The sequence below is a fragment of the Dromiciops gliroides genome, chromosome 2 (genome assembly GCF_019393635.1).
Source record: "Dromiciops gliroides isolate mDroGli1 chromosome 2, mDroGli1.pri, whole genome shotgun sequence".
NCBI classification, from domain to species: domain Eukaryota; kingdom Metazoa; phylum Chordata; class Mammalia; order Microbiotheria; family Microbiotheriidae; genus Dromiciops; species Dromiciops gliroides.
The window spans coordinates 375,189,920-375,766,635 of NC_057862.1; the positions used below are offsets into that span (position 1 = coordinate 375,189,920).

Here is a 576,716-nt window from a genome sequence, read left to right on the forward strand (position 1 = left end):
TTTAGGAAAAACAAAGGCCCAGAAATTCATTAACTTGATTCCATGCAGGAAACTGGAACGCCTCCCCAACCATTTTTTTTTTTGAGCACCTGTGTCCAGACTTCTCCTTTGTTTTGTGTTATTGGTAACTTTTTGAGAGAAGGGGTAGTGTCATCCTCATAATTTTTTTTAATTTTTAGTTTATAATTTTATTTCCCCCCCAAATTACATGAAAGAAACAATTTTAAATGTAGATTTTTTAAATTTTGTGTTCCAAATTCTCTTCCTCCCGCTCTCCTCACCCCCTAACAATGCAAGCATTTCAATATAAGTTAATATATATGTAGTCATGAAAAACATTTCCAGATTAGTTAGGTTGTGAAAGACACAGACAAAAAAAAACTTAAGAAAAAGGAAGTAAAATATGCTTCTATCTGTATTCAGACACCATTAGGTCTTTCTCTGGAGACGGGCTGTATTTTTGATAAGACCTTAAGTGTTGTCTTGGCTCATTGGTTTTGCTGAAAAACATCTTACAATATTGCTGTTACTTTGCATATAGTACATTTCTTTTGCATTAGCTCCATGTAAGTCTTCCTAGGGTTCTTTCTGATAGCATCCTGCTCGTCATTTCTTATAGCACAATTGTGTTCCATTATAATCTCATCCCACAATTGGTTTAGATTCTCTTCAGTTGAATTTCAAATTCAACTTTTTGGATACTGACCTATTAGTAGTATTACTTGGTCAAAGAGTATGCATGGTTTTTATAGACCTTTGGCCATAGTTTCAAATTGCTCTACAGAATGTTTGAATCAGTTTACAACTTCACCAAGATTGCATTAATGTCATTTTCCATATGTTCCCTACAATATTTGTAATTTTCCTCTGCTGTCCTATTATCCAATCTAAAAGGTATGAGGTAGTATCCCAGAATTGTTTTGACCTGCATCTCTCCAATAAATAGTGAATTAGAGAATTTTTTTCATATGGCTATAGGTAGCTTTGATGATTTTCATATCTTCATATCTTTTGATCATCTTTCAATGGGGGAATAGCTCTTATTTTAACAAATTTGACTGAGTTTTCTATGTGTTTGAGAAATGAAGCCTGTTAGACACCTTTGCTTCATTTTTTTCCACTGTTATTATTGCTAACTGTATTTCCCTCTATCCTATTCCTTCCCTGTGACATTTACTCTGTTTTCTATCTTCTTTCATCCTGTCCCTCCTCAAAAGTATTTTGCTTCTGACTGCCCCCTCCCTCAGTCTACCTGTTCTTTTCTTATCCCCTCCCCCTCCTGTAGGGTAAGATAGATTACTATACCCAATTGGGGTCTGTATGTTATGCCCTCTTTGAGCCAATTCTGATGAGTAATGTTCACTCACTCCCCAGCACCTCTCCCATTTCCCCCTCCACTGTATAAGCTTTTTCTTGTTTATTTTATGTGAAATACTTTACCCCATTCCACTTCTCCCTTTCTCTTTCTCGCAATGCATTCCTCTCACGCATTAATTTTATTTTTAAAAATATATCATCCCTTCATATTGTGGTAAAAAAAAATATGAAAGTTTTTTAACAGTCGGTTAGGATAACTGAAAGACGCCAGTTTTTGAAGGACCACCCTTTCAGGGAGGAGACCAATGCATGAGCTACGCACGCCAGTCTGCCTGCTGCGCTCGTCAGACTGCCTGCTAGTACTCCACTTCCGGGGTGCGAGCTTAAAAGGCAAGGAGAGAACGGAAGTAGGAGCTTTTTCCTGCTCTGCTGGTCTCCTGACTGTACTGCACAGGCTGATGCTGACGAGAGTTCGACTGGGCCCGGCTCGCGGTAGCAGTAGCACTCGCTTGACATGGTCTCACTCTCCCCAAAGGTGGCCTTAGCTTTTGGTGAGTTTTATACGGAATGTAGACTAAGCTTAGACTTAAGACAATTTGTATTGTATTTCTACTTTCCTATCCTTCTAATCAACATCACCTTGTGACTACCATACAATAAACGCTCTAACTAGAAAACCAGAAGCTTCTTCCATTTACTAGTCTGGGAGATAAATTAAGGGAAAGGTTAAAGAGGGGAGATTTATGATCTAATATCCATTTTAAATCTCACAATATTCAGCTCACACCTGGGCCCTCTGTCTACATATACTCCATCTAGCTGCCCTAATAATGAGATAGTTCTTATGAGTTACAAGTATCATCTTCACATATTAGTTTAAACATTTTAATATCCCTTATGATTTCTTTTTCCTATTTGCCTTTTTGTGCTTCACTAGGGTCTTGTATTGAAAGTGAAATTTTCTATTCAGCTCAGATCTTTTCATCAAGAGTGCCTGAAGGTCCTTTCTTTCACTGAATTCTCATTTTCCACCTGAAGTATTATACTCCGTTTTGCTGGGTAGGTGATTCTTGGTTATAATCCCAGTTTCTTTGCCCTTTGGAATATATATTCCAAGCCCTCTGATCCTTTATGTAGAACGCTGCTAGATCTTGTGCTATCCTGACTGTGATCACACAGTACTTGGATGTTTCTTTTGGGTGCTTGCAATATCTTCTTGTTGACATGGGAGCTCTGGAATTTCATTATAATTATTCCGGGAGGTTTCATTTAGGATATCTTTTAGGAGGTGGTTTGGTGAGTCTTCTAATTTCTATTTTTCCTTCTGGTTCTAGATATCAGGACAATTATCCCTGACAATGTCTGGAAGATGATGTCTAGACTCTTTTTTTGATTATGGCTTTCAGGGAGTCCAATACTTTGTTTTTTTTTTGCAGGGCAATGAGGGTTAAGTGACTGCCCGAGGGGCACACAGATAGTAGTATCAAGTGTTGGAGACCAGATTTGAACTCAGGTATTCCTGAATCCAGGACTAGTGCTTATCCACCATTCCACTTAGCTGCACCCTGCACCAGCTAGCTGCCCCCTAATAATTTTCAAATTATCTCTCTTGGATCTATTTTCCAAGTCAGTTGTTTTTCCTATGAAATATTTCACATTGCCTTCTATTTTTTCATTCTTTTGGTTTTGCTTTATTGCTTCTTGATTTTTCGTAAAGTCATTAGGTTTCATTTGCTCAGTCCTAATTTTTAAGGAAGTATTTTATTCAGAGAGATTTTGTACCTTCTTTTTCATTTGGCCAATTTGGCTTTTCAAGGCATTCCTTTCCTCATTGGCTTTTTGTACCTCTTCTACCATTTGGCTTAGTCTGTTTCTTAAGGTGTTATTTTCTTCATATTTTTCATGGTTTTCTTACATTACTCTCATTTCTCTTTCCATTTTTTCCTCTACCTCACTTACTTTATTTTCAGAGTCCTTTTTGAGCCTTTCTATGACCTGAGACCAATTCATATTTTTCTTGGAAGCTTTGGATATAGGAGCTTTTACTTTGTTATCTTTTTGAGTGTGTATTTTGATTTTCCCTTGTCACCAAAGAAACTTTCTAGGCTCACATTTTTTCTGTTTGCTCATTTTCCCAGCCTATCTCTTGACTTTTAACTCTTTGTTAAAGTGGGTCACTGCTTCTAGGGTGGAGTGCACACCATCCCAAGCTGGGAGTGCACACCAATCCCAGGTGGTTGAGCAACTGTTTTCAGAGATACTTCTAGGAATATGTAAATCCTTAGTTCTTCCAGGTGTTATGATTGGTTAAGGGCTAAAATTCTAGCTTAACTGTCTAAAATATCTATGAGTGGTTTGCCAATAAATTATAAGCTTTAGCAAGAGTTAGACTTTTAAGCATTTATAAGGAGAATAGAATTTTGTAAAGAGAGAAAGGCCTAGATTTCTATCTATTAAAGGGAGAGCAACATTTCTAGCTCCACTCTCCACCAGCCGTCCCTCAGGAAAAAGAGCCCGAGACAGAGCGCCAGTCTCTTCTTCTTCCTCCCACTACCCAACGTCACTTCCTGATGCCAAAAGAAAAGACTCCTGGTCTTGCCCTCATAGACCCTTCGCTTCATGGGTGGAACTCTTCTACAGTAAGTCTCCAGCAGGTGGTGTCATTCCAATCCTTACAGATTTAAGGAGAGGCATGTTTACTACTCTCCTGGCCTATGCTCTGGTCTACAAGCCTGTTTTTTCCTGCCCTGGGACTAAGAACAGAATACCACTTCACTGTGACTACATGCTCTTGTGTGCTTGTGCTCCTCTTTCATGAGGAACTGCCATCCAAGACTGTGACCTGGATCAGAGTATGGTCAAAACCACAGAGTCCCTGCCTCAGTGCTAGCAAAGAGATCCTTGTAATCTCCTTCTGGCCAGTTTTCAATTCCCTTACTTTCTATGGGCTGAGTTCTAGAAGCAGGTGCTGCTGCTGCTGTTTCAGAGGTTCCCACAGCCTACTCCTTGTTTTCTGTGGCTGTGGCAGGGTCTGTGGTAGGGTTTGGGTCTGCACCTGTGTGACCTGTGCTGGGCTGCACTCCACTCTCCCCCCCCCCCCCTTACAAGAGACCTTTCCTGCTACCCTTCTAAGTTGTCTTTGGCTAGAAAATTATTTCACCCTTTCCTTTTCTGTGTTCTGCTGCTCCAGGAATTGTCTTATGTCATTATTTGAAGGTATTTGGAAAGGTCTCGGGTAGAGCTCAGGCAAGTCACTGCCTTTCCTCTACCGTCTCGACTCTGCCTCCCCCCATCTTTCATCTTTGAAAGAGTTCTGGTGCCCTCAATCCAAGTAGTTGGGAGTTGGGGTAAAAATGGGAGTCCTCACTGCTGAGAAGAGAAATTGGACATAGAAGGGAAGGCTAATTGGCCTGCATAATGGTTCCATGATGTCTTTGAGTAGAGGCTACAGAAGTGATTGTAAAGAGAGGAAGGCTGACATTTTATCACCTGGTTACACAATAAGTATTAGAGAAAAGAGAGTGAGGGAAGCTCTTTTGTTTAAGTTTGGCTGCTCCTTATTTAATTTAGGGAAAGTAAGAGTTGAGAATTCAGGAATCTCAGGACTCACAGTGCTTGAGGAACAAACCTACTCCTGGTATACAGGTAAGAGTCAAAAGGTGGACACCAAAGGTAGATGAGCAACCCTGAAAAGTGCTCAGAAAACCCTCACACCAGAGGTGGTAGTTCTCTCTGAGATCCCATAAACTTTTCACCTGTGGCTTCAAGAAGTTATAGCATGTGGTGCAGTGGATAGAGCACTGGCCTTGGATTCAGGAGGACCTGAGTTCAAATCCAGCCTCAGACACTTAAACTCACTATGTCCAAACCAGAACTCATTAATCTTCCCCCTTAAACCTTCCCTTTTAGTGTAGAATACAACAACCTCCTGCCATTCCCTCAAGCTCACAACCTAGGAGTCCTCCTTCACTCTGCACTATCTCTCAGCCCCATATACAAGCTGTTGCCCAGGTCGCTCACTTCCACCTTCACAACATCTCTCAAATGTTTCCCTTCTCTTCCTTGACACTGCCGCCACCCTGGCTCTCATCACCTTATGCCTGGATCACTGCAGAGCTGCTTCTGGACATCGGGTTTGAGCTGTCTGAAAGTCATTGATGTCTATCATTGTTAGGAAGATTAAGGGCCTTCAAGTGTCCCCTGGGTCTTTCCTCCTCTGCCCTCTGTTCCCGTTGACCCCTCTTGACCCTTCTCCCTCACCCCCACTCAATCATAAACAAACCTTTCATTACCCTGGCCTTCTCTTTTTCGTGTTCCACATTATCTACCACACATGAAAGTCTGACTTCACAGAAAAACCACATCCCTGGTCAAATTCAATGATCCTTTGTCCTGCTTCCTTCATGTTTCCTGACACACAGGACAGGAGGAGTTGGCTTACTGCTTGTTTCTCATTGGTTTTCAGGTCTCCTCTCTGTCACCATGGCTCTGCAACCTTTCGTCTGTTGAGGTTCAAGTCAAGTGCCCATATCACACTGTCCACACCCTTGTCCATGTCATCTACTGACCTCTAAGTCATTATTCTCCCTCCTTTCTGAAGAATTCAGAACCTGGTTCACCCCCATTCTCTCCAACCCAACCCATGCCTCCATACTCAGGGAGATTATTATACATGTTAATGCCCCCTCCAACATCATCACACATCAGTTCATCAACATTCAAAATTGCCATGACCTTTATTTCTTTTCTTTTTTCTTTTCTTCCTCATTTTTTTCTACCCTGGCTTTGACACAGATGGTCATATTTTTGATCACGAAACCACCCATAATTGTGCCACTATCAAGATTTCAAACTCTGGTTTTCTGACCATAATCACCTAACTTTGGAGGAGGGAATCCTAAAGCAACAAAAGGATGATGGGGTAGAAGACATAATTTTTCCCCACACCAGGAGGCCAGTGCCTTGGGCTGGGGTTTAGTGACCAGTGGAAGTTAAGAAGAATGAAAAGTGAAAACCTTGGGGGGCGGGGAAGGCTAAGGTCCCTTGAATGGATCTAGAGGGACTAGTATCCTGGAAGCTGGTGTACAATCAAGGAAGCCTAAGACCCAGGTCTGGACATTTCATACCCTCCTGGATTTGGGGTACTTTGTCCTGGAAGTGGAACCTTCCTTGTCCTACTACTTTGTTTCCTTAACCTCAAAAATAGACAAAAAAGGACAGAACTCAAAAAAAGAGGCCTCTGTGCAGGATTCCTGGTCCTGGGCATTCCTAGCAGAACAAGGACAGGGTTCCCAGGGCTCTGTACTTATCCCTCACAGACAACATGGTGCCCCACCTGATTTAAATTCAGTGTCAGGAGTCCCCTTTATGAACTTTACACAGTAATAGGTGCCTGAGTCCTCTGAAGTGATATTGCTTATCCTGATGGAGAAGGCTCTGTTGTTGTTTGATGGGTCGGCTGCCTTTATCCTGGTGAAGGAGCCTCCCTGAAATTGTAAATTTCCTGTCTCTGGGGTCTTTTCCCCTTGAACCATTTCACTGGTCCTGGTGGTGGAATCCCAGGCACTGTGCAGTACAGGGTGACTGTCTCTCCCTCTGCCACAGAAATAGGATGCTTGGGCTGCAGCACCTGGATTTCCTCCTGGCCTTAGGCTCCTAGAAGGAAAGATGAGGTTTGACACAGTTTTCCTGCCTGGATCATCCCAGGGCCTGATTCTCTGCATCTAGTTTGGGTTATATGCGAGGCATCCAAGTCAAAGGTCCTGGGGAGGGAAAAAGACTTTCCAATTTTGAGTCTTGGCTTAGGCTAAATGACCATCCCAGAGTCCCCGGTGCCCATCTCCCATATCTCTTCTCACTTCTAGCTTTTCATAATTTCTCATCCACGAGTTTCTGCTATTCCCTTTCAAACACCATTTCCTTTTCCCTCTTTCCTTCACTTCTTGGTTTCATGCCTCTTAGCTAGGTCCTAGTGACCATGATCTAAAAGTTCTGCCTTTCCTTCTCCTTTGCCAGTTATCTCTTTACCATATACCTCTTCGTTAATCAGTCCTAGGCAGAGACTACCTCAGAGTCTTCAAGTTAAGTCACCTCAATAAACATGTGAGATGCTCAATAGGGTGGATGGAATGCAGAAATTGGGGTCAGGGAGACCTGAGTTCAAAGGTTACCCAGGTTTGATCACAGTGCTTAAATAGATATATAAATCACAATAATATCAACAACAGTAATAGTAATTAGCCTTTACATAGTGCTTTAAGATTTACAAAACACTTTCTATAGCTTAATTCATTTGATCTTCACAGCAGCCCTGAGGGGCAAGTATTATTTTTGCAGATGCAGAAACTGAGACACGGAAGTTAAGTCACTTACCCAGAGTTACACAGGCAGTAAATGTCTTCTGCCCCTATCACATTCTACTTTTTGTTTTATTATTATATGTCTGCATCATATTCCTCCCTCAACATGTTGCTAACTTTCTAGAGCAGAGAGGGTCCAAGCTGTTTTTACACCATTGCATCCCTGCTATGTATTCTAGGGCTTTACATACATTATATATGTAAGAAATAATCAGATAATTGATGTGAAAGATCCTTACAAATCAGGTCAGAGGGGCCTGGGGTCAAGTTCCAGCTTTACCACTTAATAGTTATATGACATTGGGGACATCCTTTAACATCTATGACCCTATATTTCCTCATTGGTTAAATGGAAATGATGATATTGTACTACTTACTTCATAGAGCTATTCTGTGCCCAAACATTGTAAGTTATAAATAAATTCCTTTAGACATGCCAACTGCTAATAATATATTATTATTATCTAATTCTATGCTGTTATTTTAGGTCCAGACAGGTTCAGATATTCACCCAAACAAATGAATCAAGTTATTGGCACATGTGGAGCTAAATCCTAGGCTTTCTGACACTCACTCCACAGTTCTTGCCACTATATCATACTTTCTGTCTGTACCTCTGCTGATATAGAATATTCAGAGGTTTCCCAGTCACCTATGGAAAGTACCGGAAGTACTAACAGTGAGGGAATATCATCACATCAGAACAATTACTAGCCTTGGGTCAAGAAAACCGAGAGGTATGTCACTTTCCATCTTTGTAATCAGAAACACAACTTTTCTCAGTCTCATTTTCCCTACCTAAAAAATGGAGACAGTAATATTTGGGCTCTCTATCTCACTGTGCTCCTGAGAGGAAACCATTGTATAAAGAATAACATTCTAGAGAAAGAAGAACTTTATGTAGACCATGGGCTTACATATTTTCTAGTCTTTTTAAGCATTTGCCTGGCCCTGAAGGTCCTTGGGGTGACTCCATTCACAGACAGCCACCCTGCCTGTCCATAATGGTCTGTCCATTAGTATGACAAACTTTTAGATTCTTCTCTCTTCTCCCCAAGGGTTCCCCACCCACCAGAAAAGCCAAAGAGCAGAATCAGCAGCCAATAAGGCAGAGAGGCACCAAGTAGGTAGAGGAGACTGGACATTGTCATGGGTTTTGGGGGCTTCCTCTCTGTGTCTGACTCTTTGTTGGATTGGATTCATAAATTGGACATTGGATCTTCTGAAGGGAAAAATTGGAGTGAATCACATCTCCCAATGCTAGCTTGGTAACCAGCTGGGGTTAAAGGAACCTCTTCTTGGCTGAGACATGGGAAGTGGGAGGGATTTCAGTTCAACTTCTCTTTGTTTCAGGTCTTGCTGGGAATGGTAATAATAGTCTGGTTTTTATGCAATCCACTTTTAAAAAGCATGCAGTGGCTCCCTATTGCCTAGAGAGAAAATACTTTACTCCTTAACTTGACTTTTAAAGGTATCTACAGTAAGGCTCCAATCTATTCTTCCTACTTTATATTTATTTATTTATTTATATTTATTTATATACACTATTGCTTTGTGCATTCAATATCCCAGAAAAACCCCAGACACTCCCTCGTTCATAAGCTCATCCTAGCATCCCTTATCTTTGTAAACATGCACATTCCCCTCCTTCTGCTTCCTCATCTCTGAATTGAAAATCCTTCTCTTCTTTTAAGGCTAAATTCAGGGGGTACTTTCTCTCTGAAATATTGCTGAACAGTGTCCTGCCCCCTCCTCCTTATCTAAAAGTGATTCTGGTAAAATTTTCTTAGACTTCTACATGAATCTCTTATTTGTCTCTATCATGCTCTTCTTTTAGTATGTTTTTGATTTCTGTTGTTACAGTCATATCTGACCTTTCGTGACTCCATTTGGGGGACTTTCTTGGCAAAGATCCTAGTGGTTTGCCATTTTCTTCTTTAGTTTATTTTACAGATGAGGAAATTGAGGCAAACAGTCTTAGATTAGGAGCCCAGGGTCACACAGCTAGTAAGTATCTGAGGCTGAATTTGAACTCAGTTCTTTCTGTCTTCAGGCCAGGTGCTTTAAACACTTAGCGACTTTGTTTTATTGTGTTTAGGTAAATGGAAAACAGTGGTGGTGATGAGAAGTATTCAGTAGTAAATGACCATTGCTATTGCTGTCTCTAACTCCATTACTCCCAAGAATTCCCTGCCATGTCTGGTAGTCTGTGCTTACTCTAGAACTAAAGTCATCCAGAATTACAAGTTCGTCCTCTTTTGGCACATTGATATTGAGGGTCTCTGTGTCTTCATAAAATTTTCTTTGACCTCATCAAGGTACTTCATGTTAGGAGCCTAGGCAATAATGATGGTGATGTGATGCTGTCCTGCAAGTGGCGATCACATTGTCATGAGCCTGTCATTCACTCCTTTTGGTAGGCACACAGGCTTGTTCACTAGATTAGTTTTGATTGCAAAACCTATGTCAGCTTCATGGCACTCCCACTCACTGTAGCCACTCCCTAAAAATGTGTATCCAGCTCTGAGTTCAGTAAGCTGGCCTTCATTTGCCAGCCTTGTTTCACTCAGGGCTGTTATTTGGATGTGATACCTGCTGAGTTCCCTCACAACACGAGCTGTTCATCTTTCAGGTAGTTCTACTGGATTTTGTGTTGTCCATAGGGGTGTACACATTCCTTGTATGAATGGTTAGTGGAATCATCTTTGTAGAAATTTTTGTATATTTTTTACATGTCCCTGTGTGTGTGTGTGTGTGTGTGTGTGTGTGTTTTGACCACTTGGTGGGATCCCTGCCTGCTGAGGCAAACAGGGTTGAGTAAGCAGACATTATTTAGGCCACTTTTTCTAGCCCCTTCCTAACAAGAGGTGTGTGGTCCTCAAAAAGCTGCTCAGATTCCCAGGGAGCTGTCAAATTCCACTGCTGCTTCCAGTGAGAAGACAACCCTGTGGCATGGCCCACCTGTGTGTAGAGTTGTGACTACAGCTCCCAGAGTATCCACATCTGCTGCTTTGGCACCGGTCTGTCACCACAAGGCTTTGGGATAGGTAAAAATGGTATGGGTGATGTCTTTTGACTCTTGAAGAAATTTGGATTTAAGTAAGGCAGAGTTTCATGAAGTCATTGGCCTCACCTTCTCCTCAAGAGTCATTACATTTCAGTGGCAGGACAGAGTCAAGACAACCAGTGATGGCTCAAGATTTGGACCTTCATGTCTTTGATGTCTGAGCAAGTTTTGTTTTGTTTTGTTTTTTGTTTTGGGGGGGTTTTTTGGTGAGGCAATTGGGGTTAAGTGACTTGCCTAGGTTCACACAGCTAGTAAGTGTTAAGTGTCTGAGGTGGGATTTGAACTCAGGTCCTCCTGACTCCAGGGCCGGTGCTCTATCCACTGCGCCACCTAGCTGCCCCTAAGCAGGTTTGAAGTGTTCCACAGTGTCTGCTTCATCTGCCTTCATGGCCATTGGGAAAATTGTTCTCATCTGTCCATTCTACCAGGGGAAATCTTCACCTGCTTGGCAGAGAAACCCCACTAACTCGCCAAAGGGTTTGAGACAACTCAGTTACCCTCAACTTGGTTTAGTCCATCTGCCAAAATGGTTTACAGGAGTTTGGCCACTTAGCATGTTACAGCTTCTTGTAGCTGGAAGTTTTGATCCCACCCATCTCATTCTTCACCTGGCTTCTATGCCCCCTCCTATAGGCCTGATGCCATGGACATCTCAATCCCATGCATCTGAAAGATATAGAAATTTAGTTATATATCTTTAAGATTTGCAAAACCCTTTCCATGTATCATTTCATTTGATTATCACATCAATCCTCTGATGGAGGGCCTACTGTAATCGTATTAGCTAGTGTAGTTCTTTTAGGTTTGTCAAGAGTTTTATATATATATCTCATTTTATCTTTACATTAATCTTGGGAAATAAGTGTTGTTATATCAATTTTATAGATGAAAGAGATGTATGTGCTATGTTAGGCCCATATGGATTATATGTGTGAACTACAAACAACAAATATTTTAATTTTCCTTCAAATCACTAATAATAAAAGAAATGAATTTTTTTTAAAATGTGAAGTTTCGTGGTCAGCTAGGTGGCACAGTGGATAAAGCACTGGCCCTGGATTCAGGAGTACCTGAGTTCAAATCTGGCCTCAAACATTTGACACTTACTAGCTGTGTGACCCTGGGCAAGTCACTTAACCCCCATTACCCCGCAAAACAAAAACAAAACCAAAAACAAAAAACCCGTGAAGTTTCACTCATGATCAACAATTGGCAAAAATGACAAAAGATGACAATGGTTGGAGGGGGCATGCACAGTTGGTGGAGCTTCATATTAGGTGAACCATTCTGGAACACAATTTGGAATTATCTTAAGGAAGTGACTAAAATGTACACACTCTTTAAACCAGATACCACACTGCTGGCATATATTCCAATGGAATCAAAGAAGAACAAACAATTTCTAAAAGCCATTTTTGTAGAAGCAAAGAACTGAAAACAAAACAATGCCCAAATAAATTGTTGTATAGAGATGTAATGATATTGCTGCAGTATGAAAAGTAAAGGATGTAAACTATAAGAGAAACATGAAAAGACATAGAATTAACCAAATACATATAATGACTACACCAGTATAAATGGAGAGAACAATAACAATGAATTGAAAGTGAATGCAGTGCTCAAACTTGGCCTTGAAGAGATGATATGAGAAAATACCTCCCTCCATCTTTTGCCAAGGTGGAGGGGGGACTCTAGGTATAGAATACTACAAATACTGTCATCTTTGATTTAAGCACTGGCTAGCTCTGCTGAACTATTTTTTCTTCTTTTTTGTTCTTCAATATAAAGTACAGATATCTGGGGGGTGGAGATTATATTGGGAAATAAAACTGATGTAAAACGAAAAGATATCAATTCTTTATAAAGTGCAAGATAGGGAGCTGTGGGCATTCTGAGAAACCCATTGGTATCTATGCCAAATTTCTGTGTGGGTTCTGCAATTAGGTGGCTCTCCCTTTTGCTGATAAGAAAGAAACAGTAGAAGCTGCAAGCATCAGGGCTTAGTGGTGCCTTCACTTCTGCTCTGAAGTGTGGATCAATGGGGGGACGCCAAGTCCAGCCTGATGTCTGCCACATTCTTCCTCAGGTGCAGCTCTTGGATCCAAGGCTCCCAGGGGAGAACTTGGGGTCAGCTGTCCTCTCCAAAGAGGAGAAGGCACCGGGGAGCTACAGGATACTTTGCAGGGGAGGGTGTTGAGATGGAGAAGGCTTTGTCTCATGGTTTTCCAATCCTAGCTCACCAACCTGGTTGAAGGTAGGAGGAGGCTGAACCTAAGGAACTGGAGCTGAGGAGATTGGGACAGACAGGGCAGCCTCTGAAACTGTAGGAGGAAATAGAGAACAGACATAAAGCAGATTCCCCACTAACACACTCTGATCCCCCTTTCCCTCTCCCCTCCCCATTATTCACCTCTGCCCCAAGGTGCTCTTTCCATCCAGAGACATTCAAATGTCTCTGTTGAGAGCCAGGAGCCATTGCGAGGATCCCAGGAGACTGTTGGGATATCCAGGAGATCTTGGGCAAAGTCTGGCTTAATGGGGTCTCCTCCAGCTACAACTGTAAGACTGAAATACCTGAACCACAATGGTGAGACATAGTTTGCTGCTTCTTTGGACTGGTGGTGACTAGCTTCTGGGGCCTTCCTCCTTCAGTTCCCAGTTTCTTAATTGTAGGTTAAAAACCCCATCATACCTTTTATTTTTTGCTTTCTGATGACATAGAGCCAGGATATGCTGAGCAACAATAGCACCTTCAGTCCCAGAAGGAAAATTACAAAGAACTGGCCAGAAACGTCTCGCCCTGAAGGTTAAAATGACAAAAGGAATTATCATATAGGGCAGGTGAGAACTGATAGTCTTTAGACATCTACTTTCCCAATCTGTGTCTAGCCCAGTACCTGGATTCTTAGCAGATCTGTTTTCCTAGTAAAAGCCTCCTAGAATTATCCTTTGGTCAACAATAGATAATTGGTCGATAAATATTAAGCACTTAATATGGTCCATGCATTTTGCTAAGTGCTAAGGTCTCAGGCTTGGGCAAATATTACAGAGAATGACTGTCCTCACCCCCTAATTAGGTGACCCTACTGAAATATAACCTATTCTTGGAAAGTGACAAGGGTGACAGTTTCTAATGTTTAAATCCAGAGACCAAAAGAAGATCATGGCTTTGTTACTTACTACCAGGACTACTTTGAGAAAGTCAGTCATGTTCCTTTGGTAACATTTTCTTCAACTATGTAGCATCTTGTGAGAGGCTAAAATTCTAGCTATTCTATCTAAAATCTAATGAGTGGTCATGAATAAATTGTAAGCTTTAGCAAGAGTATTTAAGTGTTTAAGTATTTATTAAAGAGCATTAGGATCAGAGGGAAAGGTAAAAATCTAACTATTTCTAAGAGACCCCATCATCCGACCAGCCATGGCAAGGTCAGGAACAAAAAGGACCCAGCGCCTCCTGTGAAGCTGGGAACATCCCATCCATTTTCACACACATTTCCAAGTTAATTGGCTGGTAGCCTTGATTGACAGTACCTATGAGCAAACATCAATTCGTGACACCAAGGACCTGACTGCATGGCTTGCCCTCAGATGCTTTCTCCTCCTGGCGGAACTTTCCTACAGTAACTTCCCAGCAGGTGGCATCATTCCAATTGTTACAGTCCCCCCTTTGTTCCTTTGAGAAACACATGTGGTGCTTACTTGATGAAAAGAGTCAAAGATAACAGAATATAATGCCTTCTGCTAACAAAAAATATGTTAATAACAATATAGAAAAGGGAGAAAGGGGAAATTTTGTCCAGAGGGGTGGTCCCTCATGAACCGGTGCTTTGACACTGCCTGCAAAGGGAGGGCCTCTTAACAGAAGGGGAAAAAAAACCCCAATAAAACAAAACTGTTCATTTAAAGTCTTTTAAAGTCTTGTCCTCTGGGTGTAGTCATGGAATGGAAGTCTTTTCAGGGGTTGATGTGTAGATGCTGGTAATCAGACAGGAAAATTTCCTACAAAATTGAGCTTAATACAACTTTAAAATAGCTTTGTCAATAATCAAATCAAACAATGAAAATTCTTAAAAACATGTCTAAGGGAATTCAGAATCTTAGTTGTTACACATGAAACATATAATGAAACAAAAATTGAAACATTCTCTAAAACTTAATATTACTATAGTCCCCCCTTGTGGAAGATAAATTGAGAAGATAATTGCTGTGATATTAATTTTTAAAAATAACTTTTATCTTTGTTTCATCACTTTTTGCATCATCTGCCTAATTATCCTCATGCCATTATGAGAAATTAAAGAATCTAATATAATTGGTAACAGATGTCAAGGCCAAATTCAACACTGTATTTATCATGACACCTGAGATAATTATGGGGGTTACCATAAAAGAACAGAGAAATGATGGGATATGAGCATTCCCACACTTGAACAATATATACTACTGCCCATGCCATATGCCAGGTTTAAAATAGGTGGATGGGATATATGTTCATGCCACCAAACGTATTGGAGGAAACTGAGTCAGACTTAATCAGATGTATAGGATTGAGATGTCCATGGCATCAGACATATAGGAGGGGACATAGAAGCCAGGTGTAGAATGAGATGGGTGGGATGAAAACTTCCAGCCATCTGTACAATATTGTGGGGGTGGGTGGGAATTAAACCAAGAGAAGCCAACCTCAACATTTGTCAAAAGCCATTCCCTCAGCCATACATTGACTTCATGCATGTCTCCCTTCATGTGACAGTTCAATGTCTGCTCTTGAATATATTCCTCTTGTGATCATATTGCATCCTGGCCAAATGGCATCTGATAACTCAGAATGAAGGCAATTAATGTCTTAAATGATAAGTTTAAAACTCCACTAATAGTATATTAGTGTCCCTATTTCCCCATATTCCCTCTAGCATTTGCCCCTTTTCTTTTCTGTCATGTTAGCCAATCTGATAGGTGTGAGTTAGTACCTCCAAGTTGTTTTAATTTGCATTTCTTGAACCAATAGTGACTTAGAATGTTTTTATATGACTATTGATAGCTTTGCTTTCTTCTGAAAATTGCTTGTTTATATCCTTTGATCATTTATAAACTGAGGAATGGGTTATATTTTTTATAAATTTGGCTCAGTTCTCTATATATTTGAAAAAAAAACAAGGCCTTTATCAGAGATATTTGCTGTAAAAAATTGTTTCCCAGCTTTCTGTTTTAATTCTAATCTTGGTTGCATTGGTTTTATTTGTGCAAAATATAATCAAAATTATCCTGTTTACCTCTTATGATCCTCTTTTTCTCTTGTTTGTTCATAAATTCTTCTCTTATCCATAAATGTGACAGGTAGGTTTTTTTTTCCCCATTCTTCCCTAGTTTGCTTACGATATCATCCTTTATGTCTAAATCATATACCAATTTTGATCTTATCTTGGTATATTGTGTAAATACCCATTTATGCCTAGTTTCTGTCACTGTTTTATTGAGGGATTTTTCCCCAGCAGGTTTTTTTTTTTAATTTATGTATTTATTGAGAATTTTCCCAATGTTACATGTAAAAAACATTTTTTTTTAGTGAGGCAATTGGGGTTAAGTGAGTTGCCCAGGGTCACACAGCTAGTAAGTGTTAAGTGTCTGAGGCCGGATTTGCACTCAGGTACTCCTGACTCCAGGGCCAGTGCCCTATCCACTGCGCCACCTAGCTGCCCTCCAAAACAAATTTTTCACATTGATTTTGTTGTTGGTTTTTTTTTGTTTGTTTCACACTGATTTTTAAAAAAAAAAGCTTTGTATTCCAAATTTTCTTCCTCCCTCCCTTCCCACCCCACCCTAAGAAATCAAGTAATTTAATATGTTATACATATGCAGTCATGCAAAACATCTCCACATTAGTTAGGTTGTGATAAAAACAGACAAAATAACTTAGAAAGAGCAACTAACAAAAATATACTTCAATTTATATTCAGATACTATCAATTTTTTCTCTATATATGGATTGCATTTTTCATAAGTCCTTATGATAGCATACTGTTCATCATTTCATTCACAGTTACTATTGCTAACTGTATTACCCTTCATCCTATTCCCTCCCCTTGAAATTTACTCTATTTTCTATTGTCTTTCACCCTATCACTCCTCAAAAGTGTTTTGCTTTTTACTGCCCCCTCCTTCAATCTGTTCTCCCTTCCTTCACCTCTCCCCACTTATCCCCTTCCCCTCCCACTTTCCCACAAGGCAAGATATATTACTTTACTCACTTGGGTGTGTATGTTATTCCCTCTTTGAGCCACTTCTGATGAGAGTAAGGATAACTCACTCCCCCACTCCTTCCTCATCTTCCCCTCCATTCCATGAGCTTTTTCTTGTTTCTTTTATGTGGGCTACTCTACCCCATTCTGTCTCTCCCTTTCCCTTTCTTCCAGTGCATTCCTCTTACCCCTTAACTCTATTTTTTTTGTTTTTTTTTGCGGGGCAATGGGGGTAAAGTGACTTGCCCAGGGTCACACAGCTAGTAAGTGTCAAGTATCTGAGACCGGATTTGAACTCAGGTACTCCTGAATTCAGGGCCGGTGCTTTATCCACTGCGCCATCTAGCTGCCCCCCCCCCCTTAACTCTATTTTAAAGTTGTCATCATGGGGCCACTAGGTGACACAGTGGAAAAAGCAGCAGCCCTGGACCCAGGAGACCCTGAGCCCAAATCCATTTCCAGACATAATCCACCCCACCCTGCCTACCCCACAAAAAATAAACAAAAACCAAATGTTTTACAAATATCATCCCTTTATGTGCAATTCACACCTGTACCCTCTAAGTCTATTCCTTTCAGCTGCCCTAATACTGAGAAAGTTTTTATGAGTTAGAAGTGTTATCTTCCCATGTAGGAATGTAAACATTTTAACCTTTTAACAACCCTCATGATTTCTTTTTCCTGTTTCCTTTTTTTTTTTTTTCTGTTTTTTTGTTTTGTTTTGTTTTCGGGACAATGGGGCTCAAGCGACTTGCCCAAGGCCACACAGCCAATAAGTGTCAAGTGTCTGAGGCCGGACCCGAACCCGGGAACTCCTGAATCCAGGGCCAGTGCCCCATCCAATGCGCCACCTAGCCGCCCCTCCTGTTTACTTTTTTATGCTTCTCTGGGGTCTTGTATTAAAAGTCAAATTTTCTATTCAGTTCAGGTCTTTTCATAACAAATAACTGAAAGTCCTCTTTTTCATTGAATTTCCATTTTTCCCCCTGAAAGATTATACTCAGTTTTGCTGGACAGGTGATTTTTGGTTGTAATCCCAGTTCCTTTGCTCTCCAGAATATCACATTCTATGCCCTGAGATCCTTTAATGTAGAAGCTTCCCAGCAGTTTTTGTCTAATAGTGAGTTCTTGCCCCAGAAGCTTGGGTTCCAGCTCTCCTCAATCTATTTTCCAATTAGATATTTCACATTTTCTTCTAATTTCTTATTCTTTTGACTTTGTTTTATTGTTTCTTGATGTCTCATTGAGTCATTAGTTTCCACCTGACCAATTCTAATTATTAAGGAATTACTTTCTTTAGTGAGATTTTCTACCTCTTTTTCCATTTGGCCAATTCTTTTTAAGGAATTTTTTTCTTCAGTTAATCATTTATCTAAGTGCATCATTTACCATTAGGCCAATTCTGTTTTTTAAGGTGTTATTTTCTTCAGTATTATTTGTGTCTCTTTTATGAAGATGTTAATTCTCTTTTCATAATTTTTTATTTGCACATTCTCATTTCTCTCCCCAATTTTTCCTCTTCCATTCTTCTCTCCTTCTTTAACTCTTCTAGTAATTCTTGTTGGGCTGGTGTTCGATTAGCAGTTTTCTTTTAGACTTTGGTTGTAGCTCTCTTTAATACTGTTATCTTCTTCTGAGTTTGTGTCTTGGACACCCCTATTTCCATAGTTGCTTTTTATGGTTAAATTTGTTGTTGTTGATCGTTCATTTTCTTTTTTTTCTTTTTTCTTTATTTTAAAAAATAGTATCTTATTTTTTTCTAATTACATGTAAAGATAGTTTTCAACATTTATTTTTGTAAATTTTGAGTTTTGATTTTTTCCCCTTTTCTCCCTTCCTTCTCCCCTCCCCAAGATAGCAAACAATCTGATATAGGTTATAGAGGACAATCATGTTAAACATATTTCCACAGTTGTCATGTTGTGAGAGAAGAATCAGAACAAGAGGGGAAAAAGCATAAGAAAGAAGGAACCAAAAGAATAACAAAAAAGTGAAAATAGTACACTTTGATCTGCATTAAGACCCCATAGTTCTTTTTCTGGATGTGGAGAGCATTTTCCATCATGAATTTTTTGGAATTGTTTTCAATCATTGTATTGCTGAGAAGAGCTAAGTCTATCACAGTTGATCTTCACACAATGTTCCTGTTACTATGTACAGTATTTTCTAGGTTCTTCTCACTTCACCTAGCATCAGTTCACTTAAGTCTTTCCAGGTTTTTCTGAAATCTGACTGCTCATAATTTCTTATAACATAATAGTATTCTATTACATTCATATACCACAAAAATCAATAAAATAGATAAACCTTTGGTTAATTTGATTAAAAAAATGAAAGAAGAAAACCAAATTACCAATATCAAACATGAAAGGGGTGATTTCATCACCAATGAAGTAGAAATTAAAGCAATAATTAGGAGCTACTTTACTCAATTGTATGCCAATAAATTTGACAATTTAAATGAAATGGATGAATATTTACAAAAGTATAAACTGCCCAGATTAACAAAAGAGAAAACAAAATCTTTAAATAATCCCATAGTAGAAAAAGAAATTGAACAAACCATCAATCAACTCCCTAAGACAAAATCTCCAGGACCAGATGGGTTTGCAAGTGATTTCTACCAAACATTTAAAGAACAATTAATTCCAATACTATACAAATTATTTGGAAAAAATAGCTGAAGAGGGGGTTCTACGAAATTCCTTTTATGACACAAATATGCTGTTGATACCTAAACCAGTCAGATCCAAAGCAGAGAATGAAAATTACAGACCAATTTCCCTAATGAATATCAACACCAATATCTTAAATAAAATATTAGCAAGGAGATTGCAGCAATTCATCACCAGGATAATACACTATGACCAGGTGGGATTTGTACCAGGAATGCATGTCTGGTTCAACATTAGGAAAACTCAACATAATCAACCATATCAATAACAAAACTAACCAAAATAATATGATTTTCTCAACAGATGCAGAGAAAGCTTTTGATAAAATACAGTACTCATTGCTATTAAAAACACTAGAGAGGGGCAGCTAGGTGGCACAGTGGATAGAGCACCGGCCCTGGATTCAGGAGGACCTGAGTTCAAATCTGGCCTCAGACACTTGACACACTTACTAGCTGTGTGACCCTGGGCAAGTCACTTAACCCCAATTGCCTCACCAAAAAAAAAAAACAACAACACTAGAGAGCATAGGAATAAGTGGAGTTTTCCTTAAAATAATAAGCAGTATCTACCTAAAACCATCAGCAAACATATTAATGGGGATAAGTTTAGAGGCATTCCCAATAAGATCAGGGGTGAAACAGGGATGTCCATTGTCACCTCTAATATTTAATATTGTACTAGAAATGTTAGCTTTGGCAATAAGAGAAGAAAATAGAATTAAAGGAATTAGAATAGACAAGGAGGAAACAAAACTATCACTTTGCAGATATGATAGTATACTTAGAGAATCCTAGATAATCAACTCAACTCAACTTAAAACTCAACTTCAGCTGCTAGACAACATATTTCAAGAAATTATCAAAGGAAACTGCACCAGTGTTTTAGAACCAGAGGGTATCCTTTTTGAGCTTTTCCAAGAGGGCTTCTTGGTCTTGAGACCAATTCAGCTCTCCCTTTCAGGCTTTGGAGGTAGGCATTTTGACAGTGTTGTCTTCCTCTAAGTTTGTGTTTTGGTCTTCCCTGTTTCCAGGACTGAGGGGCTTCAGCTGCTGAACAACTCAAAAACTACTTGGAACATTCGTATACCACAACTTCTTCAGCCATTCCCCAATTGATGGGCATCCCCACAATTTCCAGTACTTTGCCACCACAAAAAGAGCAGCTATAAATATTTTTGTATATGCGGGCCCTTTTCCCTTTTTATTATCTCTTTGAGATATAGACCTAGGAATGGTATTGCTAGGTTAAAGGGTATTCAAAGCTCTACAGCCTTTTGGGCATGGTTCCAAATCATTCTCCAGAAAGGTTGGATCATCAGTTCACAGCTCCACCAATAATGCTTTAGTTTTCCAACTTTCCTACATCTCCAACATTTATCATTTTCTTTTTTCTCCTGTTAGCCAGTTGGATAGTTGTGAGGTGGTACCTCAGAGTAGTTTTAATTTGCATTTCTCCAATCAATCATGATAGAGCATGTTTTTTCATATGACTGTGGAAAGCTTTAATTTCTTCATCTGAAAACTGTCTCTTCATATCCTTTGACCATTTCTCAGTTGGGGAATTACTTGTATTCCTATAAATTTGATTCCGTTCTCTATATATTTGAGAAATGAGGCCTTTATCAGAAACAATGGCTATAAAAATGGTTTCCCAGTTTTCTACTTTCTATTACTTTCTTGGTTACATGGTTGTTGTTGTTTTACATTGGTTTTGTTTGTGTAAAATCCTTTTAATTTAATGTAATCAAAATTATGCATTTTGCATTTCATAATGTTCTCTATCTTATCTTTGGTCATAAATTCTCCTCCTTTCCATAGATCTGATAGGGAAACTATTCCTTGATTTTTAAATTTGCCTATGATATCATCCTTTATATCTAAATCATGGACCCATTTGACTTTATATTTGTATATGGTGTAAGATGTTTGTTTATACCTAGTTTCTGCCATACTATTTTCCAGTTTTCCCAGCACTTTTGTCAAATAGTGAGCTGTTACCTCAGAAGCTGGAATTTTGGGGTTTATCAAACAGTAGATTGCTATAGTCATTTACTACTGTGTTTTGTATACCTAGCCCATTTCACTGATTCACCACTCTATTTCTATAGCTCCATAGCCAGTACCAAATAGTTTTGATGGTTGCCACTTTATAATATAGTTTTATATCTGGTATGGCTGGGCCACCTTCTTTTGAATTTTCCCCTATTAATTCCCTTGATATTCTTGACCTTTTGTTCTTCCAGATGAATATTGTTATTATTTTTTCTACCTATATAAAATAATTTTTGGTAGTTTTATTTGTATGGCACTAATAAGTAAATTAATTTTGGAAGAATTGTTATTTTTATTATATTACCTTGGCCTACACATGAGCAATTGATATTTTCCTATTTGTTTATATCTGCTTTTATTTGTGTGAAAAGTTATTGTGTTTGTATAGTTCCCAGGTTTGCCTTGGTAAGTAGATTCCCAAATATTTTATATTGTCTACTATCATTTTAAATGGAATTTCTCTTTCTATCTCTTACTGCTGGGCTCTGTTGGTCATATGCAGAAATGCTAATGATATATGTGGGTTTATTTTATATCCTACAACTTTGCTAAAGTTGTTCATTGTTTCAAGTGTTTTTAGTTGATTCTTTAGGATTCTATAAACATACCATCATATCATGTGCAAAGAAAGGTAATTTTGTTCCTTGCCTATTCTAATGCATTCATTTGCTTTTTCTTCCCTTATTGCTAAAGGTAACATTTCTAGTGAAATATTAAATAAAAGTGGTGATAATGGATATCCTTGTTTCACTCCTGATCTTAATGGGATCACTTCTAACTTAGCCCATTACATAAAATGCTTGCTGATGGTTTTAGATAGATATTGCTTATAATTTAAAGGAAAGATCCACTTATTATGCTCTCTCGTGTTTTTAATAGGAATGGGTACTGTATTTTGTCAAAATCTTTCTCTGTATCTATTAAGATAGTCATATTATTTCAGTTAATCTTGTTATTGATGTGGTTGATTATGTTGATAGTTTTCCTAAAATTGAGCCAGCCCTGCATTTCTGGTAGAAAGCCCACCTGGTCATAGTACATTATCCTCATGATAAATTGCTGTAATCTCTTTGCTAATATTCTATTCAGAATTTTTGATCAATATTTAGTAGAGAAATTGGTCCATAATTTTCTTCCTCTGCTTTTGCTTTTTCTTATTTAGATACCAGCACTATATTTGTCTCATAAAAGGAATTTGGTAGGACTCCTTCTTTGCCTGTTTTCCAAATAGTTTATTTAATAGTGGAATTGTTCTTAAATGTTTGGTTGAATTCATTTGTAAATCCATCTGGCTCTGGAGATTTTTTCTTACAGTGTTCATTGATGGCTTGTTCAACTTCTTTTTCTAAAATGAGTTTAAGTATTTTATTTCTTCTATTAATCTGGGCGACATATTTTTATAAATATTCATCCATTTCATTTAGATTGTCAAATTTATTGGAATACAGCTGGGCAAAATAGATCCTATTTTTGTTTTAATTTCAATTTGGTTTTGTTCCTTCTTTTTAAAAATCAAATTAATGAAAGGTTTGTTAATGTCATTAGTTTTTTCATAAAACCAGCTATTAGTTTTATTTGTTAATTATGTGATTTACTTACCTTCACTTTTTAAAATTCTCTCCTTTGCTTTTCAGATTTTCTAATTTGGTATTAACTGGTGATTTTTAATTTGTTCTTTTTCTAGATGTTTTAGTTGCATGCCCAATTCATTGACCTTTTTATCTATTTTATTCATGTAAGCATTTAGATATATAAAATTTCCTCTAAGAACTACTTTGGCTGCATCCCATAAGTTTTGCATATTGTCTCATTATTTTCTTCTTTTTTGATGAAATTATTGATTGTTTCTATGATTGGTTATTTGACTCATTCATTCTTGAGGATGAGATTATTTAGTTTCCAATTAATTTTTTTTTAAGTGAGGCAATTGGGGTTAAGTGACTTGCCCAGGGTCACACAGCTAGTAAGTGTTAAGTGTCTGAAGCCAGATTTGAACTCAGGTACTCCTGACTCCAGGGCCGGTGCTCTATCCACTGCACCACCTAGCTGCCCCATTTCTAATTAATTTTTGGTCTATCTTTCCATGGCCCTTTATTACACATAATTTTTATTGCATTATGATCAGAGAAGGATGCATTTACTATTTCTGCTTTTCTGAATTTCACTCTCATGTTTTTATGCCCTAATACATCATCAGTTATTGTATAGGTGCCATGTACTTCTAAGAAAAAGGTATATTCTTTTCTATCCCCATTCAGTTTTCTCCAGAAATTTTATATTTATTTTTTTTTCTAAATGTTTTTCTCACATTTAATTTTTCTAAAATTCTATTCACCTCCTTAATTCTTATTTATTTTGTGGTTAAATTTATCTAGTTCTTAGATGGGGAGGTTAAGGTCCCCCAGCAGTATAGTTTTGCTGTCTGTTTCTTCCTGTAACTCACTTAATTTCTTCTCTAGGAATCTAAATGCTATACTTCTTGGTGAATATATGTTTCATATTGATATTACTTCATTGTCTATGGTACCTTTTAGAAAGATGTAGTTTCCTTCCTTGTCTCTTTGTAATTAGATCTATTTTTTTTCTTTTGCTTTGTCTGATATCAGGATTGCTATTACGGCTTTTTAAAAAAATTCAGATGAAGGGGGCAGCTAGGTGGCACAGTGGATAAAGCACCAGCCCTGGATTTAGGATGACCTGAGTTCAAATCCGGCTCCAGACACTTACTAGCTGTGTGACCCTGGGCAAAATCACTTAACTCCCATTGCCCTGCAAAAAAAAAAAAAATTAAATTAAAAAATTCAGATGAAGCACAATATATTCTGCTCCAGCCTCATACCTTTACTCTGTGTGTATCTCTCTGTTTAACATGTGTTTCTTATAAACAATATATTGTTGGATTCTGGTTTTTAATTCGTTCTGCTATCCAATTCTGTTTTATGAAGAGTTCATTATATGTACATTCACAGTTATGATTACCGTGTATTTGCCTACATATTATTTTTCTCCTTGTTTTTTTTGCCTCTATTCTATTTTTCTCTCTCCTTTCATCTCATCCCTCCTCACCAGTGTTTTGCTTTTGACCACCACCTCCCTCAATCTTCCCTCCCTTCTATCAGAGCCCCACCTTTTTTTCCCTTTCCCCTCTTACTTCCCTATAGGGTAAAATAAATATCTATACTCAACTGAGTGCCTATGCTATTCTCTCTTTGAGCATAATCTGATGAGAGTAAGGTTCAAACAATGCTCACCCCTCCTTTCTTTCCCTCTATTATAATAGGTCTTTTGTGACTATTCATGTGATGTAATTTACCCCATTCTGCTTCCCCTTTTCTCTTCTCCCAGTTTAATCCTTTTTGTAACTTCTTAAATTTATAGCATCACCTCAAAATCAACTTATACATTTTAACCTTACTGAATAACATGTTTTGGTTTTTTTCATGTTTTAAGTTTTTATGCTTCTCTTCAGTTTTGTATTTGAAGACGGAATTTTCTATTCAGTTCTGGTCTTTTCATCAGGAAAGTTTTAAAATTCCCTATTTCATTGAATGTCCATTCCCCACCCCCCACCCCGAAAGATTATGCTCAATTTTCCTGGGTAGTAGATTCTTGGTTGCAATCCAAGCTTCTTTGCCCTCTGGAATATCATATTCCAAGCCCTCTCATCCTTTCATGTTGAAGTTGCCAGGTCCTGTGTAATACTGACTGTAGCTCCTTGATATTTAAATTATTTCTTTCTGACTGCTTGCAATATTTCTGTGTGCTAGTCTATACCCAGATAGGGCCACTACTCCTCTACATCCACAAGCATTAATGCCCTTTTCAAACCTGAGAAAATGATCAGATCCTCAGCTCCCATGTAGCTAGAAGTGCTAGTGCTCCACTTGTACCTGGGTCTGTGACCAGGTCATTTCCTCTCCTATAGCCAAAAGTACTAGTACCACTCTCTTCCTTGGAACTGTGACCAGGGCCCTTGCTCCCTTGTGACTGGCTCTAAGTGCTCCTCTCTGTGCTAGAACTGCAACTCAGAACTGCTTATGGGCAATAGTGTTGCCAATCAGCACCAACCATACTCAGTGCCAGCAAAGGGACCCCTCTGATCTGTTTCTGGATAGTTGTCCAACTACTTTATTATCTCTGGGATGAGAGCTCCTGAACCTGCTACTGCCACTGTCACAACCACCTACAAGGCACACCCCAGTGTCACAGACACTTCCTGTTGCCCCTAAGTTGTCTCAGGCTATGAACATGTCTCCCCCTGACATTTTGTTGACTCTGTATCTCCAGAATTCAATTTGAGGTGTTATTTTAAAATAGTTTGGTGAGGAATGTTGTAAGAATTTGGCTCAGTTGCTGCCTTTACTCTGCTATCTTGACTCTGCCTTGAAATTAGTGAATTTCAACAGGATAATATGGTTCTTTACCAAATATTCCCTGTAACCTTTTGTCAAGCTTCTCTTTCCTATTGAGCAATATTAGCTTCCTGGGATGGCAAACCACACTCCAAGGAAGAAGCCTGATGTCGATCATTGTCTAAACAATTACTGGATTCTTTAGAAAAGAGGTCAATATTAATATTAATCCTTTTTAGTCCTAGACCAGGGAACCGAGTAAACTGAAATATTCTCAATGTAATCATTTGCTTGATTTTTACTTAGCAATTGATATGCAGTTCACTGAGGGAAAGGATTGTCTATTGACTCAAGGCCATTTCAGCAATATTCAGTCTTTCAGAGATCTGTATTTAATGGTGAACACATCTCCAAAGAACACAGTCAGTATTTCACAAACACTGCTGTTTCCCAATCCAGCAGAAAATAGTTCTTTCTCATTTACTAAAAGGAATGAAAGGAGGAGCAAAGATTGAAGGGATGATCCAACATGAAGGATGGATCCAAGGCTGTGGAGACATCTTGAACCTCCTTGGTAGAGCCAGTTGTTACATGTTCACTGTAAGCATTTACACCTCAGTAGTTGTAAAATGGTATCAATGAGATCTTGATGTAATGTTTTTGTTGATTTTCTAAATTTAAGAAAGTGATGAACAAAATAATGATAAGGAAGATTAAACTCAAAAGTGTGACTTGTGGGAGAGAGCTAGTTGTTAAACATTCACCTGATGAGCTCATGGGTTCATCCCTCCTTTTATATAAACACCTAGTTCATGCTTATCAATTTATGAGTACTGGGTCTTCTTAGCTCTTCTAGAAAGATTTTTTTCCTGATTACACAGGTGCAGATCTTATTCAAAGATGGAAGGTAACAGACTTCCCAAGTGCCATATTTTGAATTAGAAGTCAACAGGGACAATCAGCACATACTCTGTGTAACTCACCAGGAAAGACAAATCCAAGCATTCTTTAAAGACTGGGTTCTTATCGGCCAGTCCCATCCTCCCCACTACATATTTAATACTTCAGAGTAACTTGTTGAGCATGGGAAAGGGAGACAATTAGAGCACGAGGCTAATAAATTGCCTTGTTTGAAATACTTACATTGAAAATCCCTTATCTACACACAATAGTCTAGGTCACTTAACTTTTCCTGTAAAGTGTAAAGTATTAACTTTTACACTAGTATATATGCTTATATTAACACTATAGCTTCCTGTTCCCCCTATGAAGACCTTAGGGCTCTTAATCTCAATCATTTGTTAATACTTGAATCTTCTCTTTGTCTAAGATTTTCTTCTCCTAGTGAAGAAATAATCATAGCTCACCTCTGACATAACATTCTTCCTCACTTCCTCATTACAGCTTTCTGTGAGGTAGCTAATATAAGGGATATCATTGCCAGACAGATAGGAAAACTGAGACTCATAAAGGTGAAATGGTATAACTTAGATCACTTAAATGACTTACCCTTGGTAAGTGACAGATCCAGAACATGAACCTAGATCTTCTTCCAAATTCTAGCTCTTTACTACCTGTCTAACTCTAGAAAAGTAATTTCAAATGCTGCAAAATAAGGAAATTGAACCAAATGATCATTAAATTCCCTTAATTCTAGGTCTTCTGATCCTCCTCCTCCTCCTTCTTTCTTTTCCCACCATAGTAGGGTGGGGAATGGACCCTGGGTGTGAATCACTTATCTCAGATAATATCTGACAACCTCTTTTTTTCCTGCAGAGGATTTTGTAATGAATATGATGAACTTCACAGATAACCTCAGAATTGTGAGCATGACCTGCAGTGCTAGTGAGGTTGTAGGAAACACTATCTTTCTCAAGGAAAACATGGGTCCATAGGGTAGGGAGCTCATTCACATTTTTCAATCCCTTCAAGGTGATGTGTTTTGGGGAGAAGGCAGGTGGGTTACAGGAGAAATTAATTGTCTGGTTGACCTCTCTTCTGGGGGTCAGATACCAAAGGGCTAAAGGGCTTGGTTGGAAACAGTTTCATGATAAATAATTCTCTGCCATTACAGCAAATGTAATAACTGATATAAAAGCAATTTATTTTTCAGACTTAAAGTGGTACAAGAATGAAAATTGCACTTGCCATTATCATCTGCCATTGAATAAGCCACAGCCCAGATTCTTATCCCCATCCCATTCCTCCTTCCGGGACATATGCTAATACCCTCCCATCATCAGGAAGAGGGTTTTAGAATAGAAACTATTTTAGAAAGTGTCTTTGTAGCCTTGGTCTACCAGGCTCTTCAGCTTCAGAAACTACCACAGAGAAGAGAGACTCAGATACCAGCTCAGAGGTCAACATTTGGCATTGCTTTTTAAGCTCTCTGATTTCTGAAATTATGTTTTTGGAGGCTTCTGGGAGAGAGAGAAAAATCCACTGATAAGGTAAATTTCAATTACATTTTTACTTCTCTATCTAAATAAAGAGAAGAAAGCAGCATGCATATTTAAAAGGGTCAATAGAGAAAGCAGAGGGAAACCAGACTGGGAATCATAGCTGGTGGAAAGTGGAACAAAGGCCACAATTTTTTTTTTTTTGGTGAGGCAATTGGGGTTAAGTGACTTGCCTAGGGTCACATAGCTAGTAAGTGTTAAGTGTCTGAGGTCAGATTTGAACTCAGGTACTCCTGACTTCAGGGCTGGTGCTCTATCCACTACGCCACCTAGCTACCCCCTAAGGCCACCATATTTTACAGCCTCTTCTGAAGGTCCTGTGACTAAGAAATCTGAGGAAAATGTTGGGGGGGGGCTGTTGGAAGCAGGTTCCTTATCACAATTTCCCTCAATTCATTATTTCTCTTTAAGGAAGCAGGGACCTTGAATCACTTGTTCCATCCACCATTACTCTCTTGTCCTTGATGCTCTCTTCTCTCTAGGCTGTCTTGACACCACTCTCTCCTGGTTCTCCTCCTACCTATCTGACCACTCCTTCTCTATCTCTTTTGCTAGATCCTCCTCCTTATCACTTCCTCTAGCTGTAGATATTCCCCGGGGTTCTATCCTGGGCTTTCTTCTCTTTTCCTTCTATACAACTATATTTGGTGATCTCATCAACTCCCATGGATTTAATTACTATCTCTATGCCAATGTTACTCAAATCTACCTCTCCTGCCCCAACCTCTCTCCTAACGTCCAATCTCACATCTCCTTTGCTTTTCAGACATCTTGGACTGGATGTTCAGTACACATCTTTTAACTCAACGTGTCCAAAACTGAACTCATTTTCTTCCAAAGCATTCTTCAACTTCACACTTTTCGTTTAGTATAGAGGACAACAGTATCTTCCTAGTGCCTCTGGCTTAAAACCTATGTATCATTATTGATGTCATAATGTCTTTTACCCAGCATATCCAATCTGTTTCCAAGGCCTGTCAATTTCACTTTTGCACCATCTTTCCAATATACCCCCTTCCCTCCTCACCAGGAGGTGGTAGTCTATTTTCTTCTGCATTGTGCATACCACATCTAGGTTACCACATTCAATTCCGGGTACCACATGAGAGGAAAGGCATTTATAAGCTAGACAGCATGCAGAGAAAGGTGACTTCAAGGATGAGGGGTCTGCAAAATGTGCCAACGAGCTAGGAATGGTTTGTCTGAAGAAGAGAAGACTTGGTGGTGGGATCTGGGGTGGGATGGAACAGAATATTTGTCTTCCAATATTTGAAAAACTGTCATGTGGAAGATAGGGTTAAACTTAGTCTACATCACTCCAAGGGTAGAATTAGGAGTAATTTTGGAGGCAGGTTTGAGCTCAGTTTATGAAAACGCTACCCAATGGTTAGAGCTGTCTAAGGTGGAAAGGGTGCCCTCCTGAGGTAGGGAGTTCTCCTTCACTTGAGGGATTCAAGGAATAGTGGGATGACCTCTTATAAAGGGAGGGGAGTTAGAAGAGATTTTGAGCCAGATCTGTACTAGATTTCCACTAAAGTTCTTTCCTATTATGAGACTCTGTTGTTCTTTGAGTTCCTATCCTTCAGATCCCAAAGCAAGGCCTGACAAAACTAAGAAGAAAGCTAAATGGTGCAATGATGAAGAAAGTCCCAAGCTGTAAGTCTGAGTAATAGTAATAATCATAGTATTAAAAATAGCATTTATGTAATACTTTAAGGTTTGCAAAGTGTTTTACATACATTGTCTTACTTATCCCCACTCTTTGAAGTAGTTATTATTATCATTCCCATTTTCAGATGAAGCATACTTAGGCTAAGGGAGATTAAGTAACTTGGGTGACATAACAACTAAGCCTCTGAAGCAGGATTTAAATAGGTCTTCTTGATTTAAAGTCTAATAGTCTAACCATCACAAACACTTAGCTGACCTCTAGCTTTGGCTCTGCCCCCCAGCCAAGTTGTGTGACCTTGGATAAGTCACATTCCTTATTTGGCTCTCAATTTTCTCTTTTGTAAATAGCAAAATTTACAAATTCAGTGTTCTCCATGATCTCTAGCTCTGACTAGGCTGGAGCAACCAAAGCTTTTATCCAAGAGAACACTTTTAGAGAGTATTGACAACACTTGTAGCATTTGGCAGTGGAGAAGCCACAGAGCTCTGCAAAGTATATGATGCAGTAGGTAGAGAGCTGTCTTCTGTCAAAAAGTCCTGGTTCAAGTTCTGCTTATGACAAAAAGAAGACAAAAGAAAAAAATCTGGTTATGATTTCTAGATTGAGCTCCCTTACTGACAAGAAGAGGACAATGAGCTGAAGTGGCTTGGTAGGAGATTTGATTTTATGTTGGAAGAAGTGACTGCAGCATCATCCAATGTGACAATGTCTTACAGGTATAATAGCAGGAAGATCAAGAAAGACTACAGATTTTCCTACTGCCTGGATTCTTCTCTGTTTGTCCAGCCCCTTTGTCATTCATCACAAGGCTAGGAGAAACTGAAGTCTGGACACCAGGGGAATATGCCCATCTGTGCCACTCACTAGCTATGAACCCTTGAGTGTGTGTGCTAAGATTTCATTTAGTTTAAATCAGCTATAATCTATTTTCTTTTTTTTTTTTTACAGGGCAATGAGCGTTAAGTGACTTGCCCAAGGTCACAGAGCTAGTAAGTGTCAAGTATCTGAGGCCAGATTTGAACTTCTGAATCCAGGGCCAGTGCTTTATTCACTGCACCACTTAGCTGTCCCCTACAATCTGTTTTCTAAAGGTGCTTCTTACCCATGATATGCTATGATTCTAGGAGCTCTGTATTCCCATGAGATCCCCAGAAGAAGATGCAGCAGAAGGGCATCCCAGAAACCTCAGAGAAGGAGGACCTGCAGCATTGTCCAATAAGACAGTGACTCAGGGGGTGACAGGTGAAGAATCATGTTTGTCCTAAGGCTTCCATGCTGAGGGAGGGTTCAATCCAAGCCTCCTTCATTCTTCACCCAGCTCTACCTCTGATTCTCTGAACTTTGACACCTGTGTAGGTACCTTCCCTGACATACACATTTTCAGTTCCTTTTTCTGCATTCACTTCCCAAATTAGAATGTAAGCTTCTTGAGGACAGGGATTGTCTTTCTTTTGCTTGTATCTATATCCCTACTGCTTAGCCCTGTGCCTGGCACAGCTGTGAAAATGGATGTGCTAACTACCTTTATTTGCTTGAGCCCCCCAATTATGTAGGTAACTGAGAAGAGCTGTATGAGGACTGGCTGCATTAGCTAAGATACAGGGCTGCTTGTGGTGACCAAGAGTAAACCCAGGGGGCAGCTAGGTGGCACAGTGGATAAAGCACCAGCCCTGGATTCAGGGGGACCTGAGTTCAAATCCAGCCTCAGACACTTGACACTTACTAGCTGTGTGACCCTGGGCAAGTCACTTAACCCTCATTGCCCTGCAAAAAAAAAGAGTAAACCCAGCTGGATGTGCACAGAAAATCACCAATTCTGAAGTCAGTTAAGCTCATACCAGCTTTGAAGTAGACCCTGAGCCAGTTGGTAGTTTATGAACCTTTAAGAGACATCCTTATCTTCAGAGATTCCCCTAACTGTTGGTTATCAGGCTCTTGGAAACAGACAGCAGGCAAACAAATATATAGGACCAAACCATAAACAGGCCGAAAGGAGAATGATTTGGAATGGGGAGAGACTAGAAGCAGGCAGACCCAGCAGCCACTATTGCAGTAATCCAGCTGTAAAGTGATGAGGGCCTGTACCAGGGTGGTGGCAGTGCCAGAGGAGAGAAGGGGGAACATTAGAGAGGTATTACAAAGGTGGAATTGACATACCTGAGCAACAGCTTGGCTATGGGGGGTTGTGAGAGATAGTGCAGAGTCCAGGATGACTCCTAGGTTGTGAGCCTGAGGAAAAGGGAGGATGTTGTTGAGGGGGAAGGTTTAAGTATAAGATAATGAGTTCTGGTTTGGACATAGTGAGTTTACAATGTCTATTGCACATCCAGTTTGAGCTATCTGAAAGGCATTGTTAATCATCATTAAAAGGAAGATGGAGGGCCTTTGAGTACCGCCCCCCCCCACCACTGCCTTTCCTCCTCTGCCCTCTGTTCCCACTGAACCCTCTTGACCCCTGCTCCCTTACCCCCCCCTCAGTCATTAACAAACCTTCCTTTACCGTGGTCTTCTCTTTTTCATGTTCTACATCATTTGACACATGAATGTCTGACTTTCCAGAAAAGACCACAGCCCTGGACAGTCTCTATGATCCTTTGTCCTGTTTCTTTCATGTTCCCTGACACACAGGACCAGGGGGAGTTGGCTTACTGTTTGTTCCTCATGGCCTTTCAGGTCTGCTCTCTGTTATCATGGCTCAGCCACCTTTCTTCTGTTGAGGTTCAAGTCAAGTTTCCATATCATGTGGTCCACACCCTTGCCCATGTGATCTACTCATCTCTAAATTGTTTTCTTCAGTGAGCTTTTGCATCTTGTTTTCCATTTGGCCAATTTGACTTTTGAGGGAGTTGATTTCTTCAGTGGATTTTTCCATTTGGCCAATTGTATTTTTTAAGGAATTGTTTTCTTCAGTCAATTTTTGTGCTTCTTTTTCTAAGCTGCTGACTCTTTTTTTTTCATAATTTTCTTACATAACTCTCATTTCTCTTATTTCTTTCCCCATTTTTTCTTTTACCTCTCTTATTTGATTTTTTTTTTTGCGGGGCAGTTGGGGTTAAGTGACTTGCCCAGGGTCACACAGCTAGTAAGTGTTAAGTGTCTGAGGCCGGATTTGAACTCAGGTACTCCTGAATTCAGGGCCGGTGCTCTATCCACTGCGCAATCTAGCTGCCCCTCTTATTTGATTTTTAATATCCCTTTTTGAGCTCTTCTAAGAAGGCTTTTTGGTCTTGAGACCAATTCATCTTCTCCTTTGAGGCTTCACATGTAGGCATTTTGACAGTGTTGTCCTCATCTGAGTTTGTGTTTTGGTCTACCCTGTTACCATAGAAGCTCTCTATGGTAAGGGTCCTTTTCTTTTCTTACTCATATTTTAGCCTATTTTGTGACTTTTAAAGTTGAGCTCTTCTCCTGGGGAACAGAGGCCACTGTTGCGAGCTTCTTGTGCTGAGGGCCAGGGGCCTGATCACTGGCTTTCTGCTCTGAGTCCTCTGGGGCTTGAAGCTTGCTCACTGCACTGGGCTTGCTCTCTGCCCTGGGATGGCTTGGCCCGTGGTTAGTTATCTAGCTGGCAGTTTGCCCTCTCAGCCTGGGATGGGGGTCTCACAACTGCCCTGCTGAGCCAGGAACAAGGAGCCTCAGCTGCTGATCTGTGCTGTAGCCAAGAGCATCCTGCTGGCTTGCCCAGACACTCTCCACACTGTGCTGAGCTGTGCTGAGCCCCCCTTTCACCCAAATGAGACTGATCTTTCCTGAAGTTTTCTAAATTATCTCAAGTTGGAAGACTGTGTCTCTGTCTTTTTGTAGGTTCTGTAGCTCTGGAATCCATTTAGAGGTTTGATTTAATGTTGCTTCTGAGGGAAATTGAGGGAGCTTGGGTAACTTCCTGGCTTCTCTCTGCTATCTTGGCTCTCTCCCCATCTAATTTATTTTCATTGTTTTCTGAAAGAATTCAGAACCTGATTCACAACCATGCTCCCCAACCCAATCCATGCCTCTATACTTAGGGAGTTTATTGTACATGTTAATGTCCTTTTCAACATCATCACTTGTCAGTTCATCAACATTAAAAATTTCCACAACCTATATTTCTTTTCTTATTTTTTTCCACATTTTTTCGATGTAGACTCCCACATGTATGGGCATATTTTAGACCCCTAAATCACCCATAACTGTGCCAACATCAAGATTTTGAACTCTGGTTCCCTGATATTAATCACCTGAGTTTGGAGGAGGAATTTCCACAGCAACAAAAGAACACATAATTCTCCCTCATACCAAGAAGCCAGTGCCTTGGGCTGGGGTTTAGTGAATAGTAGAAGTTAAGAAGAATGAAAGGTGAAAACACTGGTGGGGAAAAGCTAAGGTCCCTTGAATGGGTTTAAGAAGGGCCAGTATCTTGGAAGCTGATGTACAGTCAAGGAAGCCTAAGGCCAGTCCTGGATATTTCATACTCTCCCATGTTTGGGGCTTCTTATCCTGAAAGTGGAACCTGCCTTGTCCTACTACTTTGCTTCATCAACTTCAAAAGTAGATTCTCAAAAAAAGAGACAACTCAAAAATGAGAGGCCTCTGTGAGATTCCTGAGCTTGGCATTCCTAGCAGGACAAGGAAGGAGGCCCAGAGCTCTGTACTTACCCCTCATACACAACATGGTGCCCCCACCAGATTTAAACTCGGTTTCAGGATTCCCCTTTTTGAACTTTATACAGTAATAGGTGCCTAAGTCCTCTGAAGTGATGTGGCTGATGTTGATGGAGAAATCCATGTTGCTTGATGGGTCAGCTGTCATTATCCTGGGGAAGGGGCCTCCTTTGAAATTGTAAATTTCCTGTCTCTGGGGCCCTTTCCCCTTGAACCATTTAACTGGTCCTGCTGGTGGAATCCCAGAAATTGTGCAGTTCAGGGTGACTGTCTCTCCCTCTGCCACAGAAATGGGATGCTTGGGCTGCAGCACCTGGATCTCCTCCTGACCTTGGGCTCCTAAAAGGAAATATGAGGTTTGACACAGTTTTCCTGCCTGGATCATCCCAGGATTGTGGCCTGGCTCTCTGCATCTAGTTTGGGTTATATTCGAGGTATCCTGATTCTGGGTCTGGTCTGGAGAACTGAGAGGGAGTCAGGGAGAAGGGCTTGTAATTCTGGACCCAGAGGTGATGTTAGGCAAACATAATTGAGCTCAGGTTAAGCATCACCTCCCATGTAAGGTATGTCATCTTCCCTCTTCCCTCTTCCCATACACATAGCCCTGCATCACAGATTATCCCAATGCCTGAAAATATTTCTTCTTTTTCTCAACTGCTAAAGTTTTTCTCTTCCAGCATGTTTCAACTCAGCTAAGCTGTCTTTCATGAACCATTCCCAAGCCCTTCACCTAAAAATGATCCCTCCCTCTTCAGATTTTCCTGGACCACATTGATTGAAGCTCTCTTTTCATTCATTCATTCATTCATTCATTCATTCATTCATTCATTCATTCACCATTTCTTTAGCACCTACTGTGGTGAAGTTAGAAAGATAAAGTATAATATTCTCCACCTCTCAAGGAGCTTATTCTATCACACTATATCTTTCTTATATATTTGTTGGTAGTTGATATTTCCTTCCTAGTAGAAAATAAGCTTTTCGTGGGTCATTTCTCATCTTTTAAAGCCCAGGTTTGATCACAGTGCTCACATATATAAATCATAATAATATCACCAACAACAGTAATAATAATTAGCCTTTACAAAACACTTTCTATAGCTTAACTCATTTGATCTTCACAGCAGCCCTGACAGGCAAGTATTGTTTTTGCAGATGCAGAAACTGAGACACAGAAGTTGTCACTTACCCAGAGTCACACGGGCAGTAAGTGACTGAGGCAACCTTTGAACTCAGTTCTCCCTGACCCCAATTTCTGCATTCCATCCACCCTATTGAGCATCTCACATATTTACTGAGATGACTTACCTTGAGGACTCCAAGGTGGTCTCTACATAGGGCTGATTAACTAAACGTGTTTGGTAGAGATAACTGGCAAAGGAGAAGGAAAGGCAGAGCTTTTAGACCATGGTCACTAGGACCTAGCTAAGAGGCAAGGAACCAAGAAGTGAAGGAAAGAGGGGAAAAGAAATGGTGTTTGAAAGGGGACAGCAGAAACTTGTGAATGAGAAATTATGAAAAGCTAGAAGTGAGAAGTGAGAGGGGAGATTGGCACCGGGGACTCTGGGATGGTTATTTAGCTTGAGCCAAGACTGAGAACTGGAAAGTCTTCCTTTTACATCCCCAGGACATTTGACCTGGATGCCTTCTGCCCCTATCACATTGTAGTTTTTGCTATATTATTTTCTGTCTGCATCATATTCCTACCTCAACATGTTGCTAACTTTCTAGAGCAGAGGGACCAAGCTGGTTTTACACCATTGCATCCCTGCTATGCATTCCAGGGCTTTACATATATTATATATGTAAGAAATAATCAGATAATTGATTTGAAAGATCCTTACAAATCAGGTCAGAGGGCCTGGGGTCAAGTTCCAGCTTTACCACTTAATAGTTATATGACATTGGGCACATCCTTTAACATCTATGACCCTATATTTCCTCATTGGTTAAATGGAAATGATGGAAACGACCAAGATGGCGGAGAGGAAGCAGCAAGCTGCCTGAGCTCTCCTTCTGTTCCCTCAAAACGAACATTAAATCAAGCCTCTGGACGGATTCTGAAACTACAGAACCTGCAAAGAGACAGAGAGACACAGTCCTCCAACCAGAGATAATTTAGAAGACTTCAGGAAAAGGTCGGTCTGACTCGGGCAAAAGGGAGGCCCAGCGCAGGGCAGCAACCCAGCGCCGAGGGGGTCGGGGCAAGTCAGCAGGAGCTGCGGGCCACAGCCGAACAACTGAGGCTCCCGGAACCTGGTTCAAAAATCTGGTGGCCAAGGACAGTGGAAAAACTTACCTGCACTGGCCGAGAGGGCCACGAACGGCGGGATCAGACGCAGGGGTCTGGCGCCTGGCTGGCCGAGCACAATCATACAGGAAGTGCAGGGCGGGGCATCTCCACACACCATAAAGGCCTCAGAGTAAAAGCCCGGTCACACAGCACCTATACACCTGCACAAGAAGCCCAAAACAGGGACCCTGGTGCCCCCAGAGCAGACCTCAACTTAAAGAATAAATAAATAAGCTGCAATAATGAGTAAGAAGCAAAAAAGAGCCCTCTCCATTGAGAGCTTCTGTATCAATAGGGAAGAAGCCAACACAAACTCAGATGAGGACAATAGCCTCAAATTGTCTACATCTGAAGCCTCACAAGGGAAGGTGAATTGGTCGCAAGAACAAAAAGCCTTCCTGGAAGAGCTCAAAAAGGATTTTAAAAATCAATTGCAAGAGGTAGAAGAAAAAATGGGGAGAGAAATGAAAGCAAAACAAAAAAACTATGAAAAAAGAATCAGCAGCTTAGAAAAGGAAGCTGAAGAAAACAAAGCCTTAAAAAATTCATTTGGCCAAATGGAAAAAAAGTTGCATAATCTCACTGAAGAAAACAATACCTTAAAAAATTCACTTAGCCAAATGGAAAAAAAGGTGCATAATTTCACTGAAGAAAACAGTACCTTAAAAAATTCACTTAGCCAAATGGAAAAAAAGGTGCATAATCTCACTGAAGAAAACAGTACCTTAAAAAATTCACTTAGCCAAATGGAAAAAAAGGTGCATAATCTCACTGAAGAAAACAATGCCTTAAAAATTAAAGTGGGACAGTTGGAAGATAAGGAATCCATGAGACACCAAGAATCAGTCAAGCAGAATAAAAAAAATGAAAAAATAGAAGAAAATGTGAAATACCTCATTGGAAAGACAACTGATCTGGAAAACAGATCGAGGAGAGACAATTTGAGAATCATTGGACTGCCTGAAAGCCATGACCAGAAAAAGAATCTAGATACCATATTCCAGGAAATTATTAAGGAGAACTGCCCTGATATCATAGAATCAGAGGATAAAATCATCATTGAAAGAATCCATCGATCACCTCCTGAAAGAGACCCCAAAAGGAAAACTCCAAGGAATATTGTAGCCAAATTCCAGAATTATCAGGTGAAGGAGAAAATACTCCAAGCAGCCAGAAAGAAGCAATTTAAATATCATGGAGCCACAGTCAGGATTGCTCAGGACCTGGCAGCTTCAACATTAAAGGACCGCAAGGCTTGGAATATGATATTCCGGAAGGCAAAGGAGATTGGATTGCAGCCGAGAATCTATTACCCAGCAAAAATGTGCATTTTCTTTCAGGGGAAAAGATGGACATTTAATGACATTGGCGACTTTCAATCTTTCCTGGTGAAAAGACCAGAACTGAATAGAAAATTTGATCTCAACATACAAGACTCAAGAGAAGTTTAAAAAGGTAAACAGAGGGGAAAAAAAAAAGTTACCCTATTAGGTTAAACTGTTTATATCCCTACACAGGAAGATAATACTCATAACTCTTAAGAATTGTAAATGTATTTGGGCAGAGAGAAGGACTTTATATAGAGGGTATAAATATAAATTGTCTTTGATGTGATGATACAAAAGAATTAAGGGGATAAAAAGGGAGTCTATGGGGAGGAGAGGAAAGGGGAGGTGGAATGGGATGAATTATATCATATGAAGAGGTGGAAAAAAACCTATTATAATAGAGGGAAAGAAAGGAGGGGGGAACATGGTTTCAACCCTATTCTCATTAGATTTGACTCAAAGAGGGAATAACATATACGTTCATTGGGATAAAGAAACTTAACTCATTCTTTAGGGAAACAAAAGGGGAAGGGAAAGGGGGGGGCTGATAGAAGGGAGGACAAAAGCAAGGGAGAAAAGGGTAAAGAAAAGGGAGGGGGGTGATAAAAAGGGAGGGCAGATTGGGGGAGGCAGGGGTAAGAAGTAAAACGTCAGTGAGGAGGAATAGGGTGAAAGAAGGGGGGAAAAGTACAAAGGGGGTAAATAGAATGGAGGGGAATAGACAGTCAGTAATAATAACTGTGAATGTGAATGGGATGAACTCTGCTATAAAACAGAAGCGAATTGCAGAGTGGATTAAAAACCAGAACCCTACAATATGCTGTTTACAAGAAACACATTTGAAGCAGAGAGATACACACAGAGTAAAGGTAAAAGGCTGGAGCAGAATATATTATGCCTCAGCTAAAGTAAAAAAGGCAGGGGTAGCAATCCTTATCTCAGACAAAGTGCAGGCAAAAATAGATCTCATTAAAAGAGATAAGGAAGGAAATTACATCTTACTTAAAGGTACTATAGATAATGAAGTAATATCAATATTGAATATGTATGCGCCAAGTGGTATAGCATCCAAGTTCTTAGAGGAGAAGTTAAATGAGTTACAAGAGGAATTAGATAGTAATACTATACTAGTGGGGGATCTGAATCTCCCCCTCTCAGAATTAGATAAATCTAGCCAAAAAATAAATAAGAAAGAAGTGAAAGAGGTGAATAGATTACTAGAAAAGTTAGACATGATAGATGTCTGGAGAAAATTGAATGGGGATAGAAAGGAATATACCTTTTTCTCAGCAGTACATGGCACATTTTCAAAAATTGACCATGTATTAGGGCACAAAAACATCATAGTCAAATGTAGAAAGGCAGAAATAGTAAATGCATCCTTCTCAGATCATGATGCAATAAAAATTACATGTAAGAAAGAGCCAGGGAAAAGTAGAATGAAAATCAATTGGAAACTAAATAATTTCATTCTAAAGAATGAATGGGCCAAACAAGAAATCATAGAAACAATCAATAACTTTATCCAAGAGAATGACAATAATGAGACAACATACCAAAATCTATGGGATGCAGCCAAAGCAGTGCTTAGGGGAAAATTTATAGCTCTAAATGCTTACATGAATAAGAAAGAGAAAGAGGAGATTAATGAATTGGGCATGCAACTTAAAAAGCTAGAAAAAGAACAAATTAGAAATCCCCAATTAGACACTAAATTAGAGATCCTGAAAATTAAAGGAGAAATCAATAAGATTGAAAGCAAAAAAACTATAGAATTAATCAATAAAACTAAGAGCTGGTTTTATGAAAAAACCAATAAAATAGATAAAATATTGGTTAATTTGATTAAAAAAAAGAAAGAAGAAAACCAAATTACCAGTATCAAAAATGAAAAGGGTGATGTTACCACCAATGAAGTGGAAATTAAAGCAATAATTAGGAAATATTTTGCCCAACTGTATGCCAATAAATTTGACAATCTAAATGAAATGGATGAATATTTACAAAAATACAAACTGCCCAGGTTAACTGAAGAGGAAATAAAATCCTTAAATAAACCCATATTAGAAAAAGAAATTGAACAAGCTATTAATGAACTCCCTAAGAAAAAATCCCCAGGGCCAGATGGGTTTACGGGTGAATTTTACCAAACATTTAAAGAACAATTAATTCCAATATTATACAAATTATTTGGAAAAATAGGTGAAGAAGGAGTTCTACCAAATTCGTTTTATGACACAAATATGGTGGTGATACCAAAACCAGGCAAAGCAAAAACAGAGAAAGAAAATTATAGACCAATCTCCCTAATGAATATTGATGCTAAAATCTTAAATAAGATATTAGCAAGGAGATTACAGCAAGTGATCACCAGGATAATACACTATGACCAGGTGGGATTTATACCAGGAATGCAGGGCTGGTTCAACATTAGGAAAACTATTAACATAATCAACCACATCAATAAGAATACCAACCAAAATCATATGATTATCTCAATAGATGCAGAGAAAGCTTTTGACAAAGTACAGCACCCATTCCTAATAAAAACACTAGAGAGTTTAGGAATAGGGGGAGCTTTCCTTAGAATAATAAACAGTATCTACCTAAAGCCATCAGCAAGTATTATATGCAATGGAGATAAATTAGAGGCCTTCCCAATAAGATCAGGGGTGAAACAGGGATGTCCATTATCACCCCTATTATTTAATATTGTTCTAGAAATGTTAGCTTTAGCAATCAGAGAAGAGAAAGGAATTAAAGGAATTAGAATAGGCAAGGAGGAAACAAAACTATCACTCTTTGCAGATGATATGATGGTATACTTAAGGAATCCTCGAGAATCAAGTCAAAAATTACTTGAAACAATTAGCAACTTTAGCAAAGTAGCAGGATATAAAATAAATCCACATAAATCATCAGCATTTCTATACATGACCAACAAAGTCCAGCAGCAAGAGATAGAAAGAGAAATTCCATTTAAAGTAACAGTAGGTAATATAAAATACTTGGGAGTCTACTTGCCAAGACAAACCCAGGAACTCTATGAACACAACTACCAAACACTCTTCACACAAATCAAATCAGATCTAAATAATTGGAAAGATATCAATTGCTCATGGATAGGCAGAGCTAATATAGTAAAAATGACAATACTGCCTAAATTAATTTACTTATTCAGTGCCATACCAATCAGGCTACCTAAAAATTATTTTATACAGCTAGAAAAAATAATAACAAAATTCATCTGGAAAAACAAAAAATCAAGAATATCCAGGGAAATAATGAAAAAAAATTCACAGGAAGGTGGGTTAGCGGTACCAAACCTGGAGCTTTACTATAAAGCGGCAGTCATCAAAACTATCTGGTACTGGCTAAAAAATAGAGTGGTAGATCAATGGAATAGGCTAGGCTCAGGAAATGCAGTAGTAAATGACACTAGTAATGTAGTGTTTGATAAACCCAAAGACTCCAGCTTCTGGGATAGGAACTCAGTATTTGACAAAAACTGCTGGGAAAACTGGAAGATAGTATGGCAGAAATTAGGCTTAGACCAACATCTTACACCTTATACTAAAATAAGGTCAAAATGGATACATGATTTAGACATAAGAGGTGATACCATAGGTAAATTAGGAGAGAAAGGAATAGTGTACCTATCAGATCTTTGGAAAGGAGAACAGTTTTTGACCAAACATGAGATAGAGTATATTATAAAATGCAAAGTGGATGATTTTGATTATATTAAATTAAAAAATTTTTGTACAAACAGAAGCAATGCATCCAAAATTGGAAGGGAGGCAGAAAGCTGGGAAACAACTTTTGAGGCCAGTGCTTCTGATAAAGGCCTCATCTCTAAAATATATAGGGAATTAAATCAAATTTATAAGAATCCAAGTCATTCCCCAATTGAGAAATGGTCAAAGGATATGAACAGGCAGTTTTCTGATGAAGAAACCAAAGCTATCTATTCCCATATGAAAAAATGCTCTAAATCTCTAATGATTAGAGAGATGCAAATTAAAACAACTCTGAGGTACCACCTGACACCTATCAGATTGGCTAAAATGACAAAAAGGGAAGATAATAAATGTTGGAGAGGCTGTGGGAAAATTGGAACACTAATGCATTGTTGGTGGAGCTGTGAGCTGATCCAACCATTCTGGAGAGCAATTTGGAATTATGCCCAAAGGGCGATAAAGCTGTGCATACCCTTTGACCCAGCAATCCCACTTTTAGGTCTTTTGCCCAAAGAAATCATGGAAGGGGGAAAGGGACCCACATGTACAAAAATATTTATAGCTGCTCTTTATGTGGTAGCAAGGAATTGGAAGTTGAGGGGGTGCCCATCAATTGGGGAATGGCTGGACAAGTTGTGGTATATGAATACAATGGAATACTATTATGCTATAAGAAATGATGAGCAGGAAGAGTTCAGAGAAACCTGGAGGGTCTTACGTGAGCTGATGATGAGTGAGATGAGCAGAACCAGAAGAACATTATACACAGTATCATCAACATTGAGTGTTGACCTACTGTGATGGACTATATTCTTCTCACCAATGCAATGGTACAGAAGAGTTCCAGGGAACTCATGATAGAAGAGGATCTCCAAATCCAAGAAAAAAAAAAAGAAAGAAAGAACTGTGGAGTATAGATGCTGATTGAACCATATTATTTCTTTTGTTTTGGGTGCTGTTGTGTTTTTTTTTCTATTTTGAGGTTTTGCATCACTGCTCTGATTCTTTCTCTTGTAACAGGATTAATGCAGAAATAGGATTAATGTTATTATGTGTATATATATGTGTGTGTGTATATATATATCTATATGTATATGTATAGAGATATATAGATATAACCTATATCAGATTACCTGCTGTCTAGGGGAGGGGGGGAGGGAGGGGAGGGAGGGAGAAAAATCTGAAATTGTAAAGCATGTATAAACAAAAGTTGAGAACTATCTTTACATGTAACGGAAAAAAAAATAAAATATCTCATAAGAAAAAAAAAATGGAAATGATGATATTGTACTACTTACTTCATAGAGCTATTCTGTGTCCAAACATTGTAAGTTATAAATCCCTTTAGACATGCCAAATGCTGGTAATATATTATTGTTATCTAATCCTATGCTGTCATTTTAGGTCCAGACAGGTTCAGAGATTTATCCAAACAAATACATCAAATTAGGGTCATATATGGAGGTAAATCCTAGGCTTTCTGACACTCACTCCACAGCTCTTACCTCCACACTTTCTGTCTATACCTCTACTGATACAGAATATTCAGAGGTTTCCCAGTCACCTATGAAATGTTCCAGAAATACTAACAGTGGGGGAATCTCATCACAAAGGAAGGACCACTAGACAAGTCAAGAAGACTGAGAGGTATGTCGCTTTCCATCTTTGTAACCAGAAACACACCGTTTCTAAGTCTCATTTGCCTTATCTGAAAAATGGAGGCAATAATATGAGGGCTCTCTATCTCGCCTGTACTTCTGAGAGGAAACCATTATATAAAGAATAGCATTCTAGAGAAAGAAGAGGTTTATGTAAACCATAGGCTCATATATTTTCTAGTCCTTTTCAGCATTTGCCTGGCTGTGAAGGTCCTTGGTGGTGACACTATTCACAGACAACCACCCTGACAGTCCATAATGGTCTGTCCTGATGTATCACAAACTTCTGGATTCTTTGCTCTTTCCCCCCAGGGTTCCCTACTCACCAGAGAAGCCAAGAAGCAGAATCAGCAGCCAGGAAGGCAGAGAGGAACCAAGTAGGTAGAGGAGGCTGGACATTGTGATGGGTGTTTGGTGCTTCCTCTCTGTGTCTGACTCTTTGCTGATCTGAATTCATAGAATGGACACGGGATCTTCTGCAGGGAGAAATTGGAGTCAATCACACTCCACTCTGCTAACTGGATAACCAGCTGGTGTAAGGGAACTTCTTCTTGGCTGAGAAATGGGAAGTAGGAGGGATTTCGGTTCAACTTCCTTCAGTCTCTTTTTCCCAAGTCTTGCTGGGAATGCTAATAATAGTCCCATTTTTATGCAATTCATATATATATATTTCATTTTTTTAAATGGCAGGGCAATGAGGGTTAAGTGACTTGCCCAGAGTCATACAGCTAGTAAGTGTTAAGTGTCTGAGGCCAGATTTGAACTCAGGTCCTCCTGACTCCAGCGCCGGTGCTCTATCCACTGCGCCACCTAGCTTGCCCCTATCATTCATTTTTGTTTTGTTTTGGTTTGGTTTGGTTTTGCGGGACAATGGGGGTTAAGTGACTTGCCCAGGGTCACACAGCTAGTAAGTGTCAAGTGTCTGAGGCCGGATTTGGTATCATTCATTTTTTAAAAGTCATGTAGTGGCTCCCTATTGCCTAGAGAGAAAACACTTTACTCCTTAACTTGACTTTTAAAGGCATCTACAGTCTAGCTCCAACCTATTCTTCCTACTTTATATCACACAACTCACTTGTGTATTCAATATCCTAGAAACCCCCAGACACTCCTTGGTTCATAAGCTCATCCTAGCATCTCTTGCCTCTGTGGACATGCACATGCCACTCCTCCTGCATCTTCAGCCCTGAATTTGAAATCCTTCTTTTCTTTTATGGCTAAATTCAGGGGGTACTTTCTCTAGCAAATATTGCTGAAAACTGTCCTGTTCTCTTCTCTTTATCTAACAATGATTTCTATCAAATTTTCTTAGACGTCAACCTGAATTTCTTGTCTCTATGAAACACTATTTCTAGTGTGTTCTTGTTGTTCTGTCATTTTATGCATGTCTGATCATTCTTTGTGATTCCATTTGGGGTTTTCTTGGCAAAGATACTAGAGTGGTTTGCCATTTCCTTCTGTAGTTCATTTTATAGATAATGAACCTGAGGGAAACAGGGTTGGGTCACCCAGGGTCGCATAGCTAGTAAGTCTCTGAGGTTGGATGTGAGTCTAGGCCCTGCACTCTATCCATTGAGCAACTTAGTTGTGCCATGTAGTTTGCTAGTTGCATATATATTACAATATAGAAGACTGAAAACTCCCTCAGGATAAAAATTCTCACTATTTTTATCTTCATTTGCTCAGGATATATTACATAAAGTAGGTAAAGAAAATTATCTGTTAAATTGAATTGAATGAACAACCACCATTTGGTCTCTACTAAGATTCATTGCCTAAAGTTAAATTTCAAAGATGTAATAGGTAGTGGGTTATAAAGGATGTAGACATCTCGAGTTGGCTCCTCTCCCCATCCACATGAGAGGGCTGTGACACAGGAATCTAGGATACACTGTGGGGAAAGAAGAAAGGAACCATGGAGAAGAGGAGACAAACTAGGAGTCACTGAATGAGGATCATCAAGAAAGTGGAGCCTAACAAGGAAGTGAACAGAGACCTAGAGCTCAGAGATTTAGGAAAACAAAGGCCCAGAAATTGATTTCCATGCAGGACATTAGAAAGCCTCCCACCCATTTTTTTTTTTTTTTGAGCACTGCATCCTGACTTCTCCTTTGTCTTGTCCTTATTGGTAAGCTTCTTGAGAAAAGGGATTATGTCATGCTTCATCTTTGAAGGAGATCTGGTGTCCTCAAGACAAGTAGTTGGGGATTGGGGTGAGGGTGGGAGTCTTCACTGCTGAGAAGGGAGACTGGACATAGGAGGGAAGGTTAATTGGCCTGCATAATGGTTCCATGATATCTTTGAGTGATGGCTATAGAAGTAAAGCAGAGAAAAGAAGTCTGATGTTTCATCACCTGGTTACACAATAGGAATTAGGGAAAAGAGAGTGAAGGAGGCTCCTTTGTCTAAGTTTGTTCCTTGTTTAATTTAGGGAAAGTAAGAGTTGGGAATTCAGGGATCTCAGGACTCACAGGGCTTGAGGAACACACATATTCCTGGTACAGTAGGTACAGGTAAGAGTTGGTTGAGGGGCAGCTAGGTGGTGCAGTGGATAGAGCACCGGCCCTGGAGTCAGGAAGACCTGAATTCAAATTCGGTCTCAGACACTTAACACTTCACTAGCTGTGTGACCCTAGGCAAGTCACTTAACTCCAATTGCCTCACCAAAAAAAAAAAAAAAAAAGAGTTGTTTGAAAGGTGGACACTAAAGGTGGATGAGCCATCCTGAAAAGGGTTCAGGAAGCCCTCACACCAGAGATGATACTTCTCTCTAAAATCTCATTAACTTTTCACTTGTGGCTTCAAGAAGTCATATCATGTGCAGCATCCACACCTCAGTAAAACTATCTTGACAGATGGGCTAAACTAGATTGGCAGTAACCAATAGGCCTCAAACCTATTGATGAGTTATGGGAATGTATGGCATTGTGAAGCATTTGAAGACTTCCCCCACTTGGAATAGGGAGATGAGAATAATTTATTCCAACAATCATGAAAGCAGCTGAATTAGGTGCTGTGGAGGGTTTAGAGCTTGGTCAGACATTGAACATGCCAAGGTCATCCACTGCATTCCAGGCCATTGCTGGTCATCCTGGCTATTTTTTTTGCCACTGAACTTAAAAGACTCTGTAAGAGAGGGTAAAGCTGATGATTTTGTTCAACTCTGCTTCACTTAAATCCAATTCACAAGCAAGTCAGAACATCACTGGTCCTCTTTGAAAATGAAAGATGGGGGCAGCTAGGTGGCACAGTAGATAGCTCACCAGCCCTGGATTCAGGAGAACCTGAGTTCAAATCCAGACTCATACACTTAACACTTACTAGCTGTGTGACCCTGGGCAAGTCACTTAACCCCAATTGCCTCACCAAAAAAAAGAAAAAAGAAAAAAAAAGAAAATGAAGGATGAACAATGTTTGCTACTCATTGACCAGTGTGAATAAACTAAGGCACATTGATTGAATCAACCCATTATTCTTCCTTTTCCTGAAAGTAGGAAAGACAAAAGATTTTAAAACTATAAAGGACTTCAGAGACCAGGGCATCCAACCAATTCAATAATGGAAACTACCTTGTGGGTGAGAGTAATTTATTTTGATTGGATGCCTACCCTGAATAGTTTTGATTTTTAGAATTGGTCAAAATGCACAGCCTCTTTCTCTCATCCCTGCTCTTTCTTGCTGGCTCCAGCAGGTGAAGAATATAGTTGTTCACAACACCTACACCATAATCAGAAATAGGGGAAAGGGAAAGGAGGACTTCCTCCTTCCCATGCTTTCCCTTTTACCCCTTGGCTCCAAGAAATAGGGAACCTGGGGGGATTGTTTCTCTTCTGTTTTGTTTATCCTGACTTTTCCTTTGTCTCATTCTTATTCTCTATTCTTTTCCCATTGCTACTATTAGGAGTTAAGTTCCTTGAGAGAAGGGATTGTATCATCTTTCATCTCTGATAGGGTTATGTTGCCCTTGATACAATTACCTGGGGGTTGGGTTGAACATATGATATTTGATTGTGGAGGAAGGGAGACTGAAGCTAGGAGGGGAGGCCAATATGCCTGTATAATGATTTCTTCAGGTGGTGGCAGTAGATGTAACAGAGGGAGAATCAGTTAGGAATTTCATCTCCTGGCTATATAATAGGGTTGAGAAATAGCCCAGTCAAAGGGCTCCTTTGCTTAGGCTTTGTTGCCTATTGTGGTAAAAAAACAGAAGTTTTAGCTGAATCATTTGAGAATTGAATGCATACCACTGAAGCGGTTTTTTTGAAGGACCGCCCTTTTGGGGAGGAGACCTCGACAAACAGCCGTGCACCTGCTGCTGCTGCTCGGAGAGTGTGGCCAAGCAAGCCATACTTCCAGGATGCCAACTTAAAACTGAGTAGTAGAACGGAAGTTCGCTCTCTGTCTCGCACTCTCTGGCCTGACTGCGTAGGCTTTGGTGATCGGCTCTGGTTCTCGGCCTGGCAGGCAGTTTGGGGATTCAGTGAGTTTTATAATAGAATATAGACTAAGCTTAGATCTAGGATTATTCATTTGTATTTCTACTTTCCTATTTCCCTAATCAGTATCACCTGTTTGTTATCTAATTAATTCCCAAACAATAAAAGCTAATCCCTCACTGATTAAAGCTCAGAGGCTTCTTTTTCTTATTGGCCTGGAAGATATATAAGGGAAAAGTTCAAAGGGGAGTTTAATGATCTTATATCCAATTTTAAATCTCACACTATCGATTGATTCAGGGGATGTAGAAAGTTGAGATCCAGAGACACTGAGGGTTCACACAGCTGGAGGGACATACTTCTGGTTTACCAGCTACCCAATGACTAGAATGATTCTCCTGAAGCCACAGTGGTTGAATCCAATGTCATCTTCTCTCTTTTCCTGAAAGTTGACAGGAAGATCTCATAAGATGAAAGATTTTACAGCTGGAAAGGACCTCAGAGATCTGGGCAGCCAACCCTCTGATGAAGACATCAGGCCCATTGAAGTTCTATTGACTTGTCCAGAATAAAACAGCTAGTAAATAGCAGAGCAAGAATTGGGGTTTGTATCCTCTGAAACCAAAACCAGTGAGGCAAGCTCTCTTCCTGTGTCTTCTCCCTTCGAATACAGGACTCTGAGTTTTGAGCCTGGTCATAGAATTGAAAGGAAGAGGTGGACCTGGGGAGAGGAAGTAGGGAGGTGTCATGATTGGCATTTCATTGGCCTTCACCATGACCTTGACTTTCTCATTGCAAAGTTCTTCTGCTCCAGCTATCTCTCCCATCGAGGAAAATATCATTTCCACTCTGTTCTCCTTCCCTCCCCTTTTCTCTTCTTTTTTCTCTTCGCCTATGCCTTTCCCTCCCTTCCTCTCTTTCTCTTCTCTCCAATTATTTCTACATTGTCTATTTGTTTGTTGATTGTTTTTTATTCTAAACTTGAACACTAAAAAGGAGCTTTGCTATACAGATAACAGAACATAAATGGGATTCCGTGTGAGACTGTGAATCTCCATTTCATATAATTTGGTTTTATTTTTACAGAAGTATATAATAAATTGAGTGTTGCCTTTAAAACAATGTTGCCTGTGCTTCCTTTTGACCTCTCTTCACGTGTTTCCAAGCCACAGGAAGCATCTGAGACCAGAGCTTTGAATTCTTGAGTGTATTATACAGTGATAGGCCCTAGTAGAGATGTGATTCACAATTCATTTGAGAAATGAATTGATTTGCTACATTTCCTGGTTATGTAAGGAATGGCTATGAGGACTAAAAAGAAAGAAATATATTTTTTTGAACCCTTGGGTTTGGAAGAGAATATTTTCTATTTGTGGGCTGTCTGATTCTAAGAGAGACAATGGGTATGCTGTTACCAAGTACATGTTTTCTTATGTATTGGTCAGTTTTGTATTAATTTGATGAAAAAACACAGTAAGCAGTTAAGTATACCCTGTCCATTTCTGGAAGTCCAACTCCATTATCCCAGAGTCACATAAACCTCAGTGAAATATAATTAGACTAAGGAAAGGTTGTATTTAACAGGAGGTGGTGGGTATATGATGTAATTCAAGTTTTGTAAATTCATATTAACTAAACATCCTAGACTGTCAGTTAATTTAGTCCCAAAGAGATGAAGAGCTATGGGAATGCAAGTTGATCACTTTCTGAGAAGAATAGAGAGCTTGTTTGGTTTTCTCCTGTTAGCTTCACAGGGATGAGCCCAAAACTTCCAGGTTGAGTATGGCACTTGACCAGCGCCTCAACTTTTATTTAAACAAGATCGAGTGAGTGTGTAGTCTTACAATATGGTAGCTAAACAAATGGCTCCAAAATGCCTAACTTCTGCCCTCACATCAAAGAGTGAGCTGGGGCTCTATAGAGCCAATGATTAAATAGGGAAGTTTGGATAGGGAGAGGGTTTAGGGGGAAAGATAATGAATTCAGTTTTGAATATAATGAGTTTAAGATGTGTACCAGACATCTGGTTTTAGAGATCAGAATGGCACTTGGAAATATGAGATTAGAGATCAGCAGAGAAGGTGGGTCAAGGCAGGTATATTTTTAAGAAGCATCATCTTTTGGATGGCAATAAAATCCATGGGAAATGACAAGATCACCAGGTGAGATAGTAAAGAGGGAGAAAAGACAGGGATGGAGAAGAGAACCATATAGGATACGTATAGCTAGAGGGCATGACATGAGTGAGGATCCAGCAAAGGAGCCTTCAAAGGAGTGTCTAATATGCAAAAGGACAGTGAGAAGAAAGTGGTATCCATAAAACCTAGACAGAAGTGAGTCTCAAATAGAAGAGTGTGATCCACTGTGTCAAAGACTAGAGTGGCTGAGAGAAGGAGGAGTAACAAAAGATCATTGGATTTGGCAACTAAAGAAGCATTGATTACTTTGAAGAGAATAGTTTCAGTGGAAAGATGAGGTGAGAAACTAGATTGTAAAGCATAAGAGGGTGAGAACAGAGATAGTAGAGGCACCTACTGTTGATAGCTTTTCAAGGAGTTTAGTCAAAAATAGCAGAAGAGATAGGTGAAGAGAGTTGTTGATGATGGAAAGATCAGGTGAAGGGTATTTTTTGAGAATGGTGTAAACATGGGGTTATTTTGGGGCAGCAAAGAAGGAGCTAGTAGACAGGTAGAAAGCATAGATAAGTGATAGAATGGGGATGAAAAAGGGATCAATCAAAGAGACTTGATAGAATGGGATGACTTGCACAGACTAAGCATTAGTCTTGATAATGAGTAATATTAACTTCTCAAGTGACACAAGGATTTAGAAAGAAATGGTTGCAAAATGCATAGGAATTTTATGTGATGAGGAGAGGAGATGAAGGAGTGCAAGGTGAATGACTTCAGGTTTTTTTTCTGTGAAATATGAAACGAGGGAGGGAGGGAGAAAAATCTGAAATTGTAAAGCTTGTATAAACAAAAGTTGAGAACTATCTTTACATGTAATGGAAAAAATAAAATACCTTATATGTAAAATTAAAAAAAATTAAAAAAAGAAATATGAAACAAAGTTCTCAGCTGGGAAGTCTCAGGTAAAGTCATCCATATGGGTTTGAGGAGGGACAAAATGGTTTGGAAAAGCCATTATGTAGAGTGTGATAGAGAGTAGGTAAGGGAGTCATAGTCTCATTGCCTATAGCAGCAATGAGGTCCCAGTTGAGGTTGTGAAACAAAAATGTGTAGTGGCCTCAATCAGAATGGTTGCATGATTTTCCCCACTTTTTTCATTATCATGTGTGTAGGACTGAAGGTAGTGAATAGTGGTAATGATCCAAGGCTGAGGTTTGGCAACCATTTTGAAGAGGGGTATAGGGACTCACAAGAAGAGCACAGTATAGAATTGAATTGGTTTACCAAAGATTCAAGACTAGGAGAAGAGCAGAGAGGGCCAAGTGCATTGGAGATGGCCTGGTAGAGAACTGAGGGGTCAAGGGATGGGGAATCAGAGTGAAGACAAAGAGTAGATTTGTTTTTGTAAGGGAAGCAGAGGGAGAGGTGGAAAGATAATAGATTATGCTCAAATAAGGAGATTTCAAAATTCTTGAATAAGGCAAAAAGTTGAATAAGGCAAGATCAATGGTATGACCATCTTTCTGTGTGCTTGAGGTGGCATGGAAGAACAGGTCATGGGAAATAAGTAGGTGGAGGAAGTGAATGGCTAGGGTGTTTGAGGGAATGTTAATATGTATGTCAGAATCCCTTAGTATGAAGGTAGGAGCTGAGGAGGAGAGAAAAATGTGAACTCGTTATAGAACTCATTGAGGAAAAAAGGAGAGTGATCTGGAAGTCTGCAGATAATAGCTATTAGAATTTTGATTGGGGGTAGCTAGGCGGCACAGTGGATAGAGGCCCTGGATTCAGGAGGACCTGAGTTCAAATCTGCCCTCAGACACTTAACACTTACTAGCTGTGTGACCCTGGACAAGTCATTTAACCCCAATTGCCTCACTAAAAAAAAAAAAAAAGAATTTTGATTGGGTAATAGATGTAAATCACATGAACCTTGTGAGATTTAAAATTGGATATTAGATCATAAATCTCCCCTACTTAACCCTTCCCTTAATTTATCTCCCAGACTAGTAAATGGAAGAAGCTTCTGGTTTTCTAGATAGAGCCTTTATTGTATACAAGGTGTTGTTGATTAGAAGGATAGAAAAATAGAAATACAGTACAAATCGTCTTAAATCTAAGCTTAGTCTATATTCCTTATAAAAACTCACCAAACCGATTTAGGCCACCTTTGGAGTGAGTCAGACCGTCTGTGCCACGCCGCCAGGAGTCCCGCCAAGCCGGTAAAAAAAAGCTACTCCTTCCCAAGCTGTTTTTGGAAGCTTATTTATAGATCTGGAACAGAGGCGGTCCTTACACACTGCTTCAAGGTTATTGGTTGGCATCATCCAAATCCATTGTCTTTGAAGGTGTTCTCAAGTTGAGTTCACAGTCTAGTTTCTGAGAATTACACCTTCTTAAGGGATAGCCAGGTATGATCACAATCCAATTAACTTGATACAATCCAATTAACTTGAAGTAGGCTTAATCAGCAGTCAATCACTCTCACTTGATTTAATCAGTCTTGATTAATCTCCAGGTGGGTCTTTGAGTATCTGCTAAATCCCATTATTTCATCACAACCTTAAAGGAGGAGAGGTTACTGAGTAATGGAGGTAGGGGGAAAACCAGGAAGTGGCAATGGGGAGTTAAGTATTCCAACTCAACTGCCTGAAATAGTGAGCCTAGGGGAATGAGTGAAGGCACATCCAAGATAGGAAAGGGTGGCTAGTGAGGCTGTGTTCTAAAAGGGGAGCCAGGTTCCTGAACATGGAATAAGTGAGATAGGAAAATATTTAAGAAGAAGGGAAGTTTGCTGTCTATGGAACAGGCATCTGAGAGGCCACAGGGGATGAGGTGGGTAGTGATTGGTTGGAACTTTGAGGTGAGGGAGTTGAGAGAAGGAAATGAAGAGTTGGGTGGAGGAGATGAGGAATGGAGCTTGTATGATGACCTATGGGGAGGAGTTTAGAATCATGGGGATGTGTAGTGTATGATCAGGTCTGCAAATGTTTGTCACTGAATGGATGCCCCTCTCTATCACAGAGGAGGCTGGAGATTGAACTAGAGACAAGTACAACATGAGATGGAAGCACAACATGAGATGGAAGCACAACATGAGATGGAAGCACAACATGAGATGGAAGCACAACATGAGATGGAAGCACAACGTCAGATGGTCACATGGGAGGCTCTGGTTCATTACTTCTCTTCCCTCTGAAGGTTGAAAACTAGGCAGGAGATTGTGTATCAGGAGAGGAAAGTTGACCCCACACAGCAGGAGATGGAATACCTGCTCCCTACTGACTTTCCTCTTCTTCTTCCCTAAAGGGACAGACAGCGTGCGATGGGAAGACTTTTTACATGTGAGATTCTTCACTTGCTGGTTGGGAAGTCATGCTGGCAGCAGGAGATGGAAATTGTCTTGATCTGGCACAGAATTAATTCTACCCAGAGACCACCAGCTCTCTTTTCTCAGGGAGCATGGGAAGTAGGAGATGGAAGGGATGAGGTCAGAGAACGTTCTTGCTCCTCTTCTCACTTAAGATTGAAGAGCTGATGGGGACAGCAGGAAGTGGAAGTCTCCTGGTGGGGTGAGTGGCTTTTGGGCAGATGAAAGCTGTCCCATGCAGTCCTTTGGCACCTTTTCTCAAGGGACAGCCACAGCAAGAGATGGAGGGCATCTAGTCAGAAAAAGGTTTCTGTTTTCTCAAAAATGCACCCAAACAACAACCCAAAACAGAGGAAAGAATGGAATATTATATTCCAGAAAATCATGCTGCTCTGGATGCAGCTCATGGTCACCTACCCTACAAATCTCAGTTTAATTATCTATAAATTTGATCCCAAATCTCATTACTATTGGAGTCTATACTCACTGAGTGGAGATAAGGACCCTGCCCTGTGTGAGGGATTGGACAAAGTTGCCAGGAGCAGGAAAAGACAGCTCTTCAACTCCTTCAAGCTTTCTTCAAGTCATTTAAAGTTTCCTTTCTCCCCAGCATTACTTTTGGCCTTTCAAACATCCAGCTTTGAGAAAAACAATGGAGGAGACCAACCCCACTTCAGACTTTTGAAAGAAAAGATTGTGGGAAGAAGAGAGAGGAGCTGACAGTTTGTACCATATCCCAATCCTCAGCTTCTTACACGAGAGCCTTTGGGAAACTTCCCCTTGGTTGAGATCTTGTTTGAGTTGAGTTACCATGTTCCTAATGAGAGAGTGCCTTCACTCTGTATTATCTGGTATGGGGTGAATGAGGTAGCCAGGTGGAGGTAATAATGGAGAGTCAGATTTGTAGATATAGGGAGAGAAGTTTGTGACACTCTGCCTACAGGTGAATCAAGGTTGTTTTGTTTTGTTTGTTATTTTTTTGGCACTCCATTCCTAAATGGGAGGATGGCTGAAATAGGGGAGGAGAGCAAGGAGATACAGGGAAGTTTGTGTTTTGCCCAGGTTAAGTCAAGGGCTAGCAATGAGGGGAAGGTGATCTCTGTGGTCTCTTGGTAGGAGAAGAGCTGGCAGGGGAATGGATGTGGGGAAGAGGAGAAATGTGAAGAAATCCTGGGCAAAGAGAGGGATGTTTTGCTTTGGTAGTGGGAAGGGCTTTAAATGAGGCATGATCCTACAGGTAAAGAGAAATGTTCTGTGAAGGGAGATAGGGATCTGGAGCTGGGTGTGGCTTGTGTGACTTGGTTCTTGAAAAGGCCACTAGTTCTAGCTAAAGGCAGGAGTTAGAATTCCTTTGGAAATCTGGCACCTGGGGAAATGAGTGTGTGTAGACCCAGAGAGGAAGTTTCAAGGTAAAAGGAAAGCTGAAGGAGAATACAGATTAGCCATGGCCTGAATAACCAGGTATGTTGGGATGGTGTTACTATGGAGGCACTGACCTTCTGTCATCAGCAGAAGTTGGCATTGTTCTCAGAATGAGGCACAATGGAAAAGGTGAATCTTTGGGCAAACTCTACAAGGCATTGGCACAAACCACCAGGTGTGGAAAGACCTGAATGTTTGATTCCAGGGGGACTACAGAGAAGAGAGAAAGACAGAAAGGAAGAATGGATAATGAAAAGAGTGAGAGAAATCTCTGGAAAGGAGCACAAAAAATGACATAAAAAACCTAATGAACAGCACAAGTTGAAGGGGAAGAATTAAATAACTTCATAAAATCAGGAAAAAGGACTTAACAAGCAAAACTCCAAAGGGAAAGGTTTGATAAATGGTGGAGGGAAAGTGGACTGAGGGAAAGAGAGCCAGGGGGAATAGAGCCCCTTTAAAAATATTAAGCTAAAATAACTAAAGAGACCTTGTAGTGTATTTACAGCAGAAGAGAATGGGAAAATTTTTAATTTTAATAAAACCCACTATTAGAGACAAATAGAGGAAAATGTCAACTTAAATTTCATAAACTCATATGTAAATTCAATTATAATAAAAGAAAATGAAAAAAGTAACAAATTGGATGAGAAAACAAAATCTACAATCCATTGCTTACCAAGAACATATTTAAGAGTCAATAACATAAACAAAATACAACTTAGGAGATGGGGAAAAAACCCTTTACTGTGAATCAAGTGAGTTGCAATCATGCTGACAAACCAGAAATGAAAAGGGGTAAACAAGGGAACCATGGACTATGATCAGTTCTTTTTTCCACTGTGTTCATATCTTCAGGATCCTATTTGGGGTTTTCTTGGCAAAGAATACTAGACAGATTTTCTCTTTCCTTATCCTGCTTATTTTTCAGATGAGGAAACTGAGGCAAACAGAGTTAAGTGACATGCCAAGGGTCACACACCTAGTAAGCATCTGAGCCTGGATTTGAAAGGCACTCCAACAAATTGAACAGCTAGATTCCCAACGAGGAAAATGCATTATGCTGCAAAAAATCATAAACCATTATCAGTAATGAACTTAAACATTCCAAATATCTTAGATCCAAATTCATAAAGGAAACATTAACCAAACTAACTGATGGAGATGGAAGCAGACTAAGAATATGGATGTGAGATGTGAGGACCCTCTTGTTGGCATGGGCTATGATACCACAGCACCTTGGGGGATAGCCATAGGCACTTAGGATACACTGTTTCAAAGACACTAGGTTAACAACTTAATGTAATTGCACATAGTGGCCAAATTATATACTATATTCCTTTTTAGATTGCTTAATTAATTTAAAGTGGAAATATTGAACAGCTTTTCTATATGCTTAAGGAAATCATGGCAGAAACTGAACATAGGCTATTATTGCTGTAGTCCATCAAGTGGCTCCTAGGATACCCCAATAATGTCCACACATCTTCCACTGCCAGATGGTGGAGATAATGAGAAAGAACAAAGAGAAGAACAAGAAGAATAAGAAAAGGATAATAGGGAGAAGAAAAGGGAAGAAGAACAAGAATGAAAACTGGAAAATCAAGAACGAGGTTAAGAAGACATAACAAGTACAAGAAAAAGAAGAAAGCACCAGAGTCCCCCACAGAAAAGGGAGGATGAGGTTAATAAGAATAAGAAGATCAGGAAAAGTTGGAAGAAGAAGGAAGGACAATAATGGTGATGGCAGAAAAGAGTAGAAGCAATAGTGTCTCTGGAAGGCTCACATAAGCAAGTGATCTTATTGGTTCTAACCCATGTAGTTCTCTCTTTTTCTGCTGGGAAAGAAAAAGGAGAGAAACTTCAAGAATCAGGGCCTGCCCTGTTTGTGAGCTGAAGTTTAGATAAATGCAGGGACCAAGCTTAGCCTGGTATCTGCCATGCCCTTGGCCTCTAGCTCAGGTGGCTGGGTTCAGAGGAACCCAAGGGAACTGGTTTGGGACATGCTGTTATGTGCTAGTAGCATGGGGAAGGAAATTCTGTATTCTCTCCGAGGCTAGGACCCTGGCTGGAAGCAGGAGGAAGTTGAGAATTAGGAGCCGGAACAGAGGAGCTCTTGAAGGACAGATTGGCCCCTGAGGCTATGGGAGAAAATAGAGAGCAGAGCTTAGTCAGGACCAATCTCTAGTGATCCTGACCTTGACATCCCTCCACTATCTTCCACTGATCCTCACCCATTCTATCCATCCTCAATCTCTTCACTAGAATTTCTCTGCTAAAAATTTAGGGGCCTCCATGAGGATCGTAGGAGATTACTCAATAATGCAGGAGACTGGAAAAATATATGCTAGTGCTTTCCCATCTCTTCCTGCTTCTGTTCCAAAATCCCTCAAGAAGGGTGGAAAGGTCAGATCTACTGCCCTTTCATCACCTTAGTGGCTGGCACCTGGGGCCTCCCTCTCTGAGCCCTGACCCAGATGCTCAGTAATCAGATACATCATCTCACCTGTTGTCTTCCACTTTCTGTGGAGAAAGAATATGGAGACACTGAGCAACAGCAGAACTTTGAATCCCAGGAGGAAAATCCCAAAGAGCTGTGCAGGAACTGCTGAGCCTAGAGGTCAAAGGGACAAAAGGAAGCAGCAACTGAGAGCCTGGCACAGGGACTATGTGAGCCATTGATGATCTTGGTACATGTTGGGTGTCTACTTTCCCCCAAGGGGGCTAAGTATGCACAGCCTAGTCCATGATTTTGATGATCTTCAAACTCTTGTGGGTTCAAATCTCTACTCTTGGAGTGCCCTGGTATTATTCCTAGGGCCAGGCCTAAGGGATGGACTGCAGAGAGAAGATTCATTTGGCTTCCATGTTCTAGCTTCAGAAAAAGCCCTCAGATGATGTGATAATTCTTTCCCAGAAGAGGAAGTGTCCCCTCTGACATCTCTCAGGTTAAAGACTTTACAAAGACAGGGCAGTTTTCCTCAAATCTGCCAACTGCTCATGTGAATTTGGGAAAAACCTTCAGTAGCTTGACTTGTTCTTCCCATCAGGAGGGTCTGTCAGCTTTCAGAGTATTGACTGTGATGGGTTTTCCCTTATCCTTTCATCCATCCTCTAAGGGATGAGTAGAGTCACTTGGTTCCGGTTAGGATCCCAGAATTTTATCTTTTGAGAGATTGTAATATAATCTCATAATCAATTGATGGGCATCCCAGCAAAGTCCAGTTCTTTGCCATAACAAAGAGAACTATTATAAGTATTTTAGAATACATAGGTTCTTTTTCAGTTTCCCAAATTATCTTCAGAAATAGACCAAGTGGGGGCAGCTAGGTGGCACAGTGGATAGAGCACTGGCCCTGGATTCAGGAGGACCTGAGTTCAAATCCAGCCTCAGACACTTGACACTTACTAGCTGTGTGACCCTGGGCAAGTCACTTAACCCTCATTGCCCTGCAAAAAAGAAAGAAAGAAACCAAGTAATGGTATTGCTAGGTCAAAGGGTATGGGTAGTTTAATAACTCTTTGGTCATAATTCCAGATTGCTCTCCAAAATGTTTGGATATGTTCACAATTCAAAGAATGAATTAGTGTCCCAATTTTTCTACATTTGTCACGCTCCCTTTCTCTCATTTTAGCCAATTTAGTAGGTGTAAAATGATATTTCAGGACTGTTTTCATTTGCATTTCTCTAATACATAATGATTTTATGTGACTATAAATTATCTTGATTTCTTTATCTGAAATATGTTTTGACCACTTATCAACTGGAGAATGAATTTTTAAAGTCCAGAAAAGGAACAAAAGAACAAATCAAGCCCTGAATTATAGTGTTTCTTGAAAGGTGTAAATGCTCACTCTGAAAATTTAACAATTGGCTCTCAAAAGCTGGTTCAAGCTGGCTCCAGCATAACTTGGGTTCAACCACAAAATTTCAGTGATACCCACATTATATTTCACTCCTGCATTAGAACCTTCACTTAATCTTGCCTGCTGATTCAACTCTTTGCATTTGTGTCTAATCATTTGGCACCTTATGATTCACCATTGGCTCCTTTCTTGTTTTTTTTCTCCTGTCAATTGGGGGTCTCAGTCAAGGTCTGAATTCAATGACTAACTGCTTTGGGAATTGAGAACACTGTCAGGTGATGTGAGAAGCAACATATGTGATAGAATGAGTGAAATGAGTTGTATCAGAAAAGAGAGGAAAATTAATTCTGCTTGGTGGTATAGAAGCTGGTAGGAGATGTCAGATGTTATACCTGAGATTATTTAGACTGTGGGGAATGTGGTTTGACTTGACAAGTGAAGCTTCTTTGTAACTTCTTCATAGTCTTCTTGGAAAGTAGTGAGCTTTCCATGGTTTAGTTGCTTTTCTTGTTTTCCTAATTTTCAATATGTATAGCTAGGTGATGCCCACTTCATCATCAATCAGAAGATGCCCATTCTCTGAAACAAAGCATCTTCACACACCTGAGAAGATTCTGGAGGTCCTAGATCATATGCATTCTAGTCCAGTGCTCTAGGTTTTATAGGGACTAAGAAACAGAATACCAATGCCTTAGCCCTCTTCTATTTACCAGCTGTGTGAACATGGGCGAGTCATTTCCCTTTTCTAAGACAGACTCATCATCACTGCCCAACTTAAAAATCCCAGAGATGTTGTCAAGAGCACATGAAATACTGATTGTAAAAGACGTTCAGAACCTAACAAGCTCCATACTCATTGGTGAAGAAGGAGGATTAAAGTCTTTTTCACATTGGGTTAGGTGAGCTGCTCTTTTTTTTAATGGAGCCTGAGCTCTGAACCTCCTCTGCACAAGAGTCAAATAGAAATTCTCTGATTGGGACCAGAGATAAACTCACCTGGGTCTATTTGATCCATATCCTTGGGAGCAGCTGAAGCTCTCAGTGTCTCATTGATAGGAGGCTGGGAATCATGGGACGCCTGACAGGTGAAAACAGTGTCTTCCTTTTGCAAAGACACAGGGATCAGGACTACACACTCAAGGCTGTAGGTGCCATCCTTGTTCTCAGTGGGTGTAGTTGACTTCTCTCCCCCAACAATGATGCCATTCATCAGCCAGGTGACATTTAAGTGGTTGGGGTAGAACTTCATCACATAGCAGGTGGCTGCCATCTACTTTGTATACAAAAACAGACTGGAAACGGCAATTTCTGGTGGAACTAGAAGAATATAAGAAAAGCTTAGCATAGCACAAAGTAGAATTAAATCCCCTGGCTGATAACAGAGCAGAGAGGAGGGAACAGGAAGTAATATCTTGGCAAGACTGACAATCATCACTTCTTGGGAGTAGGTGTTCATAGGTCTCTCCATTCTGAATAATTCCTAGTATAAGGGACATTGGTTATCTTTTCTCCACTGAAAGGACCATGAGATCAGGAAGGGTTTTATTTCTGTGTGGTGGCCCCATCATGGAAGTTGAGTGCCTTGCCTATATAGGTCTACTTATTGTATGAAGGAACTGTTATTTCATTTGTGCAGGCACCCACCTTCTACCAAAACAGATGGCAACCAGCATAGCTCACCGTAAGGAGCTTCCTCAGGCTCATACGTGTCTAACACTAAGTGTCAGAGGCTGAATTTGACCTCAGACCTGCCTGATTCCAAGTTCAGCACGTTGTCTACCACAGCATGATGTCTCTGTGCTTTGCAGTTTTGTTGTTGGTGTTTGTCAGGGGTGGAAGAGGTCTGGACCTGTAATTTACTAACATTCTGTAGGTACTTAATAAATGATTTTGAATGTAATTGATTCCAACCCATTAAGAGCTGAATGCAACCCTCCCTCAATTGCCTCCTTATGGCCTGAACCTTAGATCTCATAGAGGTATGTGTGTGTGAGTGTGGCGGGGAGGGTTCTTTTCTTGGATTGGACGAGAGGCAGTGAGGGGTAATGGATAGAGTCAGGCAGAATTGTATTCAAGTTCCATTATTGACATATACAGGGTATGAGTTGACTGTGACCCTGGGGTTAGTCCCTTCTCCTCTCAGTGCCCCCAAGCATATATCGCAAACTCTGAGTTTAAGAGTTGTTCATGGGGACCTGGATTTACTGCCTGGGGAGGAAATCTCTACCCTCAGAAGGGGCACCATGGAGCAGGCAGTGGAATCTTCCGACAGTACAGGACACCCATGGACTCACATCTCTTATTCTTAGTGTTTTAAGGATGACTCTGGGAGAGAGGCTCAGGGATGCTGTGAGGGCATGACTATTACATCACCTGAACCTCCAGGATAAGCAAGCTCCCAGAACTTCAAAACACTATTTAGACTTCACTGGCAGCTAGCTGGCTCAGTGGATATCTTACTGGGCCTGGAGTCAGGAAGCCCTGAATTCAAATCCAGCCTCAAACACTTAACTAGCCCTGTGACCTTAGGAAAGTCATTTAACCTCTGTCTGCTTCAGTTTCCTCGAATGTAACATAAGGATCATAAAACCACCTACCTCCCAGGGCTTTCCAGAGGACAAATGAGTTCATATTTGTACTTGGCACAGTGTCTGGCACATATTGAGCACTTAATAAATGCTTGTTATTTCCTAGATAAGGGCCAAGCTTCTAAGGTATTCCTGGTCTCAGAGCAAAATGGGAAAAACAAACAAGGACAAATTAGGAGAGGAGGCAGGGAGAAAGTGCCTGGGTCATGACTGACTCACCTCGAATAATGTCTGACAACTTCTTTTTCCCAAGCAGAGGAGCCTCTAATGTGTAGTGATGGACTTCACAGATGACCTCCGAGTGAAAGTCACTGGCTGTGAGCAGCAGCTGCACAGTGCTGGTGAGGTTGTAGGAAACACTCTCTCCCTCAGGGAAAACACGGGTCCAGAGGGCAGGCAGCTCAGCCCTATTTTTAAACCATTTCAGAGCTATGTCTTTGGGGAAGAAGCCAGTTGAGCTGCAGGAGATATTCACCATCTGGTTGATGCTTGCTCTTTCCTGGGGGTCCAACACCAAAGGGGCAGAAGGTTTGGCTAGAAAAAGCAACCATGACATGGCACAAATAACTCTTTGCCATCACATCAAATAAAATAATTGATGCAAAGGACTTTTTTTCAGCTTTGTTGTACTCTATAGTATCAGCTAAATTTTCCAGTAGATAGAGTCCAGACCTGGAGTCAGGGAGACCTGAGTTTAAATCCAGACTCACTTGATGTGTTGACCCTTCGGCAAGTCACTTAACTTTTGTCTGAATTAGTTTCTTCATCTGCGAAATGGGGTAAGAATAGCACTTACTTCCCATGATTGTTTTGTGGAGCACATGAGACATTATCTATAAAATGCTTAGCATAGTTCCTGGAACATGGTAGGTAATACATAAATGTTAGCTTTTATGATAGCTACGTCACTGAAAACAAAAATTGTCATCATTACCTGCCATTGAACAAGTCATAGCCTAGTTTCATGACCACCTCTGATTATTCCTACCTACCTTCATGGTAATATACTTCTAGTGTCAGAAAAAAGGGAGTATGGAATTATTTATCTGTCAGATTTATGGACAGGAGAATAATTTAAGACCAAAGAAGATATGGATAATAAAATTAAATGTAAAATAGATCATTTTGATTATATAAAATTAAAAAAGCTTTTACAAAAACAAAACTAATGTAACCAAAAGTAAAAGGGAAGTAGAAAACTGGGAAAGAAATTTTGAAACAAATATCTCTGATAAAGGCATTTCTCAAATAGATAAAGAACTGCATCAAATTTATAAAAATACAAGTCATTCCCCAATTGATATATGGTCAAAGATTTGAACAGGCAGTTTTCAGACAAAGAAATCAAAGCTATCAATAATCATATAAAATGCTCTAGATCATTATTGATCATTGAAATGAAAACTAAAACAACTCTGAAGTATCACCTTATAACTATCATAGTGGAAAATATAACAAAAATGGAAAATATTGGTTGTTGGAGGGGATGTGGGAAAGCAGAGATGCTATTCCACTGTTGGTGGAGTTGTGAAAAGATCCAACCATTCTGGAGAACAATTTGGAATTTTGCCCAAAGAGCTATATAATTGTGCATACCCTTTAGTTTAGTAATACCACTCCTGGGTTTATATCCCAAAGACATCCCAATAAAGAGAAAAAGACCTATAAATAAAATAAATAAATTTTTTTTAAAAACAGAAACTAGTGTAGAAAGTGCATTTCTAGCCTTGAAATTGCAGGCTCTTTCCTTTCCCAGTGCTTCTAAAGAGATGGGAGACTCAAAGAGATGTTGTCCAAGAGTTCCCTCACAGGTGTGATCTTGGTATTAAGATATCTGGGGTTTGTTTTTGGAGGTTTCTGGGTCAGAAAATAAAAATCCATAAACAGCATAAACCTCATTTACATTTTGTACTTCTCTGTCTAGAAAAAAAGAGGAATAATGTATTCCCTCTTAAAAGGCTTAATAGAGAAACCAGAGAGAGACCAGGTCATGCCTCTTTGATGGTAGGAGGGGGAGAAAATGTCACCAGCCTTTTCTGAGGCGCTTGTGATTTTAATAAATCTGAGGATGCCTGAGGAGGAGGGCATGAAAACAGTTCCGTAACATATTATTACCCAGTTCTTTTCTTTCTTTTCTCTTCCTTCCTTCCTTCCTTCCTTCCTTCCTTCCTTCCTTCCTTCCTTCCTTCCTTCCTTCCTTCCTTCCTTCCTTCCTTCCTTCCTTCCTTCCTTCCTTCCTTCCTTCCTTCCTTCCTTCCTTCCTTCCTTTCAAAAGCAGTGCCCTTGAAATGTTTTATCCAACCAGATCAGGGAATAGCTTAGGGTGAGTACGATAGAAAAGAAGTAAGAATAAAATCTATTTCTGACTCTGAGTCAGATAGGTGTTGAACTGAAGGAAGTCGAAGAGACACTAGAGAAGACAGAGGGTGAAGAAGCAAAATTTTCTGAGCATGTTTAATACACCTTCCTCATGACCACCCTTCAAATGCTTGAAGGCAGCTCTCATTCATCCCTTTACATCTTCTCTTGTCCTACTTAAATATAAAGAAGTTCTTCAATGGACGATTATATGACAAGGATTTTAACATCCTTCTTATCCTTCTCCAAATGCAACTTGTCTCCTGCCATTGAAGGAAGACCTCAACCTGTCAAAGTGATGCTTGGAATATAGTGCCTGGAATCTTCATGGAGATAGAAGTATGGATATAGCCAGGCTGGAAAGCAATGTAGACCCAAGCCCCAGTGTTTTTAAGTGGGCATATCCTCTAACCCAGTCATACATTCCTAGGTATTTATTCCCCAAGCTATCAAAGAAAGAGGAAAAGAACCCATAGATACAAAAATATTTATAGTAGCTTTTTGTTGAAATAAATTATATGAGTCTATGGGTGTGCCCATGAATGATGGAATACCTGTTTAAACAATAGGACATGAATTCAATGGATTAATTTTATGCTATCAGAAAGGGTGAAAGAGATGGCTTTAGAGAAAGATGGGAAGACTCTTATGGAACTGATTCAGAGTGAAGTAAGTAGAATCAGAAGAATATTCTATGCAAAACAACTTTATAAAAAGAAACAACTGGGGGCAGCTAGATGGTGCAGTGGATAGAGCACTGGCTCTGGAGTCAGGAGTACCTGAGTTCAAATCCGGCCTCAGACACTTAACACTTACTAGCTGTGTGACCCTGGGCAAGTCACTTAACCCCAATTGCCTCACTAAAAAAAAAAAAAGAAAAAAAAAGAAACAACCTGTACCTCTGCCTTGTTCATCAGGGAAGCAAGAATGAAAATATAAAAAACAACCACAGTAGGAATAACAACAGTTAACAGTTATATAGCTCTTTAAGGTTTAAAAAGCACTTTAGAAACTTATGTCATTTTTACCTTCACAACCACCCTGGAAGAGTTACACATTATTATTATTATCATCCACCTTTTCCAGATGAGGAAACTGAGGCAGAGAGGTTTAGTGAATCCCACTATAAAGTATCTGAAATGACCTTTGAATACTGTTCTTCCTGAGTCTTGGTCCCGCACTCTATCCATGGTACCACTTAGCTTCCATCTCCACAGATGCCACCTATATCCCTAAACATGGCAGACTTGAAGTACAGTGGCAGAGCTTGGCCCAAGGGATGACAGAAGGTGGGACGAGTGGTGGAGAGATGAGAGTTCTTGACATGGAGAGTTAGTAGCAGAATCTTTCAGGTTCAGAAATGGCAGTTGTAAAGAAAGGAGAAACAGGGGCACAGAGGAAAAAGGAACCAGAGGCCTGAGAGGTGTCCACAACTTGGGTACGGTAGCAGAGGAGGTAGGGTTCCATCTGAACCTCCAACAGAGACTAAATGGAGGTTTGGGGAATGCCACTCAGCACTATTGGGCTCAGCCTCCTAGAGAACTTAGGAAGGAATATGAAAAGATTGATTTCCTGGACCCATCCTCTTGAGAAAGAAGACAAAAACATAGGTGACCTTCAATGACATGAAGCTACTCAAACCATTTAGTTCCAGCAGGTGAGGACTTCAAATGAACTCCAAATGTGTTCCCTTGGTAGGGAAGTCCAAACCACAAAGGTCTATGAATCTGGAGGTTTGACTACTTCCCTTATACTAAATAGGTCTCCCTAGAGAGGGAAAGATAATTTGTTCAGATTGTTAACAAGACATTGTGGATCTTTTAGGTTATTTTCATATTTTTTTTCTGTGGGTTGAAAGAAGGGCTGTCTTGAATTTAATATGCACAGTGTTTGATGGGTGCTTTTTTGGAGGTGAGGGGGGTTTATCCACTTGGGCAAAGTCCATATTCTGATAAACCCAAAGGAAAGCTTGGTGGAGGCAAAATGCGTCAAACTCTGAGGTTCCCTGGGGGGAAACTCTGTGTTGAGCCACAGAATGATTTTGTGATAATTCTGGAAGGATAAATTGAGATCATATAATTTTACATCATGGATATCCAGACTATGAGATAGAATTTTTATTAAGGAGATTACAGACAGACAGACAGACACACACACGTACACACACATTTTGAACTTAAATACTTAAAGACAAAAAAGGAGATTTCCATGTATGCAGTACAACATACAAAAAGGTATATGAGGAAATAAAAAATGAGAGTAAGTGATATGGTGAATGTGTTCCCTCCTCTCTTCTCACACTGCTACCACTCTAGTGCAAGCCCTCATGACCTCACTCCTGAACTACTGCAATGGCCTGCTGGTAAGTCTGACTGTTTCAAATCTATCTCTACTTTAATCCATTGTTCATTCAACAACCAAAGTGATTGTCTGAAACTGACTACATCATCCCCCTCCTCAATGGACTCTCATGGCTTCCTATCACCCCCAGGATCAAATACAAAACCCTCTGTTCGGCGTTCATTGTCCTTGAGGGCAAGAATTGTCTATGGCATCTTTTTGTATCTGCAGAATTTACTATTGTTCCTGGCACATAAAAGGCATTTAATACATGTCTATTGATTGACAGAGTGCCATAATTTAAATCCTAATGTGACCCTATCTGTGAGATCCTTGGCAAGTCACTGACTAGTATTATCCATCATTTTACTCAATGGAAACATAGGGGATATGTCCTTCAGACACTGACACAAAGATGGGAAGGACAGCTGAGTGATGCTAGTCAGGACCACAAAGATGTCTATAGGTCAGAAGGACAGATCAAACCCAGCATCAGGAGGGGACAGTCCTACTTTCTTCTGCTCCAGCCATACCACACCTAGTTTACTACATTCAGTTCTGGGTGCTACATGATAGGAAAGGAATGATAATGTAGACAGCATCCAGAGGAAGGAGACCACAAGGATAAGGGGTCTGCAAAACATGCTAAGGAGCTAGGAATGGTTTTCTGAAGAAGAGAGGACTTGTTGGTGAGCTTTGGGTAGGATGGAACAGAATATTTGTCTTTCACTATTTGAAGAACTGTCATGTGGAAGAGCCAGGGGTGTGGGAGGCAGTTAGACTTAGTTGACATCACCTTGAGAACAGAACTAGGAGTACTTGCAGAGACAGGTTTGAGCTCAGTGTAAGAAAATGTTTCCCAATGAATAGAGCTATGCAAGGTGGACAAAACAACACCCTGAGGTTCTCCTTTACTTGAGGTGGTCAAGAAAAAGTTGGGTGGCCTCTTCTATAGTGAAACGGATTAGACTAGATTTCGAGCCAGGTCTATACAAGATACTCACTAAGGTACTTTACTATTATGCGACTTTCTGGTTCTTTGAGTTCTTATCTTTAAGATCCCAAAGCCAGGCCTGACCAAACTAAGAAGGAAGCTAAATGGTGTGATTGGAAATCTGCATAATGATAATATATTATATAATATTTTAAGTTTTGCAAAAGTAATACAAAGGAAGATCTCAGAAAGGCCTGGAAAGACTTTTATGGACTGATGTATAGTGAAGTGAGCAAAACCAAAAGAACATTGTGCACTGTGACAGCAATAGTGTTTGATGAAGAACTGTGAATGGCAATTATTCTCAGTAATACAATGATCCAAGGTAATCCCAAAGGACTAATAATAAAGCATACTATCCACCTCCAAGGAAAGAACTGATATTGATTGAACATAGGCTGAAGAATGCTATTTCACTTTCTTTCATTATTTTCTTTTATTCAAATTTTCTTATACAAAATGACTAATATGGTAATGTTTTATATAATTGCAAATATATAATCCATATCTGATGCCATACCACCTTGGGGAGAAAAAAGGGGAGGGAGGGAAGGAGAGAGATAATTCGGAACTAAAAACTTCATTTTTTTAGGTTATACATTACAATAATGTTAAACATATTTCCACATTAGTCATGCTGTAAGAGAAGAATCAGAAAAAAGGGGAAAATGCAAGAACGAATAAACAACAACAAAAATAGAAATATTTTGCTACAGTCTGCTTTCAGACTCCAATAGTTCTTGTTCTGAATGTGGAGAGCATTTTCCATCAAGATTCTTTTGGCATTGTCTTGGATCATTGTATTGCTCAGTAGAGTTAAATCTATCACAGTTGATCATCTCACAATCTTGTTGATATTATGTACAATGTTCTCTTGGTTCTGCTCATTTCACTCACCATCAATTCATGTAAGAATTTCCAAGTTTTCCCAAATTCCATCTGCTTATCATTTCTTACACCACAATAGTATTCCATTACATTCATATACCACAAGTTCTTTAGCCATTCCCCAATTGATGGGCATCTCCTCAATTTCTAATTCTTTGCCACCACAAAAAGAGCAGCTATGAATATTTTTTTTACATGTGGATCCTTTTCCCTTTTTATGATCTATTTAGGATATAGAACTAGTAGTGGTATTGCTGGATTAAAGGGTTTGGTTTTATAGCCTTTTGAACATGATTCCAAATTGCTCTTCAGAATGGTTGGATAAGTTTACATCTCCACCAATAATTCATTAGTATTTCAATTTTCCCAGATCGCCAACATTTATAATTTTCTTTTTTTGTCATATTAGCTTATTGAATAGTTGTGAGGTGGTACCTCAAAGTAGTTTTAATTTAAATTTTTCTAATCAGTAGTGATTGAGATCATTTTTCATATGTCTGAAATCTGCCTGGAACTCAAAACGTTAAATAAAATGTTTATTGCTATTATAATATAAAGTTTTCAAAGTGATTCACTTATATTAGCTCATATAAGATCCTCATATGAACCCTTTGAAATAATTGCTGTTATTATATACATTTTTTACATAAATCATATTGAGACTGAGAAGTTAAGTGACTCGTTTGAGGCAGAAATTAAACGGGTCTTCTTGACTTCAAGTCTAATAGTCTAACCATCGCAGAACTTAGCTGACCTCTAGTTTTGACTCTCCCCCTCAGACTAGCGGTGTGACCTTGGACAAGTCACATTCCCTCTCTGGGTCTCAATTTGCTCTTCTGTCAACTGAAGAATTTAGACTCTATGCTTCTCCATGATCTCTAGCTCAAGCTGGAGTAACTAGAGATTTTATACATGAGAACATATTTATTGAGTATGGGTATTGAGAACACTTGTAGGATTTGGCAGTGGAGAAACAACAGAGCTTTGCAAAGTGTATGATGTAGTAGATAGAGAATAGACCTCTGTCAAGAAGTCCTGGGTTCAAGTTCTGCTTATGACAAGAGGAGACAGAAGGAAAAATCTGAAGTTGTGATTGCTAGATTGAGCTCCTTTACTGACAGGAAGAGGACAATGAGCTGAAGTGACTTGGTAGGAGAATCAATTTTATGTTGGAAGCAGTGACTTCAGCATAATCCAATGTGTTTTACAGGTGTATAAGCAGGAAGGCCAAGAAGGCTTGGGCCTCAGATCCTTCCTTTTTATAAAAATCCACAATTGGAGTAGATGATGTCTAGGGTCCCTTCCAGCTCTAACACTGTGTATGTGCTAAGAGTTTGCTCAAATAGGTTACAATCTGTAGCCTAAGGGTGCTTCTTATGTAAGATATGCTATGATTCCAGAGGCTCTGTATTCCCATGGGATCCCCAGAGGAAGATGCAGCAGAAGGACAGGCCAGAAACTTCAGGGAAGGAGGGCTTCCATGCTGAGGGAGGGCTCAGGCCAAGCCTCCTTCATTCTTCTCCCAAGCTCTACCTCTGATTTCTCTGAACTCTGACACCCATGTGGTTACCTTCCCTCTCATACACATTTTCACTTCCTTTTTCTGTGATCACTTCCCCAGTTAGAATGCAAGCTTCTTAAGGACAGGGCCTGTCTTTTTTTTTTTTTTTTTTGCTTCTATTTTTATTCACAGTACTTAGTCCTGTAACTGGCATAAAGTAAGTCCTGTGAAAATGGATGTGGGACTCTGGGCAAGCCACTTAACCCCAATTGCCTCACTAAAATAAATGGATGTGATGAGTACCTTGATTTGCTTGAGCCCCCCCCTAATTATCCAGGTCACCCAAGAAGAGCTATATGGGGACTGGCTGTATTAGCAAAGACACAAGACTGCTTGACATACCAACAATCCTTTTCAGTGACTCAGAGTAAACCCAGCTGCATATGCCAGAAATCAGCAACTCTGAAGCCAGTTAAGCTTATACCAGCTTTGAAGCAGACCCTGAGCCATTTGTTGGTTTATGGACCTTTAAAAGACGTCCTTATCTTCAGAGACTCCCCTAACTACTGGCTATGGGACTCTCTGACACAAACTATTTTATGGCTTTTGGAGACATCCCCTTATCTTATTGTTTCTGTTTAAGCCTTGAACTGCCTGGCCTGATTATCACCAGGAATGTCTTCAGATTTGTATATAAAGGGGCCATAATTCTGACACCTGGATCTCTTCACTCCCCCCATTTCCTGTATCTCCCCCTCCCCTTGGGAATGGGGGTCCCTGCTTCATTCCTTTATAGTCCTTCCTTTGTTTGAAAAGTAGAAATGCCTCACTCCTTCTGACTTCCCCTTTGAACAGATATGAACTTTGTCTCACTCATCCAGCTTGTAAATTCCTTCTCAGGCAATAAATGCAGTGATAACTTTTGTAAACTGTGATAGACTCTGGTTCATTCCAAGCTCCTTTTGGGGTTTCTTCCGCTTAAAATGTTCACAGGGGTTTTTAATTTGGCAGTGCTTAAATAGATGCTTGTTAACTGCCAGGTGTAGTGGGCCAACCAGGCAACCAGCCTGGTCAACTTGGAAATAGGCTAACTTGGAAAAAAAGGAACCTGTCTTAGCTTTATTGTTGATCACTTGGCATCTGACCCATGAATGGCCACTGCACATCCAGCCTGAGATAGGAAAACATGGTTTTAAGATAAATAAGGCAAACAAAACCTACAAATATGTTAACTTGACCTTGGGGAAATATCTTGATCTCTCTTGGCCTCAGCATCCTCATCTTCAAATGGAATGTAAAAGGCTACCTCACAGTTATTTTGAGGATCAACTGAGATAACATCTGCAAAGTGATTTGGAAACCTTAAGTATATGCAATTCAATAAAGGTTTATTAGGCACATTCTGTATGCCAGGCTGGGGCTAGAAAGAGGTTCAAAAGACTGTCCTTATCTCAGGGAAATTACAATCCTAAGGAGGAGACAGCCTGCAAACAAGTTGTATGCAGGCTGAAAGGAGAATGGTTTGGGGAGGGGGAGAGACTTGAAGCATGTTGACCCAGCAGCAGCTATTGCAGCGATCCAGGCATGAGGTGATGAGGGCCTGCACCAGGGCAGCATTGGTGTGAGAGGAGAGAAGGGGCACAGTAGAGAGATGTTGCAAAGGTGGGATTGACAACGGCTTGGATATTGGGGAGGGGTGAGAGATGGTGCAGAGTGCAGGAGGACTGCTAGGTCGTGAGCCTGAGGGACTTGGAAGATGGTATTTCCCTCTACAATAATAAGGAAGATGGCAGGGCGAAGATTCAGGGGAAGATGATGAGTTCTGGTTTGGACCTAGTGAGTTTACAATAGTTACTGGACATCCAGTTTGAGCTGTCCGAAAGGCATTGCTGTCTATCATCGTTAGGAAGTTGACTGGCCTTCGAGTGACCCCCTGGCTACTGCCTTTCTGCCTCTGCCCTCTGTTCCCACTGAACCTTCTTGGCCCCTTCTCCCTCATCCCCCCTCAATCATTAACAAACCTTCCATTACCTTGGACCTCTTTTTCATGTTCTACATTATCTGATGCATAAAAGCCTGACTTTCCAGAAAAGACCACAGCCCTGGACGGCCTCTATGATCCTTTGTCCTGTTTCTTTCATGTTTCCTGACACACAGGGCCAAGAGAAGTTGGCTAACTCCTTGTTCCCCACTGCCCTTTAAGTCTACTCTGTTATCATGGCTCAGCCACCTTTCTTCTGTTGAAGTTCTAGCCAAATGTCCATATCACTGTGTCCAAACCATGTGGTCTACTGACCTCTAAGTCATTCTCCCTTCTTTCTGAAAGAAGTAAGAAGCTGGTTCATAACCATTCTCTCCAACCCAACCCAGGCCTTCATACCTGGGGGCCTCAATGTACATGTTAATGTCCCCTCCAACATCATCACCCATCAGTTTATCAACATCCAAAATTTCCAAGACCTATATTCCTTTTCTTTTTTTCTCCTTTTTCTACCCACATGGATGGTCATACTTTAGACCCCCAAGCACCTATAACTGTGCCACCATCAAGATTTCTAACTGGTTCTCAGACCACAATTGCCTGAGTTTGGAGGAGGGATTCCCAAAGCAACAAAAGTATTATGGGGTAGAACATGCCATTATCCCCCATTCCAGGAGGCCAGTGCCTTGGAAGCTGGTGTACAATCAAGGAGCTCTAAGGCCCAGGCCTGGATATTTCATACTCTCCCATGTTTGGAGTATCTTGTCCTACTACTACTTTTATTCTTCAATCTCAAAAATAGACTAAAAAGAGACATCTCAAAAAGAGAGGCCTCTGCTAGATTCCTGGGCCTGGCATTCCTAGCAGAAGAAGGACAGGAAGCCCAGGGCTCTGTACTTACCTGTCACAGACAACATGGTGCCCCTACCAGATTTAACTTCAGTGTCAGGATTCCCCTTTTTGAACTTCACACAGTAATAGGTGCCTGAGTCCTCTGCAGTGATTTTGCTTATCCTGATGGAGAAGTCTTTGTTGTTGGCTGATGGGTCAGCTGCCTTTATCCTGGGGAAGAAGTCTCCTTTGAAATTGTAAATTTCCTGTCTCTGGGGTCCTTTCCCCTTGAACCATTTCACTGGTCCTGCTGGTGGAATCCCAATAACTGTGCAGTTCAGGGTGACTGTCTCTCCCTCTGCCACAGAAATGGGATCCTTGGGCTGCAGCACCTGGATCTCCTCCTGGCCTTGGGCTCCTAGAAGGAAAGATGAGGTTTGACACAGTTTTCCTGCCTGGATCATCCAGGATTTTGGCCTGAGTCTCTGCATGTAGCTTGGGTTATATGCGAGGTATCCTGATTCTCAGTCTGGGCTGGAGAACAGAGAGGGAGTCGGGAGAAGGCTTGTAATTCTGGACCAGAGATAATGTTAGGGAAACATGCCTGAGCTCAGTTTAAGCATCACCTCCCATGTGAGGTAATGCTCTCTTCCCTCTTACCACACACATCTCCCTATATCACAGGACTATCCCAATGCCTGAACCTATTTCTCCTTTTTGTCAATCTTTTAAAGTTTTTCTCTTCTTGCATGTTTCAGCTCAGCTAAGTTGCATTTCTTGAACCATTCCCAAGCCCTTCACCTAAAAATGATCCCTTCCTCTTCAGATTTTCCTGGACCACATTGATTGAAGCTCTCTTTTCATTCATTCATTCATTCCCCAGTTCTTTAGCATCTACTGTGCTTGGGGATAGAAAGGTAAAAGTGTGGGCAGCTAGGTGGTACAGTGGATAGAGCACTGGCCCTGGAGTCAGGAGTACCTGAGTTCAAAAACCTGCCTCAGACACTTGACACTTACTAGCTGTGTGACCCTGGGAAAGTCACTTAACCCCAATTGACTCACTAAAAAAAAAAGATAAAAGTATAACATTCTCCACCTCTGAAGGAGCTTATTCTATCACACTACATCTTTCTTATATATTTGTTGGTAGGTGACATTTCCTTTCTAGTAGAAAGTAAGCTTTTTGTAGGTAAGGGTTATATCATTTCTCATCTTTTAAAGTCCAAGTTTGATCACAGTACCTTAATATATTAATCCTTAATACTAATATCAATAAAACAGTAATAATAATTGGCCTTTACATATTGCTTTAGGATTTGCCATAACACTTTCTATAACTTAACCCATTTGATCTTCACAGCAGTCCGGAGGGTTAGGTTACTATTTTTGCAGATGCAGAAACTGAAACACAAAAGTTAAGTGACTTATCCAGAGTCACACTGGCAAATCTCCCTGACCCAATTTCTACATTCCATCCACCCTGTTGAGCATCTCACATGTTTACTGAGATGACTTAACTTGAAGACCAAAAGGTAGTTCTAATAACGGCTGATTAACTAGATGTATTTGGTTGAGATATGTGGAAATTTATTTTGATTTGGGGACCCTATCTTTAGGCTGAGATTAGAAAGCCTTAGGCCCTCAGGGTCTCTTCTGTGTGGAAGGTGCTAATGCCCCCTCCCCCTCTGCTTCAGCTGAGCCAAAAATCCCCTGTGGGCTGCTACAAGATGCCAGGTTTAGACAGCTAGGGGAAAAAAGCCCCCCAGCTCCCTCAACCTGAGGGGGAGCTATCTGAAGATTCGGATAGCCTGTGCTGAGGCACGGGGTGCTCGAGCATTCCCCCCCCCACAGCCACCAGCCCTGGATGGCAGATTATCTTGGTGTGTGGGTGCAAAAAGCCCCGAGATTTGAGTGGAGAAAAGAGATATAGATAGATAGATAGATAGATAGATAGATAGATAGATAGATAGATAGATAGATAGATAGATAGATAGATAGATAGATAGATGATAGATAGATAGATAGATATAAATAGATAGATCTAGACCTGGGGCTTAGACTGGGGGAGAGGCGGAGAAGAAGACTAGAAGTGGTTGATGAGATTAGAAAGGTTGGATCCGACAAGGAGACGGGGTGGACAAGAGGACTGGAGGCCAGCAGATGAGAAGGAATGGGAACAGAGAAAAGAGAGGCCGACAGGTTATACGTTTTATTTCCCTCTATTCATAATTTTAAATACTATTTCATAAATAAACTCTGCTTTGATTATTTAGTTAAGAGGCTTCTTAATCTTTAGCTTATCAATTTGGGGAGCAGTGTGGTGGAACTTTATAAATGGCCCATGTTAATTAATAGCAGTCGGATAGCCAAAAATAGTCAAGAGTCCCAGAATTAGTCCTCCAATAGATTAGTCCCCCCAAATTAGCCAGTCAATTAAAAATATCCTACATTTTTAATGGTGACCACGGCTAGGACTAGGGCCCCAATTATAATTTTTCTAACCTATAATTTTTCATATAAACTTAGAATTTTTCATAAGTCCAGATAAGAAGCAAAGGAGAAGGAAAGGGCAGAGCTTTTAGACCATGATCACTAGGACCTATTGAGAGGCATGGAAGCAAGAAGTCAAGGAAAGAGGGGAAAAGGAAATGGTGTTTGAAAGGGGACAGCAGGAACTAGTGAATGAGAAATTATGAAAAGCTAGAAGTGAGGAGAGAGAGGGAAGATGAGCACCAGGGACTCTGGTATGGCCATTTATCCTGAGCCAAGACTCAGAATTGGAAAGTCTTCCTTTTACATCCCCAGGACACTTGACCTGGATGCCTTCTGCTCCAATCACTTCTACTTTTTCCTATCTTATGTCTGCATCATATTCCTCCCTCAACATGTTGTTGACTTTCTGGAGCAGAGGGACTAAGCTGTTCTACACCATTGCATCTCTGGTACCTATTCCAGGACTTTACATATATTAGATATTTAAGAAATACTCAGATAATTGAATTGGAAGATCCTTAGAAATCAGGTCAGAGGGCCCGGGGTCAAGTTCAGCTTTACCACTTAAGAATCATATGATTTAAATCTTCAGCATCTATGAGTCTATTTCTTCACTGGTTAAATGGGAAATGAGATATTTATACTAACCTACTTCATAGAGCTATCTGGGTCCAAAATTGTAAATTATAAAGCCTTTAGACATGTCAAATGCCAGTAATATATTATTATTATTAATTATCATCATCATCATTATATAACACTGTGCTATCATTTGAGGTCCAGACAGATTCAGAGATTTACCCAAACATATATTCAAGTTAGTGGCAGACATGAAAACTAAATCCCTAGGCTTTTGATGGTTCACTCCACCAGCTCTTGTAACTACACCACACTTTCTTCCTGTACCTCTATTGATGCAGAATATGTAGAGTTTTCCCAGTCACCTATGGAAAGTTCCCGAAGTAGTAACAGTAGGAGAATCTCATCACAAAGGTAGGACCACTAGACTTGATGTCAAGAAGAGTGAAGTTTGAATGCCAGCTATGTTGTTTTCCATCTTTTGTAACAGAAACACACCTTTTCCCAAGTCTCATTTGCCCTATCTGAAAAATGGAGACAATAATACTTGGGCTCTCTATCTCACTGTACTTCTGAGAGGAAACCATTGTATAAAGAATAGCATTCTAGAGAAAGAAGAGATTTAATGTAAACTATGGGCTCACATATTTTCTAGTCTTTTTCAGTATTAGCCTGACCCTGAAGGTCCTTGGGGTGACACCATTCACAGACAACCACCCTGCCAGTCAATAATTGTCTGTTCCTGATATATCACAACTTTTGGATGCTTTGCTCTTCTGCCCCAGGGTTCCCCACTCACCAGAATGGCCAAGGAGAAGAATCAGCAGGCAGGAAGCCAGAGACGGACCAAGTAGGTAGTGGATGCTGGATATTAAACATGTCTCTTGGTGCTTCCTCTCTGTATCTGATTCTTTGCTGGTCTGGATTCATAGAATGGACAGTGGATCTTCTGCAGGGAGAAATTGGAGGCAGGCATACTGCCCTCTGCCTCTGCTAATGGGTAACCAGTTGGGGTAAACGGAACTTCTTCTTGCCTGAGAAATGGGAAGTGGGTAGGATTTCAGTTCAACTTCCTTCAGGCTCTTTGTCTCAGGTCTAGCTCTGAATGCTAACAATAGTCCCATTTTTTATGCAATTCAGATATGTCACTCATTTTTTAAAAGTCATGCAGTAACTCTCTATTGACCTAAAGAGAAAGCACTTTACTCCTTAACTTGACTTTTAAAGGTACCTACAGTCTAGCTCCAATCCATTCTTTCCTAACATTATATTACATTACTCTTTTGTGCATTCAACATCTCAGGAATAACCCAGACACTCCCTGCTTTATAAAACTCATCCTAGCATCTCCTGTAACAAGATCACCAGGGGAAACGGTTTTATAGAAGGAGAAAAGATGGGGATGGAGAAGAGAACCATGTAGGATACCTATGTCTAGAGGGCATGACATGGGTGAGGGTCCATCAAAGGAGCCTTCAAAGGAGTACCTAATATGCAAAAGGAAAGTGAGAAGAAAGTGGTATCCATAAAACCTAGACAGAAGTGAGTCTCAAATAGAAGAGTGTGATCCAGTGTCAAAGACAATAGAGTGGCTGAGAGAAGGAGAAGTAACAAAAGATCATTGGATTTGGCAACTAAAGAAGCATTGATTACTTTGAAGAGAAATAGTTTCAGTGGAAAGATGAGGTGAAGAAACTAGATTGTAAGGGATTAAGAGGGTTGAGAACAGAGATAGTAGAGGACACCAACTGTAATGGTTTTTCAAGGAATTTATCAAAAGGGCATTATGGAGAGAGTGGGAGTAGGTAAGGGAGTCATTGGCTCATTTCCTGTAGCAGCAATGAGGTCCCACTTGAGGTTGTGAAACATAAATTCATAGGAGCTTCAATCAGAATGGTTGTAAGATTTTCTGCACATTCTGCACATTTTTTTCATGTGTGTAGGACTGAAGGTAGTCCATAGTGGTAATGATCCAAGGCTGAAGTTTGGCAACCATTTCTATGAGGCATATCAGACTCATGAGAAGAGCACAGTATAGAGTTGAATTGGTTTACCAAAGGTTAAAGCCTAGGAGAAGAGAAGAGAGGGCCATGTGCATTGGAGATGGCCTGATAGAGAACTGAGGGGTCAAGGGATGAGGAATCAGAGTGAAGACAAAGAGTAGATTTTCGTAAGGGAAGCAGAGGGAGAGGTGGTAAGGTAATAATAGCTTATGCTCAGATAAAGAGATTTCAAAATTCTTGAATAAGACAAGGTGAAGTGTATAACCATCTTTCTGTGTGCCTGAGGTAGTGTGGAGGCACAGGTCATGGGAAATAAGTAGGTTGATGAAGTGAATGGCTAGGGTGTTTGAGGGAGAGTTAATATGTATGTTGGAATGACCTAGTATGGAGGAAGGGGCTGAGGAGCGAGAGAAAAATGTGAACTAAACTATAGAAACTCATGAGGAAGGAAAGGAGAGTGATCTGAAAGTCTGCAGACAATAGCTATAGAATTTTGATTGGTTAATAGATGTGAATCACATGAACCTTAAAGGAGGAGAGGATACTGAGTAATGGCAGGTAGGAGAGAAGCAGGAAAGTGGCAATAGAGCAAGGAATACTTCTAACTCACCTGCCTCAATCAGGGAATGAGTGAAGATATATATTGTGAAGTACAAGAAGATCTGGTCAGTGAGGCTGTCATTAACTAAGGGCAAATTTCATTAATATCTTGAATATGGAAGGAGTCATAAAGGAAAAGATTTAGGATGAAAGGGACAGTTGTCCATCGAACCAGGCATTGCATGAGGGCACAGTACAAGGTGTGGGTATGTGACTGCTTGGAACTTTGGGGTGGGAGAGTTGAGGGAGAATGAAAGGAATAGTTGGGTAGTGGGGGATGAGGAATGAAGTTTGTATGATGACCTTCAGGGGAGGAGTTTAGAATCATGGGGATGTGTAGTATATGACCAGGTCTGCCAAATGTTTGTCACTGAGTGGATGCCCCTCTATACACAGAGGAGGCTGGAGATTGAACTGGAGACAAGTACAACATGAGATGGAAGCACAAGGTCAGCTGGTCACATGGGAGGCTCTGGTTCATTACTCCTCTTCCTCTGAAGGTTGGAATTTAGGCAGGAGATTGTGTAGCAGGAGAGGAAAGTTGACCCCCACACAGCAGGAGATGGAATACCTGCTCCCTACTGACTTTCCTCTTCTTCCCTGAAGGGACATACTCAGCATGTGATGGGAAAACTTTTTACACTGGAAGATTCTTCATATGCTGGTTGGGAAGTCATGCTGGCAGCAGGAGATGGAAGTTGTCTGACCTGGCACAGACTGAATTCTACCAGAAACCACCAGCTCTTCTTTTCTCAGGGAACATGGGAAGTAGGAGATGGAAGGCATTGTGGTCAGAGGAAGATCTTTGCTCCTCTTCTCACTTAAGATGAAGAGCCTGCTGGGGACAGAGGAAGTGGAGTCTCCAGGTGGGGTGAGTAGCTTTTGGACAGATGAAGTTGGTCCCATACCCCTCCTTTGGAGGATACAGATTAGCATGACCTGAATAACAGGTATGTTGGGGTGGTGTTACTATGGGGCAGTGACCGTCTGTCATCAGCAGGAATTGGCATTGTTCTGGGAATGAGGCACAATGGAAAAGGTGAATCTGTGGGCACAATCCTCACAAGGCATTGGCAGATACTACCAGGTATGGAAAGACCTGAATGGAATGGACACTTTAGAATGTTTGATTCTAGGGGGAATATAGAGGACAGAGAAAGACTCTATCATTATAGGGCTCATGAACTAGAGAATGGGGATCTACAGTAGGCATAAAGGGAGAACGTATAATGAAGAGAGTGAGAGAATCTTCTCTGGAAAAGAACATAAAAAATGACATTAAAAAACCTAATGAATAGGACTAGTTGAAAGGGAAGGGGAGAAGGGGGACTCTACTTGATGGAGAGGCAAGAAAGGAGGGAATAATTAAGTAACTTCATAAAAGCAGTAAAAAGAATTAACAAGCAACAACTCCCAAAGGGAAAGGCTTGATAAATGGCGGAGTGAATGTGGACTGAGGGAAAGAGAGCAGGTGAGGAATAGGTCCCCATTTAAAATTAATAGCTAATAAAAACTAAAGCAGACCTTGTATTTATAGCAGAAGGGAATTGGAAAAGTTCTTAATTTTAATAAAACCTAATTATTAGAGACAAATATAGGAACATGTCAAACTTAACTTTCATAACACTTAAATGTAATTCATTTATAATAAAAGAAAATGAAAAAAGTAACAAATTGGATAGGAAAACAAATCTACAATCCATTGCTTACAAAAAACACATTTAAGCAGTCAATGTCATAAACGAAATAAAACTTGGGGAGATGGGGAAAATAACCTTTACTGTGCATCAAGTGAATTCTTTCAAACTGCAATTGCAATCGTGCTAACAAACCAGAAATGAAAGGGGTAAACAAGGGAAACCGTGGACTATGTTCAGTCTTTTTTCAGCTGTGTCCATATCTTCATGATACCATTTGGGGTTTTCTTGGCAAAGATACTGGAGTAGTTTACCATTTCCTTCTGCTGCTTATTCTTCAAATGAGGAATCTGAGGCAAACAGAGTTAATTGACTTGCCCAGGGTCACAAACCTAGTAAGCATATGAGGCTGTATTGAAAGGCACTCCAACAAATTGAACTCTAGCTGCCCCAACACGGAAAATACATATGCTGCAAGAACATAAACAACAAACCATTATCAGTAATGAACGTAAACTTCCCAAATATCTTAGATCCAAATTCATACAAGGAAACATTAACCAAACTAACTGATGGAGATGGAAGCAGACTAAGAATCTGGATGTGAGATGTGAGAACCCTCTTGTTAGCATTGGCTATGATATCACAGCACCTTGGGAGATAGCCTAGGAACCTTAGGATACACTATGACAAAGAAATTAGGTTGATAACCTTAATGTAGTGGCATTATAGTGGCCAAATTATATACTGCATTCTTTTCAGATTGCTTAATTAATTAACTTTAAAAGGAAAATATTGAACAGTTTTTCTTTATGCTTAAGGAAATCATGGCATGAACTGCATATAGGCTATATGGCTGTAGTCCTTCAAGTGGCTCCTAGCATATCCCAAAAATGTCTTCACATTTGTTCTGCTGCCAATGGTGGACATGATGAGAAAGAACAAAGAGAAGAAGAACAAGAAGAATAAGAAAAAGATGACAAGAAGTAGAAAAAAGGGGGGGGGAAAGGCGGAAGACGAACAAGAATGAAAGCAGGGAAAATCAAGAGCAAGGTAGGAGACAAAACAAGTACAAAAAAAGGAATGAGAACAAGAAGAACAAGCCCAGAGTCCCCCACAGAAAAGGGAGGATGAGGTTAATAAGAATAGGAGATCAGGAAAAGTAGGAAGAAGAGGAAGGAGATAATGGTGATGGCAGAAAAGAGAAGGAGCAATAGTGTCTCTGGAAGGCTCACAAGAGCAAGTGATCTTATTGGTTCTAATCCATGTCGTTCTCTCTTCTATGCTGGGACTATGAACAGGGAGAGAAACTTCAAGAATCAGAATCTGCCTTGTAGTGTGCACCTGAAGCTTAGATCAATGCAATGGGGCCAAGCTTAAACTGGTATCTGCCTTACCCATGACCTCTAGCTCTGGCTGGGCTCAGAGGAACCCAAGGGAGCTGGTTTTGGGACCAGCTCGTTATCAGCCAGTAGCATGAAGGAGGAAACTCTGTATTCTCTCCCAGGCTAGGACCCTGACTGAGCAAGAGGAAATTGAGCATTAGAAGGTAGAAACAGAGGAGCTCTTGAAGGAATGTTGGCCCCTGAGACATAGGAGAAAATAGAGAGCAGAGGTTAGTCAGGACCAATCCCCTAATGATCCTGACTTTGACATCCCCTCACTATCTTCCACTGATCCTCCCCATTTTCTCCATCCCCAATATCTTCACTCGAATTTCTCTGCTAAAGATTAGGAGCCTTGGGGGCAGCTAGGTGGTGCAGTGGATAAAGCACCAGCCCCCTGGATTCAAGAGAAACCTGAGTTCAAATCCAGCTTAGCCACTTGATGCTTTCTAGCTGTGTGACCATGGGCAAGGTCACTTAAACCCTCATTGTCCAGCAAACAAACAACAAAGAATTAGGGCCTCTATGAGGATTTTAGGAGATTACTCCCTACTGCAGGAGACTGGAAAAATATCTGCTAGTGCTTTCCCATCTCCTCATGCTTCTGTTCCAAAATCCCTCAAGAAGGGTGGAAAGGTCAGATCTACTGCCTTTTCATCACATTAGTGACTGGCACCTGGGGCCTCCCTCTCTGAGCCCTGATCAGATGCTCACATCAGATACATCATCTCACCTGTTGTCTTCACCTTCCTGTGGAGAAAAGAATATGGAGAACTGAGCAACAGCAGAACCTTGAGTCCCAGGAGGAAACTCCCAAGAGCTGTGCAGGGAACTGCTGAGCCTAGAGGTCAAAGGGACAAAAGGAAGCAGCAACTGAGAGCCTGGCACAGGGACTATGTGAGCCATTGAGATCATGGTACATGTTGGGTGTCTACTTTCCCCAAGGGGGCTAAGTATGCATAGCCCAATCCATTGATTTTCATGATCTTCAAAACTCTTGTGGATTCAAATCTCTGCTCTTGACGTGCCCTTGGTATTCTTCCTAGGCCAGGCCTAAGGGATGGACTGCAGAGAGAAGATTCATTTGGCTTCCATGTTCTAGCTTCAGAAAAAGCCCTCAGATGATGTGATAATTCTTTCTCAGAAGAGGAAGTGTGCCCTCTGATATCTCAGGTTAAAGACTTTACAAAGACCGGGCAGTTTTCCTCAATCTGCCAACTGCTCTGTGAATTTGGGAAAAAACCTTCAGTAGCTTGACTTGTTCTTCCATCAGGAGGATCTGTCAGCTTCAGAGCATTGACTGTGATGGGTTTTCCCTTATCCCTTTCATCCATCCTCTAAGGGATGAGTAGAGTCACTTGGTTTGGTTAGGATCCAGAATTTTATCTCTTAAGAGATTGTAACATAATCTCCACACTTAATTGATGGGCATCCCAGCAACGTCCAGTTCTTTGCCATGACAAAGAGAGCTGCTATAAGCATTTTAGAATATATGGGTTCTTTTCTAGTTTCCCAAATTATCTTCAGAAATAGACCAAGTAGTGGTATTGCTGCGTCAAAGGGTATAGGTAGCTTAATACTCTTTCAGCATAATTCCAGATTACTTTCCAAATGCTTGGATATGTTCATTTCCAAGAACGAATTTGGTTTTGTCCCAATTTTTCCATATTTATCACTCTCTTTTTCTCTCATTTTACTCAATTTGGTAGGTATAAAATGATGTCTCAGCATGTTTTCATTTGCATTTCTCTAATACATAATGAATTTATATGACTATAAATTGTTTTGATTTCTTTATCTGAAAACTGCCTGATCTATTCTTTGCACATTTATCAGAGAATGCATTCGTAAAGTCCAGAAAATGGACAAACAATAAATCACGCCTTTGAATTATACTGTATCTTGAAAAGTGTAAATGCACCTTGAAAATTTAGCAATTGAATCTCAAAGGCTGGTTCCAGCTGGCTCCAGACATACCTAGGGTTCAATCAACAAATTTCAATAATACCTAATTATATTTCACTCCTGCATAGAACCTTCAGTTATCTTGCCTGATGAATCAACTCTTTGCTTATGGTCTAATCATTTAGCACCTTAGGATTCCCATTGGCTCCTTTCTTGTTTATTTTTCTCCTGTCAATGGAAGTGTCTCAGTCCGGTCTGTATTCAGTGACTCTAGACTTGGGAACTGGGAACACCCTCATGAGATGTGAAAAGCAACATATGTCATCTACATGAGTGAAAGATGTTGAACCAGAAAAGACAGGGAGGTGAATTCTCCTTGATGGTTAGGTCGAATTCTAGACCTGAGATTATTTAGACTGTGGGGAATGGAGTTTGCCTGACAAGTGACAGCCTCTTTGTAACTTCTATGTAGACATGCTTGACAAGTAGTGCCCTTACCATAGTTTAGTGGCTTTCCTTGTTTTCCTGCCTTTCAATGTGTGTGGCTAACTGATGCCCACTGGACCATGTCACTAATCATAAGATGCCCATTCCCTGGAAGAAAGCCTCTTCACACAACTGACAAGATTCTGGAGGTCCTAGATCCCATGGATCATAGTTCAGTACTTAGGTTCATACCACACTGTCCCATTGGGACTAAGATACAGAATACCAATGCTTAAACCCTCTTCTATTTACCATCTGTGTGAATATGGGTGAGTCATTCCCCTTTTCTAAGTAAGATGGCTCATAATCACTGCCCAACTTAAAAATCTGAGAGGTGTTGTCAGTAGCACATGAAATACTAGCTGTAAAAGGCCTTCATAGTTTTTTAATCATTAAAGTATTTTATTATTTTTCCAGTTACATGTAAAATAATTTTCAACATTTGTTTTCATAAGATTTTTAGTTCCAAATTTTTCTCCCTCCCTCCCTTTCTTCCCCCCTCCCCAAGACAGCAAGCAATCTGATATAGGTTATATATGTACAATAACATTAAACATATCTCTGCACTAGTCATGTTGTGAAGAAGAATCAGAACAAAAGGGAAAAAACCTCAAAAAACTAAAAAACAAAAGTAGAAATAGTGTGATTCAATCTGAATTTGGAATCCACAGTTCCTTTTTTTTAATTTGGAGAGCATTTTCCATCATGAGTTCTTTGGAATTGTAAAAAACCTTCATAAACTAAAAAGCTCCGCACTCATTGATGAAGGAAGAGAGTTAAGGTCATTATCATATTGGGTAAGGTGAGCTGTTCTTTGTTTGAATGGAGCCAGAGCTCTGAACCTCCTCAACAAGAGTCAAATAGAACTTCTCTGATTGGGAACAGAGATGAACTCATTTAGGTCTATTTGATCCAAAATTCTCCGATTGGGACCAGAGATAAACTCACCTGTGTCTATTTGATCCCTATCCTTGGCAGCAGCTGAAGCTCTCAGTCTCTCATTGATAGGAGGCTGGGCATCATGGGACAACTGACAAGTGAAAACAGTGTCCTTTCGCAGAGACACGGGGACCACTAGTGAGCACTCAAGGCTGTAGGTGCCATCCTTGTTCTTACTGGGTGTAATTGACTTCTCTCCTCCAACAATAATGCCATTCTTCAGCCAGGTGACATTTAAGTGGTTGGGGTAGAACTTCATCACATAGCAGGTGGCTGCCATCCACTTTGTGTCAAATAACAGACTGGAAATGACAATTTTTGGTGAAACTAGAAGAAAATAAGGAAGAGTTAACATAGCAAAGAGCAGAAGCCCTGACTGATGACAGAGGCAGAGGGGAGGTAACAGGAAAAATATCTTGGCAAAAATGACAATAATCACAACTTTGGAGTAGGTGCTCTTAGGTCCCTCTGCTCTGAATAATTCCTAATACAGGGGACATTAGTTATCTTTACTCCACTGAAAGCTCCTGGAGATCAGGAAGGGTTTTATTTCCGGAAGTTGAGTGCCTTGCCCATACAGGTCTACTTATTGTAGGAAGGAACTGTTACTTCATTTGTGCAGGGACCCACCTTCCACCAAAACAGATTGCAACCAGCATAGCTCACCCTAAGGAGCTTCCTCAGGCACATACATTGAAAAGATGTGACTTTCTAACAATGTGTCAGAGGCAGAATTTGAACTCAGACCTGCCTGATTCCAAGATCAGCACTCTGTCTCCCACATCATTGTAGATGCTTAACAAATGCTTTTGAATATAATTGACTGCAACCAACTGAGGACATAATGCTCCCCTCTCTCAATTACTTCCTTATGCCCTGAACCTCAGATCTCCTGAGGGGAAGGGTCTTTTACTTGAGGAAGAGGCAGGGAAGTGTAGTGGATAGAGTTAGGGAGAATTGGTTCCAAGTTTTATCTTTGATATATGAATTGATTTCGAACCTTAGGCAAATCACTTAGCCTCTCAGTGCCCCAAGATAATATCTCAAAGTCTGAGTTCAAGAGTTGCCCCATATGCCCCAGAATCTCCTGCATGGTGGAGGAAATTTCCACCCTGGGAGCTCCCCCCAACACTGATGACATCATAGATCTGACCAGTGATATCACCATATTCCTCCAAATGATAGCCTTGTACCTGACCATCAGGGGCCAAGGTGTCCTCTTTTCCAGTCATGGTTCCTATTACTACTTCCCTTAACTCTAACAAAAGGCCATATGCATTGAAGTTGAGGGAACTTTCCTGTCATGGAAGCAGCCGGAGGAAAGGAAAACATTTTTGCGATTGCACCAGCCTGTTTGGGATTTAAGGAAGGTAGACCCAATTCATGCTCACAGGGAACTGCCCTACTTATCATTTCATGTAATAGAAATGACATAGGGAGAATATGTCTCAGTCCATAAGTCTGAGGTTCTTTTTATCATGCCAGGAGGTTCAACCAGTAGCTGTCCAGCTCTGTCAGGTCTAAAACCTGACCTCAGTGATTCTCAAACATGGTGGCTTACACAGTTTTATTTACACTTACACTAATCAAGGGTAATGCAAGCACAGGCACCTGTGAATCCATGAATGTACCCCACCCTGGAGAAAGGGCACCATGGCCATGGAATCTGCTCCACTGATGGTGAGGGACATGAACTCAACTCTGGTGATGCCACAACCCCACTATACCCACCACCCAGGACTTTCTCTTCACCAACCTATGGTCACAACCACTGCACTCAGGACCCAAGGGACAATGACTCCTGATAATGTACCCACTACACTGCTGACTATGGACAAAAGTACCTCCTATAGTCCCCCTCCCCTGCTTAGGGGTCCCAGAGCCCTCCCCATTTCTATATTGGACTCCTTCCCAAAGTCCCCAGCTCTTCACCTGCCTTCTCACCCCCAGCACAGTGAGCGGGGTCTTGGAGACATACCCCATGCTTAGCCAGGCCGCACTCTTATGACTACCTATACTAGACCTTCTTCACCGGCCTTCTACCAGTGGCTTGACCAGTTGCACCCAGTGGAAGGAGGAGTCTCCTAGATGTGATCACCTTGATCACCGGCATCTTCAGGGGAATTAAAGGAGTCACAGGCATCCTCATGAGCTGGACAGTGCATTAGCTGGTGGTGTGTCGGCCGCTGGAAGGGCAGCTGCAGAGGGAGCAACAGTTGGCGCAACCTAGTTTTTGGAGGTAGAGTGCTTGTAAAGTAGCAGCAGCTGGAGATGCGGCTACTGAGGCTGCCTCAGTAGGAAGCTCACAAGGTGTCCAAATAGGAAATTCTCTAGTAGAATTTGGGCCTGCCCCAAACCCCATTAATCCTAGGAGCCCCTAGCAACCTGGAAGTCATCCAGGCCCAGGATCCAGGGATGAGCTGGAACCCAGAGTCAAGGCCCAGGCACCATGAAAATCTCCAGGACCAGCCTCTGAGGCTGCTGTCCATGGTGCTTTACCTCCAGTACCCTGAACATTTCTTTAAAAAAGAGTCCTCACAGCTGCCTCCATTCCTTTAGTCATCTCAACCTTGGGGAAAGGGGACACCCAGTGAGGCCCACTGGGCCTGTTCTGCCTAAACTGACCTGTCTGACCCAATGAGCTCAACACTCTTTCCAGCACAATGTGGGGACCATCCTGAACCATGTGCCTGTCCCCACATCCTGGCCACCTTCACATGCCTAGGAGAATTTAGCACACCCCCCACAGTGCTAGCCAGAGTGTGTGAAACACTAAGCTTGGTCAATCTCCTGAAATTTGCTGAACTTGTCTTACAGAAATGTCCTGCAGAGGCCAGACTGCCCCCCACCACCTGGCTGGCCCAGTACAGGCTCTCCCTCTCAAAGAGCAGTCTCCACATGGCAGGGGCTAAAGCAGCTGCCCCCACACAGAACCCCTCCCAGTTCCGGGCATGCTATAACCTTCCAGGGTTTGGGGAGTATGATGCACCAGCAGAGCTGAGCTCCACACACCTAACTCGTCAAAGCGTTGTGATGAGATAAGGGGAAAACACCTTTTTGTTTTCAGCCAGCCATTGTCCATGTACTACCTCGGACCAACAGCACGAGACTCTGTGGTATCCCTGAAAATACCAGTGGCTGTCACAAATGACTCAGGAACTGCCCCATAGGGTGTCTCTAGACAAAAATGTGCCCCAAATGGTCAAACTTATACTGAGTCAGCAGACAGTAACACCACAGGAGTCACCTGGATAAATCTAACCTTACTGGCAGTGCCAGAAGGAACATGGTAGGCTTGTGTGCCATCCATTTCCCAATATCCTATCTCTATCCACAGTCTGATACCTTTCTTGCTTATTGTGACATACTCCCTAATCATTGTAGGTGTGGACCTCATCTTCTATGGGAATGCCCAATAATACCCACCAGCACCCCTGGCATCTAGCACCATGACTGGTATAATATGGGACATATCCTCATAGGCCTGGGAGCTCTTATTGTGCTTTATAACCTAGGGAGTTCCAGGGAAACAGGTCTGTAGGGAGCATGAAGATACACAGATGGCTATTGTAGAGCATCTAAAAGACCCAATTGCCAGAGAGCTTGACAGATTGACTGATATTAAAAATGTCTTGTCAGGGTCTATGAGGTTTTTTTCATTGATCTTTTCTCCTGGATGTTTTCAGCCAAAGCGGGAGGGTTCCTGAGAAGATTATTGGAGGATATTGTGATTATTATGCTTGCTGTGATTATGTTTAGATTACCTCATAGACACGGGAGTGGGGAGTGAATAAGAGTGATCAGGGGACCAGGAGGTAGATTATGAAAAAAATTATATCTTGTTCTGATTCCCCTGACACTATTTCCACCCTTTGAGTCAAGGGGCAATAGTAGGAAAACAGATTGTAAAGGAGGAACCAGGAAGTCATATACAAACCATCCCAAAGGAATGTGATTTACAAATTCGATCAAACATTCACTCAAATTCCCTTCTTGATAGCAAGTGCTGACTAAGCAGAGCCATCTAGGTGGTGCTTGAAATGCTGAGAGCTTAGGGTGATTATGAGAGAGAAGAAGAATTAAATGAGTCAGATGGGTATTGAACTGAGGGAGTGAGAAGAGACACTAGAGAAGAGAGAAGGAGAAAGAACAGTTAATTCTACCTTGGGACTCCAAGCTGAGTGCAATTCATGCATCTTTGCCAGGGCTACCCTTCAAATGCTTGAAGGCAGCTCCCTTGTGTCCCTTTTCATCTTCTCTTGTCCTGATTAATCATTACCAAGTTCTGTAGCCAATTATGGCAAGGATTCAAACATCCTTCTTATCCTTTCCCATATCTAGTTTGTCTCCTGCCATTTATGCTAGACCCCAGCTTGTCAATGCAATTCTTGGAATGTAGTGTCTGGAACTTTAGTAGAGCTGTGAATTCTGGCCCCAGCCAGCCTGGAAAGCAATGTGGAACCAACCCGCAAAGTTATTAACTGGGCACATCATCAGACCCAGTCATACCACCACTAGGTATTTACTCTCCAAGAGAGCAAAGAAAGAGGAAAAGAACCCATATATGCAAACATATTTATGGTAGCTTTTTGGTTGAAGCAAAGTATTGGAATGTGAGGGGGTGCACATCAGTGAGGGAATGACTGAATAAATGATGGCATGTGAATATAAGGACTAATTTAATGCTATCAGAAAGGATGAAAGGGAGGGTTTTAGAGAAACCTGGGATGGCTCCTATTAACTGATGTTGCATGAAGTAAGCAGAATTGAAAGGATATTCTATACAAAAACAACATTATAAAAACAAACATGTACCTCCTTCCCAGTCCATCAGGGAAGCTAGATTGAAAATGTCAAAACAACTGCAATAAGAATAACAACACAACATTTAAATAGCTTTTTAAGGTTTAAAAAGTGCTTTGCAAAAATTATCTATTTTACCCTCACAATCACCCTAAAAGAGTTAGGTCCTATTATTATCCACATTTTGCAGATGAGAAAACTGAGGTAGAGAGAGCTTTACTGAATCATTGGTATGAAGTATCTAAAATGACATCTGAATACAGTTCCACCTGAGTCCCTGTCCAGCAGTCTATTCATGGGACCACCCAGCTACCACCTCTACAGATGCCACCTATAACAGCACAGATGGCAGACATCGAGTAGCAGTAGCAGAACTTGGGCCAAAGGATGACAGAAGGTGGTTCAGAGATGAGAGTCCTTGCATTCTGAATTTCTAGATCTTGCCATAGGGAGTTAGAAGCAGAATTTCTCAGGCTCAAAGTTGGCAATCATATAGAAGCAAACAACAGGGGCACAGAAGAGAAGAGAAACAGAGGCCTGAGTTATATTCACAACTTGGGTACGTTAGTAAAGCAGGGAGGTTTCTATTTAGAGGTTCCAAGAGAGACAAAATGGAAGTTTAGGGGCAGTCCTACTTAGGATTGTCAGACTCAGCCTCCTAGAGAAAATAGGGGGGAATATGAAGAGCACTAATTTCCTGGACCCATTCTCTTGAGAAAGAAGACAGTAACACAGGTGATCTTCAATTACATGAAGTTACTCAAACTGTTGAGTTCTAGGAAATGAGTTGACTTTTAATCAAGTCCAAATACTTTCCCTTAATAGGGAAGTCCAAACCACAAGGAGTCTGGAGGTTTGGCTAGTTGCCTTGTACTAAAAAGGTCTCCCTAGAGAGGGAAAGATAATTCCTTCATATTATTAACAAGACATTGTGAGTCTTTTAGGCTTTTTGTATATTCTTTTCTTATGAGATAAAAGAAAGGCTGTCTTGTATTTTATATGCACAGTGTTTGATAGGTGTTTTACTGGAGCTGATGAATCTTTTATCCTCTTGTAAAGAGAACCAGAAACAGTCCATATTGTGATAATCTCAAGAGAAAGCTGAGTGAAGGCAAAATGAGCCAAACTCTGAGGTTCCCTGGAGAAAATTCTGGACTAAGCCAAAAAATGATTTTGGGACAATTCTGAAAGATTGAGGCCATCTAAATTCAGAGCATGGGTTTCCAGGCTATGGGATAGAATTTGTATTAAGGATATAGATATATAGATATGTATTATGCATGTATGTGTATAAAGGATATATATGTGTGTTTACATGGATGTAGATATATACCTGTACATAAGTACGTGTTTGCCCACATATAAATACATGTATACATGTACATGTATATACATATGCACACATACAGCACATGTGTTTGTGTGTGTGTACAAACAGATATATACATATAATCCAGAGGGCAAAACTAGGAGTAATTGCAGAGGCATATTTGAGCTCAGTGTAAGAAAATATTTCAAAATGGTTAGAGCTGTCCAAGGTAGAAAGGACAACCTTCTGAATTTCTTCACTTGAGATGTTCAAAGAAAAGTTGGGTGGTCTCTTCTATGGGAAGACAGGTTAGAATAGATTTTGAGCCAGGTCTATACTAGATATCCACTAAGGCTGTGGTTCTTTGAGTTCCTATTCTTCAGATTCTATAGCCAGGCCTGACAAAACTGAGGAGGCTAAATGGTACAATTGGAAATTGGAAGTAAAATAATAATAATAACAATAGCATTATATAATACTTTAAGGTTTGCAAAGTGCTTGTTATATATTATCTCACTGATCCCTAAAAGAACCCTTTGAAGTAGGTGCTATTGTAGGGGCCAAATTTAATATGGGGAGAGTTAATTGGGGGGCTCGCCATAATATTGGGTTTCAGAAAATAATGAGGGACCTCTAGTTCCAAAGTTTTGTCCCTTCCAAACTGCCTTTTTTAGTTATTTCTCCCAGGCCAATAAGAAAGGAGATTAACAGCCTCTTTTCCACAAACAAATCAGGTTTTATTAATGGGAATAAAATACACAACAAAGGTGAAATTAATAAAGCCAGTGACAAGGGAATAGGAGAAGAGAAAAATGGATAAGCTCCCTGGCTCTAGCAAAGACTGACTCAATCCCCAAACTTGCTTCCAGTTCAACTAATTCAAAGAGCTGGCCTCATTTCTATTAACTCACCACCTGGGGTCTGTAGTTTCTATGGGAGTCAGCTGTGCAGTCCCTCTCCAGTCTGCTCTCAGAAGCTCACCAACAGGAAAGAGTGAGCTCCCAGCCTCAGCTTTCTCTTTTCTACCTTTTCTCTCCCTCCCCCCAAAAGGGAGGTCCTTCAAGTTGCATGGCTGAGAGTGGTTCCCCTGCTGACATCAGCAGTATATGTCACTCAGGGCAGGCCAGGTGTGGCCTATATCTAATTATCTCAAGTAGGTACTTAGTCAGTTTCTCAAACAATACTAAATCAATCAGGTGGGACCCCTGGGCATCTGCCAAATTCCCCCCTTGGTTTTTTATAGAAACATGGAGTGTTTCCTTTATGAAACAGTAAAAAATAACAGAATATCATACCCTATGCTAACAAACAATATGTTAATAACAATATAGGAAAGGGAGAAAGGGAAAATTTTGTCCAGAGGGGCAGTCCCTCATGTGCCCACTCTTTGACAGTGTCTACAGAGGGAGGGCCTCTGCAGAGAATACATATTACAGATAGTATATATAATAACAGAAAGAAAAACCAAAAATGTTCATTTAAAGTCTTTGGGGAGGAAGAGGCTGGTGGATCCCTTGGGTTCAGGGAATTTGAACTACAGGAGGGCAAAAGTTGATCCATTGTCCACACTAAGTCTGGCACAGAATTGGTGATTCGTCAGCAGCATAGGAGACAGCCAGGCTGGTCAAAATGGGCCACCTTGGAAACAAGTAGCATGTCTTAGCTTCCCTGCTGATCCTTTGGGATCTGCCCCATGGGTTGCCACTGCATTTCCAGACTGAGAGAGAGAGACACAATTTCAAAACAAAACAAAACTTTTAAAACCCTCAATCTTGTTGACTTTACCCTGGGCAAATCTCTTAGTCTCTCTTGGTCTCAGCTTCCTTATTCACAAAATGGGGATGAAAATAGCAACTACCTCAAAAGGTTACAGTGAGGATCAATTGAAAAAAACATCTGCAAAGTGATTTGCAATTCTTTAAACTTTATATAATTATTTTTAATTTTTTAATTTATTTATTTTGGTGAGGCAATTGGGGTTAAGTGACTTGCCCAGGGTCACACAGCTAGTAAGTGTTAAGTGTCTGAGGCCAGATTTGAACTCAGGTCCTCCTGACTCCAGGGCCGGTGCTCTATCCACTGTACAACCTAGCTGCCCCCTTTAAACTTTATATAAAGCCTAGCTATCATTATTAGGAAGATGAAGGGTCTTTGAGTATTTCACCTCTCCTCCTCTGCCTTCTATCCCATTATTCCCTCTTGAACCCTGCTCCCTTACCACTACTCACCTACCAAAAACCCCTTTCTTTACTCCAGTCTTCTCATTTTCACATTCTACATCATCTGGGACTCATGAGTGTCTGACTTTCCAGAAAAGACCACATCCTTGGACAACCCCCATGATACTTTTTCCTGTTTCTTTCATGTTTCCTGCCACAGAGAGCCAGGAGAAGTTGGCTTACTGCTTGTCCCTCACTGTTTTTCAGATCTACTCTCTGTCATCATGGCTCAGCAGTTTATTTTCTATTTAGGTTCAATCCAAGTGTCCATAACACACTGTCTACACCCTTGTTGATGTAATCTGCCAACACCTAAGTCATTCTCCCTCTTTTCTGAAAGGCTTCAGATCCTGGTTCACAGCCATTCTCTCCAATCCAGCCCATGTTTTCATACTCAGGGACTTTAATCTACCTATTAATGTCCTTTTCTTTTTTTCTTTTTTTTTTTAGTGAGGCAATTGGGGTTAAGTGACTTGTCCAGGGTTCACACAGCTAGTACGTGTTTAGTGTCTGAGGCCGGATTTGAACTCAGGTACTCCTGACTTCAGGGTCAGTGCTCTATCCACTGCACCACCTAGCTGCCCCTGGAAACACATTTAAAAAAATTTTTTTTCCTCTTTGACAATTCCTCAGTCTGAAGTTTGGGGGTTTTTTGGACTGTTTTCTCTCACAACCTAGCTAATGTGGGAATGTTTTCCATGACTACTCATGTATAACTTATTTGGAAATGCTTGAGTTCTAGTGGGTGGGGGTGGGAATGGAGGAGGAAGAGAAGTTAGAACACAATTTTTTTTAAATTGATGTTAAAATTTGTTTTTACATATATTTTGGAAAAATAAAATTCTATTCAATAAAAAAAACACCAGTTGCAGGAGTTTTAGTCCATCATGGATCCCAGGTTCACATTTTTTTGACAGAGGAGAAGATAAATCCTAGGTCCACAGTTCCTGAGTCTTCATCTAACAATTGGCCTTATTTGATTGTGGGATGTGATGGAGTTTTGAACATCATTTGTAAAATGTGTGGAATCATCTACCTTTCTCTGATGGATTGATGGAAGTGCAGATATGGAATTAGAACAAACTGGACTGTCCATTTCCTAGAATTGATGGGTTCAGAGTAGTCTATGTACCATCTGTGGATACTCTGAATCTCTCAGAAACAGCTAGCACAAAGCTCTACATGTTTTTGAGATAGATATAGATATGTATTTTATATGTATATATATAGTTTATATATAATATGTATATATATTACATATATGTGCTTCTAACCTTTTTACTCAGGAGGAAAATACTGCCCAAAGTACCCAAATTTCCATCTTCTAAGGTGGTTATCTCCTTGATGTCAAGGTCACTTGATTAGGATTAGGATTCAGTGAAATAGAGGTCAGTGGAATGATAAGGTCTCTGGTACTCTAGGAGCTGAGAGATGATTTTGACTGAATAAATCTAAAGTAAATATCACCCCTAGACTTGGTGAGAAGACCAAGAACCATAAAAGGCTTCAACCTTCTCTAGCACTTCTGATCATTAGGGTAAAGCACCTTAACTACAAAGATGAGAGTGTGGTATTCCCACTTCTTGACTTTCTGTCAAATAGGCTCATGTAGTTGTAATAATATTTTATAGGATAAATTTATATTTTCTCACCTCTTAAATAAATATTATATATTGCAAGTATGTTGTTTAAAGTATATGAAGTCAGGGAAAGAAGGAAAAGAGAGAGACAACACTAGACTAGGTTTTTTCAATGTAACTAGTTACATTGAAGCATCACTTTTAGAATTCCAGTGTCATTGGTCTCTGATCCCAGGAATATATAAAATCAGGAAGGTTCCTTATTGGCTCAGATGACCTTCAGATGACATGAAGGAGCAAAGAGTTTTGAAGAGGGATTCGCAAAGCAGCAAAAGTGTTATAGCGTGGAAGATAACCATTCTTCTCCATCCAAGGAGGCCAGTGCCTTGGGTTGGGGTTTAGTGACCAGTGAAAGTTAATAAAAGTGAAAGATAAAAATATTGGAGTGGAAAGGCTAAGGTCCCTTGGATGTCTCTAAGAGAAGTCAATACCTTGGAAGCTGATCAACAGTCATGAAGGAGCAAGGCCCAAGGCTGGTTCTTTCATACCCATGAAAGTTTAAGGCACCTTGTCATGAATCTGGAACCTCTCTACTGTCCTGCTACTTTCCTTCCTCAGTATCAAGAAAAGATACAAGATAGGCCTCTCTGTCCAGAGTACTATATGTGGGATTCCTGAAAGAACAAGGACATAAGTCCCAGGGCTCTCTACTTACCCCTCACAGTCAGCTTAGTACCCCCACCAGATTCAAACTCTGTGTCAGAATTCCCCTTTTTGAACTTTACACAGTAATAGGTGCCTGTGTCCTCTGGAGTGATGTGACTGATGCTGATGGAGAAGTCTATGTTGTAACCTGATGGGCCAACTTCCTTTATCTTGGGGAAGGGGCCTCCTCTGAAACTGTAAATTTCCTGTCTCTGGGGCCCTTTTCCCTTGAACCATTTCACTGGTCCTGGTGGTGGAATCCCAGGAATTGTGCAGTTCAGGGTGACTGTCCCTCCCTCTGCCACAGAAATGGGATCCTCAGGCTGTAGCAGTACCTGGGGTTCCTCCTGGCCTTGGATTCCTGCAAGAAAATATGAGGTTTGACATAGTTTTCCTGTCCGGACCATCCCAGGATTTGGGCCTGGGTGTCTTTGTCTAGTTTGGGCTGTGCTCTTAGATGCCAGATTCTGGAGGTAGAGAGGGGGAGGACATGTGTACAGTGACAAATACCCAAGGACCACTTGGTTTGTGTCAGTGTCTGTCATCGAATTTTGAGCTGGAAGAAAACTTGACAATCATTTAGTCCAACCCTTCATGCAAGATTCAATTTGGTTACCGTGTCTTCAATGATCTCTTATCAAGTTACTCAGCTGAAAAGGATCTCTCCCTTTTCAGATTTTCTTAGACCACTTTGTTTGACTCTCCCTTTCCTTTCATTCTTTCAGTCATTCAGTCATTCATTTATTGATTCATCTAGCATTTCTTGAGTATCTACTGTATGCCAAGCACTATGTGGTCACCCTATATCTTGTATTACTTTTTTGTGGATAGTGACGTGTCCTTTCTAGAAGAATGCAAGCTTCTTGAATGTAGACACTGTATTAGTTCTGATCTTTGAAAGCCCCATGCTAAGGGGCTTGAACACAATAATAATAATAATAACATTAATAGCTAACCTTTACATAGAACTTAAAGGTTTGCAAAGCACTACTAATATCTTAACCTGTTTGATCTTTACAACAACCCTGAGGAGCATGTTCTATTTCTGCAAGTGAGGAAACTGAGACACAGAGAGGTGTATCTTAACTTCCACAGGATAAAAGAGCTAGTAAGTGACTGAGGCAGTATTTTAAATCAGGACTTCTATTTGATCTAAGATCTTTCTGACTCCAATTTCTGTACTTATCTACTAGAGTAGGCATCTAATATGTTTACTGAAAAGAATTCACTTGAAGACTCCCAGGTACTTTCTACCTAGGCCTACTTGAATAGAGTTAAATGGTAGAGAGATAACAGGTAGAGAAAAAGAAAAGACAGACACCTTTTAGACCATGATCACCAGGACCTAGTTATGAGGCATGGGACCCAAGAGTCAAGGAAAGGAGGGGAAGAAAATGGTGGATGAATGAGGACAGCAAGAACTAAGGGATGGGAAGTTAGGAAAACCTAGAAATTACTAGAGAGAAGAGATGTATTTTAGGTGGTTACCTGGGGCTCAGGGGCTCAGGAGGATGGAGATCTGAACATAATGGAGCTGGACTAAAAAGACTTCCATCCACCTTCCTAGAACACTTGATCTGGATGTCTTTTGCCCAATCACATTCTAGCTTTTATCATATTAATTGATGTCTGTGCCATATTTCTCCCCCAACATGGTATCACCTCCTGGAGCATGGTGACCAAGTTGTTTTACATCTTTGCATCACCAGCACCTATCCCAGGACTTTACATAAAATATCCACTTAAGAAATGTTCAGTTATTTGAATTTGAAAGAACCTTAAAGATCATGTCTATCAGAGGTCTTGTGCTCAAGTTCCAGTCTTCCCACCTCAACCTTATATAACATTAGGCAACTTCATTAACTTCTATGAGACTTAGCTTCCTCATGAGTTAAAGAAAATGATCATATATCCTCTATTGATTTCATAGCTATCCTGTGTCAAATATTGTAGAACATAAAGAACCTTAGATATATCAAAAGCTCTTCATTCATTATTACTGTTATATAACGCTGTTCTCCCATTTTATAGACAAGTAAACAGAGATCCTGAGAGATTTGGTGATGCACCAAAATGAATGCATTCAGTTAGTAACAGAGTGGCAAAATCCTAGGACTTTGGACACTTACATCAGAGCTTTTACCATTATGCACACTTCCTTCATTTACCTCTGTTGACACAGAATACTCAGAGATCTCCAGGTTGCCCATGGAAAGTTCCAGAAGCCCTGACAATGTGGGCATCGCATCGCATCAGAACATCCACTGGATGTGCCATGGGTTTAAAGGTTGGAATGCCGGCTCTTAAACTTAACAATCAGTATGAACAGGGGCAGTTAGGCAGCACAGTGGATAGAGCAACAGCCTTGGATTCAGGAGGACCTGAGTTCAAATCTGGCCTCAGACACTTGACACTTGCTAGCTGTGTGACTCTGGGCAAGTCACTTAACCCCCATTGTCTCACCCCCCAAAAATCAGCATGAACATATAAACACAATAACTTCTAGGAGCCTCATCCTCCCCATCCAAAGAGTGGAAATAATAATCCTTGGGTTGTCTATTTTACTGGGCTCTTGGGAGGAAATTATTACATAAAGTATAACATCTTAGGGAATGTTAAGCTACATATAAGGTATATCAGCAAATATTTTCAGGACTTTACTGGCTTTAAAGTCTTTTGGGGTGGAAGTATTCTCTGCCACCTTCTCTGTCAGTGCATAAATGACTGTCCAGATGTGCCATGAACCTCTGGATTCTACCGTGTAGAATTTTGGCCCCACCCCACCTATGTTGTGTTCAGTCCTGAAGGACCCTCTCCTGCCCCTGGGTTCTCCACTCACCAGAGAGGCCAAGGAGTAGAGCCAGCACAAAGAAGGCAGAGAAGAACCAAGCACATAGAGGGGACTGGACATTTTGATTTGTACCTAGTACTTCCTTTTGTGTGTTTTCTTTGTTGACTGAGTTTCATAGTGGGGCCAGTGTATCTTCTGCTTAGAAGAATTGGAGGCAATCACATGCCCCTCTGCTCTCAGTGGGAAGGGCTGCTATTAAAGTGAATTTGTCACTAAGAAAGGGGAACTGGGAAGGATTTCAGTTCAAGCCCCTTCAGATAATATGTTTCAGTGATCTGCTACAAGTGCTAAAAATAGTCCCTTTTTCTCCCTGTGAACAAATATCACTCCCTTTCTAAAATTCATGCAGTGTCTCCCTATTGCCCAGGGAGAAAATTCCAATTCCTTAGCTCAACACTTAAGGCATCTACAATCTGGCTTCTATCTATCTCTCCCATATCACACCACTCCACATTGTATGTTCTGTATCTTAGGAAAACCAGACTTTCTCATCTTATCCTGCCATCTCCCACCTCTTTGCCACAGAGACTTGTGCACAGACCACAACTCCTGTTTGAAATGTACTCTTTTCTTATCACTGTCTGTTGAAATATTTCTCTTTTGTTCAAGATAGTCAGGGGCTACTTACTCTATGAAATACTCCATGATATTGTCCTCTTCCCTCTCACTCGAACTAAAAGTGCTTCTCCTCAAATTTCTCTAAAATTCTATCTGAATTCCTTCTATATTCTTCTCATAGAATGTTAGTCATATACATTCCATAAGAGATGGAGTAATAGGGCAGAGAGTCTTGGTATTTTCATATCTGTATCTTGAGGACCTATTAAATAAAGTAAATAGTGAATATTTGTTCAACTGTATTGACTTGAAAACTGTCATGTTGTCGCTACCAAGATCCATGGTTGTTGTTCAGTCATGTTCAACTCTTTGCAAACCCATTTGGGTTTTTCTTGGCAAAGATAGTGAAGTGGCTTGCCATTCCCTTTTCTAGTTCATGTTACAAATTAGGAAACTGAGGCAAATGGGGTGAACTGTCTGGTCCAGGGTCACACAGTTAGTATGTGTCTGAGGTCAGTTTTGGACTCAGGAAAATGAGTCTTCCTAACCCTATGTCCGTCACCTTATGCATTGTGCCACCTAGATGTCCACCAAGATCCATTGCCTAGAAGTAAATACCAAAGAGGTAACAGGTGATGAGAAAGAAAGGATGTAGATACCTTAGACTGCCTCCTCCCAGCACCCATCTGAGAGATCTGTGATCCCGGAATCTAAGATACAGAGTAGCTAGGGAAGAAAAGAACCATGAATAATAGAACATTGAATGGGAATTTAAGAGAACATTGAAATTGGGGCAGCTAGGTGGCACAGTGGATGGAGCACCGGCCCTGGGGTCAGGAGTACCTGAGTTCAAATCCGGCTTCAGACCCTTAACACTTACTAGCTGTGTGACCCTGGGCAAGTCACTTAACCCCAATTGCCTAACTAAAAAAAAGAGAGAGAGAGAGAAAACATTGAAATTAACAAAGAGATGAGTGGAGACCCAGAGCTCAGGGATTTAGGAAGACAAGGACTCAGTAATTCATTCAACTTGAGTCAGTGCAGGACACTGGAAAGACTACCACCAATGTTTCCAGAGCACTTTGTCCTGACTTTTCCTTTGTTTCATGCTTCTGTATGTACGTTTCACATTCTTGCTATTAGGTGTTGTTTCTTGAGGGAAGGAATTTTGTCATCTTTCATCTCTGAGGGGATTCTTTTGCCCTTAATATAAGTATCTAGGGGTTGGCTTGAGGGTGTGATTCTTCACTGTTAAGGAAGGGAACTAAAGTTAGGAGGGAAGACTAATTTGCCTACATAATATCCCCATGATGTCTTTGGGTGGTGGCAGTAGAAAAGTAACAGCAAAGAGAGGAAGTCTGGTATTTCATCACCTGGTTACACAATAGGGTTTAGGCATAGGAGAGTAAAAGGGTTCCATTTTCTAGACTGGGATGTTCACTGATTTATTCAAGGGGTGTAGAAATTGAGAATCCAGGGAATCTCAGGGCTCAAACAGATGGAGGAACATACTCATTCCTTATGTAGTAGCCATTCAACAACGAGTTTGACTATGCTGAAGCCACAATAATTGAATCAAATCTGTTCTTCTCTCTTTTCTTGAAAGTTGGAAGTAATATCTCATAAAAGGTTTTAAACTGGAACGGAGATCAGAGATCAGAGCATCTAATATCCTAGTGAAGGAATCAGGCCCAGAGAAATTAAATTTATTCATCCAAAATAAAACAGGTAGAATTAGTGCTAGAATTGGGGTTTGTATCCTCTGAAGCCAAAATCAGTGAGGGCCCATTCCAGGATGCTATGCAATCCCTCTCCCTGTGTTTTCTCCCTTTGAATCCAGGATTCTGAATTCTGACTACTCATAGATTTGAAAGGAAGAGGTGGACCTGGGGAGAGGAAGCAGGGAGGTGTCATTACTGACATTTCATTGCCCTTCACCATGACCCCAGTTTTGACATTGCAATATTATCCTGATCTAGCCACCCTTCCTGTCCTTCTCTCATCTCCCTTCTTCCCTCCTTCTCTCCTTTTTCCTCTCCTTTCTTCTCCCCTTGCCTATCCCTTTCTTTCCTCTTTTCTTTTCTCTCCTCTCCAGTTCTCTATTGTCTGTTTATTTATTGGTTTTTAATTCTGAACTTGAACATTTAAAAAAGATCTTTCCCATATAGACAACAGAACACAAATGGGATTCTATGTGAAACTGTAAATCTACATTTCATATTAGTAGGCCTCCACCAGTCGCGGATGACCATGGATCAGCGCCTTGAAGAGCCACAGGACACAGTGTGGCTGTGCAGTCTGATATGGGAGCCACAGCTCCTGAGTGACTTATAACTGGTAACTGCCGCACCCCATGGTTGTATCTACCCCATGAGGAGTAGCTGGAGTATTATTAGTGTATTTTTTTTTTACAGAAGTGTATAATAGAGTGTTGCCTTTAAAACAATGTTACTTGTGCTTCCTTCTGACCTTTCTTCTGTTGTCTTTCGTGCATTATTAAAAATATCACATTGGCCCTTCGGATCATCAGTATTCCTAATCATCTCTCCCTGTAATTTTTCCTCCCTCAGTTAAAACCTAAGAGAAAGAGAAACCCAAACTCTTGGAACAAATCAATCTAATTAGTCAAAACTAATTCTCATAGTGAAAGGCCCTGTTGGAGATGTGATTCATACTTCAGTAGGGAAATGAATTTATATGCTACATTTCCTGTTAACAAAAGGAATGGCTATGAGGGCTAAATAAAATTAACTAGATTTTTCATTAACTTTTAGGTTCATAAGGCGTTTTCTATCTAGGGTCTGTCTGGTTCTAGGAAACACTCTGTGCATGCAGTTACCAAGTAGATATTTTCTTATCCATTAATCTGTTGTGTATTATTTTTATGAAAAAAGTAAATGTGGGGACAGCTATGTGGTGCAGCAGATAAAGCACTGGCCCTGGATTCAGGAGGAATATATATACTATACTAGCTGTGTGACCCTGGGCAAGTCACTTAACCCTCATTGCCCTTCAAAAAAAAAAAGTAAACATAGTAAGCAGGTAAGTATACTCTGTCCATTTCTAGGAGGGCTAACTCCATTATTCCAGGGTCACATAAATCTCAGTGAAGGATAATTAGGCTAAGGAAGAGGTTAAATTTACCAGGAGTTGGTGGCTGTTGGAGGTAATCCCACTTTTGTAAATTAATTATCTGTTAGATAATCAGATAATTTAGTTACAAAGAGAGTGGGAGGGGTCAGCTAGGTGGCGCAGTGGATAAAGCACCAGCCCTGGATTCAGAAGTACCTGAGTTCAAATCCAGTCTCAAACACTTGATACTTACTAGCTGTGTGACCCTTGGCAAGTCACTTAACCCTCATTGCCCCCCCCCCAAAAAAAAAAACAGCTACAGAAAAGCTGAGGATAATGAAGACTGACAAAAGATCATTGGATTTGGCAATAAAGAAATCATTGATACCTGTGAAGGGAATAGTTTCAATGGAATGATGAGGTGAGAAACTAGATTGTAAGGGATTAAGAGAGTGAGAAGAAAGATAGTAGAGGCACCCATCATAGGTACCTTTCACAAATTTATTCCAAAAGAGCAGAAGAGATAGAGATTTGGTGATGATAGAAGATCAAGTGAGAGTTTTTGAGAATGGAGTAAACATGGAAATATTTATAGGCAGTAGGGAAGGAGCTAATAGGCAGGGAAAAACCAAAGATACATGATAGAGTGAGAGTGACAAAGAGAGCAATCTGTTAGAGAGCATGGGTAGTTTGGGATAACTGTATAGACTAAATGTTAGTCTTGGTAATGAGTAAAATTATCTTTTTTTGTGTGACAGGGGTGAAGAAATACATAGTGACAGATGGTATATGAATTATATGTAGGGAATAAAGGAGATGAGAGAACTCATGGCAAATGACTTCAATTTTTTTCTTTTAATGTATGAGACAAAGTTCTCAGTTGAGATGGTTGGAGAAATTAGAGCCATGGGACTTTGAGGAGGGACAAAAAGGCCACTATGGGGGCGGCTAGGTGGCGCAGTGGATAAGCACCGGCCCTGGATTCAGGAGTACCTGAATTCAAATCCAGCCTCAGACACTTGACACTAGCTGTGTGACCCTGGGCAAGTCACTTAACCCCCATTACCCTGCAAAAAAAAAAAAAAAGAATTAAAAAAAAAAGGCCACTATGGAGAGTGGGATGTGAGTAGAAAAGGGAGTTATAGTCTTCTTGCCTAGTAGGAGTGAGGACCCAGTTGAGGTTGTGAAACATAAATTTGTAAGTGTACTCAATCAGAATGGTTGAATGAGTTTCTCTACCTTTGTTCAGCAACATGTGTATAAAAGAGAAGATATTAGATGTTGGTAGTGATTCAAAGCTGAAGTTTGCCAGGGTGCAATAATTGCTATGAGTGGGATAGGGACTCAGTTGAAGAGGATAGCACAGAATTGAACTGGTTCACCAAAAGGTCTAGATGGAAAAGAGCAGAGAGGGTCAGGTGCATGGGAGATGAGCTGGAAAGAACTGAAGGATTGAGGGATGGGAAGGCACAGTGAGGGTAATGAGTAGAGTTTAGTAAGGCCAGCAGAGAGAGAGGTGGAAAGCTAATAGATTATGCTCAGATAAGGAGATTTCTAATTTCTTGGATATGGAGGAGGTGTATTCATGGGACCATGGCAAGATCAAGCATGTGATCATCTTTCTTTGTGACTGAGGTGGCATGGAAAAACAGGTCATGGAAAGTAAGTAGGTTGAGGATGTGAATGGTTCGGGTATTTGCTGGAGAATTCATAAGTATATTGGACAACCCTAATATGAAGGCAGGAGTTAGGGAGGAGAGAAAAATTGAGGACTAGATATAGAACTCACTGAGGAAGAAAGGGGAATGATCTGGAGGTCTTCAGACAATCACTATTAGGATTTTGATTGGGTGGTTATTATAAATTGCATGAACCTCAAAGGAGGAGAGCTTACTGAGTGAAGGAGGTAGAGGGAGAACCTGGAAGTGGCAAGGGGGAGCAAGTATTCCAATTCATCTGCCTCAAATAGTGAGTCTGGGGGAATGAGTGAAGGCACATCCAAGATAGGAAAGGGTAGCTAATGAGGCTGTGTTATAAAAGGGGAGCCAGGGGGGCAGCTAGGTGGCACAGTGGATAAAGCACCGGCCCTGGATTCAGGAGTACCTGAGTTCAAATCCGGCCTCAGACACTTAACACTTACTAGCTGTGTGACCCTGGGCAAGTCGCTTAACTCCAATTGCCCTGAAAAAAAAGGGGGGAGCCAGGGGCAGCTAGATGACTCAGTGGATAAAGCACTGGACTTGGATTCAGGAGTACCTGAGTTCAAATCCAGCCTCAGACACTTGAAACTAGCTGTGTGACCCTAGGCAAGTCACTTAACCCTCATTGTCCTGTTAAAAAAATAAAATAAAAAGGGGGAGCCAGGTTCCTGAACATGGAATAAGTGAGATAGAAAAATATTTAAGATGAAGGGAAGTTTGCTGTCTATGGAACAGGCATCTGAGAGGCCACAGGGGATGAGGTGGGTGGTGATTGGTTGGAACTTTGGGGTGAGGGGGTTAAGGGAGAAGGAAATGAAGAGTTGGGTGGTGGGGATGAGGAATGGAGTTTGTATGATGATCTATAGGGGAGGAGTTTAGAATCATGGGGATGTGTAGGGTATGGCCAGGTGTACAAATTTTTGTCATTGAATGGAATGCTCCACCATATCACAGAGGAGGCTGGAGATTGAACTGGAGACAAGTACAACATGAGGTGGAAGTCACAAGGTCAGATGGTCACATAAGAGGTTTTGTTTCACTACTCCTCTTCCCTCTGAAGGTTGGAAATTAGGCAGGAAAGCACACAGTAGAAGAGGGAAGTTGAACCTGCAGGATTTGAAATGCCTGCTCCTTATTGACTTTCCTCTACTTCTTCCCTCAAGGGACAGGCACAGAAGGAGATGGAAAGTCTGGGGTCAAAGGGAGGGCTACAACTCTTTATGCTGGAGGTTCTTCACATCCTGGTTGGGAAGTCAGGCTGGCAGAAGGAGGTGGGAGTTGTTTTGAGTGAGTACAGACTAAATTCAACCCCAAGACTTCTAGAAGTCTTTTCTCAGGAAACATGGAGCAGGAGATGGAAGACACTTGGTCAAAGGAGCATCTTGCTCATCTTCTCATTTAAGATTGAAGAGTAGGTGGGGACAGCTGAAGTCTTCTGGTGGGGTTAAGTGGCTTTTGGGCAGATGAAACTCATCCTGCCCAGCCTTTTGTCAGGGCTCACAAGGGACACACACAGCAGGAGATGGAAGTTATACAGTGAGAGGAAGGTCTCTTGTCTTCTCAACTACACCCCCCCCAAAAAAAATATGGTTGGATTCTTTCTCTTTTGCTTACTCATTTTTAATTTTGTTTTATTTTTGTTTTAGCAGCTTATTATAATCAACTTCTAGTCCTGAGGTGTGGGAAATGATGCCCCAAGCCTCAGGTCCTTCATACTGTTATTTTCTGAGTTCTATTCAGAGGCTCAAACTTGGGCACTCCTCTATACCCCTAACCTAAAGCTAGGGGCCCCAGCCATGCTGTCCTGAAAACACTCTTGCTCCTTGTGGTTTCTTGGGTGGCATAAATTTCAACTGTTCTCTCTGTCTTGGAACTGAAACCAGAGGCTCTGCTCTCCTGAAAATAAAGGGCCATCAGATAAGATGGGAATACGTGAAGGAAGTTAAAAGGCTTGAGATGAACAGATCTGCTCAGGGCTTCCATTTTCCTAATACTTACCACATATGTGCACTTCCAAGTTCCTAAGTACCCACCCATGGGAACCAGTACTTCCCCTGGAAATCCCCAAAGCCATTTGCATAGCAGTTCGCATAACCCCTGTAAGAATGGGGTGACGTGAAAAGCCACAAAAGGCATTTCTCTCCTCTTGGTTCTTCATCTCCCTTGAACTGGCGCTTAATTATCTTTCCTATGACCCATAAACTAAATTTAGAGTCTAAGAAGAGACCCAAGACCCAATAACAGTCACTTCTCCAAAGATATTAACTACATCCCTCAGGCTGCTTGGTCCCAGCTCTTGTCCCATTTCCATCTTCACCCGAGGTTGTGTTGAGAAGTTCCAAGTCTGTTTTATTGGAGAGTGTGGCTGCTGATCCCTTCACCCCAAAGCTTTGCTTTCCTCAGGTTGCTGACATGGGAAGTGAGCTCTTTCCATTGATTCCCTGACAATTTTAATATCCCCTCAAGAGGAGTAATGGTTATGTAAGTCAGACCTAGCACTGTAACTAGTTATAGAAATCTCCAGATTAGTAGGCAGCTAGGTGGCACAGTGGATAAAGCACTGGCCCTGGATTCAGGAGGACCTGAGTTCAAATTCAGGCTTAGATACTTGACACTTACTAGCTCTGTGACCCTGGGCACATCACTTAACCCTCATTCCCCCACAAAAGAAAAGAAAAGAAAAGAAAATCTCCAGATTTGTTGGCAGTATAGATATGGCTTGAGAAGGATGCTAACACCTTTGGGTCACAAAACTTCTTGGAAAAGTCCAGTCCTTAGAAGGGACTAGTTTTGTGGAAGAACTGAAAAAGGAATGATAGAAGATTGAGGAGTCATGGGAGAATAAAGAAATGAGAAGTCAGTGGACTGACTTGATTTTCATTGATTATCCCTATTGCCTCCCAGAGCATCCAAGGCTACCCCTTATTTTGGGATCCTTGGTCTCAGTCCCTTCCTGCCTTGAATCAAGGATCCAATATGGGAGATGAAGGTATAGGGACATGGTCTGCTCACTGGTATCAAACTCAGATTGAAGCAGGTGCCGCTAAACCATACATAAGGAACCCTGTGGGCCAAATATTGACTTAGGAAACCCACATATCAATATATTTCATTGTATTTTTATTTATTTTGTTAAATATTTCTCAATCACATTTTAATCTGGTTTGGTCTAAACACAGGGGCACTGTATGTCACTATATGTGTGATACCTCTGTCCTAGTCCTTGCGGTACTAGGTCCTTCTTCCCCCTCACTTCCTTCCCCTCTTCCTCCCTATCCTCCTCTTCCTCCCTACTTCCTTCTTCTCCCTTCTATCTCCTTCTCCTCCTTCTCTTCTTCCTCCTTGTCTTTTACCTAGGTCCCCTATTCCATCCTGTTCCAAATGGTCTTCTCCCTGCTCTTGAAGTCCTACAGCTGGGTCTAGGCTGGGGGTGAGGGAAAGAATAGGATCCTCCTGAGAAAAGAAGAGGCCCTAGACCAGAGAACATGCACAGGGGCAGCTAGGCGGCGCAGTCGATAAAGCACTGGCCCTAGATTCAGGAAGACCTGAGTTCAAATACGGTTTCAATTACTTGACACTTACTAGCTGTATGACCCTGGGCAAGTCACTTAACCCCAATTGCCTCACACACAAAAAGAAAGAAAAAAAAATGACTCACTTTGGGGTTAGCTAGGTGGTACAGTAGATAAAGCACTGCCCCTGAATTCAGGAAGACCTGAGTTCAAATCCAGCCTCAGACACTTGATACTTACTAGCTGTATGACCTTGGGCAAGTCACTTAACCCTCACTGCCCTGCAAAAAGCGGGGGGGGGGGGGTGGAAATGGCAATATCAACAACATTAGAAGGTTCCAGAGAACACAAACAAGGAACATCCACGACCAGGGAACACACATAGCGTGGCATAAGCATAAAGATCCTATGTGACCCAGGGAACATGTATGGTAGACATGGGCAATGAATGGCCAGGAAACATGCACAGCCAGGGAAGCACATCTCTAGAGAGGCTGCAGTTCTCTGCAGTCTAAGGCTGCGGCTGCGGTTGTTCTCTGCTGCCATCTACTGGTCTTTGTGTTGTGGATGTGCTGAGCTTTTGATGGTCTAGGGTGCTCACCTACTGGTCTTGGACTTTCAGGTGCTTTCCTCCCTGTAGAAGTGGGAATCCCCTAACTCTTTAGGCTACAATCCCAGACCTGTCTTTAGGGTTGTTTGTGCTTTGGTCTGTGTGTTTGTGACTCACAATCCAGCTAGCTTGAGAATCCTTTAGGTATGTTTAAGTCTGACTCTTGAATTCCTTGCTCTGATGCTGATAATGGCTTCTCAGTCTAAACTCTTTTTGAGCTATTGTTCAAAATTTTCTTTTAACCCTTAAATACCCTTGATTCCCTTCAAATCATCCCAGGGAATCTGTGCAACAAAATTAGAAAGGAGTTGAGTAGAGCTGGGATGAGGAGACTTTTTCATCCTTGATTTGCAATGAAATTAAATCAGAAACAAGACCAAAAATGTTTAGGAGCTAAAAACCTTTAATCTATTTCATCCCTTCAGAAGCCAAAATCACTGTATTCCTTGCCTAAGTAATAGTCAATACTCTCATCATGCTTAGAGTCCAGTTGGGGAATGGGACAAAAACACAGTTAATTATAATATTTTGTCAGGTTTGGTCCCACTTTCCCCCTACTATTTCCCCAAAGAAGAGTTAGGGCAAAAGTGGGTACATCAGTAGCAATCAAATGTGACTGGTAAATCCATCTAGTGCAGCCAAAAAGAATGTACCAATTTGAATCTGCCTTTTCTCCTGCTCTACATATAAGATATATATACCTGGAGGCAAAAGATTTTTTCTACCACAAATTGGTTCCTTGTGTCAGCACATTCACTATCCACTTTTGCTCATCTACCTTAATTAAAAACAGTGACAATTCTATGGTCTCTCATCTAGTCTCCAGCTGCAAACAGGACTAGTCACTTGGAATATGTGCTGTTCTATTTCCAAGAACCAGAATCAGATATCTGGGAACTACAGGTCTAAAAATCATATTATCCCCCCCCCTTGTCTATATGTAATCTGCAGAGGTCTCTGTGGAGGACAGCTGGCTGAGGAGTACCTTCGTTACTTCCTAGGATTGGAAAGATCCAAAGCCTCCCAAACGATGGCTCCCATCTCTGCCCATGTGCTTGACTTTGGGTAAGATCTTTCTAGGCATAGCCCTTCCTCCCTTCCCTCTCTGGAGATCAGTCCTAGACACCCACATTCACTGCTGAAGCTACAAACAACTCACTTGTATACTCTTACACAGTATATGGCTGGACCCACAGAGATTCTTTCCTCTGCTAATTTGGAAGGTTTAAAAAATACAGATACTTATTGCTGGCTATTAATAAAATTATAACAGCTTTTATAACAGTTCCCAAGTGGCCTCTGTGATTAAGATAGAAACTTTGCAAATAATTAAGTTCCATTATAGTTCAACAGTTAAAGGCTTCCCCATATGTACTCTCTAAATGCAATTAAAAACAAATATGCGGATAAAGCACTGGCCCTGGATTCAGGAGTACCTGAGTTCAAATCCAGCCTCAAACACTTGACACTTACTAGCTGTGTGACCCTAGGCAAGTCACTTAACCCCCATTGCCCCGCAAAAAAATATGCAAAACAATTACGATCCCTCATCTTTTATGCAAACAAAATCAGATTTAAGATAATACTGAGAAAGTAAGGACAAAGGAAAAGAGACAAAGAACTTCGTACTTAAGCCTCAGCTCACGTGAACAAAAAAGAGAAGGGGAAAGAAAAGTGGAAAAGAGAAGTCACTGTCCTGGCTACTTGGATTCTCAACCAAGAGAAAGGTCCACTAAATATCAGATTTGCATCCAGTTCCCATCACTTCTGCCCTGCCCCTTGTGGATTAAAACACTTGCTGCCCTGGTTGAGCCCAGTCCTGCTCAACGCTATTCTTCTCCATCTCTCCGAATTGCCTTTCCATACATTTTTCTGATTCCTGTAGCAAACTAATTAAAAATAAATTTTTATACAAACTGTGATGTTTAAAATCTAAATTGTGGTCACCTTAAATTAGAAGCTTCAGCACTAGTCTTTGGGCATTAAACATTTATTAAAGCATACACGTATTCACAAGGAGTTCAGAAAGTTAAGAAAAGGCCTATCTCGCATCCAGAGTTCCAGCCTGGTTGGGTTCTTCCTTAAGTCCTCCTCCACAAGCCTGCTTTAATCAGGAACTCTCTCTAGCAAACTGATTGTGGAAGCTTTTTATAGTTCTGGAACAGAGGTGGTCCTTACACACTGCTTCAAGCTGATTGGTTGGTGTCATCCAAATCCATTGGTTCTGAAGGTGTTCTCAAGGTGTGATTACAATCCAGTTAATTTGAAGTAGGCTTAATCAGCAGTCAATCACTCTCACTTGATTCAATCAGTACAGATTAATCTCCAGGTGGGTCTTTGAGTATCTGCTAAATCCCATTATTTCATCACAAAACTAAATAAACAAACTACCTATACCCTTTGACCCAGCGATACCACTACTTGGTCTGTTGCCAGAGATGATTAGGAAAAAAGGAAAAGAACCAATATGTTCTAACATCTTTATAGAAGAACTGGAAATTGCATAGATGCTCATCAAGTAAGTTCAGAAACAAGCAGCAGCAGGTGTGATTCAGATACCAGGATCAGAGCAGGTGAATTAGTTCTATCCTCCAGTCCCATCTACAGAGGAACAAGCAAGTCAGGAATCCCAGACCACAGGAGAGGCTGCAGTTCTGTCATTCTGAGCCACCAGAGCTCTCCAGTTGACTAACAGGGGTTGAGTTGAGCAGCAGTTTATTGCAGGGTGAACCAAAAATCACCAAGGGGTCTGATGTTTTATATCTTTTTTGAAAATTATTTTTTATTTATTTGCTACCATTTACAAGATTTTATTTTTAACACATAATATTAATTTCATTTCCTATATCTACTGCATATTAGTTATGATATTCTAAATTTAAAACAAAAAATAAAGGAGTTATAAATGGTGAAAACCCTTTGTGGCTTTTGACCCACCCAGTATTACTCAGAATCAAACCCAGGTCAAGAACTTGCAGAGTTCAGACCAGGGAATCAGTGATTGCTGTTCTTCTTTTTTTGTGTGTTTTTTCCCCTTTTGTTCTAATTCTTCTCTCACAACATAACTAATGTGGAATATTTTTAACATATTGTAATATATATCCTTTATTGATTTCTTGCTGGCTTCAGGAGGGGGATGGAACTGAGGGAGGGGAAAAATTTGGAACTCAAAATTCTTACAAAAATGAATGTTGAAAACCTCATCTTTACATGTTATTGGAAAAAATAAAACACTATTTAAAAAAAGTTATTATAGGGGCAGCTAGGTGGCGCAGTGGATAGAGCACCGGCCCTGAAGTCAGGAGTACATGAGTTCAAATCCAGCCTCAGACACATAACACTTATTAGCTGTGTGACCCTTGGGCAAGTCACTTAACCCCAATTGTCTCACAAAAACAAAAACAAAAAAGTTATAATGATAGATTACTCAAAATACAAATTAATTTTCCCTGCCCTACTGCTGCCCCTACCAAATTTGTTTTACATAAATTCTGGGTGACAGGATATTACAAGAAAATTAGAAGAACATGGAACATATTACTTATTAGATTTATGAATATATGAACAATTTATGGAGCAAAGTTAGGTGTAAAATAGACTATTTTTGATTACATCGAACTAAAAAGGGTTATTACAATTAAAGCAAATGTAACTAAGATCAGAAGGAAAGCAGAAAACTGGGGGTGTAATTTTATAGATGTTTTCTCAAGGTCATATCTAAATATATAAAGAACTTTCAAATATATAAGAATGAGTCATTCTCAATTGATAAATGGTCAAGGATATGAACAGGCAGTTTTCCAATGAAGAAATCAAAACCAATTTAGTCATATGAAAAAATGCTCTAAATAATTGTGAATTAGAGAAATGCAAATGAAAACCTGAGATATCACTTTAAGCTATCAGATTAGTGAAATGATTTGAAGGGGAAAGCAACAAATGTTTGAGGAGGTGTGGAAAAATTGGAACATTAATCATTGTTGCTAGACTTATGAACTGATCCAAAACCATTTTGGAGAGCAATCTGGAATTATGCCCAAAGAGTTATTAAACTACCTACTATCCTTTGACCCCCTCTTATACTACTTCCAAGTCAATTTTCAAAGATGATTGGGGAAAAGAAAAAAAAGACCTCTATGTTCTAAAATGTTATAACAGCTCTATTTATGTTGCAAAGAAACTGGAAATCACAGGAATGACATCAATTTAGGAATGGCTGGACAGTGGTGGTATATGATGGGATGGTTATGGGATATTACTGTGCTAAAAGAAAGATCAGCTCAATTATCTTAGAAAAACATGGAAACACTTGCACAAATATAATGAAAAGTAAAATGAGCAGAACCAATGAGAACATTATATATACGTTGACAGCTAATATTGTTTTGAGAACGACTTTTGAACAAATAATTATTTTGACTATTACAAATACCCAAATTAACTATAAAGGACATGTGAAGAAAGATGCTTTCTGAATCAGAAAAAGAAATGATAAATAGAAGTATGTATAGAATAATTTTACATAATATGTGTGTATTATACATATACACACACACATACATGCATGTATTTGTGCTAATGACAGCCCATCTCTAGGAAGGGAGTGGGAAGAAAAAAAAATAAATGTACATGATTATTTTGTTGTTATTTTAAAGGAATAGCAAGTTGTCAGTAGGTGTACAGTTTCATGTGAATCATTTTTATTATGCTATGTTATGGAAGTACTTGTTTTATTTCATAAATTAAAAATAAAACAAAAATGTTTAAGAAATATTTATGACACAAATAAATAATATTGTTTTAATTATTTAATAATTATAATAATATATTTGAGGTTATAAAGACAAAAATGAAATACTCCTCACCCTCAAGGGATTTCATTCTACTGTTAGGATACACAATAAATATATACAAAATACATAGAAAGCAAAACATAGAGTACTTCAGGAGGGAGGGGAAGAGAAAGGAAAGCACTAGTACCTTAGGGAATGAAGAAAGGCTGGTGTAGTAAGTGTCACCTGAGATAAGCTTTGAAGGGACCTAGGGATTCCAAGAGGTGGAAGCAAGAGGTGTATAATTTTAAGCATAGACCCTCAGCATGGAGACAGGAGATGGTATGTTGTCAATAAGAAGAAAAAAAGAGCCAGTTTGGCTTCCACTTTCCACTGGCTTCCATTTTCCTCTAATTAAAACAATTCTAAGATATTTAGAATATTGATTCATTTAGACTTGCTATTATATGTTATAAAATGAGGATTGCCATCCCATTTTTACTTGTTTTATCCAATTTTCCCAAGCTTTAAAAATTGAATAACAAATTCCTTCCCCAATGTTTTATGATCCTAATTTTATCAAATTTAGTATTATTATTATTTAACCTTTATTTTCCACCTTCCTCTAGTTGAAAAATTGTCACTCTATAATTCCTCTTGTTATTTATTCACTTGTATTTTCACATAAATTTTGTTGCCTCTCCATGTAATTTTATAAGAAAACCATTGATATTTTATTAGGATTGTGTTAAATTTATAAGTTAGTATGGGTTATATTGGCATGTTTATTACATGCTTACCTGGATCTACTCAGCCATGAACACTGGATAATCCTACAATTTTTTTTTCAATTTTCAGGCTCTTATGTGTGTATTAGTAATCAAGTCCCAACCATTTAATATATTGCATCAATACTGTAAATGGATGTATTTTCACTTTTGCCACTTTTGTCAATATATGGAACTATTGATTTTGATAGATTTATCTTATATCTGTCTTCCTAAATCTATTATCACATTTTTGTCATAAATTTTTTAAATAATTCTTCCTGTCATCTAAAAATGGATATATTTTAATTTTTTCCCTGTTCATATTTCTTTAATTTTTGTCATAACTGATTACTTAGTATTTCTAAGTGAATGCTATATCATAATGGTCAGAATGTTTTTAACATGAATGCTGTGAGTATTGCAGTAATAGAGTGCTGGACCACAAGTCAGGAAGACCTAAGTTCAAATACAGCCTCTGATGTTTACTAGTTGTGTGAATTAGTAACTAGAAACTGAATAGTTTCCTTATTTGTAAAATGGGAATAATAACAGCACTTACCCCCCAAAGTTGTTATGATGACAAAATAAGATGTTTTATAAAGTACTTGATAAATCTTAAAGCACTATATAAATGCTAGTTATTGTTGTGTTTTTTCTTGTACATAATATAGTTTTTGGTTTTGTAGGGACCAATTTTTAATTGGGGAGTGTTTAGCTAGGTGGCTTGCCGATATTGGGGCAAAGGAGACTGGACAGCCTCCCTCAAAACAGAGCAGGATTTATTTAACAAGAACGAATTTAAAAAAACACAAACAGGATCAGTAGGATGAAGGTAAAGGAAATAAAATGGGGAAAGGGAAATTATACAACCTGAACAACACCCACCCCCCCATGAATCAGCTGAGAACAAACAGCAGCATCCTGTCGCCTTCCAGCTTCATGCTAGAATGGCAGGAAAACTCCCTTCTTCCCAGCAGACCCCAGGCTGACCACACATGGCCCCCCAGCCAATGGGCCCATGGCCCCGCTCTGACAGTCACATGACTGCCCTCACTAAGCTTCCAATCATTATAATTTTGCCAGGTCCATGTAGGCGTTGGTGCATGGTGATGATGTGAGGTGCCAATGCCACGGCAATGGCTACAACCTGTGGGTGGAGCACCATGTGGTATGCGGAGCCCCTGGGCTACTGCCTGCGCCAAGATTTTTTTTTTTTAATTCTAGCTAAAAAGATGGGGTCATAAAAACCTCAAACAACAATTAACTTTCTTTACAATTTTAAATACACTTTAGTCATTTGAAGGGAAAATGAGATGACATTATTATTGATTATTTCCCTAACTTTGTATGAGGCTTGTGTTTCTAGAATAAATCCTACTTGTTCAGGATATGTATTTGAAAGCATAATATTTATATACTAAGCTCATAGATATAGGGCTTATAAGGCATCAGAGACCATAGTCTATCCCTTTTTATTTATGTAATATATGAAAAAACTGAAGCCCTGAGAAGATATGTGACTCCTCCAGGTCATCTAGGTAATAAGAGGTGGAATTTGAACCTAAGTCTGCTGACTCCAGAGAATGCACATTTTCAGCTATACATTCAATTGTCCTAATTCTGTTCATTTGCTTTAATTTTCATTAATTCTATTAGCCTCTAGTTCTTTTCTTCTGTCCTATCCTTGCCAGGTTTAATGATCAAGATCATATGTGCCTCATAGAAAGCATTACATAGAATCCTGTTGTCAGTTTTTAAAAGTTTATACAGTGTAATTCTATTCATTTCTTCTGCATTTATGTTGATCCTCCATTTCTTATTTGTTGATTGTCATTGATTTTTTTTCACTCTATTACATTTGTTAATGATTGATCATTTTTGAGGGGAGGGGGGGCAGGGGCAATGAGGGTTAAGTGACTTGCCCAGGGTCACACAGCTAGTAAAGTGTCAAGTGTCTGAGGCTGGATTGAACTCAGGTCCTCCTGAATCCAGGGCTGGTGCTTTATCCACTGTGCCACCTAGCTGCCCCCAGATTGATCATCTTTATTGATATTTTTAAAAATAGTATCTTATTTACTAAATTGATTTTAGTTCATCTTGCTAACTTCAAATTTTTTATATTTTTTTTGTTTCATGGTTGATTTTCCTACATTAACTTGTTCATTTTCTAATTTTATTAACTGTAATATCCACTCATTACATTTCTTTTTTTTGATTTCTTACTAACACAAGTACTCAGGGAAAAAATGCCTTAGTATAATTTTGACATATAGCATTTATATTGATGTCCTCTGATTGTCAGTGCTTCCTTTAAATTTAATATAATTTCCCTTTTTAACTTTTTTTATTGCTTTCTAATTTGAATCATTACTGCAACTCTAGATTTTCTGAAGATAATTGAAGTATGATACACTTTTAGACCATCTCAAACTTAAATCTATATGTATCTTGCAGTACTGTATGTATATTGACCAAGTAAGGGGGTGTATCCCACAGTGTTACCCCTTACACAGGGTGTGGCCTCTAATTCTGGGAAAACTTCCTTTCCCCACCTTGTCTTTGCCTTCAGACTGGCATATCTGGGTTCACAAAGAAGGACCTCCATTATGTAGCTTCAACTCAAATCCTCCCAAGGTTCTAGGGGTAATCCTGTTGCATGGTAGGAGTGGGGAATATACTCCCCTACTCATCACTATAGCTTATGTGCTTGTAATATACACAAAATCAGTAAAAATTGTATTGATGACACTATTTGCTCTTAAATATAAAATATTTACTTAAGGGTAAGACAAAATCAATACTAATCACAAGATAATAGTTAATTTTTAAAAGTCAATAAACTAAATAATCACTATACCACTGTTAACCCATAAACCCTGGATCACACTCTCTAACCAATGCATACAGGATCTGTGTGGGAGGATGGGAACATAGAGAAACCTAATAGGGAGACACATGAATGAAGACAAATCATACATTGTGGTTTTAGAGAAACTTATAGCTCTGACTGCTAGTCTTTATGTACGTGAATCCTTGAAGAACAGTCTCTACACATGAAACTAAGTCTCTGCTGTTTCCTTCTGAACCTCACCACTCTTCTTGTTATGCGAATCCATTCCTCTAGTTGGGCAGCTAGGTGGAACAGTGAATGGAGTGCTGGATCTGGAGTCTAGAAGACCTGAATTCAAATTCAGTCTCAAACACTTACTAGTTTGTGTGCAAGTCACTTAACCCTGTTTGCCTCAGTTTCCTTATCTATAAAATAATCTGGGAGAAGGAAATGGCAAACCACTGCAGTATCTCTGCCAAGAAACTCCAAATAGGGTCACAAAAAGTCAGGACACAACTGAACAAAAATTCTTCTTCTATCTTGAAATGGTAAATCAGTAACAAGCTCTTTTATCTCAAAATCATCTTTTAAAAAGGACTGAAGAGTCTTCTCTCACACCATGACTAACGTTTAACATGATTGTAATGGTATAACCTATGTCAGATTTGTTTGCTGGCTTCAGGAGGGGAGAGGGAAGGGAGGAAGGGAGGGAGAAAAATTTGGAACTCAAAATCTTAAAAAATGAATTGTTGAAATTTATTTTTACATGTAATTAGAAAAAATAAAATACTATTGCAAAATAAATAAATAGACTTTTTTAAAAAGAATGTAAGCTCCCTGAGGAAGGAGAGTGCTTTAGCCCTTTATTTGTATACCTAAACTTTAGTAAATTATTTGACACATAGTAAGTACTTAATAAAGGCTTATTGACTAATAAAATAAAAAGGACTGAAATCGAGCTATACTTTGTTGAGTGATAGCATTCCCTTTAGTTCAGAGAATTGCAAAAAGTTCTTTAGTTTGGCTTCTAGACAATGCTGATAAGCCGAGGAGAGCCCTTCACTCAAACTGGCTGCTAGTGTGTCCATTTACTCCCTAAATTTTCATATACCAAAGCATTAACCTCACAGCAAAACTTCTCAGGTTGACTCCATAGGCAAGGAAAAGAAATACAGCCAACTCTTCACTGAACAAGATGCTGCATTGTCCAATCATCTCCAATATAAAATTACAGTAAAAGCAGTTTTATAGCCTATCTTCTTCCCTTTGTTTTTGCTCTCAAACAAGAGGTGTATCAGAGAACAACTGGCCCCTCTAAAGGTTTTAATTCTTTCAAATGATAGATCACACTAGAGAGGATATGAGCAGGAATTCAGCTCTTTTCCCATGAGTTTAAGCCTTTCTCAGCCAATTAGCATCTCCTAGCACAATAGCTCAAGCTTTACTGAAGCAATAGGAACTGACTGCTCCTGCTATCGTCTTCTTAACTACTCTTCTGATTTGTTCTTAACTCTCCTGTTCCTTTGGGGTTCTCTACTTTTTTGTTTCTTTTTTTTTTGTGGGGCAATGGGGGTTTAAGTGACTTGCCCAGGGTCACACAGCTAGTAAGTGTCAAGTGTCTGAGGCCGTATTTGAACTCAGGTACTCCTGAATCCAGCGCCGGTGCTTTATCCACTGTGCCAACTAGCTGCTCCCGGTTTATCCCTACTTTTTAATAATAGCTCAAAATGGAACTTCTTGTTGGTCAATGATTCATCTTCTTTTATGAGAGTAAAACACAAAAATTCCACCTTTCTGTTAGTTACAAAACCACTCAATACTCATTTAATAATCCCATCATCTCCAAACAGTTATTTGATTTGCTGCTTAATGAGTTTTAATTTCTCAAACTCTAAAAGACCACATACAAATTACACTAAAGAACCACAATGCCTTGCTGTCTTAGTAATTTCTGTTTCAAACAGGTCCTCTCAGTTCTCTAGTCAGTCCTCCTACTAATCTGTATCTCTCACATTTTATTTGAAAACTATTCCCATTTGTATTTCATTAATTTTTCATGAACAAATATCTCTTTTTTCTATTCTTTTACATCCAAACTGTTCATATAAAAGTTAGTTCCTATCACAAATTGACTCAATCCTTTTTCTATACAGAACAGTTCATTTTAATGTCCCCAAATTTATTTTCTATCTCTTTCAGCAACCAATTTGTTAATACACAACAAGGTACAATAACTTATCAAAATAGTGTTCTATTGTGTGTTTTTTAATACATGCAATATCTCATTTCTTTTCTGTGGGGAAATTCTATTCACATTCAAATTTAATATTGCTGAATTTGATCTATTCACCGCCATACTTTGTTAAATCAATGGCTTCCTTTCCATCAAAGGTATTCATTTGTTCTTATATCACCAATACTAATCCTAATCCTTTCCCCCTTTCATTCCCCCCCTCCCAATAGTCAGCACAGTTCTAATATTTTATAGTATTAATTCTGTGAAGTTTATAGTAACACAATTTCCCCATCTACAGCTCTGTTTAAGACAAAATCACTATTCAAAATTAATTTCCTCTTCTTCTCTCACCATTCTTATTACTCTTTCTTTCTTTAAATGTATCACACGAATCAACTTATTTCTCTTTTCATTTTCTTCGAGGTAATGTAATTCAGATATTAACCAAAACATCCATACAATGATTTTTAGAGCCTCTAATGTTGAGTGCACTAGTAATGAGTTGTAAAGTATGATTTTTCAATCAATTAATTAGTTTATTTGTTTTTAAATAGAATTTTAAATGGTCATTTTTTTTGGTGGGGCATTGCCCAGGGTCACAAAGCTAGTAAGTGTCAAGTATCTGAGGCCAGATTTGAACCTAGGTCCTCCTGACACCCAGGGCGGTGCTTTATTCACTGCACCAACCTAGCTGCCACCTAGCTGTCCCCCCCCCCTTGTTTTGTTGTTGTATTTGTTTTTTTTTAGGCAATGGGGGTTTAAGTGACTTGCCCAGAGTCACACAGCTAGTAAGTGTCAAGTTGTATGAGGCCGGATTTGAACTCAGGTACTCCTGAATCCAGGGCCGGTGCTTTAACCTCTGCGCCTTCTAGCTGACCCCCCCCCCTTGTTTTAAATGTTTCTGGAAAAGTTTCATGAAGTCAGATTTTTCATTTTCAAGGATCTCGATCATCCTTGAATATTCCCTCCTTGCTCGTCCTCTAAATTCATCCCTTTTGTTAATAAACTTCCAACCCCTTTTTTCATTTGGGTAATTTTCTGGAGTTATTCTCCTTCCTTTCCTGTTTCATTCATCATATTCTTTAGTAAAATAATTGTTTCTCACTGAATCTATTTTATAATCTCCACATGTTTAAAGAGTTGAGTTTTAGGGCAAGCTAGGTGGCACAGTGGATAGAGCACCGGCCCTGGATTCAGGAGGACCTACATTCAAATCCGGCCTCAGGCACTTAACACTTACTAGCTGTGTGACCCTGAGCAAGTCACTTAACCCCCAATTGCCCTCACAAAAAAAAAAAGTGAGTTTTGCCATCTTCTCCTGAGATTTGTCAGACTCAATTCATGATTTGCTTCATTTTGTGATTCTTGATAACTTCATTTTTCCATTAATTACTTCAGTGTTTTTATCATCTATGTTTTTATGTCTAAGAAAATTCTAGATTCATTTTTGGTGGTGGTATTATTTCTTTTTTTTCCAGGAGCCTAATTTTTTATTACGCTGCTTCAATACAGACAATAAAGGTGGTGATTGGGTTTTTTTGTTTTGTTTTGTTTTTTGTGTAAGGCAATGAGGGTTAAGTGAATTGCCCAGGGTCATACAGCTAGTAAGTGTCAAGTGTCTGAGGCTGGATTTGAACTCAGGTCCTCCTGAATCCAGGGCCGGTGCTTTATCCACTGTGCCACCCACCTGCCCCCTAAAGGTAGTGATTGTTAAAAGTGAGAACCTAAAAGTTAACAAGTAAATAACTTATTCTTCATAGAACACATTCTTAAAGAAAAATACTTCATGAACACTTCCTTCCCCCAATGCAGGAAATTAGACAACCACACATATTTTTTTAAACAAAAAGACTAGTAATTGAAAAGGCATTTGTTATAGAAAATGGCATATTGGTCTCACAAAATAGTTGTCCAGACACTCACAAACATTAACTTTTAAAAGCAGAAGGCTTTTCACTTAAAATGAAATGTGGGTGGGAGGTAGGGGGAAGGAATTATATTTAACCATTTTAGCATTTATTAGTCCAGCCCATGGATATAGGAATTGCAAGGTTGTGCCAATTGATGTAACTTCTGTTATAAATGTATTATTTTTTAAAATACATTTTACTTCTAGCTTTTTGGCTTTGGCTTCTTTGAAACCCTAGAGATTTTTATTATGTTGAAATTGTGTTGTATTCTTTGAGTTTTCTTTTTTCCTAAATTAAAAAAACAACAACACATTTTACAGACTTTATAGTAACTTTTATTATTTTGAATATTTTCATTGCTTTTCCCACATAATGTTTGAGGAGATGGCTTTTTGTGACATAATAATAACAACAACAGGGGCAGCTAGGTGGTGCAGTGAATAGAGTGCTGGTCATGAAGTTGGAAGGACCTGAGTTCAAATCTCACCTCAGATACTTACTAGCTGTGTGACCTTGGGCAAGTCACTTAACTCCAATTGCCTTAAAACATTCAGGGCCATCTCTAGTCATCCTGATATGTGTGTGTATCTCTCTCTCTCTCTCTCTCTGTATACACACACACACACACACACACACACGCACACATTATATATATATTTTTGTGGGGCAAAATAAATGGTAAGTGACTTGCCCAGGGTCACATAGCTAGTAAGTGTCAAGTGTCTGAGGCCAGATTTGAACTCAGGTCCTCCTAAATCCAGGGCTGGTGCTTTATCCACTGCGACACCTAGCTGCCCCCCCAACCCAATATATATCTTGCCACTGGACCCAGATGGCTCTGGAGGAGAAAGTGAGGCTGGTGACTTTGCACAGCCTTCCTTCACTTAAATTCAATTCACTGAAAGTCATGACATCTCCCTGGTTTCATGTTCCTCTTCAAGAACAAAGGGCAAACAACAGCAACTACTACTACTACCATCTATATAGTTGCTTACTATGTGCATGGCACTGTGCAAAGCACTTTACAATTATTATCTCATTTGATTCTCACAAAAACTCCAGGAGGCAGGTACTATTATTAGCATCCCATTTTACAGTGAGGAAACTAAAGCAAACAGAGGTTAAGTGAGCTGTCCAGGGTCCCACAGAAAAATGTATAGTACAAGATTTGAACTCGGGTCTTCCTGAATTCAGATCTGGCTGTCTTCTAAAAAGACTTAGCGCTTTCATTTCATAGATGAAGAGACAGAAGCCTGGAAATAAGAAGTGACTTGCCCAAGATCACATAGGAAGTAACAGAACTATAATTCAACCTAAGTCCTCGAGTCCTGATCCATCCTTTCCCCTATACCACTCTTCCTCTCAGTTTTATACATGCAGAGAGGTTCTGCAAATTGCAGTTGAAATGAAGCCCCATGGAGAGAGCAGCCTGAGAAAGGGGAGGGGCCTGTTCTTTCGTATGGCTTGAAGGGAGGCAGAAGAGACATCTCTAGCCTCTTCTACCCCCACCCTTCTCCAATGGACACTTTCATTTGTGCCAGGAGGTGAAGCAGGAGATGGAGGTTGGAGGCCACCTCTAAGCTCTCCTCAGAGAAAGATGGTACTAGGTTAGAATTATATCTATCTGCTCCTTCAAATATTATTAGTCTATTATTAGAAATATGATCAGATTCCATCTAACTCTTGATTGCTTTGTCATCTGGGGGCAAAAGGGGACCCCTACATTCAAGGCATGACCCCTTCCCCACCTAATACCCGTTCCACAATGAATATACATATCAAACAGCAAGGAAACCCATTTATCCAAATCAGTAGAAAAATATACATCAGAGAAGGTATACATAGGAGAATATATATCAGACAACACAGAGTGAAAGAGCTTTCCCATTGGAAGCAAGATAGGAAATTCCCTGAAGTCTCTATAGTAGCAAGCAGGGATTGCGGTTATGATGGAGAAGGCCAGTTCCTTTCATGTCTTTTCATTATCGTTTCCTTCAGTAACCTGAAGAAGGCTTGGCTTCTTCCATCTTCCCATTCAAAGCTGAAAGCCTCCTTGATGCTCCATGAGGACTCTGGCTTGGAGAATCTCCAAAAAAATTCAAAGGAAACTGTTGAGACCTGAAGCTCTCTCCTTTCATCAATTCCACCCCACCCTTCACATGGAGCAAGGCCTTCATCTCCAATAAGAAGAGAGTCCCATAGCAATGGGTTTGAGGACAGGGGTTACATTCAGTTCACACTAGGAATTAATATTGAAATTCAAAATAGTACCCCTCAAATCAAAGGCACTAGGCACCAGGTTAGATTCACTCCCATTAGATTGTAAACTCCTTGAGTGCAGGGCACTAGCTCTATCCCCAGTGCCAATGACAAATGCTTAATGAATTGAGGGATGATCCTTATTGGAGCTATTCTTGTTTTTTTATTTTTGTTTTTGCGGGGCAGTGAGGGTTAAGTGACTTGCCCAGGGTCACACAGCTAGTAAGTCTCAAGTGTCTGAGGTCGAATTTGAATTCAGGTCCTCCTGAATCCAGGGCCCATGCTTTATCCATTGTGCTACCTAGTTGCCCCTATTAGAGCTATTCTGATCCCCTGGCAAGCTATTGCATATAAAATAAATAAGCTAGAAGAACCAAAGATGTTTCATTTAAGAAAAAATTAAAGGGAAAATACGTGTGCTTTTTAAAATTTGGCCTTGATTTGTCCCATTTTTAAAAATCAATTGAATGGTTCTATACAAAGTTTGAGTGGGTTTCAGGTTTCCAGTGCAAAGTTCACAACATATCTCATATGGAAACAATATAGGATCCTCCTCTTTAGTGACTGGTGCTCTTTCTCTACCCAGTTACTAAATTCTATCCTATGGCACTTTTTTTTTTACTAAAAAGTATTGGTAGGTGCCCAGAGTGGCACTCTGTTCCTGAGAGGAACATCTGAGAAAATGTGGATCTAGTTCCCCTCATTTGCCCCAGGCTTTGAAAAATATTTTATTGAGATACTTGGAGCTATGCCACTCCCAGCTGGGGTAGGGTGATGCTGTGTCTCTCAGAGCTTGGCACCAGCCGGCCATCCCCATTTGACTCCCTTAGCTCTTAGGAGAATACATGGACAGACAGAGTACTGGGATCAATGACTTCATATTCAGATTGGATTTTGGTTAAATGCTTGAAGTGCTACACCTCTGGCAGAAGTGTTTTGGGGGCATCGGGGTACAGAGCAAGTAGCATTCAGTAAACTAGCAGAAAGAAGATCCAAACTTCAATTCCATTGCCATGAATTAACTGTATGACCTTTAATAAATTGCTAGCCTTTTCTGAATCTTGTGCCACATTTGTGTAATTGGAATGGCAAGCTACCCTGCCTAACTCACAGGTGAGCATGAGGATTAAATAATAAAGTAGTTTCTAAGCTATAAAATGCTACTATATGTATGTATACATATATATAATATACATTTTCACCATTGTGTTGATGAAAAAGATTCCATAAAATACAAGTTGAAGTAACTGAAAGCCTGTGTTCATCTTTGAAATATATGTAGCCAAGATATAAAGAGAACTAACAGAAATATTAAAGACCAAGTGCCATTCCTCAATAAATGGTCAAAGTTGATGAACAAGCAGTTGTCATAAGTGTAAACTATTAACAACCATGTGAAAGACAGTACTGAAAATGTAGATGATATAAAAACAAAAGATAATAAAATCTATTTGTTTTTTGTTTGTTTTTTTAAGGGACAGTACCAAGTGTCAGTGGCTGGACTTGAACTCAGGTCTTCCTGAATCCAGGGCCGACGCTTTATCCACTGTACCACCTAGCTGTCACTAAAATTTATTTTTAAAAGATGAAGTAGGGGCAGCTAGGTGGTGCAGAGGATAGAGCACCGGCCCTGGAGTCAGGAGTACCTGAGTTCAAATCCGACCTCAGACACTTAACACTTACTAGCTGTGTGACCCTGGGTGGGTCACTTAACCCCAATTGCCTCATTAAAAAAAAAGATTTAAAAAAAAAAGATGAAGTACTAGTTGTGTGACTCTGGGCAAGTCACTTAACCCTCATTGCCCCACCCTACCCCCCCAAAAAAGATGAAGTATGTTATGGGCCCTGGGTACCTCAGAAGTTTTCTGGGGGGAATTAAGGAACCTTCTCCTTGAGAAACTAAACCAAAGGGCAGACATACCTAAAGAGCTAAGTGGCACCAGATTGGGACTGAGTTAGCTCCAGGAATGGAAGGATCAAGTGAGGGTATTTTTTCAGGAGGAGACATGGGCAGGTATGTTGGTAGTAGAGAATGAACCAGTAGAAAGGGAGGGATTGAAAATAAGTGAAAGAGGGCGGAGTAACAGAGGGGGGCATTCTATTGGAGGAGAGATAGAATGGGATCACTCGGACAAGTAGAGGAGTTAGCCTTGGTCAGGAGTAAGGCCACTTTATCATGTGAGACAAGTGGAGGAGGAGATAGTGGTAGAAGGCATTTGAGTGATAAAGGATGAGGAAGAGGGAGCCCATGGAAAATGGCCTGAAGTCTGAGAAGGGATGATAAGGTTTGGAATAACTGTTGTGGAGAGTAGGATAGTGGGTTGATAAGGGAGGTCTAGTAGGATTGCCTAGCAGCAGTGGGGGTCTGGTGGAGATTGCATAATACAAATCTCAACAAAATTCAGAATGGTTGCATGATTTTCTCCTTTTATATTTGGCAGCACATATATAGGAGTGAAGACAACAAATGGTGGGAGTGATCCAAAGCTGAAGCTTGACTGGCCATAATCGGCAATAAGGGGGCTAAGGTTTCAAGAAAGGAAAACTGTGTAGAGTTGAATTGGTTCACCAATGGGTCAAGATGGGTAAAAGAATAGAGCAGCTAGTATAGGGGAGATGACCTAGGAGAGAATTAAAGGGGTCGAGGGACTGGAGTTGATGGTGAGGAGGACTAAGAATAGAGTTTCATGAGGGAAGGCAGAGAGGAGGTGAAAAGTCAATAACTTGTGATTGGATAGAGGGATCTCCGAATTCTTGAACACAGAGGTGGTGAATTTGTGAGTCATGGCAAAATCATGAGTATGGCTATCTTTGTGTGTGGCTGGGGTGGGGTGGAGTAGTAGCTTGTGAGAAATGAGTAGGTTGAGGAACTGAGTTGCTTAGGATGTTTGAGGGAGAGTAAATGTGTATGTTCAGGTCCCCTATTAGGAGTTGGGGTGGAGAGAAAAACTGTGAGCCAGGTATTGAACTCAATAAAGAAAGGGGAATGACCCAGGAGGTTGTAGAAAACAGCTACTAGGATTTTGATCCGATGGTAGATTATGAATTGCATGAACATAAAAGAAAAATCACTGAGTGATGGAGGCAGAGGGAGAACCTAGAAGTGGCAATGGGGAACAAGTAGTATTACAACTCCCTCACCCCAACCAGTGAGCCAAGGAGAATGAGTGAATGTGCAGTCAGTACTGAAAAGGGTGGAGAGGGAGGTTGTGTTATCAGACAGGAGCCAGGTTTCAGCAATAGCTAGTAAATGCAAGAAGTGGAAGATTTAAGATGAAGGGAGGTTTGCTGTCTATGGAATAGACATTTCAGAGGTCATAGTGGGTTAGGTGAGGTTTGGTTGAAACTTTGTGGTGGGAGGGTTGGGTGGGGATGGTTTATAAGGTTTGGACGTGTAGTGAACAAATTTCTCCCTGAAGAGATGAGAAATTGCATCTCCTTTTCACTGGAGAGATGGAGAACCATGGGTGTGGAGCATTGCATATATTGTCAGACCCTGTTGATGGATTAGTTTTATGTCCTTAGTATAAAAGATGGCTTCCTGCATAGGGGAAGAGCATTTAGAAATAAAGGTGATATAGAAACCAAAAAAAGCTTGCCTTTCATTGAGAGTTCGGCCCCTGAAGTTAATTTCTTAGTCTAAAGACTGTATATGGGGATCTGGAGTTCCAGTCAAACTCTCCCTTTGGCTCTGTCCCTTCTCATCCCAAAGCCCTCCTCCCTTCCAAGGGCAATACGCCCATTAAACTCTTCAATTCTGAATACCCTTACAATGCAGTAGCCTACCACCATGGGAAAGAATTCTGTTTCCACTTCTCTTTAAGTCAATTAACATTTTGAACTGTGTTAATGCAGACCAAAGCTTAGACAGAAAAGACCTGGAAGCTGTTCTCGCTTTCCAAAAGGATTTCAGTGTCTGAAAGGAGAAGAGGAAGTAGAATAAAGACTAGAAAGTGGGAAGAATGAATAGAGAATAAGTGAGAATAAAATGACTGGAAGAAGTTTGAGAAATGAAAAATGAAATGAGCTCTGGAAGGGAAGGCATGAATTCAGTCTTAATTTCCACAAGGGATCATTCAGAGGCTGGCTGTAACAAACAAAGCCCTTTTCTTCTTTTCTTTGCCTCTATTTTCAGTGCAAACATGACTTAGGGAATCACAAGATGACAAAACACACCAGACACATTTTTTGTTTTATTTTGTTTTTCTTTAAAAAAAAAAAGGATCAGCATTCATTTTTCTTCATTGACCTTTGGAATTAAAATAAGGTTTAAAATATCCTAAATATACAAATGCCATCTATGCTGTGCATTCCAGGAATGCTGAGGTAAGCATCAATGCAGGGGATGTGGCATCCCTCAGTGCAACAGTCCGTACCCAAAAGGCAGATCCCTTAGGAACTGTCTCAGCTCCAATCAGTTAAAATGCCAAATGAATCCACAGGAAAGAGGAAGGTATAGGAGGAGGTACCAGGAGGAAACCTTGCAGGAAAAAAAAAAGACTTCAAAAACACTGGCTCCAAACAGATTGATGGGGAAGCCCTTCTTTCCAGCAAAAGAAAAATTGAAGGCTGTCTGCTGCCTTGAAAACCCAGGGGCCTCTGCTCAGACTCCAAAAATAGTGCAGAAGCTGCCAGCAAAGAGTCCTTTTTTCACAGCTTTTGTCTCTGTAGGAGTTGGCAATGGCTCCATCCTCCCGCCACTCCCCTTCTCCATATACACACACACTCCCTGCAAGGCCCTCTCTCCTTGACTCTTGAAGGGACTCCTGCAGTCTACTCATGGGGACCAGAGACAAAGCAGCTTAGCCTTGGGGAAAAAAGACATTATTAGCTGGAGGCAGGAAAGTACAGGTATGGAAGGAAGGGCCATTCCCAGAGTTCCTTGTGTACAGAGCATCGTTCGTTCTCAGCATCACACTGCTGGTGGCCAATTTCAGACTGAAAGCCCCAGACCTCTCTGTCCTTATTTGAAAAATATATTGTTCTCTTGTATAAAAAATTAAAAATTTTAAAAATAAGCTTGCCATCTGCTGCTGATTTAGCATCCAAATAAGGGATTATCCCCCAGCATTTTCAGAACATTTTGTTTGCTCTTGCAGGAAGTCAACCACGCTGAATGAAATAGAAATCAAATGCCCTGCCCTCTTACCCCCCCATGTTAAGTCAGTTCCTGTCAAAAGAGACAGGATCCCCTTAGACCTCGGGCTCTGTGTAAGTCAGCAGACAAAGACCGACTCATTTGCTTGGTGGTGAGCTCGACATTTTTGGCTGCTTCGACAGCTTGGTTCAAGGACCGGTTGAGGTCATCCAGGTCGATGAGATCCAGCTCAGATAAGTAGCGATGTCCTGAAGTTGGGGTTGGAGTTCGGCGGTTCTGAGACAAGGGTCTCACCTCGGCAGGTTTTTTACCACTGGAGTAATGTAGAGGGGAAGAGGCTGAGGTAGGTGCTACTGGAGAATAGTACCTGGGGAGATGCAAAATAAGTAAGTGAATGGTAAAAACCACAAGCACCTCAATGACCATAACTTAAATGATCACTTTCTGTTGGGCCATAAATCTTGGACGAGCCAAATGTAATGAAGCATAGGATGCTTGGATTAGACATGCCTGTGTTTCTGATCAATGGATAGAGTAAGCAGGACATAAACAGGACATATTCTGTTATATTCTTGTCAGAAGGACTCAGATAGAAGGATCAGAAGGCTTAGACCTAGGAAGTAGAAGGGTAATGATCCGTTATTGACAATGAAGAACAGTTCATTTTTTTTATCTTTTGAAATTGATCATTCAATCCCATAGAGTCTCTGGACCATTTGGGGGTTTTTCCCCTCTTTCTCTTGTATTTGTGCCTAGGCTGCTGCTCATTAGCCCCCTACCAAGAGATGGAAAGAAGAGGAGAACAAATTCTGATCTCTCAATTTAGAGAAATGTAGGCTGTGGAAGGGACCCCAGAGAGCCTCTAGTCCAGCATTTTTGTTAGCTTTGCAGGATATAGAATCAGAGAGAAGATAGGGCTCACCAATGTCATTGAGTTTTCCTAGTAGAATCAAAACGAGGTCTTTTAACCAAGTCAGCCAATAAGTCAAAGCATTTAGTCAGTCAGTCCCAGAATATTAGAGCTAGAAGGGACCATGGAAACTACAAAGTACAATTTAACAGAGGAAAATGTGGAAGTTTAAGGAGGGGTAGTGAGTGTGGACAAGCTCTCAAGCATACTCTCCAATACGGCTTTGAGAATCACATTATTATTGCCTCTCCAATGTAATCAAATAGTCAGTAGAAAAGAAAGTAGGTTGCGTTGGGGAAGAGTGGTGGTAAAGGTTCTTCATTAATTTTATTTGGTCCTGATCTTCAAGGATCTATTGTAGGGCCTTTATGTAATAGATGAGGCTGACATTTCTATGTTAGGGAGAGGCAGCATGGTGGACTGCCTCATTTGTCAGGAAGACCTAGGTCCAAACCCTGCCTCTGATGCATACTTGTGTAATACTGGATAAGCAACTTAACTTTACTGGGCCTCAGTTTCCGTCTGTAATCTCCTACTGCTAAGCTAGGCTAAAGCTAGCAGATTGTTTGAGCTCAGGAATTCTTAGATACCATACCAATAGCAATTGAGAGTTGGCACTGTCTGATTCCAATATACTGAGCCCTTAGGAGGGGTAGGGCTCCCAGGCTGTCTAAGACGGGGGGAGAGAGAGAAAGGGAGGGAGGAAGAGAGGGAGAGAGGAAAAGAGGGAGGGTGGAATAGAGGAGGGAAGGAGAGGAAAAACCAAGAGATTTAGAGTGAGGAGGGGAGAGGGACAGAGAGAGAGAGAGAGAGAGAGAGAGAGAGAGAGAGAGAGAGAGAGAGAGAGAGAGAGAGAGAGAGAGAGAGTGAGAAGGATATAGTAAGACATCCTCTAAGGTGTCTTCCAATCCTAAGTCTAAGATCCTATTACCCTATAACTTGATCTTTCCCTCTCTTCCCTCCAATCCCCTCAGATTTTTGCTGAGCAGGTCCTGATCTGCATTGGTAGAAAGTGTTTCTCATTGGGAGTCCATGGTTTAAAGGTTTGCAAAGTGTTTTTATGCACAGTACCAAAACAATGTCCCAAAAGTGTAGTAAGTTTCAAACTCCACTAAGACTTTTTGGACATCCTCTATTACCTTCTTCGATGCTCAGAGCCACTCTCTTATCATCATCTAGTAAAGGTCTGTTGAATTAAATTGAAGCTCCTTTGTCAACTGTAATATTAGCTAGGCTGGATTTGGTGCAACGGGATCTCCTCCCCTTCCCCGCCCCCCCCACCCCCCTTCTTGGGCAGAAACAAGTGTTTTGATGTGGAGATACACCCAGGAAGTTCTGCTGAGGAATTTTACCAGCAGCTGGAGTTCATCTGGGAGAAGTACAGATTGTCTCTACCTCCCTCTGAGCATGCTCCATTCCATGTGCCAGAGCCCTTGAATATTCCTGTACATGGATTGCAGAAACACTGCAGAGACTAAAATTTCTCTAAGTGGTGTTGGGGGGGGGGGAAGATCACCTGCATTCATCAGTTACTTGTGTTGTTAGCAGGTCTGTCTCCCTTTAAGCTCAGAATATATGATACCATGACTCCAAATCCTGTCTTTGCTCAGTGTGTAACCAATGCTTGCCAAGCTCTCCCTCCTCACTGCTCTCTCTTAGGGTCCTTTGCTCCTTTCAAGGATCAGCTGAAATGCTACCTCCTACATGAATACCTTTTCTTGAGACCTGACTATAAGGGATTTGTAGCCTGGAGACTGATGTGCTAGGTGGCACAGTAGATAAGAGCTCTAGATGTGGGGGCAGGAGGACCTCAGTTCACATGCAGCCTTAGACACTAGCCATATGACCTTGGTCAAGTCACAACTCTTGTCAGCCGGAGTTCCTTCATCTATAAAATGGGGATAATAATAGCATCTATCCCATCTTAGGCAGCCTGGGAGCCCTACCCCTCCCAAGGGCTCAGCATATTGGAATCAGTGCAAACTCCGAATGGCTATTAAAATTTTTGCATATCTATTTCTGTATAATTGGTTTCCTTTGTGTTGTTTTTCAGTTGTTTCAGTCATATCTGATTCTTCGTGACTCCATTTGGGGTTCTCTTGGCAAAGACACTGGAGTGGTCTGGCATTTTCTCCTCCAGCTCATTTTACAGATGAGGAAACTGAGGCAAACAGGATCACACAGCTAGTTCAGGGTCACACAGCTAGTATCTGAGGCTGGATTTGGACTCAGGTCTTCCTGATTCCAGGCCCAGCACTGTGGTATCTAGCTGCCCTTCCTTTGCAACTTTTATGAATTTAAAAATATTCTTCTGAATAATCCATAGCCACCACTAGACTGTTGAAGGAATCTAGGATACAAAAAAGTTCAAGAACCTCTAGCTTCTGTGCAGTCACCCCTCCCTCTTCAAAATCACTTTGTATATATTTTGTATTATAATAATGATAGCTAGTACTTATATAGCAAAGTACATAAATAAATATTATCTCCTTTTACCTGTATATTTATATAGATTCACCTCACTAGAATGTAAACTCCTTAAGGGCAGGGACTGATTTGTTTCCATCTTTATATTTCCAGCACCTAGCATGGGGCCTGAAACATAGAAGTTCTTAATAAAAGCTTGTTGAATAGAACTGAATTCCATCCACTACCTTATCTAAGTCTCACAATAACCCTGGTAAGAAGATAGGACAAGGGGGCAGCTAGGTGGCGCAGTGGATAAAGCACCAACCCTGGATTCAGGAGGACCTGAGTTCAAATCCAGCCTCAGACATTTGACACACTTACTAGCTGTGTGACCCTGGGCAAGTCACTTAACCCTCATTGCCCCATAAAAAGAAAAGAAAAAAAAGAGAACCAGTTGTGAAACATTTACCAGGACACTGTGGGTCTGAGCCCAGGGCTGACTGGCACAGAAGCATGAACCAGCTGCTCTGTTTTCTGCTTGGTTCAGCCCTCTATAGGCTGCCTCTTTAGGTGGCTGCCTGACTCCTGATGATAATCAGCTGATTTGGGGCTGACTCAGAACTCCTGAGCACAAGTGGTGGGTGAGCTTTGGCCTTATGCATCATCATATTCTGCCTTCTGAATGGAGTTGGAATTTATGTTACAGCTAGGTCTGGATTAATACAAATAATGTATCCCCTGAAATGATTGGCACTATTTGGACTTTCATTGCCTATTTCCATTGGGCCAGGAAGAATTAATTACTCGTATTTTTCATATAATTTCAAATAACTTTGAATAGTATAAATTTAAGTCATGTGACCACTTCACAAGACTCACTGCTTGCACTGATGAGGACCTGGCTGTGTGTATTATGTTGCAAAGAGGACAAAGACGCTCTTGCCATCTACTCAGTAGGCCCTGCCTGAACCTGGCTTGGTTAGTTGCCAGGACAAAAGAACCCATATTCATCCGGAAGAAGAAGAGAATGGTTCTTACAATGTTGAGGGTGAATAAGGCACAACAGGAACTGGTGGGACATAAGCAAAGGCTGCCCCCACTGGAGCTGGAAGCGGGGACGCCAGATACCACACTCCAGGAGGATGAGGAAGTGATGGCGGAGTCGATGGCTGCTGCCGTTGCTCAGATTTCCGAATTGGGCCAGAACTTAGAGGTGCTCCCTTCTGTGTGCCCTTGTCTATCCCTGTGGGGAGGACAAGTACCAAAGACAGTTAAGCATGACCTCTCCATGAGAAGAATGACAGGAGACATGGGGACACCTGCATCAGGTCAGAGACTGGATTATTTCACCTCTAAGCTACCTGAATTCTTGACTGAGATTCCAGGGTTTTCAAATCCTAAGGCTCTTGGGGTCCTTGACAGATGAACAGTACAGGCTTCATCTGAATCACCTTGGCAGAAGGAAATGTTTGCCATAACAGAGGAGTAGAGAATCCTAAATAGGGGTTGTTTAGATGGCTCCCCTTTGGGACTCCCCTGGGAGAACTGAGGATGTGGTTAGAGGCTTTCTTTCTACCGTCTGCCATTATTCCTCCAGTATCCTTCCAAATCTGCCTATCACCATCCTCCTTCCTCAGCTCTGAGTCCCTCACCCTGTTCTGCTGTACGTGTCTGGTGTGAGGAGATCTGTTGAGGAAATAGGGGGTGATGGCATGTGTGTGAAAGACAGCCACAATAGAGGCTAGGAGACATGGCTAAATATTTATTAGTGGCACAGCTGGTGCAACCTCGAAACAAGAGGCTTTTGTGAGTCTCTCAACTCTTTCATGCTCCTTACCAGATCTGGCCCTAGGAAAGATGACACTGGAGATCTTAGGGCTATACAAAAAGCATCAGTGCTTCCTGCTGTCAGAGGATGGAACCTTTGTGCTCTACTGCTAGAACTCCACCCTCACCCCATCCCCAATCCAGCTCCTATGTGGTAGCTAAGACTAACAACTCTGCCCATGCCTACTCAGTCTCAGCTCTTCTCTCACTTCTAACCCAAACTCTGTCCTCTGGTGTACAACAGGTGACTAAAGACTGACTTATCTTCTCTAAAAAGGCTTTTTATGTTATGGAACTACAGAAAAGAACCTCAAATTCAAGGTGATTTTAACATTTTTCAGAGGGAGGGGATAGGGAATCAATTTCTATCCTACCAGAGGGTTCTCTGTCCTTCTCTGTGGGACTCCTGGGTCGGTGACACATCGAACACTGGGTCTTCTTGACGTTGTCATGGGAAAAATGTTCCTCTGGATCTTTTCTGGGAGTATTGTCTAAAAAATGAAAAGCAATCATTAAAGTAGCCCATGGGACCTTGCCTTTACACTTATTGAGCTCAACATGGGCAGAAGAACTGTGGTGGAAAGAGCCTTCCTTCTTTCAGAGGCTCAGAGGTGGGTTTACTTCCAAGGCCATGCAAAAAAAAAAAAAAAGGATGTGGTACGTTCCTGACATCTAAGGATGCACTGGGGGTGAAGGTAGCAAGGTTGGTGGAAGAGACAGGACAGAATTAGTCTGTGCCTCTGGAAGTTTCTTAGTGACCTTGGTACTAAATGGCCATGGCTTCTCCATCTCATGGTTAATAGAGACAGTTTCAGACAGAAACACCTACAGAGGAAACATTGCCTTATGAGGCATGCACTCAGTCCATCTGATAGAAAATAAGCTGCCTGAATGGAGGAAGGTTTTGCCACCCCCACCCCAGCACATAGCACAGTGCCTGGCAAATAATAGTTGCTTAAAATATTGCTTTGTTGGGGCAGCTAGATGGCTCAGTGGATAGAGCACCGGCCCTGGAGTCAGGAGTACCTGAGTTCAAATCCGGCCTAAGACACTTAACATTTACTAGCTGTGTGACCATGGGCAAGTCACTTAACCCCAATTGCCTCACCAAAAAATAAAATAAAATAAAATATATATTGCTTTGTTGATTGAATGATTGATCACCCAGATCCCTAGGTTAAAGGCCCCAACTCTACTGATATGGACTTCTTAGTAACACAGAGAACTCCTGGAAGTCAATGGCCCGGCCTGGCCTGGGCTTATCCTGGGTAGACCCCGGAAATAGTTATTACCAGGAAATTTCTTCTTTGTTGAGTGACAGTAGGGGCAGGAGCGAGAATTGTTGTCTTCCTCGAGGCGCTGAGAGGATTTGAGGGAATATTTGTGACCTAGGAACACAAACCAAACAGTAATTGCTTGCCACCTTGGGAATGGTTGCAGAGCTGGAAATCAAAAGCCTGTGATGAAATCATGTTATCACTAGTGAAAGGAGATGGATCGTGGCACAGGCTTGCCATCTGTCTGTTATTGATCAATCTGGCATTTATTTTAAAACACGAATCAAGTTGCCAGATCTGGATCCCTGTAGTGCTGGTTTGGGTTGGAATGGTTCTCTTGCAGGGTCCTGGGCCCACTGAATCATAGATTTAGAACCAAAAAGTACCTTGGAGGTTATCCAGGCCAACAGCCTGCTTTATACCATCAAGGAAACTGATGCTCAGAGATATTAAGCAACTAGTCCACAGTCATAAATGGGATTGAAACCCTGGCCCTCTTACTCCAAACCCAGTACTCTTTCCATTTCACCACTACACTGCCTCGTGGTGCAGGGAGCTTTCTCCCTGAGTGAACATTCCTCTTGGAGTTTACCTCAGTTTCTCCAAGTCTTCTGCTTATTTATACTTTCCTGAAAGTCAGGAGTCACACAGAAGGGAAAAGGAAAGGAACAGCAGAGAATAAATAAAGATTTTCTTTTGTGCCACAACCTGAAACTGTGTGAGAGTCAAGGTCATAGAGCAGAAGGGTTCATTGTGGAATGTCCTTAGGTACCAAGTGGGCCATTATCCTTCCATCCTTCCATCCTTCCTTCCATCCTTCCTTCCTTCCTTCCTTCCTTCCTTCCTTCCTTCCTTCCTTCCTTCCTTCCTTCCTTCCTTCCTTCCTTCCTTCCTTCCTTCCTCCCTCCTTCCCTTCCTTCCTCCCTCTCTCTCTTCCTTTAATTTATAAAATAAGTTTTATTGATGCGTTTTGATTTTTTATCAGTCATTTCTGAATATCAACCCTCTCCCCCAACCTGAATTGAAACCTCCCTTATTACAATGAAAAACAGTCAAGCAAAAACAACTGATGGAGTGACTGAGTCTGAGAGTGTATGCCACAATCTCTCAGCACAGTCCCCTGCTGCTGGGCTAAGGAGGAGGATGATGGTATTTCATTATCTGTTTTCTCCAAACAAGAATGAGAGGACATAAATTTAATAATACATTATAATCATTTTTGTTGCATTCTATTGATGTGTAAATTGTAAGTAATTCACATAAGGAACCAAAATGAATATTTTAATACAGTTAAATGAGCATTTTTAGTTTTTTCTTCTCATTTTGTTGTTAGTTCTTTAGTATCTACAATGAACAACATTACTCATTTTCACTGATGCCACATACCATTTACCTATTTTCTCCTCCCTCATTCTCTCTTTTCCTTAAGTAAAATCTTTCCAGTACTTTATCTAGACTGGCTCCAAAGCCAGTGAATGAGGCTTGAGCACATGGGATCACAGGAAATGAAGATCTTGGAATACCTCCCCACCCCAGTGTATTGACTCCTTTTTGCTCTCACCTGTGTAGTGGCCTCGGAAGTAGACTGTGTCTGTTTGCTCCCCTCTGGTTCTACCTTTTATGCTGTCCAGGGAGCTCTGCTTCTCGGCTCTTCTCTCCTCAGCCTGGATCCTGGATATAGATCGTTCTGATTCAGAAGCTGAAATGGATGGAGTCCAAAAGAGCCAGAAGAAATCATCAGAGTTGGAGTAGCAAAACTCTCACTGAGGAAGGGCCTTTACCTAGAGTGCAGCCTGGGTCGTACTGGGGTGGTGGAGGGAATGTACCCTGGATCACCTTGGGTTTCTACCCTGATGAAAGTGTGGTCCCTGGCAGGGGCGGGGGGGGGGGGGGAAGAAGCAGCATCCTGCTGCTTAGGTTCAGTATTGTTCAAGGGAGCAAGGGCAGGGCCATGAAAGGATAAGAGAAGAAGGAAGTATCTTTATAAAGGTGCTGATAGCACCCTTTAAATTTTTTGCCCTGGGCCAAAGCTCCAGATGCCTTACTTTAGTTATGACTCTGGAAATCAGAGCTTCCTGGGGTGTGGTGGGGGAGGTAGGAAAAGTATAACTGCAATTCCTCTAGTTAAGGACAGTATGACATAAGAAAGCCCAGATATTTTACTTAAGCTTTGGCCTACAGGCCAAGGGTATTTCATCTCTTTCCAATGTGTAAGACTGAGGATATAGCTCTACTTCCCACCCTTAGAGAAGATAAAGGGACCAGGGAAGGCAGGAAGATATGGAACAAAAGTACATACTCTAGTCCATGTATGTTAAAAATCATAGCTCCCCAAGAAAACTGAAAGAGAAGTGTAATACCTTGGAAAGAGCAGTGAATGCAAACCCAGAAGGCTTGGGTTCAAGTTCTGTCTCCATCACTTTGAGCTATGTTACCTTGAGTAATTCACACAACCTCTCTAAGCCTCAGTTTCCCTATCTGTTAAAATGAGGGTGTGATAGTAATGACACTACCTGCCTTTCAAGGCTGTAGTGAGAAAAGTGCTTTGTAAATTGTAAAGTGCTCTAGAAATATAAGCTATTATTAATAAAATTACAAACTCCTTGATAGATGCACTTGAGAAGTGCAAAATAAAATGTAATGTCTGAGGAAGAGATTAGCATTGATCTGCTTCCCACACTTCCTCCTCTACCCAACCTTTCTTCCCATTTTTCCAAATTCCAACTATTCTAAAACTCTTGAGAGAGAGAGAGAGAGAGAGAGAGAGAGAGAGAGAGAGAGAGAGAGAGAGAGAGAGAGAGAGAGATTAAACACATCTCATGTCTTAGTACCCTGCTATGGAGCATGATACATGCCTGTGTCTGGCTGAATAAGGAGTTGGGACATATTTTAATGTTTAAATGGGGCAATTAGGTGGCTCAGTGGATAGAGTGCCAGGTTTGGAGTCAGGAAGACCTGACTTTAAATTTGGCCTCAGACGCTTACTAGCTGTGTGAACTGGGACATGTCCCTTAACCCTATTTGCCTCAATTTCCTCACCCTGTAAAATGAACTGGAGAAAGAAATGGCAAAACCCACCAGTATCTTTGCCAAGAGAACCCCAAATGGGGTCACAAAAGAGTCAGACACGACTGAAATGACTGAACAATGTTTAAATGACGTTAGTGCTCAATTTAACAAACGTGTACTAAGTGACTATTATAGGTATTGAAGGACAAAGATTCCATAGCACCAGCTGAAGGTTGGACAGCTCCACCTAGATGTCCCAAAGGCATCTCCAAACCAACATATTCAAAGCATCTTCCCACGCACAAACACACTCACATATTTACTTCTCTTCCTGACCTCCCTGTTCCTGTGGAAGGCACCACCAACCTTCCTGACACCCAGATTAGAAACCTTAGTCTTTGCCTCTTCATCCTCACCCCTCATATCCAAGCAGTTACTAAGTCCTCCTGATTCTACCTGTATGACACCTCTTGCATGTTTCCCCTCCTCTTCAATCACCCAGTAACTACCTTCATTCAGGCCCTCATCATCTCTGGCCTTAACACTGCAACACTAGGCTGCCACTAGGATCTCTTCTCTTAAATCTGTCCTCCGCACACCTGCAAAATTAATCATTGTAAAGGATGGGTTTGACGTGTAAGAAGCTTTGGTGGCTCCCTTTTGCCTCAGGGATAAAATATAACTCCCCTGTTTGGCATTTAAAGCCTGTCTCAATCTAGCTGTGACCCATCCTTTCAGACAAATCTCACATTGCTCCCCCTTTATGCCCTTCATTACAGTCAAAGTAGACTTCTTCCTTTGCCTCAGTATATTATATGTGCCCCATCTCTTGCTTCTCTGACTCCTCCCAGGCTGGTTCCCCATGCCTGCAATGCTCTTTCTCCTCACCAATTACTTGAGCTTCCTCCAAAGCACAATTCAGCAGCCACTTCTCATAGGAGACCTCCTGCTCCCCATAGTTGCTACCCTGCCCCACCCCCAACTTCTCTTTGCTCATTCTTATCTGGGTACATTTGATCTCCCCTCTCCCATAGGTTATAAGCTGCTTCAGGTCAGAGACTTTCATTTTTGTCTTTCTATCTCATGTCTAGCAAGATGCCTGGCACAGTCGACATTTAGTCATTAATTTATTCCATTTATTTTATTTATTTATGCTTGTTGAAAAGTGAAAAACAACACCATCCCTACCCTCAAGGAGTCAGCATGATATAGAAAAAAAACAAAGCACAGGATTTTGGAGCCACAGGACCTGGACTGGAATTCTTGCGTCTATAGGTATACTGTGTATGTGGCTACAGGTAAAAATGCCTGGAGCTGGAGAAGCAGTTATCCCAGCTCTGTTTTCTAATTCAGATGCTGACCTGTAGAAAGTCAGCCTCAGTGTGGAAATGTTTTATATGTTCACATGTACAAGTATCAGATTTCTTGCCGTCTAAATGACTGAAGGGAAGGATGGAAGAGAACTTGGAACCAAAAATAATTTTTAACAACAACAAAGAAAGTCAGCTTCTCCTGGAAATCACTTACTTTGAGCTGGTTGGGTCCCCTCCCGGGGCACAGAGGAGGATCTCAGCCGAGACCTTACTGTGCTATTGTTTTGGGTTGTATCTCCTCGGTCACCCTGGTATCTCTCTGCAGATTTACTGGTAAAAGGCAAAAAGATGGAAAAGTCAACTCCTGGGATTTGCTAAGAAATACAATCTTTTAGAACTGATCTTGGCTATCAAATATTCCAGGATCAGTAGGCTCAATAGATGGCGCCCCAACCCAAAGGAAAGAGCAGCTTCCATACAAACTCATCATCCCCTTCCTAAAAGCTGATTGAGCCATATTCCCCCAGGTCCCATATTCCTTTGTGGCACTAAGTCCTTGGATAATTGGTGAGATAGACTCACTTTTTTTAGGCACCTGGTGCTGTTGTGGCAAGGAAACTAATGCTTTCAGTGGGAAAATAGGAAGCTGAACTCAGAGCCTGAGTTCTCACCCTTTAGTGAGCTGCATCCAAAGAGCCACAAGGAACAGAATGAGCAAGGGGACAGTATTGTTCCACCCCTTTAGTCTCTGTCCTGGTCAGGCCACATAGAGTATTGTGCCGTGTTCTGGACACTCTCACCCTTCTATCCTGGTCAGATTTCAAATAGAGAATTATGTTCTGTTCTGGACACCACATCTCAGGAAGGATGTTGTCCAGCTGGAGTATATTCAGAGGAGGTTGATGAGGATGCTGAGGTAACTAGAGACCATGTCATAGGTGGACAGGTCAAAGGAACAAGATGTTTAACTTGGAGAAGACTAGACTGGGATGGAGCGGAAGACCTTGGTGTTTGGGAAAGATTGGAGGGAAAAGGAAAAGGGAATGGCAGAGGATGAGATGGAGAGAGAGTAGCATGGAAACAACAAACATGCACTTGGACAGACTGAGAGATGGTGGAGAATAGAAGAGCCCAGCATGCTATGGTCCATGAGGTCATGAAAGGTCAGACACAACTGAACAAGAATAAGAAGTATTTAAAGGTCTGTTAGTATGAAAGAGGAATTAGATTTGCTTCAATTGACTCCAGTTTTGGAGCCATGTAGTTTCAGTGTTGCTGATGGTAACAGGTTCACCTTTGCAGTGGCCTTTCGAGAGGAACCTAGAGGGCCACTTTTGGGGGCTTTGGTAGCTGTTCAGACATGGGTTCAACCAGGTAACCTCTGAATCCCTGACAACCCTGAGCTTCTGTGTGTGATTCTCCAGTTATCTGAGATATACACACCTGGTGTGGGAAGAGCTCCCCGAAGCCAAGGGGTCCTTTGCAAGCCTGCTCCGGGCCCTGGTAGCTTGTTGGAAGTTATGACTTAAGTTGTCCCGAGGTGGGTTTTTCAAGCTGGCCTCTATCCTCTCTCGGAGTTGGGTCACTTCTTGCTGTAGGGCCCGGATAGCTTGGCTGTCATGGAAACAGAGTTGGTGAGCAGAGTGCAATGGGGGAAAGCTAAGGGCTTCCTCTGACCATTTTGTTTCAGGCACAAGGGAGGGGCCTATATCTGTTGGTTATGGCATATCAGTAATTTCTAGGCATCATAGGACCTCAGGGTTAGAGCCAGATGAACATCAGAGGCCATCTTGGTCCAACCTCTCCATTTTACATATGAGGAAACTGAGGCCTATAGAGTTTAAATGATTTGTCTATATAAAAGTAATAAGTTGAAGAGATGGAATTTCAGCTCAGGTCACGTGACCCTTTTCTATTACACCATAAAGAGAACAGGAGAAGGTCAGTGAGAAAAATGATGGCCATGTATACATCTTGGCATCTTTCTCAGTGGGCCCAGTTCTTGAAGGCTCAGGGTATTAAACTTACTGTCTGCCCCTTTTCTCTACTCCTCCTCTGTTTTTCCCTCACAGGAAGGAACCCTCTCTAATGAGGGGTCTTCCCTGAGCCCTCCCTAAGATGCCAACCAAACAATAAGCATTCATGGAGCCCTTACAATGAGCCAAACCTTGTGCTATGAGCACTGGGGAGACAACAAAAGGTAAAAACAATAACTTTTAAAATCCCAGACCCTGTTCTGAAGGAGCAGACATTGGAACAGCCACTGGGCATTCTGAATAGTCTGATTTCCCACGATGCCTCTTTGCCTACCTTAGGGGGACAGCAAGGGAATACAGGCAGGGTGACATTCTTGTTAATGAAAGGTTCTGGTTGTTATCTATTTAGTAGAAATCTGACTGTATTTAGATCGGTTATAGAGAATTTTCTGTTGAGACAAACTGGGGTGTTGGGGGGAAGTGGGAGCTTTTCCGTTGGTCCTTTAGGGTGGGTCAGAGGATCATAGATCGTCCAGAGGATCACATCACCTCTTTTATACCTCATTTTACAGATGACAAAACTGAAGCGGAGAATAAGTAATCTACCTAAGGTCACACATGTTATAGTAAGTGGTAGAGTCAGGATTCAAACCCAGTTTTTTATTCCAAATCCTAGAGCTTTTTCCAGGACACCCTACTGCTTCCCCATGAATATCACAAGCTGCCAGAAGGAGTGGGAAAGGAGACTTGTTAGCATCCTCTCCTGGATGACAGAGGGGGAATTTATTACAAGTGTTTGCTACCATCACCAACAGGACTGGAGAGGCCAGTGGGCTGATGCCAAACATGAGCTGTCTGACAAGGGTCGCAAAGGCCACCCAGGAAGCTGGTAAAGTATAGCTAAAAAGCCCCAACTGCTACCACATCCTTGCCTGCAAGGTCATCGTAATTCAGCAACTCCCCTCTCTTCCTGTCTCCCCATCTCCTGCACCCCTCCCCGCCCCCCCGCCCTGAGTCTGAATAGAAATAGTGGTTAATTTTCTATTATAAGTAGCATGGAAGGGGCATAGTGGATAAAGCACCGACCCTGGATTCAGGAGTACCTGAGTTCAAATCTGGCCTCAGACACTTGACACTTACTAGCTGTGTAACCCTTGGCAAGTCACTTAACCCCCATTGCCCCGCAAAAACAAAAAAAACCAAAAACAATAAGTAGCATGGAAGATTAGACTGCTAGTCTTTGTTTAACATGATTGTGGTATACAACCTATATCAAATTGCTTACTGGATTCAGAAGTGAGGAGGGAAGGGAGGGTGGGGAAAAAATTTGGAACTCAAAAAGTATCTTTACATGTAATTGAGGAAAATCAAAATAAATAAATAAATTAGATTAGACTGTTAATCAAGAGTCCTGGGTTCTAATTTGTAACTTTGCCACTAACTTGTTCTGTGACCTTAGGAAAGTAGTTTTTTCTGTCTGTACCTCCAATTCTTCATCTTTTAATATGAGGGTGGGGGTGGGGCTAAGAAAAACTGACAGGGACTTCAGGTCCAAGCACTTTATTCTACAGATGAAGAAAGTGAGGACACAGAGGTGAAGCAAGCTGTTCATCTAACAAGTTGCAAGAGTCAGGATTTGAATCCAGGTCCTCTGAGCCTTCAAAGCCTGAGTTTTCTTCTCACTACACCAGATGCTACGTTCCTTCTAAATCAGATTTCTTTGCTAGGAACAGAAACTTGGGCCTTCTTCTTAAGTAGGTGTCACCTCAAGGGATGGGCTGCAGGCCCCCTCAAGTTGGAGACAGTTTGTGTCCGTGGCCAGATGCCAGGTCCCCACCCCCACAGGCATAGCCTTCATACACACAGGACAGAGGAATCCAGGATCTTCGGAACTGGTGTGGTCATCTTCCTGAGCGGTACAGATCCTCTAAACCCCCTGACTCGGCCAGGCTTCTGAGAGATCACCGTCCTCCTAACACCAGGTCCAGACCAAGAGGTATGGGGAGAAGAGGCCCTTAGGGGCCTGTGTGTCTCCTAGCTCTACAGCCTTAGAAGAGTCAGGCCATAGAACCTGCTGGAGCTACATGTATCTGAGTTGTCAGTTCCCTAGCAATCCCCATGGAGACATTTGTTAGGGCTGCATAATCAGGAGATGTATAATGAGAACATGTGTGGGCTGGGGAAAGCATTCTTGCCAATGACCACTGGCTGTGCAGAGAGCTGTGGGACGACTAGGAGGGTTGGCTTTTTGCTTCTCAGGGTCACTGATCATTTGGTTCAGTCAGGGAGATGAAACTGAATGAAGCTCCAGCTTTGGATTGGCCTGGCTTGTTAACTCCCTAATTCATGGTCTGGGGGACTCCAGTTCATTGCTCCAAGGATGGCAGCAAATGCTGCTGGGGTTGGGGGGGATTCTTTAGACTCTGGGTCTCTTTGTCTAGTCCCTACCTACACTGGAGTTAATCTTGGGAAGGATAATAATAATAGCTAGAATTTATATAGTGCTCTAAGGCTGGCAAAGTACTATACAAATATTATCTTATTTGATCCTCACATCAACCTTGGGAGGTAGGTGCTGTTATTATCCCCATTTTACAGATGGGGAAACCAAGGAAAACAGTGGTTAACTGACTTGCCCAGGATCACACAGCTAGTATCTGAAGAGGGATTTGAACTAAGGTTTCCCTGTCTCCAGGTCCACTACTCTCTCCACTGCACCACCTAGCTGCCTCTGAAAGCCTCGATTCACTTGTGAGCCATATCTATCCATGCTCTTCTGTCTTTATTCTGAGGGATTCCTAATGGTTTTGGGTATCATGGACTCCTTTGGCAAGCTGATGAAGCCTATGAGCCCCTTCTCAAAAGAACGTTTTTAAATGTGTAAACTATATAAGCGTTATAAAAGGAACCAATTACATTGAAACACAATGATCAATATACTGAAAGGGAAAAAAAAAAAACTTTCACAGGCCCCAGGTTAAGAACCCCTGGAAGAGAAGAAGTCATTGGAAGAGATGACATCAGAGGCCCTTGCAGCTCTAACTCTGGGTTGGGCCCTATGTCCAACTTTGCCTCTGTCACATACCAGCTTGCAAGACCTCAGGCTATTTAATTACTTAGCCCCTCTGGGCCTCAGTTTCCTTAGCTTTAAGATGAGGCAGTTAGACTAGCTGGTCTCTAAGGTCTTTTCTACATCCAACATTCTATGATCTATGATCTAATAAGAAGATCTCAAGAATAGAAGAATCAACAAGCATGCTCAAGGATGTTTATCTATGCTGACAGCTACATCCCAAAAGCCTGGAGAAATGTATACCACTTGCCAAAAGCAGATAAAATGGAAACTAACAGAAAACATTTAAAACCACAGCTTATCGAAGATTTCTCAGCAGAGAGACAATATTTGGCTAAGAACACAACAGGGATTCTCACATAGTACAACTGGGAAAAAAGGCAATCAAACTATGTTTTCTTTTCCTGCCAAGGCATTCTCTCTAGGCTAAGGGTAGTGACAGGGAATCTCAGCATCTGGAAAGCTGCACACCCTGAGAAATTTCCCCTAATAAACGAGAAGAGTGAACTGTGTAGCATTCAAAGCAGTGATGCCTAGTTTGGGGAAAAAAAAGGATCAAACTGGGACTCCTGAAATCTTCTACCCTTTTGATGGTGTGACCCTGGGGAGGGTCGCTTCAGTTCTCTGGGTCTCAGTTTCCCTATCTATAAAATGGGAATACTGGACAGGATGACCTTCAGTCATCCGTCCTGCTCTACAACTTTATCACTTAAATGGTCAGGTAGGACTCACTCTCTCACTTCCCGGGAAATGAGGTTGCTGAGTGGGTCTCGTGCTGTCTCTTCATGTGCTTCATCAGAAGGGGTGGGAGCAGGAGACTGTCCATCTTCTCTGTCATGAGAATACTGTTCATGGGCCCTATCGTGGCCCTCGCCATCCAAATCAGCTGATGGGGAAGAGATACCAGGAGAGACAAGAAGGAGCTGGGTAAGGTTGCAAATTAGAATCCAATGGGTTACTAATCCAGGAGTCAAAAAAAATCTGCATGCCTATAGATTTGGGGTCACTGTGTTGAGGGGAGTGAGACAGATTGGGACATACTCCATCAGATCCTCTTGAAGTAAATGGACTCACTCTAGTGAGCCCAGCACTGGGCCAGCCTCAAAAGGCATGGGCTATAGAGTATTAATTCCCACTCCCCAACCTTGTATTTGGGCAGCGCTATGAAGCCAAACTGTCACCCAAACATTTCTTACATGCCATATCCACTCACCCATCTTTGTACCTGGTCCTGGTTTGTGGTGGAAGCTTTTTGTCCACTTCTTTCGGGGAGTGATAGGCATTGGGTCAGATCTCTGGGCCTGGGCCCCTGATATGCTAAGACCAGAGGATGCTCCTATGACAATCTGGTCCCTTCCTGGATGGTGGGAAGATGGAGCTTGAGGTAGACATGATATAGATGACTGGGGTAATCTCCTCAGGTCACTGGTACCAAAAGACATACTGTGACATAAAGAAAAATGTCAGTAGGCCCACATTTTCTTATCTTGGGCTGAGAATACATTATGACAGTTCACATCCATGTGCTTTTAGCCCACCCCTTCCCAAGTAAAGATATCTGGTTCACATGTTCATAAGATTTAGAGCTGGAAAGAGACCTTAGAGACCATCTGATCCAGCTTCCTCATTTTGCAAATTAATATACCCTTCTGTGCTTTACCAAGGACACACAGCTCTTAAGTGACAGAGCTGAGAATCAAACTTGGAATCAGATCTAGCCCTATTTTTACTGCACCACCAGAATCTTCTGTCTTGTACCCATTGCCTTTCCTCTTTCCACTGTACCCACTTTACTTCTGTGTTCTGTCCTAAGAAATAATCCCATGACAATTATTTATACACTCTACCACCAACCTCCTAATGAAGCCTCCCATTCCTAATAGACATAGCTCTCACCATTCCCAAGATCAAGAACCATCCCAAGAGAGAAGAGCCATGGGAAGGGCAGCAAAAATGTGAACTGCTATACCTGGGATGGGAAAGTCGGTGCTCCGGAGTCTGGGTTAATGGAGATACCCTGCTGGTTTCAGATCCCACAAAACCACTGTCAGTTTCTGGGGACACTATCCGGTGCTCCTGAAAAGTAACAATGGTCTCCTTTAATACCAATCATATTTTTAACCCTGCCTCTGGGAAGTTGGTTCAGAATTCCAGCCTGAACTCCTCCCTTCTTTCTTTCACAAACCAAACAACTCAACTGATATTCACAGAACCTCAGAGTTGGGACAAACTTCTGAGTTCTCCTGGCTCCAATTGTAGCTAAATAGATAAATCCCATTTATAAACATCACCAACGAGGCCATCTATCCATCCTTGGCTTGGAGATCTCTACTGAGGGGAACTCAGGAGGCATCTCCTTACATTAAGCCTACATGTTTTCTCCTGCTGCCACACGTTGCTCCTTTTCCTGCCCACTAGGGCCAAGCTTGCAGAATAAGGCTAATTCCTTTTCTGAATGAAAGCCACTCAAATACTTATTTTTATGTCCTCCTTAGCTAAGTCTTCTCTTCCTCAGACTAAAATACTCCTAGATCCTCCCATGACATGGGTCCCAGAATGAATGAAATAATCCCCAGGTCATGATGTGGGATTCTTAGAAAGCAGCATTTTTCAAAAAAAGATTGGACTTTGGGGTTAAATATTCATGGAGAGAAGACTTCAGGGTAAGGGCTAGATGATGTCTAAGATCCCTCCTTCAACTCTGAGATTAAAAATTTAGAAGGAAAGATTTTGTCCTAATTTGGATTTCTAGGTGCTTATTGAATTTACCACACTATTCCAAGTGTGGTAGCATCAGGAATTGTGTAAGAAGGGGAACATAGACTTTTAGGTATATATATATATATTTTTTTTTTTTTAGTGAGGCAATTGGGGTTAAGTGACTTGCCCAGGGTCACACAGCTAGTAAGTGTTAAGTGTCTGAGGCCGGATTTGAACTCAGGTACTCCTGACTCCAGGGCCGGTGCTTTATCCACTGCGCCACCTAGCCGCCCCGAACATAGACTTTTAGTAGTGAAACTAAGATGGTGAAAGCAGCACTCAGCTGAGCTCTCTAAATATTACCCTACAAACAAGTTTAAAATTCAAATAAAATTCTGAAGTGGAAGAACCAACAAAATAACAGAGTGAAATATCCTTCCAGCCTAAAACAACAGAGAAGGTCAGAAAGAGAGCTCTGTGACATGGGGGAGGAGGCTGATCTGGAGTCCACATAGATAAAACACCAGAGATGGGACTGGTAGTGATGACAGCTTTGGGAGCTCTCAAGGCAGAGATGATCAAACCACCTTGGAAGAGCTAAAAGCTTCCAAAGCCCCAGAGCTAGCTCTGAAAGCCGCAGTATGAAAAAGCCTAAAGCTTCCTTCAGACAATGCCCCTCCCCACCCCTGCATTGGGAACAGAGCTTAACTTTAACATAAAGTTCTACACCAAGAAATTAGGTAGAAAAATGAGCAAACAATAACCACATAAAGAACCTAACTATAAAAAAACTACTATCCTAGGGGCAGCTAGGTGGCGCAGTGGATAGAGTACTGGCCCTGGAGTCAGGAGGACCCGAGTTCAAATCCGGCCTCAGACACTTAACACTTACTAGCTGTGTGACCCTGGGCAAGTCACTTAACTCCAATTGCCTCACTAAAAAATAAATAAATAAATAAATAAAAAAGGGGGCAGCTAGGTGGCACAGTGGATAGAGCGCCGGCCCTGGATTCGGGAGGACCTGAGTTCAAATCTGGCCTCGGACACTTGGCACTTACTAGCTGTGTGACCCTGGGCAAGTCACTTAACCCCAATTGCCTCACTAAAAACAAAAAAAACAAAACAAAAACAAAAACAAAAAAACTACTATCTTGACAAGGAAGATCAAGACACAAATTCAAAGGAATACAATGAAATAAAAACAGCTACAATACAAGCAAAACCTCAAAGAAAGCATGTGAATTGGCCACAAACCCAACAATAATTCCTGGAAAAGCTAAAAAAAATTTTCAAACTCAAATTAGAGTGGTAGAGGAAAATTTAGGCAAAGAAATGAAAGCAAAGGGAAACAATCATGAAAAGATAATTAACAGCTTGGTAAAAGAGGCACAAAAATACTGAAGAAAATAACACTTTAAAAAACAGAACTGACCAAATGGAAAGAGGTATGAAAACTCACTGAAGGAAATAATTCCTTAAAAATTAGAATTGTGCAAGAAGTGGAGACTAATGACTCCGTGAGACATCAAAAATAATAAAAAGAGTCAAAAGAATGAAAAAAATTAGAAAATGTAAACTATCTCTTCAGAAAAACAACTGACCTAGGAAATAGATCAAAGAGAGATAATGTAAGAATTACTGGACTACCTGAAAGCCAAGATCAAAGAAAGGCCCTACACATATTTTAAGAAATTATCAAGGAAAACTGCCCCCAATATCCTAAAACCAGAGGGTAAAACATAAATTGAATGAATCCATTGATCGCCTCCTGAAAGAGATCCCAAAATGAAAACTCCCAGGAATATCATGAATATCATAGCCAAATTCCAGACCTCTCAGGTCAAAAAGAAAATAATCCAAGCAGTAAGAAAGAAATCATTTAAATACTATGGAGCCACAGTCAGGATCACACAAGATTTAGCAGCTACTACATTAAAGGAGCAGATGACTTAGAATATGATATTTTAGAAAGTCAAAATAACTGGGATTACAACCAAGAATGACCTACCCAGTAAAACTGAGTATAATATTTCCAGGGGAAAATGGATATTTAATGAAATAGAAAATTAGACTTTCAAATACAATACTCAAGAGAAGCATAAAAAAGTAAACAGGAAAGAGAAATCATAAGAGATTCAACAATGTTAAAATGTTTACATTTCTATATGGAAAGATAATACATGTATCTTCTAAGAACTTTATGATCATTAGGGCAGTTAGAAGGATTCTACATAGAAAGAGGGTACAGAAGTGAGTCAATTATGTTGGGATGATGTAAAAGAAAATGGATAGGTAAGAAAGAGGGATGCCTGGGAGAAAGGAGAAAGCAGAGAAACAATGGGAAAACTTATCTTACCTAAAAGAGGCATGCAAGGAAGAGTTTTTACAGTGAAAGGGAAGAAAGGGGTAGGCAATGCCTCAACCTCACTCACATGTAAATTGGTTCAAAATGAGGATGTGTGTGTGTGACACACAATCAGTAATAGAAATCTATATTACACAAGAGGGAATTAGGAAGAGAAGGCGATATGAGAAGGGGGTAATAAAAGGGAGGGCAGATAAAAGAAGGCAGTGGTCGAAAGCAAAACAGATTTTAGAGGAAGGACAGGATTAAAAGAGAGAGAAAAAAAGGATAAACAGAATAACATAGGATGGAAGAAAATACATAGTTAGTAATCATAACTGAATATGTATGGGATGAACTCACCCAGAAAATGGAAGCAAAAAAGGATAAACAGAAGAATATAGGATGGAAGAAAATGAATAGTTAGTAATCATAACTGTGAATATGAATGGGATGAACTCACCCAGAAAATGGAAGCAAATAGAAGATTAGAAACCAGAATCCAAAAATGTGTTGTTTACAAGAAACACACTTGAAATAGAGAGACATACACAGAATTAAAATAAGGAACTAGAGGAGAATCTATTATGTTTCAGCTCAGGCAAAAAAGGCAGGGGTAGTAACCATCATCTCAAACAAAGCAAAAGCAAAAATAGATCTAATTAAAAAGGAAAAGCAGGGAAATGATATCTTGCCAAAAGGAACAACAGACAATGATGTAATATCAATACTAAACATATATACACCAAATGGAATAGCATCCAAGTTCTTAAAGGAAAATTTAAGTAAATTACAAAAGGCATTAAACACCAAAACTATACTATTGGGGGATGTCAACTTTCCCTTCTCAGAACCAAATAAATCTAACCATAAAATAAATGAGAAAAAAATCAAAGAGATGAATAGAATCTTGGAAAAGTTAGATATAACAGACCTCTGGAGAAAAAGCGAATGGAAATAGAAAGGAGCATACTTTTTTTCTCAGCTGTACATTAACACTTTCACAAAAATTGACCGTGTATTAGGACATAAAAACCACAACCAAATGCAGAATAGCAGAAATGTTAAATTCATCCTTTCAGACTATAATGCAATAAATTGCATTTAATAGATGGCCATGGAAACATAGATTAAAAACTAATCGAAAACTAAATAATCTAACCTTAAAGAATGAGTGGGTCAAAGAACAAATCATGGAAACAATTGATAATATCATTAAAGAGAATGACAATGAGACAACAATTCCAAAATTTGTGGGATGCGGCCAAAGCAATACTTAGGGGAAAATTTATATCTCTAAATGCATATATCAATAAAAGAGCAGATCAATGAATTGGGCATGCAACTAAAAATCTAAAAAAAAGAACAAATTGAAAATCCCTAATTAAACACTAAACTGGAAATCCCAGACTCAAAGGAGATGAACAAAAATAAAGGTAAGAAAACCATTGAACTAATAAATAAAACTAGGAGCTGGTTTTATGGGAAAAAAAGCTAACCAATGATTAACTTGATTTTCAAAAATAACCAAATAATCAGTATCAAAAATGAAAAAGGTAAATGTACAACCAATGAAGATAAAATTAAAGTAATCATTAGGAGTTATTTTGCCCAATTATATGCCAGTAAAACTAACAATCTAAGTAAAATGGATGAATATTTTCAAAAATATAAACTGCCTAGATTATAGAAATAGAACACTTAACCCCATCTTAGAAAAAAAATTGAACAAGCCATCACTGAGCTTCCTAAGAAAAAATCCTCAGGACCAGATGGATTCACAAGTGAATTCTACCAAACATTTAAGAAATAATGAATCCCAATACTATATAAAGTATTTGAAAAAAAAAAAAAACAAGTAAAGAAGGAGCCCTATCAAATTCCTTTTATAAAACAAATATAGTTTGTTATCTAAACCAGGCAGAGCAAAAACAGAGAAAGAAAACTATAGATCAATTTCCTTAATGAGTATCAATGTAAGAATTTTAAATAAAATACTACCAAGGAGATTATAGCAATATATCACAGATACACACAGAGACACACATTTGTTTGTTTGTTTGTTTGTTTTAATGTCCCATGACCAAATGGAATTTATATCAGAAATGCAGGGTTAGTTCAATATTAGGAAAACTATCATACCAACTGACCATATCAATAAGAATAACAATAAAAATCTTATGATTATATTAATAGATATTAAAAAGCCTTTGATAAAACAAAGCTTAGGAACCAATGGAACCTTTCTTAAAATGATAAGTAGTATCGATCTAAAGTCAAGAGCAAGCATTATCTGTAACAGTGACAAAGTCTTCCCAATAAGATCAGGAGTGAACCAAGAATGCCCATTATTACTACTAGTGTTTAATATTCTACTAAAAATGCCAGCTATATCGGTAAGACAAGAAAAAGAAATTATAGGAATAAAAATAGACAACAAAGGAACAAAACTATCACTCTTTGCAGATATGATGGTATATTTAGAGAATCCTAGATAATCAACTAAAAAACTATTTGAAACAACTTCAGCAAAGTTGCAGCATATAGAAAAAACCAACATAAGTCATCAGCATTTCTATATACTACCAACAAAACCCAGCAGCAAGAGACATAAAGAGAAATTATGTTTAGAATAACTGCAGACAATATAAAATATTTGGGAGCCTAACTTCCAAGATAACAAAAAGGAATTGTATGAACACAATTAATTACAAAGTACTTTTCACAAAAAGACAGACCTAAACAATTGGAAAAATATTAATTTCTTATGGGCAAGCCAAGCCAATATAATAAAAATGACAATTCTATCTAAGTTAATTTATGTATTCAGTGCCATATAAATCAAACTACCAAAGTTGTAAAGAAAGATGTCTTGGCAAATCTTAAAGCTCTACAAAATTATGAGTTGCTATTATTATGATCATCATAATTATTATCATTCCTATTTTACAAACGAGGGCCTGAGACTCTGAAAGATGAGTGACTTGTCCAAGGTCACACTGCTCCTAAGAATCAGAGCTGGATTCAAACCCAGGACTCTTTCCATTGTGTTCGTTATCTTTTCTACCCTGTTGTCATCTGGCTGACAACTTCAATAGTTTGCATTGATTGCCTCCCAATCTATAAGCCCTTTCCCTAGAGGCATGTCTGGATTGTATAACCCCTAAACATATTCATTACCTTGTACTGGTTCACATCGAAGTTTCTTGCCAGCTGGGGGGCACTGGCTGAATGGAAAGCCTTCTGAACGGGCAAAGAACCCGAAACACCACTGCCGGCCAAACTGGTGATGCTGCTCTGGTGGGAGGGCAGCTGCTTTTGCTCTGAGACTTGTGAGGTGAGCTTGGGGGTGGGTGGGGGTGGCTGAGCAATAGGACTCTGAGGAAGCCCACCCAGCTGGTGCCCACTATTTCTCAGCATTGATGACTGGAGCTCTAGGGGCTGGGTGGATTCCCTCTGCTCCACAGACTCCCTGACAAAAAATGAAAAACATGCATCAGCCTCATCCTTCCTGGGGCTCCTTGGGTCCCATTTGTCTTTCCTCATGTTCACTCGCATCTGCGGGGTAGGGAAGAGGAGCCCCTCTTGTGGCTTTGGAAGCGTAGGTGAAGAAAAGTTCTTTAATTAAGACTCCAAGCAAGAAGTTCCTGGTCAGGATTGTGGGTCTTTAGGAAAAGAATCCCTAGGCTCACATGCTTATCAGGGTTACTGTGGTGTTCATGAGTAATATCATAATACAGAGCCTTAAGGAAACCTAGGAGTGCAGGAGGAGAACTGAGGGCTTGTGAGGGATAAGAGGCCCAAGGGTCACTGAAGCATTCCCCTTGTGTCCATGAAATTACTCAAAGAGGCAGCGTGCTGGCCTCTCGTTGTGTTGGGTAACCTTTCTCTCTAGGATTTATGGAAAGAGAAATGGTTAATTAGTAGCTAGGATGATGAGATGCGGTGCCCTGCCCCTGTGGAGGGAAATCACAGATCCATTAAAGCGGTAAAAGAATCAGGATGACAATCAGCATTGGAACTGAAGCCACCCCATTAGCAGGGCAGGCACATCACAACAGAGAAGAGAAGTCGGCTCTACCACTTTTTAGCTATCCCCCAGACTCCCAGCCCTGAGCTGTTTGCCCCTCTCTCCAATAACCCCTGCTCTAACTAACTCATAACAGCAGTGAGAATGACAACAATAACAACAACAATAATAAGATCATTATATAATGTAAGTAATAGCATATTTACATAGGAAATATATGAGCTCTTTAAGGTTTATGTAGCATTTTATATACATTAACTCATTTGATCTCATCTCAGCCCCGTGAAGAAGGTGCTGTCATTATTCTCATTTTACATATGAGACTGAGGCACATGCAGGTTAAATGACTTGTCCAGGGTTGTATAGCTAATAAGTGGTAGGATTTGTATTTGGGTCTTCCTGATTTCAAATCTATTTCTTTATGCACTGTACCACCTAGCTGCCTTTGGAAAATATAAAGCAGTGGTCTTGGAGAAGATATGAAAATTGAAAAAATGTACCTCCCTCCCCTCTTTGCAGAGGTGGGAGACTATGGGTGTGGGATATTGCATCCACCGTCAGGCTTAATTGAGATGTTCATTTGCTAAACTACTTTTTAATCTTTTTAAAAATTCTTAGTTACAAGGGTTGGCTCATTAGGTACTTAGTCAGGAGAGATATAGTTGAAAATGAAGGTGATGTAAAAACAAAAAGAGATGATAGATTTAAAAGAGAAAAGTTTTTTTAAAAAATAGTACACAAAAGGGTGCAGTGGATAAAGCACCGGCCCTGGAGTCAGGAGGACCTGAGTTCAAATCTGGTCTCAGACACTTGACACTTACTAGCTGTGTGACCCTGGGCAAGTCACTTAACCCTCATTGCTCCACCAAAAAAAAAAAATTGGTACACAAAAGGAAGGCATTATGACATCTATTATTTGAAGTATCCTCAGGAAGAACAGGGTGCTAAACATTTTCTTGTGAAAAAAAAAAAGGAAATCTCTCTCAAAAAAGAGGTTTATGGGGGCAGCTAGGTGGCACAGTGGATAGAGCACCGGCCCTGGAGTCAGGAGTACCTGAGTTCAAATCCGGCCTCAGACACTTAACACTTACTAGCTGTGTGACCCTGGGCAAGTCACTTAACCCCAATTGCCTCACTTAAAAACAAAAAAGAGGTTTATGTTTTATATGTATATTAAAAACAACAGAAAAGGGGGGAGTATCACATTTCACTTCTTTAGACACCTTCTTCAAGGCTTGGCTCAGGTGCCACCTCCTTTATGAATCCTTCCCTGATCCCTCCCTCCTGAAACTATGTTGAATACATGCTATATTTCCCTCTTCTCTCCAGCCCTGATTTATAATTCAAGGTTTCCAAGGACAGAGACTACTTTGTTCTTGTCTTTGGATCCAAGCTATATACTTTGCACATAGTTAGTGTTTAATATTGCCTCAATTGGACCAGGGACAAACTTAACCTCCTCTATCACTGCATCTAGTAAAGAATGAACAGTCAAGGGGCAAGTGACTTACTCAAGAGGGTTGAGGTGCTTCCCCACTTCCTGTTCTGTCCTCCTTGATCTGAGTTCAAATGCCTTCCGATTCCCAACAATTGGTCCATCAACTTCCTGGGTGGCATCCTTCTCTTCCTGGTCTTCTTCCAACTTCACAGCATCAGGGAGTGATTTGATACTGTTGTATCTATAAAGGGCCAGACAGAAGAGGTGTGACCTGAGTGCTACCATCTGCTGTCCTGGAATGCTCTTGGCTGGGAAACATTGTAGCCATGAACAAGAACTGGTACTCAAAATGGAGGACCAAACTTTTGGGGACTGGCCAATGAGACATCCTAAATACAGTTTCCAAGCTATGAATGAGATGCTTCTTCCAAGCAGGTCCCTTAGTGGATCATCTTATTCATGAAGCTCCTAAATGACTGGAACATGACTCTCAGAGTAGCCTCTATAAAAGCTGCAAGGGACTTTCAGGGGTCATATAGTCCATCTCCCTGCCTCCACATCACATATTAACCCATCCCAGATGACACTCCATCCTAACTTTCAAAAACTGTCAGAGGAGACTCTATAACACCACCTACACTTAGAGTAGATTCTGGGGGACAGGGACTATTTTTGACTTTTTTTGTATCCCCAGCACTTGGCTCAGTACTTGCTGGGACACTGATTATTGATTCATCCCAATATCTTGCTTTAATCCCTACAATTTTGGCTTAAGCATATTCACTCTGGTCCTTATATTTTGTGGAAGTGGCCAACAGCTGCTCTTGGTTATCTGCATCAAATCCCCTCTGCATGGATTCCATAAACATTGATGGACTCAATCTTGCCTTCCCCAAGGGCATCAGAGCAAACCAGGGAGTACACCAAGCAGACCTTTCAGCAGCTCTTGCCACAATGCACATCCTAGTCATTGAGCTGGAAACGACCTAAGAAACCATCCAATACAAACCACTCATTTTACAGAAGAGAAAACTGAGGTCCAGCTGGCTTTCTGGGTAGGCAAGGTACAGGATAGAGCCAGGAAGGTCAGGAAGTTCCCACAAGTGGATAGGACTCTTTCTGACCCTACCCTTGAACTCTTACCGGGACATGAGGCTCTGGAAATCCTGCTCCATTTGGAGCTGCTTGTACTGAAGGGGCTGTGGGAGTCCTGGGCTCTCGTCTTCTAACTCACTGCTGGCACAGCTCACTTCTGTATCTGCCCCACACAGCAAAGTATGGCCGTTCCGGATAGCTGGGGTCTGTAAGGAAGAGAATCAAGGAGTCAGAGGGAGCCCAGTTAGCTCTAGTGTCCTGGACAAAACAACTGACAGAGACAACTCTTCCAACCTCACCATGAAAATTCACTTTTGCAACCTAGGTTATACTTATCCTAATCTTGTGAATGGGCAACTGGGTGGCACAGTGGATACAGTGCCTGGCCTGGAGTCAGGAAGAACTGTGTTCAAATGCATCCTAAGCCATTTACTAGCTCTGTGACCCTGGGCAAGTCACTTAACCCTGTTTGCCTCAGTCTCTCATCTGTAAAATGAGTTGGTGAAGAAATGGCAAACCCCTCCAGGATCTTTGCCAAGAAAACCCCACAAGGGGTCATGAAGAATCAGATACAACTGAAATAACACAACAGCAATATACCTAAGATGACATTAAATTCTTTTTAAAGGGGAGGTGGTGGTGGTGGTGTGCGGAGCCCTTGATCCTTTTATCTCGTATTTATGAAATTGATTTTTAGGACTTAGTATTTGTCTTTATGAAATTTCATCTTCTTAGATTTGGTCTGTTTCTGTAGCCTACTGAGATCTTTTGGGATCATGATTCTACAACCCAATATTTTGGCTTTTTAAATGTGAAGGCGACCTACAGCTGTGTGGTCTAGTTATCTATGTAGCCAAGTGGTGCAATGGAGTCAAGAAGACCTGAATTTAAGCCTGACCTCAAACACTTATCTGATCCTAGGCAAGTCACCTAACTTGTTTGCCTCAATTTCCTCAACTGTAAAATGGGGATAATATTAGCACCTACCTTCTGAGGTTTTTGTGAAGATAAAATGTTAAATTATTATAAAGAGCTTTAAATGCTATCTATTATTATTTTCTGAAGTCATAATTTTTTTTAAACATTAAACATCATGGAACAAAGGACGGATCCCTGGGATACTCCATTAAAGACTTCCTTCATAGTTGATATCAAGTCTTTAAGAACTCTGAGAGGTATGCCCTCCACATCCAGGGAAAAAAAATGCTGGAGTCTCAATGCAGATCAAGGCATACTATTCTCACTTTATTTTTTTTGTGTTTTTTTTCCCTTTTAGTCTTTTTCTTCTTTCATGACGTGACTAATATTGAAATGTGTTTTACATGATTGCACATGTATAACCAATATCAAATTGCTTACCATTTTAGGGACAGGGTTGGAAAGAGAGGGAGGGAGAAAAATTTAGAACTCAAAACTTTTTAAATGAATGTTAAAAATTGCCTTTACTGGGGGGCAGCTAGATGGTGCAGTGGATAGAGCACCGGCCCTGGAGTCAGGAGTACCTGAGTTCAAATACGGCCTCAGACACTTAACACTTACTAGTTGTGTGACCCTGGGCAAGTCACTTAACCCCAATTGCCTCACTAAAAAAAATTGTCTTTACATGTAATTGGAAAAAATAAAATACTATTTTAAAAAATGAACTTTGAGGGGCAGCATGACACAGTGGAGAGGGTATGTAGGTACTGGAATCAGAAAGACCTGAATTCCAATCCTATCTCTGACACTAGTTGCAGGACTACAAATAAGTCACTTAACCTCAGTTTCCTCATTTGTAAAATGGAGATAATATCTGTTTATATCTACTCTTCAAGTCTGTTGTGAGGCTCAAACAAAAAAATAAATTCAAAGCCCTGTGCAAACATTAATATGGTAGATAAATGTCACCTGTTTCTTTCTTCCTCATTTGAATCTCTGAGTGAATAGGTGACCAGAACTCCCTGTAAGGAAACCCCTTCTACCTAAGCAAATTAGCAATGAACCTACAATTTACAGTCTTAGAAATTGTTTGGGGCATGGAGATGAAAATGGCTTGGCTAGGGTCACACGACCAGCATGTGGAAGAAACAAGACTTGAACCCAGGTCTTCCTACCCCCAAGACTGGCTCTCTATCAACTATACCATACAACCTATAAGTAAATAGTAATATGAAAAAAGATGACAAGTCTCTGGGTCCAGTAACTCAACTGGCCCCAAACCTTCCTATGTGGGTCATTGTCTAGCTCCTCTCTCTCTCTCTCATCATCATCATCCATAGGATGGCATAACAGATAAGCATGAGAATAGCACAAAAGCATAAGAAATTAACTTTCTGGGGCAGCTAGGTGGTGCAGTGGATAAAGCACTAGCCCTGGATTCAGGAGAACCTGAGTTCAAATCTGTCCTCAAACACTTGACACTTACTAGCTGTGTGACCCTGGGCAAGTCACTTAACCCTCATTGCCCCACCAAAACAAAACAAAAAACACAGCAAAAACCACCAACAGAAATGAACTTTCCTCCCTCTTTTTCTGTGCCTATTCTGTTCTCTGTGCCAGACACATATTTCTTTCCCTTCTTTGACCATGAGAGTCCTATCCATCTTCTAAAGCCCTTATCAAATGCATCCTCCCCAAGAAAGCCATCTCTGATGCCTCCCCTGTGAAAAATGATCTTTCCCCTGAACCAGAAGTCTGGAAGATCTGAATTAAAATATGAACTCAGACTACTGTGTCTGCGTCTAGCTGTATGATCCTGGGCAGGCCACGTCTCCTTTGTTTGACTTGGTTTCTTTAACTATATCGTGAGAAGCATGTAACCTTGCAGGGTTGTTGTGAGGATCCAATGAGATACTCAGTTCCTGATATATATTCGGCACAATATAATGCTTGTTGCCTTCCTTTCCCTCCCCCTCTTCCCATCAGACTTTAGTCTATTGTTTTGTAACTCTCTTGCGTGCACTCTGCAAGATAATGCATACTATATACTTATCCATCTCTCTGTCTTTTAACAATAACTCATTTTTTCAGCCCTTCAGAGTGTACAAAGGGCCATACAAAGAAAGAAGTGCAAAGAGTGTCTTCATTTTATAGATAAGGAAACTAGAGCTAAGAGACATTAAATGACTTGTCCAGGGTCACAAAACTAGTTAGATAGTGGAACTGGGATTTCAGCCCACTGACCTCAACTCCAGTGTTCTTTCCCCTTACAGTTAGTCAACAAGCATTAAGCAGTGCCAGGCACTGAGCTAAGCACTGTTGTTCAGTTGTGTCTGACTCTTTGTGACCCCATTTAAGATTTTCTTGGCAAAGATACAGGTGGTTTGCCATTTCCTTCTCCAGGTCATTTTACAGATGAGGAAACTGAGGCAAACATGGTTAAGTGACTTGCCCAGGGTTGCACAGCTAGTAAATTTCTTGAGGCCAGATTTGAACTCAGGTCTTCCTGACTTCAGCCTATACCCCCTACCCCCTTTCCCCTCTATCCTATGGCAGTAATAGTCCCTGACCTCAAGGAGGGACAATATGAATAATTAAGTCTAGGTAACATACACAAAGAATAGCTGGAAGGGAACCTCATAGGGGGAGGTAACAGCAAGGGGAGGGACCAGAAAGGCCTCCTGCAGAAGGGAGGATTTGAGCTGGGCCTTGAAGGAAGCCAAAGAACTTGAGAGGCATCAGTGAGGAGGGAGAGCATTCCAGGCAAGGGGATAGTCAGGGCAAAGGTCTGGGAGATGGAGCCTGGTATGGGAGGAAGGGCCTTCATGTATGATTGTTCTGAGGGCAGGAAGGGGCGTGAGCCCCATCACCTGAATCCCACCAGCAGCACCCCGCCCCCAGCCCCCAGCAGGCCTTGAAACACCAACATCCAATAAGTGCGTGCTGCTTGCTTTTGAATCTCCGCACCCTAGAAGGGAAAATGTGGGCAGCCGGGTGGTCCCATGGACAGAGCGGAGGCCTGGAGTCAGGGACACTCCTCTTCCTGAATTCAAATCTGGCCTCAGACACTTACAAGCTGTGTGACCCTGGGCAAGTCACTCAGCTCCATTTGCCTCAGTTTCCTCACCTGTCAAATGAGCTGGAGAAGGAAATGGCAAACCACTCCAGTATCTTTGCCAAAAAAAACACAAAATTATCAAATGGGGCATAAAAGAGTTGGTTATGACTGAAATAACTACATAAAGGAAGGCAAGTACCATCTTGGAATGGTATCCCAAAAGAAATGACACTTGAATCTCTCAAACAGTACAGAGCAGGTCAACTAAATCTTTAGAAAACACATTAACCTATAAAGTCAGGACTACAAAGTCTGTCTTAGTTTTACCACTCACTCTTTGCTTCTACTAACCCTTCTACATCTCTCTCTCTCTCTCTCTTTGTGTCTCTCTCTGTCTCCATTTGTGTCCCTTTCTGTGTCTCTATCTTTGGTTTCTCTGTCTTTGTGTTTCAATGTCTCTCTCTGGTCTCTCTCTGTCTCTCTTTGTCTCTCTGTCTGTCTGTCTGTCTCTCTTTCCCCACACACACCTCTGGTTTCTCTCAGTGTCTCTGTCTGTCTCCCTATCTGTTTCTGTCTGTCTCTATGGTTTTTCTGTGTGTGTCTCTGTCTTTCTTCATCTCTGTCTCTGGTTTCTCTGTGTGCTTTTGTCTCTGTCTCTCTCTGGTTTCTCTCTATCTTTCTGTATGTTTCTGTCTTTCTCTCCCCATTGCTACCACTCTCTGCTAGGCCCTTATAATTAGTCCACTCACTAGGACAACTATAATAGCTTTCCAACAGGTCTTCCCACCTCTGATCTCTCTCCCTTCTAGTCTATCTTTCACACGGCTGCCAGAATAAATTTCCTTAGGCATAGAGTTGGACATATCACTCCTACTAAAAATCTTCAGAGTCTCCTAACTGCTTCCAAAATGAAGTTCAAACTCCTTTGATCATCATTCAAGGCCCTGTGAAATCTTCTCCATGAGAAGTGCTTAATAAATGTCTTTTATATTCTGTTGCCTGCCCTACTTGAGCAGTTCAAGAGAACCCAAGCATATCTTTTTTTTTTTTTTTTAGTGAGGCAATTGGGGTTAAGTGACTTGCCCAGGGTCACACAGCTAGTAAGTGTTAAGTGTCTGAGGCCGGATTTGAACTCAGGTACTCCTGACTCCAGGGCCGGTGCTCTATCCACTGCACCACCTAGCTGCCCCAAGCATATCTTAACAGTGTTTACTGTTTTTGCTGCTACCGTGTTTACTGTTGAGTCTGACTCAAACAGATTTTCGTGAAGATCTAACGCAAAAGAGAAAGAAACCAGAAGTCTAATGCAGTTCATTCCTCACTGGGCTCAAGTAGGATTTACCTCAGGGTAGGGTGTGCGGACAGTTGGCATTGGGGCTTGAGCTGATGGAGCAGGAGACAGAGTTTGCAGGTCTGATCCAGGGGAAGCTGCTGAGCTCCCATGGGACTTTTCCTCTGGAGGGGTCCTGGGAGAGAGCTGGTCAGGTTTTAAGTCATCTATCTCATCCATGAGCTCCTCGAGGCGCATTCCCAGCCGAAATATCTCTCCTTCCACTTCCCTGAAACAGGTCAAAGCATGGTTATGTAAGAGAATGGAACCAGAGAGGGAGACAGAGAGAGAGAGAGAGAGGGAGGGAGGGAGGGAGGGAGGGAGAGGCAGAAACACGTTCAGGATTTTCTGCCCAACACATTGTGGGAAATCACCTAGACTACTGCAAAGGCAGAGACAACATGACTACTGGATAAAGAGCTAGCCTCAAACTCAGGAAGACCTGGATTCAAGTGCCACTTTTGACACATACCAGCTACAGGATCCTGGGTTAGTTTTTTAACCTTAACCTCTCAGTGCCCCAGGCTATCATCTTAAAACTATAAGTGGTAGAGAAAGTCTTGTATTGGTAGAGGGAGTTTCTCACCAGGAACTGATGAAATCACCGGCCTAATCCAAAACAAGACAACCTGCAGGGTAGACTCACCCCGGTAGAGAGAGCAACCTTGGGCTAGATGTCTCTTAGCATTTACAAATCATAAAATCTATACTTAGTCTGATGTCATTTTACAGATGAGGAAAGGGAGACCCAGAGAAAGGAGAGTGACTTGCCCAGAGTCACAAAGTAAATAAGTAGCAGGCTGATCCCCAAATCAGTGCTCTTTACCTGAGGCTTTACTGGTTCTACTTAGTAAGGGGAGAAAAATCCTAGACATAGAAATATGAACATTGGCCCACCAGAAGAAGAGAGACCTAATAGTCAGAAAGCAAATGAGCCAGGAAGGCTCTGAGGCTCTGAGGGCCTAGACTGGCAAGGATCTGGGAGATGGGCACTGCCAGGGCACAGGGATGCCTTCCCAACAGTCTCCATGGCTAAGTTCATCAGAACCCACTGCTTCCATTTGTAGGTTGTCATATATGTAGCCAGAGAAGCAGACTCTAATCCTCTCCAGTTCCAGGCTACTCATAAGGCTGCCTTACTCTTTGTTTTAAGTCTTCTAGCCCAGGCAGCAAGAATCTATCTGCATCTTCACCTGCTTTGCCAAAGCAAATCTGCAAGAGCAGAGGTGTTTTGGATTCATTGACACAGGATCTTAGACAGCTGCACTGCTATAAGGTATGTGCTGGACGCAAATGCCTCTTTCCATATAATTTCTATGAATCCTTCATAAGAGCTCAGTTTAGAATAAGGAGTCAGATCCCACTGGCTCACTAGAGCTAATTGTTAAATTTTGAACATAAGTATTTGTACATTAAGAAATTAGCCCACAGTACAAATCAAGGCCTGATTTATTGTTTCCTTGATTGTCTAAATTTAAGAAAGTAATGGAGAAAATTTGAATGATGTGGATTAAATTCAAAAGTGTGTCATGAGTATGTTTTTTTTTTCAGAGATCCAGTTGTTAAATATTTACCAGCACACCCCTAATTAGAGGGTTCTCTTGATCAGTAAAGGTACATGAATCAATTTATCTTGTTTTACCATAGGTCTTGCTGACAACTAAACCAGGAAAAAAACCCAACATCATAAAATCTTAGGGTTAGAAATGACCCCCCCCACTCAATGAACTCCAGTGGCTCCCTATTACCTCCAACATCAAATACAAAGTCCTCTCTTTCCAATTTAAAGTTCTTTATATCTAGTCCCTTCCTACCTTTCCAGTCTTCCTACATCTCACTCCCCTTTATGGATTCCATGCCCCAACAACATTTGACCTATTTTCTGTCCCTCACACAAGACAATCTATCTTCTATCTCTATGCATTTTTCCCTGGATGTCCCCCATTCCTGGAATATATCATCGCAACCTCTTCGGCTTCTTTCAAGACTCAGTTCAAATTCTGCATTCTGTAAGAGTATTTTCCCCAATTTCTCCCAGATGTTGGTACCTTCCTCTCAGATTGCCTTCTATCTACTCTTTATATATTTTGTATGTCTCTAATTATTTACATGCTGTCTTTTCCATTAGAATGTAAGCTCCTTGAGGAAGGGATTTTTCTGTAGTTCTCTGCATCTCTATTACTTAGTGGTGTCTAGCATCTAGTACTGAAGAGAACTTAATAATGCTTGTTGATTTGAAAATGAGGCCCAGCAAGTGGTGGTATGATTGTGATGGAATACTATTTTTTTCCAAATAATAAACATTTTTATCTAAAATTTTGAGTTTCAAATTTTATCCCTCTCTCCCTCCCTCCCTCCCTCCCGTCCCTCTCCTTAGGCAGTAAGCAATCAGATATGGGTTATACATATGCAATTATGTAAAACATTACCATATTAGTCATTTTGTATAAGAAAACTTGAATAAAAAAGAAAAAATGGAAGAAAGTGAAAAATAACATGCTTCAGTCTGTGTTCCATCAATATTAGTTATTTCTTTAGAGGTAGATAGTCCATTTCATCATTAGTCTTTTGAGATTGTCTTGGATCATTGTATTACTGAGAATAGTTGTCATTCACCGAATTCATCAAACAATATTACTGTCACTGTGTACAATGTTCTCTTGGTTCTGGTCACTTCACTATTCATCAGTTCATAGAAGTCTTTCCAGGCCTTTCTGAAATCATCCTGCTTGTCTTTTTTTTGGTAGCACAATAAAATCGCATCACCATCATATAGCACAGCTTGTTTAGCCATTCCCCAATTGACAGGCATCCCTTTGATTTCCAATTCTTAACCACTACAAAAAGAGCTACTATAAATATTTTTGTACAAATGGGTCTTTCTCTTTTTGGGGGGATATAGTAAGTAGTATTGCTGGGTATGCACAGTTTTAAAGCCATTCGGTCATAGTTCAAAATTGTTCTCCAGGATGGTTGGATCTTTTCACAACTCTATAAAGCAGTGGATTAGCATCCCAGTTTTCCCACATCCCTTCCAAAATCTAATATTTTCATTTTTTGTTATATTTGCCACTCTGATAGGTGTGAAGTGATACCTCAGAGTTGTTTTAATTTGCATTTCTCTGATCAATAGTGATCTAGAGCATTTTTTCATATGATTATAGATAGCTTTGATTTCTTTGTCGAAAACTGTCTTTCATATCCTTTGACCATTTATCAACTGGGTGTTGACTTGTATTTTTAAAAATTTGATTCAGTTCTCTATATATTTGAGGAATGGGGACTTTATTAGAGATACCTGTTTCAAAAATTCTTTGCCAGTTTTCTGATTCCCTTATAATCTTGGTTATATTAGTTTTGTTTGTGCAAACATTTAAAAATTTTATATGATTAAAATGATCTATTTTAGTTTGTTTTGCTCTCTATTATCTTCTTTGTTCTAAATTTTTCCCCAGTCCATAAATCTGACAAACTATTGATGAAATATTAGTATGCCATAAGAAAAGATGAACAGGATGATTTTTTAAAATCTATAAAGATATACATGAACTGATGCAGACTGAAATGAGCTGAATCAGGAGAACATTGTATACCGTAACAGAAATAGTGTATGATTATCGATTGTAAATGACTTAGCTATTCTCTGCAATACAATGATCTAAGATAATTCTGAAGGATTTATGATGAAAAAATGCTCTCCACATCCAGAAAAAGAACTGATGGAGGAGGCAGCTGGGTGGCACAGTGGATAAAGCACTGGCCCTGGATTTAGGAGGACCTGAGTTCAAATCTGGCCTGTGTGACCCTAGGCAAGTCACTTAACCCCAATTTCCTCACCAAAAAAATAATAAATAAAAAAAGAACTGAAGGAGTCTGAATGTAGATCAAAGCACACTTTTTTAAAACCTTATTTTTCTTGGGTTTTTGGATGTATGTGTGCTTTCTTTCACAACATGACTAAAATGAAAATATGTATAACATATCAAATTACTTGCCTTCTCAATGAGAGTGGCAGAAGAGGAAGGGAGAGAATTTGTACTCAAATTTTTTTAAAAAATAAATGTTAAAATTGTTTTTATATGTAATTGGGTAAAAAATTAAATATTAAATAATTTTTTAAACAGAAAAAAAATGAAATCCAGGGAGAGAAAGTTAAATGACTTGACCAAAGCCATACAGGTAATAATCATGAGAGGGAGAATTTGAACTCAGAGCCTCTAACACTGATATTGGTTGCAGACTCATTTAACTCCTTAGTGCTCTAAGAGACTCTCCACTACTATAAGTTTCAGAACAAGTGCCAACTGACATTACTAGAGGGAGGTCTTCCCAACAAGCTCCTTATCCCCATTAGCTCATTTGACTCATTAATACTGAGTCACATTGGGGCAGCTAGATAGTGCAGTGGATAAAGCACTGGCCCTGGATTCAGGAGTACCTGAGTTCAAATCCAGCCTCAGACACTTAACACTTACTAGCTGGGTGACCCTGGGCAAGTCACTTAACCCCAATTGACTCACCAAAAAAAAAATTTTTTTAAAATACTGAGTCACATCATCTTAATGTATAAAATACTTTAAAGGGATGAAACTGTATCACTTTTTAAATATTCCACAAATTGGATTTTTCACTAAGTGGATCAGGCTCCCTATGCTAGTCTTCATGTCACCACCACTCTCTCCCAGTTGATTATTCTGAATTACTGAAGATTGACCACAATTCCCCTAGAACACAATTCCAAGAACTTTAAGGGCAATTTTAGGGATAAGACTCTGGCCGGGCAGATGCCATCTTCTCAGGCAGTGGGATCCCTTTCCTAAGACATACCTGTTAGGATCAAATTCACCAGGCGACACCTCAGAGGCCTGGAGCTGTTGCATGCGTCTGTGCTCTCCTCGTGCCCAGAGAAAGGCTTTCTCCAAAGCATCCTGTTCTTCCTTCAGCCTCCAAAACCCCTGGAACGAGAAGAACACAGGGAGCTGTGAGCTTCCAGAGGCTTCTAGAGTCACAGAGTTGGGGTATACATTTCAGCAGTTACACAGAGCTAGGGATAGCAGTTTTGGGGGGTTTTTTGTTGTTGTTTTGGTTTTTTTAGGGCTAGTCTTAATGTCCCCATGAGATTAACTCAGGGATGGCAAACTTATCATAGCACACCAGAGTGGGTTAGTCTCTGGTTTTGGAGCCTGAGATGTCTGGGTTCAAATCCCACCTCTGATACTTACTAGTTTATGATGATTTCTTAAATAAATATTAAAAATATCATAAATGGTTTCACATTTCTCTCCATCCCTCATCGCATTCTACATGTCATTCTTCACAAACTAGATTCCATCTCTCATATCCTTGCTTTTTTCACAGGCTGCCTGTCCCCAAAGGCCTGGAATGTAGGCCCTCCAGTTCTGAAATTCATCGGCTTCTTTCAAAGATCAAGTTCAAGTGCTACCTTCTATACTAGGCCTTCCCTGATTGATATTACTTTGATATAGTTGGTATTACTTTGTGTGTGTCTGTGTATTTTATATTTATGTATCCATGTACATGTCAGTCTCCTTATTACCCCGCTGCACCCAAGGATAATGTAAACTGCTTAAAGGCAAGAATTCTTTCCTTCTTGCCTTAGCATCCCCAGCCCCTCCACACAGTGTCTGGAACAAAATACGCATTTCATAAATTCTTGTTAAATGGAATGGAGGGTGTTCTTACTATTAGAAAAAAAAGGGGGGCAGCTAGGTGGCGCAGTGGATAAAGCACCGGCCCTGGATTCAGGAGGACCTGAGTTCAAATACAGCCTCAGACACTTGACACTAGCTGTGTGACCCTGGGCGAGTCACTTAACCCTCATTGCCCCACCAAAACAAAACAAAACAAACAACAAGAAAAAAAAGTCAGAACATGATGTTACTGTGACTACTACAGGCTCCTTTGATAAACTACCAGCCACTCAGTCAAAGCCCAGCCAGCTGGCAACCCTGAATGTAAATCAGTTCTCAGTCATAGGAAGACAAGGTACAGACGTCACTCGATGCCCTGGCTGGACTTTCCAAGTCGGCCCAAATGAGTCTAGCTCCTTTATGAGGGTCAGCATGTTTGTACCCCACAGCATTCCCACTCAGCACAGGCTCCCTCTCACCACTCATGAGATTTGAAGTTATTACCGCCCCCTCCACCCACACACACCCCCCTCCTCCTTTACTCCTCATCCTCATTTGCTGGCACAGGAAATTGAGAATCTTGGCACCCACTTCTGAAAGGCTGTAGTACCGTGGCTTAAAGGCAGTCGTGATGCAGTTTAGGGCATAGAAGGAGGGAATATGTGGAACTACAGAACAGCCTGATGCTAGATAATGAGGAGAGGACTCGGGCACTTAACTGTCTCAAGGAAGTTGCTGCTTCGGTCTTGGCAGGTAGGCTGGCTCTCTGGCCTTTACTTTCCTGATTTTGACTCTCACCTGGCCACTGACTTATGAAAAGATACACACACACACACACACACACACACTCATGAATATATGCTCATAGTTTGTACATATATTCATATATATGGCTACTGAATTGCGAAGATTTAGATAAATAATATAATTTATATTTTATGTATATTATATATTATGTATAATTGATGTTTGTATATTAAAATATGCATATTTGTATAGATTATACATAAATGCAATTTTACAATTATGCATAATATACAATTTTTCTATTTATATGTAGTTGAAATGTATAATTGATATATTCATCTAGAAAAATATTTGTATATATGATTTTATTTATAATTATATTTTGTTTTATTTACAATATTTCCATTTTATTTATGTTTCTATTGTTTTGTTGTATTGATAATTCATATTATTTTGTATTGTTTTATGGTTTATTAATTTCTAAATTATATATCGATATACAAATATTGATAAATATAGGTATATGGTATATAAATTTCTATAAATATACATATATCTGTAATTAAGTTTTTATATATTATAATAAACTGGAGGGACATAGGGTGAGGTAAAGGCTCAGAGGTAATTGACTAATTATAAATATAATAATAATAACAAATACACATATGACACAAGTGTATGTCAGTTTCTAAAAACAAATCCTGAAGTGAGAAGAGCAATAGTTAGTTGTACCTTGAGCTGATCCTGAGGTACCAATCTTCCTTCTTGGACCAATCCTTCGAAAGATTCCACCTGGATTAAGTGAAAAAATCATATGCATCATCAACCAATATCTCTTGAAGATTGCTCAGTGTCACAGCCTGATTGCATCCTATTCAGACCTTGGTTCTTAACCTCCAGACCCCACACATGTGTATTCAGAACAGGTCCAGTTTCCTGACTTTGATTTTCCATATGTGATTGCGAAGCAGGCTTTTGGGAGGAGATGGGGTGGAGGGTGGGAATCCCCCTGGGCCTTTCTCAGGTGGCTAAAGGCAGCTCAGTGTTTGTGTAGGGATCCTTTCCAAGCTGAAGAAAGTTTACTGACAGGTTTCTATGTGGATTTTGGTGTCCTGGGGATCCTCTGGGTGAGTTCCACAAAACCTCTAGGTCTGCTAATGCTGATCCCTTGATTTTGTTTGTGGAAAGAGCCCTGTATTTGTAGCCAAAAGATCTGAGTGAGAAGCCTAGCTCTGCCGCTAACTTCATGTGAAACCTGAGGCAAGGCATTTCACCTCTGAAGGCCTCACGTTCCTCTTCTGCAAAATGAAGGGCTTAGACAACATCATCTCCATGGCCCTTTCCAGCTCTAAAATCCTATGATATTATGGTCTTTCAAAGACAAATTCTTTGATGGGAGAAACTTTAAGTTTGATTTTCAGAAACAAAATTTTCAGGAACAAAAAGAAGCTAGACATTTTTTTTTAATCCCAGGACTATGAAACAAGAGCATGTTCCAGCTCTACAACTATCTGTGTGACCTCCAACAAGCCACATCATTAATTTCGGACTCAGCTTACCCATCTGTCAAATCAGAGGATTGAATTGATTGATTTCTGAGTGTCCTCTTAATATTCTATAATTCTATAAAGCTTTTACTTCTTAAATGAAATCTTATTAAATATTTTAAAGTTATATGTTAATTTTAAATGTTTTATGGATGACTCTTATTTTTACATCACAGTCACTTCTGGATCTAGTCCCCTTGCCCCCCAATCCTAAAATTGTACACTTCCTTGTAACACACACACACACACACACACACACACACACACAAACAGTTAAGGAAAAAAAAACCCAACACGCCAACCATGTCTTGTTTTGGTTTTTTTTGTGGGGCAATGAAGGTTAAGTGACTTGCTCAGGGTCAGACAGCTAGTAAGTGTCAAGTGTCTGAGGCTGGATTTGAACTCAGGTCCTCCTGAATCCAGGGCCAGTGCTTTATCTGCTTCACCATCTAGCTGCCCCCCTCACCAACCATGTCTGACAATGTATGCAAACTTCTACCCCTACGTGTAGTCCCCCACCTTTTGGTTATTACAGTTTCTTAGAATTTGGATCCCTTTTCATATTCTTTACTCTGAGCCTATGTTTATTTAACCTAGAGGAGAGAAAACCAATGGGAAATTTTATGATGGCCTGTAAAAATTACTTAGGACTCTGAGAAAGGACAATGAGTTACTTTTCCCCATCTCCAATGAAATCCAAACAAGAAGAGATGAACCTGAAGGACAACATGAAGAGTTAGATTCAGGGGTGTGCTGGAGCCCCCTCTAACATGTTTACATTAGACTCTTAAATTTTCAGTGTGAGTGCTTTTTACCTTAGAAATTGGCATTTGGGGGCATCTAGGTGGCTCAGTGGATAAAGCACTCGCCCTGGAGTTCAAATCTGGACTCAAACACTTGACACTTACTAGCTGTGTGACCCTGGGCAAGTCACTTAATCCTCATTGCCTCAGGGGAAAAAAAAGAAAGAAATAAAATCATGTATAATTTATGTTGAACTGTTTGAGTTCTTAAGGTGGGGGTGGGAGGGGAGGGAGGAAGAGAAGTTGGAAAACACAGTTTAAAAAAAATTGATGTCAAAATTTGCTTTTACAAGTAATTTGGAAAATAAAAGTCTAAAATGAAAAAAAAAGAAAAAAAGAAATTGGCATTTGCTACAAATCAAGGTTTGATTTATTGTTTTGTTGCCTATCGAGACTTAAGAAAGTGTTAACCATGCAGATTAAACATAAAAGTGTATAAGCATATATCTTTTCCTGGTTTTTAAACATTTACCAAGCGCACCCTGTTTTAGATTAAATATAAGGATGAATTTCCAGATATCAAGAGCTCTTTAAACATCCTAGTCAGTGATCAGAATATCCCTACTTCTATGGTTTTTCTCTTTCTGAGATGGTTGGGATCTAGTTCTTCATGGCAACAGGTGGGGAAATGACACCTGCAAGTTCTAGCACTTGAAGATTTCTGCTTCTGTTTTTGGTTTATGCTCCTTTGTCTTTTCTGCACACACTTTCTAGCTGGGACTTAGCTCACCTGTTCCAGGAACTTGACCACCTCGTTGGCCAGCGTCTGGGTCAGACGATCGCCCAGGGATGGCTCTCCTGTGGAGGTACCACTGCCATCTGCCAGTGGGCCAGGGTATGCGGCAGCTGGGGATGGAATCAGATCACCTCGAGTTGTGGACAGTTCTGGAATAAATCAATGTTGAGAGTTGAGTTCAAGGATGGAGCCTAACAATGACCCTATTCTTGGCCGAAACACACACAAAAAGGGTAAAACAGGCCTGGAACCTCCATCAGATCCCACTGGCTACTTGAAGCAGGAAGAGAGGGTAGGGAGAGTATCTTGTTCTCATTCTATTTGCAGAGACTAAAAGTTATGGAAAGTCTTAGGGACCTTAAAGACCCAGGACCCAATAGGTTCTTAAGTTCTAGGGCCCAATGGGCCCCAACTATTCCTATCAATGCCATTGGGCTAGTCATATTAGAAAGTTGCAATGATAACATACATAAAACAGACTTTAGTCTTATGTAATGATGGTAGTGGAATGATAGAAAAGGAAATTAGGTGGTGAAGCAGGAAGATCTGAATTCAAGTCTAGCCTCAGACAATTAGCTGTATAGTGTTGGGCAAGTCATTTGACCTCTATCTGCCTCGGTTTCCTCAGCTGTAAAATTGGGACAACAATCATACTTACCTCCTGGGGCTGTTGTGAGGATCAAATGAGATAATATTTGTAAAAGTGCCTAGCACAAAGTAGGCACTATATAAATGGCAGCTATTATTACTATCATTATTAAGAGTGCTAGGAAGGGGGCGGCTGGGTGGCGCAGTGGATAGAGCACCGGCCCTGGAGTCAGGAGTACCTGAGTTCAAATCTGGCCTCAGACACTTAACACTTACTAGCTGTGTGACCCTGGGCAAGTCACTTAAGCCCAATTGCCTCATTTAAAAAAAAAATAAAGAGTGCTAGGAGGGGCAGCTAGGTGACACAGTGGATAAAGCACCAGCCCTAGATTCAGGAGGACCTGAGTTCAAATCTGGCCTCAGAGACTTGATACTACTAGCTGTGTGACCTTGGGCAAGTCACTTAACCCTCATTGCCTTGCCCCCCAAAAAAAAAATGAAAAAAAAGAGTGCTAAGAAGCATCATTTTCAGTTCCTCTAAGAAACATTATCTTGACTTTTGGTACTATAAATGTCAGGTCTCTATCCAATGAGAAACAAGTTGATAGAGTTCCTTAAAAATTTAATGACTCATATTTCTACGCATTGTAAGAATTACAAAATGCCTTCCTCCAAACAACCCCTAGGCCTAGTACCTATGGTTACACTACCCATTTTATAGCCGTGGTAACTGGGGTCAGGGCAGTCAAATGAGCTGTAGGGTGTCACATAGCTACTGAGTGCTGGACCTAGAAGTCAAACCAAAGCCTCTTCTAACTGCAAAGGCCAAGTCCCAATACGACATATGTGGAACACTGTACTAGGTAGCTGGGAGAAGGGTCAGAGCCAAGGGTTCAAAGACATCAACACAATCCCTCCCTTACATTTTAGGAGACCTTTCCCAGGGGGATGGATCCCATATGGAAATAATTACAACACAATTGGGGAACACATTAAAAAGCAGCAACTCCAAACAGAATAGGAAAGTCCATGAGATAGGCTGTCCTTCATTTTCATAGGTTCCTCTTCATTGCAAGTCTTTGAGTAAAAGCTGGATAGCCATTTGTCAAGTATATTGTCTATAGGTGTTTGGGGGGGGTCTTATTTTGATATAATTGAGCCAGAGAGCTTCTGAAATCCCTTCTAACTCTGAGATTCTGTGAAAAGGAGGGCTTATCATGGAGCTAATGTGAGGTTTCATTCACTAAGTCAATAATAACAACAACAAGTAGCATTTGCATAATACTTTAAGGTCTGCAAAGCACTTTGCAAATATTATCTCATTTATCCTCAAAACAACTCTGGGAGGTGGGTGTTATTATTATATTTGTTTTATAGTTAAGAAAACTGAGGCAGACAGAGGCTAAGTGATTTGTCCAGGGTCACACAGCTAATGTGACACAGTCTGAATCTGAATTTGAACTCAGATCTTCTTCACTCCAGGTTCAGCACTCTAGCTGCTATTTTGAACAACCTTTTAAGGAAGGTAATGGACTTGCTTGATAAACAGGGAGCAGGTAGGGCATTTTAGGTGGAGGAAATTCATTGTTGTTATTGTTCAATAGTTTCAGTAGTATCCTACTCTTCTTGACCCCATTTGGATTTTCTTTGCAAAGATACCAGAGTGGTTTGCTATTTTCTTCTTATTTTACAGATAAGGAAACTGAGGCAAACAGGATGAAGTGATTTGCCCAGGGTCACACAGCCAATAAGTGTCAGAGGCCAGATTTGAACTCAGGAAGATGAGTCTTCCTCACTCCAGACCTGATATTCTATCCATTGTACCACTAAGCTGCCCCAGAGGAAATTATAGGGAATTATAAATGAAGACCTTGGTTTGAACCTGTGTGACCCTGGATAAATTAATTTCCATCTCTGGGCCTCAGTTTCCTTTTCTTTTAAATGATGGGCATGGAAAAGATAATCTAAGGTTCTTCTAGCTCTAACTTCTATGAACCTATCAGTGGCAGAACAGTCATTGTAATGGTAAGTCGCCAAGTATGACCAGGGTCTTTGGAACTTTGGGGCCTCCTTCCTGGTTTTGTGTGGCTTTAGCCCCTTCAGTAGCATCTTTTTATCACATGGAATGCAACTCATAACAATTCCTACTACTAGATGAATAACTGGGACATTAAGGGATGATGCAATGATGTTAAGAGCTTGAACTTCCATACTTCTGCCTTTGTCTCCTCCCACACTCACCTGAGTCCAATAAAGCCTGTGATCCAGTGTTGGTGTTTGACTGCCACTGTGCCATCCTAGCCTGGGGAATGGTGAAGGACATGACCTTGGTCCCGTGGGGCATGGTCCCCATGTGAACACCATGGCTGGGCTTCGGTGGGTCTGAATACAAGTTTACCTGTGAAGAAGATAGGAAGATAGAGTCATATTTGTGAGAAATCAAGATCAGTGAAGGAAAGAGGAAATCCAGAGGGAAATGGTGGCCATGTCACACATACTGACAATCTTAAATAACTGATTGACCCTGAAAATGGGGTACATAACACCCTGCCTCTGAAACTAGAAGGCAAAGGGTTTGCAGTGCCAAGGAATGGACACTAGGTGGAGGCAGAAGAACAGCGCTTGAATTCTGGTTCTGCAGCTAGCATTGGAATGAATTCACTAAAGGATCTTGGGAAATCACCTTGACCTCTCTGAGCTTCAGTTTCCTTATCTTTAAGATGAAAGGATTGGACTAGACTATTTCCAGGGCTCCTTATAACTAACACACTGCCCTTTCAAATACATAAACTTGATTTTCCAAAGGAAATATAATAGAGAGTCAGGATGATCTAGATTCAAATTTTGCCTGTCTGACCATGGACAAGTCATTTCTATTCTCTGTATGTTTCTCCATTTACAAAATGGGATAATACCTACCTCACAGGGTTTTTTTAAAGTCTCAGCTGAGATAAGGTGTAGAAAGTGATTTATAAACCTTAAGATACTATATAAAGGCATTTATTATCATTACTATTTTTTTTTTGCAGGGCAATGGGGGTTAAGTGACTTGCCCAGGGTCACACAGCTAGTAAGTGTCGAGTGTTTGAATCAGGATTTGAACTCAGGTACTCCTGAATCCAGGGCCGGTGCTTTATCCACTGCACTACCTAGCTGGCCCCATATCATTACTCTTCTTAGTGGCTATAAAGCACTTTGTATACCATAAGGCAAAATATAAAAATATGACAAAATATATGAAAAGTTTCCATATGATAATGCAACTGTTTTTTTCCTGCTCCTTTGGGGAACCTATGTACACTTATTCCAAAGAGGCTACTGGGGGCGGCTAGGTGGCGCAGTGGATAAAGCACCGGCCCTGGATTCAGGAGTACCTGAGTTCAAATCCTGATTCAAACACTCGACACTTACTAGCTGTGTGACCCTGGGCAAGTCACTTAACCCCCATTGCCCTGCAAAAAAAAAAAAAAAAAAGAGGCTACCATTGCTCAAAACATTATAGGAACTCCCCTTTGGGAATGACCTTCAGAGTCCATGATACCCTTGAATGGCTCAGATGATGTCCCATCTTCCCACTTTGAGGGTGGATCTGATCCTGAGAATCAGCCAAAAGGCATTTACAATAGTGTCAGGAGAATATGTCAAGAAATCCAACTTGAGCTGTTGCTTAACGTCTGAAACAATGTGGCAATAAAATAACGGGCCTACCTTTGGGTGTATGTCAACTGGATCTGAAAGCATCCCCTAAAGAGGAGTCCAGATGCGTTTGGAGCAACAGTGTCCACATTGAAATAAACATTTGTTGTTCAGTCATTTTTCAGTCATGTCTGACTCTTTGTGACTCTATTTGGGGGTTTCTTGGCAAAGATGCTAGAGTGGTTTGCCATGTCCTTCTCCAGCTCATTTTATAAATGAGGAAACTGAGGCAAACAGGGTGAAGTGACCTGCCTGGGGTCACCCAGCTAGTATCTGAGGCTGGATTTGGCACTCTATCCACTATCTCCCCTAACGGCCCTATAATATATATGTGTGTGTGTGTGTGTGTGTGTGTGTGTGTGTGTGTGTGTGTGTGTGTGTGTAGAGCTGGCCAAGATGACTGCTTGAAGGAAGTACTCCTTTGGATAACCTAAGTTCTGGACCCTCAGATTCAGAATTAGTGGGGACCTGAGATTTCATCCAGACTAACTCCCTCATTTGACAGATGAGGAAGCTGGAAGTCAACAGGTTAAGTGATTTGTCCAAAGTCATACAGGTGGCAGAGCCAGGACTTAAATCCAACTACAAATCTGTTACTCTTTTCAAAGCACCATATTCATCTGTTTATTTAAAAACACATCAAAAGGGTGTCCAGTCTTTCTGCTTCATCGTCACACCTTGTCTAGCTGAGACAGGACATGGACCATGGACTTTGCACCTGCCCTGCTAATGCTGAGGAAGAGAGCACCCCACAAAGGCAGCCTCTTGTCTGGCAGAGTCCCTATTTAAGCTGCTCTTCACGTTCCTCTGGAAAGCCTATTCCAAAGCGGTGTAGATCATTAGAGCTGCTTGGCTCCCCTCTCCCTCCCCCCTTGTGGGGCGTGATGGAGAACAAAGCTGGATTTTAATAATCCCCTCTGCCATCTGTTCACCCTCCCTCTCTCTGTGAGACCAGTCGCCCCACACTTCTATTGGTGATCCTGAGCTACCCAAGGGGCAGTTCCTGCTGCAAAGCTTTGTCTTCTCTATTTGTGGTAACACAAATCCCTAGGGATACTGAATGGGACAGAGGAGAGGGATGCAGGGGCAGAGGAGAGGGATGCGGGGGCAGAGGAGAGGGACCAGAGGATTGGGATCCTGGACCATTTCTTCAGCATCATTTCTATAGCATGCCCCTGTACTTCTTTAGTCCTGTGGTGATCAAGGAAAAAGAAGAAGTGTCTCCCCTTCTTCCCTCTCTTTTCCCCCTGCCATGCTCATGAATCTAGGAAGTGACCAACAAATTGTACAGAAACCAGGGCTCTTCAGTCCTTCAAACTCCCCCACCCCTTGTCTGACTGATCAAAGAGAAAGGTTTCACATGGAAGAGAAAACCCAGGATGGATTCAAATGAAAAGAATTAAAACAGGGGAGACAAGGTAGAGGTGGGGCTGGGAGATCTGAGGAGCTCACACACCTGTGTCTCTGAACAGCTGCCTCCTTTTGAAAGAGAGACTTACTAGTGGGTCTGGGCTATGCCCTGTAAAGCAGAGAGCAGTAAGAAGCCATATACACTATGTGCAAATTTGGAGCATTGACAACATTGGGTTCTCCCCAGGAACCACAGCTGGCATTGGAGAGACTTAGAAAGTTAGAAGGGTCACTGATACCATAATCAGGAAGACAAGACAACTATATGTCCATTACAAAGGCAGCAGCTGTTGCAAATAATCCTGACAAGGGCATCAGCCTCTCTTCTCTTTTCTTTCTTTCTTTCTTTCTTTCTTTCTTTCTTTCTTTCTTTCTTTCTTTCTTTCTTTCTTTCTTTCTTTCTTTCTTTCTTTCTTTCTTTCTTTCTTTCTTTCTTTCTTTCTTCCTTCCTTCCTTCCTTCCTTCCTTCCTTCCTTCCTTCCTTTTTTCCTCCCTCCCTCCCACTCTCTCTCCTTTCCCTTCTTTTTCCTTCTTTCTTCCTCCTTTCTTTTCTCTTCTTTTCTCTTCTCTTTCTTTCTTTCCTTCCTTCTCTCTTTCTCCCCCTCTCTCCTCTTCTCTCTGTTTCTGTCTTTCTGTCTCTCTCTGTCTCTGTTTCTCTGCCTCTCTCTGCTCTTTCTGTGTCTCTGGCTCTGTCTCTGTGTCTCTCTGTGTCTCTCTCTCCCCCGCCTCCGCCCCCAATCACAGGGGCTACTTATTGGCCCAAACCCCATTCTGATCAGCCACAGGAGCTTTGACCTGGTCTGTTTCCAATTTGGCCTGGTTCAGCCCTCCTTGGTGGCCCTTGCTCCTCGGGACTCACCATATTACTGCAAACACTGAAAGGTCTGATGGTTCAACCTCCCTAATAGCTGAAATTACTGAGCTACTACAACCTGCCTCTCACCCATTCTTTGCTTGCTTATAAAACCAAAGCTAGCCCAGACTGCTGGCCGGATATTGCTAAACAGGCTCTCATACTGCAGAGCTAATTGTATTATCAAAAAGAGAGCAAAATGACACCTTTGTGCAGCTTGAAAAAAAGAAGGTATAGCTCTGGAGGGTTTTTGTTACAGGGATGGGCCTTCTCTGTGTTTCTAAGTCTGTCTTTCTGTTAAACGTGTCTCTGGAAAATCTCATACAGTGTACTGTATTTCAAGTGACTGGAGGTTTTCAGATACAACACCTATGAAAGAGTTTGGTGATGGAGACTCTGTGTCACAAGGTCCATAGTGGACCATAGTGGACCTGAGCATCTTTGCTCAGGCTTCAGAATCATTCCCTAAGCTCAGAGGTCACAGGACCACATTTTCATAAATCACCTATGAGAGCTAAGAGTATTGTCTATCACAGATGTCTTAATCCTACATTCTGGGGCAGCTAGATGGCACAGTGGTTAAAGCACCGGCCCTGGACTCAGGAGTACCTGAGTTCAAATTCGGCCTCAGACACTTGACACTTACTAGCTGTGTGACCCTGGGCAAGTCACTTAACCCCCATTGCCTGCAAAATAATAATAATAATAATAATAATAAATCCTACATTATGTGTAGGTTTTCAAGCATAAGTAAATGTCACCCCAGTGCTTCATGCTATACCTCCTTATCTCAAGCCACTGTCACAGGAAAAGCTCTTTGCAGACCTCCAAAGTGCTACATGCATATATAGTACTTCTAGATTTCTTTAACGTTTCCCCTTCTACTCAGGTCCTTCTTGTCGACTTAGTTTCCCTACATATAGGACAAGATGAGGAAGGCATATGCTGAGTCAGAATGGTAGGGAGATAGAGAAACAATAGTAAAGACACAGCTTAGAGAACAGTGATTATCAGTAATACTTGACATGATCGAGAGGAGATAAGCCAGAGCTGGAGAGAGATGGCCCTGTCCTCAGGACTACTAAACAATCGCTGTCCATGTCAAGGAGGTGAGGCCTCTTTCCCTGATGGACCACTGACCTAGGAAGCTGCTCACTGGAACCATGTGAAAAAGAACATCTCCCAAGATCCCGTGGGCTCTCAATTTAAGACGGTCACCTACTTGCAAACCTCCAGGTTTACAGGGTGCTTTCCCATACACTGTCTCATTTGATCCTCAAAATAAGCAGGGCAGATCTTCTTGTCCTCATTATACAGGATAAGAGAAGATCCTATTATCCTCAGATAGGGAAACAGAGGCCTGAAGTTTTAAGCGACAGGCCCAAGTCAGTTGTAAAGGGCGGAACAAGAACCCAAGTCTCTGACATCCTCTTGTACCAATTTTCCTGTAATAATACCTTGTCCCTTGATCTTATCTTGCCTCACCCTCACTCACACAGCATCTCAAAGGGTCAGATGCTTTAAGAAGCAAAGTGGAACAAGTGGGAGTAACCTGGGAGAAGAATAAAGACAGGCGCTCCTGTTTGGATTCAAGCAATTAATCGCATTGAATGGTCACATGGGGGGTGGGGTGGAGAGGCCTGGATTTCAGCTACTCAACAGACAGAGTGCATGGGCTGAAAATAGAAACAGGCCTCAGCTCCTGCCTATGTCTATAGCCCCGAATCAGAGAGTGGCTGAGGGGATAAAGGCAGGAAGCTATAAGAGGTTACAACAGAGCCCGGTTTCCTCCCCTCTTAGCTTTAGTTCCTTAGCTGCAATGAAGTAAAACCCAGAAAGAGGAAGCACCAAAATACAAAATACAAACCTGCACTTGAGAAGGAGATGTGGGGGGAGGAGGAAAACATTCTGTGGGGATTTGATCAGCCTTCCAGGCAACTCCACATAGAATCATGGGATTTCAAACAGAAGGGACCCTCACTTTATAGATGATTAAAGCAAGGCCAACGAAGTTAAGTGACTTGTTCAGGGTCACTAAGCAACAGAGTTAGGATTTGACCCAAAAACTCTGCCATCAACTCCAATTCTCATGTGCTCATTCTCCAGCCCAACTGAGTGACATGAGAGCCTGAGGTTCTGTAGAAAGCATAAAAGAGGCATGTGGCTAGAAAGTCTAGAGTTGTCTCTCCTTTGCAAAAAAAAAAAAAATCATACACATATAAACTAGCCTTATTCATTTTCTTTTTTTTTAATTCAAATTTAAAATTTTATTTAATGGCAATTGGGGTTAAGTGACTTGCCCAGGGTCACACAGCTAATAAGTGTTAAGTGTCTGAGGCCGCATTTGAACTCAGGTCCTCCTGACTTCAGGGCCGGTGCTCTATCCACTGTGCCATCCAGCTGCCCCCATTTTCAATTTCTAATTCCCAAAGCAATTTCACTGATGTTGTTTCATCTCACTGACTTCTCATGACAACCATGTGAGATATGGGTGGGTAGATATTATTATCCCCATTTACATTCATATAAATGGAGTGACTGAGTTAGTGGCAAAGTTGGGATGAGAATCCAGGCTTCCTGGCTCATGATTCAATGTTCTTTCTGGTAGGTAGTTGGGTGGTTCAGTGGATAGAGGACTGAACGGGGAGTCAGAAAGACCAGAGTTCAAATCCAACCTCAGGCACTTGCTAGCTGTGTAACCTTGGATAAGTGACTTCACTTCTGTCTGCCTCAGTTTCCTCACCTGTAAAATGGGAATAATAATAGCATCCACCTCTCAGGCTCACCAGAAGGATCAAATGAGATATCCATAAAGCACTTAGCAAACCTCTAAGTGCTCTAGAAACAAAGGTCACCACCATACCATTCCACCTGCTCAGACTTAGAGGAGCGACACCCTTTCTGAGAACAGACACTGGGCAGACTCTCACTAGGCAGGTCACTTTGCTCTCTGAAGAACCAGGGATGCTACCTCTGCTCAGATCAACCATGGTCACTTGCAGACACAATTCCAATAATCCCAATTCAGTACCTTGGCTCCAAGCCGCAGCTGGTCAATGGTGTTCTCAGCCTCTGCGTATTTGGTGAGCAGTTTGTGGTAGTCCTCCTGAAGGGAAAGGCAACACCGGTGGACATCTATTAGCCACATGACTTGATCCCTGTCTCTTAGGTCACCCTGGTATGTAATTCCCTGAGTAATCACACAATAAATAGCAGATCAAGGCCGTACTAATGGACACTGACTGCCCGTTTCTCAGCTCTTTACATTTTTACTACACCTGTGATTTCATTTGTGCAGAGTTTCTGGTAGGGAACTCCTACCCATGCAGACTGGCATCCACTCTGCAGTTGATAGTCTCAGAGCTGTCTGGAGCATTGAGAAAGTGACCTGGCCATGGTCACACAGACACACTATGAGTCAGAGACATATCTGAATCCAGGTCTTTCTGACACAAAAGTCAACTCTCTATCCCTCTCAATTAAGAAATAACGCTTTAATCATTCCTTGCCAATTGTTTTTCCTTTTGTTGATTTCATTTAAGTTTAGTGGTTTAAAATGGGTCCCATGGGAACCAAATGAACACATACCCACATGGCCGTGGTTGGACCCCAAGCCCTCAGAACATTGACTATTTCAAGTCGTGATCATTAAGTGACATACAAATATCCAGTTTATAACATCTGTATTCATGTTAGAGTCATGGAAGGGGAGAGGTGGAAAGGACCTGAGATGTGCTTGCCATTCAGCCTCAGACCTTCCCCATCAAGGGCAAGCAAGCATGGGGACCCTGAGCAACCTCTGGCAATGAAGGCAGCTGCTACCCCAGTGACCAAGGAGCCCTGGGTGGTTACCTGCAGCTGGTGAACCAGCTCTGTGGCCTGCTGAGGTGTCTTGAATTCCTTGGGCACTCTGGCCACCATGTAGGAAGGAAGAGAGGTTTTCTGAGGGGAGCTATCCCCACTGCTGAGTAGCACCTCCCGAACAATCTCAGCAGGAGACTTGAAGATCAGAGGTCTCGTGGAACCTTGGGACTGCCTGGGCCAGTTCCTTCCCTTGGGAGGACGGTAGCTCTCTTCATCTTTAGGGAACCGTACTTTGGGCTCCACCTTGGAGAAATCGGGCAGTGGGTAGTTCAGCTGGCCCCTGCCATACTTGGAGACTTCAGATGAGGAGTGGGCAGGCACGTTGACCCCTTGCTTGGGAGTCCTTGATTGGTTCAGCCCCTTTGGGGTGCTACTCTTTGGAGGACTGAAGGGGCAGAATGAACCACTGAATTGGGAACGAAGCAGTGCAGTGGATGCCTTCTTGGATTTTTTAATTTGGTCCAAGGGCTGGTTTCCCCCCCATTGAAAAGGAGAAGAATTGGACTCTTCCCTCCCAAACTTAAAGCCAGGACTGTGGGGTATCCGGGCTTTAGAGTTCGACGAGTCCTGAGAGGCTGCAGGTCCTGGCTGGCTGACGGCTCCCATAAGGCTACCAGGCCTCTCTTCATAAGAAGCATCAGAGTTTGTTTTGCCAGCAGCTCTTGGGGTATGCTGCAGTCCCTCCAGGGACAAAGGACTTAGGAAGTGGCTCTGGGAGGACTCAGGTGGGGGAGTTCTCAGGTGGACATCACCTGAAGATGAAGCTGCCTCTGATTCTGAGGGGTACTCTGAGCTGCCACCAATACTCTCAGGAATGCTGTCTGCTGATGCTGCAGAACCTGGTCTCAGGTTATGCCCAGTGTGGGTGTTGATGGGATACTCTGAGCTGTCGCCAAATGGCTCAATACTCTTGGGCATGCTGTCAGCTGATGCTGCAGAACCTGGTCTCAGGTTATGCCCACTGGGGGCATTGGTGGGGTACAGGCTGATGTTGGATTGGCCTGAGAACCTGTCCTCCTCTTGGCCATAATGTGACCCTTCAAATCCACCCTGAGTCTCTCCCAGACTCATGGGGCTGATGCTGTAGTCAGAGCTGAACTGACGCTTATAAGCATGTTGAGGACAGCCTTTACTAGAGTACTCAGTTCTCTGCAGTTCTAGGAAATCCCTGCTGGCTCTTCGAAGTCCATCCTCAGCCATGTCCTGCTGATGGTCTTGCTGAGGGGACCCATAAAGAGAAGAGGTGGAATTTCCTTGGCTCTCTACATCCTCCAGTTCATTTTCATCATCTGGAATAATAGTAATGACATGAATTATCAGAGTGCTTTAAGATTGACAGAATGTTACCTTACAATGGCCCTGTGAGGTAGATGGCACAAGAATGATGATTCCCATTTTACAGATGAAAAAACTGAGTCTGAGAAAGAGGTTAAGGGTCTTTCCCTAACTTATGAGTGGTATTAGAGCCAGGACGTGAACAGTGCTATGACTAAACCACCCTGCTTCACTGGGTAGCTGCCTCTAGAAAATGGAAGCAATAACCAGGTAAACCTTCAGCATATAACACGGTTCTCTCAGTGAATATAACCGAATAGAACAGAGGGCACCTAAGATATTAACCCATTCAAGTCCCTCATTTATAAGAGAAGGAAACTAAAAGCCAGGAAAAGTGACTTGCCTATGGGTGACATAGCCCCTTAGTGAAAGGGCCAAGAGGCTTCACCTTTCAGCTTAGGAAGCCAGGGCCACTGAACTGGCCATATTTGGTAAAGTGATGAAGGAGGCCCAGGAGGGGAGCAGGGTGGGCTGGGGTGCTCACTTGTGTCTCTTCATTCCAATGCTGTCTCTCTAGGCTTGGGAGGGGTCACATAACTGTTCTTCTCAGTCCCCTTCCTTCAGGGGAGACACAGAGAAAGAGGAATGTTAACGCCTATGGGGATGCCTCACATTAAGCAAAACTCAATATATGAAAATGTTTATGTATCTAATAACAATAACTGACTTTTTCCCTCGACAGTGCTTTAAAGCTTATGAGTATTATACATAGAGTTTCAGTTTCACCCAGGATTGTGCTCCCTACCAGTTTGTATTAACTCTCAAAAGCTGATTGTTAAATTTGTAGTGTGAACATTTATATCTTGGAAATCAGCAAATGCTATGAATCATGCTTGATTTAATCTTTTGTTGATTGTCTAGACTTAAGAACGTAATGGAGAACATGTTAATAATGCCAATGAAACTTAAAAGTGGCTCACATATATATATATACACGTGTGTGTATGTGTGTATATATATATATAAACACACACACATATATGTGTGTGTATACATATCTATGTGTATGTATACATATATGCATATATGCATATATGTTTAGTGAGCCAGTTGTTAAACATTTACCAGTATCCTTCTTCCAATACCTCACTGAGGCAGATCCTACAGATAATAAGATTGCCAACATATAGGTGAGGAAACAGGCTTGGAGAAATGAAGTGCTTTGCCTAGAGTCATACAGCTAGAGTGAGAGAAAGTTTCTGCACACAAGTTTTCCCAGTTCCAAGGTCATGGCTGATTCATTCAGAAATCTCTTAAGTAACCCTATGGTTATACACCATTCCTAGGAGAATGGAGCAATGGTAACTGTGTAGCCTTCATTTATAGAATAGTCACTGGCATAGCATTCTCCTTAAAGTAAAGAAGGCAAAACCCCTAACCACCTAAAAGAAAAAGTTTATTTTAAGTGGACAACTTTTCACTAAATATTGAGACACAAGGATAAGAGAAGCCCCCTTTGAAATTTGGATAGACAAGGACTGGTGGGCTTTGACATGGGATTTGAACTCAGGTCTTCCTAGCTCCAAGGCCAACTCTCTAACCATTTTGCCACCTAAGGTAAATCTTGAGCAAATAAAAAGCAGTCCCATTTTACCCTGTAAGAGGTAAATTTATAGGATTCAATTATTTCAATTCAATTCAACAAATATTTATTAAATTACAGGGTGCTGGTGTCCATATACAAGGCTGTAGGAGCTGGAGAGACACAACATACTCTCTCTCAAAGAGCTTACATCATTCTGCAGGGGATAGAGCATATGCAGATAAGTAAATACAAACGGAAAATGGTTAACAGCTTGGCAAAGAGGACAGAGAACTGGCCTAGGACTAATGATGGCCTGGGTTCAAGATCTACCTTAGACATAGGCTGGCTGTAGGACCCTGAGCAAATTACTTCATCTCTTGGTGTCCTAAGCAACTCTTTCAAACTATAAATTGCAAAAAGAGTTGCTAGTCTGCATTGGTAGAAGGAGCTCAGTGAAAATCACAGGTCTGGACCAAAAACAAAAGTGATTTCAAGAGGGAAAGAGAGGCATAAAGAAAGAGGCATAAAGAAAGGCTTTGGAGAGGAGATGGTCTTTTGAGCAGTGCTTTTCCAGCACCCAAGAGGTGGAATTATAAAATGTTAGTACTATAAGAGACCCAAGGACAGAGAATTATGAAACATAAGGACTGGAAGGGACCCCCAAAATCTTATTGTCGAGTATTTCCCAACTCAAACTATACCTTGGACAGCAAAATGTTTAAATTCTCCACTGGAGACTCGTCTACCTTTCACAGTCCCAGGTAAGTGACTTGGAGTAGCTTAGGAGAGTGGAAGCTATAGAGGTCATGGTTAGGAATGGTAGGGCAAGGGAAGGACAGGTAATCATTTTTAAAATGATTTTAAGAATTAAGGACCTGTAAGAGCAAAAAGTCTTGTGGACCCATACAAATTTGTCGTCATCATCGTCATCATCATAGCTAACATTTATATAGCACTTTAAGGTTTGCAAAGCAACCTTCACCCCAATCCTGAGGTGGGTGTTATTATTATCTCCATTTTGCTGAGAAGGAAACTGAGGCTGAGAGAGGTTAAGTGACTTAACCAGGAGCACACAGAGAATATGTGTCTGAGGTGTGTGTGATTTAAGATTCTAAATGTGGATTCTAATCTGTTCCCCCAGTTTTGGGGGAAACTGACTAAAATCACTGATAAAATGAGTTTAGGTTTTTAAGGGTTTATTGGAAAATAGAAAGAAAAAGATTGAGAACAGAATTCCAACAGCCTGGCATTCCTATCTTTCCTCAAATTTCCTGTGAAGTCCTCTGCCGCCACCACCACCAAGTCAGGAACCCAAAAGCCGCGAAGGCTCCCTTTCCTCCTTCCTGTCTCCTCCCAGAAAATAGGAGGCTCCTCAAGTTGATTGGCTGGTAGCCTTGATGGACAGCACCCATGAGCAAACGTCATTTCCTGACGCCAAGGAAAAGCCACAATGCCTCTGAGGAATTTTCCTCATGGTGGAGCTTTCTCACAGCAAGTCTCCAGTAGGTGGCATCATTCCAATCATTACAGGTGCAAGTGGAACAATTTTTCCACTATACCACTTCCATGGCCATCACGGACTTGCGCCAATTCATGGAATTGGAAGTTTAAGAACCCTTGGTGTGGCCCAAACACCTCATTTTACAGGTGGGAGAACTGATACCTAGACAAGGGAAGGCATCCATCCACCCATGGTTCCAAAATGGCAGGTGTGGCATTAGAACCTCACTCTTCCGAACTGCCAGGCTCCTTTGAAAAACTCCCTGAGAATAAAATAAATCAGAGAAAAAGAGAGGAAGAAGGGGAATTGAGAGCAAGAAAAGGAAGGATGGAGGGGAACCGAAGTAGCCCAAAGACCTCACCCTCTCCTGGGCCTTCCTGCCAGGTAGGCTCTCCTTGGCATCAGCTTTTCCCTCCTGGGGCCAGGCTGAAAAGGCTCACAGGAGGCAGCTGCAAGTGTGGATCAGCTCCCGGGACTGACTTTATCACTCTCCACTCATAGCAGCTGGAAACACAGACTCCACTGTCACCGGCCATGACATCAGTTGGGAGTATTCAGTGGCCAAATGGCTTTTATTCCATCTCTTTCAGATGTGGTGGAAGGCAGTGTTGGAGAGCTCCCAGTAGGAATCTTAACTGATACAACCCCTGCTCCAAAGATCAGACTACTTAATTCCCCCATCCCAGACCACAAAGCATTGGAACCAGAAGGGAGCTTAGAGATCAGGGGCCAAGTGGTTGTCAAAGTGTACTGGGGGAACCCCAAAAAGTCCCCAAGATCCTTTCAGGGGGTCCTCATGGTCAAGATTATTTTCATAATATAATAATAACATGTTTTAATTTCTAATTTGGTAACTATTGATAGATATAACCACACAAACAAAAGCTCTTTGGGGAAAGGGTTCTCAATAATATTTAAGCATATAAAGAGGTCTGGAGATTTTAAAGTTTGAGAACTTGCTGGTCTAGTTTCTTTTGCTTTATAGATATGGAAAAATGCCCTGAAAAGTGAGGTGACTTTTCCATTCTCCCACACTGAGTCAGTCTCAGAGCAGAGGGTATGGGGACATGGACCCCAAGTCATTGCTTTCTCACTATTCCACAATGCCTCCAAATGTACCCTTTGAAAGATTCAGTTCTGCCTCTAATGAGGGAATCTCTGATATATTAAGTAGTAAAATGGGGCAAGGGAAGAGAAAGACCCTGAGAGATACTGCATTTGGGGAAGAAAGGGTTAAGTCTACAGCCAGGGTAGAGAACTGAGATCACAAATTCAGAGCTCGAAGCCATCTATAAGGTCACTGTTCCCTAATTTTATAGATGAGGAAACTGAGGTCCAGAAGGTATAAATCATTTGTCCATAAGTAGTAAGTATCAGAGCCAGGATTCAGACCCAGATCCTGATTCCAAATCTAGCTGTTTCCATGGCACCATCCTGCCGGTGCTAGAGCTCAGCAGGTCTCTGTCACTTGGCCTTTCCTGGTACCTGCAGTATTTAGCACAGTGTCTGGCACATAGTAAGTGCTTATAAATGCTTGCTAACAATTGGCCTGGCTTTCCTCCCAGCCTCCTTAAGAAGCAGCCTGCCTGTAGCCCAAGTCACACACTAGCTTCTCAGGCCCTGAAGTTCCCTGGAGACCCCGTTCTCTCCAGAAATAGTTGTGTACTGACCTTTCTTAACTACTATAATCGTGGGTCCTGTCCGGACTTCGAGTACCCACAAGGCTGATTGAATTCAAATGTTCTATCAAAGAAAGTCTAGTCAAAATCTCCTTCCTTAGAGGCAGCTAGTGGCACAGATAGAGCACTGGGTCTGGAGTCAGGAAGACCTGAGCTCAAATCCTGCCTCAGGTACTTACGAGATGTTTGACCCTGGACAAGTCACTGACCCTTGTTTGCCTCAGTTCCTTCATCTGTCAAATGAGCTGGAGAAGGAAATGGCAAACAACTCTAGTATCTTTGCCAAGAAAAAACTAAATGTTAGGGTTGTGAATAGTCAGACACAACTTAAACAACTCAACAACAACAACTAGCTATATATGTTTATTCCTTTCCCCTCTCCTTCATAGGAGAGCAGTACAGAAGAGTGGAACCAGCAGACCTGAGTTCAAGTAGAAGCTCTGCTTCTTACTAGCTCTTTGACTTTGGGTAAGGGAGTGAGATGTGGTGTTCTCTAAGTTCCCTTCTGGCTCCGAACTCTATGGTTCTGGGGGCAGCTAGGTAGTGCAGTGGATAAAGCACCAGCCCTGGATTCAGAAGTACCTGAGTTCAAATCCGGCTTCAGACACTTGACACTAGCTGTGTGACCCTGGGCAAGTCACTTAATCCCCATTGCCCCTCGAAAAACAAACAAAACAAAAAAACCCCCAAAACTCTATGGTACTATAGAGCTCTCTGTTTTATAGAAATCATTGGCTATAAAATGTGAATATTGGCTCTATTTAACTCACCAAGGTAAACTACCCACAATGCTGGTGTCATCATTCCCACCACCAGCCTCTAGAGCATCAAACTGGCCCAGCTTTTTAGCATGGGTGTGACTGACAGGAGCACTCACTCCTAAAAGACTTGGGTGTGTACTTCTCTGCCTATGAAAAAAATAGTGTTAGATGAAGAGGCCCCATGAGGCTAACTAGAGAACGAACAAGGTTTTTTGGGTTTTTTCTCTGTGGTTTCTCAGTTACCATCCATCCAATCGCAAGGGCCCAGGAGTGTGAAACGGGGAACTTCCTGTCACTTAGGATGAGTCACCCTGGCCAGAAATCTCACTTTGACTATAGAGTAGAGCATCAGTCATCTGTGGCCACCCTCTTATTTACAGAGTCCTACAAGTCCCCAGGGCTCACATCTGCCCCAAGACACTGGTGTGGCCTGCCCTTTACACATTCATTGGTACTTCATCAACCAAGACCTTTGGCACCATGGACACGTGACCCTGGAAGATTATCATGGTAAAGTGATGAGGCTTCTATTACCTATCTGGGCTAGCCTTGTCTCTTCTAGATATCTGTAAAGTACAGTTGCTTATGTTTCCTATGTAGGGAAAAACAAATCCTCTTTCATAGCTCTGTGCTTCCTACTTCTCTTTAGAGTATAATGATTTTATATATATATATATATATATATATATATATATATATGATATAAAGAATCATTTTCAGAGAACTTACACACCTATTATCTCATTTGATCCTCAAAACCTTTGAGGATAGCTCAGTGGATAAAGCACCGGCCCTGGATTCAGGAGGACCTGAGTTAAATCCAGCCTCAGACACTTGACACCTAATAGCTGTGTGACCCTGGGCAAGTCACTTAACCCTCATTGCCCCACAAAACAAAACAAAACAAAACAAACAAACAAAAAACCTTTGATGAAGCAAGACCAAGTTTCAAAATAGGGGTCTGGCCCTTAGAAGCTGCATGACCTTGGACAGGTTCTTTCATCCCCCTGGGCCACCATCCCCCAGCTATAAAATTTGGGGATTGAACTATATGGTCTTTAAGGTACTATCCAGCTCTAAATCCTCCACAAAAAAAAAGGATTATTGGTCCCATTTGATAGATTGGGAAAGTGAGACTCAGAGAATAAAAGTGACTGTCCAAAGTCATACAGCTAGTAAGTGGTGAAGCCTGGACCAGAACCCAGGACTCTTGATTCCTAATTAGCAAATCTTCTTCAACCACATTGGCTGGTACCAGAGTCATTTTGATTCCCAGAGGACACAGAGTGGAGATGCCACCTGTTTATCCAACAATAAATGCTCTTATAAGTAATCCACTGCCCCATAATTCACAGTTATCTCTTCATGAGAGATACCACACTCAAGCACCATACTCCATTGACTAAATGACTCAAAGGTTTTATAAGACCCAATGAGCTCTCAAGAAATGTTGGACTTTCTTCCCAATCCCATGAGCTTCCCATATAGTAATGAAAGCTAAGAACTCAGTAAGCCCTGAGTCCAACATCACTGTGCCCAACCTCATTCAGCTCACCAACCCAAAGAAACCGTGGAGCTCTGCAGTAGAAATTCCCTATGCACATAACTTCCCCCTGGACCACAAATGGGGGAAGATCACCCTGATTGTGGAGCATGCAATGACAGCAGTGGAGAAGGCCATGAGAAATCTGATTTTCAGTGGGGTAAGGGTGGGGGAGGACAGGTTACTAGGCAAAGGCTAAAAGAACCCTGGGAAAGGGCTTTAGGGTAGGTACCCTCCCTCTTACCCCACCCCCTCCAAGCCCCTATCATCAGCCCTGCTCTAAATCAATTTAAGTCAAAGCAGTTTCACTTGAGAAGGGAAGAAATGGCTCTGCCCACTTCTCTCCCTTGGGTTCAGGAGACTCAAACCACGAGAAGCCAGTAAGGCCAAAGTAGATTCACTGGAAACCCAGGACTCAAGCTCAAGAAGTCTCAAACCACAACCTTTCTATTTGACAGAGGGACTGAGTCAGATCTGCTCTAGTCTCTGCCTCTTGGGTCAGAGGGAACATGCTGAAGCCAGAGCTTATCTGCCAAGTGTAGCTATGGCTCTGCTCGGAGTTAGCCTCTCCCAAATCACAAACTCTTCCCCCTGGCCCAACCCCACGGGTCCACCCTTCCAGCCGGGACACTGATGTCTCGTGACGACAGCCCTCCTGGCTTCATCCCCATTAATGGAACTGCCTACTCTCTGGATGCTGATGTAACCTCTAGAAATCCATAGTCCTTCTCCCACTCCTTCTAGAAGCTCAACAATACCCATCACTAGTGTATGCACTAGCAGGAAGGGGAGGAGGAGGGGGCAGCTCATCTAGAAGAAAGATTACATATATCGATCACCCAATTGCTATATTCTTCCTGACTTACTGTCTTCCTCCAGAGACTGGCTCCACTTCTCCCCTCCATTCTCTCAGAGTCTTTTTATTCAACCAGCCAAAAGGACTGCCCCTCTCAACTCCCCCACCCCCATCCATGCTCACCACTTTCTGCCCAGGACAGACCTGAGGACTCCCCAGTCGGGTCGGGTCTCAGGAGACTTCAGCTTTTCTTTGTTCTAACTTGCTCTGCCTCCCTCCCTCCATCTCTCCCGGGTTCTCTGGCACACATCCAGGTCGTTTTGTCAGCAAAGCAAAGGAGCCCTCACAGACCCACATCTCTGCCCCTCAACCCCTTCCCCGCCCCCTGCCTTTTCTTCACAAACTGAGCAGGAAGCGCACAGACAGATTTCCTACAAGTTTTCGTCAGAGAGCAAGAAGGGTGTCTGTGTGTGTATACCAGCGAGCAACTTAGAGATCTTAACCCCTTAGAGACCTGTTATGGGTCTCTCACCGGTTGGGAAAGGAATCAGAGCATTATAGCACATTAGATCTGAAAAGGACCTTAGAACATTAGAATGTTAGAGCATAAAACACAGAATGTTGGAGCTGGAAAGGCCCTTAGAGACCAATCTAGTTCAAACCCCTCATTTTACAGATGGACAAATAGATAGAGGAGAGAGAGGAAGTGACTTTGGTTAAAGCTGCACATCAGGTGGGAAGAACTTGAAGGTAGTTTGATGGTAGCAGAAAGACACTGAAATTCGGAGTCAGAGGAGCTAGGTTCAAATTCTGACTCTCCTATTTAACTATCTGTGTGACCTTAAACAAGTCACTTTCCCTCTCTAGGTGGGTTTCCCATCTCCCTACTTGTAAAATGAAGACTTTGGATTCAATGACGTCTAGATTATAGTTCTGGATTCCATAATCCTATTGAAGCCCAGAGCTCTTTTCATTATACTGTGATGCATCCCCCATGGGATCTGCATAATATGGAAATAATAAAACACAGTCCAGAAAGGTAGCAGGACATAGTGGACAAAAGGCAGATCTTGGAGTTAGGAAGACCTAGGTTAAAGCACTAGCTGTGTGACCCTGGACAAGTCACTAACCCTCTGGATACCCCAGGCTCTAAGACTGTATGTAAACTGCAGATGAATTGGCAACAAGCACTGAGAAGGGAGTTTCTACATTGAGTTCCCCAATAAGATTGAAATCACAGGTCCCAATTTGTACAAAAATATTTATAGCAGTTCTTTTTGTAGTGGCAAAGAATTGGAAATTGAGGGGATACCAGTCAATTAGGGAATGACTGGACAAGTTGTGGTATATGATTGGAATGGAATACCATTGTGCTATAAAAAATGAACAGGATAGTTTCAGAAAAACCTGAGAAGATATATGAACTGATACAAAATGAAGTGAAAAGAACTAGGAGAACATTGTATTTAGTAACAGCAACATTTTAAGGATGATCATCTGTGAAAGACTTAGCTACTCTGATGCTAACCACCTCCAAGAGAGAGAGAACTGATGAATTCTAAATACAGATTGACGGATACTTTTAAACTTTTTTTTTTCTTGGGAGGTTTCTGGGATGTGTTTTCTTTTGCAACATGGCTAATATGGAAATGTGGTTTACATGATTTCACATGTATAATTAATAACATATTGCTTTCCATCTAAAGGGGTGGGGGAAGGGCAAGAAGGAGGCAGAGAATTTGGAACTTAAAATGTTAAAAAATGAATGTTACAGAGTTTTTGCTCATAATGGGGAAACATTTAATGAAATAAATAAAAATATAGTTTAAAAAAAAGAAATCATAGTACCTGACTTCTTACCCAACAACAACAATAATTACAGTTCCACCCATTCTTCCTCATTGCAACCCATTCTAGGGCCATAGAAGTGCTTCATTTTATTTTTATTTATTTATCCATCAACTCATTTATTTATTTGTTTATTTGTTTTTATTTAAAACATTAATTTAGAGCTTCCATAGCCTTTTCATTAAAAGCATTCTGAAGCCTTGCTTGTCCAAGGGCTGGGTTGGGGTGGGGGCAGGGGTGTAGATGGGGAAGAAGAGGAAAGAACTTCCCTGATCCCTTCACTGGGAACAAATAGGTACTTTTCTGAGGCCCAGAGAGAGAAAGGATGAACTTTTTTGTAGTTTCCTTGCCCCTCACTGATCCACATCCCTGTTCTGCATCACCAGCTAAACATTCTCCAGGTATTTTAGCCATGCTGAGCCAAAAATAATGGGGTTCAGCATAATGAACTGTTGTGCACCCTAGGGATCAATTCCAGCAGAGCCTATAGATTTATATCCACATGTGAATAGTTTTCTCTCCCCCATTACCAATTCTTCTCCCACCCATCCATCTCCCCTACATTGTCCCCCTCCAACATGCCAAAGGACCAGAGATCTAGAGTTGGAAGTGACCTCAGAGGCCATCTCATCCAAAACCTTCATTTTACAGATGATGAAACTAAAATTCAGGGAGGGTAAGTGATTTGCCTAAGGTCACATAGTAATTGCCAAAGGTAGGATTTGAACCCAAGTCCTCTGAATCTAGAACCTCTTTCTATTTTATCATGCTTCTTCCTAGCCAGCTGAAGCATTTGGGATCCAGCTCTTTAGTGTCTGCTTTGGCTTCCTTTACCAGTCAGTCCAGTCCATCCTCACCAATGTCCTTTCCTCCATGCTCCTTGCTGTCTTCCTTAGCTTCCTCCAGCCAAAGTGTTTCCCCATTGAACCAGTCCATTCACCCTTCCCTTTTCAGGACAGAAGGCCCAGGCTTTCTACAACTAGCACCTCAGGACCTACGTGTGCTGTTTAGGCCCCGCTAGAATTCCTCATGAACATTCAATTCAATAAACATGTTCAGTACCAGGCACTGTGCTAAGCACTGGGGATACAAAAGGAGGTAAAAGATGGTCCCTGTCCTCGAAGAGCTTACAGTCCAATCAGGGAGACAATATGCAAACAAAAATACAAAGCAAGCTATATTCAGGACAAATAGCTTAACAGAGGGAAGGCACTGGAATGAAGAAGTGCTGGGAATAGCTTCCTAGAGGAGGCAAGATTTTAGTTGGGACTTAAAGGAAGTCAGAGAAGACATTCAATTCAACACTGTCTAAAGGAACATTCACTATGGGCAAGATCTCATTCCCAGAACTGAAGGAGGTACAAGAATGCATAGGACATGATCTCTGAAGCCTGCTAGTCCAAGGGCTGGGATGGGGTCAGGGTAAGGGATGGGGATCGGGAAGAACAGGACAGAAGTTCTGTGACCCCTTCATTGTGACTAAATAGGTTCTCTTGTGAAGTCCAGAGAGAGAAAGGATTGAGCTTCCTGCAACGTCCTTGCCCCCAGTTGACCCACATCCCGCTCTACTCCTACTAGCTAAACATTCTCTAGGTGTTTTAGTCATGCTGAGCCTAGAATAATGGGGTTCAGCATAATGAGTTACTGTGCAATCCATGGAACTTTTCAGCCAAAACTCAGGTCCCCTAACTCTGAGCTATGAGTTCTATGATCCCACAGTAGCCCCTGTAAGCATGTGATATAGGGGTAAGATCACTAGCTGGTGTTAGAATTCAAGGAACTGGTTCAAGTTCAGCTCTGACCCTACCTTGCTGAGTCATCATGAAGATGGGAATAATCCAGCCTCAGAAACTTACTAACTGTGTGACTCCAGGCAAGTCACTTCATCTCTTTTTGCCTCAGTTTCCTCATCTGTAAAATGGGGATAATAATATCACCTAATTTCCAGGATTGTTGTGAAGATCAAGCAATATAATGATTGTAAAGCACCTAGAACAGCACCTGGCACATAGTAAGCACCATATAAATGTTAGCTATCATTATTGTTGTTGTTGTGATTGCTATTGTTGTTATTGTTATTATTACCTGCATGAAAAGCAATATGGCATAATATATAGAAAACCTGCCTTGGAGTCAGGAAGTCCAAAACTTTAGTCTCACATCTGACGCACTGACTGTGTGGCTCTGAGCTAGGGCCATAAGCTCTCAGACTCTAAATTAGAAATACTTTGCTCTGCATTGGTGGAGGGAATTTCTACATTGGGAGTTGCCCAGATGGATAAAATCACCAATCTGGACCCAAAAGATAAAGAAATATTTGCACCACTTGTATCACAAGGTTGGTGTGGGGGGCAAGTATTCTGCAAACCTTACAATTTTACAGGATTGTGCGTTGTCATTGTCATTGTGGGTAGGGATGGGGAGGCACGGGAGGACAGCTCCTTATTCCACGTAACAGAGTAGATGAGCCTGGCTTCTGCCTGCCACACAGGTGTGATACAGACCAGCAAGGCCAGAGGAGGAAGAAGCCCATCATTACCCAACAGAGTCCTTTCCCCAGGTTTCCTCTGGCACTAATGATCCTCAGATTCCCTCCAGTGACTTGGGCAGTGCTGGGGCTATTGTGTTCTGGGCGTATCATGGCCTGACATTTCCATGAGGGGGTGATTAAAGAAAGCAGCGCTCTGCAATTAGTGATACAAGGATTACAATTGTGGAGCCCTCGCAGCCATTGAAAGTCTCTGAATGAACCGGAGACCGTCTGGAGGGGCTGGGGGGAGGCTGCTAGGCCTGAGGGTACAGCTGCCTTTCCAGAGAGACTGCCAGGACTTTAGTTAGGATGCTTAGCTGTCAGGGAAATGGAGACTGGCTTTACAAAACGAGCCTGCCAATGTTCTTGCCCAGCTGGATCATTTACCTTGGCTGGCTGAAGTACTAAGAGTCCAGCAACTCTTCTTGCAGGGTGTCCCCCAGGCCTCTAACCCACTTCCTCTTTGTCTCAGAAATATCACCAGTTTAGCATCTAGGAAATAAGCGTGGGTAGGGAATACACTCAGCCTCAGCAAGATGTCACTTTCTGATATCAGCTCACCCCCACCCCAAGGAGCATGGTCTAGTGGGGAACAAATACACTGGGCCTGGAGTTAAGAGAGACCTGGGTTCAAATCCCTGACCAGAAAATTATCACCATTGGTACCCATGGTGAGTGAGTTAGCCTCTTTGAGACTCAGTTTTCTCATCAGTTAAAAGACCTACCTCACAAGACTTTCATGAAGAAAAATGCTTTGAATTTAAGTGCTATACAGATAGTAGTTGCTATTAGAGTATTTCCTTATAGTTAAATGCCACATCTGATGCTTACTACCTGTGTGATCTTGGGTAAGTCACTGATTCTCTCTCTAGCCCCAACTGTAGAATGATGAGGTTGGACAACACGGCCCCTTTCAGTTCTAAATTTATGATCCTGTGAGCCTATGATTTCATAAAACCAATTCTCCTGTGGTCTTGTTTTTCATATCTACTACCAAACTACTAACTATCTGAAACATACATAGACTCTGATGCCTCATCTCCTAGCCTCTGTCTTTAAAAGTCATACTTTGATGATAAATAAAGATATTTTGGGAGGCAGGTTCAAAGATTTTACCACTAGCCTACACAACTGAGATTGGTCTCACCCATATCTCCATTGAGCAGTATTGCTTCTATTGATGAGTACCAATGCAGCCCTACTTCAACCTAGCCTTTCTGCCACTTTCTAGATCTCTAGGATAAAGCACAAACTTCTAACATCCTATCCAGGAAAGTATAGACGAGAGACACGGCATTTATTTTGTGACTCGTGGCTCACTATCCATTTTCCTTCGTGAGGAAATTGGATTTCTTTTAGGGTCATTCTAATTTGCCAGAGCTGAATCAGTCTTCTCTTCTACATAAGACCTTGCATTTGGACAGCACTCTAGTTTAAGAAATGACTTTGCTGAAGTTAGTTTCTCTCCCAGGCATAATCCTGTCCAACTTGTTCATTTTACAGATGAACTCAGTCCTCTTCTGGTTCTAACATTCTCTGATTTCCACGACCTTGATTTTCCTACTGGGTTTTGAAACTTTCTAGGATCTGAGAGTTGGAAAGGACCTCAGAAGGAATCCATGCCTGAAGAGAAGAAATCCTTTCCATGAGACCACCAACAGGAGCTCATCCAGTCCCTACAGAGAAAACTGTGACTTTTATCTGTGAAATGGGTGGGTAAGAGCTCTGCTGGGTGTTTGCCAAAGTCACCTAGAAAGCCAATGACAGCCAAGGATTGAGACCCACACCTACTGCCTGTGGGGCCAGTGTTGGGTCCACTAAGCCACAGCACCTCCTGAGTTCTCCCATGCAGGGGAGAAAGAATGTGAAATATATGGCCATCTCCTCCCAATTCTGTTAAAAGGTGATAACAAAACAATGTTCATTCTAACTGCAGATGAGTTTCCCTCAGAGAAACCGCCATCCTTGTCCTTCACTTCACTCCCTCTGTTGGTCACGGTGCTAGACACAAAGGGACCTGTCAGCCAGATACAGTCTTGCTTTGGTTCCATGCCCTAGCCCCTCCCTCTGCACATGTCCTGGGTGTAGATGAATAGTTTCTTTTTATCTCTCAATATTGGGCTGGTTCCTGGCAGAAGTCCAGGAGGCTGCACTAAGCAACATTGTTAAAGATGCTATCAGGCTGCGCCCCTTAGAGTATAGGGCATTCAATTTGGCAACAGAGCCTTAGATTTGGCTTAAGGTTGCCAAAGCCACCTGTAATGGGAAATGGTACTCACCCTGGAATAAGAGAAAGTTCAGGAAAGCTAGGCATATATCTGCCTATCCAGTGGTTCTTGCCTACATTGTTTCCTCCTGCTCCATTGGCCCCACCCTAGTAAGGGCCTTTATTACTTCACACCAGGACTACTGCAACGGACTCTCCCTGCCTCTAGTAGCTCCATCTCCAGTCTATCATTCACAGGCCACCAGGTTCATTGTCCTAAAACACAACTCTCATACTGTGACTTCTCTGCTCAAAAAACCTTTAATGGCTGGGCTGCCCATCAAGTTTAAAAAGCCCATGCTCCATAACCTGACATTCCTAAGAGCACTTGGCTTGGCCAAGTCTCATAGAATGAAAGGATGAAAGGATGACCATGTGGCTAATCCCAAAGAATAAACCAGGGTCCCCTGAAAGTATCAGAGTTAACTGTGTCTCTCTCACCACCCTCCCTCTCACAAAAGTAGGATTTTCTTTGATGGTCCCCCTTGGCCTTGCTTTATGCCCTCACAAGCCCCATTCCAAACCACATCCAAGGCAGCACAACTGGATAGTTAGAAACAGTCTTTTCCCCCCTTCCCAATGAATCAATCTTGGCTCATCCTGCATATTTTGCAGACAACTAAACTGCCTTCCACTTCTAACTTCCTTCGATTTCTATGTCATCAATAGTCTTACTGGATATTCCCAACTTTACAGGATGTCAGAGTTGGAAAGACCTCAGAAGGCATCAATTCTAAACCATGCCTCAACAGAAGAAATCCATTTTATAACCATTTTACAATACCTTCTTGCTTCCAGGCTTGGGTGCATCAGACCAAAAGTCAATACATTTAAAAGTTAGTCATTCAAATGCAATAGTACTGCTCTGGAAGAAATTATGAATACAAAGACTTCAGAGAAATATAGGAAGCACATTCACTTAAATGAACAGATGCACAGTAAAGGAAGAAGAAACAGAAAAACAACATATACAATGATGACCATAATGCAAATGGAAGGAACAACAACAATAAACTGAAAATAAGCACTGTATAATTTTTATGACCTGGGTTGACCCAGTAGAAGAGATGAGAAAATGCAACTCACTCCCTCCTTTGCCAAGGTGGGGTACAATAGATGGTAAGCCCTGACACCAGAGGATTTCAAAGTGTGACTCAGGAATCCTAGGGTGTCCCTGAGGCCTTTTTAGTGGGTCCATGTGTTCAAAACTATTTTCATAATAATACTAAGACATCTTGATTTCTAACAGTAAATGTCAACAAATATGACCCACCTATACAAAAGCTCTTTGTAGGGGAAGGGGAAGGGGAAGGGGTTCCTCACTAATTTTTAAGAGTATAAAAGGGGTCCTAAGACCAAAAGGTTTGAGGACCACTAATCTATATTACAAGGGATGGTTTGCTCAAAAGAAGAAAGAAATAGGTAAGAATGAAAGATATCAATAAAAAAATTTAAGTGTTAAAACAAGTTTTAACTAAGCATCTCCTTCTTCCATGTCAAATGGGCACAGGCAATATATAGCTCCATGAAATAGGAGTATTGGGCCCAAAGGCAAGAAACATGGGTTCAAATCCTGCTCTGACACCCATTAGCTATGTGATCATTGACAAATCACTTAGCCTCTATGACTCCATTTCCTCATCTGTAAACTAGAAATAATAACACTTGAAAGAACTACCTAGTGGGGTCACTGTGAGAAAAGTGCTTTTTAAATCTAAAAAATGCTTAGTATAGATATGAACTTACATGCCATCATCCTAGAGTAAAGTACTCTAGGCCAACCTATTCATCTCTGTACGGCATGTATAGGGTCCCACCTTACCTGTCCAATCACTCTTCCACTTGAACGAATTACTGCCTTTGTAGACTTCCTATACATCTTCTATAAAATGAGGGGCTTAGTGTAGATGATCTTTAAGGTTCCTCTCAGTTCTCATCATCAAAAGCCAGTTTCACTCAATCCTCACACCTGTGAGATGATTCAGGAGTATTATGTCCCTTCCATCACAGGAAACTGAGGCTCATAAAGGTAAAGTCATTGGACCAAGGTCACATGGCTGGGTTTAGTGCCTGAAGGAAGACCAGAACCCAGGTCCATGATGGCCAACCATGAGCTGGGAGGTTCTTCTTCACATTGCACCCCATTGTCAGTCCAAGACCAGTGTAGCAGAGCTGTAAAAGGGAGATTACATCAGAAAGAGGGGCTAGGGCCAATCAAGAAAGAAGTAGGATCAGAGTGGAAAGAATATTACTGTAAAATCAGAAGATGTGAGTTCAGATCTCACCTCGGATGCTTCCTACCTGGGAGATCTTGGACAAATAAACCTCCCTGGGCTTCAGTTTCCCTCTCTGTAAAATAAAGAGGTTGAATGAGGTGACCTCTGAGGTCTCATCCAGATCCAAATTGAGGCTCCTATAAGGATAGAGACGATGCTTTACAGTTAACTAAAGCTTTTTGACATCCATTCTCCTTGGATTCTCACACTAGAGAGAAAAAAGGCAGAGCAATTGCTCTCCATTTTACAGATGAGAAAAAGAAGGCCCAAAATATTAAATATCTTTTCTAAGATCACACAGTTCATTAGGTAGGGTCAGGAAATTTGGATTCTAGGCCTAGTTCTTCCTGAAAGGAGAATGTTCTAAAGAAAAGAAAGCTCTCCCAATGAGAAAGTTATTTTTCTAATGCCAGGTCCTGGAGGCTTTAAAAATACTTCTTCCCCCAAGTGGGAGAATTAGGAATTTAAATGGCACGTATCAATTTTCAAAATATCCTCTAGGCAAGATGACACACATCTGCTCCCAACTTTTCCAAATCTCCCTGGAAACTCTCAAAACTTGGCATCTTCTGAGGTACTCCAGTCAGCAACCTAGGATTGCTGATGAAACCCCCTGCTTATTAAAGGCTGGAGTTCAGAGGCAGCATGGCTTAGCAGACAGAAAGCTGACATTGTAGTCTATAAGACCTGGGTTCAAGCCCTACCTCTGACATGCCTGCTGGCTGTATGACCCTGGGTAAATCACTTAACCTCTCAGTGTCCCAGGATACTCTCTAAGATGACTATAAATTGCAGAAAGGGTACCCACCTGCCTAAGTAGAAGTTCCTGAGGAACTCACAGATCTTATGAAATCATAGATCTCTTCACAAAAGGGGCTGGGGGGGTGAGGGGGGAGGACAGGGAAGGGGAGAGTTGAAATCAAACCTGGGATGGAACTCTTGGGATTCTAGAATGTTAGTACTGGAAGGAACCTTAGAGATCATATATTGCAACCCTCTCATTTTATAGGTGAGCAAGTCACTTTTGTTATCTGGGCCTCAGGTTTTCCCAAAGAGTCAGGCCTAGAACCTCTATCTCTTGATTTCTAAGTCCAGTTTTCTGTCCAATGAGCATCTTTGTATGGCTTGTCTCATCAGAAGGCTCGATTCTTACTATCACACCAACCATTAGATTATACCCATTTCCCCTTTTCTCTCTCTGTTGTGTGACTCTAAAAATATGCTGAACGAGCTCATCTTAAAACTGGACCAAGTCCCTGTGGTCTTCTTCCACCACCTTTCACCATCTTATCTCAACCTTACCCCTCCCCCACCCAAAATACAGGCAACCCACAGAAAGGGGCGGAAATTATTTGGGGCTCATGGGAAAGCACGAGATAGGTCATCTCACAGCTTCTTGCCAGAGATGCAGCCAGTGTGCCCTTGGTTGCCTAGTGAGTGAGACCCACACAAACCAGGGCCCAGGCAAGAGCGCCACCTCCCTGGGGGTAACCACAGCAACTCAAGCCCCAAGACACCAACCTCAGAAACAGATCCAGATTCTGGGATCCTTTACAACTCCTCACAAGGAACTTCCTTGGAAGGTGGGCTTGCCAGGTATATAGAGCCACACCACAGACAATGACACTTCCTATCCAGAGAGCTTCAGGCAAATCCTTTGTATGTGGGGGGGGGGCATAGAAACTACTAAAGATGTTTCCTTGCCCCACCAAACACCCCAAGAAACACTTCAGAATTTTAGAAGCTGCCCCTTTTCCACGAAGGGCTCCCAGGTACCTCTCCCACCTGCAAATCCCTCCAGATGGTCCAATATCTTTTCCCTGGGGATGTAGGGGAGGGAAAGGAAGAGAAAGAGTCCTTGTTTTCCCCAGAGGGGGACAAGTTAATAAAATCATGGAAAAATAACGTTAGAAATAAAAGGTCCTTGGAGACAACTTAATTCAACCTTTTTACTTTTAGAGATGGATAAACGGAAACCCAGAATGGGGAAGTCAAAGGATCTAGAGCTGGAAGGAACCTCAGGGATCATCTAATTTAACTCTTCCACTTTACTAATAAGAGGAAACTAAGAAGCAGCTAAATAACTGGACCAAGCAGATAGACAGTATGTAGGATAGTTGAACTGGGAACCTTAAGTCTTCTGACTCCAGAGTCGGGTTTCTTAGGATCAAAGAATAGAACGTGAGTCCTGGAAGGAATCTTCAAGATTACCAGGTTCAACCAAACTCGCTTTACATACGGAGAAACTGAGGTTCGAAGTGATTAAAGCGACCTAACCAAGGTCACGTTGATCCAAGCCCTCACCCTCAGGAAAAGAAAGGATACCAGTAAGTTTTTATTTCTGATATGTCCGGAGATGGATGGGGTTGTATCAGAGGGTGGGGTACCCAGGGACATGGTCTCTCCTCCACACCGTTTTGCCTGGGGAGCTGGGGCCCGGCACGGAGCACGTTGCTAGAGCAGTCCGCGCCTCCCCAGAGCTGGGGGAAAGTTCCTGCCGACCGCTTTGGGGCGTGATTTCTCCCCGTCTTACCTGAGCTGCTGTCGCCACCACCCTGATGCCAGGTGGGGATGGGCGTCATTCCTCTTCGCCAACCTCCCAGACAGAGTGGGATGCCACGCTCCTCCGCATCCCGGGTCCCAGAGCCGCCAGCCCAGCAACCCAGCCCAGCTCCGGGTAAAACTCTTCCCCGCCTCCTTTAGTCAATTTCCTGGAGTTAAACACTACAAACAATAGTCTCCAATCTGAGAGTCGCAGCTGCTTGGGGCGGGGGGCTTGGCTCAATTTTAGCATAATTCTAGAGGTCTGACCAATGGGACAAAGGGAACGGCCCCAGGAAGGCGGGGACTGACTCATCTTTACCAATCGAAGAGACTCATCCGTTTCTGCCCGCCCTTCATAGAATCAGTGGTGTCCGGAAAGTCTCGTCCTCCGGGAAAGGGCATTGAGAGATGCGGGTGGGAAGGCCCATTAACGGGGCTCCACAAACTGGAAGGTGACAGGATTTAGACTTGGAAGGGACCTCAGATGAGCTTATAGCCATCCCCTTATTTTACAGAAGAGAAAACGGGCCCAGGATCAAACAGGTAGTCAATAAGAGAGCCAGAACTTTAAATCTTTTGACTACAAATCTGTACCCTCTGCTTTCTTTTCTTTCCCCTCCCTTCCACTCCCCTCCTCTCCCATCCCCGCTACACGCCTCACTGCCTTCTTTCCCCTCCCCTCCCCCCCCTTGCTCTCCCATCCCCGTTACATACCCCACAAACACTGCCTTCTTTCCCCTCCCTTCCTCTGTTGTCTTCATCTCCTGGCCTCGGTTTCCCCAACTGTAAATCGAGAGTATTTGACGACAAGGCCCCTTCCAGTTCTGAGAACTCGTGTTTTGTTGACACAGGAGATGGGAATGTTTCCCTGTGTCTCTTCTGGGAGAATTGTCGACGTCTTCCTTTTCCCCCTTCATGGCTACTCATCTCCTGCCTGAAGGAATCCACAGTTCTCACCGCCCTCCCTCCACCCCCTTTATTTATTCTTAGTATTTCAAACCCCGGATTTCATGAGGTGCCCAAGTCAGGGTGAGTGACGCTAGAAATATAATCCTTTTCTTCATCCCTAGGAGTGGATGACCTGCTTTCGCTTAACCCAGAGGCTGGGCTCTGAAACATTTTGGCAGGAGGCAACTTTGAAAGTAGAACGTTCTAAAAAAGAAAGAGAAAAAGAAAGGAAGAAAGGAAGGAAGGAAGGAAGGAAGGAAAGAAAGAAAGAAAGAAAGAAAGAAAGAAAGAAAGAAAGAAAGAAAGAAAGAAAGAAAGAAAGAAAGAAAGAAAGAAAGAAAGAAAGAAAGAAAGAAAGAAAGAAAGAAAGAAGGAGGGAGGAAAGAAGGAAGGGAAAGAAAGGAAAGAAAGGAAAGAGAAAAGAACACTTAATGGGAAAGTTATTTTTCTAATGCCAAGACCTAGAGGCTTTAAAACTACTCCCCCCTCCCCCAATTGTCCCCAGGGACATTAAAGGAAAAGACCTTTGAGATAATTTGGTCCAAACTCATGATTTTACAGAAAGGGAAACTGAGGCTGAGAGAGGTTACGCACAAGCCCAAGACTAACACTCCCTATCTTACAGGGCTACTGTGGAGCAAGTGCTTTGTAAACTATATATTACTATATAAATTTGAAGTATGAGTATCATTTTTATCATAGAATGCCTGAAGTAAAAAGAACCTTAAGCAGCTTGTTATAGTAGAAAGGGCTAGATATGGCTCCAAAGATCCAAGGTTCAAACCTTGACCCTGACATTGACTAGCTGCCTGACTCTGGGCAAGTCAATATCTCAACACCTTAGTTTCTTTGCCTATCAAGGGAACTTAATAATAACTGCATTGCCTCCTTTAAAGGATGGGAAAGTACATTAAGTTCTTTGTAAATCTTTAAGAACAGAAATGTGAGTTATTACTAACATGGGATATTAGTGCCAGAAGGGACCCTAAGGACTGAGCATCTAGTCTAATATCTACATTTGGCAGGTGTTTAAATCGAGGCCTGCAGTGATTAAGTTATTCAGCCCAAATCACACAATGGGTTAGTGCCAGGTAGAGCAAAAGACATGAAGCCAGATCACCTGACTCTCAGACTTCCTTCCCCATTATAGACCCATTATAGAATGTCTGTTTTCAGGACAGTATGGGCAAGGCTTAGGAGGCATGTGATAGGATGAGGGAGAAAGAAAAGGAACATTTTCTGGGCCACTTTAATGCATGGCATTTTGTTTCCCTTTCATATAGGCCTGTTTCCCAGGACTTAGTTTATTCTTCTTTGTCAGATTTGCCTCATTTTTAGCAGCAGAAGAGAAACCTCGTGATATTTCCACCATCTACTACTTTACCAGTCCTTGCTCCCAGTGGAAATGTTCCTAGTTAATAGTTCTTGTGGGGATGATGCAGTAGCAGCTTCTGAAAGCTGTATCCGAATGTAGTCTGTACTTCTCTCTGCCCCCTTTAAATTTTTATTCCCCTTATACGTCATGCCACAGTAATTGGCTATAATGGTTCCCTAACTCATCCTTTTTTAAAAAAATATCATAGCTATTTGTGTACCTGATATATTGCTGGGATTAGACTGTTTGAGGTCCAGCCCATGTAAGTGTGATGAATTGGAAAGAATACTAACCTTGGAGTCAGGGAGGGGGCCTGGGTTCAAATCTAGTAACCATGTAAGCTTGGGTATGTCACTTTCTTCCTCTGGGTTTCAGTTTCTTTCTTTCTTCCTTCCTTCCTTTCTTTTTTTTTTTCTTTTGCAGAGCAATGAGGGTTAAGTGACTTGCCCAGGGTCACATAGCTAGTAAGTGTCAAGTGTCTAAGGCTGGATTTGAACTCAGGTCCTCCTGAATCCAGGGCTCGTGCTTTATCCACTGCACCACCTAGCTAGCTCCCTGGGTTTCAGTTTCTACATCTGTAATACAGATATGACCATAACACTATCATCTGTCTCACAGGATTGTTGTGACAAAAGCGCTTTTTAAACCTTACAATGCTAAAAATGTGAGGCATTGTTTACTGGATATTATGTGTCTTTGTGCGACAGACTGGGTGCACAAAAATCGTTCTCCTGCCCTGATGGTTACTCTACATGGCTCAATTCTTTACCATCTGACATTGATTTTAAAGTGGGAGTTATCAAGATTTGCAAAGCACTTTTCTCATGAGAAGTCTGTGAGTGTGGTAATACAAGCATTATTGTCCCCGTCTTAACAATAACCATCATTTACACAGTGTTTGAGCAGCTAGGTGGACACAGTAGATAGAGTGCCAGGCCTGGAGTCAGGAAGACTCATCTTTTTGAGTTCCAGTCTGGCATCAGAAACTTCCTAGCTGTGTGATCCTGGGCAAGTCACTTCACCCTGTTTGCCTCAGTTTCCTTATCTGAAAAAAGGAGCTAGAGAAAGAAATAGAAAACCAGTTCAGTATCTTTGCCAAGAAAATCCCAAATGGGGTCATAGTGAGACACAACTGAAAAACAACTGAACAACCACACAGTGTCCAGTACAGCTGCACTTGTGTACAGCCTGTGTGTATAGAGCTTTAAGGTATAAAATAAACATCACATTCAGTATCTCACTGATCTTTATAACAACCATAGGAAGATTTGTTGTTCAGTTGTTTTAGTTCAGTCTGACTCTTCGTGACCCCATTTGAGGTTTTCTTAGCAAAGATACTATAGCAGTTTGCCATTTCCTTCTCTAGCTCATTTTTCAGATGAGGAAACTGAGGGAAACAGGGTTAAGTGACTTGCCCAGAGTCACACAGTTAGTAAGTGTCTGAAGCCAGATTTGAACACAGGAAGATGAGTCTTCCTGACTCTGGGCCCAGCACTCTATCCACTAGGCTACCTAACTGCCCACATTTTATCTTATCTGAGGAAGGAGATAATACAAGTATTTTTATCCTTTTTTTTTTTTTAAAGTGAGGGAACTGAAGCCCTGAGAAGGTAGAACTTGTTCATGATCACAGAGAGAGCTAGTGTCAGCATCAGGATTTGAACCCAGGTCTCTCCTGACTCCAGGTCCAGTTTTCTTTCCTCTATATGATATTTCCCCGTGGGGAAACTGATGCTCAAGAGAGGTTAAATAATTTGCCCAGAATCACATATGTCGTCAGAGCCAGGATACAAAAGCAGTTCTTCTGACTCCAGCTCCACTGTGTGTTCCATGCTGTTTCATATACACATATATGTACGTGTGTACATGTACGTGTATATGTGTATTACATGTATGCATACATTATCCTGTTATTCATTCAACATCTATTGAGCACTTAGTATATACAAGGCACTGGGGATATGAAGATGAACATTAATTTTATCCTCCCCCTAGACTATATGCTCTTCAATGACAAAGGCAGCTACGACTTCATCTATATTGTTCTTGTTGTTGTTTTGTCCTTCCTTTTCAAAAAGGACCATGACAAATGTCATGACTTACAGTGAATTGGATTTAAGTGAGGGAGGGCTGTGCAAAGTCACCAACCTCACTCTTTCCTCCAGAACCATTTGGGTTCAGTGGTAAGATATAATCAGGACAACTAGAGACAGCCCTGGATGTTTAAGGCAATTGGGGTTAAGTGACTTGCCCAGGGTGACACAGCTAATGTCTGAGGTGACATTTGAAGGCAGGTCCTCTTGACTTGGGCCAGCGCTCTATCCACTGTGCCACCTAGCTGCCCACTTCATCCATATTACTGCATATACATAGCAGGAGTCTCAGGAACACAGATGCATAGGCATTATCGCTGAGTAAGATTCACTCTCTCTGATCCCATCTTCTACTGTCGACAGAAGCCTCAAAGGATAGGCTGTCTTGCCTGATCACTCAATATCCAATTGATTGGTTGAATTGATGGGAATTGGCTTGGCTCATTGAGGAGAGTTGGTTCACAAATCCAGCTCAGGATTCATTCCTTTGTGAAAAGACTAAAAGAATACTCAAAACCAGATGCCCTGAGGTTGGATTTTAGAAACCTTCTGGAACCCTGGTTCTTAGGACCCTACAGAACCTTTCTGAAATACTTCTCTCTAAGCCATCTCAGCTGGATAGCATACAGAAACCCCTACACTTTTTTGGGGGGAGATAGGGATTTTTCCAGATGTCAGAGGATTTGGCTCTTGAAAGGATCTTAAGGACTGTGAAGACTAACCCTCTCATTTTAAAGACTAGGAAACTGAGGCCCAGAAACTTGCCCACAGCCACAAAAGCAATAAGTAGCAGATAGAGAATTTAAACTTTAGGCTTCTAACTCTAAACCCCGTGCTAGTTCCATTATGCCACACCATTTTTCTCCAGTGGACTGCCTCAAGGGGCATCTCCAGGGACTCTGAGGAAGTGACAGAGGAAGTGGGTTCTTAAAAGGATCCTTTCCTTTCAATGTCCAGCTGAAGGATGAAGGGAGACTGGTCTTCAGTCAGGGCAAAGCTGGCCCCCTTGTGGCCTGCAGGAGAGATGCAGCAGAATGGCTTGCCCAGTTTGGGTTACAAATTCATAAATCAATAGGAATGAAAATGGGAAAAACACAGCGATAAATCCCACGTGATTCCTGTCTTCAAGGAGTTTATAAAATAATAAGATAGACCTGGAAAAGTTCTCAGCATATCATTTAGTCCAACCCCACACTTCAAGACATTTAAGGTGCTATTACCTCCATTTTACAGATGAGGAAAATGATTTTCCAAAGTCCACATAGTTAGTCAGTATCAGAGAGAGAGAGATGTCAAACTCATTTAAACACTGTTGTATAAGACCCTGGAATAAAGCGGAGAGACTCCTTGGTGGGAGGCCATGACCTAATGACTGAATGGGAAGAAGGCAGGCCCACAGTACACTTTTTCCTAATATATTAGATTTATTGAAAAATTAAAGTCACAAGCTCTTTATATAAATACACTGACATTGCTGGCCATTTACAAGGCATCCATTGTTAGGCTGTGCACAGGGTAACCAGACAGGATAGGAGCTGGAAAGGGGGGAGCTTGGGATCCATGGCTGACAGGGTAGAAAATAAATAATAAATAAGACAGTGGAGAAGTAAGCTGGGTGGAACAAACAGCCAGGGCAGGAGAGCACTTGCTGCCCACCCAGTCTGTGGCACTAAGATTGCTATAGGGCATTTCCTGGGGACCATCTGAGGCCCCAGAGATCTCTCTTCACCCCTGCTCTGGCTCACACTTTCCCAGAGGAAGGAGAAGGGATACTGAATGGAGCCAAGCTCCTCTGGGGCAGATGGGATACATTCCTCTCTTCAAGGGTGACGAGTGGGAGAAGGTGGGGAGGAGGCCAAAGCCGGTGGCTAGGGCAGAAGAGCCTCTAACCCAACTCAGAAGAAATTCAAAAGGGTTCAGGGTGAAGACAAAGGAGCTGAGCATATGGTAAAGACAGGAAATGTTCCTTAACACAGAGGTGGAGCCTAGGACTGACAACTGTAAACAGGTCAGGGGAAGGATGAACAAAAGCGTAAGCTCTCTCCTGCCTCTTCTTCTCTTCTCTCCTGGGAGTTCTTTCTCCCCCTCCCACCTCGGGCCTCTTTCTTGTTCTTAGTCCTTCCCTGTTTCCCCATCTTCCTTCCTGCTCTCTGGGCTTTGTTGGGGCTGACTGCTAGCCCAGGGGATGCTAAGATCTCTCTGTCTGTTTGTCTGCCTGCCAGCAGCCAGGCTGGCCATGTGCCTGAGAACAGGACCCTCCCTGAGGGCAAGGGGAGTAGGTGGGCCCTAATCTGAGCTGGTGGTCAGGCTGGTTGGAACAGGCATGTCACATCACCTTGCCATAGCCAGGCAAGTGCCTGTCCCCTAACCTGGTGAGAGGGGTATGCATGTGCCAGGAGGGGGATCACGAGAAGATCTGGGAAGGAGCATCTGTTTGACGTGAAGCTACGTGCAGTTTTACACGTGTGAGACACAACACAGAGCTCAGCAGAGCCTCCACTGGACTTCGTTACTTGGATCCTGGGCACTCTCCCTTGGGCCATTCTTCTACTCTGGGATCCTTCTCCTAAAGCATCACATTGAACTCAGTAACCAGGAAGTCCACATAGTCCTTGTCCTTCATCTTGAAGGCTTCAGCAATGATTCGGGCAGCCTCCCGGTGCTCTTTGCCCCGCATTGTCATGCCATTCACCTCCAGAATCACATGGCCCACCTTCAGCTTGCCACAGTTGTGGGCAGAGCCACCTCTCTGCAAAGAGGAGACACAGGAAGAGGATATGAGCTCCCAGATGCCCATGGCCCTAGACCGGCTGGGTGACTAGGACAGACTATAAGCTGGCCCCACCAGCCATAGCGAGGAACTGAGCTTACTTTAACTTACTTTTACATGCATATGAGTAGCTACCGAGGATGCCCTTTGCATGTGTGGGGTAGCTGGGCCATGTAGTGGTACTCTCATACAAACGCAAGATGGCCCCTATGCACAGTGCATGGCTATACCAACCTACAGATGTACCTAAGCAGAGCACACCGATCACCTTAAATGCCCAGGTGGCTAATGCCACCAACCCATTCTAACTTTATAGACTCATCATACCCCAGACACATCCCCCCAACCTTGCAACTCCTTGTTTCCATCTAAGGTCTCTCTAAGACCAGGGACTAGTTATGCACCCTTCATGACTTCTGGCAGGAGGATGTCTGATGGGAGGGGCTAATGACAAAGCTGAAATTAGTGGTGCTCCCAGATCACATCTTTGGTAAGCTGCAAAGCAAAGAAATATTCCGGATGGAGCCATAGTAAGAAATCTGGGGGAGAGGGTTGAATAAGAAGCGATGAGGCTAAAACTCCAGGAGCCACTTGGAATTCCTAACTTCCTGGTGTTCTCTGGAATTCTTAGTGGGATCATGTTGGATGCTTGGTAGAAGGCAGAGAAGAGTCACTTGGCCAAGTGTAGGGGAACCCAAAAAGGATGTTGCTTCTTTACATACCTGGATGGTGACGATCCGTGGCAGGGGCTGCCGAGTATTAGCACCGCCTTCAATAGCAATACCCAAGGTGGCTGCACTTTTCATCACTCGAATCAGAGAGGATGTGGGTTCTAAGAGGCCAGGCTGAAAGCAGAGAAAATGTTATCATCACCAAAAGCTGTCCCTTCAGGGCGTCACCCCTTAAAGGTCTTGACTAGATATCCTTTCCAGCTCTAAAAATGGACAAGTTTTATTCCTCTAAGCTTGCCAGCCCTATCCAAGAATTATAGGGTTTCAGAGCTGGAAAGAACCTTAGAGTTAATCTGATCCAATCTACTCACTTAAAAAACTCATCCAGTCATTCAACAAACATTTATTGAGTCTACCATGTATGATGCATATAGAGTGTAGGAGAGATACATAGGATATAGTCCTCATCCTCAAGGAATTTACAAATTACCATAATGAAGAAGCTGAGGTCTAAGGGTAGTCAGCAACTTGTCCAATGTCACACAGAGCAAGGATTAGAACCCATGTTTACTGGTTTCCAGTTTCTGGGTTTTTTTATTACATGCTGAACCATTTTACAAGGGACAACCCTTAGATGGAAAAAAGCCACCGCAAAGCAAGCTAAGCCCAGATGGACTTCCCTTCTAGCCCTGTAGAGAGAAACCTTGGTATCTTTTGTCACCACTCCCAGGGTGTGAGAGAGGTTGGGCAACACTGGCAGACTTGTTTTTCTTTGCCAACTATTGGGTCAATGTGCAATAGGAAGAGTTCTTAAATTTCTGAGTCAGTGTCTCTAGGGATGGGGCAAAGCCAACATGTTCAAAGATGGAGAGAGGTAACAAGGAGGCCTTTATGACTGAGCGCCCTTGAGGCAAGGTATGGCAAAACTCTATCTGTGTTGTTCAGCCACAAAATGAATGCAATTGCTGACCAGCTCATGCCTCCCACATCACAACCCATAGGCTGGGTTGAGAATAGGGTGAACCATGCCCCCTTGCCCACTGGCTTCTGAATCACATTTAGGAATTCCTTCCCTTGGGCAGACCCTACCACCTCCCCATCTCAAAACACCCTGGAAGCATTCCCCAGGGTTGAGTCCAATTTCCAACATGCCCCACCTACAAAGCTGCCTCATGTCTATTCCTTACCGGTTTGGTGGCTGCCTCTGCTGCCCCCTCATTCCGGGGGAGGTCCTTGCTGCCTCTTCCCTTCATGGATGCCTGCTGTCGGCCTCGGTCCTTGCTACTGGCCTCTGCCTCTCCGGTGTCCACGCCACTGTCTTCGCTGAGAGTCTGCCCACTGTCTGACAGCTGGGAAAGGGTAGAGGCTGCTGGGGGTGATAGCGGGAGAACAGCTGTTAGCAGGAAGGAAAACAGAATATGTTGTCAGGAGGCTGCTGAGGAACACCTACAGAGACTGGCCCTCTGAATCCCTTCTGACTCCACATGGAATTGGGCATAGGGCACAAGCGGGTAGACAGGAGGGTAAGGATGCTAGTTTTGAATATAAGTGTTATCTAGGAAACCTTAGTTTCTTTTCAAGTAGCCACTGTGAGACTCAAGGACCCAGAGACTGGTACAAGGGTTTTTTGACTCAAGAGTCACAATAGAAAGAAGCCAGAGCAGCCATGCATTGGTAGGAGTGCCCTCTAGACAGTTAATTCAAATATAAGACATATACAGTGCTATTCTAGGCCTCTGTAACTGTACCCACTTAAGGTAAGCCTACTAAAACTGCAAGAAGCCATCACCTGGTGATGATCCACAATTGGGTTTATTGAAATTTACTCACACTTCTTCACTTACAAGGGAAAAGTATGAAAGCAACTGACTGTCATCCCTTTCTTTCTCTCCAAAGGCCTTGACTTTTGTCCTGCTACTGGACTTGGAGGATTCAGGAAGAAAGAGTGAGGCTGATGACTTTGCACAACTTAGCCTTACTTAAATCCAATTCACACACAAGTCAAGACATGATGTCACTGATCCTCTTAGAAAACAATGGACCAGGGCAGCTAGGTGGCGCAGTGGATAGAGCACCAGCCCTGGAGTCAGGAGTACCTGAGTTCAAATCTGGCCTCAGACACTTAACACTTACTAGCTGTGTGACCCTGCGCAAGTCACTTAACCCCAATTGCCTCACTAAAAAAAAAAAAAAAGAAAACAATGGACCGGGGCAGCTAGATGGCACAGTGGATAGAGCACCAGCCCTGGATTCAGGAGGACCTGAGTTCAAATCTGACCTCAGACACTTTACACTTACTAGCTGTGTGACCCTGGGCAAGTCACTTAACCCCAATTGCCTCACCAAAAAAAAAAAAAAAAAAAGAAAACAATGGACCACTACCAACAACAAGGGTGTAAAATCGATCTCCAATATCCCCTGCATTATAGAAGGGTGGAGAAGACCTAGAAATTGTTCCCCTTTGATTATTACCAAATACCACCTCTTTGGAGATGACTTGAAAATCTCTATCTCTAGATATGAATTCTCTTCTTTGATCTATCCAAGACCCTAACCTCCTGTCACCTACAGGTTATCAGCTATCTCTACATGGATACCTCTCTAGTACCTCCAAATGAACATATCTCAAACCAGAGATATGCTAGTAAGTGTTTAACAACTGGCTCCCTAAAAATGCACAACACACTTTTATTTTTTTTGTTTGTTTTATTGAGGCAAGTGGGGTTAAGTGACTTACCCAGGGTCACACAGCTAGTAAGTGTTAAGTGTCTGAGGCCAGATTTGAACTCAAGTCCTCCTGACTCCAGGGCTGGTGCTCTATCCACTGCGCCACCTAGCTGCCCCTAACACACTTTTAAGTTTACTCTTCATTATTAACATTTTCTCTATCACTTTCTTAGGTCTAGAGTACAATCAACCAAAACAATAAATCAATCCCTGCTTTGTCCAATTGTTTTGCAATTTCCTGGATAGAAGCTTAAGCTCACACTGAAAATTTAACAATAAGCTCTCTTGGTTGAACTAGCTCCAACACATACTTGTCCCAAAACAAAACAAATAAGGTTTTCCTTCTGACTTCCACCCTTCTGTTTACGTTAATGTCTGTTATTCATGTCTATAACCTTAGCATTATTGTTGATTCATCCCCCTCCTTGCCTCTCTTATCCTATCCAATCAATTAGTTACAAGTCTTAAGGATTCCACCACTCAGTCATCTTTTACAACCTCCCTTTCCTCTTCATTCCCACTGCTGCCATTCTGGTAGACTCTCAATATCACTTTCTGGGCCATTGCAATGGTCTCCTATGTCTTCTCTACTATTTTTTCCTTCATGCAATCCATCCTTCATCCTGCTACCAGAATAATCTTCCTTATACACAGACCTCTTCACTTTTTTGGAAATCTTTGGTGGCTCCCTACTATTCTAAAGAGTAGCTCTGTTCAACATTTAAAGCTCTCCATCATCTGCCATCACTGTTTTCTATCTTATTCCTCCTCCTACTGGCAAGGTCTTTGAGAGTGAAGATACTGTCTTAGCTCAACTCAGTGTACCCCTATGCTTGACTCAGTGCTCCTACACACACTAGGTACTTAATAAATGCTTACTATTTTCCCTTTGTTTTATTTTACACCATTCCCCCACACAAGGTGTGCTTTAGCCAAAATGGATTGCTCTATGTTCAAAACATGCTTGTGCTTTGCTGACACTGTTCCCAGGTCTTGGAATTCCCTTCTTCTTTCTTTGCATGTTGAAGTCCCTGTGCTTTAAAACCCCATCACAAGGCCACCTCTTCCATGAGGCCTTCCCTGATTCCTCCAGTTGGGAATTTCTTGTCTGCTTCCCCTAGCCTTGTTTTCAGGCTCACTGGTGATCTTTTCATGTGTTTTTTGGGGGCAGGTAGGTGGCACAGTGGATAGAGGATCAGGCCTGGAGTCAGGAAGACTCATCTTCCTGAGTTCAAATCTAGCCTCAGATACTCCTGGGCAAGTTACTCAATACTATTTTGCCCCAGTTTCCTCATCTGTGAAATGAGCTGGAGAAAGAAATGGCAAACCACCCTAGTATCTATGCCAAGAAAACCCGAAATGAGATCATGAAGAGTCAGACTCAACTGAAATAACTGAACAACAATACTGCGTTGGAAGCAATTTGAGGGGTATTATCACAGGTAAGCTTGGTTATCTCCCCTACTACCTACCACTGGGCTCTGTGCACTGCAGACACTTGCCAAATGTTTACTGTATTGTATTGGAAATTTTTAAAAGGGGCCTTTCTAACACTGTGGTTCTGATGTAGTTATGCACCTACTGGAAAAAGGTCCCAGAGAGTGGCTACAGAAAATAATAAATCAATTGTTTTCAAGTGTCAGGACAGTCTGTGAAGTGGGCTGGGATTAAACATAGTGAAAATTAGGGTGAGAAACAGCAAGAGGAAGGGAGCCTGCTCTGTGATCAGAGCTGGAGGCCAAAGTTGGAATCTTGCCTTTCTGAGGCAATTAGAGCTCAAAAACAGGATCCAAATGGATTTCAACTGAATAGGATTCCTTCTTATCCAAAAGCCTACTAGCCAGCCTATGGAAGCTTAGTTTAGGATAGATGTCATTATCTTTTTGTACCATGGACCCCTTCCATGACCTAATGAAAACTAAGGACTCTTCAGAATAATGTGTTTAAATGTATGAAATAAAATTATAAAGGAAACCAATAATATTTAAATATAGTTATCAAAAATATTTTTAAAGTTAACAGACCAGAGGTTAATAACCCCTTGTTTAAGGGGTCATGGTGGGTGCTTCAAGTCTGGACCCCTCTCTTCCATTCTTGTATATATTTCTGAAACTCATTATTTTTCTCTAGACTTCAACTTCCCATCTGAGAACTGGGAAAAATCATCTTTCTCCTCTTTCAACTCTGAGGCTAGTTGGGAAGGTTTATGGGTTAATGTCTGATAATTGCTCAATGATCTAAGATGGTGTTCTTAACCTGGGGGCCATTAACTTTTTCCAAAATGAATATTCTGATAGCTATTTCAATATAATTGGTTTCCTTTATAATGACTATGTATCTTATTTTATTTAAATAAAAACATTCTTCTGAGAATGTGTCCCTAGATTTCATCAAACTGCCAAAGGGTTCTATGACAGATAAAAAAGTTAAAACCTCCCAATCTAGGGGTAAGCAGGTACTAGACAAGTGCAAAGTTCCCCTCTAGCTAGCAATGACAGATCAAACCACAAGAGGGCAATATGGCCCAACAAAACTATGCTCTTTTTTGATGTCCTACCGGGAGGGAAGTCGGAAAGTTGGCAATGGATGGTTGTATAGCTGTTCCAAACCCTGCCTTAGAGGGGTATCAAAAGTCAGTTCAGAACCCTTCTCTCTCAAAATGTTGTTGGACTTCCTACTTGGAAATTTGGAACCCTCCAAGTCAGTTGACTCCTCCTGGCTTTGCCAACCACTGCTTGTCTTGAATGCCTGGGCTTATCCTAGATGTGTGTCATTGCCACCGAAGGAGGAGGAGAATAGAGGTGATGGCCTAAGAGAGCTAAATATTATCTCCCCAGACACACAAACCATAACACAGGGAAGCTGTTTCTCTTTCTCTTTTCTTCCTGTCATTTTGAAACACTTTCCAAGGGCAAAATATGGAAAGCTCCCATTAATCCAGGATGTCTGGGGAAAGGTAATTTTTCTGTTACTATATATACAACTATCTATACACTTCAGGCACTTTAGTAAATATTTGATTGATTGACTACTGCTTGGAGAAGTCATTATTTCACTGGTTGAGTGATTCTGTTGTCAATACAGATTGCAAGCCCTCCTAGCCTTAGTAGATAGTCTTAAGGAGCTTCCATGGGGCTGGCCCATCAGAAAGATGTCCAGCCTCAGGCCAACCTGGTGACCCTCTCCTCATTTAGCTGAGCTGGTCCTTAAACAGATAGTCTATCATCCTCCTGTACTCAAAGTCTTTCCAGCTTGATAGGAGCTACCAGAACTAGAACGCTACTGTCAGAGCTTCCAGGTCACCTTTGTGCTGCTATGAGGCAAGAAGATTAAACATCAGTGGTGGATGCCTTCTATATGTGGGGAAAAAGAATATTCTAATTCACAAGATTCTTGCAAGATGCAAATGAGATCATATATGCGATGCAATTTGCAAACCTTAAAGAATGATACAAGTGATTATTTTCCCCCAATCTGTGGTGTGATTGATGTAGAGAAGTTTTAATGTGAAAATTCCCTCTAATTCATGGAAATTGGAAACTCATCTATAACTTAGAGTCTTAGAGAAGCGCAGATGAAAAGGTTAAGTGACTTTGCCCATAGTGTCAGAGTATGTGAAGTATGTTTTCCGGATTCCAAAGCTGTCCATTTATCCAATCCACAATGGTGCCTTATTAATATGGATTACCAATTTTCAAAGAAACAGAATAGAAATCAAATGCATACTTAACACTCTTGGGATTAACAGAGCTAGAAGGGAACCTTGGAGTCACTTAGTCGGTGCCTTTTTTTTTTTTTACAGATGGAGAAACTGAACCCCAGAGAAATAAGGTAACTCTGAAGGCATACAACTCCCAAGTGACAGAGCTGGGATTTGAACACATTTCCACCATCGAAGTCAGCATTTTTACCCTGTACTGTACCACCACTACACTAAAATATATTTAGGTCATTCAGAAGGCTCTACAGAAATTTATTTCTGTATTGCCTCTCAGTCAACACCAAAATGACAATTACCACTGAAAGAATGGTAGGAGTAGAGGACGGAAAAGCCAGACTTGAATCTTTACTGCCCCTGGACCACAATCTGGGGAAACAATTTTTTTTTGGTGGAATAAACCCCTGATATCAGTTGCTTTCCTTGTTCCTTTCCCATAAAAATCAAGGGTAGAGAAGCAATAGTGGACACATGAACATTCTGAGTGAGTAAAGAGAATTCTGGGTAAGTGGCAGTCTGGTGGGCTACTCACCTCGAGTCTGCGGCAGGGCCCTCACTTCGTTCACATCTGGTTCACTGTTTGGCCGGTGTACTTCCACCATGACAAAGTGATGATTTGTTCCTGACTTGGGGCTGGTCTTATCCAGGGGTATGAGGACAGAAGAAGGAGAGGGAAGGGGAGGACTTGGGAGGCTGCTTCCTGAGGAAGCTTCAGGGGACATGCCCTTCAGATGAGTTGGAGATTGAACCCTGGGGAAGGGGCCTATTGGGTGCTGGTTGACAAATGACAGATGTGTATCCATCGATCTCTTCGAGCTGTGATTGGCTGGAGAAATTGTGGCATAGATGGGGCTGGCAAGAGAACCCTCTGTGGACGAAGTTGCTCCAGTGGATAGGGTGCTGGGTGTGTCCCTCTCTGGTGGGCCAGTTGGTGGGCTAAGGTTGCGAGGCGCTGTGAAGAAAAGCCCCGATTGAGAAGACTCTGAAGAAGGGCGTTTGAGATGGTCTTTCCCAGTCTTTCTCTGTGGGGGAACAGAAGAGTCAAGGGACTGAGCTGGAGGAGGTGGTGGTGGAGGCTTGAAGTTGGGTGGTGCCTCAGAAAGAGATACAACATCATCCTGCCAAAAAATCCAGCAAGAACAGAGGCCATTAGACTCCATCACTAGAGCTGGGGGAGCCTTCCCTTGTCCAGAGACTCAAGAGATACAAGGCTGTACCACAACCAACCAAGATCCAGGCTGGAATTCTGTCTCCTACAGTTGTCAGGGTTCTATCAGCCATGTGACTAGGCCTGCTTGAATAATGCAACACCATAGTGGAAAATCTGTGTCATCTCAGCTGCTGATAGAGGACTGACCCCTGTGGCTTGGATCTTGGCAAGTGTCTTTGCAGACAGTATTGTTACCTAATAGCCTTCTCCTTTTGGGAATCTTACTAAGTCCTTGGCATCAGCAATATCCTGTAGCAAAGAATCTTTACAGACTTAATTACAGGCAGTATTAAAAAAAAAAAAGGCACTTCCTTGGCTTTGCTTCATTCTAAAGGATTAGCTTATACCAGTGAGGAGCACAGCGGGAATGGAGGAAGAGAAAATGAGCATACAGGTGACACTATCCTTCGACTCTACACAAGGATGCCCAGTGGCTTGCAAACAGAAACAGAAGAAGATACACTAGATAATGTGCAATGGCAGCTGTCAGGACAGAGAAAACCGGGGTTAGACCAAGAGAGAAAAAGATAGTTATGCAGTCATAGGATTTAGAGCCAGAAAGGACCAGCTGACACAAAGGGTTAGAGGTGGAAGGGAACTGATAACACACAAGCTCAGAGAGGGAAGGGCAACTTCTCTAGGCCCTCGAAGGGAGGCATCTACTCTAAGCCCCTCATTTTGTATACTGAGGATGCTGAAACCCAGACAGGGGAAGTGACTTGCCAAAGAACCCACAGGCATTAAGTGGATACACTGAGACTGGCATGAAGGGCAGTGCTGGATCTAGAACCAAGACCCAAAGTTCCCTTTTCATTACACCAAGTGCCTTTCATTAAAACCAGGTCACATGCCTGGTATATTTGGTTGTTCTTTTTTGGGGTGGTTTTGTGCCAATCTGTAATTTCATCAGGGAGGGGAATTCCAGATATGGGAATGCCTTTCCCTTGTCCAGATCAGTTCCTCATCTATAACTTTGAGATTTAGAGAGGTGCCAAAGGGTACTGAGAGAAGTGCCTAGTCCAAAGGTCACAGAGCCAAGTCAATGTCAGAGGCAGGACTTGAACCCAGGTCTTGGGGGTTCCAAGGCAGGCCCTCTAACTCAAGTCTGGTGCTAACTACTTATGATACCATGGGAAAATCACTTAAACTCTATGGGCTTAAATTTCCTCCTCTATAAAATGAGAGGGTTGGATTAATCGACCCCTGTGATTAATTCCAGCTTTCATTCATCAGCTTACACTTTATGATGGAATGCTGCTTCTCTGTTACTTCTCCCCACCCCCCAACCTTAGAGGCAACTGGGGTTAAGTGACTTGTCCAGGATCACACAGCTAGTAAGTGTCTGAGGCTGGATTTGAACTCAGGTCCTCCTGAATCCAGGGCTGATGCTTTACCCACTGTACCACCCAGCTGCCCCTGAAAGATTTTATTTTATTTTGCAGTCTGCTAGTTTTTAGTGGCCAAAATGTCCCATTCCAATTAAAGGCCAAAAGAGAAGGTGGAACATCTCACCAAGGAAACATCTGGTAGAGCATTGATACTGCCCTGGATTACTTCTCCAGTCTCTTCAAGATCCAGAGTATTCTAGAAAGAAGTGGAAGAAAAGCATTCAGCAAAGACACACTGAAAAAAGCAAGTCCCATGTCCTCTGGGAGAACAACCCGTCATTCTGCTGCTTCAGTGTCATGTTGTGGCTCCTCTCCTTTCACCTCCCTCACCCCAGGTCAAAACAACATGTGGAAGACATTTTTACAAATTTAGCCTATTGATAAAGTGAGTACTGGTTGCTGGTCTTCACCTCTGTATATTTCCCTAAGTCAGTATGCCCTGTTCCTGAGAAGGACCATCCCTTGAGGATGCCTAAGTAGCTTATATCTCTGTTACTTCATCTGTTGTTCCCATCCCCTGCTATAAAGAGTGAGGCCTCGGCCTCTCCAGGCCTCACTCTATTCAAATCAGTGCCAGATGTTTGCTTTCTGTGTAATTGCAGCCCAAATGACATTATGAAATGTCAAAATATGTCCTGGCCCATGTCAACAACTAAGGTAGAGGCAGAAAAACGAACACCAAGGAAAACGAAATTAATTCACGGCTCTCTAAAAGCCGTCCTGGTAGAGAACGGCAATCAGGGAACGGGAGAGAAGTGATTTGGGCCTAAAGTGACTTTGACTAAGCACTTCCAATTAATGCCAAAGAATTTATAAAAATATCATTTGCATGTATTAAGATGAGCAAAAGAGGAACATAAGAATTTTGTTGATGTCTCCTGCAGTTAGAGAAGCAATACCCTGCATCCAAATACAGCTGGGACATGCACAGGTGTAGAGAAAAAAACATGACCTTAGCCATATTGGCCTCATCCATAAATCTGGGTTAGCACTGCACCAATTCTGGAGAATGCCCATCTTAGTGAATTATGGTCACACAGCTAGTCAGGGGCAAGAGCTAGGATTCTAACCCAAGTTTTTTGATCCCAAGTTCAAGTGCACTGGACCTAGCTCTGCCGCCAACTGGCTTTGTGACTATAAATGAGTTACTTGACCTCACCGAGTCTGAATTTCATCTATAAAATAGGAATTGTGATGCTTATACCACCCACTATATTGGCACCAGCGGCAACTCTGTTCTAGCCATATTTGGGTGTCCAATTGAAGAGCCGTCAAGAGATAAATACTTTGTAAGTCACAAAGTTATTACAGTGGCTTGGAGAAGAGGATGTGAGTGAATCACAGATATTGGAGGTAAATACATTCTTGGGGTGCAGGTTCTTCTTTACAGAGATCCTGCTGCCTCCCAGGGCAAGAAGGCAATGAATGGGCTTCATCTACACACCTGTCATAATGCTCTCCTTCTTTCAAGGCTTAACCTAAGGCCTACTTCTTCCCTGGGGTCTTTCACAAACACCCCCTACTCATAATAGCTTTTTCCAATGAAAACCCAGAGTACTTAGTCTTAGAACAAACACTCTAACCTCCCACCCCCACAACCTTGACACTTAACAAAAATTATCCTGTATCATTAGTAATCTTTTCCCTGTCTCACCAACTAGGCTATGTGAACCTCAGCAAGTCACTTAACCTCTGCCAACCTCAGTTTCCTCATCTATAAAATGGGGATAATAACAGCCCTGTTGTGAAGACCGAAGGAGATAATATTTATAAAGCTCTTTGCAAACCTTTATGTTCTATACGTTAGCTGTTATCGTCTATGTGACCTGAAGCAAGTTACTTTTCCTCTTGGACCTCAGTTTCCTCATGTGTAAAATGAAGAGTTTGGACTAGGTGATTCCAAAGGGTCTTTCCAGTTAACTATATATTCTTGGGGCAGCTAGGTGGCGCAGTGGATAAAGCATCGGCCTTGGATTCAGGAGGACCTGAGTTCAAATCCAGCCTCAGACACTTGACACTTACTAGCTGTGTGACCCTGGGCAAGTCACTTAACCCCCATTGCCCCGCCAAAAAAAAAAAAACAAAAAACCAAACCTATATATTCTTCCTGACTTTGGATGAGTTGGTCCCCAGAAAAGGAGGTGTGATATTGACAGAGGCCCAGGATGGTGATGATGTGGGCAGCTGAAAGGTGAGGAATGCCTTTCTTCATTACCGCATTGGACAGAACTGGCATTATTGCATTGTGGACAGTGTGGAATATTATTTAATTCTCTGTCATTAATGGTGTAATTGGTGCTGGAAGGTGCCAAAGAGTGGAGAACACATCTTCTGTTCTATTGCCTGTTATTTATTGTTGGATAAACAACTGATTAGTCTGGAGCTGCAGGACATCTGCATTTCTCCATCTGCTAAATCCAGTTGCTCAGAAGGCTCCTGCCCTTAAAGTCTTACCTCATTTGCTACTAAAATAGACAAAGACAGCAGTTTAATAACCCCATGTATTAGTCAGCAAAGATATTCAAAGAATAGGCTTTTTATCGCTAAAGCTTCCTGATAAGGATCAAGGTCAGAAGAACTGCTCAAATGAGGGAGTTAAGAACAAGCACTTAGAGAGAAAAATAGCAAAAAGATTGAAAACCTAGACCTTGAAGAAGTGAAGTTTCCAATAGGGAAAATTGGGGTGGAGGGGCCGGGGGGGGGGGTACAGGAGGCAGGTCCTCAGGTCATAGTTATTCCACTAGTGTCACCTGGAGGAGAAAGGGAATTCACCTAAACTAGAAGTTAGAGAAAATAAGTGAGAGTTCTGGGAAATCCCTGATCCAAATGGAACAATTCAGCTGAAGGTTCTCATTCCCTCCCTCCCTCCTCTTAACACCTATCACACTGTCTTTACCACTACTGGGTCCTTATCCTGTTCTGCTGTATGTTAGACTGTGAGGGCCTGAAGGACAGGGATCCTATCTTATATCCCCTCAGGACTTAGCACGATTCTTTGCACCTAAGCACTGAATAAACAGGTACTGAATGATGCTGGTGTTGTAGAAGAAAGAGTACTGGGTTTAGATTCAGAAAACCAGGATTCAAATACCAACTCTGCAACTTATTACCAGTGTGACCTTGGGTAAGTTCCAGCTTCTCTCTGGGTTTCAATTTCTTCAACTGGGTTAGATGAGATGATCTATAAAGTACCTTCCAGCTCTAAAACTCTATGTATCTGTAAGTCTTCAGGAAACTAAGAAGTGTACATGATTACCCAGAAATCCTTCTTTTCTCCTCTCCCCACCCCCAACCTCCTTGCTCAGCCCATAAGCAGCTTGAACTAGAAATTATCTTCTTCTGAGTTAAAGATAAAATAAAACTCAATTTTTCAGGGTTGGCAAAAGCAGGACCAGGCCATCCCTGGTGTTTAATATTTTAGGTCAAAAATAGAGATTGTCTGTGACCATAAATTGTAATGACTTTTAAGCACAGGGTTATGACTTTCAAAGGGAAGTATATTAAGATTTTGCTATGTCTGGTCATCACCTCCAACAGGCCCACAAAAGTCTGGTATTTATGCTTATATTGTTCTATCATTTGACTACTTAGCTTTTCACTCTATTAAAAATTAAAGAATAATATAAAGCCACTACTTTGAGTTCTTTGTCCTGTGATGTTCTCTTGCTGGCTCCATACTTTTGTCGTGAATGATCTAAGCTTCAGTTTCTCCATCTGTAAAATTTGGGGTTTGGACCCTAAAATGGAGCACTATATTCCCTTCTAAATCTAACATTTTATATTCTAGAGTAAGGTTTCTTAACCTGTAGGGGAGAAAGAGGGGGGGGAAGGAAGGAAGGAAGGAAGGAAGGAAGGAAGGAAGGAAGGAAGGAAGGAAGGAAGGAAGGAAGGAAGGAAGGAAGGAAGGAAGGAAGGAAGGAAGGAAGGAAGGAAGAAAGAAAGAAAGAAAGAAAGAAAGAAAGAAAGAAAGAAAGAAAGAAAGAAAGAAAGAAAGAAAGAAAGAAAGAAAGAAAGAAAGAAAGAAAGAAAGAAAGAAAGAAAGAGAAAGAAAGAAAGAAAGAAAGAAAAAAGGGAGAGAGAGGAAGGAAGGGAAAGACCAACAAAAAGGGATGGATAAGGAGAGAAAGAAACTATATTTCAATGTAATTGATTTCTTTTGTAATCCTATGTGTTTTATTTGATGCCTCTAAAAATATTATTCTGAGAAAGGGTTCATAGGTTTCATCAGATAGTTAAAGGGGACACACATCCACACAAAAGGAAGATCAAGAGCCTCTGTTGTAAAGTCTTAGAATATTTGTAAATATTTAATCTATATAAAGCACTCAGCACAGTACCTGGTATATTGAGCTGTTTAATAGATAATTGTTCCTTCCTCACTCTTCCAGACCTCTTATACTAATGATAGCTTCCCCCGTTCCTGGTAGGTCTTCGAGCAAAGGCTGGATCACCACCTGTTGCATGTGTGCTGGGATTCTTCTACATATAGAGTGAACTCCATGACCACTGTGGTCCCTTCCAACTCTCACACTGTGACTCTGTGATTCTATGCACTGAGACCTTTCGCAGCTGTAACATTCTAGTTGTGATACTTCTCTGACCCTTCTAGTTTTAACATCCTGACTTGTAGGATTCTGCCTCAGTCTGATATTCTATGATTCCATAGTTTAAAATCTCAAAATCCAAATCCTCCAATGAAACCTCCTGATGCCACCTGAGACAAAAGTGCTACAACTGTTCTCTCTATTCTACAGCTCTGGAAATGGAACTCAGAGGTCAGTCAACTTTCTCAATGTCACAAAGCCTCAGTGAAGACTCAGCAGTGGACCCCAGGTCTCCTGCCTCTTGATGGAAGGAAGACAACCTGCATATTCCTTGTGTGGCATTTATCCAATCCAAGAGCACTGAGTGATTCTTAGAAATGCTGCAGGGTCTGTCAATGAACAAACATGGAAGACAAATGGGGATGCTCTTTGCATTTTGTCATTTTCTGGAGCATCTGGTAAAGGTGCTGAGCTTGGCATTGTTCAAACATCAATTTCGAAAGTTTAGAAGTTAGTATGAAACAATTACAGCTTGCCAGCTGCAGGTTATTTTGTCTTGGGTTTTCCTAATGGCTATTAACTTTTACAAGTTCCCTTCTTTCTCGCTTTGACTTCAAGAATATTGAGGAGTCACAAATCAAGGCTCCACTGGAGACATTAGCTGAACCCTAGGATTAGTTTGTTTTCTTTAAGGCTTCTGTGTGCAGAATCTAATGGGAAAGACAGCATGGTATGGTGGAGAAAGGGCTTTACTTGGATCCAGGAGAACTGCATTCAAGTCTTAGCTGCATTACTTTATTTTTTATTTTTGGTTAGGCAATTGGGGTTAAGTGACTTGCCCAGGGTCACACAGCTAGTAAGTGTCAAGTGTCTGAGGCCAGATTTGAACTCAGGCCCTCCTGAATCCAGGGCCAGTGCCCTAACCACCCAGCCACCCAGGTGCCCCTTGCACCACTTACTTTAAAGCTGTGTGACTTTGGGGAAGTCACTTTCCTAAGCCTCAGTCTCCTCATTTTTAAAATGAAAGACTTGGTCTACCACAGGGGTCTTAACATAGAATCTACAGATCCTAAAGGGGTCTGTGGAAAGATTTCAAGAGATTCATTAATTTGGATGGGAAAACATTACATAGTGAAAATAATTTCACAAACCTTTAGTTTCTTTAGTAATCTTGTGTATTTTATGCATCTAAAAGCTTTTTCTGAAAAGGGGTCCATAGGCTTCACCACCTTGCCAAAAGGGCCCATGATATACAAAAAAGGTTCAGAACTCCTGGTCCAGATGTTCTCAAATGTCCTGCTTAGTTCTGAAATTCTCTGTGATTCTGTGCAGAGTCAACTGGGAAAGAAGGGAGAAGGGGCTTGGATAGAAGATGGAGAAGTGGAAAAATAAGTAAGAAACAGTCTTACCTAATAAAAGGTGTCTTAGACCAAAACACAATATAGGATCATAGAAGTTAGAAGTTGGAAAGCATGTTAGGGATCATCTAGTCTAATCTCTTCATTTTACAGATGAGGAAATTGAGGCTCAGAGAAGTGATGTAACTACCCAAAGTCAGATAATAAATAGCAGATCTGGAATTTGAAATCAAGACCTTTCCCCAAATAGAAGGCCCTCACAGCTCTCATCCTCAAGTCAGCTGTACATAGAGTTGGCCCCATCCAAGTCCTTGCCACAGAGGCAGATGTTACATAAGCCCACTGAGGACAAACATGAAACATTTGTCACCTGAATTGTTTCTTGCTCCAAACTCCATAGCAATGTTAGTCGGAGACTTGCAGTAACTACCTCAGATGCCATTAAGCTGTTGGGTGAATTTATTGTTCCAGGTGCTTCACTGAGGGCTTTTTTGTGCTGAGAAATCTTAAAATGGAATTTAATAGAAGGAACATGAGATTAGAGACCCATCAGCTCAGGATGAACAGTGATTGGGGATTTCAACCAGGACCTGAGAGATCTCAGCAGGATTAGTAATTTGAGGGGAAGAAATGAAAATATTATAAACAAAGGCTTCCCAATTTCCTCTCTTTATGGGTTCTCGCTTTCACTTAGTGGGAACATAAGGAACTAATTTTTACTGAATGCAGAAGATCGTGACAATTGCAAACAGGGGGGAGGGGGGTAAGTTCTGGCAGAAATATGGTCTTTGGTCTGCTGCAAAGAGTACTGGAGAAAAAGAACATCAAAAGAGCTCAGAAAACTGGTCAATGCAGCATCCAATTGTGACAACAGAGGACTGACACTGAAGCATGCTTCTCCCCTCTCATCAAAGAGGTAAGTAGTCCACGAGTGTGTAATGAGGAATATATTGGTAGATAGGGCCAATGCGTCAATATGGTTTTTCTTGATTGGATTTATTTGTTACAAGGAAAGGATGGTTCTATTGAGAAGGAAGGGGCAGTAATTAGCCAATGGAAGTGAGGAGGGAAGAAAGAAAAGAATATTAATAGCAATTTTTAAAGAGTACCAAAAAGGAGGTGATTCCAGGTCAATATTCTAGGGAAGATCTGGACCTTCAGAGGTCATCAGGTAAATTTATTTCTATGCCTCTGGGGGGAGCTACATTTAAACAATTCAACTAAATTCAACAAATATTTATTGTGCTCCTATTATTAGGAAGGCTTTACATTGTGTCTACTGTACCAGAAAGATGAAGAAAAGGATGAGAAAGGAGGAGAAACAGGAAAAGAGGAAGAAGTAGGTGTAAAAGGAGGAGGAGGAGGAAGAAGAAGAAGAAGAAGAAGAAGAAGAAGAAGAAGAAGAAGAAGAAGAAGAAGAAGAAGAAGATGATGATGACAACAAGGAGGAGGAAAATGGTTATAACTTTGACATGGAATTGCTTCTTAGTGTCAACCTTCAGTCCTTCTACATGCAATTTAGCTTGCTCCCATTTCCTCTCCATTCAGTGAATAATTTCATTATCTGTAAAGATGTTTTCCAGTTCTAACATTCCAGGCATATGTTTAACATTATATACATTCTTTTTTTTTTTTTTTTTAGTGAGGCAATTGAGGTTAAGTGACTTGCCCAGGGTCACACAGCTAGTAAGTGTTAAGTGTCTGAGGCCGGATTTGAACTCAGGTACTCCTGACTCCAGGGCTGGTGCTCTATCCACTGCGCCATCTAGCTGCCCCCATATACATTCTAAAGACTTTAAGCTATATTATCTATACTATCATCCTATGTTCTAAGAACCCTTCCATCTCTGACACCCATATCTTCCTCTTCCCATTCTAATATCCCAGATTCATAAAACAAAACACTGAATCATTTTTCTCTAAAGAGTCTATAACTAAGCACCTGCATCTGTCTTATTATTATTTTTATTTTTAGGCCTGGCAATGAGGGTTATGTGACTTGCCCAAGGTCACACAGCTAGTAAGTGTCAAGTGTCTGATGTCAGATTTGAACTCAGGTCCTCCTGAATCCAGGGCTGGTGCTTTATCCACTGTACCACCTAGCTACCCTGCACCTGCATCAGAATAATTCCAGTCTGGGGAGGCAGCACAGTGGAAAGACTGCTGGATTAGAATTCAGAGGACCTGAGTGAAACCCTATCTGGGCTACTTACTCCCTGTGTCACAGTCAGCAAGTCACTTAACTTTTCTGTTAGCAAAAGAAGTTGAACTAAACCAATGGTTCTTACTCTGGGGTCTGAGAACTGTTTTATTTTTTCAAAAATATTTTGATAACTATTTCTATACAATTGGTTTCCTTTGTAATCCTATGTTTTTATTTTATGCATTTAAAAAGGTTACTCTAAGAAGGGATCCATAAGTTTCACCAACCTGCTGAAGGGGTTTAAGAATCCTCAGATGAGATAATCTCTACAAGTCTTTTTCAGCTCTACAGCTATGATTCTTGAGTTTTTCCTCCTAGGATTCTTTCCCAAGGTTTTCAAATTCTTGCTATTCTTCCATGGGTCATCTCCATATTTAAAGAGAACCAACTAAGCAAATATTTTCTTGCTTTATGATCCATATCCAATTAGGCAAAAGACAGTGCCTACCCTCAAGAAGCTTACAATTTAATGAAAGAGACAATATTCTTTTTTTTTTAAGTGAGACAATTGGAGTTAAGTGACTTGCCCAAGGTCACACAGCTAGTAAGTGTGTGTTAAGTGTCTGAAGCCAGATTTGAACTCAGGTACTCCTGACTTCACTATCCACTGCGCCACCTAGCTGCCCCAAGAGACAATATTCTAACAACTATGTACAAACAAGCTGTATAAATATAAACTGGGGGGCAGTCTACTGCCCTAAAAATAATAGACCCAACAATTTTAAATTTGGAAAGGACCTTAGAGGCCACAGAGACATAAGACAGGCTTCATTCTATGAAACTGTAAAATTGGCACTTTTCATAATAAATATTCACTATATAATGAAAAGTTGAGAGTTATGTTCTCCCCATGGTATCCCCACCTTTAATCAATACAGCTTTTAATTTTGCTATCTTGGCAGCTATTTTTTAGGGGAAGGAAATAATGTTATTTGGAATCAGGTGAAAATTCTCAGGGTTGACTTGGAATTAAGCAAATGAAAAATAAATGGGATTTCACGATTAGAACTACATTTGATCTTCCTTGGTCCTTAGCTTGTTTATGGAAAACAGTTGCAATAGGAGAAGGCATTTAACCTGGGAAAGATAGCCATTCTGCCTGATAAAGGAAATTATTCTAAATGGTAATTAGTCCCCCCAAAGTGCAGTGACGAAGTTCAGGAGCATGGTTACCTAGCTGTTTCCATCTCACCCTGTATACATGCCAAAAGGAAAAAAGGGGGGAGCTTTGCTGCAATACACAAGGTTTATTCTGAATGGGTATGTGGATCTGGAGGGGAGGTAGGTCAAGGGATGGGAAGGAGTGGATGCATTAGCCTCAGAAAATTAGAAATCTATCCTTAAATTTAAAGAGAGATACTGGTAGGACTAAAGGTCATACTGACGTTTGCATGGAAGAAGAAAAGGGAAAAAAACCCCAAGACTTTTTAAGGACCAATTCATTAGGGAGGGAGCTCCCCATCGTTGGAAGAATTCAAGTATAAGCTAGATGACTACTGGTTGGAAGGGCTATAAAAAGTAATTAAAATTTGGGTAAGGATTGGACCTGCTGTCCTCTAATGTATCTTCTGACACTGGGATTCTAAAAATCTAAGAGTGTGACTCTCAAAGTCAGTTATCAGGGCCCTTTTAGTGGTGAGGTTGTGGTGTGTTGGTTGGGTGAGGCCTGCCTCTGCTCCAACACTCCTGTCCTCATAGAATACCTAAAGAGGGTTCCTGAAGGTAACTCCAGTGCTATGCTGCATTCTCTACTGTGCGTGGGCTCCTTGGTGGTTACCCCCTCAGCAGCCCTCCCTACATTATAATGTACCCTCTTTGGCACTGAACAATAGGTAATGCTATAGAGAACCAGAGTTCTTAGCCTGCTACAATAGCTGCCCTTGCAGCCCTGGGAGAGCTTGGGTGTGGGCTGGGTGTCAGGGACTGACTGCTGCAGGCATGGAAAGGAGAGGAATGTAGGAGGCCACAGAAAACTTTTATGGGTAGTAGATTCACAAGTTTATAGTTTAGGAGCCAAAAGGGGCATTTGAGATTTGGAGGCCCAGAGAGCTTGACTGAATTTTCCATGGTAGTTAATGTCAGAGGCAAGATTAAAAAACTCAAGGCCTCTGACTTCAAATCTAATGTTCTCTCCACTGTACCACCATCTTCCTGTCCATTGCCAAACCATTCTAGCCTTCATCCCCACTGGAAACTTCAACTCTACCCCTGGAACTCCCCTGGGTGAGCTTTTACATTATCTTGCCTACATTTATAATCTCAGTGCCTAGCACAGGACTTGGTGGGATTTTTGTTGTTGTTGTTGTTGTTGTTGTTCAGTCATTTTAATGGTATCTGACTCTCTGTGACCCCATTTAGGGTTTTCTTGATAAAGATATGAAGTGGTTTGCCCATTTCCTTTTCCAGATCATTTTACAGATGAGGAAACTGAGGTAAACAGGGTTAAGTGACTTGCCCAGGGTCACACAGCTAGTAAATGTCTGAGGCTGGATTTAAACTCAGGTCTTTCTCACTCCAGACCTAGTACTATCCACTTCACCATCTAACTTCCCAGTATGGCACAGTAATGTGGTACATAACAACTTAATAAATGCTCTCTATCATCTCTCTCTCTATCTCTCTCTTCCTCCCTCCCTTCCTCCATCCATCCATCTATCACCTATTTGTCTATCTACTTGGAGACCCAAGTGTTAATCTATCATAACTGGTTAATATCATTGTATTTCTTTCTGTTGGATTTGACTACTGAGATCCTTGATGTGTACTTGAATTACATTAGGAAAGGGCAAGTGAGAGAGATAAGAGATTAATACAGATGGACAACATTCATTTCTGCTTACCCTGAGGCCCACAGTCACTAATGTGTTTAGATAAGTACTCATCCCTAGCCCTGGAGGACAATAATTCTCAATAACTGTCACCTGAACTGACATGGAAGAAAGTTAAGAGGTCTTGGTAAAAATTCTTTTGCCCTTTAACTTCTCTGAACACTTGACACCCAAAGATTGAGGGCTAGTAGGTAAGCAAGGAGAAGAGAAGGTTATAAGAATGCTAAGACATCGATCCTCCTAAATGACACAGGGCTTCTATTATGAAATAGGCAAAATCCATCAGATCTGGTCAGCTCATAAAGGAATGGACCAATGGTTAGAAATAGACAGCCACTAGTAATCAAAATAATAGCTAATATTTATAAAGCTCTTAGAGAATCAAATAACTTTGCATAAATTATTTCATTTGATGCTCATAGCAACCTTGGTAGATAGGTTTTGTTTGTTGTTTAGTCATTTTCAATCATGTCCAACTCCTTCTCCAGAGCATTATACAGATGAGAAAACTGAGGCAGCAAACCCAGCTAGTAAGTATCTGAGGCCAGATTTGAACTTGGGAAGATGAATCTTCCTGACTCCAGAACTAGCACTCTATCTACAGTGTCACCTAGCTATCCTGCTAGATAGGTACCATAGGTATTATTTTGCCCTTTTTACAGATGAGAAAACTGAGACTCAAACAGGTTAAGTTTCTTTCCCATGCCCCCACAACTACCAAAGGTTGGAGATAAGGTTTGAACTCTGGTCTTTCTGGCCTCCAACTCTTTCCACTACTCCATATTGTACACCACCATGTTGTGGTAGTAACAAAAGAATCCCATAAGTAGCATGAGGCAGCTTCTACCACACATACGAATAAGCAAAGAAGTTAAAAGTGGAAGGAACTTTAGAGAATACCGTGTCAGAACTGGAAGGGGCCTTAGGACATCTAATGACAGATGTATGAGGGAGCTCAGGGCACAGAAAATCAGACTAGAAGAAGCATTACAGTATAGAATGTCAGAGGTATTCTAAGGGATCTTAGGACACAGAGCTGGAAGGGACATTAGAACACAGAATGTCAAAAGTATAAGGGCCCTTAGGGGAATAGAATGTCGGAGCTGGAAGGGACGTTAAAATATAAATGTTAGAACTGAGCCACCGAAGAAGTGCTTTGGCCAAGGTCATGGAGCAGGAGCCAAAAGATCTGTGCCGTGCTCCCAGTCCTGCCACTATTGAAGGTTCTTTCCACCATGACACACTGACAGGACAGCTGTCATGTGGTATGATGTGACAAGGAGGAAGAGGAGGACTGAAGCCATGGGAAAAGCCTAATGAGCTGGCAAGCACAGCAGACAATGAGCCAGTGAGATCCAAGAACAAGCAGATGGGCACATAAAAAAGACGGAGGGGCAAACAGGAGGAGATGTTGGAGAACATGTCCTTCCTATTCAGCCCCCTATAGGGCCAGACCTTAGAGACAGACCTGCTCTGGCAGCCACCCACTCTCTGTCCTTCACCCTACCATCCAACCCATCTTTTTTTTTTACTATGGAAACCACAGCAGGAAAGCTCCCCAGTGAAAGGACCATACCTCCATTAGGTCTATTAACCACAAGAGCCGCTCCTGGGAAAGATAATTCAGGCAAACACAAAAAGGGGGGGGAAACAAAATAAAACAATGCATTAGGGACTGGAACAGATGCAGCAAACCACTACCACTCCACACACAAAAAGGCAATAAAAATAAACATCAGACCCCAGTAAAAGAATTCCCCGGTCCTTCTTGCCACAAACCCACTAAGTAACATATTCTCTTGCATGAAGCTGTTAAAGTAAAAATCGCAGAAGCAGCACAGGGCAGACATTTTAGGGGCCCTGGAGCTAAGCGAGGATTAATACCAAAACTTACAGAGTGGTTGTGAAACCAACCTACTAAAAATAGGAAATTAGGGACCATCTCAGCCCATGGTCTGTGCCCCAAGGGAGAAGCAAAGACTTTCAGCCCTTCCTAGAAGCCTCGATATGAAATGTAGGCAAGGCCTTGGATGCAAATGCCACCCTCAGGCTTCCATAGTCCGATGGCATCCAGGGATTGAGTCTGATTGAGTGCTCCCATCTGGGGAATGTCTCAGGAATGATGACAGAAGAAGGAAAAGGGGCCAAATCATTAGATTCAGCCTGCATAGCCTGCTGAGCTTCAGGCTCTTAGCAAATTTCACCGTTGGGCATTCAGGGAAGGTTTTCTAACAATAGTGCACACACTAGGCCACTAGCAAATGTTTGCTGCTTGTCTGGAAGGACGCATGAGCATATGTATGTGTATTATATATTATATATGTATGTATACATGCATGCATATGTTATATGTGTGTATATATATGCATGCATACCAATCTACTCACGTGCATCGAAGTGTGTGTATTGTTTTACTACAAAAAAGTATTAGAAGCATTTGAGGAATGATCCAGGGTGTGCCCTTCCCTGGCAAGCTGTCTCTTAACCAGGCACAAAGCATTTCACACTTCCCTGCAATAGAGAAGTTTTCCAGGTTTCCATGTCCAAGGTTCTTGGTCCCTCTTGAAGGCAGTCACTGAGGTGCAGAAGATCACCCACGTTGCCTGTAGGGCTTTTAGGGCTCTTTCTGGACATGGAAGGGCAGGGGTGAGCATAGAGCTAAACCCTCTTCTGTCCCAGTCCAGGTACTACCCAACAGGCGGGAGGTATTTGCTCATGAAAGTGACAAGAAGTGCAAGGACATCTCACAGGTCATCAGAGACTGGACTGAATATGATGAAGCCTGGCTATTTAGGGAAGAAAAATCCAGACATAGAAACCATATGCAAAAAAGCCAGAGGGCCCTTTTGAAGCTCCCAGAGGTCCTCAGCACTGAAGGGGAGGTAACACCAGCTACCGCAAAGCAAAATCCAAAATCTTCCAGCTGACTGGGATTTTTAAGACATACCAGATTTCGACCTTTGGGGACATGTGAAGTGATATTGGCAGAAGGTGGGGCCTGAGCCAGGGGCTCAGAGAATTAGAGGATTGGGGAGCTGAAAGCGAGCTGCCCAGAGCAATACAGCAAGCTGGTAACCGAGTCAGGACTAGAACCCAGGGCCACAGTCTCCCAGGCCATTCATTGCTCTTTCCATGCTGCTTCTAAGACTCTTGTTCCCTGGACCTGAAAAAACACTCCCAATCATCTCCTAAAATCTAAATGATTCCTTAATGGGCAGCAGATGATTGAAATTTGTTTCTGTCAGGGTCCCTGTCTTAAGGGGACAGGAATGTGGCAGCTTAAAGCATGTAGTTTTTAACCTAATCCCAGATTATCTTCACGGATTCCAAAGGCAGCACTTTGCATCTGAGCCCTGCACTACGTCCGAGTGACCAGGATTTTCACTTAGGGGTCACCCCCTGGACAAGATATATTATCCTGAGCCCATCTTGTAAGTGCTGCATAAACCAGTAAATGGATGATGAAGGCACTGAAGTGAATTTGCTATTCTGAACACGTGGAGAGCAGCAGGACTCCAGCTTCATCCTGGAGAATTAGGACTCCAGGTGATCAGTTTATATCCTGAAGCATGAAATGATGATGTTGTTATAATCAGGGCTTTGATGCTACTTCCTGCATCTGTCCAGGAAAATCATTTGGACTTGGAATTCTTGTGGGAAATAAAGCTGTCAGTGGACTTTGTTCCCACCCCTGCCCCAGTTTAAGGAAGGGGGTGGGGAGGCACTCTGCAAAGGGAAAGGAGGCAGACTGCTGCGGAAGGAAGGCAGTCTGTGGCCTCTTAAGGTCTGCTGATAGTCAAGAGGTCATGTATAGATCATACTTAGGCTATTCAGAGGCAATGAGGCATAGAAGATAGAGTTGGCCAGGAAGACCTGGGTTCTTGTCACACCTCTGACATGCTAGCTGTGTGACCCTAGGCAAGTCACTGGTCCTCTCATTGTTATTAGCAACTCTTTAAGACAATAATTTGCAGAGAAGCTGCTGACCTGTATAAGTAGAGGAAGTTCCTCATCAGGAGTTCCCTCCATGAATGGAATCACAGGTCATTAACCCTATCTTGAATATTCACAGACATGGAGAAACATGGGAGACAATGTCATGAAAATCCCTAGATAATATAAAAATCTCATTTCTGTCAACAGCTCCAACCTCCTCCCTAAGTATATCGGAAGAGCAAGGACCCAGACAAACAGAGAAGTAAGAATTCTTCTCCATTTCCTTTTCCCTCTGTTTTATTGGTGCAGGTATAGTGACTGGACCAACAAGAAGGAGAAACTGAGTCAGGAGACCCAGGCAAGCTGGATAATCAGCCACTGAATAATCACCAAGTACTGACCCTATGGAAAATATAGATGCTTACAGACTGATGTGTCACACCTGGTGATGGAGAGTCCAAAGGAGAAGGGTTCCTGCTTCTCCCTTTACCCTCCTTCCTCCATCATACCACTTAGCTTTGACGAAATCTCTTGAATCCTCTGGGATCATGAGGCACTCATTACTTGTGAGATCACAGGGCTGCGAATGATCAGTTGCAAAAAGACCTTGGCTGGGGCCTGGTTCTGGTTTGGGAGGGGAGGGAGGAAGGGAGCTCCCACTGAATGCATACAGTCTGATTCCAGAGAGAGAATCAAGGGCTGGAAGAAGAACCCCCACCCCGCCCCCAAGCAGACATGGGCCGAGGGTGGGGGCACTCACTCGAGCAGAGCTGACCGTGGTAGAAGTGACGTGGCTGCCCGAGGAGGAGCCAGTGTCACTGTAAGACACCACAGAGTAAGTGTCCGTGCCAGTGCCAGTGCCAGTGCAGGATGGCTGCCGGGCCTTCATGGACTCAATCTCCCGTTTCAGCACCATGTTGTCAAAGCGATCGAGGTCATGGGGGGAGATCAGCCCCCTCACCTCAGATAGGAGGGAAAACTGAGGAACAAAAGAACATATTCAGCTGAGAGCTCTGGGAAAAGGTTTATTTCCCCTTCTATAATCCTAAATTAAATGATCCCTAAGGCCCCCTTCAATTATAACTCCTCTCCACAAATGAACTTGTAACACTTCTCAACAACTTTGGTCAAATAACTTGCTCAGGGTTATAGGTTTATCGATGTAAAAGGTCACGAAGGCCATCTAGTCCAACGTCTTCGTCTTACAGATGGGGAAACTGAGGCTCAGGGAAGAAAAATAACATGCCAAGGGTTATACCAGTTGTAGTATGTATCAGTAGAAGGATTTCAATTCAGGTCCTCTGGCTCCAGACCCAATGAACTTTCCAATGGAAAGAGTTCTTCTTCTTCTTCCCCCCCCCCCCCAGGGCAATGAGGGTTAAGTGACTTGCCCAGGGTCACACAGCTAGTAATCTAAAGTCAGAAGACCTGGCTCCAAATCAAAGCATGTCTATCTGGGAGACCTTTGGCAAATCACTTCACCCAAGGCCTAGCTAGGCCTTGGTTTCTTCAACAGTAAAATGAAGGGATTGGACCGGATGAACTCCAAGAACCTATTCACTTCTACTGCCTTTGACTCTGTGATCATTTAGACCCATGTCCATCTATCTTATTGTATATGGGCAATGGGAACTACCAAGTTCCACCTCAGCCCTAGCTCTAACGTTTTGGTTTTGGTTTTGGTTTTTTTTGTTTTTTAGTGAGGCAATTGGGGTTAAGTGACTTGCCCAGGGTCACACAGCTAGTAAGTGTTAAGTGTCTGAGGCCGGATTTGAACTCAGGTCCTACTGAATCCAGGGCCGGTGCTCTATCCACTGCACCACCTAGCTGCCCCTTAGCTCTAACGTTTTATACAAGATTGCAACAATTACTATCTACGTTGCCTTGAGCAAGTTTTATAATTTCTCCAAACCCATTTCTTCATCTGTAAAATGAGGAGTTTGCACTAAATGGCCTCCAAGGTCACTTCTAGATCTAAATGCACAAACCTGTGATAGCCCCAAGCTCTGAGAACCCCAAAGCCAAAATCATGCTCTCCAAAGATCCCTTCCCTGATCCCCCACTCTACTACAAACACCATCCCACAAAATGGGATGTCTGTTTGAACTGACAAGCAAAGGTGTCTCTACCTTAGGCAGGCAGGGGGAGGGGGAAGGCCTCTGAATGTATAACTGGGGCCTTGACAAAGTCTAAAGGAAAGGGAGGGTTCCAACAGATGTTCAAGTCACTCCTCCCCACTCCCTGAATCCCGACTGCCACCTCAAAGTCTCCAGAGCTGGTCTGGACCAGCTCCGGGGGTGACAGGCCTGGCCACAGCACCGTACCTTGGCTTGGGTGTTGAGTAGTTCAAACAGAGCCATGATGAGGGCATCCACATGGATGTTATTTTCCTTGTATTCATCTAGGTAGTAGCCCATGGTTGCTCTCTCCTGCTCATTCAGCAGATGCCGGGCTTGTTCCTCTAAGATGACCCGGGTCTGGTTGACCATGCTGCTCAGGGTGACCTGGGACCTAGCTGGCCCTTTGTAGAATCCCAGCTGAAAGACAAATGGGATCACACAGAGAACAGAATTTACTCTGGGGAGAGAATTCCCATCTCTTTGGCATAAACAAAACACATATATGAGACACGCTTCCATAAGTCACAGGAGGGAACCTCCCTTACAACATACCAGTCAGGGGAAAGAAGTTGGAGTTTGTTCTGGAGTTAGGAGAGCTGGGTTTAAATCCTAGCCCTGCCAAGAATGGGCAATAACTTGCAGTAGAAGGCACAATGGATGTAGAATCAGAAAACCTGGTGTGAATTCTGACTGTTATATTGCCTATATATCAGACCCTGGGCAAATTAGGGAGAAGAAGATGGCAACTGGCATTTGTCACATGGGGTAAGGTACCTAAACAGCCTCAAGGTGAGAGAACTGTCCAAGATATTCATTTCCATTCTCTGTATGTCTCTTTGGGTCTCTGTCTCCATTTGTCTCAGCTCCAGGTCAGCTTGCTTCTAAGAGGTCCCTGATCCAGACTCTCAGGCTCAAGGATGACCTGATGATGGACTAGATTTCAAGGGGCCATCAACAAGAGGAGATAATCACCTAGATTCAGAGTCATGTAGTAGGTGTGGAAATTCATTTCTCAGGTAAGATACCTTAAAAAAACCTCAAGTTTCAAGTAGGGGTTGGGGAAAATGACAAGAGACTCCCCAGTTTAGTTGGATCATGTGCCCCACAGGTAGGGTGACCTGGATTGAAGAATTGGAAAGGGAGAGAGAGAGAGGAAGGAAGGGATAGAGACAAACAGGCAGAGACAGAGACACAGAGATAGGGACAGAGACAGTGAGACAGAGTTAGAGAGAAAGAGAAGAGGAGGGAAGGGGAGAAGAGGAAAGGGAGAGAGAGAAAGAGAAGAAAGAAGGGAGAGAAAAGGAGAAAGGGTGAGAAGAGAGAAGAGGAGAGAGATGGAGAGAGAAATGGGGAGGGGGAGGGGGGAAGGAGAGAGGAGAGAGAAGAGAGAAAAGAGAGGAGAGAGGAAGGGTGAAGGGAGGAAGGAGTCAGGGAGATGGAGAAGGAAAGGGAAGTAGAAAGAGGGAGGCATGGAGGGTGAATGAGAATGAATCATGGATTCTGACTTTAGGATGTCTATAAGGTTCCTGCCAGCTTTGAGATCCTATGATTCTAGGAATTAGACTGGACTAGAAAGGCGTTTGCGATTCTAACATCCTAGGAAAGGTAACACGGCATAGGGGAAAGGGATAGAATTCATCCCGTATTTGGGAAACTTGGGTTCAAATCCTATCTTGGACAACTAGAAACAATGGTACAATAGAAAGCACAGTGGAGATAAAATCAGAGGACCTGGATTTGAATCCTGCCTCATACATCCTACATATTGGACACTGTACAGACCACTTTAATTCTCTGAGTCTGATTTCCCTCATCTGTAGCAGGAGAAGAATGAGGGAAGGGGGAATAAGCATTTATATAACACCTACTAAGTGCCAGGCACTGTGCTAAGTGCTTCTACAGATATTATCTCATTTGATCCTTGTAAGGAACCTTCATAAGAGGACTGGATTATATGACTTCTAAGATCCCTTTCAGCTAAATCATATATATATATATATATATATATATATATATATATATATATATATATACACACACACACACACATATATATATATATATATATATATGAGACTCGGCTACTCTTGGTCTCATTTTCTCATCTGTAAAATGTGAATAATGCTGTCTTCAACCACTATATAAATTAGTTAATTTTCTATAATGCTATTGTCTCTCCTGTACTGAACTCATCTAAACATGCCTGCTTTGCTATATAATCAGCTATTTTCTAGAGCCTCTAAATTCAGTCATTTTTTTTTTGCTTCAATTTAAGGAAAGGGGTGGTATCTACTGAGAACTGATTCCCTGAAAATAGTTTCTACTTTAACCCAAAGATGTAATAGTAGTAGTGGTGGTGGTGGTGGTGGTACTGGTAGTAGTAGCAGTAACTTAAATTTATGTAATACTTTAAGGTTTTGCAAAGCACTTTACATATGTCATTTTACTTAACCCTCACAACAGCCTTGTGAGGGAGGTGTTATTTTTATCTCCATGTCATAGATGAGGAAACTGAGGCTAAGATGTTAAACAATAGCATTTAGATAGCACTTTAAAGTTTGCAAAGAACTTTACAAATATCTCTTTATCCTCATAACAACCCTGGGAGATAGGAACTATTATTATTCCATTTTATAGATGAAGAAATCAAGGCAGACAGAGGTTAAGTGACTCACTGAGGGTCATATTGCTAGTGTGATGAAATAATGAGATTTAGCAGATACTCAAAGACCCACCTGGAGATTAATCTAGACTGATTGAATCAAGTGAGAGTGATTGACTGCTGATTAGCCTACTTCAAGTTAACTGGATTGTAATCACACCTTGAGAACACCTTCAGAACCAATGGATTTGGATGATGCCAACCAATCAGCTTGAAGCAGTGTGTAAGGACAGCCTCCAGACCTATAAAAAGCTTCCACAATCAGTTTGCTGGAGAGAGTTCCTGATTAAATCAGGCTGGTGGAGGAAGACTTGAGGAAGACCCCAACCAGGCTGGAACTCTAGGCTAGATAGGCTTTTTCTTAACTTTCTGAACTCCTTGTGAATATCTGTATGCTTTAATAAATGTTTAATGCCCAAAGACTGGTGCTCAATCTTCTAATTTAAGGCGATCACGCAATATAGATTTTAAACATCACACTAGTAAATGTCTGAGGCTGGATTTGAACCCAGGCCTTCCTGACTCCATGTCAAACACTGCAACACTTCACTGCCTACATATATATTAGATTGTGAACTCCTTGAGGGCAAAGACTATCTTTTGCCTTCTTTTGTATCCCCAGCACTCAGCACAGCACCTGACACATAGTAGGTGCTTAATAAATGTTTCTTGACTGACTGAAATGACTTGCCTAGCTAAGTCTCTGAAGCAGGATTTGAACTCAAGTATTCCTAACTCCAAGTCCAGGTCTCTATGCACTGTACCATTGAATAAGGTTTTGGAACAAGTGTGGAGAAAAGAGCTGCTATTTCTGGAATGTGGGAAATAATCAAGGAGAAGAGAGTTACATGGAGGCAGCCTGGAAGTAGTAGAAAGAGTAAGGGTCAGAAGTTAGGAGACCTGAGTTCTAGTCCCAGCTCTGCCACTAACTTGCTCTGGCTATATTACTTGCCCACTCTGAGTCTTAGCTTCCTCCTCTGCAAAGTGTTTTGTTGTTGTTCTGTCATTTCAGTTGTGTCTGACTCTTCGTGACCCCATTTGGGATTTTCTTGGCAAAGATACTGGAATGGTTTGCTATTTCCTTCTCCAGCTCATTTGGCCAATGAGGAAACTGAGCCAAACTGGGTTAAATGACAGCACTATAGCCACTGCACCTCCTAGCTGCAAAGTAAGGGAGTTTCATTAAGTTTTCTCTAAGGCACCTTCTTACAGTAACATGCAGTAACTGTGTGACATGAAATAATAAAGTAGGAATGTAGGAAGTTGAGATAAGTGAAGCAGAATCTCAGAGTTCTGATGCTGCCTCCTGAGAGGAGTGAGATGGCTTTGGGGGCTCAACCAGACTTGGAGGTTGGTACTCCTGAAATCACCTGGTGGGCTTCTGCTACAGGGTCTAAATATCCCACATTAAGTCACACACTCTCTCCAGACTTCCGACCTGTGCTCTGATAAACTGACATCCCTGAGAAGATCAATCAGGGATGAGCTCCGTACCCCTGCCTTTGTTTACTCAGTCCAATTCAACTCTACATTTATCAAGCTCCCACTCTTTGCGAGGCCCCATGCCGGCACTGAGCAAAGAAGGCTAAAAATGAGACCCTGCTCTTAAAGAATGCACACAGTACTCTAATGGAATGTAACTGATGGGAGACAGCCTGGCACAATGATAGTAGTAGTTATCATTTATATAGCATATTATCTTGTTTGATCCTTCCAGTGACTTTGTGAAATAGGTCCTCGTATTATCCCCATTTTACAGATGTGGAAACCAAGGTTGACAAGGGTAAAGCGATTTGCCTGGGATCAAACTTAATTATGTATTTGAATTCAGGTCTTCCTGACTTCAAAGCCAATGCCCTAACTACTACACCAAGGAGAGCTGGCCTGGGAATCACGAGGACAGGAGATGCTGACCTTCCTCTGACATATGCTAGCTATGTGACCCTGGGCAAGTCATTTACCCTCTTAGTGCCATCAGGGACTGTCTTAGACTCTAAGTGGCAAAGAAGGTGCTAGGCTGCTTTGGAGAAGTTCATTATTGCAAGTTCCCCATACCAATGAAATCATGGGTCTAGTTTAAAAAAACAAAAAAGACTGTCCCTTAAGAAGTGTGACAAGAGGCAGAATGTGAAAAGGACCAAGGAGGAGACTGGACAAAGGGCTATGAGAAATATGAGCTAGATCCCATTCAGTTAGGAAGGTCCTGGAGGGCTTCTTGGAGGAGGTGGAACCTCATCTGGGGCTTGAAGCAAGGGAAGGAATTCACCAAGCAGAGATGGGGAAGTAATGCATTCCAGGTGTTGGGGGACAGGCTGCACAAATGCAAGAGAGTGGCCTGGGGCAGAATGAGCCTGGGGAACAGTCCACGGTGGTCCTGCCTCATTGGCTGGAAGTTTAGTGTTTCCTTCTGTGAAAAATGAGGTGGGGGGACTAGGTGAAGGTCCCTTCTGGCTGAATTCATAGACTCAGAAGATTCATGGGATTTAGAGTGACAAGGTCAATTCCAATTTTGTCTCCAGGCTGGAAAGGTCCCTAGCCTGTGAGAAGCCTTGTATACCGAACTAAGCACATGTGTTTTGTCCCACAGGCCATGGGAAAGGAACTGCTGAAGGTATTTGGAGCATGAAAATGACATCAAATGTGGTCCAGTCAGTCCTGGGATGAGCAGCACTTGGGGATCATAGTGTGAAAGGATCTAAGCACTGTAACTTTGGTTATTATGGATGTGAATCTATAAAATTAACGAGGAAGACTAAGCAAACACTCCCAGCAAGATAGGAAGTTTCCACTTAAATGAATATTGATTTGTTCTTGAATCAATGGAGTTCTTCTTGGCTTGAAGTAGGAGGCTCTGTCCAATCAGCTGCCAAGGCCAAGAGGGCTCCTGCATCTGTCCAGTCCTCTCTACTCCCAGGGCAAGTACCCTTGTTTAGGTTCTCATCACCTCTCACCTGGAATTATATATTAGCCTCCTATCTCAGCTCATTGCCTTCACTTTCTGCCCAGCTTCCAGAATAATCTTCCCAAGGCCCAGCTGTTTCTATGTCACCAATCTGCTCAGAAATCTCCAGTGACTTTCTACTACCTCCAGAATAAAATTCCAACTCCTTGGCCTGGCATTTAAGATCACCACCACCACCAGCAGCAGCAGCAGCAGCACAACAACAAAATTCTCAACAATCTGGCTCCCGAGGCAGCTAGGTGGCTCAGTGGATAGAGCACCGGCCCTGGATTCAGAAAGACCTGAGTTTAAAACCAGTCTCAGACACTTGACACTTACTAGCTGTGTGACCCTGGGCAAGTCACTTAACCCTCATTGCCCTGCAAAAACAAAACAATCTGGCTCCAACCTTCCTCATCTCACACTACTCCCCTTCACACAATCTCTATTCCATACAATCGGGACTTACAGCTAGTTCACCAGCCTCATCCTCCGCTCTCTCTTCTGTACATGAGTATTTCCCCACACATGGAAGGCCCTCTCCACTCATCTCTGCCCGATGCAATCCTCTTTTCTTGAAGGCCCAGCTCAGTTGTCACTTTCTCCATGAAGCCTCCTTGCCTTTCCAGCCTACAAGTGTTCTCTCTCTTCAAAATTTCTTGGGTTTCTTTACCTAATACCTCTTCTCCCCGCTACTGTACTTGAATCACCATGAATTATACTCATCTATATAAATACCAAAAATGTACCCTTTCCTCCTAGTAGATTGCAAGCCCCTTGAAGGAAGGGATTGTTTCATTAAAACAAACAAACAAACAAAAACCTTTTCAGTGGTATTTTCTTCATCCAGAAATTCCCTATGGGTTTGGTCCCTATCTTAATATTCCCAGCCCCTGGAACTGTGCCTCCCACATAGCAAATTTAATAGATTTTGTTAAATTAAATTGAATTGTATTATCCTGCCATTAAGCCAACGATGGCTCTCTAAACATCCAGGGAAGCTACGGTGCCAGATCCAGAGACCTGACAGGAGCTGCACCGCCCCTGCAGCTCTGCTCCACTGGGTGAGCTTTAGCTCCATCCTGGGCCAACACACCCACCTCGGGGCTCAGCCTTGGGGAATGTGAGTCTCCCCAAGGTCAGGGGATGCCCTGAGGATTTTCTGAGCTATCACTTTTCAAAAACAGACAGTTCAGTTCTCACACCTTGGGGATTCAAAGCAAGGGGAAGAAAAGAAAACAACCAATCAGGCCTACAGCTGTTAAGAAAACAAATAGCAGGAAGATATTTTGCCAAAGGGAGAGCTTGAGTTTGTTATCAGCCACAGCCACCTGTGTAACCTCCCAAATCATTTTCCCTTAAAGTAGGGAGAGTGGAGGGCAGAGGGGAGGACGCCTCAGGCTGCAGAGAATTGAAAGCAAGCTAACAAAACTAACAAGAGTCCAATCCCTATGGCAAAGGCTCCTACTGGGCTCTTAGCTATGCCACCAGCGCAAACTACCCCTGGCTAATCACTGCTATAAGACAGTCATAGGAGGTCTCCATCTCTGTCCAGGAAACTGCTCACTGACTGCCCATTGGTCCATTTTTAATCCCAGAAAGGCTTCCCCCTAATATGAAATAGCTTCAGAATCACAAAATTGTGACCAGGATTCATAAATTTTCCCCTAGAGCTGAAAGCAACAGAAGAAATCATTCAGCCTGTCCCTCTTCTTTTTACAATGAAGCTGAAACTTGGAGACCTGATCCCCACTGGTAGAGTGCCCTTCCTTCCTTTCATCCCTGAAATTAATTAGTGTTTATTTCGTACATATTTTGGTATTAACTTGTCTCTAAGTTTCCACTCAGTAGAAAGTAAGCTCCTTGAGGGCAGGATCTGCTTCATTTTTGTCTTTGTATCTCTAGCACCTGGCACATAGTAGGTACATAACAAATGTTCATTGAATGAATGAATGAATGTGAATTGTCCAAAGTCATAAAAGTAGTTAGGGTCAGAACTGATATAACAATAACTTAGATTTACGCAAAGCGCCTTCCTTAATACCTTCTGTGAGGTATTAATATCTCCATTTTATAGATAAGGAAACTGAAACCCAGAGATGTTAAGTCACTTATTTATAACCAAACAGCAACTGAATGTCAAAAACCCAGATACAAACCCAGGTCTTCTGACCCCTTTCCACTGAATTACACTGCCCTGATCTTCTGGATCACCTTTCCATACTATATTAACAACAACAGCAATGATGACAACAACAACCAGCATTTATTCTATATATCCCCAGTTCTACAATAATTCAACATTTATTAAGCACTTACTGTGTATAAAACCCTTGTTTGAGGAATGGGGTTGGGGATGGTGTTGAGATAGAAAAAAAAAACTTGCCAGTTCTTGGCCCCAAGGAGCTTAGAGTATAATCAAAAGGGCATGACATTGACACAAATAAGTATGACATTATAGATTGTGATAGGAATAAAGAGAGCTAGACAAAGAGTTATGATGGAGAAAACATTTCAGCTAAAAAAAATGAGAAAAGGCTTCATGGAAGAGGTGATATCTGAGCTGGATCTTGAGGGAAGAGAAGGAAGAAGAAGAAGGAGGAAGAGGAGGAGAAGAAGAGGAAGAAGAAGAAGAAGAAGAAGAGGAGGAAGAAGAGGAAGAAGAAGAAGAAGAAGACGAGGAAGACGAAGAAGAAGTAGGAGAAGAAGAAGAAGAAGAAGAAGAAGAAGAAGAAGAAGAAGAAGAAGAAGAAGAAGAAAAGAAGAAGGTGGTGGTGGTAGTAGTGGTGGTGGTGACGACAACGATGATGATAATGATGTTAATGGTCATGATGAACAGGCAGAGATGAGGGAGGAGTGCATTCCAGGTATGGGGTATAACCTGTACGTGGGAATGGAGACAAAAGAAGGCAAGGCAAGATTCGGGAACAGGTAGTAGTCTAGTTTGACTTGGACACTGTGTATAAAGGTGAATTCTATGACATAAAGATGGAAGAGTAGACTGAAGTCAAACTGTTGAGGAACTTCAAAGCTGGGCTAATGGATATGTATTTTCTCATAAAGGTAATAGGGAGCCCTAAATATCTTTGAGCAGGGGAGTGTAATGGTCAGACCTGTGCTTTAGAAAGGTGTTTCTGGCAGCTGTGTGAAGGATGATTGAGAGGAGAGAGAATAGGCAGAGGCAAGTGAGGTCTCAAAAATGCAAACTCATTTTCAGCTAGGTCAAACACAGTCATATTAAGCCAAACATAATTAGGAAGATGAGTCTGCTACTGTTATAAAATTATATAGTCTTTATCACAGAGCCAAACAGAAATGGGTTTTAGATTATCTCTAGTTGGGAATAGTCCTAATTTTTTGATTATCCCTACAACTAACCACTCCTCTGAAGCATAAAATAATTGAGAGCTGACTAACAGGAACTGGGGACAGAGGGGAGATGGACTCAAAATGCAAAATGAGATACAGAGTTTTGGATTGCTTACCATGCATATGTGTTGCTGTGGTTTTGATTTTCTTTTTTTTCCTTCTCAATGTGTGTAGGATGGCAGGAGGATTAAATAAACACTTGTTAATTTTTAAAAATCAATTTAAAAGATAAAAAAAGGAATGGGCTGGCCTAAATGCTTAGTAAACCAAAGTTCTTTGGGGGATGAAGTTCAGAGTACCGGCATCTAAATGTTACAAGATTGAGAAAAACGTTTTCTTTCTAGTACTGAGATAACTCCACTGATATTAACTAGAGCCAAGCCAGCACCCTCACAGGGATGGGAGGCAGGGACAAAGCATAAGGGTAAGGTTAATACATGGCATTTCTAGCCCAGACCGTATAATTCTGATATGACCTGGGCATCTGGGATTTGCTTAATCTTTTTGAGGCTGGGTGGTTGACCTTGGAACTCAGGCCACTTCTCAGGCCATGAAGAACACCTTCCACAAACTCTGGGTAAGATTATTGGCACATACCCAGGGCCTAGGTATTAACTTGGCAGAGAAAAGCAATAAAAGAAATAGAGCAAGAAAGGACTGAAATAAGATGAGGGAGAGGGAAGGAGAAGCTGGAGGGAAGGCGGAGACACAGACTGGTAGTGTTTTTAAGGAATCTATCTATAGCACCTCAGTTTATTACCCATTTTAATGGATTTGGAACATCATCTGCCTCTGCACAGACCCTAGCACTTCTTTAGGACTTTGATCCAGATAATCAAACTGTCTCTATTACAGACAAAATTAAAGAAAAGTTCCCTAAACCTGTGTCAGCTCGCCCTGCCCACTCTGACATGGCTTCCATCTGTCCACATATTGGTTTTGACAGACCACACTAGGTGCTATACAATCTGGCTAATGTCACTACCTGCCTATAAGCTTCTATTTTTTTCTTTTTAAAAATGATTTATTTATTTTAATGTCATTTAAAAAAAATTTGAGTTCCAAATTCCCTCCCTCCAACTTTTCCCCCACCCTGAGAAAGGCAAGTATTATGAAATCAATATACAAATGAAATCATGAGAAATATATTTTATATTAGCTATTTGGAAAAAAAGAAAATAAATATATGCTTCAATCTGTACTCAGAGTACAATAGTTTTCTATCTAGAGGTAGATAGCATTTTTTCATCGTGAGGCATTGGAATTGTCTTGGATCACTGTATTGATCAGAGTAGCCAAGTCTTTCACACTTGATTATCTTTACAAAATTGCACCTACCCTGTACCAATGTTCTCCTGGTTCTGCTTACTTCCTTCTTGTTTTCAGTCCTTTCAGTCATGTCTGACTCTTTGTGATGCCATTTGGGGTTTTTGCTTAGCTCTGCATCAATTTATATGTCTCCCCGGGGATTTCTGAACCCATCCCCCTCATCATTCTGTTATAGCACAATGGCATTCCATCACATTCATATACTACAATTGTTTAGTCCTTCCCCAATGATAGGCATCCCTTGGTCTCCCAATTCTTTGCACCACAAAAAAAAGCTGCTATTAATATTTTTGTGCCTATAGTCCTTTTCCTCCTACAAGCAGCTAGATGGCAATTCAAAAGTCAACAATGGGGGCAGCTAGGTGGCGCAGTGGATAGAGCACCAGCCCTGAGTCAGGAATACCTGAGTTCGGATCCGGCCTCAGACACTTAACACTTACTAGCTGTGTGACCCTGGGCAAGTCACTTAACCCCAATTGCCCTCACTAAAAAAAAAAGTCAACAATGCCCAAATGCATCTTCCAAACCTAAACTGAATGGGACTTTTGGTGTATGTTATTTACTTCTCTAAACCTCAGCTTCTTTTTCTATAAAATAGGTTTTATAATACCTGCCCTGATTATCTCAGGGGCCTGCCATGAGGATCAAATGAGATAATTTATGTAAAATGCTCTATAACTGTTAAGCACTACTTAAGTGTTAGCCATGATTATACTTTCCTACTCTCTAAAATGGGGCTAATAATACTGATGCTGCTTATCTTACAGAGTTGTCATGAGGAAACTACTTTGTAAATCAAAGGTGCTATGGAAATGTGAGTTATTATTATCACAAAAGTGAACAAAGAAATGAAAACTTCTTTACTTCCTTCGACACTTCATGGGTTGATGATTTCACTGAGTGTGGGCACCTCCTCCCCCAATGCAGGTCACAATAATTCCCCCATGAATTAGTACATAGACTTTGTGAGTGACTATAGCCAAAAAAAATCATCATCTGATGGTAATGAGATTCTCAAAACTTAGGCAGTTCCACCCTGGGAAGGTATCTCACACTTAGAACAGAACTCAGTTTAACCTCTACCTGAGCAGAAATTTCTTCTGCAATATGCCTAAAGGATATTCAGTCATCCCTTCAGAGAATGAGGGTCAGCTACCTCCTGAGGCAGCCCACCCTACTTCTGGACAGCTCTAATTAGAAGGAAGTTTTTCAGCACATCCAGCCAAAATCTACCTTCATAATTTCTACCCACAGCATTTACTAAGTTTCTAAAATAGGCAGAACACTCTGTCAGGCACTGCAGGAAATCCAAAATTTAGATAAGGCCCATTCCCTGCCCTCATGAAGCTTGAAATTTAGTTGGAGGAATATATTCATACACAGATACAAAACAATGGATGCAGAGCACATTAGCGAGGTCTAAAGGAAAAAAAAAAAGAGAACTACAAAGGGAGGTTTCCTATGCACTCAAAGCCTCTTCAGAATTTGGCAGGATCTAACAGAAACTAGGCTCCATTGGCTTGGGACCTGAGAAGCTAGGTCACCTCCAGCCAGGATGAGGCATCAGGACTTCAACAGAGGAAAAAAAAACCCTCCATAATAAGATGAAGTAGGGTCACATTATGTCATATATGGAACAAGGGTTCCAGAATCTCAAGTCAAAGCTCATTTTCATCCTCCTTCAAAAATACTCATAATAACCCTCCGCCTCCAAATATTCCGCAGCACAGTTTTCCCCAGAGATTAACCTGAGAAACGTATTCCTGTGGCTCTCAAAGCTGCCCTGAAGATCCAGACTCATAGGGGGCACTTTCAAGCGTACCCATTCAATCCACAGGAAGGGAAGCTTTGGATGGGAAGGTGAAGTTGTAAGAGCAGCCTGATAAATCCAAATAAATGTCTTAAGACAGGAAGAGTCAGAGAACTAGTCTGATTGGATCTCTATATGTTGTTGCCTGGGGGTGCACCAAAAAAGTTATGAAAAGGAAATGATTAACCCAATTAAGAGCTGATCCGACTAATCAACTTCTGTTGCCTTTGGGTCAGGATTAACACTAGCCAAAGAAAGGACCCTTTTTCCTTTTTTTTTTCTTCTTTTTTATTCAAATCCTCAGAATATTAAGAACTTCTTACCTTTGCCGTACCTCTCCTGTAAGATCCCCAGGTATCCTGCAAACAAAGATAACGATTACTCAGCATACTCTAAACAGAAGTGTCCTGGCTAAAGGACAAATTGACTTCTCTGTGGTGAGGACACAGAAAAGGTTTCTACTTAGAGGGAAAGTAAAATTTCCATGGTTTCCAGGAAAATAAGCTCTTGAGATACTGGTTCCGAATAAAATCGGGGCTCTTAGTCTTAAGGGCTCCTGAATTGTAGGCTACTAGGGACACAATTAAGAATTAGTAAGCATATAGTCAGGGTCTGCTATAAACTGGGCACTGCACAAGGCACTGGAGAATCAAAGATAAAAATGAACCATCCCTGCCATCAAGGAGATTACATTCAGGGCAGCTAGGTGGCACAGTGGATTAAAAAACCGGCCCTGGATTCAAGAGGACCTTAGTTCAAATTCAGCCTCAGACACTTATTAGTTGTGTGACCCTGGGCAAGTCACTTAATCTCTCATTGCCCCCGTGCATTAAAAAAAAAGAGAGAGAGAGAGATTACATTCTATTGGCTAAGAATTAGATTCTGGTGAAGTTTTAGAAATAGTAATAAGGGCTCTTATGATTTAAATCCAAGCCAGAGAATGATGATTGATAATAATAAGAGCTGACAACGATAGAGCATTTTGAGATTTACAAAGTGTTTTAAAGACATTGTTTCAATTAATCTTTATAATAACCCTGTGAGGTACATATCAATCAATAACCACTTATTAAGTGCTTATTGTATGCTAGGCACTGTGCTAAATGCCAAGGATACAAAAAGAACTAAATTTGTTTTATATATGGGGAAACTGAGGCTCAGAAGAGAAGTACCAAGGAGTTGGAGAAGATAATCATCATTTACCACAACCAGATTTAGAGTAGGGACCAAAGGATAAGTATCTAGTTCAACCCTCTCATTTTACAAATGAAAAAAAATGAGGCCCATGACTTGTCCATATTACCTTAGGTAATAAATGAGAGTTAGGATTCTAATTGACATAGGCAGTGACCAGCCAGAGACTCACAGCCTCCTGAGAGAAGGTCTCTTTGCACCAGATACAAGAATTATGAGAACTAGAACTGCCTCTGTGGGCAGGAGAGCACTTGTAACAGACCCTGCTGAATTTGCCAACGTCTCTCCGATCCGTGAGCTGGCAATCCACTTGGTCTCATCCACAGTGGTTCGGGCATGGGGCAGCCTCCCCACATCCTTCACTGTCATGATAAGATGCCTTGATGACTTCAGCAACTTAACAGCTTCGTCGTGAGGAATGTTCAAGAAACTCTTTCCGTTAACTTCCAGGATCTGGTCCCCAACCTGAAGGTATCAAGACCAAGAAGTGAAATAAGGGCAAAGATAGAAAACGATTGACTAGACTTCCAAACTGTCACAAACAAGGGACTGAGACCTAATGGTAAAACAAAGGAGTGACCATCCATGCACAGGGTGTCCCGGAAGCACAAGCTTTCAGGATACAGGGTCTTACACACAATCAAAAGTTTGCTAAACCGAAGTTGAACTGATCCTTCTCTATCTCAGGAGGCTTAACCCTCTGCCATGTGGCTTCTCTTTAGATTGGATCATAGACGCTGAACTGGAAGAAATCTCACAGGGAACTGAAGCTAAAGAGGTTGGATGATTTGTCCAATATTATCCAGGTATTAAGTGCTGAGATTTTAACTCAAATTCTGCTGCATCCAAAACTAAGTGCTTGCTCCCTTCCTGTTCTTTACTGGGGCTTTCTCCCTTTCTAGGCCCATGAGGAACTAGGATATTTCTCACAATTTTTCTCCCACATTCCTGAGCCTGAAGCAATACTTAGCCCTTCTTGAGTTTTCTAAGGTTGCAATATTTCCTTCTGTGTGTGTGTATATGTGTGTTTGTGGAAGGTATGTGTATGAATATGTATGTGTGTTTATGTGTCTGTGCTGGTAAAGAAAGGTAAAAATAATCAATAAGGCATATTTTAATACTGCTTTAACAATTACAAAGAACTTTCCTCATAACAACCTTGTGAAGCCATTAGTACAATCATGATTTTCTCCACCAAAAAGATGAGAAAACTGATGCTGAGGGAGGTGAGTTGACTTTTTCAGGGCCAGCTACTAAGTGTCAGAGTCAGAATTCAAACTCAGGTCTCCTGGGCTATTCAGTGCTCATTTCATTATACCACACAATGTTACACAAAAGTTTAAAAGATTCACAATGACATTTATCCCAGGTTATCACCTAGAATAAAATAAATCTAGGCCTTTGTGTATATACATAATTATATCATGTAATTATACATAAATATTTCATATATTATAATTATATGTGATGTACAATTATATTATACATAATATTTAAATATGTTCATGTATATATACATATATATATACACACACATACATATCCCTTCTAGATCTATCTATGGGTGATACACACACACACACACACACACATATATATTTTACACATATATATATTTTTAATATGCATATATTTCTTTTCCAGATCCTGGTAGTAATTATGTAAACGGGTACACAAAAGATGTGTACAGAGCAGATAGAAGGCAAACTTGGGGGAAAGGCTAAAGCATCAGGGGGATACAGGAAGGTTTCCAGCAGAAGGTGGCACCTGATCTAAATCTTGAAGGAAGCCCAGGAAATGAAGAGGTGGAGGTCAGAAGGCAGAGCATCCCAAGTATGTTGTTGTTCAGTCACTTCAGTCATGTCCAACTCTTCATGACCCCATCTGGGATTTTCTTGGCAAAGATACTGTGCAATAATTTGCTATCTCCTTCTCCAGCTCATTTTAAAGATGAGGGAACTGAGGCAAAGAAGGCTAACTGACTTGCCCAGGGTCACACAGCTAGTAAGTATCTAAGGCTGAATTTGAACCCAGGTCTCCTGACTCTAGGCCAGGGTCACACAGCTAGTAAGTGTCTGAGGTTGAATTCTAATTCAGATCTTCCTGATTCCAGGACCGGTGATCTAGCCACTGAGCCATCTAGATGCCCAAGGCAATACAAAGATACAGAGACAGGAAATGAAGGATTGTGTTCAAGGAACTACAAGGTGGTTAGGTTTTCTTGGCTTGGTTTCCTCAGACCCCACTCACTTCTCTGTCCTCTGCAGGCCTCTCCAAAGTTACCTATGATCTCTTAATTGGTCTTAATTGGTCTTGATATCTTCAGGTTGGGGACCAGATCCTTTGCTTGGTTCTGCCTCAGGATTCTGTCCTGGGTCCTCTTCTTTCTATATACCCTCTTGGTGATCCCATTAACTCCAATGGTTCAATGATCACCTCCATATAGATCTACCCAGATCTAGGTCCTATCTCTCTCCTGTGCCCTAGTCCCATACCACCTACTGGACATCTCTATGTAGATAGATCACATGGACATCTCAAATTCTAGCTGTTCAAAACATAACTTGTTACTTTTCCCCGACCTTCCCCCTCTTTCTACCAATGGTACCACTATCTGTCTCATCAACCATGTTCCCAACTTCAGCCCCTTCCTCATCCTCCATAGCAAATTAATTGTAAAGTCTTATAAACTGTCCCTCCCTAACATCTCTCATCCATCACCTTCTCTTCATTCATCCAGTCACCAGGCATTGATGTCCAGTGTCTGTAATCCATCCTCCATTTCGATGTCAAACTGACAGTCTGAAAGCACAGTTCTAACTTCGTCACTCAAGAAGATTCAGTGGGGGCAGCTAGATGGCGCAGTGGATAGAGCACCGGCCCTGGAGTCAGGAGTACCTGAGTTCAAATCTGGCCTCAGACACGTAACACTTACTAGCTGTGTGACCCTGGGCAAGTCACTTAACCCCAATTGCCTCACTAAAAAAAAAAAAAGAAGAAGATTTAGTGGCTGTCGCCTCACTATTGATCAACTACAAACTCCTCTGCGGGTGTCTGAAACACTTCACAATTGGCCTCCTGCCTATCTTTCCAGATTGATTTCACATTCTTTCCTTTCATGTACTCTGCGTTCCAAATTGTCTTGGTTTTGTTGTTACACACATATTATTTCATTTTCCACCTCCCTCCTGGCAGTTAGGTAGCACAGTGGATACAGAGCCAGGCCTGGAGTCAGGAAGACTCATTTCCCTAAGTTCAAATCTGGTCTCAAACACGTAGTAGCAGTGTGACCCTGGGCAAGTCACTTAACTTTCTTTGCCTGAGTTCCCTTCATCTCTAAAATGAGCTGGAGAAGAAATGGCAAACCACTCCAGTATATTTGCCAAGAAAACCCTAAATTGAGTAATGAAGTGTCAGACATCACTGAAAAAAAGACCCCTACCTCTCCAGATAGTCTTTTTCTCTCTTCACCTCCATTTAGTTGAGTCTCTAGCTTTACTCAAGACTCAGCTCATGAGTCACTTACTGCATGAGTCTTTTCTTGATGCCCCCAGTTGTCAGTGCTTTCCACCTCCCCTCCCAGAAATTATTTTGCATATACTAGCATTTACTTAATCTAGATTTATCTTGAGGCAGTTAGGCAGCACAGTAAATAGGGCCAACCTGGAGTCAAAGATACCTGAGTTCAAATCCTTTTTAGACACCTTGGGCAAGTCATTTCACCTTTATCTGTCTCCCTCTTCTCACCCACAAAATGGGGATAATAATACTAGCTACCTCATAGGATCATTGGGAGGATTAAGTAAGATATTTGTAAGGCTCTTTGCAAACCTTAAAGCATCATACAAATAGAACTAGACATTATCTTGTTTCTTCCTATTAAAATTAAGGTCATTAAGGGCAAGTATAATTTTATTTTTGTCTTTGTATATCCCCAGCACCCAGCAACCAACCAATCAATAAACATTTATTAAATGCCTACAATGTGCCAGGCACTATGCTAAATACTAGGGATACAAAAAGAGGCTAAAGATAGTCCCTACCCTCAAGGAGTTTACAATCTAAACACAGGACAATTCCTGGCATAGAGTCACTTAATAAATGCTTGTAAATTTGGCCTTTTCCATCATATCCCTAACTAACCCCTCTTATTTCCAAGATGTGGTGGTCTTGAGTGTTTTCCAATTAGGTTTCCACACCATCACCATTTTTTTTTTTTTTGCTGGTAGGGAGAAACAGAGAAGAAAATGGATGCTAATCAGTCTCAGAGTGACTGATTCCTTATTTGAGTCTTGTGTAAAATATCCACATGTTTGTCAGTGATATTGATGAAGTAGAACAACAGACCACTTGGGTTAAAAAGGACCTTAAGGATCATTCAGCTCAACCCTTTATTTTATAGAAGAGGAAGCTAACGTCCAGTGATTTTATCCAAGGTCACACAGTCATTAATGATATCTGAAAGGAAACACCTGAAAAGTAAATTGAGGCTAAGAGACAGAAAATGATTTGTCCAAGGTTACATAGGTAGAACTATACAGAGTCAGGTTTTAAGCCTAGGTTTTCTAATTCCAAATCCAAATACCAAACCTATTGGATGCCATCTTTGTTCATTCCCTATACTAGCCAACAGTATCGATTATAATGATTAAAGTTATTCAGTATAATTTTATACATAACAGCTTGCTCAGTTGCTATAGACACAATGCCAAATTCACATACACACTAAATTGGAAGGCATCTTCGAACAAACAATAACACAGCATAGAATGCTAGAAGGAACCTTAGAGACAATCAAGGTGCTCATCTTACAAAGGAATAGACTGAATCTAAAGTTGTGGTTTTTAACCAGTAAGAGAGAACTCAGAGTAGTTCTCATCTTGCTTTTCCAAAACCCCAACCCTGGATTATTGCCTTCATCTGCCTCTTTCACTCCTACTTATATGTTTCTAAACTGAAAGAATCAGAAAAGCATGCTTTCAGGTTCCACTACAAAGAATATTAGCTAGCAATTATACAGGGATTAAAGATTTGCAAAATACTTTACCGGTTATTTCATTTGATCCTCACTCACAACATCCCTGGGAGGTAGTTATTGTTTATTATTATTATTATTGCTATTATTATTATTATTATTATTCCCATTTGACAGGTGAGCAAATTGAAGTTGAGAATGGTTAAGTGACTTGCCCAGGGCCACACAATTAATAAGTATCTACAACAGAATTTGAACTCAAGTCTTTCTGACTCCAAAGCCACCACTCCATCTGCTAACAACTAAACTGGGCTGTCACTCTGCAATATAATCCTGTAACTCCTCCCTAACCGGTTCTATATCTCACTTCCCACAAAGGCTATTCTAAGCCTTCTCTTCTCTTCCCAAGCTTCTCTCACCCTGAACCGCCCCCCATAAGACTACCATTGTTTTATATTTTACTCAGAAAATGGAGGTTATTTGTCATAAACTACATCTTCTTTCCCATTCTACAACTCAAAATTCTTGGGCATCATTCCCATTCTCTCCTCCTTCACTCTAGTTTCTGGTAAAAAGAGATGTTCCTTCTTGTCCTCTAAAAGGGGACTTCTAAAGATACTTTCAGTTCCTCCTGTATCCTCCATCAGATTGCTCCCATATTCATCTTCTTTCTCTAATCATATACTTACACCTTAAAAAAATCCCCACTAAAAGATTTATATGAACTGAGGCAAAGTAAAGTGAGCAGAACCAGGAGAGTGTCATACAGAATACCAGCAATATTGTAATGATGATCAGCTGGGAATGACTTAGGTATTCTCATCAATATAATGATTCAAGATAATTCCAAAGGACTTACGATGAAAAATAATATCCACCTCCAGAGAATGAACTGATGGAGTGTGAGTGCAGATGGAAGCATACTGTCTTTCTTCCTCTCCCTCCTCCTGTCTCTATCTGTACCTGCTCATCTGTTTCTCTGGCTCCGAGCATGCCCATTGAAGCTCTCTTGCCACTGGCCTTCTCACTATTTTTTAAACTTTATCTTCCTTGTCATTTTTGGATCTGTGTTTTCTTTTGCAACTTGGCTAATATGGAAATATGTTTTCCTTGACCGCACATGTATAATTTATATCAAATTACTTGACTTCTCAAGAAGGGGTGTGGGAAGTGAGGGAAGAATAAAATTTGGAACTCAAAATAAAAAAAAACAAATGTTAAAAATTGTTTTTACATGTATTGGAATTTTTTTAAATCCCCAGTAAACCCTACCCTTGAGATGTCCTCACAATCAAACTCCTAGAAAATCTGTTCTACTTTCAGTCTTTATTTCCTTTCTTCCCATTTACTTCTTGACCCTTTGTATTCTGCCTTCCAATCTCATCATTTACTAAAATACCTTCTGCAAAGCTTGCCTGTGATCTCTTAAATGTCAAATCGAATGGCCTTTTCTCAATTCCTAACCTTCTCAACCTTTCTGAAATATTTAATTTTATTGATCTCTGTCTCCCCAATTCTGTCTTTTCTAGATTTTCATGATAATGTTCTTCTTTAGCTCTCCTCCTACCTAACGGCTCCAGCTTTGGAGTCCCCTCTTCTCTCTTCTCTCTTCTCACTTGCTTTATGTGACTGGTTCCCATAGGTCTAATTATCATCTCCATAAAGATGACTCTCAGATCTATATATTTAACCAAAGTCTCTCTCCTGAGTCCTTAACAAGTTTATGTTATCTAATCTCAACTAGGCCCTTGCTTCATTTAGGCAATCCTTTTACTCTTCCCTAAATGATTCTTTAATCCACTTTATTGGACATTTCAAACTGTATGTCCCATTTACTTCTCAAACTCAACAGGATCAAACCAAAATTCATTATCATTCTTCTAAAACCCAGCAAACTTCCCTTTTTCTATAGAGGACACCGCCATATTTCCTGTCTCTTAGGTCCACAACCTCAGCATCATTCTTGACTCCTTGATACCCCAATATGATAATAATAATAATAATAATAGGATAGAGCACTGGCCCTGGAGTCAGGAGTACCTGAGTTCAAATCTGGCCTCAGGCACTTAACACTTACTAACTGTGTGACCCTGGGCAAGTCACTTAACCCCAATTGCCTCACTAAAAAAAAAAATTAATAATAATAATAATAATAATAACTAGCATTTATATAGCATTTTAAGGTTTGCAAAGGGTTTGTATATATGTTACCTCATTTGATCCTCACAAACAACCCTGGGAGGTACTCTTATTATCTCCATTTTACAGATGAGGAACTGAGGTAAACAAAGTTAAATGACTTGCCCAGAGTCACACAGCTTGTAAGTATCTCAGGTCAAATTTGAATTCAACTCTTCCTGACTCCAGGCCTGACACTCTATCAAATGAGCCATCTAGTTGCTCTCTTACAGCACTTGCCCCATTGTTATCCACACAATGCTGAAAGTTCTAGAGGAAGGCCTACTGTTAATCAGGTAGACCCTACCAACTGTATGAAGGGTTTTGGGGAGGACAGAATTGCACAAGCTGAAAGAGTATGTAGGAGTTATGCTTTTTACAACCAGAGATAGTGCTTACATCAATGAGATCATCACTGCAGCAAAATATCAATGGTTCTAAGCATTCTTTGCTTATGAACCTATCCCAATTCCTTAATAACTAGCAGATCAAGTCCAAGTTCCTCTACTTCATATTCAAAGCCTTGTAACAGGTTACTTACCTATCCAACCCAGTCTTCTACTCTGCCCAAACAGGCACTCTCCACTTTAGCCTGGCTCAATCTCCCTTCTTTGCCTTTGCTCATGTACTTCTCTGTATCTACATATATCATGACAGGGGTCAGTAGGAGCTGTAAGTCAAATGCATCCACTGGCTGTCTTTGTTCAGTTGGGAATTAAGAATGTTTTCTACATTTTTAAAAACAGACAGCAGGGTGGATTTGGCCCTCAGGCCATAGCTTGCCAACCCCTGGCATGGTACAGTATATGAAATCCCTCCTGATTATGTTTCTTCTTTATTTCTGGAGATTACAGTCCCTACCCCCACTAAGACCTCAGTTTAAAAGGTTTCCACTCATGCAAATAAACACATGTATAAAAAAGAAAAGCAAGCTATCAACAGCCACAAGAAAAAATGCTCCAAATCAGTAATAATAAGAGAGCTGCAAATTAAAACAAATCCGAGGTTTCATCTCATACTCATCAGATTGTGTAAAAATGACAAAAAAGGGAAACTGAGAGCTATGGAGTGGTTGTAGGAAATCAGGCATAGCAATCCGCTGCTGATAAAGCAGTGAGTGGATCTTCCTATTCTGGAAAGCATTTTGGAACTATACCTCCAAAGTTACTAAACTATGCATACCTTGCTCCAGCAACGAACCTACTAAGTGTCTGCATGTGTGTGCGTATACCCTTCAAAGAGATCAAAGAAAGAGGGAAAGAACCGCATGTTAAAACTATGGCGTGGGTTCATACACTTTTTTGGTAGCAAAGAAATAAAAACTAAGGGGGTCTCAGAAATCAGGGAACAGTTAAATAAATCATGGTACATGAACGCAATGGAATATTTTTGTGCTGTAAGAAATGTGAAAGGAACAGATTCAAAGAAATCAAGGAAGGCTTATATGAACTAATGCTAAGTGAAGTTTGCAGAAGCAGAACAATTTAAATAATAACTCTAACACTGCAAAAACAAATAAACACCTTTGAAATCTGCAAGAACTCTGATCAATGAAATGATCCATCATGACTCCAGAGGACTGAGCAAGTTTTCCACCTCCAGAGAGAAAAGTGATAGTCTAGAGGTGCAGAGTGGGACATGCTTTTTTGGATGTGGTCAATACATAGATGTGTTTTGAGTGACTATTCTAGGTTATTATAAAGTAGGGTTATAGAAATGAGGGGAAATGGTTGATAGAGAGAAGGGCTAGTGAAAGCAATACAAAAGAAAAAATTGTTTAAAAGGAAGAAAAAAGGGGGCAGCTAGGTGGTACAGTGGATAAAGTACCAGCCTTAGATTCAGGAGGACCTGAGTTCAAATCCGGCCTCAGACACTTGCCACTTACTAACTGTGTGACCCTGGGCAAGTCACTGAAGCCTCATTGTCCCGCCAAAAAAAAAAAAAAAAGGAAGTTAAGAGAACAAAGGAGTTTTAGTGGAAAACAAAGACAATTGGGACAGCTTTGGAGAATTACCATGGCAAACTTAGCATGTACTTTAAAAAACTAAAAAAACAAACTGTGCATAATAAGATTTGACATTCCATATACCGTACTATACTTTTTCTATGCTTTGTTTATGAAAATATTCACATTTGTTAGTGTTTGTCAAATTCGGAATAACAAAATCTTTAACAATTTTAAGAAAATAAAATATTTCTTTTTCTCTCCTCCCCCCATCTTCCCCTCAGATTCTCTCTGAGCCTTGGTGCAAAGAGTTCCTTCCCTGCCACACATTTTTCCTCCTTCTGTGCCTGTCTCCTATTTTCCTTCCCTTTATGCTATTAAGACTTGCTGCATATATGAAAGCTTCCTTGGAAGCTCTGGCCTGTTTGACAGAGCTTATTTTGTTTCTTTTCCTGCTTATTTCCATAAGTTTATTAAGTTGAGTTTCTCTTCTTTGGGTCTTTCTGTGTCCCTTTTTATATGCTATCTTGCCCCACGAGAATGGAAACCCCTTAAGAGCAAGGTCTTTCTATTTAATTGTTTCTGCACCCCCAGCCCTTGGAGCCTGCCAGCTGCCTGCCTTCCCTTTCTCTTCTTTTCACTCCCCTTTCATATGGCCAAAGCTTCTATTAGTTGGATGTGTACCCAACTTTGGGGTCACTGTGGGGTTTGGACATTCATGTTTAATATCAATGAAATGCTCTGTTTTCTTAAGTAAGTCCCTATCACTTTTATTAAGCAAAAAAAAAAAAAAAGTAATCCTCATCCCTTCATTCCAACCCAGCCTTTTGATCAAGCCAGGAGGGCCAAGAGATTACTTTGTATATAATGGTAGCTTTGATTGCTCTTCTCCTATTAAGAAAAAAAAAATGAGTCAATCTTCAGAAAGTAACTCACTTTTCCCTTAGGAAAAGGGGGTCACTTTGGATGTGATGCATTAAAACAAGAGGAGAAGAGCTAAGATGAGTCAACACGGGAGCTGGTCAGTGCAGGTCAAGGTAGAGCACGGGGAAAGAATTCATGTAGGGGAAAGTGTCCGAGCCTGGAGATCAAAAAACTGTCTTTGCTCCATTGGCTCTGTGTGAACTTAAGCAAGTCTCGTCTCTGGCCTAGGCCTAAGTTTCCTTAAACTAGTCAGAGGGAGAGGACCTCTAAAAGCTTTTCAGGCTCTAGATTTCTATGTTCTATAGTCTAACATTCTACATTCTTAAACTCTTTCTAGCTCTGCATTCTATGCTTCTTTGCGTCAGATTGAAAAAAATCTCTGTAGAGCTCCTGGGAGAAAAGCCAGTACTTTACAAATACATTGGCAGCTGTATTTGCTTATGCACAGAAATGTTACTTTCTGCTGGAGCTCTCTTTGAGCCGGACTCACAATTAAGTTGACATTTAAGGAAGCATACGCCGATCCTCACAGTCTCTATAGACCAGGAAGCCAAGGCTAATATTTTGTTCTTGCTAATCAAGAGCCAGGAGGAAAAAACAAAACAAAAACAAAAACAAAACAACCAAAAAAACTGTGAAACGAGAAAACAAAACAAAATGCATCTGGACTGCATCGCCTGACTAACTTCCCCACACATTCAAATGGACAACATTTTCAAAACCTAAAATTAGGTACCCAGAATCACCCATGTGAAGGTGGGAAGGGAGTACTGCTGTGGAGGGCATTGAAGGATAAAACAGTAAAAGCATTTTCATTTTCTTTTTCACTCTAGAAGTAATATTTATCACTGAAGATGTCCCAGGTGATAGCAAACCACAGAAATGTCCTTCATTGTCAGGCTAAGGTAAGATTCCTCCATCATCTGCAGTCCATCAGGTGACAAAGTAAACTCCTTCAAGTGCCAACACAAGCATGAAGGAACCTTGCCAAGGACAGAACATGGAGTTTCTCCTGCACCGGAGACAACTAACAGCTCCCAGGGAATTTATTTTCTTTTGTGCCTACAATAGGCAGTGAATCAATTTCTCTCAGTAAACAAAGCAGGCACGGCATGAATTATCTCTATATCTATGGCATAGAAAATGAATTCGATTCAGTCAGCAAATAAATGTTGAGCAGAGTATACGCAAAGCTCCATGCTCAGTGCTGTTGGGAGTTGGGGGGGCACAAGGCAGGGTCGCTACACTGATGGGAGTCACAGCCTAGTCAAGGGGAAACAAGGGTGCACACTAATAACTGTAATCCAAGGCAATATATTGATAAGCATCCCGTGAGTGGTACAGATGATAAGCACTATAGTAGTTCAGCAGCAGTAAAGATTATTTCCAGCTAGGGTGAGGAAAGAAAGGTTTATGGAGGTGAAATTGACCCAGGCCTTGAAGGATATGTAGGATCTGGGGTCATAAGGACTCCAAGGAGAGCATGAAAAAAAAAATACCTGGAGTGTTGGAAGGGAGGGGAAAGAAATACCAATAAAATAAATTGCTAAGGAAAAAAAGTGCTTTCCCCATAACCTTTCTGAAATAGGTAATGTCACATTATTTCCATTTTACATCTGAGAAAACAGAGGCACAGAGGTGAAGTGACTTCCCCAGGGTCATGCAAGCTATTTAAGTTATCAAAGTTGGAAATGAAACCTATATCTAGGAGGTACATGTAAGGGAAGTAATGAAAGAAAAGGCTGGAACCACTGGCTGAGGTCAGACAGCAGAGGGCATCTCTTCCATATACAAGTGCCTGTTGGGTACTGGTATGGATGAGACTTGAGATAATAAGCTTTTGTAATTAGCTTGGCAGATATCTATAAAGAGCTTTCTGTTCCCAGGGCCTGAATTCCTTCCTGGAAATTGAACCTGTACTTTAGGGAACTCCCTGGGAAACATTTAATACTTTAAGTTTCTACTAATTGAGAAGAGGAAGGTAGCAATATTTGAAGGACTGTCATCCAGAAGAGGGATTAGACTTATTGATGTGCACCTCCAGAGGAAAGACAGAGAATGACAGACAGAAATGACAGCGAAGAAAGTTTTAGCTTAATAGAAAGAACTTCCTAAAATCAGAGCTATCTTTCAATAATGGAAGAGCTATGCAACAATGGAATGTTTGGGTTAAAGAGGTAGTGAGTGTTCAAGTAGAGACGAGATAACCATCTCCCAGAGATGCTATAGAGCAGACGCTTGCAAGAGACTACATGCTCTGAAGGTCACTTCCAGCTCGCAGAGTCAGTGACATGAAGGTTCTATGATTCTATAACATCACTACCAATGGCCCCCCATGGCAGAAGCAGCAGTAGCCAACAGGCATGTATTCCTGAGACATGGTTAGCATCTCTGCAAACACAGGCAACACATGAGAAGACAGTGGAAGGGGGAGGGGAGAAGGACCCTTCAGAGCTGCAGAGAAGGAGGGTGTGATGGGCCAGCTCTGGATGAGGTGGTACAGCACAGGTAAGAGACCCCACCCCCTTCTCTGAGAAGCCAATGAAGCTGATGAAACTGATGAAGCTTTCCGTAGGCTGCCTATGGTGCTTTGTGGGATTACTGCCTCTACCACCTGGTACCTACTCAGCTTTTGTTAAAAGCTTCAAGTGCAGATGAAGCAAGGCTGTTCTTTATACTAAAGTGGATTTGAGCACACTCTCCTGAGCACAGGTGGGGGCCAGTCATTAGAAGGAGAGCTTTGGAGAATCTCCTTCTCCTGGGCTAGTCTAGCCCATGCTGGATTCCAGGGAGAAACCTTGTTGCAAATCAAATCCAGTTCCCTTCCCATCCTACCTCCAATGCCATTCAATTCGTTAAACATTTGCTAGGTGCCTACCAATGCTAAGAGCCAGATAAGAGAAGAGCTACCTGTAGGTGCATAAACTTTGCATAAAAAGCAATGCACATTCTGCTAGCAACAATATTGGACTAGAAGTCATGACAGCTGAGTTCATATCCCTTTGGAGTCAGAAGCCCTGGGTCCAAATTCCAACTCTGATTAGTACTATCTGTTTGATCTTGGGCAAGTCCCTGTCAAGACCTCACTCAGTTTCCTCATCTGTAAAATAAGGCCCAGGTGACATCTAAAATTCTTTCCTTCTCCACTATCCTAAGATCTCATGAAGCCTCCCCAACTGGAACTGAACTTCCTTGACACCTCATGCAGAAGATCCAAAAAACTCTGATTTAGAGGCATAAGCGCTAGGTTCAAATCCCAGCTCTGCCACTAATACTACCTATGTGACCTTAAGAAAGTCATTTAACTTCTGTGAAATTTCATTTCTTCATCTCTAAAATAAGGGGGGTGTACTCAATGGTCCTTAAGATTCCTATTAGCTCTCAATCCATGATGCTTTGCTCTAGAGGCCTAAAAGGATAGCTTGCCCTATGTCAAGAGATTATAAGGAGACACCGAGTTTTCCAGAGCTAATGCCCAGCAAGCAAACTGTGCCCTGAGATTGGTGTAACAACAATTCTTTGCTCTCACCCTCTGGCAAAATCATATCATTATTTTATTGCTTCGACCAGCACCAGGTGTTCTCTGAGCTTGGACAAGCACCTGGACGAGTACCCATGTTCTAGTGATGAAGCCCTGATATGAATCAAACTTGTCTCATTGTTGCTGTTGTCCCTCTTTGTCAGGGCTACAGCTCACTCCAAAGCCATTGGTATGAGTATTGAGGTCTCCCCACAGTGCCTTGGGTCCCCCCTCTAGGGGTGGGGCCCAAACACATGTGTCTACCCTTCTTGCTTGCAAGCCATTTCCCTCACTTTGAAATTAAACTTCTGTTTGATTCCTGGCTCTCCTGGCTCTAGCCTGCTCTGTTTAGCTCCAGCTATCCACAGGTCAGAGGCTGGTCCATCAGGTTGACACCTATAAGGAAAAGGATCAGGAGATACAACAATTTCTTGGAGAGGGAGAAAGAGAATGGATGCTCAACCATCTTTGCTGAAATGTTTCCTGCCCCAGAGCCAAGACAAAAATAACCAATAACTCTTGAGAACAAGTGGGTGCAGTCTGTCTCAGGCAGACAAAATAGACAGCATAATCTTGGCTTCAGTGGTAATGATTAGAGGCTAACTCTCCCTACCCGCACCCCCATCTCTTTCCTTAAGTAAAGGCCTGACAGAAGCCCCGAGTGGAAATCAGAGGTGAAAGAACCAAAGGGGTTCATTTGCCTCCGTTTCACCATTCCTGTCAAGCAGGCAGGAAATTCTGACTAAGTGCTTCCTATGTGAACACTCTTGTGCTAGGAAGGGGACGCGCAACACATAAATACACTTTATGACTCACTGATTTGTTTTGCATTGCTGTGCTCCATTGTTTCAAGGGAGGGTCCCATTGGTGTAATGGGCATTGCTAATGCCTTAAGATGAACTTTTAGGCAAATAAACAATCCAAGAACAGGAAGCAACGGCTGTTCTTAAGGGCAATGTGCCCCACACCATTCCTATTTGGATCCTAAAGGGATTTTTCCTTTAGGACTCTCACAGAACTCTGCCCTGCACTTGTCTAACACATTTTATCATATTGTGTTTTGTATTGTATTGTGCTTAGCTGTGTTTGTGCCTTATTCCCCTACTAGACTCTATGCTATATGAGGATGGGGACCGTGTTTAATCTAAATTTTGTATATAACCTTATGCCTAGTAGAGTCCTCTGCCATACAGTATATTTTTGTTGTTTTTGTTTTGGTTTTTTGGTGAGGCAATTGGGTTGCCCAGGGTCACACAGCTAGTAAGTGTCAAGTGTCTGAGGTCGCATTTGAATTCAGGTCCTCCTGACTCCAGGGCCAGCGCTCTATCCACTGTGCCACCTAGCTGTTCCCATACAGTATATACTTTTTAAAAAATCTAACAGTATTTTATTTGTACCAATTACATGTTAAGACAATTTTCAATATTCATTTTTTGAAAGATTTTGAGATCTATATTTTTCTTCCTCCCTTCTCTCCCCTCCCCAAAATAGCAAGAAATCTGATATAGGTTATACATGCACAATCATGTAAAACATACTTCCATGTTAATCATGTTGTAAAAGAAGAAACAGAACAAAAACATACACAAAAAATAAAAATAGTTTGCCTCAATCTGCATTCAGATGCAATAGTTCTTTCTCTGGATGGGGAGAACATTTTCTATCGTGAGTATTTTGGAATTGTCTTGGATCATTGCATTGCTGAGAAGAGCTAAGTTAATCATAGTTGATCATCGCATAACGTTAACTGTTACCACACAGTATATACTTAATAAATGTTTGTTGAGTGAAACTGAATTCTCTTTTACTCACAGAGATTCTACATACTTTGGAGTCTTCTGAGCAGCTCCCAAATTAAAGTCTCAGAACTGAAATTCTAAACTAGGCACAATATCCAGGCTCAATTCAACTGAACAAGTATTTGTTAGATACCTGTTATTTGCCCAGACACTGAGCTGAGTACTGAAGAAACAAAAACAAAATTTAAAAAAAAAATTTTTTTCTTTCAAAGATCTTATATTCTGCTAGGGGAAACACCATATTCTGTAGATAAATAAACCAAAAATACATACAAAGTGAAGATTCCTTTGTCTTCACTTTGTATGTATTTTTGGTTTATTTATCTACAGATATTCCTTTATTTCAGGAATTGGGATAGGGCTCTACTAACCAGAAAGCTCAGGAAGGGTCTCATGTAGGAAATGGCACCTGAGCTGGGCCTTGGAGAGAGCAGGAGAATTCCAGGAGGAAGAAGAGCATTTGAAGCATAAATGACATACGGCTTGTACAAAGTCATGGAGGCAGAAGATGGAGGGCTGTGTGCAGGAGACATCAACTGTGATAAAATGCAGGGCATATGAAGAAAAGTCATGTGAAATTAGGTTAAAAACAGAGATTGGAGCCAGCTTGTGAAAGGCTTCAAATGCCAATCGTGTGGGAAGAAGAGAAGGTAACAGTAACAGATATCTCCACATTCCTGAGACACTTAAGCAACACCTGTCAGTAGTGGCTTGTAATATAGGGTTCAATAGACAAAGGCCACCAAATGAAGACAGGGACTTATTTACTTCTTTTTTTTTTTTTTTTAGTGAGGCAATTGGGGTTAAGTGACTTGCCCAGGGTCACACAGCTAATAAATGTTAAGTGTCAGAGCACCGGCCCTGGAGTCAGGAGTACCTGAGTTCAAATCCAGCCTCAATCTACTGTACCACCTAGCTGCCCCCTTATTTACTTCTGGTAAGTGAACTAGTTCTTTTCTAAGGTCATTCAATTCTCTCTGTCTCTGTCTCTATCTCGCTGTCTCTCTGACTCTGTCTCTGTCTTTCTCTCTCTGTCTCGCTGTCTCTGTCTCTGTCTCTCTGTCTCTCTTTCTCTCTTTCTCTGTGTCTCTCTCTCTGGAATTTTGGAATAATTTTGTCTTAGTTGTGGTAAAGGAGTTGTGTATTTCTACCCTGACTCCCTACCCTCCATCCCTTTTCTGGGGAAATGGTATACATCAGATCCTCTCCAAATTCACAATCAACAAGCGTCCCTTTCCATAGCATTTGTATTCCCCGCCCCCCAGTTACAAATATCTTTCTCCCCAATGTCAATTCTCTTCCCCGAATTCCCATTTTAGGATACACCTTAAACTGAGAACACAGATTCTGCTCAACAAAGATTTTTTAAAAAGATATTCTTGGCACATGGTGCTCAATAAATGATTTTTATTGGTTCATTCATTCATTCTCCTTTGAATTTCTTATCTACTCATGTTCTTTTCTCTCATGCAGCCACTGTATTATAGTTATGACAATGACAAATGAAAAAGTCCAGCTGACCCATTTAAGTTCCTTTTGTACTCAGCCATGGAAATCTGGAAAAGAAACCAGTCTGGCCACTTTGCCATACCATTACATTATAATATGCACTCCCTGAGTATCAATCAGGAAAGGAGAGGAAAGGGGGTGGAGTGCAGGAGGGTAAAAATCTTCATTCCAAGATGCACTGATGACTCCAAAAAGGGGCAGAATATGCCCTAGCTCCTGCCTTCACAACTCAGAAGATGAGTTTCTGAGATGCTGGTTGCTTGGAAGTATGCTTAGGTGGGGGGTGCTGGGGAGGCAGGAGAGAGAAGGCAACAACTTGATCCTATGAGTCAGGCCTAGAGAAGGGAATTTCATCCTCTCAGGATAAGAGCATGTGGGACAGAGACAAGTGGCTCTGAAGGGAGTGCTCAATAAACATTATCTCTGGGGTTCTTTCAATCCATTCTGATGGCATTATTGAAATGGATTTTACTGCGTAGAAGAGTACCCAGCCTGCTGCTGCGTTATCAGGATGAAAATTCAAATTCTATTAGAGAGTTTTATTGCAATTATGAATCTTTAATAGTTTTCCATGTCAGGTATAAAATTTTAATGGCTTTTTTGGGGGATACCAGATAGCAATGCAGTTTTAATGAGACAACATACGTTTTCTTCCACAGTTCTGAAAGCTGCAAATATGTGGTCCTTATGACAGAGCCTTGAAGGAAACGACTGGAAGGAGGGTTGAGGCAAACCAGTGACCTATAGAGTCCTGTGGGCCAAGGGCAGAGTCCTGAGGAGTTAATCACAGAAATTCTGTGATAGATACACCAGGAAGAAAAAAATCAACTGATGATAAAAGTGGAGATAGAACATAAGACACAAGCCAAGACAGTAGCTTGCAGTCTGTTATTTACAAGATATCATGTGTTCCAAAGAAAATCCTTTGGCAGAGATGTTTCTCCAAATGCCAACCACTGACAAAAGAAACTTCTAAAATACCCAGCAGCTGCACCATGTGTGAGCCTCTGCAAGAGTGTAGAACACTTTCCATCATTTGTTAAGTATCTGAGGTCATAAAGTATGAGGATGCAAAGGATGCCAGAGACAGGCAGTACAGCAAAAGAGATCCCTGATTATCAATCTGTTCATTCAACAGGCAGCCAGTGATCCAGATTTGCCAAAACAAAACAAAACCAAACAAAAAACCTCAACAAAGTCCTTCCTGGGTGGTAAGAGACATTGTAAAAGGAGGCATGGAAGAACGGTTGGGGGGTTGTGGGGGGAGGTACCAAGACAATTCTCCTGGTACCTCTCAAGTATCCAGGGGATGATTTTCCCATCGTGGACTATGAAGAACCTCTTTTTTTCTATCTCTCCCTCCATCCCCATACTCTTGGTCCTGTTGATATACATCTGTACCTCCCCTAGAGAAGCCAAGAAGAGTTGAAGGGCAAATCAGTCCATTTTTCTGCTAGTTAATCTTTTGATGGGGAATGAAAACTAAACCTCCTAATTAAAAATAAAATAGCTATCTGTGATTACCTTTGGATTTCATCTCTTTTCTTCTTGTTCTCAGCAGAACAGACCATGGGAGAGTCCACCAGTAGGGGACTATATAACTATAGTCATTTGCATGTCATCTCCCCCATTAGAATGTGAGCTTGTTGAGGGCAAGAACCATGTCTTTCCCTTTCTTTGTATCCTCAGCTCTTAACACAATGCCTGGAACATAGCAAGCATTTAATAAGAGCTTATTGACTGACTGATCACCTGTCCTTACATTTCATCTCAGAGGCACAGAAATTTATATATTTTTTATTCATTCATTCATTCATTCATTTATGTATTTATTTTTGCAGGGCAATGAGGGTTAAGTGATTTGCCAGGGTCACACAGCCAGTAAGTGTCAAGTGTCTGAGGCTGGATTTGAACTCAGGTCCTCCTGAATCCAAGGCTGGTGCTTTATCCACTGCGCCACCTAGCTGCCACAGTGCTGAAGTTTTTAAAAGACAGAGAAATTATTAACTGACTTCTTCATGGGAACATCTAATAAATGTTAGAGGTAGGATCTGAACCTAGTTCTTCCTCACTTCACATCCAGAATTCTATCTACTAAAGGCAGCTAGGTGACAGCACTGAACTGGAGTCAGGAAGACCTGAATTCAAATCCAGCCTCAGACAATTACTAACTGTGTGACCCTGGACAACATACTTAAATCTCTTGCCTTCCTAAGTTTCCTCATCTGTAAAATGGAGATAATAATAACACCTACTTCCCAAGGTTATGAGGATCAAATGAGATAATATTTGTAAATAACTCTGCAAACCTTAAAGCACTAAATAAATGCTGAGTATCAGAGCCAGGCTTTCTAGTTATTGGTGTAATAATAGGTTTCATTTGCATAAGCAAGTTTCAGGTTACAAATGGACATCATACTCCTTGCCTTCTCGATGGGTAGGGGAAGGGCTAAAGGGAAGGAGAGAATCTGGAACTCAATTTAAAAGAAAAAGTTAAAAAAAATAACATGGAAAAAAAAGAAGAAATAACATAGCACATTGGAGGTCAATGGACCCTTAGGTTTTCTCATCTGTAAAAATGGGGAGTTTGAACCAGATGATCTCTGTGTCCCAGAAATACATAATGATTTGTCCAATCACTTAGTGACTAAGAAACAAAGCCACAAGTAGAACCCAGACCTTCAGAATTTTTCTAGTGTGCCACTCAGGCCAGTAGTACATGAAAAGAATTCAAGTCTAGAAGGATCATAAACAAAAACAACTGTTTATGGGACCTTTGCCACAGACAACAAGGAAGAGCTAAATTTCCATTGCCTTTGGAATATGACAGACTCAGCCTAATGTGCCTCCCGAGCTACTTAACTTAACTACCAGAAAGCAAACAATTTATTTGAAAGTTCTAATGCTTGAATTAAGCATCTGGTTAATAATCCTCTCATGGGGCTGCAGTCACTACTTTTTTTGTTTCCTTTTGGGATTCTCCCTCTCAGACTACCTTATGTTTAACTACTTTATAAATCGTGGCATTTATTGTCGTGTGTGTGTGTGTGTGTGTGTGTGTGTGTGTGTGAGAGAGAGAGAGAGAGAGAGAGAGAGAGAGAGAGAGAGAGTGAGAGAGAGTGAGAGAGAGTGAGAGAGAGTGAGAGTGAGAGAGAGAGAGAGAGAGAGAGAGAGAGAGAGAGAGAGAGAGAGAGAGAGAGAGAGCGAGCTTATTGTCCTCCCTGTTAGACTATAAACTCCTTAAAAGTCAGGATTATTTCATTCTTTCTACTTGCATCCTTAGTGTCTAGAACAGCCTGGCTCACAGTAGGTGCTTAATAAAGGCTTACAGATTGATTGATTATTCACATAATTTACTTGAGAAAGGCCACAAATTTAAGGCATTATGTCACACCATGCTACAAATCATAGCTATCATTGCATCCTGGGAGTTTTTATTTCATCTCGTTTTTAATTTTTAAAATCTTCATGCCACCATCCCATATAATAAGTATTATGTGTATGTAGATGTATACAGATGTATATGTATAAAAATATGTATATATGTACACACAAAAAATGTGTATGTATGTTTTATGTATGTATACAAACTATATACAACAGGCATGTATATATGGTGTGTTATGTGTGTACATGTATGATGTACATATAGACTATATACATATCACATGTAGTATATAGGTTATATGTGCATCTATACATATATGTGAGTTTATGTATATATCTCTATATGTGGATTAACTTGATCTCTTTTCAAAGCAATAAAACAGACACAAAAAGAAAAAAAATCTCAATTTTCGATTTCATAGATTCTCTGATCCTAAGCCTCTTTTTTTCCTTTGTGCCCCTCACAAAGGAAAAAGTTTTCAGTAAGATGTCAATAAGAGTTAATTTAAGGGGCTGTTGGAGAGATGGGACTAGGCAGTAGATAATCTCACTAGCTATTTTTTAAGCCACAACGAAGCCTAACTGGGTCAACCAACCACTCTGAAGTCTAAACTGATCTGCATGCCAACCTAAATTCTCTCAGCACTATATCCTTTTTCCATTTCCATTTTTTACCTTATATGCTCTTTTTTAGAAATGGCTATCAAATGGGCCAACTGTTTTGAGGTCTGAGTAGGTGTATAGACAGAGCAACCAGATCCTGAATCTGACCCTGTATGATCTCAGGTAGGATGCTTCCCTTCCCTGGGCCTATGTTTTGTCTCTATAAAATGGGGGAAGGGGGATGTGGATATGGGTGGGTACCTCGGGCATCTCTTGGACATCTACCTTACAAATCTAACATGTGATGTTTTGAGTTCTAATGTCCTAAGTCCCTTCTTCATATGGCATTTCTATTTCCTAGATGTCACACAAGTCTCTGAATAACACCAGGGGACAAATTCCTTCTTCTAATAACTCTTTCCTTTTCTTCCCTCCTATCTCTTTCTCAGTTCCCTTTTTTTCCCCCATTTTATGTGCTGAACATTGTATACTGAAGGTGTTGGCACACCACTAGCCCCTGACTGAGGTCTTAACCACAATCAAGTAACTGGAAGAAAGTGACCCCGGTCAGATGACCAACCCCTCCCCCCCCCGGCCCCCGCCAAATATCCACACTGCTCTCCCCATTGAGGACCTTTCAGATGAGTACAGGGGTGTTATTTTACCCCCCACATGAATTTCTCAATGCATGGGATGGAGCGCGTGGGCCTTTCACCATGAAAGCCCTTTTATTTTCCTTTCTACAAGGTAAGCCTGTGGTTGCCTTTTCAACTTTATAATCACTGCCTGACTCATAAGAGTTTTTAGTTTCTCTCTTTTATTTTTGCAGCCATGTAACTGAAAATAATTATAGCACTAGATGGTGCTCCTTTAATCATGCGTGAGGGACCAGGCACTTTGAACTTTTACAATTTATCACCAAGATCTATTCAGAGGCAATTTCAAAAAAAAAAAAGAAGAAGAAGCTAGAAATGATGGCAAAACAGAGAGGAAACTATGCTCGCCATCCCTGCTAGAGATGCAAGGATAGTCATCTTGCCCGTGCCAAATGGATATTCTGAGGTCTTCAATAACATCAGATGTGAACAATGCCTTTTATTAGCTGGCAGGAGTCTAGATTTGTCATGAACATATTTTCATGCACTTAACCACCTGTTCACAACTCACGGTTATGGCACCTATTACAGCATCTGAAGCCCAGTAGGCACTTAATAAGCCCTAGTTAATTGATGAAAATGTTATGATATTATAATCCTTTCCATAGTTCCAGCCCTCTACAGCTGCAGAAGAGATTTCTGCTTTGGGAAGGAGGCTGGACTAAAATTTATAGGTTTATAAAGAGTAGGAACTGGAAGGGACCTTGGTAGCCCAACTGGTTAAGCATTTTATAAGCAGATGTTTAAGCCAGAAGGGACCTAGAATATTGGAGTGGGACAGGATCTTAGAGATTATCTAGTACATGTCTCTCATTTTACAGGTAAGGAAACTGAGGCCCAGGAAAGGGGAATAATTTTCCAGGGTTACCCTAAAAGTCCTCCTTCCCACCCTCAAAATCCTCTAAGAACTACACAAATGAAAGAAATAAATGGAATGATTTTTTAAAAAATTATTTCTTTTGCTAGAAGGAAGGAAGTGAATCTGCACCCTGGAGAGCCTGGAGCTCATTAGGGCAGAGATCTGGGACAAGGGACCTCTAAGCAGCTTCCTTTGGTGCCACGGACACTTTGACCACACGTTTCCTCAATCAAATGAAAAACTAATCTTAATGGGATTCAGTGAAGCACAAGTCCAACTAAATGTTATATTAATTTGCCATAAGCTACAGGTGTTTTCCTGTCATCTTGAGGCACCAGAGAGAAGTAGAAATTCAAGAGGGAACCAGGAATTACCTACATGTCTTTGAATGTAAAAGACTGATTAAAGAAACACAGATCATGCTGTGGTGCAAATTTTAAAAAGGAGTGTTGCAAGATTTTTTGCCTTTCTTTTTCTTTTTCTCTCAGGGAACCCTGAACCTCTTCAGGACAATACAGGACAATATCAAAAACCTCAAAAAGACTCTTTGTGACCATGACACCCAAGGTTTAACCTGGCAAGAAGACAGGAAGCCAACTCTAATTTCTATAGCTTTCATCCATTCCATAGAGAACCTGTTCCCTTTCCCTTCTTTATGACTTTCATTGATAGACTTCTTCTCTGAAAAGCCTCTAGACATGTCTGTTCACTTGGCAAAAGTAAAGGTAGAAATATGGATCAACTTCTGGAGATGGGATTTCAGACCCTTCTAAAAGTGGCAGATTGTCAGTTGCTCAGTAATTTAATATTGCATCTTATATTTTCTTTTCCCTTCAGTGAATGCACTCTAAAATTTAAAAAAAATTTTTTAAAGGAAATGCACTCTAATATATAAAGTAATTTTATAGGCTTTTGAGGCACATACAGGAGAACAGAATCTTTTTTTTTTTCCTTAGGAGAAAAGAATCTTGATGGGAATGGGGATGGGGATGGGGATGGGAGTCAAGCCATTCTGGTAAATATGTGAATTGTTGATCATCTCAAGCTATCTACTACAGATTAAACAAGATAAGATAGAATTTGGGCTGATTTATAAGGCACTAAGAGGCAGAAAACCAAAGGGAACCTGTTTACCTTTTAAGAAAATTCTAGGAATGTAATTCACTTCCATCCAAGTATATCCAAGGACTAAAGGGAGGGAGGGAGGGGAGGAAGGAAGGAAGGAAGGAAGGAAGGAAGGAAGGAAGGAAGGAAGGAAGGAAGGAAGGAAGGAAGGAAGGAAGGAAGGAAGGAAGGAAGGAAGGAAGGAAGGAAGGAAGGAAGGAAGGAAGGAAGGAAGGAAGGAAGGAAGGAGGGAGGGAGGGATGGGGGAGGGAGGGAATGAAAAAGGACTTAATAAGTGCCTACTATGAGCTAGGCATTGCTTTGTTGAGCACTTTACAAATATTTCATTTGGGTTAAGAGTTGAAAGGCCCTAGATATATATGTTTTCTACTAACAGCTAACACTGGTGTTACCTTGGTCTCATGGGAATCTTTCCAATCTATAGCCTATTTCCTCTTTAGCCATTCCCAAATCCTTCAAGGATTCTCTCCTTACTAGGCTAAAAATCAGACCCTCTAGGTCCTAGCTCTGATTGTATTACTTGCTGTGGGAAGTCTGGCTAGTCACAATCTTCCCTTTGGTATAAGTTTCCTCACTAGGTACAAAAGCTATAGTCATAATAATATGGATGTTGTGAGGGCCAGATGAGAAAACATATATGAAAGAGAAAAGTAAAAAAATTACTATATAAAAGCAAGGTCACAGAGAAAACTGGTGCATGGAAGTAAATACAGCAAAACACACAAACATATATTCACATGCACATATATGTGTGTACACATACTATTATATACATACATGTATACTATGTACATGTATTATGTGCAAAGATATTTACACACAGAAAAGAAGAAAGAATAGGAGAGAAGGAGGAGGGGGAATTAGGAGACAAAACCAAAGACTGACTGAAGAGGAGGGAGGGGTTCTTTCAATGAATCCTACCAGGTTTTTTCTTGAGAAGTTCTTCCACAAAACTCAGTGCTTCCTCTCAGAGTCACAGATAGAGAACTAAAAGGGACCTTAGCTCTAAAATTGAACCATCCATGATTCAAATCCTCTCATCTTGCAAAAGGGGAAACTGAGCCCCAGAGAAGTAAAATGACTTGCTTACATAGATTACATAGATTTTAAGCAACAGAGCTGGACTTTAAACTTGGATCTGCAGACTCTCAATTGACTATTCTTTCCACTACATGAAGACATAATACTCAGGGAAGAGTATACAGGAGCTCTTGATCATTTACTACTTTGGTGTCCTTTACCTCTCTAGGCCTCAGTTTACTCATCTGTAAAAAAAGGGGGGGGCTGCACCTGATGACTTCCAATGCCTGTTTCAACTCTGAATCTATAATCCTATGATCCACGTCTCCATTATGCTCAGCAAGGGAACCTTCTAAAAGTTCAGTGGGTAGAGTCAATGAAGGGCCACATTTTAGAGAAAGCCCAGGTTCTAAGTAAAAATCCCAGAACTGAGATGGAGCCGAAGAGATTCCTGTTTTCTACAGATACATGAAAGATCCCAAGCTGTACATGACAACATGTCCTGTACACCAACTAGTTGGGGGAGATGCTTAATTCTTTCATGGGCCTATCAAGAAATGCTTATATTTTACAATCAAAGCTTAGTATTGGTCACAACACCCCTTTATGTGGATTCAAACAATCCATCCCGCCTGTATCTTTTGGAAATCAACAAGGATTATTTACAGTAACCAGGGGTCTCTACTTCCTCCCAGCCCTTTTCTTCATATGCTTTCAATTCATAACATGTTGTGTACACAAATCAGTGAGTTCCAAGGAGTGCATGGAACATTATGTTAAATAGATAGCAGGCATCTGGTGAACACCCAAGCAGTGCTTGAGAAAACAGCAGAGCCTCGGCAACATTAAAAATCAATAAGCCCAGAGTTTGATGGGAGTGTCACACTGCGGCATCAGCACTGACATGGAGGCCTCTTCAACTGCTGCTCAGTGAAGGGGGCGGGGGGGGGGTGAAACAGGGAAATAACAAGATATTTCGTGGCCTTGTTTCCTCATATTTCTTTCAGATGAAATGATGGAGGAAGAGTGGAGTGGGAGAAAACATGTGTGTGTGTCCACAAATATATGGGGAGAAAGATAATGAATGAATATCAATTTCTAGTTTTGCTCTATCTAGACACACAGAAGGACCCTCAGAGTTCATTTAGTCCAAACCCGTCTTTTCCCAGATTAATCATCCATTCTATCATCACTTAACAGTCTTTTCTAAGGGCCCACTATGTGACAGGCATAATGATAAGTCTTAAGAATACAAAAACAAAAACTAAACAGATGTTGTCCCCAAGGGACTTATATTCTATTGGATAAAACAACATATATACATACAAGTTAATACAAAATATGTATATAGTAAACATACAAAATAATTTCTGAGGGCAGGGACAGGACTACAGAAACTGAAGCCCATGTAAATTAAAGCTGCCAATGTTCACAAATCTGGTTACTGACAAAGCCAGAATTAGAACTCAGGACCCCATTTTTCTAGTCTAGCACTCCACCAGTATGCTTTCCTTCTGTTAAAACTAGTATCAATATTTTGAAATGGCAGTGAGTTCAGGGAAATGTTATAAAGCAAATGTCCATCTGAACCAAGAAGCTATTTTTTTTTCTTTTCTTTTTTTTTAGTGAGGCAATTGGGGTTAAGTGACTTGCCCAGGGTTACACAGCTAGTAAGTGTTAAGTGTCTGAGGCCAGATTTGAACTCAGGTACTCCTGACTCCAGGGCCGGTGCTCTATCCATTGCGCCATCTAGCTGCCTAAGAAGCTATTTTCTAAGGTTGATGGTAATAATGCTTATCATCACAGGGGTTTCAGAAAATCCTTTCCTTAAAACAGCCCTGTGAAGCAGGTAACATAAGTATCATTCTCACCCCATTTTATAAACAACAGAAATCGAGAAAGTGAATTACTCAATGTTCCACAGCTAATAAATGTCAGAGCTGAAATTCAAAACCTAGGACCCTAGAGTCCAACCTTCTTTTCACTGAGCTAAGCTGACTTACCTGTGAAGGAAATGGCGGGGGGGGAAGCCAACAAATCACTGACCGTGGAAATGAATGACTACCAGCCTTGGTCAGGTGGGCACAGGTTTCTGAATTCTTTTTTTCCTCTCCACACACTGAAATCTCAGAAATCCTGGTGTTTCTGAGAGAACATGGGCAGACTGGCAAGAGGCAAGAATAAATTAAGCTGATTTGAGAGATCTGTCTCCTGTCACAGAAAAGCCACTGGTATTATGTTGGAAGGGAGCCTCAGACACGGCCGTATCTGCTTGTTGGTTTATCTCAGAGGAATGTGGGTGTCTCAGAGTGAATAGATTTAAATGGCTAGGCTGACACCCTGGTCAGGGATATAAATTGTCGCTGTCTTTTAGCAAGATTTGCTGGAAATGAACTAGAAGGGGTGACAGTGCCTATTGAGTTGTTTTCTCTAATAATAAACACCAAATCTCTCTTTGTCCCAGTCCCAGTTCCTAGTTCTATTCAGGAGAGGGAAGCTTTTAATTTCCCCAGTTGGTACAAGAGTTGAGTTCAAGTCAAAAATCCTCAATGAGGGAGTTGCAAAGTTTTTATGTGCCAGAATCCTAGGGGAACTGTGGAGATGTGAGTTAATACCAACACTCCCACATAAAACCAGCTGACAATATGTGAGCGAGGAAGCTGAAGTAGCCAACTGGGGGAGTTTGGGTTAATTTAGCCCTGAGGTAAATTGGTCTAGGGTCCTTCTGTGGGTCCACTGGGCAAGGAGGGTATAAAAGCAGTGCTGAAGAGTTTGTCTGGGAGCTCTGAAATTCCAGAGAACCTCAGTACTATTGCTTTTAATCTTTTTGCAGGTAGCTTTTATCTTCCTGAGCTGCTTTTAATCAACTTGGGAATGCCTTCTACCTGGGGTTACTGGAATATGTATGTATGTGTGTGTGTATATGTAGGTACGTGTTTATGTAGTCATGCATGTGTGTGCATGTATACATGTGTATTGTATATATGTGTGCATGAATGCGTGCGCATCTACTATGTGTACACATATATGTTTGTATAGACACGCTTGTATGTGTGCATATCGACACACATATAATCCATACATACCTATATATATCTGTATAGATATTGATATGATCGTTTAAATCCTGGCATTCTGAATGATCTATGACACCTGATACAGAAACTAGACAGGAAAGAAATACTGTGAGCCTATGCCTTACTTGTAGATTGTGCGATATTGAACATTGTTAATGATAATAACAACTAATATTTCTATAGCGCTCTAAGGTTTCCAAAGTGTCCATCTCATGTGACCCCCTCACGAATTCTGTGAAGTAGGTGTCAGCATCATCTCCATTTTAGAGATGAGGAAACTTAGGTTGAGAAAGGTTAAGTGATTTGCCATGAGACAAGTATGGGAGGCTGGATTTAAACTTTGTTCTTCCTACCTCCATGTGCAGTGCACTATCTGTGCCACCTAACTGCCTCAATACTGCATCACTCATGTTTAGCTTGGAGAAGAGAAGCAGGTGAGGGGGGCGGGCTGTTTGATGTCTTTCTTCAGCATCTGAAGGGCTCTCAGGCAAAGGGAAGAGCAGGCTTGTTCACCCTCTGTGGTTGCAACAGTGGGTGGAAATTAACAAAAAGGCCAATCTGCATGAGGAAAAAAAATCCTAGCAATTAGAGATGTCCAAAGGGAATGGGCTGCCTACAGAGGAAGCTCCCCAACCCCCAAGGTCTTAGGAAGAAACTGGATGAATACTTATCAGGGATGTGCACAGGTTGGGCTAGATGAATGCACGGATAGCATTTAAAGAGAAGAGAAAGGGTTTCAAGGTGATTTATCTTGGGTCGTAGACAGGATGACATCTGAAAAGTGAGAATAAGAAAAAGAGGCTAGATCTAAAAGAAGATTCCCTATAGACCGGCAGCTGGCCATGCTATAAGCAAGGCCCGTGATGGTTATGTTTGGGTCTGAAAAGTATTTCCAGGAGACATCTCTCTTACATCGTTTCTTTCAACTTGCTACTGTCAAGAAAAACCCGTTATTTCCCCTTTTAAGTGGAAAGGTATGGCAGCCCTTCTGAAAGCCCCCTTCTGGGGACTCATTTTGATTCAAGCACAAGTCCACATCCTCCAATGAGCCAGAGTCTCTCCTTGCCTTAGCTACTCACTCCCACTGCCCCCCTGGTGCCAATGGAGTTTCCTACAGTGATTTGATGACTCAGAAAGAATTTTCTTATGGTCTTGAATGCCTTAATGCTGTTTCCAGTGGTGTCTTGGTATCCCTAGAAGTAGCTGCTGGAAAAAAGCAGCTGGCCTAGCAACCTAAGCAAGAGCTGGTAGAGACTTTGAGGAGGTGGGTGGGAAGATAGGTGGGGTTCTTCTCCTTGATGCTGGACCCAAGCCAGGCCCTCCCAGAGGGGGGCAGGCTGTAAGCTCAGAGTCCTGCTGGAAGAGTTGGTGTTTTCACCCTGGAGGCTGTCTCATTAGCCAAAAATGAAAACTATTTACAAATAATGTGTGTGATTGACTTGCCACCTACATGATCGATCTCCCTTTTTTCCCTCTGTATTTGCAGTGCAATTATCCACACTGAAAAGTGCATTAGTTAAATGGGCTTCCGATAAAGCACAGAGTATGGAGATGTTCACACATCTGAACGAGCTTTCAGGAGAAAGCAGTAACAGTAGTGAAGAATATAAAATATTTTACTGCATTTGATATTGTAGATGGCAAGAGCTTTGTGAAAGGCACTTTATGTGCAAATAAAGCATTTTATTGCCCACAATGTAATCATAAGCCCAAAGTCATCAAGGCCTCTATAGAATTTCTTGAAAAGTGGCCAAATAAACACCCTCCCTTTAATGCCTATCATTCCAAGTTATTTGTGAGGAAGAACGAAATGGAAGGAGAGACAATAGGTTTAAGGCTGGAAGGAACCTTAAATGTCATCTAGTCCAAACCCTATAGATGAAGAAATTGAAGCCCAAGGAAGTGAAGACGTGATTTACCCAAGTGACAGAGGTAATAAGCAGAGTTGGGGTTTGAATGACACCACCTTTGACTCTTTTCTTTCCACTACCTTGCTGGGTAAATGGGAGGGGGAGAAGAAAGATTAGGCAAAGGATAATGGTGGGAGGAGGGAAGGAAAACAGGAATGGGGCAGAACATTTCCAATTGCCAAGATAGGTTTTTGTTCAAGTTCTTAGAATGTGTTTGCTACAGTAAGATGTTTATGTTTTCTTAGTCTATTTAGAAGAAACAGGATAGAATAGGTATGATCATGATCACAGACACAGGAGACCATCTAAGTCCATTCACCTGCTTCAATTCAGTAATATTAGGAGCTCAGGTATTTTCAATGCTTTAAGGTTTATAAAAGCACTTACAACAACACTATGAGGTAGGCAATGTAAGTCATATTACCCCCATTATATAGATAAGGAAACTGAGGCTCAGAGGAGATAAGCAACTTATTGACAGTCACACTGCTATCTGTATAGCAGGGCACAGGTGTCCTGACTCTATCCCCTGTAGCCAGAGCCTATGACTATTTCACACACAAAAAAGAAACCTGGGACCCAGCAAGGTCACTTTCCTTGCCCAAACCCACACAGTTAAAAGCAGATGAGGCGTAGGTCTCCTGGGTATCAAGTAAAACGTTTTCCCTTCCTTTACCCTTCGGTAGGAGGGGCTGGAAATGGAATCATGGGTTCAGCTGATGAAAATTTTCCAAGCTACAGACATGGGGCCTTATCTGCCAAGCTAAGTAATAAACCATCCATCACCAAGGTCTGATCTATATTGTTCTCAAATGAATCCCACAGAGATTAAGCAACTTCTCTAAAAGGCAGTGGCAGAGATAAGCTGCCTTAACTCCTCAGAGTTCATGCCTCAAAACTCGGTGGTGTGGGGGTGGCTAGGTGGCGCAGTGGATAAAGCACCGGCCCTGGATTCAGGAGTACCTGAGTTCAAATCTGACCTCAGACACTTGACACTTAACTAGCTGTGTGACCCTGGGCAAGTCACTTAACCCCCATTGCCCCGCAAAAAAACAAATTAAAAAACCCAAAAAAACTCGGTGGTGAGCTACAGCAGCAGAAATTAGAATATGAAGGAAATACAGGCCCAAACCTTGGGTTTTGTCTGACTCCATATCACTGAGTCAGTCAATCAGTATTTATTTAGCATCTGCTGTGTACAGAGGCTTGTCTGACTTCCCCCTTGGTATCACCTTCATCAGAAAAAAAAATTCCTCATTAAGTGCTTAGTCCCCATAAACACAGTAATAGTTGGCAATGACAGAGACCCACTCCCTGCAGCCTAGAAGCCCTAAGAAGTCTTTACCTTGTAATCATCAAATATGGCACTAGCTCATTGATGTCTCTCCTGTCTGCTATATAAGCACACCAATAAGCACACGTGAGGTTGATGGCAACCAGAAACTGTGAATGGAGCATGTATTGATCAGTCAGTCTAGAAGAATTCATTAAGCACTTTCTATGGGACAAAAGGGCTACGAGGTGGTATAGTGGATACAGTGTAAGGCCTGGAACCAGAAAGACTGGAGTTCAAATCCAGCCACAGATATTTACTCAGCTGTGTGACCCTGGACAAGTCACTTACCCCAGTTTGCCTTAGTTTCCTCATCTATAAAATGAGCTAGAGAAGGAAGTGGCAAACCACTTGTATCTTTGCCAAGAAGACCCTAAATAGGCTCACAGTCAGTGAATGAACAACAAGAAATAGAGCAAACATGATATTAGGAAAGGCAAAAAGAAGATCTTTGCCCTCAAGGTCCTCACATCTTAAAGGAGGAAAAAACATACAAATTATGTACATTGAGCCACTGGAGTTTATTGAGGGAACTGGGGGGAAGAGAGTAGGAGGGACATGGTCAGACTTATGCCTTCAAAGAGTCCTTTGATAGCTGAGTGAAGTATGGAGGGGATGGAGGCGGGGAGGCCAACCAGAAGGCTATTCTAATAGTCCAGGAATAAGATGATGAGGGCCTGCACTAGGGTGGTGAGAGTGTCAGAAAAGAGAAAGGGGTGTAGATGAGAGATGCTGCAAAGGCAGAATCAATAGGACCTGGCAACAGGTTCAATATGGTGGGGTAAAAGTGAGGAGTTGTGTTGTGCTAGGCCTGATGGCAGCCACAGACACCTCTGAATGGAGCCAGAAGGTCTCCATTGCTTAGGATGCTGCACTCCTCTCCTAGAGTGTCACCAAAGTGCTGTGAGAATCACCTTAAAAAGGGCCCTGCCACCGCAACCATCAACCATTTGTTTAAAATGGTTCAATAATCTGTTAAAATCTTAGCCATTTGATAATTTTGATTACATTAAATTAAAAAGTTTTTGTACAAACAGAAGCAATGCAGCCAAAATTAGAAGGGAAGCAGAAAGCTGGGAAACAATTTTTACAGCCAATGTTTCTGATAAAGGCCTCATTTCTAAAATATACAGGGAACTAAATCAAATGCAAATCATTCCCCAATTGAGAAATGATCAAAGGAGATGAACAGGCAGTTTTCAGATGACGAAATCAAAACTATCTATTGCCATATGAAAAAATGCTCTAAATCACCATTGATTAGAGAAATGCAAATTAAAACAACTCTGAGTTACCACCTCATACCTATCAGATTGGTTAATATGACAAAAAGGGAAAATAATAAATGTTGGAGAAGCTGTGGAAAAATTGGAACACTAATGCATTGTTGGTAGACTTGTGAACTGTACCAGCCATTCTGTAGAGCAATTTGGAACTATGCCCAAAGGGCTATGGGGCTGTGCATATCCTTTGACCCAGTAATACCACTACTATATCTGTATCCCAAAGAGATCATAAAAGAGGGAAAAGGACCTACAATGTACAAAAATATTTATAGCAGCTCTCTTCGTGGTGGCAAAGAACTGGAAAATGCCCATCATGAGGAAATGCCCATCAATGGGGGAATGGCTGAACAAGTTGTGGTATATGAATGTAATAGAATACTATTGTATTGTAAGAAATGATGAACAGGCAGATTTCAGAAAAACCTGGAAAGACTTAAGTGGACTGATGCTGAGTGAAATGAACAGTAACAGAAACACTGTGCGATGATCAACTGTGATAGACTTAACTCTTTTCAGCAATACAATGATCCAAGACAATTCCAAAGGACTCATGATAGAAAATGTTTTCCACATCCAGAAAAAGAACTGTGGATTCTGAATGTAGATTGAACCATACTGTTTCTACTTTTTTTTTGAGGTTTTCCCCTTTTGTTCTGATTCTTCTTTCACAACATGACTAATGCAGAAATATATTTAATGTGATTGTACATATATAACCTACATCAGATTGCTTTCTGTCTTGGGGATGGGGGAGGGAAGAGAGGGAGAAAAATTTAGAACTAAAAATCTTACGAAAACAAATGTTGAAACTATCTTTATATGTAACTGGAAAATAATAAAATACTTTTATGATTAAAAAAAATCTTAACCCCCCATGTGTTTAAAATGCTACCTAACCCAAGGTAGAGCCAAATAACACCACAAGACTCGGCCCAGCAGTCAGATTCCTCCAATCTGACTTGATCAATCAATCTGATTGATTACCAGGACAGCTAGGTGGCACTCTGGATAGAGCACTAGGCCTGGAGTCAGAAAGACCCTCAGACATGTCCTAGTGGTGTGGCCCTGGATAAGTCACTTAACCCTATTTACCTCAGTTTCCTCATCTGTAAAGTGGGCTATAGAAGGAAATGGCAAACCTCTCCAGTATCTTTGCCAAGAAAACCCCAAATGGGGTCACAGAGAATCAGACTCACCTAAAATGACTCTACAAAACAATAAAAATAACAAATCTTGCAAAGACAGCACTTCTCTCCCCACTCTTCCCACTCAAACGAAAGCTCATGGGATTGTTAGGATAGCTCTCACCTTGAGACCACTGCTTTCCGCTTCAGATCCTGGATCCACACCAGTGATATAAATCCCCAAGGCATACTCTGCTCCTCCTCTTATCATGAGGCCCAGAGACCTCCCTTCACCAAGTACCAGGTTCACCTGCAGAGGGTAAGGGAGCAAGACAAAGCAAAGGGAGCTTATCAGTTAGAAGGACCCAGGTCTGAAACACACTAAACCATACCTTGATTAGAACTCTCCCACCATCACAGATTTTAGAGCAAATAGGTAAAGTGCATTTTGAAGGCCATGTAAACTCATTTAACAAGAAATTGCACAGATCAATAAACCTCCACAATATTTTGAGTTCTAGTCCAAGCCATGTCATTAATTAGTTGTGTGGCCTTTATCAAATTTAATCTTCCTCTCTAACACTCAGTTTCCTCATCTGTAAAATGGAAGTGGTAGGCTAGACTAAACTCCTTTCTAGTTCTGGCATTCTATGTTCTGAGTTAAAATCTTGACTCTGATATTTAACTAGCTGAATGACTCTATTAGAGGCCAGTCACTTCACCTCAATATATCTCATCTCTAGAAAGGAAATAATAATACTTCTACTTCCTATACAGTACGAAATAAAAAGGCATGTTGCATTTGGAGTCAGAGGTACAAGTTGCTACTTCTCATATGTGTGGTCTTGGACAAGTCACTTAACGTTTTCAGGTGTCACTGCCTCTTCTATAAAATAAGAGAGCTGGACTAATTCATCTCTAGGCTACCTTCCAGCTCTGACTCTGAGATCTTACGTTCACAGGGTTATCATGAGGAAAGTGCCTCATAAACCTCCAAGTACTACAAAATGTGAGCTATTCCTAATGTCTAAAACACCGTCACCTCATCAACAAATTTGCTTGTAAAACAAGGGGAAAAAATGAGATCACTGAGCTTTGTATAATAAAAACTCAGGCTAAATTTTCTGCCTATCCTGAGCACTGCATAGCATCCAAGTTGGAAGAGACCTACTAGTCCAACCCCTACCTGACCAAGATTCAATTGCAATTTCCCTCCATCTTATTTTTACTCACTTTTTTCTTTCTCAGCCTCTCTTTTTACCCCACCCCTGTTACCTTATCTTCTCCCCCACCCTCCCACTCCTTACTTCACCCATATCTGGAGGGACTAGCAACCATGTACTAGTGCCATGTACTAGTTGTACATGGTAGATGTGCAGTTTCATATGTAATCATATTTTTTTCTTGTACTATTATAGAAATGTTTGTTTTGTTCCAGGAATGGAAAATAAAATAAAATGTTAAAAAAAAAAAAGATTCATTCTTAACAATTTGCAACTTCCCCAACAAAGGGTCTTCCAGCCCTCTTCACCTGGAGACCTTCAGAGAAAAACAACTTGTTCTCTCCTTAGGCATCCCCATTCCATTTAATAATAGCTAGCATTTTAAGGTTTAAGGTTAAAAATATTATTTCAGGGGCAGCTAGGTGATGCAGTGGATAAAGCACTAGCCTTGGATTCAGGAGGACCTGAATTCAAATCTAGCCTCAGACACTTGGCACTTACTAGCTGTGTGACCCTGGGCAAGTCACTTAAGCCTCATTGCCCCACAAAATTAAATTAAATTAAATTAAAAAAAAAAATATATATATATATTTCACCTTATCTTTACAACAACCCTGGGAGATAGGTGCTATTATTATACCTCTTTTACAGATGAGGAAACTGAGGAAGGAGATTAAGTGACTTGCCTAGAGTCACCCAGCTAGGAAGTATCTGAATTTGAACTCAGGCCTTCCACTTTCAAAGCCCAGTGCTCTATCCACTGTGCCACCTAGCTGTCTTCATAAGCAACCTGAATTATTAGGAAATTTTAATCTGATATCAAGCCAAAATCAGCCTCTCCAAATGTCACACAGTATTCTAGTTCTTCCCTCTGCCCCTTAACAACCCTTCAGTTAATTAAAGACCCATATTGTATCCCCTCTAAGTCTCTTTTCTAGGTTAAACACAGTCTCACCAGCCCAATAAGTCATTTCATCAATCCTCATGTGGCAGCTCCCACAAACAAACATAATGCTACTGAGTTAAGTATAATGGAATTACAACCCCTCATGTTATGGACCTGATATAGGGTACATCCTTGAAGCACCCTAAAATGCCATCAACGTCTTGGGCTGCCATGTCACACAACTGATTCATATTGAGTTGGTAGTCCAGTTAACTAGACTTGTCTACCTCTTACCTATGTTCTACTTGAGAAATTTATTTTTTCAATCCAATGGCAGGACTTCATCTCTACTAAAATTTCATATTATTAGTCTCAGACCATTGTTTCAGTCTATTTACTGAGATTTTTATTGGATCCTGACTATCACCCAACACACTGGCTATCCCTCCCAGCTTCATGTCACCAGTAAATTTAATCAGCAGGTCTAATCATTCATCAGTCATTAAAAAAAAAATGGAAAAGAACAGGACCAAGGGAAGATTCAGGAGGCACTCCACTAGAGACCTCCGAGTTAATATTGATTAATTGTTTTAGGGTCTTGTCATTCAACCAAGTAAACTCTTTGGGGGAAGAGAGTCTATCTGTATTCCATCAGCTTGTGCTCTCTGTCTCTGTGTCTGTCTGCTTCTTTGTCTGTCTGTGTGTCTCTGTCTGTTTGTCTGTCTATCTGTCTGTCTGTCTGTCTCTCTCTCTCTCTCTCTCTCTGTCTCTCTTGCTTGCACAGTCCTGGACTTCTTGCCCCTGTTTTCTGGCTAAGGGATGGCCTCAGACTTTCAATCATTTGCAGAGCAATGAGGACTGACAGGCACTGAGTCCAACAAATCCTCATGTCATCCTTGGTTCAGTGACTAGGTCCTCCTATTTCCCCAGGTTCTAACTCGTTAGGAGTTAGGATACTCGAGCAGAGCAGTTTTCTGAAATCCTATCATTTCAACTGTTTGAATGTCTGTAGCAATTTGAGACTGACGCCTGCTTTCTTTACAACAAAACTGAGCAGTAGATAATTCAAGTCCTTTCATCCTCATTCTGCAGATAAAAATTCTGAGGCTAAAAGGAGAATAAAATGACTTGCCCAAGGGTATCATTAAGTAAGTGTCAGATCCAGGACAGGAATCTAGGCCTTAGCATTCTAATTTCAGTATTCTTTTCCCCATCCTCTTAAATAATACTTAATAAATATTTTAAACTTGTCTTAAGAGTGACAGACTTCTCCATGAGTGGAGAAGAGCATTCAATCACAATAGCTAGTAGGGTGATAGGATTTAAAACTGGAATACACCTTGGAGATTGTCTAGCCCAAGGGTTCTTAACCATTTTTGTGTCCTGGATCTCTTTCACAGAGGTGGGTAAATCTTAAACACCCCTTCTCAGAATAATATGTTTAAATGCATAAAATAAAATACAGAGTATTACAAAGGAAATATATACATAGATATGTACTATATATATATATATATATATATATATATATTTTTTTTTTTTAAGATATGTACTTTAAATAAGTTCATGGTATCCCAGGTTAAAAAACCCAGATCTAGCTTAACCTTCTCCCTTCAGAAAAGGAAGCAGAGGCCCAGAGAGATGGGAAGCCACTTGCCAAGATTACAGTAGTTAAATGGCAGGGCTAACATTCAAACATCCATCATTTCATTCTAAATCCAGCTTCTTTCCTGCTATGCACAGTGCCACAATGCATATTGGGATGGGGTGGGGGAGTCATAATTACAAAGAAACCTCATCCCACACAGTCCCTCCCTGTGCAGATTAAATTGTACCCTGGGTGCCAAAGAATTAATGCAGCTTCCTCAAGTGCCCAGCTTACAAATGGGGAGTAGTTTACACAATGTAAGGATCTGGCTCTTCATTTTTTTATAAGCAAATGGGCCACAGAATATCTTGGCAGTCAAGGTGGACAATGACTGGAAGATGCTTTTATTAGCATAGATGTAAGGTAAATTGAAAGAGAGAGAGAGAGAGAGAGAGAGAGAGAGGTTGCATAATTTGTGAAGCTCTTGAGAATGTACACAGCCAGGCAAGCAATAACATTAGCAATCAAATGTACATTTGAAAACACTGAAAGCAACAGGTACATGCATCTTAGTCCTTCCCATGAACAGATGGCTGGCATCAGGAAATGTTAAGCAGGATGCTTTTTGGAAATGCCAGGCTCAGCTTTGGCTACAACTCTGAAGAACTGTTCCCAAGCATCCTTGCCAAATCAAAGCTCTCCTAGAAACAGCTAAGATCACTGCATGGGCAGTCTTGATGGGAGCATAGGAGATGTAGTAAGCTCTGGAGTATGCCTGCCCAGTGGCATCCTGGGGGAGTACTGTTTGCCAACTTGCTCAAACAAACTAACTTAGACCATAGACCAAGCTAACCATATGGTGGCTTCAAGAGACAGCAAGAGCTCATCCCTCTGCTGCAGAAAAACACAAGTGAGAAATTCCTGATGAAGACCACACACATGAATTGTTATAGGCTGTCTTTAGTTACCTTGTTTGCAGATGGTGGGAGGTGGGGGTGACCTCCTCCATAAAAGCATTTAGATTTCTTCAGGGATATGATCGTTAAGCCAGGTCAACAAACATTTATGAAGTACCTACTATGTACCAGACACTTTGCTCAGGCAATCTGAGTCATTGTCAATGATGCAAAGTTCAAAGAGCTCACAAAACTCACGTGTTCTTTACTCTCCCAGAAGAAGGTAAGCTTCTTTTTTTTTAATTAATAAAGTATTTTATTTTTTTCCCATTACATGTAAAGACAGTTCTCAACTTTTGCTTATACAAGCTTTCCAATTTCAGATTTTTCTCCCTCCCTCCCTTCCCTCCCAGAAGGTAAGCTTCTTGAGGGCAGGAATGGATTCCTTTTCTCCCTTTGAGTCCTCCATAGCTAGTATGTTGCCTGGCACACAGGCGGGACTTAATAAATGCTTATGAAATGACTAGTTGATCAATTAATTGATTGCTTTTGATGCTGCTGACAGCTCTATCCTCTTGGAGCCTGTAAATGACCAAGTCTCTCAATGATGACTCCATCACATCTATCACCTCTGCTCTGCACCATAGCTTCACATAGCTGCCATGGTGTTTCAGGCACTCCTCACTTCTCACTAGCACCATGGTTATAGACTTCTAAATGGTCTCCCTGTTTTGAGTCCTTCCCCACTCCAAACCATCCACTCCACATTTGCAAGAATTATCCCCCTAAAGTTCCAGTCTAAGTGTGTCACTCTCCAGTTCAAAAACCTTGAGCACTTCTCTATTTCTTATAAGATAAAACACAAATTCCTTAGCTTGACAGTGCCTACTCCTCCTCCTCTTCCCCTTTATCAACTCTACATTCCAGCCAAACTACTAGAACATTGGCCATTCCCCAGACTCAACACACCACAGTCTTACTTCTGTTCTGTGCCTTTTCCCCTTTCCCTTTTTTTTTTCTGTTTGTTTGTTTGTTTGGTGAGGCAACTGGGGTTAAGTGAATTGCCCAAGGTCACACAGCTAGTAAGTGTCAAGTGTCTGAGGCCATATTTGAACTCAGGTACTCCTGACTCCAGGGCCGTTGCTCTATCCACTACGCCACCTAGCTGCCCCCTGTTCTGTGCCTTTTCACTGGTAGCCCTCCCCCATCCCCATTTCTGCCTCTGGGCTTCCCTGGCTTTCTTCCTGACCCATTTTAAGTACAACCTTCTACAAGAGACCTTTGTTGGCCCCTCAGCTGTAAGTGCCTTTCCTCTAAGATTACCTCCTATTTATACTGTATACATATACTCGATCACATTTATATATATATATATATATATATATATACATATACATACACATACATACACACATACATAAAATACATTTATTATAATATGTGTATGTATAATATATAATATATTATATTTATATAGTATATATTAGGAAATAGGCTGTGTATGCTATATGCTATATACATACTATATGTGTATACTGGATATTTATGTTCTATATGAGATATACCATATAGACTATGATATATCATGCTATTATATATACACATATAGTATATATCCCATTTACAGTATATTTATATATAGTACATATTAAGATATATTGTGACAATTGGAGTGACACCCCCTGCTGGAGAGATACTGTAGATACTCTGCCATTAGGAGAAGGCATCTGAGGGCAAGCCATGTGGCTTGGAAGGTCAGTTCCTTGGCGTCAGGAAGTGATGTTTGATGTTTCCAGTTCAGAAAAGAGGCTTCTGGGAGGAGGAAGGAAGCATTGGGTCCTTTTTTATTCTTGACCTCACCATGGCAGATTGGATGATGGGGTCTCTTAGAAATAGTTAAATTTTTACCTTTCTCTCTGATCATTAAATCCTAATGCTCTTTAATAAATACTTAAAAGTCTAAACTCTTGGGGCGGCTAGGTGGCACAGTGGATAAAGCACCAGCCCTGGAGTCAGGAGTACCTGAGTTCAAATCCGGCCTCAGACACTTGATACTTACTAGCTGTGTGACCCTGGGCAAGTCACTTAACCCCAATTGCCTCACTAAAAAAAAAAAAAGTCTAAACTCTTGCTAAAGCTTCTAATTTATTGGCGACCACTCATTAGATTTTTAGACAGTATAGCTAGATAGCAACTTTACAATATTCTACATATACTAATAAACTATTTATACTAAATATATATTGGTATTATATATACTATATATAAATATATGTGTATATATACATATAAGATATAAATATACATATATGCACATATAGTTTATTTATATAGTATAGTATATATTAAGATATATGTGTATATATAGCTTATACATATGTAGTATATGTGTACAGTGAATATTCTACATAGCATATTCATATATCATATATGATACATATATTTATGTGCTATGTGTGTTATGTGGAATATATATCACATATGTATATATGATTGCATTGTATACATCTATAAGCATATGCATGCATATGTATATCTGTGATATGCATGATATACACTATAAATATACTATATAAGTATGTTACTATACTATAATATATGGTAAATCATATACAGTGTGAATATGTAGTATATTTATGTAAAATATATAGTATATTGAAGATATATATCATATTATACTAATACACTATTATGTTATTTATACAAATATATATTAAGATATACTATGGGGGGCAACTAGATGGTGCAGTGGATAAAGCACTGGCCCTGGATTCAGGAAGACCTGAGTTCAAATCTGATCTCAGACACTTGACACTTACTAGCTGTGTGACCCTAGGCAAGTCACTTAACCCTCATCGCCCTGCAAAAAAATTTAAAAAGATATACTACATATTATCTATATATACTATATATGTATTTATGTGTGTATGCACACACATGTCTAGGATATGCACACATATACATATGTGGTATATTTCTATATAGTAGCATATCTATTCTATATGTACTAGTGGTTTTTATGTTTTCTCCCCCATCAGAATATGAGCTCCTTTAGGGCAGGGCCTTGTTTTTGTCTTTCTTTGTATCTCCAGCTCATAATCAGCACTTAATAAATGTTTGCCTACTGACTGATGCCTCTGAGTACAAGATGCCCTCCATCCCTGCAATGGACTCCCTCTTCACTTCCCCTCTCAAAGTTTAAGCTTCCTTCAAGGTTCAGATCAGATACTACCACCTATGAAGCCTTCTCCCCTTCTCTCCCATCTTGATTTTCATCCCCAGTAGATTGTAAGACCCTTAAGGGCAGAGACTGTCCTTTATCGATTTTTATCCCTGGCTCAGTGCCTAGCACACAGTAGGTGCTTAGTGCATGTTTGCTGTTTTGCACTGCTCATGCTTCCCACTCAGGCATTCTGATCTTTGTAGGCTCAGCGCAGCATGAGAAGGACTGATGTTTTAGCCCCTCTTTGCCAACTCCATCATGAATAGCACTCAGCTCTGAAAACAAAGGACAGGAACCCATTCTTTCCAAGAGAGTCTGGTTGCTTTTCTATCTAAGAGCCACAATAATGACTCAGTGTGCCACAGTATAATCCGTCCCTTCTGCTCAGTGGAAACACGCTTTGATTTGGTTAAACTGAACAACTTGGGCATGACTAAGAAGGACTGAACACTCCATCAGAGCCGGGGAGGCAAAGGGAGAAGTTAAACTCCACTTTGTCACTGATGCTACTGTAATAAATTCGAGGGAATGGTGTCAGAGACACTGCTCATCATAGGAGCTAGAGAGAGAAGACGTGAAAAATAGCGGTGGAATGAGAGTCCAAAGATCATCTACTCTCTATTGGCAGGAAAATAACCCATCGGGAGGTATTATACTGGTGGAAAAACATCATCTATAACCCTGAATGTCCCTCCTGTCCTTATTCCCAGGTGCTGTCCTAAGTCATTATAAAGACTTTCACACCAGAAAGGAATCATAGGGTCACAGAAACATAAAGTGGGAAGACACCTGAAAGTTCATCTACCACTGCCTGGGGGAACCTCCGGAATTTCACTGTACCTCTCTGCACCTCAGTTTCCTCATCTGTAAAGTGGCCCAAATAATATTTGCACCACACCCCTTACATGGTATTGTGGGGAAAACGTCTTGTAATCCTTAAAGTGTTGTACAAATGAGTCATTGTGATATTTTGTGTCCTAAGCAAAAATACAACCAATGATCCACTTTTCTGAGGGGTAAATATATTTTTGTGACCTTATATTATCCCTGCTTTATTTTTTTTAAAAAGAGCTCCATATATTTTTTAAATTTACAGTTTCTAGTCAGAACAATGACCTTTCCTCTTTATATGAAATATTGATCCATCCGTACCCCATCTTTAACCCAGACTGTTATTTAACTCAACAGATACATTTCTTTATTCTGTGTATCTCTCTTTGGAGAGCCTGATCATTTTTTAAAACAACTAACACATGGGTTTTCTTTATTCTGTGTATCTCTCTTCGGAGAGCCTGATCATTTTTTAAAACAACTAACACATGGGTTTCTGACAACCTGCCCTACAGGATTGCTGACCACTTCTCCTGATCTCATCAAATGAGATATCTATAAAACACTTAGCATGGGTCTTGGTACATTAAGCCAAGTGCCTAATAAACATGTGTTCCCTCTTTCCTTCTGGGACCCCTTTCCTGAATCCCCTGCTTTGGTAACACCATCAGCATCCAGGCTATGAATAAAAAATGGAACCCTGGAGCAAATACTTTAAAATGGCCACAGATAGCCCATCTCCCCCAGGCTGGGCGTGATCCTTTGGCAAGATTAGAGACTGCTCTATAGCTATAGCTATACATATGAATAGTGCTTTGTACTTTACAAAGTGCTCAGCTCACAACCCTCGGAGAAGGGTAGTAAATGCATTGTTATCCCTATTTTGCAGATGAGGAAACTGAGGATCAAAGAAGTTAAATGATTTACCCAAAGGTCACTAACCTTTGGAGAGTGTCAGAATCAGGATTTGAACCCAGGTCTAACACTCTTTCCTTGAGAGCAACTTGCCTCTCTAGATAAGGATACAGTTTGAGCTGAACCTCAAGGACTGATCCAAAGCACAGTTTCTTAACCTCTTTGCGCATCATGGAGTCTGCTGCCCACTTAGGAGAGACTAATGGATCCCTTTTTAGAAAAGGTTTTTAAATGAATAAAATAAAATACAAAGGATTACAAAGGAAACTATTTACGCTGAGATGTGGTAAAAATATTAAAACAAAATTTTTTTAAAACCAAGTTCACAGACGCCAGGTTAAGAACTGATTTAAAGAGACTGATTTTAAGAACTTTTTAAAGAACTGTTTAAAGGAACAATGCATTGCAAACAACCTTAAGAATCAATCCTTCATCAAACAGTCTTAGTGTGGGGCCCATGGTTTTTAAAATCCCATTGCTTCCTCAACTTCTCCCAAGCCTTTTGGCAAACACTTCACCCTGAAGAACATTTGAAGCCTGTGCACACAGGGAGGAAGGAGGTACTAAAGGACAGCCAGCTCTCTAACCTCACATCTCTCTGCTACCTCTGAAAATGTCATCGAGCATGTATAGGGATACAGGGCAGGGAGTCCTAGACAACACAGAGGTAGGGTCTGTTTGCAATACTGGTAGACTCAACCTTTACTAAAAGGTCTGCTTTGGGCAAGTAAAAGCAATTATTCTTGGAGAGCTGTTCACTGATGTGTGGAAACAAATGCTCCTTGAGACCATTTCATACCTTTTCTACCCATGCGAGCCCAAAAATAATAAAAAGAAAATGCAGACTCAGCGATAAAGAATACTTGGGTGAAATGTACGCATGCTTACTTGCAAACAACAAAACTGCGAGTTTTTTTGTATGTGCATTAATTCCTCACCAGGAATAGATTCATAGAATCATAGAGCTGAAAGATACCTTAGAGATTTTCCAGCCAGTCTAACCCCAATATGAAAAGGAATTGTCCTTTCCAATGATATCCCTGACAAGCGAGTGACAAGACCTCCAGTAGGAGGCAACCCACCATCTCCTAAGCCCCATTAGTCTACTTTTGGATAGCTCTCATGATTAATGACCTTCTCTTTACATCCAGCTTACTAGCTGCATGACCCTGGGCAAGTCACTTAACCCCAATTGCCTCCTAAAAAATTAAATTAATTTTCTTGCATCTGATATAGTGAAAAAGAGTGCTATATTTGGAATCCAAATCCTGTTTCTGCTATTTACTACCTATAAGACATTAGACAAGTCAACTAACTTATCTGGGCCTCAGTTTCTTCATCTATAAAATGAGGGGCTTGGACTAGATGATAGCTAAGGTCTCACTGCTCTAAATCTATAATACTATGATTTTTGATCTATGATTCTAAATAAGTGATTGATTTAAATTACATGTCTAACTGGTAGACCAGAACCAGATATTCTGTCTTTACAAGGATACAGACCAATCTTTAGGGCCTTACACAAATTACTCTTTGCTTCATATCTAGGCCCAGTGTCATCCCTGAGAATCCTCAAAATTAGACTCATCTTGCTCCCACCCAGGATCTCCCCCAGAAACATAAGAATATAGTTCACATCTAGGTTCCTACAGATGTGGGTAAAAAGAGCCTTCAGCTCCTGTAACATGCACTCAGGCTATATACAGGACAGCCTTTATTTTACTCCATAGGAAAAATAAATGCAAAAATGACAAAGGAATCGAGAAAGTTCCTGAAGAGTCAAGAACAATTCTCCTTTGTACCCTGGTGAGTCCATGCAGGTGATAGAGACTTCCCAAGATGGGAGAGATACTGAAGGCAGATAGAGAAATACATGCCCCATATACTCTAGTAAGCCTTCTCCCCACTAAGGATCTAGACATGTCTCTAGGTAGACAGCACTACCTTAAGGTTTTGGGCTCCCTCGAAAATGGAATTTTACATTTGGGTTTGCTAAAAATTCAATCCCCTTTCCCACTGTACCTGTGGTATAGTAATAGTAGTAGTAGTAGAAGCAGCAGCATCGGTGGTAGTGGTAGTGGTGGTGCTGATGCTGGCACTAGTAGTAGTGGTGGTAGTAGTGGTAGTAGTAGCAGTGGTGGTAGCAGTGGTGGTGGTCATTATTGTTGTTGTCATGATAGTAGCTATCATCTTTTTAAAAATAAGTTTATGCTGATATTTTTTGTTTCTTACAACACCATAGTATCCCATATACCCTTCCCCCACTCCTTGAGAACCATCCCATATGACTGGAGTGCCAAGCCTAGAGTCAGGAAAACCTGAGTTTAAATCCGGCCTCAGACATTTACTAACTGTGTGACCCTGGGCAAGTCACTTAACCTTTGTTTGTTTCAATCTACCAGAAAAGAAAATAACAAACCACTCCACTATCCTTGCCAAGAAAACCCTACTGACAGTACAATCCATGGGATTATGAAGAGTTAGGCATGACTGAACAACAGCAAATTTTTAGAGAGGAAAAAAAAAGTTGGCACAGCTAATTAATATATTGAAAAAGTCTGAAAACATGTTCAATGTGTAACACTTATGGACCTCCTTCCTCCACACAGAGGTAGGCTGAGGGTGTCTTCTCATATCACTTCAATATAGCAAGCATTTATAGGGTGCATTAGTGTTTGGAGACTGCTGTTCAGTATTATCTCATTTGACCCCCACAACAACCCTGGGGGTTATCCCTCTTATTACCCCATGTACCTCTGGCAGACTGAAGTGAAGTGGATTGCTCTGGGTCACATGGCTAATAAGTGCCTAAGGCAAAATTCGAACTCAGCTCTTTCTTACTCCAAGTCCAGCACTTTGTCTCCTATGCTGCCTAGACACTTCTGTGACAGTCTTCATAATTCACTATAATAATGGAGTGCAAAGTCCAGGTTTTCTCCTCTGCATCCTGGTTTAGTGCCCCGGTGCTTCTCCAGTTCTGGGACTATATGCTTATTACTCCTCTCTAGGAGTACTACTGGATCCTCTGCAGTCCAGTGACACCACTGTTATTTCTTACACAAGACACTCCACACTCCAAATCTTCTTCCTCCTCATCTCCATCTTCTGGCTTACCTGCCTTCTTTCAAGTTCCAGCTGAAAGTTCCCCTTCTCAAAAGAAGCCTTTCCAGATCTTCCTTAATGCTAATGCCTTCCCTTTGTTGATAATCTCCAATTTATCCTGTATGTACCTTTTTTTTTTTCTAAATTACTTTTCCCCCACTACTCTGTAAGCTTCTTGATAACAGGGACTGGCTTTTGCCTTTCTTTGTATCTCCAGTACTTAGCCTAGTGTCTGACATACAGTAGGAACTTAATAAATGCTCATTGACATGACAACTCATTTAAAGATGCCCCCAGCCACTACCATGTATAAAAGCATGTGGTTCCCTCCTCTTTGGGGCCCATTTGGTTTCCCACTCCCAAGAACTCCTTCTCCCTCATTAGACTGTGAGCTCCTTGGAAGCAGGGAATGTCTTTTGACTTGCTTTGCATTCCCAGTGCCTGGTACCAGGAATTGTATTAGCATAGTGCCTGACACATTGTAAGTATCTGATTAATGTTTACTGACAAACAAGTCACCCTTTCATTGCCTGTCTACACCAATCATTTCTGGGGCTAAGAAGTTCCACTGCTGCCTCTTTGGGGTAAAGGAGTCCCCAGGACCCAAGCTCCCCCTATATGTGTGCTTGGTTCAGCTCTGCTTCTTTGATAGCCCTACTTGATGCCTGCTCATTTTTTCTTTATTGGCCAAAGTCAGTCCAAGGGTGAGATCTTCAATAACCATGACTCAATCAACCTGTGGTTAATGGGATTATATCTTCCACAGAGAGCTGTCCTTAAAAGCAGAGCATCCTTAACCTGGTCAAATTGACCAGACAACTCATTCCAAGCCTATCAAGGTGATGGCATCAATCATCTTGATGGGGATGTCTGTGCTTTCTATCTCTTTTATAAAGAATACACATCTAGGCTCTTCAATGGTAAAATGGGGACTCATAATAGCTCCTATTTCACAGGGCTGTTCTGAGGATCATATGGGAAAGAATATGTAAATTGTTTTGCAAACCTTAGAGTTATCGAAATGCTAAATATCATGATTGCCATTATCTCTATAGTTGCCACATGCCCCCTGCAAAATTGCAAATTCCTTGAGGCAAGAATGGTGTCTCATCCATTTCTTTACCTTAGTCTTTAAACAGAGTTCTGAATATAGCAGGCAGTAAATAAACATTCACTGAGTTCAACAAAAGGCCCAGGTAAGAACGTTTTTGCCTTTGACACATTTTCTTCATAGCCTTGATTTTAACCTTGATGAGCCCTTTGGTGACAAAACTAGCCAAAGGAACAACATTTCATTTTGAATCCGCCTTATAAAACCTCCTATTTGGCTCCACATCTTGGTATTAAGCTATTTCCCTCTTCCACCTGGAGTGTTAATTCTGGATCTCTGGGCACATTTCTTTTTCAAATACTTTGCAAAAAAAAACCCCCAACAACAGCCTACACTATAGTAGTTGATTTAATCCTTTTCTGCCATCCCCCTCCCCCTACAAAATATCCTGCTAGTTTCCCAATGTTGGAAAGAAATTTATGCATTTTCAATTTGTACACAGATCTGCCATGGCTGCCGGGCACTTGCTCCTCCTTGCTGGCTGTGTAGCACTCTTGAGGGACGTGTCTGTATACTGCCCTTGTAAAGGGGGTTGAGAGGCAGAGGACCATAAGTCTGAGCACATTCTAGGTCACTTCAAGGGTGCCTGGCATGCATAAATGAAGAAGCCCAAGTTTTTTTTTTCCTGATGTTTTGGAACTGTTTTTGAAAAATAACGTTGTACCAGTCAGTTTCACCCCCTCATCTCATGACTGCAAGATGTCACTATTTCCCTTGTAATGGGTGACTTATCAGAAGAGAGGTGAAGCTTGACCAAGAGTATAAAGCCCCCAGACTAAGCACCAGTCTCAGCATCCAATGGCAAGCCACATCCATGCATACCAATGAAGTCTGAAGGACTAACTTCTGCCTTGATCAGAAGAGACTATAATGCATCATAGCTTGCATATTAATGTTAGGGATATAGCATTAAAAAAAAAAGTTATGTTGTGATCAATGGCGGGGAAAGGAGAGAGAAAATGTAAAGGCAATGACTAGCAATCAATAATATAATAAGAATAACCTACATTTATATAGCACTTTGTGGTAACAAAGTGATTTTTATCTATTATCTCATTCGACCCTTGTAACAGACCTGTGAGTACAAGTATTACTGTTCTCATTTCATAGATGAGGAAGCTGACATTTAGGGAAGAAAAAGTGACCTGCCTCAGGTCACATGGCACACAAGTGAATGGAAGAGCTGGGGGCTAGAACCCAGGTCTCCTGAAACCTACACTGGTTCTTCCCATTACCCATAGTGCCATCACACCATTTTTTAACCTACTGACTGCTGGTGTGCACAGTAAAAGCATAATCACATTTTCTAAATAATAATCTTAATTTCTAGGTTAGGTTTTTGGTAAAGTGCAAAACAGCATGATTTAAACATTCTGGGAAGATACAAGATAGATATTCCCCACTGTCTCACTAAAGAAATGATGGATGGATAGAGAGAGAAAAAGAGAGATGGATAAATGGATGGATGGAGAGAGAGAAAAAGGAAGGAAGAAGGGGGAGAGTAAGAAAGCATTTATTAAATGCTTACTGTGTGTAAAGGCACTGTGCTAAGCATTGGGGATACATATGAGAAAACAAACAAGACATTTAAACGTCTGAGGGTTAAACAGCTAAATCCAAGAAAAATCAAGAGAATAACTCTTTATTTTGGGAGCTGACAATTTGGATACTTTGGAAGATCTGTGATCTCACTGGTATGAATACTCCCTTCAATTATTTTTTCCACATTCCATTCTTGTGTAATGATTGGAATGATGCCACCTACTGGAGACTTGCTGTGGGAAAGCTCCACCATGAGGAAAATGCCTCAGAGGCATTGTGGCTTTTCCTTGGTGTCAGGAAATGATGTTTGCTCATGGGTGCTGTCTATCAAGGCTACCAGCCAATCAACTTGAGGGGCCTCCTATGGTCTGGGAGGAGACAGGAAGGAGGAAAGGGGGAGCCTGCGCGGAGAGCTCTGGGGCTTTTGGGGTTCCTGACTGGATGGTGGTGGCGGCAGAGGACTTCACAGGAAATTTGAGGAAAGATAGGAATGCCAGGCTGTTGGAATTCTGTTCTCAATCTTTTTCTTTCTATTTTCCAATAAACCCTTTAAAACCTAAACTTGTTTTATCAGTGATTTTAGTCAGTTTCCCCCAAAACTGGGGGAACAGATTAGAATACACATTTAGAATCTTAAATTACACACTTGTCAATGTTTTTTCATAAACCCTCTTTAGAAAACTGGCCCAAATGATGAAGGAGGAAGAGCAGGAGGGGGAAGAGAAAGAGGAAGAGAGGAAGCCACACAGCCCAGGTCCCCCTAAAACTACTCCAGAAAAGGTATAAGAAGACCTCCAGAGCAAGTAACGATAGGGAAATCTAAGGAAAAACCACCATGGATCAATTTCCCAGTCTAAGGTCACAAATTGAGCCCATGGTCAAGTGATTAGTGCATGATCTGTGGCATGGGGGCAACTAGGTAGTGCAGTGGATACAACACCAGGCCTGGATTTAGGATAGACCTGAGTTCAAATCCAGCCTCAAACCCTATTAGCTGTGTGACTCTGGGCAAGTCACTTAACCTCTATCTGCCTCAGTTTTATCATCTGTAAAATGGGGACAATAACAGCACCTACCTCCCAGAGCTGTGGTGTGGTTCAAATGACACAATAATTATAAAGTGCTTGGCACACTACCTGGCAACATAGTAAGCACCATATAAGTGTTGGCTATTTTTAGCTATTATTATTACAGGGGTGGGCCCACAGCACTATTGGTCTGAGTACTCCAAAGACCTAGATGGATCTCAGACTCAACTCATCCACTGAGGTGGATGCTCCCCCGCAACCATACTAATCTCACTCTTCCTAAACCTTATTCTTGTCTATGTTTTCCCATAAATCAGCCATAGAAGAACTGTCCGTTGTGCTAGAGGTTGTATCAAGGTAGAGACCATCAACCGGAGTTGTGTGATGTCAAAGAAGTCCCTTCCCCATGCTGGGCTTCATCCTCTTCCACTGAAAAATTAAAATGATCTCTAAGGATCTTTCCAGTTTCAAATCCTCTATATTCAAGCCTTGGGTAATTCACTTTAACCTCTCTGTGTCTCAATTTCCTCACTTATAAAATGGGCCTCCCTACCTTACAGGTCCATTATGAAGGGAATACTTTTTAAACTGTCGAATGTGACATAATTATAATTTATCAGTGTACTTGAGGTCAGAAATGCTTTCAAAGGTGATCTTGAGGATGGGTGCAAAAGTCAAAGGATTGATGGCAATCAGAGATTTGTGAGAAGCGGGGAAGACAAATGCCAAGGAGAAATATTTCCTGAATCTGACTTCAAAGGTGTCTTGCAGATTACACTCCAGGCATTGCCTGCACATTAAGCTGACAAGCGTCCAAGGTACAAAGAAGCCCTTTGCCAGACTCTCCCCTGTTCCAGCTACTTCTCTTTTCCTTTAAATGGAAATGACAATGACGACATCCCCTTTCCCATGCCCGCCATGAATATTTCATCAGCAAAGCATGGGGCCTTTCATTCTGTAATAGATTTCCCTTCTGGCAGGTAAAAGCGACACTCACTCTCCAAGCACTTCACAGGGTGACCCAAAGGGCCTCTTGGGTGAACCTGATTTATTTGGAGCAAATGAGAAGGTGATGAAGCTGGTGAAAGGGGGGGTGGGCAGGGAGGCAGGCTGCTGAGACCAGAGAGCCCAACGTGAAAATCCAGGCGAGTCACTGAACTTTTCCCAAGCAAACTGTTCCTGGCTGTGACTCCTTGCTGTCTTTTCCCTGTTGCCTCTAGTGATCTGGCTTTTTAAAGCCCTTCACAACTTGGCTTCAATCTACATTACAGCCTAGCCAGACTGGTCTTTTCTTTAGTTCTCTGCACTGGTCACTCCATCTCCCAGCTCTCCACCTTTCAACTCATAGGAGCTTTTGCATTGATCATTCTCAACCATCCACAACCTTTTGTCATTGGTCATCCTAAAATTCATTTCTTCCTCACTTCCTCCTCACTGGATCCCTCTGTTCCTTCAAGATACAATTCAAATACTATACAATGACTTTCCTAATCCCCCCTGCCTCCCAATTGTTGCTTTCCTCCTTTTATGACTACCATTTACTTATTTGGTATTTATTCCGTATGTATATGTGTATATATGTGTGTATACACGTTTATATGATTTTTTTTTTATTTTTGCAAGGCAGTGGGGGTTAAGTGACTTGCCCAGGGTCACACAGCTAGTAAGTGTCAAGTGTTTGAGGCTGGATTTGAACTCAGGTCCTCCTGAATCCAGGCCTCATGCTCTATCCACTGCACCACCTAGCTGCCCCCACTTATATATGATTAACAAAAAGGCAGGTGCGGGGAGAGAGAGAGAGAGAGAAGGGGAGAGAGAGGGAAGAAGCAGTTCTGTGTGTCTTTCTGTGTCTGTCTATACACACACAAACATACATACACACACACAGAGTGTGTTCCCTGATAAAATGTAAATTACTTGAGAGTAGGGATTATCATTTTTTTGTATTTGTATCCTCAATGTCTGGAATATAGTAGGTACTTAATAAATGCTTGTTGATTGACTGCTTAATTGATTTTCCTCTTTCCCTTTCTATGCAAAAGAGCTTTCAATTGGGAATCAGAGAACCTGAGTCGCAGTACCTAATCCTATAGTGATTGGCTGTATGATCTGAGAAAGTCAATTTTTCTCTCTAGGTTTTTTCCTATGTAAAAGGAGGGGGACTGGACAACATTTTCGCTAAGGTTTTCCCAGCTCTCAAGCCTACAATAATACTATAATTCCATCTTGCTCTCCCCTCAGATCTGAAAAAGTCTAGGAGGCAGGCAGTTCATTTAAGAAACATTTACATCCCTGAAGTATGGTAGCACTCCTTGCCTTTGGCTGATTAGAAGGTAGGGACTGGACGGTTTAGGGAATTCCCAAGGTTGAAGATACTCCCTTTACGAATGCAAATGCCAATGCACCATCTCTTCAAGTTATGGTCTCAGAGAGTTGCCCAGAGCACTGAAAGGTTAAATGACTGGCCCATAGTCATACAGCCAGTATGTGTCAGAAGCTAATATTCAAAATGGTAAGAGCTCTTTTATGCATCTATTAGAAACAAGAATAATAACTCACATTTATATAGTACTTTATGTTTGACAAGGCCCTTTCCCCACAACAAATTATAAAGTAAGTAAGATAGTGTGAGTCTAACAATTCCCATTTTACAAACAGGAAACTGGTTTGCCCCAGGTGACAAAGCTAATAAGTATTGGAGCCAGGATCTAAGTCAAGTCCTCTTTCCATCACACCCTCACAGTGATTGTACATTTAGGGTAGTTTAGACTCAGGGCACATAGACCAGAAGATCTTGCATGAGTGTGACACCGGACAAGTATTTTCTTGTATCTGTACTGACACCTCCATGATTGCACTATAGGGGGTGCAGAGGGAGGGGGCAGTAGCCAGCTTGACCCTCTATCCTCTATAATATTCATCTTGTCCCATTCCTCCCCACCCCCTTCCATCTCCTATCTTTCTTTAACTCCCATTTCCCTTCTGGAACTCCACATAAGAAGCACTGTTTTAGCAGAGGCCACAGGACAGAGACAACATTTTCTCTAAGGTCACTGCTAGGTTCCAGGTAGTCCCTCCTCCACACCTTTCCCCACACTGTCCCCTATGTCTAGAATCCCTCCTCCTCCTTCATATTTTTAACATCCTTCCCATGCCCTTTGAGGCACAGCTCACATACTATCCTCAGTGAAATATTCCAAGAATTCCTTCTTAATACCCCACCACGGAGCAAAATGTTATTTCCTCCCCTTATCTAACCAACTAGTACTTTGTGTTCCTTTTATATGTGTATCATATTCTAATTTGTGTCTTATTTGTATGAAAACAGTGGCCTCATTTGTATCATATTTATATGAAAACATTTAACCCTCATTGGGTTAAAGTTCTGCCTCTGATACTTACTAGGCAGTGCCTCAGGGGTAACTCTCTAACACCACATATAAAAATGTATGTGTATATATGTGCATGTACACATAGGTTAGTAAATGTGCATATACATAAGTGTGTACACATGTGTACTATGCATGCAGGTGTGTGTATATGTATGTATATATAGGGACACAATACATAAATGCATACACAGATTGTTATACATTTATACACATGCATGTATGTATATGCACGCACATAACAGGTGTGTGTACATACATATATGGATGCATGTGTATACACATAGTTCTGGCACCATACATACATACATGCATGCAAGCATGCATACATATAAATTGCAAAGAAGGTACCAACCTGAATTGGTAGAGGGATTTTTTTCATCTGGGAGTTCCCTATATACCAGGGACAGCACAGGTCCATTCCCTATCCTTTAACTGTGTACATGCCTAATGATATCTATGTGATTGTAAGCTCCATTAAGGCAAGGAATATGACATTTATGGATGCTTTCATAACAATCTTATTGGAGTTTTATCAAACCAGAGCAAACGAATCATTTAGTCACATCCAAGCCTGCTATGCTGGCTACAGCACCAGCCCTATGTAGAATAGTAATGGAAAAGTTTCTCTTGGACATATATATGCAGCCTCTCCCTTGCCCTCACCACAAAGGCCCAATTCCCTCATGTTCTGTTTCTAGATAAAGAAGCGTGACCAGGATGATGAGGCAATTGGAGACTTGGCCACATAGGGACCGGGTATAGGAATCAGGGATGTTTAAATTCAAAAAACTAACAGTGGAGCTTGAGGGGAGAAACACGAGTTCTGCTGGATTCTCCAGGAATATTGCTATCTCCTGGACAATGCAAGATGAGGACAGTGAAAACATAGGCAGAGGATAAACTAGATATCTAGTAAGATAGTGTAAGTGAACCTAGATTCATCTAGAACGCGAGTATATGACCCCTTCTAGATTGCCCTAGTCCAATGACATCTAGACTAATGTATCCAATTCTGAGCTACGTTTTAGGGAGGACATTGATAGGATGGGACATATCTAGAAGAATATGACAGGAGGGTGGTGAGACTGGAGGCCTTGCCAGGTGAGGACTGGCTGACGGACTTAATGTGTTTAACTGAAAGAAAAGAAGACTTTCTTTTATAATAATCAGGGGGTGTGATAACTATCAAGTACATAATGAGTTGCCGTGAGGAAGAAGGATTATATTTTTTTCTGCTTGGCACCAGAGGGCAAAGTTAAGAACAAGGAGCAAGGGGAATATTGCACAGAGACAGATTTCAGCTCCATCGAAGCAACATCCTCCCCAAAGAGGAGCACACTTTTTGCATTTCCGAATTTCTAAACTTTTTTTGTGTCATCTACTAGCGTTTGCATGTTGTCAGTGACTTCTGCAAAACTCCCCCAAAGTCCCCATTTAGTTTCTTATGCTGACCCACAATATATCAAAGCTGAGAATAGGGGAAGATGAGATGTGGAAGGGATAATTGTACTTACCTTTTTCTCGTCTCCCTCTGGAAGAAACTGCAAGATGCTCCTCCTCTCCCCTTCCTGTTTCCTGAGGGAGCTGCTCTGGTGCTGGGGAAGCCCTCCGGGGGGAGAGATGCTCCGGCCATGAGGATCCACCCAGGTATAGATGTGGTTGGTGACGTAGCCCCCTGGGATTCGCCCGACGGAATGCACAGACAAGATTAGCTTCTTGGACCCTTTCAGTGCCTAGAGATAGACAGATAACTCCTGTTACCCTGGATGGGAAAGCACTTTGCTGCATCTCAGTTCTATCATTTGCTACCACTGGCCTCAGGCAAATCAATTCTCCCTTGTGGGCCTAGTTTCCTCCTTTGTAAAATAAAGCGATAGTACTAGATGGCTTCCAAGCTACCTTCTCATTCTAAATCTTATAATCCTATGATCTATCCCAGAATCACACATGTCAGAGATAGAGAACAGAAGAGGATACGTTTAAGAGATGAAATGGCCTAGGGATTAGAACACTAGACTTCGAATGACGAAAGCCTGGGATCAAATCCTGCCCCAGGAACTTCCTGGGCAAATTACTTAACCTCTCTGTGCCTCAGTTTCCTCATCTGTAAAATGAGGGGGTTGGACTCAATGGCCTGTAAGGTCCACTCCAGCTCTAACTCTATGATGCTATGTAAACTTTGCCCCAGGTCAGAGGTCAGATTTGGCATTAATTTGGCATTAATATTAATTAATTAATACTGAAGGGGCTCAGTATTCCACTAAGAAAATAGGAACACCCTTCCCTGAACCCCACATTTTGCATAAAAAGATCAGATAAGAAGGATAGGGGAAAGGGTCTTACAAGGGACAAAAAGAGGCCTCCTTGCCCTTTGGGCAAAAATCCCAAGAAAAATGGTCCCATTTTCCCCTTCATACTATTCCCTTTCACACAGTGCTAATGATCTCATTTATCATCAAACTTTCAAGGACTGCTCCTAACAGGGATGTTATTAGGAGGAAGGAGGCAATTCAAAAATGCCCTGAGGTCCCGTTACTCCAGGTTCCATGTTTATCTAATGAACTCTTGCAGATGAGTTTAGAACACAGCATTTTCCTCTAGCCTACAAAATATGGAGGTAGTTCTTCTGTGCTTATTCCTATCTTTGTCCAATTTAAGCCAGGGGCTCTCCAGGCAAGGGTCATATCTAACTCTATCTTGAGAAGTAGCAAGGTACAATGGAAGGAGCACTGGTCTCGAAACCAACAGACATGGTTCAAATTTACCCTCGGATGCATATTAGCAAACTACTCTAGGTCTGTAACTCTTATTTTCCTCACTTATAAAATAGGGAAAGTGGCAGCTGACCTACCCAGCTCACAAGATTGTTGTTAGGTTATTGTTGCTTTAGAAACATTAAATCTTTGAAGAATTATGAACTATTATAACTAAGTGTTAATATTATGGTCATAAAATGAATGATCACTTGAGGTCAAGAGTCAAATAGACTCCTGACTTCTAGTCTTTCCCCACTCCAATCCCTCCCCTAGAGAGCTGCCAATATACTTTTCCTAAAGTATAAATCTGACTGTGGTACTTTCCTGTTCAAGAACATTCAGTGGCTCCCTATTGCCTCTAGTATAAGACACAAGCCCCCAGAACTTGGTTTTTAAAGTTCTTCCCAATCTGGTTCCAATCCATCTTGCAAGGTTTAGCACATATGACTTCCCTTCATATACTTTATGTCCAAGCCAAAGGGTTTTACAAGGGACAAAGCAAGGCCTCCTTGCCCTTTGGGCAAAAGTCCCAAGAAAAACAGTTGCATTTCTCCTTCCGTTTCATAGTCTATCTGTTCTTCCTTGAACTCTAGCACTCTTATCTCCCACCTCCATGCCTTTGCACAGCCTGTACCCACAAACCTGGAACATTCTTCCACCTCTTGGAAAACCTAGCTTACTTCAAGGTTCAGTTCACGAGGCCTCTCCTAGAGGGTTCCTGTCCTGATCCTCTTAGTTATTAATGCTCTTTCCCTCCTCAAACAATCATGTTTGCAAACTGTACCTAGGACAGTTTTGTCATTTTGTATGCAATCCTTTTTTTCTGTTCTGTTTTGTATATGGAAATGCTCAGTAGGGGCAGAGGGGGTGCTAAGTGTAGAATTTTTTAAATTAATTTTTTGCAAAATTATAATGACCATGCAAGATTCAAAAGAAGAGATGTGAGGGAACACTCCTCCCAGAGGTGGGAGGTCCACTGGTGTTATACATTTAAAATGTTTTCAGACTTTTTTCAATTTATTGATCAGTTGTGCTAGTGGGTTTTTTTTTCCTTTTTTCTTTCCTTTTTTGTCTTTAAAAATGTCATTTGTTCTATGGGACAACTCTCTGGGAGTGGGAGGGTTTCTGTGGAAAACTATGATGATGTAAAAAACAAAAGACATCAAGAAAAGCTTATTTGAAAAATAAAAATAATCTTTTAAAGAGACACATTACACAGTAACAAAGTTTTATCACGTATATGCTAATCTGTTTATGCTTTATATCCCATTCCCTTCACTTCCCACCAACAACAACAGTAGAATGTAAGCTGCTCTCGAGGAAAGAGTGATTTTGTTTGATCTTCACATACCCAGTGCCTTACACATAGCAGACACTTCATATAGGTTCAGTGGAATGGAAATGGATGAAAGTACAAACTTGCCGAGTTTGCTAAGATTTTAGTTACTTGGTTGAACCAAGCCTGACCCAGATATGTCACCAAAAGATTCCTTCTAAAAGACTTTCCAAAACATCCTGAAGATTACACAACACAAACTGCCATTTTCAAAGACAAAGGAGAGCCACAGGGAGCCAACAAGCGGGCTTCGATTGTATCAACAAGTGCAACCATTTAGGCCTCCTAATCTCCAGCAAGGGAGGAAGAGTAGAAAAGGAAGCTGCCTGTTCTTTTAATTCCATAGTTAAATGTCAGTGGCTGATGGAGCAATAACCACAGGAGACCAGCTCTCTGAAACGGCAATAAAAAAGTTGGGAAAGATGAGCAATGAGAGAGTTACAGTGTTCTTTTATGGGTCCCCAGGTGCTCCCTTGACAGAGCAGTGGAGAAAATAGAATCCCAGTGAAAATTAAGATATGTGATGAGTGAACACTATGCTTGTGCCCTGAGGAAGTAGGAAGAACAAGCTTAAGGAGAACCGCCAAATGTTATGGGAGGGGGGATGAGTTTGAGTGCCAAGTATGTTTTGGGATCCATGACCCTAAAGGAGGTCAGCATGGTAGAGTAAATGCACAGGAGTGCTCAGAGCTCAGTCAGACATGGAAGATGCCAAGCTTATCCCCTGCATTCTGGGCCACCGCCTGTCTTCTTGACTTTTATCTTGCCTCTGGACACTACAAGACCTGCTTCTACAAGTTCCCTACCTTGTCAGGCCTTCAGTTTCCTCAATATAAAATTGCTATAATATATATATATTTGCCCTATCTACTTCATGGGGTTATCAAAAGGATCCAATTAAATCATACAAACAAGACAAAAGCACTTCAGCAATGAAGAAAAGTATACAATACTTTTTTTTTTTTTTTGGCAAGGAAAAGAGAACTCACTAGATTCAAAATCACAGGACCTCAATTCAAATCCTATCTTTTCTGCTCCTGTGATCCATCAATAAGTTTCTTCTTTTTTCTCAGCCTCCGTTTCCTCATTCAAGAAGGAAGGAAGGAAGGGAAGGGAATGGAAGGGAACGGAAGGAGGGAGGAAGGGAGGAATGAAGGGTTTATTAAGTACCTCCTGTGTACCAAGCTCCATGCTAAGCCCTTTATTAACATCTCATTTGATCCTCACAACCCTAAGAGATAGATGTTATTATTATCCCCATTTTACAGTTGAGGAAAGAGGTAGACAGAGGTCAAGTGACTCGCCCAGGATCATAAAGAGAGGCCATTAGCGAGCAAAACTCACAGAAGAATGTGCTGAAATCATCTTCTAACTAAGAATGGCTTGGAAGGTCAGGAGGGAGCTGCTGTGCTGATATAGGAGTTGAGCCCAACCCCACAGTCACCCTGACACAGATCCAGTCCCAGGAAGGCCTCACCAGAAAAGCAGACCCCCAGAGCCTCTGAATCAGCTGAAGCACCAGTGTTCTGGAACTAAGCTCACAGTCTGGTGAGTGGGCTGAGCCCTGGGCAGGGGAGAGACTACAGGGGTCTATGCTGGTGCTAAGGCAGAACTTGGATTTTATACCTCTGCTGAGAACCAGGAGATAGGCTCGAGTAGCAGTGGCCCAGGTGGGGGAGGTGCACAGGTTCATCGGAGCTAACAACCACAACACACAAAGCTGGTTGATTAGCAAGTTGGTCTGGGGTCATCTAAGGACCAGGGAACAGGCCGGGCAAGGGAAGAACCTGATTCTCCTTAAATCATACCACCTGGAACTTCTTAAGCTTGGGATACTGCAGCCTGGAAACAGTGCCCCACTTTAAGGAGATAAAAGTCTAGTAAAAGAAAGGCAAGATGAGCCAACAGAGAAAGGTGAGGACCATAGAAAGTTTCTTCAGTAACAAGGAAGACCAAGGGGCACCCTCAGAGGAAGATGTTAACATCAGGGCCCCTATATCTAAAGCTTCCAAGAAAAATACAAATTGGTCTCAGGCCATAGAGGTGCTCAAAAAGGACTTTGAAGTTAAAGTTAGAGAGGTAGAGGAAAAAATGGAAAGAGAAATGAGGGAGATGCAGGAAAGACATGAGAAAAAAGTCAACAGCTTGAAAAGTCAAATTGGCCAAATGGAAAAGGAGGTACAAAAGCTCTCTGATGAAAATAATTGCCTAAGAATAAGGATTGAACAAATGGAAGCCAGTGACTTTATGAGAAACCAAGACACAATAAAGCAAATCTAAATGAATAAAAAAATAGAGGGCAATGTGAAATATCTTCTGGGGAAAACTGCTGACCTGGAGAATAGGTCCAGGAGAGATAATTTGAAAGTTATTGGTCTACCTGAAAACCATGATCAAGGAAAGAGCTTAGACACCATCTTCCAAGATATTCTCAGGGAAAATTGCCTTGAAATTCTAGAAGAAGAGGCTAAAATAGAAATTGAAAGAATCCACCAATCACCTCCAGAAAGAGATCCCAAAAAGAAAACTCCTAGGAATATTATAGCCAAATTCCAGAGCTCTCAGGTCAAGGAGAAAATATTGCAAGCTGACAAAAAGAAAGAATTCAAGTACTGTGGAGCCCCAGTCAGGATAGCACAAGATCTAGCAGCTTCTACATTAAAGGACCGGAGGGTATGGAATATGATATTCCAAAGGGCAAAGGAAATGGGATTACAACCAAGAATCACCCATCTAGCAAAACTCAGCATTATCTTTCAATGGAAAAAATGGGACTTTAATGAAAAAGAAGACTTTCAGATATTTGTGATGAAAAGACCTGAACTGAATGGTAAATTTGACTTTCAAATACATGACCCTAGAGAACCATAAAAAATTGGAGCTGGGGGACATACCTGGGGTCGTACAGTGGGAGACTGTCTTGTGTCTGAGGCCAGGTTTTGGCTGGGAACCCCCTGGGTCCAGAGGTGATGCTTTGTCCACTGTGTCACTTAGCTAGGTGATGACATCTTTAGGGTTAAATTGAGGGGTGAAGGGAATTCACTAGGGGAGGGGGAAGGGCAGAAGTGAAATCCTACATGAAAGTAACAGGAAAAGGCTTATGGAGTGGGGGAAGAGATGGGAGAGGAGCAGGGCAGTAAATGAATTTAACACTCATCAGAAAAGGCTCAATGACCTTAAACTCATCAGAGTTGCCTCAAGGAGGGACTAACACACACACACACACACACACACACACACACACACACACACTCAACTGGGTGGAGTAATCTGTTTAATCTGGGCAGTAAATGAGCCTAACGCTCATCAGAATTGGCTCCAAGACCTCAATCTCATTAGAATTGGCTCAAGGAGGGAATAATGAATACACTCAATTGGGTGGAGTAATCTCTCTAACCCTGCAGGAAAATAGGAGGGGAAGGGGATAAAGAGAGAGGGGCAAAAGAAGGAAGGGCAGAGTGGGGGAGGGGATAGACAGAAGCAAATCCCTTTTGAAGAGTGATAGGATGAAAGAAGATGGAAAATACAATAAATGTCATGGGGGAAGGGAATAGGATGGAAGGGAAACAGTTAACAATAGTAATTATGAAAAAGAGAAAAGGGGGGAAAATTGTACAAAAAAATATTTATAGCAACTCTTGGTGGAGGCTAAGAATTGAGAATCAAGGAAATGTCCATCAATTGAGGAATGATGGAAAAAGCTGTGTTATATGATTGTAGTGGAATGGTCTTGTGCTACAGGAAATGACAAACAGGATGATCCTCAAAAAACCTTGAAAGACTAATGAACATCGATGTATAGTGAAGTGAGCAGAGCTGAGAGGAATTGTGTGTAGTGACAGCAGTATTGTTCAATGAGCAATTGTGAATGGCTTAACTACTCTCAGTAGTACAATGATCCAAGACAATCCCAAGGAACTAACAAGGAAGCTTACTATGCACCCCTATAGAAAGAACTGATAAAAAGAACACTTGTGGATTGTACATATATAACCTGATTGGGATCTTGTGGGGGTGGGGGGAAGGGAGGGAGGGAAGGAGAAAAATTTGGAACTGTAAATCTTATGAAAATGAATGTTGAAAACTACCCATACATGTAACTGGAAAATAAAATAAATGTTTGTTGCTGAAAAAATTAAAATTTTAAATTTAAAAAATTTTAAAGTTAAAAAAAAAGAAAGTGAGGCCAGATTTTATCTTAGGTCTTCCTGCTCTATCCACTGTACCACCTATTCCAATGAAGGCTTTGGACTAGTGACTTCTACTCCATAGCTGTCACTTTTTACACCTGGCACAAGTGGCATGGAATTTGTCTTCAGCTAGGAAAGAGAGCACAGAGACCCCAGTGCAAGACCATTTCTGAGGAAGAGGGAGATCAGGGAAGGACAGGGCAGGGAGCTCACCTCAGTCCACCATCTGCTGGATTCCCTTTTTTTAAAAGTGTAATTTCAGGGCAGCTAGGTGGCACAGTGGATAGAGCACCAGCCCTGGAGTCAGGAGTACCTGAGTTCAAATCTGGCCTCAGACGATTGACACTTACTAGCCATGTGACCCTGGGCAAGTCACTTAACCCCAATTGCCTCACCAAAAGATAGATAGATAGATAGATAGATAGATAGATAGATAGATAGATAGATAGATAGATAGATAGATAGATAGATAGATAGATAAATGAGTGAATGAATAAATAAATAAATAAAAAGTGTAATTTCAATGGTATAGGGAACCCCCAGTAAAAGAAACTCCCTCTACTGATATAGATCTTCTACTTAAAGTCTTAGAGAAAAGTTAAATTACTTGCTTGAGGTCATGAAGCTAGTACTTGTTAGAGACAGGACTTGAGCACAGGTCTTCCTGACTTGGAGTCAGCTATCTTTCTACTCCATTACACCACCCAGCCTCTCAAATAGGGTAAATTCTTATTTTAACTAATTATTTTTGCTAACTAACTACTAAGCTCTGGTGTGCAATCTAATGCTGCAGAAACATGGAATCAGAGATTTAGGGATGGAAGAGACCTTAGAGGTCATCAAGTTTAACCTCCTCATTTTACAGATGAGGAGACAAGAGGCACAGAGAGACGAAGTGACTCCAAGTGTTCCTAGCAACCCCTCTAACTCTGGTGTCCTGCACAAAGCCCTAGTTGCCCTTCCCTAGTTGTGGCCATCTTCCTAGGCATTTTTTTATTTCTGGATCCATGATCTTATGACCTCTGTCTTCCTCTTACTTATTCAGGAAACTTCTGAATTCCTTTTGTGTCCTTTTAACTTGCCATTTGGAACCCTATCCCTCATAAGGAGAGGAATTTTTGCCACCCAATTGATTGTAGGTTTAGCAGAAGAACTGGACAGCAAGAACTCAGGATTCATTTCAGCTCTTCATTTCATTGGCTTGATTAAACCAATTGTTTTTCAATACATAATCACCAACAGTTGCCAATATTCACACGAGTGTAAAGAGCTGCAAATGCTCGCACTGATATAATTATTATGACTAAGAAGTTTGGCCCTGGAGAAGAGTGTAGAAAGTGTGCTTTTCTCCTCTCTTTGCAGAGGTCGAGGTCTATGGCTGTGGAACATTGTATATTTTATGATGCTTGGTTGAAGAACTGTTTAACTTTGCTGAACTACTTTTTCTCTCTCTTTTATTCTTTGTCACAAGAGATGAGTCTCTGTATAAGGGAGAGGGGAGGGCTATATTAGGAAATGAAAATGATATTTCAAAATATATTAATAAAAATTTGCTTCAAAACCCTCACACCAAGGTAATTTATTTATCTGTTTCATAACATGGCCACTTAATAAACCTAAAGGACTCCAATCTCAACAACAGTAAACTAGATACACTATGCAAAGACTCCCAAACTTCCCAAGAATTTAGAATTGGAAGGGACTGGAGAGTGAATCTAGATCCATTCTCTTATTTTATTTTATACAATTTTTAGACACATCAGATGCCTTCCAACAAACACCTATACTTCCGACAAAGGGCTTTCACTGAGAAATTTAATTTTTTGATTGTTAATAGAAAGAAGGAAAGAGTCCTCTAACTTCAATAAATAGTGACCATTGTACATCACTAGAATTCTGTTGCCTCTCCACGTTCACTTTTTTTTCTTTTTTTGAGGGGCAATGAGGGTTAAGTGACTTGCCCAGGGTCACACAGCTAGTAAGTGTCAAGTGTCTGAGGCCAAATTTGAACTCAGGTCCTCCTGAATCCAGGGCCCGTGTTTTATCCACTGCGCCACCTAGCTCCCCCCCCCCCCACATTATTTATATTGTTGTAGTCTTTGTGTGTATTATCCTCTTGGTTATGTTTACGTCACTCTGCATTACTTCATACAAGCATTCCCATGTTTCTCTGAATTGTTCTTATTTTTCATTCTTTGTGGTACAGTGATATTACATTATGTTCACATATCATAATTTGTTCAGCCATTCCCCAGTCATTGGGCGCATATTTTGTTTCCAATTTTTGTTATCATAAATCACGCTGCTGGAAAAACAATACACACAATGGCTGAAATAAGGCAAAATAAAACAACTCTAAATTAACAAAGCTTCTTGTTGTTTTGGTGGTGGTGGTGGTGGTGGTGGTGTCATTTCAGGCATGTCCAAATCTTCATGACCCCATTTGGGGTTTTCTTGGAAAACATAATGAAGTGGTTTGCTACTTCCTTCTCTAGCTTATTTTCCAGAAGAGGAACTAAGGCAGACAGGATTAAGTGACTTGCCTGCAGTCACCCAGAGTGTTAATGTCTAAGGCCAGATTTGAATTCATGAAGATGAGTTTTTTTCATTTCAAACCCAGTGCTCCATCCACTGTGCCACCTAGTTGCCCTAACAAAGCTTAGAAATGTGTAATTGAAAATGACTAGTATGGGGGGCAGCTAGGTGGAGCAGTGAATAGAGCACCGGTCCTAGATTCAGTAGGACATGAGTTCAAATGCAACATCAGTCACTTGACACACTTACTAGCTGTGTGACCCTGGGCAAGTCACTTAACCCCAGTTGCCTTACCAAAAAAAGAAAAAAAAATGACTAGTATGGAAATGTTTTACATAATTGTACATGTATAACCTTTATCTGATTGCTCACTATCTCAGGGAGAGGGAAGGGGAAGAAGGGAGGGATAGAATTTAGAACTCAAAACTTTAAATAAAAATATTTTTAAAAAATAAATTAATCCGGGGCAGCTAGGTGGCGCAGTGGATAGAGCACTGGCCCTGGAGTCAGAAGTACCTCAGTTCAAATCTGGCCTCAGACACTTAACACTTACTAGCTGTGTGACCCTGGGCAAGTCACTTAACCCCAATTGCCTCACTAAAAAAAGAAAAAATTAAAACAACTCTGAGGTACCACCTGACACCTATCAGATTGGCTAAAATGACAAAAAAGGAAAATAATAAATGTTGGAGAAGCTGTGGAAAAACTGAAACACTAATGCATTGTTGGTGGAGCTGTGAACTGATCCAACCATTCTGGAGAGCAATTTGGAATTATGCCCAAAGGGCTATAAAGCTGTGCATGCCCTTTGACCCAGTAATACCACTTTTGGGTCTTTTTCCCAAAGAGATCATGCAACAGGTAAAAGGACCCACGTGTACAAAAGTATTTATAGCTGCTCTTTATGTGGTGGCAAGGAATTGGAAATTGAGAGGATGCCCATCAACTGGGGAATGGTTGGACAAGATGTGGTATATGAATGTGATGGAATACTATTGTGCTGTAAGAAACAATGAGCAGGAGGAGTTCAGAGAAACCTGGAGGGTCTTGTGTGGGCTGATGATGAGTGAGATGAGCAGAACCAGAATAACATTGTACACAGTATCATCAACATTGTGTGTTGATCTACTGTGATGGACTATATTCTTCTCACCAATGCAATGGTACAGAAGAGTTCCAGGCGACTCATGATGGAAGAGGATCTCCAAATCCAGGAAAAAAAAAAGAACTGTGGAGTACAGATGCTGATTGAACCATACGATTTCTTTTGATTTTGGTGCTGTTGTTTTTCTATTTTGAGGTTTTTTCTCATTGCTCTGATTTTTCTCTTATAACATGACTAATGCAGAAATATGTTTAATGTTATATATATATATATATATATATATATAACCTATATCAAATTACCTGCTGTCTAGGGCAGGGGGGAGGGAGGGAGAAAAAATCTGAAATTGGAAAGCTTGTATAAACAAAAGTTGAGAACTATCTTTACATGTAATGGGAAAAAATAAATAAAATACTTTATTTAAAAAAATTAATCCACGGACAGCTAGGTGGCGCAGTGGATAAAGCACTGGCCCTGGATTCAGGAGGACCTGAGTTCAAATGTGACCTCAGACACTTGACACTTACTAGCTGTGTGACCCTGGACAAGTCACTTAACCCTTATTGCCCTGCAAAACAAACAAAAAACCAAAAGAAAAAAGAAATGAATCCTATGGGCCACATATTGACTAGAAAAAAGACAAATTAACATTAAAAAAGAGGAAAAAAAGAAAAGAAAAGTATAATTGGAGTGACCCAATCTTGGCCCCATAGAAGAGGTAAGTAAAGGCATCTCTACTTTCTTCTGGGGAGAGGGGAGCTATGGGTCCAGAATGTTGCAAAGATTGTCAGATTCGCCATTACTAAGGTTGGCTTTGCTTGACTGTTATTTATTACTAAGTTGGGGTGAGGAAAACATAAACATAGATATGTTCAGAAATATCTGTTATACAAAAATAAAAAGCATCAATAAAGCATGGAAAATAAAACAATGCTGCCATGAACACTTCTGAAACTTTCTCTGAGAACTACTGTTCTATGTGTAGAAGCTTCCAGACTAGAAACATTCAGCTTCTTTGCTGATTAGTGCCAGCCTGCCTGTGACCTCAGGGGTGGGGGAAAAAACCAATCAGACCTGCCTCTCCTCTCTATAAACAGTGTGAGCTGCTCTGATCCTGGGCTGCCTAGCAGCATGGACCCCAGACATCCCAAGAGAGCTTGTTGGTGCAATCATGTGCCAAGTCCTAGGACTCACTGAACCATGATGGATTTCTTCCTCCAGCAATGGCCTGAAGACCACCTTACTAGAAGCTCCCTGGTAACATCCCTGATTATAACCCTTCCCAGACTTTTGCTAGTTGCATTTTGGAGGTGTTATTTCCAGCATGAGACCATCGGGGGGCTACAAATGAAAGACCCTATGGCTTTTGGCACTCAATCAATCAACAAGCATTTATTGAGTACTTACAGAAAGGTTTTTAACCTCTTTTGTGTCATGGACCCCTTTGGTGAACCAGTGGAGTCTATGGACTCCTTCTCAGAATAATGTTTTTTAAATAATCAAAGGAAATGATAAATTTCAAATAGAAGGTTAGGTGAAAATAAAGACGTAGCTGTTGGATTTTTTCCCCATTCAAGCTTGCATAACCCAGGTGGAGAATACCTAACCTTCTGTGTGCAGGACACTGGGGATACAAAGACAACAATAAAATAAAATAGTCCCTCCCTTCAAGTAACTTCCAATCTACCAGGAGAAACACTATGTAGATATACAATTATACACAAAATATAGGGACTGGACCTGTGATTTCATTGGTATGGTGAAATCTCTGGATAAGGAAAACTCCAACTACCAAGGCAAGTCGATACCTTCTCTGAAGCTTGAAATCTTAGAGTGACTAGGCCACCAAGAATGACAACCAGGGACACACAAGCAGTATATGTTTGGAGATAGCACTTGAACCCAGATCTTCTTAGCTCTGAGACTAGTTTTCCACCCACTATGGTACACTGTATATCATCTACAAAACATATGAGAAGTAGATATGTGGTAACTGTAGGGGGAGGCATTAGAACCCAGGGTGATTAGGAAAGGCCTTATGTAGGAGGTGGTGTTTGAATTGGAATTTGAAGGAAGCTCAGGATTCTAAGAGGTAGGTTGGAGGAAGGAGTGCATTCTATGAAAAGTCATGGCGATAGAAGATACAACATCTTGTGAGAAACACCAAGAAGGCCTGTTTGGCTAGACTACAGAGTGCATCCATGAAGGGGAACAAAGGGTAATAAATTGGAACCAGGTCGTGAAGGACTTTAACTGTCAAAAAGATGCATTTGTATTTGATCCTAGAGGCAATAGGGAGCCCCTGGAGTTTTGGGTAAGGGAGAGTCATGATCACACCTGGGCTTTAGGAAAATAATTTTCATGGAGGATGTATTGGATGGGGGGAGAGACTGCAAGTGGTAGACCAATTGGGAGGCTATTGCAATAGGCCAGGCCAATGGTGATGAAAGCCTGAACTAAAATATGGTGGCCCTGTGAGTGGAGAAAAGGGAAGAGATGTGAAAGAAGTTGTGGAGGAAGAATCAATTAGGCTTGGAAACTTATTGAATTGGCTAGATTGTCTAATTCTTCTGAGGGAAGGAAGGGAGGGAGGAAGAGAGGAAGGAAGAAAGAAGGAGAATTGGGGGAGGAAAAAAGGAGAAAAGGGGGGAGGGGGGAGGTAGGAAGGAAGCATTTACTAAGCACCTACTGTGTGCCAAATGCTGTGCTAAGTGTTTAGGTTTTTTTTGCAGGGCAATGAGGGTTAAGTGACTTGCCCAGGGTCATACAGCAAGTAAGTGTCAAATGTCTAAGACCGAATTTGAACTCAGGTCCTCCTGAATCTAGGGCCGCTGCTTTACCACTTTGCCACCTAGCTGCCCCCTGTGCTAAGTGTTTTAATATTATCTCATTTGATGCTTACAATAATCCTGGGACATGGGTATTATTATTATCCCTATTTTATGGGTGAGGAAAAAGTTGGGAGAGAAGAGAGGAAAGGAAATAATATAAATGACACATATTCCTTCCTCATCATCTGTATTAGTAGAATTTCCTTGGTCAGTTCCAGAAAGAATGAAATCCTAGACTTCAAGCAGCTGTAGGAGTGCAGGAAGTTAGCGTCCTACTGATGTGTAGCATTCTTGCCATCTATGTCCCACCCAAATCTCTGTTTCCCAAGTCACCGCTCTAGAGACTGGTGCTAACTATTCCTTCTCCTCCTCCACAACACTTTATCCTTTTTCTGAAGAAAGAAAACTGAAGAAAAACAAGCAATTTTCCTTGTATGTTATTTACCTAGTAGGTGATTTCTTATTTCAGATGTATAGAATTGCCTGGGTAACCTTGTATCCATCTCTATTGCTCCAGTCAGAGTCCACCTTGCTTGGTTATTTCTGGAAGCTAATAAGGAGACATCACTGGATTACAAAGGAGATTCAACTGGCTATCTCCAATTACCCCTGGACACTGGAGAGGCAGGATAAGTATTGGAAAGAGCACTGACTGATAATTAGAAGACTTGAGTTCTTCTCATCTCTGTCATTAGCCAACTGTACGGCCTGGAGCAAGTGAATTAATTACACCCTCTGTGAACCTCAGTTTCCACAAATGTAAAATTAAGGATTTGAAGTAAATGATCCCAAATGTCCTTTGAAATTCTAACATTCTATATGGAACTTCTTTTCCAGTTCTAACATCCTTTGTTCTTTAGTACAGTTAAAAGAAAGAATATGAGGCACTGAAAAACACTATAGAACAAAGCTTCTTAAACTATGGGTCATGCTCCCATATGGGGTCATATAACTGAATGTGGAGGTTGCAAAAAATCTGGCAGTAAATATTTGATTTGTATACCCATTTTATATACCCATATACCCAGGACCGTGTAAAAAAAAATTACCCAGTGAAAAGGGGTTGCAAGTGGACAAAGTTTTAAAAGCCCTGGGTTAGAATAATGGGTAGTGTTGGGCTTGTAATCAGAAGGACTTGGGTTGAATTGCCACCTCAGACCTTATCAGGTGTGTAACCATGAAGGTCACTGAAGCCTCAATTTCCTCATTTGGGAAAAAAATTAGGATAATGCTGCCAATACTGTGGGCAGGTAGTAGATAGAATGGTGGCATGGTGGTGTAGATAGAAGGCTGAGACTGGAGTTAGGAAGATTTATCTTCCTGAGTTCAAATCTAGGCTCAGACACTTAACTAGCTGTGTGACCCTGGGCAATTCACTTAACTCTGTTTGTCTCACTTTCCTCATTTGTCAAATGAGCTGCAGAAGGAAATGGCAAACCACTCCTGTATCTCTCCCAGGAAAACCAAAAAAGTCATGAAGAGTTAGATGTGACTGAACACACACACACACACATATGCATGCGCGCGCGCACCCGAGAGAGAGAGAGAGAGAGAGAGAGAGAGAGAGAGAGAGAGAGAGAGCCTGTACTACAGGTAAGTACCTATAATTCCTGCCATGAGGGTTATTGTGAGGCTTAAATGGGAAAATGTATGTAAAGCACTTTTTAAACCTTAAATTGCTATCCAAATATCTGCTCCTGGCATCATCATCACTATTAGTGGCATTAGCAGATCTTTCCCAGCTCTCCCATGCTATGTTCTGTCTTCTAACAAGTCACCTCCTAAGATTCTTTTCAGTTAGAGCAGAAGTTATGGTGGATTTATCCTCTTCTTGCCATCATCTAATGGCCACCAAGCCAGAGGTTCCCTGGAAACATCCCTGGTTCTAATCTTTTCTAGTTCTGTTTTGGAGGTGTAAGTTCTAGTGTAAAACTATTGGGAGGCTGCAAATGAAAAACCCTATGGCTTTTAGCATTTAACCAGTCAGCAAGCATTTATTAAGCACTTGCAGAGAGATTCTTAACCTCTTTTGTGTCACAAAGAGGGAATAGGACAGGATCTTCCAATATTCTTTGTCCCAAGAGTCTGAGTGCCAAGATTCCTATCAGTACTATTTTCTGATTCTATTACTTTAGGTCATAATGGATTGAGGTTGTTGGGGTTTTTTGCCTTTTAAACTAGACTTGTGATTTCATCAATATAGGGAGTTCTTCTTCTCTGCCATTTGAGATTACCTTATAAACTTATTATATATTATATATAGTCATATGATACATATGTAAAAATATGATATTTATATAGTAAGTTATATATTTGTATCTAATTATTTGATATATTTATATAATAAATATATGACATTATAGATATATAATATGCATTGTGTGTATATTAAAATCCATAGCCTTGGAGCACTGAGAGGTTAAGTGATTTGTCCAGGGGCACAGAGCCAATATATAGCAGCGGTGGGATATGAACTCAGGGTCTTACTAACTACAAGGCCAATTCTCTATCCATCACATCATACTGTCTCTGCTTTGAGATAACAAGACACCTCTCACTTAGCATACTGCTACATATTCCCCTAGGCCTGATCTCAATTTGTGAGATCAAGGAAGTTTCTCATCTCAAAGAATAGGGACTGTCAAAAGGCTGAGACCTGAACATTATCAATAATGAGACAGTGAAATTTGCTATTTTGTACTATTCTCATAACTCAGTGGGAATATACATCTATAAGTAGTTCTTATAAAAGTTTATCTTTGAACTATTAAATGGCCTTGATTGTGGAAGGGTCATTTATTCAATCTCTCACAAACTGCCTACTAAGGGAGCACATTGTCATTACAAATATAGAAATGTTTATATATTTATATATATATGTATGTAGATAGACTCTAGATAGATTGTTCAGTTGTGTCTGACTCTTCATGACCCCATCTGGGGTTTTCTTGGCAAAGATACTGGACTGATTTGCCCTTTTCTTCCCCAGCTCATTTGACAGATGAGGAAAGTAAGGCAAACACAGTTAAGTGACATACCCAGAGTCATACAGCTAGCACGTGTCTTGGGCTGGATTTGAACGCAGGTCTTCCTGACTCCAGGCCTGGCACTCTATCCACTGAGCCACCTAGGTGCCTAGGGAGGTAGATAGATGATAGATGATAGATAGATAGATTGATAGATTGATATATTTAAAAGTTAGTAACATGAGCAGCTAGATTAAAATATTCTAAAAATAAATCCATCTTTACTCTACAGTTTTGTAAAATCTAACCAAAGCCAAGAGTGACATCAGTTCTCTATGGATTAAACAACTTAACAGGACAAAATGTAGGTTTAGTTGTTGTTCAGTCGATTTCAGTCATGTTCAACTCTTTGTGGCCCATTTCAGGTTTTTTTGGACAAAATACTTGCGTAGTTTGCTATTTCCTTCTCCAGCTAATCTGACAGATAAGGAAACTGGGGCAAACAGGGTTACGTGACTTGCCCATGATCACACTGCTAGTCAATATATAAACTCAAGTCTTCCAGCTCCAGTACTCTATCCACTGTCACCTAGCTGCCCACAAGGTGTAGGTTACAGGTGTTCTTATGCACACATAATAATAATAATTCACATTTATGTATCACTTTAAGACTTACAAAGGAGTTTCCCTTACAAGACTGTGTGAGGAAAACAGTTCTAGTGTAACAAGCAGAGAAACTAAGCCTCTGAGAATTTAAATGATTTATCAATGGTCACACAGCAAATGCTACATAAAACATTTGGGACTAGGAACATTTTTATAGGCACATACACATTTCAATGCCAAAAGCTAGGAATTAAAAAATCAAAGATATTGATCTTAATTATTGCCATTTCCTAACAAAATATTTACCCAATGTAAAATAGGCCCCATAATGAGGAGGTCAAAAGAGCCCCCAAACAGTGTTAAACAGCAAACATTTGCCAAGGAGAAGATAAACAGCAGCCACCAACAAAACAGGCTAAGAATACAAACTCATGAGACAAGGCCTCATTTCTCAGACAGATTGAGAATTGAATCAAATTTATAAAAATAGTATAATGTGATGGATAGAGAGTTGGACTCATTTGATAAGTGCTCAAAGGATATAGCAGGCAGTTTTCAGAGGAAGAAATCAAAACTATCGATAGTTATGTAAAAATGGTCTAATGCACTAAAAATTAGAGAAATGCAAATTAAAACAACTCTGAGCTAGAACCTCATTCACATCAGATTGGCTAAGATGACAGGAAAGGAAACTGACAGATGCTAGATGGGATGTGGGAAAATAGGTACATCATTACACTGCTGGTAGACATGTGAACTGGTCTGATAATTCTGATCAACAATATGGAAACATAGTTGAAGGGTTATAAAATTGTGCATGCCCTTTGACCTACCAATATTACCACTGGGTCCATACCTCGAGTAAATCAAAGGAAAAGGGAAAGGACTCACATACAAAAATATTTATAGCAGTTATTTTGTGGTGGTAAAGAATTGGAAACTGAGGGGATATCCATCATCTGGGAAATAGATGAACAAGTTATGGTTTATGAATATAATAGAATATTACTGTGCTCTAAGAAATGATGAAGGTAATTTTTTAGGAAAACATATATGAACTGCTGCAAAATGAAGTGAGCAGAACCAGGAGAACAATATGTGCAGTAACAGCAATACTGTAATGACAATCAACTGTGAAATGACTTAGTAAATCTGATCAGTACAATGATCCATAACTCCCAAGGACTCGTGATGAAAAATGCTACTCACCTCCAGATAGAGAAGTGACGGACTCAGAGTGAAGACTGAAAATTTTGAAAAATATAAGTCATTCCCCAATTGATAAATAGTCAAAGATATGAACAGGCAGTTTTTAGACAAAGAGATCAAAGCTATCTGCAATCATATGAAAAAATCCTCTAGATCACTACTGATCAGAGAAATGCAAATTAAAACAACTCTGAGGTATCACCTCATACCTATCAGAGAGGCAAATATAACAAAAAAGGAGAGTATGGGATGTTGGGGGTAATATGGGAAAACTGGGGTGCTAATCTGCTGTTGGTTGAGTTATGAATGGATCCAACCATTCTGGAAAGAAATTTGGAATTATGCCCAAAGGGCTTGAAAATTGTGCATATTAAAAAAAAATTAATTTTTTTAAAAAACTGTGCATACTCGGGGCAGCTAGGTGGTGCAGTAGATAGAGCACTGGCCCTGGATTCAGGAGTACCTGACTTCAGGTCCGGCCTCAGACACTTGACACTTACTAGCTGTGTGACCCTGGGCAAGTCACTTAACCCCAATTGCCTTACCAAAAAAAAAAAAAAACCCACCAAAAATTGTGCATACTCTTTGATCCAGCAATACCACTGCTGGGTTTATATTCCAAAGACATACCCCAAAAGAGAAAAAGATCTATTTGTGCAAAAAATATTTATAGCAGCTCTTTTTGTGGTGGCTAAGAATTGGACATCAAAGGGATGCCCGTCAATTGGGGAATGGCTAAACAAGCTGTGGTAAACAATGGTGAAGGAATATTATTGTTCTATAAGAAATGACAAGCAGGACAATTTCAGAAAGGCTTTAAAAGGCTTGTATGAACTGATATATAGTGAAGTGAGCCGAACCAAGAGAACACTGTTCACAGAAACAATATTGTTTGATGAAGAACTGAATGACTTAACTATTCTCAGCAATACAATGATCCAAGAGAATTCCAAAGGACTATTAATGAAACAGAAAATCCACCTCCAAAGAAAGAAGTGATATTGATTGAACACAGAATGAGTGAGGCATGATATTTTTCACTTTCTTTCATTTTTTTTCTTTTATTCAAGTTCTCTTGTACAAAATTACTAATATGGTAATGTTTTACATAATTGCAATATATAGCCTTATATCATTGCCTACTGCCTTGGGGAGGGGGAAGGGAAGGAAGGATAGAATTTGGAGGTCAAAACTTTAAATAAAAATATTTATTATTAAATAAAAAATTTAAAAGAGTAAAGACTAAAGTCTGTATTTTTTCTCTTTAATATTCTTCCTTTTTTCAGAACATGGCTAATGAGGAAATATGTTTTCATGACTTCATATATATAATCAGTAACATTTCTTGCCCTCTCAATGGATGGGCGAGGGGGGGTGGAGAGAAGAGAATTTGGAACTGAAAATAAAAATGAAATTTAAAAAATAATATAAACCCATTTGCAAAACATTATGAAGGATAGTGGAAGATTATCTGAAATATTGTGATATAAAATAATAAAAAGCATGAGGTAAAACAAATCTACAGATATATTGAAAAGAAGCTCAAATGAGCCAAATCATCTCAAAAGCATTCAGAGATGAGGCTAACAAATAGAAAACATAATGAATCTTTCAAGTTTCTGTAATGATGTATTTTGTTATCAATGACAGAGGTACCAGCATTTTTGAAGCCTAACATATCAGTCCTTGCCATGCTATAAGAACAAAAAGAAATAGCATTAGTACAAAGTCTGAGACAGCAGCTGCACCAGACCAGTAGATGTCAAAGAGATGTCATAATTTTGAAAGCATTGTGTAATCACTTCAGATAATATCTCATGAAGGAAAAGATAGCAAGAAAATCACAGGAAATATTAATACCCAAAAAATCAACAGAGAAGGAGTTAACTATTTCTATATAATTGGTTTCTTTTATAATCTTAAATATTTTATTTTATACATTTAGAAATATTATTCTGAAAAGGGATCTGTATGATTCACCAGACTGCCAAAGGAATCCATGAAATAAAAAAAGTTAAGAACCACTATAGTAGAGGGAATATCAATAATTTTTGACCCATTTGCCTGCTTTCTTATTTCCTGAAAATCTTTGTGAAAACAATTTTCCCACATATTGATGGTTTTCTTTATGAAAATATGAGAAGGGAACCAGTTTTTTACAAACAATTTTCAATAGCAGACCACATCTTTACAGTCACACAGTTTGCTGAAAGGTACAGAGAATGAGATTCCACTGGGTTTATTGTTTATTGATTACAAAAAAGCATTCATCTTGTTAGATGAGCAAAATACAGCCTTAAAGACTATCCTTTAAAAGGGAATCTCTCATGTTTAAGTTAAAATCTAATAAGATGCTTTGATAAACGCAAGCACAGGAATAACTGTTCAACAATCCTCTGACTATTAATATCAAATAAAGCATTTTAAAAAGATGTATTCTTGCCTAAGGTATTGACTATCACAAAGGATGGTTTGCACAAGGTCCAAATGAAAGGAATCTCTATATATGGTGAAGTCCTCCAGACACTTCCATCTATGAATGTTATTATGTTGACTATATCAAACCCCAGTACATTATAGTGTAGTCTAAAGGAGAGCTATTGTTATTTGAAAATCAGTCTATCAATTCACACAGAAAAACCTGAATGGATAAAAAAAAAGTCTCCATTGAGTGTCCAGTCCATTGAGTTTAGTATGTCAGTATAGATACATTTATATATGTAGACATATGTGTATATGTGTGTACATGCATGCATGTATGTGCGCATATACACACATATATCCATGTGAGGCACTGCATGTAGACAGACAAGTTGGACCCAGGATCATATAGAAGGAAGAGGAATCCAATTACCTTTGGAAACTACACTACTTTTAATAATATCAAATTTGTTTCCTAGTACAAAGAGCAACTCTTTTTAACACGAGTGTTTTCATGGCAATGCAACATGGTTTCAAATCTTGGAATACTTAAAATCTCATAGGAATCAAAGTTATGTCATCAAATAAATAAGTAAATGGTGGGCACAGGTAGACTAATATCTTTCCAGTGATTAAACTATACTCACAAGGTGGTATCCTACCTACTCATCAACCAGAACCTACCCAGTAAAAGAATCTTGCCAATTTCCCTGTGGGCACACATGTGGCTACTGCCTTCCTTTCTGAATAGTTGTTTTTGTTCTAAGAGTTATCAATCACATTAATGCTATCATTATTCCTGGAAAGGTATGACAATCTATTTCCCCTTAACTCTACTCACAATCCCAGAACTTTCCTTAACCAAAACAAACTTCCCTGGTCAACTCTGCCCCCCTCTTCTCCCATATGTATTGAATTCTTCTACTAGAATATAAGTTCCGGGGGCAGCTAGATGGCTCAGTGGATAGAGCACCGGCCCTGGATTCAGGAGGACCTGAGTTCAAATCCGGCCTCAGACACTTAACACTTACTAGCTGTGTGACCCTGGGCAAGTCACTTAACCCCAATTGCCTTACTAAAAAAAAAAAAAAAGAATATAAGTTCCTGGAGGGCAAGGACTGACTTAATTTCTATTTTTACCCTCCTCTTTAGCACAGAATTAGCTACATATTAGGTGCTAATAAATGCTTATTGATTTATTGTTTGATTGGTAAAGAATATGATTTTAGAAACACATAATCTAAAAAAATATGGGACTATTATGTGGCAAGAAAGCCCAAGTATTCTCATGGTACCTATGAAATGCAAAAAAAGAGTCAAAGTAATAATTCCAGCATCCTCTGTAGGGGATTGATGGAAGAACATGGTCATGAATTGCAGAAGATAAGAAATCCAGAATAAGCTGTGCAGGGAATATCCACCTTGATGGGACCACAGCTCCATCAAAATACAGAAGTAATTATATATATATATATATATATATATATATATATATATATAAAGGGAGATTTTTCTCACATAAAGTGACTCTGAAGAAAATTCCAAAATAATTCTAGAAATGGTTTGAATTATGGTATTGAGTAGCCAAAGGGATAGGGGAATATGAGAATGATTGTTCCCTACAGTCATAAGGAGGCTGGGTTGACTGGGTACTGAAATTCAGAAGGTATTGAAGGATTTGTACTCCCACAGGACCATAGAAACAAATGAACTCAGCACTTTTAGTAAAACAAAACAAAACAAAAAATCTTAAAATAGGAAGGCTTCAGATTACATGCTTCCTCTACCCTACCTCCACCATAACCCCTTAGCAATCGTACCACAAGTCAGCTCTTCCTTAGTTAGCCTGCCTTCCCAACATATTCCTGCGATGATGTTCTCCCCGTCAGTACCTGCCACTCCTTATTCTAAGGAGTTGTACTAAATGGCCTCTAAGGTTCCTTCTACCTCTAAACCTATGATCCTAGGAAATACCTATTATACATATTAAAAAGCAGTGAACTAATTACCAAAAATTGAAAGCTTTTTAAAAAGACAAATTCAATTCAGCTAAAATTATAAGAGAAGCAGGTAATTGGGGGGAAATCTTTATAGCAAATTTCTCTGATAAACATTTTATTTCTAAAACATAGGGAATTGATTCAAATTTGTTGGAATAACAACCACTCTCCAGTTGATAAATGATCAAAGGATATTGAATAGATAAATTTAAGAGGGATAAATCCAAGTGTTAATGTCCCCCAAAAGTCACAAGCTATCCATAGCATATTAAAAAAAATCCAAATCACTCATTAGAGAAATGTAAATTAAAAACAACTCAGATTGACAGTTGACAAGAAAAATCAGATTGGCAAAGTTGACAAAAAGAGGGAAATGGCAAATGCTGGAGGGGCTGTGAGAAAACAGGTATTCTTGGTGTAATTGTGAACTAGTCCAGCCATTCTGGAAGGTGATTTAGAACTATGCTCCCCAAAACTATTAAACTATGTATAACTTTTGAACCAATGGTATTAGGTCCATTCACCAAAAAAAAATAAAGAAAAAGGAAAAGGAACCATATGTAAAAAGAATAAAAACTAACATTTATATGATGCTTTAAGGTTTGCAAAGCACTTTACAAATATTATCTCATTTTATCCTCCTAACAACCCTGTCAGGGAGGTGCTATTATAAGCATCATTTTTACAAATGAAGAAACAGGCATAGGGCAGTTAAGTGATTTGCCCATTGTCATACAGCTATTAAGTGTCCAAAGCAGAATTTAAACTCAGTTATCCCTGATTCCAGTTTGAACACTTTATCTACCTACCTGCCTCTGTACAAAATATTTATAGCAGCTCTTTTTGGTAGTAGCAAAGAATTAGAAACTGAGGAGATGTCCATCTATTGAAAAATAGCTGAACAAGTTATGGCATGTAAATGTGATGGAATATTATTGTGTTGTAAGAAATGATGAAGGGGAGGGTTTCAGAGAAACCCAGGAAGACTTGCATGAACTGATGCAAAGTGAAGTGAGCAGAACTAGAACAACAATTTATAATAACAACTATATCATAAGGACAAACAATTTTGAAAGATTTGGGTCATTGTGATCAACAACATAATGACCAACAACAATTCCAAAGGATTCATGACGAAACTACCTACTTCCTAATAGAGAGGTAATAAACTCAGCGTATAGATTGAGCCTTTTGGAATTTGCAGGAATTTGTTTGCTTGACTATACATATTTGTAACAGAGGTTTTGTTTTTCTCAGTTTCTCAGTGGGGGAAAGGAATGGGATGGGAAAGAGAGAAGGCAGATGTTCATGAAAACAAAATAAAACTGAATTTTTTAAAAGAAAATAAACAGAATTAAACATTTTAAAAAAGATTGTGGTAAAATGCAAGCAACACTAGTTCCTGAATGTAGGTTCACATTCCATCTCTGATACCTACGACATGAGTGACCTTAAGCAAGTTCCTTTTCCCTGGACTTCAATTTTCTCCTCTGTGACATCAGGACCTCTGAGGTCCCTTGTAGTTCTAGCTCTATTAGTCTATTATCCAAATTACTCAACAGACCCTTAAATATATGACTTGCAAGGACATCTTCTCTGTTTTCATAAGATCATAAACTGATCATTAGCAGGGACTTTGTACATCTATCCAGGGCAAGTGTTCTTTTTTTTTTTCAGGGCAAGTGTTCTTAACCTCTTTTATGTCATGGGCCATTTTGGCCGTCTGGTGGAGTCTATTGGCTCCCTCTTAGAATGATGATTGTTGCCAAAATTCATAATTGAAAGAAAAGCTAAATTTTGGGTAGAGGCTAATGAAAATAAAGATTTTTTTCCCCCATCCAAGTTCACAGACTCCCTGAAATCTATCCATGGTTCAAGAACTCCTGAGATAGGTGAACCTCTGCCTTTTCCAGAAAAGTAAAGTAAAATGTAGAGAAGCAGTGACCATTTCAAAGTCCCATAGACAGTAAGGGCCAAGGATCAATTCAGGAATCAAATCCAGGTCTCTGGTCTACTGGTCTCCAGGTACATCTATTCATTCAACAAACAATTTATTAAGTGCTTATTGTTTATTCACTGTTCTGGGCACTAGCATTGTATGACATATAAACAAGTATAATGCATGGCAAGAAGTCGTGAAGGCAAAAGAAAGGGCTAGATAAAGTCCTTGGTGGGGGGAGGAAACTTTAGAAGAGAGGGGTTAATGATAAAATTGCCCCCCAAAAGAAAAAATGAAAAGAGGGTCACTGAATCATTTAAAATGAAATGTACAGATCACTTCTAATCTTATCACCATGCTGCTAACTCAAGCCTTGGATATCACCTCCCTCAGCCTCCCCTCACTGCCTATTTGAGACCTGGAGGGTAGAGTACTAAATTCCTCCCAATGTCTTCCTTTGTAGAGAGAGAGCATAAAGTGGACTTTCAGCTCACTCTACTTTCCATGTGCAGTTCTGCCGAGTTTCAACTCCAAGACACAAGATGCCCCTGAGCCAGGTATCCCCTGGGTGTCCCTCACCCCTTCTAGCTTCCCTTTGTATGTTGTCTTCCCCTCTTAGATTGTAAGCTCCTTCAAGACAGGGACTTTTTTCTTATTTGTATCTCTAGCACTCAGAAGAATACAGTAGCAGGCACATAGTAGGTGCTTAATAAATATTTATTGAATTGAATTGAAGATAAGAACAGAAGGCAGTTAAGAATGAAACAAGAAAAAAGTAGGATATCTTCGAAAGTAACACACTGAATTTATTGCAAACGATTTAAAAAAGCAAACTCTACTTAATTTAACTTTGCAGCTACAGACGCAATCATCTTTTTCTATTCTCCCATATACAGGGCAACTTGTGTTTTGTTTGTGTCTAGTATAAATATAGAATTTTTTTATTCTATAAAATTGAATTAAAGGATGTTGTAGTAGACAGAGTACTGGGCCCTGAGTCAGGAAGACACAAGTTCAAATCTAGCCTCAGACACTTACTAGCTATGCGACCCTGGACAAGTCACTCAACCCTATTTGCCTCAATTTCCTCATCTGTAAAATGAACTAGAGAAGGAAATATTAAACCACTCTGGTATCTTTGCCAGGGGAACTCCAAATGAGCTCATGAAGAATCAGACACAACTGAATATGACTGGACAACAACAAGAATTTTTTAAAGCGCCCTGAATGTGGAGTCAGAAGTTCAAATCAATCCTAGCTCTGCCTTTTACTACCTGTATGACGTTGAGCAAATCACCTAATTTCTCTGAGCTGCAGTTTCCTCATATATAAAATGAAGGCATTGGACTAAATTAACTCTGAGGTCTCTTGTTGTACTAGAGATGTACTAGATGTACTAGAGATTCAATGTCATGGCAACTGATGGGAAATGGAGAGTGAAGCGCAGAGAAGAAACAGAAACTATATGGAGGGTTCAAACCTGAATAACTGAGAGAACAGCAGTGTCATCAATAAAAGGGATTCTTTGTTTTATTAATGCCATAAAGTAAGTGCTTAAAAATGCACAAATGTGTTACAGACACCTGGGGAGTTTGAAGGGGACAAAAAAGGATTTTTCAAAAAGTTTTTAATTCTGCTGCTTTAAACTGAGCTAAAAGGAATTTCCACTCCCCCAAAAAGAGACACTAAAAAGGAAGCATCTGTAGATTCCAAAGGAGATCCAGCTCTCTTCTCTCCACTTGCTCCTGACACTTGGCCTTGGCTGTTAACAAACTGTGTAATTGGGGCAGCTAGGTGGCGCAGTGGACAGAGCATTGGCCCCGGATTCAGGAAGACCTGAGTTCAAATCCAGCCTCAGATACTTGACACTTAACTAGCTGTGTGACCTTGGGCAAGTCACTTAACCCCAATTGCCTCACCAAAAAAAAAAAAATCAACAACAAGCTGTGTAATTTGGGGCAAGGTCTCTGCAGTTCAGTTTCCTCATATGGAAAACAAAGGGGCTGAATGACCTCTAAGAACCCTTCCTGCTCTTAACATTCTATGTTCTTCCAGTGAGAATACAGCATATTACCACAAAGAACATGGGCAGTCCAGGGTTCTGCCACCACCCTTTTCCCTTTATGATCTTGTTCTTTCTCAAGAAAGTTCATTGAAGTAATTTCTTATGAACTCAATTTTACCCATCAATCAAAAAACAGGAAAAGTCTAAAGAAAATCTTTTCTTCCTCTTAGCTACAAGAACCCGGATGCCGATCCAGGAACCTGACATTTTTGAACAGTCAATTCCTGCTGAATTTTATTATACTTCTAAATGTCTTTATGAATTAAAGTTGGGCTCACCTGTGAAAGAAAATAGAGAGAATAAGAGAAAGGAGAGGAAATATGGGTGCCTCAGGGACTGTTACAAGAAGTCTGCAATAAATACAAATGACCACCAATACAGTGACCACCACTATGAAAAATGACTCAAAAAGACAGAAGACAGAGCAGATTCCAAAATGATATTGATTCCTGCTTGATGCAATTCCTCAATTATCCACCAACCTGGGCTTTTAGTCTTTTGCTATTTAAGCTAATCACTTTAAAAAGTTTTTTCTTGCTTCTTTTTTTTTTTCAAGGAATAACTAGAGTCAAAAATATAATAGCTTGTGGCTGCTCCTGGATGGATTTGCAATGCAGTCTTTTATTTTCTGGGATCAATGTTTGTGACATGTTCCATCCTTCAGGAGGATCTGTTTATGTCAATAACATTTTCTCTGTCTACTAAGTGAAGAAATTGATGGAATTCCCTGAACTCATTACCTACTGACAACCCTTGCCTCCCTCACTACTTCCCTTCAATCCTCAGGGAAAGATGAATGACCCTCCCTTAATTGGGAATTCTCAGGGGTAAAGAGAACAAAACTCTACACTAACAAATCAATTGTACATTATAAGTCAAGCCCACAAATCAGACAGATGTAAAGTTATTAACATAAAAAACAAAAACAAACAAAAAATATCCTGAACTCAACATATCAGTAGGAAGGCACTGGTTTCTGTGATAAAATGCTATCAGCCAAATACCATCTGTTTGTCCATAACATACAGATGCCACTGATTTTCTATGTTTACCATGAACAGAAAAACAAACTTTTAAAAATATATACTTATTTAGTTGTAGAGCTCAAAATCACCAACATTATTTAGGTTCTAAAACTGATGTCTTTTGTTATTCACACCCTAGCTATTTCCCTAGAATGCTGCCCCAATCCTAGATCCCATTGTTGTAATAAAAAAACATTATTATAAAACTAACCATCTCAGTGACTGCATCTGAAAATGTATGCAATATTCTGCAACCATTGTTCCCTACCACTCTTCAAAAAAAGCCCACCTTCTTTGGCCTGCATTTAAGTCATCTTTGATTTGTCTAGACATTTCCCCCACTACTCCCTATCAAATTTACTCTGTACTCCAGACAAAACGGATTACTTACTATTCCCCATAGTCATAATCTGTTGAGTTTAATGTACTCACAGGCTAACAACATGGAGATGTCCAGTAGGTAGTCAGAAATTTGGGACTAAAGGTCAGGAGAGAAGCCAAGGCTGGAGCCAAATTTAGGAGTCATCTTCAAGGAGATGACTGCTCAAACATAGGATGAGATGGTCTAGGTTGCCAAAAGAAAGTTATAAAGAGATGGTAAAGGAAAGGAAGGGAGGGAGGGAGAGACAGTGAGACAGAGACAGACAGACAGACAGAGACAGAGACAGACAGAAACAGAGAGCACACTTCTCGATCCTCTATGAGGCTGAAGGATAAAAGAGAAGCAGTGAAAAAAGAGCTATGAAACATAAACAGTTTTGTACCATGTCTTACAGAACCTTAGAGTTGGAGGGGAAATTAGTCATCATATGGTCCAATTCTTTCACCTTATAAATGAAAAAACTGAGGTCCTCAGACTTGCTAAAGGTCGTGAAGCAAATCAGAGGTAGCTCTAGCATGAGAATCCAGCTCTTCTGATACTCAATTCAGAATTCTTTCCACTCTCACCATACTGTCTTTCCACAGTAAGCCTTCAAAAAGAAACATTCATTTTTCCCTCCTGGAAACTTGGCATCAATTTATTTCTCTCTCTTCCTTTTCACTCACCCACTCTCCCTGATCCCAGAATTATTGAACATAGATGTGGAATCTTCCATGGTATAGGAACAATCACATGCCTTTTTCAGCCCACAGGACCAGGAAGAATGAAGAAAATTTCCTTTTTCTGCCTAAGAAAGGAAGCAACAAAACAACAACAAAAATGACATAGCTATTTTTTGGCCTGTGGAATTCCATGGAAATATTCCTTCATGGACATCCTTAGCGACAACTTGGTTTGCCCCACATAATAGAAAGAAGACTAAAAGGAAGTCAAGAGGTCTGAGTTCCAAGCTTGAATCTTCTACAAATCACCCGTGTGGCTCTAGGCAAGCCAGACTCAGATCTCAGCTTCAGGTTTCCATCTGCAAAATGCAGAGTTTTCATTAAACGATGAAAGAAGACAAGGAAAGATCCTGGTGAATGGGGAATTAGAAAAGGGCACTAAGTTGTCAATTAGGACACATCTGGTCAATATTGATAAAGTAATTAAGGAATTTCTAAGTGGCACTGATGAAGCAAAACAAATATAGGCTATTCAAGATTCCTGGTGATGAAAAGATGGAAAAAAGAGAATAGTACAAGGGAGTAGTAGAGTTTTAGGTACTTTTTTTAAAGGATACATTAGTGAGGTAGAACAGCATAGCAGATAGAAAGCCAGCCTCAGAGCCAAGATCTATGTTCAAGTCCTACTTCTGATAAATACTGGATGCAGAGAAGATGCTGACCTGCATTGGTAGGAGGAGGCTCCTTACTCAGGTATTCCCTATTCCAGTGAAATTGCAGCTACAGTCTCTATGCTTAAATAAGGGGGATCAAAGCATGCATGTAGGTAATCAGTAAGGAACCACTGAAAAGGGGAAAACTGAAGAAAGAGGGGGAAAGCTGGTTGATTGATAAGAGCAAGATCTCTGTCCCCAGGACTGAAATGTCCCTTCCTCACCTGCTACCTTCTTTCCCACCTTTTAGAGCCCAACTCAAATGCTTCTCCAGGGATCCTTTCCTGATCCCCTGAGGATGATGACCCTGCCCTTTAGACCTCAAATAAACTTTGGGTTTACAGCTCTTTAATGCATTTGGCTGGTATCATTGTGTACCTGTAATAACATCCTATTCCTCTGCCAGATTAGAGGCTTCCGGAGGTCAAGGGCTGTGTCTTATCCAGATTTTGGATCCCCGTCAGTGTCTAGTACAGTACTATGTGCCCAAGAGGCATTGAACCAGTACTGGGAAGGACGAGACACATTTATTCCTCAGAGATAAAGAGGAAAGGAAGAGAAAATGAAGAATACAGAAGTTCTAAAATGTGGGGCAAGGGCTCACATTGGATACCTTTTATCTTGATTAAGCAAGAGTCATGATCGCCTTATACAAAAGGGATGGGACTGGGCAGCTAGGTGGTGCAGTGGATAAAGCACTGGCCTTGGATTCAGGAGGACCTGAGTTCAAATCCAGCCTCAGACACTAGACAATTAACTAGCTGTGTGACACTGGGCAAGTCACTTAACCCTCATTGCCCTGCCAAAAAAAAAAAAAAAAGGGATGGGACAGAGGCAGATGGAGATTTGAGGTAAGTAAAAAAGGTCTCAAACAATCACTCTGGGAAATGAGACTGGGAGTCAACTAGATGAATAAAAGAATGCAGGTGATGCTGACTCAGCATGCACCAAAGAATTGACCATTGTCTATTTGGGGTATTATGAACCCACCTACATTTGAGAAAACCTGCAAATACCTAAGAGGGAGAGGAAAAAATAGATCTGCATCTTTTTTTGTGGGGCAATGAGGGTTAAGTGGCTTGTCCAGGGTCACACAGCTAGTAAGTGTCAAGAGTCTGAGGTCAGATTTGAACTCAGGTCCTCCTGATAAAGCCGGTGCTTTATCCACTGCACCATATAACTGCCCCCTAGATCTGCATCTTTCTGAAGGTTGTGTTGATTTCCAGCTTGCTTTAAACTTTGAGAATGAAAGTTCTCATCTGTTTTTACTAATGCCCTTTATGGACAGTTTTAGCATCAATTCAGATGCAGTGAATCAAAAGTTGGGGGGTTGGCTTTATTTTTCAGCAGCACAGTTCCCAATGAGCACAAATTGTCATTTAACCTTCCAAAGCCAGTTAAAGGAAGTTAGACTACCTCATCACATAGTTCCTTGGAAGCATGCTGGTGAAATAAAGCTAGAGGGACAAGGCTGGGGCAATGCTCTTTCCCAGGGGGACAGAGTCAACATCTTTGGTCTTTATAGCTGTCACTTCACTGTCTCTATTTCTGCCTCACAAAAAATAAATTAGAAGGAGAAAAAAATTTGAAAATATATCTGAAGGGGGCAGCTAGGTGGCGCAGTGGATAAAGCACTGGTCTTAGATTCAGGAGGACCTGAGTTCAAATCCAGCCTCAGACACTTGATACTTACTAGCTGTGTGACCCTGGGCAAGTCACTTAACCCCCATTGCCCCACAAATAGATAGATAGATAGATAGATAGATAGATAGATAGATAGATAGATAGATAGATAGATAGATAGATATAGCTATAGCTATAGCTATAGCTATAGCTATAGCTATAGCTATAGCTATAGATATAGATATAGATATAGATATAGATATAGATATAGATATAGATAGATATATCTGAGGTTCAACTTATTCATAAGGTTTTATGACTACAGTGAGAAGAAAACAGAAGATAGGCTAATTTAGATGACTGATCCATTCATAGCTGTATTTACACTGGGCATTGTGGAGAGTTGAATAGTCTAAATAAGTGAGTATCTTCATCACTCTAATCTGGCCCAAAGGTTTTTATTTTACCCCTAAACAAAATCTGTTTTGCTTTGGCCTGGCCCTGGCTGGTGTAGACAGCCTAAGGCTTTCAAGGCTAATACTGTCCTAAACCTGCTCCTTCCTCTGACTTGGGTTTTTCTGTTGGTAGCATTACTATTTGCCCTGTTTCCAATGTTTGGAACCTTAGTGGTATCTTTGGCTCATCATACCCATCTCTTACAGCCAATCAGTTACCAAGTTTTGTCAATATCACTTCCTCACCATATCTGGTATCTGTCTCCTCCTCTCTCTTCCCTAGGGCTGATGCTCATTACCACTCTTCACTACTAACATGAGGACTCCTAATGGTCCTTCTTACCTCAGCACTCTCCTCCAAATTGCTTTATGTTGTTGCCAGAATAATCATTCTTATTCTGGTCATATCACTCTTCTCCACAAAAATCTTCATTAGCTCCCTCCTGTCAACTTGGTAATGGAAGACCCTCCATAATTTAGGGAAGTCCCATCCTTAGCTCACATTGTTCCCTATATATATCCTATATTCCAGACAAACTAGACAAATTTGTTTCCAGAATATACCCTGCACTTTTGGGCCTCTCTTTGCTCATATTGTTCACTGAGCCTAGAAGGTCCCTCTTTCCATCTCTGTTAAATATTTACCCCAGGGCAGCTAGGTGGCGCAGTGGATAGAGCACTGGCCCTGGATTCAGGAGGACCTGAGTTCAAATTTGACCTCAGACACTTAACACTTACTAGCTGTGTGACCTTGGGCAAGTCACTTAACCCCAATTGCCTCACCCCCCCAAAAAAATCTACCCATGCTTCAAAGCTCAAATGGTGTCATCTCCATGAAGACCATTCTGACCCCTATCCTCTCACCCCTAGTTGTAACAACCTTCTCCCTTGCAATTAACATATTATTTTGTTGTGTGCCTTTCAAACATGCTGATATTCTTGTGTATGATAATCATCTGAGTGTGTGATTTATCCCTGTACTAGATTGGAAGTTCTGTGAAGGGAGGCACTGTGATTTTTCTAAAATGTATTTTTCCTAATATCCAGTATAATGTTCTATATATTATATGGCATTTATACATACATATACGTTAGTGTGTGTATATTAGTAGCAACACCTCACCTCTGAATACTAAGCAAATGTATCAGTCTGCAGTAAACAAAACCTGAGGGGCTGTGTCTGTGCAATTCTGAAGGAGCACCTAGATAAAAATAGAAAAGCCTGGGCAGTCATCCATATGTTTTGTCTAAATGACACAAAAAATCAAAGTGTGTGTGGGTGTGTGTGTATATAATATATTATGTACACCCTTATGTATTATATATGGGGGTGTATATTATGCACCCCCATATATATGCATATATGGGCATGTACCTATATACTGCATATATGTGTGTGAGTATATATATATATAAATGTGTGTATAGTGAATAAAATTTTTTTTTGAATTTACAAGAATATAGTGCATATATCACAATGTTTGGTTCTGGGAATTTTAGGATTAATCTCTATGGCAATAAATTGGCACAACGGATAGAATTCTGGACTTGGAGTTAGAAACAACTGAGTTCTAATTCTGCCACAGAACTCACTAGCTGTGTGACCTTAGAGAAGTCCTTTAACCTTTGTATGCTTCAGTTTCTTCATCTGTAAAATTAGGGATGATTATAATAGCACATACCTCTAAGGGCTGTTGTGAGGTTCAAAATAGATAATATATGTAAAGAGTTTTTTCAACATTAAAGTAATATTTAAATGCTAGTGATTATTAAGTCAACAGAACCTCTGACTTCTAGATCAACATAACAGCTTTGGTTTTGAAGAATTAAACAGTGCTGTCATAGGATTCAAGTTGACCTGTGGATCATCCTAGTGAACTAATTAACCTCAAACCTATGATCTTGCCCTAATATAGCAATGGAGGGTAGTGGTTAGAGCTCTCTACCTATGTCTCTATAATGCCAAAACATGCAGTGGTAAAATTGAGGAATCCCATTGTCTTATGGGGTTTTTTCTACATAGTGTCAAGCATCCGGTTCTTTGGGAATGACCAGATGTTTGGTGTCATTTAAATAAAACATCTGGATGAGTGCTCAGGCCTTTCTATTTTCATCCAGGTGCTTTCCTAGCATTGTACAGACATAGCCCCTCGGGTTTTGTTTACTGCAGGCTGATGTATTTGCTTAGTATTCAGAGCTGAGGCGTTGCTGTTAATACACACACTCAGGGTATTGGGGGAAAAATAGCTCCAGAATGGACTGCCAGTTCAAGCGAAACCTCAGCCAATTTAGCATTAAGAACACTGTAATTCTCAACAGGGGAAGCAAGGAGGATGGGGCTGAAAAATCAATCAGCTTCAATATATTTTTCAATATAAAGGGAAAAGTTTAAACTTGGGAGTTATTTGCTTTGCTTGAGAGTAGACTTTGAAATGTCTTCCATGCTTTGTACAGAAAATGTACTTTACCTAAAATTGGATCTTTTATTGTTTCCAAATGCAGAAATTATTCTATTTTGGAATCTTGGAGACAGGAGCATTACTGAAATAGACCTACATACTTCTGGAAGCGTGATTTGGGGTTTTAAGAGCTATGGGACAAAGGAAATGAACTGAGTGATCTCAACTATAAGAGTTGCTAGCATTCAGTTATCTTTGCTTGAGAACAGCTTCTCTTCAAAGGCATTGTCAGGAATGGTGTTTCTGGGAGTGGGGGAGTAGGGAGGTTTGTTGTATGAAATAAAAAGGGAACCACTATCATAAGAGCCGTTCACTTTCCTAAAGCACTTTACATTTTAAATATACTTTATGTACAATCTTATTTGAGCTGTCAAATACCCCCATCAGATAGATAATACAAGTATTATTATTCCCATTTCACAGATGAGAAAATTGTAGATCGGAGCAATCTCAATGTCAAATGGCTAGTAAGTGGAAGTGGCAGAAGTTAGAAGATTTTGGTTCTAGTCTACTATGCCACACTGACATGCATTAGTTTCATAGGATTACCCAATTGGAACAAGAAAAGGCCTCAGAGAGTCAATATTCTCATTTTATAGACTCAGAGATGATGCCCAAAAAACTTGTCCAAGGTAAGTGTCAGAACCAAGATTTGAACTCAAGTGCCTCCATCTCCAAATCCAGTACTCTTTTCTTTTTCATTTACATTTGTTTTTATTTTCTTTTTTAAAAAATAATAAATATTTTATTTAAAATTCTGAGTTCCAAATTCTATTCCTCCCTCTCCTCCCCCCTCCCTGAGGCAGTAAGCAATCAGATAAGGGTTATATATGTGCAATTATGTAAAACATTACCATATTAGTCATTTTATATAAGAAAACTTGAATAAAAGAAAAAAGTGAAAGAAAGTAAAAAAATAGCATGCTTTTCAGTCTGTGTTCAATCAATATCAGTTCTTTCTTTGGGGGTAGAGGGTATACTTCATCATTAGTCCTTTGGGATTGCCAGGACTCTTTTCAATGCTCATAAAGTATCACATAGGGGCAGCTTGGTGGCGCAGTGGATAGAGCACCGGCCCTGGATTCAGGAGGACCTGAGTTCAAATCCGACCTCAGACACTTAACGCTTACCAGCTGTGTGACCCTGGGCAAATCACTTAACCCCAATTGCCTCACTAAAAAATAAAAATAAAAATAAACAAAAAATAAAGTATCACATAATGAGGAACAGAATTATACACACATTTTTTGGGGGGGTGGGGCAATGAAGATTAAGAGACTTGTCCAGGGTCACACAGCTACCAAGTGTCAAGTGTCTGAAGCAGAATTTGAACTCAGGTCCTCCTGAATCCAGGGATGGTGCTTTATCCACTGCACCACCTAGCTTCCTGATACACACATTTTTGACGCAAAAAATGGGGGATGCCAAGGGGAGAAGAGAGTATTTGGAAAGTTAGTATAGTATTGCCCAAATAAAAGTGTCACAGAAACATTTTTAATGCACATAAGAGAACAGAAGGATGTTTAAAAAGAAACAAACAGGATAGCTTTGAAAATATTCTGTTGGATTTATCATAAACTTTTTAAAGCGAGCTATAAGTAATAAAGATTGATGGTTTTACAGATAGTCTTCTTCTTGTGTTCTACTTTGTATATAGAAATGGGTTTTTTAAGTATTTCTGAAGTTCCGAATGTATTTTTTGAAATGTTATTTATTTTATTCTGAACTTAAGAAATAAAACGAGCATTTAAAAAATAATTTAAACTATTCCATGATGACAGACAGCCTTCTGGCCGTGTTGGGTATGATTAATAAAGAGCAAATGAGGTGGCCTTCTGTGGAAAACTGGGCACACATCACTTGCAGGTTCTGCATTCCCTTGTTCCCAAGACAATCAGTCTTTTCCTTTCTATATCATTTGAATAGAGCAAAGTCAAAGGACATACATTCATGTCTCTTGGTACTGCCCATCATGGCCAATAAGAAGTGGTCCAAATGGAATTTTGAGTGATCTTTATTCCATTTTGACGCCCTTTGAGTTTGCCAAACTACCAAAATAAAAATGTCTTCAGTAGAGAAAAGCCAACAAGGAACCCCAGGGCAATCGAGGCTATTTGTGTTTAAATTCGAGGTAACATGAGGTTTATGTCTGGAAAACAAGATCCAGTTAGAAAAGATTTTTGTTTTAGCCTCCAGCTAACTCGAGGTACAAACAAATGTAGTTCCTGCTAATCACATTCCTACTGTCCTTGTAGTGACTTGCCCTGAGCCTCCTAGGGAAGAAAGATGGATTGCTCCCTCCTGGGTTGTAAATGAATCTTTCTGGAAACAGAGCTATATAGCAAGAGCCCTTAAGCCTGTTTCAATAAACAGGCCTTATAAGAAGATGATCATTAATCCTTTGGCAATGTGCACATGCTCTCTAGTTGTGTTCATCGATGTAGTCACACACTGTATATACTTGAATGTGCTATCCACCCTGGCCAATAAGATTTGGCTACACATATACTTTGTTTAGCTCTATGTGTTGATAGCATTTAATTCTAGGGGAATATGAAAAAAATTGGTTGGAGGTTAAAAGATCTGATTCATTGAACTTTCTATTCATATGATGCATCCATGATAAGCTAACAATCAGCAGTGAACTGGACCATGGTTGGGGTAGGAAAATGTCAGTGACTTAAAAACACAAAGCATCAATGACTGGAATTATTCTAAATTTTTTTGATGTTTAAATGAATGAGTTTCCTGCTTTGATTCTTAGCAATCCGTAAAAGAAGCAGAGATATAAGGTCCAAAATGACAAAACTTTTTTTGTTGCAAAAATATCAGTCCTTCCCCCCCATAAAAAGTGTCCTCCTTTTCCCCTATAAGCACTTCTCTGATTAAGACCCCCAAAAAGAAATAATTAGTTAAAAGAATATTTACTCTTCACAGCATAGGTTGATAGAGAAGTACAATAAAAAAAAAACCCACTAGCAACCAGAGCTGTGTGTGTGTGTGTATATAGAGACATATATGATATGAATCATTTTGTTAAAGAAATTGACCCTAGAAATGTCTAAAATCACCATTGTCTTATATGTGCAACAACAGGAAATAAATCTAATAAAAATTTATTAGTAGCAATCTTTCAATATTGTCCTTAATACTCAAGAATCATCTGGCCCCTGGGCTAAGTGCCTGGAAAGTTCTTGGGTGCAAATAAAAATGTTCTATACTATTTCCAAACTGAATAAGGGAAAGAAAGAGATCAGTGGGGAAACTGCACTTCACAGGCTGAGGAAGATTTGGTAATAACTTGTAATGGTCTCAGATAACCGTGTTTTACAAATTGGCAACTGACAGATTTGTAATTCAGAAAGGGCCAGACCAAATACAATGACATATTAATATGCACTGATTGCTCCTTGGGATATTATAGGAGGTGAACAGAAGGGGCTTTAGTAACCCTAATTTAAACAAAAGGGAATGTAACTTTCACTTATAAAACCATTCACACTACAATAGGCCTATGGGATTTCCTGGTGGTGAAACTGCAGCAGTAATGAAGTCATTTAATTTTAATTTGGATGAAACATGTACAACAGAATACCTGGAAGCACTGGTCGTTGATGCCCACAGAACTGTAAAGCTCACAGACCAATGGACATGCATGTTGGCTTGTAAGCTTTCACAATGCTCTCTTCTGCGCCAGAATCCTACTTCTGTTTTAAACCTCATTTGCACAAAAATATCACCATTGCTGATGTTTGGGGTCAGAGAAAAAGAATAAATTTTCAGCCGGTTCAGTATGGAGCCCATTAATTTATGTTACCATTTCCTGATTTAGTGTGAGGCTGTCTGAATGCCAAGATTCCCTTCTCAGAATATCACGTCTTCAGCCAACTTTCTTTTGGGTAGGTTACAGTCTTATCTTAAAGGCAGAGTACAGAAGGGGGAAAAAAAATAAATCCCAGCAGATTAGACTCTGTCAGATAAACAGAGGAATAGCAATGGGAGGAAAGAAAGCTGGGATTTGTGATGCTTGTCATCATTCACTCAAAAGAGTCACATCAAAACCAAGCCAAAAATGTTTAGGGGGAAGTTGTAAATAAAAGGGCTTGCATTTATATCAAGATCTGTGATTGCTACCTCCAGGTAAACAGGCTTTCCAAGGAGGGAAGCTATGCACTTCTACATAGAACTGTACATTCATCACCAACATCCTGCCTCTGGGTGGTGATCAATGTTTGTTTCATCAGTTAAAAGATGAAGACACCTTGCAACATGCAGTCCCCACTTTGCAAAGCTGTTGGTGGGTTTGGGGAGGGGTGGGGCTTATGAGAGGAGTATGAGTCTGACTCATCACTTCTAGGGTGTGACCTGACTTCTGCAATTTGATTTTTCTTGTGGATACTGATCCTTCCTTCTAAGAGCATAGAACACTCACCTCTCACCTCCAAATAAGACACATGCAAGAGATGTTAATATCAAAAATGCATTTTTGAGAATGAGCCCTATTATTTGTGACGAAAGAGAGACAGAATTCAAAATATCTCAGCAGATTTTTCCTACCAATTATATAAGAGTAGGGTAGAGTGGCAAATTAGACCCCATAGCCTAAGACATAACATTTTATGGATGAAAAAGCAGTGGATTTTGGACATCTTCAGCTTAAAGCTCATACCACCAAGAACTTCAGGCTTCTCTTGAGGGTAGAGCTAGGAGACATCTTGCTCTTAAAATCATTGTATTCTGCTTTTGATGGGGAAATAGTCCCTTAAATCTCCATCTGCTTCCATTTAACAGAGAAAATCCTAATTTCACAGAAAAGAATTAACAGTTCTCTATTTAAAGGATGTACATAAATGTCTGGGGAAATGAGAGTTGACAGTGCCTAGACAGTGCACGTTTCTTAGAACCAATGACATTAAGACTAAAAGTCAGTATGTTTTAAGTGAAAGGAATAATGTATTTGGAATCTGAAGACCTGGGTTCATGTCCTACTTTTTAACAATATGTGACCTTGGGCAAGTCACTTTCCTTCTCTGGGCTTCAAGGTAAAATGAGGGGATGAGACTAGATGAACTCAAAAGTCCCTTCCAGCCTTGTCATTCTATTGATTCCAAGATGGACAGAGTCTTCACTCTCACTGAAATCAGACCTTTGGTCTGTGTTGGATGTGTTCTGTATTGGATATCCTCAGGGTTTTCAAAATGTTAACAGTAAACCAGAGGGTTATTTGTTTTGCTTTTTGCATTTTAATGTGCTTCAGAAGTACCTTTCTGGTAAAGTAATGGGACAGTGTAGACTAAAAGGGAAGATGAAGAGATTCATCATGTCGAAATAACCATTACAGCCTAGCCTTGGAATTCAAGTTGTAGAACACTGAAGTTCAAGCCACAGAAACTCAGGAAAGGTAGCCCTTCTACACAGTGAATTCACAACATGGCTCATCCCTAAAGCTAACTGGGAAACTTCTGTTTAAATAAAGTACATGTTCATTGCCAAAAGAAAAAAAAAAGGCTTTGAAACTTCAGGAGCTTGCCTTGGTGATTTTAAATTTTGCTTTCCAAGTGCCAACGGTAAATAAACCTTGCTAAAGGGCTGGCACTCTGTCAAGTTTCCATCTCTGTTTATGTTGTCTCAAACTCTGGGTCCCTGTCTAATAGCAACACTCTTAGCCCAGCATGGCTCTTTCCAAGGATCCAGATTCTCCTCTAACTAGGTGGTATTCTTCTTCACTATACTATTTTTTTAAAATGGGAAGACAAAACTAAATTTGACATAGCACACAATTCAGACTGTGGATGTAGTGTTTCTATCACTTCTTTTTTCTTTCAGCCCTCTAAAAGCTTGGAAATTTCCTGCTTCACACCTCTATAATGATTAAATAGCTAGATAGTCTTTAAGTTGCTAGTAAAATTGCATCTGAATGTATAAATCACCATTTAGATCACATGTCATCATAGAATACATTTATCATCTGTGAACTACATACCTTTAAAGGGATAAGGTTAACGGACCATTTCTTTATAAATATATGAAGTGCTAAAAGGTAAAGATGAATTGGTGGGAGGGGAAAGGGAAAGAGAGGAGAGAAGAAGGGGGGAGAGCTACAATGATACCCAAAAGAAGTTTTCCTCAATCTACCCACTTGGTATTCCTATCACTAGTATGGCATGGTCAACATGCCAAGTTCCTTCTAAGAGTTAAAAAGATATTCCCGGGGCAGCTGGGTGGCACTGGATAGAGCACCAGCCCTGGATTCAGGAGGATCTGAGTTCAAATTTGGCCTCAGACACTTTACACTTACTAGCTGTATGACCCTGGGCAAGTCACTTAACCCCAACTGCCTCACCAAAAAAAAAAAAAAAAAAAAGACATTCCCAATGAGGGTTCAAATGCTGTCTCTTCTACTTATTTTTTTGTTTGTTTTTTGGTGAGGCAATTGGGGTTAAGTGACTTGCCCAAGTTAATTGTCAAGTGTCCGAGGCTGGATTTGAACTCAGGTCCCTTCCTTCTACTTATGACACATGATAGTGAAGTCATTTAACCTCTGGGCCTCAGCTTCTTCTTCCATACAACAGTGAGTTGGACTCGATGGACTAGTGTTTCTTCCAGCTCTAAATACTATGAATTCCTATGAAATTTAATGCAGAGATGCTTCCCAAAGGAGATGGGGGGAGGGTGAAGTGAGGGGAACAGGAAATAATTGCTAATTACAGGATGGTACAGTGCAAAGAACTCTACACTAGACTGAGGAGGCCAGGGTTCTGGTACAATTCGACTACTTATCCTGGTACCTCCTAATAGTTACTTCCCTTCTCAAGGGCTCAGTTTCCTCTTCTGCAAAATTACTGGAGATGGACTATAAGTTCTCTTCCAGTTTTAACATCCTATGTTCTACGTTCTAAGTCTGTGATTCTCCTGTGGTGATTCTGCATCGAATTCACCGCAGACTAGAAACCTGTCTCAGAACGCAGGGGTCACGGAACACTGAGCAGAGCACAGGAAGTGGAAAGAGCAGGTGTCTATTCTCCTTGTCAGTTTCCCAAGAATCCAAGCCTGGGGCTGCACTACCCGAGACTATTCCACGGAGGATCTAGGAAGCAGTAGCAGTACCTGGGTGGTGAGTTATAAGTGGTGTAGGCAGACAAAGCAGGCTTCAGAAAACTGCTCTCACCCCTAAAGAGAGCCAAGACAAACTCTGTTATTACAACCACGGTGGATGTCACTAGGATGGAAGCCTCTCCACACACTCTGCAAGACATTAGAGAGCTCACCAAAAACTTTCTGCCAGGAAAGGGCTAATCCCTGCGTTATGCCCCCTACCCCAAAATTAGCAGGGAATTTTAAGTCAATAATTCGTTCCTGGGTCCAAGGCTGCCTGCCTGTCCCTCTTGCACCTACCTTGACCGCTTCAGCATGGGTCACTCGGCCCAAAGATTTGTCGTTTACTCTCAGGATCTGGTCGCCCACCCTTAGCCCTTCCTTCTCCGCCAGGGAACCTGGTTCCACCAGGGACACGTAAATTCCCACACCGTGCTCAGAGCCCCCTCGGATGCTGAAGCCGAGACCCTCATTGGTCTTGCTTCTCCTAAGACTCACGAGCCGCACCTCCCCGCGCAGTTCCTCCAGGGGCGCCCCCTCCGGGCCAGGGCCAAAGTCCACTTGGGACGTTCGGCTGGACAGTGACTGGGGCTGGGGGAGCCAGTAGGCGGCAGGAGGAGGAGGAGGAGAGGCAGCGGCCGCGCCGTCCAGCAGCCCCGGACCGGCCCCGTTGGCGCCCCCGGGGGCGGATGCTATATGGGACTTGAGGTAGGGCCCCTCAGACGTGTACTGGTCGAAGAGTAGCTGGTCAGAGCGCGGGATGACCAGGCGCAGCATGGGCAGCAGCTGCCGCTTGTCCGGGCTGTCGAGCAGCAGGCGCAGGGTCCGCACCAGGTCATAGACGTTCCTCCGAGAGTGGTAAGCATTCAGGCAGTGGGTGAATTGCTCCCGCTCCGCATCGCTCAGCAGCAAGTTGAGGGCATGGTGCAGCTTGCGCACGTTGCCCGACAGCAGCCGGAGCCCGCTGCCAGACGAGCCAGCCGCCGCCCCGGCCGCCGAGCCCAGAGAGCCGGTGGAGGACGAGGTCACCGACAGGCGGTCCAACTGGGTGCTCATCTCCCGACCTCAGGATCGCTTTGAAGCGGGGAGCCCTAGCGGCTTGATGGGGCTGGAGGCTGAGAATTTTGCAGCGCCGGACCTCCTCCTTCCCCCACCTACAAGTCAGACTATTCCCGGGCTCCCCCAGCCAGGCCACTTCTCCCTGGCCTGGGGGACCCCACCCCTTCAATCGGGGGTTCTACTCCTGGAGTACCCGGCAAGGCAGCTTGGGCGAGCCCCGAGCTGTCAAACAAAGATCTCGGGGCATGTCCGGAGCCCAGGAACGTCCCCCGCGAAAGGTTTCCCCGAAATGCAAATTTGAGTAAAAGTAGATGGAGGGATCCCCGCCTCCAAAATGCAAAGAGAGACCGGTACCCGAAGTGCTCTGGAGCTGTCCCACGAGCCGGAGAAGATGCTCCGAGGCCGCTTCGGCGCTCGCCGCCTCCTCAGGTCGGCAGCGGGGCACTTTTGCTAACTGTTGAGCTCCCCGCCCCGCGAGCTCCAGCTCCAGCCTCTGCTTCCAGCTTGTTCCGACGTCTCAACCCTCACCCCGCCCCTACCCCCACACACACTCACAACCTCCCCCTCCCGCGGGATCTTCAGGAAATGACGTCCCTCCTAGCGCCCTCCAGTTGCCAGGAGACGGGGTGATACAGTCCAGCCTGGGGAGAGGAGAGAGGGGAGGGAAGGGGAGGGGAAGGGTCGTGGGGAAGGAGTAGAACTAGACCCGGGCGTCCGAGATGCGCTCGAGGCCGGCGCGGCGTTTTCCCCGTCTGATTTCTTGTATTCTGCCTGCTCCCCAACCCCTCACCCTCTGCCCGGGTTGGGAGGACGCAGGAAAAGGCTTCAGGGTTTGGGCTTAGGTTAAAATGCTCAACTTCTCTTACCATAATCCAGAAAATTCAAGAGAGAATAAAAAAACAAAAAACAAAGGAGAGGACCTTTTACAAAGAAATCGAGGCACAGCTATTGGGCTTCCTTTTTCTCCCTGAATTGTCTGGATAATTGCCTGAGTTCTCCTCTAGCTCGGCCACAGCAAGCCCAGCTTAAATTAGTGTCTAGTGGACACTGCTGTTGTTTTTAATAACCAGTTAAGCCGGCTTTAGGCATCTGCTTTATAGCAGCTGGTCACCAGCAGTTAATAACGGCCGTCCTTCTCTCTTCCTCTCCACTGCTGTTGAAGCTTTGATGCAATTAGCCAAACATATTTAAATAAACAAAAAAGACCATCCTTTTCTTCTCCCCGAAATATATTCAATTGGCCGTCTTCAAAGACTCTCAAACATGGGATGTAATGCATGCTGTTCAGGTCTTCCGTGGATGCATTTCATGCTCAGCTTTCTCTTAGTTAGGTTTCCAATTATAATGGCTGTGATTGGTTTGATAAATGTATCCCTGGAGCTACGCTATCACTTTGTGCCCGCAAACCTGCGAACACAGTCACACGCAGAACACCACCACCAAAGACATTTAGGAAAAAGGTGTTTCTCTTTGGGCTTGAGAAACAATGCTGGGCACATAGGATAGAAAAAGAAAGGCTTTTATTTCAAAACCCTGGAAGCTGTGATAGTGGTATGCTTTTGTCCTTTAGTAAGCTCCTGACAGGAAGTTGAGAGGGAGATAGTTTGGGTTTCTTCCATCCATCTTGCATAAGCACCTTAGTATCAACTTGCCCTTTATGCTCTTTAAGGAGAGGCAGCGTGCCTCTCTCCTATTACATGTCTGAAGATGCATTTGGCTGTGCAAGAAATGATCACTGAAAAAAACAAGATGTCTGTGCATTTGGAGATTGCCACGGGCCTAATCCACAAGGAAGAAAGGGGAGACAAGAATCCTGTTAGACTGGTCTGAGGAGGCTTGGCGGTACACTGCCCCCTTCAGAGCGAAAATATTATTCTCCCTATGTGTAGTCATCTCACTTTTCAATGTGGAGCTTCTTTTCAAAAGGTTATTATTGCCCCTTCTCTCTCCGCCCGCCCCCATGAAACAGAAGCAACCTTCTCCCTTTTTTTGACTTATCCAGAAACTCTAATCCAGAGGTACAGGCACACAAAGGGGTTAGGGGGGAGGGGAAGAACACAACAATAAAAACCGAAAAGGATGGAATGGACTTGGTTAATAGCATTTTCTGGATGCTGTTGTTGGGTACCTTTCTTATTTAATCTAATCTTTTCTCACAGTAGATCTTGAAAGTTGTTTTATATCACAAAGCCATTTAGGTTTTCTTGGCTTTGTCCACTGGGATATATTCTATAGAAGGTGATAAAAGCAGATTTAAATTCAATTTGAAGATGTACTTCATATATCTGTTTACTCATGTATTTTATTCAGAAGTAGTGAAAGCCACTATGTGAGACTTAAGTACCTTAGTGATAGTCATAGGAACTAGAGCTAGAAGGGAACAACTCCCTCACCTGACAGAGGAGTAAACTGAGGCCCAGAGAGAGGAAATGACTTTGCCAAAGTCACATTGGCAATAATTAGCATAGTAGGGATTTGTGCCCGGGTCCTGTGATTTCAAATCAACATCCTTTACACTAAAAACATGTGTCTATATTTTCATGAGTGTAGCTTTGTTGAAATTTTTAATATTTAGATTAATTTTAATTTTATTTTTAATTTTAATGGTTACATTTAAATTTCAATATTTAAAACCAAATACAACATACACATTGCCCATTCAAATCTGAATAATAATAGCAATAACTAATATCTCTATAGCTTTGAAGTTTATAAAGGGTCTTCCTCCTTTTGACAACAACCCAATGAGGAAGGTAGTTTAAGTGAGGCTGAGAGGTGTGAAAGGACTTGGCCAAGGGCTTCTATCAAATACATAGCAGAGACAAGATTTAGGCTCAAGTCTCCCCACTCGAAGATCAGGGCTCTTTCCACAGACTGCCATATCTTTGAGTGCTGATAAAGCAATGTCAGGAGTGGGGGGAAAGAAACAAAACAACACAATTGAAAGAGAGGAGGATTTAAAGGGGGGGAGGGTTGGCAGGAATTGTAGAGATTAAACATCTCAGGGCCAGCTAGATGGCATAGTAGATAGAGGGCCGTCCCTGGAGTCAGGACTTCAGACACTTATTAGCTGTATGACCCTGAGCAAGTCACTTAGTCCTGTTTGCCTCAGTTTCCTCATCTGTAAAATGAGCTGGAGAAGGAAATGGCAAACCACTCCAGTATCTTTGCCAAAAAAAACCCCAAATAGGGTCACAAAGAATCAGACAGGATTGAAACTACTAAACAACAATACACCCCTGATGTCTTGGCCAGAGAAAATTTGGGGAAATGGGAGCTCCTCTAGCACTAAACAAATTCTACCCCCTGCAAACGGAAGCCAGATCTGAAGTAGAATGAGTAAGACAGCTTCTTCACTCTTCGATGTTACTAGTAGAGAAGGAATATCAACCAGTTGAGTAATCATTGCAGCTCACAGAATGGGTTGGTTCCACTCTACAGTAACCAGTAGGATGGTATCAGCTGGGAAAAGGCAAATTACCCGCATGATGGGAAGGTAATTGATGGGAGTACAGGGAGATAGAAAATGAGATGGAAGAAAGGGGCTGTATGAAAACATCGAGAAATTAGGTAAAATCTTTCTTCTGTTCACTTTGCCCTGCCTTTTTTTGTCATCCTGGACAAGCCACTTAGTGGCCCTTAGAGGCCCAAATTTCAGCATCTGTAAAAGGGAGAAGACATTTTTGACCCATGTTACACAGAGTAACATGTAGGGGAGTAGCAAGTGAAAGTGATACTAGAGCTCTTGGGAACTAGAGGAGGTTAGGGAAGGGAAAGAAGGCATGGAGACCAGTAGGAGTGACCTTATCAATGACACTACGTTATAATGCATTTTGTTCAGGAATAGATGAGAGATTCTTTCATGAGTGGATTATTTGGGTTGCACTGAGAACAAAACAGTCGGCTCCTACACTAACTTGGTTTAAATTAGAATAGCTCTTAATGAAAACACTTTGCTTGTTTGCCAGAGAACTGCAATTATTCAAAGGGGGAAAAAAACACTTTAGTCCCAGTTAATCTGAATATTTCAAGTGAAACTATTTTAGGGGTCTGAGTTAAAGGGATAATTACCTCAGTTCTCCACTGCACCATTATTGAGAATTTAACTGGCACAGGATAAAGACAGCATGATACACAAGTACAGTGGAGAAAAAAAACAACAATGACAACAACAAAAAAAAACAACCACAGGGAATAGGTAGTTCACAAATGAAGAAAACAACCATATGAAAGAATGTTCCAAATCAGTCATAATAATAGAACTGCAAATCATACAGTTTAGGTTTCAAATTCCATCTAGCAAATTGATGAAAATGACCAAAGATGGAATTAGTCAGTCATGGAGTAGATAGATAAGGAAAGACAGGCACCATTGGTGGAGCTGTGCAAGCAATTTGGAATCATTTGAAGTGACTAAAATGTTTATATCCTTTGATCCAGAGATTCCACCACTAGGCAAATACCACAAGGAAGCAAAAGCTCTGCATACACCAAAATATTTATAGTGGAACCTTTCCTAGTAGCTAAGAACTAGAAATAAAGTAGAGGCCCATCAGACTGGGGAATTGCTAAACAAATGATAGTACATGAACGGAATGAAATACCACTGGGTTTTTTTGGTTTTGTTTTGGTTTTTTTGGTGAGGCAATTGGTGTTAAGTGACTTGCCCAGGGTCATTCAGCTAGTAAGTGTTAAGCGTCTGAGGCCAGATTTGAACTCAGGTCCTCCTGAATCCAGGGCTGGTGCTCTATCCACTGTGCCACCTAGCTGCCCCTCACTGTTTTGTTAAAATGATACTGTGGATAATACAGAGTTGTAGGAGAAACAGTATTCTACCTCAAGGAGCTAAAGATCTATGAGAGAGATATAACAGTGGAGATCAGTCTAGACCAGGGCTTCTTAAACTTTTCCCACTTAAGACCCCTTTTCATCTGAAAAATTTTTATGTTACCCCGGGTACACAGGTATATAAAATAGGTAAACAAATCAAACAGTTATGTGATCCCATATGGAGTCAAGACCCACAGTTTTAAGAAGCTAGGGTCTAGACAAGTACCCCCACTCCATTTGAAGTAAATAACAAGATGTTAACCAGGTGAGAACACACCTTGATTTATTCATTAGATATGTACAAGGCCCAGACACTACCATTGAGTCAGTCGTTGGTTTTAGACTAAGTTTAAAAAGTACTTTACTTGGGGCAGCTAGGTGGTGAAGTGGATAAAGCACCAGCTCGGGATTCAGGAGGACCCGAGTTCAAATTTGACCTCAGGCACTTGACACTTACTAGCTGTGTGACCCTGGGCAAGTCAATTAACCCTCATTGCCCTGCCCCCCACCAAAAAAGTATTTTACTGATTTAGTTTTCTTTGAAAGTCATTGGATAAACTGACATGACATTGCACAGGAATTCTATTTGGATTGGCTGAAAGACTTAGTCATGCCCCAGTGAGGCAAGTTAGTCAGAAATGAGGATTTGATTGTTTATCAACTTATTGGTGGAAGCCTGCACCTAAGCCCTTGAAAGAATTTTTTTTTCTTTAGAGGGCAGGAAGAGTTGAATGAGAATACCTCAGCCTTAAATGGATGAGGATCTTGCAAACTTTGGGGAATCAGAGAATTTGAATCATTTTCATCAGCATCCTAGCTAATAGAGTCTATATCAGAAGAAGATAGCACTTCATAAAGAAAGGCAGATTCGATAAAGCACCAGCCCTGGATTCAAAAGGACCTGAGTTCAAATCCAACCTCAAACACCTGACACTTAATAGCTGTGTGACCCTGGGCAAGTCACTTAACCCCCATTGCCCAGCAGGAAAAAAAAAGGAAAAAAAGGAAAAAAGAAAGGCAGATTCAAGACTCTATAGGCCCAGCAGAAAAGTTACCATACTTAAGGGGAACATCTTAAGGAATCCAGCCAAAGAAGCCCCAGAAACTAGTTACCCCTCCTTTGCCATCCATGGCCTAAGCTTGCATGTGTGTATGTGTATGTGTGTGTGTGTGTGTGGGGGGGTGTTTGTATCAATTATACTAACATAATAAATGTTTCTAAAAGCAAATTAGGACTGAGTGACTGACATTAACTAATGATCATAGGAGGAAGTACATTGATGGGGCTTTTGAATGATTACCCCTCACCAGGTACCTCAGAACTATCTATAAACCCTGAGCTCTGAAGACCTGACCTGTCAGTGCTCATGGAGGGGTAGGGAGAGTAGCTTCACAGCCTGTGCTATAGGACAGCACATAAATAAGGGAAAATTCAATAACACAGAAGCCAGTCCATGTGTATTCACTAAGCGTTTACTATGTGCCAGGCATTGTGCAAGGCATCTATTCAGAAAAAAGCAAAACCGACAAACAAACAAAAAACATCCCATTCCTTTCCTTCAAGGAGCATATATTCTAATGTGGGAGATAATATATAAACAACCAGGAACTAGATAAGAGAGTGGATGGAAGATAATCTCAGAGGGGAAAGGGGTAAACTTTGGATAGGGGGAAAGGGGCAGAAAACACTTGGAGAAGTTGGGCTTTGAGAACAGTAATATTACTACTACTACTACTACTACTACTACAGGTTTCACATAAAATAGCATATCATTGTCGAATGAGTACTTTGAGTTCAGAGGAGAGATTAAGGTGTACTGGAGTAAGGGATAAGAGCAGGGACTTGAAAAATCATCAGATTTAGACAAAAATAAGGCAGGGAGCTAGAAACTTTCCAGAACTGGAAGGGACTTTAGAGATCATCCATAGGGAGATGCAGACCAAACAATCTCTGATTCTGTTGTTTGAAGAATTATGGGAATAATAATTCATCTCACATGGTCTTTCAACATGTACGAGATGCTTTCCTCAAAGCATTTGTGAAATAAATCATGCGAGTATGATTATTTCCATTTTACAGAAGAAGAACCCCAGGCTTAGAGAATTTAAGTGATTTGCTTATGGCCACATAGCCAGTGTCAGTCTAGGATTTAAACCCAGGTCTCCTGACTCCAGGTTCAGTCTTCTTTCCACCCTTATACATTGCCCCATCTGTGCTATTCGGACAAAGGAGACAGAAAGAGTTGCCCAAAGGTTGAAATCAATTTTGGTTTCCAGAATACTGTCCTTGACTGTGTGGCCGGTTCCTGCTTCCCAGTTGGACTCAGTCTGAAATACTTAGCTTCTCCTTGCCTCAGGGCTTCTAATAACACTTACAGGTACACTTGGCACCCTTCTGGACACTCGTGACCATGCTAGAGGCTAAGATCTTCAAATACTGAGGGCTTACATAAGTGTACTGAGTGAGGCCTCTGGGCAAAATGCTTTTCAAATTATATATAAGAATGCATATCTGTTTCACAGCATAGGCAATAACTCTGTGCATTAGCCCTAATACAGTAAAAGAATATAGTTAGGGACAGCTAGGTGGTGCAGTGGATAAAGCACTGGCCTTGGAGTCAGAAGGACCTGAGCTCAAATCCAGCCTCAGACACTTGATACTTACTAGCTGTGTGACCCTGGGCAAGTCACTTAACCCCAATTGCCTCACCAAAAAAGAGAGAGAGAGAGAGAGAGAGTATAGTTAATATTCCATGTAGATAGCATTGGAGTTTCAGCATTGTTTGATCATAGAGTCAGTCCCTAGCACATCAATGCAACAAAAGGAGCAATTAATAAATGTTCGATTAAGTCATAGTAGGGAATATTAGAGTTAGGAGAGACCTTGAAATGCCAAATTGGAAAAGACATAGAATGTCCACGAGTTAGGAGTTCCCTTAGGAGAGAAAATGCCTGGAAAGGACCTCAATGCATAGAAAGAGCCGGAAGGACATTCCAACATAGGCTATCAGCACTTGGAAGGTTAGAGCTGGGAAGGACATCTGAACAGAAAATATGTGACCTAGAAGGAATCTTAGAATGATATAGGATATTAGAGCTGGAAGAAAATAAGGTGCATCAGGCTCTTTTCTCTTTTCTCCCTTTTCAAAGAATTGACAGAAGGACTTCAACTCCAAGAGTGATCAATAAAATTAGCACTAGGTGGCACAGTGGATAAAGCATCAGTCCCGGATTTAGGAGGACCTGAGTTCAAATTCGGCCTCAGACACTTGACACTTATTATCTGTGTGACCCTGGGCAAGTCACTTAATCCTCATTGCCCTGCAAAAATAAATAAGTAAATGAAAAATAAAATAAAATTAGCAGAGGAAATTTGACATTTTGAGGATGACTTCTCCAAAAACACCAGGTAATAATAATAGTGCTTTCTAAATATTATCTAGTTTTATTCTCACAATGACCCCCGGAAGAAATTGAAACAGATCAAGATGAAATTACTTGCCCAGGGTCACAAAACTAGTAAGTGTACAAGGCTGATTTCAAACTCAGGCCTTCTTGACTCTAGGTCCAGGGCTCTAGCCATTTTGCCACTTGGCTGTGTCTAAGGACAGCCCTCCCCATGCACACACCCTTTTGTAAATAGTTTCACAGTTCATCTATAGAAACAAAAGAACAGGAAATTCTGTCCTTTTTGAAACATCCCTCTCTGCTTGAACTTTAGCACTTGACTTGAGTAAGGAGGAAATTGTTTCACTCCCATCAATAGTCTTTTAGAAGAATGTATATGCTCTGGTTGCTTTATATATAATTATAAGAAAAGCCAACACCCTAATGTCATCGAAAAAGGCTATACGTTGAATAACCTTTTTTTGATTTAGTCCAATTGCAGTAATTTTCCAGAACACACTACAAAAAAAAAAAGCAAGCTCTATAATCTCCAGAGTCTTTATAGGCCTAATTAAAAGGCACTGTAGCAAGAAGGAGATAGAGGTTACATTTTTGAATCAGATATTCTCTATTTTAGAATGGGAGGAAATGAGAGTTTTAACTGATCTTTGAGGAGATAGGAAAGGGTCACTAAGGGAGAATAACTTTTTTGTTATGAAGCTCTTTAAGGAAGATACTAAGAAATTTCACTTTAACTGGGGTTGTGTCTTGACTAAATTCAAGGTTATTGCATTGGTTTCCAGTCCTCTGTAGCTATCTGGTGAGGAAGATATGAGCTTGTCCTTAGCTGGATAACAGCAGAACAGAAACATGCAGGGCTGCCCCAAGAGAAGATAATGGCACAGTTAAAAGTATGGTTTTTGTGGATACCAAAGAGCAATATGGCTGTTTAGGGCTGGAGTGGGGAGGTATTGAAGAAGTGCGGATAAGGGAGCTCTAATTAACCAGCAAATCTTTCCAAGCTGGCTACCAGTAGGCCACATCAGCACTGGAACCCTGAGGTGACAACCTTTTAGACTTTGTGACAACATGGTGTAGTTTAGGGGTGTTTAACCTGTTTTGGGTCATGGGCTTCTTTGTCAATCTAATAAAGCTTATGGACATCCTTTCCAAATAATATTTTATAATTTTTTATAATTTTTTTTTTGCAGGCAACGGGGGTAAAGTGACTTGCCCACGGTCACACAGCTAGTAAGTGTCAAGTGTCTGAGGTCGGATTTGAACTCAGGTACTCCTGAATCCAGGGCCAGTGCTTAACCACTGCGCCATCTAGCTGCCCCCCCAAATAATATTTTAAATGCATAAAACAAAATATATAGGCTTACAAAGGAAGCCAATTATATTAAAATAGTTATCTAAATTTTAAAAAACCAACAAATTAGTGGACCCCCTAAAATTATACATAGCCTCTTTAGAGATCCATGGACCTCATTTTAAGAACTCCTGTCTGAGTAAAAAGAGCACTGGATCGGGAGTCCAGTAACCCCAAAACTTTGGTCTTTTGACTTCTAGCTCTGATACTCTCTGTGTGACCTTCAACTAATCACTTTACTAACTCTGGGTCTTAGTTCTTAGAGCTAGAGCTAGAAGAGACCCTAGTAACTAGTTTCTTCACTTTACAGATAAGGAAACTAAGACCCAGTGAGGTGACTTGCCCAAGATCACTTAGGAAGTAAGGGTAGAGGCAGAATTCAAACCTGATCTTGAATCCCAATCTGCTGTTCTTCCACAAGCCCTAGGACTAAGGGGGAGGGAGAGAGAGGGAGAAAGAGAGGAGGCGGGGGAAGGAGGGAGGAAGAGAGAGAGAGAGGCGCCTATATATACACACATATACATAAAAACACTTTTAAGTTTTATATGTATTATTACCATTTTCTATTACTTTCCAAGCCTGCAGAATCAACAAAACAATCATTCTAGTTCTGATCTGCAGTGTAAATACTCACATTGAAAATTAACAAATAGCTCTTTAGGTAAAGAGCAGGCTTCCGCACACACCTGGCAGGGCTCTGGCTGTAAAGTGATAGCCACTCAATCATCCTTCTAAATGTATTCACCCTTCAGTAAGATTGTGACCTTAGAGCCCTGAATTCAGAGTAGATGACTTTCCCTCTCAGTGTCACTTTGCAGTCATTAAAAGTCGAATAAAAGTATTTGTGGTCCACCATATTGGAGGGAGTTTGAAGAAAGTTGCTGAGTTAAGTGGTTATTCTTGTATAGGATGAGTCAGGACCTTTGGGTCACAACATCTTAAATAATAAGATTTAGAGTTAAGAAGGACCTTAGAGATCATTTAGAGCAATGACTTCATTTCACAGATGAAAACTGAAACTCAGCTAAGTGAAGTGACAGAGAGCAAGTTCCAGAGCTGGGACTCAAACCTAGGTCTTCTGACTTAGATCCAGTGCCCTTTCTACTCTAGCACATTGTCAGGAAGCTCAGACACTGAACCTGGCAGCTCAGGGCTGGTCTGCTCTGCTGCTTAGGCAAGCTTTCAAATTCCTTTGCTGACTCCTCCCCTCTCAGATTCCAGGACAGGAGTGTCAGCAAGTGCTAAGATAACCTGGTTGTCATAGTCCCGGAAGCCAGGTCATTCTGTGTATGCCTCTCAAGATGGCTGCTGCCCCCAGGAGGCACAACTAAGAATACCAAGTGACCATTTGTAGTCAGCTAAGGGCAGTGAGGTAGTGCAATAGATATCTAGAGTACTGAGCCTGGAGTTGGGAGGTCCTAAATCCAAATCCATCCTTAGACACTTATTAGCTGTGTGACCTTAGACAAGTCACTTAACTTCAATTTCCTCAACTGTAAAATGAATATAATAATAGCACCTACATCACAGGGTTCTTATGAGGATCAAATGAAAACCTATTTGCAGGGCATTTGATACATTGCCTAGCACATAGTAGACATAAATAAATCTTTGTAGCTACAGTGTCGGAGAATAAACATTGACCCAGAACACTACCAAAGCTGCCTCTCAAAGTGCTTCACTTCGTAGGAGCTGCCTGAGACAGTACCAAGAAGAGATGTAAGAAGACCTCTAAATCATCCATAGCCCACGAGGACGTGGGAAGAGCTTCACCTTCTGCCCTCTAAGCCTGGTTCCTCATCTGTAAAATGGAAACAGTAATATTTGCATTCACCAAACTCACAGAGCTGTTAAGAGGAGAGCAGAAAGTGCTTTATAAGTGTGAGTCTGCCTGCTCAGCACAATGCCTGATACTTTTGAAGGTTGAAACTGTGCAGAAAGCATCCTCCTCTCTTCACTCCTCAGAGCCCAACCTTTATTGAAATTGTTGATTTTTCTAGAATGGACCAATGTGCAAAAATGGCAAAAACTATTGAATGTTCTCCAGAAGCCCTTTCTGGTCATGGAGCAAGGGAAGGAGGAGGGGAATCAAACTGGGTTTACCCATTTTCTACCCAAACATAAAAAAGAGGAGGCCTGGGAGGCTTGACTCATCATAACCTCTTAATAGGCTAGGCCTTTCTGAACCTCTTTAAAACCCACTAAAATGGGGCAGCTAGATGGCGCAGTGGTTAAAGCACCGGCCCTGGATTCAGGAGTACCTGAGTTCAAATCCGGCCTCAGACACTTGACACTTACTAGCTATGTGACCCTGGGCAAGTCACTTAACTCCCATTGCCTGCAAACCCCCCCCCAAAAAAAAACCAGTAAAATATCTATGTTGTGAAAACAAAGGGCATCCAAAGTCAGGAATCTATGAGTTATTCACTTTCAAAAGGTTTGTAGTCACCCAAGTCTGACTGGAACAGACCTCATGGCTCATCGACAGGTCTTTCATTACATTCCAGCTAAGATATTTATTTAGCAGTGTTACGGTCTATGATATTTTCACAGACATGGCTTTGTTGGCTTTTCAGGAATTTGTCAGTTCCAAGTTTCATTTCATTTCATTCTAATTCTCTTTGTACTAATATCTCACTGACTCAGCAACCTAACACAGTCTCTCTGTAGTTGTTGGCTCTTTCTTGCCCCTTTTTCACCTTAGACTGTTATCTAACTGAACCACCTTTTATTCTATGTCCTTTTTAGTTACCTTCCTTGCAGCTGGCAGGCAGGAAGCCAGCCACTGGTTCTCATGAGGAGAGAGAAAACAAGCAGCCTCTGAATATGGCTAGGAGAACATGGGATTTGACATCTTTGGTGCTGCCCACTTAAAGTATTCTGTAGCTCATTTCAAGTTCTAAAGGCGTCTGAAAGAATAACCATCTGACCGTTAACTTATCTTGTACTAGTTAATGCTGTGCATATAGATAGAGTCAAGAAATACCACCATCATCATCACCATAGAATTACAGTTAAGCTCCATGACCAAATGAAATGTGCAAGGGGATAGCAGTAGAAGGAAAATCTTAGGTTGCAGGGGTTTTCAAACCAACCCCTAAGTCCAGTGATTTGGAAGATAATTTAAAATCATAAAACATTAGAACTAGAAAGGACCTTAGAACAGAGTATTCTAAAAACATGGATTCCTACAGCAAAAAGGGATCTTAGAGCACTGAATATGAGCAATGGAAGGAACTTTTGTATATAATATGTTAGAGCTAAAAAAAAAAAAAAGATTTGAATCTACAAATGTCAGAATTGGAAGGACAGGGGGTAGCTAGGTGGTGGCAGTGGATAAAGCACTGGCCCTGGATTCAGGAGGACCTGAGTTCAAAGCCAGCCTCAGACACTTGACATTTACTAGCTGTGTGACCCTGGGCAAGTCACTTAACCCCCATTGCCCCACAAAAAAAAAAAGAACTGGAAGGACATCAGAATATTGAAGAAAAGAATATTAATACTATACTCTCCCTTTTAGGCATAAGTTTGCCATATTTTTTATTTAACATAAATCTATTATCCAAGACATTTCTGGATTAGAGTGAGATGCTCAAACTGACATAGTTCCTCCATACCTTCTACATGTCTTTCTACCCCAAGACAATTTGAAGTGACTTCGCTGGAATTCTTGAACAAGGAAAAGATCACAATATATTAAAATATCATTTGGGTTAACATTCCAGAAAGTCACTACTTAGTTCCTTACTGAATTCCCTTGAAGGGATTTAAAAGTGTCTTCTGTCAATATTGTAACCTTGAAAGCAAAAGAACATATTGCTCTGGGGCAGCTAGGTGGTGAATCAGAGCACCTGCCCTGGATTCAGGAGGACCTGAGTTCAAATGTGACCTCGGACACTTGGCACTTACTAGCTGTGTGACCCTAGGCAAGTGACTTAACCCCACTGCCTCACCAAAAAAAAAAAAAAAAAGAACATATAGCCCTAAGGAGGGTCATGGCTTCAAGTAGGTGAGGAAAGCAATGATCTTCTCTAGACAAGAGTCAAATTTGGTTATCACCCTAAATCCATTTTCCTGAGAAAAACCTTAGCTTTTTTTCTGTCCACTTTCCTAAAGGGAAACAGATAAATATGATTTAGATTGGAGAAAATCATTTCTTAATATTTTCAGTTGAATTAAAAAGGAAATCTTTAATATGCTGTTGTTTGTCCTTCATTCTCTTTTTTTTTTTTTTTTTTTGCGGGGCAATGGGGTTAAGTGACTTGCCCAGGGTCACAGAGCTAATAAGTGTCTGAGGCCGGATTTGAATTCAGGTACTCCTGAATCCAGGGCGGGTGCTTTATCCACTGCGCCACCTAGCCGCCCCCCTGTCCTTCATTCTCAAAGAGGACCATGACATTGGGGTGATGTCAAGACTTGCATTGAATTGGATTTAAGTGAGGGAGGGCTGTGCAAAGTCACCAACCTTATTCTCTCCTCCAGAGCCATCTGGGTCCAGTGGCCAAGATATACATCAGGAGGATTGGAGATGGTGCTGGATGTTTTAAGGCAATTGGGGTTAAGTGATTTGTCTAGGGTGTATATCATCTTTATTCTCTTTAGTAATCTTCATTTTCTCCCTGACTATTCCAGCTGCCTACAAACCATGTCGCCACCACCTCCATCCTCAAAACAGCCTCACTTGGTCCATCCCTCCCTGCTAGCTATTGTACTATATCCTCCCTTGTGTAGCTAAACCTCTTGAGAAGGTCAAGGCTGTTTATAGTCAGTGCCTCCACTTTGTCAGCTCCTCATTCTCTCACCTTCTCCCCACCTCACATACAAACTGTTGCAAGTCCTGTCAATTCTACCTTCACAAAAGCTTTCTGGGGCAGCTAGGTGGTGCAGTGGATAGAATACCAGCCCTGGAGTCAGAAGGACCTAAGTTCAAATGTGGCCTCAGACACTTACACTTACTAGCTGTGTGACTCTGGGCAAGTCATTTAACCCAACTGCCTCACCAAAAAAACAAAAACAAAAACAAAAAAGAACAACAAAAAAAACCAAAAAAGCTTTCCTATATGCCCCTCCTCTTTCTTCAACACTGCCACCTCCCTGGTTCAGGTCCTCCTTATCTCACTTCTAGACTATTGCAATAGACTTCTGGTTGGTCTCCCTGCCTCAAGTCCCTCCCCTCTACATTCATCCTCAATTCAACCACCAAATTGATTTTCATAAATTGAAAGTCTGTCTGTCTCTCTGTCTCTGTCTCTCTCTCTCTCACATACTCACACACACACACACACACCACTGCCTACTTAGTAAATTCCAAAGGCTTCCTATCACCTCCAAGAAGAGAAAAAAAATTCTGTGAATTTTGCTCACAAACTTGTCCCCTCTTAACTATCCAATCTCCTTACACCTTACTCACCCCCATGTACTGTATGATCCAGTGATACTGACCTTCTTGCAGTCCTGAGCACAATACACTTTATATCCCAACTCCAGGCCTTTTCACAGGCCATCCCCCATGCCTGTCATTCTCTCCCTCCTTGTCTCTGCCTCCTGGATTCCTTTAATTCCTATCTTAAACCCCACCTTATAAAGGAGGCCTTTCCCCCATCCCCTTTAATGCTAGCATCTTTCCTCTGGGATCATCTCCGATTTCTCCTATATGGGTCTTGTTCATACTCTGCTGTTTGCATGTTGCCTCTCCCATTAGACTGGGTGCTCTTTGACAGCAGAGACTAGTTCCACCGTCCTCTGTTTCTTTAGCACTGAGAATAGTGCTTGGCACATAGTAGGTACTACATAAATGCACGGTGGACTGACTCGTATAATAACATGACATGCTTTTTTAAAAAGTTACAACATGGGGGCGGCTGGTGGCGCAGTGGATAAAGCACCAGCCCTGGATTCAGGAGTTCCTGAGTTCAAATCTGGCCTCAGACACTTGACACTTACTGGCTGTGTGACCCTGGGCAAGTCACTTAACCCCCATTGCCTGCAAAAAAAACAAAAAAACAAAACAAAACAAAAGTTATGACAGAGTGAGAAGGGGCTTTGGAGACATTTAGTTTGACTCCTTTATCTTACAAGTGAAGAAACTGAGGCTCAGAAAGGGAAAGGGCCCAAGGCCACAAAGCTACTAAGGGTAGAACCAGGATTGACCCTGGTTTCCTAAACAACACAGTGCTTCTAATTTATGTGGATTCCAATCTTTAACCTGGTGAGCATATGATTCTTGCTGTCTTTTTTGCATGATAGCAGATGAGTGTGATAATTACCCTATTAGTATCATTTGCTGAAACAGAATGGAGAGAGAAAAAGAAGGAGGCAAGAAAGGAAGGGAGGGAGGAAGAAAGTAAGGAAGGAAAGGAGAAAGGAAAGAAGGGAGGATTTAATAAGCATCTACTATGTACCAGGTACTGTACTAAGCTCTTTACAAATACTACCTCATCTGGGGCAGCTAGGTGGCGTAGTGGATAGAGCACCCAATTATAATTATAAATTCTATTATTATGCCATTTTTACAGATGATGAAACTGAATCAGACAGAGGTTACATGACTTACCAAGAGTCATATAGCTAGAAAGTATCTGAAGTGGGATTGAAGTCCTAACATCAAGACTGCAGCCTATCGACAGAGAAAGAACTGATAATATCTGAAAACAGATGGAAATGTATTTAAAAAAAATTTTTTTTCTCTTCCTCTTTGGACAATCATTAATCTGAAGTTTTGGTTTTTTTGACTGTTTTCTCGCACAACTAGCTAATATGGGAATTTTTCCATGACTACTTATGTATAACTTATTTTGAATTGCTTGAGTTCTTCTGGGTCGGGGGGAGGGAATGGAGGGGGAAAGAGAAATTAGAACACAAAGCTTTAAAAAAATTGATGTTAAAATTTTGTTTTTACATATATTTTGGAAAATAAAATTCTATTCAGAAAAAAAAAAGAAAGTCCTAACATCAGGCCCAATGCTCTACCTTTTTGTCTCCTAACCATCACTCTTCCTCCACATCTGTACTTTCTTTTTCTTTTTTTTTTAGGGGGCAATGAGGGTTAAGTGACTTTCCCAGGGTCACACAGCTAGTAAGTGTCAAGTGTCTGAGGAGGATTTGAACTCAGGTCTTCCTGAATCCAAGGCAGTGCTTTATCCACTGTGCCACCTAGCCTCCCCACATCTGTACTTCTTGATTGAAAAATCAAGTTCTTGGGGGACTTGCTTCTTGTCCTTGCAGCAATATCTCTAACAGAATGAATGAAAAATCATTTATTGAGTGTTTACTAGGTGCCAAGCACTCGGCAACTGTTTTTCCTCATGACAGCACTGTGTATGCTCCGTGATGCTTGGATTATGCTAAACACTAAATCCAAACAGTGTAATACAGGTTAATTAAGAACAAATCTCTCTGACTTTATGGTATGTGAAGCTGCAGAAATTGATTATGTAGAGATTTTTATTTTAGGGTCTTAATTTCTCATGCACTGTGTATTCTCCTGGTAGCTTCTGCCTTGTATTTCTATTAAAAATATCATAGGGGCAGCTAGATGGCGCAGTGGATAAAGCACCAGCCCTGGATTCAGGAGGACCTGAGTTCAAATCCAGCCCCTGAGACGTACTAGCTGTGTGACCCTGGGCAAGTCACTTAACCCCAAGTGCCTCACCAAAAAAAAAAAAACAAACAACATTTTTTTTTCAATCAACAAGCATTAATTTTCTTACCCTTCCTTCCCTTTGCCTTCCCTCCCCACCTTTAACAAAAGGGTCAGTTCAGCTAGGTGAGCCATGGGTTTCTCCCAGATTCTGAGTCTACACAGAACTGACCTAACTAGCTAGAACTTGCTCTCTGCTTATATCAAGAATTTTAGTTAAGAAATTGTACACACTCTTTAAACCATCAATACCATTACAAGCTCTAAACCCTAAACAGATTTTTTTTTTTTTTGCAGGGCAATGAGGGTTAAGTGACCTTGCCCGGGGTCACACAGCTAGTAAGTGTCAAGTGTCTGAGGTCGGATTTGAACTCAAGCCCTCCTGAATCCAGGGCCGGTGCTTTATCTACTGTGCTACCTAACTTCCCTTAATCAAGAATTTTAAAGCCACTGACTGTATCTACTTTTCGGGACCACTGCCAAGGATAAAAATAAGCATGGAAATCAGAGAAGAGGGAAATTTTCTTAACTTCTCAAAGAATATTTCTTCAAAAAAGGGCATTCATCTGCAATGAAGGCTAAAATCCCTTGACTCATTAAAGTTGGGGCCACTACTTTCTTCCTTGCTTGTTAGCCAAGTTCCTGGAAATAAGATTGGCATGTTGTGTCTTTGTTTTAATTCCATCATTTTCCCCAGCGGATTCTGATTGCATTCAAAAATATTTATTCATTTGATGGGGTGGAATAATTATCCCTGTCCTCTGAACTCCAGTTAAGGACAGCCAGGTAAAGAACAGCAATACCCAAAGGACTCAGAGAACAACAAGCAATTCTCTCTCTCTCCCTGCACCCCTAGGGAGCTTCTTGCTTAACTCAGTCCTGTTAGTCAGGAGTTCACAATGAAAGCATGAAAGCATTCTCCATGGTTAGACCATCTTCTCCTCAAATCAGCTTCTCCTCCAGACTTCCCTATTTCTGCCAGTGGTAACAGCATCGTCTGGGTTATTCACAGTTGAGACCCGGCATCCTTGACTCCTCTCTCATCCCTTTGTGCTTAGATTATTCAGCGATTTCCTTCTTATCTCCAGATCTGGATCATGAGCACTGGAAGGGATGCTGGACATCATCTAGCCCAACCATTCTTGCTTATGGAGAAAGAAACTGAGACGCAGGAGCAAGAAGTGTGTTCTCCAAGGTCACAAAACTAGTCAGGAAGAGCTGGAGCTGGATCCCCTCCCCCACTTCTCTTGTCCATCAAGGCAGGACTTTTCTCTCTCCCAAAGTGCCTTTTCAGGGCTAGATGTGCATTGGTAAAGCACCGGCCCTGGACTCAGGAGTACTGAGTTCAAATCCGGCCTCAGACACTGACACTTACTAGCTGTGTGATCCTGGGCAAGTCACTTAACCCTCATTGCCCTGCAAAAAAAAAAAAAAACACGAAAAAAAAACAAAACCCAAAAACAAAAAAACAAAGTGCCTTTTCTTCTCTGAGGTCAAGGACTAAGTCTTTGTGTTAAATTTCTCAGAATCCCTGAGATAATAGGCCTTCTACTTAGCAGGTTACAGCTCAGTAGAAGCTGTGCTGGTTCCAGAGGGCCTAGATTCAAATCTCACTCTGACATTTAGTTCCTGTGTCCCTGGTTACTTTTCCTTTCTGGGCCTCAGTTTTCTCATCTGTAAAATGGAGGAAGTAGACTAGTTAGTTGGTCTCTGTGGTTCCTTCTTGGTTGTTGTATCATTCAGTCATGTCTGAATTTTCACAACTCTCATGGACCTCCACTGGTCCATGTTGTTTTCTTGGCATGGATACTGGAAGTGGTTTTGCCATTTCCTTCTGCAGTAGATTAAAGCAAAAAGAAGTTAAGTGACTTGTCCAGGGTCACATAGTTAGTAAGTGTCTGAGGCTAAATTTGAATTCAGGTCTTCCTGACTCAGGACTAGTGCTCTATTGAGCCATCTAGCTATCTCTGAGTTTCCTTCTAGCTCTTGATTATTGAGCCGTTAACTACCCTGGCCACATGTGTGCAGCCCCATAAGAACCTTATAGAATTTTGTTGACCTTAACTTTGCTCTTTCTGGAAGGTTGAGAATCAATGGCCTATAAGCACCTTGTTTCTTTTCTCCCTCTGCCTCCCTGCCCTGTCCCCCTTCCTTGGAAGATTTTTTTTTTTTTTTTGATGAGGCAAAATTGGGGTTAAGTGACTTGCCCAGGGTCACACAGCTAGTACGTGTTAAGTTCTGAGGTCGGATTTGAACTCAGATCCTCCTGACTCCAGGGCAGTGCTCTATCCACTGCGCCACCTAGCTGCCCCTTTGGAAGATTTTTTAAATGATTGTCTCCTAAATTTGGAGTTCTGGTTTCTCCAAAGCAAATTTGGTGAGCACTCCCTGAGGGTTCTTACAATTCTAATATTCTTATGTTCCAAGGACCTTTCCTTTCTAAAGGGAGCTGGGATCTTCCTTTCCCTCACTCCAGTCCCCATTGTTCAGTTCTCACCAATATCTGAACACCCCTTCCCTAATGAATGTTTCCTCCACAAATTCCCCTCACCCCATGACTTTTTTTTTTTTTTTAGTAAGGCATTGGGGGTTAAGTGACTTGCCCCAGGGTCACACAGCTAGTAAGTGTTAAGTGTCTGAGGCCAGATTTGAAACTCAGGTACTCCTGAATCAGGGGTGGTGCTATATCCACTGCGCCATCTAGCTGCCCCCCCCACTGACTTTTAAAGAAACCCAGAACCCTGTACCACTTAGACCCTCAGGCCTACTACCTCCTTCCCTTTGTTTGAGGACATGGTCCCTCAAACCACTTGAAAGAACAGGGCATGATCAATAGGATTATTTCAAGTAAGATGGCTCTCTAAGGGCCTACCAGGCCTTTCAGTGTATCTTGTCACTCTACCCTCTGGACCCCTCAGGTATTGTCATCTGGCTATCATTTCCCACTAACTACTCAACATGCATTTATTAAACACTTACTATGTTCTGGACACTGTGCTAAGACCTGGGATACAAAGAAAGACAAAAATAGTCCCTGTCCTCAAAAAGCTCACAGTCTAATGGTGGAGACAATGTGGGAGAAAATGTATGTACAGTGTAAATAGAAGTTAATCTCAAAGGAAAGGCACTGGGTAGGGGGGAAAGAAGGAAATAGGGGGTTGAGAGAGATTGGTAGAAACTCAAGAGGGATTTGAACCAAATCTTCAAGGAAGCCAAGGAAGCTTCAAGGAGGTGATCAGAAAAGGAATTCCAAGCATGGGGGACAGCCAGTGAAAAAATGTAGAATCAAGAAATGGGGGGGGGGCAGCTAGGCGGTGCAGTGGATTAAGCACTGGCCCTGGATTCAGGAGGACCTGAGTTCAATTCCTACCCCAGACACTTGACACTTACTAGCTGTGTGACCCTGGGCAAGTCACTTAACCCCCATTGCCCTGCAAAAAAAAATAATAAAAATAAAAAAAGAATCAAGATATGGGAGGTCTTGTGTGAGGAAGGATGAACTGGAGTGGTGAGAGACTTGTGGCAGGAAAACCATCTGGCAGATTATTGCCCAATAGTCCAGGTATGAGGTGAAGAGGTTTAGTACCAAGGTGGTAGCAGTGGTTGGAAGAAAGAAGGGAGGGACATATAAGAGATGTGAAGGGAGAATCAACAGGATTTGGCAGCAGATTGGATATGAGAGTGAGAAGAATGAGGAATGAGGAGATGACCCCTAGGGATCTAGTGTGGGGGACTGGGGAGAGATGGTGGTGCCCTTGATAGAAATAGGGAAATTAGAAAGAAGGGAAGATTTTGGGGAAAAGATACTGAGTTCTGTTTTTGGACATTTTGAGGTTAATATGTCTAGGAGACATCTGGTTCAAAATATCTGGTAGGCAGGTTGGAGATAAAAGGCTAGAAAGGTCAGGAGAGAAGTTAGAAACTGGATAAATAGATATTATAATCATTCATATAAAGATAATAACAGAATCCATGAGAACTGTTGAGATTACCATGGGAGTGGGAAAAGAAAAGAAAGACCAGGATAGATCCTTGGAGGACACCCAAGGTAATAAGAGCAAGGATCTTCTGAGAAGATAACTAGGAGGAGAACAGGAAGGAGGCAGTATCATGAAACGTGGAGAGAAGAGAGTACCAAGGAGAAGAGAGTGGTCCACACTGTCCAAGGCTACAGAGTTCAAAAAGGAGAAAAGGCCAATATATATGGCAACTAAGAGGTCATTGGTAACTTTAGAGAGAGCCGTTTCATCAAATGATGAGGCTGGAAGCCAGACTGCAGAGAGTTAAGTAGAGTGTGAAAGGAAAGGAAGCGGAAGCAACAAACTATAGATGGCCTTCTTTAAATATATTTGTGCATATTTGGGGCATTCTTTTTTAAATGTTGAGTTCCAAATTCTCTTCATATGTCCATCCATTCCCCCACCCATTTAAGGAGAGGAGCAATATGATATCAATAATACACATGAAATCATGCAAAAAAATATTTCCATATTCACGTAGATGGCCTTCTTAAGGAGTTTAGACATGACTTGGAGGAGAGATATAGGACAATAGCGATAAGGAAGGGTCAGATCAGGTGAAGGTTTTTGAAGGATATGGAGGAGGAGGAGGGAGGGAGGAGATCTGTGCATGTGTGTAGGCAGCAGAGAAGCGGCCAGTAGGTAGAGAGAAACTGGAGATTAGTAAGAGAGGGGGAGATGACATAGGAGGCAATCTGCTGAAGAAGACGGGATGGAATTGGATCAAAAGTACATGTAATGATTGTACACATATAGCCTATATCGAATTGCTTACCTGTTTAGGAAGAGGGGAGGGGAGGGAAGGAGGGGAGAGAAATTTGGAACTCAAAATTTTGTAAAAAAATGAATGCTAAAAATTGTCCTTACATAAAATTGAAAATAAAAGAGAAAATACTATTAAAAAAGATACATGTAGAGGGATTTGCCTTGACAAGGAGAAAGGTCATTTTTTTTTTGTTCTGAGACAAGATAAAAAGAGTATATTGTATGGAAGATCTCTGAGTGATATTAGATGAGGAGGAAGGGCAAGAAGGAGCTTTTTGGTGAACCCCAATGATCTTGAGACTTGCCATCCACTTTGCTACTGAACCCTACAATCAGAATCTTCTTTCTGTCCTGCATTTGACCCTCTTAAATTCTCTCCACTCATTAGACTGTGAGCCCCTTTTGAGCTGGTTCTGGTCTTGATTCTCTGTCTGTATCTCCAGAACTTACAACCAGAAGACCTAGATTTGAAGCCAGATTCTGCTTCCTTACTAGCAGTGTGACCTTGGGAGAGTCATTTCACTTTGATGGGTCTCAGTTTCCTCTTCTGTAAAATGGGTAGGTCAGACTAAATGATTTCCAAGGGCTTTCGTGTTTTAAATCCCAAGCGTTAAAGTGCCTCTTTCCAACTCTAATGTCATAGGATCATCGACCTAGAGCCAGAAAGGACCTTTGACATCCATTTAACAGATGAGGTAACAGAGACCCAGAGAGATGGTGACTTATCCCAGGTCACACAGGCAGTGGATGGCAAAGACATGACTAGAGCTCACAGCCTCTGATTTCACTACCAATGCTTTTACCACTGGGCCATGCTGTAGCTCTAACACCCCATGTTCTAAGGTCCCTTTCAGTTCAAACATTTTATGTTCCATAATTAAATCGACACCATGTAGCTAAAGGAGAATGGCCCTGAAACTGTGAGCAGGGGAGTACTTTCTGCTCCCTCTAGTGACCAGATCTGCAAATACAAACATTTAATTAGTTTTTATTAGTCCTCCCTCGGGACCTATTTAATTGCCTTTATTGTGGCAGTGGTTGATTCGAATGTAGATGGGAAGTGGAAAAAAAAGTCCACCAAAAATAACCCTCCTAAATGGATTCCTGCATCGAACTATTAAGGTGGAACTACCAGCTCTGACAGGCATAAAACGAGCAAGACGACCTCTATAAACAGTATGTTTTGGAACTGTGTTGCTGCCCCCCAAACCTACTTGCCTATTCTTACCACCCCCAAACAAAACAAATTATAATTTGCTGAACCGAAATTACGGAGGTAGGTACAAAGGAGTGCTCGGACTCTAAAAGGACTCAGTATGCATTCAGGCTAAAAAAATATTTCAAATTGAAATACCTCACATTGGGGCCATTACTTTAGGTTCCTATAATCAACAGACTATAGAAGATTTATAATGGAAGCATAGAGCATCACAAAAGATGTCTAATGAGCTAGATGAACACTGCTAATAATATAGAATACCAGGGCCCTTAGAACAAGGAATGGCCAAATTGGAAGGGGTTCTCAGAACATAGAGTGTTAGAACATGGAACATAAAATGTTAGAGATGTAAGGACTTTTTTTTTGGGGGGGGGCAATGAGGGTAAGTGACTTGCCCAGGGTCACACAGCTAGTGTGTCAAGTGTCTGAGGCCAGATTTGAACTCAGGTCCTCCTGATCCAGGGCCAGTGCTTTATTCACTGTGCCACCTAGCTGCCCCAAGGACTCTCTTAAAAACAGAATGCTCAAAGGGAGCTAAAAGAGATCCTTAGGATACAGAATATTAGATCTGGAAGGACCCTTAGAACACAGAATGCCAAGAGCTGGAAGTACCCTCAGAATATGTAATCACTGAGTCTGAAGGGACCTCAGAACATAAACTGTTAGACCCATAAAACATAAAATGATAAAGATGTAAGGACTCATAAAACAAAACATGAGAACTAAAAGACACATAGAATATTAGGTGTGGGAGGGCACAAAAACACGGAAAGTTAGAGCTGAAGAAACCTTAAAACAAAGAATGTTGGAATTAACAGACTTATTGACTATTAAAGCTAGAAAAGACCTTTGTTGTTGTTGTTCAGTCATGTCTGACTCTCCATGACCCCATTTGGGGCAGAGATACTGGCGTGGTTGGCCATTTCCTTCTCCAGCTCATTTTACAGGTGAGGAATTGAGGAAGTGAGTTGCTCTGCTAGTAAGTATCTGAGAACATATTTGAACTCAGGTCTATCCACTGCTCCACCTACCTGTACCCCTCCCCAAGTTAGTAATATAAGACTTACTGAGGACAAAGACTAATAGTCTATTTCCCTAGAAGGGATTTAAGAAACATATCAGAGTCAGAAGAGAAACTTTAACCCAGAAAAACATTCTAATCCAACTTCTTCAATTTACAAGAAAGAAAGAATGTTCTAAAATTCTGAGTCTCAGAGAAGTCAAGGTCACATAACTAGGCAGTGGAGGAAAAAGGGTGATACCACGAAAAGACTGATTTAGGCAGATGGACTGACTGTTCCCAAGGCTCGTAGTTGAACTATAATATTGTCTGTTCTTCAAAATATCCTTGTTACATTAGTATAAGGAACATAATAAATTAGTAATGAAGTGTGTTAATTGTTCCTTGAGAATATCAATTAGACCTTAAAGATATGAGAATTAGCAATGGTAAAGATCTACAAGGTCATCCCTGTCCTCCTCCAGAAATAAGAACAGGGTGATTTGCGTGGATGTCTGGAAAAGTTTTTGGATGCCCAAATGATGTTTCTCTTGATAACTTCTGCTTGCTTTGATCAAATAAGAAAGGAGATAAAACTGGATATTATAAGAAGGAAGCGACCTCTATATAGTTGGAAGGAGTCTTGGTGATCATCTTTGCGTATTTACTTGTCTTTCTTCACCTTTGCTCATGTTTTCTCCTCTCTTAGGATGCCCTCTCATGTCCTCATCCAATTATCTGTAAAATACACATCCTTCAAAGCCCAACTCAAATCCCATCTCCTCTATGAAGCCTTCCTAACCATCCAACCATCATCTTTATCTCTTCCCTCTCCTCCGCCCCCCACCCCTGGAGCCATTCCTTTAGACACATGTCCATCCAAAATACACTGTTAACTACTCATGAGGCATTAGCCAAGAGCACAGCTATTGTAGCAACCGTAAAAATCAATTTGTAAATGCTTAGAAGAGACACAGGGAGCCTGAGAATTATCTATGCATCTTTGTACAAGTGAGTATCTGCAGTCTTAGAAGACTGGATAATTCTAGTCTTAACAAGACAGACTCCCTGAATGTTGTGATCAGTGTTTCTTTCCTTCCCAAAGAATTGTTGATTTCCAGCCATGGTAAGGAGTTGAATACTTGAGTACTTTCTAAAGTCAGATCCTGTTTAAGACAGAATAGATTAGGGCCTGGCCATCTGAAGAGGGAGGAAGCACACTTTCTGCATCTTTGTGTGAAACATCAATAGAGCTCAGAGGAATGTGTCCTGGGCTGGGAGAGAAAAAAAGCCTGAATCTTTCTAGCTTCAGTTATCCCCACCCACTAACAAGCTGCAAAATACAGAACAATTCATTGGACTGCTTGGTACCTTAGTCTGCCCCATCTGGAAAGCAGAAAAGTCTTTATTCTTCTAGAAATCTTGTGAAACATTATTGAGACAATGGGTAGGAAAGTGTTACATTTAAATGTCAGGTCAGATTTGGGAGGGAGATACCTTTATTAACTAGGGATGTTATAATCATTCATCTTGGTTGTACCACTAATGTGTGTGTGTGAGCATATGTGTGTAGATCTTGGTTTTTCCTTTAGTCTAGTCTTCAAAAACAAGAGTTTGAACTTAACTGTATCATAAACCAAATCAAATCAACAGATGACATTTTCTACAGCAATTGCCCCTTTCCACAACAATTCTGAGGTAAGTGGTATAGACATTACTATCCCCATTTTACAGATGAGAGACTGAAAATTCAGAGCAGGGCAGTGTCTTGAATTTATCAATCATTCCTACTACATTTTTCCACAGATGGGCCGGTGAATAGAGCTCTGGACTACAAGTCAGGAAGACCTGAGTTCAAATCCAGCCTTAGATATGGTTTGGGGTCAAGTGACCCTGGGCTAAATCACCTAACCTCTGTCCTCAGTTTCCTCATCTGTAAAATGGGGGAAATAATAGCACCTACCTCCCAGCGGTTTTGTGAAGATCAAATGAGATATTACTTATAAAGTGTTTTGCAGACCTCTTAAAGTGCTATATAATTGTTAGCTGCTGCTATTATTACAACATTTTAGTTGTTCAGTTATGTCTAACTTTGTGACCCCATTTGAGGTTTTCTTGGCAAAGATACTGGAGTGGGTTGCCATTTCCTTCTCCAGCTGATTTGATAAATGAGGAAACTGGGGCAAACAGGGTTAAGTGACTTGCCCAGGGTCACACAGCTAATAGATGTCTGAGGCCACATTTGAACTCAAGTCCTTCTGACTTCTGACTCTATCTAGTGAGGCATGCTTCATGTAGGGTTTGGGCTAAAGTGATCTTTAATTAGGGTCCTTTGTAAGTCATTGATTTTAGAATTCTGTGATTCAGTTTTATGCTTTAAAGACTATCATAAAATACTTTGAGCTTCCTTGAGTTGCCAGGTGGAGATTTGAGTTAAAACCAATGTAAAAAATGTAAGTAAATCAACAAATGCGGAGAAGCTTACAATTTTCTTTCCAAGTATCTTAAATTATAATGTGTTCCCTCTGCCTCCTCTTTCCTCCAAGAGCATGAGACATAGCAGGAAGGAAGATAGTATCCACATACAAGCAGTGCTGTGACCTTCCTGAATTCCAACTTTCCCCAAAGCCTTGACTATGGGCAACAACCACCATGTTAATCAGCAGCCTAGATTTGTACTGGCTCCCGTGAGATTTCAGGATTTTGTTTATGTAATCTACCAAACACCACCAATTAATTTCTTTTGGCCTTCTAAAGTGTTAGAGTGAATGTCATGGGGGTCAGCACCATGATATTCGGTGATCCTTAATAGCTTTCCTTGAGATTCATTAAAGTACTTCTTAGCAGGGAATGTTTTTAAAGCGAATTAGATTTTCCCCTTATTTTAAGGGTAATGAGCCCTCTTACTCCAGGGAATACATCTTCCCCAGCTGTCAAAAGAAGAAACTCTCCTTCTTCCCTCTTTTGCTTCCTCCTCTTCTTCCTTTCTTACTGATTTCCTCCTATTCTTCTAGATTCCCTGGATTTTAGATTATCAAGGGGGAGGATTAGCTAGACGCCCCCAGGACTCAGGAACTCTGACTGTCTGGGGACCTGGAGAAGAAATATAAAGAGCCCCTAGCAATCTTAGGCTTTACAAGTCCCTGACTCATTGCAGGCCCTCCCCTCATAACTTATGGTTACATAAATACCCAAGGCAATAAAAAGGAAAAGAGAGGAGAACTCACACTGCCTTTTTTTTTTTTTTTGCTCAGTACATCAAATTCTATAACCTACCACACTGTGAACCCTAGGCAGTCTTGACCTTAAAGACATGTTAGGTAGGTCTCAAGTATGGTAGAAAAGACATTCAGCATGGTATAATACAAATAGCCCTGATTTGGAAGTTACAGGATCCGGATTTGAATCCATTTGATGTTCCTGTGTGTGTCTGCAGGAAGCCATTTCATTTCTCAGGGTCTGAGTCTCAGGCCTAGATTATCTCTAAGGTTCCTTCCAACTCAAAACTCTTATGATCCTGATACAAAATGGGCAAAGAACAAGCAGGTCCTTGATATGGCAGTCATTTATTCCTTCCAAATAACAACTCATTCCACAATCGTGGCAGCATAGAATTGGATGAATGCAAAAGGCATAAAAGCACGCATGTTTAAATCACTGACAGTCCAAATAAGACAACCCACCAACACAGAATATATGATGGACTTGCCAAAATTCCTGGAGCTGAGTGTGTTTGTCTCCCTATTCTAACCTCTGAGAGCAGCTTAATCCTTCCATCCATACTAGACCTCCTTGAACACTTGACCAAAATTTTGCCTGTTCTGACTTTAATTGCTCTCCAAACCTATCCTATTCTGGACTTTGGAATATAGACCGATCTGAAACATTTTTGAGTGATCAGTAATAAGGGCCTCTACCAATCCAGGTATGAAGATGACCCTGGGGTCTCAGAGGAAAAGAAAATGGAAGAGGCTCTAACAGGTACTAGTTGGCTGAAAAGCCTTCAAGCTCAGGCCCTGCGACAGGCTTTGTGTCTATGTTCTCAGGGGCATGTTGTCAAAGTTTGGAAATTTTTGTTGCTAGGTTGAACATAGGGTGTTGAAATCTGCATCTGGAGCAATGCTCAAAGACCATTTATCATGTCACAGAGGAGTTAAATCTGCATGGTTGGAGGGATTTTTATTCCATATGGGGGAAAAAAAGTCACAGATTCTTTAAATGAATGCATATATGTAGGAAGTCACAGAGCATGTCAAAATAATGATATGATGATGATGCCTTCTCTAGCCTGCCCTTTTTGAATTCTGTGTTGAAGCCTCCAGCTAGCCCCTAGTTGTATATTTGTCTTGATGCAGATTTATTATGGTCATTGTTGTTGTTGGCTGTCCCTTCATTCTTGAAGAGGAGCTATGACATCAGAAAGGTGATGTCATGACTTGCAATACAGATTTAGGAAGATTCTGGATACCAAGATACAGTACTAGGAAAATTGGAGCACTTGACAGGACTAAAAAGCAAGTCAGCTTTATTGAGGGGACATAGTTACAATATGAAGGGCAGACAGGGAAAATGGTGGAACTAGGACATGTCCCTGAGACCCAGTGGAATTTGGTTCACCCTGCTGAGGCTCTGGGGGGAATAAGTCACCCACAACTAGTAGTATAGTATGTTTTTAGAGGGGTCTTATCTACACTGAGCAGAGGCAAGTACTGGGGGAAAGCAGGAGGACCCTGGATGTGGAGACTGGTGGTGACTCATGCTAGTGGTGGGAGGTAAGATTCCAGGGGAATTGGCAAGCAAGTTGATATTCCAACTCCCTATCAGGGGGAAAGGGACATTACTGCTTGTCTTTCTCTGACAGGATAACTGGGAGTAGGGTTAAGGAATTGGGGAGGTTTGAGCACCCCAAGGGCTTCTTCATTTAGCAGAGTAGGGTCATTACAATATAGTAGGAAGCTAGTTCATAGGGAGAACTAGGGTCAGCACACTGGTAGCTAATGAAAGGGGCAGCTGAGTGAAACAGTGGATAGAGTGCCAGGCCTAAAGTCAGGAAGTCTCATCATCCTGAGTTCAAATCTGACCTCAGATACTTACTAGCTATGTGACCCTGGGTAAGTCACTTAACCCTGTTTGCCTCAGTTTCCTCATCTGTCAAATTAGCTGGAGAAAGAAATGGCAAACCACTCTAGTATCTTTGCCAAGAAGACCCCAAATGGGATCATGAAGGGTGGCACATGGCATGAATAGACTCTATAAGTTAATGAAATCCATCCCGTGAGAGGAAAGCAAACCTCAACTAGATGAGACTGGGCAAGTGAGGCTAGACACTGGAAGAAAGCAAACATAATGCAAAGACCAGGCCTGCATGTTATCAGAGGACCTGTGGGGAACCAGTGACCAACAGTGCTCAGGAAGTCCAAAGGTAAAGGATTGTTTTAGAGTTTAGGCAGTAAAAGGGAGTTGAATGCTTCCACTGAATTTAAGCTCCCTGGAAGCTTAAGGTTTTTTGTTTGTTTGTTTATTTTATTTTTTTATTCCAGAGGCTTGGATACCACATTCTTACAACCTCTTATCTACATGGTCCCCATACTCTAACTCCCCCTCCTGATTCCAATCATCTCTTCTGAGTGGAAGGGCCATATATCAGGTATGAGAAGGGAAGAACTGAGGAAACACCAATAACAAGCTGTAACAAGACATTACATTTGGATAGTGACTTTACAGGTTATGAAGTACCTTCACACCCATTTATTCATTTGTTTTTCATAGCAACTGTGTAAGAGGGTCAGGGTAAGGAGTGTTGACTCTAGATTCTCATAAAATATAAGTTCCTTGTAGGCAAGTACCCCTTCTTTTTTTGTGTTTCCCCAGTACCTGCCAAACTGCCTTACACCTCATAGACCTTCAATAAATAAATGCTTTGATTGATTAATTGATCTTCGTTCTGCAGATAAGGGAGCTGAAGGCTCTGAGAGCTAAAATCTAGTCACCCAGCAGGCCTAGAGTGGAACAGAAAACAAGGCTTTGGATTCTAAGTACTGCCATCTTTCCACTGTACCTCCTGGACTTATTTCCATGTCTGCTCAATTTCAGACTGGGAAAGCCATACTTTAATTTTTTAAAATATTTTTTTCACATTACACATAAAAAGAATTTTTAACATTTCTTTTAGAATTTTGATTTCTAAATTCTCTCCCTCCTTCCCCTCCCCCTTCTTGAGAAGGCAAGCCATTTGATACAGATTATACATGAGAAGTCATACAAAACATATTTCCATATTAGCCATGTTGCAAAAGAAAACACAGACCAAAAAACCCCAAAGAAAAATAAAGAAAGGAAAAAATAATATGCCTCGATGTGCATTCAAACTCCACCAGTTCTTTCTCTGGAGGTGGATAGCATTTTTCATCATAAGTCTTTCAGAATTATCTTGGATCATTATATTGCTGAGAATGGCTAAGTCACTCACAGTTAATCACCATACAAATTGCTGTTACTGTGTACAATGGTTGCCTGGTTCTGCTCACTTCACTTTGCACCAGTTCATATGTCTTCCTAGATTTTTCTGAAACCATTTTGCTCACCATTTCTTATAGCATAATAACATTCCATCACAACAATATTTCACAACTTGTTCAGCCATTCCCTGATTGATGGGCATCTCCTCGATTTCCAATTCTTTGCCACAACAAAAAGAGTTGCTAATAAATATTTTTGTGTCCCTTTCCTCTTTTTCTTGAATACAGACCTAGTAGCAATATTGCTGGATCAAATGGTATACGCAGTTTTATAACTCTTTGGGTATAGTCCCAAATTGCTCTCCAGAATGGTTGGATCAGTTCATAAGTCTACCATCAGTGCATTCGGGTTTCAGTTTTCCCACATCCCTTCCAACATTTGTCATTTACCTTTTCTGCCATATTAGTCAATCTGATAAGTATGGGGTAGTACCTCAGAGTTATTTTAATTTGTATTTCTCTAATCAATAATTATTTAGAACAATTTTTCATAAGACTTTAGAGAGATTTGATTTCTTTTTCTGAAAACTTCCCATTCATAAAACTCATACTTCAAAAAGAGTAACTATGTAAGTTATACTGAAATTTATTATAGGGTAGAATGTTAGAACAAGATGGAACTTTAAAAATTCAGTTGAATCCAATTTGGCCATGATCTATCAAGCACTGTCATGTGCCAAAAACCGTACAAGACCCTGGAGATATAGAGACAAAAAATAAAACAGCCTCTATTCTCAAGGACCCTCAGTTTCCTCATCTATAAAATGAGGCTGACAATAAGACTGACTTTACAGGATTGTTGTGAGGAGCAAATGAGAATATTTGCAGTGTTTTATAAACCTTAAAGAGGTATATAAATACCAGCCATTATTATCTATGGCTTGGAGATTGGAGATGAAATGATTTCCTAGAACCGCTAATAAGTCAGTTAGAAATTTCTAGTTTTAAAAATATATTTCAGGGGGCAGCTTGGTGGTGCACTGGATAGAGCACTAGCCCTGGATTCAGGAGGACCTGAGTTCAAATCCAGCCTCAGACACTTGACATTTATTAGCTGTGTGACCCTGGCCAAGTCTCTTAACCCTTATTGCCCCGCAAATATATATATATATATATATATATATATATATATATATATTTGGTGAAGCATATATATATGCTTTAAAAAATGTTTAGGGGCAGCTAGGTGGTACAGTGGATAAAGCACTGGTCCTGGATGCAGGAGGACCTGTTTTCAAATTCTACCTCAGACACTGGACAATTACTAATTACTAGCTGTGTGACCCTGGGCAAGTCACTTAACCCCCCTTGCCCTGCTAAATATAAAAAAGAAAGAAAGAAAAAAAAATATTTTAAATGTTTTTAACATGTAGTGGAGGGGGAATTAAATATTATATTTTAAGAACTCCTGACCTAGTCTAACTCCCTCATTTTATAGGTGAGGAAACAGAAGCTCAGAATGTTTGTGGCACGTCCAGGGTCACGCAGGGAATTCACTAGTGATAGAGATGGGGCCATACTGATGCTGAGTCCAATTCTCTTTTCTCTTCATCTCGTTGCCTTGCCAAGTAATATAAAGGGAGAGAATTTGAATTCTAGGGGAACGTGGGCCTGTGTGGTCACCAGCCAAATCATTACTATTAGTTTATGAATGTAGATAGGAAGTTGATACCACCTATGTTTGTTTATGTTGCAGAATGCAGCAAAAGGAACCTCTTACAGGTGAATTAAAACAGAGCAGCCAGCAAATCAATCATCACCACAGGCCCTGTTGCATCAGAAAAAGAACAGTGACTAAAGGAAATTTCCCAGAGAAAGACACTCATTGAGTAGGTGAGTCCACGTGATCCTACTTAGGGGTTTATTCTTTGTTACCGAACGATTAGCTTTTATTGTGCTTCCCATTGTGCTTCCCAGAAGCAAAGGATTTGGCCTGCAGATTACCAGGAGGATAGTGGGTGTTCTACATTCTCCCTTTTCAACATAACTTAATGGTGAGCAACGACAGTAATTATGTTCAATCTCCTTTGCTTCTACAGCCAAAGTGAAGTTGTGCCCATAAGTTGTTAAGTATTAAATCGAACTAATTTAAATCAAAATTCCATTGGCTAAGCATCAGAGGAGTGTTAAATAAATGAGAAGACCCAAATCCCCCTCTGAAATAGCTCTTCCAAGGAACTGCAGATTTTCATCCAGTTGGGACACCAGATTAGGATCAAATTGCCCTCCCCATAGTATACATCATGTCTAAACTCATTGTAGCAGTAGATAACTAAAGAGGATGTTGTTTAGGAAAGGGGGTATTCTGTTCTTCTTCCACCCCAGCTTCCAAGAGGGAAAAAACAAATTCATCAGCTCTTGGGCAATTGAAGCCCACGATCTGCCTCCTATGTGGGTATAGAAGTCTTCAAGGTATGGTATGCTCTGCTCACTTGGTCTTCCAGGCAGCCAATGGAACCTCGGCAGCTGCTACAACACATTCCTGGTGAAGCAGAAAACCCAGTAACTAGAAGTCCTACACAATGGACCGATTTCAGGGTATAACAGACATGCAGCAGGTATCTGCTGCTCACATCCCTGACCACCCCAGCCTGTAAATAACAACAGCTGACATTTAGATAGCACTTGGATATCAGTGGCTGTCGTCATTCTACCTCTAGACTAGGGAGACATTCTTTCCTCCATGGGTTCAGTATTTGGCTCACAATCTTTTCTCCTCCTCCTCCCCTCATGCTGGGATACTTCAGTATACATACTGATACTCTCTCAAACAATCCTAACCTCACAGTTGCTCAATTTACTCATTTCATGTGATCTACTCCTCTACCCCACCTCAGTCACACACAAAGATAGACATAACTTTCATCTTGCCATCACTCACAAAGCACTACTTCCTTGTTCATGAAGTATGAAATTCCCTTAGCTGGTTGCAATCTGTTCTTTTTCCAACTCTCTCTCTAACTTGCAACCTCAAATCCTGTTATCTGTATACACCTTAACCTCCAATCCCTTGACCCTTCTGTTTGTCCCCCTCATCCTTGTATTAGATACATTGTCTCTCTTCCCTATCATTTCCTTCCACTATAATTTTATACTACCGAGCCCTCACTGCTGCAAAGCAATCTTTTATCACCTAATTTCCTCACTATCTCACTCACTCCAGTGGCTTTTCATACCTTTTCATCCCTTTTCAAATTTCCCATGGCTCACTCTCCCCCTACACCCTCAGTGGAGAGCCTTGCCTCATATATCAAAGAAAAAAATTGAGGCATCATTTAGCCTCTCTAAATTATTATTATATTGGTGGAGTTGTGAACTGATCCAACCATTCTAGAGAGCAATTTAGAACTATGCCCAAAGGGCTATAAAACTGTGCATACCCTTTGATTCAGCAATACTGCTGCTAGGTTTATATCGGAAAAATGCCAAAAAATAATAATAATAAATAAAGAGAGAGAAAAAGACCTATCTGTACAAAAATATTTGTAGCAGCTCTTTTTGTGGTGGCTAAGAATTTGTCCATCAAAGGGATGCCCGTCAATTGGGGAATGGCTAAACAAGCTGTGGTATATGATGGTGATAGAATATTACTGTGCTAAAAGAAATGACAAGCAGGATGATTTCAGAAAGGCCTGGAAAGACTTGTATGAACTGATATATAGTGAAGTGAGCAGAACCAAGAGACAGCAATATTGTTTGGTGAAGAACTGTGAATGATTTAACTATTCTCAGCAATACAATGATACAAGACAATCCCAAAGGACCAATGATGAAACATACTATCCACCTCCAAACAAAAAACTAATACTGATTGAACACAAACTAAAGCATTGTATTTTTCACTTTCATTTTTTTCTTTTATTCAAGTTTTCTTGTAGAAAATGACTAATATTGATAATGTTTTACCTAATTGCACATGTATAACCCATATCTGATTACTTACCACTTCAGGGAGGGGGGAGGGGAGGCAGGGAAGGAAGGATAAAATTTGGAACTCAAAACTATAGATAAAAATGTTTATTTATTTTTTTTTAAAGAATGTAAGCAGGGGCAGCTAGATGGCGCAGTGGATAGAGTACCAGCCCTGGAGTCAGGAGTACCTGAGTTCAAATCCGGCCTCAGACACTTAACACTCACTAGCTGTGTGACCCTGGGAAAGTCACTTAACCCCAATTGCCTCACTTAAAAAAAAAAAAAAGAATATAAGCAGGGCAGCTAGGTAGCACAGTGGATAGAACACTGGCCCTGGAGTCAGGAGGACCTGAGTTCAAATCCGGCCTCAGACACTTAACACTTACTAGCTGTGTGACCCTGGGCAAGTCACTTAACCCCAATTGCCTCACTGAAAAAAAAAAAAAGAATATAAGCTCATTGAGAGAGGAATTTCATTTTTTTCCTTTCATTCTTTTTTTATTTTCCCCAGCACCTAGCACATAGTTGGCACTTAACAAATGCTTTTACATTGATTATCTCAACTGGCTATAGATTTATAGGATCATCCTTTAAGGTAGGTTCTAAAAGTGTGGTTATTCCCATTTTACAAATGAGAAAACCTAGGCTCAGAGACCGTAAGTGACTTTCCCATGGCCATATGGCTAATAAGTATCAGGGGCAGAATTTGAAATCAAAACTCACCTGGCTTTAAATCCAGTATTCTATTTACCACACTACAGTGACTAACTGATGAGCTGTTTTGAAATTCTTTGGGCAATTCTACCTACAAAAATATTAAAAGAAAAATACACGATTTAATTATTACTTTGAAACAAAGGTAGATGTTGTATTGCCAAAAGGCAGCATATGAATTATGTTTTGTCTCTTTCTAGCACTGTACCTTGTATATACTCCAATACACCAAATAAATCTATGGCTCCATCCATGTGGGTACCCCTTCCACAGATGCAAACTGAAATATGTTCCTGACTTAGTGGACGGTTGCTATGGCCAAGAATAATTCATTCCCTGGGGCCCAACTTTCCAATAATGAACATCTTTGCATTTAGCTTGATTGGTCCTCAGACAACAGATGCATACCATCTATTACTCAGAAAATACTAACAGCCCTTCTAGCTCTTAAATGATTTTCCTACTTTTAGATTTTAAGGTGATCAAGTCACATCAATAAGCACTTTGAATTGTGTCTATGTGCCAGGAACTGGGCTAAACCCTGGGCCTATAAAGAAAGGAAAAGATAATCCTTCCTCTCAAGAAGCTCCCAATCTAATAGGAGAAGACAACGGACAAACAAGTACATTCAAGCAAAAAATATACAGGATGAATTGGAGATAATCAAGAAAGGGAAGAAAGGTATTAACATTAAGGGGAACTGGGAAAAGTTTCTTGTTGAAGGTGAACATAATTAGGTAGGATTTGAAGGAAACCAAGCAAAATCAAGAGATGAGGAGGGAGAGGGTTCTAGGAATGAGAGTTAGTCAATGAAAATGCACTCAAGTGTGATGGAATATCTCATGCTAGGAACAGCAAGGAGACCAGTGTCACTGGATCTTAGAACACATGGGGGGCAGCTAGGTGGCGCAGTGGATAGAGCACCAGCCCTGGAGTCAGGAGGACCTGAGTTCAAATCCGGCCTCAGACACTTAACACTTACTGGCTGTGTGACCTGGGCAAGTCATTTAACCCCAGTTGCCTCACAAAAAAAAACCAAACAAACCACATGGAGGGGAGTAAAATGAAATACTAGAAAAATCAGAAGGGGGCAGGCCATGAAAGGATTTAAAAAATCAAAATGCTGTAGATTTGACAGTGGAGGTGATAGGGAGCCATTGACATTTACTGAGTCAGGGAACAATGTGGTCAAACATGCTTTATTAAAACAACTGACCACTGAGTGGAGGACAGCTTGAAGGCAAGAAACCAACCATTGGACTATTGTAAAAGTCTGCATATGAAGTGATGAAGGCCTACACTAGGGTGGGGGCGCATTTGGAGGAGAGAAGGGGGCACATGAGAGAGATGTTGTGAAAACAAAATCAGCAGGATTTGGTAACAGATTGGATATGGGGGACAGGAAAGAGTGAGGAGTCCAGTAGGACACCTCAATTATGAGCCTCAGGGACTGGGAAGATGGTGGTTCCTTGGTGATTCATAGGACTGCCTAAGGGCAGTTTCTGTGTTTGTTGTATCTGTCTTTCTATCCTCCATGCCTAGCATAATGCCCTGCATTTAGTCAGCATCTAATAAATGTCTGTTGAATTGAGTTAGTAGGATCTGCTAGCTCAAGGTCATCTCCATTCTCTGATGGGGCCTTAGAGCAGGGCTTCTTAACCTGTGGCCCACTGACTGTGAATAACTTTCAAGGGATTGATCAAGAAATATTTATTATGTACCCACTATGTGCCAGGCACTGTGCTAATTCTTGGGGATAAAAAGAAAGGCAAAAGACGGTCCCTCCTCTCAAGAAACTCATGGTCAAACTGTGGACTCAACATGCATACAACTCATGCAGACAAGTTACATATAAGATAAATTGGAGATAATCAACAAAAGAGAGGGTGCAGAATTAAGGGGTTGGGGAACATGGATATGAAAAAGATTATGTCTTTATTTTCACTAGCATTTCCATAAATTACTTAAAAGCATTATTCTGAGGAGGGGTTCTATGTTCTTAAGCAGACAGTTTAAAGAGTTCATGATACAAAAAAGGGCAAGAGCCTGTGCGTTAGAAGATGACTATTAGTTTCATAAACAGGTGAAATGGAGTTAAACAATTCCTTCTTCAGGGGGCAGCTAGGTGGTGCAGTGGAAAAAGCACTGGCCCTGAATTCAGAAGGTCCTGAGTTCAAATCCAGCCTCAAACACTTGATACTAGCTGTGTGACCCTGGGCAAGTCACTTAACCTTCATTGCCTTGCCACCCCCCCCCCCCAAATGTTATTAAGTAGTTTCTCCTTCAGCTAGTCAAACTGGATGAGCGCAAGGTGACTCTGAGACTTTTGTGAAATGAGACAAGGTGTCTTCCTAATTCCTTCATATTCAACTACCTATATCCTTCCTATTCAAGCACCCCTTCATTCACTTCAGTAAAGAATGTAAAGTCTCTGCTAACACTTTCCCCTTGGACACTTGGTGGGAGGGAAGGGGTTGGCTAAATATCTTTGGGTGCACAGCTGCTCTATGCCCTACTCACTATGGGAAGGTTCACTTCCTTCCTAATGGTCTAGAATCAGATCATTTGGTTCCAAGTAGAGGCTGATTGCACTGATCTCACAACTGGGGCTTGAGTCTTGATGGCTTCCTTGGGGTGTAGCACAATTTACCATGATTGCTGATCCTTGATTAGGTGGGACCCTGAGAGGCTGTGGAGAATGCTGATGGTGAAGGAACTCAGGGTTATTTTAAGGACAGGAATGAGACATTCTTAATGTCATAGGATGAAGGCACCAGTAAAGAAATAGTGGGGGCTGCTGCAGATTACAGTTATACTCTAAGTCAGCTATGGCTTCGAAAACTTCAGAGTGGGACTCTAGGGCCTGACTGTGGCATTTCTCCAGTAGCCTTTGAAAGTCAGAGGTTTGAGGATGATTTGTTTTTTCTGTTGTTGTTGTTGTTGTTTTGCTTTGCTTTGCTTTGTTTTGGTGGGGGAGGTGTCTTTTTCTTTTCCTGTTCCTAGTCAGAGGGAAGGAATCTCAGAGGTTTGTGGGATCCAAGGATTTAAGTCTAGAAGAGACTACAGAGATCATCTGGCCAGGGTTTCTTAACTTTTTTGTGACAGGGACCTCTTCTCAGCAGAATGTTTTTAAATGTATAAAAATAAATGCATAGGATCATAAAGGAATCCAATTATAATGAAATGTAGTTATCAAACTATTTTCACACACACACACCCCCCACCCCCCGGGCAATGAGGGTTAAGTGACTAGCCCAGGGTCACACAGCTAGTTAAGTGTCAAGTGTCTGAGGCTGGATTTGAACTCAGGTCCTCCTGAATCCAAGGCCAGTGCTTTATCCACTGTGCCACCTAGCTGCCCCAAACTATTTTTTTTTTAAATAAAGAAACTGTGTTCACTGACTCCAGGTTAAGCATCCCTGATTATCCTCATTTTACAAATGAGAAAACTGAGGCCCAGAGAAAAGAAATGATTTGTTCAAAGTTTCCCAGACATCAGATAGCAGAGACAGCATGTGAGCCCACACTCTCTGACTACCAATCCTGGGCTTTTTCCATTTTGTCTCACTGCCTCACTTTCCCTGGTGAGGCCTTGCCTAGTAGTCTGAAATCACTGACATCTGCCCAGCCTACTTTGTGGAGAGAGTCCATCCGTGAAAGGCTCTTTCTGCATAACACAACACAAAGCCAAATAGTGGTAAAGACATTTCTGAAGGAAACCAAGCCCAGCTAGATAACAAATTCATGTCCATCACATGAACCTTTCCATGGTTATTTAAGAACCTATTCAATTTTATTTTCTATTATAACCAAATATGGTATTCTTAATAGAATGCCTGTCAGCAACTCAAATGATGGTGATATTTCCACTCAACATCTTGGAAATAGTAGATTGGGTTCACTATGGCTGCTGCCACTTGAAGCATATAGTCCATACTTTTTTAAAAAAATCATATTTCTGGGGCAGCTATGTGGCTCAGTGGATAAAGCACCAGCCCTGGAGTCAGGAGGACCTGAGTTCAAATCCAGCCTCAGATACTTGACACTTACTAGCTGGGTGACCCTGGGCAAGTCACTTAACCCTCATTGCCCTACAAAACAAAACAAAACCAAAAACAATAAAAGTCATATTTCTGTAACACTTTAGGATTCATTAATAATAATAACAATGATCATAGCTAGTACTTATATAGTGCTATAAGGCTTATAAAACACTTATACATGTTATCTCATTTGATCTTCCCCACAACCTTGGAAGGTATATGTTATTATTATCACTCCCATTTCACAGATGAGGAAACTGAGGTACAGAACGGTTAAGTATGACTTCTTCTGAGTCATATAGCCACTAAGTTTCTGAGGCAAGATTCAAACTGAGGTAATTCAGACTCTAAGTCTCGTATTCTATGAACCGTGGCACCGATTTTACAAAGCAATAGTCAGTTTTTCTCAGATAGTTTGTACTTCACAAAGAATGTTTTTCTTTGTCACAGCAGTTACAGGATGTCTCCCAACTGAATGTAAAATATAAACAAACTGAAAGAAGCTGGGAGATCATAGATTTAGAGCTAGAGAAAACTTTATAGGTCATCTGATCCAACCCCTTAATTTTACATCTAGGTGGCACTGTGGGTAGAGTTCTGGACCTGGAGTCAGGAAGACCTGAGTTCAAATCCAACCTCATACTTGTACTACCTTTGTGACCCTAGGCAAGTCACTTAACTTCTCTTTGCCTCCATTTCCTTATCTGTAAAATGGAGATAATAATAGTATCTGCCTCTCAGGATAGTTGTGAAAATCTAATGAGATAATAATTGGAGAACACTTAGCATATTGCCCGACACATGTAAACCTTATATGAATGTTAGCTATTATTATTATTACACATAGTGCATGCCTTTCCCTACCCTGGAGCATGCTTACCCACCATTCCTAGAGACAGAAGGTATGGAGGCTTGGGGTGAGTCTACTTCTTACTCTTCATGGCTTCGAGTCTTACAAGGGGGATAAAGAGGTTAACTATTTGACTGCATATCCATAACTCAGTGGATAAACAAAAGGGGCAGCCCTAACCTTTTATCTTGTTAGCTTCATTTTTGTCTCTGAATTCTTCTGAGCTGGTCCAGAGAGTCAGGCGAGGGAGGTGTCGGCTGCCCTATTTGCCATCTGGTCTCTACACAGGCCATGAGCAACTCTCCTTTTTATGTTCATTCTTTTCTGATCTTAGGTGAATGCATCTGTGATTGGTATCAACCTTGTGAGTTTCAAAAGGTCCACCAGTCTGTGCTTTTTCTTATTCCTATTCTCAGTGCTTACTTAGCGCAAGAGCTTAATAAATGTTTATCAGATTGAATTGAATTGGCAGTAACATTCACCAGAGGGATAGCAGCTGAGTGAAGAAATGCCTACTTTAGGAGCAGAGAACAAAGGGCTAAAACAAGTTTTCCAACTGAGGAGGCAGCTTCAGGGAATATGTGAGACCTCCTATGTATCTGGTAGAGAGGCCATTGGAAAGAAGCTGTATGATTAGAGAGTGTCTAGTGCCAAGGTGAAATAGGAAATGCCTAATTAGCACCCTTTGGGGCAGCAGGACCTGAATTCAAATCCAGCTTTAGATACTTACTGGCTGTGTGACTCTGTGGAGTCACTTAATCTCTCTTTGTCTGTTTCCTGATAGGTAAAATGGGGATAAGGATAGCATCTATCTCTAGAGGTTTGTATGAGGATGAAATGAGATCATAATTGTAAAGCATGTAGCACAATGCCTGGCACATAGTAAGTACTACATAAATGTTAGTTATCATCATCATCACTTTAACCATCTTCCGCCTCCCACTAGATTGTAATCATAATTATTAGTTGTTACTAAATCCTGTTTAAATCATTCTGTTAATGCACTCCGTGATTCTTTGAGCCATTACCATTGCTTTTTTTGTGTAGGAATAAATATCCTATCCCATACTGGATTCATCTTGTACATCTACCATCTCTGTTATTTTTTACTCTGTGGAGAGAAAAAGACATGAGCCATAACTTTTTTCTGTAATTAGCATTGGCCTTTGGATGCTGGGGTGAAGGTTTGTTATCAAGCCAGTGAGTGTAAGAATAGGGACCCCAATCCCCCAATCAGAGCTCAAGCTTCATTAGCAAAGAACCCAGTTCAGTGATAAATGTTTGAGTGTAGAAAAAGGCACTGGCATAAGTACCCAAGCCTCTAGGAGTCCCAACAGATCATTGGCGTCTCTTTGTTAGATACAGATAAAGAATCGGGCCTAGAAAAAGTGATTTGTTTACCCATGGTCGCACAGGTAGTAAGTGACAAAGGAGAATTTGAAACTGGGGTTTCAGACTCCAAATCCATTGCCCCTTCTACCATACCGTAAGATGTGACAAACCACTGTACTTGGAGTAAAGAGAGGCCTGGGTCTGAACCTTGCTTCTGACTTTGTGACATTGGCAAGTGGAAAAAAATATATACTTCTAGTATCCACTTCCCTTGATGGTCAGTGGGATCCTATATGAATTTGTAAACCTCAAAGTGCTCTACAGGGTGTTCCCAAAGTCTTAGTGAGTTTTAAGCTATTAAAGCTTAACTTTTGGGACACCTGGCATGTGCATGTATATGGACACATATGCCTATATGCATATAGATGTATGTGTGCATATGTGTGTTTGGGACAAACTGCCTCAGTTTATCCAAATAACTCGAGGAGACCACCAAGTCAAGCAGAGACAGATTTATTACATCCTCATGAGGACGGGCAAAACCCAATTACACATTGAAATCTTGCAAAGAAAAGCCCAATCCTCTAGGTTTTTATAGTAATCTTGAAAAGGACTGTCCCCACGTACACCTAGGGTAGATGAGCTCACAATCTAACATCCAATCCTGTTTCACCCAAGGTGCGTACCCAGCTCGAGATCCATGTATGGAGACATGTCCAAGAACAAAGGGGAGAAGGGGAAGAGATACAAGTCTGAGGAATGTCAAAGAAAGAGGGAGGCAGAAATCACTCCCTTATCTGCCATGACAGGGACTGGGATTCTGACATGTGAGAGGGGAGTTTTTTATTACAGGCCATAAACTAAGGTGTAGCTGGCATGTGGGAACTAAGCAAAAGTAAAGTAAATAGTGCTAATTGTTAGAACTGTGACAAGTAATAAAACTTACTGGGGGACTGGATATCTCCCAGACCCCATCCCCAAAGTTTACAGAACTGTCCCAAGTCCATTATCTCAACAATAAAACTTAAAGGAGACAGCGAGAATTTGACAAGCAATTAACTTTTAGGCAAAGCAAGAGGCTAGCTATTCTGGGGGGGCTAGGTATCCTTCATACTCCATCCTCAGAGTTTAATCTGACTCAATTCCATAATTGTCCCACACATGTGTATAACACATACACACAAATATATGTCACTAACTATGATAGAAGGAAAAGCAAGGCAGATGCTAGTGTAAGACAGAGTGGCCATAGACTGCTCACCCTCCCTTCTCCTGACTCCCTTCTCTGCAACTCTTGGATAGATTATTACAGTCAATAATAAAGTCATTAAGAATTGTTTCTACAGCTATAGAGCAGCTAAAGAAGAGGGTCAGGTAATGAAGTCTTTCCAACTTATAAAAGGCAGTGGAGCCCAGGATATCACACAACAGGACAGGACAGGTCAGGGGAAAGCCCAGCAGCCTGCTTTCATACAGATGCCAAGATCACACACATCCTAAGAGGAAAAGCTGGGATTCAAATGTAGGCCCATGACCAGTGCTCTTTATATCACACCACCTTGACTTTCTGAGAGGGCAGCAGCAGCTGCAGCAACCTAAAGGGAATTGTTTATACTGGAGTGGGAAGATTGTATGCATTGAAGCTGGCCATAAAAGAATGACAAACTAGAAAGCCTGGCTGGGTTTTCCTCCGTATTAATTTACTCTCTAACACCCTTGTGTCATCAGACTAGAAACCCTTTAAAACTGAACAATTACATTTGACTCAATGGTTTCAGAATTCTCCAAGGGAATTGCTTTGTCAATAATTCCTACAATGTCTACTAATACAGGAGAGAAAATTCTGGACCACCTACTTCCTTGATCACCCGGCCATTTCCTGGGTTATTCAAGGTAGAGCTTTGAAATGCTAATATATGAATTTCATTAGGGAAGCTGAACTACTCCTTTCTCGATTAACTCCACACACGAAATTTCTGATTTAGTGTTCTCTTTAAAGCTTTCTTTTGAAGCTGCTTAGCCCTATCTCTCTTCATCCTAGGTTGCTAGACTAGGGCATTCATAGAATCTTAGAGCTGGAAGAAAACTTAGGGCGTCAGACCTGGAAAGAACCTTAGACCTTTGGACCAGGAATCAGCCCTTAGAAAAGAACCGATCAATCAACTAGCATTTACTAAGTGCCTACTGTGTGCCAGTAAGGCACAGTGTGTTAAGCATAGGAAATATATAGAAATGGACAACAAGCCAGTCCGTGTACTTAATTAATTAAGCCCACAGTTTAATGGAGGAGACAACATGCAAACTACTACACACTAACAAGCATAAATTGGTGATAGTCTCAGAGGGAAGTCAGTAACATTTAAGAGAACTGGAAATGCCTTCAAGCAGAAGGTGGGATTTTAGTTGAGACTTGAAGGAAGCCTGGAGGCAAAGACAATGGGGGATAGAATTTGAGGCTTGGGAGACAGCAGTAAAAATACATAGCTGGTGGGGCAGCTAGGTGTTGCAGTGGATAAAGCACCGGCCCTGGAGTCAGGAGGACCTGAGTTCAAGTCCCGCCTCAGACACTTGACACTAGCTGTGTGACCCTGGGCAAGTCTCTTAACCCCAATTGCCTCACCAAAAACAAAAACAAACCCATAGCTGGAATATGCAGTGCCACTGAATCAAAGAGTATATGGAAGGGAGAAGAAGATAGGAAGTTGCCAGGTTATGAGGAGCTTTAAAAGCCAAACAGAGAATCTTCTATTTGGTCCTAGAGTTGAGGGAACTTGCAATCTACCTATTAAGTGCTTACTATGTGCCAGATAATATTTTAAACCCTGGAGGTACAAAAGAAAAGCAAAAACAATCCTTACCCTCCAGGAGTTTATATTCTAATGAGAGAGATGACATGCAATAAATATGCATAAATAAAGATAAAGAGTGGGCCAAAGATAACCTTAGAAGGGAAGGCTCTAGTAGCTGGGGGATGGCCAGGAAAGGCCTCCTTCAGAAGGTGTCTTTTGAGCTGTCTAGAAGGTGGCCAGGGATTCTAAGGGGCAAAGACGAAGAGCTTTCCAGGCATGAAGACTACCAAAAAAAATTAATATGGGAGATGGAGTTTTATATTGCAGGAAGAACGAGTAGACTGGTATGGTTGAATCACAGTGTGGAAGAAAATAAAGCATGTAAGAAAGGAAGGGCTTCTAGGTTGTGAAGAACATTAGATATCTAAGACTCTTTTTTATTTCCAATGGAACATAATGAGGCTCACAGAATGAGCAGGTATGGATGGGTATAATCTGTAGGCTTCATCTCATTATACTATTTTTGCCCCCAAACCTCCCTTTATTCTGAACTTCTCTCTCTCTGTCAAGGGCACTGCCAGTCACCCAGGTTCACCACCCTGGTATTCTCTTCTACTCATTTCACTCCTTCTATATGTCCATTCACTTGCCAAATCTTGTCATTTCTTAAGTCCACAGCACAATTTGTTTCTTTCCACTCACATAGCCCGTTGCGTCACTCAGACCCTTTCCAGCTCTCCCTTGGACTGTTGAAATAGTTTTAATGTTAGTGTTTTTTGCTTCTCTTCTTTTAGATTGTCTTTCACTTCTATTTATTTGCATTCCCAATCTGTATGGTTCTAGCTTTACATAAGTGGACAGTTCTGTAGACATCTATGTAAAGTGACTTTTATGTAATGTGAATTTGCCAGTGAATTTAGGAAGCGAGGGAAACAGGAAGGGAGCTACAGGGTCAGGAGGGAGGGGGTCCAGCACATGGTTCAGGGACTCATGGGGGCCAGGGACAGAGAAGTGAAAGCAAGAGGAGGAACATTCCATCAGTCATGTGGGAGCCTGACTAGAACTGAGAGGAAGGGGTTGGGGGGGAGGGTGTAGACCCACGAAGGCCAGACAAGACATAGAAGACAAGCAACATACAGGGGTGGGGAGGGGGTTGGGGTTGGGGCAAAGGTCTCAAGCCAAGCCCTCATACAACAAATTTCCCTTCTGCTTTCACTTTGAGGTGGGTTTTTTTTGGGGGGGCGAGGAGTGGAAGGCCACAGAGCACTGAGCTGAGGTACAGGAGCAGAGAGAGCATAGTAATAATTAATTGTACAGTAAAATTAATATAAGTAATTTTTTGAAATGTGAACTCAGAATTCTTTTCTTAAAGTCAAATATGCATAATGCGAATTTATGTAAAGCAAGAATCCTCTGTATTGTTCTCTCTTTTGTTTCATTGGTGAGGCTTACTTTTGCAGATTCAGAATTTTCTATTCTGTTCATTATTATTATTATTATAATTATTGCTGTGTAGGACAACATTCTGCTCTGATAATTCTCATTTCTTTTTAAACCACTCAGGAATAGTATGTTTTGGTTCCATGTTCTCCACAGGGTCCCCTATCTCCTCAAATGTTAGATAATTTTCCTTTATTTTGCAGTATTTATTCATAAATGCCTGAACTACTAGAGCTGGAGGCCATATGTTGTTACTATTTTTTTTCTGTTTATTTATCTGTTTATGTTCAAGGTCTTTGAGATTTCTTCTTTCTGAAATCGTTGGTATCCCCCCTCCCCCATCACACACTTATTATTTTTTTTTTTCATTCATTTTCTAACTCCCTCTCCTATGACTGTGGTTTCCTTGGGGGCTGAATCTCAAAGCATCTCAGCCTCTTCCCACACAGGGCAATTCACAGTTGTCAGAACTGGCCCCAGCTGGAGGCTGTGCTCGTTCCCTCAGCCTTGATGGAATGATACATAGGGTCTCACTCTCAAGGGATGCTGTCTTGGTGACCTGGCCCAGTTCCTCTGTTCCTCAGGTCTCTGGCTGGGACCTGTTTGACCTAGAACCAGCAGTTCTGTGTTGTAGTACCTGGCATGCTTTTGCTCCTGAAAGACGGCCAAACTGGCTGTTGAACCCTCATGTCTTTCCTGCACCACCCTCATTTCTCTTTCCATTTTTTCCTCTACCTCTCTAATTTTATCTTCAAAGTCCTTTTTGAGCACCGCTATGGCCTGAGACCAATTCATATTTTTTTGGAAGCTTTAGATATAGGGGCCCTGATGTTGACATCTTCCTCTGAGGGTGCACCTTGGTCTTCCTTGTCACTGAAGAAACTTTCTATGGTCCTCGCCTTTGTCTGCTTATCTTGTCTTGCTTTTACTTTACTTTTAGCTCCTTAAAGAGGGACACTGTTTCCAGGGTGGTATGATTTCAGGAGGATCAGGTTCTTCACTTGCCTGGCCTGTTCCCTGGTCCTTAGATGACCCCAGACCAACTTGCTAATCAACCAGCTTTGAGTGTTGTGATTGTCAGCTCCGACGAGCTTGTGCCCCTCCGCCACCTGGACCACTGCTACTCAAGCCTACCTCCTGGTTCCCAGCAGGGGTGAAAAACCCAAGTTCTGCCTCAGCACCAGCATAGAACCCTGTAGTCTCCCCCCTGCCAAGGGCTCAGCCCTCTCACCAGACTGTGAGCTTAGTTCCAGACGACACTGGTGCTTCAGCTGATTCAGAGGCTCTGGGGGTCTCCTTCTCTGGTGAGGTCTTCCTGGGACTGGATCTGTGTCAGGGTGACTGTGGGGTTGGGCTCAACTTCTGTCTCAGCACAGCAGCTCCCTCCTTCTGACCTTCCAAGCCATTTTTGGTTAGAAGATGATTTCAGCACATTCTTCTATGGGTTTTCCTGGCTGTTGAACCCTAAGCACACTTTTGCAGCCTTGAACTGGGGGTCTCCAAGGCACCAGAAAAGGGAGTGGGGACTCGGGTGCTGGGGTATAGTGTTCTTGAGTCTGCTTAGTTCAGCCTTGCTGCTGGTGGCATGGGAGGGAAGGGAAGGGTGCCGAGTGAGCTCGGGGTCAGTGAACATCAATTCCTTGGGTATATGGGTTTGGTTTTTAAAAAAACCTTCTTTTGGATTCTGGGTGTCCTAGACCCTTCTACGATCACCACCAACAAAATAGTTTTGGTTTCTATCTAGAGTGAGTCCCCCACAAAGAGAAGATGTATAAATATACAAAATAAAAGCAAATATATTTAGGGAAGAAAACACTAAGGAGAAAAAGGCAATCAGGAGCCTGCCCCAAAGCCTAGCCTCGGCTCCCCTAGCCATGCCTCTACTTGAGTGGGAGATCCCAGGCTGCCAGGCTGAAGGTAAAGGCATCATCCTTTTTCTAATGGGAAGGCTGCCTGTTACCTAAAATAATGCCATCCCTCCTTTGCCTCCACCACATGGCTAGGGAGCCAATCAGGGGATTGTTCTGTCTGTCATCCCAGCAAAGGAACCCTTCAGGATCTCATCATCAGGCCAGAAGCAGGTAGGGAAGCCTGGTACATGCTCCACTGGGTGCGGGGCCCCAATACAAGTGCATAATGTGTTAGGACTGTCAGTCGTTTCAGAGCACTGAGAACTAGGAGGAATGGGTGAAAGTTTCAGAGAGACAAATTTTGTCTCTGTGTGAGGAAAGGGACTAAGGGAGCTTTCCACATGCACAAAATACAAACCTCTTCACTCCCACAGTTCCACTATAGAGAAAGGGGATGGGTTCTTGCAAGTAACTATAATGTGACAGCAAGGTAAACAGAAATGACAAACAGTACCTGTCTTCAGGTAGTGTTTGCTACCCTTGTCTATGATAACCACCCAAGTGATCCTTCCCAGATTCCCACTTGTTGTAGTTGTTTTGTCTTTTGTTCTCAAAGAGGACCATGACATCAGGAAGTGATGTCATGACTGGCAGTGAATTGGATTAAAGTGAGGGAGGGCTGTGCAAAGTCAGCAGCCTCACTCTCTCCTCCAGAGCCATCTGAATCTAGTGATAGATAGATAGATAGACAGACAGACAGATAGATAGATGATAGATAGATCTGTCTATATCTGTATCTATTTGTATGTATGTGTGTATATATATATATAAATACATATATACATATACACACATACATACCACACACACACACGTATAAAATCTCAGGATGAAAGGAGATAGCCTGGGGTATTTGAAGCAATTGTAGTTAAGTGACTTGCCCAGGGTCATACTATCCAGCTGAGATATTATTCAGATTAGTGGCAGATTCTGTGTATCTAACAATGGTAAGCCCTTGACAAATTTTTGCTGATTGATTGGAGTCCATGGGCCTGAACGTAAACCTGTGTGACACTCAGCAGGTAACTCTGCTTCTCCCAATATGAGTTTCTTCATCCACAAAATGAAGGGGTTGTACTAGATGATTCTTAAGTTTCCTTCTAGCTAGAAATCCAAAAAGATTAACATTGTCTTGTTGCACCTTTTGCCTTTTACTTCTAGGCCTACTCTCTGGGCCCAAATGGTATGAATGTAATCTCTTTCCTCCTCAGTAATCCTACACATACTTGAAAATGGCTATCATTCCCTCTTCCTCTTTTTTCCTCTTCCCATCTCCCATGATTTGAGATCACAGAGGGATGGAATATCAGAGCTAGAGCCATTAAAAACTAGACTAATCTTGCCCCTCCCTCTTGCCTTGCCATTTTACAGATGACCAAATAGAGACTCAAAGTGGGGAGGTGACTTGCCCAAGGTCACACAACTAGTAAGTAGCAGAGCTGGGATTAGAGCCTGTCCTGTATTCTGCTAAGAAGGACAGACTACACAAGGCAGCAGGGTAATATGGGGCAAGTAGGGGAAAAGAAGATGAAGGATAGCAAGACCACATCTCCTTCTCCCCCTCCTTACTCTACAAAACTACCAAAGTGATTTTCCTAAAGTTCAAACTTAACCATGTCACCCTCTCTCCACCCAAACACACACACACACACATACATCATATATGTACATAGACAAACTCCAGTGGCTCCCTCAAAAATAAACTCCTTTGACATTTAAAAGTGTTCATAGCCTGACCCTATCCTACCTTTCCTGATTTATTTTATATTATCCCCCTTCATGCACTCTCTGCTCCAGCCAAACTGGCCTCCAAGTTGTTCCTTATCCAACATTCCATCTCTTTATGCACCCCATGCCTGGAATGTACTTCTTTCTCACCTCTACCTCAGGTAATCTCTGGTGTCCTTCAAGACACAGCTCAAAACCAACCATCTTCACAATATCTTTTTTGCCCTGCAGCTGATATCCTCACCATTTATATTTATTTGTTTTGTAAGTGTTTTGAATATATTTATATATGTGCATATTGTCTTCTCATAAAGATGTAAGCTCACGGAGGACAAGTCCCATTTCCCTTTTGTTTTTATATTCTGAGTGTCTAGAATGTTTTCTTCCATATAGTAGACACTTTATAAATGTTTATTGGCTATTACAATAGCCTGCTGGTTGGTCCCTTTGCTTCAAATTTCTCTCCACTCAAATCTATTTTCCACTCATCTGTTCAAGTTACGCCCTAAAACAGAGGTTGACTACATCACCCTGCACAAAATAAACTCTAGTTGCTCCCTATCACTTCCCAGATCAAATATGGAATCCTCTACTTGGCATTCAAAGCCCTTCTTATTTTCTGCCCCTCCCCACCCCCACACACATACTTTCTAATCTTCTCATGCCTTACACCACCCTCCCCAGACACTCCTGAATCCAGTGACACTGATCTTGCTGTTCCTCACATGAGACACTGCATTTTCCTACTGGGCATTTTCACTGGTCATCCCCCATGGTTGGAATGTTCTTTCCCCTTGTCTCACCTTCTGCCTTCTCTGGATCCCTCAAATTCCAGCTAAAATCCCATTTTCTACAGGAAGCCTCTTCTGCTTCCTTTTATTTCAAGTACCTTCCCTGTGTTGATTACCTCCAATTTATTATGTATATCATTTATTTGATCATAGTTGTTTACATGTTGTCTCCCTCATTACACTGTGAGCTTCTTTTTTTTAATAGTATTTAAATAGCATTTCCTCCAATTACATGTAAAGATAGTTTTCAACATTCATTTTTGTAAGATTTTGAGTTCCAGATTTTTCTCCCTCCCTCCCTTCCCCCACCCCTTCCCAAAGTAGCAAGCAGTCTGATATAGGTTATACATGTACAATCATGTTAAACATATTTCCACATTAGACATATTGTGGAAAAAAATCAGAACAAGAGGGAAAAACCACAAGAAAGAAAAAAAAGGTGGAAAATAGTATGCCTCAATCTCCATTCAGACTCCATAGTCTGGATGTGCACAGCATTTTCCATCATGAGACTGTTAGTTTCTTGAGGGTAGAGACTGTCTTTTGTCTCTCCTTGTATCCCCAGGGATTAGTAAAATGCCTGTCACATAGTAAGAACTTAATAAATGTTTCTTGAATGACTTAATAACATGTCAGCCACTGTGCTAGTTAGATATAGACAAAAGGAAATCAAAAACAGTCCCTGTTTCAAAGAGCTGACTTTCTACTGGGAGAAAACAGTATGTTCAAGATAGGTACATGCTTAATATACACAGAGTAAATGAAGAGTGATTTGAGGGGGCAGCTAGATGGCACAGTGGATAGAGCACCCTGGCCCTGGAGTCAGGAGTAGCTGAGTTCAAATCCGGCCTCAGACACTTAGCACTTACTAGCTGTGTGACCCTGGGCAAGTCACTTAACCCCAATTGCCTCACTAAAAAAAAAAAAAAAAAAAGAGTGATTTGAGGAAGAGCACGAACAATTAGGAGGATCAGGAAAGGCCTCCTGTGGGAATTTGAGCCTAAGCCATCCCTCTAAGGGAGCTCAGGGCTTCACGAAGTGGAAGTGAAGAGAGAGTACTTTCAAGGAATGGGTGACAGCCTATGTAAAGGGATGGAGATGGTCAATGGAGTACTGGAAAAAACCTCGTAGGCCAGTTTGTCTGGAATGTGGAATATGAGAGAGAGAGAGACAGAGAGAGACAGACAGACAGACAGATAGACAGACAGAGACAGAGAGACACAAAGAGAGAAAGAGAGAGAGACAGACAGACAGAGACAGAGAATAATGTGAGATCAGAATGGAAGGACAGGATGGAACCAGATTAGGAAGGTGAACATTTAAATTGCAGTGTCATAAATTTAAATTGAGTTGCTAAGCAATAAGTTAAAAAGACTTCCCTTGCTTATATTATATTAAATGCAAATGAAACATATATAAAAAGTCTCCTTTCTAGATCCCCTTTTGAACTACATGGGGCTACTTGGTCAGTATGGATTTTTTGGTCCCGTCCCTGTAAATACATGGGATGACAATTATTTTAAATGGAGATTAAAGGCCACCTGCTCACAGAACCTCCCAGAATTTAGAGAAATTTATAAGATAGTAACCCCACCCCCCACCCTCCCCCCACACATTTCCCTATAAGCCCTTCCTTCCCTCTCCTACCTCTGTATGGTTTGTGATCCATCATGTGGAAATGAGCAACAACATCAGCAGACCACCTTCTTATGGAAAGAAGGAAGGTGAATCATTAGCAAGAGTTTTCCTTCCCAACCAACTGTAAGACATCCGCCATTTATTTAATGACTGAGACTGAAGACATTGAACAAAAACATTTTGTGAGCCTGGCCTAAAACCTTTGCCTGGGGAGTGCTATTGATAAGGGAAAATAGATGCAGCCTGGTTTAATGGCAGATTGAAGTATAAGTCATTCAGTGACAGGGGCAGAATGAGACTCTTCATCTTCTGACTGGCTGATTTTATGACTTGGGCAAGTCACTTCACTACAGTGTGCTTCAATTTCCCCATTTGCAAAATGGGGATCATAATAGTACCTACCTTCTAAGGTTGTCATGAGGATCAAATGAAATCATAATTGTAAAGTGCTTGGCACAGTGTTTGGCACATAGTAAGCATTATATAAATGTTAGTTGTTCATCATCATCACCGTCACCATCATCTTGCTCATTTGTAAAATGAGATGGTATAATTACATCACCTCCAAAGACCTGTTTAGTTCCCTTGGTCCATTCCCAATAAATCAGGAAGTTTACCATGAATTGTTCAATTCCATTCAAGTTACTAAATACTTATTATATGTCTACTATGTGCAAAGAAAGACAAGAATGAAAAAACTCCCGACCTCAAGGAATTTCCATTCTAACTAGTGTCAAACTCTGAAAATAAATGACCAAAGTCAGAGGATATGCACCAACCGTTACACTCTGAAAATTCCAAAATGCTCATAGAGGTTGTACACCAACTCTTAAACTCTGAAAAATAAAATAAAATAAAACCAAAGAGCTCATAGAGCTTATAGGCAAAAAGTCTCTTTATTAAGTTGGAGGAGTGAAACTAGACACATGTGCTGGGGTCTTCTCTAGGAGGAGACCTGAGGCAGCAAAAGAACCCAGCAGTAAAGTGTACCATATCAGTGAGGGGTAATAGCAACTAGGAGGCAAGTTTGCCTAGTGAAAAAACGTCTATTCATAGCAGGGTGTCATGACTTGAACCATGGTTCTTGAAGGTGCTTGTCTGAGCTTAGGGACCACCTGGGGTTGGCTGGAGTCAATTCCGGGATTTAGCTTCAGCAGAGTTTATCTAGAGGATGAGGGCAAAGTATTGTTGTTATGCCAAGCTCAGGGAACTACTTGCTTGCTGGGCCTTAGCTCTGGAAAACAGGGTGTCTCTTAAAAGTAACAAGAGAGGGGCAGCTAGGTGGCACAGTGGATAGAGTACCGGCCCTGGAGCCAGAAGGACCTGAGTTCAAATCCAGCCTCAGACACTTCACACTTACTAGCTCTGTGACCCTGGGCAAGTCTACTGGCCCTGGATTCAGGAGGACCTGAGTTCAAATCCAACCTCAGATACTTGACACCTACTAGCTGTGTGACCCTGGGCAAGTCACTTAACCCTCATTCCCCCGAGCAAAAAGAAAAAAAAAGTAACAAGAGAAGAGTGGAAAGAGAGGGGGTGGTCTTGGAATAAGGATCCTGACACTAGGGGTCTATCTTGCACACAGATAGGATAGTAAAAATCTTGGAAGGTTTGTTGATGGTCAATTATATATACTGAAGGTAGGAATGTGACACAAAGGGTTATAATTAAGAGTTCCAACTAGGTCTTTTTGGTTCCTTGTTTTTCTCCTTTCATTTACCTGAGAGAAAACCAAAAAGTCTCAGACCCACATAAGCTTTGAGGATTTTTCGGGGTCAGAAATCCCCTTGAAAGAGGGAGAAGGGGGCAGCTAGGTGGCACAGTGGATAAAGCACCGGCTCTGGATTCAGGAGGACCTGAGTTCAAATCCGGCCTCAGACACTTGACACTTAACTAGCTGTGTGACCCTGGGCAAGTCACTCAACCCCAATTGCCTCACCAAAAAACAAAAAAAAACCAAAAACAAGAAAGAGGGAGAAGCAAGAAGGAGAACACTTTGGCTTTATTCACATCTACTATATCTCAATGCAGCAAAAATCCAGTGTGTGTTAGCTTTTATTGGGGAAGGATTCCATAAACGTATTCCCATAAGCACTTATTAAGTGCGAACTCTGTGCCAGACATCATGGCAATATTATCTCATTTGATCCTCAGAACCACTCTGGGAGGTAGATCCTATTATGATCCTTATTTTACAGTTGAGGAAACTGAGGTAAACAGGTTAAGTAAATTGCCCAGAGTCACACAACTTAGTGTCTGAAGTAGGATTTGAACTGAACCCAGGTCTTCCTGACTTCAGGCCCAGCTATCCATCTGCTTCACCAGTGGTGTCAAATTCAAATACAAAGGGATGGAAAGGTATATGAAGGTCATATCATATGAGCATTGGTACTAAGCCTGAAAAAAGAGAGGTCTTAGGATAGATAAATTCACTGTCTTGAAGTATTACTTGAAGGATTAATCTCATTGTGCTTGGCTGCATAGGACAATGTATGGAAGATCCTGAGAAGCAGATTTCACTTGGATGTAAAAAAAAAAGCTTCCTAATGATTAGAATTGTCCACAAGTGGAATGGGCTACTCTGGAAGAAAGGAGGTCTTCATTACTGGAGGGTTTTACAAAAAGGATCACTTGTCAGGAGATTTGTAGAATAAACTCTTGGTCAGGACCCAGTCTCTTTTAGTAACCTTTTCAGTTATATTCAGTTCCACATACATTTGCTGAGCCTTATTTAATGACATATTTAGTAGGAAAATATGGTTTTGGCCTTTGCCACCTCACCTTTATGCCACCATAGGCAACCTCTCCCTCTTCCCTACTTCTAACTTCCTTTCCCTCTTCCTTTACTTTCTTTCTTCCCCATTTGTGTTTTTATAACCTTTAGTCCTTGTTAAGGTAACTCCCAAGGAATGTCAGCATTTAGGTGCTTAAGGTGTGACTCCCTCATGGGGGTACCTGCAATTTTTATAAAGGGATTCTATAAAATGCAATTGCCTTAAATGGATGTCTAACAGCTGACTAAGCAGCAATAAGGATGATTCTTTATGTAGGAGACCTTTCTTGGCGCTCTTTCAGACCATAATAGGCAATCCTGCCTGCCACCACCCATGTCCAGTCCAGTCTTTGTTCACTTGACTGTAGCTCCTCTTAGTTCCTGAGAGAAGTAGGATAATGGTGACTTCTGACTCAGAGAAAACAGAACTAAGATCATTCTACCTTTTTTCCTGTTTGGTTTTTGCCACTTCATGGGGGATTAAGTGGATTAGGAATATTCAGAGTCTGAAATGTAATTCCTCCAGGAGCTTTAAATCTTTCCAAGTCACAATGAACAACAGCAAAGAGTGACAATAACGCAGGTACTTCTCTGGGGGGAAATTCATAAGCTCACAGTGAGACACCACTGTGATAAAAAGGTCAGTGTTGTTCTTAAGCGTGAGCACTTGAGGAAGATCACCAGGAAAGGAGGATAAGTGCCAAGGTATCCGACTTTGGGGATTTGGTGGTCATAGCAACAGTATCTCAAAGGATCCTTCAGTGCTAGGCAAAGATCAGGCCTCCATATGGCTACATGTTATCATGTTTTTCCCCTGACTCTATCTAGAGCATACCCTTCCCTGTCCCAACTTCCACCCCCTTCCTCAGTCAGTGTAACTAAGTGAGAACCTCAAGCTTAGACTAAGCACTGGATTTGGAGTCATAAGGCCTGGGTTCAAATCTCAATGTAAGTCATATAACTTCTCTGGGTCTCAGTTTACTCATCTGTAAAAGAATGGAATTAGATTTTAGATGGTAGCTCAATTCCAATCTTCTAAATCGGGATTTGATTCTATCGGGATGCAATCCTGGTGGTCTCTATTTTTCAAGTTTCTGGGTTTTATGAATGACTACTGAGGAGCTAGTGAGTTATCTAAACAAAGATTCAGAAGCTCTAAGAATCTCAAATGGATTTTATCCTTTCAATGATAAAAGGAGTTATAAGAAATTATGGAATATTATTTAGAAATTGTGGTCACTTGTAACTGTAAATTGTGTTAGATTCTAGGGAGGAGAAGAGGATATTTGAAAATTAATGACGTAGTCCCTGGCTTCAGAGGGGGTATATCTAAGCCTACAAATACCTCAAGGAGCTTACCATTTATTAGTGGGGATAAGATTCATATTTTAAGAAATTCAACAAAAAATTGTACTACTTTTGTATCTTGACCTTTTCTAAATGTTATCTATATGAAATGTGTGTATATAATAGAAAGTACATATGTATAAGAGGGGCTGGGTTTGAATCCTTTCTGTACTATTTGGTTACCTGTGTGACCTTGGGAAAGTCACTGTCCTCAGTTTAGTCTTCTGTAAAATAAGAGAATTTGATTAGAAGACCTTCTAGTTTTATATTTGTGAAATATTTCATAATTCTCTGTAACTTTCATCTGTGGGTATATTTGTTTGTACAGTTCTCAACCCCTGGAAATACTGAGGAAGAAACCACAATAGTGGTATGCGGAGATCTGCTGTATCCCTGAAAAAGGACTGGAAATAGATAAACAGCATCACAACCTCATCTGACTGGGTTCAGGGGAGGACAAGGCAGCATAGGAGTCTGTGGCTGATAAGCATTAACAGTCTAACTTACTTAAGGGATATAATCCCAGTCTACAAATACTTTCATTATAAGCTAAAGGATGTTAGTCATTAAGAGTCCACAGAGCTAATAAGGAAATGATAACTAGTTAGAAAGCTGCAGAAAAGGACTCTAAAAAGTGCCAGGTACCTAACTTTACATAAGAGCTGTGGCCCTGGCAAGTTCAATTCTGTTTAAATCAATAAATATTTAAGTGCAAAATACTGTGTGCTATATGCTGGGGAAGGAGAAAGGGAAAGGAATAAGCAATTACACACCACCAAATACATGCCAGGCACTATGCTTTTTACAAATACTCTCTTGTTTCATTCTTTACAACAACCGTGGGATGTATGTGCTATTTTTTCCCCTTTTTTACAGTTGAGATAACTAAGGCAAAAAGAGGTTAAATGACTTGCTCAGGATCACACAACTACTAGCTGGATTTGAAATTATATCTTTCTGAAGCCCAGAGCTAGTGCACAATCAGCTGCCTCAGACTACAAAGGAGGATTCAAAGATACAAATAAAACAGTCCCTGCCCTCAAGGGGAGTAGTCCCTTCAGGGGAGGCTTTGAAAGACATGTTGGTAGTAGCACTTGAAAATTTGTATTCTCAGTACTTAGCACAGTGCCTGGAACATAGAAAGTGCTCCCACTTGGGGACACAGCCTGTGAATGTGAGCCTACTAGTAGCTCCTAGGGGAAGAAACATTTATGTGGCAGCAAATATATGCTGCCTTTGTGATCCTGGGCAAGTCACTTAATCCTGTTTGCCTCAGTTTCCTCATCTGTAAAATGAGCTGGAGAAGAAAATGGCAAACCACTCAAGTATCTTTGTCAAGAAAACCTTAAATGGGGTCGCAGAGTTGGACACGAGTGAAGAACAACTCAACAGCAATAAATATGTGCTACATACTTGAATTTTTTTTTAAACAAATGTAATCTGATTTAGTTCTCACAACAATCTTGGGAGGTGAGTGCTATTATCCCATTTTACAACTGAGGAAATTGAGGCAAGTAGAAGTTAAATGACACGTCCAAAGTCACACAGCTAAGTATCTGAGGTCATATTTGAACTCAGGTATCCCTGACTCTAGGCCCAGAGCTCTATCTACCGTGCTATCTCTCTGCCTAGAAGTAAATGTAAATATTTGCTCTGATATCAGAGCAAAGGACTTGAGGTCAAGGACTCTTTACCTTTGTATCCCTAGAACCTGCCAAGTGTCTGGCCCACAGTAGGTACATAAATTCTTGTTGACTGATTGACAGTAGAGAGTCTTAATGCCGATCTAAGGAGTTCATATTTCATCTTGAAGGCAACGGGGGAGCCACTTAAAGTTTTTGAACAGGGAAATGACCTAGTCAGGATTGTATTTGAGTAAATGAAATCTTTGGGAATTCATTCATATACTACATGCATTAAAATAGGAACCAGGGTGTTTAGAGAAATCCTTTAGCACTCTGAGTGTTCTTCTGATAATTCTTGGGTATCCTTGAGCAAGTTACTTCTCTAGGTGACTCCACAAGGCAAAAAGCATGGGAACTGAGATGCAACACACTCTACGTGTTAACTCATAACACGAACACAGATAAATAAGTACTAAGTAATTTGGAGGCGTGGGGGGAGCACTAGTAACAAAGGGGTTCAGGAGAGCCATTCTGCAGCAGTGGGAATCTGAGCTGAGCCTTGAAGGGAGCTTGGGAACATAAGGTCTTCCAGCCCTAAATCCATGAATTTATTTATTCCATTCCTCATTTCTAAAAGGTGACTGGCTAATGAAAATTTCTGAGAACAGAGAATGAAACATATAACCCTCCTCAAGGCCCGGGATAGAGTGCTGTGTAGTACGTTATCAGATATGATCACTTCTTATCTACTGGATTTTTTCCTTAATTATCTTCTTTGTTGTAAGTCATCCACCTGTACTGTGATGTACCCTTCCCTTCTTTGAAGAGGTGAAGGATTGTGTGGAATATTACATACGCTGTTAGCCCCTCCCCCTCTTAAAATTCTTTCTTCCAACGTATTATATATACTATCAGATTCTATTGCTTGTGAACTGCTTTTCCCCCTCCATTTATTGTTGTTGGTTTTTTGTTTGTTTGTTTGTTTGTTTTGCGGGGCAATGAGGGTTAAGTGACTTGCCCAGGGTCACACAGCTAGTACGTGTCAACTGAGGGCGGACTTGAACTTAGTTCCTCCAGAATCCAGGGCCGGCACTTTATCCAAAGCGCCACCTAGCTGCCCCTCCCCCTCCCTTTAAAAAATTATTTGTTACAATCCAGAGCTCACTGGATGAGGGAGTAAAGGAAGAAATGATTTGCAAATGAAGATTAGTAATGCAAAAGCAAAAGAAAGTAACAATTTCAAAAACAGAAACGAATGACTGATGTGGAGACAAAAGACATGAATAAAAAACACACACACACATTTTTTAAAAGGACTAGGTTGGACCAGGTAGTCTCCAGGGTCCCTCTCTCAGGACCTGCAAGCCGCGATTCCACCAAGGAACATCTCTAGGTCTCTTAGGTTGTCAAGGGAACTGGGGGGGGGCGGGGCATGTCGGAGAGGAAGAGAAATTATGGCGCATGTCCACAAGAGCCCAAGGTTTGGGGTGGTGGGGAGAAGGAAGTTTTTTTTTTTCCTCCCCGACCCAACAGCCAATCATTTAACCCTAGCTGAGAATGGGCGGAGCATGATCACTGGACGCACGGCGCGTCATCGCCGGCACTCACGTGGCCCGACCGTGGGGCGGGGCAGGGCAGTCAGCTGACCTGCTGTGAAGAAGAAGAAGAAGAAGTGGAAGTAGAAGAAGAAGAGGGTTTGGGAGCTGTTGTGGCCTAGTAGTGTTGGTGTCGCCATGGCCAGCCAGTCGCAGGGTATCCAGCAACTGCTGCAGGCAGAGAAGCGCGCCGCCGAGAAGGTTTCTGAGGCCCGCAAACGTGAGCGGCGGCGGCGGTGGCGGCGGCGGTTCCGGCGCCTGGGGCGAGGGGCATTATGGGGATTGAGGGATTGAGGGGGAAATTGGGCAGGAATTACGTTAGTACCCCGTCGGGGCTGTTTGTGTCTCAGGGTCGGTATTCGGGGAGGGGGCACTGCAGGTGTGGGAATGGGATGGTGAGGTGTGTGTGTGGGGGTGCAGCTTGGCTCAGGGTGCTCGAGATTATGGAGTGATACCTTCTCTTTCCTCCTTCCCCTCCCCTCCACCTTGCCCGATCGTTAACTACCCTTTTGATGGCTTCCTAGGGACAGGATAGGGCGAGACCAGCGATGAAGGGTGTCAGGGTGGAGTGAGAGAAGAGAAACACTATGGTTTAGGGAGGGACCTTCTATACTGGGAAGCTGGGTGCCTTCCCGGAAGTTAAATTCAGCTCCTGTCTACCTCTCTAGGTTCATTTCAGACTACTCTTTTTCAGGCACTGGATGTTTTTTCTCAACCTGAGAAGTCACCTACTTTTACCTTCTATTGGTCCTGCCCTCTTCTGCCTCCTCCCTTCCCCCTCCCCCGGGGGTGGGGTGGGTCTCTGGAATGAAGTCTTTGACCCTTCTTGGGGCCGCCTTATCTCCCACGAATATCACTTTTTTTTTTCTGGGCCATGAGGGTTAAGTGACTTGCCCAGGGTCACACAGCTAGTTAAGTGTCAAGTGTCTGAGGTCGGATTTGAACTCAGGCACTCCTGAATCCAGTGCCGGTGTTTTATCCACTACGCCACCTAGCTGCTCCACTTTTTAAAAAATATGACACTTTCGATTTCTGCTTTGGCCTTATTACCATTCTACCTTATATCCTACTTAAGTGTGCATATACTACTTCTCTTTTTATGGGGTCCTTCAGGGTAAAGACTTTAATCTTCGTATTTCAGAGAGTCTTGAACATAGTGAGCCAGTCACTTAATAAGCATCTACTGTACCATGAGTTCTGAGTGTGCAAAGATAAAAGCAAAATGGAGCTTACATTGTAATAGGAGGGGACAGACATATTTGTATAACTATATACAGAATACATGCAGAGTAAATACAAGGTAGTTCTGAGAGTGCATTAACATCGAGGGACCAGAAAAGGCTTTCTGTAGAAAGTGATACAAGACGGGCAGCTAGGTGGTGAAGTAGATAAGAAGTGGATAAACACCAGCCCTAGATTCAAGAGGACCTGAGTTCAAATTCGACTTCAAGACACTTGACACTAGCTGTGTGACCCACTTAACCCTCATTGGCCCGAGGGAAAAAAAAAAGTGATACTAGAGCTTTTATGATTTAAATCAGGGATTTAAAGACAATTGGGGACTGACTGAATTTCAGGGGTGGGGGGGGCAGCTAATGGAAAGGTGCATAGTTGGGAGATTGCAGCATCCTCCTGCTGACAAGCAAATGGACTCTTTTTTAAAGGTATGGTGTTGGGGGCAGATAGGTGGCGCAGTGGTTAAAGCACCGGCCCTGGATTCAGGAGTACCTGAGTTCAAATCCGGCCTCAGACACTTAACACTAGCTGTGTGACCCTGGGCAAGTCACTTAACCCCCATTGCCTGCAAAAAAAAAATAATAATTTAAAAAAAAGGTATGGTGTTAAATAGTGTTGGACTTGGAGTCAGGAACACCTGGATTACAATCCTTCCAGGAACACTTATTTAGCTATGTGATCATGTTCAAGTTACTTAACCTTTTTCAACCTCTATTTCCTTTTCAGTAAAGTAAGGATTGTAATGTCAGTGGTACCCAGAGTTTTTGAAAGACTCAAAAATAGAGAAAGTGTTTTCCAAACTTTAAAGCTCTATATAATTATCTTTCGTTAGTTTTCGTTAAATAATTCTGGGAGAGGAAGAATCCAGAAATCTGAATTAACTAACATAAATGAAAGTATTATGAAGTCCTTGTGCATTTCTTTAAGCAGAAAAAATTACCCTTGCTTAATGGTAGAATTATGGTTTCTGGTCTCTAACAGCTTGTAGTTCAGAATTGCTGAGGAATATGCAGTGGTGGAATATTGTAAAGGAGGAATAGGTATTAGAGGGCAAATTTGCTTTCCAACTCATTTTTTAACTTTAAATCACTCTCCACATTCAACCCTAGAATGACTGGATGGATCACTTAGCTGTGGGTTGAAAACTAAACACCTGCTGATTGTTGTCCCTTCACTGGTACTTGATTACTGTGGAGTACTGAGATTTCTTTGCATTTTAGCCCCTGAACTTTACTCATTCAGTAAACATGTACTGGGGACCTACAGAGGCTTTCTCTTATACAAAAAAGAATGGCAATTTCTCCTCCCCTAGATTTATGAATTTTTAATGGAAGAGGTAAGAAACTCAAATAACTAATATAAAGTGGAGTGTGATACATTCATTAGTGCATCAGAGAGGTGTTATTGTTCAGTCATGTCCAACTTCATGACCGCATTTGGAGTTTCCTTGGCAAAGATACTGGAGTGGGTTGCCATTTTCTTCTTCAGTTCATTTTACAAATAAGGAAACTGAGGCAAATAGGGTTAAGTGATTTGCCCAGGATCAAACAGCTAGTCAGTATCTGAGGCTAGATTTGAACTCAGGAAGATGAGTCTTCCTGACTCCAGGTCACAAGCTCTATCCATTTTGAGACCTAGCTGCCCATAGGAAAGGTACAGAGGGATAAATTAAAGATTGCTACTCCAGAGCAGGAAGTGAGAGATAGTATTTAAGCTGGTTTGTGGAGGATTTGCATAGTTAAGAAATCAGGACATGAATGAAATGGCACAGGCATGTTTTAGAGACCAGTATATAAAGTCCATTTGGCTCAAATGAAGAGGAGTAGTGGACAGACATAAAGAAAGGTAATTTGGGGCTAGGTTGGGAGGCATTGAATACTAGGTTGAAGGAGTTTGCATTTGATCCCTTCGAGAGTGGAAGCCATTACTCTGGCAGCAGTATTGGAATGGATTGAGGATGAGAAAGCCATTGTAAAATACCTATCTAATTACTTATATGATGGATCATGTGGGCTTGAACTCTGGTGGGAAAGGTGCCTATGGAGAGGAAGGGATGGTGGGAAGAGGCATTGCTGAAGTGGAATGGACAGAACTCAGTGACCAGATGGGTGTGGCATGTTAAGGGAAAAAGGCAATAAAGACTTAATGCTTTGAGCTGGAATGACTAAGAAGAAGACAATGGTGCCAGTAACAGTAATGGGGAAATCATCAGAGGAGGAGGGACAGAGGATTTTTTTTTTTGTTGTTTTGTGATATCTAGAGACCTCAAAGAGGCAAAGATAAGCCACCAGTCCATAGGGACAAAGGACAGAAAAGCTAAGGCAATTGAGGAGGGCCCGCCACCAGGAAACAAGTGAAAACCTGGAGACAAAAGGATTGTGTCAGAGAGAAGCAATGGGGAAAAAAACAGAAGGATGAGCTCAAAACAAGCAGTAATAGTGTGTTACTGTCTGATCCCAGAAATAAGGGAGACAGGTTGGCATAGATTGGAGAAGACGAAAGGACTGCCAAGGGAAAGAACAACTGTAGGCTTCAGAGATAGGAGGAGGTTAATGATGAGTTGAAATTCCAGCCCTAGTTCTTACCTAGAGCTTGACTTCCTGGTTCCCAACTGACAATTTAGTGTCATTAAATGCAACAGTACAAAAACACAGGGTAAGGAAAAACCATGATGTTACCTCGTGGGCCCTCTTACTGCCCTGTGGAAAATGGTTATGGGCCAAGAATTTCTTCCCCCCCCAACCCTCCCTTTCTTTAAACTTCTAGATCCAGCACTACCTTAGGGTTTATTTCAGGCTTGAAAATAAGTACTGTTTCACATAGGCTTTTACATAATAGAAAATTAGACCTAAGAAAATTTTTCTGTTTTCCTTTTCTGTCTAATCATTTGATTTTTCTAGAAGCATTTGGAGATTAACTTGGGGTGTATTCTTGTAGGCAATATTGATATCTTCTTAGCTTATTCTCTACTAGCAGTTGGGAATGATTGAGTATGGTTCTCTACCTATTGAGAAACTGAATAAAATTTGTGCAGATAATCTTGTTAATTACATCATCTTCAGTGTGGTTTGGAAAAGAAATTTGGAAGGCAAGTTATCTGGCTTATGAAATTTGTTCTGATACATTCATCCTTGGTAATAGTAAGAGTGGTTGGATGATAGTGTTGGGAGAAAAGGTGCTGGTGACCTTCCTGAAAGGGTTAGGTTTATAACCTTTTTTTTTTTTTAAAGTGAGGCAATTGGGGTTAAGTGACTTGCCCAGGGTCACACAGCTAGTAAGTGTTAAGTGTCTGAGGCTGGATTTGAACTTGAGTAGTCCTGATTCCAGGGCCAGTGCTCTATCCACTGCGCCACCTAGCTGCCCCGGTATATAACCTTTACTAGGTATGTAGCCTAATACCTGTCCCTATGAAAACAAGGAAGTTAGATATCAGCCAACTTGGATTCTAATTGTATGTTTCCTATCTCCTTGAGAGGCGCTGTAAAATGGTAGATAAGAGACTAGACCTCGACTGAGGAGTTTCTGAGTTCAGATCCTGCCCTAGATATTCTTTTCCTAGCCAAATCACCAAGTACCCTTTTGCTTCCTGTTAAAAATCACCAAAATACTTTTAAAATCGCCTTTCTATCTTGTAATGTCTTTCTGATGCAACTCTCTCCTTTGAAAACAGGAAAGAACCGGAGACTGAAGCAAGCAAAAGAAGAAGCTCAGGCTGAGATTGAGCAGTACCGACTGCAGAGGGAGAAAGAGTTTAAAGCCAAAGAAGCTGCGGTTGGTTCCCATTTGTTGTTGACCTTGCTCCTTTATCCTTCTGTTTGGAGACTATAGTACTGCCCTTCCATTTGGAAGGATGCTTGCTCCCGCCTGGTAGATACACCAGTGAATGTTAGCTGAGCTTAGTCAGCTTCAGAGTCCATTGTGTTAAGCCATAACTATCAGCAAGCTTTGTTTGGGAGGTGAGAATATCACTGAAACTGAACAGGTTAAAAATGAAGATTTACTAAGTATAACCATGAAAATGGCCTTATACCCCTCAAAAACTTAAAAGAATTGTCTTTTAAAAGGGGTGGTTTTAAAATTTTAAAGCATGTTGTTTTTTTTTTGTCATTTCAAACTTGAGAAGATACTATAATATTGGATTCTGGAATGCTTTCCTTAGGAACGTGAAAGGGTGATATCTCTTCTTTAGGACATGTGATATGTTTGTGATCCATCATCAGGCAGCCCCCCCACCCCTCCACTGTGCTTAGTCTTGTGACTAGTACATTTTTATTTATTATTTTTTTTTGGTGAGACAATTGGGGTTAAGTGACTTGCCTAGGGTCACATAGCTAGTAAGTATAAAGTGTCTGAGGCTGGATTTGAACTCAGGTCCTCCTGAATCCAGGGCCAGTGCTCTAACCACTGCGCCACCTAGCTGCCCTGACTAATACGTATTTTAAGACTGCTGGGGTTATTGGTATAGTTGGGAGCTGTTGTAAACTATTAGCCTAATTAGTGTCCCCATACTACACTCATGGATATTTTTATTCTTTCATTTAGCATTGAGTATAGCAAAGCTGTCAGAAGCAAGGTTGTCCTATGTAGAAAACATTTTTGTCCCCCAAAAGTTGGTAATTAAGTTCATATAAAGTTGATGCATAATTGAGAGTTGCTAGGATCATGATTTATATCTGGAACTTTACCAGATTATGTTTTGAAATTGGCACAAGGTGAGAGGCATCTTGTGATTAGATGGAATAAGATGTTTACCTGGAAAGATAGTCACATCTTTTTATTATTTCTTGAGCATTTTCAGGTAAAATAACAAGGCTTAACTGTAGAAACTGAAACCTCTTCCAATATAGGTTTATTATTGCTATGTGTATTCATTTGTGCATTCAGTACATCCCAAGCACCTGTAGCATTTGCTACTAAGATATTAAGCCAGAAGTATTGCTGTTTGTAGAAGGAAAGTGTTTGTTAAAAGTGCTTATTGCTGAATTATATTATTGGTGAAATTGGGTTTCTCTTTAGATTATACTTGTTAGATATATTTCCTATAATGTTGGCATTTGTTTTCTGTCCCTTCCCACCAGGCTCTTGGTAGCCATGGCAGTTGCAGCTCTGAAGTAGAGAAGGAAACCTTGGAGAAGATGTCTGTCCTCCAGATCCACTTCCAGAAGAACAGGGAGGAAGTCCTGGAAAACCTGTTGGCTTTTGTGTGTGACATCCATCCAGAAATTCATGAAAACTACCGCATAAATGGGTAGACTGAAAGAAAGAAGCTTATGTTCGATAGATAGGTTGGCAGCTAAGTTGCCCTACTGTGGAATGGGAAGCTTTAGCCATGCTGCAATTAACATTCTTGTATAAAGATTTTAAATTATTTCTGTATAGAATTTGGTTTGGTACTTCAGTCTTTTGGAGACTAGAGAATCTTAGCTTCATACAGACTGAAAGCTCATCCAAAGAGTTAATATTCTTATCTCTTATTTCATACTAATTCATTTAGTGAGTACAGCTTTTTTGTGCCTTTTAGTTGGTAGTCTGGAGAATGTTACGCTGCTTCCTAGATGGTTTTAGTGTTGAAGAAAATTCTTTTAAGAAAGGAATTAATTGTATACAGTTCTATGTAGCATTCTCAAGGGCTTCTTTATTGTAAACATCAATTAAGCATTGGGAAGTAATGGACATCCCTAACTAGATGGGTTTTAGCATAATAATGTTGCTGGTACAGCCACTTAGGATCCTTTGAGTTACCTTTGATGGAGCCAACTGAACTCTGGTGCTTATGAATACCTTGTTAAATTTAGTAACAGATGGTTATTTCAAAGTAAAGACTATTTAACATAAGTGCTCCTTAGCTTGCATCTTTTCCTTTGGCTCACACTTTTTTAAACAAATAGTCCACAAAAGCCAGTTGCTCTATAACACATTGCTTGGGAAATTAATAGTCCTCAAAACCTTCACAAAATGTGCGTTGTGGGCACTGTTGGCCAGGGGAGGAAGAGTAATTTGTTCTAACGTTAAGTAGCACATGTTAATCTATTGGTCTTTTCTCAGGTGTCCCCCATGATACTGACTTGATGTCTTATTAATTTGCAAAGTGGTTTCTAGTGTTCAAGATGTTTAAAGCCTATAGCAGCCTCATGCCATCTACAGGCATATAAGTGAATTATGTGTAGACCACTGAAGTCCATCAAATATTGACCTTCTGCACTGTGCTCAGCATTGTGTTGGGTGTGGTGAGGTAGCCACTGAGCTTATAGGTACAAAAGGAGAAGATACCAGTTAATTCTTAAGGATCTCGTAGTCTATTCTTTTGCTATTGCTAAGCTTTTTCATTGAAGGATAATGCACTGGAATACATTGGGATTTCTTAAGAAAAACTGAGCCATTCTTCTGCCAGGGGAAGGTTATTACATTAGTAGCATCTTCACAAATCTCAGGGGTTTTAGAAGCATCACTGGTGCAAGTAAACTTGGGACCTAAGTTTATAAGACATGATAACTTTAGATCTGCCCATAGCATTTATTTTCCAGTTCCCCTGGAGAGAACTCAATTAGGTAACCCTTTCCAGCTTTGTGATTCTCTAGAAAGGGTCACACTGTCTTAAATGAGTGTTGTATAGATAGATAGACCCCTGAATCATTTGAAAGTAGTTGTACTGTAGTTTGGCCAATAGTTTAGTGATAGGGGCTGGACCTCTCATTCTTATTAATATTGGGAATCCCTGGTGAAGAAACTCCTAGAAATGCAGTGACCCTTCTCAGATTTCCACCTTTTGCCATTTAATAACTTTTACTTCTCATTCTCCTTAAAGACCACTTTTTTAAAAGATACCCCTTCCCCAAAAAAAAGAAATCTAAAGGAAAGGCATCATATTCAGTCTCTTTGAGATCTGCTGACTGCCATGATTCGGTACCTCTTTATGTGGTTGCTTTGTTCTTTAGCAGACTACATTTAACCTGCCTTCCCACAGGATGAATTCAAAGAAATGTTGACGCAAAATTCAGAATGAACACTCATTTACTATCACCTCTTCCAAACCTTGGCCACCCTAATTCATTTATATCTCCCTTTTCATGTGTTAGATACCTCAAAGAAAATTGAAAAAACCCTTGATCCTAAGCCCACATATTCATTTGACCATCTTGGGAGCCGTTCAAGATGGTGTGGATCTAAATCTTCAGGTGGCATGGTTACCTATCTCTCCCAATGACATAAGCTCCGGTACAGCTATACAGTCTGGAAACTGCCCTTTTCCACCTAGGACAGGAAAGCTTGTCTGTTATCAACTCTTTATTCAACTATGGCTGGGTAGAGGGACTACACTGGACTTAATGCTTTACTTCTCTGCTGTCATTCCAACCCTGCTGCTTATTGGGTGGATGTTATGACACACCTTTCTGTATTGATTAATCTGCATTTTTTGTATCGGTAGTGATTGACTTTGATATGGATGAGTTGACTTTAATGTGTTCACATTTATATGGCACTTGCTTTGAAATCTTTTGTAGGTAATGCAATTATTAGTATTTTCAGTTGAGGGAACCAAGGCTTAGAGAAGGTAATTGGTGGGAAATCAATCCTGTGCAACAATCTAATTTTAATAGTGGTTACCATACTTTTAGCTAACTATTCTTTTTGTACCCAGTGCCTGACATCTGTGCAAAAATAGTAAAAGTAAATGACTAATAAATGCTTTTTAAACCTATGCCTAATTTTTGGGGGGTTTTTTGGAGGGAGGGAGGTGTTTATCATAATAATAGGGAAAATGTTTTCTTTATATGTAGGTTTCTATGTCAAGTAAAGGGAAAATCCACCTCAAGGTATTTCTTATATTGTGTTCCATTGACAACATCCTCAGTTTACCTTTATCCAAGTAGAAGCTTTGTTCTCTTTAGTTCAGGCAGGATGCCAAGGATAGGCAGAGAGCTAGTTATATGAACTTGGGCAAGACATTTCATCTGTGGGATAGTTTTCTCATAAAAAAGAGGGTTGAGCTGGATGATCCTTAAGGACCCTCCCATTTCAGACACTTTAGTGTTCTTGAGTAGCTCTGAAGGAAAGAACCAGAGGAGCTTAAATCTCAGAATGAATGCATGGGAAGTAAAATCAGAACCTAGTGGGAACTCAGATAGGATTCTAGAGCTGAAGGGACATTTAAAGATCAGTCTGTGGGGTTAATACCAGGCTGATTAGTCAAGGAACAGGGGTTGAGGAAGAGTACTGCAAAGCAAGTGCAATGCTAAGCAAAAACTTTTCACTGAATTTGGTGGGGAGGTAAAGTACTTGGGTAAAAGCTAGGAGAGTGCTCTGGGAGGGGCTGTTTAGTGTGTGAAAATGAATTGGAAAGTTAAAATTATTAAGCTGTTTGTTGCCTCAGGCATTTTAAACCAGGTCATAAGATTTTTGTGCCTTCAATTTTTTGCCATTTTTGTGTAGCCCAGTGTTAAAATTTTTTTGAATGACGTGTGTGTGTGTGTGTGTGTGTGTGTGTGTGTGTTAGTGAGGCAATTGGGGTTAAGTGACTTGCCCAGGGTCACACAGCTAGTAAGTGTTAAGTGTCTGAGGCTGGATTTGAACTCAGGTACTCCTGACTCCAGGGCTGATGCTCTATCCACTGTGCCACCTAGCTGCCCCTTGAAGGACTGTTTTTAAAAAATAGATTTAAAAATCTATTTAAAAATAGATTTTGGCCTCTCCTGATTATGGAAATTTTTTAAATCCTTCAATATATATATATATATAAGTAATTGGCAAAAAAAAAATCCTACATTAGCCTTTTCTAAAAGTGTAAGTCTCAAGTTCATTTCCTTGTCAGGAGGTAAATTCATTTATTTAGTGAGTTGTGGGCAAAATAAAATTATTTGGTGGTAGACTACCAGACTTACTCAGACTTAGGTTATGTAGCAGGTAGGGTAGCATACGTTGTAATTTGGCCTTTCCAGATGGGTAGAATTTGCCAGATCTTACCCTCCACAGATGAAGCCCTTTAAGAACCCATGGTTACTTCTGTGCCAGGAAGAATGAAAAATTAAAGTAGTTCTTGAGCAGAAATGTAGGATTAAAAGAGGCATGAAAGACAGATTGGGAATGAGGATAGAGTAGAAGTGGGAAGAAGTACAGTATTAGTGTTACAGCTTTGGGACTAGAAGATGTGAAAGATGATTTTGGTGGAATTAACAGGTAATTAATTGGAGATGAGAGATGAGGGAGAGGGAATTAAACTCCCAGGTTACAAATATAAGAGACTGGATAAATAGGGGTGCTATTGACAGGGGTTGAGAGGGTGGAATGGGGGTGGGGTGGGGAGGATGTTTTTGGGGAAAGCCCAGCTTTGAGAATTTTTAAATCGAGGTACTAGTGGGGCATACTGGTGGTAATGTAGGTAATTGCAAGACTTCATACAAATATACACATACACATATACACACTATATAGCCTTTTTAGGTTTTTCAAAGGCACTGAAATTGAGTTCATTCAATTGGAAGGAAAAACCTCTACCCTATACACACATACACACACACACACACACACACATATATAAACATTTAAAAATTATTTTCTCTCCCCTTTTTTCTTACCTGCTCCCCCAACAATGATTAGGGGAAAAACCCTATAACACATGATTAGTCAAAACCATGTCCAAAAAATGTATATCACTCTAATTGTATGTCTCAAGTACACCTCATGAAGTGGGTAGCATATTTCATCATGAATCCTTTGGTATACACTTAAAGTATCTTACTCTTTTTTTGCATACTACCTCTCAAATCCAAATTGTACACCATAGGAATTCTGTCTCAAATTTATTTATTCTAATTTGAAGTTGGAGAGTCTGGATTTAGGCTTCTGCTCCTTGCTATCTTGCATAAAGCATTTAACCTCCCATGGGAATATTCCTACCTGCCCTGTTTGCCTCACCAGACTGTGGTGACAATGAAGATAGTATTTATATCTAGAATTTCTATAGTATTATAAGGTTTGCAAAGCATTTTACTGGTATTATCTCATCAAATACCTATGCAGCTTGGTGCAGTGGAAAGAGCTTGGGAATTTGGAGGAACTAAACCTCAAGTCCATCCCCTGGCTCTGTTAGTACTTGTGAGACTGTGGACATGTCATTTCATTTTTCTCAGGGTTGATGGCCTGATCTTAGGATATAATTATTGTTGCTCAAAGTAAAAAAAAAACAAAAAACTCATAACAGTTGCTTCTATAAACCTGGAAACCTGACTCCTATCATGAAATTAAAAGATTTTATCAAGTATATGTCACCGTACACTGAAGGCAAAAGGGCACTTGGGAAATAAAATAGCAGCTTGGGCTCTCAAGTAGCTTATAGACAGCAGATAAAACATGTATAAATGATATTCAAGATAGAATGCGATAAGTGCCTCGAAGTTCAACAGAGTAGTTGGAAAGGGGGAAGGAACAAATACTAATAGGGGATATCAGGAAAGATTGAGGATGCCCAGGGAAAAGGGAAGCAAGGTTTTCAGCAGCTGGAGAAAGCTGCTGGACTGCTGTTTTATCCACTGTGCCACCTAGCTGTCCATTGGACTGAAAGCAGTCCATTCTAGCCACAGGATGGGGCCCACACACAAATAGAAAACTGATGATATCCTGCAGTCTTTCATAGGGGCTCTTTGAAGGAGGAAAGTAAGGACCTCACTGTCTTCACACATCAATGTTTCATAGCTTCTTCCCATGTTCTTCAAATAATTTTCCCCTGACCCACTGCATCTAGATATATTGGCAATCTCTATGCTCCAGGTGCTAGACAAAAACCAGAAAACAAAATTTGGGTTGAACGAATAGCTTTTTCAAAGGCACTGAAATTATTTGAGTTCATAAAACTGGAAGGAAAAATCTCTACCCTTGAAAAGGCCAGTTTCTAAAGGAAAAAACATTTTCAAAGTCTCCTTATACAGCATGCTCCCAAAGTTTTAGTGAAATTTTAAGCTTTAGGATCTTCAAAAGTACACATGCTACAAACTTACACTAGGCATCATTTCAAAGCTTAATTATTTAATTTTATTTTCCACTTATCTGGTTCTCTGAATTTTGAGTAATAGATACTTAATTTTAACTTTAACAAGATGGGGGGGCAACTTGCCATTATGCATTGAGTATGTAATAGTTTCATGAATATTGCTTGACCACCTTGATCACCTACTCTATTGGACTTTTTCTTGTGAGGTCTTGTCAAAACTGTTATACATGCTTCAAAACCCTCATAATCTGTCTTTGGATGGGGCTGGAATTGCAACTTTGAACCTTTCAGTGACTGAGCAGCAGTTAATGAAAACTTTGATAAAATTTGCAAAAAATCATAAATAGGGGACAGCTAGGTGGCACAGTGGATAAAGCAGCAGCCTTGTAGTCAGGAGGCCCTGAGTTAAAATCCAGCCTCAAATACCTGACACTTACTTAACTAGCTTTGTGACCCAGGGTAAGTCACTTAACCCTCATTGCCCCCCCAATCATAAATAATTAATCATTCAAATGAGTTTGTAAGTTTTTAGCATTTATACTTCTAAATTTATTAAAAGCTGAAAACTACACTGACTTTTGTATTAGCCATTAGTCATACAAGACCTTGTATTAGTCATCATTAAATATGATTATATTGGAAACAGTCCATTTTATCTGATAGAAGCACTGTTTGATATGTTTTGTATGCTATATTTTAAACCCTTCAACTTAATAGAAATTGCCATATTCAAGGATACTTTTTTCCTTTTCCTGTGAGCTAAGCTCACCTATCTTCAGTATCTTTGAAATTCTGGATGGCAGCTGGTTAAGGGGATTTAGCAAAGCCTTTGTTGAATAATTTGGTCAGTGGTTGTGTGGGTGGGAGACCTGTAAGACACTGGCTTGTTTACTGCAATTGGCAGCTACTGTAGCTTGAAAAAATTGTCAACAACCATGCCTCCAGTTATGGGTTGTCAGAAGTCAGAACCAGGGCTCTCTCTATTTTGTTTTTGTTTTGGGGGGTGGGGGAATGATTGTGGGGACAAGTTAACCTAAGGAAGGGCAGTATGAGTTGACCATGATTTTATGGCATACGGCATCCTTTGGAAGGGTACCTCATTGTTTATTATTAATTTCTGGGGTTGTTAAGGTAGAAAGATAGAAAATATAAAAGCTTAGTTAAAAGATCATGTAACTACACAGTATTAGAATCAACTATGGAAAATTCAACTTTTTTTTTAAATGCGTGTGAAATAGATAGCCCTGGAATCTTAATCGATTTTTTTCATTCTACCAAAGATAAGAGAATCCACTCCTAATCATTTATCAGATTGCATCTGCTACTGTCCTCAGGAGCCTGACAATTTGAGAATAAAGTTCATGTAGGCCTTGGGTCTATCCATTAATGTTTTTGCTCAGTCATGTCCAACTCTGTGACCCCATGGACCATGGCACACCAGGCTCTTCTGTGCTCCACTATCTCCCTAAGGTGGGCCAAGCTCACTAACGTTCATTGGACCTATCTGCTGGAGTCATTATCTAGTTTGCTGGGTGGTAGTGACTGCTTATACTCTGAAACTGGACTTTGGATCTCTCAGCAGAATAGCCACTTAACAGAAGCCTGTGCAATAGGAAAATCCCTTGGACTGACTGGATTTTGGACCAGCCTAGAATGAGAAAATTTCTAAGCTGGAAGGGATCTTTATCGAGTCCAACCTTCTCATTTTACAGATGAGGGAACTAATCAATCAGCAGATTTAGTCTCCCAGATCACACAGATATCACATGCCAACACTTCTCTGCTTCTCCATGTCCTCCTTCATCCCTTCTTCATTCAATGGAAAGTAGCAAACTTTCTCAAGAGGTGCATATTGAGTGTCTATTTCTTAGTCTGCCCTGGTCCTCAAAGATCTTATACTCTGAATTGGGAGAATGGTGGTTTATTATAATAAACTCAGTATTGGTACAGAGTATGTATGCCTGGAGTCAGGAATACTCATCTTCATGAGGTCAAATCCAGCCTCAGATACTTACTAGCTGTGTGATCCTGGGCAAGTCACTTAACCCTATTTGCCTCAGTTTCCTCATCTGTAAAATGAGATGGAGAAGGAAATGGTAAACCAACTCCAGTTTCTCTGCAAAAAAACAAAAACAAAAACCAAAAAACCCAAACGGGGTCACAAAGAGGCAGACACGACTGAAAAAGAATACAAAAACAGCCCTTATATAGCCTTTTAAATCTTGCAAAGGGATTTACTTATGTTAATCTTATTCCATTTTCAAAATGACTCTGTGAGGTAGGCACTATCATCTTTTCCATTTTACTGACCTGGAAGGTGAACCTGAGAGGGGTCAAGGGACATGTCCAGAGTCACAGTAGGTATCTGAGGCCGGATTTAAACTCATCTTGAGTCCAGAACTCCATCCCACTGTGCCCCTGGCTTCCTAAGGTAAGTGGGCACTACCTCCCCAAACTACCTAGAATTCATTTTGTAAACACTGTTTGAGCTCCTATTCAATGTATACATTGTTTATTCTGTATACTCAAACATTCTGCTGCCTACTCTATTAGAATTTAGGTTACTGTTTTCCTTTTGTTTGTTGGCTGCTAGTGCCTTCACCCCGGTGGATTGAAAACTGGACCTGGAGTCAGGGAGAACTGAGTTCAGATTTGGCCCCAACAGTTTACTACCTTGGGTGACCCTGAGCAAGTCATCTAACCACAATTTCCTCCTCTGTAAAATGGAGACAACGATAGCGCTTACCTCCTAGGGTTGTCGTGAAGATCAAATGGGATATTTGTAAAGTCTTTGCAAGTCTTAAGGCATCCTATAAATTGTAGCTATTATTTTTATTTGTCTCTGTATCTCCAGTGTTTTAGCACGGCTGGCTTAGTACCTAGTTAAGCGCTTCATTAAATACTTAATTGACTAGGTAAATCACTAGCCTTCTTGGTGCCTCAGTTTCCATCTCCGTGAAATAAATGGGTAAATGGGGTTTCATTCCATGACCTCGAAGGACCCTTCCAGTTTGAAGTCCCAAGATTTCTTGTCTCCTACCTTACTGTTTTGCATTGTGGCCCCGTCGGGGGCGGGACCCGCGGCGCGAATCCCCGTGAGGTTGCACAAGTGTATGCCTGTGTTGCAACAAAATGACCCGGCCGTGAATCCGGCCTCTGGAATCGAAAGAGCAAGAGATGGTGCTGGCAATACTTTGGGGAGCACGCAGTTCAGTCACATGCCCCGTGACTCGCAAGGTAACAGTAACTAGAGACCAGCGCTGGGCTGATAGGAAGTCAGCTTTTCCTGCTCTGCTGGCGAGGTAGGGCGGCCGCGCACGGGTTTGTACCTTCCGCAGGACCGGCCCTCGGCTTCCCTGCGTGGCCTGCCGCCCTCCTCCTCCTCCTCCTCCTCCCGCCCCCAAGGAAGCCTTCTGCCCTGCGGCGCCAAGGGTTATTGCTGCGGCGGATTCTAGGGTGAGTGTTTGCTCGCGCTCCTGGAGCGCCGGGACAGCTCCCGGCACTGGGGCCCAGAGCGGAGCAGAGCCTCCCCGAGTCCCTTACTCCGCACCCCTGCAAAGCCTCGAAACACCTTCCCCATCCCGGGGGCAGGGTCCGAGGCGCCGTGCCCTGGTGCCACGAGGAAATGGGAGTTTGGATGCTCTTGCCAGGCTGGAGACTGCATTCCGAAGGGGGTTGCTGAAGCCTAGGATCTCCAGTGCACATCTGTTTGGGAGGAGAGAAGGCAGCAGATATAGGAAGTTTGGGGAGCGAGATCCTGTTTTGGCCTATCTTGGGATAACAGCCGAAGGCAGTCAGGTGACAACTCCCCTCCTCCCAAGGGGCCGAGATCCAGCTACGCTGAGACTTAAGTAAACCTACCAGCCACTGTTTCTGTAGGTCTCCCAGGGTCAGCTGAGCTTTGAGATAAAGCATAACGTCACAGAATCTGGGCTAAGATGTTTGTTCTGCTTAGCCGTTCCTTGGAAGGGAGAATGAAGAAGAAGTTGAGTCTCAGAAAGAGGGAGCAAATCCCCCAGTGGCACGAACAGTAGTCAGGATTCAAAACCAGTCCTGATTAAATACATTGCACAAGCTTCCTTCCCCATTCATAACCTCCTGTTTTAGTTGGGTTGCGGTGTGATATAATGGGCACACATACAATCTGTGTCTGGCTCTGCTACTGTCTAACTTTGGATAAGGTATTCCTCCCTCCTGGGAGCCTCAGTTTCCTTCTCTTTAAAATGAAAGGGTTGGGACTAAATGATCTCTAAGCCTCTTTCCAGTTCGGTGAGAATATAAAATCCGCCTTTTATGATCTGACTTTGCGGTACAAGGTTTGACTCTTACAACTTCCTGCTGCAGTAGTTGGTAACCCAGGGGAATTCAGCTGCCGTCTCAGTGGAAGGAGACTGAGTGTAAATATGTATAGTTCTTGGTGCGGTTTCTTGGAGCAGTAGTGGTGTCATTTGAAAGAATAATTTCCATACTCTTCTGCAACCCAGATCCTGAACATTTCTTTTTTCTCCTTTTGACTGGAGAAGGGTAAGAAATGGTCCCAAAGGAGCTATACACAGGAAAGGTAAATTACATTGGAAAGTAAAGGCACTCATTCTAACAGGTCCAGGAACACAATGGATTTTAAAGGCCTAGGCAATGGACAGAGACTATTATTTAATAAATAGTTAAGGAATCTCTTTAAATCACTATTATCATTTTTGTTCTCGCTGTTGTTCTTTCTGGGTTCCCCTAGGTGGGGAGGACAGAGACCCTGCCTTATGCCTTGTCCAGTTCTGAGACCTCCCAGCACTTCTAATTGTGCAAAGCATATGTAGGAAGCATGCACTGAAGTCACACCCCTCTCTGGGCCTCACTGTTCTTATCTGAGAAATAAGGATTTAGAGCTGAATGGGATCTTTGAAATCATCCAACATAACCCTCTTATTTTTATAGATGGGGAAACTGAGGCCAGAGAGGTGACATTTTTGCCAATGATAAAGCAGGTATCAAGTAGGTGAGCTCGGATTCCAAGACAGAGGAATTAGTTTCTCTGACCTTAATTTTAGTGCTTAAGTGAGGCAGTTGGTTTAGAGGGTCTCTGTGTTTCCTTCCCTCCTTCCATGTTTCTGACAACAGTTCTATAGCAGGACATTGTTTGGGTTTTTTTTTTAATTTAATTTTATTTTTTTACGGGCAATGGGGTTAAGTGACTTGCCCAGGGTCACACAGCTAGTAAGTGTTAAGTGTCTGAGGCCGTATTTGAACTCAGGAACTTCTGAATCCAGGGCCGGTGCTTTATCCACTGCGCCACCTAGCTGCCCCAATAGCAGGACATTGTTGGCTCTGTTCTTCTTTTACATATTTCATCTCTGTTACCTAGGCCTTTGGTTTTTTAACACTCCTCCTGGGACAGTCGGTAAGATGAGTGAGGTGAAGAGGGAAGCTTAGCCCAGCTTGACTTTTTACTGACATCTGATCCTTTCTAGTAGGGTGGCTCACACGTACTTCATAAACGTATTCATTTATGTTTTTGTTTTTCAGTCCTATCCTACTCTTTCTCCACCCCATTTAGGGTTTTCTTGGCAAGGATACTGAAGTGGTTTGTCATTTCCTTCTCCAGCTCATTTTACAGATGAGGAAACCGAGGCAAACAGGGTGAAGCATCTTGCCCAGAGTCACACAGGTAGCAAGTGTCTGAGACTGGATTTGAACTCATGAAGATGTCTTCCTGACTCCAGGCCTGGACGATCTACTGTACTACCTAACAGCTCATTCATTTGGTAGAGGCTTATTAAACATATAATTCTGTGCAGAGCCTGGTGCTAGGTGGGTGGGGGTAAGAGAAGGAGATGCAAAGTTTGGATAAGACAGCCTCTGCCTTCCTGGAGTTTCTGGTTTGGTAGCAGGATAGAACACAAGCACACAGATAACTGTAATGCCTCACATAGTTTGATGATGATAACTCATTTCCATTGTTTATCAAATTGATGAACTACTTGCTTCCTAACACCTCTGTAAGGTAGAGAGCTGTACCTGCTTTACATAGGAGGAAACTAAGACTCAGGGAGAAAAAATATGACTTACTCAGGGCTACACAGTTAGCCTGGGAGATGGGATTCAAACCCAGGGCTCTCTTCTTTCCAGTATACCACACTCAGAGTGCATTAGAGAGGTACAGAATGGAACTGAGAGATCCAAGTAGGAATGGCATTACCAATGTTTTTCCTTGAATCCAAGGGTAAAAAAGGTCCCGGGTTTCAATCCCAGCTCTCTTACTGCCCTGCTGTTCTAGAACAGAGAGAACCAAGAGAGCATGGTGCAGTGGTAGATTTAGAGTGGAGGAAGCTCATTTTAAATCCTAGGTTCGCCATTTACTCTGTGACCATGGGCAAAATGCCTAACCTTTCAGGGCCTCCTGGAGTACATCCCTAAAGATCCTTTTACCTTTTAATCATTTGATCAAGATAGACAAGTATGGTGACATGTTATGGTGTCACAGGACACTTGCTAGCCAGGTTTCTAGATGTAATTTCGGATCAATTAGGTGGTAATGTGGATAGATTTCTGGGCCTGCACTTAGGAAGACCTACATTCAAATCTGGCTTCAGGCACTTAATAGCTGTGTGACCCGCGCAAGTTACTTAACCTCTTTTTGTTTCAGTTTCCTTAACTATAAAATGGGCACCATAGCAGCACCTAACTCTCAGGGTTGTTGTGTGGATAAAATGAGATAATATTTGGTAAGTGTTTAATAACGTGCTTGGTACAGAGTAGATGCCATATAAACGTTACCTACTCCTGCCAATATCCTTGTATGAATGCATCGGATGAAGCAGGACATTATAGCGTACTGAGTCAGGAAGTATGTTTTCTTTCTTTTTTTTTTTTTAAGTGAGGCAATTGGGATTAAGTGACTTGCCCAGGGTCACACAGCTAGTAAGTGTTATGTGTCTGAGGCTGGATTTGAACTCAGGTACTCCTGACTCTAGTCCCAGTGTCCTTGTACCAGTCATTTCCCTTCCTCTGGGCATCGGTTTGGTTAATTGGCCAGCACTTATTAAATGCCCATCATATGTCTTGGAGTAAGAGATGGAAATATGAAGAATGAAGCAGTTTTTGCTCCTGAGGACCTTACACTCTATCAAGGGAAATGACATGCATATACATGTAAACATATGGATATGTATATGCATACATCCATCTATTACTACATAAGCATATGCAGAATGTATTTGGTCATTGGGTAGGGGGAGGGGAACATTAGCATTTGGAATCAGGAAAAGGTTCCTGTTGAAGCTTGAGCTTAGTCTTGGGGGAATGAAGGGATTCTGTGAGGTAGAGGTAAGGAGGGAGAGCATGAAGGATGGCCAGTTCAGTCATAGAGATGGGGTTGGAGCGCATTGTGTGAAGAACAGAAGGAAGGCCAGTTTGGTTGGACCATACATTGGGGAAGGACAGTAATCTATAATAGGGTTGGAAAGGTAGATTGGAACCCCACTTTAAAGGGCTGTAGAAACCAACCAGAAGTTTATATTTTATCCCGGAGATAATAGGGAGCCATTGGGGTTTACAGAGTAGAGGAGTGACATGATTAGTTAGACTCGTGCTTTAGAAAGATCACTTTGGCAACTGTGTGAAGGATGGATTGCAGGGACCTGAGGCAAAGAGACCAGATAGGAGACCCTGTCTAATTCAGGTGAGAAGAGATGACACCCTGAATAGAGAAACTGGCTATAATAGTAGGAAGGGGACAGATGCCAACGATGCAAGCTTTGGCCACTGATTGACTAGGTGGGATGAAGGAAAGTGAGTTCAGGATAACATGGAGATTTTGTACCTGGGATAATACAAGGGTTGTGATTCCTTCGACAGAAATAGTGAAGTTTGGAAAAGGGATGGGTTTGGGGGGAAATATAGTAAAATTTTATAGATGCAGAATCAATAAATCAGTCAGTAAATATTAAGTACCTACTATGTGCCAGGCACTGCTAAGTGCTGGGCATACAAAAAGAGGCAAAAGACAGTCCCTGCTTTCAAGGAACTTAGAATATAATAGGGGAGACAACATGCAAACACACACACACACACACACACACACACACACACACACACACACCAAGCTATCTTCAGGATAAATAGAAAATATTTAGGAGTGGTTTGGGGAAGGCTTCCTGTAGAAGGTGGGGCTTTAGTTGGGATTTAAAGGAAGCCAAGGGCGGAGCCAAGATGGCTGAGAGTAGCCTGCAAATTGCTTAAGCTCTCTTTCTATTCCCCCCAAAAGAACATTAAATAAAGGAAGCCAAGGGGGTCAGTGGTCCAAACAGAGGAGGCAGAGGTTTCCAGGCATGGAGGACAGCCAGAGAGAATGCCTGGAGCCCAAAGATGGAATGTCTTGTTCATGGAACAGACAGGAGGCCAGTGTTGCTGGATAGGAATACGTGTTGGGGAATGAGGTGTAAGAAAGACTGGAAAGATAGGAGGGGATTAGATTATGAAGGGTTGTATGTGCTAAATTGAGCGTTTTGTATTTATTCTTGGAGACAATAGGGAGCCACTGGATTTTATTGAGTCAGGGAGTGGTGGGTGGGGAATGACATGATTGGACCTGCATTTTAGGAAAACCATTTTGGTGGTTGAATGGAAGATGGATTGGAGTAGAGAGACTTGAGGCAGGCAGGCTTACTTGCTAGTCTATTACAGTAGTCCAGGTGTTAGGTGAATGGGGGCAGAACAGAGCTCAGTACAGAAATTGGGACATGATATTTACATCTGGGAGTTATCTTTGAAGAAATGATAATTAAATTCATGAGAGTTGATCAGGTCACCAAGTGAGAAAGTGAAGAGAAAGAAGAAAGGAGATCTCAGGACAGAGTTTTGGACTCAGGGGTTTGCTGAAGCCTACTCAGAACTGGCTCTAAGCCCATTTGCTCATTGTGAGCAAAATCCAACAACCAGTAAAATCAAGGCTTGGTTTATTGTTCTGTTGCTCATCTAGACCTAAGAGAGTCATGAAGAAAATGATTAAGCTTAAAAGTGTGTCATGCATACATTTTCCCCCTGGAGAGTCAGTTGTTAAACATTTTATTAGCACGATGTGAATAAGTTAGCAAAGGAGACAGAGGAGCAGTCAGACAAGTGGGAGGTTAATAAGAGAACAAGTCATGGAAACCCAGAGAAGAGACAGTATCCAGGAGGAAAAGGTCCAGTTCTGTAGAGGGCACAAAGAATGAGCACTGAGAAAAGGGAAGTTCAGTTTGCCAATGAAGTGATCACTTGAAGAGGAAAGGGCTGAAGATGATTTCCAAGGTTCTGTTAAGCTCTAAAGTTCTAAGATTCTATGATTTGGGTGGGGGGTGGAGTTAAGGTGAATTTTGGTTTTGTTCTTTTTTTTTTTTTTTTTAGTGAGGCAATTGGGGTTAAGTGACTTGTCCAGGGTCACACAGCTAGTAAGTGTTAAGTGTCTGAGGCCGGATTTGAACTCAGGTACTCCTGACTTCAGGGCCGGTGCTCTATCCACTGCGCCACCTAGCTGCCTCTCTTGTTTGTTTGGGTTTTTTTAGAGGGATCAGTACATTGAAGTGCACTGGTGATATTATTTACATATTGCCTTGCAGTCTTTCTGAATCTGAATCTTCAGTACCTGTAATTATCATGAACTCATCTTGTCTCAGGATAGTCGTATTATGTTGGGAGTTATGAGGTCATAGATTTGAGAACTGGAAGGGATCTTAGAGGTCATCTAGTTCACTGTCCCCCCCCCACCTCATTTTAAAGTGAGGAAACAGACCCAGAAAAATTTAGTGAATTGCCCAGAATGATATAGTAAATGGTCCTCTTTCTCCCAATCCAGTACTCTTTGCACAGTCCCATTTACTTACTAAGAGGACTGACTTTCTGAGACACTCCTAAAGTGAATGGGTTTATGGGGGAGGGGGCGCGGGTAAGAGCCCACAGGTGTGTTATCCAACCATCTTTCCCTGTATTAGGCAGCTAAGGTGGTAAAGTAGATAGAATGCTGGGCCTGGAGTCAAGAAGAACTGAGTTCAAATCTGGCCTCAAACTCTTACTAGCTGTGTGACCCTGAACAAATCATTTAACCTCTCTCTGTTTCAGTTTCTTCAGCTTTCAAATAGGGGTAATAATAGCATTTACCCCCTGGGTGATTGTGAGGCTCAAAGGAGATAATATTTGTAAAGTGCGTAGCATACATTAGATGTTTAATAAATACTTGTTCCCTTCTCGCCTTCTCTTCTTACCAAGTGGTAGTGGGAGATGAACTACATAATTAGTGCCTAGTCTACAATCCACACACCGCCAACTTCATTATTAAGGACACATGCTCCCTCCCCCCCCCCAAACACTTTCGATGTTGCAGATTGGTGCATTCCCCAGCATGCTTTAGGCAGCTTTCTTTGGAAATGTATGTATTTTATTCATCAAGTCAACAGACATTGATTAAGCACCTGCTTAACGGATAGCACCTGCCTTCCGAGAGCTTCCAATGGACTGGTAGAATAAAAGTGTACACATCTAGGGAAATGGAAAACATAAACAAAGTCATTTTGAGAGGGAGAGAGTGCTGCTAACTGAGGGGTCAGAAAGGTGTCCTGTAGGAGGGGGTGCCTGGGCTGTGCTCTTAATGAAGCTGGAGTCCTAGGGACTTCCTTCATACATGGGGGGAAACATCTGGACAAAAGCCGGAGCGGGGAGGTTAAATGTGTGCAGAGAACAGTCAGGGCATCCATTTGGCTGGAACAGAGAGATCGTGAAGGGTAATGAGATGACCAGACTTGAATTAGGAGCAATTAGGAAAAAGGTGGGATCCATATTGTGGAGATCTTTAGACGTCGGACTTAGTATTTTGCATTTTACCCTAAAGCCAGTAATAAGCCGTTGAAGATTTTTGAATAGGGCATCACCATGGTCCAGTGGGTGTTTTAGAAACACTTGAATTACTTGTTTTCTTAACCACCATCTCTAAGAGTGAAAAGAAACGGCTTGTTTCCTTGATATCCCACAATGTTGCAGCTTCTGCTAACAGATGGGCTAAACAATGCAATCACCTGGATCTGAGCTACTATTTGCTTTGTTTAGAATTTATTCTCAAACCCCCTTGCTGAGAGAGAAAGTGGTGGATGAGCTGAAGCATTTGGAGAAAAAAAAAAATACACCAAGGCTGGCAGCTAGATTGTCCTCCCAGTGGTAGAGTCTCCGTGGAGGAGACAGGCTGGGATTTCAGGTCAAAGTGCAGGGTCAGTGAAGCTGATTCTTAGAATGTATTGTTCTTAAGAGAGAGGCAAGCTAAAGTTGACCTTTGTGGTTGGTGGAGTTGTGAACTGGCCCAGCTATTCTGTAGAGCAACTTGGACTATGCCCAAAGGGCTATAAATCTGTTCATATCCTTTGACCCAGCAATACTACTACTAGGTCTGTACCCCAAAAAGATCAAAGAAAAAGGAAAAGGATCTATATGTACAAAAATATTTATACACAGCTCTTTTAATAATGGCAAAGAATTGGAAATCAAGGAGATGCCCATCAATTGGGAAATGGCTAAACAAGTTGTGGTATATGATTGTGATTGTGTTGGAATACTATTGTGCTGTAAGAAATGATGAGCAGGATGGTTTTAGAAAAACCTGTCAAGACTTATATGAACTGATTTGAACTGAAGTGAGCAGAACCAGGAAAACACCGTATACAGTAATAGCAACATTGTAATGATGATTCTCATTAATATAAGTATCCAAGCCAATTCCAAAGGACTCATAAAGAAAAATACTATCTATATCCAGAGAGAGAACTGATGAATTCTGAGTGCAGATTGAAGTAGTTTTTTCACTTATTTTTTTTTCTTGCTTTTTTTGGCAACATGGCCAGTGTGAAAATATATATTGCATCACTTCACATGTATGATTAATATCACATTGCTTGCCTTCTCAGTGGGTGGGAGAGAGGCTGGAGTAAGGGAGAGAATTGAGAACTCATTTTTTAAAATGAATGTTAAAATATATAAAGTATATGTGTTTATATTTTAAAAGACAGTGCTTGCCATTTTAAGGGTAGCAGTCAGTTATCCCTGAAGAGTGGCCATCAGCAATAACCCTGCAATGTCCTTGCAGAGTTTTGAGTTCTTCCCCCCCTAAATTCCCTTCAATTCCAGATTAAAATAGTATCTCTGTTGCAGTTATCTGAATGATTACACTCAATGGCAACAACTGAAAAAATATGTTATTGTGAATGATCTGTTCCCAGATCAATAGTTTAACTTCAATCTTGGAGAGATAGACGGTGTCCCTGGTCTTGCCACATGCTGAAGTTTTATTTTGTTCTGTGCTTTTGTCTCTAGTCTTGACCAAGGCTGACGTGAGCTGAGTTGGCTGTTCTCCGGGCAAGCAAAGAAAGGGAAGTAGCTTCTCGTGGAGATGGTGTAAAGTTTGCAGAGGATTGTCCTGAGCTTGCTCTTCGACATGGCATATGACCTTCCGCAGGATCCAGCTTGGGCCCCTGGACCCTCCCTCACTTCTTTCTCTGACTGGAGCACCCCCATACAGGAGGACACTTCCTGCCTGGAGAGAAGAGGTAAGGCTTCATCACTTCCTGGTGGCACTCTGATGTCGTCCAGGAGCCCTCATTATTTCCTGACCATTCATAAGGTCCCCAGGAAGACACAATAATTAATAAAGCTTCTTAGTGTTCAGTTGTTGCTCACATACAGCAGCCCTTCAGCTGTGAATTGTCTCAGCAGAGGTCCAAGCTGAGTTATGGGTTATAGGGATAGCTCCCAAGTAGGTCTATTGTGTTGGTGATTTTTCATGGTATGAAGAGAGTAGTTCTTGTAGGAAGTGGCTTATGATAAGATGATAACTTTTCCGAGGTCACTCTCATTCCTGGAAGGAGGTTAATATGAGATAACCTAGGACTCGGACCCAAAGAACAACTCAGAAAGTATTCCTAAGTGGAAGTCTTGACCCTGTTTTAATGAGCAGCCAGTTGAAGGCTGACTTTGATGCTTCGTCAACACTAAAGGCCCACTTTAAGTGAGTGATCGGCAGTATATGTTTATGTGGAAAGAGTTAATGTGCTGAAGACTTTTGTTTTATTTAGTAAGAAAATCCTTTTTCAGGAAGGCCCAGGAAGTGGCTGAGAGCCCTGATTTGAGCTGCTTTTTTAAAAGGTTCTTTTTTTCAAACCCTCCCATGGCTTTTAGGAAAACAGAAAGCAGTGACTGGAAAGAACATTTGCTTGTCCTCCAAATAGGCAGCCTGAGGGCCTGTGTATGGATGGATTGCATCCAGGTTACTGAGTGAGCTATATTGTCTTGCTTCTTTTTTTCTCCCAGAATTCCTATCCAGGGAAGCTGGTGGCTTTTAGTTCTAGCTTGAGACCAATCTGTCCTATGTTGAAGAATGTAATCCTCGTTTTACAAATGAAGAAACCAAGGCCTGCTGAGGAGAAGCGAGTCACCCAAGGTCCCCCAGTTAGTTAGTGAAAGCTCAAAAGCACAGAAATTGGAAGATGCAATTGATGAATCAACAAGAATTCATTAATCATTTACTGTGTACTGGGCATCGTGCTAGATGCTGGGGATTCTAATATGAAACCAAAACAACCTGTGCTTTCAAGAAGTTATCATTCTGTTGGAGATAAACATCCACGTACTCACATAGCTAAATACAAGGACTTTTGTTTTGGTTATTGGGATGGGGTGGGGTGTCTAGCAGCTGGGGAATGATTAGGAAAGGCTTCATGTAGGTGGTAGCACTTGGACTGTACTTGGCAGGAGGCTGGGGATTCTGAAAGCTGGGAATGAGGGAGGAATACATTCCAGGCTTGAGAAATGCAAAGGCATGGAAGAGGGATGGAGTCTCATGTGTGGGAAATAGCAAATAGCCACATTGGCTGGAACACAATGCATGAATGGAGTAATGAGTCCAGGGAGATTGGCTGGAGCCAGATTGTAAAGGTCTTTAAATACCAAACCAAAGAAGGTACATTTTAACCTAGAGGCAAAAGGGAGCCACTGAAGTATTTTCAGGAGGGGATTGACACCATGAGACTTGTATTTTAGGGATATCAACCTGGCAGCTGTGTGGAAGATGGATTGTATGAGGGAGATACTGGAAAAATGGAGGCCAAACAGAAGGTTATGTCAGTGACTCAGGGGAGAGGTTGTTCAGTCATTTCAGTTGTGTTTGACTCTTTGTGACATTGTTTGGGGTTTTCATGGCAAAGATACTGGAATGGCTCGTCATTTCTTTTTCTAGCTTATTTTACAGATGAGAAAACAGAGGCAGACAGGGTTAAGTGACTTGCCCAGGGTCACATTGCTAGTAAGTGTCCGAATCCAGATTTGGACTCAAGAATATGAATCTTCCGGGAGTAGCTGGTTGGCACAGTGGATAAAGCACTGGCCCTGGATTTAGGAGTACCTGAGTTCAAATCCGGCCTCAGACACTTGACACTCACTAGCTGTGTGACCCTGGGCAAGTCACTTATCCCTCATTGTCCCATTTAAAAAAAAAAAGAATATGAGTCTTCCTGACTCCAGGCCTGGGAGCTTTATGTACTGTGCCACCTAGCTGACTCAGGGGAGAGGTGATGAGGACCTGAACTGGGATGGTAGCCATGCAAGATGAGAGAAAGGGATTCATGTGAAAGACATTATGGTAGTCAAATTGTTAAGACTTGGCAACTTGATGACATTTGGGGGTTGAGGGAGAGTTGAGTTTGTTTCAAAGTTTGTGCTCCTGGGTGCATGGTGGTGCCCTGCTGTAGGGATAGAGTGTAATCCACTTTGGCTGGAGCATCTCCAGGACATGTCTGAGAGAAATAAGGCTGCAAGGATAGCTTGGATCCAGATTGTGGAGGGAATTGCACACAAGAGTTTCTGCTCAGGGATAAAGAATCTAGTTTCTGAGATTACACAGGCTCTTTGCTTCCTTCTTTTCCCCTTTTCTCTTGGTATCTTTTGGCCATTTCAATCTCCATCAGAACTTCCACTGGAGAGGACAGAGTCATGAGGTAAGACTTCATAAGATCACAGCATCGTTGAACTAGAAAGGGACATTGGAGGTCACCCAGTCCAACCCCTTAATTTTATAGATGAGAAAGAGAAGGCCCAGAAAGGTTATAATGATTTGCCTAAGGTTATCCAGGTAGAGTCAGGATTTGAACCCAGATCCTTTGACTATAAATTACTCTTTCCACTGTAACATATTACTTCCCATATAGCTCCTTTTTTGTAATGTCTGGTTAAAATATTTACAGTTGCACAAAATATGCTTCTGTGTTTGTATTTTCTGATTATTAGTAAGTCATTTAGGTCCTTCTTGTCCCCTACAATGTACTATTTGAAACTTATTGATTTGTTGGTCAACTTTCATTTATCATTGACTATGTAAACCTTGTAAAAAGCAGTTTCACCAGAGAGCTCAAGGCCTAATTTTCCCTATATCTTTTCTCTTATCTGGATCTGGACATCCTGTACACACCCTTCCCCCAGCCTTGAAACCTCCCAGACCTCCCTGCTCCTTCCTTTCTCCAGAATACAGAAAAGGAGTTAATAAAATAGTAATGAGAATGTCCTCTCTTCTTTAGGGTAAGGTTCCTTCCCCCTTCCTCCAGCTCCCCCCAAACCCTCCCAGTCTAGATTTTTTGAGCAATCCTGCCAACAGATAATAAACTTGTATTGATCCAGAAAGATTTTAAATGAACCTGAGCAAGACAACTCTATTGAATGTAATTTCATTTTTATTTGATGAGTCAAAAGGGATTTCAGGGTTCCTGAGGTGGCACAGTAGAAAGAGATTGGACCCGGAGTTAGGAAGACCTGAATGCTAATCCAGCCTCAGACACCAAATGTGACACCTCAGAGAAGTCACTTAACCTCTGTCTGCCTCAGTTTCCTCAGCTGTAAAATGGAATAATAATAGCCCCTACCTCTCAGAATTATTGAGAGGATCAAGTAAGATAATATTTGTAAGGGGCGGCTAGGTGGCGCAGTGGATAAAGCACCGGCCCTGGATTCAGGAGTACCTGAGTTCAAATCTGGCCTCAGACACTTGACACTTACTAGCTGTGTGACCCTGGGCAAGTCACTTAACCCCCATTGCCCCGCAAAAAAAAAAAAAAAAAAGATAATATTTGTAAAGCACTTAACATAGTGCTTGGCACATATGCAATGAACCCTTAATAAATGCGTTTTCTCTTCCCCCTCCCCTTTAGGGCCTTGTAGTAACATAGGCCTATCATTCTAAAATTGAGTTCTAGTACAAAAATAAAGATTTTGATGGTTGTGACATGCAAAGAGCACCGGATTTGAAGTTGGATGACCTGGCTTTGAATCGTGACTCGGAAATGTATTTTCAGTGTGATGTTGGGTGAGTCACTTACCATCCCTGCACCTCAGTTTCTTCACCTATAAAACAAGGGAGTTGGACAAGATAGTCTCCGGGGTCCCTTCCAGTTCTAAATCTTATGATTCTTGGATCTATTTGAAGATTTCATAATTTTCTCTAGATATAAATTGTTGTTTGGCTTCCACAAAGATACCATGAATTGCGGATGGGCAAACCATGTATAATGTCCTTTGATCACTGACTCAGATTCTCCTTTCTATTCCAATCTCAGGACTTAGCAATGGCCAGCTCCTCATGGTCCTGAGTACTGACAGTACCTGTGAAGCAGCCACTTTTAACATAGAAGTCTCCCGGGAGAAATTGCAGACCTGGGGAATTCAGGTGAGTCAGACCCTTCTGTTCGACTTGGATGGACCCAGAACTATAGACTTTTTTTTTTTTTTTAGGTGGGGCAATGAGGGTTAAGTGTCTTGCCCAGGGTCACACAGCTAGTAAGTGTCAAGGGTCTGAGGCTGGATTTGAACTTAGGTCGTCCTGACTCCAGGGCTGGTACTTTATCCACTGCACCACCTAGCTGCCCCTCTCAGAACTATAGATGAGGAGATCTGAGAGGTTGTCTGAGAGCCTTCATTTTAGAAATGAGGAAACTGAGGCCTGGAGAGAGATCACTTGCTTATAAGATCATAGCTGCTTTAGTAGGAAATCAGTAAATATTTGTTGAATGAATGATTAAATAGTATGTAAATAACTGTTGCATTTCCACCTTCAGCTAGGATGAGGATGGACGAACCATTTTAGGGAACAGAACCCTCTCTCAGTTGGCCTGGTTATTGTTATATTCCATATCTTCCTTCTAGCCCCCACACCTGAAGTTCTGAATTGCATTTAGTTGAATTTAGTTCAATTCAACGGGCATTTCTTAAGCACCTACTATGTACAAGGTACAGTGGATACAAAAAGGAAAAATGGCCCTGGGAGAGTGAGGCAACGGTTCCTACCCTCCTCCTCACTCTAGCACCATGGGAAGGTGGAATCTACTCTGTCCTTAGTTCCACTCTAATGTTGCATCCCTTCCTTAGTTAATCCTTCAATAAACAATAAAAACAAAAGCTGGGTGGCACCTTAGCAGTTATAGAGTCCTTTCCCCTCATTTTCCTTTTACATATGAGTAGACTGAGGCTGGGAGAGGTTAGGTGACTTGCATAAGGTCACATAGCTACTAAGTATCTGAGGTGGGATTTGAATCTAGATTTTCTTGTTTTCAAGTCCAGTGTGCTTGTGTCCTACACCATGTTGCATCCAAGTACTGAGGAGGGAGGCCAGGGATGCTGTGTGTCTGAACACAGCCAGACTCCTGTGAGGGCAAATGAGGAGGAGTGTGAGAAGAACAAGTCTAAAATGAAGTAAATTTTGTTAGTGATAGAATGGGAGTTCCAGAGGGTACATTCAGTGCCAGGACCTTTGCCCCCACTCAAGATGGCAGGAGAAGATGCACAATCAGAAGGTAGCAAACTCCTGGACTGTGGGCTACTGGTCAGGCGTGTGGTATGAGGCCTCACTCCTAGAGGAAGTCCTGGGTGAGGAGAGAAGGCTCAGTGTGTCTGGTTATTGTGTGCTGGGGTGCTGTTGTTTTTTGAGTGTGGTTGTTAAAGCAGGACGGAGAAAGTCCGCCCTTCCTATATGGCTGTAGCCACAGGTTTCCAAATTTAATCTCTGAGGCTTTAGTGGTAAGGAATCTTAGCACGATATTCAGCACATAGTAGGTGCTTAATAAATTGTTTGTTGACTGATTAACTAAGGAAGGGATGCAACGTTAGAGTAGAACTAAGGACAGAGTAGATTCCCCTGGTACTAGATCGAGGAGAAAGGAGGAGCTTAATTTGTTGCTTAATTTGTTGCCTCACTCTCCCAGCACCAGTGTTTGAGAAGGTAGGAACAAGTGCTGGTGTTCCTGAAGCACTGAATGAGTACACCTAGACCCAGGTTTGACAATAATTGTAAAAAGTGAGGAACACACATGGGGGCAGCTAGGTGGCGCAGTGGATAAAGCCCTGGCCCTGGATTCAGGATGACCTGAGTTCAAATCTGGCCTCAGACCCTTGACACTTACTAGCTGTGTGACCCTGGGCATGTCACTTAGCCCTCATTGCCCCACAAAAAAAAGAAAGAAAAAGGAAAAAAAGCAATGAACAATAGTGCCTGGCATAGGGTTGGCTCTATGTAAATACTTATTCTGTCTCTCCACTTTCTGAAGTCAAATTCAACAGTGATATAGTTCCATTGACCATCTTACATCTACTTGACATATTAAATAAGCTCTAATGATCCAGCCCACTCCTGTTCTCCCCAGGGTTCACTGTTCCCTCTGGTTGTAAGTAGTCGGGTACTGACACTTACTAGCTGTGTGACCCTGGGCAAATCACTTAACCCCAATTGCCTCACAAAACAAACAAACAAAAAAGTAGTCGGGTAAATGAAAGCAAGATCCTCTGCTTTTCCCAGACAAGGAGGTGAGGGGGCTATCTCCCAGGCTTAAGTAAAACATGGTTTCTCTTTTGGGTTGCTGAGCAGGTGCCAACCGAAGACTACAAGAGTTTAATTGAGAACGCCATCTTTGATCCCCAAGTGAGAAGATTCGTGTTCTATAACTCCAGACATTTCCAGCTGGCCATTGCTGTGGTAAGGATTCGAGTCTATTCCCTGACTGTTCCTACACTTGTTCCTCTTGTGGGAAGAGGCCAACACCACATGCTAAAGGGAGGCAGATGTGAAGCAGATATCATGGAATTCAGTAGGACTTTCACAAATCCTGTCGAAATGGAGGCTATGAGTGGGTAAGATACCTACTCTTTCCTAGTGTGGGGGTGCTTGCCCTCAGCTGGGGGCTTTCTGGCCTAGGAGAAGTCCAGCCTTCAGATCTCGATGCAGGCAAACATTAAGGCCAGATGGCCTTGGAGGTGGAGTGGGAAGGGTGGTTGAGAGAAGGTAGGGCAGCTACCATTGCAATTCTGATTCCAAGCTCTGTGTTCTTTGTGTGTTGTTTACATGCTAGTTTTTATTAAAGAATCAACATTAATGTAGCTTTTAAAATCTTTCACATACATGTTCTTAGATAGCGTGTGGGCAGTAACAAATTACTCTCCCTTCTGTGCCCTGCAGTATAAAGCAGGATATCCTCTAAGTTATCCTAAAGGTACTTGCTTCCAGCTACAGAAGGGGGAACCTTTTACTTCATTGAACTAATCAGTATGCCACCCACCCTATGGCCCTCGAGATTTTGTAGACTTGGATCATTGGTATTCTAGCCACTGACCTAGGCTTTAGCCTTATGCACTGTTATGGCAAGTAGGTGACCCTGGACTCTCGAATGCTATGCTAATGGAGTCCAAGCTCAGGCCAATCTTACCTAGGTGGGAAACTGCTGATTTGGAGCCCTACAATAAATCATAGAAACAGATTTAAAGCTGGAAGTGATTTTAGAGGCTACTGAGTCCAGCCGTATCATTTTAAGATTAGGAAACTGAGGCACAGAGAAGTTAAATGATTCTCTGAGGGCACACAGAGGCATAAATTGAACCTCCCAAGTCTTCCTGACTCAAGTCCAGTGTTCTCTCCACTCTGCTATACTGTTAATTGAGGAGCAGCCTAGCCAGATTTGCAGAGTAATCATCAGGTTGGCCCAGTGAGGGATGGATTCTGTGACGTTACAGAGGGGGTGTGGTCTGCCTTGTTGGAGATAGGACCAATAGTGATGAGATTTCAGACCAATAGCTTCATAGATTTAGTGGCACTTGGGACTTAGTCTTGTCCCCTCATTTTACATATAACCTTGAGGAATTTAATGGTCTTTCCCAGGATCACAGAGGTAGTGAGTGGCAGAGGCGAGGAGGGATTTGAACCCAGGCTCACTGACTTCAAATCCATTGCTTTTTCCACTGTATCATACTTATGGTACTAAAGTAATCCTCTGGGTGGCTTGCCTTTTGGTGTGTGAGACACCGAGCTGGGATCAGCGGGGACCTGGCCACCTCCTCTGCTCATGTGTTTGGAGGCCCCTTGCCCTTTTTTGTGTTTCATTAGATGTAAATTTCATTTTATAATTAGTTTTTATCCTTTTTATGTTATATTGTGGAAGAGGACAGTGCCATGAAAAATAGTGACTAGTTTTCTTCTCAGGGTTAAATTTTTTTTCTACACAAGGGGACGTGTGATACAGCAGATAGAGGATGAGGATATAGCACTTTGACCAAAGGATCCCCACCTCTAAGCTTCAGTTTCCTTATCTGTGAAATGGGAATAATAAAACACATGTTACCTGCCTCCTAGGGTTGTTGTAAGGCTCAAATGAGATGAGAGATGTAAAAGACTTTGCCAACTATATAATAGTGATTCTCCATTCTGTTTGTTTATTTATTTATTTTTTGCTCGCTAAATATTATTCTTTCCTCTGAATTGAGGCATGCTGCAGGAGAGCTGGCAGATCTGCAGAGGTGTGAGTGTAAATCATGGCACACGAGTGTGCTGGGGCAAGCCCTGGGTGATCCACTGCTTTAAAGTTACTCTATGATTATCAGTTATAATGATGATGATTTTTCTGCTTTGTCTATCTTCTGGTTATTTGAGCACGTGGTGTTTTGTGTTCCTCCAGGTTTTCTACATAGCAATGTGGGCTAATCTGTATTCCACCAGCCAGATGTTTTCTTTGGGTGGACACTGGGCAGCTGTGGTTCTTGTGACCCTAGGCACTGTATTAGCTACAGTCATTCTCATTCTCATCTTTGACAGGCACCAAAGGAAGGTAAGGGAGACCCTGCTGTAAAGTGAATACTGTTTATAGCCCCCTCCCCACCCAAGGGCATGGAAAACACAATCCTAAGTCTTTTTAGAGAAATGTTCATTCCCCTTCTCCCTTTCCCCCACAGGGCCTAACGCAGTAGGCAGGGATTTTATCTCTAAGCTCTTTCCCAGGCTTAATTTGAAACTGGGTCTCTTTCAAACCTGAACCTATTCTTTGGCCATATTTCTTCTCCTGATCTTTTATATTCCTTGAGTGAAATGTGGCAGCATCTTGCTGGGGAGAGGGGAACAATTTTTTCAGCAATGGATGTTTACTTAACAGTCAAAATATTAATTAAATATCTAAAGGGCTAAAAATTGGGAGAGATGCCAAGTTTAGGTAAGACCTGGTCCCTGCCTGCAAGAAGTTTACATAGATTTAGACCTGGAGAGGACCTCCAGAGATCATCTAGCCCAATTCTCTGATTTGTAGGTGAGGAAACTAAGCTTTGGGGCAGGAAGGTGGTGCAATGGAAAGAGCACTGGGCCCTGAACCAGGAAGACATGAGTTCAAATCCAGCCTCACACACTTATTAGCTGTGTGACCCTGAGAAGTCACTTAACACTTGCCTGCATAATTAGAGAAGGACATGGCGAACCACTCCAGTATCTTTGCCAAGAAAACCCCATAGACAGTTGGTCTACGGAGTCATGGAGAGTCTGATGTGACTGAACTATAACAGAGGAATATGAAGCAGTGTTTCAGGTCAAATCATTTGACCTCTTGGTGTCTAGACAACTTTTTATGAGTATATATTTCAGAGGGCAGCTAGGTGGTACAGTGGATAAAGCACCAGCCCTGGATTCAGGAGGACCTAAGTTTAAATCCGGCCTCAGACACTTAACGCTTACTAGCTGTGTGACCCTGGGCAAGTCACTTAATTCTCATTGCCCCGCCCCCCCCCCCAATTTTTTTTGTAAAAAGGCAATTATGAGCATATATTGCAGAGTAGAAAGCTTGCTCATCTGAGAATTTCCTATTTACATAGGTCCAGTCCCTATCTTCTATCCTACTCCACACACAGGGTCAAGAATGCTTGGTACTGTAAGGGAGTCCAGAGAATAAGGTGCAGCATCTCTGAGTGGGAAGGGGCTTCAGAGGACACTATCGGCTGTATCACCTAGTGGCCTATAGTCTCTCATTCCCTCTGACATAACTCCTTGCCCCAAGAAGATTTCAGGTAATATTATAGGAATCTTAAAGGGAGAAAAGATCACAATATTTAAAAATACAGTCTGTATGAAGAATCCAGATTTGTTGATTAACTGAGTCCTGTCATTCTCTTCTGGATCACTCCCTTCATTCCTGATGCTAAACCATAGGACCTCTTCCACATATCTTAATACTTTTTCAGTGGAAAAGGGTGGGTTCTAGCTCCTATCACTTTGGGTGGATGGGGCAGTAATGGGTGCACCAGTCCAGGCTAACTCTTTGTTAAAAAGTTTGATACCATCTTTCCTCTTTTTCTCTAAGAAAAGCCTAATTTTTTTCTTGACCTATCACCTACTTTTCCTAGGGGCATTCCCCAGAAGTCTTGTAAGGGCTTTAGAGAGAATGTTTTTTCTGAATATTCCTAGGGAAACTGAAAAAGGAGTTATTGAATATGCTTCTGCAGTGGGCAGGAGGGAAGAGCAGGGGAATCACACAGATAAATCTATGTGTAAGAATGCTTATTCTGACCACAGTGTGGGAAGGATAGATTGGGGTGGGGAGGTGACAGTCTGGGAATGGGCAGGATAGGGCAAAGGTAGGAAAGAAGATGGTAGAGAGACATTCCTTTACCTATTGGTCTCAGTGGGTTATTAGATTGTTACGGGTTTTTTTTTTTTTTTATCTGGGGGCTGCCGTTTGGTCCATGGGACCTATATCTCAATCTACGTAATAGCAGCTTGTGTTAAAATGATGTTACTTGGGTGGTCTGAGAGCCGCCCTGGGACAAGACTGTCCTGCTATATCACTCGGATATTGGGTTCACAGGCAAACCCGAACACGGACCTACGTCTGGCGGCTGCCAACGAAACCCTGATGCCATACCACATACTCCTGGGAGTGACTGGTGAGGTGGAGGGCTGCCAGGCTGTACTTCAGGTATCACTTCTCTGAATGATTCATCCCAGCAGATCAGGTCTCTGGATGAGAAGGCAAGAAAAGCCTTCTCATCCAGAAGATGAGCATCTTGGAGAAAGGGGGTGAAGAATACGGAACTGCTTCTTTTCTCTGAAGTGGATCCAAAGATGAGGTTTGGAGACAAGAAAAGATCCCTGGATTTGGAATTCTAGGGTCTGGATTCGATTGCTGGCCCTGCCATTTAATACTTTTACTTTGGGTGAATCACTTATTGGCTAGGGGCCTTGGTTTCTTCGTCTGTGAAATGAAGTGGTTCAATTCAGTTCATAGGATCAAAGATCTAGAACCGAAAGGGTCATCGAGTGTATCCTCATCATTTAACGGATGAGGAAATCAAGGCTCAGAGAGATGAACTGAATTCAGCCCATGGTTATGTGGTTGTTGTGTCAGCTACAAGATCCGAACCGAGGACTTCCCAGTTCCAAATCTAGTTCTCTATTCGCTATGCCAAGATCCCTTCCATTGTAATGCTTGTTAATACCTTATCCTAAGTGCAGATGAATTGTCTCAAGGCAAATCTTTTCTTTTTATGTTAGAAGGAAACGAATTTAAGAGTATCTCGAAGGGCCAAGTTATAACCATTGATTCAGTATATTTTTTATCCATAAGGCAAAGAAAATAGAGATGGGATAAAAATTCTTATTTCAAAGTATAATTATAACAAATTTTTTTTTGCGTCAATTGATGTTCCTGGCCCTTCTTTAATTAGTAGGATGCCTACTAATTTAATGGCAGGAGATGAAAACCCTTCACCAACAGGATTGGACATTTTTCAGTTTTATGAAAAACAAGTTTCCAACTTGCCAGAAAAAATTAGAGTTAATTATAGAGCAATACACAGAGAGGGAACAGAATGGTGTGTTCCTGCCACAGAGAGCATGGTGAAACAGAAAGTCTTCTTGTGAAAGGTCTGCTTTCAATATTGAAATGAAGACAATGAAAGGGGAGAACAGCAGGCAGGAGAACGCATTGAGTGGGGTGTGGGGGCCAGGAGCCAAGCTGATGCTTTCTTCTCTTCTCTTCTGTCCTCTCCAGCTTTGGTTTGTTTACTTCCACTTAGAGAGATGTCTCCAGTCACTGTCAGACCGTATCCGAGAACTGAAGACCAGTCAAGAGGTAACCGGCCCATAGAATGATCTGAATGACTGACTACTCTGGAATGACTCTGGGTTGGGGGGGAGAAGAGAGGATACCAAGTTGGGGTTGGAGGGCATCCCTGCCCCTTGAGGCAGCACCTCCTCTGTAATGGGAAGGTCGCTGGAGTCAGAGAGAAGACCTAGGTTCAAATCGAAGCTCTGCCAATAAAAGTCACCCACGTGACTTTGGGCAAATCTCTTCCCTTCTCTAGGCCTCAGTTTTCTTAGCTGTAAAATGGGGAGTGGGTGGGATTAGATGACATCGAAGATCCCTTCCAATCCTAAATCTATGATCTGAGGATCTCAATACAGGATTGTAGATTTAGGGCTGGAAGGGACCATTGGGGTCATCAAGACCCCAATTCCTTAATTTTCCGGTGGTGTTCGTTTCACATTGAAAGGCCAGAGAATTGCCTGAGAATCTACTCAGTGGATACACAGCCCCCTACCTTAATATCACCTCAGAGGGACCAGCCCAGGGGGATGTTTGAATCATGTAAAACAAGTACAAAAGAATGGATAGAGAGTCAGGACACCTGGATTTTAGTTCTAGCTCTGGCCCAACTTGATGTGTGACCTTAGGTGAATCCTTTCCTCACTTTAGGGCTCAGTTTTCTCCTATTCCAAATGAAGGGATTGAATTATATGGTCTTTAAGGGCCTTTCCATATTAGAAATTCTGTATTTCCAACTTTACATTTCCTTTGCTGACACATCTTTTCAATATGTTGTTGTTCAGTCGTTACAGTCATCTCCAACTCTTTGTGACTCTATTTGGGGATTTTGGGGCAAAAATACTGGAGTAGTTTTCCATTTCCTTCTCCAGCTCATTTGACAGATGAGGAAACTGAGGTAAACAGAATTACTGATTTGACCTCAGGAAGATGAGTCTTCCTGATTCTAAGCCTGGTGCTCTAGCCACTGTGCCACCCAGCTGCCCTTGCTAGGGGACCTACATAATTAAATGGAAAAAGGACTAGCTTAAAGTAATTTGTGCTAATTGTGCACATCTTCTGGCAGCTAGAATAGATACTATCTTACATTCCTCTGATGCGTTTAATTTTTCAAAGTGTCTTTGTATCTATTTTTTTCCTTCTTTTTTAATCATAGAAATCTTGTCAGGAAGGCAGAGTAGGGCATCTCAACCCCATTTTGTAGGAAGAGTTCAGTGACTTGTCTAAGAGCCTGTTATTGGTTTGGCCCAGGGCATTCAGGTCTTGTGATTCCCAACCCCTGTGACTTGCCCTTTTGACCATGCTGTTCTTAAATCAGGTAGCCAGTCATTCTGCTCCCAGGCTTTCTGGAGGTGGTATGGACAAGGGCAGGCAGGGGTTGAGCCAGCTGCTCTTGTGCTTTCTGGTCTCACTGAGATGTGGGGCAAGGAAGCAATGATGGGGGCTTTTTTAAAGACCCTCTAATTCCCGAGATGGCCCAGGTACACTCTTTGGCTTTCTCTGCAGTCAGTGCTCAGACACTGCCTGAACCAGTTCCAAGTGGTTGTGGAGACAGTGGTGAGCCCTGCCCCAGAAGAGGAAGAAGAGAATGAGAGGCTGGCTGAGGAATCTCCTCTGCTGCCCGGTGGTGGGATGGAACCAAAGAAGGGAGTGGTCACACGGATGGAGCTTCACCACCTCATTCCAGAGGCTGCACCAGAGGTAATTATCATTTATCAGGGAGGCCAATGAGGGTCAGACCCCACCTTGGAGGGTGGTTGGGTATTTTGCTTACCTTTAATAGTCATGGCCTTGGGGCCATGAGATAACTTGAATTCTTGAGGACATAAGTATTTGGTGCACTTTTATTTTGCCAAGCACAGTACTTGGCACATAGTAGGCACTATATAAATGCTCAACAAAAATTCCATTGAAGCAGATTTGTAGAGTCATAGATTTAGAGCTCAGAGTTACCTTAAGGGTCATTAAATCCAACCCCCTCATTTTACAGATGAATGTGGGCAGCTAGGTGGCGCAGTGGATAGAGCACCGACCCTGGAGTCAGGAGTACCTGAGTTCAAATCCGGCCTCAGACACTTAACACTTACTAGCTGTGTGACCCTGGGCAAGTCACTTAACCCCAATTGCCTCACTAAAAAAAATATATGTATATATATGTGTATACACACACTCACACCATATATATATATATATATATATATATATATATATATATATATATTACAGATGAATTAACTAAGGTCCAGTTCGATACAGTGACTCACTCAGGGATATACTAAAGTAGTAAGTGTCTAAGGTAGGATTTGAACCCTGGTCTTCTTGATGTCTTGGGCACTGCACCATGCTTCAAATTTCAGTTCTAGGTAAGGGAAAACTTCCTACCAATTATAATGTTCCAAAATGCAGTGAACTGCCTCAGGATGGAGACAAGGGGGCTCCTCACTAGAGGGAGTTAAGCAAAGCCTGGTTGACCAGTTGTCAGGTACACTGTAGAAAGAGTCTTGAGTGGTGTTTTTTTTTTTTTTTTTGGTATGACCTTCAATTTCATATATATCCCTCCTCCCCTCTACTACCCAGAAAGCCATCATGTTACTAAGACTTTTAAAAAAACATTATTCAGCAAAATTATTGTCTGGTACCCGTGGTATTGTATTGTCTGTTACCCCTGGTCCCCTACTCCTGCAGAAGAGGGAAGGCATTACATCTTTTGTCTCTTCTCAGGAGGAGGGGATTCCTTTTTGTATGTGCCTAAAATACCTGCCCCCTGCCCCCACCCCAGGTTCCTTCCAACTGTGAAATTCTGAGATTCTATGTGTGATTCACTAGTGATAAGAACAAGACTCTTCTTGCTAGTATTCTAAGGTTACCTTCATTTCCCAAGGGAACACCACTGGGCCACCATAGATACTACATGCAATTTGGATTTTTGCAATAGTGGGGATATATTACATCCCTCTTTTCCCTCACCTTCAAGATCTAACTTGGGTACCACCTCCAGGAACCTATTTCAGATGTCTCAGAAATAATATCTTTTTCTTCTGTGCTCAGCACTTGGTGCCTCTTTCTCTCTTTCTCTTTTTTTTTTTTTTTTGGACAGGGCAGTGAGGGTTAAGTGACTTGTCCAGGGTCACACAGCTAGTAAGTGTTAAGTGTTTGAGGTCGGATTTGAACTCAGGTCTTCCTGAATCCAGGGCCAGTGCTTTATCCTCTGCACCACCTAGCTGCCCTCTTGTGCCTCTCTTTTTACATTTATCAGTTTTGGTTTTATGTTTTACTTATTTAGGTGCTTGTCATCTCTTCCTATCAGATTGTTGCAACACACACACACACACACACACACGCATAAAAATTGTATCCCTCCCACCCCCCATTGTATTGATAGGTGCTCTATCCATTGGTGCTTTTTGGATAGAGAGGGGTTCAGCTGAGTTAGCAAATCATAGAATATTTGAGGGTTTTGTACCTTCTTATATTAAAACCCCCAACTCACCTAGTGTCACCAATCAGAGGCCCTTCTTCAATCAACCCCTCCTTTTCTTCTTTGGGATTTCTTCAAGTTCATAAAAACAATGTACTCTATTAAGGAAATGGAACATTCCCCCTGAAATCCTTTCCATACTGAAAACATACTTGGCTTTAGACTTGATATGCATGGAAAATTGAGTGAAAATTTAATTTTCATAAGTTGAATCTCATTCTAAGTGTCTGTGGTACCTTTTGTAAAGCAAAGAACCCTGATTTATCAGTTTCCCCCCAGTTTTCCTTCTCTGCCAGTCTAGATTTTCACGTGGTTGGTTTTCTTAAAGGGAAGTCCAAAGGTGTGCTAATTTGCTTGGCATCCCCCTTCTCTGTAGCCGGCTGGCATAAGCCAGCCTCACTGTTCCAAATTATCCCTGGTTTGGGGAGTTGGAAGGCATATCATTCGATTGCTTGTGCCTCCCTTCTCTGGAGGTCTGCCTAGGTATCTGCCAAAGCAACACTTATAATGCTTTCTGATTCTTTCCAGGTGATGGCCCGGCAGATGCTGGTAGTCTTTGGTGGATTATATATCAGGCTCTTGGTGACCAATCGGCTCCCGGAGACTACTGCAGCATCAAGGCATGCAGAGTCACTGCAGGGCCCTTGCCCCTGCCAATTCATTGAGACCCACATCCTCGGGGCTGGGTGCTGCTCCCGCTTGGCGAGGTGATGGCTACAGAGGCCAGAGAGCTGGTCTGGAATAAGGACCTGAGGTGTAGGATCTGTTGCCAAAGAAGGCCCAGCTGCAAGTAGCAGACTGCAGGGGCCATCGACACCTTTGAATCTTGTAGCATAGCACCATTGGGATGGAGAAGTCGCCAGCCCAGATGGCATTCTCTGCACATCCACAGAGTCTGTTGAAACAGCTCTTCCAACTGTGAAATTGAATGCTGTGCTCCAAGCTTGCAAATGTTTCTGTCAGGGGTTGTAAGTGGGCCCAGCTTCAAGATTCAGTCTTTGCTTTGTTTATTCCTAGGCACTAAAGTGAAGGGCTTTCCTCTGACTTACACACACCTTCTCTGGGTATCCTGAAGGTGGCCTGTGTGTCCATGTTGCCCATAGGATAGTGCCCAAGCATGGTAAAGTGGAAAGACTTCTGGATCTGGGATCAGAGGACTCGGGTTCTCCCACTTAACTTCTTTTGGGACCTTGGCCATGTGACTTCATTTTCTGCTCTGTAGAATGAGGGGATTGGGTTAGATGAACCTGAAGTCCCTTCCAAATCTGATCCTTATGAGCTCCTCATCCTGGCATTCAAGGCTCTCTGTAAGAGGGCCATCATCTATTTTTATAGCCTTCTCTCCCATTCCTGCTCCCTTAAACAAACAGTGCATTAGCCAAACTGGTCCTCAAAACACATCCTGCATTTTCCTAATTCGATACCTTTATTCATGCCTTTCTCCCCATTTGGAATGCCTCATGTCTCTCTTCCCTCCCCTCCCCTTTCACTCTCCACTTGGGCACCCATCAAAATTCCACCTCTCTTTCAAACTGAAGGGGAAACATTGCTTTTGACTCAGATGGGCTGGTTTCAGTTGACTTGAATGAGTTCTGGGGACTTCCTTTGGAGTGAGAAGATTGCAAAGGTGAGGTTGCCTGTTTGGGGGAAGGGGCACACAGGGCAAGTCTGGCACAGGAGAATGAGAGTTGGACTGATATCAAGTACCCCACTGCATTCCAGAGCCAGCTCTACTGCAGTAGACATAATGGCCCATCTTGCCTGCTATTGTGGAAAATCAGATGAAAAAATGGATGGGAAAGTGCCCTGAATACTGGAAAGGACCTTTGGAGTCTTCTCTGTGGGATGCCTGTTGTCATTTTTTTTTTTCCTGTAGTCAGGACCAGGGAAGAAATGTTTCCAGGGCAACAGGGGAGGGGACGTATTCCCTGTCAGTCATTAGGCTACATTGAGAACTCATTCTGCTGACCTCATCCTTGGGTTTTGTGTCAAAAAAGAGAGAGAATTATTCATAAAGGTAGCAGCAGCTGCATTACTGATGAGTACAGGGTGCAGAGAAAAGGTTGGACCCAGATGTCACCCACAGAGATATATATTTCAACTCTACTATTAGGGACAGAAGACATATTAAATGGCCAAATGTCCATTTTTCAAATTGAATTTTTCTATTAAAGTCTCCTATGAAACCATGTGACTTTTTGTTTCTTTCCTCCACACATTCTAGTGGATTTACCTCGTGGCATGAAGGATGTAGGTTAGACATAAGGAAGCACTTTCCAACAACAAAGGTTGATCAACATTACATGGTAGATGTTGGAAAATAGGCAGAGGATCACCTTGGGGGCAGTTTAGGTACAATCCTTCCTTTATTCAATTCAACATGCCTTTATCAAGTCCCTACTATGTGTCAAACACTTTGCTGGTCTGAGTGCTAAAAAGATAGAAATAAAAACTCCCCTGCCTTTTAAGAGCTTACATTCTAACGGGGACAAGTAACATGTGCACAGATGAATACATACAAAGTAATTTCCAGGGAAGGAGGAGAAGTGCTGACTACAAGGAGATTTAAGAAGCACCTCTAGGAGGTCACCCACAATCTCCTTTGAAGGAAGCTAAGGCAGAGATGAGGACGGAGAGGATTCCAGGCATGGCAGACAACCTGGGCAAAGACTAGAGTGGAAGAGGGAGTGTTGTATGTGGGGAACAGCAAGTATGCCAACTTAAGTAGTTTGAAGAAAGGGTGAAAGGAAGTAATGAGGGACAGGACGTGAGATTAAAGGATTCCTTAAGCTCCTTTATGGTGATGTTCTATAAAATGAATTGAATTTACTTTCTATCTTCATCTCCTATCCAACTAGACCTGGCTACCTGGATTTGGAGTGAGAAGACATGAGTTTATCACTTAGCCTTTCTGGGACTGTAGAAAATAAAGGAGTTGGGAGCAGGTAGGTGATGCAGTGGATAGAGCACTGGCCCTAAAGTCGGGAGGACCTGAGTTCAAATCTAACCACAGACACTTAGCTGTATGACCATGGGCATGTCACTTAACCCTGATTGCCTTCCCTCTCCCCTTCCCCCCCCCCAATAAAGGAGTTGCTGGAATAGATATATGCCTAGGTTCATCTCTAATGCTTCCTACCTGTATGATCTTGGGCAAGTCATTTCAAATGTCGCTGTTGGACTTGATGACTTTTTAAGGTCCCTTATAGCTCTAAATCCATGATATATGATCTCTAAAGTCCTTTCCAACTTTCAAGCCTATTCTTAGGAACCACAGGCAGATGAAACCATTGCTGGAAATTATGAATACTTCCCTAAGGCCTAGCAAGGACTTTCTTTTCCTTCCTATCTGGAATTCAAGAAGGTCTGATAAGATCAGAACTCCTGGGGGCATTATTTTTCCAAGGATTGCTGGTCTATCCTCCCAAAGAAGTTTGATTTAGTGATACTCAGAATTAGCAAGGCCAAAATTCATTTTTTTCCTTGACCCTGAATTCTTCAATCAGAAAAGTATTAGTATTTGTTAGGAAATGTGCTGGTCACTGGGTAGTCTTTACCCTTAAATAATTTTACATTTTACTGGCAAGTGGGGAATACGACATGGTCACAGATGGATAAATTTAGGGCATACACAAAATAAATGCCCACTGTTGGTAGGAAGGTACTAACAACTAAGAATGTCAGAAAAGGATTCCCTCCTAGAGTTGCCCTTAATGGGAATTTTCCAGGGACTGTAATAAGAGTTGGAAGTAAGGAAGGAGCACATTTCTAAAGTGAGACAAGCTCAATCAAGAAGCAAACCTGGTTTTAAAGAGTTGCCAAGGACAAGCCAGTGTGGGTCAGAGAAAGCATTTGAATCTTGTTCTTTCTTTTTTTTCTTTTTCTTTCTTCTTCTTTTTTTTTTTTTTGCAGGGCAATAGGGGTTAAGTGACTTGCCCAGGGTCACACAGTTAGTGTCAAGTGTCTGAGGCTGGATTTGAACTCAGGTCCTCCTGAATCCAGGGCTCGTGCTTTATCCATTGCACCACTTAGCTGCGCCCCCAATCTTGTTCTTTCTGATCAGGGTTAGCTTTTTAGCTGTTATATCGATGTTGCTTTTTGTCATTTGCCATATGCCACAATAAACTCCAAATGGGAACACAAATCTACATTATTATTATTATTGTTATTGTTATTATTTTTTAGTGAGGCAATTGGGGTTAAGTGACTTGCCCCAGGGTCACACAGCTAGTAAGTGTTAAGTGTCTGAGGCCGGATTTGAACTCAGGTACTCCTGACTCCAGGGCCGGTGCTCTATCCACTGCGCCACCTAGCTGTCCCCCATACATTATTTTTAAAAAAGGAATTCCAGTAAAATGCATAGAATCATACTCAAAGTCAAAAGTGAGTAGGTGATCATCTATAATCCAGCCTGGCACCCAGTGCATGAAACACACACAACCTGTTAGAGAGTTCACTCTTTACCCTTCCCACCCACCTCGCCCAGGCTTCATTAAACTTTATTAAAGTCCACTCATTAGGACTTCTCAGGCATTTAAATAGAGATTTTTTTTTTACAAAGGTTTTCCTTTGACTAGTTATTGTTAAGCAAATTAATATTTCAAAATTTGGATTGGAAGTGGTAATATTTACCATAATTTACCAATTTTTGGTAAAAATTGGTAAAAATATTTACTGATATTGACCATAATTTTGAAATGCCAGACTTCTTCAAGCATTCAAGCAACTTTCTAAAATACCCAATAAGTGTGTTTTATAAAAGTGCTAATTATAAAACAATTGCTTGGTCATTATGTAGATCTTGCGAGGACTTTTATTTGGGCAGGATTCTGATGGCCTAGTTGGAATTACTGAAAAAGATTTTTGAGGTAAAACAATCAGTAACAAGCCAGAATTATTTTACATTTTTTTTTTTTTAAAGAGCTGCCTCTCCCAATGGTCTGAATTAGTAACATTTGGCTATAGAAGAGAGAGTACACAAATACGTTTATATCATGTAACAGCTTTAATTGGTGGCTGTTCTTCAGAGATAGGGTGCCCCAGATGTAGGTTTTCTGAAGGGTTTTTTTTGTTGTTTTTTTGGGGTGTGTGTGTGTACCACAGGGAAGTATCAGACCATTTCTTCTTCCCTAGGGAAGTTTCCGAATTGGTCTTCATTAATCCTGCTTTACAACACAATACTTTTTTTCTCCCCTTAGGAGATATATTTTCTAAATCACCATCAGCTGACCTAAAGATACCGAGATCATAGAAAGGTGCAGATGATGGTGCTAATTAGAACCATCAGGTCCTCGAGTTGCAGCTATAGGAGCTCTTCTTATACCCAGTGAAACGACCCAGACTTTTCTTGTAATAATCTTCCAAAGGCGTTTGTGCGATTTCATCTGAAAGAAAAAAGAAACAAGTGACACAAATAGCAGAAGGGCCATGGGAAAAGTGCTGAACAAATCAAGGGACCTAAGTCTAGTGCTAGCTTTGACTCTTACTTAGGGCAAAACACTTCCCCTCTCTAGGTCTCAGCTTTTCATCTCTAAAATGAGGGAGTTGGACACCTGATGATCAATCACCTTCCAGTTCTCAGACCCTATGTTCTAAACATAGTCTTGTACAGCCTTGATATTCTGTGTCTTATGTAATGGAATATAATTGTGCTATAAGAAATGACAAGCAGGATGGTTTCAGAAAAACCTGGGAAGGCTTACATGAACTGATACAGTGAAGTAAACTTCAGAACGAGGAGAACATTGTACATAGTAACAGGAGTACTGTAATGATGATCAACTGTGAAATTTTAGCTCCTCTTATCAAGACAATGATCCAAGACAATTACAAAGGACCCATCATGAAAAATGTTATCCACCTCCAGAAAGAGAACTAATGAACTCAGAATCATATATATTTTTTTCCTTTTTTGGGGGCTTTTTATTTGGCAACACGGCTAATATGAAAATATGTTTTATATGACTTCACATGTATAATTGATAGCATATTGCTTCCCATATGGATGGGGGAGGGGTGAGCAGGAGGGAGAGAATTTGGAACTCAATTTTTTTTAAATGAATGTTAAAAATAAATAAATTATCTTATTTTTAAAAAATTCTGCATACTAAATTCCTTTCCAGGTCAGATTCTTCTTTGTTTCAAGGTCCCTTCCAGTTCTGACATTCTGTTTGTGTGTTAAGGTCACTTTCTGTTCTGTTTTTGTTTTTTTTGGGGGGAAGCAGGGTAATGAGGGTTAAGTGACTTGCCCAGGGTCACACAAGCTAGTAAGTGTCAAGTGTTTGAGGCTGGATTTGAACTCAGGTACTCCTGAATCCAGGGCCAGTGCTTTATCCACTACGCCACCTAGCTTCCCCTGTTCTGTTTTTAATAACAGATTCCTTCTTTGCTCAACTCTGAGAATTGGGTGGTGGCAGTAGGTGGTAGGGGTGGGGGGTAGAAATGCAAGGTTTGAAGATGTGATCATTTTTCTCATGGAACTCACTGTCTTGGAATTTTCAAAGGTTTATATTTTCTGTTGCTTTAGTAAATTGGGCAACTACTGAGGTTGGAAATCTTTTGTTAAATGAAGAGTTTTCTTGTCTTGTTATTTATAACAGCATCTGATCCCGAAGTAGCATTTGACAATTTTAAATGATAGACTGCATACAGTCAAGTGGGAGGATCTGCCTTTAGCTACCTCTTCCTCACTCCCTCTTCCAACCAAATAGGGTATAAGCACTTTTATCTTCCCTTTCTCCACCATGGGCTTAAGGTCAGGGGTACCTGTGGCTTGGTATTTCCTTTCTACCTCATCATGAAGACTGTAAGAAGCTCCTGCTAAACCTGTATTACCTTGACTCAACATTAGGTTCTCCTCTGTTGATTGCTAGTAACTTGACTCACTTTTGGTCCTGTGCTCCCTAAGCCCTCATCCCAGCTTCTTATTATTGTTTCTATGCCCTTTGCTCCTCAAAGGAAAGCTGAAACCTATAATCTAAAATCTCTCTAAATTGAGTGACCAGTGATAAGCACTCATTTTTAATGGCATAGTGGGTAAAGAGAGATTTGGAGCCAAGATCTGAGTTTAAATCCCACCTTGGATACTTACTATCTGTGTGACCCTGGGTAAGTCACTTAAAATTTCTTAGCCTCAGTTTCCTCATCTATAAAATGGGTATAATTAAAAGCACCTACTTGCCAGGGTTGTTGCAAGGATCTAATGAGTTAGATATGTGTAGCACTGTTATATTTAGGTCTTTCTGCCTTGTTTGGCTAAACCAATCCTGGTGCTAACTGCTAACACTCCACCTGTGGAGTTACTCAGAAAGGAAAGAATGCCTCCTCATTTATAGTTCTCTAGTCTCTTAGAGTAACTGAATTTCCTGCTTCTGCTACCAACTTTTAGAGATGGCCCTATGGGAGTTGAGGCTTTATTGGTGTGTGTATTGGGGGTGGGGTGATCGAGATCAGTTAGTTCATTCTCCAAGTGAGTAATTAGCCATTTTCTGTGTGATGGGATTAAAGGAGCATTTCTAAGTCTTCATCCTTCAGATCACAAAATACTACTCCTGCCTCAACCAACCCGCCACAGTTCTTGAAATCTACCACTTGGAAGAAAGATATTGACTCCAGAGGGCCCCTGGACTGTAGTGTTTTGTTTGGAAGAGACCTTAGGAACCACCTACCTCAGCTCCTTTATTTGATATATAGGGAAACAGTGCTAGAGAGGAGAAGTGATTTTTTAAAAAAGTCAAATAGTGTTAATAAGTCATAGAATCATAAATTGTCAACACTGGAAAGATCCTCTGAGGTCAGCTAGTCCAACTCCTTTTTGCCCAGGAAGAAACAGGTTAGAGAGAGGAAGTGACTTGTCTAAGGTCATATAGAAAATAAATGGTAGTGCTCTGGGTTAGAGGCATGGTCTACTATTCCTGATTTCCATGCATGTGCTTCTTGACTTTCATGTCTCACCTTCAGGTGTCCCAAATTCAACAGATGACCTATAGACATCAACATGTCCAAAACAAGATTCCTTCTCTTTGCTCCTAAGCCTTCCTTCCAATCTTCTGAAGTTCCCTATTGCTGTTGAGGGTACTGCCATCCTCATTTCAGGCTTATAACTATGGCATCATCCTTGACTTCTCTCCTTTACCCCACACATCTGCTCCTTTGCCAAATATCGTTTCTACTTTCACAACATCTCTTGTTTATGTCCCCTTCTTTCCTCCCACAGTCACCACCCAAGTTCAGGCCTGTATCACCTTTCACCTGGATTACTGAAGTCACCTCATAATTGTCCTCCTTTTCTGGAGTCTTATCCTGCTTCCACCCACCCTCCACTTGGTTGCTAAAGTGATTTTCCTAAAGTATCAGCCTAACCTCATTTGTCCCTACTCGATAAACTCCACTGGTTTCCTTTTACCTCTAGGATATAATATAAAGTTTTCCATGTAGTGTTTCAGGCTCTTCACAAAATGGCCCTTTCTACCTTTCCAGTCATTGTATACTTACCCCGCTTCATGCCCACTATGATCTAGCTGCACTGGTCTTCTTCCACCTGTTCTTGTTTTCTCCGATTTCTGCTTTTGCACTGGTTTTCCCCATGTCTGAAAGACTCCCTCCTCACTTCTGTCTCCTACAATCCCCTGCCTTCCTTCAAGATTCAACTTTAATGCCACCTTCTCCTGGAAGCCTTTTCAATTAAGTTTATCTTCTACCTATTTTGTACATATATGCATCTATATATATTTATAATTTTTTAATAAAAAATCTTTTATATATCTATATTTACCTACCTACCCATTGTCAAAAATTAAATATAGTTTTTATTTGCCTGCCTCCTCCTACAAAAATAATAAATATATCAGAGAAATTAATTTTATATTATCTCTCTCTCTCTCTCTTTTTTTTTTTTTTTTGGTGAGGCAATTGGGGTTAAGTGATTTGCCCAGGGTCACACAGCTAGTAAGTGTCAAGTGTCTGAGGCCAGATTTGAACCTGACTCAGGTCCTCCTGGATTCAGGGCCAGTGCTTTATCCACTGCGCCACCTAGCTGCCCCATGTATTCTCTTATAATTTGTTTCCATACCTGTCCTTCCACCAAAAAATATATCAGAGAACATGTCTCTTAAAGGAAAACCGGATCAGAGACAGACAAGAAAAACACAGTACCAATTTATTTTGTCCCAAGAAGAAAGAAACATGACCATGTGGAGACCCCTTCCAAAAGGGGCTTGGGGACTTCCCTTTTCTGAGGGTATATAAGTATTTTTTGTTCACTGATAGAAATCGACCCAAAAGCAATACTATAACAAGAATGAATGTAATACAAAGCAGTTTGAACAATTTCAGTTATAACAAGTATGGAGGAAATACACAATGATAAGATTACTGGATTCCAAAAAGGAGTTTGGCAAGCATAAGGATGCCCAGATGTCCCCAGAAGATAGGGACTTACTATCCTGAGGAAAGAAGTCACCAGGTAGGGACTTTTATCTGCTAGCTATCTGGGTTCAGTTTGGAATTCAGTTGAAGGACATTTTGCTCCTATTAACCTAGGGTTTCATAAAAAAATACTTTTGGATAATAAGGCACCTCCATCAAATCCAGGTGATCTATACATTCATATCAACACTATCTATCTATCTTTTTATATAAACTCCCTAAGGGTTGGAACTGGTTTTGCTTTTCTTTGTATCTGTAGGACTTAGCCCAGTGCTTGGCATATAATAAATGCTTGTTGACAATTGTGTAATTCTTTTGAATATAGTCTGGCATCAGGCAACATCCTGAAAACCCACACAACAAAACTTCAATGATTACAAAGAAGTATAAGATATAAGTATATAAGATAGCAAATGAAGGCTGGTTGGGAGTCAGGAAAACCTGAGTTCATGCCCCATGTCTGACATATACTTGCTCTGTGAGCACGGACAAATCATTTAATTTCTCTGTGCAGCTCTCTGAGACTCAGTTACAGAATAGTTACTGATCAGTACTGTTTAAGGGAGTTTCCATATGGGTAGTCCCCTACATTCATGAACTTATGCATCTGGACCAAAAAACCAATTTAAACAAAAATTACTGGGCAGCAACTTTTCCCTCCCCCTTTTCCTTTGTGGTTCTTTTTTACTCAATTTTTTTAAAATAAAAAAAATTAACTGCCTAGTAGTGCTTGACAGATTGCTAGTATATGTAATCTAGGGGTTAGGATTGATGTGAATGAAGTTGACAAAGTATAGCCTGGGGAACAGGAAGATTCAAATCCTGCTTTGATCGCTTAATTACATGACCAGAGACAGTTTACTTAACCTCTCTGAGCCTCAGTTTCCTGTAAATGGAGATTATAATCTCCAAAGTTTTGTAAAATGGAGATAATAATATTTACTTTAGAATATTGGTCACAGGATCTTGGATTTGGAATTGGACCTTAGAGGCCAATTAGTTCACCTTCCTATTTTGCAGTTGAGAAAACTGAGGCCCCAAGAGGTTAAATGACTTAGATCATAGATTTAGAGGTGTGAGGGATTTTGGAGGCTATGGAGTCTAATTTCCTACCCTTCCTCCATTTTACAAATGAAGAAACTGAAGGCCAGAGAAGTTAAACGATGTGTCTGAGGTCATCTTTAGTGAGTGTCACAGGTAGACTATGGACCAAGGTCTTCTAACTTGAAAGGACATTCTATTTCCACTCTGTTATGCTGGGCATACTGGTAGGAAGTGGCAGTGGCCAGATTTGAACCCCGGTCCTCTGATTTTTGGGGCAGTTCTCTTTCTACCATATCATAATGCTGTGAGGGTTGAGTGAGAAAACTGTATACAAAGTACTTTGCTAAAAAGTGCAATAAACTTTAAAAGTACTATGGGAATATCAGTCATTATTGCCTGCCAATATAATCACAGACATACGCACAGACATACATACATAGACATGGGTGACCCAAAAAACTTAGTGCAGCCCTGAGCTTAAAACTACACTAAGACTTTTGAACTGCCATGTATATATCCTTCCCCACCCTGGACCTATGATCTCAACAGGAATTGCAGGTAAGGAAACCCGTCTTCTAATGCAAATTGACAAGATCTCTGGAACTTCAAGTCACAGAGTTGCCTAGGGGCATGGGAAAGTTAAAGGGACTTGCCTGGCCAGGGTCTCATGTTCAGTATATGTAAGTCAATCAGTCAGTCATTGGACAAACATTTATGTTATATCGGAGAAGGGGCTTGAACGGGTCTTCCTGACTCTGAGACTGGCTCTCTGTTCTAACATTGCCTCTTGTTTCTGCAGCACTTAAAAAATAATAGTGATTAACATTAATATAGTGACACTAGTGATGTATGTCCCACAAGTATTTTGCTTATTTACAATGGGATGCATGTAAAATACTGTTTAGGACTAATTTTCATTGTAAACAAATGAAGGTTTTGTGGCTTTGTGGGACTATAAAGGGAAGGCAAGGAGTAGATTTGAGTTTGGTGAGTGAAATTGCCTCTTTTAGCTCCTATGGTTGACATGGTTATCTTTGGTTGTCTCCTTCCCTTTTACATCTTTCTTTCTCTCTTCCTCCGTCCATTTTTCTTCCCTGGCTCCAAGCCTCTTAAACACAAGGAAATCATATATGCCTTTTTTTTTTAATTAAAAAATTTTTTTTTAAATTTTTTACTGAGGCAATTGGGGTTAAGTGACTTGCCCAGGGTCACACAGCTAGTAAGTGTGTGTTAAGTGTCTGAGGCCGGATTTGAACTCAGGTACTCCTGACTCCAGGGCCGGTGCTCTATCTACTACGCCACCTAGCTGCCCCCCATATATGCCTTTTAAAGTAGTTGCACTTAGGATGGGGATCAGGAGGGGAATATACCAAATTTCTGCCATACTTTGAATGACAAAATTACCTGAAATTACCAATGAAATCACAGAGCCAGAGATCTGTTCAAAAAATATCTATTCAAGCTATATATAAGTAAATAATCTATGCACACAGGCACACACACATACACATAACACACATATATGCATATCTAAGAGTCTTGTGTATCCTTTAGCACATCCCAAGCAGTTCTATAAGTGTATTTTCCAGCTGCCTGCACTGAACCACAGTCCTTTAGATGAAAAAATTTTTTAAATTTCATTTAAAAAAATGAAACCATTTTTGATAGTGATCTTTCTGAAATATATTACCCCTATTCTTTGCCTTTTAAATATATTCCACCGAACAATCTTTGATTGATGGGGAAGGGAATAAGCATTTGGTAAGTGTTTACTGTATGCCAGACATGTGCTAAGTACCTTACAAATATTTAACTTGAGTCTCAAAACAACCCTGTGCTATTATTATCCCCATTTTATAACTGAGGAAACCAAGGCAGGTAGGTTTAAGTGATTTGCCCAAAGTCACAAAATTAGTGTCTGAGATTGGATTTGAATCCAAGTCTATTCTGATTCCAGGTGGGGTGTTCTATCCACTATACCACAAAGCTGCCTCAGCTTCTTGACTTAGTATTCTCATTCTAAACATTAGTTCATGTCTATTGCTATAATAAGTGCTATAATACTTCCTCAGGGAGGGTTTTGAGCGGGACCAAGCTTTTTTGGCTATTCTACTAAGAGCTACAGAGGCAGGGCGGTGCAGTAACTAGGTAGCTGGCTTTGCAGCCAAGAAGACCTAACTTCAAGCGCTGCCTCTGACTCCAATTAGCTGTGTGATCCTGGGCAAGTCACTTAACCTCTTTGAGTTCCAGGAAACTCTCCAAGATGCTGACCTATTTTAGTAGAGGGAATGTCTTCAACAGAGAATTCCTTATATCCAGTTCCTATCCCCTATCCTACTTACCGCTCATGAACTGAGGAGGGAAGGGAGTTCTGGAGGCTAACAGGAGATGCCTGCATTTATATTCTTGAACTAGGACCTATTCCAAGTAATTTCATCTCTCTGGACTTATTTTCCTGATTGGTAAAATGGAGGTGATAATACTAACATCACCTCACTGCCTCCCTGAATGATGGTCCAGAAGATCCTTTGTAAACTATAAAGCAGGATCTAAATGTGAATTATGCATTTCCACCATAACATACTAGAATTTACCACTGCTATAAATATAGGCAGCTAGGTGCTGTGGTGGGTAAGAGCACTGGACTTGGAGGCAGAAAGACTAGAGTTCAAATCTGGCTTCAGACATTTACATGCTGTGCGACTCTGGGGAGGTCACTTAACCTGTTTGCCTCTGTTTTCTCAGCTGTAAAATGGAGATAATAATAATAATAATAATCTGCCAGGGCTGTTGGGAGGATCAAATGGGATAGTATGTGTAAAGCAATTTGGAAATCTTAAAGTATTATATAAATACCAGCTGTTATTAGAATTGGAGCTTTGGGCTTCCAAGCACAGAGTGGATGAGGACACAATGGAGGAACGATCTGAGGATTAAGCAGAGCTGAGTCTAGGCTATAGAGCTGAAGTTACCTGGAGAGACCTGGCTTTAGTTTCCATGTAACACTTACCCACGTCCCAGCAACTAAATAATTCAAACTGGTTGGGCAGCAGTTCACTCCTTGTTTCCCATCTCAGTCCTACACAGACTCTTGAAAGTCAGGTGACTGAACGACTCACACTTTTCCCTGGGAGTGGCAGGGTTATTTGGTTCAAGTTCCCATCAGGTATCTTGTTGGGGAGCCTTTCCACAGACTCACGAGTCCAAGGGCCACAGGGAAAGAGGGTACAGGAAGTGGACCACACTCTATTCATTGTGGGGCCAGAAGGAGCAGAGCCAAATTTGTCCTACAGTGTGTGCACACCTGGTAATTCTATTGGATTCAGCAAGCATTTACTAAATGCCTACTATGTGCTTGGTTTTTGGGGTACAAAGAGAAATGTGAAAACAGTTGTTGCCCTCAAAGAGCTTACATATCTACTGGGGATGGTTTACAGGTGGGAGGAGGAAAATATGCACAGAGATAAGAGAAGACAAAATCTCCAAAGTCTTAATTAATGTAGTTTTAGACACTATGTACAAAGTAATGGGTTGTGGGAATCTGACACAAGGGGATCACCTTTGTGTGGGTGGAGGCACTTGAGTTGAGCCTTGATTTGAGCTAAGGATTCCAAGAGGTGGAGGCAAGAACAAAGAACATTCCAAACATGGGGGACAAAGGTATGGAGGTGGGAGGTGGATTGTTCTGTTTGTGATCTATGCTAAGTAGATCACTTTGGTTGTAACCTTGGATGAGTGGTGACGAGAAGGGATCTCAAATACGGCTGGAAAGAATGGTTGGAGCCAGATAGTGAAAGGATTTAAATAGCAAACAGAGGAGTCTATATTTTATTGGCCACGAGGAGCCACAGAAATTTCTGGAGTAGAGGAGTAACATGGTCTGATTTATACTATAAGGTTAACAGTTTGGCAGCTGGATGGGAGGTGGATTGAAGAGGGGAGAGACTGGTTGCAGGAAGATCAATTAGATAGCTCTTGTTTTAAGGAGCAGTGAGGTGGCACAGTAGACAGAGCATCAGCCCTGGAGTCAGGAGGACCTGAGTTCAAATCTGACCCCAGACACTTGCTAGTTGTATGACCCTGGGAAAATCACTTAATCCTGTTTTCCTCAAAAAAAAAAAAAGGCTATTGTTTTAATTTAGGGGAAAGGCCTTACCTAGGATAGTAGCTATGTGACTGGGAAGGAGGCAGATATAAGAGCTGTTGTGGAAATACAATTGATGAGACTTGGTGGAATTGTATATGGGAAGTGAGGGAGATGGACCGGTTGAGTGTGAATGTGAGGTTATGATCCTGAGTGACTGGCAGGAAGGTGATCCCTGAGACCAACTGAGCAACTGACAAGTATCTGTGAAGCCACCACGTGCCAGATAGGTAGAGATAACAAAAAGAAAAATGAAAAAACCTCTGTTTTCTCTCCTCTGGCACTTTCCCTCTAGGCCAGGAGTTCTGTGTGTGTGTGTGTGTGTGTGTGTGTGTGTGTGTGTGGACCCCCTTTGGCAGTCTGGAAAAGCTTATGGATCCCTTCTCAGAAAAATGTTTTTAAGTATATAAAATAAATAGGATTGCAAAAGAAAACAATTATATTGAAATAAAGATGTAATTTTTTTTCTCCATCCAAGTTCATAGGTTAAGTATCTCTGCTCTATAAAGTACTGCACATGAAAAGAAACAGAAATTAGGCAGAAGCTGGGGCTCTGTTGGGGCCATTGCTCCTCGTCTGGGCGTCATGGTTGTTGTGTTGGGAAAGGGTTATGGGAGTGAAAGCGACTGATCGAAGCCCTGAAGAACCTCCTTCTTCTATACTGGCCACACTTTTATCCTCTACAGAGTTTGTTTGTACATTTTTGTTTGCTTGTCTCCCCCACTAGATTGTGAGCACCTTGAGGGCAGGGCCTGTCTTTTGTCTTTTATATCTCCCGTATTTAGCATGGTGCCTGGCACATAGTAGGTGCTTAACAAATGTTTATTGACTGTTTGACTTACAGTGAGTGAGATGAAGTTATATAGAACACTTAGGGCAGAGAGGAGGGAGGGGGAGGCCCTATTCTCTTTTCTGCAGCAATGGTGAGATGAGTTTCAAAGGCTGTTTTTTCTTTCTTTCCCCTTCCTTCCTTCCTCCTTCCTATCCTTCCTTCCTTCCTTCCTTCCTTCCTTCCTTCCTTCCTTCCTTCCTTCCTTCCTTCCTTCCTTCCTTCCTTCCTTCCTTCCTTCCTTCCTTCCTTCCTTCCTTCCTTCCTTCTTTCCTTCCTTCCTTCTTTCCTTTCTTTCTTCCTTCTTTCCTTTCTTTCTTCCTTCTTTCCTTCCTCCTTCCTTCCTTCCTTTCTTTCTTTCTTCCTTCCTTCCTTCCTTCCTTCCTTCCTTCCTTCCTTCCTTCCTTCCTTCCTTCCTTCCTTCCTCCCTCCCTCCCTCCCTCCCTCCCTCCCTCCCTCCCTCCTTCCCTCCTTCCTTCCTTCCTTCCTTCCTTCCTTCCTTCCTTCCTTCCTTCCTTCCTTCCTTCCTTCCTTCCTTCCTTCCTTCCTTCCTTCCTTCCTTCCTTCTTTCCTTTCTTCCTTCCTTCCTTCCTTCCTTCCTTCCTTCCTTCCTTCCTTCCTTCCTTCCTTCCTTCCTTCCTTCCTTCCTTCCTTCCTTCCTTCCTTCCTTCCTTTTGCTAGCTAAATCACAGCCCCATTGTTTGGATGAGCCTCAGGTCTTTTAAAATAGTAGCTGTGGAAACCACTTTTACTCTCCTGCTGATGGAAGGCACCTAAAGCATAAAGTACCCTGGCTATGGTGATACCTCTGATACCCCTTTTCCTCTGGCATCCATCTATCATGTGTACAGTGCTGGGAAATAGATCTAACCATGCTGGTCTCCTGCTCAAAAACCTTCAGAGACTCTTGACTTGCCTCCAGGCTAAAGTCTGGGCTCCTTAGTTTGATATTCAAGACCTTCCACAATCTGACCCTAATCTGCCTTTCCAACATTATTTCATACTGCTCCTCTCTTTATGAACTCTCTTTTCAGATGGTAAGATGAGCAAAGTAAGTAAATTCCAATTCATTTAATACCATTTATTGGTCTGGCCAGGACCGAGAATGGGAATATGGGATCGGTCTGATCTCATAAATCTAAGAAAGTGTAACAGCTATCCAAAAAACTATAATGTTTATTTAGCCAGTGAGACTTGATCATAGGAACATAGATTTGGGCTGGAAAGGTACCTTAGGTCACCTATCTTAGAGATCCCCCTCATTTTTCCTACAAGGAAACAGAACCCTAGAGAAGGGATGTGATTTACTTGAGGATACTCTGGTGAGGATGTCAGAGCTAGAATTCGAACGTAAGTCCCTTTTCTACTCTACTGCATTGCCCGCCATTCAGAGCGGGATAAGAAGAGGGGGTCTAATTGGAATCTTATAGAAAAGCAAATGGGGCTATAAAGCATAAATAAAGTAACAAGCAATAGTCAGTATGATGGGGGGCAGCTAGGTGGCACAGCGGATAGAGCACCAGCCCTGGATTCAAGAGGACCTCTGATGCATCCTGATTGTGTGACCCTGGTCCAATCATTTAACCTCCTAGTGACCTAGGAAGCTCTCTGAGGCTATAAGTTGCAGAACTGGTCTGCACTGGCAGAAGGAACATCTACACTGGGAGTACCAGTGAAATAATTTGTTGTTGTTTAGTTGTTTCAGTCACATCTGACTCTTCATGACCCCATTTGGGGTTTTCTTGGCAAAGATACTACAGTGGTTTGTCATTTCCTTCTCCAGTTCATTTTATGATGAGTAAACTGAGGCAAACTGGGTTAAGTGACTTGCCCGGAGTCACGCAGCTAGTGTCTAAGGCCACATTTGAACTCCGGAAGATGAATCTTGCCTGGCACTCTATCCTACTGCGCCACCTAGCTGCCCTTAATGAAATCATAGGTCTTGAAAACAAAAACCAAAACAACAAAACCAAACCAAACCTACCCGTTTTTGCTGTTTTCATTCTTGGGAGAGGACTGGGGTTGGAGATCTCAGGGTCTTCATCAATGCAGCACGGGCAGAGAAACTTCCAAAAAGGGCTCTGGTGTTCTAGACATGGTGGGAGCAGGAAGGAAGAAGACAGAAGCTTGAAGCCAAGGAGGGAGGAGATAGAATGGGAAGACAGGTAGGCAAGAGCTCTATCACCAAGTCACACAATGATAGACTTAGGAGGGACTTCAGAGACCCTCCATTGTAGACCCTTCCTTTTACAGGTAGGGAAACTGGTCTAGAGAAGCTCAGGGACTTAGCCAAGCTAACCCAGGGAGTGAGAGTCCATGCCTTTACTTGCTTGGTTTGTTCACCTACTGTTTGAGGATGCTGTCGCGGTTGACCCTGAAGAGTTCTTGATGTTGCTTTGATTCCCTTCATTCCTGCAGTAGAGGCAGAGAAATTTGGGTGCCAAGTTGTGGATGGTTAGATGGAGAGGGGAAAAACCAAGAAGGGAGGGGGACAAAGACAGGGAGGAGACAGATAAGGGAGATTGAGCCAGTAGCCAGAGCTAGAGACCAAAGTGGCATAGAGGGACACATAGAAATTGGGTAAATGGAAATTGGTGGGTGGTTTGGGGGAGAGAGAGAGAGAGGGAGAGAGGGAAAGATCATAGAATGTCAGAACCAGAAGGGCCCTTAGGGATCTACTCCAAAGCTCCCTATAATTTTGTTCTGCCTATAGGATAAAACCTGAACTCCTTGGCTTGGTATTTAAGGCCCCTGCCTACTATTCCAAACCTTTTTCTTTTATTCATTCCTTAAGGACACTCCTTCACTTCATCTAGACCTCTCACTAATCCCTGAATAGACCAGGGTAATCATTCCCTTTTCCAATATTTGCTTATGCTATTCTTCCTGTCTAGAACACTAGAACATTCCTTCCTTCCTTCCTTCCTTCCTTCCTTCCTTCCTTCCTTCCTTCCTTCCTTCCTTCCTTCCTTCCTTCCTTCCTTCCTTCCTTCCTTCCTTCCTTCCTTCCTTCCTTCCTTCCTTCCTTCCTTCCTTCTTTCCTTCCTTCCTTCCTCTCTCTCTCTCTCTCTTTCTATCCTTTAAGTCCTAGGTCAAATCTCTTTTCATCCACTAGGAGGCATCACAGCGTAGTGAAAAGATCGATGCCCCTAACATCAGGGAGAGAGACCGAAGCTGACACAGAGCAAGAAGAGAACTCTATTATAGAATGATAGAGCTAGAAGGGACTTTAGAGACAGTCTAGTTCAGTTCTTTCCTTTTTACAGGCAGGGAAACAGGTCTAGAGGTCCTCAATGACTTGCATAAGCTCCAACAAACTTGCTTTGCAATCATATGACACTTGGGAAATAATTTCCCGTCTTTGGCATAAACAAAGGCTCTAGGGAACCTTGGCTCTCTAGAAAAAGCTCTAAATAAAAATTGTAATTATTACTCTGTCTTCGCTGATGCTTTTACCCACGGTGACATCTCCCCTCTCTGGTCTTCTTGAGGGATAGTGTAGTCTAGTGGAAAGAGTGCTTGACCAGAAGATCTGGGTATTGAGTTTAGGCTCTAATACCTAGCTTTGTGACTTTGGTAGATGACAATCTTTGTTTTTTTTTTTTTTTTGAGCATTAGTTTTCTCATCTGCAAAATGGGTATAAATAATAACACTGACATTGTCTACTAACATGGTTGTTAGGAGGAAAGGTATTTGTAGATCGTGAAGAGCTATGTTTATATTAACTTAGAATTATTTTCTATATTTTTGCATGGTATTAACAATGATTTCCTGTGTATGCATTCCCTCTATGCATCCAACTACATATGGTTCAACCACATTTGGAATACTATATTTAGTTCTGGGTACCACACACTCTAAATCTCATTGAATATTTAGAATGTATCTTGAGAATACTGTATAGGGTGGGAAGCAAACTCAAAACTATGCATCATTTGTAGGTCCTGAGGATGCTTTCCATTTAAAGGGACAAATTTATTGTTTTGGATTTATCAAGTTACAAAAAGCACTCTGGCACTTAAGATCTGCTGAACATTGAACTTCGACAGGTAGCAGTGACATTGATAGATTTTTGAACCATAGTTTGAATTTGGAAATGGGGTGGATATAGAATATCTATGGGGGATCTGTTTTTTTCCCTAGGTTAAAAGATCACTCATTGCTGCTTTAGAGGAGCCCAAGGCACATAAGTAGAACTCCCTAGTCCTTTAGTCCTCTGTGATACTCAGGTTTCTGCATTTTCCCAGAATCCTTTTAGGAAGACTGCAAGGTCAAAACTATGTTCATCAAAAATACTAAGATGTTATTTGCCTATTAAAATCCTCTTCTCTTTTTCAACTACATATTTGTGTGAGGTTAGATTTTCTTCATATGCTAGAACCAAAACAATGGATTGCAACAAATTGAATACAAAAACAGATATGAGAATGCAGCTGTCTTCTATAGAGTTAGACACGAGATTTGTAAAAAGATATAAAATAAAAAATAATGCCACTTTTTTCATGTTTTTGTTTTGGAAAACATATTTTTCATAAAATGTTATTTATGTTAATATGCAATGGTTTGTTATTATTTTTATTATTTTTTAATTTGCAAGGCAATGAGGGTTAAGTGACTTGCCCAGGGTCACACAGCCAGTAAGTGTCAAGTGTCTGAGGCCAGATTTGAACTCAGGTCCTCCTGAATCCAGGGTTGGTGCTCTATCCACTGTGCTACCTAGCTGCCCCTTGTTATTATTTTTTAATGAATTGATAAATATGTTAAAACAACTACTAAAGAAATCACACCTGACAATAACCCATTTAAACAAAAGCTATTTGGGATCCTCAATAATTTTTTAAGAGTTTAAAAGGGGCTTGAGACCAAAAAGTTTGAGAATTGCTGTCCTAGCTAAATCCAAGCTACCTTCTCTCAAAACTAGGCAAGAAAACTGGACTGAGAAATAGAAAATATGCAAGTCTTTCCTAATCTTCCACCTCTCTGCCATAAGGTAAGAGGTTTGTATTCATCCAAGTCCTTCACTGGGTTTTCCATTACTTAGAGGTCAACTTCTTTTTGGTAATTTTTTTTTTCATTTGCATGATCGTATTCATTGAATACATTATTCTCGGAGTACAATTGCATCAACTGATACAAATCTTCCATGTTTCTCCAAGTACTTTATAGTCTATTCCATTTCGTTCATATCCCATAATTTGTTCAACTATTCTCTCAATCTCCTCATATTACAGATGAGGAAACCAAGGCTCAGAGAGGGAAACAAAGACTACACAGGGAGTAAGCAGCTGAGTTGAGATTTGAACCTAGTTCTTCTGATTCCAAATACAATGCTCTTTCCCTGTACTCCACATTAAAAACTCATGTTTTAATGACGCTTGCTGGTTCCATAAAGCACTTTCCTCACAACAATCCTATGAGATAATGCTATAAATATTATTATTGCCATTTTATAGATGGACAAACCAAATCTTGAAGAAGTAAAGGGATTTACTCAGGGTTTAATACAGTATTTATAATGTGATTTTGTGGTTTTTAAAGTCATTATGTGACTCTCAGGGATCACCGTTTCTATATGAAGCTCTCTTCAAACTCTAACTCCTATAATGCCACTTATCCTGGAGGGGAGAAGAGTTGGAGGAGATATTTTGAAAGGCCATCATCTGGAAGAGGGAATAGATCCTTTCTTTTCAGATTGTAACGATTAGAATGACGCCACCTGCTGGAGATTTACTGGAGAAAAGCTCCACCAGGAAAGGAAGGTCTTTGAGGGTAAGACCATGTGTCTTTTCTTTGGCGTCAGGAAGTGACATTTGCTGGTGGGAGGAGGAAGGGGGAGCCAGGCGCTCTGTCTCTCTCTCTTTTCCTGAGGATGCTGGTGGAGAAGTGAGCTAGAAATGCGCTCTCCCTTTAATAGATAGGAATCTAGGCCTTGTCTTCTCTCTTTACCAAATTCTTATTCTCCTTAATAAATGCTTAAAAGCCTAACTCTTGCTAAAGCTTATAATTCATTGGCGACCACTCATTAGATCTTTTAGACAGACTAGCTAGAATTTTAGCCTTTAACAAGATCAAACCCAAAGGTAGATTTTAAATATATGTAAGCAAAAATTTCCTAACAATTAGAGCTATCTAACAAAGGGATGGGTTGCCCTGTGAAGCAATGAGTTCCCTGTGTCTAGCAATATTCAAGCAAAGTTTTTTTCAGTGTTCCAGTTCTACAATTTGAGGAAGAGCCTAGGTAAAGTCTGGAGGGGATTCCTGTATCTTATAGCTGAGCTGGCACTCTCCTGGCTGCCAGTCTAGTGCATATTCCAACATATAGGGCAGATTATCTCTCATTTTCTTTCCATGCTAATGTTAACCTAACTTCCTAGGCTCAAGCTAAATCTATTCTGTTACTTCAAAAATGTTCTTACCTAACAGAAGCACTCAGAGGGTTAACTTTGGCAGTCTCTGCCTCCCGGGATGGGGGGGCAGTCTTTCACCATCGTCTTCTTTCCCGACACTGGCTCATCTCCTGGCTGAAGGTAAGCCTAGAGGTAAAGGAAAGCTGTCATGTTTCTGTATTTATACTCATGGAGGTCAGTTTAGGCTAAGGATCCTCTTCATGGGATTCACAGATCATCCTCCAAAAACACATTTGGTTACATCTGAAATAAATTAAGATCATAGAATCTTAAGAGCTAAAAGGGCCCTGGTCTAACCTGCTCCAAGGCAGAAATCTTCTCTCCAATATCCACAATAGGTGGTTATCCAGTTTCTGTTTGAACAACTATAAAGAGAGCTTACCACCTCAGGAGGTAGAACATTCCATGAAGAAGTAGTAGAAGGAGGAGGAGGAGGAGCAGGAAAAAGAAGAAAAGGAGAAGTACTAGTACTACTGCTGCTGCTGCTACTACTACCACCACCACCACCACCACTACTACCACCACCACCACCACCACTACTACCACCACCACCACCACCACTACTACCACCACCACCACCACCACCACTACCACCACCACCACCACCACCACTACCACCACCACCACCACCACCACTACCACCACCACCACCACCACCACTACCACCACCACCACCACCACCACTACCACCACCACCACCACCACCACTACCACCACCACCACCACCACCACTACCACCACCACCACCACCACTACTACCACCACCACCACCACCACCACCACCACCACCACCACCACCACCACCACCACCACCACCACCACCACCACCACCACTACCACCACCACCACCACCACCACCACTACCACCACCACCACCACCACCACCACTACTACCACCACCACCACCACCACTACTACCACCACCACCACCACCACCACCACTACAACTGCTACTGTTATTTGCTGCTGCTAATACTACTGCTATTACTACGACTGCTACTACTTCTACTACTTCTTCTCCTCCTCCTCCTTCCTCTTCTTCTTCTTCCTTCTGAAATATGATCCCTTGTGACTCCTCCTTCTCCTCTTTGTTCCTAGTTTTCTTATCTAGAGGATTCTGAGAGCAATAACCATTTCATTTTTGTCTTTGTATTCCCAGCACGTAGCTATGCCTGGCACGATACTATGCTTGTTTGACTGAATGGCTAAACATCCTGAGGTTTTTTTTAAATTAGTTTATTGTTTGAAGTGATTTCCAGTCCTTCTGCTTCTGCCATCTTGGCCTGGCATGCTCTGGACAAGGTTTAGCTTGTTAATTCAGGAAACCCAGACTTTACCTGATGCCACTAAATACCTGCCTTTACTCCATGTCTTCAACTGAGCCCTGTAGGCACTGTCTTTGCCTTCAGTAACAGGCCATTTTACAAATCTATAACTGATAGTTGCTATAAAAACATCTTATAAAATCTTCATCCAGAGAAAACACTGACAAATAGAAGTATGTATAGAATTTTACATATAATACTTATACCTATATATACATACACATATATAATCTCTCTCTCTGTATACACACACACACACACACACACACCCCTATTTGTGTCCAATGGTGGCCATCTCTAGGGTGGAGGGCATGTGGGGAAAAAAAAGGAAAAACATTTACATGATAACTTTGTTGTATATTTAAAAGGAATAGCAAGTTGTACATAGTAGATCATGTGCAATCATCTTTTTTTTATTAGACTATGTTAAGGAAATGCTTGTCTTATTCTATAAATTAAAAATAAAATGTAAATTCCCCCCAAATAAAAATGCCTTTTAGTTTTTAAATACACTGCACCCCCTATTTTTAGAGGGAGACTGAATTCTAATGCTTTAATTCTTATAATGTTCCATTTATTGCTAAATTAGAGTTGTATCATGAGTTTCATTTTGCAATGTTGAAACTTTTCTCCAGCTGTTGGTTGTTTAGTTTAATTTCTTTTTTTTTTGTGGGGGGGGCAGTTGGGGTTAAGTGACTTGCCCAGGGTCACACAGCTGGTAAGTGTTAAGTGTCTGAGGTCGGATTTGAACTCAGGCACTCCTGAATCCAGGGCCGCTGCTCTATCCACTGTGCCATCTAGCTGCCCCTAGTTTAATTTCTTAAGAAATTACAAATCCAGATTCAAAATCTGCACTGATCATTGCAGTACAGTTGAAAAAGTCTGAAGACCTGGGTTCTAATCCTGACTCTACCATTTCCTACCATTGCTTAACTTCTTTGAGTCTCAGTTTTTCTATCTAGGAAATGAGGTGATTGGTTTAGATAGTTTCCAAGTTCCTTCCAATTCTAAATCTCCAGTCCTCTGATGTTGCCATGTTGAGCAGCCCCCAACTCCTTTGTACGTGTTGTAACCCTCAGTAGAAGTGAAGGCCTTAAAAGGGTAGGGACTGTGGGACTGCGTTGTCATTTTTGTCTTTGTATCTGCTCCTTAAGAGGCAGGGTAGCCTGGTGGATTGAAGACTGACCTCAGAGTCAAGAAGATATGGGTTCAGGTTCTGATTCATACTGACTGGATGACCTTGGGCAAGTCACTTATCTTTTTAGTGCCCCAAGCAATTTTCTAAGATTCTTAAGTTGCAGATAAGTTTCCTATTTGTTTTGATAGAGTTTTCTTGTGGGGGATTCCCCAAAGCAATGAAAAGACAGGTCTGGTTTTAAAAAAACAATGAAATTTTTTTCTTTTTTTTTTTCTTCTTTCAGGGCAATGAGGATTAAGTGACTTGCCCAGGGTCACATAGCTAGTAAGTGTCAAATGTCTGAGGCCGGATTTGAACTCAGGTCCTCCTGAATCCAGGGCCAGTCCTCTATCCACTGTGCCACCCAGCTGCCCCGAGAATGTTTTTTCACATTGTAGGCACTTAATAACTACAACGACTGTTCAAAAAGTTGCAAATGATCAGTACTACTTTTCAGTAAATCTTTCATAAGCCTTGTCCAGAAGATCTGGTTTCAACCCACTGTTTTACCTTAGTTAAATTTCTTAAACTTTTCTGGGTCTCACTTTCCTTAGTGTGAGGGAGCTGAATTTCATGATTCTATGGTTTCTCACATTTTATGAGAAGATGGTTTGAAGCTTCAGTACTCACAGTCCTTCATATTCACCAAAATTTTAAAAAAAGTTAATGCATCATATGATTATTTTGTTGCATTTTCATTCCAAATACAAGGCTTTATTCAAGGCTCTAAGAGCAGCAAAATTTTCTGACCTTAATCAATATGGGATAGCAGGGGTGGAAGGTGCAATGAATGGGATAATGAGGACAGACATGGACAAGAATAACAGAAAGGGATGGATCAAGCAACTTTCTTTACTGATATTCGATTTTTGGCTTTTTTTTTTCAGCCTTGTCATAAGTGGAAGGATCCTGAAGGAGAAATTCTGTAGAGTCCTGGAAAGCACTGAGAGGGGTAGTTTCTACTGAACTACTTTTTCCACCCTCTAGATAGAGATAGATTCAAGGAGTGGGGGGTGGGTGGGGGGAGAAAGGCCCCTTAGAAGTTATTCACCAACAACTGATGAGCCAGGAAAAACCAAGCTCACCTAGAAAGAATCATGGAATCTTCGAGATGAGAGGGACCTTAGAGGTCCTGTCAATGATGGGAACCTCAATTTTCATAAAGCAGCAAGTTCCATCATTGGACAGATCTGTTTAAAAGTTGTGTATATTGGGCGGCTAGTTGGTGCAGTGGATAGAGCACCGGCCCTGGAGTCAGGAGGACCTGAGTTCAAATCTGGCCTCAGACACTTAACACTTACTAGCTGTGTGACCCTGGGCAAGTCACTTAACCCCAATTGCCTGATTTTTAAAAAATTAAAAAAAAAAAAGAAAAAAAATTGTGTATATTAAGGTGAAATCTACCTCCCTGCTTTCCTTCCTCCCCAACCAAATCCCACTCCCATTGATCATTTTGCAATAGTGACTTTTTTGAGGGGGGCTCTTTTCATTCCATGGTTATTTTCTTTCCCATTAACCCCATTAATTGTTCTCTCATTCACATTATAGTCTTTTGGATGCATGGTGAGAGTAATCATATTTCCTCAAACTCTTCTCCAGGTTAACATCCCTTTTTCCTTCAATAATAACACTAAACTATTATTAGTAGTAACAATTATTTCACTGAGTCAAGGGTAGGTAATTTTGTTGGTTCTCTACCAGAGTGGATTGAAACACATATATAACCTAGGTTTTAGGGTGTTGCCTCAGGAGCAAAGAGGTCGTAACTTGGCCTCTGATTATGCAGCCAATATTCTTAGCAGTAGGACTGAACCTAGGTCTACACACTCAGTGATCTCTCCTGTTTTTCCATAGGTTCAATTAATCATCTCTATGCAGGTAACCCTCAAAACTATAAATCCAGGCCTAATTTATTATTAGAACTCCATTTTCACATCTCAGACTGCCTGGTGACCCCTCTACTTGTATGTCTCATCAGCATCTCAAACTCAACATGTCTGTAATGAAACTAACCATTCTCACCAGAAAGACATCCCTCACTCCAACTTTATATTTCTAGACATCCTTGTAGCTACCCAAATTTGAAATCCAAACTGGCATTCAAGACTCTTCACAGTCTGGGTCTAGCCTATCTTTCTAGTGTTATTTTATAACCACTCTCCTTTATACACTCTGTGTTCTAAACAAACTGAACAACTAGTTCTTCCTTGAACTAGATAATCCTATTCCTGCATATGTGTATTTCTATAAGTCACATCTTCATATTCCCAGCATGCACTCCCTCCTTATTAAAAAAAAAATGACCAGTCTTCTCTGACTCTTTGTGACCCCATTTGGAGTTTTCTTGGCAAAGAAACTGGATTGGTTTTCCATTTCCTTCTTTAGCTCATTTTATGTGTTAAGAAACTGAGGTAAACAGGGATAAATGACTTGCACACAGTCACACAGTTAGTAAGTATTTGAGACTGGACTTTAACTCAAACCTTCCTGACTCCAGGCCTAGCCCTCTGTCCACTGGAACACATAGCTGTCCTTCAAAAAGAAAAAGCATTTATTAAATTCTAACTATGTGTCAGGCACTGTCCTAGGAGCTTTGTAAATACCACATTTGTTTCATGTCATCTTTCCTGATCCCCAAAACTTCCTCTCTCCTCTTCTTTCAGAAGTTACCATTAAAAAAAAAACAAATAAAAAACTTTGTACACATTGTAACCCACAGTCATAGGGATTATTTATGCTTGACCTGTGGTGAAGCCTTCTGAGCTTGTATGGTTCTCATCAGCTACAGTTGATACATTGACCTTGACATACTTGTGTCATTTTGGCCCTCTTCACATACAAAGTATAGCAAGCAGTCAACCCTCTTTAGAAGTGAATGCCTGATTTGATGTTTGTACCTCTGCTCCTTGAGAGAAAAGGTAGTGAAATAGATGGATGGCTCAGAGGTCAGAAAAACCTGGGTTCAGATTCTGCTTGACACTTACTGACTAGGTGACTGGTCACTTATCTGGGCAATAAGTAACATATCTTCTTAGTGCCCTAGGCATTTTTTTTTTTGTGAGGCAATTGGGGTTAAGTGACTTGCCCAGGGTCACACAGCCAGTAAGTGTTAAGTGTCTGAGGCCGGATTTGAACTCAGGTGCTCCTGACTCCAGGGCCAGTGCTCTATCCACTGCACCATCTAGCTGCCCCTCTTCCCTCCCCCCCCCCCCCGGGCAGTTTTCTAAGACTCTAAGTGGCAGATCAGGTTCTTATTTATATTGATATAGGGAGTTTCCTTTCGGGAGGTTCTCTATATTAATGAAATAATGTCTGGTTTAATTTCTTTTTTTTAGTGCTATGTATATTGCAGACACTTAACATGTGCTGAATTCTTCATATTGAGCAGTTACATTATGTTATTATATTAAGTTGGCTCATGCTAAATTTAGGGTCTTAATTCTCCACAAGGAAATGTGTTGCTTGTGTTTTTCTTTTTGTTGTCAAGTGTCAAGTGTCTGATGTCACATTTGAACTCAGGTCCTCCTGAATCCAAGGCCAATGCTTTATCCACTGTGCCACCTAGCTGCCCCAATGCTTGTGTTTTTATTTGGGGGTAATGGTAAGGGAAATGGGGAAATGGTGATGCTGAATCAGGAGAAGGCCTTCAAAGGTCTTTGGGAAATCTTTCCTGGTGTCTTCAGCTCACACTTAACTTTTCTTATTGTCTAAACTCATTAAGCCCTTATTAACTGATTTAAACTAAATATTTGATTAAAAATCCCCTCCTATGGTGGTTCTTTAATTGTTTCCTAATTTTAACTCTTGTCTCCACTTGATTGTGAGGCCAAGACTGAGGCTGTCTTTGTACCACCCCATAACACCAAGCAGCTAAATGGTGCAGTGGATTGAGCACTGGCCCTGGAGTCAGGAGGACCTGAGTTCAAATATAGCCTCAGACTCTTAACACTTACTAGCTTTATGACTGTGGGCAAGTCACTTAACCCCAATTGCCTCAAATATCCAGGGCCATCTCCAGTCATCCTGATGTTTATCTTGCCACTGGACCCAGATGGCTCTGGAGGAGAGAGTGAGGTTGGTGACCTTGCACAGCCCTCCTTCACTTAAATCCAATTCACTGCCAGTCATGGCATCAACTCCTGATATCATGCTCCTCTTTGAGAATGAAGGACAAACAACAACACCTAGCAGAGGGCTGGTCACAATGGTTGCATTCAGCAAACAGACTTATGATCATAGAGTAAAGAGATGGAATGGACTTAATGAACTCATGTAGTCCAATCCCTTCAGGTTGTTTTTTTTTTTGTGTGTGTGTGTTTTGTTTTGTTTTGTTTTTTTGGCAGGGCAATGAGGGTTAAGTGACTTGCCCAGGGTCACACAGCTAGTAAGTGTCAAGTGTTTGAGGCCACATTTGAACTCAGGTCCTCCTGAATCCAGGGCCAGAGCTTTATCCACTGAGCCACCTACCTCCCCCGCCAATCCCTTCAGGTTTTGTTTTGTTTTGTTTTGTTTTTGGCGGGGCAATGGGGGTTAAGTGACTTGCCCAGCGTCACACAGCTAGTAAGTGTCAAGTGTCTGAGGCCGGATTTGAACTCAGGTACTCCTGAATCCAGGGGCAGTGCTTTATCCACTGCACCACCTAGCTGCCCCCCCCCCCTTTCAGTTTTAACAGGAGAAGACACTGAGCTCCAGAGAAGGGAGGGTCACTTAGCCAATTAGGGCCCAGAGTCAGCTAGTTTAGAGAAATGAATAAAGAAATAATTGATGTATTTAGAATTTAGTTAACTTTTTTCTTGGCCCTAAAAACACTCCTTTGCCTTACCACTGAGGTGCACTTACCGGCTATCCAGCAGACATTGGTATGGAAACCTTTATGATGTCACCTAATCAGAGAATCATCACATTCCAGAGCCAGAAAGAGATCATCCCGTGACCTAGAGTTCTTTACCTTTTTTTGTGTTCTGGACCACTTTGGTAGTCTGGTAAAGCTGATGGACCCTTTCTCAGAATCTTGTTTTTAGATGCATAAAATAAAAATACATGGAATTACACAGGAAAACAGCTGTATTAAGATATGGTTATTGAATTATTTTTAAAAAGATAAATTGATGGACCCCAGGTTAAAAAAATCACTCAATGTCCTCTGACACCTTCCTTTTATAGAGAAGCAATTTGAGGCCTAAGCAAGGGCAATAAGCTTGTTTAAGGTCACACAGTTGAGCCAGGACTGGGATCTCTGTCTTCTGACTTTCAGTCCAGTTGTTTTTCCACTGTATATCCCTGGATGCCTGTTAGGAATGGCTTTGTCTTCCTATCCCTTATACTTCTCTACTCTAGAGAGACACCTACTCATCTCCTTCTATGGGACCAGTTGCCTAGCGCTCCAAAATCAGTTCTTACACTGGGCAAGGAACATACAAAGAGCTCTTGACTTAGAAGGAGGTTAGTTTAATGTCAATTCAATTCAAATAAACATAGGTTCATAGAGCTAGATTTGGAAGGACCACCTAGTCCCACCTTCCTAATTTTATAGATGAGAAAACTAGAATTCAAGGAAGTCAAGTGACTTACCCAAGGTCCCATAGGATGGTACGTACGCATCAGAGATGGGACTTGAACCTTGGTCTTCTGACTGTAGATAGAGGCAATGTTCCTTTATATGCTGTATCAAGACCTGTGTGCTGTGCTGAGTATATAAACATGAAAAAAACATAGTCCACACCCTCAGAGAACTTCTAGTCTACTGGGTCCATAAAATATCCACAAATATGTGAAATACAAGATAGGGCTGTGACAAAGACATAGGAGAGATCCCCCAAAAGTAGTCTAGTAAAGTTTGAAGAGGGAGAGCATTCTGGGGGATTTGGAAGAATTCTGAGAGGAAGGGATGAGGTAAGAGGATGGTGAGGAATTGAGCTTGAGGAATGTGGTAATATCATCCTTCAAAAAAGGGGGAGAAACTAGCAAAGGGAAATTCTATTCTGGATCTGATTCTCACTAATAGGGAAAAATTGATTGCTGGGGTGGAAATGAGGGAAATTTTCAGGAGAACATGATGACTCTGTCTTAGAGAAGGAAAAGAAATGTATGGCCAGTGACTAAGGCATGTGCCTTAAGCAGATTTCAGAGTTCAGAGAAAAGATTGGTAGGATGTCATGGAATAAAACACTTTAGGTGAAGACAGCTCAGTGTAGATGAGAGACATTCAAGAATAAAATTTTGAAAACAGAGGTAAACAATGTTAGTGAGGAAAAATGGGAATTGTCTGAAGGACATCCATGAACCCATCTGGAGTTTTCTTGGAAAAGATAGTAGAGTGTTTTGCCATTTCCTTCTCCAGTACAGTGTACTGGAATACAGAGTACTCCCCAACCCAACTTATTTTCTTTTTTTCTTTCTCTCTCGCTCTCTCTGGCAAGCTGGGTTAAGTGACTTGCTCAGAGTCACACAATTAGTAAGTGTCTGAGGCTACAGTTGAAGTCAAGTCCTCCTGACTACAGGACCTGTCTCTATCTATTGTGCCACCTAGCTGACCCTCCCAACTTAGTTTTAAAAAAATAAAATACACATAAGATAAAAGTTGGTCTAGGCCACTGAAGATGATTATAAGGACATGGTACATTTCTGTGAAAAGAGTGTGAGGCAGCAGCTAGGTGGCTCAGTGGATAAAGCACCGGCCCTGGATTCAGGAGGATCTGAGTTCAGAACTGCCCTCAGACACTTGACACTTACTAGCTGTGTGACCCTGGGCAAGTTACTTAACCCTCATTGCCCCACAAACAAACAAAATAAAGTAAAATAAAATAAAAAAACAGTGTGAGGAACCCTAAAGCTTAGAATAAACTGAGGCTGGAGAGGAAATAGAAGAACAAAAAGTGGTGTTTTTTTTTAAAGCTATATTAGGAGAAAAAGAAGGGAGAGGACCTTTGGTGTAGATGGGATCATGATTATTAACAACATAGATAAGGTCATGCTGCTCATTTTTCATGTTTTTCTTTTTTTTTGTTTTCCCTTAAAAGGAGAGTGACCTTTACACTAGAAATGACAGAACAGAAATGACTAATAGGGAGTTGACACCTAAGGTAAGTAAGAAGATTGTAAGAGAGTTCTCAGTTGCTTTTGATGAATTCATGTCACCTGGCCCTGAAGAGTTATACCCATGGGTCCTAAAAGCATTGGTAGACATGAAGATATGGTAGGGAATGGGGGGTGGGGAGAAAGCTCAGTTCTTGTTCCCTGTGTTCTAGTCCTTTTATTCAGATATGGACCAGGATGAGCTGGTTGCCTGGATTCTCTGACCTGAGTTCATGACCCTTTGTTGCCGCAAAGCATTTTCTCTTCCCATGTCCCTGAACCAAGTATCTTAGCTTGGAATCCCAATTCTTGTTGCCTCTTCTGTTCCTTGGAGCTTGACCTTGGGCTGTTTGTAGTCACTGATCTCCTAACTCTTTCTTCCCTTTTCTGATTTCCATAGACTTATCTATCCTACTCCTAGCCAAGTGAACACTTCCATTTGGCCTTTTTCTGCTTGCATTATATAGGATTATTAGAGTTAAATAGGATCATTAAATAGGACTATTATAATGCAAGTCCCACCATGATACTGTTTCATAAATGTCTCTTGGCTGATGGGATTGGTTGTTTCCTTAGGAAGGGAAGGAAGGAAATTTCTGGAGTGAACCTTGTTGTTGAGTTGTTTCAGTTGTTTGACTCTCCATGACCCCATTTGGGGTTTTCTTGGCAAAGATGTTAGAGTGTTTTGCCATTTCCTTCTCCAGCTTATTTTACAGATGGAGAAACAGAGGCAAACAGGTTAAGTGACTTGCCTAGGGTCACACAGCTAGTAAATGTCTGAGGCTGTATTTGAACTCAGGAGGATGTGTCTTTCTGACTCCAGGCTGGGCAATCTATCCACTGTGCCATCTAGCTTTCCTTACTTTAGGAGTAAACCTATAGTATAACTTTCCCCATTGTGACTCCTCTACCTGCCCTCTACAAAATCTTACTTACTCCTTTGTTTCCTGTAGTCTATCCTTACACAGCCCAGGATCAACATGTAGAAGTTGCAAAGAGAGAGATTTTGGCTTAATATAAAGGACAGATTTCCCAACAATTCTAACTGTCCAAAAGTAGAATGGATTGATTCATAAGCTAGTGAGACCAGAGGATGCTACCTGATATCAGGTAAAGGGAAGGGTCTTCAACTAGGCACACTCAGCTGCCTGGCTTTCACAAGTTGCACTGTTTTTTATAAATAGAGAAGTTATTCATTTGGTCCAGTGGATGTTTTGACCAGTGTCCCTGCATTAATATATCCCCATGCTGCTTTTAAAGATATAACCTTGGATTTATAATACTCATGTGTACAAACATTCATGGTCTGAATTTAGGACTCTCTTAGAAATGGCCATTTTGTCTTTTGGTAATGGAAGGTCATGATTTTAATGTAAATTCTCCCCTATGCAATTGGTGTTGGAGTTAGAATCATCTGAAAGGAACTGGGATCATCTCCTTCCAAATCCCAGAAATACTGCCCCTTGGCTGCTCTCAAGAATCCTGGAGTAGCAGTCTGATATGCAGGTAGGAAGATTATTCTTAAGTTTCAACCCTCTCAACCCATACCAAGGAGGCCTCAGGAAAAGTCTGATTATGCACTTTTATAGACTAAAAATACCCTTGACTTTGGGGACATGGCTAAATGAGAATGGATTGTCTTATCCTGCAGAGGAGGGGGAAAATATTCCCAGCCCCAATTTAAGGCTTGTTGTAAAGGGGTGAAACAATCCTTTATCTGCCTTGCTGAAGGTTCCCACCCTGAAATATTGTCCTTCAATTCTGCCTGTGATGCTCTGATGTTTTCCACAGTCATTCGATCTGCCACTTATTACTTACTCATCTCTTAAACAACAATCAGAAAACTCACTGACATAGCAAGAAGGCAGGACTTACTGGGGTGTGCTTTGTGGCTGAGGTAGTAGCCCAGGATGTTATTGCAGGGCCAGCCAGGGAACAATGCATTTTCTCAAATCAATCACAGAATGTTGTCCTCAGCTTTGGAGAGAAATTTGGTAGGATGAGGGCCCTTTTCAGCACTACAGAAGCTCAGAGACTAGAAGGACCTTAGAAGTCAGCCTGTTTGGTCTATAGGAGAAGACAAGTGGGCCTGCTCCCACCTCTGACAGCCTCTCCTTGAATGGGCTCCCTACCTCCCACTAGAGCCCATTCCACTTTTATGGTGACACTTTTATTCACATGGAATAAAAAATTTCACCCTCTGTAGCTTCCTCCTATTGTCCCTCATTCTACCTTCAGGGATAGATAGATAGATAGATAGATAGATAGATAGATAGATAGATAGATAGATAGATAGATAGATTGATAGATTGATAGATTGATAGATAAATAGGTGATAGAAATATAGATAGATGATGGATGATAGAGAGATAGATGAGAGATTGATAGATAGATGAGAGAGACACAGAGAGAGAGACAGAGAGACAGAGAGATGCCAAGAGACAGAGAGAGCACTTATTAAGTCCCCAATATGTATGCCAGGTACTGTGCTAAGTACTGGGGATACAAATACATGAAAGCAAGATAGTAGTGATGCTCCAGAAACTTACATTATAATAAAGCAAGACAAAACATAAAAGTGAGTTGGAAAGCAGGGTTGTAAAGAAAAGGCAAGAAGGCAACTGAGACAGAGAGAGAGAGAGAGAGAGAGAGTTAGAGTTGAGAATCTCAAAAAATGGCAATCCAGATAGAGTCATGCTGTTGAGGGTGGAAGAGAAGTCTGGTGAGTCAGTTGAATTAGGAATGAAGTGAACATCATGGCTAGGGTCCCATAAAAAGTGGATCAAAGGACCAAACAGAATTGATCTCATCTCTCTTTGTCATGGTTGTTCTTCAAATGCTTGACAGATATTATGCTCCACCCTAAGTCTTTTCTTCTCCAGGCTACAACCACCCCCCAGCTCCTTTGACCTTTGGGGGTCCTTCTGGAGTTATAGCAAGGAAGAGAAAAAGTATGGCACAAAAGAAAAACAAACACTGGATTTGGAGTCAGGGGACCTGGGCTCAAATTAAGGCTTCATGTGTCCTAATTCTGACACCATTATTGATGTGGCAGAGAACAAAACCCCAAACTGAAATAATTTAGAAGTTTATTAAGTTGTCCAATGGAGGGGAGAGATGAAAAGGGGGTGACCCACTTCCAGAAAGTGTAAGTTACATATTATATAGGGTTCAAATAAAGGAAAAAAGAAACAGTAGCTGATTAGCTAGCACAGAGACAGTTTCTAGGTAAGACTTGTAGGTGGCTTGCTTGAGGTGTATACAGGGAGAAAATTCCTTACATTAATCTTCAGATCTGACTGAATTTCTGGTCGGCATGACCTAGGCCCTGAGTTAAGCATTAAATAAATCTGATCTCTAAGGAACAAATCTGGTCTCTCAGCCACACAGGGCTAGGTTTAAATAATGAACTAAAGTCTCCCCACAGTCTTTATGGTATATTAGCTGAATGACATTGGTCAAGTCACTGACCCTTTTGGGGCCCCAGTTTCTTCATCTGCAAAACAAAGGGGTTGGATTAGATGGCCTCTAAATCCCCTTCTAGCTCTAAGTCAATGATCCTCTGAGATCTGGTTACTGAAGCACTTGGTCCTAAATTGCTCTCAACCATAAAGCTGTGCAAAGGGGACTATTATAGTGAGTAGAGTGACCCGCAAAGACTGGCTGAGCCAAGGCCATGGACCTAGGCCATACCTTTGCTCGCTGCCCTCCCTCCTTCCCTAACTATTCTGGGGCACCTCATGGGGGAGGAAGGAGGTGACTTCCCAAGCTGGTCCTAAAAAAAGACCTGGAGTTCATACATACACAATTAACAATGTGCTAAGTCTGGCTACTGCCTCAAGTCTCTCTCTTTCTTCTAAACCACTGAGGCAGAGGAGTATAGTGTAGACAGCATGAAATGTATAATCTGAAGATTTGGGGTGAGATTCTTGTGCTACTGATTGTGGGCTATGTGATTGGGGGTTGCCATTGCACCTCTCTGAGATAGCTGGAAAAAGCAAATTATAATTTCAGAGCAATGGAGCTGCTATAAACTCTACCCTGCCTACCTCAAAGGACTGTTGTCAAGATCAGATGAGGTAATGAATGTGAAAATGCTTTGAAAACTATGAAGCCTAGCATGTGCCCATACAGGGTTCTTATTACTGTTTAATTAGTACCTAAAAACCACTGAGAGAAGAATGGGGGTGGGTGGGATCTGACCTGACCGAATGTGTGGGTTTCAGTTCACATACAGTGCTCTCTGGGTATCTTCCCAAAGGTACATTCTCTGTCAGTTTAAAAACAAACAAAAAACCCCAACCCCCAAATCCCAAACCTCACTAAGAAAAATAATCAAACTTTTGAATGAACCGGATTTTTTTTTGAGGAAAAGCTGGTATTTAATTTGGTTTAATCTAATGAGTTATTGAATGACTTCTGTCCTGTGCACTGTGAGGGTACAGAGATGAATGTGACCGAGTCTCTGACTTTTTTTTTTTTTTTTGCAGGGCAATGGGGGTTAAGTGACTTGCCCAGGGTCACACAGCTACTAAGTGTCAAGTGTCTGAGGCCAGATTTGAACTCAGGTCCTCCTGAATCCAGGGCTGGCGCTTTATCCACTGTGCCACATAGCTGCCCCCCTAGTCTCTGACTTTAAGGACCTTCTATTCTAGTAGTCAGGCAACAAACCTTTATTAAGCACTTACTATATACCTGGCATGCATTTGTTGTTATTCAGTTGTTTCAGACTCTTCAAGACCTCATTTACTGTTTTCTTGGCAAAGATGCTGGAGTGGTTTGGCATTTCCTTCTCCAGCTCATTTGAGAAATGAGAAAAAACTGAGGCAAACAGGATTAAGTGACTTGCCCAAGGTCATCCAGCTAGTTAGTGTCTGAGGCCAGATTTTAACTCAGGAAGTTGATCCTTTCTGACTCTAGGCCTTGGAGCTGCCTTGCTTAATGCTAGGAATATGAGGAAGTAAAAACAAAACAAAACAAAACAGTCCCCATGAGAACAGACAAGGTGAACATAAGACACAGGCTATGTCAAAAGTGAGAAGTTCAAAGCTATTTTGGGGACAGTGATTTTACTGTTCTTGTTATGCTAAGTGCTCAGGATACAAAGAAAGGTAAAAACACACTCCCAGTTCTTAAGGAGTATATTCTACAGAGGGATACAACATATCAATAAGTAGGTGCATAGAAGATATATGCAGAGTAGATAGAAGGTAATCTCTGAGGGGAAAGAATTAGAAATTGGTGATGATGGTGGTACTGGGGAAAGGCCTCAAACCTGAGGAGACATTTGAGCTAAGTCTTAATGGAACCCAGGGAAATAAGAGCTGGGGCAGAAATTAAGAGGCCAAGTGAGGTATCTTAACCCCTCCCTACACTCTACACTCCATGAGACCAAGTCTTACCTAAATTTTGTAGCTGCTTCAATGACTTAGAAGAGTGTTCTGAACCTAGCTGGACATGGTAGTAGGTTAATACATATTTTTTGAATGAATGAATAACTTATGATCTTCTGATTTAGCCAAAGTTTACATACACACTTTAGGCAAATGATTTCCAAGGAAACAACATTAAAAAAAATTTTAAAAAGATGAAAGGGAGGATGTTTAGCTGATTAAAGAGAACTATTTTGAGGATGTTAATTAGGTTTGTATGCAAAAGGTGCTGCTCATTACAGACAAATCTTATTTATTCTTTAAAGCAGGCTTAGCTGGACCTCTCTTTTTAAGCACTTTCACTGAAATCACAGGGTGCTAGAGCTGAAATCTTAGAGATAGAAGGGACCTTGGAGGTGATCTAGTTCAACTCCTTACCCCAAGTAGGTATCTCCTTTATGGTGTTGCTGACATGAGGTCAGCTGTCCTCTGCTTGAATGAAGTTGGAATCAAAGGATGTTGGAGCTAAAAGAGACCTGATTATCTAGTCCGATTCCCTCATTTTTCATGGGAAGTTCACTGTCTTCTGAGGCAGCCAGTTTTAAGGTTGGATAGTTCTAATTATTATGACATTTCCTTATATTAAGCAGAAAACCATTTTGATGAAACTTTCTTGCCTCCGGTCTTTGTTTTCCCCACTGAAGCTGAGCAAAGGAAATCAGATCTCTCTTTTACATGATAGCCCTTCAGGCACTGAAAGAAAGCTTTCTGTGCCCCCTCTAAATCTTCTCTTCTTCAAGCAAAACACATTCCTAGTTCCTTTACCTGTTTCTCCAGTGACATGATTTTCAGGTTTACCAGTTTGCCAGTTTCTCAAAACACAATACCCCGAATCAAACACAGTATTGCAGATGTGGATGGAAAAGCCTAGGGTATGGTGGGACCATTGACTCCCTTGTCCTAGTGTCTAGACTTGAGCATACCTTGCTAGAAAGAACACTAGTCTTGGGTTTGGAAGAAATAAGTTGAAGTCCCAGTTAAGACAATTTTTTTTTTAGCTATGCAACCTATGGAATATCCTTTTACTTAACCTAGCCTCAGTTTTCTCATCTTTAAAATGGGGATAATAATACATGTGCTACCAACCTAACTCACAGAACTGTTAGGAAGACAGTACTTCACCAGTCTTGAAGTGTTACAGAAAAGTGAACCCTTATCAGTATGCAAGGGTGTCTCATTCCATTAGTCTGGATACTCTTGCCAATGCCTATGCAGATTTCAATCTCCCTTGTCCCCTCCCTTACCTTGAAGGAAGGCTTAAGGAGTTGCTCTGTTTTTTTTTCTTCTTTTTTAAGTCATCACATCATTGGGTTTCCAATTTTCTAGTAATGAGTCTTTTTATGCTTAGCCAGGTTGGTCCTTGGAAGGCAGGCATAGAGCCTGTCACTAGCCTCTATTCAAGGCTTCCCAGATACCATTGAGATTGACAAGATTGACAAAATTCAACAAAGCTTGCATGTCTTTGGCTTAACCTTTGAGAAACTGACTTTTGGCTATCTTTCTAAGCTTTTGGGATTATTTCCCTCCATAAAATAAAAATAATTAATCAGGTTCACCAACCTTGTTTTAATTTGTGCACTTGGTCTCCAAATGAGTAATTCTGTGGTAAATTGGCTTCCACATTAGGGAGGGAAAAGGATAGGTGGCTGTGTACAAAATCTGTATATTTGAATGAAATTTTTGGGAGGATATTCTTCATGACCTATTGGAGCATCAAGAAGGTTGGCCATGAGTATGTTACAAACCTCCAGATTGTTGTGAGAATCAGAGGAGATGATGAGTATGTTTTGAAATGATTTGAAAACCTTGAAGCTCAGTTGGATGAATATAATTATGCTATTCTACAATTCATGAGTGAGTGTGTGTGTGTGTGTGAGGGGAGGGTTGGGGAAATAGCAGCTCCTAAAATGACTCCCCAGAGGGTATGGTACCTTAAGTGTAACACTGAAGGAAGGTAAAGTAAAGGTGAAGAGGGAATACATTTCAGGCTTGGGGAACAATTTCTGCAAAGGTGAAGGAAGAAATATAAAGCCAAGTTCTTGGAAAAATAAGTAGGCCAGTTTGCCCAGGATAGAGAAGAAACAAAGAGGAATAAAAAGAGATACCTGAAAAGGCAGGCTCGATCTGGATTATGAAGGGATTTTAATGCCACACCTAGAAGGATTTTTAGTTTGTTTTTTTTGCGGGGCAATGGGGTTAAGTGACTTGCCCAGAGTCACACAGCTAGTAAGTGTCAAGTGTCTGAGGCTGGATTTGAACTCAGGTCCTCCTGAATCCAGGACCAGTGCTTTATCCACTGCTCCATTAAGCTGTTCCCTATGCCTAGAAGTTTTTATCTTAACCTATCTTATTCTTTCCCAAGGGAACAAAGTTATTTATTATTATCCAGTTTTATATGTTAAATACTAGTGTACTGTACAGAGGAGCACATTTTTGATTTACAAATTGTTAACAAATGTCCAAATCCAAGGTTTCTTGCAGAGCGATGCAAGCACTTAGCTTAAGACAGTCCCCTTTTACTTCTGAAGGAATGTAGCTGTAGACAATGCCAAATACCAATGAGCATATGGCAATGTGACTTGGTAATTCTACATTTCATTTCACTGGTAAGTCTGATATTACGTATAGCAGGGTTTCGCTGTGTGCATAATGAAAATGCACCCCTCCAAGGAGTTCTCTTTTTATCAGATAGTTCTAAGGAGCAAGAATTACATACACTCAACCTCTATTTCTAAGAAATAATACTTGATTACATTTAAAATATATTTCAAAGTAATAATCAAAGTTTGAAGGAGGAGGAACAAGTCAAAATCTTGAGGATTAAATATCTTAACTTATCCTAGAGGGAACCAGTGAAAATTCTTGAGCAGAGGAGTGAAGTAGACTGGGCTTTAGGAAGCCTGTGGGGAAGATGAACTAAAGAAGGAGACATTAGAAGCCAGGAGACAGGTTAGGAGGCTACTTCTGAAGTCCAGGGGAAAGATAACAAGAGCATGTCTGAGTGGAGAGGAGGGAGATGCATGATGGGAGATATGCTATGAAGGTAAAATTGACAAGACTTGGCAACTGATTGGATATGAAGGATGAAGGAGAAAGAAGATAGATGATGACTTCAGGGTTGTGAAGTTGGTCAACTAGAAGGACGGTTGGTAGTACCCTCAACAGGAATAGGAAACTTTGGAAGAAGGGTAGTTCTTCTGTTCTTCAGGCAAAACAGCTTCTTTTCCTTCAGTTGTTCCTCCTATGGTATAGTAATAAAACTCCTCATCATTCTGGTCACTTTCCTCTGCAAGCTCTCCAGCTTGGGAGTGTTCTTTTAAAATATGTGGCCCAGAGTTGAATATAAAACTTCAAACGTTGTCTGAAAAGGTCAGAGCATAGTTAACATCACTTCCTTTGTCTTGGACGTTATGCCTTCCTTAAAGAAGCCTAAGATTGCTTCAGCTTTTCCAGCTTCAGTGTTGGACTTGGCACCGTGGAAAGAGCACTGGTTTTGGAGTCAAAGGACCTGTATTCAAATCCTGATTTTCATGTTTCTGGAGTATCTCTTCTAGGCTCACTTTTTCAACTCCAGCTCACCCCTGTAGGTTGGGTCCCCAGAGCACAGGTGAATAGTTCTCCCTTCAGGATTCTAGGGGTAACTCTGAGGGGTTGTGGCATTGAATAATACTACTGGTGAATCCCCATCTGGTGTGCTCCCTTATATTAGTTAACCAGTTGACATCTCCCTAACATCAATTAACCAAGGACATTAATTTTTTATTTTACAAAAGAATTTTTATTGAGAAGATATAGTAAGAATAGTATTAAAACAGTCTCTCAAATTGGGGGGGGGCACATATTTTTCCCTGGAGAGAAAGTAAGTTCAAGCTTTAAGCAGTTTCTGTGAAATATCCCTACCAACTTCCAACCTGCGGAATTCTCTCCCTTCTGTATTCAAAACAGGTTCCTGGGGATGGTGGTTTCAAACTTGAAGCCTGGAGGTACAGAGGCATACATGTAGGGAACAAACATATGGTGCTGAGGGGGATATTGAAAATGCTGGTCCTGGGAGTCCTTTTATCCTTTCACAGAGCCTTTGCCAGGTTTGCATCAGGGTTATCCAGCTGGTGGCCAATGTATTGCTGGGTCAGCTCAAGCAAGTCACAACTCAAGGTTGTCCCCTCGCCACACTTAGCTATTGTTGCAATCTGCTCTGTTGGACTCTTCTACCAACTCCAGTTTTTGAGGGCTCCTCTGGTGGCTCTTCTGACCTTTTAAAGTTTACTTAACTTCCCCGGACCTCAGTTTCCTCATTTGTGAAATTTGTGGCTTGGACTTGATAACTTCCAAGGTAGAATTTCTTATCCTGGACTCCATGAATTTACTTTAAAAATATTTTGATATCTATTTTTGATATAATTGGTTTCCTTTGTAATCCTAAATATTTTATGTTGTACTTTTTTTTTTTGGGGGGCAATGGGGGTTAAGTGACTTGCCCAGGGTCACACAGCTAGTAAGTGTCAAGTGTCTGAGGCTGGCTTTGAACTCAGGTACTCCTGAATCCAGGGCCAGTGCTTTATCCACTGCGCCACCTAGCTGCCCCCTATGTTATACTTAAAAAACATTATTCTGACAAGAGGTCAATAGGTTTTTCCAGACTGTCAGACAGGTCCATGACACAAAAAAGGTGGAAAAAACTTCTGCTTTAAGGTTTTCTATGATCCTATGCTCACTCTTGCTTCATATGTGCTTGGCATGCAGTAATCACTAAATAAATGCTCACCTATCCACCCATCCATTCATTCATTCACTGAGCTTTCAGTCCACTAAAATAACCTGGATCATTTTCATAGGAAAAGTTTTTTAACTATACCTTTTCTTTATACTTGTGATGATGACTTTCCTGGGTGGAATTGTTGGGATGACCCCTAGATCTGTAGCTGAGCTGATTTCAGCATTGCCTGTTTCATTTTATTTTATTTTATTTTTTTACCTTATGCTATAGTTTCAGCCACCGGGCTTTCCTGTGATAGAAAAACCCTATCTCATACCATAATCCGAGTCCTTGTCTTATTCACCTTAACCTGAATCTTCCCCTTGGATCTCAGCCCAAAAGCTCCTTTATTATATTCAGACTGGGATTCTGCATTGCTTTCTCCCATAAACTAGTTTCCTTCCCTTTCCTTGGCTCACCCCCACCCCAGTACTAGATCCTGAAACTGAAACTGTTCTTTCAGACTTCCTCGAGATCTCCTGCATGACCATATGCACCTCTAACCTTATTGCCTGATTCTTCTGGGTCATGATCTTCCTCCAGGCCAGGGTCTCAGATTGCTCAACATTAGCTGAGCCAACCTCCAACTGCAGGCCTGTCTGGACACGAACTGACCACCTGCCTTGCCCTACCCTGATTTTCTCTGTTGACTCTTTGCTCTCCAAGTTCTGAAGATCCTTCCTCTGATTTTCAGCCTTAGTTTTAGCCCTGGGTCTGACACTGATACTTCCTTGGCTGGGAAATTGAAAACAAAAGGGTATATGTAAACTGGCCTTTGAGCGTGTCCAGTTTGTCAGATATGGAGCCTGCTGTGTTCCCTACCATGTGTGGGGGCGGGGGTAGCCCCTTTGATTGAATGCCTGAACCTTTCAAAGTGATGGGACATTTTTTATCCTTTATTTTTCTTGAGGTTTTTGTTTTTTTGTCTATGTTTTCTTTTACAACATGACTAATGTGGAAATGTTTTATATGACTACATGCATATAACCTATTATTAAAATACTTGCCTTCTCAATAAGTGTGGGGTGGGGGTGGGAGAGAGAGAATAAGGAACTCATGATTTAAAAAACAAATGTGAAAATTGTTTTTACATTTAACTGGGGGAAAATAAAATACTAAATAAATCACTTAAAAGTGATGAGACTGAGACAAAGCTCTCTTTCCCACCATCTTTCAGGTGGGCATATTTCTGAGATTCCTACCAGAAAGACCTATCTTCTTCTGCTTAGCTAATTTTTACTCCATCTCTGAGAAATAGGCCTGGGGTGTTTGTTTCTGTTCTGTGTTGATTGTCCTCATTTTCCAATATGAGAGGTGATCCTCCCAACCAGGGTTTCAAAAAATGGTGACCTTGGAACCAGAACTGCAAGCCAGGAGATAGGAGACCTGAGAAGTCAGAGTGCCTGGGACTGGAGCCTGAGGTGTTTGGGGTTTGAAACTGGGATTGTGCTCCATGGGAACTGAACTAAGATATGAACCTAATCCCTTTGTCTTCCTCAGAAACTGAGGAAGGTGTGAAGGGGAAGGGGAATTATGTTTCTCATGTGTTGGGGGAAGTATGTTTGTATATTTGATTATACTTCTTGAAATAACTAAAATAAAAGCTTCAGTGTTACCATATATAATGTATGAGTCAGTATTCTGCATGTTTCATTTTCTTGGTTCTTTGTGTAGGGCCAGCCTTATTTGTGGACAAAGAAGACAGGTACTTACTGACTCGAGGGGCAATGAAACCCCTTCCTTTCTCCACTCTGCAAGAACCTCTGCCTGAAATTCTCATCATTATTCAGTCATTCCTAGGAGCCTCCTGGAGACATGTTACTCTGGAAGGAATAGCACATTAAGCACGGCTCGGATTAGAGAGCAGGACCTCAAGGGAAGAAAGGATGGGTGAGTCTTTTTTTTTTTAAGGATGGGTGAGTCTTGATGTGGGGATGGAAAAAAAGAACGAGAAGAAGAAAAAAAAACACATAGCTACCAGATTACAGGCAGCTGTTAGGTATAGAAGGGAAAGGCATGTTCCATGGTGAGTCACTGATAGAGGAAACAGGCTTTCTCAAATACTGCATACACATCATTGATTTAATACTCTTGAATGGAGCTGGCCCCCAAGTCAATGATATATATTTTTAAAGACTATACCCTAAGTGAAAAGACATTAAGGTTAAAGTCTTTTCTAATTTGCTGTGTGACCTTGGGAAAGACCCTTCCTTAATCAGGATCTGTTTCCTCAACTGTAAATTGGGAAGGCTGAATAAGATGGTCTTTAAGGTCCCTTCTGGCTATAAACTTCTTTGAGCCAATGAGCAGCTTTAGTGTTTAATACACTAGCAGCACTGGCCCCGAGGTTGAAAGGATCTGAGTTCAAATCTCACCTCAGACACTTACTGGCTGTGTGAGCCTGGGCGAGTCACTTAACCCCAATTGCCTTAAAAACATCAAGGATCATCTCCAGTCCTGATATATATCTTGCCACTTGTTACCATGAAATTGTTTCTGAAAATATTCCTCTTTCAAAGAATTACTCACCCACACAATCCAATCAAAATTTAAATAAAAGTTTTTATTATTTGGCACACAGAGGTATGGCTGGGAGAAGTCTAGACTTCAACTGCTGGAACAAAGGAGAGGGTAATAGTTTTATAGAAGAGAGAAGGGGCATGGGGGGGGAGAGACTTAAGACTGAAAAGTTACAGCAGTTTGGAAAATGATGATGTTAGCTATTTGGATACATGAATAATAAAAATTCCACATTTCTTTTTCTTTTTTTTTTTCAGGGCAATGGGGGTTAAGTGACTTGCCCAGGGTCACACAGCTAGTAAGTGTCAAGTATCTGAGACCGGATTTGAACTCAGGAAGATGAATCTTTCTGACCAAGCTATGCACTCTATACAGGGGCCACCTAGCTGTAAAGCTCTTTACAAACCTTTAAAACTTAAGTAAATTCATATTTATTATTATTATTATTTCTACTCTAAATATCTTTTAAGGTCAAAGGAAAAGGGAACAGATTTCTTTACATCCCAGAATCTCACCGGTCTCTTTCTCTAGTGACTTTTCTGAGGTAAAAGGTCATGTCCCCTTGGTAGAAACACCTGCCACGAATAAAACAGTTTATTGAACTAGTGAAATCCCTTCAAGGTCCTGGGGCAGAACAAAAAAAAAAACAACTAGCCTAGGGCTTGCAATTGAGGTTTATATCACTTCATAGCATCCCCTAGGGCAAGATCCTTGCCCTCTTTGTGTCAGTTACTCCATCAGCTATAAACCTAGGAGCTCCCTCCCCCTTAGTTCTTACATCATACCCTGAAGATTTGTGCTGTTTTCCTGAATTTCATCAATATTGTTTTTAATACTGCATTTTTATCAAACCAGATTTAGCCAAAAAAAAACCTCATTTCTTTGCCCGAGGCTTTCACCCTCAGGGTGAGTCACTTAACCCTGTTTGCCCCAGTTTCCTCAGATATAAAATGATCTGGAGAGAGAAATGGCAAACCATTCCAGTATTTCTGCCAAGAAAACCCCAGATGGGCTCACAAAAAGTATGATATGACTGAAAAAAAAAATCACTGAACTAAAGAGTTTTACAGATATCTCATTTGATGCTCACAACCACCAGAGGAAGTAAATGCTATTACTATCTCTATTGTATAGATAAGGAAACTGAGGAAGATGGATTAACTAATTTGCAGAGGGTAACATAGCTAGTAAGTGTCTGGCACTAGATTCAACCTCAGTTCTTCTTGACTTGAGCTCCAGTGATCTATCTACTGCACTACCTAGCTGCTCACAGAAATACATGTGACATACATACTCAAGTAGGTATAGTAATATATTTTAGCCCTGAGGGAGGGGAAAGAGATAAAGGGGTGGGGGAAGAGGGCAAGGGGGGAAGGGAAAAGGGGGGGAGAGAGCAGTAAAAAGCAAAACACTTCCAAAGAAGGTGAAGATGTTCTGCATTACTGCACAATATGACATATTGAATTACTTGATTTCATAGGGAGGAAGAAAAATTTAGAACACAGAATTAGTTCAAAGACCTTAATCTCATCAGAGTGGGCTCAAAGAGGGAATAACATAATTGGGAGGAGTAATCTATTTAACCCTACAGGAAAGTAGGAGGGAAAGAGGATAAGGAAGGAAGGGTAAAAAAAGGGAGTGCAGAGCAGGGGAGGGGACAGTCAGAAGTAAAACACTTTTGAAGAGGGATAGATTAAAAGAAGATAGAAAATAGAGTAAATATCATGGGAATGGAATAGGATGGAGGGAAATAGTTATGATGATTGGTTATAATGACATAATGTATGGTACCTACTTTGCTGGGCTATTATGAAGAAAATTCTCTGTCAAGTTTAAGTATTATATACAGGTTATGATGAACAGGATACTATCAGAAAAACCTGGAAAGACCTACATGAACTGAAGCAGAGTGAAATGTACTGTATACAAAATAACAGCAATAGTAGGGAATGATCTGCTGGGAAGCATGTGGTTATTTTCAGCAAGGTAATGATCCAATATAACCCTGAAGGACTTATGAAAATTGCAACCTATCTACAGAGAAAGAACTGCTAGTACCTGAAAACAGATGGAAACACATTAAAAAAATTTTTTTCCCTCTTTGACAATTCCTTAATCTGAAGTTTTGTTTTTTTGACTGTTTTCTCTCACAACCTAGCTAATGTAGAAATGTTTTCCATGACTACTCATGTATAACTTATTTTGAATTGCTTGAGTTTTTGTGGGTGGGGAGTGGGAAGGGAGGAAGGAAGAGAAGCTGTAACACAAAGTTCTAAAAAATTGATGTCAAAATTTGTTTTTACATATATTTTGGAAAATAAAATTCTATTCAATTAAAAAAAAAGAAATACATGTGACATTTGGATTTGGGCTGGCTTCTTGCCTTGTCAGCAAGTGGCAGAGGGTTTGGGAATTGGACTCTTGGGTTGTTAGGGATATCTTCTGTGACCAGATTAGTACAGAGACCAATATGTGGAGATGAGACCAAACCCCAAACTGTCAGTTAAAAATAACACAAAAAACAAACCTTTTGGTTGGTGAGATGGAGAAGAGAACATTTTTCTCTCCCCCACATTTTTCCCCTGGTTTCTCTTTATGAAGTCTGGATTTTGGAGGCAGCCTTTAGACACACACACACACACACACACACACACACACACACACACACACACACACACACACACACACACACACACACACACACACACACACATTCCTCCCTGATTATTTATTTCTGTTGCATGATCCAGTGGATTTCAGAAAGTAACTGACCCAAATACTGGGAGGGCTATAGGGAGATGTAGAAAGTGATTGGAGGTAAATGACCTGTGCAAGAGTGTTTAACCTTTTAAAAAATTTTTTGTTTCAGTTTTTCTATGTCCAATAAATCCCATTGTAAAACTGAATTCCTGTATTTTATGAACGTGGAGGGGTTATATGGACTGAGGGAAGAGATTTTAGTTGTTGCCTAGTGGTGGTGCCATGAATTTCTCTATTTTTAAAATGATTCTGACCAAGATTCCTTTATTCGGTTCTCAATATTTCTAGTCTAAATTAATAACCAGGCTAGCATGGGTTTTAACTGCCTGGTGTTCAATGTGCCTTGGTAGTGCCTGCTGTTTTTAATGCATGCATGCCAGAGAGATGCTGATGAAGCCACCTGGTACACAATTCAGATCTCATCTCACCTCTGACACATGCTAGGAAAACACTTAACCTCTCAGTGCCCCAAGGCTACTCCCTATGACTATAAATTACACAGATGGTACCAAATGGCATGAGGGCATGCATGCCAGAGATTATGATGAGACCATTTGGTTGGTGGCTTGAGCATAGCGCCACCTAATGGACAACTCATATTATTACTCTCCCTCTCTGGGTAATGGGGACTTTGGCTATTACTTTCTAATGGTATCCACTTTGAGTGTACCCATAGTCCACAAGTGTCACTTATTTAGTACCTACTATGTGAGGGGCACCATGCTAAGGGCTTCTATTCCACCAATTAGTGATAGGAAAGCATTTTATAGGTTTTAGAGCTGAAAGGGATACTAGCTATCATCTAATCCAATCCCTTCATTTTACAGAGGAGGGAACTGAGGTCCAGAGAGAAGCGATTTACCTAAGGTCACACAAGTAGTAAATGGCAGAGCTCAAAACCAAGTCTTAAAAACTCTAAATCTCATTCTTCAAGGCAGGGAATTCTTCACCTCTCTTGATCTAACCTTGGTTGAAAGCTCTACCTCTCCAGTGACACTCTCAATAAATTAGGAATGTCCCAGGTACCCACCAGTCAGAAATAGTCATGTGAGGAGACAGAAGGGCTTTCTCCCACTGTTTACTCTTCCCTTCCCATATGCATGGAAGACATGATTAATGTTAAAGATATGGTGAGTTTTATTGCTTGACAGCAAAGGGGGCAGCCACGCACAGCCACTGTCTCCTAGGTGAGAAGGCTCTGGGATGCCTCTCTCATGCTGAAGTCTATCTAGTGGCCAGGATAGGGTCCTGGTTCCAGCAAGGATGTTTCTTTGCATCAGTAACATTTATGTACCTCTTAGCTAGAGGCAGAGGAATCACTGTTGGAACCTCCTTTCCTTTTTGTATTGCAAGATGGCTCAGAAGATTACAAATCAAGAGCTAGAAGAGCACTTACAGGTAATTCTATTCCAAAGGTCTCATTTTTCAGATAAGGAAACTGAAGCTCAGAGAAGGGAAGAGACTTGACCATGGTCAAACAGTCAGTCAGCATTTATTAAGTGCCTTTTGTTATTGTTCAGTTGTTTCAGTCATGGCTGACTCTATTATATCATTTGGGGTTTTCTTGACAAAGATACTAGAATGGTTTGCCATTCCCTTATCCTGCTCATTTGCCTGATGAGGAAACTGAGGCAAATAGGATTAAGTGATTGCCCAGGGTCACATGGCTAGGAAGTATCTGAGGCTGGATTTGAACTCAAGTCTTTCTGACTTCAGGCCCAGTGGTCTATCCACTGCTCTACCTAGCTGCACCTTTATCCAGTGTCTACTATGTGCCAGGCACTGTGTAAGTTCAGGAGATAAAAAGAAAGGCAAAAGATGATCTCTGTTTTCAAAGGAGCTCACAGTTCAATGGGGAAGAACATATATAAGCAACCACTTTCAAACAAGATATTGATGGGATAAATTGGAGATAGTCAAGAAAGGGAAGGCACTAGCATTATGGGAGAATAGGAAAGGCTTCCTGTAGAAGATGGGTTTTCAGGTGGAAATTGAAGGAAGCAAAGGAGGCCAGGGACAAATAGAGGAAAAATTCTAGGCATGAGGGACACAGGAACTAAATGTCAGAGCCAGGATTCAAAGCCAGGTGCTCTGACCCTAAATCCAGCCTCCTTTTCACTATATGACATTGCCTCTTGCTTTTTTTTTTTTTTTTCAAGAGCACAGGTTCTCTATTTGGCAATCATGGGTAAGATCTTGGGTCCTGTCCACTCATCCCCATGCTAAGCCCATTCCAGTCTCTATCAGAAAATCTAGGGGCAGACCTAGATTGGGAATTTGCTATTTGTGCTTGCCTTCTACATGGCGTTGTGCTTACAACTTAGAATCACAGGATAGTAGAGCCAGGAGGGGCTTTAGAAACCATATAGTCTTGTGTAATCTGAATCAGAAACTGGATTAGAATATTAAAGGTCTCTAGGTCAGAGGTGTCACACTTGGGGCTCAAAGGGCTACATTGTGGCCCGTATCACTCCTGAGTATAATAAGTGAACCAGATTAAAATGTAATTGGAAAATATTTAGTGTTATAAATAAAAATACAAGAAAACATAGATAATGCTAATATGTGGTTTTCTAAGTCACTATCCACCCAGGGAGATCTTTATGTACAATTTAATGGATCTTCTTTGTATTATACTTCTAGGCCACTGTTCTAGGCTAATCCTTTTATTTTACAAGTGAGGAAACTGAATTCTAGAGAAGGGAAATGACTTGACCAAGATAGAAAGACCACAGATAGAAAGTAGCCCAATCAAGACTAAAACGCAGGTCTCCTCACCTCTAATCCAGTGTTATTTCTAGTCTATAATATTGAGTGGGAAGAGTCCTAAGGTTAAAACAAAAAGTATATAGTCACATTATAAATAATTATACTATTAGCAACTGATACTTGGACTGACACAACACTTCCTTCATTGATTTATCATTCAATAAACTATCATTAAACTTCTGCTGTGCCAATAACACAATGATATGCCCTGGGAGTGATAGAAAGTTTAGATAACGAGTGATTCTTAGCTTCTTGAAGCTTATAGGCTAATAGGAGATTAAGCCATTAACCAAAATAACTACCAAATATAATTTTACCTAATAAATACATCAGGGAGGTACAAAATAAAGTATTATATGGGGTCCAATGGGAACAAGTCATCTCTGGGGGTGGGAATGTAGGATTGTGAAAGGCTTCTTGGAAAAGGTGATGTTTAAGTTGGGCTTTAAAGGATGGATGGTTGTTGTTGTTTGTCCTTTCTTCTTCTTCTTCTTCTTCTTCTTCTTCTTCTTCTTCTTCTTCTTCTTTTTGGTGGGGCAATGGGGGTTAAGTGACTGTCCTTTCTTCTTGAAGAGGACAATGACATCAGGGAGATGTCATGACTTGCACTGAATTGAATTTAAGTGAGGGAGGGCTGTGCAAGGTTACCAACCTCACTCTCTGCTCCAGAGCCATCTGCTTCCAGAAGGATATATATATATGGTGGGAAGTACCCAGTCATGGTACAGATGGTAGAGAAAGCCCAAAGTGCAGCCCGAAGGGGAATAAGATGAAGATTGTGCCACCTTCCAGATTAAACATTTTGAATACAATAACCTCAAACTATAATTCTTCCACTTTTCCCCTTTCTCCTTCCCAGTAACCCTATTCTTTGTCCTTCTTGTGACCTCCAGTTCTGCTTTCCCAGCCATTTTATCCAGTCTTGCCTTGCTTGCCTCTATATTCCACTGCACCCCTTGGTCTGCTACCTCAGTAGAACTATCTACTATCCTAGAATCCCTTGTCTCCTTGACCAGTCAGTCAACAAGCATTTATAAAGTGGCTTCTATGTGCCAAGCACTATTCTAAGCAATACAAAGAAAGACAAATAATTCTTGTGCCCGATGTGGAAATAACTAGGTACATACAAGATATTTAATCAAGTCAAGTCAATAAGCATTTATTAAGTGCCTACTATGTACTAAACATGGGAATACAAAGAAAGGCAAAGAGTCGAATTCAAATTCTAATGGGGAGACATCAAATATTTAAATAACTAGGTACATCAAAGATAGATTAAATGGAAATTCATCTCAGAGGGAAAGGAGCTAGCATCTGTGAGGATGGAGAAAAGTCTTCTGAAGGTCAGGGCAAAGTTTTGGCAGAAACCAAAGAATCTCCAAGTTGGAGGTGAGGAGAGAGAGCATTCCAGGGATGGGAGATAGCCAGTGTAAAGGTGGAGAGATAGGAGATGGAGTGTGAATTTCCATCTCTAAGAAAAACTCACCATCTTATTTATATTGCCAGATCATGGTCTGTTGGTTTTATCACGTTCTTCCCTTTCATTGTTAAATTTATAAAAAAAATTGCCTGTTCTCGATGCCTTCAATTCTTTCCTCCACACAATCTTTTCTTAATTCCTTAATCTCTGACTTCTACCTTCACTACTCTAGTGAAAATGCTAGGGCAGCTAGGTTTTGCAGTGGATAAAGCACCAGCCCTGGATTCAGGAGGAACTGAGTTCAAATCTGGCCTCAGACACTTGACACTTACTAGCTGTGTGACCCTGGGCAAGTCACTTAACCCTTGTTGCCCCACAAAAAAAAAAAAGAAAAAAGAAAAAGAAAATGCTGGCACAGAGATCACCATTAACATCCTAACCACCAAATCCAATGATCCCACCCCCCCTTTTTTTTTCAATTCTTATCCCCCCTGATCTCATTCTTTCTGAGGTTTTTGATAATGTTACTCCCTTCTCTGCTTCAGAGACATTACATTTGCTTAGTTCTTCTATCAACATGCTCATTGATCTACTTTATTTGCTCTTTATCCTTTTTCTTTTCAACCATTTCACAGTCATGGTGACACAGTGTGTTGAGGGTATGCCCTTGCCTTCTCTCTCTCTCTCTCTCTCTCTCTCTCTCTCTCTCTCTCTCTCTCTCTCTCTCTCTCTCTCTCTCTCTCTCTCTCTCCAACTTTATTTACTCCCTCAGCTTCAATTGTCACTTCTGTGCAAATAATTCCAAAATCATAGCCTCCGGCCCTGATCTCTCATCTTTGTTTTAAACTTTCATGTTCAGCACCCTGCAGGATCTGAATGTCCTGCTGGCATCTCAAATTAAACATATCTAAAATCAAGTTTAGTATCATTTCCTCCAAACCTGCTTCTACTTCTGACTTCACTATTAGAGCTTGGCCTGTTGCAATAGTCTCTTATCTGGACTCCCTGCCTCATTTCTCTCCTGGACTACAATCTACTGTTCCCATAGCAGCTAAAGTGATTTTCCTAAAGTGTCATTCTGCTCATACCTCTTCCATAGTCAATAAATTACCGTGGCTCCTTTTTACTTTTAGGATAAAACAAAAACTTCCATTTGGCATTGAAAGCCCTTGACAACCTGGTCCCTCCCTCCCTGATTAAAGTTTCTTACAGGTTTCTCCGCCCCCCACACCCACTCCCCAGCCCCATTCCCCCAATAAACTCTACAGTTAAGTCATACTGGCACATTGGTTGTTTGCCGTTCATTATATATGATACTTCACATCTCATCTCCATACCTTTGTGCTGGCTTTCTCCCTTTTCTCTCTCTTTGCACCTCCACTTCTTGGAATTCTTGATTTTCTTCAAGAATCAGCTCAAGCTGTCCCTTTGGCAAGAAGCCTTTCCTGGCTGACAAAAGTTTTTTCTGAATTGGTATTTTATTTTATGGGGTTTTCAGCTTCTAGAGTCTTCCTGTCCAAGGTTACTTTTTGTCTGCTTTGTATCTCTTATCTTCTTGTATGTACATGTTGTCTCCCTCGATAGAATATAAGCTTCTTGAGGGCAGAAAGTACTTTTTACTTTTGTCTTTGTATCCTCAGTGCTCAACACAATCCCTTCTTGCTCATTGTTTTATCATTTCTATCTGTAGCACCATCATATATTCTGCCCATGATGTTCTTTAGTCTGTTTCAATCATGTCCAACTCTGTGACCTCTTTTGGGATTTTCTTGGCAGAGATACTAGAGTGGTTTGCATTTCCTTTGCTAGCTCATTTTATAGATGAGGAAACTGAGGCAAATTGGGTAAATGACTTGCCCAGGGTCCCACAGCTAGTAAATATCTGAGGCCAGGTTTGAATTCAGGAAGATGAGTCTTCCTGGTATTCTCTCCACTGTGCCACCAATAGTTAAAACTTTGGATCTCAATTCTCTTTCCCCTACTTTTCATATCCAATCAATTACACAGTTTGATTGAATCTACTTGTGAAATATCTCTTACCTACTTTCCCTCTTTCCTGTTCTCATCATAGCACTTTCCTATAGACCTTTCTTATCACGCACCTGGATTATTTTTCTTCCAGATCTTTCTATCTCCACTCTTTCTTGCCTCAAAATTATCCTTCACACCACTGTCAGATTTATCTTTCTGATACATAGATCTCATCATGTCCCTCCATAGCTCAAAGCTGTTCAGTGGTTTTGATTGCCTTATAAGGAAAAATTCAAATTCCTTTGCCTTGTATCCAAAACCTGCCATGACTTGACCTTACCCTGCATTCCCAGACTTGCTTATCTCATGCTGCTGCCCTCCATGAATTTATGGAGGCTATGTTCTAGCCAGACTGGCTACATTTTAGCTAGACTGGGTTTCTTTCTTTTCCCAAAGAAACCTCTTCTGAGCTTTGCCATCCCTGAATCTTTATTCATATTGTTCACTGTGTTCTTACCCTCATCACAATTTGAATCCCTGCCTATCCTTTTAAAAACAGAACTCAAATATCATCTCTTCCTTTTTCTTTTTTTTGCGGGGCAATGAGGGTTAAGTGACTTGCCCAGGGTCACACAGCTAATAAGTGTCAAGTATCTGAGGTCAGATTTGAACTCAGGTCCTCCTGAATCCAGGCTCAGTGCTCTATCCACTGTGCCACCTAGCTGCCCCCAAGGAGTTCATATTCTAATGGGGTAGACAACATGCAAACATTTTTATGCTGACAAGATACAGTGTTTGAAGAATGAGAAAGATAGTGTTGCTGAATTGTAGAGGGGTGTTTGAAAAAGAATTGGAAAGGCAGGAAAGGGCCAGGTTATGAAGGACTTTAAAAGCCAACCATTGGATTTTATATTTTATCCTGGAAATAATAGGGAGCTGTTCGAATTAACTGAATAAGAGGGTGACATGATCAGATTTGGACTTCAGGAAGATCACCTTTGGTTTTTTTTGTGTTTGTGTGTGTGTGTTTGTTTTTTGTGGGGCAATGAGGGTTAAGTGACTTGCCCAGGGTCACACAGTTAGTAAGTGTCAAGTGTCTGAGGCCAGATTTGAACTCAGGTCCTCCTGAATCCAGGGCCAGTGCTCTATCTACTGCACCACCTAGCTGCCCCGGAAGATCACCTTTAGCAGAGGAATGGAGGATGTTCTGGAGTGTGGAGAGACTTGAGGCAAGGACACCAATCAGCAGGTTATTATAGTAGTCCCACAGTGAGGTAATGAGGGCCTTTATCGGAGTATATGGGGAAAGGAGACACACACACAGATGAGATATTATTTAGATAGAAATGACTTGGCAACAGATGGGATGTGTGGGGTGAATTCCAAGTGAGGAATGGAGGATGGTGTGACCGAGAGGATTGTAATGTTTTCTATAGTAATAGGAGAACTTGGAAGAGGGAATGATTTTGGATGGCGGTGGAGGGGGGGTCAGAGATAATGAATTCTGTTTCACGCTTGTTGGGTTTGAGATGTCCAAAGCATATTCAGTTTAAGATGTCCATTAGGTAGTTCATAACGCCAGAGTGGAAGAGAGGAGAAACATCAGGGCTGGATAAATAGTTCTCAGAATTATATGCATAGAGATGGTAATTGAAACCAAGGGAGTTGATAAGATAACCAAGTGAGAAAGTATATAACTAGGATTCTTAACCTGGGGTCTGCAGATCCCTAAGGGGTCCATGAACTTGTTTCAAAATATTTTTATAATGGCATTTTAGTATAATTGGTTTCCTTTGTATTTTATTTGATGCATTTAAAAAGTGTTACTCTGAGAAGGAGTCCATAGGCTCCACTAGACTGACAAACAGGTCCATGCATGATACAAAAAAAAGTTAAGGAGGAAGAGGACAAAAGGGCCCAGGACAAATTATTGGTTAGTGAGATCCACAGCTTGTGGATTTAACCTGGAGGAAGATGTAGCAAAGGAGATGGAGAAAGAGAAGTGGTGAGGCAAGTAGAAGAGAACCAGAAGAGAGCACTGTTGCCTAGAGAGGAGCTACAGTATCAAGGAGAAGAGGATAATGGTCAGTATCAGAGGCTTCATAGGAATCAAGAAGGATGAAGATTAAGAAGAGGCTATTCAAAAAAAAAAAAAGAGGCTATTCGGGGCAGCTAGGTGGCACAGTGGATAAAGCACTGGCCCTGGATTCAGGAGTACCTGAGTTCAAATCCAGCCGAAGACACTTGGCAGTTACCAGCTGTGTGACCCTGGGCAAGTCACTTTTCAAGAAGAGGATAATGGTCAGTATCAGAGGCTTCATAGGGATCAAGAAGGATGAAGATTAAGAAGAGGCTATTTGAGGCAGCTGGGTGGTGCAGTGGATAAAGCACTGGCCCTCGATTCAGGAGTACCTGAGTTCAAATCCAGCCGAAGACACTTGACACTTACTAGCTGTGTGACCCTGGGCAGGTCACTTAACCCCCATTGCCCCGCAAAAAAAGAAGAGGCTATTAGATTGGGCAGTAAGGAATCAGTGGTAATTTTCAAGAGAACATTTTCAGTTAAATTATGAAATCAGAAGCTGGTGTACTATTTTGTGTTACAGTTATTGGGTTTTTTTTTATTGGGTTTTTTTTTAATCCATATTTTACACTGTATGCTCCAAGACAGTAAGGAGTGAGTGCCTCTTATCTAAATTTTATCTCCCCTGTTTCCTAGCACAGTATTTCTAACACAGTAGATGTGTAATAAATGTTGTAGCCTGTTCACTGGTAAATTTAGAGAAAGAGTAATCTATACTTGCTTCTCCTTATCTATCTCACTCATCCTCCCCTTGCAATCCAGTTTTCCTGTCACCTATGATCTCTTAATTGTTGAATCCAATGTACTATTCTAAGTCTTTAACTTCCTTGACCTTTTAGCAGGATTTCACACTGCTGATCTCTCCCTGCATTCAGGATATTCTGCCTTAGCTTGGTTTCCATGGCATTGGTTTCTCCTCCTATCTTTTGGACTGCCCCCTTCTCAATCTTTCACTGGTTCATTCTCCTCCCTCTGTCTCATATCCAACCTAATGCAGCTGCTTTTGAGAGACTTAGAAATTTCCCCAGCAGGCTTACAAATAAGCCAATCATGCAAAAAGCAATGGACCTTTTATAATGAGCACATGTTACCTCAAACAAGGGAAGGCTCTTAACCTGAGACACTGGAGTGGGGTGGGGTTGGGGTGAGAGGAGGAAGAGACAAGGATCTATTGGGATCAGCACTTTCCCTTTGAGATTACACTTAATTGATCTTGTATAGATTTTTGTTTGTACATAGTTTTTTTGCATGCTATCTCCTCCAGTAGACTACCTGAGAGCAGGTACTACTTTTTTATTTCACCTTTCATTGTATCCTCAGCACTTAGCACAGTGCCTGTGATAATAGGTGCTTAATAAGTGCTACTTGATTAAATGTCACCTGAAATTCAAAGAACTAGAAAAGTACAAGTTCCTTGAGGACAGGTACTGTTTCCTTTTTCCTCTTGTGCCCAAGACAGAAACCAGAGCCAGAGCTCATCAGAGGCCAGCACTGGCACATAGTAGGCATATAATAAGTGGGTGTTGAATTGAATTGGATTGGCTTGACAGGATATATGGGTTCCTAGCCTGTTTCTGGGGTTCAATGCTCTTCTTTTAATTTAAAATTTTATTTTTTTCCTGAATTACATGTAAAAACAATTTTAATGGGGCAGCTAGATGGCGCAGTGGATAGAGCACCGGCCCTGGAGTCAGGAGTACCTGAGTTCAAATGCGGCCTCAGACACTTAACGCTTACTAGCTGTGTGACCATGGGCAAGTCACTTGACCCCAATTGCCTCACTAAAAAAAACCAAAAAAACAATTTTAACATTAAAAAAAATTGAGTTCCAAATTCTCTCCCTCCCTTCCTCCCCTATTGAGAAGGCAAGCAATTTGATGTAAGTTATACATGTGTAGTCATGAAAAATACATTTTCAAGTTAGTCATGGTATGAAAGAAAACACAGGCAAAAAAACACCAATAAAAATAAAGAACAAGTATGCTTCAATCTACATTCACATGCCATCATTCTTTCTCTGGAGATGGCTAGCATTTTTCATCATAAGTCCTTTGGAATTGTCTTGAATCATTGTGTTGCTGAGAATAGCTGTCATTCATAGTCAATCATCATAAAATATTGCTGTTACTGTATATAATGTTCTCCTGGTTCTGCTCATTCACTGTGCATCAGTTCATGTAAGGTGGTCCAGGTTTTTCTGAGAGCATTCTGCTTATTTCTTTTAACACAATGGTATTCCATCACAATTCTATACAACAATTTATTCAGCCATTCCTCAATTGATGGTCATCCCCTCAATTTCCAATTCTTTGCTACCATGAAAAGAGCTGCTATAAATATTTTTGTACAGATAGGCCTTTTTCCTTTTTGTTTTTGGTCTCTTTGGGATATAGACCTAATAGTGGTATGGCTTGGTCAAAGTTTTATAACCCTTTGGGCATAGTTCCAAATTGCTTTACAGAATTGTTGAATCAATATACCATTTCGCCAACAGTGCATTAGTGTCTCAATTTTCCCACCTCCCCTCCAACATTTGTCATTTTCATTTTCTGTCTGATAGGTGTGGGATGGTAGCTCAGAGTTGTTTTAATTCAAATTTCTCTAATCAATAGTGATTTAGAGCATTTTTTTATATGAGTAGAAATAGCTTTGATTACTTCATCTGAAAACTACTTGTTCATATCCTTTGACTATTTAGCAATTGAGGAATGGCTTTTATTTTTAGAACTTTGACCCAGTTCTCTATATATTTGAGAAATGAGATCTTTATCAGAGAAACTTGCTGTAAATTTTTTTCACAGTTAATGATTACTATGTATTTTCCTCCATCCCATTTTCCCCCTGTTCATTCTACTCATTCTCTCCTTTCACCTGTCCATTCTCAAAAGTGTTTTGCTTCTGACTTTTACCTCCCTCAATCCACCCTTCCTTCTATCATCCCCCCCTTCTCTTATCTCCTTCCCCTTCTATTTTCCTGTATGGTAAGATAGATTTCTGTACCCAACTGAGTGTGTATGTTATTCCCTCTTTGAGCTAATTCCAATAACAGTAAGGTTCACACACTTCCCCCACCTCCTTCATTTTCCTCTCTATTGATTGGTGGATTCTTTCAATTTCTATTTTATCCTCTGGTTCTAGAGTATCACTGCAGTTTTCCTGTATAATTTCTTAAAAGATGATGTCTAGGCTCCTTTTTAAAAATCATGGCTTTCAGGTAGTTCAATAACTCTTAAATTATCTTTCCTGTATCTATTTTCCAGGTCAGTTGTTTTTCCAATGAGATATTTCACATTTTCTTTTATTTTTTCATCCTTTTGATTTTGTTTGATTGTTTCTTGATGTCTCATTGAGTCTTTAGCTTCCACTTGTCCAATTCTAATTTTAAGAAGTTATTTTCTTCAGTAAGCTTTTGTATCTCCTTTTCTATTTGGCCTACTTTTTAGGGAGTTCTTTTCTCCAGGAATTTTTGTATCTCTTTTTCCATTTGGCCAATTCTACTGTTTAAGGAGTTCTATTCAGTGAATTTATGTATATCTTTTTCCATTTGGCCTATTATGCTTTTCAAGACATTTTTCTCTTCATTGGCTTTTTGTGCCTCTTTTACCATTTGGCCTATTTTTTTAAGGTGTTATTTTCTTCAGTATTTTTTGTGCCTACTTTACCAAGGGATTGACTTTTTTCATGATTTTATTACATCACTCTAATTCATCTTCCCAATTTTTCCTCTACCTTTCTTACTTGACTTTTAAAATCATTTTTGAGCTCTTTTATGGTCTGAGACCAATTCATATTTTTCTTTGAGGCTTTGGATGTAGCAGTTTTGACTTTGTTGTCTTCTTCTGAATTTATGTTTTGATCTTCCTGTCACCAAAATAACATTCTATAGTCAGAATCTTTTCCTGTTGTTTGTTCATTTTTCCAGCCTATTTCTTGACCTTTAACTCTATGCTAAAATAGGGCTCTGCTTCCAGAGTGGAGGCGGGCACTATCCTAAGCTTTGGGTTTTTTATGTAGCTGTTTTCAGAGATAATTCTGTAGACCTGTAAGTTTTTGGTTCTTCCAAGGTGATATGATCTAGGGAGAGGTGTGTTTACTATTCTCCTGGCCTGTGCTCTAGTCTATTAGTGACCACAAATACTTTTTACTGCCCTAGAACTGTGATCCAGGTTCCTGTTCCACTGAAGTTGCAAGATCTGGTGTGCTAGTGTTCCTCCTCACTCTGGGACTGAGACCTAGGACTGCAACCCAGATTTGAATAGGGGCAATGCAACAAAGTCCAGCCCCTGGTGCCAGCAAAGGGACTCCTATAATCTCCTTCTGACCAATTTTCTGACCCCCTTGACATCTGTGGGCTGGGAGATCCAGAAACCTCAACTGTTGTCACTGATTCAGTCACCCCCAAGACCTCCTGCTAGTTTTCTGGGGTGAACCTGGCTGGACTGTTCTACACTTTCACCCTGGTGCAACAGACCTTGCCTACCAATTGTATAAGTTGTCTTGGGCTGGAAAACTGTTTTACTCTGTCCTTTAGTGGGTTCTGCTGCTCCAGAATTTGTTTTTAGGCATTATTTAAAGTTGTTCAGAGGGGTTTGAGGGAAAATTCAGGCAGGTCCCTGCCTTTTCTCTGCCATCTTGGCTCCACCTGGTGCAATGTTCTTCATAGGTATCTTTAGGGATACCAGGGAGAAGGAGGGGACTTCATTAGATAAGAGACAATCAGCCAGAAAACCAGACATTTTTCTAGGCTACCACAGTGCTCCCAAAATATGACTGTCTCCCTAGGCATCATTCTCCTACTTCTTCTATTCTTTCTGTATACTCTCTCCCTTGTTTATATCATTCCCTCCTCTAGCTTCAATGAACTCTTACTATGTACCTGATTCCCTAATCTATATAGTTATCTCCAATCTCTCCCCTGAACTTTAGATGGGACCTCCAACTGCTGGCTCATTAGAGAGGCTTGTCTTGGAAATCTACAGTTTCACTTTTAGGATCTTAGGTTGTAAGGCAGTAAGAGTATTTAGAGTTCATTCAGCATAACAGCTTCATTTTACAGATGAGGAAATTGAGACCCAGAGAAAGGAAGAGACTTATCCAAGGTCACACAAGCAATTAAGTAGGTGAGGAGGATTTTGAACCTCAGTGTTCTGATACCAAGTCCATCACTTTTTCTGCTATATCATGCTGACTCCCCTTTCTTCTACCCTTTTCATTACTCTGTGCTACTTATCCCAAGTATCTTTCAGCTACCTACTTGACTTCATGTTCTCTACCTGCACCCCTACCCCATTTACTAGCCAAGCCTACCCCTCTCTGCTGTGAGTGTGCTAAACCTTGTGCTTTCTTCTAGGATTGATTGGCATTCTGAGCCTCCTCTCTATTTGCGACTGCAATACTCTGCCTCCATGGAAAAAGCTGAAGGCAGGAGAATTGTATTGAAGGGGAGTTTCCAGCAACCCTGCTAAATCACAGTCTACAAGTAAACCTTAGGCCACCTTCGCCAAGCATGAGAAAGATTTAAAGCCACTCTCTCTGCTTAGGAGACGAGATATGAAAATGAGTTCTGATGTAACAGATGGGAATCTGGTTTTAATAAGCAAAGTCAGATATGGCCCTGGGAAACATGGTTAGCCAGCTGATTGGCATCTGGAGAATTTTCCAATTTTGGAGTCTGGAGGATGGATGTACTGGTGTAAACATGCTTTTGGCAGCAATGTCACAGGGGCCTGATGTGAGAAATTTTTATTGAAAAATGCAGTTGGTTGTCATAGTCCTAATATTTCAGAGCTGGAAGGAACCTTGGACAAGTTATTCTTCTCTGAGACTGAGTTTCGTCATCTGTGAAATTGGGGGTGGATGGGAGGGAAGAGATTCAAATAAAAAGAATAAAACAGTTCCTGCTTCAAGGAGTTTACATTTTAATGGGGGGAGCACAACAAGTATATATATGAACATATAAAGGATAAACAGAAAAAGAATAAATGCAAATAAATAAGAGTAGTTAAATACAATTTATTAGAATTGTAATCAATAAAAGAAATAAAAACAAAAAGGCAGATTTGGGTTTGATGTAAGGAAAAACTTCCAAATGATGAGATCTCTCCCAAAGTAGAATGGGCTGTCTTGGGAGGTGTGTATGTGTGAGTGTGGGGTCCCCCTGGAGCAAAAACCTGATGATCACTTGTAAAGAATGTTACAGTGTGGGGCTCCTTTCAGATATGGGTTGGATTAGATGGACTCTAACAAAGTTTTGTGATTCTGTGATTGGGTCGATCAGTGTGTGTGTGTGTGTGTGTGTGTGTGTGTGTGTGTGTGTGTGTGTGTGTGTGTGTGTATGAGTGCGTTGTCATCTTGAATAAGCTCATTTTCATTTCAGAAATTTGCTTTACTGACCTGGACCTCCCATCCCATCCTGTGTCCATCCTTTATCTCTTTCATCCTTGTACAACTTTTGAAATATGTTAGGGGTTTTTTCTTGATAAAGAGGCCTTCACTCTAATTTGGAGTATGTAACACTTTTGGATTATACTTCATTCTGAATTCACAATTCACAGAGAGATTGAGTGTGTTAGTATCAGGGGCTGGCAGACTTATAGGACACAAATCCTCATTCCTCAAGTCCCGTAAATCACTCCGCCGTGCTGTGATAGATCTTAAAATAAGCCTACCCCTGGAACATCACTTCTGTCAATATATTTTTACGGTGGTTTAAAACAGAGCTGTGCAGAGAGATGCCTTTTAACATATTGGATGATCTCGAAAAGCCTTCCTGATTTTCTTTTGCTAAACCTTTTGACAAGAGATTTGCATCTCAGATGAATAAAGAGCTCTGTGAAGCTGCTTTTGAGATAAACATAGTAACAGCAAATTGCCCTCAGAGCACAGATCTCAGATTTTCTTGTTTCTATTGTTTCTATTGTGTTTCTTGTTTCTATTGTGATGAAAGGGCTCTTGAATAGGTCTGATCAGAGTGGGCCTTGAGAAAGCATCTAGTTTACTCTAAAGCTAGGCCAACATCTGAGCACTTCCAGTGGTTGAAAGTCTATCTTGTCCTTTACGAATTCCAAAGGGATTCTCTAAACTTTCTTTATCACCTAATCTTGGTCTAAAGGAGTTTAAATGTTGGGGAATTCTACCTATCTGAGATGAATCTTTCCTTCTCTCTGGTAAGGCCCAAGGGAAAATAAAAGGGAAGGTGTGGGAAAAGCTGGTGGTGGTGGGGAGAATGTTGGCAGGGGTCCTGGGGAGAGGAAAGGAGGTGAAAGATTGAGGAAAACTGGTTGCAGTTCCAAAAACCTGCTTAGTGACACTTGCAATATCAGTTGCATAGCATAAGTTCCGTGAACAGTCTGCCACATTCCTTTGCACTTGTCTCTCAGGTTTTTGGACGGGCTGTTGGGCCATGACAGATTTCTCTGTCTCTTGTCTGTATCTTTCTTTTCCTTTTCCTTTTAGTGGGTTGGGGTTGGAGTACGTTTTTGTGGCTGGTGGGACATAGTATTGTAGAAGGGGGTAGTTTATGGGTTATGGAGGAAAGTCAAGAAGCATTTAAATATATATTAGATGCTAATATGCTGGGTACTGGGATATATAGAGAGAATTTGGCATGCAACATTTTTGAATATCATAGCCAGGGTATGTCTACTAAATTTTTGAGTGGGGAAATGTGGTTGGACAGTTCTATCTTCTATCCCTAAGAAGTATGGCCCAAATAAGTCCCTCACAGTTAATCATTCTTTGTGCTAGCATTTTTTGGTGACCCAGAGAATAGGATTGCTATGGTGATTATATGTACATTGAAAGGGGGAATAATAACACTTTTTACCATTTCAACCAAGAGATGGCTAAAGGGACAGAAAATTAATACAAGGAGGAAAGGGTCAAGGAGTTGAGGCTATAGTAGTCTCCATCCCTGGAAATCTCAGAAACTAATGGTAATTATTTATTGCTTTACAATTTACAAAGTACTTTTCTCATAATGAATCTGAGGGAGGTAGTCCAAGCTTGTTGCTGAACTTTGAATTTTTAACCACCTACTAAATGTCAGGCATTGTTCTATCTGCTAGAGATAAAAAGACCAAAAAAACCCCCACCCCCCCAAACAAATACCCCAAACCCCAAACCCCAAACAACCCTGCCTTCCAGGATTTTATAGTCTACTTGGGGTACAATATTTACGGAGATAAGTAATTACCATTGTCACAAAAGTCAATCTGAACTAATTTCTGGGTTGTGTGGGAGACTAACATGACTGGGGGTATCAGAAGGTGGCATTGGAACAGAGCCTTGCATGGAGGCTGAAGTAAAGAGGGAGTGCAATACAGGAATGGATGACAGCCTGGACAAAGGTGTGGAAGAGGGAGATGGAATGTCATGTACCAAGATCAGGGATTAAACAAATTTGGCTACAATGTTCAGTAATGTACATTATGAGAGGAAATAACATGAAATAAATCTGATAAGATGGGCTGGAAAGAGCTTTAGATGCCAAATAGAGAAGTGTATATGTACTTTTAGATACATTAGGGAGCCACTGAAATTTCTTGAATAGCTGAGTGATGTGGTCGGACCTATGTTTTTGGAGGAATACTTAAGCATGGACACTAGATCTGAGATATCTGGTTCAGGGAACTCCCAAAGAAACTTGCTCTTCCTCCCTCCTTCCCTTTTTCCTTCTCTTCTTCCCTTTCTTTCTCCCTTCTCCTTCTTCTTTTTTCCCCCTTTTTCCTTGCCTTCTTCCCCCTCCCCCTTCTTTCTCCCGGCATTCAAACAGAACTGGGGCCAGGCCAGACTGCACACTGCTTTTGCACTTGACAATTGCCCAGAAGCCTTTCTTGAGCAGTCATCAGTATCTTCAGGATACCTGCAGGGTAAGAAATCCGACATGCACAGAAAACAAATAAGGCCCGGGGAGGGCGCCTGAATTGCTCAGAACCCTGGTGCATGAGTAAGTTGCCAGTCATTTCAGGACTCTCGCAACTAATAAGGCGCTTCACATGTGGGGAGTCTGAAGGTCACGGGGCCCTGGCAGTGCTGGGAAGCGGCCTGTGGCGGCGGCAGCGGCGGCCCGCGTTGCACCCTGTCGCTCCCCTCTGCTAAGGGCCAGAGCGGGCTCAGTGGGGGCCGTTTCCCCACCTTGGGCCGGCCTTGTTAATTGGCGCCGCCAGGGCCACCCCGGCGTGCAGCCCAGGCAGCCCTCTCGCTGGGAAGGCGGGCTGCCGGAGCTGGTTGCTCGCTGCTGCTTCTGGAAGGGAAGAAGGGGAGGGGAGGATTTTTCAGGTTCATTGCCTTCGCTTTACAGGGCGCTCCCTAAAAGCTCACATGGCTTTGCTCCCTTTGAGGCGAATTTGGCACAGGAAACATTGTGGCAGTAGAAACAGCTCAGAGCTCCTAGGGAACAGTGCCTGACATCATCAAAGCACTTTCCAAACCTAATTAATCTCCAACCGGCTGAGGGAGGTGGGAGGATATTAGTCATCGCCAGCATGAAGCTGTGGTATTTTTGTTTTGCTGCAGAATAACCTGCCCCATGCCCCTCCCCTCCCTGAGAAAGCAAGAGAGGCCCAGGGGTGGCGTACCTGAGGTCACAGGGGCAGCGTGGATGCGGCAGAAGGGATTCTAAGGGTTCTTTCCCTCCAGGTTCCGTCTATGTTGGTAACCCTGCTTTAAACCCAGTTTCTTAGTCTGGTATTCAATACCTGCTCCAATCTAACCCCAACCTACCTTTTCAGCCCTGGGGAAGGGGTGTCGGATTTGGTTTCTCGTCCTTGCCTTGCTGCTAACAAGCCATGTGACCTTTGGAAAATAATTTCCCTTCTCTGGACCTTTGCTTCTTTATCTGTAAAAGGAAGGGGCTAGAACCTTTAAGGTCTAGTAGCTTTCTGTGTTCCATGAGGCACTTACGTGGCATAGGGGATTGAGCAATGGGCCTGGAGTCAGGGAGAACGGAGTTCAAATCCAGCCTCCTATAGGTACTAGCTCTATGCTGTGTGACCCTGGGCAAGACACTTAAAAAAGTGCCCACCCTCAGTTTCCCTAACTGTAAAATTCGGATAATAAGAGCACCAATCTCCCAGGGTTGTTGTGAGAATCAAATGAGATCATATTTGTAAAGCACTTACTGCAATGCCTGTCATATAGTATTATAAATAAATGCTTATTCCTTTCCTGCTGCCCTCTTCCCCTCTACTTCCACTGCTTTTACTCTCCGCTACTCCCAGTCCCTGAAATGTACCTCATGCTATTTGTCTTTACCTGTATAATTCTCCTTTTCTCCTTGGCCTGGTATTCCCTCCTCTCCAATCCCTCCACCCCATCCTCTTATTTGTAGCTCAATCCTCATCATCCCTCCCGGACCAACTCAAGCTCCTACCCCTTTGTGAAACCACTCCTGACCCATTCAGGCCAATGATCTCTACAATGAAACGGGGCCTTTCTTCTCATAAAGCTCAGGGTTTAGATGGAATCGGGGAGAGAAAAAACTTGGTGTTCTCTGTGCCAAAGGAATGGTAGGGTGGGGACAGTAACTGCTACTTGGAGGTTCCAAGGAGGGGAAAATCTCCGCAGCTTGAGGATGATCAATGCAGACTTCACAGGGGAGAGGGTCGACCTCAAAGCTAAGATAGACCTTGAAGAGCACCCATTTCTCAGACCTTACAGTTACAAGCTAGCTGTGTGACCCTGGAGCAAGTCGTAACCTTTTTTTGAGACTTAGTTTTCTTTATTCAAAAACTGAGGAGGGGCAGCTAGGTGGCGCAGTGGATAGAACACTGGCCCTGGAGTCAGGAGTACCTGAGTTCAAATCCGGCCTCAGACACTTAACACTTACTAGCTGTGTGACCCTGGGCAAGTCACTTAACCCCAATTGCTTCACTAAAAAAAAAAAAATTGAGGCTAGTAATACTTGCATTATATTACAACTCCATATCATCATAGATTTAAGTTGAAAGGGACCTTTGGAAGCCATCTAGTCTAACCTCATTTTAGTCATGACACAGCTGAGGCCCAGTGTCTTGGACAATGTTCATTACCCAGGTTGTAAATGTCAGACATGGGATTTGAACTTAGGCCTTCTCCATGAATATTTAGTGATCTTTCTACTGAACCATATTGTTGGGTTGGTGTATAGAAATGTGTTTCTCTTTAGCCCCTTTCTACTCCTCTCCACCTTCTCTCCCTGTCCCTGCTCCACCATTTCTCTCTCTCTCTCTCTCTCTCTCTCTCTCTCTCTCTCTCTCTCTCTCCCCCTTTTCTCTTTTCCCTCTACGCTTTTATATAATGTATGCTCCTTATGAGTAGGGATTGATTGGATATCTTCCTTCCTTCCTTCCTTCCTTCCTTCCTTCCTTCCTTCCTTCCTTCCTTCCTTCCTTCCTTCCTTCCTTCCTTCCTTCCTTCCTTCCTTCCTTCCTTCCTTCCTTCCTTCCTTCCTTCCTTCCTTCCTTCCTTTTTTTTTGTATCCCTGGTATCCTAGTGGTACCCACTATTGTACCACTAGGGGGCCAGCTAGGTGGTATAAGTGGATAGAGTGCCACGCCTGGAGTAAGGAAGACCTGAGTTCAGACCTAGCCCCAGACTCTTAGTAGTTGTGTGACCCTGGACAAATCATTTAAACCTGTTTGCCTCAGTTTCCTCATCTGTAAAATGAGCTGGGGAAGGAAGTGGCAGACCACTCCAGGATCTTTGTCAAGAAAACTGCCAATGGGGTCAGGGAGAGTTGGATATGATTGAAACAACTTAACAAAAAAAGGCCCAGGGAGAAAAAGCAATGCTAAGTCATAGAATTAATATTTCACCCCAGATTCTCTGGCACCAAATCTACTGCTTTTTCCAAAACTTGATGATGGGTACCTACCCATTTCCTTTATTTTTATTATTATTATTTTTTACAATATCTACTTGACTTTGGTCTTTGCTCTATGATTCTTTCAGTTTTAATTCAGATAAGCAGGGTTTTGGTATTTTTTTTTCCTGGACTATAGGCAGCTTTTGAAGCTCTGCCTTCATTTGCCACTTTGCCCACTGTCAACAGGGCCTGCAGGTGCCAGTATGCTGAGCTCACTGCCAGGAACCAGCCCCAAGAATTCATTGGCCTCTGCCTGCCAGATGGCTTAGACAGAAGCTGGCTTACAGACTCAGGCCTCACCTCCCTCTCCTCTCATTTGGGAATGACAATGCAGACCCAAGCATTATTAGTCTAGCCAACTACTTTGTTCATTGGGAATTCGTTTATTCAAGGCTGGCTCTTATTCTTCCCCAATCTGTGATTCAGTCATGGCCTAGAATGAAAGCCTATCCCTGAGAAAACAGAAGTCAGCAGAATTTGCCTTGGGCATGCCTTGCCCTCTCCTTTTAAAACCTATTTTTTCATTTCACAGGATTTTCATAGATTTAGAACAGAAAGGGGAGCCAGAAGCCATTTAGTCCAACTCTCTTATTTTTGAGATGAAGAAAGTGAGACACAAAGAACCAAAGTCAGCTCGGGTCCTCTGACTTCAAATACAATATTCTTTCTATTATTCCATGTTTATGATCTTTCATTCATAGGATCATAGAATTTAAAGCTTCAAGTGACCTTATAAATTATCTAGTCTATCCCTTCCCATTGTTGTTGTTGTTTGCCCTTCATTCCTTTTTTCATATAAATATTTTATTATTTTCCAGTTACATTTAGAGATAGTTTTCAATATTTGTTTTTATAAGATTTCTAGTTTCAAATTTTCTCCCTTCCCCCTCTCCAAGAGAGCAAGTAATCTGATATAGGTTATGTATGTACCATCACATTAAACATATTTCTTCATTAGTCATGTTATTAGAGAAGAATCAGAGCAAAAAGGAAAAACCTCAAAAAAGAAAAACTGTCCTTTATTCTTTAAAAGGACCATGGCATCGGAGTGATGTCATGATTTTCAGTGAATTGGATTTAAGTGTGGGAGGGCCGTGTAAGGTCACCAACTTCACTCTCTCCTCCAGAGCCACCTGGGTCCATTGGCAAGATATATATCAAGATAACTGGAGATGGCCCTGGATGCTCCTTCCCATTATATAAATGAAGAAGCAGAGGCCCAAAGAGAGAAAATTAGTGGGCAATAAGTAGCAGAGCTAGGATTGAGAAGACTCTTTGGGATGCGCTTGTCAATGTAATTAATATTAATGTTAAATATGATACAAAAATTAATTAGACAAATATTTACTAAGTTTGTGCCCTATTTTCTGCCCAGTACTTTAGTCAATGCCATGAATATTATAAGGCAATTTAAAATTTTTTCTTACTCTCAAGAAACTTAGCCTCTACCTGGGTTGGTAAGCCATAACCATGAGACAAGTTAAATAACTGGTGAGAGTTAAATAGCAACTTAAGACACTAAGAGTACAAGAGATGCTTTAAGGTGGTGTATGCAGAGGGTTAAACACAGGATATAGCTTTAGGACTGGAAGAGGTCTTCCAGTTCATCTAGTCTCTGCCTTTTTATGTCATAGAAAAGGAAATGGAGGTGACTTGTCCAAGGTCAAGAAGTGAGTTAATTTCAGGTCTGGGATGGAGTCTGGGGTTTCAGCTCACTATGGTTTGGGTTCATTGAGAAGGTCCTTATGATAGATGAAGACCTTGGAGGATAGGAAAGATGTGAGAGAAGGGGGGTGAAAGCATAGCAGCAAGGACAACATGAGAAAAGACACCGAGGCAAGCCTAAGTTTGGTATAGTAGTATTTCAGTCTCTGGTAGAGAGAATTCTGGGGAACAGAAGGGCAGATCAAACAACTCTTGAAATATACAGGTTTATGAAAGGCAGTGTTTCTCAGGAATGGTCCCTGAGGCTCATCGGTAATCTTGCTAGTTAGCACTGAGCTTGTGATTGATGAAACCTCATAGCTGGCAAGGCTACTTCATTTTTTTTCCCTGGGTTTTTGAAGAGAAGCCCAAGAACTTCTGCAAAATTGATATTTAAATTTCATGAGCAATTGAAAGGCTGTTTGGGGCCTTGCAATGAGCACACTGGATTTAGACAATTAGGAAACCTGGGTTTAAAACCCAGCACTGATACTGGCTGTGTGACCCTGATCAAGTCAGTATAACTTTTCTTTTTTCTTTTCTTTTTTTTTTTTTTGCAGGGCAATGGGGGTTAAGTGACTTACCCAGGGTCACACAGCTAGTAAGTGTCAAGTGTCTGAGGCTGGCTTTGAACTCAGGTACTCCTGAATCCAGGGCCGGTGCTTTATCCACTGCGCCACCTAGCTGCCCCCAGTATAACTTTTCTAAGCCTCGGTTTCCTTATCTGTAAAATGGAAATAATATCCTTGAATGACCTATTTCAGAGGGTTGTGGTGAGGAAAATGCTTTGACATACTATCAACATATAAGCATTTATTATGGAAGATAGAACCAGCTATAACCTTTTTAAAAATTAAAAATCATAACTTTGAGTTTTATATTTCATTTACGAATATATTCCTCCCCTGTTCCCTGACCAAGGAATCATCCCTTGTAATATCAACTTTTTTTTTTTTTTAAACAGAGGAAAAAGGAAAAGCTGTTCAACAAAATCAACTAGCACATCAGCTGAGGCTGACAGCAAGTACTGTAGTCTCTACTTATGCAAAGAAGAAAAGGGAGATTTTTTTTCCATTTCTTCTCTGGGCCCTAACATCTTGGATTGAATTTTGCCCTGAAATTCAACCATTTTAAAGGCATAACCCTTAATAACATTTTCATTCCATGTTCAGATAGATGTCCTTTGGGCCTCCATTTACAGGTGCTGTGGATGCTGTTACTCTGACTCTCATCAAAATTTCCCTTCTTTCCCACCTCGTGCTTAGTCTTTCCTGAGGCTGGAGAATTCTTAAAAGATCTGGGCCTTGGAACCAAATAATTTATAGAGATAGAAATGACTGGGTCTAAAAAATTCCCCTGTCTCTTTGTCATAAATATAAGCACATGCCCAAGAAAGCCTGGTTAAGATGTGAGGCATGGGGGAAATGTCCTTTCAAGATACTTGTCTAATTACTTCAATCTGGTGTCTCACACTGGCAAGCATTTATTAAATACCTACTATGTGCAAAACATTGTCCAAGGCACAGGGAATGCAAAGACAATTTTTTAAAATAAATGTCTCTTCACTTGAAGAACTTGAAGTTTAAAGGAATGCACTGTATATACTGGTACCAGGAGTTCTGTTGTTGTTCAGTCATTTTCTGATTCTTGGTGACCTCATTTGTTTTTTTTTGTTTTTTTTTTTTGGCAAAGATACTGGAATGGTTTTCCATTTTCTTCTCCAGCTCATTTTACAGATGAGGAAACTGAGGCAAACTGGGTTAAGCGACTTGCCCAGGGTCACACAGATAGTAAGTGTCTGAGGCTGGATTTGAATTCAGGAAGATGAGTCTTCCTGGATTCCAACCAGTGCTGTATCCATTGGGCTACTTAGCTACCTCAAGCTAGGACTTAGACTTCAGGCAAATCATGTCACCTTCTTTGGACCTAGGATTCTTTATCTGTAAGCTGAGAGAGTTGGGCTAGATTAATTCTGAAGACTCTTTCAGTTCTTAAAGGGATAATTCTATGATAAATGTCAAAGGAAAATTATCTTGTTCATGGTTGGGGTCTCTCCATTACCATGACAAAGGGGAATTTGGGAAGCAACATGACTAATCAGTGCCTGGGCCTAAAAAATCTGAAAATGACTGGCTTCATGGTAACAGTCGATGGCGTGGTCAGCAGAGAAATAACTCTCAGCAGATTTCAAGTGCCCACGTCAGATCCTGGAAACAGTTATTTTTAGATAAGAAGAAGCTGAGAATTTTCTAGTTTTCCAGCCACAAGCAGACTGGTCCATTGAGATCTGACTGTTTAATAAACTAAGCTTTTGGATCGTCATGGAAGACATGAGTCCAGACCTCTCATGGGTGGTTCAGTTGTATTAGACAAATTCATTTTTGTTGCCTAAGGCCCCCAAGCAAAAGGTGGTTCCTATTGGTTAATCTTTTATGTAGTCAAATTACATCTGTGCTTGTACTGGGTACCACACACATCTGTATCTGTTGCTATAGTGATTCTATGACTACCCTTCAGTGCTGGCAAAATGTAATGTTATATATACACAAATGTGTATGTTTTTTATGTGTATATAAACATGGATATATACATATATGAAATATACCTACACATACACAATCCATATATGTGTATATACTTTCACTAGGAGGAACCCTAAAGTGCAAAACTAGGATTAGTGAGCTTCAATATTTTACTTTAGGAAGATATTTGTACCAGTGGAATCCTTCTCTTAAAAGATCTTTTCTGGGGAGCAACTAGGTGGTACAGTGGATAAAGCACTGGCCCTGGATTCAGGAGTACCTGAGTTCAAATCCAGCCTCAAACACTTGACACTTACTAGCTGTGTGACCCTGGGCAAGTCACTTAACCCCCATTGCCCCACAAAAACAAAAACAAAAACAAAAACAACAAAAAAAGATCCTTTCTGGGGCAGCTAGGTGGCACAGTGGATAAAGCACCAGCCCTGGATTCAGGAGGCCCTGAGTTCAAATCCGGCCTCAGACACTTGATACTTACTAGCTGTGTGACCCTGGGTAAGTCTCTTAACCCCAATTGCCTCACAAAAAACAAACAAACAAAAAGATCTTTTCTTCCCTTTCCCATTGTCTTCTTTAATCCTATTTTTCTTTCCCCCTTTTATGGGGGGATCATAGGATTTTTATCATTTTATCATCAATTACAACCTTCCAGTCAGTGTATGGATCCTAGCTATAATACCCTAATCTGGTGGTTATTCAGCCTCTTCTCAAACACTTCCAATGATAGTGATCTTGGTACCCAGAAATGAACAGTCTGTTCCATTGTTGGATGGCTGCCATTCAGGTTAGTTAAAAGTAGTAATGATAGCTGACATTTACATCCTACTTTAAGTTTTGCAGAATATTCAGATTTTCTCACTTGATTCTCAACAGTCATATGAAAAAATACTCTAGGTTTTATGGCCCATCTTTTTTTTTCTTCTTTTTTTGCGGGGCAATGGGGGTTAAGTGACTTGCCCAGGGTCATACAGCTACTAAGTGTCAAGTGTCTGAGTCCAGATTTGAACTCAGGTACTCCTGAATCCAGGGCTGGTGCTTTATCCACTGCGCCACCTAGCTGCCCCCTATGGCCCATCTTAAAGATGAGGAAACTGAGGTTCAGTAAGGTTAAGCAACTTGCCCTTATTATTGAGTGTTATGAGTGGAAGTTGAATCCAGATTTCTTTTTTTTCTGATTTGAGGTCCTATGCTCATTCTACTACAGCAAAACAATAAATAGGCCTCTGTGCAAAAATCAGTCGCTATGCCGAGGGAGCTCAGCCCTTAAGGAGTTTGCCATCTAGTTCTTGGATTTGGAAGGAGTCTTAAGTAGTAGAGTGGATAGATAGAGCATTGGGCCTAGAATCAGGAAGTTCTGAGTTAAAAATCCAGCCTCAAATACTTGTTAACTAAATTACCCTGGGGGTGGCTAGGTGGCAGTGGATAGAGCACCCGCCCTGGAGTCAGGAGTACCTGAGTTCAAATCCAGCCTCAGACACTTAACACTTACTAGCTGTGTGACCCTGGGCAAGTCACTTAACCCCAATTGCCTCACTAAAAATAAATAAATAAATAAATAAACTAAATTACCCTGGGCAAATTCATTTAACCCCTGTCTTCCTTTAACCCCTGTCTTCCTCAGTTTCCTTAACTATAAAATGGGGATAATAATAGCAGTTACCTCCCAGGGTTGTTGGGAGGATCAAATGAGATGATGTTTGTAAAGTGCATAGCATAGTACTTGGAAAATGGAAGGTTCTTAATACATGATTCCTTCCTTCTTTTTTCCCCTCTAGACCAACCAATATCTAAATAAGATCACCCCTTCTATGATGCACCTGACAAGTGGACATCCAGTCTTTGAAGGTCTTTACTGAAGGGGAACCTATCATTCTTAAGGTACCATTTTGATTCTGAGGAGCTCTATGAGGAGGCTTTTGCTTATACAGGGCAGAGATACAAAACATTGCAACTTCTGCCCATTTCTCTTGGCTCTGCCCTTTGGGATCAATAGTTTTCTGGGTCTTAAAACATTTCATTAGAAATGTGATGAAGTCTTTTAAAATCTATTACATGAGTCTCTATGGCCCCCACATTGTCACTTAGCTTTTAATCCTTTGGTAATGAGCCTCTTGACACTTAGACAGACTGTCCCTCAGACAATAGTCATTATGATTTTTTTTTTTTTTGGTGAGGCAATTGGGGTTAAGTGACTTGCCCAGGGTCACACAGCTAATACATGTCAAGGGTCTGAGGCCGGATTTGAACTCAGGTTCTCTTGAATCCAGGGCCAGTGCTCTATCCACTGTGCCACCTAGCTGCCCCAGACAATAGTCGTTATATCAGTAGGATAAACTTCAAAGCTCTTTAGCTTTGAATTTTTCAGTCCATTAACCTAGCCTCTTAGAATTCAGGGGAGCCTAGTTTGTTCGTTCGTTCATTCATTCATTCATCAAGGCTAGAACTCAGGTCTTCTTTACTCCAAATCCAATAAATACCCTTATCCACAACACCGCCTAGCTATAATCAGCCTACTCTGACTTTAAGCCCCGCTTTCTTTGTTGTTATCAATGGTACAGTAATTATCAGGAACAGTTCTCCAAATTACCTTTTATTGGACACACCGTAGACATCAGGAATATGACCAATCTATAATCTTAATCCCATTCCATCAAAGCTGGTCCTTCAATAAATTCTGTTATTTGGTCATCAGTACTTGTTAAGCCAGCGAAAATAGTCATAAAAATAGCTATTAATTGGAGTTGTCTTGGGCAGATTCCTGTCTCTATTTTCCATTCTCTCTGATTAAAATTTAAGATGTCATCAGTATCTTTGTCTGCAGGAGCTTGAGTCTTTTAGTTAGAAGACAGAATTTTGAGTCTTAGTTCTGACATTACTAACTATGGGAACCTGGGTTAGGCATTTAATTTCTTTGAGCCTCATTTTTCTTATCTGTAAAGTGGGAATAATAAAGCACTCATTATCTACCTCACTGGGTCCTTGTAAGGAAAGCACATTAAAAACCACAAAGCACTTGAATGATAGTTATTATATCAATGTTAATTTTGTTCTATCTCTTTCAACCACGATGTCCCTTTGCTGACCTCTTCCCAGGATAGGTGGTGAGTGTATCTTGCCCAAAGACACATAACTCTCTCCAGTGACATGCACTGACATCATATTCTTCATCTACAATTTCTAAGCCCACTGACAAAGAGGAAGCTGTCGTGAGAATGCTTCCTTTTGCTAGGGCTAAGAAGAGCATCTTTGTGTAGGTGGATGCTAGGCATGGAGTCAAAACACAACTTCTAGTTCCAGTTTCATCACTAGCTATGTGTCCTTGAACAGGTAACCTTGTTTCTCTGTACCTCAGTTTCTCTCTTTCTTTTCAAATAAGGGAATTGGGCAAGATCTCTAAAGTCCCTTCTAGCAAGAAAATGCTTTTCTGCAAATAAACAATACTCAACCTAGAGCCAAGAGTTCTGGGTTTGAATTCTGACTGTGACATTAGCTCTGTGTCCATAGGTAAGTCCCTTCACCTCACTGTTTTCCTCATTTGTCAAATGGGGACAATTATCTTTGTGCAAATCACAGGACTGTTATGGGGGAAAGTGCACTATGAAATTTTAGGTAGTATGGAAATCTAGGCTGTTGTCATTGTTGTTATGTGAACTGCTATGGAACTCATCTATACCTCTCAAAAATAAACAAACACCTCAACCAAAAAAAAAGTACAACTCTGGAAAACAACCAATCAACCTTCAAGCTGGATGCAACATTTCTATGAAATTCAGTCCTCAGAATTATAAATGAGCTATATAGTAGGAGCCCTAATACATAATATTAATTGCCTTGATTATTTTTTCTCTGTAGGAAATAGAGAAATTCAGCATTTAAGAGGTTGCCTTTGGTATAGTAAATTTTTTTTTTTTTTTTAAATTGAGAACACTCCAGGGATACTGGGCTGCACCATCAAAGGAAATACAGAGTGGTTCAGTGGCTTGTGCCTCTTTTTTCAATTCTATTCACAAGTGACACTCCTACGGGATTTTTTTCCTTTTGGTAATCTTTTGTAGGTTCAAGGGCACAGTTTAAGAAGGAGGCATTTTCCACTGAACAATTACTTTTTCTTTTGGAATAAACCTACAAAACTGCAACTCTGAAAAAAAAATTTCCCTTCCTGTTGCCAAGAGCATTTTGTTTTGATGAGTATTTTCAAAGGCCTTAGTAAGTGGGAAGGGACATTAGAGACCCCCTAGTCCAGCCCCTTCATTTGAGAGAGGAGGGAAGTGAAGCCAAAAGGGCTAAAGTTGATTCCCCAAGGTTATATGAGTGAAAAGTAGCAGAGCCCAGTTTTGAGCCCAAACCTCTGTCTTCAAACCCAATGCTCTTTCCATTATTACACCAAACTTCTTGTTTCCAAGCCAAGCACCTCTTTGTAACCTTTCCAGGAACATATCAAGGAACACCAAAGAATAGATAATATGAAAAACAGTAAGTGAGCAGGGAAAGTCTCTTTCCCAAGCTTCCAAGGGATTTGCAGGGTCATGATCTTAGCTATATGTCCTTTCATGATTGCTACTATCCTTTCAGCAGCCAAGATTCTATAAACCTCCCTCCAGGCCCATGGTACCTGCTGGCCTGAAGCTTCTTCCTTATATCTTTCTGCACCTTTTGTATAAGCCACCTCTGTGGACAGACAGGCAGGCAGGTCCTTCTTCCTACAAGACTCACATCTGCCTTCTGGGCAATGTTTGCAGTACATGGTGCCTTTGCTTCCCTCTTTTAAGATCTGTTATTTTTTTAGGTGGGGGAGGGGTCCCTTTGCTTTTCAAGTTGGTGCAAAATGCAACGTCATCCCAGCAGCAGGGAGGCTGAGGCTACACTGTGATCTATATATTCACTGGGGGCCTGCCCAGAGAAATCGTTGTAGTGGTTTGCTCTTACTGGGTCTTGGCTAACCACCCTCTGTGCAGCATGTAAGAAATAAGTGCTTCTCCCCACAGGCTTTTCAACCTTCTGTTGTTACAAGACAACTTGGAAAATAACCTTCTAGAAGCAAAACCATGATCTTTCTAACTTCCAACCCCAGCCCCATCCTATCCCCTTTCACCTATGAATGCCTCCCCACCTAACACCCTCTCTTCCAATTGACTTTATATTTAAAAAAAATATATTTATGTAACCCTGGTCTCCAGCCTGGTTTATTGTATAAGACTCTCCTTATTGGTAGAGGAAATAATGACTCTAGCTGCACAGTTGTGAGGGACAGAATTAACATGGGAGCTTGAGGTAGACATTATACTTGCTTTGTGCTTTGAGAGAACACACTTAGCTCCAGATGCTCTGCATGTCATTAGCTTCGCAAAATCCTTGTCCCTCTTCAGATTTCTCTTGAAAGAGGGGCTGGAAAAATGCTGTGCTGGAAAATGTTTAACAACCAGCTCTCTGAGGGGAAAATATTCTCACAGCACACTTTTAAGTTTGATCTACATGAACATTTTCTCCATCATTTTTTAAAGTCTAGACAGTCGACAAAACAATAAATCAATCCCTGACTTACAGCATTTGCTGATTTCCAAAGTGTAAATGCTCACACTGAAAAGTTAACACGCAGCACTCTTGGGTCAGTTTGAAATGGCACCAGTACACCTCTGTTCTGGAACCAGGCATATCCTCTTCTCTCCCAAGGAGTCCCAGGATTTTCCTCTCCTAAGATTTTATGCCACCTTTATTCCTCACACAGCCTTGCATTGTTGAATCTTTATTCTCTCCACTAATGATGAGAGTTTTTTGCCAATGATCTAGGACTGGGACCTGGAATGTGTGTGTATACACACACACACACACACACACACACATATTCATGTATATATATATATACATGTATGTATATAATAGGTACATATGATACACATCAGATTTATATATAAATAAATCATATTATATATAAACATATATGGATTATATATACATTATACACATGTGTATATATACATACATTTATATATATACACAAGCATTCATATATATGTATGTGTATATATACATACACATACAGTGTCTCCCTTGGTAGTAAACTTCTGGATAGCAGAAACTGTTTCATGTTTGGCCTTTATCCAAAGCACTGAGTACAATGCCTGTAACATAGTAGTTGCTTAATAAATACTTATTGATTGATTATAACTCCCATTTCTATAGTATTTTAATATTTGTCAATTGTTTTCCTCATAGCAATTCCATGAGAGAGGTAAATACCTTGCAAACTGTTAACTGTTAGCTGCTATGATTAGTTTTAATATTATTTCCTTAATTTTATAAATAAGGAAACTGAGTTTCAGAGTAATTAAGTGATTTTCCCAGGGACACACTGTTAATGCTTGAGGTGAAAGCGGGTCTCAACTCCAGGGCCAGTGTACTTTTGACTATACTATCTACTTTCCCTGCTGATAAATTTGCCTATGTCCTTGAAATGACATAAAAACTCCCCACTCTGGTATTCAAGGAACTTTGTGATTTGACCTCAGACTACCTTTCCAGTCTTATTTGGCTGTAGCTCAACTGTGTATATGTCTTTGTCCTGTGTATATGTCTTGTGCTTTCCCTCTTCTGTATCTTTGCTCATGACATGTCCCTTGCTTGAGATACTGTCCCTTGAGCTTTCCTTTGATTCTAATCCTATCCTTCCTTCAAGGTCATATCCTACCTCCTCTGTGAAATTCTCCATCCCCCAACCCCATCAAACCCATGCTAAAATGTTTACTCTTTGATGTGGGCAACTGGTCACTCACTGGATTCTTCTAGTAGATTGAAAGCTTGTTAAGAGTAGGGGTCCATCATACATACTTAAAATAGGCATCATCAAGGAAGTAGCCCTGGTATATATGAGAAAGCCCTGAAGCCCCAGCCCCACACATGCTCCATGGGGTGGTAATATTCATTGGAGACTCTTTGATTGTTTGGACTGGGCTCTGCTGGGTTTATCCCATGGACACCAAAAGGGTTCCCCTGATTACCACCATTACCTACTTTTCTTTATCTTCTTCAGCGCTTGGGTAAGTGTCTTTCATAGTCAGTACACAGTAAATGAAATCATCAGAACACCTTTATTTATCAATCTATTTAGTGCTATGACCATAATTAGCTATTAATGTGGTGCCAGGCCTTCCACCCCCTTGCCAGGTAGAAATGAATCATCTGGTAGGTTTCGCTCAGTTCTAAAAGATAGAGATTAAAGGGCTCTCTAGACTTCCTAGGTGTTGTGTGACAGAATCTGCTCTTCTTGACTGACATGACTAGAGAGAAGAAGTGGATTTTCTAAAACAGAAATCCAGAGTCCCTCCCTATCAATTCCGGGACTGCCAGAGAAATGTGAGTTGGTCTAGTTTAGCTTTGGAACTGTCCCTTTCTGTGCTTCTTTCCCGCTTGGATAGGGTGAAGGCAAAGAACATTGGATTTGAAGACAGAAGACATGGCTTTGAATCTCAGTCCTAACATTTATTTTTTTTTTATTTTTTATTTTTTTTGTGAGGCAATTGGGGTTAAGTGACTTGCCCAGGGTCACACAGCTAGTAAGTGTTAAGTGTCTGAGGCCGGATTTGAACTCAGGTACTCCTGACTCCAGGGCCGGTGCTTTATCCACTGCGCCACCTAGCTGCCCAGTCCTAACATTTATAAACTATATGACATTGGAGAAATAATTTAACTTCTCTGGACCTCAACTTCATCATCTATAAAATAAGTATGTTGGAAGAGATAATGTCTAAGGTGTCATCTAGTATCTCGTATTCTTCTAGTATCTAGTGTCTAGTATCCTTTTGTCCTAAGGTCCCTTCCAGCCCTAAACGTACTATGTTCTAAGGTCCTTTCCAGCTCTAACATTCTTTGTTCTGAGATCTCTTTTGGCTATAATTTATTACGTTCTGAAATCCCTTCCAGGTCTAATGTGCTATGTTCCAAGTCCTTGGCTCTAACATTCTATGTTCTAAGATCCCAGTCTACTCTAGTTGTCTTTGCCCTAAGGTTGCTTCTAGTCCTAGCACACTATGATTCTTTTTTTTTTTTCCATCTAGTCTCCAGGTTCCTTGTGTTCTCATGCTGTTCTTGGAGCCCAAAGCCTCCATACTCCTGTGGCACCCATCAAAACATCTCTTCAGTTACCCATAAGCTAAAATCACTTCTGTTGTACTCTCTAAAACTTCAGCACTAGAATACCTTTCCCATGCCTTTAGCACATTAAAACTATTCTTCTCTCAGTGTTTGATATTTAGTTGATGAAAACTAATGAGCACCGAGTTGCAAATTAGTGATAACATTTATAGTTCCATGGAAGCTCAGAACCCAAAAAATGTGGGTGCTGAAATGATCACTGCAGTTTTTACCATAGAAGTATCTTCTTTCAAAGCAGGGTACTTCTTAAAGTATTGCATAATACAAAGCTTCTCTTTTTGGTAGTTATGCAAAGGTGTTTGTGAATTTCTGTGAGATCATTTATTTGATGTAATTTTCTTTTCTTTTCTTTGTTATTTCTTTTCTACTGAATGTCCCAGTTTAGAGAGAGTTTCAAGGACAATTTGTTTAACTCCTTTATTTTACAAAGGAGGAGATTGAGGTATAGAGAGGGAATATGAAATACCTTCCATCACATAGTCAGTTGGAAATGAAACTAGAATTCGGTTCTCCCGACTCTCAGCTCAGAGTTCTTGCTGCTAGAGCATGCTGTCCAAAAGCCTATTTCATTTATTTATTTATTTATTTTTTGTGGGGCAATTGGGGATAAGTGACTTGCCCAGGGTCACACAGCTAGTAAGTGTTAAGTGTCTGAGGCTGGATTTGAACTCGGGTACTCCTGACTCCAGGGCCGGTGCTCTATCCACTGCACCATCTAGCTGCCCCTGTTTCATTTATTTTTAAAAAATCATTTGCAAGCCCAAAATGAATAGCTAGCATTTCTTTAGAATGAGGGGGTTAGATTAGATTATGCCTAAGGCCCTTTACAAATATTATATCATTTGAATCTGATTACTTATAGTGTGGCATGGAGCAAAGAACAACTGATGGACTTGTAGTCCAGGAGACTTGGGTCTATTTCATACTGCCTCCTAGTTTTTATTCTTTAATTTGAAGTCTCTGAAACAATTTAGAAGGCGGGGGCCAGGTAGCAAAAAACACCCTGGAGATGGGAAGTAGAACTTCTAATTCTAGCATTGGATGAGCCTTCCAGTGCCTAGGACAATGCTACACACGTAGTAGGAGCTTAATAAATGCTTGTTCATTGATTAATATCTAAGTGACCTTGAGCTTCATTTCTTCATCTGTCCAATGAAGAGAGTGATCTGTACTCTGCCTACCTTACGAAAGTCATTTTAAGTCAGGAATCAATGAGATCATGGGTAGGAAAACCCTTTGATCAATCGGTTTGTTAACAAACATTTATTAAGCCCAGACACTATATAATATTAGGTGATTGAGGTACAAAGAATAAAATGAAACAGCCTGTTCTCAGGGAGCTTACATGCCACCAGGAGAAACAAAATGCACGTGTGTTTATACACACACACATATACACACACATGAATATACATACAAAGTATGTACAAAATAAATACTCAGTAATTTGGGGGTTTGAGGGGAGGCAAGGGCAGTTGGGAGGATCAAGATCATCATTGAGCTGAGCTTTGTAGGAAGTTAGAGATTCTAAGAGGTGGAAGGTGGGGGAGTGTTTGAAGGGGAAGGGAAGAAGGGAATTCCAGGTCTGGGGGACAACTATGCAAAGGCACAGATAAGAGTGTAAAGTACTATCCAAAAATGAGGTCCTGATTTTTGAGGCTGTACTGTCCTATTACTTAATATCATGCCTATGTTTTTTTTATTTTTCAACTGATGAATTAGAATAAATCTTGTTTTGGACTTTTAGGACAAGTGCACACCACTCCTTGTAATTGTTAGAAATATACTCATATGACCAGGAGGTGGTGCTGGAAAGCAAGGCTGGTGTCTGGGTGCTGCGGGTGGGGGAAACTCCCTCTATCTTCCCTTTATGCAGGCATGCCTTTCTCTCAGTTTACTCCTCACTCAGAGGTGTGGCTTTCCCTTTTCCAGTATCTCACTCCCCCTCCCTTTCAGTGGGTGGAGTTTTCTTTGGAAACCCCCAGTTTGCTAAAAAATGGTGGGGAGGGGAGGTTGTGGAGCCAGAGGTTTACCCATCGCACCCTGGGGCTTATTATCAGCTCTCTTTTAAGGAGGAATTTGACCATACATATTATTTTCTTTCTCCCTGTAATACACTATAATCTCAGTTAACTGTGTGACTCGAACCCTCAGCCAGTTTGCACATGGGTAAATTCAAACTGAGTTTATGAAATTTTAATAATTTAAATCTGCTTTCCTCCTGAAGTTTGTCTTTTCTTCATTCTCAATTTAACTGCTCACCTTTGTGGAAGCAGGATTGGCACAGGTTTGAAAACTATCCACCCTTTAATACATTGCTACAGACATACTGAGAAAACACAGTTTAAATCTGGGCTATGATCTAAAGCCACATGGTTATGTGGCTGGCTTCAACTCTGTCCTGATCTTCTTCAGTAAATGGCTAAAGCCAGCAGCAAATGAAGTGGATAAAACTGGGGTAGATCTTAGCACCCTAGAAAGCACAAGGAAGATATCTCCTAGCTAGTTTCACCAATAGCTCCCATTTCTACTTGTCATATGGTCACTGGCAGGTTTATCCCTGGCACCCACAGCTTGTCTCTGTCTTTGAGGAGCTGTGAGCTTGTTGACATGAAGCTCAACCCCTAAAAGAAAAATTGAACACATGGAATCTGATATGAGGTTGGGACATATGGAGGAAATAAGAAACTAATAGTTTAAGCTGACCAACTAGCTATCAGGAGTGAGGGGAGATTAAATTCTATAGCAGGAAAGTAAGTTAGATGTAGCTACTACCTGAGCTAGGAGGCAGAGATAACTCCAGAAGTCAGGACTATCATTCCAAAAGAAAATTCTCCCTGACTCTCAAGAAGCTTTCCCTAACCCCAAAGGGAACTTTCCATTGTCAGGTGGTCACCCCACCCATCCCCCCATCCATCCTCTATAAAAGCTTTTGCCTTTCTTCTTTTCAAGGAGAAATGTACCCTAGAGAATCATGTTGTCTCTAAGCCATTTTCTCCTCTTGAGGCAAAGTGTTTGACTTCCCTCTTGGTCACTTTCTCTAGCGCCCAAATAAAAGACAATTTTATTCTAATTGAATTATGTATGAGAGTTGTATTTCTTTAAAAAGGAATACCTAAGGAACACCCCCCCTGCCCCCCCCCCACCTCTTTCCCCCATGACAGAATCTCTGGGAAACTGTCCAGGCTGCAGCCTGCACCATGCTCTGACTTTTCAGAAGGTCAAGGTCCCTAGTCCTCTCCTTGGCCTGAATGGATCAGAACTTATTACTTTACCAAGACCAGTGAGACCTTGAAGTCCTTCAGACAAAAATGCCAATCCTTTCTCTAGTTTCCAGACCTTTAGCATTTTCACTGGTCTCTTAGAGTAGGGCTTTTTTAACTTTTTCCACTTGTGACCCCTTTTTGCCCAAGAAATTTTTATTCTACCCTGGGTATAAAGGAATATAAAATGGGTATATATATATATATATATATATATATATATATATATATATATATATATATATATATATATAACCTTTTACCGTTACCAACTTTTTTGTAACCCCCACATTCAGTTACCCCCTCCATATGGGGTTGACTTCCACAGTTTAAGAAGATAGGTCTTAGAGAAGTGTGACACCAGACTTGGGAGTGGATGGTCAGAAGGCCCATTGCACAGCACTTACTGGAAGACTACAAGAGTCCCTGTGTGTTCTGGGGTGAGGGGAGCCTTTCTATCAAGAGAGAACAACTTAGGGGCAGCTAGGTGGCACAGTGGATAGAGCACCGGCCCTGGATTCAGGAGGATCTGAGTTCAAATCCGCCTCAGACACTTAACACTTACTAGTTGTGTGACCCCGGGCAAGTCACTTAACCCCAATTGCCTCACCAAAAAGAGAGAGAGAGAGAGAGAGAGAGAGAGAGAGAGAGAGAGAGAGAGAGAGAGAGAGAGAGAGAACAACTCCCAGGTAGTCTGCTTACCTGTTGATTCATTTTGCAAGGAAACTTAGTTTGGATGAAGCATATAGCATACAACTTAAGTTTCCTCGTATGACATATAAAAAGTTTAAGAGACAGTTTCTGGGTAATTAATAATTTTATTAATCATGTTAACTTATAATTAATAAAAAGGTCAATGATACTCTTCAATGCCAAAGCCCACTCATGGAACCCACTGAGCACTTATATGCCCTTGGAAGAGTGGGTATTCCTCAGACTGACAATCAACTCTGATTGGTTAACAATGAATGAGAATGAATATTATAGTAAGAGGTTAGTTTATTCGTGACTCTGATCACTCAGTCTGGGTTAAAGAGACTTATCTATACACATATCACCCTATCTAAGGTAATCTAAACAAAAGGGGGAATCCACTTTTACCCAGACCTGTCTGAGTAAAACACAGTGGGCAGGAATCCATCAATTCACCTAAACTAATTTTTTTTTAAACTTTTTGATCAGATCTGAGTTTCCCAGTTGAGTCAGTTTCACCTAAGATTTCATCTCATTATGAGCCCTGCACTTCAAAGGCTGCCTGAATAATCTACAGTGGCTTATTTCTAAAAGAGAAAAAGAAGGGGAAAACCTTAGTCCTAATTAAATAATTGACTATTAATAATCATTTCTCTCACTTACAAAACTTTGCTACTTATTACCTGTGTGACATTGGGCAAATCACTAAACCTCTCTGGGTCTCAGTTTCTTCATCTACAGAATGAGAGAGCTGGACAAAATGGCTAACCTCTAACTTTATGATATCAACATAGCTTTCCACCTTGTTTTCCAACTAATACCTTGTTCTCCAACTAATCTTAAGGACAGAATATCAGTTGATTACATTCTGTAGAGTATTTTGTATACTGTATACATTCCATAAATATAAACATAAGCTCTAGAGTTGGAAGGGAGATTGAGAATTTAAGTGACTTGTCTAAAGTCACACAAGTAATACTAGCAGAAATAGAATTTAAACTTAGTTCTCCTGAATCCAAACTCCATATTATTAACACTGTTACCATGACCTTGTGCCCAAGTGATTATGAAGGAAGAAGATGAAAGAAATAAGAAGGGGAGATTTGGGGGAATGGGCACAGCATTGAGTCAGAGACCTTAAGTAGATCATTTCTCCACTGAGAAAACTAGAGACCAGAACTTTGTGATCTCTAAAGTCACTTCTAGTCCTATCATTGTATTTTGAGCTAGGGATTCATGGTAAGAGACTGGGCAGTTTCTTTCTAAATCCCTTTACATTGCAGTTCTGCAGAGACTAGCATTAGTATGGAGCTGAGTGAGCATGGGGGCCAGCTTTTGTGGTGAGACCAGGAGAAAGGCCCTTTATTGTTACATAATAGATCCAAGGTGCTTGTTATATAATTGATCCTGGTGGCAAGGGTCATGGAGATTAGCTTAATCTGAAGACAAATGGGCATGTCTGCAAAATTTGCTCATGTCTTATTTCTTTGTTTTATTTTCCCTTTCCCAGTAATTTGGCAGCTTTACAGACCTATCATAAACAGACATTGGAAATGGGAATGGAGTTGGTTACTTATTATCAACCATAGAATTTCAGATCTGAAAGAGACATTAGAATACATAATGTTAGAACAGAGAATATATGTTGTGTTAATATGAATATATGGATCACCTGGATTTGATGGAGGTACCTTATTATCCCAAAGTATTTTTTATGAAACCTTGGGTTAATAGGAGCAAAATTTCCTTCAACTGAACCCAGATAGCTAGCAGATGAAATGACCCTACCTAGTGACTTCTTTACCCTCAGGAAAAGGTGACATGTTGGCATCCTTATCCTTGCCAAACCCTTTTTTGGAATCCTGTAATCTTATCACGATGCTTCTGTTACATCCATTCTTGTTATAGTATTTGCTTTTGGGTTGATGTGTAACTGACAATGCTTGTAACCCATGGACAAAAAAACCTTAGAAACCCTTAGAAAGAAGGAGTCTTTGAGCTCTCTTCTTAGGAGGGTGGTCTCCACATGATCAGGTGTTATATATTTCTTCTTGGGACAAAATATTAAATTGATATTATAGTTTTTTCTTTCTCTGATCTGGTTTGTCTTGTAGGAAATATTAAATTCTTTGATCTGGTTCTTAACTATGTTCTCTGATCTGGTTATTATATTTGTAGAAGGACAGGTATGGGAACAAATTGTAAGAGATATTTTAAGATATTTTAATTTCTCTGATCTGTTTATTAATTTTTAGGAGAGATTTAAGATTATTTATCTGATCTGTTTGTAGGAGATAGGCAGATACAAAAACTATATTTTAATATTCAAAAGTTGTTAGATCTGAAAGGTGCCCTTGGTACCATGTAGTCTATCTCCCTCATTTTGCAGATGAGAGAACTGAGACCCCTGGGAGGAAGTGGTTTGTACTTATACAGCTAGTAAGTGGTAGAGTTGAGGTTGAGGAATGAGGGAAAAAGAAGCCAAGTTAAATCGATTTTAGATGTGTGCTCTATTAGGACATATAATGAACTTTAATAATGAGACTGAAGCAAAGGAGGAAGGAAAGATGACAATTTTTGAATCTGAGGCATATGAAGAATGACAGAAATAGGGAAGTCAAAAGCAAAAAGCCAGGTTGGGTGGGTGGGTGGGTGGGGGCAGAGATAATGAATCAGGTTTTAATTGATGGTGTGGTACTCTAATGGAAATATTCAATAGGCAGGTAGAGGAGTGGGACTTGAGTTTAAAAGTGAGGTCCCAGATTATTTGCATAAGGATTGAGAAATGAAAGAGAGAATGAAGAGGCTTTTTGAGAGATTATATATAGAGATGATTAGATAGATTCAGTGACTGATCTTGGGTAAATGCCCACAATTAGAGGCTTCAGGAAGGAAGAATAACCAGCAAAGAAGAAAATTTTCCATAAGAACTGTGGAAAGAAAGCTAGGATTGCATAGTGGCCAGAGAAAAGAGAACTTTAAGGAATTGGTGGCTTACAGCATCAAACAATTCAGAGAAGTCAAGAAGACTGGAGAAAAAGAATTGGATTTGGTGATTCAACAATCATTGTTGTCTCTGCTCCTTCTTCCTTTTCCCCTGGGTCCCCTCTTTTTTCCTTCTCTTCCTTTGTTTGCCCAAAGCCATTATAGGGGAGAGGATTTTGGGGGTGTGGAGTCAGGCAGTGAAAAGAGAAAGTGATGTGTTTGTGTGTCTGAATTAATTTGTGAATTGTTTGGTTGGAAAATCAGAGGTCTGATGTTTTAGAATTGTGAACGAGCTGTCTTATAATCCTAATAGCCTATGGGCATGTGATTTAGGGCAGGGGACACATTCGATTTCATTATAGTTTTGCCCTTGTGCATTGCATGATTTAAAATTCTATTGAAATTAATGATACCAGGTTCATTTTTTTTTTCTCTCCCTAGGCCTGGAACTTTGCCTCTGATCAATGAAATTCATCTTCCTGAGGTGTATTGATGGGCCAGGGGTTTTCAAGTCTGATAATTGCTTTTTTCCCCCTTCCCTTTTGTTCAGCTGTAGCCAGAGCTTTCTTTCTGGCTCAGACTATTCAAAGATCAAAGCTAGTAAAGTTGTTTATTATTTATTATTATTATTATTATTATTAATTTTTTTGCCTTACTCTATCATTATTATGAACAGTTCTGTGATCCAAAGAATCTGTCAGAAATGATGTGTGAACACGAGTGGCCAGAGCTCAAAGAAGCTTTTGTATGTGATTCAAGCCTAACAGATAATTCTGCTAAGCATAGGAAACCAAGTGTGATTGCTCCTGAGAGCACTCCGGATTTTTTATTCATTTATTTCTGCCATGAGTCTCTTTGCTGTCTGCTAAGAGCTTTTGGGGGAAACAAAAATGCGCCCAAAGTCTGACAATAAAGAAGCCCTCTGGGCTACCTCCCCAATTCACACTTGCTGGTTGGGTTCTTTGGGGGATGACTATGCCAGGTTCAATGTACTCTGTGGGCCCATGCTCCTAAAATTATAGCTTATAGGACACTGCCAGTGTATTTATTTTGATTCTAATAAGTGAGAGGACACAAATAGCTCAAAACAAAGGCACTGATTGAAATGGCATAGGAAGAAAAATAGCAAAAAATGATTTCCCACATAAACCCAGTCATACTCTCCCACAAATGCATCCAGGATCATTAGAAAGAATGGACACAATTAATTAACAATGATTTATTAAGTGCCTACTATGTGCCAGCACAATCACAGGCATTGAAGATACAAATACAAAGAATGAAACAATATCTACTCATAAGGGGCTTGCATTCTAATGGGGAATACAATACATATCCAGAATAAAGACAAAGAGAATTAATAAATGTGAATAAATACAAAGTAGCTGAATATGAGGTGGTTTGAGAGGAGGGAAGTGGCAAATAGGAAAAAGTTTAATGTAAAAGAATGGTATTTAAGCTGCATCTTGAAGGAATAGTGGAATTCTGAGATAGAATTGGGAAGGTAGTGCATTCCAGGCATGGGGGATGGCCAGTGCAAAGGCAAAGAGATGGGAGACGGAGTATCCTGTGTGAGAAACAGAGAGAAGAACACTTTGGTTGCATTGCAGTGTGTCAGAGGAATTAATGTCCAAGAAGACTGGGAAAATAGATTGGAGCTAGTTGTGGTGGTTTTAAAAAGCTAAATGGTACTCATAGGAGTCTCACATTTATGCTTATGGAAAAACACATTGACATTGGCATGTAGGATAGGATAGACTGGTGTGGGGAGAGAGATTGGAGGTAAGGAGACCAATGAGGAGGCTGCTGCAATAATACAGGTGAGAGATGATGAGACCCTGAACTAAGGTGTAACAGCTATATGAGAGAAAAGGTTGGGCTATGAGAGATTTGCAGGTAAAAACATTTGTCAACTGCTTGGATATATTGGGTGAGGGAGAGTGAGGAGTCCAGGATGATGTTAAGATTATGAACCTGGGAGATTTGGAAAGATTGGTATGAGGAAAAGAGCCATTGTTATTGTTTGTCCTTCACTCTCGAAGAGGACCCTGATATCAGGGTGTTGTCATGACTTGCACTGAATTGGATTTAAGTGAGGGAGGGCTGTGCATAGTCACCAACCTCACTCTCTCCTCCAGAGCTCTCTGGGTCCAGTGGCAAGATATATATCAGGACGAATAGAGGTGACCCTAGATATTTAAGGCAATTGGGGTTAAGTAACTTGCCCATGGTCACAAAGCTAATAAGTGTTTGAGGTGAGATTTGAACCAGGTATTCCCAACTTCAGGGCCAATTCACTATCAACTGTGCCACCTAGTTACCCATAGAGGGCATTATACCCTGAAGAAGGGCTAGATGGAAAAAATACTACAAATACCATGGAGAGAGACCCTGACTCAGGAATGAGAGAAGTTGGGGTCAAATTCTGCCTGTATATAATGACTACCTGTGTGACTTTGGACAAATAACTTAACCTTCATAGTCTTCAGTTTCTTTAGTTATAATATCAGAGACTTGGATTATGTGGTCTCTGAAGTTTTTTTTTTTCCCCACCTCTAAATCTATGATTCACTGATTCAACAGAAATTTCTCTTTTGTAATATTAGCTCAAGACAGGTAAATTCAGGAATTTGTGACAAGAAGGACGTGATTTATCTACTTGGAAAGGACAATAGGAGACAAAGGAAGCTAAACCCTGGTAAGCAATAACAATAGCAATAACAATCAGAAAATGTATACATCATTTGCATATAGGTAGTTAACGAAGTTAGCCAAATAGTACAACTGTTGTCCGTATCCATGTTCACGCCTTATTCATAGAAGACACCTAATAAATATTTGCTTGCTTAAATTTAATGCTTATTTTAAAAAAAAAAGAAGAGAAAGATTGGTTTGTCTTTGTCAGAAATAGGTAAGGATGTAAGAGGGATAGTGTTGTGTGTGGTTTTTTCCCCCTCAGGTGGGATAGGATGGATAATGAATTCTGTTCTGAGTGAGTTTGACATGTGTCCAGGGCATCTGGTTTGAAATGTGTAATAGGTCATTGGTAATGTGATACCTAAGTTCGTGGGAGATAGTAGACCTGGCTATATAGCTCTGGGAATAATCCACATAGAGATTATAATAAATCTTTGGAAATTAATGAGGTCATGAGAGAGAGAGAGAGAGAGAGAGAGAGAGAGAGAGAGAGAGAGAGAGAGAGAGAAAAGAGTTCCCAGGACGGTCTTGAGGTAGACTCACTGAGAGTATGATTTGGATGGTGAGCCAGCAAAGAAAGAAAGGAGTGGTCAGACAGGTAGTTGCTGAATTTCTAAAGAGTAGTGTCACAAAAGCACAGAAAAAGGGCATTCGTCAGTATCAAACACAGCAGATAAGTTGAAAAAGTTGAGGACTGTGAAAAGACTATCAGATTTGGTAAGTAAAAGATCATTGGTGATTTGAAGAGAATTGTTTCAGGTGATTGATTTCTTTGGAAGCCAAATTACAAAAGGCTGATGAGTGAGTGAGTGGAGAGAAATGAGAGGTAATGAGTGCAGGCATCTTTTCTCTAGGATTTGGGCTAAGAAAGGGAAGAGAAAGATAGAATTAGAGCTTAAGTAGATGATATGATCTATTGATTTTTTTTAGGATAGAGGAAACTTCAGCAGTTTGAAGATGGTAGGTAGGCATCATTAGGGAGAGATTGGAGACTTGAAAGGGAAAGAGGATGATTGAAGGTGCAATCCACTGGCAAAGATGGGGAGGAATGGGAATAAACACACGTGGAGAAGGTTTGATCTTGCCATGGAGAAGCTTTACCTGTAATTGCCATGCAAAGCATTCACAAGAGGAGAGGCATGCAGGTAGCTAATTCATGTGTCCAAGGCATAATGGCTAAGAGAGATGGCTTGTATCTCCAACTTCAGGGCTATTGATGTACTTGAACTGGCCTCACAGTGTCTCTTGGATGTTCTATGCTAGATCCTGCTGGATGTAGGCTGGTCCAGTGCTTGACATTAATTCCGAGCAAATCTGGCTTGGATGTTCAGCTGACAGTCTTATCTAGGGTACTTCACTGCAGTTTTGGGAAGATGGAGAGCTTACATCCTAGGACCAGTAGAAGTTTCAGCTGTGTGCCATCTCCGAAGCAAGATTCCATTTTCAGGTACTGGATTAATGATTTTTCTCTCCTGACTGCACTTGACTATGCACCCTTCCATTGCCTTGTGCTTCTGCTGCAAGATGCCATTATCAGTGGGAGAAAGGTGGAGAGAGAAATCTCCCAGAATTGCTCCATTAGAAGCACTCCTAGAGCTGGCTGTCTTAATTTTCTTAACAGCTCAATTGCTAACTGTGGCTCCTCCACTTTTAAACTTTCCTTCCCATTAGTACTCCATCAGTGAATGGCCAATGAAAGCCTGAGGGATCTATCATTTTTGCCAATCCTAATCCTGTTTCCTGCATCTTTCATAAACAAATTACTTACTCACAGTCTGAAAGGGGTAGCTACACCTTTTCTTTTCTTTTCTTTTCTTTTTTTTTGGTGGGGCAATGAGGGTTAAGTGACTTGCCCAAGGTCACACAGCTAGTAAGTGTCATATGTGTCTGAGGTCAGATTTGAACTCAGGTACTCCTGAATCCAGGGCCAGTGCTTTATCCACTGCCCCCTAGCTGCCTCCTAGCTACACCTTTTACAAGGGACAAATGGGCCACTTAAAGTCTAAAATGATCCTGACCTTTATATCTCATTATCTTTGTTACCTGGCCCTTATGTCCTATAATTTCATCAGATGTATTTAGAGGACTTAAATGAAAAGGATCATCCCACTCCTACAATAGTAAAATGGGTTAAAAACCAAACCTACCAGAATTTACACATTTTAATGAGTATTGTTCCCTTGGAAGTGGTCACTGGGGAAGCTGTATACTTATTCTAGTCACGCTGCCTGGCTCTCCTGATTTCTGACTTCTACTTTGGAATCACCTTGAGAGTCAGTTTATATGTCCTTTGAGTCTCAGGGCTTTATAGGCACCTCATGTTTGACCAGAAGGAATTATTACCAAGCTTAATCCCCAACCTTATTTGCCAGGTTTGGGTCCAAGTGACATTTGGTTATTTCCCAAATTGAAATGACCCCAGAGGCTGAAAAGTTGCCCTTTTTGAAGATAGCCAAAAACAATGGGCCCTAGGTTCTGAAGGCAGTTCCTAAGACATGATCTCTGGTCCCAAAGTTTATGAACTTAGGGGCAGAAGACATATTAAAGGTCACATAGACAGCTTAAACTTAACATGTCCTACACTGCTCATTATTTCCCCTCTTACACCTTTCCCACCTCATCCCTTTCCTATTACAGAGGGCAACACCATCCTCCCAGTCCCTCAGGCTTGCAACTCAGGAGTCATCTTGGACTTTTCACCATTTCTCATTCCCTATACCCAATCTGTTGCTTAAGCCTATCAATTTCACCTTTGCAACATCTCCCCAATACACCCCATTCTTTCCTCTGATACTGCTACCACTTTATTGCAGACCCTCATCACCTCACACCTTGATTGTTGCAATAGTCTGATGGTGAGTCTGCCAGCCTCAGGTCTGTCCCCATTCCTGTCTATCCTCCATTTAGCCCCTAAATAGATTTTCCTAAAGTGTAAGACCACTAGTCACCCTCCTACTCAATAAACTCCAGTGGCTTCCTAGTTCCTCTAGCATCAAATACAAAATCCTCTGTTTGGCATTCAAAGTCCTTCATAACCTAGATACCTTCTACCTTTCCAGTCTTCTACTCCCCCCCCCCACCCTCTTTGATCCAGTGACACTGGTCTTACTGTTCCACAAACAAGATATTCCAGGTCTCCAGGCATTTTCTCTGGCTGTACCCCATGTCTGGAAAACACACACACGTGTGTATATATGTATACATTGTATGTATATATTTTATGTATATGTTGGATGCATATATTCATGTGTGTATATCTAAATATACACACATACACATGTGTATAACACATTTATTCACACATGTATGTGTGTGTATATGTATATGTTTGTATATATATATGAAGCTTTTCCTAACTTTTCTTAATTTGAGTACTTTATCATAATTATTTTCTATTTATCCTATGTATAGTTTGTTTGTATATATTTGTATCCTGTATATATTTGTTGCTTGTTGTCTTCCCCGTTAGACTGTAAACTCCTTGAGGGCAGAGGCTGTCTTTTGCCTCTTTTTGTATCCCCAGAACTAAACACAGTGCCTGGCATTTAGTAGGTACTTAATAGATGTCTATTGACTGGATGACCTGGTCCAATCCCTTAATTTTACAGATGAGCAAACTGAGACCCATACCCATGTATATAAAACCAAGTTACAAAGCCATGGTCACGTAGATTACAAGTGGAAAAGTCCAGATTAGAACTCAGGCCAAATAAAATGCATTTTCCATTATATCCTACTGCCTCTAAAAATGTTTTATAATCTAGTTGATGAGATAATATAAGCAAGAGGGATGTGATATCAAATTCTAGCTCTGACATGAGCAAACCACATGTTCCTTCTAGGCCTGTTTCCTGATCTTGTTGTTTGTCCTTTGTTCTTGAAGAGGACCAATGGCAACAAGAAGGTGATGCCTTGACTTTGTACATGAATTGGATTTAAGTGAGGCAGAGCTGCACAAAATCATCAGCCTAACACTTTCCTCCAAAGTCACCGAAGTCCAGTGACAAGAGAAAAACCAAGGCGACTGGTGATGACCCAGAATACAGAGGGTGACCTTGATCTTTCTAAGTTAAGGTCTTTCCCTGGTCTCAGTTTGTCTAAGGCTAATGTCTAATGGCCTAGGTTATAATCAAGACAAAAGATGGCCTAATTTTCCAACACAAAACTATTGATCTGGGAGGGGAAGCTGTAAGAATTAGTATTTACCAAATCTAAGAGAGGAGTATTGTTAAGGGCTAAAATTCTAGCTAGTCTGTCTAAAATATCCAATGAGTGGTCACCAATAAATTATAAGCTTTAGCAAGAGTTAGACTTTTAAGCGTTTATTAAGGAGAATAAAAATTTGGTAAAGAGAGAGAGAAAAGCCTAGATTCCTATCTATTAAAGGGAGAGCACATTTCTAGCTCCGCTCTCCACCAGAGTCCAAAGGAAAGCTAGAGACAGAGCGCTAGTCTCTTCCTCCCACTCCCCAACGTCACTTCCTGATGCCAAAGAAAAGACTCCTGGTCTTGCCCTCAAAGACCTTCGCTTCATGGGCGGAACTCTTCTACAGTAAGTCTCCAGCAGGTGGCGTCATTCCAATCGTTACAGTTTAAAGTCTGAGGAAACCTGGAGTCCCCAAACCTGAGGAAGAGGGCAAAGTCCCATAAAGAGCTCACAAAAGGAAGTGAAGCTACTGAGAGGAGCCTTATGGTTGCATCCTGGATGCTAAGATTTTCAAACTTTTGGGGTAACTAGATGACCTTAGCCCTGCTCACTAATGGTCATCAAACTAAAGGTCTCTGGACTTTATTTAGGAAGAGATTTTCTAAAGTAACCTGTTTCCCAAGATGCTCCTTAGGGACATCTAATACCTATAGTTCCCCTCACATACATTACAGACTTTAATCATGGTCATTGCTTGTAGTAAATTGTAAAGGCCTCTTTGAAAGCCTTCCTTTTCTAGATCACTTGAGCTTTTTAAAATGGCTCTGGATAACTATCCCCCCAGTTAAGCTCTGGCTCTGGAGCCTCTGATAAATGGTGGCTACTTGCTAAGAAAGGAGAAGGGGAGAAACTTCAGCAGAAGCTGGCTTCCAACTCAGGGGAGCTGGAACTATGGGGTCATTGGCAGAAGGGAGCATGTTTACAAATATTACTGTCCCTTAATGATGTTACTTTAGGACTGTACAGAGGGTGTCTCTCTGGGAGAGACTCTGGAGGCAATAAAATCCAGTTCCTGCATTTTACAGATGGGGAAATCATGGCTCAGAGAGAAGTGACTTCTTACCTAACCAAGGTCATGGAGGTAAATGACACAATTACAGAACTAGGATTCCAAGCAAGATGTTTTGATTCTGAATTTAGGGCTCTTGCCTATACCACCTACACCATCTCTCTGGACTATGAGGGGTTGAGGGTGGCCAATCACAGTCACTTCCTCTCTCAAAGAGATTGCTTAGACTGACTTCTTCCCTTGGTCTGGCATCTAATGTTAGGGGCTTTAAGGAAGGTGATAGGATTGTCCATCCTTTCCCCCTGTGGCTTAGAGCCTAGGCATCTTCTAGTGCTTCGTCTTGTCAGACAACTGGTAGCTTAGGTGAAATGCCTCCTAGGAAACAGCACCTAAAAATTCCTGCCTTGGGGCTATACCAGATGGTGCTCTGAAAAGGAATGCTTAAAGTTCCTCAGACGTGGTGGTAAAAATCATCCACAGTATAATTCTGATGCCCAAGGAGCTCAGACTTGGGGAGAGTGGGATGAAGGTATATAGCAATCTCATGCTATTGGCTTTTTTATGTTTTGGTATAATGGTAATAACAATAAATCCTATCCCTCTGCCTGAGGAAGATTTGGCTTTCTTCTGAAAAAAAAAAAAAAGATCAACTCTTCTTATAATGGAATTTGCTAATTTTGTGTGGTTGCTTGTTCTGAAGGAATGTTTGCCAGGCAATTAGGGATTACGGATTGGGCTGTGTGCCATCCCAAATGCTGTTTAGTTCTGATCTGAAATACAGATTTAAGTTCTCAGCCACATCAAATCGTGCTTGGAAAGGACAACTTTAGAAAACTGTAGAATGTGAGAGCTGCAAGGGTCCTCCAAGGCAATGCAGTTTCATTTGACAAAGGATGAAACTGAGACTCAGATGGGGGAAGTGCTTTGCCCAAGGTAGCCAAACAAACCAGAGATAAAGGCAAGACAAGAATCCAGGTTTCCAGACACTTGTTTTAGTGTTCTGTTTTACTATGTTGCTTCATCCATCTTTATGTCAAAGACAGTGCTGGGCCAAAAGCTCACTTATGTGAGCATCTTCCTGCCAGCAGAATCCTTGGCTTTTGGTGGTGGGCAGGAGGGCTGGAGAGAAAGGAGCAGTTTTTCAGCTCCCTTTTTCTCTGCCAGCTTTTGTGACTTCCAGCTACTTCCCAGTGCCCTCATCCATAAAATAAGATGGTTGAAATAGGTGATCCCTCAAGTTCTTTCCCTCCTTGCTATCCTGTGCTCTAAAAGGTATGTTCCAGCTCTGACAAGGTGTTCCTAACATTCCTTCCAAGTCTATGATTTTATATGATCAAATTAAAATGGACATCTGTATAAGCTCTTTGGGGGTTGCAAAGTGTTTTATATGCATGCTCATTTGATCCTTACAGCGACTTTGTGAGGTAAGTACTGCAGAAACTCTCGCCCCCATTTTACCCATGAGGGAAAAGGAATTCAGAGAAGATAAATGATTTGCCCATATACATATAGCCAGCCAGTGTTAGAGGCTGGATCTGAGCCTAGGTCTCTTCTACTCTAAGTTCAGTACTTTATCCAGTGTACATGAATTCCAGTTCCATAGACCTTGAATGCCAGACCCAAGCACATTTGTGGTTGATGGTACACTGCTTTCCTTTGTTTGGCTTTATATAACCTTAGTTGACATTTTGTGAATGGGCTGTCTGGGTTTTTACAAATGGGAACTTGTATTTCCTAGGAACATCTGGTTTTCTTTATCTCTTGTCATTGGTTTGAAGTCCCAGCTGTTGTTCAATGACTTTTCCTGTAGGTAGTGATGAAACTATGGCATTTTTCACCAAAGAAATAAGGATCAGAGCTGGGATTCCTCAGAATGTGGTCCTTGTGGTGTTTAGGAGAAAGGATTCTGGGAAGAAAGTCTGTCAACAAGTCTGGTCAGCTTACTGCACATAGACTATATGTAGAATCTGTCCCTTTATTAATGCTTAGAACTTGTTATGATTTGCAGATCATGGACCTCTCAAACAACACAATATAGCTTGGATTGAGCCAGATCTCTCATTATTGCTCCTAAGTGGGGCCTGGCTACTGCTATCTCCCAGAAATGAATGGCTAGAGTCCTTGGGTTGGGTGTATCTTTTCCAGCTTTTGTTTTCTGATTTGTCATCACCCCACCCCTTCCAGGAAGTCTTTCCTAATCATGACAGTCCAAAGGAAGTGCTCCTTCCTTTGCCAGTGGAACACATAATCTCTACCACTCTGTAAGCAAAGTGGAAAGAACTGCCTTGAAACAAAACAAGCTCCCCTTTACCTGAGATGTTCAGACAGTGGCTAGATGGCTACTTTTCAGTGATGTTTTGGAGGGGACTTATATATCAGGAAGAGAGTTTAAACTGTGGGAACTCTGAGGTGCCTTCCAACTTTGAAATTCTAAAATTTAAATTAATTACATATTGCCGCATGACATTTCTTACATTATTAGTTAACTTTTCACGTGGGTAGGTAGGTCTTCTTTCCCCAACTGACTGTAAGCTTCTTGAGGGCAGAGATCTTTGTACTCATAGTGCCTAGCACTCAGTATTTAGGTTGAGTATGTTGTAGGTGCTTAATTTATTTACCTGAGTAAATAAATAAGGATTGAAGGCACAACTTTTGGAGGGCCAGATGAAATATTTTACACTAGTAGGATATCCATGCAGGCCATTTGTTTAGAATCTTAAAATTTTGGATCAGAAAGGGAACTTGGAACGTACATCATTAGAACACAGAATGCCAGAGCTGGCAAGGACTTTATAATATAGAATGTTAGAACACATACCATTAAGTCTAGAAAGAACTTCAGAAGTCAACAAATCAAACCAATAAGCAGGCTTACCAGTGCCAGACGTTTTGCTAAGCTCTGGTGCTTCAAAGAAAGGTAAAAACAGTTCTTAACCTCAAGAAGCTCATATTCTAATAGAAGATACAGCAGGAAAACTATGAGCAAGCTATATATGTAGGGGAAATTCAAGGTGATTTTTGGGCTGTTAGGTGGTACAGTGGATAGAACACTAGGCCTGGAGTCTGAGTCCATATATGGCCTCAAATACTTACTAGTGCATGAGTCTGAGCAGGTCACTCTTTTCTTTCTTTCTTTTTTTTTTTTTTGCAGGGCAGTAGGGATTAAGTGACTTGCCCAGGGTCACACAGCTAGTAAGTGTCAAGTGTCTGAGGCTGGATTTGAACTCAGGTCCTCCTAAATCCAGGGCCGGTGCTTTATCCACTGCGCCATCTAGCTGCCCCCTGCAAGTCACTCTTTCTGCCTCAGTTTTCTCAACTGTAATAATAGCACCCATCTCCCAGGGTTGCTGTGAGGATAAATGAGGTCATATTTGTGAAGGGCCTGGCACATTAATAACATGCTTCTTTCTTTCCTTCCTCTCAGGAGAAGCTAGGATTTGAAGCCAGGTCCTCTGACTGTAGCTCTTTCTTCTGCATCATACTTGCTCCCTAGTGCTTGCTTAGTCATGACTTTGTGTCTATCTGCCCTGGCCAATCTGCTTTACCTCTTTTTGTTATTGTTGTTCAGTTGTTTCAGTGGTGTCCAACTCTTTGTGACTCAATTTGGAGTTTTCTTGGCAAAGGTACTATAATAGTTTGTTATTTCCTTTTCCAGCTCATTTTCCAGATGAGGAAATGAAGCAAACAGGATGAAGTGACTTGCCCAGGGTCACATAGCTAGTACATGTCTGAGTCCAGATTTGAACTCAGGTCTTTCTGACTCTAGGTTGGGCACTCTATCCACTGCCCACCTAGCTACTCTACCTCTAGACTTCAAGTTTCTTATTTGTTGGATGAATGTCTTGGACTAGCTAAGTGACTTAGAATTCATTCTCTAGCTAAGGGCTGTGACTATCCACTCTGCAGCTATAAGGCCAATTCTGAGTAAGTGAGGGAAAGGAAATGATGCCTGACTGAGGGCCAGTGGGCATGATAACCTAATAAACTGTTCCAAGTGATCCTACCTAATTTTAGGTTGCACTTTAGCTTCTCAAAGAACTTAACCATCACTTTTTTTTTGGTGGGGGGGAAGGCAATTGGGGTTAAGTGACTTGCCCAGGGTCACACAGCTAGTAAGTGTCAAGTGTCTAAGGCTGGATTTGAACTCAGGTCCTCCTGAATCCAGGGCCAGTGCTTTATCCACTGCAGCACATAGCTGCCCCCTTAATCATGACTTTTACATTTATCTGATCCTTAGACAAAGCACATATTGCTATCCCCATTTGATAGATCTGGAAACTGACACGCAGAGAAATGAAGTGACTTGCCAAAGTTAGTTAGTGGCAGAGCCAGAACTGGAACCCAGGACTCCTAAATTTGACAATTAGGTGGATCAAGAGCTGTACCTGAAGGCAGAATGACCCAAGTTCAAATCCTGTCTTAGACAGTATTAGCTGTATGACTCTAGGCAAGTCACCTAACCTCTCTGTGCCTCACTTTCCTCATCTATATAATAAGGGGATTGGACTAGATGGCCTCTAATACCTTTTCATTCTCTCCATTTATGATCCCATGAATCTTGTGCTTTCACTATCATGGGCTTCTTTCTTTCCATATGTGAAACATAGAAATATAGACTCAGACCTGAATGTGGCCACAGAAATACTATGCTTCTACTCCTTCTGTTTTAGAGAGGCCCAGGGAGATAAAGTGCCTTGTTCAAGGTTATACAACTAGTCAGTAGCAGAGCCGGTTCTGGAACCCAGGTCTACTGGCTGACTTCCAGGTCCTATACTATGGTGAGGAAAAAGAATGGGTGACCTGGTTACTGATTGTAAAAAGGCTCAGATAAAAGTAGCTTTAGTTTAAATAAGAGGAAGAAAGTGATCTACATGAGGCCCTTAGACTAGTTTCTAGAAAGAAATGTGACAGAGAGGGTAGATAGTAGTGGTTAGGGATCACTTATTACCCAGAGATTAATGAATCCTTAGGCAGATATAGATATAATAGATTATCAAATGATTATTTCAAATGTGTCATCAAATAGTTTTTTCTCCTGGTGACAAACTATCAAGTTCTATGCAAAACCCACAGGGTTTATTGTATTGTACAAAGCTTTGGTCATCAGAAGAAAAAAAATGATACCCATGAGATCATAAACATGAGGACCACAGGTTGATGCTCTAGATAATTCCTAGTATGCTGGAGATGACAGGTGAGGCAAATGCAGTTTTGGTAGCCTAGAGATCATTGAATCAACACTACTTTAGAGCTAGGAGGAATCTCCATTTTCACCTAGTCCAAGGTCCTTATTTTAAAAATAAGGAAATGGGTGCATAGAGAGTTCAAGTGGGTTGCCCAATGCCATACAAGGCAGAGCCAGGAATAAAGGAGAAGCAGTGGTGCAGGGGAAAGAGCAGTTGGTTTGTTTTTGAGTTAGAGGACCTGGGTTCAAATCATGATATTGTGACTTTGATCAGTGACATTGGCCTTGCTATTCCTTGGACTAGACATCCCGCCTCCAGGCATTTTCACTGTCTATTCCTCATAGCTGGAATTCCCTCTCTTCTAACCCCTGCCTCCTAGTTCCCCTGAAGTCCTTTAAGTATCAGCTAAAGTTCCAACTTCTGTAAGAAGCCTTTCCCAATTTTCTTTAATGCTGGTGTCTTCCCTCTGAGACAACTCCCAATCTATCCTGTCTATATCTTGTCTTCATATAGTTGTTTGCATGTTGTCTCTCCCTTTATTTATTTATTTATTTTTGGTGAGGCAGTTGGGGTTAAGTGACTTGCCCAAGGTCACACAGCTAGTTAAGTGTCAAGTGTCTGAGGCCAGATTTGAACTCAGGTCTTCCTGAATCCAGGGCCGGTGCTCTATCCACTGCACCACCTAGCTGCCCCTGTCTCTCTCTTTAAATTGTGAGTTCACACACACATTTATAAATGTATGTATATTTGCCTTTCTTTGTATCCCCATCACTTTGAACACAGTGCCTGGATATAGCTAGCAGGTGCTTAATAAATACTAGTTGCCTTACTGAGTAACTCACTAAATTTCTTTGGACTTCAGTTTCCTTATCTGTTAAAATGAAGGGACTGATGGAGATAGAAGACCTCTATGATCCACTTCTACTGTTTTATCTTTTCAAGGTCTCTTCTAGCTTTAAAACCTACAAATGCCATGGATTCCCTTTATCCTTTTGTCTGTCCTCTCTTTCGTCTTTTGCTGGTGCTTATTGAGCCACATAGTACCTCTGGGTTGGAGCAGCTCGGTGGCACAGTGGATAGAGCACTGGCCCTGAAGTTGGGAGGATCTGAGTTAAAATCTTACCTCAGATACTTACTAGTGGTGTGACCCTGGGCAAGTCATGTAACCCCAATTTCCTTAACTATCCAGGGCCATCTCTAGTTGTCTTGATTCATTCTCTCTCTCTCTCTCTCTCTCTCTCTCTCTCTCTCTCCTGAACCAAGATGGCTCTGGAGGATACTCTGCACAGACCTCCCTCACTTAAATCCAATTCACTGCAAGTCATGACATCACCCTGATGTCACAGTCTCCTTTTCAAGAACGAAAGACAAACAATAATCTCTAGCTCTCTACTTTTCCATTTTTCTGACGTATCCTTTTTACACTTAGTAAGGTGTCAAGGTATGTAGTTGATTATTAGTCTTACATCAGTAGGATTATAGGAGTTATAGTCATAAGATAACAGACTTCTTTTGGTTCAGGTCTCATTTATATATAAAGAAACTGTAACGATTGGAATGACGCCACCTGCTGGAGACTTACTGTAGAAGAGTTCCACCCATGAAGCGAAGGTTTTTGAGGGCAAGACCAGGAGTCTTTTCTTTGGAGTCAGGAAGTGACGGGCGAGTGGGAGGAGGAAGGAAGAGACTGGCGCTCGGTCTCACGCTCTTTCCTTTGGACTCTGGTGGAAAGCGGAGCTAAAAATGTGCTCTCCCTTTAATAGATAGGAATCTAGGCCTTTCTCTCTCTTTACCAAATTCTTATTCTCCTTAATAAATGCTTAAAAGTCTAACTCTTGCTAAAGCTTATAATTTATTGGCGACCACTCATTAGATATTTTAGACAGTTTAGCTAGAATTTTAGCCCTTAACAAAACTGAGACTAAGAAAAGAGAAATGACTTGCTTAAGGACATACAGATAGTAGATAGCAGAACTGATATTTTTTAAAAATAATAAACATTTTTATTTAAAGCTTTGAGTTCCAAATTTTCTCTCTCCTTTTTTCCCTCCCTTCTTCCCTCCCAAATGTGGTAAGCAAGCAGATATAGGTTATACATATGCAATTATGTAAAACATGACCATATTAGTCATTTTATATAAGAAAACTTGAATAAAAGAAAAAATGAAAGTGAAAAATAGCATGCTTCAGATTGTGTTCAAACAATATCAGTTCTTTCTTTAGAGGTGAATTGTATGCTTCATCATTAGTCCTTTGGGATTGTCTTGAATCACTGCATTACTGAGAATAGTTAAGTCATTCACAGTTCTTCATCAAACAATATTGCTGTCACTGTGCACAGCATTCTTCTGGTTCTGCTCACTTCACTATACATCAGTTCACATAAGTCTTTCCAGGCCTTTCTGAAACCATCCTGCTTGTCATTTCTTATAGCATAACAATATTCCATCACCATAATATACCATACCTTGTTTAGCCATTCCCAAATTGATGGGCATTCCTTTGATTTCCAATTCTTAGCCACTATAAAAAGAGCTGCTATAAATATTGTTGTATAAATAAGTTTTTTTCCTCTTTTTTGGGATGTCTTTGGGATATAAACCTAGCAGTGGTGGTGCTGGATCAAAGGGTATGCACAGTTCTATAGCCCTTTGGGCATAGTTACTAATTCATAGCTGATAATTTGAATCTTGGTCTTCTAATTCCAAATTCAGGGTTTATTTTCTACTAGCCTTAACAGTTTGCTAAGACTTGCCATTGCTTTTGGTCCACTTACATAGCTTTCAGGGGCTCAAGGCCACTTCCATGTTATGATGTAATATCTGGAAAGGACATTATAGTGGAATAGACAATCTTAAAAAGCATATGATGGCAAAAAATAATTCTGGGGACATATGCCAGACTTTATTTTCCTTCGCACTAAGATCCCATACCTCTCTTCTTTTTCTTAGCTCAACTCCTAGTAAAAGCGATCTTTATTTATTGCCTCGGCTTTCCCTCTTTTCATTCACCCCCCCCCCAACCCTTTGCAATATCGCTTCCAGCCTCATCACCCAAATGAAATGTCCTCTCCAGTTACCAGCAACCTTTTAATTGCCAAATCTGATGGTCTTTTCTCAGTTCTCAGTCTTCCTAACTTATCTGCTGTGTTTGATCCTGCTGATTACCCTCCATTACTAGGTATTTTCCCTTCCCTGGGTTTTCATGACACTATCCTGCTTTCCTCAAAAACCACATTTTCTTCTTATTTGTCTGACTGTTCTATCTCAGTGCCCTTTCCTGACTCAACCTCAATATTATGCTTCCTAACTGTGGGTGGAAGTCAATGCCACATCCCAAGATCCCATCTCTTCAATCTTTACACTCTCACTTGATGACTTCCTTTCTACCCTCTTCCCACCTTTCTCCAAGGGAGACTTTATTGTTTTTCTCTTTTTTCTTTCTTTTATTTTTTTTTAATTAAAAAAAAATGTTTCTTTTTTTGTTTTGGGGTTTGTTTTTTTTTTTGGTAAAGCAATTGGGGTTAAGTGACTTGCCCGGGGTCACACAGCTAGTAAGTGTTAAGTATCTGAGGCCGGATTTGAACTCAGGTCCTTCTGAATTCAGGCCTGGTGCTCTATCCACTGCACCGCCTAGCTGCCCCCTTTCTTTTATTTTTTAACCGAATTATATGTAAACACCCCAATTTTAAACATTCATTAAAGAAACCCTTTTGAGTTCTAAACTGTAAGGGAGACTTTATTAACTGCTGGGATTAGGAGCAGGAGTTTGGGGCTAGAAGCTTGGTTACTTTGCTCTCCTCAGAGAGAGGGCATATTGGATTAGAATTATATTTATCTGCTCCCTTAAATATTACTAATAATGGGGATGTGACTTTCAGGTTCTGATTTCTGTCTCATTAATGGGGGGAAGGAGAACCCTAAGTTTTATATCCAAGGCTTGACCTCTTTCTCACTAGATATCAGTTTTACAAAGAACACCCATAGTAGGTAACTAAAAAACTCATTTACCCAAGTCTACAGCAAACAAGAATCAGAGCAAGTATACATATATACCAGATAATACACAGTGAAGGTGCTCTCCCATTGGGAATGAGATAATTCAGCTTAACCAAGAGAGAGTGTCCTAAATGTCACTCAAGAAGACATTCCCCAAAGTCTCTAGTATAGCAAGCTGGGGATAGGAATATGATAGAGACTTTTAGCTCCTCTCATCTTGGCTTCTTTCCAGTCTTTTCCTTCAGCAACTTGAAGAGAGATTGACATCTTCTATCTTCTCTCTTGAAGCTGGAAGTCAGATGTGCCCAAAGCCTGAAGCCTGAAGAGACTAGAAAGCCTTATCTGTCCTGCCCTTGTTGCTTCTGATTTTCACCCCACGTTTCTAACCTTGAGTGTCTCCAGTTGTCATGTCACCTTCCCTTAAATGGGTCTATTAGTTTGCACCACTAGATTATCTTACTCAACTATGATTGCCCTTTTCAGTTCCAGTAGTATAGATCATCTCAACAAAGAATCTTATGGCTGGAATGGAACATAGAGATCAACTGCTATATTTTTTTAATATAGATTTTAAAAAATAACTGTTTACCTGACGTCTTTTTGTCTCATTTCATTCTCTTCTGAAAACTCTGCAGTAGTTATGATGGTACTCATTTATTGAATTAATAAAATGTCCTAGCTGTCCAAGCAGCTAGTGGCACAGTGGATAGAGTACTGAGGTTGGAATCAGGAAGATCTGGGCTCAGACACTTAGTAGCTGTGTGACCCTGGGCAAGTCACTTAAACCTGTTTGCCTCAGTTCCTCATCTGTAAAATGAGCTGGAGAAGGAAATGGAAAACTACTCCAGTATGTTTGCCAAGAAAACCCCAAATGAGGTTATAAAGAGTCAGACGTGACTTAACAACAACCAGCTGACTACATGCATATGATGTACAATGCCTTTGATATTAAACTGGCCCTGAGAACCTGCTTATAAATGCCCAGATGATGATAAACAGATAATGACTTTAGTGGCCATGAGTCTGTTTCTATCAGTACTTGATAAAAACAAGGAGGAGAAAGAGTAGAGTTGCGGGTATGATGATTATGACACACCCAAGAGGGCTGAAGTTATGAATACCAGGGTGAACAAAGTGCAGCGGGAAAACTGGATGTGTTGATTGGAGTATGACTTAATAAACTGGTATGTGGATGTGATAGAATATTTCTCAGTCACAAGAAATGATGAACATGAAGCCTTTAGGGAGGCACAAGAAGACATGAAGTGATGCAAAGTGAAGTAAGCAGAATCAGGCAAGTAATATGCACAGTGGCTACAGCAATATAAATGAAAAGAATGACAATAATAAACTCAAAGTCAATATTGTGTTATTATGATGATCAAGCTTGGTTCTTGAAAAGAGATATGAAATGGAACTCCCTTATTTGTAGTGATGGGGGCTATGGTTGTGGAACACTGTTAGACTTCTTTGTTATAAAGGATGGTTGAGCAGGGGAGGTGGTATGGATATATATGAAAATAAAGATCATATGAAAACAAAGTATATCAATCAATAAAAGGGAAAAAAGGCAATGTGGCATTATGGAAAGAATACAGGACTAGGAATCAAGAAGACTGGAATCTAATCCCAGTTTTGCCACAAATTAATGGTAATACCTGTGACATTTAATTAAATATCAGTATAGATATCAGTTTGGGGTAAGCATATTATTAATTTATCAATATTATACTAGCAAGGAATTGGTAATGCATCTCTTTAACTTCTCATGGTCCCAGGCCATGTGATTGGAGGAGCTTCAGAGAGGGAGAGAAGTTCAACATTCCAGTTGGCATGAGCAGAATAGCCCCCAAGAGACCCATGTGTTCTTCCAGAGAGCTAAGAGAGACAACATGGCTACCTGTCCGGGTTTTTTATCCCTTTTCAATGAGAGGTGGGTCATTATACATCAATTAAATCTAATTGGTTAGCATTATTCAAATCTATTGGTTGACATAACTTGGAGGTGGGCTATATTAAAATAAATTCTAGGGATGACACTGGGGAAAGGAATGCAAAACCCCTCACTCAGGTTGCTCGGGGCAAAGTCTAGGTGTGGTTTAATCCCATCAATCCTTCAGCAATCTACAAAAAAGATTATCTCCATTCCTTTTGTTCCCTTAGTTTTCCCCCAGATGAGATTTGATGAAATATCTCAAGGAGAACTCACTTTCTTGGTGGGGGGGGGGGGAGGACTGATCCCTGCATCCCCCAAGAAATCAATTATTAATAATTATTTTCTTATAATTAACAAAAGGGGAAAAATGCAATATGGCATTATGGAATGAATACAGGACTAGGATTCAAGAGAATTGGATTCTAATCCCAGCTTTGCCAGTAACTAATGGTAATACCTTAGGCTTTTTTTTCCAGGCCTCAGTTTCCTTAGGTATAAAATAAGAGAATGTAAAATATAACCTGAGGTCCTTTCTGGCCATTTATAAAAATGCAAATGCTTTCTAGAGATACACAGCTGGGGTGGTACTTCCCTCATTCCTTTAGGTTTATGTAATTGCTTTTTATGTCACTAAATTGATGTCAACAGATAAACAACTGTTGTATAGTCTAATGCCTTAAAAGAGTCCTGGACTTCTGGAATCAGAATAATTTAAGTCTAGACTTTATTACTACTTGTGTGATTCTGGGTGAGTTACTAAACCACTCTGGGCCTCAGTATCCTCTTCTGCAAAATGAGGAGATTGAATTAGGTGATCTCTAATTGTCCTACGAACTCTAAATTCTCTGCACCTATGACACGACTGTGCATAGGGCATTGGACAACAAAGCTTTTGAATGTGACTCTTTCATTATTTATCAGCTATGCATCCCATGTAAAGTTAATCAGATACTCGTTTGCGATGCCCTTTTGCAGCCCAGGGTTCTTGGCAGACACATCTCTTTCTGGAATCCAAAGATGTAGAGATGAGGAGCATGAGTTATTAATATAAGGTCTGCTCTTGCTCTCCTTAACAACGCCTCTGCTTGTGGCAGACATCATTATGTTCTAATGGAACACAGGACCTTTGACTAACTCATGCCCCAAATGCACTACATTAGCCTACTCTTCCAGGAGTCTTGCTGGCCTCATGCCAGGGAGGCTGAGGATGCCAAATAATGATGTGGGGATGCAGAGAATTAGAAAGAAAATAATCTCTATCTAGACAGTGCAAATACCATAATTTGTATACTTGTCCTTTGTCTATTTGATTTTAAATAAGGCCTCTCCTATTTCTAATTGTGGACCATTAACAGTCTTCAGTGAGTACCAGAGCACCCTAGCTTTTAATTTCTATATTTTGGTTAGTGTGGTGGAAAACCACAGACCAAATAATATGGAGGTTAGTTCTCCTGTATCTTGATGACTTTGTTTCCAAAGCATTCCTGGCATTCCCTGGGCTTCCTACACAAACTCAGAGCCTTGAAAGCTATCTTAAGTTCAGTCCAAGAAGGTAGAGTTACTGCTTAGAAGCAGATTGTGGATCTATGTAATGAAGAGCTTCCTAATCATTGGAGCTGTCCAGCAATGGGACACACTGCTTAATTCATGAGCTCCCCATCACTGGAGTTGATTCAAGCAAAAGCTGGGCGATTGATTTCTAGGGATGTTGTAGAGGGAGTTAATGTTTTAGGCTATCAGTTAGTCAATCCAATAAACATCTGCAGAATGCTGTTTGTATGTGTTTGAAGAGATGGAAAAGACTCCTACTTTTGTGGATCTGAGTAACTGGAAATCATAGATTTTCATAGCAAGACTGGACTGCAGAGGCTATCTATGCCAAACTATACTTATGCAGGAAGCCTCTCTAAAATTTCCCTAACAAATAGTTATGTAACTTGTGCTTGAATGTAAGCTTCCTGAGGGAAAGGACTTTAAAAATGTTTTTTAAACTTTTCTTTCTTTTTTATTAATGAACATTTTTTCTCTCTTCCTTTTATCACCTCCCCCATGATTCCAACTGAAAAAAAGAAAACAAAATTCACATGACAAATACCCATAGGAGAGCAAAACAAATTCATCCAGTGGCTGTGCCCAAAAATGTATGTCTCATTCTACATCTTGACCTCTCTGTCAGGAGGTGAATAGCATTCTACATCAATAGTCCTCTAGAATCATGGTTGAACACTGTCTTGATTCCAGAGTTCTTAAGTCTTTCTAAGTTATTTGTTTTTCCAATGTGGTTGTTAAGGTATACATTGCTCTTCTGGTTCTTCTCACTTCATTTAGCATTGGTTCATGCAAATCTTCCCAGATTTGTCTGAAACTATCCAATTAATCATTTCTTGAGACCAATTCTTCTTCCCCTTTAAGGCTTCACATGTAGGCATTTTAACATTGCTGTCCTTCTCTGAATTGATGTTGGGTCCTCCCTGTTGCCCTAACAGTTTTCTAGGATGAGGGTTCTTTTCTGTTTCTTATTTATATTTTACTCTATGTTGTGCCTTTTAAAGTTGAGCTTTGCTCCTGGGGTACAGGGTACACTGTCCCAAACTTCTTTTGCTGGGGTCTAAGGCCCAGTCACTGGCTTTCTGCTCTGAGGCCCCAGCAGCTCACTGTACTGGCATAGTCCAGCCTAGTTTCGCCTCTTGGGTAGCAGATACCGCAGTTGGTAGATTTCCTTCTATGTTGAAGCTGGTGGGGGGGGGGCGGTGCCTTATAACTTGTCTGCTCTGCCACTAGCTTGCTGAGCTACGATTGAGAGACCTCAGCTGCTGATCTGTGCTGTGGTTAGCTGAGAGCCTTCTGCTGGCTTGCCCAGACACCCTCTGTGCTGAGCTGTGCTCCCCTTTTACCCAGATGAGACAGATCTTTCTTCAAGACCTTCTAGGTTATCTTAGGCTGGAAGAGTGTTTTACTCTATTTTTTGTAGGTTCTGTAGCTCTAGAATCCATTTAAAGGCTTAATTTAACATTGTTTATGAGGGGAATTTAGGAGAGTTCAGGCAACTTCCTGACTTCTCCCTGCCACCTTGGCTCCTAGTTCATAATTTCTTACGATCATATATGATAATTTGCTCAGTTATTTCTCAATTAATGGATATTCACATAGTTTCCATTTTTTGGTTACTATGAAAAGAGCTACCATAAATATTTTTGTACATATATATGATACTTTTCCTTTCTTTCAATGCTTTGGGGTATAGGCCTGGTAGTAGTACTACTATTTCAAAGGGCAACCACGGTTTAATGGCTTTTTTAGGCATAGCCACAAATTACTTTCCGGAAAGACTAGACCAATTTACAGCTCCATCAAAGTGCATTAAGCAAATACATTTGGCAGGGTCTATTTTTGATTTTTCTTTGCATCCCTAGCACTTAGCAGAGCACTTTAATGAATGTTAGCTGATTGATTGAGAGGGAACTCACAACTTCCCAGTGAAATCCATTCAATCTTTGGGTAACTCTAATTGTCAGATTTTTCTTTATATTGAGCCAAAATCTTCCTCTGCAATCTCCACTCATTGCTCTTAGTTTAGCTGTCTGGGACCAAGATGAACTAACTTCATCTCTCTTCCATTAAGACAGCCTTTTATATAAACAAGGATAGAAATTATGTGGCCCCAAAAGCTTCTCTTCTCTAGGCCAAATGATTCTCTTATTGCATGGTCTCAAGGCCCTTGGATGTTTTCCAGCTTCTCAGTGCTCTTCTGAAAATGTAGCACCTAGAACTGAGAAGAATATTCTAGATAGAATCTGACTACAGTTGTCCAAGGTGAGTTTTGTTCGTTGAAAAGGATGCTTTCACATTTAAAAAATTCAATGTTCTCGAAACACTTTTCATTCACTAATAAGAATAAAGGACATAATATGGTTGGGTGATTTATCTAGAGTCATGAGTTAATTGACAGCTAAACCAAGAGGGGAACAGATATGGCTCATTCTTAGTTCCCCGTGTCCTGTATTCATTTTTCTTTGGAAATCAACATCCATCAATTTGGCATGTCAGTGTTCTGTCCAAACAATGCAATAGACCTTTTTCTTATGATTTGTATCTGAAATATTTCCTTTCTGGAAGTTGCCATATTGATGGTTTTGAGTGTTTGAACAACAACAACAAAATGTGATAGAAAAAATACATGTACATCTGAGTTTTCTAGAGTATAGAAGATTATATAAGTGGCCATCAGAGTGAATGTTATTTCCAGTGTAGTGGCCCTTTACTGGACAAAATGGAATATATTTAGATATAGTCCATACAACTCTATTTTGTCTCTATCATTTTCTACCTGTGTGACCTTGGGAAAATCACTTAACCTCTCTGGGCCTCAGTTTCTTCACCTATAGAATGAGGTGACTGGACTAGATGGCCTCTCAAATTCCCTGCAGCTCTTCGTCTACAAACCTAGAACTAGGACATTTTTCTGTCTGTACATCTCAATGGTAGAGTAAGAAAAGCTCTGGAGGGAGAGACAAGAAAATTTGGATTTAGAAGTAGAAGGGGGGCGGCTAGGTGGTGCAGTGGATAATGCACCACCCCTGGAGTCAGGAGTACCTGAGTTCAAATCCGGTCTCAGACACTTGACACTTACTAGCTGTGTGACCCTGGGCAAGTCACTTAAACCCCATTGCCCCGCCATAAAAACCAACCAACCAACCAAACAAACAAACCCAAAACAAAACAAAAAAAGAGGTAGGTTTTAAAAAAAAAGAAATAGCAATATGTATCTATTCTTATGTCTTTGAATAATAATCACTAACACTTTAAGGTTTGCAAAATGCTATGCAAATATCATCTCATTTGATTCTCACAACAACTCTGGGAGAAAGTGGAGAGGTAGGTGCTATTACTATCATCATTTTAGAGATGAGAAAATTGAAGCAGACAGAATTGAAGTGACTTCCTCAGGGTTCTATAGCATGTAGCCAGTAAGTGTCTGAGGCTGGATTTGAACTTGCATCTTTCTGAATCCAGGCCTAGTGCTCTATCTGATTAACTATATCGTTTCCCCACAACACATGAACATGCTCTCTGTGTCAAATAATTTTTACCCCCCCCCCACCCTTGGCCTGTAAAATGTCCACCAGAGGGAGTGATGGATCAGCCTCTTGTCCTACCCACTCTCTCTGTGATTATTAGTTAACTATCTCCAGCAACCTAGAAAAGTACCCAGCAAAGCTCATTCACTTCTATCCAGTATCTGATGTCAGCTTGTTTTGTACCTGGGTATATTCAAAACTTTCTTCCTCATTTTCTAGATGCCGAAGGGGAGAGGAGGCAGCTTTTTAAGGTATTTCATAGCCATATATGAAATAATAAAGGTGTGAATGAGTGATATGGCAGAAAGTGTACCAGATTTGGATTCTAAAGACCTGGATTTGAATCCTGGTGTTTCTATTCACTATCTGAATGACCTTTGTTTCTTCTTTTGAGAGATGAGGGGAGGCAGGGCTTAGGCTGGATAGTTGACATCTAAAGTTACCATTGGCCCTAAATTTCAGGATACTATTAAGAGGTGGAACACAATATAAGAGAAACTTAGAAGTAAAATAGAGAGCTCAGAGATGATTTAGTTCAACTACAGTTGTACAGAGAAGGAAAGTTGTACAGAGAGGCAGTTTCTCATTGCCTGTAGAATGAAATATAACCTCCTCACCCTGGCATTCAAAGACTTCCAGCCTTTCTATTATGTTGGCCCATCACACAACCTCTAGTTTCAGCCAAATGATGCTACTCACTCTCTTCTGTTTCCATTATGACCTCTTCTATGTCCATGCCTTTGCTCACACCATTCTCCTTATCTGGAATAGATTCTACTCCAATGGTGTGATGATAAATGTTTAATAATTGGCTCTCTGAAAAAAATGTACACAATACATTTTTCAGTTTAAACTATATTAACATCACTCTCTTAAGTTTAAACAATTAGCAAAATAGAAATCAAGTCCTGATTTGTAGCATTTGTTAATTTCTCAGGTGTAAATGCTCACATAGAAAGTTTAACAATTGGCTCTCTAAGATGGTTCACCCCACTCTAGCATATTTTATCTCAACTCCATCTGTTCCCTCCCTTCTTTTAAGGCTCCAAGGTAATTGCCAAATCCCCTGTGATGGCTTCTTTGAGCACCCCTCTATAACCAGGAAAAAATAGACTTATTTCAAATTTTCCAAAGCACTTTGGACTTTTCTTTTATACTTATTCCTCTCTCCCTTGTATAATATTTATTTGTTTATTCATTTGCTTCAGTTATGTCTCACTCTTTGTGACTCCATTTGGGGTTTTCTTGGCAAAGATAATAGAGTAGTTTGCCATTTCCTTCTCCAGCTCATTTTAAAGTTGAGGAAACTGAAGCAAAGAATGTTAAGTGACTTGCCCAGAGTCACACAGCTAGTAAGTGTCTGAGTATGGATTTGAACTCACGAAGATGAGTCTTCCTGATTCCAAACCCAGCACTATATCCAGTGTGCCACCTAGCTGCCCCTTATTTATTTGTACACTTATCTTTTCCCCATTTAATTATAAGTACCCTGAGGATAAATAAGACCTATATAATGTTTTTCCAACATTGAACAAAGTGCTTTGTGTATAAAGGAAACAATTACATGTTTGTTGCATTGGTCAAGGTCAGCAGGCTGGATAATAATACAGATGATAGTTCACATTTATATATCTCTTTGAGCTTACCTCTGCCAAGTTCCTAGCTTGATGCCTCATCCTGGAGTAGAGGAGAACCTGAGTTCTTGAAGGCTGAGCCACTAGACCATAAGACCTGGCAGGTCATATTGAGATGGAAAAAGCATTATATTTAATTCCATTGATAAATGGTCCGAGATGGGCTTCAGTTCTGAAAGGTTCATTGCCAGGTTGGCCAGAGAGGGAAGAATTTTTTTGGCCATAGAAGTTCATAGAGACTGGCTATTAAGGAAAGAGAGCTCATCATCTGTATTAGTAAACTTTTAACTTTTCAGTAGCATTACTTATGAGTTATATTACATATATATATATATATATTTATATTATATAAGTTTTAAGCCATTATAATAGGTGCTTATGGTGCTTAGCTTGAAACAGTAATGTCTTCTCCTGATTCACATGAAGGGAGTCAGAAGACTTGAGTTCTAATGCCAGCTCTGGTATGAACTGCCTGTATGACTTTGGGTAAGTCACTTAAACTCTTTGGGCCTCAGTTTCCTCATCTGTAAAATGAAGGAGTTGGGTTAGATGATCTCTGAAATTCCTTCCAGGTCTCCACTCTACTTCCTCTGCCTACACTACAATCATAATTCTCATCTCCAGTCCTGCCTCTGAACCTCCTCCCACCCCCTACCTTGGACATTATCCCTGGGTCAATTACTCTGATAGGTGACCTTTTAGCCTTATTTTACTCAGAACCAGGCCTTCATGCCAATGCTTAACTATCTTCTCAACATGCTGCATGTTTTTCAGTTATCCGTCATGTTCTTCTCTCTCATCCTTCTGCAACCTTAGACTCCATCCCTGGGTCTCCCAGCTCTGATAGGTGAGCTTTCATCTGTTTTTTATCTTGTCAATAACAACAACTTACAGTGCTCTCCCAGCCTTTTTCAGCTTTCCTTTATAATTTTCTCATTAGAATGGAAATCCCCCGAGGATAGGGACTGTCTTGCTTGTATTTATATTTTTGAACTTAGCATAGTACCTGGCATATAGAAAGCACTTAATATTTTCTCTTTCTCTCTGTTTTTGTCTCTGTGAATCTATCTCCATCTTTCTTTCTGTCTCTATCTCTTTCCTTTTTCCTTTTCTCTCTTTCCCCTACTTGTCTGTTTGATCATCAATTTAATTTATGATCTTAGAAATAAAAGTAATTTATGTTTTAAAAACATTTTTATTTTAAGATTTGAGTTCCAAATTCTATCCTCCCTCTCTTCCCTCCTTCCCTCCCCCTTCCTGAGACAGTAAATAGATATAGGTTATATATTTATAATTATGTAAAACATTTCCATATTAGTCATTTTGTAAAAGAAGACTTGAATAAAAGAAAAAAATGAAAGAAAGAAAGTAAAAAAATAGTATGCTTCAGCCTGTATTCAATCAATATCAGTTCTTTCTCTGGAGGTAGATAGTATGCTTCATCATTAGTCCTTTAGGATTGTGTTGTATCATTGTATTGCCGAATTCAGTCTATCACAGTTGATCATCACACAATGTTGCTGTTACTGTGTACAACATTTTCCTGGTTCTGCTCACTTCGTTATACCATCAGTTCATGTAAGTCTTTCCAGGTTGACAAAAATCATTTCAAGAGGCCAAAGGGCTTATAACTGTCTCTAACTTTGGTTTCTAAGTAAAGAAGCCTCATACTCTGCTACTTTGGCTTTTGACCACAAAGTCTCTCTGAGCTTTAACTAAATACTCTTTGTGCTTGTTATTTCATTGTGTAAGACCTGGAATGTGACTCTTTCTATGTCCAGAAAATTGTGGTCTCCCATCCAGACCAGATTCATACCACACTTGATGCTTTACAGAGTGCGTTCTCAATGAGACCTCTGTGGTTAAGATCATTCAAGTAGAATTCTTCTTTAATAGATGAGGAAACAGACATAGAGATAAAAAGTGACTAGTTCATGATAGTAAGTACAGGAGATGAAATCTGAGCATAGGTCTCCTCATACCAAGTTCAGTTGTATTTTTGCTAAATCATGATGCATCAAGAGAACTGGATTCTCACAACATATTTTGTGTTATGTCACTGTCTCTGTGAAGCTCTCATGCCCATCCAGGCATCTCATGGCTCTTTGCCTGCCATAGAGCACTCTTCTAAGCATCGTAGTTATGTGGACATGTTTTCTTCACCTTATTGGGGTGTAACCTTCTTGAGAGCAATATCTGTTTCTTATTTATCTTTCTATCTTCACCAGGACCTGGCATAATCCATTATACATAGCAAGTGTTGAATTAAGAAAAAAAATTGATGTCTTCTTCTGACCCATCAATATCATGCTTCACTCCCACTAAACTCAGCAAGCTGGGCAACTCCCCAAACCCAATTAAGTTATCACTCAGAGAATCTCAATGAAGTTCTGGTTTAGATAAGAGATAAAGGGAGGAAATATTAATTTCCCCTCTAACTGTTGAAATCTGAAACTCTTCAAGTTTCAGATGGCTAGCCCAACTCAGCAGACCTTGATGTAAAATTGGTACATGTCTGACCTTGGCAGAATGTGAGTGTTTGATGTCCCTGGGAATGTAATGCACTTTGTGACTTTTTTTGCAAGATGGTAATTACTAGAAACATTGAGCTCCATCTCAGGCTGCACTGCCCAGCATGGACTGTGAGACTCAGATCCTCCAGGCCACTTCTGTCCCATAATACTCCTGGAGTTTCACCCTTGCAGTTTCTTCTCTCCCTTTACATCTGTATATGTTCACCTGCAAAATCCTAAAGGAGTTGAACTGGCCTATTTGTTGCTCCTCGTGTACAAGATACATAATATTTCATGTCCCTTGGCATGAGCCATCCATTCTATCCTTTCCTCTACCTCTCAGAATTCCTATCTCCTTTCAAGTTTCGGTTCTAATGCTGCCTCCAGGGGTCTTTTCTGATTCCCCTAGATGCTATTCACCCCCTGCCTCCCATCACTGTGCATTTATTTTGTGCAGAACCTGTATGTATTTGTGGATATGTCATATCTGCTCCCAAATGTAAGCATGTTGAGGACAAGGAGTCTCACAGTGCCAGATACATAAGAGGTCCTTAAATTCTATTGGTTGATTGATTCTCTACTCTATCCCCCCTCTCTATTTCTTTCCTTCTTTTTCTCTTTGTATTTTCTGAGATTCTCATTTATTTTCTTCTTTTTCTACTCCTCTTCCTTCTCCTCTTTCTTCTTTTTCCTCTTCCTCCCTCTCCTTTTTCTTTCCCAACTCCATCTTCATCTTTGTGGGATGTAGCCTGTATCCCTTTTGTCTTTGTCTTTTATTCATCATCTTCTACTTCCTTTTCTTTATTTTCTCCTTTTCCTCCTCCAATTCTTCCTCCTCTTCTTCTCCTCACCTCTTCTCCTTTCTGCCTCCTCTCTTAGCTCTTCTTTGTCTTTTTCACATCAAGAAGCATGGAAGGAGAAACTGATCTGATGGTCAGAGAATATGGGTTTCAGTGGATCTTCCAATGAAGAGGTTTTTGACATTGGGCAAGTCACATCACCTCCTCTATCCTCAATTTTCCCCATTGTAAAATGGGATCAGAATACTTGTCTTCCTTGTCAAATAGGGTGATTATGAAGATGAAGTAATATAATGGATGAAAAGGCTTTGTGAATTGGATAGAGTTTTACACACAGAAGGGCTTATTGTTATTGGTGCCTGCAGATATATCTGTGTATTTGTTTTTTTTATTGTCATAATCCTTGTTATGTATGACATTGTCTTCAACATAAGTTACATCCTGATTAAATCTGAGATAAGACATTTTTTATCTATTTAAAGGCCATCATGGTACTTTATTCTGTACAATTCTTTATTTTTTACTAGAGTCTAGCAAATATAGTACCTTTCATTGCAGGATTTCTTTGACTGTAAAAGCAAAAAACCCTCAACTACAAACAAAATAAGGTATTAAAAAAGATAACAAATATAGAACAACTTTGTCTAAAAATGCAGAATGAATTTTAAAGTTAGTGGCAAACAAAACATAATATAACAAAAGACAGAAACAGAACAGTTCTAGAGGGCAGACTTTTCTGCTCAGGGAAATGGGGATGACTTTAGACCATTTCTTGGTACCTCCAGATAGCACAGCATAGAATCATACTGAAAATCATGCCAAAGATCATCACAACAACAATCCCTATGCCAACAGCTCCAATGATGTGGAATTTATTGTTGAAGAGTTCCTCAATAGTTCTTGGGCAAGACTTTACAGTAACTGATGAAATCAAGTTCATGCTGGAGCAGGTGTCTATGATCAACTGATCCAGAGTTACGGTCAAACCATAACAATGTAGCACATGGTGAATGGCTTTGAGGGTGTTTTTGTAGGAGGGGCTTTCTTTGGTCTTCATCTTGTTTGTTTCCCTAGACAAATCCTGGATTTCATGAATTACCTCTTCTTTGTGGAAATAACCCCAGATGGTAGCAGCTATTTTGATGGCTAAAATCACCAAGAAGAAGGCAAAGAACAAGCCCAGTATGCACTATGACTCCTCACCACTCCACAGTAGCCCAGGAAACCCATTAGCATCATGAGGGCACCAGCCCTGATCAAGATGCAAACACCTGTGTAGAAACTGGAATTGTTCTCTTCTTGCTCAAAGATACTCTTTGTCTGAGAGTCAAATCAGAGCCATAGGCCAATGGCAAGGACCACAATTCCTGCAAGCCAAAAGATGAAGTTAAATCCAAACAGCAGATATTTAATGCACTTGGTACCTCCTTTGACCAGCATGGTAGAGACTAGGGTGTGCTGGGTTTGGGTCTTCAGTGAGGAGAGCTGGGTGCATGCAGGGACCGGACTGGATCCAACAAGTAATTTAACTGTATATTTATTGTTAGTGGATTCTTGGTCTGTCCTACTTTTGCATTGGCATCCTCAGTGCCTATCACAGTACCTGGCACATATTAGACACTTCTCTCCCCTCTTGGTTATTTTCTTTTTCTCCCTTTCTCTTCTCCTTTGTCCTTTTCCTCCTCTTTTCCTTTTCTTTTACTTCTTCATCTTCATCATGTGTTGATTTGGTTTTGTCCCCAGTGCTACAGATATTGATACAATACTGGCGAGTGGTGGTATTTAACAAATTTTCTTTGGCTTATTCCCATACCTGGGGTTTCCCCTAGGGTCATCATAATTGGACTTATTTTGCTCTTTCTAAAAAGGGTCTTTGACTCATCTGTAAGCACTCCAAGAAGACACTAAATAAGACTGGTTTTATTAAATTTGACAGAAGAGACAGAATAATCAGAAAAACCTTTTCTCTTGGCTGGTCAAGAAACCATCCTCTCTGGTGGGTCCTGTCTTAACTTGGGACCCATATAGTTCTTATATAGATTCATAGTTCCAGTAAAAGAATATAGGTCTGGGTTGCTTCTTTTTGGAATGAGGGTCCTAATTTCATTTTATTTCAAAGTTTTTTCCTTTTGGGATTATTCATATAATACAACCCGTGAGTCTCCTTTCAGATTTGAGTGAAGCCAGGTGATAAACAAGATGGAGGACCAGACATTTTGTCTTATTCCATTGACCTCTCAAACCTCTCTAAAAGAGGAATTATGCATCAAATATAAAGAAACTCTAGCTGTGCCTATAATTTCAGACACCTGGAATTTCAAAGAAAGTGAACAAATAAACTCTTGAAATGACTTCTACGCTGAATTCACTCAAGACTCTCTCCATGATCCTGGAAATAAAGTCATGCTAGTTGACCTATGCAGGCTGTAAACAAGATCCAACCCCACACCCTGGTCTTTACATCCTCTTTTCAGTGTCATGGAGATCTCTATTATAGGTCTGCCATTTCCTTCTCCAGCTCCTTTTACAGATGAGGAACCAAGGGAATCAGGGTTAAGTGACTTGCTCAAGGTGACACAGCTAATAAGTGTCTAAGGCTGAATTTGAACTCGGGTCTTCCTGACACTGGGCCTCGGACGCTATCCATTGTGCCACCTAGCCGTGCTCTAATACTAACTCAAATTTATCTTCTACATGTAGCCTCTCCTGATCCTCCAGCTGCTGGTGCCCTCCCCATCCCAAAGAACTTTGTATTTCTTTTGCATATACTTATATACATGCACGCATGCATGCATATATACACACACCCCTATATACCTATATCTATATATGTGTATATACTTCTCTTTCCCTACATATATGTACATATACATACATGCACATACACATACAATATACATACATACATATGGGTGAGTGGGAGGGAAAAGAATATATGTGTGTATATATTTGTATTTAAGTGTGTATATATATTTATATTTTTAACTGTGCATATTTAATATTTATATGTATACATGCCTATATCTATATCTGTAAATATATATGTTTCTTGCCTCATGAGTGTGGGGAATGTTGAACTTTTTGGCTTTTATTCCTAGCATGGTCTTCATGCTAAAGATCATCACAAAAACAGTGCTTGGTGGGTATGCATCAGGAGCTCAGTAATTGATCTTGTTGATTGATTGATTTCCCATTCCATCCCTGTCATATCATGGCTTTGGTGGCTGCTTATCTTGAAAAGCCTCAGTGCTAACTCTGTTTAGGAGTGAGAATCTATAATTAAGAAATAAGCTTTGTTTGTTGTTTTTTTTTTTTTTGTGGGACAATGAGGGTTAAGTGACTTGCCCAGGGTCACACAGATAGTAAGTGTCAAGTGTCTGAGGCCACATTTGAACTCAGGTCCTCCTGAATCCAGGGCTGGTGCTTTATCCACTTCACCACCTAGCTGCCCCAATAAGCTTTGTTTCAAATGGAGATGTCCTGCTTGTCAAAAACATGGTGCCTTCCTTGGACTTGGCAGGATATGAAGTCTCCCATATGATAGCTACATCAGGGGTTGGAAACTCCAGGGGTGACCTCCCTGTTGCTTATATCAGCTCTTGAGGGACATTCTGCAATCTGTAACTGGGTGAGCAAGTTCCTTTGGCTCTGACAGGAGATAGAGTTGTTGATTGTATCCCAGTTTTTCCCGGAGCTGTCCTGGCAACAACCAACAAATGTGAAAATTCCTCCTTGCTAAGGAGTCTGGCAACCTGAGACAGGGCAGGCTGTTGGGGAGAGAGTGAGAGTGAGAATGAGAGCAAGAGTGAGAGGGAATGTGTGTATGTATGTGTGTGTGTGTGTGTATGTGTGTGTGTGTGTGTGTGTGTGTGTGTGTGTGTGTGTGTGTGTGTGAGAGAGAGAGAGAGAGAGAGAGAGAGAGAGAGAGAGACAGAGAGAGACAGAGAGAGACAGAGAGAGAACAGAGAGAAGGGGTGGGGATCAGGGGCTTAATGGGCATGAAAGGGAGGAACAGGCAACATACCATAGAAGTATTTGGTGACATGGTGAATGAGACAAAGAATCCAAGCACCTACAGAGTGCTTTGATCAGCCTTGTCCTGTCCTCTCCTTTCTGTGCTTTTGCCTTCTTAGTCCCAGGTACTTGGGACTCTTCCCTCTCCCCCCCCAAATCCCTGGCCCCTATTCTGTTAAATCTGTTAAGTCTATTAAATTCACTCTTTCAAAGCCTAATTCAATTGCCACCTCCCCCATGAAGATTTCCTTGATCCCTATTCTCAGGCCAAAGTAATCTTTCCTTACTCATTTCTGTCATGGCATTTTTTATGAATCTCTCCTTTTCACTTAGTGCTTTGCATCCTCATTGTTTTCAGTATTCTTGGCTACATGTTCTTTGGGGATTAGGCCTCATAGGACTTAGTAAAGGGCCTCACAGAAGGTGAGCATTTGATCAATGTTTGTTTGACTTGAAGGATACTTCAAGGGAGGAGGTATGGAAAGACTCCAAGAGCTCAAAATCTCAGAATTATCTTCAGTCCTTTCTTTTCCCTCCCACTCACCCATATCTAGTCTTTTATTGAGCCCTATAGGTTCTTCCTTCATATCCTCTCTCACACATTTTCTCTCCATCTACACAGCTGCCATTCTAGTTCTAACCCTTTATTACTCACCTGGTAATAGCTCCCCAGTTGGTCTCATTGCCTCCATATACTTCATTCTGTTCTCCCCAGTTCTGTCAAAATAATCCTCTTAATGCATGGGTCTGACCATGTAACTCATCTTCTTCAGAACCTTCTGTATATTTCCTTTTGCCTCTAGGATAAAATACAACATTCTTTTTTGTCATTAATTATTTTTTATTGAATAGAATTTTATTTTCCAAAATATATGTAAAAACAAATTTTAACATCAATTTAAAAAAAATGTGTTCCATCTTCTCTTCCTCCTCCATTCCTAACCCCCACCCACTAGAACTTGAGCATTTCAAAATAAGTTATACATGAGTAGTCATGGAAAACATTCCCACATTATCTAGGTTGTGATCAAAAACAGTCAAAAAACTCCCCAAACTTCAGACTGAGGAATTAAAATACAACATTCTTTATATGGTATTTAGGGCCCTTCACAATCTGGTTCAATGCATTTTTCAATCCTTCGTGTATTCTAGTCCAAAGCTTCTTAAACTGTAGGGTGCGAGATACCTGAATGTGGGGGTTGTGAAAAATTTGGCAACAGTAAATTTTATATATCTATATACCTGGGGTGGTGTAAAAATTTCTTGGGTGAAAAGGGGACGTGAATGGAAAAAGTTTACAAAGCCTTGCTCTATTCTAGCCAAACTTGACATCTGCTTTTCTACAGTTGCATAGATCTTACCTCTCTTCCATTTTCCTCCTAGGATGTAATCTCTTCTCTCTCTGCCTATTAAAATCATTCTCTTCCTTTAAGATTCATCACAGAGACCACCTCTTTCAAGAAGCCTTTTCTGATTCTTTCACACAAAAATGATTTCTCTCTCCCCAAATTTTCCTAGAACATTTTGTTTGCATCTTTTTTTGCCTATTCAGTCTACCTATTTATCATACTTATTTGGGTGTTATTTTCTCCCCAAACCCCAAGTAGAATGTAAGCTCATTGAAGGCAGGGACCATTCTTCCTTCTTTTTCTTTTTTGATACTTGTACAGCATAGGGCAGCTAGGTGGAACAGTGGATAAAGCATTGGGCTTGGAAACAAAAAGACATCTTCATGAGTTCAAATCTTGCCTCTGACACTTTACTAGCTGTGTGACTGATCAGTTCACGTAAGCCTATTTGCCTCAGTCTCATCTGTAAAATGAGCTGGAGATGGAAATACCAAACCATTATAGAATCTTTACCAAGAAAACCTCAAATGAGGTCAGAAAGAGTTAAACATTGTTGAAACAACTGAATAACAACAACAACAGCAACAACAACAACAACAACTAAAATCACTAGTACCTAGCATTGTGCCATGTATTTTTTGGGCACTTAGTAAATATTGACTCACTTTCCATCAACTGCTCTTCACTCTAATTAGACCCATATACTCCACTGTTCTGCTTGCCACAATTCTTTCCTCTTTGATTCTTTCACTCATATTAACATTTGAAATGTGTTGTTCTCTCTGGAATTTCTACTGCTTGGTTCTCTACTCTCTCTACATTGAGCACTTACTTTGTTTCTAGTCTTTTTACCACAAAAAATGCTGCTATGAATATTTTAGTATAAATGATTTTTCTTTTTGTCTTTAACCTCCTTAGTGTGTGTGTGTGTTGTATGTGGTGACAATTAAAAATTTGAGACATAGTTTCTGGGTAATTTAATCATTTTATTAATAGGCTGGAAGCTTATTAATAAAAGGATGGTCAATGGTCATCTCTCTCAGACTAAAGACTCCTAATGGTGATGGGGTCATAGTTTATACACCCTTCTAACTGTAGGAGGTCCATCATGTAGCAATCAAATCGAATTGGTTAACAGAAATCAAAACTAATTGCATGACATGATTGGATGTGTGATATAAAAATGAAGTCTGGGGATACAGTCACATGACTTAGATAAAAAAGAACACATCAGAGCAAAAATACAAACCCCACCCAAGTGGATTGGAGCACAATAATTTCTACCTAGGTATGGTTTGTGCAGGCTAAATCTCATCAATAAAATCCTTTAGGAAACAACAAAACCTGAAGGAGGAAGAGCACTGACTGTTCCCAAAATATCAATTATTAATAAGTATTTCTCACAGTGTGTGTGAATCCATGTGTATATGTGTGTGGGTATATGTATACAAATACTCATAACCATGCTGAAATGGACAAAAGAAAGATGCAAACAAAATGCTCTAGGAAAATTTGGGCAGCAAGAAATTACTTTCATGTGGAAGAATCAGAGAAGGCTTCTTGAAGGAGGTGGTCTGTATGATGAATCTTGAAGGAAGAGAATGATTTTCATAATTAGAAAGAAAAGTGAGTGCATTCTAGTGTATGTATGTATATATAACCAGCAGTGAGATCTTTGGGTCAAAGGGTGTGGGCATTTTAGATACTTTAAAAAGATACATTTCCAGAATGACTGGATGCATTTCATATATCTGTCTTTCCAAAGACGTGCCTTATTTGTCCTCATATTTCTTTCAGTGTCTGGCACGTAGCAAGAGCTTAAAAAATGCTTGGTAGGAAGTGAATTTCCAGAGGTCATCTTGGGGCAAAACCAATTCTATGTAGAACACAGATCTTTGGGCTCCCAGACTAGTGCTTTCTCCAATACCTTTCACTCAAGTTACAAGCTACAAGCCAAGACTAAAGTGAAGGGAGAGTTGGTGCATGATTTTTTGTTTGCAGATCATCGTGCATTCAGTGTAGCCTTTGAGGCTGAGATGCAATAAAGTATGGGTCAATTCCCTGCTGCTTGTGCTAATATTGGCATAACAATTAACACCAAGAAAACACTAGCCAGCAGCACACCATCCATACATGGAGCCATCAGTTATAGCAAATGGAGAAATTTTGAATACTGTGGATAAATTCACTTACCCTGGCAGTACATGCTCTAGGGATGTCCACATAGATGATGAGGTTGACACATGCGTTGCCAGAGTTGGCTCAGTGTTTGAGAGGTTCCGAAGGAAAGTGTGGGAGAAAAGAGATATTAGACTGCCTACCAAAGTGAAGGTCAACAGAGCTGTTATGCTAAACTTGTATTTCTGTGAAACCTGGACAGTCTACCAGCACCATGTGAGGAAACTGAATTGCTTCCATTTGAATTGTCTTAGAAAGATTCTGAAGATCACCTGGCAAGATAAGGTATTGGACAATAAAGTTCTTTCTTGAGCTGAACTGTCAAGCATTCAAACTCTACTGCAGAGACCACAACTCTGATGGGATGACTACCTTGTTTGAATGTCAAATATTCATTTACCTAAAAGACTCTTTTAAAAAGAACTTACACAAGGCAAGTGTGTGCTCACACAGAGTTCAGAAGAAGCAGTGCAAGGACACTCTCGAGGTCTCTCTGAAGAACATTGGAATCTATTGTGTGACATGGGAGACACTGGCAAAGGACTGCCTGGCATGGTATATTTGCATTAAAGAAGGCTCTGTGTTCTGTGAGCAAAGCAGAATTGCAGTAGTTCAAAAGAAATGTGAGATGTGCGGATTTAAAGACATCTCCACCCCAAATATTTATATGGAGTATTTGTGCCCTACCCATGGTAGTAATTGAGCTAGTAATTAGTCTGATCAGCCACAGTAGAACACACTGTATCTTGATTCTGACATAGTGATATTATTTTGGTTCTCTTGGAGAATGAAGGACAACAACCAACCAACCATTCACTCATAGGAAATCATGGAATCATATGCCCTAACATCCTTGAACAGAGAGAAATGGCTTTTAACCATCATTTGGGGACTGAATGTGGTGCCATATTTCTACTTTTTAAAAAAATTAAATTTAATTGTTTCCAATTAGGAAACATTTTCTTTCTCTCCTTCCTACCTCTTCCTTTGCCTCCCACTGAAAAAGAAAGAAAAACAAAACCCTATTAATAAATATACACAGTCAAGCAAAACCAATTTCTTCATTGATTATGTCCAAAAATTATGTACCCTAAATCTTTTGCCTCTCTGTCAGGAGGTGGGTGGCAAGTTTTATTATGAGTCCTCTGGAATTGTGATTGGTCATTGCACTGATCAGAGTTCTTAAATCTTTTAAAGTTGTTTGTCTTTACAATATTGTTGTGACTCTATAAATTGTTCTCCTGGTTTTGCTCACTTTGTATTATTCATGCAAGTCTTCCAGGTTTCTTTGAAACCATCTCCATCCTTTAATTTCTTATAGAATAATAGTATTCCATTCCATTCATATATCATAATTTGTTCAGTCATTTCCCAGTTGATGGGCATCCCCTTTACTTCTGTTTTGAATGATGGTTTGGAGAAGAGAAAGGAAGGAAGCTGGTTGGGGTTGACGACCAAGAAGTCAGAGTCCTTCATTGTGAAAGAAGAGAGCTTGGATTACATGGGCGGGGGCGGGTGGGTAACTCATTCACAAGAGAAAATGGTTCCTTTGAATGTGTTATCCACCTACATGCTCACTAATACAAATCATTTCAACTTCTCTTTGGAATCAGGGTGGTATATGATGATTCTAGAGCTTTTGTGTGGGAAATTTAAAATGGCTAGTGATGTTGTGTTCTGGGTTTTTTCCTTTATTCCCCAACTATAAACCTCAAAAATGTAATGGTCAGTAGTCACATGGATGCATAATTGGTCTGGTTATGGGAATTTGTCATCAGAATCCATCAATATCCCAATCCATTGTTCCATTACATCAAACAGGATACACACTGCTTAATATTGATGTCAAACAGAGCACACATTTTAATCAGATTTTTTAGCTTTCCCAATAAAACATCCTCTCACCTCCTGGGTTTGTTTACCTATAGAGTTGTTTTGGGGGAAATCCTCATTTCTGGGCCTCCTTTCTCCTGGTTATTTCCAAGGACCTCTCTCCTAGTTCATCCTGATCATTCAGACAAAGTATACATGACTCTTATTTCAAATACTCAGTGAAATAAATATCCTAGCTTGTTCCTGGTCTGTTGCCAGTGTCATTCCAATCGATGTCATAATCCTGGATTATTTCAGAGTCATTGTGAATGCTTAAATCCTAATGTCCAGTGTTGTACTAGGCATAAAACTAGTAAACAAAATAGAACATAGGACTTGGAGCCAGAGGACCTGAGTTGGAATCCTGGTTCTGCTATTTATTACCTCTGAGACTTTGGATAAATCACTTTATCACCTGCCCTGTGCCTCACCTTTCTCATGCGTCAACATGAATCCCATGTTGGGCTAGGTGATTTCTGTTTTCCTCTAGTTCTACACCTTATGATCCTATGCCCTATGTTTAGGTTTCTGCCTTAACATCTATCATCAAGTATGACTGGGTAAATCACTTAACCTTTTCTTTATCCATAAAATTGGGATAGGGACTGAGTCTGTGATTTCCCTGGCCTAGGGGACACCCAGATAAGGAAACTCCCTCTACCAATGCAGATAAATACCTCCTCTGCAATTTAAGCCTTGGAGTACTGACTTGCCTAGGGTTGTACAGCTAGCATGTGTCACAGAGGGAACTGAATCCAGGTTTTATTGTCTCTTTCCCAGCGAGTGCCCAGAGAACTGGGTGTGCCTGCTCCCATTTCATAATTTCAAAAATTAATCAGCAATTCAGCTGTGCAATGCTCTCTCATCAAAAGAGCTATAAAATGGGGATATTAATATTTTTCCTACTTATCTCAAAAGGGATATTGCTCAGAAATGATTCTATAAAGCTATATGGTAAAGTGGTGATGTGGTTATGGACTATTTTGTTAAGAGATACTGCTTATAACCCCTTGTCATCTTCCTCTTTAGTGCTTTACAAACAATTTCTCTTCTTAGCTTGATTTCTCTATCTGAGGATTTGCTAGTTGAGGCAGTTTTGGGGAGCTTTTGGCCTCTTTGTTATAAAAAATGTTTTAAGGTTGGTGTTTTAGTTTGGCAAATTGTACAGTGCCTTCAAGTCATACTTGGCTCCCTGATACATACATGCACACATGCATATATATGTATACATGTGAGTATATATGTTTATACACATACATACATTGTTGTTTTTTTCTTTTTGAAGAGGACCGTGACACTGGGGTCATGTCATGACTTACAGTGAATTGGATTTAAGTGAGGTAGGGTTGCACAAAGTCACCAACTTCACTCTCTTCCAGAGCCATCTGGGACCAGTGGCAAAATGTAGATCAGAATGACTGGAGATGGCCCTGGATGTTTAAGGCAATTGGGTTTAAGTGACTTTCCCAGGGTCACACAGTAAGTATCAGGTGAGATTTGAACTCAGGTTCTCCCAACTTCAGGGCCAGTGTTCTATCCACTGTTCCACCTAGCTGCCTGTACATATGTGTGCATAGAACAAACATATAGAACACACATAGAACACACACACACATACACACACATATGCTTATTCTAACCCTTCGTCTGGACCCAGGAACTAGCTCTCTGTCTCTCTGTCTTTTTGTTTCTGTCTCTCTCTCTTGATACACACACACACACACACACACACACACACACACACACACACATGCATATGTGTCTATATGTAGCATATATAGTACATCTAGAAAATGTATATGTACATACATACACATATAGAGATAGAAGTATGCATACAAACATACAAATATATACACATGTATATATGTAAATAGAATTCACATATATGTATATATATACAAATACACATATCTCTCTCTATATTTGTACATACTTATTTGCATGTTGTCTTCTCTTCTAGAACATAAGTTTTTTGAGAGTATGTGCTCGTTTTGCCTTTCTTTGTATTCTCAGTGCTTAGCACTGAGTGCCTGGCACTTATTAAGTGTTTAATAAATACTTATTGATTGACTGACTAGCACAAAATCCTATTTAAATAAAAAATACCATTATCTACTAATGATCCTGTAAGTCATAGGAGACCGTGATCTCTGAATAATTTAAATGGCAGGTGATCGAAAGGACAATAAAAGAGATGAGGATAATGATTGATGACGATGATGATGACAGACATTGATACAGTGCTGTAAGATTTGTAAAGCTCTCGGCAGCCATTGTATCATCAATAGAGGACCTAAGGGGATATCAGCATTTTACTGTGATTTGAATGTGCGAAGTGCCATAAGAGACATTATCCAAGAAAATGATGACTAGAAAAGGAGGTGGGTGAGAGAAAGGTATAAACAGATGGGCAGTTCAAATGTTGCAATAATAGCCACAGAATGCTGAATGAACTAATGGAAGGACTTTAGGGAAATGGGACAATTTCCTAAGAAGGGTTTCAGGAAGACATGGACAAGAATTCCACAGGCTGAGAGGGCATCAATAGGCTGTAATTTGCACCACTGGAGGGAGTCTTCATCTTGCTGAGTTCATGATTTTATCAAAGTATCGTCATCATGCAGGGGAAGCTAGGTGGCAAAGTAGACAGAGCACCAGGCTTGGAATCAGGAAGATCTGAGTTCAATCAAATCCAGGCTCAGACACTTACCAACTGTGTGACCCAGGACAAGCCACTTAACTTTAGTTTACCTCAGTTTCCTCATCCACAAAATGAGGATGATGATGATGATAAAGATTGACGATGATATAATCTCTCTCAGGGAGGATAATTGTAAAGCACTTAGCATAATACTTGGCACATAGGAAGTGCTGTATAAACAGTACCAGTTTGGGTGGTAGTGGATGATGGTGGGGACATTGCCTGTGTGTGAAATTCAGATTTCTGTTTAAGGGCCAGCTAGCAGTACCTCTGTTGCCTTTATCTATAAGCTCCAGATTTTCAGAGTTGGGAAGAACCTCAGAGGCTATCTAGGTCAACCCTAGGCTGGACAAGAATGCCTTCTACAACATATCCAGTAATATGGTCATCTGGCTTATGCTTGAAAACCTCTAGTATGAAGGATTCCTTAATTCCACAAACAGCCCACCTGCTTGATGCATATATCTCCCTGTTAGGAATGTTTCCTTATATCAAGCTTAGATTTGTAGCTTCTCTGTACACATTATCTACTTGTTGTTTCCCCCATTAGATGGTGAGTTCCTTGAGGGCAGGGACTATTTTTGGCTTTTCGAATACCTAGCACATAGTAGGTGCTTAATAAATGTTTATTGATTGATATCAATCACCATGCTGACTCACATGGAGCTTTTTATACACCCAAACCCTCAGATATTTTCAGATGAACTGTTCTCTATCTATGTGTTACTCATCTTGTATTTGGGAAATTGGTTTATTTTGAACCTAAGCGAACACTTTACATTCATGGTCTTCTTAGATTTGACCCGGTGCTCTTGCCTGTCAGAATCCCTTTGGAGCTTGATTCTGCCATCTGATGTGCTAGCTATCCCTGCCCACTTTTTTTTTTTTTGGTTGGGCAATGAGGGTTAAGTGACTTGCCCATGGTCACACAGCTAGTAAGTGTTAAGTGTCTGAGGCTAGATTTGAACTCAGGTCCTCTTGACTCCAGGGCCGGTGCTCTATCCATTGCACCACCTAGCTGCCACCCCCCTGCCCACTTAAAAAAAAATTAATGTCTTGAATTTATTACATACTTCAAAAAACCCTGACAGTTTCATATAGAATCCCCTTTTTGGGTTCTCTGGCATATATAGAAATGCTCATATTTCAGTGTTTAAGTTCAGAATAAAAATATATTTAAAAATAAATAAAAATAATTCTATACAACTCTGTCTCTACATAAGAAGTGAGTGCAGTTGTGCCAATTTGTGCTGAAATCACTGCATGTTTCAGGGAGTCACAAGTCCTGAGTTTGAATATCATATTCCTTTATTAAATTTTGACAAAACTCACATTTCCAAAGTACTTTAAGTAAGTTATGCAAAGGTCATGCGGATGAAGATAGTGACCCAGAAAGTAAGTCAGCCAGCTGGGATTGGACTCCCAGCTTGACCTTCTGATATACCCTTCCATGGCTTCCTTACTGCTCACAGAATCAAGTCTGTACCCCTTTAGCCTGGCATTTGAGACCCTTCCTTTTTGTCCCACCACCTACTTTTCCATCCTTGTTGGCCACTCTCAAAATTGCCTGGCCTTCCTGTCTCTTCTCCTTTGCTAATTCCATCCCCTATCTAGAATGATCTTTCTCACCTTGACCAATTCCCATCTATTCTTCAAGGTCTAACTTAAGTCCCACCTCTTCCTGGAAGGCTCCCTCAACTGCCCTAGCCTGAAGAAGGATGACTGTGCCCTTCCATAAATTTCATGACCACTTTTTATGTCTTTATTCTGTGCTGGTTGCGTATGAAGTGGGACATTCCTGAAGGGAGCTCTTAGGGCAATTTCAGTCTTTTTTTTATTTCTAATGTTCCTAGTAGTACAATAAAAGCCCATGTTCATTTCTAGGCTATAGCCTCCCTCCCTTTTCCATCTTAGATTAGAGGTACTATTAGTCTACAGTCCTCTTATATAGCCTCCAGTCACTCCACATCTTCTCCTATTTCCAAGGAACCATATCCTTATACAAAGAATGAACACCTCCCTTGTCCTAGGTCTAGTCTTCTGGGTCCTACATCCCTGGGGGTGGAAGAGATCAGAGAGGCAGAGATTAGCTATGATGCTTAATGTTGCCACATCACTTTCAAGACTCTCCAGGCAATAGAAAACAAAGAACATTGGCTGGTAAAGGACAAAGGACAACAAGAACATAAGAGAGAAGTTTCATGGGTCCAGATAGAAGTGATGAATGAAGGAGCCCTGGCCAGGCTCAGACAGATGGCTCATCTCTCACCAGTATGGACAAGTGTTCCCCATCTTCATGCAATTGGCTACGGATAGCACCATACAGTGCCAATTGGGTGGGGCCAGCAGGGCTCTCAGGGATCACCTTCAGCTTTATTATGTGACATAGGAAGAAACTGAGGCCATCTCTACATTTGTATGCAGGTAAAATGAGAGTCAGGACTTTTGTAATCTAGTTAGTGAGATGGGATTAAGAGTGAAATTTATGGCCTGCATAGAGAAAAAAAACTAGAAAATAGCATGTAAACAAATGAAAGATAAATATAGCATAAAACATTTAATTTCTGGAGGATTGTGGAATTTAAGTGTAATCTGTGGGCTCAGGATTTAGGCCAGGCATTCTTAATCTGGGATTCAGATTTCAGGGGACTGAACTTTGATGGGAAAAAAATGCATCTTTATGTTCATTAACCTCTGGTTTTCTTTGTAGTACTATGTATTTATTTTATGCCTGTAAAAACATTGTTTTGGGAAGGTGTCCATAGGCTTACCAGACTGCCAGTGGGACCCATGACCCAAAAAGGTTAAGAAACCCTGTTGTAGACAGAGGAGGCTTCTTTGAGGTAGTGAATTTGTAGCTGGTTCCTGAAGGAGAAACCAGAATTGCATCAGTGAAAGGAAGCTGGGAGAGCCTGTGAAAAATTCAGCAAGGACCTGCCTGAGATGAAATTAGGGCAATACCTTCCAGAATTTTGACTCAAAATGACATACAAACTTAATTAGGTGGCTCCCTTGCCAAAGGCATCTGTTTTGCATGACATTTTGGTAAGAGTTGTTATGATGATACTCTCTGCAGGTAAAAACAGGCAGCGAAGGTATATCAGCAAAAAGGCTTCTCTTACCTTAGGATGCATCTGACCTAAAAGGAATGATTTGTCTCCCATGTGGAGGCTATTATGTGAAGTCACATGTTAGGTAGGGGATAGAGGGAAAGAGGGATCCACATTTGAACAGATGTTGGATCCATAAAGGGAACTGAAGGAAGAAGGTATAGATGACCACAGCTCATCTTTTTGGTTCAATAGCAGGGTCCTGGCAAGGGACTGTGCACGCTATCTAAGAACTAGCTTAGTTAAGTAGAGAGAAGCGCGTTGCCAGGAGTTTTGGCCACTTGGAGATAAAGGTTTTTAGCGATCACAAGGCATGAAATGGTTGCCTACTGTATAGGGGGTTTGTGTTGATCAATCAAGAGAGGGCACACTGCTTAAAAATCATATCATTCGGGGGCAGCTAGATGGCACAGTAGTTAAAGCACTGGCCCTGGATTCAGGAGTACCTGAGTTCAAATCCGGCCTCAGACACTTGACACTTACTAGCTGTGTGACCCTGGGCAAGTCACTTAACCCCCATTGCCTGCAAAAACAAAAACAAAAACAACAAAAAAAAAAGTTTAAAAAAAATCATATCATTCACGGTATCAGATTAAAGCGGTGGAGAACAACTACCCAATTTACTATAATTTACTGCTTTTAATTCCTCCACTGGAGATAATTCTGGCTTCCAGGTTGGCATTTTATTATGTTCTGAGGTTGATCATATACTGAAGGGTTTGGGAGTGAGCTCATATTGTGAATTTTGTAAGAGATGTGTTGCATATGTAAAGAGGCTGACTTAGATGTTATCTCCAAAGCCCTTTATGGATCCAATATTCTGTACTCTGGAGCAGCTAGGTGGCACAGCGGATAGAGTGCTGGCTCTGAAATCAGGAAGACCTGAGTTTGAATCCAGCTTTTGACACTTACTAGCTATGTGATTCTAGGCAAATCACAATTTCCATTTGCTTTGGTTTCCTCTTCTGGAAAATAGGGATAATGTATTTACTTCCCAGGGTTGTTGTGAAGATCAAATGAGATAATAAGTGTTTTTTGTTTGTTTGTTTGTTTTTTTGCGGGGCAATGGGGGTTAAGTGACTTGCTCAGAGTCACACAGCTGGTAAGTGTGAAGTCTCTGAGGCCAGATTTGAATTCAGGTACTCCTGAATCCAGGGCCGGTGCTCTATCTACTGTGCCACCTAGCCACCCCTGATAATAAGTGTAAAATACTTAGTATAGTGCCTTACACATAGTAAGTACTACATTAATGTTAGCTATTACTGTTGTTATTATTAATTATTCAAAGGCCCTTTCCAGCTCTCACTTTCTATATTCCATGTTAAAACACTTTTTGTTCTAAGACTCCTCACTTAGAGGCCTGATATTTTTTGTCCTAAGATTCTCTTCCAGCTTTAAAATGCGGACTCCAAAGTTATCCAATCTGCCTCTTCTTCTTTTTTTTTTTTTTTGCGGGGCAATGAGGGTTAAGTGACTTGCCCAGGGTCACACAGCTAGTAAGTGTCAAGTGTCTGAGGCTGAATTTGAACTCAGGTCCTGCTGAATGCAGGGCCAGTGCTCTATCTGCTGCACCACCTAGCTGTCCCCTTTTTTACTTCTTTTTTTAAAATTTATTTTTTTCCAAAATGCAATAAAAGAAGCTGAGGCAGAGGTCTGAGCCAATAGCATTTTATTAAAGGGTCCATAGCCCCTCTAATGAAGTGCACTGTAGATCATCCTTACAGTCTGAGATGCCCCCTTTCCTTAAAGAATTAGTTTTATAGGGGTAGCTCAGTGGTGCAGTGGATAAAGCACCAGCCCTGGATTCAGGAGGACCTAAGTTCAAATTTTGCCTCAGACACTTGACACTTACTAGCTGTGTGACCCTGGACAAGCCACTTAACCCTCATTGGCCTGCCAAAAAAAATTAGTTTTATAATGCTTGCTACCCAGATGGTGCAGAAGAGGCATGGTAAAACAATACATTGTCTTATTGATTGATAGACCCATATCTTCACCTTCCAGGAATATCTTTAGCTCATGCTTGTGATAAATTGGCTGGTAGAGAATATCCAAACATAGGCATAGCTGATGTCTCTCATTGACCTCGTGTTGCACAATAGATGGGGGAATAAATTTGCAGGCAGCTGTAGATAGGGTCACCCATTGGTCAAGTACTCATAACCTGCTGGCCAAGTTTCATAGGACTATTTCCCTAACAAAGAGATGGCAAGGGTAGAGGTACAATTCAAAAATAGCTGGGGGACTTTCCGTGGCATACAGTCATCTCCTGCTACACTGGGTTTAGTTAACTTACTCATCAGGCATTCATTAAGCAAGTGGATTCACTAGATTGACTAATTGTATATCAGTAGACAAGTATAACACTAATAATCACTGGCCCTATGGAATCAAACTCAATTGAATAATACTAATTGGAAAAAAACCCAGGGGTTTAAATAAAATAGGGTTTAAATTAATCATTTCCCAAAAATATTTGTGGCCAGAGGCCCCTTCTAAGTCTAACATTATATGCTTGATGTCCTAACATTCTATATTCTAATGCTCCCTGTCCTCCTATCCCCCACCCCTACCCTTGTCTCAGCTCTGACAGTAAGTCTACATT

The 576,716-nt window shown here is 41.1% G+C and overlaps 6 protein-coding genes and 2 pseudogenes across 25 annotated transcripts; 2 read left to right on the forward strand and 6 right to left on the reverse strand.

Annotated features, from left to right (window-relative positions):
• Nucleotides 1-12,235: 12,235 nt before the first annotated feature.
• LOC122744024 (signal-regulatory protein beta-1-like) lies at nt 12,236-52,634 on the reverse strand. Its single transcript, XM_043989323.1, has 5 exons — nt 52,576-52,634; nt 44,184-44,333; nt 34,833-35,177; nt 13,436-13,543; nt 12,236-13,064 (listed from the first exon to the last, which is right to left on the reverse strand). Exons 2-5 carry the CDS (start codon nt 44,254-44,256, stop codon nt 13,015-13,017), a joined length of 576 nt encoding a protein of 191 aa, XP_043845258.1. The 5' UTR covers nt 44,257-44,333; nt 52,576-52,634; the 3' UTR covers nt 12,236-13,014.
• A 3,337-nt stretch (nt 52,635-55,971) lies between these two features.
• LOC122738925 (signal-regulatory protein beta-1-like) lies at nt 55,972-85,824 on the reverse strand. The gene is given in 10 exon segments (XM_043980803.1): nt 55,972-56,280; nt 57,724-57,831; nt 60,081-60,401; nt 61,892-62,206; nt 72,636-72,983; nt 76,437-76,557; nt 79,951-80,063; nt 81,996-82,103; nt 84,602-84,919; nt 85,746-85,824. Coding segments are annotated over 10 exon segments (1,836 nt in total). The 3' UTR covers nt 55,972-56,275.
• A 1,853-nt stretch (nt 85,825-87,677) lies between these two features.
• On the reverse strand, nt 87,678-98,119 carry LOC122738926 (annotated as a pseudogene).
• Nucleotides 98,120-126,467: 28,348 nt separating this feature from the next.
• On the reverse strand, nt 126,468-200,802 carry AKNA (AT-hook transcription factor). Of its 5 annotated transcripts, none has more exons than XM_043984603.1 (22): nt 200,582-200,802; nt 181,808-181,881; nt 179,977-181,277; nt 179,156-179,230; nt 172,407-172,563; nt 169,572-169,726; nt 167,224-167,283; nt 164,921-165,048; nt 160,106-160,322; nt 154,836-154,993; nt 153,766-153,933; nt 151,405-151,696; nt 145,150-145,256; nt 144,394-144,623; nt 143,913-144,066; nt 139,575-139,745; nt 138,346-138,461; nt 135,371-135,508; nt 133,825-133,920; nt 132,907-133,023; nt 131,744-131,948; nt 126,468-127,753 (listed from the first exon to the last, which is right to left on the reverse strand). In XM_043984603.1, exons 3-22 carry the CDS (start codon nt 181,186-181,188, stop codon nt 127,462-127,464), a joined length of 4,248 nt encoding a protein of 1,415 aa, XP_043840538.1. In that variant the 5' UTR covers nt 181,189-181,277; nt 181,808-181,881; nt 200,582-200,802; the 3' UTR covers nt 126,468-127,461. The 5 variants fall into 5 exon arrangements, with proteins under 5 accessions (XP_043840538.1, XP_043840536.1, XP_043840539.1 ...); XM_043984601.1 differs by lacking the exon at nt 181,808-181,881 and adding an exon at nt 197,595-197,944; XM_043984604.1 differs by lacking the exon at nt 200,582-200,802 and adding an exon at nt 189,333-189,411.
• A 5,489-nt stretch (nt 200,803-206,291) lies between these two features.
• WHRN (whirlin) lies at nt 206,292-344,722 on the reverse strand. 11 transcript variants are annotated; one of them, XM_043984607.1, is made up of 11 exons: nt 343,427-344,722; nt 302,268-302,486; nt 281,201-281,326; nt 234,686-234,898; nt 233,122-233,340; nt 230,002-230,034; nt 217,617-217,688; nt 215,427-216,012; nt 209,637-209,815; nt 208,501-208,623; nt 206,292-207,757 (listed from the first exon to the last, which is right to left on the reverse strand). In XM_043984607.1, exons 1-11 carry the CDS (start codon nt 344,180-344,182, stop codon nt 207,575-207,577), a joined length of 2,709 nt encoding a protein of 902 aa, XP_043840542.1. In that variant the 5' UTR covers nt 344,183-344,722; the 3' UTR covers nt 206,292-207,574. The 11 variants fall into 11 exon arrangements, with proteins under 11 accessions (XP_043840542.1, XP_043840541.1, XP_043840546.1 ...); XM_043984606.1 differs by having other exon boundaries at nt 209,637-209,818; XM_043984611.1 differs by having other exon boundaries at nt 206,293-207,757; nt 209,637-209,842; nt 215,427-215,916; nt 343,427-344,721.
• A 58,719-nt stretch (nt 344,723-403,441) lies between these two features.
• Nucleotides 403,442-412,356, forward strand: ATP6V1G1 (ATPase H+ transporting V1 subunit G1). Its single transcript, XM_043984316.1, has 3 exons — nt 403,442-403,641; nt 408,328-408,428; nt 409,736-412,356. The coding sequence occupies exons 1-3, from the start codon at nt 403,560-403,562 to the stop codon at nt 409,907-409,909; spliced, it is 357 nt and encodes a 118-aa protein (XP_043840251.1). The 5' UTR covers nt 403,442-403,559; the 3' UTR covers nt 409,910-412,356.
• Nucleotides 412,357-418,698: 6,342 nt separating this feature from the next.
• TMEM268 (transmembrane protein 268) lies at nt 418,699-449,240 on the forward strand. 6 transcript variants are annotated; one of them, XM_043988217.1, is made up of 9 exons: nt 418,699-418,878; nt 428,111-428,201; nt 432,252-432,361; nt 434,552-434,659; nt 436,629-436,778; nt 438,795-438,905; nt 439,980-440,060; nt 441,540-441,734; nt 444,040-445,700. In XM_043988217.1, exons 1-9 carry the CDS (start codon nt 418,819-418,821, stop codon nt 444,220-444,222), a joined length of 1,089 nt encoding a protein of 362 aa, XP_043844152.1. In that variant the 5' UTR covers nt 418,699-418,818; the 3' UTR covers nt 444,223-445,700. The 6 variants fall into 6 exon arrangements, with proteins under 6 accessions (XP_043844152.1, XP_043844148.1, XP_043844150.1 ...); XM_043988213.1 differs by having other exon boundaries at nt 418,753-418,878; nt 427,969-428,201; XM_043988215.1 differs by lacking the exons at nt 418,699-418,878; nt 444,040-445,700 and adding exons at nt 418,887-419,097; nt 448,710-449,240 and having other exon boundaries at nt 427,969-428,201.
• A 110,404-nt stretch (nt 449,241-559,644) lies between these two features.
• Nucleotides 559,645-560,324, reverse strand: LOC122744319 (annotated as a pseudogene).
• Nucleotides 560,325-576,716: the final 16,392 nt, after the last annotated feature.

Excerpts from the sequence above, each read along its gene's own strand:
- LOC122744024 (XM_043989323.1), bottom strand. The coding sequence starts at position 44,256 with ATGTCCAGCCTCCTCTACCTACTTGGTTCCTCTCTGCCTTCCTGGCTG. Across the intron at positions 13,544-34,832 it reads CACCATGTTGTGTATGAGGG|GGCGAGACGTTTCTGGCCAG; the intron begins GTAAGTACAGAG and ends TTTAACCTTCAG. Across the intron at positions 13,065-13,435 it reads CAGAAAGCAAAAAATAAAAG|TTTCAGAGGCTGCCCTGTCT; the intron begins GTATGATGGGGT and ends TTCCTCCTACAG.
- AKNA (XM_043984599.1), bottom strand. The coding sequence starts at position 184,566 with ATGCCACACCTGCCATTTTGGAACCATGGGTGGATGGATGCCTTCCCT. Across the intron at positions 172,564-179,155 it reads AGCTGCGGCTTGGAGCCAAG|GTAAACTTGTATTCAGACCC; the intron begins GTACTGAATTGG and ends TCTTCTTCACAG. Across the intron at positions 151,697-153,765 it reads AAGCACCTCAACCCTCTTGA|GGAGTCTGTGGAGCAGAGGG; the intron begins GTAAGTCACTTG and ends ATTTTTTGTCAG.
- WHRN (XM_043984605.1), bottom strand. The coding sequence starts at position 344,182 with ATGAGCACCCAGTTGGACCGCCTGTCGGTGACCTCGTCCTCCACCGGC. Across the intron at positions 302,487-343,426 it reads CCCATGCTGAAGCGGTCAAG|GCACTGAAAGGGTCCAAGAA; the intron begins GTAGGTGCAAGA and ends GTCTATCTCTAG. Across the intron at positions 207,758-208,500 it reads CACGGATCGTCACCATCCAG|AGAGGTGGCTCTGCCCACAA; the intron begins GTATGTAAAGAA and ends TCCTCTTTGCAG.
- ATP6V1G1 (XM_043984316.1), top strand. The coding sequence starts at position 403,560 with ATGGCCAGCCAGTCGCAGGGTATCCAGCAACTGCTGCAGGCAGAGAAG. Across the intron at positions 403,642-408,327 it reads GGTTTCTGAGGCCCGCAAAC|GAAAGAACCGGAGACTGAAG; the intron begins GTGAGCGGCGGC and ends CTTTGAAAACAG. Across the intron at positions 408,429-409,735 it reads TTAAAGCCAAAGAAGCTGCG|GCTCTTGGTAGCCATGGCAG; the intron begins GTTGGTTCCCAT and ends CCTTCCCACCAG.
- TMEM268 (XM_043988217.1), top strand. The coding sequence starts at position 418,819 with ATGGTGCTGGCAATACTTTGGGGAGCACGCAGTTCAGTCACATGCCCC. Across the intron at positions 432,362-434,551 it reads TGCAGACCTGGGGAATTCAG|GTGCCAACCGAAGACTACAA; the intron begins GTGAGTCAGACC and ends GTTGCTGAGCAG. Across the intron at positions 434,660-436,628 it reads TCCAGCTGGCCATTGCTGTG|GTTTTCTACATAGCAATGTG; the intron begins GTAAGGATTCGA and ends GTGTTCCTCCAG.